At 36.3% G+C, this 576,716-nt stretch overlaps 1 long non-coding RNA gene across 1 annotated transcript; it reads left to right on the top strand.

The window, feature by feature from the left end:
• The first annotated feature begins 165,446 nt into the window (after nt 1-165,446).
• LOC140710531 (uncharacterized) lies at nt 165,447-486,763 on the top strand. The gene is made up of 3 exons (XR_012091600.1): nt 165,447-165,679; nt 244,358-244,428; nt 486,668-486,763. It is a non-coding gene; the product is annotated as an uncharacterized lncRNA (long non-coding RNA).
• The last annotated feature ends 89,953 nt before the right edge of the window (nt 486,764-576,716 follow it).

Raw genomic sequence — 576,716 nt, 5'->3', positions numbered from 1 at the left:
CACTTGGACTCGGGAAGAGGCACATCACACACCGGGGCCTATCACGGGGAGGGGGGAGGTGGGAGGGATTGCATTGGGAGTTATACCTGATGTAAATGACGAGTTGGTGGGTGCTGACGAGTTGATGGGTGCAGCACAGCAACATGGCACAAGTATACATATGTAACAAACTTGCACGTTACGCACATGTACCCTAGAACTTAAAGTATAATAATAATAATAATAAATAAAAAAAATTAAAATTAAAAAAAAAAGAAAATGTTGCACATTTACACCATGTAATACTATGCAGTCACAAAAAGGATGAGTTCACGTCCTTTGCATAAAGAGACATGAATGAAGTTGGAAACCATCATTCTCAGCAAACTAATACAAGAACAGAAAACCCTACACCACATGTTCTCACTCATAAGTGGGAGTTGAACAATGAGAAAACATAGACATTGGGAGGGGAACATCACACACTGGGGCCTGTAGGGGGTATGGGGGTTAGGGGAGGGATACCATTAGGAGAAATATCTAACGTAGATGATGGGTTGATGGGTGCAGCAATCCATCATGGCACGTGTATGCCATATGGCACGTGTATGCCAATGTAACAAACCTGCACGTTCTGCACACATACTCCAGAACTTAAAGTATAATAATAATAATAATAAAAGAAAATTGAATGTCCCAAGATCATATCTGGTTTATCAGGGCCATACAGTATGTGAATGCTAAGCTTTTACCAGAAACAGATTGCAGAGCTTATTTTTCAACAAACAAGACTGTCGTGGAACGTAAGAAGAATTGGTGAACAACCTTTTAGGTGTCTCAGGATTTTCTTCTCTCCAACAGGTCAAAGAATTATGGTGTAAAAAGCCAGGAATAAAAAGTGCAGCCTTAACTTTGGGAGCATCTGCCACATTGCCATCAGCTCTAAAGCTCTGTTGGACAGCCTTGGTATACACATCTTCCCCAAGTTTTACAATAACATGGCTAAATTAAATTCCTTGTCCCTAATAGCATTAAGATGTAGATGTGCTTGGAACCCCTTATGTGTCTGAAAAACTGTGCTCTTTCTATCATGCTGTCTCTAAGATCAGGCTATTATGTGGAAGCATTTTGGGAAGTATAGTTGCATGAATAGTGGTCACCCAAAAATATCAAGTCCTAATCCTTGGAACTTGTCAATGCTGCCTTATTTGGGACAGGGATCATTGCAGATATAATTAAGTCATGGATCTTTAGATATTTCCTTTGATTTGATTAAAAGAGAAACAAAAGAGTATAAAACAGACACTCAGGGAAGAAGGTGATGTAAAGATGAATGACAGACAGAAGCATTCATAAGCCAAGGAATGCCAACAGCTGACACAAGCTGCAAGAGGCAAGGAATGGATTTGTTCCTGGAGCTTTCAGAGTGTGTGCAGCACTGCTGACACCCTGATTTTAGACTCTAGCCTCTACAACTGTAAAATAATAAGTTTCTGTTGTTTTAAGTCAGAGTATGATAATTTGTTATGTCAACCCTAGGAAGTAATACAGGAAGGATAGAGTAAGGGTAGGGCATGTTTTTGTAAATTAGAAAAGAGCTTCATTTTCTAAATGGACAGTGCTCCATAGACAACCTCATAGACCAGGAACCACCTGAGCTGTGTTTCAGACTCCATTTACTACCTCTTCAAAATTTTGTGGAGTAAACAGCCTGCACAACTGTACATGACGACTTTGGGATTGGAAGAGAGAGGAGCCTCTGGGTTTACAGAAAGTCAGGAACTCAACAAAGAGAAAGAATGCCAGAGAGCCCTGTGGTATGAAAACACGTAATTACTGCTCTCTTTTCAGAATGCTTCTTAAAAATTCTTCATGTGAATTACCTCTGCGCTTTCACAATATCCCTGCGAGACGGCATTAGCCCCATTGCCTCTAAACTCTACCGGGTGTTTTCTGATGGTTAACTACCAAATTTTCTTCTCCTGTTTTTTTGTTTCCTATCATCATTGGGGTGACTAAGCAGAGTAATTTTATTCTATAGAGAGTTTAATTAGGCAATTCTTTCAGGAAGTCTATCAAGTCTAAATTGATTAAGATTGCTTTCAGAATGATATTAAATTGGGATAATGGTTTAAATAGGTTATTGATGAGGGAAGATTTGATTGTGACTAGTTTAATTCCCTCTGCATGACAGCAGAAATCTTTCCTGGGTCAGTGTTACGTTCCCCAGATAATTTAAAGATATATATATCTATATTAGGCACGAAAATCAGCAATTAAGATAATGATTAACCAAGGTGAGGCAAAAATTTAGCGAAACCATTAGGAGTGTAAATTCTCTAGAGGACACACACTCTAAGGGACAAGGTGACTTACTAACACTGAGTGTGAAATTTGTGCTAATTCTGGGCTTCCATTATGTACACTGAAGATCAAAGATAGGCATATGCAGGGTCAGTGACAACTATCAAGTTTGAGTCCTGCCATCAACAGAGTTAGGTGCTTGATACTCTCTCCCTTCAATTACCACACTGCTCTGAGCAAAAGCTATCACCATCCTCGTTTAAGAAGACTGAGATATCAAACAATTCATCCAAAATTACACAATGAGGGAGTGGAGAAGAGTGGCTTCAAAGCCTAGGTCCCTGGAAGTCTGAAACAAATCCATCCATTCACCAATCATTCATCAATTCAGGTTTTTATAAATGCTACTCTGATCCAAGCACTATTCCGGGGACTTAGGATTAAAAAGGACAAAACATGTTCTGTCATCTGGAAGCTGATACTCCATTTAAGGGATACAGACAGTGAATGGATTGAAAAGGAAATAAATGACATACTAGGGTACAGAAGAAGCCAAATGCCCCAAAACATACTTGCTTTCCTTCCTCTATTTTTCCAAGAGGCGATTATTGTCTTCTTCGAGAACCACAAAGGAAAATGACCTCACGAAGACATCCTATGGGCATCCAATGGTATGTGAAGATTGGTTTGTTTCTATTCAAGGATTCATAAAGGTGATTTTTTTACAAGGAGATTTTAATAATATAGAATGTTGAATTTCTCAAATCACTCCCATCTAATCACATTTATCACCCCATTTATTTGCTATTCATTGGTGCTCTGGAACAAACAGACACAACTTTTTATCAGAGTCTAGGTTTCTATGGTAAGACCACCCAGGTTGAAACATTGTTCTGTTACCCCTTAACTAAGGCTTAGTTTCCTTATTTGTAAAGCGGACTGTAGAGCCATTGGGCAAACTCAGGAAGACTGCTTATGAAAGGGCTTGCTATAAACTAAATGTTCAATACATGCTAGTGGTTAATACAAATCATCATTATTATTTCAAGATATTTTATGGTGAAGAAGCAGGCAGGGAATTGGGCAAGGCCCTTGATAACAAAGGCCTGCAACTTCATTCTCTCCTTAACTTCCACCCCAGCTTATCCTAATTACCGACCTCCCTTGTATCTGTCTCACAATTCATATGCTTTATTTAGTTTTTCCGTTTTCCCATACTTGCAGGAGCATGTGCTTTTCAACCTTAATTTTGACTTTGCCTCTTTGTGCCTTTGTGGATTTCAGCAAGTTTTCTAACTATCCAGATCTAAGTTCTCTTGTTTTTCAAAATTAGGACAGTAACTTCATTCCAGCATTGTTATGGAGGTGAACAATTGTTAATGCTATCTAAAAATTATTGAAAATTCATTTGTATCAAGCAGTGGTAAAAATACTATACAAATATCCTGCCTTCATTTTTCACAGTCCTGTCCAGTATTTTTTCTAATCTGTTGTACAGATGAGTAAACTGAGGTGTAATGACTGAACATGGATGAGACTAAATATGAAAAAGTTATTTAAAACTCAATAACAAAAAGCAGTGACCTAACAAAACATGAATTAATTTCCTTTAGAGGACCTGTAAAATTGCTATGGTTAGGTACAATCGCTTAAAGGCATTGAGTTATTTAAATTGGGATTTAAAGGACTTTGAAGACTTTGATTAGCCACGGTAACTGAAAGTGCACATTTTATATAACTACATTATCGCACATCTTTTTGCATCCTCTAATATTTCTGAAAAAAGTGTCCTAAAATTAATAAATGCCTTTTAAGTGGATATTATTTTCTCTAAAAATCTATGATCAAACAATAATTTTGTTTTGTTTTGATTTCTTGCTGTTTAAACAATTAATGTTGCTTAGAATGAGGAAAACTGAAATTATTCATGTTTACTGTATACATCTCTGGAGAGATATCTACCTCAATTTGCTTCCAATAATCAAAAACAGTCCCTGCTTTGAATGAATTAGAGAATGAGAATTGCATATCTGTGCATGTAAAAATACACTGGGTTTGGTATCAGGAGAGCTGGCAGCATTCTAATTCTCTGTTTTCTACTCATTAGTGATATAACTAAGGTCAAGTATTGAACCATTTGGGCATCAGTTTAGTCAGCTATGAAACCAGGATAATTTTCCTGTCCAATTCATAGGATTGATTTCAGGTTTGATAATGTGACGTTTTGAATATTCCCTATTAAATATATTTTATATTTTTCCAAATTGTCTTTAAGACTATCAAAACATTTAATTCATTCTTTCTCTTTGTTTCTCAGGCCATGGGCACCATCTACCTGTTTACACAAGATTGAATAGTTATATTAGTAAAATCATTTAATATATATGTGTAAAATGAAAAAAAACAAAACCACATATGTTATTGTTGCTCAATCAGATAGTTGATGACTTGAACCCTAAGAACTATCTTAATTTCATTCATGTATTATCTCAATACGTACTTATCTCTTATTACGTGGCCACACTATATTAGAAGGCTAGGGATATGGCAGTGAGTAAGACAGACACACACCCACCCTACCCACAATGCTTTATAATCTTGAATGGTTTTCAAGCATTTGTGTACACTTAAAGAGAGGCAGTAGCAGGCTATGTGTGTGTGTGTGTGTGTGTGTGCGCGTGCGCACATGTGGGAAATTACATTTTCTTTTAAAAATATACTTGGTAAACAAGTAAATTACTCTGATTATTCAGGTTAACTTATCACAGTTTTCAAGCAAGCACAAATAGTCATAGTGTTAGAGAAACTATGTTTCAAAACTTTGATAAAACTCAGTTTGTTTTCTGACATTGGTTATTGCAAAATTTCTGCAAAAAACCAAAATAATGAATTAAATTAGCTAATCTTTAAAATGATGTCTTATTTTGAAAACTGGCATAACTAGGTTAATATATATTTTTTTAAAATACATTTTCATATTACCTTTTCATAGAAATTTCCCATAAAATAGAGAAATAAGCCATCTAGGCCAGGCATGGTGGCTCACGCCTGTAAAACTAGCACTTTGGGAGGCCAAGGCTGCTAGTTCACGAGGTCAGGAGATTGAGACCATCCTGGACAACATGGTAAAACCCTGTCTCTACAAAAACAAAAACAAAAAATTAGCTGGGCATAGTGGTGCATGCCTGTAATCTCACCTACTCGGGAGGCTGAGAAAGGAGAATCGCTTGAATCAGGGAGTAGGAGGTTGCAGTGAGCCAAGATAGTGCCACTGCACTCCAGCCTAGTGTCAGAGCGAGACTCCGTCTCCGGAAAAAAAAAAAAAAAAAAAAAAAAAAAGACCTAGTGTGGTCTGTTCTTTTCACAATTAATTATTGAAGAACCATAACAAGACTTTCCCTCAAAATTAATAATAAAGCTCTCAAGATTCCAGTAGCATTCTAACAAGTGGATGGATGTCTAAAAGGATAAATTAATCTGTAAGAGCTACCTGCATGTGCACAAAATTCTGTCAAATATTTGAATAATTATCTAGATATCATTATGGTAGTAGTCTTTCCAGAACGCCAAATGAGATGACAAAAAGATTATCTGTGAAGGGATATGTTTATTTTCAAATTAATAAGGAACATCAGAAGAGAGGTTTCCATGCTCCTTGTTTTAAAAGATTGATTTCTTTTCTAATATAGTATAGCTAATATCTTAATTATTCAGGATTTATTTATGATAAATTTAACAATCCAAAATAATATGCCAAAGTCATTACCTTGTTAAATAATGTTTTTTTTTTCTTCTATTTTTTAACTTTTATTTTAAGTTCTGGGGTACTTGTCAAGGTTTATTATTTAGGTAAACTTGTGTCATGGGAGTTTGCTGTGTACATTATTTCATTATTCAGGTATTAAGTCTAGTACTCAATAGTTATGTTTTCTGTTCCTCTCCTTTCTCCCATCCTCCACCCTCAAGTAGATCCCAGTGTCTGTTTTCTTGTATTTGTGTTCATGAGTTCTTATCATTTAGCTTCTACTTATACATGAGAATGTGTGGTATTTGGTTTTTTGTTCCTGTGTTAGTTTGCTAAGGATAGTAGCCTCCAGGTTCATCCATGTTTCCACAAAAGACACAAGCTCATTCTTTTTTTATGGCTGCATAGTATTCCATAGTGTATAAATTACTACATTTTCTTTATCCCATTTGTCATTGATGGACATCTAGGTTGATTCCAGGTCTCTGCTACTGTGGACAATGCTTCAACGAACATGCACGTGCATGAGTCTTTATGGTAAAATGATTTATATTCCTTTGGGTGTATACCGAGTAATGGGATTGCTGGGTCAGCTAAAAGCTGAACTACCATTTGAGGAATTGCCATACTGCTTTCCACAATGGTTGAACTAATTTACACTCACACCAATGGTGTATAAGCATTCCTTTTACTCCAAAACATCAACAGCATCTGTAGTTTTGGACTTTTATTAATGACATTCTTAGTGGTGTAAGATGGCATCTCACTGTGGTTTTGATTAGCATTTCTCTAATGATCAGGGATACTGAGCTTTTTTTTTCATTTGCTTGTTGGCTGCACGTGTCTTCTTTTGAGAAGTGTCTGTTCATGTCCTTTGCCTACATTGTGATGGGTTATTTTTCTCTTGTAAATTTGTTTGAGTTCCGTATAGAGCCTGGATATTAGACCTTTAACAAATTCATAGTTGTAAATATTTTCTTCTATTCTATAGGTTGTCTGTTTACTCTGTTGATAGTTTCTCCTGCTGTGCAGAAGGTCTTAAGCTACATTAGATCCCATTTGTGAATTTTTGCTTTTGTTGCAATTGCTTTTGATGTTTTTGTCATGAAATCTTTTGCCGTCATGACGTTTTTGTCATGAAATCTATATCCTGTCTTCTATGTTTTCTATAGTTTTGGTTTACACATTTGAGTCTTTAATCTGTCTTGGTTAATTGTTGTATAAGTTGTAAGGAAGGGATCCAGTTTCAATTTTCTGCATATGGCTGGCCAGTTCTCTCAGCACCATTTATTAAACAGGGAATCTATTCCCCATTACTTATATTTGTCAGGTTTGTTAAAGATCAGATGGTTGTAGACGTGATGTCTTATTTCTGAGTTCTCTAATCTGTTCCCTTGGTCTGTATGTCCATTTTTGTGCCGGTACTATGCTGTTGTGCTTACTGTAGCCCTCAACAGTTTAAAGTTTGATAATGTGATGCCTCCAGCTTTGTTCTTTTAGCTTAGGATTGCCTTGGCTATTTGGGTTCTCCTTTGGTTCCATATGAATTTTAAAATACTTTTTTCTAGTTCTGTGAAGAATCTCAATGGTAATTTGACAGGAATAGCATTGAATTTGTTCATTGCTTTGGGCAGTATAGACATCTTAGTGATGTTGATTCATGAGGGGTTTTTCCATTTGTTTGTATCTCTCTGATTTCTTTGAGCAGAGCATTGTAATGATCACTGTAGAGATCTTTCACCCTCCTAGTTTATGTATTCCTAGGTATTTTGTTTTTTGTGCCAATTTTGAATGTGATTGCGTATCTGATTTGGCTCTCAGTTTGGCTGTTTGTTGTTGGCATATAGGAATGCTAGTGATTTTTGCACATTGATTTTGTATCTTGAAACTTTGCTGAAGTTGCTTATCAACTAAAAGAGCTTTTGGGCTGAGACTATAGGGTTTTCTAGACATAGAATCATGTGCTATGCCAACAGGGATACTTTGACTTCCTCTCTTTCCATTTGGATGCCCTTTATTTCTTTTTTTTTGCCTGATTGCTCTGGCTAGAACTTCCAGTACTATGTGGATTGGAGTGGTTAGAGAAGGCATCCTTGTCTTGTGGTGGTTTTCAAGGGGAATGCTTCCAGCTTTTGTCCATTCAATATGAATTTGGTTTGGGTTTCTCATAGACAGCTCTTATTATTTTGTGTATGTTCCTTAAATACCTAGTATATTGGGAGCTTTTAACATAAAGATGTGTTGAAGTTTATTGAATGCTTTTTCTGCATCTGAGATAGTCATGTGTTTTTTGTCTTTAGATCTCTTTATGCAATGAATCACATTTATTGAATGGTATATGTTGAACTAACCTTTCATCTTAGGGATGAAGTCTACTTGCTTGTGGTGGATTTGCTTTTTGATGTGCTGCTGGATTCAGTTTGCATGTACTTTGTTGAGGCTTTCTGCATCAATGTTTATCAAAAACATTAGCTTGAAGTTTTTTTTTGTTGTTGTTGTTGTTGTTGTTGTTGTTATTGTGTCTCAGTCACGTTTTGGTATCAGGATGATGCTGGCCTCATAGAATGAGCTGGGGAAGATTCTGTCTCTCTCAGTTTTTTTAAAATGGTTTCAATAGGAATGGTACCAGCTATTATTTGTACATCTGGTAGAATTCAGCTATGAACCCATAGGTATTAGGCTTTTTTCTGTTGTTGGTGGTGGTGGTGGTAGACTATTTGTTGCTAATTGAATTTTTGACCTCATTGTTGGTCTGTTCAGATAATCAATTTCTTCCCAGCTGTCTTGGGAGGATAACTGTGTCCAGGAATTTATTCATCTCTTCTAAGGTTTTCTATTTGTCTATATGGAGGTTTTTGTAGTAGCTTCTAATGGTTATTTTTGTTTCTGTAAGGGCAGTGGTAACATTCCCCTTGTCATTTCTAATTGTGTTTATCTCAGTCTACTTTCCTATTCTAGCTAGTGGCCAATCTTATTATTTTTTTCAAAAAACCAACTTATGGATATGTTAATCTTTTGAATGGTTTTTGGTTTCTTGATTTCCTTTAGTTGAGCACTGATTTGGGTTACGTCTTGTCCTCTGCTAGCTTTCAGGTTTATTTGCTTTTGCTTCTCTAATTATTTCAGTTGTAATATTAAGTTGTTCATTTGAGATCTTTGTAACTCTTGGATGTGGACATTTAGTGCTATGAATTTCCCTATTAATACTGCCTTAGCTGTGTCCCAGAGGTTCAGGCATGTTGTATCTTTATTCTCATTAGTTTCAAATATGTTCTTGACTTTTGTCTTAATTTCACTATTTATCAAAAAGTCATTAAGGAGCATGCTGTTTAATTTTCATGTAATTGCCTGAGTTTGAGGTATTTTTTTAGTCTTGACTTCTATTTTTATTGTGCTGTGGCCCAAGAGTGTGTTTGGTAGAATTTCAGTTCTTCTGCATTTGCTGAAGATTGTTTTATGTCCAATTGGACATTTTGTGGTCAATTTTAGATTACGTGCCCTGTGGAAATAAAAATGATGTATATTATTTGTTTTCAGGTGGAGAATTCTATAGAGGCCTATCAAATCTCTTTGGATCAATGTTGAGTTCAGGTCCTGAATATCTTTGTTGATTTCCTGCCTTGATGATGTGTCTAATACTGTCAGTGGAATATTGAAGCCCCCCACTATTATTGTGTGGGAGTCTAAGACCTTTTGCAGGTGTCTAAGAACTTGCATTATGAATCTGGATGATCCTATGTTGGGTGCATACATATTTAAAATACTTAGATCTTATTGCTATGTTAATTATGGTAATTATTACACAATTACCATTATGTAATACCCTTCTTTGTCCTTTTTTTATCTTTATTGGTTTAAAATCTGTTTTGTCTGAAATTAGGATTATAATCTCTGCTTTTTTTTCTGATTTCCATTTGCTTTGTAGATTTTCCATTATCCCTTACTTTTAGTCTATGCTGGCCATTACATGTGAGGTGGGTCTCTTGTAGACAGCATATCATAGGTTCTTGCTTTTTTTGGCTAGTTTGCCACTCTGTGCTTTTTAAGTGGGTCATTTATCCCATTTACATTCAAGTTTAGTATTGAAATATGTGGATTTGATCCTGTCATTGTATTGTTAGCTGGTTATTGCAATGGCTTGTTTGTCTGGTTGTTTTATAGTGTCACTGGTCTGTGTATGTAATGTGTTTTTGTATGGGCTGATAGCATTCTTCCTTTCTATATTTAATGCTCCTTTCAACATGTGTTGTAAGGTAGTTCTGGTGGAAATGAACTCCTTCAACATTTGCTTATCTGAAAATGATCTTATCTCTCCTTCACTTAGGAAGCTTAGTTTGGCTGGATATAAAATTCTTAGTTGGAGATATTTTTCTTTAATAATATTGAATATATGTATGTTCCCCAACTCTTCTAGCTTGTAGGGTTTCAGCTGAGATGTCTTCTGTTAGCCTGATGGGTTCCCTTTGTAGGTGATCTGTCCTTTCTCTCTAGCTGCCCTTAGCATTCTTTCTTTAATTTCAACCTTGGAAAACCTGATGACTTTATTTTTGGGGGATGATCTTCTTGTGTAGAATCTAGCAGGAGTTCTCTGTATTTCCTGAATTTCACTGTTGGCCTTTCTAGCAAGGTTGGGGAAGTTTTCACAGATGGTATCCTAAAATATGGTTTCTATGTTGCTGGCTTTCTCCTCTTCCTTTTCAGAGATGCTGATGATTCATAGATTTGGTTTCTTTACATTTACATAATTCCATACTTCTTGGAGGTTTCGTTCATTCTTTTTTCTTTATTTTTGTCTGACTGTCTTCTTCTTTTTTTTTTTCTTTTTATTAGACAGAGTCTCTTTGTTGCCCAGGCTGGAGTGCTATGGCAGAATCTCAGCTCACTGCAATCTCCACCTCCCAGGTTCAAGTGATTTCCAGTTAGTTTTTGTAGTTTTAGTAGAGACAGGGTTTCACCATGTTGGCCAGGGTGGTCTCAAACTCCTGACCTCAAGTGATCAGCCCCCCTCAGCCTCCCAAAGTGCTAGGATTACAGGCGTGAGGCATTGCTTCCAGCAGTGACTGTCTGATTTTAGGAAGCCAGTCTTCACGTCCTGAAATTTGTTCTTTAGCTTGAACTATTCTGCTGTTAATAGTTGTGATTGCATTTGAAATTCTTACATTGTGTTATTCAGCTCCAACAAATCCATTAGGTTCTTTTTCACACCAGCTGTTCCATCCTTCAGCTCCTGTACCATTTCACTGTGATTCTTATTTTCCTTGGATTAGGCTTTGCTGTCCCCCTGAATCTTGATTATCTTTGTTCCTATCCATCTTCTGAATCCTATTCCTGTCATGTCAGTCAGCTTTGCCTGGTTAAGAACTCTTGTTGGAGAACTGGTGCCATCATTTGGAGGACATATTTGAGTTAATAGAGCTCTTGCATTGGATCTTTCTCATCTCTGCATGTGGGTGTTCTTTTACCTTCAGTGTAGATTGAGTGCAGTCAATAGACTTATTTTCTGGATGTTTTCACTAGGCCAAGACTTTGTGCAGTCTTTACTGAAAGCTGACTTCTTGTCTCTGGTTTTAGAAGGGGGGTATGTTAGAAAGATATTTTAAGCTTTGGGGTGTGATCCAGTAGGTGGCACTTAGGCTTATAGGTCAGTTGGTAGACTGCTGCTCAGTTGTGTGGTTCACCTATATCTCCTCACAGTTGCAGCTGTGTTCCCTTTCAATGCTCTGAAAGTGTGGTGTATCAGTTCATTTTCACGTTGCTATAAAGAAATACCTGAGACTGGGTATTTTATGAAGGAGAGAGGTTTAATTGACTCACAGTTCCACATTGTGGGGAGGTCTCAGGAAACTTACAGTCACGGTGGAAGGCAAAGGAGAAGCAGGCACAGTCTTCACAGGGTGGCAGGATGGAGTGAGTGCCAGCAGAGGAAATGCCAAATGCTTATAAAACCATCAGATCTCATGAGAACTCACTCACTATCATGAGAAAAGCAAGCGGGAATCCATCCCCATGATTCAATTACCTCCCACCTGGTCTATCCCAAGACACATGGGGATTGTCAGGATTATAATTCAAGATGAGATGTGGGTGAGGACACAGCCAAACCATACCATGTGGGTTCCTCTCCTGCTTGAGCGCTGGTTATAGATCATGGCCTAGCACTCCTGGGCTGCCCACTGAAGCTCTTGGGCAATCTTAGGGTTTATGTCCCTTCCCAACTTGGAGGCATTAGAGAAAGAAATGTTAGGGATTGTGACCAATGTTGTGGCTTGTCTCCTGGGAGCTTCACTCCAGACAGATGGTGGTCAGCAATTGCTCAGTGCAATCAGCCCAGGATGGAGGGTCTGTGCTGTTCTGTACTGTGAGCCCAAGACAGGCTCCCCGTCAGGTGATGAGCAGTGGGGGGATGTGTGAGACCCCTGGGAGATGAACTGGTCTCCTCACCTTAGGTCAACTGCAGCTTGCTGGAGGTGTGGATAAGGCACTTGGGGTCTTTGCCACTTCACTAGTTCAGGTGTAACAAGGGCAACTTCACTGTAGAGGCAGTGGCAGAGGCTTTCAGTTACCTCCTGAGGTCTCTGTCAAAAGTATTGCAGAGTTGCTCCTGGCTTGATAGCTCTTGTGGGGGGTGGCTGGAGGCTCAGACCTGGAAGATCTGCCCAGTGAGAAGATAGGGGAACATATACCCACATGATAGCCTGGCCACTTTTTCACAGGGCTGCTGCAGTACGCTGGGGGTCTTCCCTAGTCCCTAGTCATCTCAGATTTTCAAGTACCTGGGGGTATCACCAGTGAAGGCTGTGAAACAGCAAAGATGGCAGCCTGCCTCTCCCTCTGGGAGCTCTGTTCCAGGGACGTACGAACCTGTTGCCAGCCCAAACACTTCTGTAGTGGGTGGCTGGAAACCTCATTTGAGAAGTTCTGCCCAGTGAGGAGAAACGGGATTGGAACTGCTTAAAAAAGCAGTCTGGCCATGTTTTTGTACAGCTGTTGTGCTGTGCCGGGGGTCTGCTTCAGCCACCAGTTGCCTTGGCCACTCCAAAGCTCAAAGACTGTAATGACTGTTACTCAAACAGCAAAGATGGCAGCCTGCCCCTTCCTCTAGGAGTTCCATCCCAGAGAGGTTTGAAACCTCTGTCAGCTGGAGAACACTGGTGGAGGTGGCTGGAGATCCCAGTTGGGACGTCCCATCCAGTGAGGAGAAATAGGATTAGGGACCTTCTTAAAAAAGCATTCTGACCGTGTTTTTGTAGAGCAGATATGTTGTCGTGGGGGACTGCTTCAGCCCCTGGTTGGCTTGTACTCTCCAAAGCCCAAAGTCTAAAATGGCCATTGATAAACCAGCAAAGTTGGTGGCCTACCCTCTCTCTGGGAGCTCCACTTCCAGGAGGTTTAAAATCCCTGCCAACCAGAGAACCAGTGGGGGTGGTTGGAGACCTCTTTTGGAAGGTTCACCCAGTTAGGAGGAAAAGGATAGGGAACTTGTTTTAAAAAAGCAGTCTGACTACACTTTCTTAGAGCAGCTCTGTTGTCCTGGGGGACCGCTTCAGTCCCCGGTTGGCTTGAATTCTCCAAAGTCTGAAGGTTGCAATGGCCAAGTTAGTTAAATAGTAAAGATAGTGGCCTGGGCCTCCCACCAGGAGCTCCCTTTCAGGGAAGTGCAACAATGCTACTGATGGCTGGCTGGAGTTTCATGCCAGCAGGTCTTATCTTGTGAGGTGCTGTGGAAGTAAGGCGTTTAGACTTTTCCTGCTCAGGCTCCTGGATCTAGCCCCTTTCCTAGGGGCATGTATGGGGGTCTAACCTCCTGCTTTCCTGGAATTGCAATTGCTTTTTCCAGGGAACCCATAAAGCCAGGGTATCTAAGGCTCCCGAGTCTCCACGTGCCTGAGCTGCTACTCTGCTGAGACTCCACATGGCTTTGTGTGTTAGACTGAAGGTCCCAGTGGAGTGGGTTTACCAGCGGATCTCCTGACCCAAGAGTTGCAAAGATCTATGGCAGAAGCATAGGTCCCCAGGGTCTCACATTCACATACTGCTTCCATGGTTGGGGGAGGTTCCCATGACTCCATGTCGCTCTGGGTAGGCAGTCATTATGCCTTACTTTTCTCTGTTTACATGGGTCAAGCTGTTTCCTTGATTAGTCCCAGTGCATGAGAATAGTGTTTTTTGTTGTTGTTGTTGTTTTTTTTTTACTATATTTCTGGTTGACAGTTGCATCACTGGTAGAGTGCAACACTTACATTAAATAATTCAGTTCTAAGAAAAACAGAAATAACAATCCTTATCAAGGGAACACCTAAATTAATATTGTAATATAGCTGAAGAGGTATATGTTCAATTCACCTTCCTGAAAGAAATGAAGAAACTGTATCTTAAAACAAGATGGCAGGGCTAGATCAAACATAATTTTTATATCAAGTATTGGCTCAAAAAGAAAAAGTGTATACCATGTAAAATCAAAAACTGGAAACAACATGAGTCATAAAAATTTAAAATTAAAGGATGGGTTAAGATACAGAAGATAACATAATATAAAGACTTCAGGAGGCTTGGGCACAAACACAATGATTTTATGAGATAAAAACTTAAGTTTTTTTACATTTACTTGCCAGTTGAAGCAGACAAAGAAAAATAACCATGTAGACAACATGCTTATGAGTAGCCACAAAACTTTTTTAAATGATCAAATAATAGACAAAAATAAAACCATTTTTATAAAATTTTAACTAGTATAATTAGTCCATGTTGGATACTTTGACACAGACTAATTTCTGATTCTAACTTTGCCCCCCTGTGCGAGCCAAATAATTTCTTTGTGTTTCAGTGTTCTTATTGCAAAATGGAAACAGTAATGTCACCTACCTTATTTATTGTAAGAGTTTATTGTAAGTAGTCAATGTTCTAGATCCTTTACTTAGTACTAATACTTACAAGACTTAAATACTTACAAGTATTTATTTAAATGCCAGTTACTACTACTTCTAGTTTTCTTATTCTCAAATATCTATTTCTCTGTTTCATATATCTCTTTTTTGCAATCATTTTCTTTATTTTCCTTTGCTTCTGCATTCAAGTGACCAAGAATATGAATTTATCTCACAGTGACTAGCACTTTTCCACTATAGCATTTATGCCATATGTAATCATATATATATATTTGTCTATTTTTCTGTTGAATAACTGTTTTCATCATTAGATTGTAAGCTCATTGAAGTGCATACCTGTTTTGGTTACTATTCTACTAAAATGCTTGGCCCATATAAAAGGTTAATTATCATTTGTGGAAGCAATGAGAGAAAAGTTAAATAATACAGAAGATACTTAATAAACATGTGTTCATTGAACACATTACCCAAACAAAGGGAAGAGGAAGAAGCTAAAACTGTGGAAAATGTTATATAACCAAGGAAATAATGCAGGAAATGAAGAGAAAAATTATTCAGAAAATTGAAAGTAGAAGGAAAAGAAAGGAATTGAGTTTGTTCAGTCTCATGTTTTTCTTAGCTTCATTTTTTTTTTGCAGAAAAATGTCTAATAAGTATATATTATAATTAAGAATGAAATGTGCATCTCACTACCAAGACACTTCAAGTTAACACAAATATTTCTAAAGAGAAATTACTCTGATTTCTGCAAAAAATTGGATTGGGTCAAAAAACTTAGGCAATGTTACAGAGCATTCAAATATTTAAGTGTTAGGAACTCTGTATGAGACATCAGAAAAAGTAGGGAGCATATGTTGATAGGATTGTGTTTTCTAGAGGAAGAGAGAAAGAAGAAGGGAAGGCAAAAAAGAATTATTATGTTGTCTCATAAAACATCATCTTCCCAGTAAGCAGCAACTATGAAGCTCCCTGTGGAGTGCACAGGTCAGGATTTCTCTCATCTTGCTTAAGGAAAGTTGTACAGGGAGAACGTTTTCTAAACAAACACATTTCATTTTTCTCACTTAAGAGATTCCTGCTTGAAAAGTGATAGGAAACAGGAAGCACCGGGAAGTTAAAAGGAAAGAAAATTCTTGAAAGATTTCTAGGGGCTTCTTGAAAATTCAAGTACTTCAGGGCATTCCAGGAAAAATGAGCCTCCAGCATGAAATACAGATCTCAGTGGAAGGAAAGGAATGCAACTGAAACAACAGAGCCCTCTTTTCCAATGGTCCATCCAAAGAGAGTTAAGCTAGGGATGTTCTAGAGACTTGCTTTCCCCTATCAGTCACCTATTGAGGTCAAAAGAAATTCAGGAGTGATAAAAGAGAGTTCAGCAAACAATATGCATTAATAGCATCTAAAAAAAAGTAGAAAAAACATTGTCTCACATTTTAGAATATTGAGGAAATAAATCTTGTAAATTCATTATATGTCAATCACAATAAGCAGAGTAAGCAATAGCGGAATTGGAAGGAGAGGGAACTTCAGACAGACAGCATTTGGACATTCTGCCTTCCAGAGAAAAAGAACCAGAGCCAAAGCTACCATCTTGTATTTATGATGAATTTAGTTACAGATATAACTGGCTTTTATTTGTGATTCATGAACTAAGGCAGCCTCCAGCCTACAAAAAGAATGAGTATTCCCACTGGGCAATACTAGAACAGTAGGTTTTGTAAATGGGAAACCAAGAAACAGAACAATAGGAAAAACAAAACCAACCAACCAAACAAACAAAATGAATAAATTGGTTAACATCAGGTTACTTCCGGTTACATTTTTCAAGGGTTAAAGCACAGGGCACATCCTAATTACTCTGACTTGGGAAGATGCAATCTTCTGTTTTCAGGAAGAAGAAAAAAAAAAAAAAAAAAAAAAAACTGTCCTAAGATCGATCTGCTTGCTTTGTGACATTTAGCATGAGTGACTCCATTTTGGCTTTGTCTGGTCTGTTGGGGCTTAATGCAGTAGCCAAGTCCAACACAATGGTCTCACATAATTTCTGTTTAACACCTTACAGTGCAATTTGACCTCTTCCTATCAATTTCTAAGAATATGGACATTTGAATTTTGCAATTGCATATAAAATAAGAAATTTGAAGAACATGGTTCAGATTTATAGTATAAGGAAAGGAAAAAGAAGGACGTTATTCATTATTTATTACTATTATTATTATTACTATTAATAATAATGAAGCGTTTTTAATTTTCTAAAGGAAAAGTTCTACTTAGGGAAAGCTAAATTTGATTTAAATGGATTGAAAACAGAAAGTATAATAATATTAATTTCAATACATATTTGATAAATTCAAGGACTCTTTTCTTTCTGTTTCTGGACTAACGGAGGGATTTTTGGCTTTCTGAGTCTTGACCTTCTAAAGTGATAGAAGTAAAACTGCAAGATGAAACCAGAGGAGCACAGCGATTGTCAATGTGGCTTAGGGGTGCCATGGGGTGTGAGTCACAGCATTGCCTTCCCAGATACACTTACTTTCTAGTAAAATGGCAGCATCTTCATCTTGCTTGCCTGGTGAAAAGCATGCCCTACAAATAGTTTCTTGCTAAACCTTTTTTGGCACAATAATGTACCACCTATTTAAACCCAGAAAATTTCAAAGTACTAAGAAATACAATCACCTTCAGTAATTCATGAAAAAACCCTACAATTTATGTAAATAGACATGAATAATTGTGTAGACATTCTAGATAATAACCATTGGAACATCATGCCAACTGATAATTATGATATCAGATATTTCAAGTATTGCCTGTTGATTATATTATAAATGACAGACTCCTTCTCTTAAACTCCAATAAGCTCACCAAAGGTTTAGCCAGCTTTCTGGTTCTTCTGGAAGATAAAGAAGACTCTGACCTCTGCCCTCACTAAGATGATGGTCTTTTCATAAAAATCTACTACTTTAAAGAAAATCTGCTTGGTTTTTCACTCTGTTTAATTTTGTCATTTTAAAAGGATCTTTGCTATTGAAGGCAAGCTAGTAGAGTATTACTTTTTTTGGCAGGGGGCGGGGAGGGGGTGGCGCAGTTTATGAATTCCAGATAAGAACACTTTGATAACTTTAGTAACTATATAGACTAGATAGGAGAGTGACCTGTAGGGTCTTCCACAGAGGTAATGGTGACCTTCTTAAGGGGCTAGAATGTTACATATTTAACAAATGTGTGAGCAATTGCCATCTGGCAAACATCACTCTGGTCTTGTGACTGCTACAAAGATGATACAGAACAGAAGCCTTGTTTAGAAGCTTATCATCCGGCAATGGAGATGAAATATGTACATAAATAACTGCAATGATAGTCAGAAGCAATATACAACCACCCTAAACAAACCCGATGTGAGAATACAAATCAGAGCATAATGAATTCCATTAGAGAGCAGATCAGCTACAGAAGTTAAAACACAGACCTTTTCTTCTTCCTGGGAAATTAGGGATGTTTTTATGAAGAACAAGGCACGTTCTAAATGGAAAGACAGAATGTAAATTTGTGAAGTAAAGGACATGTTGGATATAAACAAGAACTTGGGCAAAAGAGATAGGGAAGAAATTACAGGACCTTTAAGGAAAATAAGAAATAGCCTATTTCTAGGGTTCCTAGGGTCACAGAAAATATCCTCCATAATGGCAGAATTGAAGAATTATGGAACAGGATCATGAGCTAAAGAAAGACAACATTTTGTTTTACCTAATTCTTCATTTACCTACACCCTCTGCATTTATTTGTTTATTTTCATTTTGTATGTAATCTAAACAACCAAAGGGACCTCACGTTTTGATTCTTCCACATATCAGTAGGCATGAGACACTAGTGACTAGCTTTTGAGAAACAGTGATGGTAAATCTGCTGTAATCATTATGTCTTTCTCAGAGTTAATCACACCACTACAGTATTACTCTGCAATTATTTAGCCACAGTAAGAAAATTCATTTTAGATCATGGATTTTCTAATTACTATTTTTTAATTTGTTTTGTTGCATGACTGGGGACTAGGGAGCCATTATTACATATATGCCTTTCAAAATCAAATCTAGCTAAAGCTCTGAGTCTTTTTCAAATAATTTTATTAAATGTTGTCAACACAAACACAGAAAAAGTTGGATTGTTCAGCAAGTTGATTTTCCTATTCTTCAAATTAAATGATTACTTTAAACTGCAAAAAGAAGACAACCTTTTTTGTGAATGTGAGAGCTATTGATGTTCAGAAAGTAAACTTTGACCATGGGTTTAAAAATCATTAAATCAAACATTAACATGCACAAAATTTAGACCAAATGTAACATAAAGCATGTAATATCTTTTCAAAATAAGGAAGAGAGATATTGTTACTGAGAATAAACAGTAAAGAAAGGAGAATCAGTAACTGAAAATTTAAACTTTTAATGATCAAGAGAATGAGCCATCTGGATTTTATCAGCATAAATCTATAGCTTGCATTAGCTCCACAATTAAGACACTCATAAAAATCCACTGTGTGAGTAAGAGCTTTCCTGAATCATAATTTAACCATGATACTCTATCAAACAACCGTTTCATGCTTCAATTTAAAACCACAAAGAAAATGCATGAAACAAATGAGTACTGAAAGGGATAAAATATTTACCAATTGGTTAATTTTCTTCTTGTTAATAAAACTGATAAAAATAATTCTTTTAATGATGTTTACTATTATATTTTTAATCTTTAGTGTCATTACTTATTAATGACATACAATATTATTTACTACTACTACTTAGTAAAATAATTTATTCTACATTTAATAAGACAAAACAAACGATATTTTATAATTTTAGAGAAAGCAATTATAATATTTTAGAAGAAGGAACTGTAATAGCACCATAATAATAATGTGTGGGCAACTATGGATGCCAGGTCCAGTGAGCTTGAAGTTTAGGAGACAATTTGCCATGCATTTAAATTGCTGTTCCATTTTGTTGCATTTTGCATGTTTTAAAAGTATGTTTCTGAAAAGATAGAAGATGCAAGGTTAACTGAAAAGCATAAAATCTTAGAAAATCATTAAATTGGAAAGTGGTGGATCGCAAAGTCAGAGATCTCAACACTTGAACAGTGGTAGAGTGGGATCAAGTGAAAGTATCTATTGCACTTTTTTTTTTTTTCTTTTAAAACAGAAAGAAGAGTTCTAGGAAAGGAGACAGAAGTTGAGATCTGGAGCTCACCAGAAACAGGAAATTCAGTCAGTAGATAGTCAAAGAAATCTTGAGGAAGGGAATGAGATGTTCCATATTCCATGAGATGATGTCATGACTTAATTTTATTTCAATCCCTTAAAGTTAAATAACTTCAGTGGACATCTGGTTTACCAAGTTGCATGCCTGAGAGGACACTCAGACCATAAAGCTTTGAGAGTGAAAAGAATCAAGAAGCTATGAATATATGGATGAGAACTAGGGCTGAAGTTGGTATAGTAAAAGCCCCACAGAGACTGGTTCAGCTGTATAGAGACAACTATCTGTGTCTATGACATAGGTAAGCAAATGATTTTTTGTAGGTAGAGCTTAGAATTGTGACACTGATAGGCTTGGTGAATCATGAGACTCTCAGAAAAGTGGCAAAGAACAGGAGCCAAAGATTTATCATAGAATAGTCAGAAAATAATATTACTCCTGATGAGATGGGAATAATTAAGTGCCATCGCATGGCTGGGTAAAAGAAGGCTTTTAAACAGGATGATTCTGCAGAACACTGGCCTGTAAGAATATATTTTTCTCAGGTTCTACATTCAAATTAGCTTTGAAAGTGTTGCAGAATTCTTCCACATTCCTGTGTAGACTCAGAGTTCATATTGACACAATAAATTCCAGAGAAAATGAGCATTGAAAAAGCAACTATTTTAACCCGTTTACCTTTATTTAACACGTTGTTAAACCCTCCTGTAAGGGACATAGTTTATTCTCCACAAAAGTGTGATAAAAGATGGAAAACAGCAATGTTGACAGGGCATGCCTAAAAGAGAATGTTCGAAGATTTAAACTGGTGCTGAGCTAAGTTCTTGTGATTTTCCTGAACAACAAATTGCTTTTTCTGGAAACATCATTTTTTGTGTGTTTGGTAATTGTTTTTCCTGAACTGACATTGAATTTTTGACAAGAATGGGGGGCAAGTCAGATAACAGATGCTGCCAAATAAGGATCAAATATGGAATATAATATAAATCTGCTTCCCTTGACACTTCCTCTTACTCTTTTGGGTGTAACAAGGAAAATCAAGACAAATCGTGGCAGAAACTGGACTGAGGGGATCTTCTTTTTGCAAATGCATAGGTATAGGACTTCTTATGACAGCCATTAATTGTTATTCTAAGAAGAAAAGATAACTTATAGCGTATACAAATGATAGAATAATGCCGTACAATAAAAGGAAACAAACTACTGACACATGGCACAATAGGGATGAATTCTGAACATAATTAGAAAAATAAAACAGACACAGACTATATACTTGTACTGTATGTATCTATTTACATGATACATAGATACATGACACAAGGCAAAAACTTGTGTTGAAGAAAGATCAGAAACATATTTACTTTAGGAGATTTGTTGACTGCAAAGGGGCACAATATAACTTTCTTGGAAGATGGAAATGTTCAATATCATGACAATGGCACAGGTTATACTGAAGTATGTATTTGTCAAAACTCACTTAATTGCAATACTTAAGATATGTATATAGGTACATTTTACCTTACCCATTACAAAGGGAGTATCAATTTTAAATTATAGTTAATAGATTTTATTTTTACAATGATGTTGGTTAGAAATTCAGAAATGATTTTTTTGAGAATTTTTGCCTTGAGAAATGTGTAAAATAATATTAAATATAATGAGAGCTAAGTTTCTCACTGTTGGATAATGAAGTTCCATATATATTTAGTGATATATATATATACACACACACATATGTGTGTGTGTGTGTGTGTGTGTGCGCGTGTGCACACGTATAGCACTAAATATACCCTGGAGTATCAGATTGAAGTTAGAAGTCCCAGAACGAACTCATGTTTTGCAAACACACACATAAATGTATATGTACATATATACGTGTGTACATGCAAACACATATATATGTATATGCATATACGAGATAGATAAAAATAATTAAACTAATAGTTTTATGTTTCTGCATAAACATGTAAACATATAACAGAGAGACAGAAATAAGAAAATATTTTAATATGTGCATATATACACATATTTATATACACACGAGTGTGTGTATTTGTATGTGTTTTCCAGCATTGTATGTTGAGGTGGGACAGAGTCACTGGCAAGTCATTAATAACGTGAAAAACTAGTGCTCAAGTCTTGGGTTAAAATCTCCCTCTCCAGTAATGAGAACTATAGATCCTTGGAGAAAAAGCTAAATCCAAGATTGAGGCAAGGTATCTGAGCATCTTACTAGACCAGAAATTAAGAAAGTACTTACAAATGATGAGAGTCAATCAATAAGACACAGGAACTATGAACACTGAGGGAGCTCTTGGTCAAAACTTGAAAAACTTGAGAATCAAAATAATGTCAACAATGTATTATAGCTCATTGAATAAAATAAAAATCCTCAGGCCCATAGTAAATAAATAAATAAATAAATAAACAAACAAACAAACAGTAATACATAAATACACAAAGACAAAAGCTCTTCTTTACAGGGAATATCAAATAAAAAATATAGAAGTAATGATGAAGTTAGAAAATTAGTACTAGATGCAAAAACTAGTGGGTAAATTTTTAATGGGTTACAAGACATTACATAATATCGTGATATATCCTCATGAGTTTCTTATCAGATACAAAGGAAAAACTAGAAAACTTAGGATGAAATACAGTAAAAATTTCCATTATTGGGAAAAACCAATATGCAGTGATGTACTGAGGACATATCACTTTTTATACTTCTGACAAAATGTCTAAATAAATCTTAACCCAGATTGAAGGGAATTCTACAACAGACCTGGCTTGTACACTTTAGAACTGACAATATCAAAACAGACACAAGAGAAAACCGAAGAAAAATGACATGTAAGCCAGTGAAAGATTCTGCACTGAATCCTGGAATAAATAGCTCTAAAGAATATTATTGGGGCAGTTAATGAAATTTGAATATGACTACATAGTTTTATCTGAGGTCAATCATCTATTTTTTCCACAATACGACTGATAAATACTTTAGATCTTCTAGGATGTATGGTTTCTTTTGCAACGACTCATTGCATTGTAGAAAGAAAGCAGCATAAACAATATGTAAATAAAGGAGTGTGACTCCTTTGAAATGAAATGAAATTTCATTTATAAAAATAAGTGGCATGGTAATAGAGTCCCGACTGATACATAAAGGAATATTTTCCCCTGTTTTTCTGCCTTTTCTGATTTTAATTGAACATTTTATGTGATTATATTATATCTTCTCTCTTAGCACATTCTATTTCTTCCTAAATATTTTCAGCTGGTTGTCCAAGAAGTTCAAATACACACTTTAAACACATCAAATTTACCTTCAAATAACACTAGACCATTTCTCTCTCTCATATTTATGCCACTGTTGTCATTCATTTTACCTATCCATACAAAGTCATCAGTCAGTACATTGTTACTATTATTACTTTAAATAGTTCTCTTATAGATGAAGTAAACATAAAAAAATTTTAATATTGATTTCTTCACCTATGATCTTTCTTCCTTTATATAGATATAACTTTCTGACCTTTAATATATTTGTTCTAATCTAAAAAACTTTTAACATTTCCTAAAGTATAGATCTGCAGGTCTAATGAACTCTTTCAACTTTTTAGTTTTAAATCAGATAATATATTTATTTCTCTCACTTTCGAAGGATAATTTCACTGGATGCAAAATTCAAGGTTTTTTTTGCTTTTTTTTAACTTTACATACAATCATGTGTTTCTTAAAGACAACAATACATTGAGTTCTTTCTTGTGCAAACATCATAGAGTGTACTTAACTAAACCTCATTGATATAGCCTACTACACACCTAGAGTATTTAGTTTAGCCTGTTGCTCCTAGGCTATACATCTGTACAGTACGTAACTGTACTGAGTACTCTAGGCAATTATAACACAATGGTGTTTGTGTATCTGAACACTTAAACATATAAAAGGTACAGTAAAAATACAGTATTATAACATTATGGGAATGCCATGATACATGCATGCAGTCTGTTTTTGTCTAGAGCATTGTTATGTTATGCATGACTACATTTAACTCTGTTCTTTTCTTATTTGCATGATTTCCGACAAGAAATCTGCCCTAATTCTCATCCTTGTTCATCTATAGGTGAAGAATTTCCCCCTGACCTCTGGTCTCTTTCATTATGGTCTTTGGCTCTGGTTTTCCACAGATTGAATATGATATGCCCAGAAAAAAATTTGTTTTTCTTTTTGTTTTGTTTGTCTTCACGGAAGAAATATGTATTCTGCTGATCTCTGAGCTTCCTAGATTGTACTTGTTGTCTGTTATTAGTGTTGGAAAATGTTTGGCCATGATTTAAGGTTTTTTTGACTCTATTCTTTTTTTCTAGGATTCCAATTATGCATGTGCTAGACCTTTTGTATTATCCTACAATTCTTGGATGTTCTTTTTGATGATTTTTCATCCTTTTGTTTTCCCTCCTTTTTCTTTTGAAAAGTTTATATTGATCTAACTTCAAACTCAATGACCCTCCCTCAGTCATGCTCAGTTCTTGATGTGTATATTTAAGCCATTCTTCATTTGTTCGTGTTTTTGATTTCTATCATTTAAAAAAAATTCTTTCAATTTCTGTCTCTCTGCTTACATAACACATCTGTTCTTGCACTTACCTAGTTTTTAAAATTAGAGCCCTTGACTTATTAATTATATCTATGTTCCCTATCAGATAATTTGGACATCTCTGTCATAAGTGAGTCTATTTATAATGCTTTCTTTGCTTAATAATATTTTTGGGGGTGGGGATAGAAGACTGCTATGCCTTGTAATGTTTTATTGAAAACCAGACATCTATTGGTTATAGAAACTAAGCTAAATAGAACTTTATTGTGGACATGTTTGTTAATTTGGGTAGAAGTTGTGCAGTGTTCAAGGATTGCTGCACCTGTAAGGACCAGATGCTTCAGTTTCCTTTTGTGTGGTGTCTTTTTTTCTCTTTGTTCCTCATTTGTTTTCTTAGGTTTCCCTAAGAATGCCTCCTTAAATAGAGTCTGGGTCTTGAAGTGTGTTAATTTGTAATCCACTGTTATATTTGAGCCTTGTTGTGGTGGTGTTAAGGTATGAGGGAGAATACATGTTCTATAATCTTGTGGTTAAATTACGTTCTTTTACTGGGCCTATGTATAGGGACTGTGAACTTCACAGGTGTTTCTCCAATGATATATTCCCCTGCTGCCCCCTTTCCCCCATGCCTCTTTTGGTGAGCTAGGAAGGCTAGACGGGGCGAGAATAGGAGGCATGCCTTTTCCTCAGGTGAAATAAGTTTGGTAAACTATTTCCCCGGAGAGTAGGCCTTTGGCTTGGAGAAAACACTGAGTGTTTCATACTATTACTCTCAGTCTACCTCTGCCAGAGACATGAGGGGATTTTCTTGGCTCTTTACAGTGAGAACTTGGAGAGATGCTTAAAGGTTAAAACCACAAAAAGTAAGAGGGCATCTCTAAAACTAAGACTTTCAGGATTCTCTCACTCTTGTGATAGTACATACAGAGCCTCCAACAATCTGTCAAAATTACAATCTAACTATTCCTAAACGTTTGTGACTTCAGTAGCTTCTGCTGCAGGTAAGCCAGTCTCTATTACAACTATCTGAATTCTACTGTCTCCTCAGATTTTTTCTGTTTTTCTTGTTATAAAGACAGAAGTGAAGACTACATGTCAGAGGTGTATTAAGTAGTATTTCAATTGGGTCTTTGAGTTAACAATCTTTATGGGTCCCTTTCAATTCTTACATCTTAAAACATAAGTAAAATATATACTCATTTTGAGGAAGGGAGATTCTTCACTGAGATAACACTGTGAAATATGTTCAAACTTTATAATAAATGAATGAGCCTTTCTAAGAGTCTGACTTTTCTAGAAGTGCTTTATTTAGCTCTAGTTCATTCTTATGGGGAAAGCTTACCTTCCGGAGTTTTTATATACATTACCAAAACCCATTTATCTAATGCTATCCTGGGTAATGCTTAACAAGTTTATGATAGCTTATTTCAAACAAATTTAATAACTCTGACTGAAAAAAAACATAATTTTAAAGAAAACTCAGAATAATATTTCTTTGTCATAACTCAAAGAACCCAAGACTTAAAGAGAGATAATAGTGCCTTGGTAACACTCACTCATATCCCCAAATTTACTTATTCATTTTCTTTCTCTTTTTTCCTTTTCTCTTCTCTTTTCTCACTTTCCCCATCCTTTTTAAAATTTTTTGATTTATTCCTTTTATTCTGTTTTACCTTCTGATGTGGTTTGACTGCGTCCCCACCCAAATCTTATCTTGAATTCTCACATGTTGCGGGAGGGACCCAGTGGGAGGTAATTGAATCATGGGGCAGGTCTTTCCCATGCTGTTCTTGTGACACTGAATAAGTCTCACAAGATCTGCTGGTATTATAAGGGGCAGTTTCCCTGCACAAGCTCTCTCTTTGCCTGCCACCATCTACATAAGATGTGACTTGCTTCTCTTTGCTTTCCACCATGATTGTGAGGCCTCCCCAGCCATGTGGAACTGTAAGCCCATGAAACCTCTTGTTTTGTAAATTGTCCAGTTTCAGATATGTCTTTATCAGCAGTGTGAAAATGGACTAATACACCTTCTCTCAATTTTAGTTAGTTTTGCTTTTAAGTGGTTATAGTGTTACTGTTTATCTCTTCCACCTGTACCTTCAATGTCCTAAAAGCCTGGAAAGACCCTCTTACATTCACTCTTCCACACAGCAGTAATATTGATGCCTTAAGTATTTTCGAAACTTCGTTTATGAAAAACAGAGGAAAGAAAATGTGTATTTCTAACAGCTCATTAGGAGACTACTTCCTTTATTCACAAGAAGTAAAGGCAGTAATAACTTTTCAGCCTTTGTGTGGCTAATTTTTTAGGGTTTTTTTTTTTTTTTTTTTGCAGTTTATTCAGGAAAAAGTTACTATTTAAAAAAAAATCAAAATCTGTTTTGTTATTCAGCTGTGGGGTTGAGGTTTAAAGCTGCTAAAGTTAATTTCTGGAATGTACTTAAGTGGAAAGCCAAGGTATAGCTTGGTATCTCGAAGCTAATGCAACCTAATTTTTTTCTCAGTGAGGAGAAATTAATAAAACTCTTGATATGGAGTATTTTTGGAATTCCATTGTAGAGGACGGATTTAGTTCAGAAATGCACACAATAACCAAATAACCACTAGGCGAATCACAGCTATTAAGAATTTTTAAAAAGATAGGAGGGTTCAGATAGGAAGTGAGACTAAGCTCTTGAGCCATGGTACTCAGTTTTATATTGTCTCTTATTCACTCTAATAACATTACCTCCAAGGTGCTAAGAACACAGTAGCTTCTAGATTGAGCACATACTACAACCTGTAAGAAGAGATGGACACTGAAAAGACCAGTTATATGAAAACAGCTGAAGACCTGAATTAAGGCTTTTATGATAGCAGCAGAAAGAAGGTGACAGATGGAAGAAACATTCAGAAAACCAAATAATTCAAGTGAGAAATGAAAAGGCTGATTCAAGTATGATTCTGAGGTTGCAGGCTTGAGAAACTGAATATTTTAACCACAATTGATCTTACTAGAATGAAACACAAAACAAGATAGAGATTCGGGGCTCCAAAAACAGAAAGTTGAGTTAGGAAAATATTTAGTTTGAGGTTCCTTATTTTTCTTACATATCATGACATTAATTTTAATTCATCATTCTAATTTTTTTAGTCCTTTTCAAATATCAGTTTTCCTTTCTGATTTCTGAATTAATATTCCTCCCTTCTATTATCACTGATGACGATAAATGTGAGAAACGGGACGGCATTAAAATGATCCTTCCTTGTGTTCCTACTTCATATAACAACATTCTACATGACAGTCGCATTATTTATTTTAATGTTACACATGTATTACACTGTGACTTTGCAGATGAGAAGTTCGGAGTAATTAATAGTGGAACCTAGGTCTTTATGAAATATGCCATTTCTAAGGACAATCGTCCTAGTAAACATATCTAAACACTTCTCACAACCAATGAGATGCTGTCAAAACCTAATGGGAGACAGGAAGAGTCTCAATCAGTGTTTTAAGGATAAGAATTTGAGGCATGCAGAATACTCCTTCTGGTTAAATATATTTTATCTTCTTTCAAGTACATTTAATATCTTCTCCATTTCTTTCAGCTTTTACAAGCTGTCAAAATGCTGCCCACCTCTGTTGAGGAGGCCACAGGATGAATTGTGCATTCATGTTGTAAACCACTTAGAGCTTTCTGGGTAGAGTAACTGTTACCACTTGAGGGCATCCTGTCATTATGTTCTGTAATAGTCCTGAACTTCTAAATGCACCTCAAAACCATGGCTCTCTGACAGAAGAGACTAAGAAAAAGAGAGAAACAGATCTTTCCCAGAAATGCTGAGGCAGCAATGAAAATGGTAATTTACCATGCTAAATTGGTGTTTCCTGGAGTACTAGGTCAGTGAAGACTGTATTTCAGGAAATGCTAAGTCAACAGAAGAGGATAAGTGACACAGATAGAAGTTGATGGAATCTTCCTGGCAGGGACCAAAATAGGAACTCAGACACACCAAATGCTCTAAAAGTTTAATAGGTTTTGGCCAATCAAAGGAGGAATCTGCTTTCAAAGTTTCCTGAGTAGGGAAGCAAGAAAAACATCATTATCATTCTAACAGCATTTCTTCATGTAAAGGTGGCAGTGGTCCTACTTTGAACCTATCAGCTATGGGAATGATATTGAAAATGAATGACATATCTGATTGGAAAAGTTTAATTGATATTTTAACCCTGGACATTAGGATTTTTCTTTCCTTAGGTTTTCAACAGAGACGATCAAACAAATGCCTTAAAATATGTCCAAATATATCTGAAAATTTATAGTTGCTATTATAATTCAATAAATCTTTCTCCAATGTTGAATACTAAATAAACATTATTTATGATAATTGTGATGACATAATTGTCTTTGGTATTCATCAATGATTTCAGAGAAAAAAAAAAAACAACTAATAGATAGATAGTAGAAAAAGAGAAATATTTTGTCCCAAAAGAGACATTATGATTAAAATTAGGGTAAAGTATATAAAGTTATATTTTAAAATGTTAAACCAGTAGATTTTACTGATCCAACACAATCTATAATTTTTGGCAGGTTCAAAGTACTTGTTACAATCTGTGAGTTTACAGTTTCATCCAAGTTCTCAATTTTTCTAGCAGTCCATTACAAAATTAAACTGAATAATAATGATTTGTTGTACCAAATTACCTTTAATTTGTTGGGAGGGTAGTGGATATAAGATAACACATTTCTGAATACAGCACAGGTACCAAGCCTATTTCCTGTATTTGAAGGAAATTAAACTTTTTTCTATTAAATTGATGTAGGATGTTGCATGTAGTGTAAATAAGAAAGGATATGTTTTCAATGAGGAAGTCCAACTCAGAAGCAGTCTTAAAGCAATTTTTTAATTTATAATATAAAATATAACTCTTAAGTGAGCAGAGTTAATTATATGTACAGAGCAACTGGTTATTCTTAGGAAATTTGGTTCAATACCATTCCTGACAGTTTTTAAATGAAGGGATCATGGGTGCTAGGTTTTTGGTTTTTCTGTTGTTTTTTACATTTGTTTTTTTTTTTCTCATGGTTTAGTCCTTAGCACCAGTGGCTGCTTTTAGGTTGTTAGCAGCCACAGCAGGTAAACAAAGGAAAGAGCTACGTCAAGTAGTTATTAGTTTAGGACCTGTGTTCTTTAACACACTGTCATGATTGCTTTAGTATAACAAGATAGCATCTTTAAAAGATCTGGAAATAAACTTTTCTCATTAAAGGCAAACTATCAATTCTCTCAAACAGAAACATTTGGCAGGGTTTGTCCAAGACCAAGCTGCACAAATCAAGCTTAGTCTTGGATTCCTATTCAAAATGGAGTTAAAGTTCCACACACACAGTCAAAATAATCCTCTGGGTCCAGAAACAGAGTCTATGACAGGTTGGATAAAATAAAAATTCCAAGTTTGGATTTCCCTGATAGCTTCAGGATGACAGAAAGCTCTAGGGGTAGCAGACTAGAAAAAAAAAAAAAAAAAAAAAAAGTTCATTAGGGAGTTAAAAGTCATTTATCGCAGCCAAATCACCGATAAAACAAGAAAAAACAGAATTCTGGTGAGGTCTTGTTTGTAGTCAGTTTCAAACAAAGCATGTGTGTATGTGATGTATAGTAAATAACTACTCTAAATTGATTTCCTTCAGGGGAAAAAAAGTTGCCACCCGATAGATTTAAAAAGTATTATCAGAAAAAATGCCAGAGGAGATCATTACTATAAAATTTCCAATCACCTTATAAATGGAGGATAAAAAGCAGCTGATAGCAGGGCTAACTTCTTTTTCATCTCAGCAACAAGCTGCTCCTGTTCCGTGAAATGGAATGAAATGAATGCCATGGCCTTTTTAAGCAGCACAGGGGATCTATTTATTGAGAGAAGAGATTTGCTGAATAACCATAAAATGCAGAGATAGTTTTGGAAGTCAGCTAACAGCTTTGATGTGGAGAACCTCAGAATCCACCTGTCCATAATATCTATTCCTCCTCCAGCAGGCAACTCATTTATTGGAAATCATTTCTCTCATCATCATCACCTAAAGTGTCTGTCTATTTCCAAAAAGGAGTTTAAAAGATCAACATTAACAATGACAAACGCCAACTCCTGGCATAATAAAGATTAGGGACTTGGAAAATTGCCATTCAGTGCCCATTAATTTTATCGGAAAACAGAAGAGAGAATGTGTTTTAGATATTTTTTATTAGCACATATCTGCTTTGGTTCTCTGTGTGCATGACATGACAGGAAGGTGTAGTGTGAGATGAAAAGGTACATCCAATGTCTTTGGTGGTCCATGCAGGTTTTCTTTATTGACTAAAAGGATGAATGGGTTTATTAACAGATATTGTTTTAAGTTGAATCTCTAATGTTATTCTGTGTATCAATAACAAACATTTGCGAATGCAATTGCCTGGTATTTTCCTTTTACTATAAGTTGTAATGCAAATCAAACTCACTGTAGCATCTTTGTTTCTACCAAACTGATACGGTTTGGACTTGTGTCCCTGCCCAAATCTCATGTTGAATTGTAATCCCTATTGTTGCAGAGGGACCTGATGGGGGGTGACTGGATCATGGGGGTAGACTTCCCCCTTGCTGTTCTTATGATAGTGAGTGAATTCTCACAAGATGTGGTTGTTTGAAAGTGTGTAGCACCTCCCGCTTTGCTCTCTCTTCCTCTTGCTGTAGCCATGTAGGATGTGCCTGCTTCCCCTTCCCTTTCTGCCATAATTGTAAGTTTCCTGAGGCCCCCAACCATGCTTGCTGTACAGCCTGCAGAACCATGAGGCAATTAAAGCGCTTTTCTTTATAAATTACCAGGTCTCAAGTAGTTTTCACACCAATGTGAGAATGGACTAATATACAAATATTTAAAGCAAAAATAATAAGCTTCTGATAAAATATAAATAAGGTCTCTCAAAGATATAAAATAAATAGTCGTTCCCATTTTAAGCAAAGTAGCTTATGAAAAAATGAAAAGTGGCCCGGCGCGATGGATCATGCCTGTAATCCCAGCACTTGGGAGGCCGAAGAGGGCAGATCATGAGGTCAGGAGATCAAGACCATTCTGACTAACAGTGTGAAACCCCATCTCTACTAAAAATACAAAAAATTAGCCGGGTGTGGTGGTGGGCACCTGCAGTCCCAGCTACTCGGGAGGCTGAGGCAGGAGAATGGCGTGAACCCAGGAGGCAGAGCTTGCAGTGAGTGGAGATCGCATCACTGCACTCCAGCCTGGGCAACAGAGAGAGACTCCGTCTGGAAAGAAAGAGAAAGAAAGAAAGAAAGAAAGAAAGAAAGAAAGAAAGAAAGAAAGAAAGAAAGAAAGAAAGAAAGAAAGAGAGAAAGAGAGAAAGAGAGAAAGAGAGAGAGAGAGAGAGAGAGAGAGAGAGAGAGAGAGAAGGAGAGAGAGAGAGAGAGAGAGAGAGAGAAGGAGAGAAAGAAAGAGAAAGAGAAAGAAAGAAAGAAAAAAGAAAAGAAAGAGAAAATAATAAGAATTTAACCAAAAGGGATCAAGTCAGTCTGAACCTACCCACTCCCCTTCTCCCCGCACCAGTGTGCATGCACCCTCTTATGTATATTGTGTAGTTAAAATATGTAACTGAATTTTTTAGGGCGGTTAGAAGATAGAGGTATTTTAGGCTTGAAGACATTACTTTGAAATAAAGGAGTGAGGGAAACACGGGGAACACAGACTGTGAATCAGAACACGATAGTAACATGGTAAGGGAAAGGATATTACCTTGAACATGTATGACATTCAGTAAAGTCAATGATCAGTCACTGAAGAATGAAATACTGACATTATTTAAGATTGTGCAGATGTAAATTTGCATAGCTCTCCACATAAGAAGGTATTCTGTTACTTGAGCTCTGACTTAAATGGTGAACCTGTATCTCCAGTAGCAGGATGGTCCACGTATCCTGAATGACCATCCAATCAAAACCAATAAAGTGTTTGAAAATAAAATTTTTCTTAAATCTTATTTATTGGAATACTGAGGAGACATGATATATATATAAAAATAATAAGTGTCCCAAAGTTAAGCAAAAGAAGAAACACTGGAGAGTAAAATCCAAAGCCATCTGAGGATTCCAATAGGAAACTTCAGCATAAAACCAGAAGCCCCAAAGTGGTATCTTTGGGTCTTTCAAACCTCCAGAAATGGAGCTTTTACACATTACACAAACATAGTACCTTCTCATGTGAGAAACACCACTGTCCAACACATACAATTTCACATAGACTTCAGAAGTGGTGCAGTTTTCTGATGCTTTTTGTACCCAGAAAAATAAAGTTTTGTTTTTAAACTGCTTTAGAATTTAGAAGGTATTTTGGCATATTTTTTTACCTCAAAACCTCTTTATGATGTTAGAATCTTTTATTAATCTGGTTAAGAGATTAAGGAACCTGTGGTAAGAACAAAGACTGATGCAGAATTTGGAATTAAAGGTTTTTTTGTTTTTTGGTTTTTTTTTGTCTGATTCTAAAGCTTGTATACTGTTCCAGTCTCTCCAAATGCAGTCTGATAATGTGGTAAATTTCATTTTCAAGGTTCACCCTACATCAGTGGCATAGTTCATGCCCTGGGAAACTTTGGCTCCCTGCCTAATAGATTGTTCAAAGCCTTAAAACAAGAAAAGTGAAGTATTTTCTTTTTTGTTTTTTTCCTGATGATCCAGCCTAGAAATTGCTTACAGAGCAGTAGAAAGCAATGACACCCACAAGTCATTCCAAACTTTCTGGGTTATTAAACCTAATGGATCCAAATCACACCTATGTAATTGGCCCAATAAGTCAGTACCAGAGGAGTTCCAATTCAAAATAATCTCTACTTGGAGCTTACTACTAATTTCTTATTCTTTATTAAATGCATCAGGTCATCTATGAGCCTGAAAAGTATTTTCAATTAACTATCCTAAAATCTATCTTTATAATTTTTAACTTTATAAATATTTGATGATTTAAATAAATAAACATGATGATATATTAAAAAACTGAAACTAAAACTAAAAACCAGAGGAAACCCAATAATAAAAAATTTGGGCTGGGCGCAGTGGCTCATGCCTGTAATTCCAGCACTTTGGGAGGCCAAGGTGGGTGGATCACAAGGTCAGGAGATCGAGACCATCTTGGCTAATACAGTGAAACTCTGTCTCTACTAAAAAAACACAAAAAATTAGCCCAGCATGGTGGCGGGCGCCTGTAGTGCCAGCTACTAGGCAGGCTGAGGCAGGAGAATGGCATGAACCCAGGAGGCGGAGCTTGCAGTGAGCTGAGATCGTGCCACTGCACTCCAGCCTGGGTGGCAGAATGAGACTCCATCTCAAAAAAAAAAAAAAAAAAAAAAAAAAAAAAAAAAAAAAAAATTGCAGAAAGTTTCTGGCAAATAAAATCTTACACTAAAAGAAACAATAAAATGTAATTTTTCATTGAAAGAAATACTTTTAATGATGATGATGATGATAATTATACTGATGAAAACATCTGTGCCTCATATATATCATGTATATATTTATATGTGTTGTATCATATGTATGTGTGTATATGAACATGCATATATGTGTGTATGCATATATATATACATATTTTATATATATAATATTACCCCTTATATGACTTAAGGGAAGTGTATTAAAATGTTATTTTCCTTTGATATTTAAGACACTTCAGGAACGGAAGAATTCAGAGGCTAGATTATTACAAGGACAACACTATAACACTCAGAAGCTAATAATGCAATGGAGGACTAGCTCCCACTCTCTGAAGGGATTTGACAGGCATCTCAGTAATCTAGTAGATGACAGTTTCATATTCCAGACGCTGGAGGTGGAGTAAGTGAAAATAATTTTGAACACATATTTGGGTGGGTAAATTCCCTCTTGTTCTCTCTCTCTCTCCATCTTTCTTTCTTTTTAATTTTTATCATTAAAGAAAAAGACTGAATTACAATTTTGGCCTGGCCCCTGATAGAGAATGGCTGCATTTGGGAACCTTGCCTCTACCTGCAGTAGAAAAACTATTTTTCTAGTTATTCCTTCAAGGTCTGCCATCTCCTTGAGACTTCTCATAAAATGATAATTGTAACAATACTGCTAAATTGCATACTTATCATGCTTCATACATTCATAAAACTCTTCCCAAACATTATCTCATTTGATTATCACAATAGCTCTTGGATGCCAGAGAGGACAGGTGATTCCATCTCCATTTTGTTACTGGTTATACCAAAGTCTAGCCTGGAGATGGTTACTACCTAATGTATTCAGGCCTACAATGATTGCTCTCTGCTTTTGAATTCTTACTGCACATGTAGTCTGTACCATTTTCTAAACCTAGGTCTTTAGTGGGTATGTCAAGATCTTTCTGGTGGGTAATAATATAATAATGACACACATATCATTCTCAGAACATGTCAAGCATTGTTTAAAAACTTTCCATGTATTAATTAATTTAACCCACATCATAATCCTAAGAATTAGCAGTATTATTATCCAAATTTTATCAAGGAGGAAACCCCAACAAAGAGCTTAAGTGACTTTGTCAACCCACGTCTCTAGTAGGTGGTGGAGGCTGATTGTAGAGAAAGTCAGTTGGCTTCCAACACCTGTGCTCTCATAGACTAGCTTTTGATTGTATAGTTTTAATGTAAATATCATTGTTCTTACTATTTTAAGTTATAACTAAGATATTTCAGGTTTAATAATAACAACAAGACAACTTCTAATTATCAAATAGAATAATTGTGGAACCTGTTTGAAAACTATAAGTCTCTAAATAGTCATTGAAGTGTTTTCAATGGCCTCTGCTGCCCTCAGCCCCATAACTCATTTATGTACTTGTGTAATAGAATACACTGAAAGTGAGAAAATGGGAGTGAGGCTCCCACAATAACCAAGTTCCTTTGGCCAACTATGATTTTACTATTATTGTATTACAAAAGCAGGCTGCCTATGACATGAGACAGAAATTGACCATATTTATAGTTAGTTATCCCATATTTCACAAATCAGTGCCTCAGGGGATGTGGTGGTGGTTATTTTGTTTATTCGACAATTTTGTTTTATTTTCTATTTCACTTTTAGCTCACATCTCCAAGAACATTTCAACTATAAAATGCTTTCACTGTGAAACTAGAAGCGTTCTAACCTTTCCTGAAAAAACTTCTGTGGCTTCACTACTGTGAATTTGGCTAGGAGCAAGGTGATTCATGTAGCTCTTCAATGCAAGACTACAAAGGTGGGAAGGTTCACCATAACTACAATTAAAGTAGCCCTCTTTGATGTCAAAGTCCACCAGGGTGGTCATCTCTCCTACTAATATTTGTGTGATTGGCTCTCCAATGTGGTGGGCTCTGACTGTTGGACATTTTTTCTTCCTCTACTATTAACACTTCCAATAGCCAACATGTTGGAAATTACTTGGAAAATATCTGCACAATTCTAGGTGATTGGTCAGCCAACATATATTCATCAAGTCCTCTTGAGATCCAGATCAGGGAAGCTTGCAAACTTTGATTCAAAACACTAGAAGAGGCAATGCAAGAGAGCACATTTTAATGCTCTGGCTTATTCCACTGCATGTATCTGCTCACTCAGGCATTTTCTATGAGAATGGCAAAAATATAGCATAGTGGTTAAAAATAGACTCTGGGAGTAGCCTGCCTGGATTTGCCTGATTCTTCTGCCTGTCAAGACTGTGTAGGGAAAGAAAGCATCTTTTCTTCCCATGTTTGGTTCATGGCTGAAGCCCCCATAATGAAAGATAGATTAAGAAGAGAAAAGCACACAAATGTGTTTAATGTTTTATAAGACATTGGAGACTTTATAAGAAAACAAAGTCCCCAAACCCAGGTGAACCTGTGTATGTTTTATGATAGGTTTGATGAAGATGTGGGTAGTCATGGAGAAATATAAATTAGACAAATGGGATATGATTTAATGGTATTGATCTAAAGGGGGGTATGATCGAATGGGAGGTTGGGGGGCATAGCAAGGCCTGTTAGTTCAGATTTTTTCTCTGTCCTATGTCTTCAGAGATAAAGCTCTTTCTTTCTTCTGGGTATAGGGAGGGCACTTCTTGAATGAGGGTCTTATAATCTATTTCAGAAAAAGGTCGGAGAATTATTCTAGGCTGTACGACCTACTTCAGGAAGATGAGTGGGAGGAAGGTGAGAATTATCCCCCAGATTTTGCTGTTTTCTCAAATACCAAGATGCCATATTTTGTGGTAGTGTCCCCTAAACCCTATCAACTGCATTTTCAAATACTTAGAATAGTGCCTGGCACATAGCATCCCATGCCAGGGTTCCTGGTGTCATTATTACCTGCAAAGATGCTATCTTTCAGATCAGTCATTCTCAAAGTATTTTCTACCTAAGAATGATATGCAGAGACTTAGAAAACTTAAGATTATTAACTCCACCCCAGATCTACTCAATATATGTTTGGCAAACTGTAGTGTAGAAATTTCTATTTTTAACAAATTAAAATGCTCATGCTGGTAGTTCTGATGCAATGGCTTAAAGACAAACATTTGAGCAAAATTGATAATTACCTTTTCAATATATATAACATTAGTTTTTAAAGATCTATTACTGAATCTTTATATTTGTAAGACATCGCACTAAAACTGTATAAAAGTTTCATCCACAACTATTTACAAAATACCTAATTTGAATATATGTGCTTTGTTTTCTAGTTAAAATAGACAGGTCACCTGTAATCTCAGCACTTTGGGAGGCCGAGACGGGTGGATCACGAGGTCATGAGATCGAGACCATCCTAGCTAACATGGTGAAACCCCATCTCTACTAAAATTACAAAAAATTAGCTGGGTGCGGTGGTGTGCACCTGTAGTCCCAGCTACTCGGGAGACTGAAGCAAGAGAATCGCTTGAACCTGGGAGGTGGAGGTTGCAGTGAGCTGAGATTGTGCCACTGCACTCCAGCCTGGGCAACAGAGCGAGCGAGACTCCATCTCAAATAAAAAAATTAATTAATTTAAAAAGGCAGTTTTCATATTTTTCTCACGACAAAGTGGAGGATATTTAATACTTCCCCAAATGGTCCTTTTACCCACCCCTTAGGACTCTCAGGAGCACATGTCACATGTAGACAACTGAAAGAAGGAAATAAGCAAGTTGTAAACTTCAGCTGTATAACAGAAAGACAATCAGTAAGAGAATGGATTACTCTTTTGGAAACCTAATATATAAAAATGGAGGGTGGGTGTTTCCTTTAGCCTCCCCTAGTATGACTGTTGGAGTTGGGATACCTTTGGAAACCCCTGCTCAGGGAAGGAGTAAAGACTCAGTGATGCTACATAGAAGTGATGAGATCTTAGAACAATGGAAAAGCAATGCCAACTAGCAACAAAGACCCAATGCCATACCAAATGGCATTGAATCAGCACAGCAACAGAATTAAGAGAAAAGAACAGCTTAGAATGTTAACCATCACTAGAGAGAATGTGTCAACAATTAAGAAAGATTTTGAGTCCACTTAAGAAAAATTTTAAGCCCAGCTAGAGTTAGGCTGGGCTCTCTCTGTTCTGTATATAGAGATGCAGGCTACTCTTACATTATCACATAAGGAGGGCTATACTCGCTCAAGATGAAGAATCTAGTCTCTGTTTAACCCTACTCTGTGAAGTGGAAACAAAAAAACCAATGGTACTTACATCATCAGGTCGTTGTTGAAGGTTTACAGGGATCACATGGAAAAACACATACGAAAATCCTTTGCCCATGATAATGTTACATGATTACCAGGATAAACATTGCACATATAATTAAAGCTTTAGAAAGCTAAAAAGTATCTTTGACAAATGTTTATGTATAGTTAAAACAAACAAATACATAACATAATAAATAAGCAAATGTGGCACACACATAGTGGAATATTATTAAATCTTAAAAAGGAGGGAAATCTTGCATACTACAACATGGATGAACTTCTAGGATATTATGCTAAGTAAATTAAGCCAGTCACAAAAAGACAAATATTGTATGATACGACTTATATGCACTAACTAGATACAGAAAGTAGTATGATGGTCAAAACTATTTATAATAATAAAAACTATAATAATACTCCATTAGTCTGTTCACAGTGCCATAGTAAAATACTATAGAGTAGAAAAATAATTTATTTCTCAATCCTCGTAAATTTTAGTTAGAATGAATTCCTATAACAAAAGACAAATTTACAAGAAAAAAAAAACAGAATTTTATTCACATGTGTACTTTCCTATATACATGAGAGGTATCCATAGAATAAGTAGTTCCTAAAGAGGTAGCTTTGAATTCTAGCTTTAGCTTTTTCAGAAAGAAAGGTTAATTTTTGGAACGGTGACAAGAAATTGGGGGTAGGCAAATTAAGGGAAGGCAAACAAATGGCAGATTCAGTTGAGTGAATAATGTTGATTCCTCTGGTGATATCTGTAGGGCAGTAAGGGTTTACATTGTCTTCAGTGTTTCACTTTTGTTCTCTCTGGTAAAAAGGAACAGTGGGATACCTTCTGTGTCTGTAACTGTGTGTACTGCTTTTAGACAAATAGAAAGCAGAGAGCTTTGTTGCATCTGCTTCATAACTGCTTTCAGCTCAATGATCCTTATGCCAAAAGAGGTGTGTTTGGAGTGGTATGTTCTGGTCTCCCATAATACCATTGACTGTGTGGCTTAAGCAACAGAAATTTACTTCTCTCAGGACTTTTTTGTTTGTTTGTTTTTTGTTTTTTTTGGGGGGGGGGGTGCTGCGGCAGTGGACAGAGTCTTGCTTTTGTCACCCAGGCTGGAGTGCAGTGGTGTGATCTCAGCTCACTGCAACCTCCACCTCCTGGGTTCAAGTTGTTCTCCTACCTCAGCCTTCGGAGTAGCTGGTATTACAGGTGCCCACCACCACACCTGGCTAATGTTTGTGCTTTTAGCAGATATAGGGTTTCGCCATGTTGGTCAGCCTGGTCTCGAACTCCTGACCTCATCTGATTCGCCCGCCTTGACCTCCCAAAGTGCTGGGATTAAAGGTGTGAGCCACCGCACTGGGCCTTCTCTGAGTTTTGAAGGCTAGAAGTCTGAGATCAAGATGACAACCTATTTGGTTCTTCGTGAAGGCTGTCTTCACGGCTTGCACATGGCCACCAGATTCTTGCAGATGACCTGCATATTCTTGCTATGTTCCATGGCTTTTCCTTGGTGTAAGCAGGGGAGGGAGAGGGTTGGAGCTCTGCTCTTTCTTCTTAAAAAGTCACTAATTATGTCATGGGCCACCCTCCACTCCATTATAAAGGCAAACATTAAAGTGATTTACAAAAAACTAAAACAATGTTTTCCTTTTTCTAATGTTTCTTATTTTATAAATTATATTTTTCATAAAACACTACATCAACAGGTATTAGGTTCATTATGTTTAACATATATATATTATTATATAATATGATTATATATTAGACATATTTTTTTTGAGATGGAGTCTTGCTCTGTCACCCAGGCTGGAGTGCAGTGGCATGATCTCCACTCACAGAAAGCTCTGCCTCCCGGGTTCATGCCATTCCCCTGCCTCAGCCTCCTGAGTTGCTCGGACTACAGGCTCCTTCCACAACATCTGGCTAATTTTTTGTATTTTTACTAGAGATGGGGTTTCACCATGTTAGCCAGGATGGTCTCGATCTTCTGACCTCGTGATCCACTTGCCTCGGACTCACAAAGTGCTGGGATTACAGGCGTGAGCCACTGCACCCTGCCAATATGTATTTTAAATATATTCTCAGTTTTAATTTCTAATGTGGGAAATGTTGATAAATGCAATCAGGTAAGCGCATGTTCTTCAGGTCTGTAATAATACGTAAGAGTGTAAAGGGATCCCAAGGCCAAAATTTTTAAGAACTATGTCTTATATCAAATTTTTAGTAATCCTCCTAGAACTTTTTGGTATAATCTTCAACATACTGCATTTTCATTATTTTATGTCAAAAAGGTATGATTTGTTTTAATAACATAAATTATAACAGTAGAGTTTTCTGCAAAGTGAGCACTGGACTGAATGAGCGTCAGGAGGCAAAGGTATTAGCCATAGATATGCTGCAGACTATAGTTGCTAGGTTTAATTCAGTTTAATTTGAATTTTAGATAAACATCGAATAATATTTCTGTGTTAAATATGTCTCATATGCTATTTGGGACATACTCATTCTAAAAATAAATTCATTGTTTTTGAAAATTCAAATGTAATTAACATCCTGTATTTTATCTGGCAACTCTTTCTCAGATTACTCTGACTTTAAGCTACTTTATATCTACATTTATTTTTTTCCTTATCAGTAAAATAATGAATATAAATTTCCCCAGCTGATACCCTAGTCACTCTATGAATCAAATGTCAATATACCTAACCTTGGGCTAAGTGTCAGGGAAAATGAGAAAGATTTGGGTTATTAGAGCCTTCAAAGAGAAATATGTGCTTGGCACAATTGATGTGAACAAGGAGAGCTTTGAGAAAACTTCTCAAGGGCAAAATAGGATCATTTTGGTTAGAATCGTCCTTCATTCCCAGGGCTGTGTCAGGCAGTCCACCTGGAGAATAAAAGATAATGCCTGGATCACAGCTATTATTTCTCTTGAGTTTGATGGCCTGGGGCATGCTATTTAAGATGCTATAGATTGGGTGACCATATGTCCTAGTTTCCCTGACAAGTTCCAATTTAGATCTCTTGTCCTGGTATCCTTCCCAGTCTAGTATTTTTTCCTCTAATAGGGACTGGAAATGACAAAAAGCCATGAATCATGAGAGAGTCTTAAGGAAAGACCACCTTGCTGAGGTCTGGCAGAAAGGAAATACATGGCCAACGCTGCATCCCTCAACTTCCTATATTAATCCCTACCTCTAGGAGAAGGCATAAGAAAGGATTATATTTGAACACTCCCTAACTATTCATATTTTAATAAAAAATAAAAACATGAAATAATTTATAATCTGGTAGAGGAAGACAGGAATTTCTCAGAAGAAGAAATGAAAGCAAAGGCTCTCAAGGAAACGTCTCCCTATGGAGAGGTTAGGGAATTGGTCATCTAGTTTGCAGTTCCAGAAATTTTAGATATACTAATAATTCAAACATATTTCTCCTTTAGAAAAATATGCCCCAAATTCTATCACTTTCATATAGCCTACCAAATATGATAATGTAATTTCTGATAATTATTATATAAACCCAAAGTATTATATTTAAAAGTAGATTTAAGAGTGTAATTAGATTGTGTTGTCTATAAATTTTATGTAATGATAGTAAAAGTGATACTATAAATATTTTTTACAAAGGGGAGTATTAGAAATATAGGGCTGACAGCCACTTTACTCATAGTCAAAGAGAAGGTAAAATCAAATACCCTACACAGAGAAGCACTTACTATGTGTCAGATACTACTCCAACTCTTCTACTGTGTTAACTTATTTAGTCCTTATATAAAAAAACTAGAGATAAATGTTATAGTTATTCTCATTTATAAGTAATGACACTGAGGCCTGAAGAGTTTAGGTGACTTTATCTATAAAACAAACATAATGCCTTTTCCAAACTGCCTTTACCCAAACGAATGAATTGATTTGATTAAACAAACATTTATTGTGCACCTACGATGTGCTAGACAAAAGGACAAACTTCAAATGAACAGTGCAGATGGGCAGCAATTTTACAGCATTTCACCATTAATTTTATCTCTACTTATCCCAGTAAGTACTTCACACTGTCTTCTCTTTTGCTAAATCTCTGCGTTCTTTCTTCCCTACATCATGTTTTATACATGACATCCGTCGCTCATACAAACCGTGTAAGACTTTCTTAGCAAGTCACCTATGAACCTGTAAGCCTACATGAATCTGAATTCATCCTTCCCATTCAATTAATTGGCATTTGTTGCATAACCACCCGAATACTTAATGACTTCAAACAACAATACTTTAGTAGCTGAGAATTCTATGACAAGTAAAGTTGGGACCAGCTGAAGAGTTGTTCTGCTGTTTCCTTCTGGGTTCAGTCATGTGGCTATGGCAGGCTGCCTGCTCTGTCACAGCTAGAAGGTCTAGAACACTGCTGTCTGATACCACAGACGCTGGTCACATGTGGCTATTTACTACTTAGATAGACAGTGATATGCTGTAAGTGTAAAATACACATCAGACTTTGAAGACTTAATACAAAAAAGTAAAATATCTCAAATATTTTTAACATTTAAGTGTGTGTTTAAATGCTAATATTTGAATACGTTGGCTTAAATAAACTATGCTATTAATTTCACTTATTTTTACCTTTATTTTTATGTATATTTTACAACATATAGTAAAATACACAAAGCATATTTGCCATCTTTACCACTTTTGAGTCTACTGTTTGGGAGTGTTAAGTACATTCATATTGTTGTACAACCAGTCTCCTCAATTCTTTTCATTTGCATAAAAGGAACTGTACATCCATTGAACAATTTCCATCCCTCCTTTTTCCCAGCCCTTTGAAACCACCATTCTCCTCTTTGTCTCTGTAAAGGTGATTACTGTAGGTACCTCATATAAGTGGAATCATACAGTATTTGCCCTTTTGTAACTGGCTTTTTTTTACTTAGCTTAACATTCTCAAGATTCACCCATTTCTTTCCTTTTAAAGGTTGAATAATATTACATTATATGTATTTATTATATTTTATTCGTCTATGTATTCTTTCATGAACACTTGGACCACTTCCACCTCACTCTTGCATATCAAGTTGCTGTGAACATGAGTGTACAAATACCTATTTGAGTTCCTGCTTTCAATACTTTTGTGTATATACCCAGAAGTAAAATTGCTGAATTATATAATATTTTATTTTTTTAAATTGTCACACTGTTTTCCTTATCAGTGGCACCATCTCACATTCCCAACAACAGACCTAAGTGTTTTGATTTCCCTTTACAAACACTTGTTAATTTTTTTTTTTTTTTTTTTTGATAGTAGCTATCTTAATGGGTGTGAGGTTGCTAGCATTCATTGTTAAGTGTTAGTTTCAGTAGAAAGGAATTCTCTGCTGACTTTGCGGATATTGTTTCTTGTGTTCAGGATTCTATTGCTGCTTCTCAAAATTTAACTGTGGCTATCATTAATCATCCCTTATTGGCAAGTGAATCTGTTATTTCTTTCTGAATGCTTTTAGGATTGCCTATTTGTCTTTAATGCTCAGAACTTTGATTCACGTGTCTAAGTGTTTGCTGATCTATTGAAATGTATTTGTCAGGCCAAAACTGACGTCCAGTCTGCCAAGTAAAATAAATAAAACTCTGTTCTCAGTCTTCATACACACTTTATCCTTGCTCAACAGAAATAAATAGTATCATATATCTGAAATATTATCTCAAAGTCTGTGATTGTCCATTTTCATAGCTTTCCTTTTATTACACTAGCTAGTAATTCCTGGTCAAAAATTTTGTATATTCCTTGTTCTTATCTGACCTCTAAATATTTGATATTTCCAAAGCGTTCACTCTCTTTATATACATCTTCTCCCTAGGTGATCACATACAAGTCCATGGATTTAAATATCAACTATATGCATATGATTCACAATTATGTAACTCTGCCCCCAACTCTCTTTTGAGGTTCATATACATATGACAGATTTGATATATAGAGTGACATTTGAAATATATTAACAATGTCCTTAAGGCCTATTCACACTATCCTAACCTGTTTCTCACTCAGTGGTTTTCATAGAAATAAATGCCATTAGTATCAAGCCAGATGCTCAAGCCAAAAAAACCAGTTAACTTTCTCTTTATCTCCTGCACCTAATCTCTGAGCATATTCTCCAAGTAATGTCTCCATCATCACTGTATATTCTTAGCTGGATCCACTCTTACCTCTAACCTGATTACCTCCAATATAGTTCCCCAGACTGGTCTTTCCATATTACCTTCTACAGTTTATTCTATTTTAAATTGAGCAACCCTTTGAAAAATATAAATCAGATCACATTTCTAGCCTGCTCAAAGCCATCCAATATACTTAGAATGAAGACCACACAGTCTAATGATAGCCTATAAAACTAAGCATGGTCTGTCTTTGGCCCACATTTCTAATATCTGCTATTGCTCTCTTCCTTGCTCACTAGGGAGCAGCCATGCTGTTCTATGCAGCTCCTTGACCAGGCCAACCTCATTTGTGCCTTGTAGCCTTTGAATTTGTTGTATCTATAATTGGGATATTCTTTCTGTTTTTTTTTTCAGACTTCAGGTCTCACATTTTATTGTAGTCAGCCCTCTATCCTATCTTGAGTGGCACCATCCTCCCATTCCTAGTCAATATTACTTAAGACATTTTATTTTCTATGAGACACTTAATCACAATCCAATGTCATCCTGCATATTTAATGTCTGCCTCTTTTAACAAGAGCATAAGTTCCATGGGGACAGAGAACATGTTTACCTAGGACCTATCATGGTGACTATCACAGAAAATGCTCATTGTTTGCTGAATTAATCTTAAATAATTGATCAGAAAACAAATGATGAATAAAATATCTCCCAGCATCATCACAGGTTAATGGTATAGACTGGCATGAAAACATAGCCTTTAAAATAATCATAAACTATAATAATATGAAAGATGATGAAGGATTATATGTAGATACTACATATAATTTTCACTTTCTGTAATTGTTTTTGACTCTGACTTTATACCTAATTTATATTCAGAAAAGTGACTTATGTAAAATAAAAGGCCACATCTAATTAGATAATAGAGTCTATGTCAGAAATGTCTGGCTCCTTTCAGATTAAGAAGGACTGGTAAAACAGCTTCTGGATTTTCAAAATAAATTATATTTCAGAATTACTTATCTGACAGAATCAATTCAGTCTCTCCTCTCACTTCTTTGAATCCCACTTGCTTTCAGTAGCTGCAAGTCTTGGCAGTTTTTTAATTGTATCTCACACAAAACATTGCTAATAGTGTTTGACTCTAACATTATTCTCTTCACCTGCATCCTTACATAAATTCTCTCCAGCACTTCAGGACCTTCTTGATATCTGTAACTGCTCCTCTGGAACTGACCTCAAGCACAGGCTCAAGTTTTATGGTCAGAGGATAAAAACTTCATCAGAGGATCAAGTCAGTCTTGTTTAGAATAGTACTACTGGGATAGTTCCAAGAAGAATGACAGCTACATGGGCTGGAATAGTGAGGGGTGACTTTCATGGCTGGTTTCCCATCCTCATGAGCCTAGAATAATGAATCTGATTCCATCTCTGTAAGCTCAGGACTTATCATCATAGATGTATAATAATGAAAGGGGCTCATACAGAAGCAGTATCATAGTCACACCATCTACTTTCTTAAAATGCATGTTAAGTCCCCTACTTGTAAATGCTCACAACAAGCAAGATTCATTCCTTCAAAAAATAATTATAGAAGTGTCACTTTCTCCCAAGCACTGTTCTCACATTGGGAAAGCTGCCGTGTACATGAAAAACCAGAGTTTTTGCCCTCATGAAGCATATGTGCTAGTGTGTATGTGTGTGTAGGGGCAACAAACACAAAAATATATATCTGAAATATATTGAGTGCACATGTGAGCCATAAACTGTTCTAGCTAATACACTGAAGCATTTTTAAAAAAGATATCATAATTCTATGAAAAAATAAAGTTAAGTAATAGGATACAGAGCAATGATGAAAATGAAGATGGTCATTTTTTAGGTCAACTAAAAAATATCGTGGTTAGAGAGGAATATCAAGTTGAGATTTGAATGATCATGGGGTGATAACTATGCAAAGATATGGGGGAAGTAGAGGCATATAGGAAACAGTGCAAAGGCACCAAGCTCTGAGCTTGGCTTGCCCAATGGAAAAAGTCAGTATGCTTGTAAAATAATGAAAAAAAGGGAAAGTAGTAGGAGATGAGATTGTATAGATAGGAGAGCCCAATATCTTTTAGATAATGGTGGAAGATTGGATTTTATCTAATCCATGGACATTCATTATGCATTGGGCATTCATAAATTTAATTTTTCATAGGAATGTTGAGTACAGATGACTAGTCCTGGTCAATGTATCCAATGCCTTTCCAAGCAGTTGTTTTGCAAAGAGTTATCCTAGTTACTGTTGCCTTGAGTCAGAAACCCTGATTGCATTCCTTGATTGTGTCATCCATCACAGTCAATAACATACCTTTACAGGAAATAGATCCTCCCTGATCACAAAGTTGACTTTCACTGTCCAGTTATAATCCCACTGGGACTTTGCTAAGTGAAATGTCAGAAAGCTCCATGGATAAATGAAAGAACTATTGTTTTCCAAACACAACAGACTATGACAAGAAGACAAATTTAATTTTGCATTATTTATATTTGGTTTGGTTAAAACATTTTATTTCCTTTCAGGTAGACAGACTTCCGTAGAAACTGTTTTGATGAATGTGCCCATTAGGTCTTTGAAGCATTCTTAATTGGTAAGTCCAAGTTAAGAATGCATTTAATCAAATTACTAAATTTTGAGTGTATAAAGGCTCTGGCAAGGTTTATACACCAGTTTCTAAATGTGATCCTTAACATATATACCACTCGAGATATCTCAATCATATTTTGGTCATATTCTAGTATTAGAAAAAAATGTATTTACTGAATAAATTTTGTCTTGATATTTTCACTGCATGTGGTCTTGATTTCATTCCCTGGACAGTTTTTTACATTTCTTATACAGTCATGCAACACCACTACATGGCTAGCATATCCTGTCCTAACTCTCTAAATTGAACAAATACAACTCTCAAATTTTTTCCCTTCATATTGGTTGCTTACCAGGGTTACAATCTAACAATTTGATTGATCAATATCCTCCTTAAAGTGTTATGTCCAGAAAAACAAAATATTTCTGATATGCCTTAGCCAAAGACAAATAAATACTATCACCTTCTTTCTGAAGTCCTTCATTCCTTCTGTTAAACTAACAACTAAGGTATCTGCTGCTTTAAGACTTTGTCTTAAATTACTTTTTTTACATTAAACACTTGCTTTGTGAGCTTACAGATGCCTTTTTGTTTGTTTGTTTGTTTTTGAGATAGAGTTTTTCTCTTTTTGCCCAGACTGGAGTGCAGTGGCACAAACTCGGCTCATTGCAACCTCTGCCTCCTGGGTTCAAGCAATTCTCCTGCCTCAGCCTCCTGAGTAGCTGGGATAACAGGCATGCACCACCACACCCGGCTAATTTTGTATTTTTGGTAGAGATGAGGTTTCTCCATGTTGGTCAGGCTGGTCTCGAACTCCCAACCTCAGGTTATCCTCCCGCCTCGACTCCCAAAGTGCTGGGATTATAGGCATGAGGCACTGCACCCACCCTATGGATGCCCTTCTTAAGGCCTGTGGATCTTTCTGTTTATAATAATAATGAATAATGATAGATAACATCACAATTAAAAACTAATTATGTGCTAACTCATTTTATGCTCATCCCTGGAATACTGTTTTTTTATCCTCATGTACTGATGGATGTTTGGGTGAAAAAATGAATGAATGGATGAGTGGTCTGACCATTTTCCTACCTAGTCTGGAACCGGAAGTGGAACTTGAACGTGATTCCCAATTTTGCAGATAACGCTTTCAGTATGCCATTAGATTACTTGATTAATGGAGAATACTGTTCTTCAAATAAGAGACCCTTAGGTACAGAAAACTTATTAAAAAGTATCAAAAATAATGCTACAATGTATGCAATAATAAATATTTAACTTCTAACTTAAGGGGGCTTGCTCTCCTTAAAAATATCACTCCATTTAGGCAATGCCTTATTTCCTGCACACTCCAGCAGCTGTACCTGCCTAACTCCACCGGGCATACAGACAATCGCTCAGGATCTCAGGCTAAGTAATTATAGGGAGCTGTCCATTCTTGTTCCTTCACACTGGTGTGCCAAACAGCCTTTCCGTCAATCTGGGTAGTTTCTGGGAATTATCCCTGTCCTCTGTAATTCCCGTAAGGCAGCAGCCTACGTATTCCCTTTTCTTAGCACACAGAAGGTTCGCCTTCATTTGCCATCGTGATTTAAGGACAGCACAGCCTAACTCCCAAATTTAATTTCAGACACATGTGCCTTGGATCAAATATCCTGCTGGCCCCTGTCCAAACCTTCTTTTTTCACCTTGGATTTCCTGACTTAATTACCTCAAACTTAGATAAAGCCAAAGCCAAATTGTATGAAAAAGTAATATCTTTAGCCATTATGGAACATGCTTCAGATTTGAAGCAACTGCAGAACATTAGCTGCAGTAAAACGAGATACAATACTCGCTCCTAAAACAGTTTTCCTATTCAGCATTTTACTGGGTGTGAATATGTTTTAAGTTATTTTCCTCTACATGCCATCTTTGTCAGTTTCCAAGTAAATAGGTCTGTGTAGCAAGACCTGGACTGAAATTGTTGAAGGGTGACTCAATAACCACCTTCATTATCCCAAGTGTGATTATATGGAGGATGGTGACCAGCTGTTCTCCCTCTGATGAGGCAAGCATGAGAGAAGAAGGGCATAAATTGCAGCTGGAGGGAATTCAGATGATGTAAGGAGAAACTCTGGGGTAGCAAGCATGGTTAAGCAGAGGAGGAGTTAGCAGAGCAGTTAATTCCTTCCCTGACAATGTGTCTGGAATAGTTTGTTAAACTTTACATAAGGCAAGGAGTTCACGTAGATGACTTTGACAGAACTTGCTGGTTCCAGGATTTTGCCTTCATTCCTCATGTGTATTTCAATTGGTGCCCTCACCGTCTATTTTATGATGTTAATCATTTTCAAAAGTTAAATCAATGGAGGCATTACACAATTAGACAGCTAAAGGAGTTATATAACGCAGAGACTATAAAAGTTGGGCTTTAGAATCAGGCAGAGAGGAGGCCAAGCTAACAATTTATTAATTTTCTGGCATTAGGCAAGTTACTCGCGTTTTGGGGCTTACTTTATAGTGGTGGTGTGAGAATTAGAGAACATATTTATAAAACACAAAATAAAAATGAATGAAAATATTCTCATTTTAACCAATGATTTTCGTGGACTTTGTAATTTTTGTTTCAGATCAGACATAAGACTTGTTTACACAGCATCTCTTGATTCTCACCATAACCTTTGAGATTGAGGCTTGCTATTTCATAACTAGAAACTGAGGCTCAAATAAGTTGAGGGACTTATCCAAGGTGACACAGCTAATGAAGATGATTTAGAAATTCAAATTAAAACTACTCCTTGCATCTCCAGATCTAGAACAAATTATTTCTATTGTTTCATTATTTATCACACTCCATCTTCTAAAACCTGTAAATTTACTGTGACAAAAGAAGAAAATGATTACAACTAATGTAACTGTGACCTTTTTTCAGAATGACAAAAATAAAACCACTTAAACCAGACTGTTCCAGGGATATCTTAATTTGTACTTGAAAAATAAAAGGTCTGATATTTGTTTTATGACAATTTTTCAGCTGCGAAGTCTTTACTTAGTAAGTTCTCTTTTCTCCTTGAATATACTGAAAGTTTTTTATAACAACCTCAGCATAACTGACATTGACCAACTGGGCCCAGTGCGATATCTTTATTGGCCATATTTTTAGAACCAGATTTCTATATGGGCATATCTTTATTTGAAGACAGAAAAGCTACTTTCAGGAATGAGAAGCTTCCCTAGGAATAAAATTCTCAGCAATCTAGATTAAATTGGAAGAAATTAATTAATTATCATGTATGCCACTGTTCACCTGCCCCTAAATTGGCGTTCGTTCTTTCCTGTTCAAGTGATGTTTTTCCCACATTGTGTTTTTGAGACTCAAAGAGTGACAGAAAATGTGTGATAGCTTTCCTCAGGTAAGGTTCCTCATCTTAATTGCACAATCCAGAGAAAACTTTTAGTGCCTACTATTTCAATCCACCCAAGATGGTACATATGTAATGCCATTGTAGATGCATAGGAAAGAAGGTCTCTCATTGGATCGAATGATTGTCTCTTAGAACAGTAGCAATTTACGCTCTTGTGTAGCCCCTGTTTAGAAAAGCTGTTAAGCGAAACTGGACACTTAGCTTTTCCTTACTCATTGAGCTCCCTAAAGGTCTCCATCTTCCTAGGATCCTCCAGTTTCAATAACATGAGCAAAATACAAGCCATGCCAAAAGTCCCTTATCATCCACAGGCCTTGATACAATTTATAGCCTGCTTTGGCTTTTTTTTTTTTTTTTTTTTTTTTTTTTTTTTTTTTACCACGAACTATTAATAGTAATGCACACTAAAAAATGAGCATTAAAAAGTTCTGAGTCCTGTGAATAAAAATGTTTATGTAAATTTAATTAATACTAAATACATTTTATGTGCATATAACTGTGCTAATTTCATAAGGAAAAGGAGTATTGTGATAAGCCACTTCCTGCCCACCACCCACATTATTATTTAGCTAAGGTATGAAGATTTTATTCATAATATAGTTAGAAACACTAGAGGAGGATAGAATACAACTAAATGCCATCATGATAAAAATAAATGTCAATTTATAAGATTAAATCCAATACGTAGGTATTCAAATATTGGATGTCCCAAAAGCTCCAGATTTTAGATAGAATATACATAGTATATTGCTAAAATTCTGGTTCACAAGGAGGGCAATATATTTCAGAGACAATGTAACTGAGAATATAAATATGTATATAGAGAGTAATATAATATATATGGAAAATATATGTGTACACATACACACATATACATATATAATTAAATTAACAAAAGTGTATGTATCCCAGTCAACTGTAGGAGGCACAGTAGCTCAGTCAGAAATAGGTTAAAGTTGACTTGGTTATTCTGGGCTCTGTTGAAAGTGCACAAAAGGAAGCTATAATGAATGCTTGTCTCTTTAGTTTGGTTGTACGGTGATACAAAATCCACTGTTGTCATCTGGACATGTCTTTTTCCAGTCTGTCTAGACAGGAGGGTGAGTTAGGGGTGTGGATATCAAGAATATCACCATAAAATCTTATGGATGACATCTTTACCTGGCCTGAGAAGTACTGTAGTTAGGTACAACTAAATATACCATACGTTCTGGGCATCTACAATGTGGCCAGAAGTAAGGAGGTTAGGTAATATCAGTACTCTACATAGAGCAAAGGCTTTAGGGAATCCACCCAAGAGTTCAAGATAAAATTCCAGCTCCTCTATCAGTGATTTAACTGTGGGTTTGTCAATTATCAAATCTCTGTGCTCTTACCTCAGAAGTGTGAATAATACATAAATTCCCAGGGTTTTGGGAAAAACATTAGTACTTACATAAATACACTACATATGCCCAGTACATGACAGTTATTTTTTGGATAAATACTTGAAGTCATTTCTCCCCCTAACTATAATAAAAGTCTATAAAATCATGCATCCATCCTGATTTGGGAGATTGTCTGTTTACCCCGATTGTCTGATTACCCCTAATTTGGGTAATCTTTGCTTTTCTATTGTCATTATAGGTGGTGTTGTTAAGGAGGGGATATTTGGTACAACACTTGGAAATAAACAGTGCTTCCTACATCATCCTTCTGCCTGTTCTTTTGTTGAGTAGGAAGAACAGGCTGGGCATGGTGGCTCACCCCTGTAATCCCAGCACTTTGGGAGGCCAAGGTGGGCAGATCACGAAGTCAAGAGATCGAGACCATCCTGGACAACATGGTGAAACCCCATCTCTATTGAAAATACAAAAATTAACCTTGCATGGTGGCGGGCGCCTGTAGTCCCAGCTACTCAGGAGGCTGTGGCAAAAGAATCACTAGAACCCGGGAGGCGGAGGTTGCAGTGAGCTGAGATCATGCCACTGCACTCCAGCCTGGCAACAGAGCTAGACTCCATCTCAAAAAAAAAATATATATATATATATACACACACATAAAATATTATATATATATAACATATTATATATAATTATATATATGTTTATATATAATTATATATATTTTTAATATATATATGTCAATGTACCTTAAAAAATTGACCAAAATATTGCATTTGTATGATAAAAATTCATGCCCATGGAATGGTAAAAATATTTTTCAATCCAAATGCCTGTAGATGTAGGTGGAACTGGAACAGCGGCTTAATTTTTCCTTGTGCTACACAGGACTTTCATTTAGGTCCTAACCAAAGTCACTGTAATTGAAAAAAAAAAAGAGAGCACAAGCAAAAGGAAGTGTAAAAGGGAACTTCGGGGAGTTAAATTGGTAATAGACTGAAAAAGCAGGGAAAACTGGTAATGGATTAGCGACCTGAAGCATGGGCATTGAGCCTCATACAAATTGTAACTAAAAGTCAATACCACCTGTAAGCTGCCCATTCAACTGTTAGAATGTGTCCCAGCATTGATTCAGTTTCTGCTGGTCACAGGCCCATTGTAGGGTCTCTTCATTTAGGATGCCTGTGGCACAAAACAGGGCAAAGATTAAAGAAGTAAATGAAAGAGAGGAGGAAAGAGAAGCACGTGCTGGACTAGTATAAAGATAGTGTAGCCCTTTGCCCTGGATATTTTCTCTCCAAATAGGGACATCCATAGGGCAAGAGTGTTCTGTTTGAAAAGAAATTGCTCCCACATATTCAATCCCACTCACAGCAGCAGTGAATAAATCACAAATGAGCAAAAGGTAAACAATTTTTAAGTATCTATTTTTGAAACTTCTACATCTTTAACTTATTAGGAGGGATTACAAATGACCATGGGACTTAAGTGCAGTTGGCAGCAGAAAAAAAAAAAAATGACTAGAGGATATTAGAGGAGACTGGATACATTTTCATAATAATAGTAATGATAATAGCAAGAACATTGCAATGGATTGAAAAGCTATTGTGAGACAAAAACTTTACATGCATTTCCCATTTAGTTTCCACAAGAATCTTACTAGTTCAAAGGAGAGGAACGAGAATGAATGCTTTAGGTGGAATTGTGTCCCTCAACCAAAAGTCATATATTGAAGACCTAACCTCTAGTATCTCAGAATGTGACCAGATTTCAAAATAAAGTTATTGCAGACGTCACTAAGATGAAGTCATAGTGGAGTAGGGTGGGCCCCTAATCCAATGTTATTAGTGTCCTTATACAAAAAGAAAATTTGGACACACACACACACACACACACACACACAGAGAGAGAGGAAGAAAGCCATTTGAAGCTTGAAATTGTGCTGCCACAAGTCAACAAAATACCAGAAGCTAGACAAGGATCCTGGAATAGATGTCTTCAAAGGGAACATAGTCCTACCAACACCCTGATCTCAGAATTCTAGCTTCTAGAACAGTGGGACAATAAATCTCTGCTGTTTAAGCCATACAGCTTGTGGTCCTTGTGATGTCGGCCCTAGGAGACTAATACAAGCAGTTTGAGAGACATTAATTAGTTTTTCAAACCTTACAGAGCCAGTCATTTGTGGAATTGGGATTTGAACCCTGACCTCTCACTCCAATCTACTTACTTATACACTCAAGTTCCCCTGTTTCTTCAAACCACTGCATGGCAACAGGGAAAGGGGTCTGAAATAATGTTTGGTACTACACACCTGATACCTGATTTTGCTTTACAAATAATATCCATGTCAGTGGTTCATCCCACCTCTTCTTCAACATTACTATACAGATATCGCCTTGCCTTCCAAGGCAGATCATTTCAGTTTTGAATAAGCAGCAAAGTTAGAAAGCCACGAATTTCCCTCAAAGATTAGTTCAATCTTAACCTCTGCAAAGTTTTCCTCAAATGACATCATGTCAAATTCAGAAGAACTAATAAATCATTTAGAATTTACTCAGTGCAGCCTATACAGTTCCTACTCTTGCTGCTTTACTCTGATTTAGTAAAGCAAGACAATTTAGTGATTTTAAGCACTTGTTCTCAAAGTGTGGTCCCCAAACCTGAAATATCCGTGCCCCTCTCCCTCGGAGAACTTGTCAGAAATGCAAATTATCAGCCCCTGAGGGCTGCTGAATCAAAAGTGTGGATGAACCAGCAATTGAATTTCAACAAGTCCTCCAAGTGATGTGATTCACATCAAACTTGGAGAACCAGTGGCAGAGGACAGATTCAGTCCTGTATGAAGAAGAAGGCTGAGGCTTAACCACAGTCTTCTGATTGTGTTTGTTCCCATTCTATGGTAATTTCTTCCATAATAACATATATCAGATTATCATATTAATGATTAATAGACTAGAATAAATTGAAATATTGTAGGAATAGGAGATTATAGCTTTCTTAAACTAAAGAAAAAAAATAGAAACAGATGAAAAGACATATCATGTGCCAGGTAAAAACAGACTATACCTAGGAAAATTAAAAATCATATTATTATTATGAAAAACAATAGTCTCTGAGGCCTCTATTCTGTTCTAATAGTCTATATATCTGTTTTGGTACCAATGCCATGCTGTTTTGGTTGTTGTAGCCTTGTGATATAGTTTAAAGGCAGGTAGCATGATGCCTCCAGGTTTGTTCACTTTGCTTAGGATTGTCTTAGCTATAAGGGCTCTTTTTTGGTTGCATATGAAATTTAAAGTAGTTTTTTCTAATTCTGTGAATAAAGAATGGTAGTTTGCTGGGGATACCACTGAATCTGTAAATTACTTTGGGCAGTATGGCCATTTTCCAATATTGATTCTTCCTATCCATAAACATGGAATGTTTTGCCATTTGTTTGTGTCCTCTCTTATTTCCTTGTGCACTGGTTTGTAGCTCTCCTTGAAGAGGCCCTTCATATCCGTTGTAAGTTGTATTCTCTTTGTAGCAATTGTGAATGGGAGTTCACTCATGATTTGGCTCCCCATTTGTCTATTATTGATGTATAGGAATGCTTGTGATTTTTGCACATTGATGTTGTATCCTGAGACTTTTCTGAAGTTGCTTATCAGCTTAAAGAGATTTGAGGCTGAGACAATGGGATTTTCTAAAAACACAATAAAGTCATCTGCAAACAGAGACAATTTGACTTCCTCTCTTCCTATTTGTATACCCTTTATTTTTCTCTTGCCTGATTCCCCTGGCCAGAACTTCCAATACTATGTTGAATAGGAGTGCTGTGAGAGGGCATCCTTATTTTGTGCCATTTTTCAAAAGGAATACTTCTAGCTTTTGCCCATTCAGTATGATATTGGCTGTGGGTTTGTCATAAGTAGCTCTTATTATTTTGAGATATGTCCATCAATACCTAGTTGTTGAGATTTTTTAGCATGAAGGGGTGTTGAATTTTATCAAAGGCCTTTTCTGCATCTATTGAGATAATCATGTGTTTTTGCCATTAAGTTTTGTTTATGTGATGGATTACATTTACTGATTTGCATATGTTGAACCAGCCTTGCATCCCAGGGATGAAGTCAACTTGATCATGGTGGATAAGCTTTTTGATGTGCTGCTGAAGATGGTTTGCCAAGATTTTACTGAGGATTTTCACAACGATATTCATCAGGGATATTGGCCTGAAATCTTCTTTTTTTGTTGTGTCTCTGCCAGGTTTTGGTATCAGGATGATGCTGTCCTCATAAAATAAGTTAGGGAGGATTACCTCTTTTTCTACTGTTTGGAATATTTTCAGAAGGAATGTTACCAGCTCCTCTTTGTACCTCTAGTAGAACTTGGCAGTGAATCCATCTGGTCCTGGGATTTTTTTTGTTTTGTTTTGTTTTGTTTTGTTTGTTTGTTTGGTAGGCTATTAATTGCTGCCTCAACTCGTTATTGGTCTATTCAGGGATTCGACTTCTTCTTGATTTAGTCTTGGGAGGGTGTACATGTCCAGAATTTTATCCATTTCTTCTAGATTTTCTAGTTTATTTACATAGAGGTGTTTATAGTATTCTCTGATGATAGTCTGTATTTCTGTGGGATCAGTGGTGATATCCCCTTTATTTTTTTTATTATGTCTATTTGATTCTTCTCTTTTCTTCTTTATTAGTCTAGCTAGCGGTCGATTTTGTTAATCTTTTCAAAGAAAGCAGCCCCTGGATTCACTGATTTTTTGAAGGGTTTTTCATGCCTCTATCTGCTTCAGTTCTGCTCTGAACTTACTTATTTCTTGTCTTCTACTAGCTTTTGCACTTGTTTGCTATTGTTTCCCTATTTATTTTAATTGTGATGTTAGGGTTTCAATTTTAGATCTTTCCCACTTTCTCCTGTGGGCAGTAAGTGCTGTAATTTTCCCTCTAAACACTGCATTAGCTGTGTCCCAGAGATTCTGGTATGTTGTGTCTTTGTTCCTATTGGTTTCAAAGAACTTATTTATTTCTGCCTTAATTTTGTTATTCATTCAGGAGCAGCAGTAGTCATTCAGGAGCAGATTCAGGATTAAGAAACTCACTCAAAACTGCACAACTACATGGAGGCTATATATACTTTTATCAAATTATATGTCTGATGAATTTTATTGCCTGTAAATGACAATTCAGTAAGATATCACAAAAAGTAAAAATAAAATATAATGCAAAGCATATTCCTCAAACTAAAGATTTAGGAAGAAATTTTTGAGGGAAAAAGAGATGAATTTCTAGACTAGTTGGCTTTCATATCTAAGAAAGTAACAGGAAAATACATTCCTTGAGATTAAGAAAGCATACAATGCTACACATATACAATTATTAAAAGCATACCACCCCCACATACAGCATGTTTTCTTGACAACATACCCTTAATGAAAGATAAAAGAAAGAAAACAAAATCAAATACTCATAAAAAGGAAACTACAGCATAATATCCCAACTGCTCATGTAGTACCATCTGGAGTCCTTATCAGCTTTCCCTCAGGAAGAATTTTTTTCTGTTCTCTTATTGACTATTTGATCTTTTCTCTGCCTGCCTCAAACCTCTGACCTCCTTTGTCAATTGTCTATTGATTACACTAACTTATACTTCATAGAGTAACATTCTCACCCCACATATGACCAATTGCTTTTCCACACAGATTCAAAATATAGTCTTTCTTCTCTATCCACACTTTCTCCACTACATTGTAATAGAGAACATTAATGAATCCTGCCAATGACCACATCTTACACTTATGCCCTAGATCCCATCTCCAAATGTCTTCTGAGCCCTCTCATTTGCCCTTCCCATCCCTCTTTTTTCCACTTCTACCTCACTTTTGTATCCTTCAAAAGAACTTCTTGAAAGTGTTAATTCTCTGACTTGACTTTCTCACATTCCAACCTCTTTCATCCATTCTAATCTTGCTCCCTTCTCTGCTGAATCTTGTTGTGTTCACGAGTGACCTAGTTACTGAATCTAATCCATACTTTTTAGTCCTCATTCTTCATTAATTGTGTATTGTACATGTCAGTTGCCTATTTAGTATCTCTTACTCCTTTCTTCCTTCCGAACAGGATTCTAGTTAATCTGGGCAAATAACCCATCACCACCTAGACAGGTGCCTTAGGAGATGTCAGTCCTACACTCAGCACCATTGGAATTAGTCAATTAGTGTACCTGATTCCCCGTTTATTGCACATGCAGAAATGAGCAAGTGTCACAATTGTAGTGAACAGAACATAAGGAGATGTTAGTAGGTTAAAAAAATGTATTTTTTCAAGGGATGTATACTCATATATTTTCCACTGTCAAGAGGGGAGTCAAACTTAGGAAAATTTATACTGTGGATGGCAAAGAAAAGAGCCATAAAAATTATGCTCCTTTACATCCTTATTGAGATGTTACATTAATAAACCCCAGTATGTTGATACCATTTGAATGTGTGTCCCCACCTATATATCATATTGGAATGTGATCCCCAATGTTGGAGGTGGGGCTTATTGGAAGGTGACTGGAGCAGGGAATGGTTTATCATGAATGGTTTAGCATCATCCCCCTTGGTACTCTCCTTGTGATAGTGAGTGAGCTTGTGAGACCTGGTCATTTAAAAGTAAGAGGCATCTCCTCCCTCGATCTCTTGCTTCTGCTTTGGCCACGTGATATGCCTCCTTCCTTTTCACCTTCTGCCATGATTGTAAGTTTCCTGAGGCCTCCCCAGAAGTTAAGCAGATGCCAGCATCATGCTTCCTGTAGAGCCTGTAAAACTGAACTATAGACCAATTAAACCCCTTTTCTTTATAAATTACCTAGCCTCAGGTATTTATTTATAGCAACATAAGAACTGAGAAATATATGTGTGATCCAGTATAAGTTACTGTTGTTTATGACAATCTTAGTGCATCCAAGACCTCCTTCTCAGCAGCATTTGAGACTATCTCTATGACAGTTCCCTGATATTCCTCCTATCTCTTTAGCTACTTCTCCACATTCTACTTTGTGTAATCCCACTCTTTTTTCTGACCCCAAATTTGTGTGGTCCTGAGGCCTCATCTCCCACTCTTCAACAGAGCTGGTCTATTGTCATTTACTTAAATCGCATAAGGTTTGTCTTCCTTAAGTTCCCTACACATGCTGATATTTTGCCACAAGGTTTCTTTCAAAGTCTGTCTGTCTGCATAGATTCTATTCATTCTTCAGGTCGTATCTTAAATATCATGTTATCTGAACAGCTTTTATTTTACCCCCTAGTCTACTTCAGCCCTGCTATAATTCCTCATAGTTTCCTCTGCTTTTTTAAATTAGCACTTGACACAATTTATTTTTTAATATCTTGATAACATCAGTAGCAACACTTTTTTAAACAGAAGAAAAAATAAAAATTACACAATATTACAGAAAAATATAGATGTAAATATTGGACAGCATAATGCTAAATAAAATATATTTATATATTGAAATAAACATCATCTATATAGTCTTATATTGAAGAATAAAGAGGTGGTTCGATATCATGAAGTTAATATCTATAGTGTAACTGAGAAGAAACGATAATATTCCTTGAATCTAATTAGTTATATATGAATTCAGTAACATTTCTCATCAAAGAAAAGTAAATCCTATTCATGTAGTCTTTCTAAATTAATTTTTAGGTTTAATGCAATTCTGGCTAACATGCCAACTACATTTTAAAAATATATTTACAGGTAATGTCTGTAATTTTTTTTCTAAAAATGTCACTTGTAAATAATGTTCCTGAAATAATTGTCCAAAAATGATGTTCTAAAGTATGTCTAATAGAGTACATAATCTAGAATATCCAGAACAATTTTGAAAATAAAGTACAATGAAGCAATTTTCAGTCATTATTAAAAGGCATCATAAAATTAAGATTATTAAAATTAGTATGCAGGGGGACTAGATAATTGACAGACAGATAAATAGAACTGTTTGAAGACCCAAGAAGTAGACAAAAGGCATTTATATGTATAGAAATATATATCTATTCATATATACACACACACATAGCAACATATGCATATCATCTTAGAAAAATTATTTTGTAAAAATCATGTAGCAATGTTTTAAGTTAATGTTGTATCATAAAATATATATTAAGGAGATTCTATATTTTAATGATATTGAATATTAATATTAGTAATATAAAATAATTATAGTTGACTGTTTTAGAAATAATGTAATATTACCAAAGGTTGAAATTTAAAATGAAGTCACTGAGAATATTACAACTATATTGAAAGAGAACACCATGAAATAAAGTAAAACAAACGGCAAGTAGAGAAAATATGTAAAATATATACGTAAAAGACATAATATAGTAAAATGTTATTTCAAACTAGGAACAAAAAGACAACATTCATGCGCCAGTCTAATTTTCTGCTGAATTCCCAGTTGTGTCTCCTCAATCCTCTCAGTTAGCCTTCTATTCACCCTACATTGATAATTAAAGAGATGTATTATATCATAATGTTAAAAGCACAAATTCTTAGGTCCAACAGACCTGAATTCCACTCGCACTGCCATTCTTCACAGCTTTCTGAATTTGGGTAGACTACTTGGCATCAATGATCCCACATTTGTAATGCAGGGAAGAAGCACATATTTTATAGGACTTTTGTGAAGAATAGAGGATTTATTCTTGAGTAAAGCACTGTGAGTTTTACTCTAGTTCCTAGTACATAGTAAGGGCAATATTTTAGTACACACGTAAACAACAAAATTAAAACACAGCATTAGTATAAAAAAAATGGAAATTCTATGTTTCAAATTTTTACAGGACTATTGAAGATCATTAGCTAAATCTGGTAAGACATAAAGGAAGCATAAAACCCAATAAGAAAGAAACAAGCCAAAATTAACACCAAATAGATCTGATATGATGATAAATGTAAATGTGTTAAACTTTCCAATACAAAATTTTCAGAGTATGTGAAATCATTAACACGGCTACTTGTCTGCAGGGATAACATGAAAGATGTGCCCTGTGTATTGTTTATTATCAAAATTAGAATTTAAAAATATGTATATGTGAGAGGAGCTCTTTTGGAAATGAATGAAGTGCCAAGTGGAACCACTTCTAATTTTCAGTCATGATGGTAGATGGTTTAAAATTATGGACATTGGGCCGGGCGCGGTGGCTCACGCCTGTAATCCCAGCACTTTGGGAGGCCGAGGCAGGTGGATCAGGCGGTCAGGAGATCGAGATCATTCTGGCTAACATGGCGAAACTCCATTTCTACTAAAAATACAAAAAATTAGCCAGGCATGGTGGCAGACGCTTGTAGTCCCAGCTACTCAGGAGGCTGAGACAGGAGAATGGCATGAACCTGGGAGGCAGAGCTTGCAGTGAGCCAAGATCGCACCATTGCACTCCAGCCTGGCAGACAGAGGGAGACTCCTTCTCAAAGGAAAAAAAAAAAAAAAAAAAAAAAAAGACATTAAATTGCCAGATCAATTTGACAATGTCAAATATTAACAAAAATTATATTGTCTTATTGAGCGTACTATTTTCCTTTTTGTGAGCAAAGCCCCTGGAAAACTCATTGATACAGTTTGGCTCTGTGCTCCCACTCAAATCTCACCTTGAATTGTAATCCCTATAATCCTCACGTGTCAAGGGTGGGGCCAGGTGGGGGTAGTTGAATCATGGAGATGGATTCCCTCATGCTATTTTTGTGATAATAAGTTTGTCTCATAAGATCTGATGGTTTTATACGTGCCTTGCATCCCCTGCTTGCACTCATTCTTTCTCCTGTCGCTCTATGAAGAGGTGCCTTCTGCCATGTTTGTAAGTTCCCTGAGGCCTCCTTAGCCATGCAGAATTGCGAGTCAATGAAGTCCCTTTTCTTTATAAAACTTGGGTATTTCTTCATAGCAGTGCGATAAATGGACTAATGTACTCATTCTATGGTGAGTCCTAGTAATTTTTTTTTAAAATTTATTTATTATTATTAAACTTCAAGTTGTAGGGTACATGTGCACAACGTGCAGGTTTGCTACATATGTATACTTGTGCCATGTTGGTGTGCTGCACCCATCAACTCGTCATTTACATCAGGTATAACTCCCAATGCAATTCCTCCCCCCTCCCCCCTCCCCATGATAGGCCCCAGTGTGTGATGTTCCCCTTCCCGAGTCCAAGTGATCTCATTGTTCAGTTCCCGCCTATGAGTGAGAACATGCGGTGTTTGGTTTTCTGTTCTTGCGATAGTTTGCTGAGAATGATGGTTTCCAGCTGCATCCATGTCCCTACAAAGGACACAAACTCATCCTTTTTTATGGCTGCATAGTATTCCATGGTGTATATGTGCCACATTTTCTTAATCCAATCTGTCACTGATGGACATTTGGGTTGATTCCAAGTCTTTGCTATTGTGAATAGTGCTGCAATAAACATACGTGTGCATGTGTCTTTATAGCAGCATAATTTATAATCCTTTGGGTATATACCCAGTAATGGGATGGCTGGGTCATATGGTACATCTAGTTCTAGATCCTTGAGGAATCGCCATACTGTTTTCCATAATGGTTGAACTAGTTTACACTCCCACCAACAGTGTAAAAGTGTTCCTATTTCTCCACATCCTCTCCAGCACCTGTTGTTTCCTGACTTTTGAATGATCGCCATTCTAACTGGTGTGAGATGGTATCTCATTGTGGTTTTGATTTGCATTTCTCTGATGGCCAGTGATGATGAGCATTTTTTCATGTGTCTGCTGGCTGTGTGAATGTCTTCTTTTGAGAAATGTCTGTTCATATCCTTTGCCCAGTTTTTGATGGGGTTGTTTGTTTTTTTCTTGTAAATTTGTTTGAGTTCTTTGTAGGTTCTGGATATTAGCCCTTTGTCAGATGAGTAGATTGCAAAAATTTTCTCCCATTCTGTAGGTTGCCTGTTCACTCTGATGGTAGTTTCTTTTGCTGTGCAGAAGCTCTTTAGTTTAATGAGATCCCATTTGTCAATTTTGGCTTTTGCTGCCGTTGCTTTTTGTGTTTTAGACATGAAGTCTTTGCCCATGCCTAATCTCCTTAAGCTGATAAGCAACTTCAGCAAAGTCTCAGGATACAAAATTAATGTGCAAAAATCACAAGCATTCTTATACACCAGTAACAGTCAAACAGAGAGCCAAATCAGGAATGAACTTCCATTCACAATTGCTTCAAAGAGAATAAAATACCTAGGAATCCAACTTACAAGGGATGTAAAGGACCTCTTCAAGGAGAACTACAAACCACTGCTCAGTGAAATAAAAGAGGACACAAACAAATGGAAGAACATACCATGCTCATGGATAGGAAGAATCAATATAGTGAAAATGGCCATACTGCCCAAGGTAATTTATAGATTCAATGCCATCCCCATCAAGCTACCAATGAGCTTCTTCACAGAATTGGAAAAAACTGCTTTAAAGTTCATATGGAACCAAAAAAGAGCCCGCATCTCCAAGACAATCCTAAGTCAAAAGAACAAAGCTGGAGGCATCACGCTACCTGACTTCAAACTATACTACAAGGCTACAGTAACCAAAACAGCATGGTACTGGTACCAAAACAGAGATATAGACCAATGGAACAAAACAGAGTCCTCAGAAATAATACCACACATCTACAGCCATCTGATCTTTGACAAACCTGAGAGAAACAAGAAATGGGGAAAGGATTCCCTATTTAATAAATGGTACTGGGAAAATTGGCTAGCCATAAGTAGAAAGCTGAAACTGGATCCCTTCCTTACTCCTTATATGAAAATTAATTCAAGATGGATTAGAGACTTAAATGTTAGACCTAATACCATAAAAATCCTAGAGGAAAACCTAGGTAGTACCATCTAGTATATTTTTTCTTGACAATTTTCACTTATTTTCAGAAGTTAAGTTTTCAAGAAGTTATGTTTGACAGGTTAAATGATAAAGGGTTTCCTTCACATTAAAAAAGTTTGAATTAAAAATATGCAAGTGTAGTAACCTAACTGGTTCCTATATCCTTTTGGCCTCCACATAACAAGATTGAACAAGCTATCCCAGTACTGCAGCAAAGGTTAAAGAACTCAGAAACAACTATATGAGGGAGAAAAAACTTTTCATTAGAAGAGAGTTACAGTTGGATAAAAAAGGCTTTGCGAGTTCCCTGGGGAAAATGCCTTAATTAGCAAGGTCACACACTCTGGAGTATATTTATTTATTTTCTTTTGCAGTTATTTTATTGTTTTAATAGCAACCCATATTGGAGACTTTTCTAGACATTCTTTTCTCTACATACTTTCTTTTATTCATTAGCCTCTTCAAATTTTCATGCGATCTTTTAAATTGATGTGATTTGTCACTGCTCCCTTTTCTTTCTAATACCTTTTTCTCCCAATTCTATATTTATTTGCTCATTCTTTCAAAAATTTATAATAGAGTCAAGACCCCTTATTGTGTCTCTTCTTCAGAAATACATTTTTCTCTAACTGGGTAGAAAAGCTCCAAAAAACAACCTTTTTGTTTCAAGGATTTTTGTTTTTGTTTTTTTCTAATTTCTATATAATTTTCTCTAGTCACATAATATTTGTTCTTAATTGTTCAAATAGTGTTGTTATACAGTCCACCTATAGGAACTGTGAATTAATATATTTTAAAATTAATTTTTATTTTCAAGTAAATAATTATTTTCATAATGTCAGACTATAGAAACTTGCTTTATTTCTCTTTTGGGACTCTCACTTTTGGGCAGGTTTACTGAATAAATTAATAACCTAATCTTTGTCATATAAAGTATTCAGTATGTACTGGAGTAAAATAAATCTCTATGACTTTAAAACTTCAATATTTTCTTCTCCATGAAACTTTCAATATGCAAAACTATCTAGACTAAATGTGAAATCATATTTTCCCCCAATAAATGCTCTTTTTTTCATATAAAGGTGGAAAGTCAACATAAAAAGTGTATTAATTCCTCTTTCTTTAAATGCTTTTAGTAAATAGTTCTCTGTCCAAAAATGAGAAAATGTGGAATATTAATTCTAACCCCAGACTAAATCACTCACCAGTTAAGAGTATCTGTTTCTAAATTATTTTAATCATGTTGAAACTGCAAATAAAAATATGTGTGGTATTTTAAAGAATCACAAGCACTTTGAGATTTATGAAATGAGGGCACTTTGGCCATTTTTCCATTCAGCTGTTGCAACCATGAGAGTTATTGATGGATTAACGGTATGTGTAAGTGGCAGCGATATAAGTAGGTGGAAAGTTTCAGAAGTCTGGAATGTGTAAGTTTTATGTCAAGTGACTTTGAAATGTAGAATTCTTGCAGTTCACTTACAGCAACATGAAATAGCTATTCACTTAGGTTCCAATTTTAGCCTCTGTAATTGGTTCACTGAAAAACAATAATACACCAACATTCTATTGGAGCAATTTTTTCTATAGCAACAAGGCTTGCTTTTATTACCTGTGTATTTTGGTGTAGTTTTTAGCAGAGTCAGGTAATTCCCAAAGAGGTTTGTATGTTTCCATTGAATTTTTTAAAGTAATGAGTTTTCAACATATAAATGAAAGATAGAAGGTTAATTTTGCAGTAGAAGTTTCAGGAACCAATAGACCACATTTGTAATGCATTCCAGCAGACAGGGACTTGCCACATTTGTTTGATAGGATCCTAGTGATTACTTCCATCAGTGGTTAATTAGCAGGGGATACAATTTCAGTATGTTCTGAAATGTAAACTGCTACTTAAATGTTTCACCCATTTTACAACTAATATTCAAAATCATGGCAGCTGGTCAGTGAATCCTTTATTGTTCCCTGCCACTCACTACGCTGTGTGGGACTACCTGATAGTTAGGATAAAACAGGTGGCTTTTTGATCTTTAGTTACCCAAGCAGATAAAATTACTTAAAAATATTATATTGTTAAAAGGTCCATATAAAGAAGAAATGTATAAGTATTCTAAAAATGGCAAGATCCTCCTTGCAATAAAATATGTGTAAGTCACAGCACATGGTATAGAATCTTTGACACACATTGCTCAGAGCTTCATGTAGGAAATTTGAGCAAGTTAATATGTAGCAGAGTGCTGCCTGAGAGCTTTCTGTGTGAATGACCACATGTTGAAGTATCTACCAAATCACCATGCCATGTTGAAGCAGCCCTCAAATCACTATGCCATTGCTTCTCTGAACTGTGGTTCTACTAATAAATGAAAGTTTCCTTTGACAGCTTTAGAAAAATAATATATTGTCTCAATAAATCTTATTTGGGAAAGCATGGTGGACGAGCTCTAGGATAATACCCATGATCCACACTTCTTGGTGTTCAAATGCTTGTATAGTTCCCTTATCCTAAATCTAGACATGGCCTATTGCTTGTCTCTAACCTACAGAACACGGCAAAAGTGAGGTTATATGGTAATTAGGCATACATAATTATGCACATGCTATTGCAGTGCTTGCCTTCCTGGAGTCTCTCTTTGCTGAATGTGACGCAGCAAGTGGATTTTTTGGGAAACTTCATGTGGCAAGAAACTGTGAGCACCTCTAAAAAGCAAAGCAGCATTTGACTGATAGCCTCGAAGAACCTGGAGCCCTCAGTTTTACACAAGCAAGAAACTGAATTCCTATAAAAATAGAGTAAACTTGAAAGTGGATCATTTCCCCTAGTTAAGCCTCAGATGAGACCATATTCCTGGCCAATGTATTGCTATAGCATTGTAGAGGACACAGCTAAGTTGTGCCAGGACACCTGACTCATAGGAACTGTAAGATGATGAACACTTCATGTTGTTTTAGGCCATTAAATTTGTGTTGATATTGTCACACAACAATTAATACATGAAGACACAGCTTATACCTGGATATTTACTTTTTGACACTTATGCCAATAAAAAACCCAGGACAGACACATAGGAGAAACTCAATAGAAGGTGTTTTTAATTTAGTATCATATGGTTTCAACCAATATCACAATGAAATCTATTGGTTTTTAGAGGTCTTCATTTAGGGACTATTTTACTGATCCATTTCTCTAAGTAAAAGGTATGAGGTCACAACATACGTAATAGCCAATGGGCCAAATTTGATATGCAGACATGCTCTGTGTCTGGACTACATGTTTTTTTTTTTTTTTTTTTTTTTTTTAATTGATATATTTAGCCATAAGAAAACAACTTTGCTATATTCATGTAAAGTCTAAATTTCTAGGATATAATGAAACATCTGGCACCACTATGTTTATACTCTTTTTCGAAACAAGCAACAGAAGTTGAGAAGTAGCTACTCTCTTAAACCAAGATGCCTATTGTCCAATTCAGCTCAGTCCAAACCACTTTCCGTTGTTTTCCACACCGAGGCCAAATATCAGTAGTTGTTTGTTATTCTCCAGCCATTCATTTAACTATTGGCCCATTTAACAAATTTACATAATTCTTTTACCCTATTCTAATATTTCTAAGTATTAAACTTAAATTATGTCACCAACAGGTATCACATATGGACTATATTTATTTAGAGTTATTTCTCTTGGAAATCAGTTACTGAGATAAATCATCTTTGACCTTCATTAAAATAACCATCTTCAAGGGACCCAAGGGTTAACTGTAAGTCAAAAGTGTATCCAGAATTGTGTCGTATGGTGCCAATTTACTGCAATCTGGCATCCCCTTTTATACATTAATGTGTCCTGGTTCAGATGTTGAATTATTCAGTCAACTGGTTGAGTATTGCCAAATACAGATCATGTATAAAATGACCCAAATTCCCCAGTGTCACACAAATAAGTTGGTAAGATTCAGTTGATTCTGAATCTGAATCATTTGGACAAGATGATATTTCTTAGGCTTGGTCACACATCTGTGATCAGTAAGAGATGGGTTATGAGGCTCATCTGATGTTGGCTGAATTCAATCAGATGCCCAGGGGCTGGAGGACTACTGGTTGATGTAGGATGGCTTTGGTTGGGATCACTGGAGTGACTCAGTTCTATTTGCTGTGAGCTAATCCAGGAATATTCTCCTGGTTTTGGCAGAGAAGCAAGACTGAGCAAGTTCAATCACACAGATCCTCTTCAAGTTCCTGCTTTGTCACATCTGCTAGTGTCTCATTGGCCAAAATAAACCTCATGGTAGAGTTCACAATGAGAACTGGAGGTCAATAAAAGTTACTTTGCAAAAGATATGATTACAGAGTAGATGAAGAATTGGGACTGTTAATACAATCAATCTGTCACAGATGTTACCCTATGTTTATCGGCTTTTTCAATATGGGAAAAATAACTTCAATTAAAATATTCACATGGAGAACACATGTCTAGATAATTTCATGAAATATTCTGGTTTTACAAAATGTTAGAACTATTTAAAGTCAATGGAATGGATTAACCAAGAATGGTTGAAATAAAAATATCACATACAATTTACTCTGCCTTAACTAAATTTACGTGTTATGCAGTTTGTTTCCAATGATTATTTCAAATCCAGATTCATTACTTATTAGCTAAAATTTATTAATTCAAAATGATTAAGAAATTTGCCTCTGTCAAGATTTTATATTGATCTACTTTTGTGTTATCCATTTACTTCCCATCTTATGTACCGTACCAGGAATAACAATTGTATGTGTATGGTGTGTGTATTTGTTTGTATTTTGTGTCACAAACCTTTTAGAACATGTGTAATTCTGAAGTCTTATTTAAAAGTGCAAAAGCAAAGAACAATTTTAAAAGGCCTCATTAACATGAGTTTCCTAAGCTGCTTCAAAATAAAGGATTTCAAATTCAGAAGATTCTGCATGTCATATCCTTCCCTTGACAGTCCATACAATGCATATTATTATATTCGAAAAACCAAGAAGACTCATAAAAGAAATAAATCTTAAATTTTGATAAAATTACTATTTTACTACTTTATTTGCCTAATCACTTTTATGATGAACTTATATATAGCCTGAACATTTTGAATTTTGTATTTTGTAGTAGGATATGTGGTCAAAAATGTTTACTTTATGAACTCTTTAGAAATTGCATTGACACTAGTGGTTCTCTCCAATTCCCTGCTAAATACCTATGTATGTTTTCTATATTCTATAGTTTAATATTTATATGGCCCTAAAATTTAGTGTCTCTCGAAATCTCATACACATTCACACATTCTCTCTCTCTCTCTCTTTCTATGTTTCCCCATTGTATCTGATTTCCAACTCAAAAATATTCTGGTTCCATATGAACTTTAAAGCAGTTTTTTTCCAATTCTGTGAAGAAACTCATTGGTAGCTTGATGGGGATGGCATTGAATCTATAAATTACCTTGGGCAGTATGGCCATACTTTTCACGATATTGATTCTTCCTATCCATGAGCATGGTATGTTCTTCCATTTGTTTGTGTCCTCTTTTATTTCACTGAGCAGTGGTTTGTAGTTCTCCTTGAAGAGGTCCTTTACATCCCTTGTAAGTTGGATTCCTAGGTATTTTATTCTCTTTGAAGCAATTGTGAATGGAAGTTCATTCATGATTTGGCTCTCTGTTTGTCTGTTACTGGTGTATAAGAATGCTTGTGATTTTTGCACATTAATTTTGTATCCTGAGACTTTCAAATGGAACCAAAAAAGAGCTCTCATTGCCAAGACAATCCTAAGTCAAAAGAACAAAGCTGGAGGCATCACGCTACCTGACTTCAAACTATACTACAAGGCTTCAGTAACCAAAACAGCATGGTACTGGTACCAAAACAGAGATATAGACCAATGGAACAGAACAGAGTCCTCGGAAGTAATACCACACATCTACAGCCATCTGATCTTTGACAAACCTCAGAAAAACAAGAAATGGGGAAAGCATTCCCTATTTAATAAATGGTGTTGGAAAAATTGGCTAGCCATAAGTAGAAAGTTGAAACTGGATCCTTTCCTTACTCCTTATATGAAAATTAATTCAAGATGGATTAGAGACTTAAATGTTAGACCTAATACCATAAAAATCCTAGAAGAAAACCTAGGTAATACCACTCAGGACATAGGCATGGGCAAGGACTTCATGTCTAAAACACCAAAAGCAACGGCAACAAAAGCCAAAATTGACAAATGGGATCTAATTAAACTAAAGAGCTTCTGCACAGCAAAAGAAACTACCATCAGAGTGAACAGGCAACCTACAGAATGGGAGAAAATTTTTGCAATCTACTCATCTGACAAAGGGCTAATATCCAGAACCTACAAAGAACTCAAACAAATTTACAAGAAAAAAACAAACAACCCCATCAAAAACTGGGCAAAGGATATGAACAGACATTTCTCCAAAGAAGACATCCATACAGCCAGCAGACACATGAAAAAATGCTCATCATCACTGGCCATCAGAGAAATGCAAATCAAAACCACAATGAGATACCATCTCACACCAGTTAGAATGGCGATCATTAAAAAGTCAGGAAACAACAGGTGCTGGAGAGGATGTGGAGAAATAGGAACACTTTTACACTGTTGGTGGGATTGTAAACTAGTTCAACCATTATGGAAAACAGTATGGCGATTCCTCAAGGATCTAGAACTAGAAGTACCATATGACCCAGCCATCCCATTACTGGGTATATACCCAAAGGATTATAAATCATGCTGCTATAAAGACACATGCACACATATGTTTATTGCAGCACTATTCACAATAGCAAGGACTTGGAATCAACCCAAATGTCCATCAGTGACAGAGTGGATTAAGAAAATGTGGCACATATACACCATGGAATACTATGCAGCCATAAAAAAGGATGAGTTTGTGTCCTTTGTAGGGACATGGATGAAGCTGGAAACCATCATTCTCAGCAAACTATCGCAAGAACAGAAAACCAAACACCGCATGTTCTCACTCATAGGTGGGAACTGAACAATGAGATCACGTGGACTCAGGAAGGGGAACATCACACACCGGGGCCTATTATGGGGAGGGGGGAGGGGGGAGGAATTGCATTGGGAGTTATACCTGATGTAAATGATGAGTTGATGGGTGCTGACAAGTTGATGGGTGCAGCACACCAACATGGCACAAGTATACATATGTAACAAACCTGTACGTTATGCACATGTACCCTAGAACTTAAAGTATAATAATAAAAAAAATGAAAAAAAAAATTCTATACTTCTTTCTTAATGTCTTTTATTTTTATTACTTTTATTGTTTCTGCTGTTTGATTTAGCTGGTGTATTCATGGTAAATTATGATTATAGATAGAAATGTTGACATTTTTATTTTGCTAATTAAAAGATTAATTTATGTTCTGTTGATAATTGGTCATCTCATCTCTGCACAAAGACGGAAATGTTTTTGGTGGCGCTAAGCATTGGTTTCTTATATAAATTCCAGTTCTACAGTTGAAATATAAGCACTCTGATAAAGCACTGTATAATTGCTACTTTTCCACTCTGTCATACTTTGGACTCTAGATAATCAACAAATAAATTTTTTCTCAAATCCTCATTTTACAGAAGAGGAAACTGAGGCTTACATGGATGAAGCAATCTGCCTAAGATAATGTAATGAATAAGTGACAGCTTAGATTGAAACCCAATTAATTCCAACTAACTAAATAAATACATGAGATTGTGAATAAAATGGCAACATGGTGAGAGAGGGCAATCATAATATGTAGGAATGGAGAGTGGAGTGGAAAACTATTGAAAGAGAGTAGTGTAAGTTTGAGGATTCAAGTTAGAAAATGTATCTACTGTTAACATACGCATCATTAGACATAAAAATGGAAGCTAACAAAGTAATTTATGTAGCAATGTTAAATATATACTTGAAAGACTAAAATGATATAAATGGTTTCATTATGAAATCAAGAGCTTTGCATCTCAGGATCAGAATCGATACAACTCAAATACATCAATGCTATGCATATAATTAGACATTTATTAAAAGCAAGACACTGTCACAGATACTGTAAGGTATACAATTTTTAAGACATGATCATTGGTTTCAAGAGGTGTATCAATAAAGAGGGAAAGAAAATATATGTTGTTTGAAAGTTAAATAGTTGGCAACACCTTTTTCTAGGCAAAGAATGTGCTTAATTTTACATTTATGATTTAATTTTCAAATATGTGCAAGCAATTCTGTGGACTGACACGTGGCAAAAGCTGCTTTGCTGATGTTTTAATAATATTTAGTAATTGTGAAGACAGGGGTTGTGTCAATCCTCTTGCAGCACCAGAGCTTAGGGCAACAAAAATACTTCATTCACTTTGTAGTGGAGAAAGCAAACAGATACCATCTTTTTAATGGCTGAAAGTTAATATTACCAAAGATGGGAAAAATAGACATTCTATTAGTCTGTTCTCACACTGCTAATGAAAACATACCCACGACTGGGTAATCTATAAAGGAAAGAGGTTTAATCGACTCACAGTTCCACATGGCTGGGGAGGCCTTACAATCATGGCAGAAGGTGAATAAGAAGTAAAGGCAAGTCTTAGATGGTCACAGGCAAGAGAGCGTGTGCAGGGGAACTCCAATTTATAAAACCATCCCATCTTGTGAAACTTACTCATTATCATGAGAACAGCACTGGAAAGACCTGCCCGCATAATTCAATTATGTTCCACTGGGTCCCTCCCACAAGTGGGAATTATGGGAGTAGAAGATGAGAGATTTGGGTGAGGACACAGCCAAACCACATCATTTCACCCCAGCCCCTCCCAAATCTAATATCCTCATATTTCAAAACCAATCATGCCTTCCCAGCAGTCTCCCAAAGTCTTAACTCATTTCAGCATTAACTTAAAAGATCACAGTCTAAAGTCTCATCTGAGACAAGGCAAGTCCTTTCCACCTATGAGCCGTAAAATCAAAAGCAAGTTAGCTACTTCCTAGATACAATAGGAGTACAGGCACTGGGTAAATATACCTATTCTAAATGCGATAAATTGGTCAAAACGAAGGGGCTACAGGTCCCACGTAAATCTGAAATCCAGTGGGGGAGTCAAATCTTAAAGCTCCAAAATGATTTCCTTTGACTCCATGTCTCAATCCAGGTCACACTAATGGAAGAAGTCGGTTGCCATGGTCTTGGGCAGCTCTGCCCTTGTGGCTTTGCAGGATACAGCTCCCCTCCTGGCTGCTTTCATGGACTAATGTTGAGTGTCTGTGGCTTTTCCAGGTGCACAGTGCAAGTTGTTGGTGGATCTACCATTCTGGGGTCTGGAGGACAGTGCTCCTATTTTCACAGCTCTGCTAGGCAGTGCCCTAGTGGGGACTCTGTGTGGGGGCTCCAACCCCATGTTTCCCTTCTGTACTGCCCTAGCAGAGGTTCTCCATGAGGGCTCTGCCTCTGCAACAAACTTGCTTTGCTGCTTAGAAATTTCTTCTGCCAGATACCCTAAATCATCTCTCTCAAGTTCAAAGTTTCACAGATCTTTAGGGTAGGTGCAGAATGCTGCCAGTCTCTTTGCTAAAACATAGCAACAGTCACCTTTATTCCAATTTCCAACAAGTTCCTCATCTAAATCTGAGATAAGCAGTATTTGGTCCAAGCCGTTCAACAACTGTCTAGGAAGTTCCAAACTGTCACACATCTTCCTGTCTTCTTCTGAGCCCTTTAAGTCTCTAGGAAGTTGAAAACTTTCCCACATTTTTCTGTCTTCTTCTGAGCCCTCCTAACTGTTTCAACCTCTGCCTGTTACTCAGTTCCAAACTGATTTCCACATTTTTGGGTGTTTTTATGGCAGTGCTCTACTACTGGTACCAATTTACTGTATTCACTTGTTCTCATGCCGCTAATAAAGACATATCCAGCCTGGGCAACAGAGCAAGACTCCATCTCAAAAAAAAAAAAAAAAAGACATATCCAAGACTGGGTAATTTATTAAGGAAAGACTCACAGTTCTACCTGGCTTGGGAGGCCTCACAATTATGGCAGAAGGTGAATGAGAAGCAAAAGCACTTCTTACATGACCGCAGGCAAGAGAGCTTGTGCAGAGGAACTGCCCTTTATAAGACCATCAGATCTTGTGGGACTTATTCATTATCATGAGAACAGCATGGGAAAGACCTGCCCCCACGATTCAGTTACCTCCCACATGGGAATTATGGGAGCTACAATTCAAGGTGATATTTTGGTGGGGACACAGCCAAGCCATATCAGACATCATGTGCTTCCTAATATGATGCTGAGCAGAATGGAACATCACTTCTATGTTCTGTTGTTGTTCTGTTCTATGTTGTTTCTGCCAAAAATGGATAATCTGAATCTATTTAAAGTAAAATAGTTAAAAGGCCTACTTGGAAGGGAATTATACAATATAACTAGACTGTTTTTCGTTAAAAAAATATCTAGCTCAAGAAAGAAGCAACTGTTCTAAATTCAAGTGAGTGAAAGGGGCATGACCACTAAATGAGCTGTGATCCTCGATAGACTTTTGAACAGGAGGTAAAAGGGTAAAAAGGAGGAAGTTTTGTTTATTTGCTTTTTTTTTTTTTTCATATAAAGGGCATTATTTGAACAAGGACAAAATGTTAGTGGGATATATGATTTATAAGGTCACTGGCATTGTATCAATGTTAATTTCTAAATTTAATGAGGATATTGTGTTTACATAGGATGGTATACTTGATCTTAGGAAATGGAAACTGGAATTAGTAATAGAATGAACATCATGTCAGTGACTTATTCTCAAATGCACTTGCACAAGCACACATATACACAACTGTAAGTCAACAGTGATAAATGGTGGCAACCTTCTGTGTGTTGAACCTATTTCAAAATAAAAATTAAAAAGAAATAATGATTATACACATAAACTCATGAGATATTTTATCTTTCTAACTACACACATAAGATTATGTAACATATAGTATATATTCTAATGAAAACAATTTTCCTCTAACACTTCCCACCAAAAGGCCTAGAAAAAAATGATTAACCCAATAGCAGTGAGGATTCCTGGTGCCCAGACTGTGCTATCAAAATATAATTTTTTTTTTTTTTTTTTTTTTTTTTGGATGGAGTCTTGCTCTGTCGCCAGGATGGAGTGCAGTGGCGTGATCTTGGCTCACTGCAACCTCCCACTTCCTGGTTCAAGCGATTCTTCTGCCTCAGCCTCCTGAGTAGCTGGGATTACAGGCACATGACGCCATACCTCACTAATTTTTGTATTTTTAGTAGAGATGGGGTTTCGCTATGTTGACCAGGAGGGTCTTGATCTCCTGACCTCATGATACACCCACCTTGGCCTCTCAAAGTGCTGGGATTACAGGTGTGAGCCACCACACCTGGCCTAAAATATCATTTCTTTTTTTAAAAAAAAAATTATACTTTAAGTTCTAGGGTACATGTGCACAACGTGCAAGTTTGTTACATATGTATACATGTGCCATGTTGGTGTGCTGCACCCATTAACTCATCATTTATATTAGGTATGAAAAATACTTCATATTTCTTAGCAAAAAGACTGATTTGAAATCTGGATCAGAAAATGTACAGTTTAAGCCTGAAATGTCTCATACCAGAGAGTTTATAAGACAACCAAGGAATGCCTGTGTCACGTCAAAACAGTCAACTTAGAGAGGAGTCCCACTGGCAAAAATTGGGACAATTTAAACATTAAAAACAACAATATTTGCACCAGATTGAAACTCACCAAATGTTTTTAATTCATGAATTAATAGTAATATAATAAATACTCAGTCACTTTTAGTTAATGATTTTAAAAGGCAATTGTTTATATTAAACACTAGAAAATCAAAGGCAAGTTATATAGGCAAATTCAATGAAACAGAGTTGTTTGTTAGAAAAGATCAGTGACACTGACAAACCTCTATCAAGAATTGACAAAGAAAATGTTACTGAAGACACAAATTACAAATGTCAAAAATTAAACGGAGGATATCACTAAAGAAACCTGCAGATACCAAAAGGATAGTAAATAAATGCTTTGAACAACTCTATACAAACAAATTTGATAACAGATGAAATGGAACAATTTACTGAGAAACTCGAACCACTCCACTTCATCCAATATAAAATAGATAACTTGAGTAATGCTACAACTGAAAAAAAAAAAAAATCCTTTTTAGAAACCTCTCTTTCTCTTGTTTAAAATAATATTCCATGTCCATATGGTTTCACTGTATAATTCTATCAGACATTCAATGAATGAACACCAATTCTCTTTGAGAAAATAGAAGGGAACATTTTACATTTAATGTTTAAAGCTGGTGTTACCCTGATAGCAAATTCAGACAAAGACAATATAATCAAAAGGAGAAGACTACACCAATATCCCTCTCTAATATAGAGGCAAAAAGTTTTAACAAATTATCAACATACAGAATTTAGCAACCTTTTAAAAGAATTATATACCAAGATCAAGTGGACTTTATTGGAGGAATTTAAAGCTGGTTTAATATTTTAAAAATCAATATAGCAAATTATATTTACAGTGTAAACAAGAAGAATCAGATGACTATATCAATCCATACAGAAAAATCATTTGACAAAATTCAGCATTTTTTCTTGTGAAAAACTTTCAGGAAAACAGAAATAGAAGAGAACCCTTCAACTTGATAAAGAACATACACAAAACCTACAGTTAATTTACATTTAATTGTAAAAGGCTAAATGCTTCTCCCATAGGACTGAGCCCAAGGAATAATGCCTTCTTTCACCATTTGTACCCATCATAATGCTAGAAGTTTTAGCCAGAGCAATAAGGCAAGAAGGAGGTCTACAGATCAGAAAGCAAGAAATACAACTGGCCCTGTTTGTGGATGACATGATTTTTGATTCTCTATATAGAAAAGTCTTTACATATCTACAAAAAAAAAAAAAACCAAAAATCTATTAGAACATATGAGTTTGACAGAGCCACAGAATCCAAGATAAACATATAAAAATAATTATATTTCTATATATTAGAAATGAACTTGTGAATACCCAAATTAAATATATGTTTTTTAAATTCTCTACACTACAATTTTGTTTTTAAATTCTCTGAACTACAATTCCTGAAAAATACAATATTTAGATATAAATCTACCAAAATGTGTATAGTACTTGTATGCTAGCAACTACAATATACTGATGAAAAAAGATTTAAAAATCCAAATAGATAGAAAGACACATAGTGTTCATGAATTAGAAGATTCAGTGTAGTAGAGATTTCAGTTCTAGATACAGGTATGGTTGTTCTAAAATTAATATGAAAGATAAAGAAACTAGAATAGTTAAATCAATTCTGTGAAAGAAAAATAAAGTAATAAAGAATCAGTCCGTCTGATTTTAAACTTCTTATATACCTATGTATCAAAACTGTAATTACTAAAGAGATAGACACATAAAGTAATGGAGCAAAATTAAGGACTCAGACATATATACCCATACAAATATGATTAACTGAAATTTGACAAAGGTACAAAAACAATTCAATGGAAGAATTATCCTTTTTATAAATGATCCTGGGACTAGTGGGAATTTATAAGCCAAAAAAAAAAAAAAAGAGAGAAATCTTGACCTAATTCAAAAATGTACTCAAAGCAAATCACGGACTTAAATATGATATGTAAAATTACAAATCTTTAAACAAACAATAGGAGAAAATCTTCAGGATCTAGGGTTAGGCAAACATTTCTTAGCCCATGACCCATAAGAAAATTCCTAAATTAGAATGAATCAATATTAAAAACTTACTTTGTGTAAGGTTCTTTTAAGGGGATGAAAAGAGGGCTACACTCTGGGAGAAAATATTTGTGAAGCATATATACAAAATATGATGAATATCTAGAATATATAAGGAATTCTTAAAATTTGAATAATGAAGTAAAAATTCAATTAGAAAATGGGTAAAAGCAAAGAAAAGAGACTTCATGATGATTATACATAGCTGGAAATAAGCAAATATGTTCAACATCATCGGTTATGAGGAGAATGCAAATGAAAACCAAAATGAGATATCACTATATTACTATTAAAATAACTGAAATAAAAAAGAAATAATGAAATAGCCAAATGTTGGGAAGAATGTAGAGAAACTGTATCATTTTTATATTGCTGGTAGAAATATAAAATGGCTCAGATATTCTGAAAAGCGTTTTGGTAGTTTCTTTAAAAATTAGCAGGTGACTACCATATGATCCAATAACTGCACTCTTGGGCATTGATTCCATAGAAATAAAAATTAAATTTCCCACAAAAGCATATGCACACATGTTCATAGCAGCTTTATTTGTAATAGCCCAAGTTGGAAAATAACACAGGTGTCCTTCAATGAATAAATTATTAAACAATATCCATACCACAGACTACTACTCAGCAATAAAAGAGGAACAAATTATTCATTCACACAACAAACACGATGAATCATCAGAGAATTATGTTGACTCAAAATAGCCAATACAAAAAGATTACTTACTTTATCATTTAATTTATACAGTATTTTGTAAATAACAAAATTATAGAACCTATTAGTGGTTGCCAGAAGTTAAAGATGGGGAGGCCTTGGGGCACGGATGGGGGTAAGAGGAAAACTGATGTGGTTTTAAAAAGACAATATGGGGGATTATTGAGGTGATGGAAATATTCTGTATCTTTATTGTATCAAGGTCAGGATTATGATTGCGGTATTATATTATAGTTTTGCGAGATGTTACCATTGGGGGAAACTGGATAAGGAGTGCACAGCATCTCTCTGTTATTTCTTACAACTGCATGTGAATCTATCATTATCATAAAAATAATTTAATTAAAAAAAGAACACTCAGACAACAAAGGATTTTTAGAGCAGTGAAGCTACTCTTTATGATACCATAATGCTGGATATTTGTCATTTTTCATTTGTCCAAACCCAGAGAATATACAACAACAAGAGTGATCCCTCACGTGAACTTTGGACTTTGGGTGACAACCATTTGTCAGTGTAGGTTGATCAGTTGTAAAGAATGTACCAATCTGGTGAAAGATGTTGATAATGAAGGAGGCTATGCATGGGTTCAAAGAGGAATTATGTGGGAAACCTCTGTACTTTCTCTCAATTTTATTGTGAATTTAAAGCCACACTAAAAAATATAAAGTCAATTAAAAATGTCTAACTACTAAATGAAAAACAAAATTAGAAATTCATAATTATTCAACTTCCAATGAATGAACAGATATTGTAATTAACATCAGTAGCTGCAAAAGGACAAAAAAAAGACAGACAACAGATATGATATGCCCCCTATAGCCTTGACAATCACCATTTATAGTCACACCAAAGGGAGCAACTCCAAGTTTAATTAACCCTTGGATTCAGACTGGATTATGTGAATATAGATGGATATTAGGGGAAATTTGACCAAACACGAATTAAGTAAAATCTTTAAAATCAAGATACATTGCAAACTTTAAATTTTGAATATATTTATGTTGTGTATGTATATTCCATAAGACTAATGGATTAATTTAACTTTATAAGGTGATTCGTTTAACAAATTATTGAAATACAAATTTGAAGTTATTAAGTTAGAAACTAAAAAAAAGAAAAGTACTTTTGTTGGTTCTCAAACAGACAACATTTGCTGAGATTTCACTGTGCCCTCAGTAGAGTACCAGACCTGGTGTGGAATGCAGAGAAGTTTAGACCACAGTTCCTGCCCATAAGGATATTACAATCTAGTTGAGAAGACAAGAGCAACATTCAAAAGACAGAGTTGATTAATACAAAACAGCAACATATTCAACAATACATTTTATTGTATTGATAGAAAACAATAGAATTTAGAGGACAACTCCTTACCAGGCACTGGTATTCCTGGTCTTGACAAAGAAGATTTTAAGAAGATGAACATATTAAACAAAGCCTTGAGAGATTGGTAGACATTGTCTGAAAAGAGATACAAAAGAAAAGTCAAGATGAGGTATATGAAGAAAGCCAAGAAAACAGCGATTGGCAGGATGAGTGTAGTTTTTGGAGAGGAAACGAGAAGAGGGAAAACAGATAAGCAAAAGATTGATTAAGGGAGAAATGAAAAGTCAGACAGGAAGAGTGAGGAAGGGGAGATTCTTTGATCAAGGAGGTTACCAGATAAAGCTGGCTTTGGATAAGTGATGGAGAGATCAGATCTAGAAAAACAATTAGGAAATGATCAAGAATAAGTCATGAGGTAGGGAGCTGAGCTAAGCTAAACTAAGACACTGATGGAGAAAATGGAAAGTCAAAGTTATTCAAATAGAGGAGTTATTTGAAGGAAAACCAAGAATTTTCAGTGTAATGTATCTTCAGAAAAACATATACATCAAACATTAGCCACAGTTGGGACCTCAAAATAACAAAACAAAACAGATAACCAATGACAGTAAGAAAGACAATGTGTTTAATGATTCATATATTTCACCACCTAATTCACTCAACCTAAAGAATCAGTTCTTATATTACCTGTATGAGAGTCGATGAAAAAAAGGCTCCATAATGGAAATTTTAAAATAGTTTGATAAATGAAAGATTTGAATCACATAAAAATAGCAAATTCAAAGTTCTAGTTTCTGGTTCAGTAGAATTACTTGCAGTTTACATTCTAGCCCCTTGCACTCTCTCATGTCTTAAATACCTTGCAAGAACTATTCCTAGAGCAGGATTTTATGAGACTCTATTCCAGTGTGTTCTCACTACAGGATTCAGGCTAAAGGAAGGGGCTCTAGCTGGAACATGCTGTTCTTGTGACAAATGAAAAAAGGAAGAGAATTGGTAAAAATATGTTATGGATATATGTATTTTCAATAATAGTCCATTGACCAAATCAAGTCACATGACCAGAGCTGCCAATGATCCAAAGAAACGTATTGCTCCCTAGGAAGGCACCGCAAATCACACAGCACTGGGCAGAGAGAAAAGATGTCCTATTAAAGAAAATGGAGCATAAAACTGGGAACAATAATATATATCCACAATATCTTTTTAAATAACAATAGTTTTCCCTGTCTCCTTCCCATTTTTCTTTCCCCTTTCTGCTACTTTCTTTCTTATCTGACAGTGGATAGTATAAAAAACATGATGTTTCAATGTTGTTCAAATATGAGTGATGTAAAATACAATTGTACAGAAGTTATAACTGAAATTCTGCCACTGATTGAATTACTTGTATTATAATACTATTGAAATATTTGTAATATGAAATCAGTATAATTTTCTTGTGCTTTTATTTGTTTTACAGCCATGAAAAAGGAGAAAAATATACATTATGTACAGATATATCTCATTTTATTTAACTTTGCTTTACTGCACTTCACAGATAATGTCATCCTTACAAACTCAAGCTTTGTGGCAGCCTTGCCCGGAGCAAGATTTCCAACAGCTTGCGCTTATTTTTGTGGTTCTGTGTCACATTTTTGTAATTCTCACAGTATTTCAAACTTTGTTATTATTAATATTATATTTGGTATGATGACCATAAAGAGTGATCTTTGATGTTACTACTGTAATTATTTTGAGGCACCATGAATCAAACCCATATAACATGGCAAACTTAATGGCTAATATGTGTGTTCCAACTAGTCCACTTCCACTGATCAATCATTCCATATGTCTCTCCTTATCCTCACACCTCTCTATTCCTTGAGTCACAACAATACTGAAATCAGGCCAATTAATAAATCTGCAATGACCTCTATGTGTTCAAGTGAAAGAAAGAGTCTCAGATCTGTAACTTTAAATCAAAAGCTAAAAATGATTAAGCTTAGTGAGGAAGGCGTATTGAAAATTCAGGTAAGTCAAGAGCTATGTCTCTTGTGCCAAACAGCACAAGTAGTAAATCCAAAGAAAAAGTTATTGAAGGAAATTACAAAGTGCTACTCAAGTGAAAACATGAGTGATAAGGAAGTAAAATAGCTTTATTTCTGATATGGAGAAAGTTTGAGTGGTCTGGATAAAAGATGAAATCAGCCACAACATTTCTTTAGGCCAAAGCCTAATTCAGAGCAGGACCATAACTCTCTTCAATTCTATGAAAGCTGAGACAGGTGAGGAGGCTACAGAGGAAAAGTAGAAAGCTAGCAGAGATTTGTTCATGAAGTTTAAAAAACAAGCCATCTCCATACCAACAAAGTTCAAGTTGAAGAAGCAAGTACTCATGTAGAAGCTGAAGCAAATCAACCAGAGGACTTAGCTAAGATGATCAATGAAGGTGGCTGCACTAAACAACAGATTTTCGATGAAGACACAACAGCCTTCCATTGGGAGAAGAATCCATCTAGGACATCCACAGCCAGGGAAGATAAGTCAATGCCTGGATTCAAAGTTTGAAAGGACAGGCTAATTCTCTTGTTGAGAGCTAATGCACCGGGTCACTTTAAAGTTAATAATCATTGACCATTCCAAAAGTTCTGGGTTCCTTAAGAATTATGGTAAATATACTCTAGCTGTGCTCTACATATGAAGAACAAAGCTTTGATGACAACACATCTGTTTAGAACATGGTTTACTAGATATTTTAAGCCAGTGTTGAGAACTAGTGCTCAGTAAAAAGATTCCTTTCAAAATATTACTCATTGACGATGTGCTGGTCACACAAGACCACTGATGGAGATGCACAAGAAGACGAATGTTGTTTGCATATCTGCCAACAAAACATCAATTCTGTAGTCCAAGTATCAAGGCGTTATTATGACTTTTAATTTTTATTATCTAGGAAATATATTTCATAAGGCTATAGCTGCCACAGATAATGAATGATTCCTGTGATAGATCTTGGGGGCATAAATTGAAAACCGTACAGAAAGCATTCACCATTTGAAAATACAAATGCTATTAAGAACATTCATGGTTCATGGGAGGAGGTCAAAGTATCAACATTATCAGGAGTTTTGAAGAAGTCGTTTACAGTCCTCACGAATGACTTAGAGAGGTTCAAGACTTCAGTGGAGGAAGTAACTGCGAATGTGGTGAAAACAGTGAAAGAAGTATCATTAGAATTAGAGCCTTAAGATGTGACTGAATTGCTGCAATCTCATCATGGATAAGGAGTTGCTTCTTATGGATGAGAAAAGAAAGTGGTTTCTTAAGATGGATTTTACTTCTGGTGAAAATGCTGTGAAGATTGTTGAAAGGACAACAAATGATTTATTACATTACATAAACTTGGTAAAGCAGCAAGTATCTCAAACCCTGCAGTTTGAGATAATTGACTTCAATTTTGAAAGAAATTCTACCTCGGCTAAAGTGCCATCAAACAGCATTACACGCAACAGAGAGATCTTTTGTGATAAGAGTCAAGCAATGCTGAAAACTTCATTGCTGTTTAATTTTAGAAATTGCCACAGCTACTCCAACCTTTAGCCATCACCATCCTGATCAGCCAGCAGCCATCAAAACTGAGGCAACACTCTCCACCAGCAAAAGGATTGTGTGACCAAAAAATTGTGTGACTTGCTGTATTTCACTATTTGGTTTATTGCAGTGTTCTAAAATTAAACCTACACTATCTCTGAGGTATGCCTGTATACAAAAAGTGCAAAACTTTAAAATTTTAACTTTAAATCATTAATTTGCTGTATTTGATACTATTTTTCATAAACTGCCTTGCCTTTCCAAAGCTAAAAAATTGAAAGAAATATTATCTGGCCCAGTTCAAAGGACAGCAGTGTTTTGACTGCAATAATGTTAATGTAGAAAATGCCTATTTGCAATAATGTGTATCAAAAGACATTAATATATTTAATTTATCTTTGTATCCTCCATGCCATTTACTTTATTTATAAGTCTCAACATCAGGTTTAATAACAGTTTAAAATCTTTCCACACAGAGAAGTTTGGGTTCAGATGGCTACACTGTAAATTCTATGAAATATTTAAAGAATATATAATACTAAGTCTTCACAAGGTATTACAGATGATAAAGGAGAAGAGCACACTACCAAATGCAAACTGTGAGGCCAATGTTACTGTGATACCAAAGCTTGGCAAAAACATCACAGGAAAAGAGGACTACCTACTAATATCAATAAAAATATGTACTCCCAAAGTCCTCAACAAAATATAAGCACACCATATCCAGCAATCTGTAAACCAATTACACAGCATGATCTAATGGAGCTTATTCTAGGAATATAATGTGGGTAGAACAATCAAAAATCAATTAATATTATATACCATATTAATAGAATAAAGAACAAAAACCACATGATTATCTCAATAGATACAGAAAATGCATTGAAAATTGAAACATCTATGCATAATAAAAACTCCCAACAAATTCAGCGTAGAAGGGTGCTTCTTCAACTGTTAAAGGGTATCTTTATATTTTTGTAACTTTTTAATTTTGTTTTTATTTTTTGAGAGGGAGTCTTGCTCTGTCGCCCAGGCTGGAGTACAGTAGTGCTCAGTGCAAACTCCGCCTCCCGGATTCAAGCAATTCTCCCATCTCAGCCTCCCGAGTAGCTGGGACTACAGGCACCTGCCACCATGCCTGGCTAATTTTTGTATTTTTGTAGAGACGAGTTTTCACCATATTGGTCAAGCTAGTCTTGAACTCCTGACCTCAGGTGATCCACTCGCCTCGGCCTCCCAAATAGCTGGGATTACAGGTACAAGCCACCCCCGCCTGGCCTAAAGGGTATCTTTAAAAAACCACAAGTAATATCAAAGTTAATATAGGAAGACAATATGTTTTTCCTACTATTTGGAGTATGGTGAACATCTCTGCTTTTGACAATTCTATTAAACATTGTACTGGAGGTTGAAACTAGTGAAAAAGGCAAAAAGTGAGAGAAAGAGAGAAAAAGAAATAGAAATAGAGGTAGAGAGGCATTCAGGTTGGAAAGGAACAAGCAAAATGTGTTTATGATACTGATACTCTGAAAAATAGTCTAAAGTTGTTATGGGGGAGGAGGAGTGGCACTAGGACTATAAATCAGTTTAGCGTATTGCAGGATACAAGATTAATGCACAAAAATCAATTGTTTATCTATTTTAAGAATAAAAAACCTGATAAATTACGAAAGCAGTTCTTGTTATAATAGCATCAAAAATAATAAAATTCTTAGTTGTAATAAATAATAACTCATACACTGAAAATTACAATACATAGCTGAAAGAAATTACTGATAATCTAAAATAAATAAAAAGATAGTTCACTTTTGCATGTTGGAAGACTCACTATTGAAAATAAATATTCCCCTCATATTGATCTGTAAATTCCATTCATTCTTTTTTCAAAATCCTTGTAGGCTTTTAGTTTGTAAAAATTGGTATGTGGATCTTAAATTTTCTACGAAAATTTAAAGAACCAAGCATAGCCACAAAACTTCTGAAAAAGAACCAAGTTAGAGAATGCACACTACTATCCAATTTGAAGACCTACTATAAAGCCATAATAATCAAGATAATATATTGGCACAAAGACAGATTAATAAAACACAACTGTGAGTCCAATTGATTTTGAGACAATTGTAAATCCCTATGTCAAAAAGACTACGGAGAAGGAGAAACAGAAGGAAAAGGAGAGGAACTGAGAATCTCAAGTCACATCATATACAAAAATATTAACTCAAAATTGTTAGTTATCTAAATGTAAGAGCTAAAACTATAAAACTTCTGAAATAAAATGTAGGAGAAAATCTTCATGATCTTAGGTTGAACAATGAGTGTTAAGAATGGCAATAATTATTTAAAAATATGTATATTTCACTTCATCAAAACCATAAACTTGGCACCTCAAAAATTTCAGAAAGTCCAGAGACTAAAAGAAAATATTTTAAGCCATATACTCAATAAAATGAATTATATCTGTAATATCAAGGACACTTTCAATTCAATAATAGATAAACAACACAATTAAAATAAGCAAATTCTTTAGATATTTTATTGAAGATTTTACTATCAAAGTCTAGTAAGCACACAAACAGTGCTACTAAAAAGTGTTAGCTATTAGAAAAATGCAATTTAAAACCACCATGAGATATAATTACACACAAATTAGATGAATATAATCAAGAAGACAGACAATAGAAGATTTGGCCAGAATATGGAAAAATTGAATCCTTCATACATTGCTGATTGGAATGTGAAATAATACAACCACTTTGGAAAACCATTTGGCAATATCTTAAACATAGTAGTTAACATTTCCATAAGACTCAGCTATTCCACCCCTAATAGTCTACCCAAAAGAAAAGAAAACCTATGTTCCCAAAAGATATGTATATACATGCTCACAGGAACATTTTTTTTAATAATAGTTAAAATTTGGAAATTATCCAAATTCCCACCAACTGGTAAATGGACAAAATGCAAAGCAATATAAAGCAATACTGCTATTCAATAAAAAAGCATCAACTACTGATAAATGTGGAAAAAACTTAAGACGCCATGCAAAGTGAAAGAAGCTGGACACAAAAGATTGCATGTTGTACAATTGCATTTATACGAAATGCTCAGAAAATGCAAATTTATGAAGATGGATAGTAAATCAGCTGTTGCATAGGATTGGTAGTGAAAGTAAAGATTACATGAAACAGGCACGAGAGAGATTTTGGGGTTTATGAAATGTTCTGAATTATGATGATTGTAATATAACTATAAATGTACTAAAATCATTCAATTGTACAATTACAATAGGGAAGATTTATATTATGTAAATTATATTTTAATAAAGCTGTTATAAGATGAGTGATTACAGAGAAGAGAACTGTTTGGTGGGTGGTAGATGAGAGATTAGATACAGGAGATTAGTTAGAAATACATTGCACAAGTCTTGGTAAAAGACTATTAAATGAAAGAGCCATGCATACACCAATGCACAGAGTTAGAAATGGAAATGACCCAAGAGATCTTTGTCTTCCCACACTACTGGATTTTAAATTAAAACTCAGTAAAAGTAAATGAGTTTTCTATTTTCAAACAGCTACTTGTTAGAAGAACCTAAACTAGATCCTAGGTCTGTTGAAATATCCAGTATTCATTATACGGATCATTTACTCAAGAACTGGTAAGAACTCAGCTGAAATTGTTAAAAGCAAAGTTTTCTCTTTAAAAGCAGTATTGCTTTTTAGAACTGTCACAAAAAAGCAACTGCTTCTGTACAAACTGTGTTAGAAGGGGCCTGAGTACATGGTGAGAAAAAAAATAAAACCACCTAAAGGTGTTTTTTCCACAACTTTTATAAATTTGAATGCATTTTTTCCAAAGGAAACATAATGAATATCAATTTGTCAAAAAAGAACTATTAATAGTGGAAAGTATTCAGAATGTGAGTAATTTCCCTGAAATAATAGGCAAGACTTGAGTCTGGCAATGTTTGCTCCACCTAACAAATTAGGAGTGGAAATTGGCAGGTGCTGGGGGTGGGTGTGGATGAGGGGAATGACATCCACGAGATCAGTCAACTCAGATAATAAAAATTTTGGAACTCAGTTCCATTCACTAATTTTAGAATGACTACTCAATTCATTTATGAACAACAAAGGAAGTGAGGATTCCAAAAGCTGCAATTCCCCTAGGAATAAGATGAGCAAATTTTAGTTTATTTGCTCCAAATTAACAGTGAATTACTGATTTTTTTTTATGTAAGGAAAAAAAGGTGATCCACATTCAACATCTCTGCAATTTCAAAGTGATATTCTCAGCCTGTGAAGCACAACATGCATGTAAAATCAATCCTAGGGATTTTTATTTTTCCTGTAAAGCAAATGGCATTTTAATAATTAACCAACCATCAAGTGACACCTACTATAATAAAAATACATTTCTTACAAGGAATTCCAAGAGCTTAATATATAGTACTATTCTTATTTTATAAGTACCTATTTTGATGAGGGATGAATGTAGATACCTTGAATGCAATGTTGGCTAATTAAGAGATATTGGATAGAATCACATTTTTACCATAAGTATTCCCTGATTGTAGTGATTGTAAACTCAGTTCCCTAATCCCTTGGCTTCTACAGTAAAAATTCTGTAGGACTAAAATATCTGAAATATAATCCTGGTACTATCAGTTATTTCTGAAACTTCAGATAAATTGTTGAAAATCTTTGAACCTTAGCTCATCTAACTGTAAAATGGGAACACTGCATTTGCCATTCCTGTCTCAAAAGATCAGAATCCCTTCAGGCTAGGGTCTGTCCTGTAAAATTTTAGGTGTATTACTGGACCTCCTTCACTTTGTAGCTATACTATGCTGTGGCAGCCAAAGTTCCTGTGTTAAGGAATGAGAGAGATAAGAAGGAGGCATAGACCAGGCGCGGTGGCTCATGCCTGCAATCCCAGCACTTTGGGTGGCTGAGGTGGCTGGATCATGAGGTCAGGAGATCGAGACCATCTTGGCCAACATGGAGAAACCCTGTCTCTACTAAAAAAAAAAAAAAAAAAAAATACAAAAATTAGCGAGGCATGGTGGCATGCACCTGTAGTCCCAGCTACTCAGGAGGCTGAGGCAGGAGTATCACTTGAACCTGGGTGGCAGAGGTTGCAGGTAGCCAAGATTGCACCACTGCACTCCAGTCTGGGTGACAGAGCAAGACTCTTTCTCAACAACAAAAAAAAAAAAAAAAAAAAAAAAAGGAGGCATACACCTCTGAATTGCCTCAGCCTGAATCAACCACCATCATTGTTCCTCACTTCTTATTCTTAGGCAGTCCCAACAAATTGCAAGGGAAGCTGGAAATGTGGAGGAATATTTGATGAGTACTAACTGTCATGGCACAGTACTGTTGATAGCTAAAATAATATAATAACCAACATTTATTGAATATTTAGCATATGCAAGACTATTTAAGGACTTTATAGCCATTATCTCATATAATCTACTCGACAGTCCTCTCTGAAAAGTACTGCCATGCTTCCATTTAGAACTGAGAAAAGAGGTATAATTGCTCTATGTTTTTGCCCAAGGTCACATAGTTAGAAGGTGTTGAATCTGGTAGTCAGATTCAGGTCTATCTGATTCAAAAGTTTTCCCCTAAACCACTATGTTATGAATTAAAGAGACATGTGAGACAAATTTAATTCTTATGCTGCCAAATTCCGTGTTGTGCTTGTCATTCCTTTAACTTTCACATCATCCTTTGATGACTATCTAGTTCCTACATTCAATTGAACTGGGTCTAGATTCAATGAATTGTTATGGAGCTTAGGAATGAGTGATTTATCATTGAAAACTATGACTGGCTTTGCCAGTACACTCATCTGCACTGTCATTGACACATTACCTTACTTGCCCCAATATCCATCAGCCCAAAGCAGATTTTGGCAAGTGCAACCCTGTTCCCATTGTGGCAGCTGGATCACATCAAGCCTTGTATGCTGCAGTGGTGGTGATTTGGAAGGAAGGAACTATACTGACATATGGCATGTTGAAATCAGAAGAAAAAAAAGAGAAAAAGAGCTGCAAAAGGTGGGACAGGTGATGCTAAAATCAAGTTATAATCAAAGTTTTTATTTGCCATCAGGTGGATTGTCCATAAACTAAATGCTATTTTTTTCAAGATAATTGTTAGTACACTGAAAGAGTGATCATACCTTCAGCCAGCAGTTAGTTATATTTCACCTATTTCTTTACTACTTGGTGCTATAGACTCTGATCTTGCCTCTAGGAAACCTGAACAATTTTAAGAACTGGTAATATTTTTTTTCTTTGAGGAGTGTTTTCAAGGACTAGCAACTTTTAAATGAGAGTGTTATTTCTATTTTAAAAGTTGAGTATTGTTGATGTTGCTTATGCTAATTGAAATAAAATGAGATGATATTTCACTAATAGAATGCTTTGTTCTTAATTAAAATCTAGATTTTTAATGAGAGCATTTCAATAACACAATTGAAAACCAAAATGACAGGACAATAGCTATTATTTTGTTAATATGGTATTTACATATACAACTAAACCTATTTTGATTTCTTGACTAAAATTAGATTGGAATATACTGTTTGCCATTTTAACCTTTCCAAATGAATCACTGATTCTATTTTGATTTTTCTGTTAGTACATAACTCACATTGAACCACTAAAATGCTATCATCAGAGATTACAAAACAATGACATATGCTTTAACAATGCTTTTTCATGAAACATCCAGATACATTGACAGTATCATAATAGAAAAAGCATATTGACTGTGCTATTAAAGGATTTACAGTTCAGAAAGGTAAGCTGTAAATGATTAAAATATTTATTGCTATTACTTAATTGTAAATCCTTTTTTCCAAGCATTCAAGGCACAAGGTCCTTTATGTAAATGTTAAGCAAAAGATGGCAAAGCAGTATCAATTTACAGAGTATCTGGCCCATTGTAACTTTTCTGACTGGGTCGAGGTCAAGTATTGGATTAAGTTCCACTGTAATGACAATTTTTTCCTACTGGAATACTGATTCTCACCTATCCTAAAAACAAAATGATCCAACCTTGAGAATTCATAATAAATAATTTGATTAACATGTTTATATCCTGCAACAAAATCATTTTAAAAAGGATGCTTTTGTAAAACATTAAAAGTATATTAAACTTGACTGAACAACAGGATCAATTCCTGAACTGTTGTTTCTACATTTACAATGCATTTTAAATACTTTATACTCTTGAAGATATTTGCAGTTAGATGAATATGTTTACTATTGTCAAGCATTAATTTTTGTTTGTCTTCTTTCCCACTTTTGCAAACAGAATGTTATTTCTTTCCCTAGGCTCTGGTTGTAAATTAGCATTGATTGCAAATGACAGTATGTTCCTTTTCTTTCCCTGTACAATTCTTGTCATAAATTTATTGTTTTTAATGGCAAATCAGCTAATTAGAGACAGTGTGGTGTGGAAAATGGAGTTAATCGAATTAGTATTAAAACACTTAGTAATTAATCATTTCTTGGAGTGGCATATTATTCAGAGGTTAAAACTGTTGCCAGAGCTCATTTCTATCTGTACGCTTTCTTAGTATTACCAGAATTTTTCAAAATATACCCTAAGCATGTCCTAAACAGACAAAATTTGCAAGGGAATCATGAACTGATTTAAGACTATATAAGTCTATATAATTCATAATTTTATTAAATATTTCTTAAGGACCTATATTAAAATAACTTTCCTATAAAATGAGTTAACATTGCAATGAAGAATCTGAAATAATAGATTCCTAGGATTGCTCATTTTAAATCATGAATTTCCCTAGCAACTGGTTAGCTGCTAGGTGAACAGCAGCTGCTCTCTCAGTCTCTCTGACTTATTTCTAAGATGACTTTGACCTTTAGATAGTAGACCTTTCAGTGATTTTTTTTTTCCCATTCATCAAGTTTGCCTGAAAAATTAACAACTAGCTCAAATTTTGTAACTCTTTTTCTCTAATTTGTAAACCAGCCTAGGAAAAGCTGCCTATTATCTAATGTGTATAGTTTGTTCTCCTTTAGTATATGGAAAAAAGATTAAATTATAAACAAATTGGATAATTGAGAATAGAAAGTTGGCATGAAGAGTTGTTTATTTAAATTAAATAACTGCTTCTATTATCTTATAGAAAAACTTTGCATTTGGCTGTAAAAGACAAGGAAATATATTAACATGATTGTATAGAAATTTGGGATCTCATTTTTCATTCATTAATTCATTCAATGAATACACTAGTAGGACGTAATCCTCAACCATACACGAAGATCTAAAACCCCTTTGGACTCTTTTGAAAGTAGACATGTCATTACCCTGGAAGATTCTTTATAAGTAGGCCTGTAATGGAATCCAGACAGCAATACTATTAAGGCTACATAAAGGATGAAATTCTGATATGCACAGAGTTAAGAATCACTATTCTAGATGCTCTTCTAGGCACCGGAATTACAAAGACCAACAAGGGAGGTTTGCTGTAGAGACTTCCAGTTTTCAACAGTCATGAACCACTAAATAAAAAAGAGAGTAATGGCCAGGCACAGGGGCTCATGCCTGTAATCCCAGCACTTTGGGAGGCCAAGGTGGGTGGATCACCTGAGGTCGGGAGTTTGAGACTAGCCTGACCAAAATGGAGATACCCCATTTCTACTAAAATTACAAAATTAGCTGGATATGGTGGCACATGTCTGTAATCCCAGCTACTTGGAGGCTGAGGCAGGAGAATCACTTGAACCTGTGAGGTGGAGGTTGCTGTGAGTCGAGATCACGCCATTGCACTCCAGCCTGGCCAACAAGAGCAAAACTCAATCCCCTCCCCACCACCCCACCCTCAAAAAAACAGTGATGACCCCCATGACATGTGGCATAATTAAATCAGACAACTGATAATAGAAATACATTCTATGGCTGAAGAACTTTCTCCCAGTACAATATTTATCGTTATTTACTTTTCCATATTCAACTAATATTTATTAAGAGCCTGATATATGCTAGACACTTTCAAATGCTTATTACATGTAATGCTCATGATTACCTTGGAAGGGAGACACCATCAGTACCAGTTGGATAAATGAAAAACTGAGGCTCAGAGAAATTAAGTGGCTTAGCCAAAGTTCCCTAGACAATAAGTGCAGAAGCAAGAATTTGAATTCAGGCCTGTTTGGTTTCCAGTCCAGAAGCTTCCCCACTGTACCACACTGCCTCTCCAACAGTGTAAAGGGACCTCTACAACTGATATAGCACCCAGTCCTGAGCTGCTGCCTCCCAAACTCCTGCCAGGCTGTACCCAATAGGTGAAGCCAGCCACAAGGGAGAGGAATAAGTAAGAAGATCCCAGAGGTGACCTGTGCCTGGCCCTGTCCAAGAGTACAGTGCAAGCACTCCCCGATAGGGGTTATTGTTAACAGTTAATATGGAGTGTCAACTTGATTGGACTGAAGGATGCAAAGTGTTGCTCTGGGGTGTGTCTGTGAGAGTGTTGCCAAAGAAGATTAACATTTGAGTCAGTGGACTGGGAAAGGCAGACCCACCCTCAATCTGGGTGGACACCATCTAATCAGCTGCCAGCACAGCCAGAATTAAAGCAGACAGAAGAACGTGGGAAGACTAGACTGGCGGAGTCTTCTGGCCATCATTCTCCTGTGCTGGATGTTTCCTGCCTTTGAACATTGGACTCCAAGTCCTTCAGCTTTGGGACTCTTGGACCTTCAACCACAGACTGAAGGTTGCAATGTCGGCTTCCCTACTTTTGAGTCTTTGAGACTCGGACTGGCTTCCTGGCTCCTCCACTTGCAGATAGCCTATTGTGGGACCTCACCTTGTGATGGTGTGAGTCAATTCTCCTAATAAACTCCCCTTTTACACACACACTATATACACACTATATATATATATACACACACACACTATATATATATATTTATTTATTTATTTTTAAGTGTATGTATATTCCTATATATTTATATAGAAAGGATTATATATATACACACAAATATATATAAATATATATATACCTTTAAGTGTGTGTGTGTGTGTGTATATATATATAATTCTGTCCCTCTAGAGAACCCTGACTAATACAGTTAGAGAGACACATGTCAGGGAGGGGCCTAGAATGCAACCCAGCATTCTCTTTAATGTTCTCTAAGAGGGTGCTATATTTCTAAGTTTAAAATTCAATTTAAGTACAATTTAAAATTTTTTCCTGAGATCTTCTATTTGATAATACTTTTATAATATACATTTTAATGATATATGATTTTGGTATATTCCTTTTATTGTATACACAAGTATAATGTTACTTATTAGAAATGATAGTAAGAGAAGGGATATCTTCTCAATGACAGCCATGGATTGTAGATTTAGAATTGATATACCAAACCACATATTTTAAACCTATTAGCCTATGGCATATGGATGGCAGGCCCAGGTTTTTGTCATCAATTTATTGCAAGACAAAAACAGTGAGAGACACAAATAAAACGTTCAAAAATTTGTGTTGAATTAATGAGTGACTGAGTGAATAACATAGTGGCTCTAAAGAGATAATCTGGTAGTGCTTCGCTTTGACTAAATTGATTTTGATAACCTTTCAGTGAAAGTCAAGGAAAACTTTTTAAGTATTATAAAAGGGGTTTTCCGAATTGCTATCCCAAATCCTAAGAGTCATAATGACTAACATAAATACTTTTCTCACCTGTTGAGCAAACTACCTCACGTTTTTAATAATCTCAGTACAGTCAAATGCTATTGTTGCCAAGACAAGACTTTAAATTCTATAAATCTTGGATCCTTCTTTCTCAAATACATCTAAAACAAGACTCCGAAAATCAAGCAAACGTTGATGAGACAATTACAATGTTGCTTTCCAATTCCTGACTGTTTTTAGAGGACAAAACACTGGGAACAAAATTCTGTCAATACTTAACTATGAAGTTACATGATAAGAACAAAGATGATAGGGAATTTGAGCCAATTTGGGTATTAAGAATTAAAAATACATTAATATGGCAACAATTGAGAAGATTTATAATACAGTATTAGCTTCTGTGCTGATGTCAGCACATGAGTAAACAATGAAAAATCAAATGCTAATTATCAGTCCTCAGAAAGGAAGTGAGAGAACTGATGTGTCAGAATCAACTTCCAAGAATAAAAATGGCTCACATTTATTAAATGTTGTTTGCATGATCTGAGCCCTGCTCTCAGAACTGTATGACACCGATCCTTTAATCTTCTAAACAACTCTTTGAGGCACCTACAGCTATTACTTTTTATTCTTTTTGTTGTTAAGGATGAGGAATGGACAGAAGTGGTAATTGTCAGAGTCAGGACTGGAAGCCTAACATTCCAGTTCCAGTGTCTATGATCTTCACCACCTGATAAAAATAAACACAATTTCAAAAAAAACCTGTTTTGAAGAATATGTTTCCTAGAAGTTCCTTCACTTGTCTTTTTGGAAATGGTAAATGAAACATTTTCGGCTCCATTTAGCTTCCAGAAAATACTGTCATATTTTCAAACCCCTCCTCCTTTTGTTATGACATTGTTTTTCCATTACTGAAAAGCAATCCTAGTCAGCATTCATTTTCCCTCCAGAATAGTGTTAAATTATAAGATATATTGTTAATAAGAACCCACCTGAAACTAAAATATTTAAGGTACAAATGTGTACAATAGGCTAGCAAATAAACTGCTGTGATCCCATGACTCTGTAAGATGCTTCACAGTTTCAGTAATATCTGTGGCATTGTATTACTTGTGGGAATTATTTTCTACTATGCTGTAAATATATCTGGAAATTATTCCTGTGTTATGGGTTGTCAGTTTAGAGAGAGAACTGGTAAATGAAAGCAGGAATGTAATGGATCAGGCTATGATTTTCAAAATACAAAAAAAATAAATAAATAAATAAATAAGAAGAATTTAATAGAATAAACTTCACTTGTCTTAGCTCTCTTTGAATAGTAGAATTTCAATTGTGTTAATAGTCTTGTAATAAAAACCAATGAGAATCTTTATGCTCTTCTCAAGTCTTCTCAGACAGGCTGCTTGACCAAATGAGCTGAATAATCTCTTCCTTTTCCTCATTGGTTTAACCAAGAAAAAAACAACACATGGGCTTACGAGCTTGACACGATGTCTTAAAATTTGAACTTTGATAATTCTAGGCTTTATGCCAAGCCCAGCCTTAGCTGTCCCATAGAGGTAAGATGTGCCATTTACTGATTCAGATGAATTATTTGCCTTTCTACTAACAAGACTGTAAATCTTGAAAAGGTGACATGACTCTGGCATCTCCCAGCTGTAGTCAATAATAACCTTCACCTGCAGGCTCTGTGCAGCCAAATTCCTAAGCACTTTTGAACTTACGATCAGCAACAGCTTTGGCATATGTATCCTACCTCATGTCTCTTCTTTTAGCTAGATTTGTACATTCAGACTTTAGTTTCTGGATTGAGTGCTCCACTGCCCCTCTGGGATGAAACTCATTCATTGACCTCTGGACTGCTTGACTTAACCCCTAAGAGTCATATGACCTTTGCCACTTTGATTTCCTGCTTTCAACGCTTCTGGTCTCTTGATTTTGTGTGACCGGCTTACGCTTCCAGAATAATGAACATGAATGCCTTTGCTCTGATATTTTTAGCCATGTCTCTTATCCACATAATCCTTGGTCACATAAGGTATAGCAATCTCTATGTAAATAAAGAGCCTGAATCTGTATTTGATGTTTGACTGTTAACTGCTTTCAAGATTCCTCACTACCCTTTCTCTTGCATTCCACATCTGAGCAAGCTCATGAGAAAACCCACCTTCTGTCTTTTCTGGTGCCAGTGGAAAAACCAAGCGCCACAAGTCCCAAATAATGCATAGGAACCCTCACCTCAGCCTCATCCCCTCACCACCCTAAAGCCCCAAGCCTATCTCCCTTCCCTGATTTTTCAAGCCATGCTTAGACCAGCTTGAGAGCCCATCCTGTTCCCTGAAAAGCCTCATTATTCAAATAATGAACCTCTCTTACGTACTTGGTGTGTATGTAATACCACTCGAATTGGTATCTGAGCCAAGTTTTGGGGAACGGTTCATTCTGGTCTTTTGAGTGACTAAAAATATCCTTAATTCTTCTTATATCCTCTCTTAGTCTTTTACTTATCTATACAGCCAGTCCTTGAATAATATGAATTTGTTCAAAGTCATTTTGTTATAACATTGATGAGAAAAAAAGGTAGATTTCTGGCTGGGGACACTGTCTTTGAGGAGTTTGCACATTCTCCCTATGACTGTGTAGGTTTTTGGGGGGTACTCCAGTTTCCTTCCACATCCCAAAGATGTGTACATTAGATTAAGTGGCATCTTTGCATTGTCCCAGTGTGAGTGAGTGTGTGTGGGTGTGTGAGTGACTCCACCTGTGACGAAATGGCATCCCTGTCCAAGGTTGGTACTCTCTTTGTGACCTGGGCTGCTGGGATAGGCTGTGCCTACCTGACTCTGAACCAAAATAAATAGGTTGAAAAATGAAAGAATGAATAAATAAAAAATATTCCAAAATAAAAATGTATAAAGTATATGGTAATCATACGAATGCACAACAATACATAATACAGTACCAAAGCACTCAGTACCAAAGCACTGAGTCATATCTTTTACTGTTTGTTTCTGAACTGTGTGGTGTTAGAGGGTGTTCCTTACAATTTTCTCTTTGCAAACATTTATTCCTTGATTCAACCCACCCCCACTACAACTACTATCCCTCACTGATTCACCACAAATTGGGTAAATAGTTATTAATTTACTTATTTTTTAAATTGCTGAAATGTATGTATATGTCACATTTATTTCAATGTTTAGTATTAGATGTGATATATCTCTTTTAATTAGAAGTTTGATGATGGTTTTGTGAAGAGAAGTATGCCATAAGAACTTAATTCTTGTTTACATAAATTTGTTTATGGTGCAATTGATTTCATATATGCTGTTTCACTTAAGTCACAGTTCCAAAGGAACGATTCATTATGTGAAATGATTATTTAACGTACTTCTCCGGCTTGATTCCTTTTGATACTGACCTTATTTATAAGTGCTTTCAGCAATTTCTTCTGGAACAAGAATGCAGTTCCACCTACTTCCTCATCTTCTTCATGGCCTTTTTTCTCTACCTCCTTATGTTCTCTGAATCCTAGCTCTGCCTGAGAACGCGTCTTCCTCTAATGCACTGACCAATGGAAAATGTTCATTTTGTCAAACCGGCCATCAATAGTTTCACCTGACTTTCAGGATTCCTATTGTGTATCACAGGTATTATCTCCCACACAAAAACTATTAATAGTGTTTTGTGTCTCGTTTGAGTTTCATTCTTTATCCTGGACACACTGTAAATCTAGGAGACAGCCACAATTACAAACAAGATCCATCCAACTAACCAGTTCCCTATCCCTAGACTTCCTCCACTTAGTGGCTTTGATCTATGTCCTACATAATTATCCTCTGCCTACACCATTACCTGGATCTTATTTTCAGGCATGAGTGTATCATAATAGAAAATTTAACATCCAGCGACACACACTCTGACCACTGAGTCTTGTTATTCCAAGGCTCACCTAATCACATCCATTAAACTTTTAAATTAAAGTATTGAGGCCACCAAGCCACTGATCTCTCATTTCTTCTGCTTTCGTACTGGAAGCCCAACAAGTGAATAACTATTAATGTTAGTTAATATGAAACAAATAGTTACTGGACACTTCCTTAATTCACCTAGGAAATAAAGTAACAATGAATAGTATTTTTCAGCTTTCCCCTCTTTGCTACTTTATACTAATTCCAGACAACAAGATTCCTTTCTCTGTCCTTAGCCAGAATCTGCCTCTACCAATACCTCTGACCTCATCAGTTCCTGACTCCTCTGGGATCTTGTTCCATCAGTGCCCTAACCCCTAGCTCCTCTGTCTTCAACCTCTTTCTCTAGTCAAACAGCCCTCTCCTCAGTCTGTAAATATCTAAAGCCCTAAATAGCTGGAATTGCTGTACCCTCAAGCTATTATCCTTCTCTCCCAAGCCATTCTAATGCATGATTTTCAACAGTCATCTGCAGTGGCTATGGTCTGTTTTAACACGTCCCTCCTCAAGGAATTTTCAGAATCCACTAAAATTGTTTTTACACACATCACCAATAGCCTTAATTACTGAATATTAATGGATCTTTCTATTTTCTTCTGTCACCTTTACTCTGTATTTAATTTGCCAAGGCCCTCCTTTTGAAATGCTTCATCCTTTTTAATTTTGTGACATCTTTCTCTTCTGCTTAAAGACATTTTTCTGTCTCTTTCATGAGCTTCTCTTCCTCTGTTCTCATTCGGTATGCTTTCTCAAACTTAAGATATCCAATTCATATTTTTATGCTAATCACACTTACGCATATTGCTCAAGCTACCTTAAAAACTTACTTCAAATGTTCCTGGATCCCTTCACCTGAATGTTCAATCGCTATATATTGATAATGTCCCAATTTAACTTCCACTTCATCATGTACTATTCATTTGAGTTGGTCACCTTTAGGTAATCTCAAACACTTAGCCATCATTCTCACATCTCCATACTTTCAGCCACCAAATCCAATTATTTATTGAGTCCCAAATACTTATATCAAATTTATATATGAAATAAAGATATATTTTCCATTATTTTTATATGTGAAATAAATACACACACACACACACACAAAATGTTTTTTCTCTGTCTTCATATCAATATCTCTTTCCTTGTAGATGTCTCTAAACTTAAACAGGTTTATGGCACTAACTTCCTAACTAGCCTCTCCGCTTTCATTTTCCACTCCTTAGATCATGTTGGGACTAGGGTTCCATAAATACAAACCCAACTCTGACACTTCTATTTAAAAGTTTCCAGTCACTCCACATTTTCTATGTAATAAAACCAAGTTCTTAAATATGGTTTTCTAGGTATTTTAAAGTTTGAAACTACTTGTGCAGATTTATTTCTTGCTATCCTCCTCTTCACCCTTTATACTCCAGCAGCAATGCATTGCTTGTATTTTCTTTACACCCCTCCACAATATATCACATTACTTTTGCTAACGTTTACCTTTGCCTCGGTGACCCTTTTCTATGCATAGGCCTTCCTCATTAGTCCTCTTTATTCCCCTGCCACCTGCCTGGAAAACTTCTACCCTTCTTTATTTTTTAAGACTCAGGTCAGAGGTCACTCTTTCCAATGCATCTGCTCTGACCCTTCTGGACTGGCTGATGTGTCCCTCTTCCCTATGTATTTTGTTAGATGCTATAGCATGTTTTGTACCTGCCTTTACCACTACACTGTGATGTCCTTTAGAGCAAGGGCTATGTCTCATAAATCGCTGTAACTCCAGCACCTAGCAAAGTTCCTGACACACGGCCAATAAACTTTTATTGCATAGGGAGTCTTGAAGCCATAAAATGATTCACAGGAGAATTAACGGAGAAGTAACATGGTCCAAGCACTCCTGGAGGAATCAGTGCTCTGTGTGATGCTGGAGAGGTCACTTCACCTTTCTACAGCTCTATTCTCTCAGCTGAGAAAAGACCACCTATATTTTAAGGTTCTTTCCTGCTCCATATTTCCATAAAATACATCTCTTCATGCTGCATTTGTTTTTCATGTTTTCTATTATAGAATTTTAACAACTCCCTTAAGATATTTCACAGACATTCCACACACAGTTCAGAACCTACTGTGAATTAAGTCATTTACACAGATTAAGTTCCCCAGCAAAGATGAGTAAATGTAAATTGAATAAATAAATACATTTTATTAGAATCTTTTAAAAATTTACTGAAGAAATATAAATTTATGGATAGAAATTTCAGTCAACTAAGAGTAAAGCACAATCAAATAGCCATAGTTATTTGGGGGGGTATGTGGGAGTATAAATAATCCAGATAAGTTATGTGTGCTAAAACCTTATTCATGAAGGCAACATATTTTTGAGAATCTATTAAGTGTTTAGATATTTATTATATGCAGATATCAGTCCAGTCCTCAATAATAATTATATTAAAAGTATCAATTTAGTTGTATTTCAACGCTACTCATTCTTTTTCACTCAGTATTGAGAGAAAGAACTTTCTTATTGGTCACTCTATGTTCCTGGTAGAATGTAAGTTCTGGAAACTCACCACCAGAGTTAAGATTCTGGTCCTGTTACTTTCTATCTGTGTTGCCCAAGGCACGATATTTGACCTTCCTTTGCCTTAGATTTCTCTTCTAGGAAATGGAGATGAATATACAAGTACCTACACATAGATCAGGTCAGGTATATAAAATGAGTTAATATGTGCAACATAGGAACAAAAACATGTAGAATTAAGTAAGTTAGAATTACATGCACATTATGTATGCTACTGAACATAATGTGTCCAACAATGTCCCTGATTTAAATGTTCACTATGTATTTGCTGTATTAACATTAACTTGACAATAACAAAAATGTATTACATAAGCCATATATACAAAAAGTCCAATGAAAGGTTAAAATATGTCTTAATAGGAGGTAAATTGCATTGGAAGTAGTCAAAGCTGAGAAATATTACTGACACTTAAATTTTTCTAAAGATGCATTGGTATTCAATCAACAAACATTTATTAAATACGCAATACATTGTAGATGCTGTGCTAGGTGCTGAAAATAATGCAAACAGAACACATGACTCATGCCTTTATGGACTTTCAGTAGAGAAGACACACATTGAATAACTTTTGTATTTATAGAATATTAAGATGAAAAAGTTTGATGTCCTACATTTGATCTTAGTCAAAAGTCTGAGAAGCGATGAAAAAGTTTGATGTCCTATAGGAACAAATAAAACATAGATCTAATATGTAAAATAAGAAGAACATTTTGGAGGAAGTAACTCTTCACCTAAACTGGAAAAGTAAAGAGATATTAATCCATGTTGCAGGATGTGGAAATGAGAAGTGGTAGGAGAAGAGAAACAAGTTTATCAGAAGTGGCAAGATGTAGCAAAAAGTGTCCTCACCTAGGGTCAAAACTCTTCCTATGGGCCGGGCGCGGTGGCTCACGCCTGTAATCCCAGAGCTTTGGGAGGCCGAGGCGGGTGGATCATGAGGTCAGGAGATCGAGACCATCCTGGCTAACATTGTGAAACCCCGTCTCTACTAAAAATACAAAAATTAGCCAGGCATGGTGGCAGGCACCTGTAGTCCCAGCTACTCAGGAGGTTGAGGCAGGAGAATGGTGTGAACCCACGAAGCGGAGCTTGCAGTGAGCCAGGATTGTGCCACTGCACTCCAGTCTGGGCGTGACAGTGAGACTTCGTCTCAAAATAATAATAATAATATAACCACTGGAGTTTATGCATCCTCTTGAGTTATGTTTAAATATGTTCATATAGAACATTCTTTGGGGGATTATTCACATCACTGTATGAGAAAGTTTCCAGGTATGACTAATGCAACAAAATTTTACACAATAGTAACTTCCTAAATATTTACATCAAACTTTAAAACCTTGCTTCATTTAAGTGTATCATTTAAATTTTACACCTACTAGTGACCTGCATTTGAGTTTCCTCACACAAAAATGGGAAGTAAAGCTGATTGGTGTTTGCAAAGTCACCAAGCTAATGTTGCTAGAAATCAGGTGACCAAACTGTAGATCCTGAAAATATTGTGGTACCTAGCCCAAGTTTATTTGTATTGATTAGGGCTCATTTTGCATAGTGAGTATGAAGGAGAGTCATTCATTTCATAAATGTTTCATGGATACCTATCGAGCACCAGGCACTGATTTAGGTATTGGGGATAAATCAGTAAACAATGCAAGCAACTATCCTGTCTTCACGAAACTTACTTCCTAGATGGGAGAGGTAGAAACAAACAAGATGAATGAGTAAATTATAGTATGTTAGCAGTGGCAAGGGCTAAGAAGACAAACAATTGAGGAAGGAGGATACACAGCATAAATGTGCAGTTTATGAATGGGCTTTCAAAGAAAGCCTCACTGGAATTATAACTTTTAACCAAAGACCCATAGGAGAGGAGGGATAGAGCCACACTGAGATCTCAGAGAAAGTCTTCCAAGTAAAGGCAATTGTTACATAAAAACCATAGGGCTTGGGGGCTGTGTGGAAAAGCAAGGTAACCAATGTGCCTGGAATGGAAAGAACAAGGGAGACAGTGGTAGGAAAGGTAACAAGTGGTTAGACTTTACAGGACGTTAGGCCATGGTAAGAAATTTTGCTTTTAGGTTGAGTGAGATGGGCAGTCACTGCAGGGTTCAGCGCACAAGAAAGTCAAGGTCTGGTTTATATTATAAAAGGATCACCTAGATGGTTATGTTGTGATGGGACTTTTGGCAAAGGCAAATGCAGAAAGGCCAGTTAGAAGTCCATTAAAATAACAGATGATGGTGGATGTGTCCAGCGAATAGGAGGTAACGAGACAAGATCAAATTCTGATATCTTTTTCAGGTTAGGATGACAGGATATAGAATTCTTTCTGCATTAGACATGGGTGTAAAAGGAAGACAGGTATCAATGAATACAAGTTTAAATATAACAGGTAATATAATACCCTCATTTATCTTCCTGCTAGCCTTGTCAATATGTGCTACTGTTGTTTTGTTATTTTTATTGTTGTTTATCTGTTTATTAGTTATATTGCAGAAGTGGTTTGAGAAAGTTGAATAGAAGGAGTAAGAAGAGTGAGGGTACTTATTGGGCAGGGAACCTGGTAAAAGTTCAAATAAACTTTAGGAAGAGTATTTGTAGCAGACCTGTAATAAAAACATCATTACGGAAGCCAGGAATTTTTTTTTTTCCCACATAGAAAATTGTTACTGTTTTATAGGTAGAAATTAGAGAAAATGGCAGGATTGGGTTCTATTTTCTATAGAACCTGGTTATTTTTAACTAAATCAACAAAAATTATCTCTATACAGCGTCCCCTAAGAGCTAATAACAGCTTGGCCATCCTCAACTTTTCTTTGATATGTTATTTGTTTTGAATAGTATTTCATCCGAGTAAAAATTAACAATTGTGTTTCCACAAAAAAGCATGCTTATTAGTCTGAAATTTTCTCCAACTCAGCAGTTGAATCATTTTGAGAGTAAACAACTTAATGTGACTACTTAGAAAGTGTATTTAAGGGGTAGCAAGGGTAGACAGTAATGCTGAACAATGACACATATGACTTCGGGGCTAGACTTCATGCTGAGGGTTCACCATACTTGTTATTTCACAATGGCTGCCTCAGAAGATGAGCTAACATAACAACCTACTGCCAATGTCATAAACAATTGCCAATTTCACTTTACAGGTGTCACGTGGAAGAGCTGAACCAGAAAGAATGATGATGATAGACCAAACTGAATATGTATGACTTATTCAGAGCTGGGCATTAACATAGAATCCATGTTGGATTTCCCAAGTTCAAACCTGAAGCTTGCCAGTAATTACTTACATAACCTTGAGGAGACCACTGAGCTTACTTCTTCACTTTAAAACATAAGGAATTAATGTAGATGTCCACTGGAGAATCATGTGACTCAAATGAGATGAGGCTTGTGTAAAAAAGTTTTAAAACACTGAAACAATATTTGATGTTACTGAACATATTTTCCATTTGAAAGAAGGAAAGGGGGAGAATTTAGCAATTATTTAAATTATTTAGATGATTTAGCAATTACTCAGTACCTTCCTTGGCTTCAGGAATTGCCCACATGCTACTCCATTGAATCTGAACAACAACATAATCTACCTAGCTGTCTGTCTGTCTGTCTATCTATTATCTGTGTACTTATCAACAACAATCTGTCATGCATCTTTCCCAATGTCATTGCGTATGTCAAAATCAAGATCCAAACTTAGGTCTGTCTTGCTCCCAAACCTGCATAATTCCTATTATAGTAAGTCACTCTCTGTCCATTATACACTGTATCAGGGATGGAAGAAATAATAGAGATCATCTAATGAAATGGTTTTCAAATATTTGTTGGCAAAGTCCTGTTGAGAAACTTGATATTTGCTAGAAGTAGGGTTGCCCTTGTTAAAGCAGCAGTGGGAATTCCAAAATTGTTTCTCCACTTGGCTCTCTTCCACTTCTCTCCTTGGGATAGTGAGTATCTTAGAGTTTCAAAAAACATTAATGTAACTATTCTCCTCACTTTTGTGACTTTTTAAAAAAGCAAAGGCTCAGGGAGTCTAACTGATTTACCCAAGAGCACACATCTTTTTTTTCTTTTTATTGTTTTGTCATTAAAAAAAGAGGCAATGTTCATATGTGAAGAATCTCTATGAATAATATTCCTGTTTCCTATCAAATTGCTGAACCAGTTAAGAGATAAATTTTTTATCTCTTAACTGTCAATCACATAATTGATGGAGCTGCTCATGGCTCACTGTGTGGCAACAAAAGGCTGCTCCCAGAATCAGCACTTACCATGTCACAAGTAAGACTGCTTCTCCCTAGCTCAGAGCCTTTCTCAGTAAACTTTCTACTGGGGCAAAAACGGACCAGAATATAAGCTCCTTGGAGTTCAACTCCTATAGCTGAAGGGGTAGTGGAGTGAGTTCTGTCTACTCAATTACTTCTTCTGTATTAGTTCATTTTCATGTTGCTGATAAAGATGTGCCCAAGACTGGGCAATCTACAAAACAAAGAGGTAGAATGGACTTATAGTTCTGCATGACTGGGGAGACCTCACAATCATGGTGGAAGGAAAAAGGCATGTCTCACATGGTGGCAGACGAGAAAAGAGATCTTTTGCAGAGAAACTCCCATTTTAAAAACCATCAGATCTCGTAAGACTTATTCACTATCATGACAACAACATGGGAAACACCTGCTCCCATGATTCAATTATTTACCACTGGGTCTTTCCCACAACATGTGGGAATTATGGGAGCTACAAGATGAGATTTGAGTGGGGAAACAGAGCCAAATCGTGTCATCCTCCTAACTCACCAGATCACTCTTCCATTCCTAGAAGTGGTGAGTGTCCAGTGTTGCGTTAATGTAAGACACTTGTAATGAAATGAAACATCAGGAAAATGGGCGTAGTGACACCACATAATGGAATAATGCAGGTGATGAGAACTGCACATAGTAACATAGAGTTTTATTTTGTTTTAACATCTGGTTTTTACTTCTGATTTGTTTATTGGGCTATTAAGTATTATGGATATATAGCTTCATAATTTGCAGACGAACTTACTTGTTTCTAAAATGAATGTTACTGTAGTGAGCTATTATGTGAGGTGAAAGTATATCTTAAATACTAATTTTCTCTATTAACTTAAAGGAGCAATGTCAGAGGGACTGTCAGGTCTTCAAAACAGGAAACATCCAAAGGACAGGGAGAATGTTGGGATATCAGAATCAATGAGACCATGCGGGACTTGTGAGAATCAAATAAAGAGACTGTGGAACAATAAAGACAAATTTGACACTTACCCTCTAGGTGTTATTAAATAGCTGTTGCAGATCCTATGTAAGATTCCAATGTACCTTGAATTTATGATTATGATGGAATTACTAGATCTGCTTTTTAAATAACTATTCAGCTCAACTCCCAAACAAGCTTAATATTTGGGAGCATCAATTAAGAAAAAACATTTGTGGAAAAGTCAACACACTCCAGTAGATAAGAAAGCCATCAGATTATTAAAATATCTAGATCTCATTTCAATAGTTAGGCATTCAAAATAAAGTTAAAATTATTTTAGTATAATAAAAATAAATATATATTCTAGTTTTAATGCCCCAAAAGAAAAATTACATATTCCTTTCCATTATTCTCATTTTCCCTCTAAATCCCAGATCTAATTTCTGTAGCTGGGATATAGATCACTTTGGTGAAAGACCTGTGGCTTTCACCACTCATGTGGCTGTTGTCACTAACTTCAAGTCATTCTCCAATTCTCAGTTTCAATATCACTTCTACAAATAACTCTACTATTAATTTCAAATGAGAATTAGTTTCCCTGTTGTGTTCTCTCACATCATCCTAATATTCTTTCCAAAGCAGTGATTACTAAGATTGGAATGGGGGCAGGATATGTGGAGATATAGGTCAAGAGATCTAGAGCAGTAAATATGTAAAATGAACAAATTTAAAAATATAATGTACAGAATGAGGAATATAGTCAGTAACAGTGTATTGTATTCAGTAATTTTGCTAAATGAGCAAGTTATACCTGCTCTTGACACAGGGGAGAAAATGGGTAGCTATGTAAGAATATAAATATGTTAATTTGTTTCACTCTAGTACTCATTGATATATATATATACACACACATTTTTATAAATATATATACATATAAAACATTGTATATATTAAATATGCACAGTACAATTTACTAGAAAAATATTTTTCTGCCCATTTTCATAACATTTCTACCATTCTAATTTGTTCCTTTAGTTAGTCAAAAATATTTACTGAGTGTCTATTACATGTCATACATTTTTCTAGGACCTTAATATACAACGAAAAACAGGATAGACTAAATTCCTGTTCTTATGGAGTGTACATTCTAGTGGGTACTCCAAGTAGTCAAAAATTTTAGACACTTTTTTTATAATCCACTGATATTTGCTAAACTTCTGTAACAGTTATTGATATACTGTAGGTGCTAATAAATATTTATTGAAGAAACAAATCAAAATTATAAGGAATAAATAAATAAATAAATATATCAGACATTGACAAAAGCTATGCAAAAAATTCGTATTGGGTGAAGGAATTGACAATCCATGACCTATCCTAGATTAATTGTTCATGGGAGTCCTCTCTGAGGACTTGGAATTCAACTTGAGAATAACAGAAAAAGTCAATCTTCTGTACTACTACCCAGAAGCAACCATTCTCTGAGAAACCCAAGCAACAGTGAGAGGCTTGCAGATGAAGACACCACAAAGAGACAGACAGGGAAGATGAAAAGAGGGGATACAAAGAATTAAAAGGAATGAAAGTAAAGAAAAGGGGACAGAAGGTAAGAGAAGAAAACAGAGTCACTAAGGCAAACCATAGTACCAGGCATGAGTGAAGATGCTTTTGGAAATAGACATTCTAGTCATAACTGTCACGCCACCTGAATTCCTCCTGACCAATAAAATTGCGAGCAAGAATAACATGGCTGTTTCATGTTATTATGTGCTGGAGTTGTTCCACAATCACAGATTACTGAAGCACGTGTCTTTCACAGTCACTGCAGCATCCACAGAGCTTAGTTACTGATCCATACTTAATGAGAAATAAAAAGTAGAAAGGATGATTAAAGTGAACAAGTATTAATCACGAGCTGTATGATATTTGGTCTGCTCTCTCTTTGAGCGTCAATCCAGTCTGAGGGAGGAAGCATTCAGTCTCTCAGTCACATATGATAGCGTTGGGCTTTTCATCGATGCCTTCGGTATTGTAGTAGATAGTATTACACCATTATGGTGTGATAGTTTATATATTGTATTTTACAGTATTACAGTCTTACCAGTCAGTGTCACATCTAATTGTCGTTAATGGCATCTTATAATATTTTAAGATGCCATTTTAAGATGGCATATAAGATGCCATTAGATCTTATATTCATAAGGAACAATTAGGTGCGCCATTATACTCAAAATAAAAAATCCTGTATTTTTCAATTTTTGTATTATTAGTCTTCATTGACACATAATAATTGTACATATCTATAGGGCGTAGTGTGATATTCTGATACATGTATACAATTTGCAATGATCAAATCAGGGTTTTTAGCACATTTATTACCTCAAACATTTATGATTTCTATGTGTTGGAAACATTCAGAATTTTCTTCTCTAGCTATTTGAAAATATACAGTAAAATATTTTAACTATAACCACTCTACAATGCTATAGAATAATGAAACTTATTCCACCTATCTAGCTGTAATTTCATATTTGTTAACCAACCTTTACCAATCCCCTTATCTCCCTATTCTTCCCAGCCTCTAGTAACCACTATCCTACTCTTTGCTTTTATAAAATAATATTTAGTTTCCATATATAAGGGAGAAGAAGCAGTATTTGTCTTTCTGTGCCTGGCTTATTTTACCTAACATAGTGTCCTTCATGATCATGCATGTTGCCACAAATGACAGAATTTTATTTATTTATATGGTCAAATATTATTCTATTGTGGATATATACCACATTTTCTTTATGAATTAATCTGGCGATGAACACATAGGTTGATTTCATATATTGGCTGTTGTGAATGGTGCTACAATAAAAATGAGAGTGCAGGTATCTCTTGGATAAACTGATTTTTGTTTTTTTACTTTGGACATACACTCAGCAGTGGGAATCCTGGATCTCATGGTAGTTCTATATTTAGTTTTTTATAAACCTCCATACTGTTTTCTATAATAGCTGCACTAACTTACATTTCCACCTACAATGTATGTCCTCTTTTCTCTGAAACCTTGCCAGCATTGTTTTTGTCTTTTTGAAATGTTTTGAAAGTGGAAACAGTGACACAACCACCACAAATCATATTAGCACATGAAACAGGGACGTCCATGAGTAAAGCTGTAGGAAGAAACATTAGCCATTTCTATGCTGGGTATCTTTCTCCCTGCAAAGCTTCATTACACTCACTTCATGGTATTTTGAAGTCATTGCTTTATAGGGCCTCTTATGCTGAGTTACTTACTTGCTATATTACATTTTACTAATTTTTGAACTACTTTATGTGAAGAAGGCTGCCATAATAAAACTCAAGCCAACCTCTTCCAATGCTGATAAGAGATGAACACTGGCAGATATAGATGAATGTCAGGACCTCATGGTCTCACAGGTTGTTCCCTAAGAATGATTTTTTCCTTTGGAAATCAATACCACTCAAGCTTCAAGTGCTGCTATTTTTTTGAGAACCAAATGTGGACTTGTGACCATTCTTTTACTGTTTGTAAATATGGCCAGTACAATGCTGAAGGAGGTAGACAAGACTTTGCTAATGGTTCAGAAATGACAAAAGATAAATAGCCCAAGAAAATATCAAGATAAATGTAACTTCACTTCATGATACATGCAGTAACTTACTTACTTGGCCCCTGGAGAACTTTCTCCACCCAGCAACAGTGGTTATATAATCATACCTTAAAGTGTGTTAAAACTCATACCCAAGAGAATAAGACCCAGAGGTCCTTGGTTAAACCCTTGTAGTAGGTAGAATTATGGCTTTGAAAGATGTTGATGTCCTAATATCCAGCATTTCTGAAAATTTTACTCTACATGACAATGGGGAGTTAAGGTTGCCAGATAGAATTAAGCTTACTAATCAGTTGACTTTAAGATAAAAAAGATTATCCTACATTATCTAAGTAGACCCAATGTACTCATAAGAATCCCTTAAAACAGAAGAGGGAGGTAGAATGAGAAGGCAGAGTCAGAGAGTGATTTGAAAAAGCTGTGGAGCTGTATTTGAAATTAGAAGGAGTGGCCATAATATAAGGAATGCAACTGATCTCTTGAAGTTGGAAAAGGCAAGAAACAGAATATCCCTTACCACCTTCACAAGAAATGCAGCCTGCTGACACTTTGGTTTTAGCCCAGTGAGACCCCTTTTGGACATCTTACCTCCAAAACTGTATGACAATAAATTTGTGATGCTTTAGAACACTATGTTTTAATTTGTTGCATTAGCCATAGGAAATGAATGTAGCCTCCAAATCTTTTGTTAATGATTAATACCAGAAATATTAAACGCTCTTGAAAGAGAAGGCTCTCTAACAGGGGATTATAGTTATACTCTAAAAATCCACACCAGAATGCAATAAAATAAATATAATTCTAAACAAGATAAAGACAGCAATCTGATTTTCCCCCTTTAAATTACTTATCATTTAATCTATTCTTACAGAATTTTCTCAAAAATAATCGACCATTTAAAACAAAAATAATAATAAAAAATTATTTAGATTTATTGTATAGGTCCTAGAAATCTGGCTTTCCTCCCTTCTGGTATGGAAATAGGGTTTACTAGGGGAAATTTACAAACTTCTTCAACTAAAGTAAAAACTTAATTTGTCCTATGATATTGTAAAGTACCCATAGCTTAAAATACACACAAACACACATTTATGAGATATACATTAAATATGAAATATTTTATATTTAATATGTTACATTTTTTAATATTTTGATTATTTTAATTATATATGTATATATTATGCTTCTCTGTATCCATTATTATGCTTCACCACCTCAAAACAATCAAAATTCTTATCTCATTCCAATGTCAATGAGCTCAGATTGACTGCCATTTCATGTCTGCCTCTCTAGAGTCTAATGATGTACCTGCCATATAATTCCTGCTCCATAATTATTGTTGGCTTAATTGACATTAAATACTCTTGAATTGGCTCATAGCACTTTACAATTTATAACAGGTCTGAGACAGAGCTTTTATAGACCAGAAACTCTTTTCAGATAATTTAGGCATTGTGAGTACAACTAGGTGAAGTAGTACTTACATATTTACCATATTAAAATGATTGGACAATAAAAGACAATAAACAAAGGAAGAAAATATCTGTAAGCAAAGTTTTAAGAACAAGAATGATTTATCTTGGAATATATTAAAATGGATTTGCAATAAGACTACGTTGAACATTTGGTTATTTTAAACTGTTTTTCATTTCTTTTCATTTATTTGCGATGTGTTCTAGAATAACTTTTCATTCGTATTTTATTTGTAGAATTATAAAATGTAAATTAGTTTAATCAGTACACTCAATGGACTAATTAGTTATAGATACTTTCAGGACATTTAAAACTAAAAATACTACAACTAAAAAAGTGAATATGCTATAAATGATATTCAAGGACTGTTATTAAAGGAAATAAAAGCTCTTTAAATAAACAGACTCTTTGGCAGTTGCATACACATGGGTTTCATCTTAAATTACTATTTGGTTTAACCGAATTAAGTTTTCCAAGTAAAATAATGACTTGGCTGATATAATGCCCCCCAAGTCCTCATTTGCTATTTTCAGTCCTTGAACATTTCAAGGTCTCCAAGTCTTACAGGAATCTGACATGAAAATATTGTATAGCCAACAGCAGGTAAAGGTGGCCTGGGAAACATAGAGCAATTTGACTCATATCTATACATAACACTGTGGCTTTAAACATTTGCATAAATTTAATAAAACCAAATTACTTTAGATTAAACATTTCTTACTTTATCTACTGGTTGCTTCTCCACTTTGTAACTCTAGGTCCCACACATAATGAGATAAAAGTAGGACCAAAATATTTCAGAAAGAGAGAATTTATTATCTGTGCCCATAACCAGTCCATGAACAACACAATTAAAGAATGCACTAGTAGGGACAAGTGTTGGCCTTTTTTTTTTTTTTTTCTGAAGTTGCAGCTGTCCAACATTCAGTCACTCACAATCACACACAGCAGGATGCAAACAGCTGGGGCTCAAGGCAGAGGGCACCAGATTTACCCACATAGAAGCTACCATTTAAGCAAAATAAGTGACCTGAAGATATCTGCAGTGGTTGAGATCTGGGAATGCAATTAGAAGATGTGGAACCATGTCTGCTACAAAAATGGCAGTGAAATGTGAAATGAAACTGATAACTAATGCCATTGGAAAGTATTCATGTTGCTATTCATAATATTTTTCTTAAAAATGCAGAGCATATTAGTAGAAAGGCATTAAATTGGGATTCTGTGTATTGGTGTGTGTCTTGGCTCTTGGCTTTTGGCTCTATCACTTAGTAATTCGGGTAGGTATTTAAACTTCTCTGAGTCTCATGAGAACACTGAAAACTAATTCTCAGAGTTGGGTTTTTTCAAAATCTGGAAATATTTTCTAATTATAGCAGTGACCTAAGAAGCACAGCTGGTTTTCAATGGATATTTTGCCATTAAAAATGGAATAAACCTGCTGGGCTAGAGGGAGGTAAGAAGACATGTTATTTTGCCTCTACTTTTTGCCCTGTCTCAGAGACTGGAGAACAGTGTACTCCTTTTGAGAGGGATAGAGTACAGTATTCTTTCTTTCCATCAGTATCTTTCTTTCTAAGATTATTTAGTGACTTCCATTTCAAAACAACCACCACCATTGGGGTAGGAAGAAAAATTAATGCAAAGAACTAGAATTGGCTCATTGCATTCTTGAAATGTGCATTTCAAGAAAAAAATAGTGAAGCAAGGGCGAAAAGTATTCTAGAAGTGGTGCGAGCTGTGGCTCACACTGTTGAAATTTATATTCCTATGTGTTACATAATGAGAAAATGGTTCCAGTTTTTATTCAGCAGGGCTAATTTAAATAAATTTATTATTGATGATGAATATGGGATTATTGTTGCATTTGGCATTTTCTGCAGCTGTAAATCTGAAAAACAGATTCTACTCAAAAACCCATCAGAAAGTGAGAAAAGCTAAGGAAAAGTCCTATGCTGTATCTCCCAGTCTGCGTGTAAAGTATATTTCAAATGCCAGCGTGCCTACAGATCACCTGTGGATCCAGCTAACATACAGACTGTGGGACACAGCCCAGCTCCTAGCAAGCTCCCAAGCCCTTGCTGTTGAGGACTATATCTTGAGTAGCAAGACAGTAAACTGCACTAAATTAGATAAACTCTGCTTAGAATAAATACACAGAAAACAAAAAAGAGAGTGCATGGCCAAAAGATATGATAGGATAAATGACATAATACATGAAAAATACCTAACTTACTTCAGGAAATAAAGATAGGAAGTTAGGAAGGAAGAAAATTAAAGAAGAAAGAAAGAAAGGAGGGAAAGAAAGAACAGAAGCAAGTACAGGAAATCACATTTAAAAGATCAATAAAAAGTATGCTTGGGAAGAGAGAGAGAGAGAGAAAAAAAAAAGACAATCCGAGGGATGGGGGCGGTGGGGAAGACAATCCAAGGGAAAAGCACTCCCTAAGGAGTGTGTCATTAAAGATTAGAAGTAGTTAAGATTCTAATTCAATGTAGTTGAACCTGCCTGGGTTCAAAATCCAGCTCAGTCACTAGTTACTATATGACTTTGGCCAATTACTCAACCTTTCTGGGCTTCCATTTCTTTGCCCAAATAAAGGGGATAAGAATAGCAATTTCTCAATCTGGTGTTCTGGGAAGTTAAGAAAGATTCTTGGAGACATTTAAAATAGGAACTGGAACATTAATTCTATCTGCAACTCCTTTGCTCATAACATTCAATGGTTTCCCGTATCCCTCAGTGAACAAAGCAAAGTCCCTTGAATGGCTTCCAGAACCCTACGTGATCAAGCCCACTGCTATTTCTCCAAACATTCCCCTACTACACTTGTTCTTGCTCACTCACAAACGTCTAAGATATCTAAATTTACAGTCCTAATGTCCTGTCACCAATGGCACTCTGTATCTATGATACCTTAATGTATAGACAACTTAACATATACTATGTGTGTCCTTGTTGATCATCTGTGTCCCTTTCACTAGAATATAAATTCTGTGAGGTTGGGACATTAACTATGTGGGTCCTGCTATACGTCTGGTACCTAAATAGTACCTGGGGCTCAATATATATTTGTTCAATGAATACATTATGTGCATAAAATCAGTATCAAATTTAAAATAAAACAATTTCATGACACACACACACACACACACACACACACACACAAGCATTCTATCATTTCGACCTAACACATGCCTCTCATCTTACTATTAGGCTGGTGCAAAAGTAGTGGCCAAAACCGTAATTACGTTTTGCACCAACCTAATAGATGTTTTATATACATTATTTCATTTAATTAAAGCAGCAGTACTGAGAGAGAGTTTTAGTTGCCATTTTTCAGGTTGTCACTAATTCGTAGAACTGGGCCTGTGTGTTTCCGGCACACTCTGCTTATCATTAGGCCTTGCTTGATAAATGCATTTGTCCTTGATCTAAAAATGACGTAACATATCCCTTCTATAAATTTAGTCCAACTTACATAAATATCATCCACTTAATATGTACTCCTTGCCTAATTGTTGGCATTGTTTGGTCAGCAAAGATACTAAACTGACATTGTGTCCTCTGGTTATACCTTCACAAATTTACATTCATTGAAAATACCTGAACAATTGCAAAATTAAAAAAGCACTGGCTTATTTTGCAATTGTTTAGATATTATGTACTTACTTAAAAAAAAAAGAACATTGTAAAACAGCAATTGACATTTTCATGTGAAGTAGCTAAGAGTAATGGTTTGGCAGAAAGACATTTAACTGTGATCCATTTTTTTTCCAGTTTATTAAAACTCTTGGTGTCCTCACTCTGATTTCATTTTGGCCTTGTTCACTGACATGACAGGTCTAATGATCACGTGTTGGTATTCCAAGAGCCTCCTGTTTAACAGAAGACTGCTGTTTCTCGGGAATACTCCAGTCACCTCCCATCCACTGACCTTTCCCCTCAAAACATTTATCACCAGTGACACTGACTGATGAGCAGCATGATCTGCTGACCTCCAATTTATTAATGTTGATGGTCTTGACACTCTTCCTAGTCTCCCAGGCTCCACACAGCTGCCTAATATCATCAGTGGATCCTTACTTCCCAGAAATACTTTCCATTTCCTCACTCTATGACATGTATTACTTGTTCTCCTATCAAGCATGACCTGTCACTTTTTTTTCACTTACTGCTCTTCAAAATCTTCAGACTCCCACCCCACTGACTTTTCTAGGTCATTCATTTAGTTACATATTGTTTGTCCCTCTTAAGGGGTCATTTTCTAAAAAAGGGATGCTCTTTTTGATAGAATATCTCATCAACCAGGTGAGAAATTCTGCATCCACTATGAAGGGAAAATTAACCTAATTGGAGCCTACACATCTTTCGTTTATGATAACTGTGTTCATGTCTTCACTTAATAATGGCTACTATTATTAATCCCGTGTCTGTTTCTTAGAAGATTTAGCAAGTCATGGTGCTAATAAATACATTGTTCTTGTAAACAATAATAACTACCATTTATTGTTTGCTATTTTAAGAAATAGAATAAATGAAGAAAGGAATAAATAATATTAATATTTATAATAAAAAGCCTTTCTTGAACACTTACCTCATGTCAGTAACTGTCATTAGTACAGTAAGTTATTATCTTACTTAATCATATCATCAGTACTGTGAGGCAAATGATATTACCACCCTTATTTGGAAAACAAGGAAACTGAGACACAGTGAACCTTTCCACAATCACATGGCTGGTCACTGGCAGAAAAATAATTTAGTTAGGTGATTCAATAACTATTTTGAATTAACTAGCTTCATCTGACAAATCTTTTTCATAAAGAAAAATAGTAATAACAATGATGATGATGATAAAGCAATATAAATAATAAAACTAGTATCTCTTGTGCTAGGCAATGTTCTTTATACTGTACATACAGAATCTTGCTTTTTTTAATTCTTAAAAACATTGTGGTGGTTATTATCATCCCTATTTTATAGATTAGGCGATTGAAAATTAGAGAGGTGAAGTATTTTTCTCAAGACAATTGGAGTAATTCTAGACTGATCCATTTGCCACCTGAATGCTTCCTTTGGTGCCATGTGGGTGTCTAGAACATAAATCTTTTCATTAAGGAAAACCTTTACTGGTAGTTGTAGCCGATGGGCAGTTCTATCAAAGTAGAACTGCAGGTAGAAATACATTTTCCTCATCTTTCCCTTAAATTAAGTTTCCTCATCTTCCTCTTAAATAGACTTTAGGGTTTTATTTGCAACTCTTATTTTAGGTTATCGGGGCACATGTGCAAATGTGTTACAAAGGTATATCGCATGAGGTTTGGAGTACGCTTGAACCCATTACTTAGGATGTGATAATAGTACTCAATAGGTAATTTTTTTTTACCCCTTCCTTCCCTCTCCCCACTCTTTTTTCCCCAGTGGCCATTGTTCCCATCTTTATATTCATGAGCATCCACTGTTTAGCTCCCGCTTATAAACTAGAACAGGTACTATTTGGTTTTCTGTTTCTGCTTCGGGGTTGCTTTAGGATAATGATCTCCAGCTGCTTCCAAGTTACTGCAAAGGACATGATTTTGTTCTTTTTTTATGACTGTGTCATATTTCATGGTGTATATGACTAAATTTTCTTTATTCAATCCATTCTTCCAAAAAGACACATGGACCTGTAAGTTCATCACAGCAGTATTGACAATAGATTTCCTGATAGCAAGTGGTTTGTGTTATCTGTCAATGTCACCCATATATTTCCTCAATAAATAGCTGTTGAATTAAATGGACTAAAGGAAAGGAAGCTTAGAAGGTGGAGTGCATAGACCAGGTTTCTAGGACCAGATAGTAAACAAGCCAGGACTTTGTGCCCCATTGTGTTCTGATGCTTTTTTCCATGATCACCCTGTCATGAATTTACAGGTGGGGAATTGAAGAAATAGAAAATATGTTTGTATGGTATTTTTCGATGGTTATTAGAAATCAGAATGTAACCTCTTAATTGACACTCCAGTTTTTATTCCTTTATTACTAATCTACAATTAGCTATTGAACATGACATTTCTCCCTTATTCATAAAATATTCATCATTTTCATCTCTACTTCGTCTCTTTCAAAATGCTTTCTCCTCATTAGTCATAATAATGCATTCACTTATTTGCAAAAAAATTGCTGTATTTATGTTAAAGTCTTAGAAAACAATAAGTCTTAGATGTGTTGCCTAATTTTGAAAGGATACTTTTTCCTTAAATATTTGTCTATTTACAGTGGATGAAATAAATGAGTTTTTCAAGTATTCCAAAGAGACTTTTGCTCACTTGTTACCACTTGTGATCATATTGTGAACCAGTCACTCTGATTGCTTTACATTATTCAAGAGAATTAACCATATCTGCAACCATGTTTTCATAGAAGAAAGATGTATAAATAATATGTGTTTTATATCATCTTTATCTATTGTAAAGTTTAAATGCTTTGACTGAAATAAATCTTCAAAATAAAACAAAGGGAGTATAAAGAAATAGATGTAGTCATAAAAACATAAATCCATGAATTAGAAGAAATAGCATAATGAATAAATAAAAATTGAGGCTGATGCCTTCAACAAAATTTTTAAAATATTGATACATGCTGCAACATGGATAAAATCTCAAAAACATTAAGCTAAGTAAAAGAGGGCAGTCACAAAGGACCACAACTTGTATGATTCCATTTATAGTAATTTTCCATATCAAAAAGTATATCAGTAACTGCATGACACTAAAGGTGGGAATAAGGATTGGCTGAAAATGGTATGAGGGGTTATGGGTACTGGGGTTATGGGAAAGTTCCAAAACTGGATTTTGGTGAAAATTAAACAACCCAGTAAATATACTAAAAGAAATGCTGAAATGTACACTTAAAATGTGAAATTTTCACATTGTATATCTCAATAAAGTTGTTTTTTAAATAAGTCTAAAATATGTTAAGAATAGAAATCTTCCAGTATTAAATGTAATTATATAAAAATATATTTACCAAACCTCATTTTTTCCATGATCACCCTTTCATGAATTTACAGAAGGAAAAATAAGGAAATGAAAAATATGTTTGTATGGTATTTTTCAATGGTTATTATAGATCAGAATGTAAACTCTAAATTCACATTGAAGTTTTTATTTATTTACTATTAATCTGCAATTCATTATTAAACATGACATTTATCCTTTATACACAAAGGATACATTTTTCCTCAGTTTTCCAGGAAGCATTACTATATTTATTTCTGTTTTTAATATGTAATTGCTTGCCTCGATCTTTTTATTTTACAGTCATTACAATCAATTGCATCATCTAACAGCAATAGTTTTATAAGTCTTGTTAACAATTCACATTTCATTCTTCCTTAAAAATTGCCTGAATAATTAATCCATACATTCGGTTAAACAATCTCATTAATCCATGCTGCCCTTACAGCAGCATGGATTCAGTATTTGATTTTCCCAATTGTATGTCCATATCTTGATATTCTCTCAGGGACAATTTGACTTCACATGTAGCTTTTACCAGTAGAATGGTATCGATTAACAATTATTCTAACTCACATAAAGAACGTTTGAATTAAATGCTAGTGTGCCTCTAGAGATAATACAACATAGAACACAAATGTGTCTTCTCTACAGTCATTGGATAGTTATCTCGCACTGTATGTATCATGTGTCAGGGATGCTATAATAGCTAACGTTCTTAGTACTCTATGAGCGTAAGTAGTCCAACTGAGGAGGCAAACATACACATAGGAAAGTATAATACAGGTGAAAATTGGTATGTTTAGGATTCTTTCTAGGAGATTTAGGTGTTGACATTTTAGGCTTAGCCAAGATATGGGGTCAAGGAGGCCTCTCCTGATAATGTCTTACCTACACTAAGTAGTGAGGAGTGCTTAGGAGTTAGTTAGGTGAGAAGGGGTGGGGACATCAATCCAAGTTGAGAAAAGCTGCATTTCAAGAAACTAGGCAGAATTGGAGCTCGACATCAGTAGGTCTGACTGACTGGAACAGAATAGGGAAGAGTTTGTGTTTGGAGATTGCCAAGAAAAGGACACTATTATTCAGTTTCTATTGGGCCATGTCCAGGGACAATAACAGACCATGAAGAGAAAGGTAAAAGATACATAAGAAAATGATTCATTGGATTAATCTGGATTAATATTTCACCAAATTTGTGAAGCAAAATATTACTCTCACTTTAACTTAATATATTTTCACAGCTTTTTGCATACGAGGATGGTAAAAAATCACACGTATCTGGAATGATTTATCTACTTTTTATTTATACTTAGCTTAAGAGGACAAGAAAGTATCTGTCTTAGAATGTAAGAATAGACATATAGTAGAAATGTTTAAAAATCAACCCTGATTAATTTAATTACTCAACAAATATTTGAGTTTTCATTATGTGGTAGATACTGGGCTAACATGAATACTCAGTGGTGGACAATGTAGATTTGTTTCCCATTTTCTTAGAACTCATGGTCTAGTCTATCAGGAAAAAAAAAAAAAAAAAAAAAGAGCTTAGATAATGTGTGCATCAGACCCCAGCAGGCAATTTCTCCCTAAGGGATGGGAAAGTTTCCTAGCAGGAAAGCAAAATGCTCACGAATTGCAGTGCTCAGCTACTATGCAAGGTAACATGAATGTATGAGGCAATCCAGGTGCCAAGATACTTTTACTGCAATAAAGATTAATTATCTTGTAGTAATACTGCTGTTTGAAATATCAAACATGCCAAATAAAAAGTCAGATCAAAGCATGATTATTACTTGAAAAATAAATCCACTCCTATAATGGAAGATTATGAAGGAGACCTTTGACAGACTATCACAGAGGCTCCATGACCCCGGATCATTGAGATTACCGAACAGAAGTATATAGAGGCCTCAAAACTCACAAGGATAGTAAATAATTACCACATTAATCAAAGGAAAAAAAGTGGAGTAGAGGAAATATGTTTATATTATTTATCAGCTTAAAAAGGCAACTGAGAAAACAATTAGATAAAAATAACCATCTATCCTGGATAATTACGAATACAAGTACAAAACAGATAAACAAAACACTTTATACATTAAGAGGTTCAAAACAAAATAGCATTTATAATAATAAGTGGAGAGCCAGGCACAGTGGCTCACGCCTATAATCCTAGCACTTTGGGAGGCCACGGCAGGTGATCACTTGAGGTCAGGAGTTTGAGACCAGCCTGGCCAACGTGGTGAAATCCCGTCTCTACTAATAATACAAAAATTAGCCAGGCATTGTGGTGGGTGCCTGTAAACTCAGCTACTCAGGAGGCTGAAGCAGCAGAATCGCTTGAACTCGGGAGGTAGAGGTTGCAGTGACCTGAGATCACGCCACTGCACTCGAGCCTGGGCAACAGAGCAAAATTCCATCTCAAAAATAAAATAATAATAATAATGATAATAAGTGGAGAAAATCTAATAGTAAAAACAGTGACCTGGTTAGACCAGTATGGCAGATACTATGGGATATTACACCACAATTGAAACACTCCTGCTCCAATTGCCTTTATCATAGCTGGGGTGTTAGCAAAGTTTCTGTAGGAGCCTAATCCTCTTAAGTTCTACCAGCTTTCTTCTCCTGAGACTGTTGGATTTTACTTGTTTTGTTGTTTTCATAATGTCAGTAGCATTTGCCCTGCACTTTTTTCTCATTTTGAATACTGCATGTGCCGTGTGTCCTTAGCTAAATTCCTGTTACATAAATATGTTAGATTCCTATTTATTAGTGATTAATAATGACTTATCTGCCCAGAGAGAATTACATCCTAAAGTGTATTAGTCTTATGCTTGACACGGGAGCACTTTAGGCAGCGGGGAGTAAAAGGAGGGAGACTTCTGGAGGTTGGCTCTACTTATGCAACCTGTAATCACCATAGCATACAAGTGGTTTTGTACAAAACTGTCCACACACCCCTCCCTTTCTGATCATCTTTATGTCTTTATTTAGTAGATGAAAGAAGTAAGGCTCAGAGGTTTAGTGAAGCTGAGTGACTGACTTTGGCAATCTGTTTTCAGTTAATGTTTCTCTGCCCTACTGCGTGAGGCCTTCCTATTATTTTGAAAGCATTTCTGATTCCACCTTACTCTTCATATATGGTTCTCAGTGTTGCTGGCACCAACCTGTTTACTGTCATTCAGATTTTCTCTCTTGTTCTGCTGCTTTGATTGCCAGGGACAAGGTCTATCTCCAGACAATTCCAGCTCTAACATTCTAGATCTGAAGTCAAATGTCTCATATTTACATGTGTTACCGATAGAAAGAAATATTCAAAAGGAAATATGAATCATTCTTTAAGTGGAAAATCATGCAGTTTATATATTGCTTGGGGTTAGTCTAATTTAATTCAAGTCTGAGTCAATAACTTGTATTTTCCAGAAAATGACAAATAGCGCAATAAAATCATGGCCATGAATTCCACCAACATTTTAAATAATTTTAATGTCAAATTACAGTTCACTGATTCTCTAACATTCATTTCATGTATAAACTACTGCGCTTAAAATTACTATGATTTCTAAATGAGAATTGTATCAACATTTTGATAAAGTAAAAGACATAAAATACTGTCTCAAAGTCTAACCACTGATACCAGTAAAGACAGAGATTAGCTTTTAAACAAAGTAAGTCCTTGTGGAGTGGCTGAGATTGTTTTTCTTGGGGAAAAGAAAGAGGAGGAGGAGAAAGAGAAGAAGAAGGAGAAGAGGAGTAGAAGGAGAACAGGAAGAAGAAAAAGAAGAAGGGGAAGGAGGAAGAGGAGGAGAACTGTGTGTGTGTGTGTGTGTGTGTATGTAGAGAGAGAGAGACAACAATCAACAATAAGATCATGAAAGTTTAAGTAATCACTGATTTTATTTGGAATACCTGTGTTTACCTAAGTCCTACTTTGTCTTTTGCAGTAAGATTATTAATTTTTTAAGGTTTAAGGTTAAAATCAACTGTCTCCTTGTACCTTTCACTACCATTGTGAAGTGTACCCTCATATAAATGATTTAGTGATTGCTTTCACGTCCATGTCTGCCTGTATTGATTAACCTTCAAGATGGAGGCTATTGTGTGTATGGCAGGCATTACCAGTGGTCACTGAAGATTTTTCTCCTTCTGGGTTCATAAAAGGATTACACATCCCTAGTCCTGTTAAGTTAGGACTGGTTATGGGATTATTTTAGCCAGTAAGTTGAACGTGGAGATGGCATATGTTATTTCTGGGCCAGAGTATTTAATCTCAAGAGTGAGCTTTGTCTTCCACTGCTGTGGATGTCATGGATAGTAATGTAGGGATGGAATCGATATCTGGATGTCCCTAACTGAGTATGACATGCAGATTCCCTACATTTAAAAAGAGCAATCTACATTTAAAAAGAGCAAGAGCAAGACAAAAGTTTTTATTTTATTATTTTGTGGGGTTTTTTTTTGCTTTGTATATTTAAAAATTTTTTTATTGTTTAGGTTATTCTAACAGATAATGGATCATATTTATTTTTGATTCCACCATAATACAATACTTACCTCAATGCTTACATATGTTCAACATTCAAGACATATTTGGAATGGAGGATTATTTCTCACATTTTGTCATTGCTTGTTTATTAATTGGTTATATGACATACTAAATCCTAGGGAAGTTGTTTCTTGAATTTTAAGAAGATTATAAACATTCAAAGGATAAGGATTTCTTTAGAATGTCATAAAGTATGTGTTCATTTCTTTTGATGTAGGCACATGGAATTTTTAGACTGGGTAAGAATGTTACCTACGCATTTATTAATATATTTTTCATGTCACTTTATCTCAAAGTGCACCCAATGCTTCAAGTTTTGTAGTAGAATCCAGAATTGTGACATTCTTTTCAGAAACTGAAAATGAAAAATGAGCTTTATTTCCAATCAAAATACTCTTAAATGTTCATAGCATTTATTAGATATTAAAATATTCCACAGTAAAATTCAACCTAATTTAACAAAACACAGCAAAGGCTTTACTCCAATTTTTTTAAGTTATAATTTGCTTTAAGGGGTAATTATATTGAGGCTAAGAAAAACTCCATTCATGTGCATAAAAATGCAGGATGCATATGTGTACTTAAAAATAATCTTGATGAATTCTGGTAATCAAATACTCAAATGAGACCTCCATATGTTACATGTGGGAGGTAAGATCTCTCTCACTGCAACATTGTGTATGATCACCAAATTCACAATCCCATAGGGATAATATTTATTATCATAAAATGAACTATAGCATTTGAAATCTGAGGTTAAACATTTTACTGCAAGGTTTATGAGGAGACTGTGAATCTCAAGTGAATTCATTGCATGAGAAAAGTGAATTTATTATCAAGGGCATGAAAAGAATCAGTCTTCTGAATGCTTAATACACTCTGTTAAAACATGTTATTCCAAAATCCACAATGCAACATGTGTCTAGTCTCTAAATTACAGTCCTTTTAAGGTCTTGACAAAAAGGTAAATAATTCACATGTATTTATCATTAAAAAATATGCAAGAATAGCCAATGTTACAATACTGATTTTTCTAAGCTATTTGGTAAGAATGGAATCGAATGCAGTCTAATGTAAAGGGTTTGCTTTTCAATGTGCATCACATGCAAAGTTGTCAAAAATCTTAAAATATCACAATAAATGCTGGGTGCGGTGGCTCACACCTGTAATCCCAGCACTTTGGGAGGCTAAGACAGGCAGATCACGAGGTCAAGAGATCAAGACCATCCTGGCCAACATGGTGAAACCCCGTCTCTACTAAAAATAGAAAAAGTAGGCGGGTGTGGTGGTGTGCACCTGTAGTCCCAGCTACTTGGGAGGCTGAGGCAGAAGAATCACTTGAACCCGGAAGGCAGAGGTTGCAGTGAGCCAAGATCATGCCACTGCACTCCATCTCAAAAAAAAAAAAAAAAAAAAAATCACAATAAAGTGATGAGTGGAGTTGATAATTTGTTAAAATATCTTGGAGTATAAAACATACATTCTTGATGGTTAGCAAATATTGACTGAGTTACTACGTGATGTGCTAGATTTTTAAAAATATAACTGTCTTGAAACGTCACTACAGAAAAGGTCAGTGAATTGGCAATATCATGAGATCTTTGATGGAATCTAATTAGCACCAAGTTCAGATTCTGAAAACATTTTGTTAGACTGACAAGAGATTAGAAAGGAAACAGATGATACTTGAGAAAGGTCCTTTCTCCCCTATTATATATGTATAATTTCCATTATGGATAATTAGAACTTCATACATGGAACAGTGAAAAAATAGACCAGAACATATTTTCTTTCTTGAAAAGCACTATTTCAGCAGCAATAGAACAGACTGCTGAGGTCAGGAGGGTCCCGGAGCTAGACGGTGTTTGCGAAGCCAGGGAACAGGTTTTAGTGTGAAAGAAATTTCCCATGGCCAAATGATGGAAACATAAGGAAATTATTCTGATGAATATGAAACATGTTAAGCATTATTTACTCTCATCATAAAATAGTATATCCAGCTTTTGTTTTGCCACATGTAGCTTTTGGGGCCTACTTTTTTTTTTTTTTTTTCTTTTTTTTTCCTTTTTTTTTCTTTTATTTGGACAAATAACAAATGGGAAAACAAGTTGGAGTTAGGCAAGCCCTGGGGATGGCATAAGGTAAAATGGCCACCCAAGCTGTGAGCTTGCCATTGAATTAATTCTGCTACCGAGTAAATAAAATCCGAAGATGATAGGAACACCCACTCCCCCCCCAAAAAAAAACAGAATATGGAAATTTGCAAACAGGTTTTAAGGCAATTCTATTTTGGCCCCTGAGCTAGAACCAGGCATACCTTTTTTCCTTCAGAAACTCTGGTATCTTTCAACAAAGAGGTTGCATGAAATGAAAGCAGATGGCAACACATTTAGAAAGAGTTAGGACGGTGCCCATCTTTTTCTGATTTATGTGACCCACTGATACAGGACTAGCTTACAAACTGTTCTTATCTCTGTACGAGGAGTCATGATAGTCAGTTGTAGTAATCATTTCACATGGCTTCCTCCCACTTTATACAGTGATCTTCCTTCCAGGAAGAAGCTGTATGTTCTCTTTGAATCCCCGGAACCTGATTCAATAATGAATGTATCATACATTATCATCTTATGTTTATTCATCAAAATGAATTAAAATATATTTAATCAGTTGATTGTAGGATTTTGACAATAATCCAAATATAGGGAATGTTACAGTGTCATGTATCCTAAGTGCTTTTACACTTTCCACCATTTTGGTCCAAAGAAGCGGAAAGATTTACTAAATGAGAAATGAGTACAAACAAAGAAGACTTAAAAAAAAGAAGCAAACAAATTATCATAAACAAAGGATGATATTTTTACTAGGGCCATTTTTCTACTAAAATTCTGCTCAAAGCCATGATATACCAACAAAAAACGTGTAGACAAGAAACAAAACCTTTTCCAAAATACTGGGAGCAAACGCCAGATGGTGACAGAAATTAGTGGGGGGAAAAAAAAAAATCACAGAAAAACATAATGGCCAGAATAAAGTTCGTACTGGAAGTACGGCACCTATCTAATGTGGTCAAGATAGTCAAAAAGAAATAAAAGATAACCAGGTACCTAAAAATTGGGAGTGTTCTGAAGAACAGAAGACTTCAGACTTTTCTGGTAGGGCATGTAATAGAAGGAAAAAATCAAAACCCAAATCAGAGGATACCATAGCCTATTTTACATACTAAATTTCAGAGCAACAAATTTTACACAGTGTGAAAGTCCACAAACAGGACTTCCGTAAAGAATACATATACATCTAACATTAGTTAGAAATGAGTATAAAAAGATTTGAGAAATAAGAATAGAAGGTCCCCACATTAAAAAAGTACAGAGACAGAAAGGTCTAGAAGCTAAAAACTAAGAGTAGATAATGTAATGCCAGGGTTAAGCAGAAACTCTACATCTGAAAACAAAGGGTGACCACGAGGCAAAGTATATCAAATAACACACCTAGGAGAGGCAGATGAATGTATGTGGGCCACCCTGACATCCAGATGCATTATTCTGGAGAGAAATAATAATACGTTTGCCTAAGTAAGTGTTTTTGCCATTTTGTTTTTTTCTGTTGCTTTTTCTTCCAATTCCACAGTGCTAGAGAGTACTCCATAGAGAGAAAAGTATGACAAAAGCTGATACTAGAACACACTGATTCCAGAATAAAGCCTAATAAGTAAAAAAGAGTGTTGTGAGGGAGAACATCAAACTATTGAGGATAGAACATCTAATTTTGCTTTTCTGCAATCCCAGCTATCTTCAGGAAAGGAATTTCTTTTTTTATAACTCATACAATCAAGAAGATGGGAAGATGGGAGAGTAGACACAATAACAATAGCTTAGAAGCTGGAAAACAGGTGGATGCATGGTAAATGACTTCTGAATGAGTACTAATTGGCAGTACCACATTCCTTTGACTACGGGAGTGGGGGGTACAGAAGGAAGCATCTAAAATAAAGAGAGAGGGTCAAAGAGATAGTTGAAGGTGTTGGAGAAGTAGTTAAAGTTATTACATATCAATTAGAGCTGGCCATAAATCTGAGATACTATAATCAAAGAAAAGCAGAGACACTAGGCTAAAACATTAATTACATATCTCGCAAATTTTTATTTATCAGAAAGGCCTAAAGGACTTTATCCACTGTAAGCACACATTTTGCACATTACTTTCCCTGGTTTAGTGATCTGTTTTACTAACACTAAAAATTAGAACTCAATTTAGATTTCATCAGGAAATAGAGCTACTGTAGTCTGCAGCCAGATAAAATAAGAGCATTCAGAAAGAGGACCAAGTGTCTGACTTGTGAAGGAAGTGCCCTTGGATGGTTTATGTTGGACAAACACATAGCCATATCCTTAGTGGCATTAATCTCCCAAATATTGCATCAACATCAAACCATGAGCAATCAGGTGCATTTGAGAGAAAAGATGTCTATCATGTCTTTTAGAACCTTTTTCATCTAAGACAGAATTATAAAGTTCTAACACTTGAAAATGTACCTTTGGCAACTTGGATTCATTATGTACAAATCTTCATTCCCTGGCAGTATTTTATACATGAAGTGTCACCACTTTCACAGTCCCTCCTAGTTAGAACATCTCCTCCTCACTGCATTACCCAAACATTGGGGAATTTACATGCAGAGAAAGCAGAAATCAGCCGAAGGTCCTGGCACTTATAAAATGCAAATGAAAGGGAATCATAAAATATACCCTTATTTCTCCAGGGAGCTATGCTTTGGCTAGAAAGGGGAAATGTCATGGTTGTTGAGATTTTGCTCCACTGTAAATGTTAAATTATTAACACATGATTAGGGAAATTTTTAAGTGAATGTATTAAAACTTATTTTAGATACAGATTTCAGTTTGGTAAGGCTACGAAAAACAAGGGTGTATCCATTTATATTTTGTGATTTTTAACTCTCATTTTCTCCTGAAATTCATTAATTACACAGAAGTTTCATAAAGAAAAGTCAGATTTCTGACCTCAATTTTCCTGGGGTTAATGTAGCCAAGTAAAGAAGTAAAGCAGGGTAATGCTTTGAAATGTCATCCAAAGTATTTTCTTTTTTCTGTTTTTAATGTTATGTTTCCTCCATGGAATTATCTTGCAATTAAGACTAGGCCAAGGGGATTAGGTTTACTGGTACAGATAAGAGGCAGGAAGACACTGCCTAGGATAAAAAACAAACAAAAAAAAAGAAACGGGATAGGAAAAGTCAGTGCTCAGCTTTGAACTTCAAACTAAATGCCCCAGGTTTAGTTCTCTGGAAGCAGATGTTGAGACAGTTTAGCATGTGAGAAATTTATTAGAGATTCACACCTGTAGAGAAAAGTGAGAGGAAGCAGGGTCAGGAAAAGGGAAAAGTGGAATTGCCATGAGGCCAGTGGGCCTACCGTTCCCTGAGTGGTTTTATGGAGGCTAAGCTGCTTCTGAAAGCGGAGGTGAGGCTACAAATTACTTCCCTGAAAGATGATCCAGCCGTGCAAGTCTGAGTGTATACACTAGATTTTTATAAAACGTCAACTGCAAGTTTCCAGCCATGCTGTCAAAAGAAAGATTTCTTGGACATCCTATAACTGAGTGTTTACATATCAATGGCCAAAACTTAAAGAATTAATCTCAGAGTAAGCTAAAGTGCTAGGAGGAATGTGAGCTCAAAGTGAAGAAATTTACCACACCAATTAGTCTTTCAAAACTGCTAAGGACAGCTGAGGTTGGGAAGAGAGAAAGGAGAGAGAATATGACCATGATCTTCTCATGCCAAAAAACTCAGTTTTGGAGAATCTCCCAGAATTTCAGTGCTGGTTCTTTGTTTCCTGACTGTGGCCTGGAGATTCTGGAAGACTCTAGGAGAATTCTGCTTCCTATTGCCTGGAAATAGTAGTGACAGTGGCTCGAGAAACCTAAGATCTGGGTCTGAGGGCTTCCTCACCGAGAGGTACACACACTTCAGCATTTGTGGTGACATCAGGTAAGATTTCTTTATTCCAAGAGTTAGGAATTCGAAATTTTACCAAAAAAAAAAAAAAAAAAAAAAATTGTGGTGAGAGAGGGCATCCCTGTCTTGTGCCAGTTTTCAAAGGGAATGCTTCTAGTTTTCGCCCATTCAGTATGATATTGGCTGTGGGTTTGTCATAAATAGATCTTACTATTTTGAGATACGTCCCATCAATACCTAGTTTATTAAGCGTTTTTAGCTTGAAGGACTGTTGAATTTTGTCGGAGGCCTTTTCTGCATCTATTGAGATAATCATGTGTTTTTTGTCTGGTTCTGTTTATATGATGGATTACGTTTATTGATTTGTGTATGTTGAACCAACCTTGCATCCCAGGGATGGAGCCAACTTGATCGTGGTGGATAAGCTTTTTGGTGTGCCACTGGATTCAGTTTGCCAGTATTTGGCCCTCTCTCACCACTCCTATTCAACACAGCGTTGGAAGTTCTGGCCAGGGCAATCAGGCAGGAGAAAGAAATAAAGGGTATTCAATTAGAAAAAGAGGAAATCAAATTGTCCCTGTTTGAAGATAACATGATTGTATATTTAGAAACCCCTTCGTCTCAGCCCCAAATCTCCTTAAGCTGATAATCAACTTCAGCAAAGTCTCAGGATACAAAATCAATGAGCAAAAATCACAAGCATTCCTATACACCAATAACAGAAAAACAGAGAGTCAAATCATGAGTGAACTCTCATTCACAACTGCTTCAAGGGGAATAATATACCTAGGAATCCAACTTACAAGCGATGTGAAGGACCTCTTCAAGGAGAACTACAAACCACTGCTCAATGAAATAAAAGAGGACACAAACAAATGGAAGAACATTCTATGCTCATAGATAGGAAGAATCAATATTGTGAAAATGGCCATACTGCCCAAGGTAATTTATAGATTCAATGCCATCCCCAACAAGCTACCAATGACTTTCTTCACAGAATTGGCAAAAAACTACTTTAAAGTTCATATGGAACCAAAAAAGAGCCTGCATTGCCAAGACAATCCTAAGCCAAAAGAACAAAGCTGGAGGCATCACACTACCTGACTTCAAACTATACTACAAGGCTGTAGTAACCAAAACAGCATGGTCCTGGTACCAAGACAGAGATATAGACCAGTGGAACAGAACAGAGTCCTCAGAAATAATACTACACATCTACAACCATCTGATCTTTGACAAATCTGACAAAAACAAGAAATGGGGAAAGGATTCCCTTTTCAATAAATGGTGCTGGGAAAACTGGCTAGCCATATGTAGAAAACTGAAACTAGATCCCTTCCTTACACCTTATACAAAAATTAATTCAAGATGGATTAAATACTTAAATGTTAGACCTAAAACCATAAAAACCCTAGAAGAAAACCTAGGTAACACCATTCAGGACATAGGCATGGGCAAGAACTTCATCACTAAAACACCAAAAGCAATGACAAAAAAGCCAAAATTGACAAATGGGATCTAATTAAACTAAAGAAATTCTGCACAGCAAAAAAAAATTACCATCAGAGTGAACAGGCAACCTACAGAATGGTAGACAATTTTTACAATCTACCCATCTGACAAAGGGCTAATATCCAGAATCTACAAAGAACTCAAACAAATTTACAAGAAAAAAACAAACGGCCCCATAAAAAAGTGGCAAAGGATATGAACAGACATTTCTCAAAAGAAGACATTTATGCAGCCAACAGACACACGAAAAAATGTTCATTATCACTAGTCATCAGAGAAATGCAAATCAAAACCACAATGAGATACTATCTCACACCAGTTAGAATGGCGATCATTAAAAAGTCAGGAAACAACAAGTGCTGGAGAGGATGTGGAGAAACAGGAACACTTTTACATTGTTGTTGAGATTGTAAACTAGTTCAGCCATTGTGGAAGACAGTGTGGTGATTCTTCAAGGATCTAGAACTAGAAATACCATTTGACCCAGCCATCCCATTACTGGGTATATACCCAAAGGATTATAAGTCATGCTGCTATAAAGACACATGCACACGTATGTTTATTGTGACACTATTCACAATAGCAAAGACTTGGAACCAACTGAAATATTCATCAATTATAGACTGGATTAAGAAAATGTGGCACATATACACCATGGAATACTTTGTAGCCACAAAAAAAGATGAGTGAGTTCATGTCCTTTGTAAGGACATGGATGAAGCTAGAAACCATCATTCTGAGCAAACTATCGCAAGGACAGAAAACAAAACACTGCATGTTCTCACTCATAGGTGGGAATTGAACAATGAGAACACTGGGACACAGGGTGGGGAACATCAAACACTGGGGCCTGTTATGGGGTGGGGGGCTGGGGGAGGGATAGCATTAGGAGATAAGCCTAATATAAATGACGAGTTATTGGGTGCAACACATCAACATGGAATATGTATACATATGTAACAAACCTGCACGTTATGCACATGTCCCCTGGAACTTAAAGTATAATAAAAAAATGTGGATTTAAATAGACTTAGGGGTCAGAGGAAGGTCAATGACTTATAGGAGGTAAAACTCATAGTTCTCAAGTTTACATATGAACACAATTGCTAAATGATCAAATGAGTTTCTATCCCTTAGCAAGTACAGTTACCAGAACTCTCTACAACCAAAAGGACATAGTTATGAAATCTAGACCCAGATAGAAAACAAAGGACTCACGGAGAATAGAAGCTGAGGTCCAGAGATAAAGGATAATGACACAGCACAATGACCAGATGGGATTCCCACAATACTATAAGGATACTTACACAGAACTGATACTCCTACCACATCTCAACACTTAGAAACCATCGTGGGGACAGGACAAGAGAAAGTGGGATGGCACAGGAGGACTCTTGAGAAGAACAAATTCAGAAAGATATAAAATTAGTTAAAATGGGATGATATAAGATTCACTAAAACAATGCTAAAATTATATTAGTCAAATGTTTTTAACAGAGTCAAAGATAGATTTGGACTCCCCAAAATGCTAGCCATTAGTCACATGTGGTTAGTTAAATTAATTAATTGATTAAAATTAACTTGAAGTCATATTAAAACAAAGTTAAATAAAATTAAAGTTAAATAAAATTAAAAATGCAGCTTCCCTTTTGTTGTATTAACATTTCTTAGCTTAACAGTCACATATGCTAGGGGCTTCCATATTGAATAATTTAAATAGAGAACATTATCTCCATCACAAAATGTTCTATTGGACAGTACTACAAGATAAATATGAAATTAATTATCTAAAAATATTTATTTTCACATTTTGAACATTTTAATTTAATGTGTATCTTTTAATCATGCAACATGAAGCAACACTTCTTCAACCTGTTTGGAGTGAGAAAGAAATTTTTAAAAAATTATTTTTGAAACTAGTTTCATCACTCTTTATGAAAATACCATATTCAGGCTCACTACAACTCTTTTGCTTTCACCAACTTGCATGCTATTCCAAATATCAAGCATTTGAAAAAGTCATAGATGAATTTGTCTTTTCATGATTATCTCCACAGCAGAATAAATGTTCCATAAAGTTATCTATTATTTATCTAAGACAAGAGTGATCAAATGTGTATCAGAAGGCTTCCACTTAGCGCAGGACATTTTTGAGGGCCCTCCACATTGTAGGAGGCACTATTACTTCATTCCATTTCATGACTAAATATATTCTATGGTAGTGACATACTACACTTTGTTAATTTATTCATTCGTTGATGGATATAGATATTTTGGTTGTTTCTTCCTTTTGGCTATTGAAAATAGTACCTCTATGAGTATTTGTGAGCAAGTATTTGAATACCACTTTTCAATTTGGGGGTTATATAAATAGGAGTTAGATGGTTGGGCCATCCAATCATTCTGTGTTTAATTTTTAGAGGAATCACCAAACTCTTCTCACAGTTATTATATCATTTTATATTGCTATAATTAATGTAAGATGGTTCCTTTTCTCCACATCCTCACAAACTCTTACAAGTATTGTCTGTTTTTGTTTTGTTTTTACATATTAGCCATTCTAATGGGTATAAAGTAGTTTTGATTTGCATTTCCCTGATTACTGATAATGTTGAGCATCTTTTTCATATGCCTATTGGTCATTCGTATATCTTGTTCAGAGGAACGTCTACTTAGGTCTATTTATTTTTATTTATTCTTTTTTTTTTTTTTTTTTTTTGAGACAGGGTCTTGCTCTGTCTCCCAGGCTGGAGTGCAATGGCTTGATCTCGGCTCACTGCAAGCTCCGTCTCCCGGGTTCACGCCATTCTCCTGACTCAGCCTCTCGAGTAGATGGGACCACAGGTGCGGGTCACCACGCCCGGCTAATTTTTTGTATTTTTAGTAGAGACGGGGTTTCACCGTGTTAGCCGGAATGGTCTCAATCTCCTGACCTTGTGATCCGCCACCCTCAGCCTCCCAAAGTGCTGGGATTATAGGCGTAAGCCACCACGCCCAGCATGTCTACTTAGGTCTAAAGGATGTACTTAACATGTGGGAAAATAGGCACTTAATAACTTTTAAAAATGCCTGTGGTTATATACCAATAGATATCATTATCAAATATTAATCCTTATCACCAAGGCACATATATCGAGATATGCAATTATTATTTTATTCTCTTTTAATAATAACAATCAAAATGTTATCATGTCTGTTGATATGGTCTGAATGTTTTTGTCCCCCTAAAATTTTTATGTTGAAATCCTAATCCCAACACTGTTGCATTAGTGCCCTCATGGGATTAGTGCCCTTTTAAAAGAAGCCTGAGAGAGATTCCACAGCAAAAAGTCCCCTACTATAATTAGGATCTGCTCCAGATAGGACATATACAAACAAATTGATCTTGGACTTCCCAGTCTTTCCAAATTTTCTATTATCTTTGTCTCAATATTCTTTCCATAGATATTGGCCCTTTGGCATCACTTTTTAAGGTTGTGCTTCAAGAAAGTGTTGTGATGACAGAGCAGACAATATAAATGGACTTTCACTGTCCAATTCTAGAGAAATCTGAATGAAAATGAAAAAATAATGGAAATAATGGATTATACAGTATATGTGTGTAGAGAGAAAAAGAGGAAGGAAGGAAGGAAGGAAGGAAGGAAGGAAGGAAGGAAGGAAGGAAGGAAGGAAGGAGAAGAACGAACGAACGAACGAACGAAAGAGAGAGAGAAAGAAGGAAAGAAGAAAGAAGAGAAAGAAAGAAAGAAAAAAGAGAGAGAAAAAGAAAGAAAGAAAGAAAAGAAAGAAAGAAAGAAAGAGAAAGAAAGAAAGAAGAAAGAAAGAAAGAAAGAAAGAAAGAAAGAAAGAAAGAAAGAAAGAAAGAAAGAAAGAAAGAAAGAAAGAAAGAAAGAAAAGAAAGAAAAAGGAGGGAGGGAGGGAGGAAGGAGGAGGGAGAAAGGAAGAATGGGGAAGGAAGGAAGAAAGGGAGGAAGGAAGGAAGGTTAGTTTTCTTTATAGTGATATGTCAACCAATAAATGCAGAAGTAATGGTGGTATTAGAACAGTAATAACAGAGAAGGATACTTAAACTAGTGGTAGAAGTTTGATCAAGATTAGGATACTTACATCATTTCAATGTACTTTTCCACAAATCCCTTTTCCCTCACACATGGCAATAATAGTAATTTAAAATGAAAAAACCTGACAAACATTACTTTATTAAAGACATCAAAATTAACATCAGAAATGGGCCAAGCCTATACCATGTGCCTTTTTATATGCTGCACTAAGAAGGACACAGTAAAAGCATCTGATAGTCATAATTCATTAATATGCATAATCTGAATCTCATCATTAGGAAATAACAAACTCAAACTAAGGAACATTCTACAGAAAAACTGGTTTGTACTCTTCAAAATTGTTACTTTCATATAAGACAAGAAAGTCAAAAGACTATTCTAAAAAAAGTGATCAAACAGACATGAAAAACCTGAAATACATCATTCTGGATTGGTTCCTTGGCTGTGAAAAAACATGTCTATAAAGGATATTATTGGGATAATTAGTAAAATTTTACTATCAAGTATGGATTAAAAATGTGCTATCTCAAAATTCAATGTCTTGATTTTGATATTTGTTTCATAGTTATATGAGTATGGCCTTATTCTTAGAAAAAGCACACTTTACTATTTTGGGAGCAAAATGGCAATCATGTATACAGTTCATTCTGAAATGGTTCCAATCTATGTACATTGGGCTAATTGTGAATTTTAAAAGTTTACTTTGGTCTCAACTCCACAAATGTTGCCTTCATTCATGTGAATCACATTACCCACCTTCACATTGTATCTTACCTCTTTGTGGACAATTTTCTGATCACTCAATGCCCCTAGTACATATTCTAAGAAAAATTTTTTCATTATAAAGTGATTGATGTGCCACAGAGGTAAATCAAAAACTGTATGTATTGAAGCCAAACATATGGCAACCACCTGAAAACTTGGTCAAGAAAATAATCACTAGTTTGACTACTGCTATAATAACTTTAAATCTATTAGTATTACCTTCTGGCCTTTAAAAATAACGAAGGTTGGAGAAACTCTACAGTAAATATTTTGATGGTTTCTCACACAACTTTATAACCCTCTTCTGTTTATAACTTCAAAGAAACTGTTTTTGGACTTTGTGATGTTTTCAATATTTTATCAGTTGTAAATGAAATTCAGCTTTTCTATTGAAATTGCTAAGAAGCTAGACTACAGATCTTTCAAAGTGGTGTTTATTAAGTTCTTTAAGTACTATGCATTACTAAAGGTTTGATTTAAAAGTATAATATAAAAAGTGAGAGTTAAATGATAGACTCATTGGGGATCAGAATTTTTGTTGTTACATTGTTGTGGAAAATGCATAAGTTAAAAAAAATAAATGTCTACTCAATATAATGTTGATTTGTTTATTAAGACATATGCTATAAGACATGGTATAATACTTAACAAAAATGTTAATTAATCACCACCTATATAATAAGCAAAGAGTTACAATGCTGATACTCTTGGATAATCATAATTCCATATTCAAACAGCTTATAAAAAACACACAGTTAAATAGGGAAGAAAAGAGTATGCTGAGCAGAGGGTTCAGTGAGAGCACACTACTACGCCGGGCACGGTGGCTCATGCCTGTAATCCCAGCACTTTGGGAGGCCGAGGTGGGCAGATCTTGAGGTCAGGAGTTCGAGGCCAGCCTGGCCAATATGGTAAAACCCCGTATCTACTAAAAATACAAAAATTGGCCGGGCATAGGGCCGCACACCTGTAGTCTCAGCTACTTGTGAAGCTGAGGCAGAAGAATCGCTTGAACCTCGGAGGCAAAGATTGCAGTGAGTCGAGATGCGCCATTGCACTCCAGCCTGGGCGACAGAGCAAGACTGCATCTAAGAAAGGAAAGAAAGGAAAGAAAGGAAAGAAAGGGAGAGAGAAAGAGAGAAAGAAAGAAAGCCCCAAGTATGGCAGGTGAGAGAAATGGAACTAATGGAACTAACTGACCTGTTACACACTGGGGCTTTCTAAGTAGTTCAGCCTGGCCAAACACAAGATTGTACTGCGAGCCCTGAAGGAAGATGAACTGCTTTATCCTGTCCTTAAAGTTAGCCCCATTATCTATCATAAAATTCCAAATTTTAAGAAAATTAGGCAAATTGGAAAATATGTACAGAGCACCGTTCCTTTATTTTCATAAAAGTGTTACTACATTAGGAGAAAGAAAATAAACCACATTTCTGTTCATCACATAAATCATGCAATTTTTCATACCTTTCAAGTTTGGGAAAATATAACATGTGGTTCTCTAAGTGCTTTTCTTTCTTAATTTTTAAACTCTGACATTTTATCACAGAAATTAAATCCTTATGCTCCTCATTCTTTTCCACTTAACAAATCAAAAAGTGGCTCTACATAAGATATTTGACATTCAGCATAAATTTTATTCTTTATTCTTCTTAAACATAGAAAGTTATATTTGCCAATGGTAAACAACTCAAAATATTCAACTTCAGGTTGAATTGATAAAGTAGTATATGCTTGTGTGCCTGCATGTGGATGCTACTTGTGGGAAAACAGATGTCTACTCTGTTCTAAAAGCTATATTGACATGATAACAAGTGAACTGAAGAGGAGAAAAAAGAAATAATATACATACATTCTGCAGAAACAAAAATAGCCATCCTTGTAAAGAAGTCAAGATAATAATGAGTTCACAGGACACATAAATAATAGATTGATTGTATAATTCTATTATCTCTAGTATTTCAGTTGCATCCATTGGTATTAAATATTTTATAAATTAAGCTTTCAGGAAAAATAACACCTAATATTATGAAAAACAATGCCATTTTAATACATATTACCTGTTTCTTAATTTTGAAATCATCTGGAAAAGAGCAATTATTTCCATTATACAGATGAGATATTTAAGGCATTGAAAGATTAAGTGACTTTCTGAGTTGCACAACTGTAATTAATCAACTGAGACAGGGTTCATACCCAGATCTCCTGGTTTCTAAAGCATAGGATTTTTTTCCCTTATACTTTCTCATTCTCATTGGCTTGTGAAACTCTATTATCTTCTACTTAATTTAAAGGAATAAATTGTTTTGATATGGGTCAATATGAATCTAACCTTCATCCACTTGTATTAGAAACATATAAAGGATCACCTATTGGTAAAATTTATGTCTCCTTACATAATTTTAATTAGTTTGTGATAGCATCAAACAGGGTTCAATTTACGAAATAATATTTGAAGTCCTAAAGTTCATATTTAAACATTATTTTTCTTTTCCAAAGATTAATATCTGAAAGTTCAAGAAATCCATTATTACATTATTAACAGCACATTTAAGGTCATAAATACTAAGTAGATATTATAGATAAAGAACTAAAGGAGTTCATTTGGTAAACTCTTTGTTTGTCTAGAAGTTTCCATACAAAGTTTATAAAAGGTGTTTTCTCCATAAAATTATTGTTAAAATGTAGTTAAATATTAGATATAGAGGTTCTCCTGCTATAAGAACTTAGGTCTTAAGAGCTACATTTGACTTTTGCTGAAGTAACTTAAAGATATGCCTGTTCATTAATTAGGAAATATGAGGCAAACATGAGGAAACTTAGTATTTATTTGAATTAAAAAATGTAGACAATTGTTGTGCCAATTTGTCAAAAGAACACGAATGCTTTCCAAAGATAAGAAATTAGTCTTATATATACTGGAATATCAGAAAGTGACATTAAGGCTCAGCTGACCAGATATTTCACTAGTGATAATGAAGACATATAACTGATGTGCAGGATGTACCAAGAGTATATGAGAGAGCTTAAAACTGAAAGAACACTGGGCTTGGAGTATTAAAGTAGGGTTAACAAATAGATACATAAAAAGGATGAAGTAGACAGTATTTGGCACAACAATTTGACCCAGAATTTGGCACCTGCTGCTGGATTAGAACATTTTTCTTTTTTATGAATAATATATTGGATAAAATTTACAAAGAGGCAGCTTTCAGTTTAAGTTTGAAAGACTTTTTTTTAAAAAAAAATAGGTTATTGAAGGACATATATTCCGCCTCCCAGATAACCTGTATTTTTTATTACCCTCATATCCCCATCATAGCACTAATTGCAATGGATATTAATGTTTGTTAGTTCCAAATCTTCTTAAGAAGTCTGCACTCTTCCAAAAGAATGACCGTGTTTTATTCATGTCTGTCTCCTGGTATAATTCAAGTCTCATGGAAGGCCATGAACATAAAAACATTTTATTTTATTAATATTCAAGTTAATTATTAATTAGTATAATTAATCAAGTTAATTATCAATTAGTATAATTAATCAAAAATTATAACAATTTAATAAATTATAGTCATTCCTACTTCCTTCTGCGTATCACACATTGTGAGATTAATTTCAATAGTATCTGAGAGGCAGGTGAATTTTTTCTCTGTGAATGGGATTCTAGGTTAGATGGACAGGACGTACTCTGGAATGTCAGAATAAAGACTTTCGAAATCCAAGTTTTAAAAAAGCAATAAGAAAACTGGCAAAAATATCAAAATTATCATTTTCAGAAATCCAAAAATTGAGAAGAGGCTTGAAATAAACTAAAGAACATTTATTCGAGGAAAAATGGGAAGTCTGAGTTACAACAGCAAGATTTGCATCATTTTAACTTGCCCAAATCCATCCCGCTTTCCCCAGGTCTGCAGTAGCCCAGAAAACCAAAGACCATACACATGAAGTACCTATGAAACCAATGGCCTAACAGATATTAAAGGAGGAAGAAAGGGAATGGCACTCCCCAAAAACCTCAGTCTGACAGAACTGTCACAATTTGACCTCCTGAGAAGCTCTCTGAAAGGTTCTAGCTTCAGGACTTTTTTATATATGGATCAGAGCTCACTCTCTCTGAACAGCATTACTCTTATGGCATTCGTTGAAAATTGTGCATGGGAATTTTTAACATCACAGCTGCTTAAGGCAGCAATATCAGTCTGGGTTAACAGGAGGCAGATGTAAAAACTTGAAAGGAGAAACTAAGGAATATAGTGTCCAAATGGTACTTTCAAAAACTCTCAGATATTTTTGGGAATATAAAAGCAAGTGTATGGTTGTGGTAACACACAGGAAATATCTAAAGACAGCTAATATCTTACTTATGGCTGATCTTGAGGCTCTGTACCACCAAGAAGTGAAGGCTAAGGCAGAGTTGTAAATTTCCTGCTGGAGCTTTGAAAACATCCCATATGATACACCCAAGACCTACTGGCAAATTCTGGCAGACATTAATTCAAGATATTCAGGTAAATCTCTATCCAATTTTTAGCCAATCAAGAAGAGATTTTATTGCCTGTATACCAAAGTATATGTATCATGACCAGGAATACAGACTTTACAGAATTGGTCCAGGAAAGTCACTAATCAAATGACAATCTCAAACACTACATACAATAAACCCAGGGGGCTCATTTTCAGAATTGTTATGTTGTATTATTTAAAGTGTCAATTAGACGAAGCAGGGTATTTTCCTATCCTTTCACAGGACTTGTGACAGGACTGCCTCATTTACTCAGCCCACTGCTCTCAACTTCTTGCAGGAGGGAGTGCATTAGTAAATGAGGTGGGAACTGGAATGCATGAGTGCTAGAACCACCCAGCGGCTTCAGCTCTAGCTGCAGCAAACTCCACTCAGCCCCACTGTGTTCCACCCCTTGCAGGAGTGAGTGTGTAGGTGAGTGAGTGCAGGAGATGGGGTGAGCCCTTTTGGGTGCTAGGAGGACCAAACTCCATGCGGGCCTTGTGGCAGCATCTGGGGGCAGGACCTGTGAACCCTGAAGTTCCAGAGGGCATGTTACAGTGCTCTTTTAGCTCTGCCACTTGCAGACAGCTTAAGCGTTAATAGCTCAGTAAGCCCTCTGCCTTTTCATGTGGTGGCTACCCTCCACCAGTGAGGGCAAAGGGCCAGTGTGACAGGCTTTTGTATCCACATCCATGGCTCCCAAGCTCTTGTCTGACATCCAGGAAAAATGAGGTTGCCCAAATGGATTGAAGAATGGTAAATGTGAGAGATTTCACTGATGAAGAAAATGGCTCTCAGGGGGAAGGGGAGCTGAAAGGGGATGGGGCAGGTAGGTAATCTTTCCCTGAAATCCAGACATCTCCAGTGGGATTCTTCTTTGAATTTACACCATCAAGCTGTCCCTATGACATGAAGTCACTTCTGTCCAACATCCAGCCCCACTCCCTGAACTCTAGCTGCTTCTCATCTCTGCCAGCTGAGTCTGAGGTCTTTATAGGCACAGGATGGGGGGTGGGGCCGGCCATGGGTAATTTAGGAAAAGACAACATTCGGGTGGAAAAAACAGGAATAAAAGTTCTCACTTTGCGCCATGGTTTCAGACTTTTTGACTTGAGAGTGAGGTTTTGTCAGGGACCCGCTCTTTTCTGCCTAGAATTTCTCTGCCCCTGTCCCTATTGAAAGATGCAGAGAAATAAGAAAGTATGGCCCAATGACAGGAGGAAATGCTATCAATAGAACTGTCCCCGAGGAAGTCCAAATATTCAGTTCAACAGACAAAGACTTTAAATCAGCTACACTAAACATGTTTAAAAATTAAAGAAAACCATATTGTGCAAGTTCAGGTAAGCTGGTGGGAAAAATTTTAAAGATAGTTATAAGAAAAGGATACAAACCTCTAGGAAGGCCTTGGGGGTGGGGGTTGCATAACTTCAGTAATAGATCTGGCTGAAGGTAGCCTAATCCTCTGAAGTAAACAGCTTAAAGTAGGTAGGTACAAAGGAATGTAAGGGAGTTTACCTAAATAACTTGTTCACTCATGTGGTTCTAAAACTAACCTTTCACCTTTCAGGGACAGGATGGCTCTCTGGGGGGGAAGGGGGGAGCGGGGGTGGGGGGGGCATGACCAGGTTAATTACCCTCTATTCATGTTGACTCAAAGCCTTTGTCATTTAATGTGTGCTAAATAAATGCCAGCAGGGCCAGCTAGTCAGGGCCTCAGCTGCTATAACTCCTTCAGTCAGCAACCTGAACCCCAGCCCACTCTTTCACTGAGTATTGATGTCTGAGGACGTTATTTATCTGTCATGCAGCTGGGGTCTGCAGGATAGACCCTTGCACCATATTTAAAAACGCAAAGGAAAATTCAGTGATTTGTCACTGAATAGAGAACATCAATGAGGAGACAGAACTTATCTTCATAAAGTTACAAATTCTGAAGCCAATATATCACTAAATAATAAAAATACACTCTTTGGCCTTAATAGCAGATTTGAACTGGTTGAAGAAAGAATTAGTGACCTTGAAGATAGTTTAATTCAGATTAGCTGGTGTGAGGAATAGAAAGAAAAAAGAATAAAGAAAACTGAACAGGGTCTCATGAGACCTGTGAGACACAATCATGAATACCAATATATGTATAGTGGAATTCCCAAAAAAAGAGAACATAGAAAAACAGAAACAAAGTATATCTGAATACATAATGGCTGGAAACTTTGTAATTTATTGTAAACATTAACCTGCACTCAAGAAACCCAGTAAATGAAAATCAAATAAACTCAAAACATACACACATAAACGTATCATAGTTAAATTGTCAAAAGCCAAAGGCAAAGAAAGACCCTTGAAAGCAACAAAGAAGAGAAATCTATCAAATAGAAGTGTCCTCAATAATAAAAACAGCTGAGTTTTCCTTAAAAACCACTGAAGCCAAGAGGCAACAGAATGATATATTAATAGTACTGAACAACAACAAAAAAAATACTATCATCAATCAAGAATTCTATATCAAGCAAAATCCTTTCAAAAAACAAAGAAAGGATTTCTAGCTAATGGTTCACTATGTCAGAAGCTTGTAAATAACCCCTCCATCTTAACAAGTAAAAATCTGAACAGACTGTAAACTCAGACATTATTCTTAGATTTGTCTGAGAAGTGAGGTCACAGGGCAAAGTGCTGCCTCAAAATCAGACAGATAGGCAAATACAGAGAATCAACAACCTACTAGCATAGAAATCCATGAGTACAAACCTTTGTGGGAACCACTGCTGAAGTCTCCCTGTACAACAAGTTCAAGAGGAGGAGACTAAGTCATCAAGAGACCCCCTCCCAAACTTTGTGTTTTACCTCCTGGAGTTCTTCTAGGGTCTCACAGTGAATATCAGAGACAATGCTCCTTTTGTGTTTTAGACAAGAGGAGAAAAAGAAAGGAACCATTTTTACATACGCCAAAGAATTGTTCTTCTTAACAAAACATGCCCTCAGTAGAAACTAACCAGAAACCAGAGCCTAATCTGCTGGAGTTTTATCAGAGCCTAATGTCCTGTGGGAAAGGTAATATCCCATTTCAATCATCTCTAGACTTCCACATGGAGGAATGGAAATCCTCCATGTGGAAATCCAACTGCAACCCATTCTAGCCATCCTATCTCACCTGTGGTGGGGAGGGGACTGAGAAACATGTGTAAAGTTCACATCCAGAGGAACAGGAAACTTAAAGACTAAAACTTTATCATGGGACTTTAGATCGCTTGTCCTCTTCTCAGACATTATCAACACATTACTAAAGGCCTATTTATGGCAGTACCTTTTAATCAGTGCATCATGTCTAGCCATGAAGAAAAAAAATGCAGGCATACAAAAATGCAAAAGTCATAGTTATAAGAGATAGAAAAAAAATCAAAACCAGACTCAGATAGGGCAGGAATGTTGGAACCATCAAACTGGGAATTTAAAACAATTGGGATCACTTTTCAAAGGGCTCTACTGGGTAAACTAGATAGTATGCAAAAAGAGATGGACAATGTACACAGAGAAATAAAAATTCTAAGAAAGAAGCAATAAACTCTGAAGATCAGGAACATTAAAATAAATGCCTTTCATAGTTGACTGTACACATATGAGGAAAGAGTCTCTGATATTGGGTATAACTCAACTGAAAAGCAAAGAGAGAGAGAGAGAGAGAGGAAAAAAAAAAAAAAAAAAAAAAAAACAAAGACTGATAGGACAGAACAGAATATCCAAAAACTGTGGAACAACTACCAAAAGTGAAACGTACTTATAATGGAATACCAGAAGGAGAGGAAAGACAGCAAGGAACAGAAGCATTATTTAAAATATTAACAACTGAGAATTTCCCCCAATTAATATCAGACAGCTAGTGACAGATCCAGGAAGTTCAGAGGACACAAAGCAAGATAAGTGTAAAAACAAACAAACAAACATAAAAACACCTAAGCTAATCATATTCAAACTACATAAAATCAATTTTTTTTTAGTGCTAAAAAAGCAAGAAAGTGGACAGTGGGAAACTTCTTGCATATAGAACAGAAAAGATAAAAATTACATCTCACATGTCTTAGAAATCATGCAAGAGAGAAAAGAACGGAGTAAAATATTAAAAATGTTGGGAGACAAAATCCACTATCCTAGAATTCTCTACCCTGCAAAATTGTCCTTCAACAGTAAAGAACATATAAAGACTAAGACAAAAAAAGTTACAGGAATTTGGTCCCAGTAGACATGACTTGCAAGAAAGTAAAAAGAAGTTCATTAGAACAAATATGATATATGTCAGAAACTTGGGTCTACAGAAAGAAGGGTATTGGAGAAGAAATAAGTGAATGTAACATACAAATTTTAATTTTCTATTCTTAATTTCTCTAACATAACAGTTTGTTAAAAAATAATAATAGCAACATGCATCTCCCAAGTATAGGATGTCTGAGTATGACCTGTAGTTTCACTGTTAGACGTCCTGATTTTAATAAGTGAACTGTTTTTATGAAAGAGAGTGTCTTGGTTCATCTAGGCTGCTATAACAAAATATCATGGACTGAGTGTCTTATAAGAAACGCATTTTGTTTCCCAAAGTTTTGAAACCTGAGAAGTTCAGGATCAAGTCACTAGTAGGTTTGATGTCTGATGAAGATCCACTTTATGATTCATAGATGATGTTTTCTTTCTTTCTTTTCTTTTCTTTTTTTTTTTTTTTTTTTTTTTTTTTGAGACAGAGTCTACCTCTGTCTCCCAGGCTGGAGTATAGCGACATGATCTTGGCTCACTGCGACTTCTGCCTCTCAGGTTCAAGTGATTCTCCTGCCTCAGCCTCTTGAGTAGCTGGGATAATAGATGCCCACCACCACACCCAGCTATTTTTTTTTTTTTTTAGTAGAGATGGGATTTCACTGCGTTGGCCAGGCTGGTCTCGAACTCCTGACCTCATGATCCACCTGCCTTGGCCTCCCAAAGTGCTGGGATTACAAGCGTGAACCAGTGTGCCTGGCCAGATGATGACTTCTTATTGTGTTCTCATATGGCAGAAGGATCAAATGAGTTCCCTACAGTTTCTCTCATAAGAACACTAGTCCCATTTATGAAGGCTCCACCCACATGACCTAATTCCCTCTTGAAAACCTCAATTCCAAATACCATGATATTGGTTATTAGATTAAACATATAAAGTTGAGAGACACAAATATACAGTCTAATCAAGAGTGTCCTGTTCTCAGAAAAGATTTACTTAACTATCAAAGAGTAAAGGGGGTACAAATTCTCCAATTTACTTTCAGTTGTTTAGCAGGAACACACACACACACACACACACACGCACTTTACAATATGCATTTTTAAACTATCAAAATCTACTGTCAAATCATGTTATACCCCTTCATACATAATGTAAACCTTAACAGTATACGCTGACTTCCCTGTTTTAACCTTTATACTCATGTTTTTATACATTTTACTTTTGCATATCTTTTAAACTGCTCAATTCATCAACACGATTTTTGCTTTACACAATCAATTTTAATGGTATTAAAATTCAAAAGAAAATATTTAATATGTACCATCACATTTAATATCTTGGTGATCTTTTATTTGTGAAGATCTGAGTTTCCATTATGCAGCATTTTCTCTCAGTCTGAATAATTTTCTTTCACATTTCCTGTAGAGGTCAGCTAGTGATAGTATCCCTTGATGTTTCTTGTCTGAAAAGGCTTTCATATTCACTTATAAATTACATTTTTCTTGGATATAAAAATGTAGGTTGATATGCATTCTCTTATGTTCATTAAATAAGTCTCTGGTTTCTATTTATTCCAGTGATAAGTTAACCATAATTGTTATAGATATTGTCCTATGTAATGCCTCTCGTAACTGGTTACTTTTAAGATTTTTTTCTTTATCACTGGTTTTCAGCAATTTGATTATTCTGTTTCCTAATGTAGTGTTATTGTGTTTATCCTGCTTGAAATATACTGAGCTTCTCAGATCTCTGAGTTTTCAGGTTTCTTCAAATTTGGAAATATATACAGACTATTTTATTTTATTTTATTTTATTTTATTTTATTTTATTATTTCATTTTATTTTGATGGAGTCTTGCTGTGTCTCCAGGCTGGAGTGCAGGGGCATGATCTCAGCTCACTGCAACCTCCGCCTCCTGGGTTCAAGTGATTTTCCTGCCTCAGCCTCCCGAGTAACTGAGACTACAGGCATCCACCACCATGCCCAGCTAATTTTTTTGTATTTTAGTAGGGACAGGGTTTCACCATGTTGGTCAGGCTGGTCTCAAACTCTCGACCTCAGATGATCCACCTGCCTTGGCCTCCCAAAGTGCTGGGATTACAGGTGTGAGCCATTGCGCCCGGCCCAGCCCTCATTTTTTTAACAATTATTTCATGCTTCCCTCACCCCACATTTTACGCTGGGACTTGAGTTTCGTGAACATTGAACTGCTCAATGTTTTTCCACAGTAACTAGATTCCATTCACTATCCTCCTTTTTTTTTCTCTCTCATTCTCTCTCTAAAAAATTTCTAATTATTTGTCTGCATGTTTACTAATCTTCTCTTTAGTAGTGTTTTATTTGGTTTTAATCCCATTTGATGAGTTATTCAAAAATATTACATATTTTATTTTCCACTCTAGAAGTTATATTTACTATATTTTATACCTTTGAATTCTCATTTTGCTATATATTTTCCATTGAATCATTAAGTATATTTATAACTGTCTAAAGAACTTTGCTTTATATTTTCATTTACTTTGACATTTCTAGTTCTATTTCTACAGTTGATTCTTCTCCTAGTTATGATTCACACATTCTTGATTCTTTTCTATTATAGTGCTTGTTGATTGAATGCTGGGGCCTGTGCTTGTTTTGTTTTTGAATACGAGTGTTATGCTGTTCCTTTAAAGCATATTGAAAGTTGTTTTTGATACTTAAGATACTTGCAAATCAGTTTGCTTTTTGTAAAGTTTGATTTTTTAAAAAACTTTGTTAAGATGCTTCTAGCATAGCTTTTACTCTAGTGCTACTTAGACTTACCACTAGGGGTGACGTTCTGAGATCTTTACTGAATTCCCTGAGTGTTACTGACTTCTCTCTTTTATTGTTAGTTAGAATTCAAATGAATTCCAGCCTAGTATATTCTACAAATCTTTCAGCTAATAATTCTGATACTGTTTGGCTGTGTCCACACCCAAATGTCATCTTGAATTATAACTCCCACAATTCCCATGTGTCACAGGAGTAACCTAATGGAAGGGAGGTGATTTAATTGTGGGGACAGGTCTTTCCTGCCCTTAGAATATTGAATGAGTCTCACATGATCTGATGGTTTCAAAAGTGGGAGTTTCCCTGAACAAGCCCTCTCTGCCTGCTGACATCCATGTAAGATGTGGCTTGCTTCTCCTTGCCTTCCACCAGGATTGTGAGGTCTCCCTGGCCATGTGGAACTCTAAGTCCATTATACCTCTTTCTTTTGTAAATTGCCCAGTCTCAGGTATGTCTTTATCATCAGTGTGAGAGCAGACTAATACAAATTCCTGGGTAGGTGTTTTTTGTTTTGTTTTGTTTTGTTTTGTTTTGCCCAGGCTTGTGTAGTTTCTCTATGAATGTGCACTTTAGTATTAAGCCAGAGACTCAGAAGCCATGTAAGATTTCTGAAACTTTTTGTCTGAATAGTGTCTTCATCTCCAGTACTTAGTCCTACAAATTCCAATGCTATTGGCTTCCTTGAACACTCTTTCCTCAGCTCAGTGAAACTTCTTTTCACTGTGTGTATGTTTTCTCCCTCCATGAACAGCAGTATGAAAAGTGCCTTCAGAAAAAAAGAAAACCAAATATATTTATTTCCCTCTGTTCTTGAATAGATTTTAACATAACTTGTTCAGTTTTCTTGTGCTTTACAGTGAGAGGGGGGTATCTAGTTCTGCTTACTTCAACATAATAGCAAATAGAAGCTACTATATGTTGACTAATATAAAATAAAATAATATATACCTGTTTAGTGTATCTGGCATTCTGAGCATGAATACTGATATGGTTAGGCTTCCTGTCTCCAATCAAATCTCGTATTGAACTGAAATCCCCAGGTATTGAGGGAGAGATCTGGTAGTACATGACCGGATCATGGGGGTGGTTTCCTCTGTGCTGTTCTCTTGACAATGAGTGAGATCTCATGAAAGCTGATGATTTTATAAGCCAGTTTTCCCTGCTCTCTCTTGCACACACTCTCTCTCCTGCTGACTTGTGAAGAAGATGCCTGCTTGACTTCTCCCATTATTGTAAGTTTCCTGAGGCCTCCCTAGCCATGCAGAACTGTCAGTCAATTAAACCTCTTTCTTTTACAAATTACCCAGTCTTGGGTATTTATTTATCACAGTGTGAGAATGAACTAATTCAGTAAATTGGTACTGTGGAGAGTGAGGTACTACTATAATGATACCCAAAAATGTGGAAGCAACTTTAGAACTAGATAACAAGAAGAGGTTGGAACAGTTTGGAGGGCTCAGAAAAAGATAGGACAATGTGGGAAAGTTTAGAATTTCCTGGAGACTTGTTGAGTGGTTTTGACTAAAATGCTGATAATGATATGGACAATGAAGTCCAGACTGAGATTGTCTCAGATGGAGATGAGGAACTTGGTGGCAAATGGAATAAAGGTAATTCTTACTATGCTTTCGCAAAGACTGGTGGCACTTTGCTCCTGTTCTAGTGATCTCTGGAACTTTCAATGTGAGAGAAATGATTTGAAATTGGAAATGTTTAGAAAGGAAGCAGAAGCTAAAAGTTTAAAAAAATTGCAGCCTGGTGATGCGATAGAAAAGAAAAACCTATTTTCTGGTGAGAAATTAAAGCCAGCTTCAGAAATTTGCAGAAGGAACCAGGAGCCAAATGTTAATGACCAAGACAAGGGGGAAAATGTCTTTAGGTCATGTCAGAGACCTTTGTGGCAGCCCGTCCCATCATAGGCCCAGAGGCCTAGGAGGAAAAAATGGTTTCCTGTGTCGGGTCCATGGCCCCCCTGCTGTGTGCAGCCTTGGGACTTGGTGCCCTGCATCGCAGTGACTCCAGCCATAGCTAAAAGGGGCCAAGGTATAGCTTGGGCTGTTGCTTCAGAGGGCACAAGCCCCAAGACTTGGCAGCTTCCACATGGTATTGGGCCTGTGGGTGTGCAGAAGATAAGAATTGAAGTTTGGGAATCTCCACCTAGATGTCAGAGGATAGATGGAAATGCCTGGATGTCCAGGCCGAGGTGTGCTTCAGGGGTGGAGTCCTCATGGAGACCCTCTGCTAGGGCAATGTGGGAGGAAAATGTGGGTTTGGAGCCCCCACGCAGAGTCCCCACTGGAGCACTGCCTAATGGAGCTGTGAGAAGAGGGCCACCATCCTCTAAACCTCAGAATGGTAGATCCACTGACAGCTTGCACAGTGTGCATGGAAAAGCTGCAGATACTCAATGTCAGACGTGAATGCAGCTGGGGCTGGGGAATGTACCCTGCAAAGCCTGTGAAGGAGCTGCCCAAGGCCATTTGCATCACCTCTTGCATCAGTGTGCCCTGGATGTGAGCTGCCCACCTCTTGCATCAGCGTGCCCTGGATGTGAGATATAGCGTCAAAAATATTATTTTGGAGCTTTAAGATTTAATGACAGCCCCACTGGATTTTGGACATGCATGGGGCCTGTAGCCCCCTTGTTTTAGTCAACTGCTCCCATTTGAAATGAGAACTTTTATCCAATGCATGTACACCTACTGTATCTTGCTCTTTATTTTACAGGCTCCTATGCAGGAGGAATTTGCTTTGTCTCAGGTAAGACTTTGCACTTGAACATAATGCTGAAATGAGGTAAGACTTTGGGGGACTGTTGGGAAGGCATGATTGCTTTTGAAATGTGAGGAAAGAGGTTTGGGAGGGGCCAAGGGCAGTATGATATGGTTAGGCTTTGTGTCTCCACTCAAACCTCATCTTGAATTGTAATCCCCAGGAGTTGAAGGAGAGACCTGGTGGGAGGTTACTGGATCATGAGGGTGGTTTCTCACAAGATCTGATGGTTTTAGAAGGCAGTTTTCTCTGCTCTCTCTTGCACACGCTGTCTCTCCTGCCACCTGGTGAGGAAGGCGCCTGCTTCCCCTTAAACTTTGATCATAAGTTTCCTGAAGTCTCCTCAGCCATGCAAAAGTGTAAGTTAAACCTCTTTCCTTTATAAATTACCCAGTCCAGGGAATTTCTTTATAGCAGCGTTAGAATGGACCAATACAAATACTAAGGGATTTCATATGTAAACAATGACTCTAAACATTTTCTGTAAATCTTTGTTGCCTACTATTTGGCCTCTGTTTAGTACTTTAAGCTCAATATACTCTTTAATGTGTTTGGAGTAAGCTCCTTTTTAAAGCATCTTCAAATTTTAGTTAATGCGACATTATTTGTGGACAAAGAACATGTTTTCAAAATAGAAGTTGGTTTATATTGGTTTATAAGATAACTTTTAAAATAAAAAGCATTTTGATTCTAATATAAAATAAAGTGTAGTATTCCTGGCTAGGAATAAGATATGGAGTTTTGAAGACTGTCTGTTTTCTGGATTGCCATGGGGAATGTGGGGATTATATTAATGTTCTTGGTGTTTCCCAGTTTCATGTATGTCATAACTGGCTATGAAATTCTTGGATCTATAACAATGTAACACATTTTCTTTCCCATGTTTAAATTGATTTAGAGAAGTGAGCATGTATTGAGCACTTGAGTTAAAGCATGGCAGGGAGGTTAGGTTGCTAAACTTCCAAGTTTTCAAATGTAATCCCAATCACTGTATTACTTCTTTTTCTTCTAGTTCATTGTTGCATTTCCTGATGTGTTGAAAGTTTATAGCCAGGCACGGTGGCTCACGCCTGTAATCCCAGCACTTCGGGAGGCTGAGGTGGGCAGATCAGGAGGTCAGGAGACCAAGACCATCCTGGCTAACACAGTGAAACCCCATCTCCACTAAAAATACAAATATATATATATATATGATGAGCCAGGCGTGGTGGTGGGTGCCTATAGTCCCAGCTACTCCAGAGACTGAGGTAGGAGAATGGCGTGAACCTGGGAGGCAGAGCTTGCAGTGAGCCGAGATCACACCACTGCACTCCAGCCTGGATGACAGAGTGACACTCCTCTCAAAAAGAAAAAAAAAAAGTTTAAACACCACAAGTTTCAAGCTATTATCAAAACAATCTCTTTCCTTTTATTGCACATGAATTGTGGTGTTACATATATATTATATTTTAGGCTTTTTCAAATTATCTGGTACTATATGTCCCTGAATTTCTTTAGCTCATGTGCTTAGATGTGTTCTGCATTCTTTCATAGTGTAACGCAAAGAAGATCAGATTAAATTTCTACTTTTTAAAAATTTTACCAATATCCATGTTAACTGTATAAAAGACTAACTGTATAACGTTAACTATGTAAGAATCCTAACTACCCAGCTTACATACCAAAAATTAATGGTATATTTATTAGGAGATACTGTAGTTGGCTAAATACTGCTCTCTGTTCACTTAATGACCACTTCAGCTTCAGAGTGTGACCTTATGTTGAAATTGGGTCTTGACAGGTGTATTTAGTTAAGGATTTGGGGATAAAAATCATACTTAATTTAGATTGGGCTCGAAATCCAGTGACCACTTTCCCTATAGGAGGAGAAAGAAGACAGAGTTACTTAGAAAAATCTATTTAGATGGAGCAGAAATTGGCATTATTAGATCCTTTAGAAGAAGCACTGCCCTGATGATACCTTGAATTTGAATTTCTAGCCTTTATAACTACAATATAATAATTTCTGTCATTTTAATCCACCAAGTTGTGCTAATTTGTTATGGAAGCTATACGAAACTAACATAGTGTGTTTTTTAGAAATCTTAATATGCCTCATATTAATCTATGCATCTCTAAGAATCACTTACAAAATGTACTTTTGATGAAAAAATATAAAATGAATATAAATATCCCAAGGATAAAATTGACAAACACATTACACCGTCCATTTAAACCACATATTTTGATGCTGGTTTTGGTATCTAATATCTGGCTAATTCTGTAGCTCAAGTAGCTACAGTAAACTATAAAAATGTTCAGATTGCCAGCCAGTTAGCTTTAACTTTGTTCTTTTCCAATATGATTTATGACCAGATCTCCAAGTCCAGACAATTTCACATGAAACTTGTATGTGTGTGCATTTTATGTGTGTGAGAGAGGCTGTTCTACTTTTCCCAGCTTTCCAAGAATAAAGAGCTCTGTAATTGACCCAATCAACCTTGGAAATTACTATATCAAATACTGTGGCTAAGTTCATCTTTATATGATACTAATTGAAGAATTAAACTAGACTTTGGGACCATCTCATTATCTGCAGTGAAGTGACTACCATCGAGTAGGATTATGTTACTTAAATTAGGAACACCACAAACAAATAATAGGTCTTTACTCCACAAAAGGTTTCTGTGGTGGAAAATATATGTTTAAAAAATTTAAAACATATTTATTTAAGAAATCTTCACAGGCCATAAGATACTGGTATGTATTATGAATCTTCAGAAAGAAAAATACGCAGCATTTTTCCAGCTTATTTGTTCTTTTAACAGTTTTTATTAAATATCTATATCAATTCCGAGTGCAAGTGCTCTGGAGAGCATCGTGTGGATATAGCACTTCAATGCATGGTGGCATCATGGGCTTTGAGAGTAATAATGACATAATACTCTCATACAATATTGTCTTACTTTTTCATAGTCCTTGCATAACTTCTTTTTAATGAGTCTCACTCTGTTGCCCAGACTGGAGTGCAGTGGCACAATCTCAGCTTAGCTCACTGCGACCTCCACCTCCCAGGTTCAAGTAATTATCCTGCCTCAGCCTACCAAGTAACAGGCCTCTGCCACCACGCCTGGCTAATTTATTTTGTCTTTTTAGGAGAGACAGGGTTTCACCATGTTGGCCAGCCTGGTTTTGAACTCCTGACCTCAAGAGATCCACTGACCTCAGCCTCCCAAAGTGCTAGTATTACAAACACGAGCCACCACAACCAGCCAACTCTAATTCTTATAGTACACATTGTTACAGGTACTAATGTAGGCATTTTACTTTCATTAAGTCACTTAATATTTTCAATACTCTTATAGCATAGGTAATATTATTATCCCTAATTAACATGCTAAATCACATGTCCAATGTAACATCAGGGCATTATGTTACAGCAGGAATTTAAAATGCAGGCCATCTGGTTACAGTCTGCAGATTTCACATACAGTAAGAACTAATGGGCAAATATTGAAGCTTAATGAAGGCAAGAATAAACTAGAAAGTAAATCAGTGTTCCTTAACTAGATTTGGTCATGGATTCACTTGAAAATAGAAAGAAAGCCACAGAAGATATCCTCGTAACAGTGTATACATATATATCTAAAAACATGTATACATGACTTTTGGGGCATTGCAAATCTCCAAAATTATCCATTGGACATCAGGGTGAAAATCACTAATTTAACTACCTTTATGTGAAGCATGATTAAATTAATAGGTGCCAGATCTAGAAAAACTGTTAAAGTAGATTAGTATGTAGTAGAATCATAAGAAACTTTCGAGGTTGAGGCATGGAAAAAACAAACTATTCCATATCATTCACTGGACTGGAATGTTATCCATACTGATATTGTTGTTTGCTGGCCTGCTTTAATAATTCTTAGCTCTTTTTTTCAAAAATATTTTAGATAGCTAATTATCCTTATTTTGAATCAAAATTGTTGGTAATCTGATGGGCTAGGACAGTCCTCCGGTTCATTTGTTTAATCTAATTAAATGTAAATGGCTTATATCTGTTTTTATTTCCATTTGACTTGGGTTATTAATTTCATCATACAGGAAAGATACAAGTTAAAATTATGAAGTACTTTGCAAATTAAAACAGTAAAATAAAATTAAATTAAAATTAATAGGTTTTTATTTTATTATCAAATCAAGACATTAAAAATGAGTTTTTAATTTAAATGAATATATTAGTAGCCTAAAACTTGACTATGCCCCCTCAAAAGCACAAATATTTTCAGAATAATGACTGAATGGTGGATTACTTGAATGCAGCCATTCATAATGAAAAAGATATGAAAATTAAAAGAAAATATACCTGGGTTTATAATCACTTACATTCAACAAGTATCCATTGAGTATATTTTAGATAGTGTAAATCTTGTGCTACTTACCTAAATCTTATGTAAGTGCAGAGATTACATACTTGTATCCTTCAAGTACCCCTGTTCTGTCTACCACTTATAATGGGACTTCAAAATGGCTGATCAGAGTCATGAAGAAGAACCAAATATCAGGTAAATACTTACAGTTCAGATAGGTCATCTAAACAGAATATTGGTATTCAACAGAGAAGTGACAGGAAATGCCTAAGTCAAGGAAGGAGAGGGAAGTGAGGCAGCCTGCTTGGCCAGGATTGGCTGGAAGCTCGGAAAGGGTCCCCAGTGTGGGACAAGGGTAAATGAGTGACTCACAGCTATCCACATTCCCACAACAGACTCCTACAATCCAAGCCACCAGAGAGCCCCTTGACCCATGTGGGCTCTGAGACTAACATAGGGAACTGCATGGCCATGGTGTGATTGCCTTGCTGCAGAAAGAAGTTCATGCTGGATCCCACCCTTATCTTGAGACCTAAGCAGCTACAGTTAGGTGCCATTTTGAGAGCCCAACCCCCATCAGACTGTATCCTGCCCTAGGGCCCAACCACTACTACATCTCCACATCGCTGGGAATTCATTGATTTCCTCCACTCACAGTGAGGCATTGCTGCTGGCTGTTGCCACCATGGCCAAAGTACAAGACACTGGCAGTAAACCCACTGCCTCCAGGGCCAAAGAACATTTAAAAGTACGCTGAGAAAAGGCTACCCCACTTATAGCCACCACATGGGGCCAAAGTACATGCTTTCCAGTCACCTATACATAACTGCTGCCACTGAAATCAATTTTGCCCTTCCTGGAAGAAGGATCACAGTGTAGCCACTGCTACCACCACCCTCACATTGTACTTTAGTCCCAGGCGTCATCTTGTACTTACCTACCACAGTAAGTTCCTACACACACTATTGTGTAGGAAAGGCCCACCCACCCAGGCTTCAAACACCCAACCCTTCCTCCTGGAGGATACCATCTAGGGGCCTGGTGATCTCCTCACCACATTCGTCATCATTAACACCTGAACATTCCTCCCTGGGGCCTGAGATCAGGCCCACACAGCCTGCCACTACCATAAATGCTGTCACTCACATGCATGCACCAAATAGGGGCCTGAGTACTGGGCTTCCCAGCCCATGGCAGCTACCATCAACAACAACATGGAGGGCTTGGGAGCCAGAGGATTGTCCCACCACTGCTATTGTCATTGTCAATCCACACCTACTGCTTTAGGGGCTTAGGGATCCAGATCACCACTGCCACTGCCAGCACCTGAGCAAGTCATATAGGGGTCCAAGAATAAGCCTGCCTTGACTCACTAACACCAGAGCCAGCATAAGTTGTCCTAGGGCCCAACTATAGGCATATTTGGTCTATTGCTGCCAACATTGCAACCCAAGGACTGGCCTGCCTGATGTCCCTGTGCCCAACAAAACTTCACCACAGCCTCCACTAACAACCCTAAGCCATTGAGGAAATCACATACATGATTGATGTTATTTCCAGCTAAATAAACCATATAGAGACTACCCTACTGCACATACTAAGAAACAAAGCCAAAGCGCCCTGCACAACAAACACCATGGACACATCTTTAGGAAAAAGTCCCCCAGTACAAAAGCAAATTCAAGAAATTGAGAGAGTCAGCTATTATATCAGGTGTACAGATATAAGGAAAATGTAAGGACAAAATAAACATTAGAAAGCAAGGAAATATGATACTTCTAAAGGAACACAATAATTCTCTAACAAAATATGCCAATAAAAAAGTTTATGAAATTCCAGAAAAATAGTTCAAAATAATGACATTTAAAATGTCATTGAGTTTCCAGAGAACTCAGAAAAGCTATACTAACAGTTCAGAAAAAATAATTCAGGATATGAATAATAAACTTACCAAAAAGTTAGATATTATCAAAAAGAATCAAGCAAATCGTGAAACTGAAGCATTCGGTGAGGGAAATAAAAAATACATTCAAAAACTTTAACAACAGGCTAGATGAAGCAGAATAAAGAATTTCAGAACTTGACAAGTTTTTTTAAGATAATCTTGTCAGACAAAAGTTAAAAAGAATAAGAAGAAATGGATCCTACACAACATATTGGACACCACAAAGTGACCAAATGTTGATATATTGGTGTCCCAAAAGGCAAAGAAAAAATGAAAGGAACAGAAAACCTATTTAACAAAATAATGGCTGAAAAACACCCAAGTCTAGCAAGAGATTTAGACATTGAGATATGGAAGCTTCAAGATCCCCAAACAAGCACAGACAAAAAGGTTTTCTCCATGGTGCATTATAGTCAAGCTGTCAAAAGTCAAAACAAAAAAAGAATTCTAAAACAGTTAAGAGATAAATGTCTAGTCACTTATAAGGGAACTTATATCAGACGTAGAGTAGATTTTTCAGGGGAAACCTTACAGGCCAGGAAATCAGATGATACACTAAAAGTGCTGGAAGAAAAACAAAAAAACTTCCTAACCAAGAATGTTATATCCAGCAAAGCTAACTTTCATAAATGAAGGAGAAATAAAGTACTTCTCGTACAAATGTTAGCTGAGAGAATTCACCACCACTAGACCAGTCCAACGAGAAATGCTTACATTAGTCCTATAAGCAGAAATAAAAGGAGGATAACTACCATTATGAAAACACAGAGAAGTACAAAACGCACTGGTAGACTGAAGACACCAATAAGGAAAAGAAAGGATTCAAATATTACTAATACAGAAAACCACCATATTACAATGACAAACAATGAGGGAAAGAAACAAAACAACCATAAATAAATGAATAAAATGACACAAATAAGCCCTTACATATAAACAATAACCTTGAATGTAACTAAATTAGACTTTCCACTTAAATAACATAGACTGGCTGAATGGATTTAAAAATAACCCAACTATATGCTGCTGTAAGAACCTCATCTTACCTGTAAATACACATATACATTAAAAATTAAAAGATAGCAAAAGATATTCCATAAAAAGAGAAACTAAAAATCCACAGGAGCAGGTATACTTATAATGGACATAGCAGAGTTTAATTCTAAAACACTAAAAAGAGACAAAGAAAGTCATTCCATAATATCACAGGTATCAATCCAATAAGGGTATATAACAATTCTCAATTTTACACACACACACACACACACACACACACACACACAACACCAGAGTGCCTATATACATAAAAAAAAATTAGATTTAAAAAGAGCGGGTTGAGGCCAGGTGTCACACCTGTAATTCCAGCACCTTTGGGAGGCCGAGGCGGGTGGGTCATGAGGTCAAGAGATTGAGACCATCATGGCCGACATGGTGAAATCCTGTCTCTACTAAAAACACAAAAATTAGCTGGGTGTGGTAGCACACACCTGTAATCCCAGCTACTCAGGAGGCTGAGGCAAGAGAATCGCTTGAACCCAAGAGGTGGAGGTCACAGTGAGCCGAGATCATGCCACTGTACTCCAGGCTGGTGACAAGAGTGCGGCTCTGTCTAGGAAAAAAAAACAAAAACAAAAACAAAAACAAACAAACAAAAAAAACAGTGGGTTGACTGTGGGGGCTCACACCTGTAATCCTAGCACGTTGGGAGGCTAAAGCAGGTAAATACCTTTAGCCTAGGAGTTGAAGACCAGCCTGGGCAACATGGTGAAACACTGTCTCCACAAAATACATAAAAATTAGCTGGGCATGGTGATGTAGACCTACAGTGTCAGCTACTCAGTATTCTGCAGCAGGAGGACAAAGCAAGTACCAGGCTGGTACTGACAGAGTGAAACACTGTGTCAAACAAACAAACAAACATTTAAAGGGAGAGATAGACTCCAATGACTCCAGTGTCATGATAGTTCGGGACTTCAAAACCCCACTGCCAGAATTAGAAAAGTCATCTAGACAGAAAATTAACAAATAAACATTGGATTTAACCCAATTTTAGACCAAATGAACATGAAGGACAAATTTTAGACCAAATGAACATGAAGGAGGGAATATTCCCTCCAATCTCCAGGACTGACCATTTATTAGGTGAAAAACAAGTTTTGACGAAGCTTTACAAATTGACATCATGTTAATTATATTCACAGACCAGAATAGAGTAAAACTAGAATCAATAACAAGAGAAACTTTGGAAACTACAATTACATAAAAATTAAGCAGCATGCTCCGGAATGACCACTGGGTCAAGAAATAAATTCAAAAGAAAATTAAAAAAAAATTCCTTGAAATAAATGAAAATTAAAACCCATAACAAGTTGGATACAGCAAAATCAGTACTAAAAGGAAACTTTACAGCAATAAATATCTACATCAAAAAAGCAAAAAGATTTGAAATAAACAACATAATGATGCACACTAATAATGAGTAATGAGATTGAATTGGTAATAATAATGAAAAAAACCTTCCAACAATGAAAAGTTCAGGACCAGATGCCTTTACACTGAATTCTGCTAAACTTACAAGCAAGAACTAATGCGAATACTCTTCAAACTATTCCAAAACACAGAAGAGAAGGGAATACTCCCCAACTCCTATTATGAGGCCACAATTACTATGAGACTATATTAAACTAAAACGCTTCTGCACAGCAATGGTAACAACAGATTGAACAGACAATCTGATGAATGAGAGACAATATTTGCAAACAATTCATTAAGCAGGGGACTAATATCTGGAATATACAGGGAACCCAACTCAATAGGAAAAAAATCAAATAGTCTCATCAAAAAGGGGGCACAGGACATGAATAAACATTTTTCCAAAGGAGACATACAAATGGTCAACAGGTATATGAAAAAAATGCTCAACATCACTAATAATCAGTGAAATGCAAACAAAAACCACAATGAGACATAATCTTATCTCAGTTAGAATAATTATTACTAAGAAGACAAAAAACAACAGATGTTGGTGAGGATGTAGAGAAAAAGGAACTATCATACATTTTTGGAGGGAATGTAAATTAGTGAAGCACCATAGAAAACATAATGGTGATTTCTCATAAAATTATACATAGAACTACCATACTATTCAGCAATCTCACTACTGGGTATGTATCCAAAAGAAGAGAAATTCATGTATCAAAGGGATACTTGCACCGCCATATGTATTCTAACATTATTCATAATAGCAAAGGCATGGAATCAATCCAGTGTCCATCAACAGATGAATGAATAAAGAAAACTTGGCATATACACACAATAGAATACTGTTCAGCCATTACAAAGGAATGATATCATGTCTTTGGAGCAGCATGGATGGAACTGGAAGTCATTATGTTAAGTGAACTAAGCCAAGCACAGAACAAAAAATATTATGTTTTCTCACTTATATGTGGGAGCTAAAAAAGTTGAATTCATGAAGTAGAGAGTAGAGTGATAAGATACCAAAGGGCCTGTGAGGTGAAGGAGTATAAAGAGAGTTTAGCCATGTGGGAATTCAAGATGAGATTTGGGTGGGGACATAGCCAAACCATATCACAAAGATAGAAGGAATAAGTTCTAATGTTTGATAACAGAGTAGGGTGACTATATTTAACAACAATATATTGTATATTCCAATACAGTTGGAAGACAGACTTAAACTGTTTCTAACACATAGAAATGATAACTACTCCAGGTTATGGAAACCCCAAATATCCTGACTTGAACATTACACATACTATATATGTACCAAAATATTACATGTGCTCTAAAAACATGTATGAATACTGTGTATCAATAATAAATAAATGAATTCATAAATTTGAGAGTTTGCTTTTTCAATGCAAAAAAAGAAATAGTTTACCACGTATGATTTGTATGACAAGGTGCAAATGACTTAATTTCTCTTTGTTTATGTAAATAGAAACAATAATTACACAATAATTATCACATAATTACTTGCTAATTTAAATAACATGGCAACATACAGACAGCAGCTTATCAGGGTCTAGCACAATGTCTTTGGCTCATAAATATCTGTTGAATGATTGTGTATATAAAAAATTAATGTTCTGGGAGTTAAAATGTGTCAAATATATTATGGCATACACCAGCACCCAGTGCACAGTAATTGCTAAAAATATATTTCTTCTTTTTTCTCTATAATTTCACAATGACTAGGAAATCTCAAGTTAGCAACAGGATTTCATGCGCATGACAGTTAGTAAACTTGAGAGCAATTAATACCACTGGGTAAAAAAGATATTTTTCTGAATCTCTTTGGGCTTGCTTTACTCTTGTGTACAATATTCTCATATTATATATTTATTTGTAAAGAAACAGTGATTTATCAAGTTTTCTCTCTAAAGAACCTTGTTTTGAGTGTCATGATAGCTTACAGTATAGGGAAAGCCAAGTTCCTCTCAAAAAGAATACTATTTACTAGAGACAAAACAAGCTTAGTCCTTGAAAATACTATCAAAGGAAAAATATAAACCAATACGACTTTTTAGTGTCAAAATCCATGCCACAAGAAAGGGCATGTCTGGAGCCAGGTGGACTTAGTTGTAGGAGATTACTGGAGATGGATTTCTTTTCGTCCATTAGATGTGATATTTATTTGTTTAGCAACTGGCACACTACCAGGTGTTCCACATACGATATTTTAAATATGATACATCATAATATACATGATATATTTTAGGTGATAACTCGTAATCATCCAAAGTCTATCATTTAAGTTAGCATTAACTCTTGAGTGTTGAACATTCTATGGATTTGTACAAATGTATAATGACATTTATTCACTGTTATAGTTTCTTTCAGAATATTTTCCTAAATCTCATGTCCTCCCATTGCAAACACAATCATGGCCTTTCAACAGTCTCCCAAAGTCTTAACTCATTCCAGCATCAACACAAAATTCCATGTCCAACATTACAACTGAGACAAGCAAGTCCCTTCTGCCTATGAACATGTAAAATCAAAAGCAAGTTAGTTAATTCTCAGATACAGTGGGGTTACAGGCATTGGGTAAATACACCTGATCCAAATGGGAGAAATTGGCCCAAACAAAGGACCTGCAGGTGCCATGCAAGTCTGAAATCCAAGAAGGCAGTCATTAAGCCTTAACATTCCAAAATGATCTCCTTTGACTCCATGCCTCACATGCAGGGCTCACTGATGCAAGAAGTAGGCTCCCATGGCCTTGGGCATCTCTGCCCTTGTGACTTTGCAGGATACAGCCCCCCTCCTGCCTGCCTTCTTGAGCTGATGTTGAGTGTCTGTGGCTTTTCCAGGTGCATGGTGCAAACTATCAGTGGATCTACCACTGTGGGGTCTGGAAGACAGTGGCCCTCTTCCTACTGCTCCACTAGGCCGTGCTGTATTAGGGACTCTGTGTGGTGGCTTTAATCCCACATTTCCCTTCCACACTGCCCTAGCAGAGGTTTTTCATGAGGGCCCTGCTGCTGCAGCAAACTTCTGCCTGGTCATTCACACATTTTCATACATCCTCTGAAATCCCAAACCTCAATTATTGACTTCTCTGCACCTGCAGGGCCAACACCATTTGAACACTGCCCATGCTTGGGGCTTGCACCCTCTGAAGGAACGGCCTGAGCTATAAATTGATCCTTTTTAGCCATGATTAGAGCTGAAGCACCTGGGATTTAAGGCACCATGTCACATGGCTGCACAGAGCAGGGGGACCCTGGGCTTGGCCCATGAAATAATTTTTCCCTCCTAGGCCTCTGGGCCTGTGATGAAAGGGGCTGTTACAAAAGTCTCTGACATGCCCTGGAGACATTTTCCCCATTATCTTGGTGACTAACATTCAGCTCCTCATTACTTATGCAAATTTTTGTAGCCAGCTTCAATTTCTCTCCAAAATGGGGTTTTCTTTTCCAACACATCATTAGGTTGCAAATTTTCCAAACTTTTATGCTCTACTTTCTCTGAAGGCTTTCCCTGTAGACATTTCGTCTGCCAGATACCCTAAATCATCTCTCCCAAGTTCAAAGTTCCACAGATCTCTAGGGTAGTGGCAGAATGCCACCAGTCTCTTTGCATAGCAAGAGTGACTTTTACTCCCGTTCCCAACAAGTTCCTTATCTCCATCTGAGACCCCTTAGCCTGGACCTCAGTGTCCATATTACTACAATCATTTTGGTCAAAGCTACTCAAGAAGACTCTAGGAAGTTCCAAAGTTTCCCACATCTTCCTGTCTTCTGAGCCCTCCAAGTCTCTAGAAAGTTGCAAATTTTTCCACATTTCCTTATCTTCTTCTGAGCCTTCCAAAATATTCCAACTTCTAACTGTTACCCAGTTCCAAAGTCACATCCACATTTTCAGGTATGTTTATAGCAGCACCACACTCCCGGTATGAATTTACTGTATCAGTTTATTCTCATGTTGCTATAAGGCATACCCAAGACTGAGTAATTTATAAAGAAAAGATGTTGGCCTGGCACGGTGGCTCATGCCTCTAATCTCAGCACCTTGGGAGGCCGAGGCAGGCAGATCACAAGGTCAGGAGAGGGAGGCCATCCTGGCTAACACGGTGAAACCCCGTCTCTACTAAAAATACCAAAAATTAGCCAGGCTTGGTGGTGGATGCCTGTAGTCCCAGCTATTCAGGAGGCTGAGACGGGAAAATGGTGTGAAACCCAGAGGTGGAGCTTGCAGTGAGCCGAGATGCTGCCACTGCACTGCATCCTGGGTGATATAGCAAGACTCCATCTCAAAAAAAAAAAAAAAAAAAAAAAAAAAACAACAACAAAAAACATTAAAGATGTTTAATTGACTCACAGTTCTGCATAGTTGGGGAAGTCTCCAGAAACTTACAATCATGGTGGCAGGGGAAGTAAGCACGTTGTTCTTAACAAGGCGGCAGGAAAGAGAAGTGCCAAGCAAAGAAAAAAAAAATCCCTTATAAAACTATCAGATCTCATAAGAACTCATTACCGTGAGAATAATATGAGGATAACTGCCCTTCTGTTTCAATTACCTCTCACTGGGTCCCTCTCATGACAGTTGCTAACCTTCATGCAATGAAAAAATCCACTTGTAACTTTTGACTCCTCAAAACTTAACTGCTAATGGCTTACTGTTGACCAGAAGCCTGACTGACAACATAAACAGTTCATTAACACATATTTTGTATGTTATATGCATATAATGCATATTACAATATTACAATAAAGTAAGCTAGAGAAAAGTAAATTATAAGAAAATCGTAAGAAAAAGAAAATATATTTATTTTTCATTAAGTAGAAATGGATCATCATAAAGGTTTTCATTCTCATCATCTTCACATTGAGATGGCTGAGATGGAGGAGGAAGAGGAGGGTTTGGTTTTGCTCTCTCAGGGGTAGCAGAGGCAGAAAAAGTTCATATATAAGCAGATCCACACTATTGAAACCCATGGTGTTCAGTGGTCAACTGTATTTATATGGGCATATTTCTGGGCTCTGTATTGTTCCATTGATCTATTAATCTTTTCTTTTATCAATATCAGACTGTCTTGATTACTGATTTTATTTTTATCTTTGTGTTTGTAAGATGGCTGACAGCATCAACTAAGAGTAAGTGTTCTCAGTAGAGAAAAAGAGAGAGGAAAGAGAGAGAGAATGTTTTCAAAACCATCCAATAAAAGTTTTCTGTCTTCCACTGTTGACTCACTTTTGAATAAATTTTTATGGCAAAGCACATAAAGGAGGCTGACAGTTCAAAATATCAGAACTCATCACTGGAAAAGTAGATGAGGAAGACTTTTAATTTTAACTGACACATCAAGAATGTAAAGAAATCTAGATCTCTACATCTATATTAACAGTTGTAGAAATGATAAATTTAATCATGTGCCCTGGAAAGGAAATGAAATGAAGGAAATGATAGATTTACTAAACTAATTAAAAACAGAATAACGTTGAACTTTCTAAGATGACATTTTGAGAAAAACAATGGAAAAGTAGAGGTACTAAACACATTATTTAATTCACTCCCTTCTGAGACAATAATATGTCCTCCGGGTTACATATATGTCTTAATAAGGTGTTTGACATAACTTAGTCTGTGTTCCCACTCAAATCTCATCTCGAATTGTAATCCCCATGTGTCAAAGGAGGCAGCTGGTTGAAGGCCATTGCATCAAGGGGGCATATTTCCCCCATGCTCTTCTCGTGATAGTGAGTTTTCCTGAGATCTGGTTGTTTGATAAATATCTGGTGCTTCCTCCTTCTCATTCTCTTTCTCCTGCCACCACTTAAAATGTGCCTTGCTTCCCCTTCACCTTCTACCATAAATGTAAGTTTCCTGAGGCCTCCCCAGCCATGGGGAACTGTGAATCAATTAAACCTCTTTCCTTTATAAATTACCCAGTCTCAGACAGTATCTTTACAGCAGTGTGAGAACAGAGTGATAGTGTCTCAGTTCGAGTACAGATGAGCTGGATGTCATAATAATATAAATTCTGACATACTGTCTGTGCTTGAGTTCTGACAATGCCAATTCCTAGTTGCATTATTTTGGACAGATACTGATGTATGTCCCACTCTGTTTCCTCATCTGTAAAATGCTAATAACAATGGTAACTGCTTTTCCCTGTTTCTGTAAACATGATCAAATAACGTCTATAATGTATATAATGCTCAGTAAAATGCCTGACATTTGTAAACTCAATTTATGCTAGCTAATAATTTGGTTGAGATCAATCAAGCATTAGACATGAAGATTTATACATTTGTTCTGCAAAGCCATCTATCTGCTTGTTATTTCTATCTAATATTCTGCCTAAATTACTTCCAGTCAGTGTCATTGTTTCTATCTGTGAAGAATTAAAAGAAGAATGATAGGAACAAGGATAAACAACAAGTTGTTTTGGCATTCTTATAAACGGGCTTTCATCTTTGATTTGCTTTCCTGTTCCAGGAATTTGTTTATTTGCATAAAGACAAAAATAAAAGCTACTAAGGGCTTTATGCCATGCAATCAGAGGAAAACTTGGCATGGCTTTGAAACTCTGTGATCAAAGCACTTGGGAAAACATGTTAGGGGTACCCAAGAATATTTGGTTTTGTGATAGGTTACATGCAATGTTAAAGGGCTTTAATTTAAAGGCACAAAATAGCATAGACTAGAGAAAAATACAATATAACATATTCAAAGGTACCTGATTGCTCTTAGTTGTCATTACATGAGGTTATTACCACCACTGACCTTCAATCATAATCAGCTTCACATATATAGTGAAGAGTTGGACAATTAAGGATCCTGATGTCAAGAGAGAACTTTTGGAATCACAAATCCTTGAGTCTTCTCCCTTTCTACCACCTGCTTGGTGGTCACCATCTTGGGCAAGCTGGTTAACATCTATAAGAATGGATTTCCTCATCTAATATATTGGTATAATAACATCGATCTCAGGGTTTTTGAAATCATTAAATATATACAAAGCCCAGCATGGTAGCTCTCACCTGCAGTCCTAGCTACTTGGGAGTATGTGATTATGGAGTATCCAGTGTGTGACGTAAAAGTACATGTGTCTCATAGTAAACCACTCCATAATCACAGACTTTATTTTTGATGTGTTTATATGTTCATATACATCATTTGTTATAAAACACACTTTAAGTCCATTACAAAGCTTATATCTACCTTAAACAATGCATGCTTGTATATAATAATTTTTTAAAAGAAAAAATATAAATAATAGAAGGGCTGGAACACCAAATGAATACAGGAATGATGCTAATATAAAAATACAAACCCTAAATTTTCTTTATATATTCTGAGGGTAAGCTAGTTTCAGATTTTTCTCTAAGGTTTTGTAGGAAGAGAAAAATTGGCCACACTAACGCCATTTTAAAATATGCCTCCATCTGTAAGAGGCAGGGCCACCTGAGGTGAAAAGGTAAACGACTGGCGTAAGATTTGGCTAAAAGCCTAGAAATTAACTCAAGTCCTGGAACACGTCCTGGGACGCGGCTCCCGGAACGATTGTTCAAGTCCCGGAGCACGTTTCGGAACGGTGCTCCAGGAACACAGCTCCCGGAGCGATTGTTTCAAAGTTGCTTGCTCGGAAGGGCCCTCCTGAGCAAACAACAGAGGGTGCCCAAAGTAACAATTGGACTTAATAGAAGGAGCTTACACGAAAGAAGAGCTGAACGCTGCTGTGGTCGTGTGCTGGGGGCCGCCCCAACTCCAACTGCAAGACCCCAGGCGTCCGCCTTCCGACTCCAGTGATGATTCTTCCTGCGGTCTGGTGAGCCTTGGTTACATATTGTCTTCTATTGTTCTTTTATACCTACTTAAGGCTGCTTTTGCTGTGATTATTTGCTTCTTTTTTTTTTTTTTTTTTTTTTTTTGAGATGGAGTCTCACTCTGGCACCCAGGCTGGAGGGCAGTGGTGCAATCTCGGCTCACTGCAGTCTCGCCTCCGGGTTCCAGCAATTCTCCAGTCTTAGGTTTCCAAGCAGCTGGGATTACAGGCGTGCACCACCACACCCGGATAATTTTTGTATTTTTCGAAGAGACTGGTTTTCACTATGTTGACCAGGCTGGTCTCGAACTCCAGACCTTAAGTGACCCGCCCCCGAGGGCCTCCAGAAGTGCTGGGATTATAGGCGTGAGCCACTGCGCCTGGCCTTGCTCACACTGGAGGCTCCCGGGCGTCTCCCTTCCCACTCCGCTGACCGGGCTTCCTGTGGTCTTATGAGCTTCCGGTTACATTTTATTGAGCTTTGGTTACATTTAGTCTTCTCTTGTTATAAGGCTGATTTTCTATTGCTATTTGCTTAAAGTAATAAAGTTTTAGTTTATCCCTCCCTCCCACTTGAGTGCTCTGCTGTCCTTCCAACACCATCTTGAAATAGGTTTATTCAAAGATAAAAAACAAAACAAAACAAAACAAAAAAAAACAACAAAAAAGGCAGTACGAACTCTGCATTAATTCACAGACCCCATTACATAATGTAAAACAACCAGTCGGTAAAAGCAAAACTCTTCATTCAATACTGAGGCTCCTACTTGTGAAGCTGCTGGGGAGGTGACGGGAGGACAACTGGCTGCACCCCTCAAACACTGCTCTGGCAGCCCAGTCCCCACAGCTCCGTTTCTGAGCCCTGGCGTCCACCACAGTCTGGCCTATGGGCAGTACGCTCCTCAGTGTGGTTTCCCCCTCCTCTGCCCACACCTTGGTAACTAGACCTGCATTAATTAGCTTCCACTGGGTTATGCTGAGATAAAAACTACCCCCACACTTTAGTGTCTTTTAACAATAGTTTTTCACTTACATTGTGTGGAAATCACCGGAGGTCGGTGGCAGCTCTGCTCCACCCATCTTCTCATGTTGAAGAGGATGAGTCCAGACTGAAGAGGCAGCCCCTATGTGGAATATACCACTTTGGAGGCGGAGAGGAAGAACCTCAGAGCTGCCAGAAACAAGCAGTGCTCTTAAAGCTTTCATTCACACTTTGGGAGGCCGAGGCGGGCGGATCAGGAGGTCAGGATATAGAGACCATCCTGTCTAACACGGTGAAACCCCGTCTCTACTGAAAAAAAAAAAAAAAAAAAAAAAAAATTAGCCAGGCGCGGTGGCGGGGGCCGCCTGTAGTCCCAGGTATTCGGGAGTCTGAGGCGGGAGAATGACGTCAACCCAGGAGGAGGAACTTGCAGTGAGCGGAAATCGCGCCACTGCACTCCAGCCTGGGCAACAGAGTGAGACTCCGTCTCAAAAAAAAAAAAAGCTTTCATTCAGCTCTGACTTCTCTTGTCCCATGTCATGAGTGTGTCAGGGTGTAGCGTACCCTGCCAAAGGGGCAGGGACATGTTCTTCTCCCAAAAGAAGGCCTCTTGAGGGATAGAACTCTGGGGTGTGGTTGGAGGGTGTGTATAGGTGAGAGGATGGTGGAGGTGTAATTCTCTTACAGGAAGGGTGACTGCTACTCAACAGGAATAGTAATATCATCTGCAGCCTTTTAAAACTTTGCTCAGCTTTCTCAGAGTCACTTGTTGTCTCCTAGCATTCTGACCTTTACATTGTTCAGAGAAGAAAGAAAACAGAAACTCCAATTGAGGAGAGATGATACTCAGTAACAAAATCTTGGCAATAAATAAAAATATTGACAAAATGAATATTCATACATTTTTTAAAATGTAAACAAAATGTTTCAAAAATATGTGTTATTGTTTGCTATATTCCCTCTTTAAACTATCATGACTTCTTAAATTATCTTACCAGTACCTACCTACTCACTGCACACTTTACAGAAGAGGAGTCTTTCTAAGGCTGCGTATACATTTGCCACAGAACCAAATGGGTTTTCTTTACTATTAGTTTTATATATTCCTCTAGGTCATTAATTTTATAAAAGATTCAAGGGTATTTATTTGTGTTGGTAAACCATAATCCATAATTCTCATTTATTTATTTATTGTAGAGACAGGATCTCATTATGTTGCCCAGGCTGGTCTCAGACACCTGGGCTCAGGCAGTCCTCCTGCCTAGGCTTCCCAAAGTGCTGGGATTAGACGTGAGGCACTGCACCTGGCCCATAATCCATCAATCATTGCACCAACCTACTATACCAGCCCTTTCAGTTATTTCTTGTTTTTTTTTTTTTTTTTTTTTTTTTTTTTAACTATCGTAATTTCACAATGCATTTGTCAAATTATTTTCCTTAAATTTTTTAAAGTCACATCAAGATTTCAAATCTTATCTCTTTTAAATCTCTTGGTAGGTAGTATTAATGGCCATCCAGAAAAAAATACCAATTTTTATTTTCTTTAGGGGTCTCTTTCCTTTACATCTTTCATTATATTTCTTTAAAATTATTAATTTTTTAAAAGCTTCAAAAATGTTGTGGGTACATGGTAGGTGTATATATTTTTGGGTTACCTGAGATATTTTGATAGAAGCATGCAATGTGAAATTTGATCTTTGCTAATCTTAAGGTAAATGATCATACTTCTGGCAACTGGTGAGTTGAGTGGTTTACAGATATGCTTGATACATGTTTTTATATATATAAATACATATATACATGCATATATATAATGTGTATGTACATGTATCATACATATATACATATATATGCAAGTATTTTATATACATGTTTTAAATATTTTCAAATATGCTTGCTTTATAATTTTTCTAATATTATTAATGTATTTTATACAGAATTTAAAAACAAAATTATTTGATATGATTCTAAAGATCAGAGTTGTATAATCTTCTATAGTTTTGGTACATTATTAAATTTCAAAAAATAAAAATAAAATGAATCCATAATTAATTTTTAAATATAGTATGATTTAGGCACCTACTTTTATTTTCAAAAAAAACTTAGTCCCATTTCCATATATCATTTACAAAATAATATTTTTAATTATTAATTTGACTACCACCTTTATTATATAATTTATTTTTTACAAGTTAGTGTTTTCTTACATATACCGTTAAGTGCCTATTTCTCTGCTACTACAACATAATTTAAGTTTTTGTCACTTTATATCATGTTTCTGTAACAGGCCAATCTCTCCTTCTCTCTTTTTAAGTTAAAAATATTTTTCCGGCCGGGCACGGTGGCTCAAGCCTGTAATCCCAGCACTTTGGGAGGCCGAGACGGGCGGATCACGAGGTCAGGAGATCGAGACTCTCCTGGCTAATACGGTGAAACCCCGTCTCTACTAAAAAATACAATAAAACTAGCCGGGCGAGGTGGCGGGCGCCTGTAGTCCCAGCTACTCGGGAGGCTGAGGCAGGAGAATAGTGTAAACCCGGGAGGCGGAGCTTGCAGTGAGCTGAGGTCAGGCCACTGCACTCCAGCCTGGGCCACAGAGCCAGACTCCGTCTCAAAAAAAAAAAAAAAAAAAAAATATTTTTCCATATACATAAGTCCATATGAACTTAATTTAAAAACAATGTGAAACAAAATGTTTTTTAATTTTGTTAAATATATAAATTATTTTGAAAAAAATGCCACTGTTAGTATATTGTCTTCCTGTGCAAGAGCATTATCTCTCCATTTACTTTTGTAATATTTATGCTGACTAATGTGGTGTATTTCTAACATTGTGCATTTTGTGAAATTATTTCTCATGTTTTAATTTTTGCCCATTTTCATTATACACCAGATATTTTCAAAATAATGGTCTAAAATTATCAATTTAAAATAATAAAATATATTATTGAAAATTTTCTGAATTCTGCCATTGTTTTACAGATATTACTCTTAGTCAAAAATTTTAGCCACTGCAGAAAATGATTTGAACTCCTCCATTCTGATCAATTATGCTATTGTTGCCTTTGTAATAGCCAACTCACTTCAATTACAGTGGTGATTGTAGTATTCTTTCTATTCTTTTATTGTATTTAATTAATATCCTAGTGATTTACCATTAAGTATCATTCTGATAGTTAAAGATTTTTTTATTCTTTATTATTTGAAGGAACTATATGTCTTTATTGTAACATAAATTTATTTTATTAAAATGTATTTAATTTTATTAAAGCATTTGAATTTATCAAAACGATTACATATTCCTTTTATTTTCCTTCTACATAGAACATGATTCATGGTTTTGAATATTAATTTGCAAGTTCAGTTCAAAATAGTGTTCTTCCATTGTATCATTTATTGTCATTTCTTTTCGACTTGGTTTTTCTCTTTCTTTGAACTGGCATTTCTCTTTATCTGGAAATAAAGATCTCTTTTCCTACACTGGGCAAGTCTGTGGAAACCAAGATAAACTAGACACATTTGAATGCAAAGATCTCATTGCCAGCAAGTAGCTTTCCCATTTGGCGTTTGGCTTGAAGTATGGTAAGAGGAGGGGTAGGAAAAATATGTAGTGAGAAAAAATACTTATATTTTTACCCCTACATCATTACTAGTGCCCATATTGCAGATATTATATACTGAACAAATGTTTGTTCTTCCATAGCATGTTAATTCCTAAGAGAGTTGGAAACCAAATGATTAATACACTCATTGTTTCTATTTATTTATTTATTTAGTTAGTTAGTTAGTTATTTCTGAGACGGGATTTGGCTCTGTTGCCTAGGCTCGAGTACATTGGTGCAATCAGAGCTCACTGCAGCCTCAACCTTTTAGGCTCAAAGGATCTTCCTGCCTCCACCTCCCACGTAACTGGGACTAGCGCATTTGTCTAGCACATTAAAGGTGGTTCCTTGTAGAGATAATGTACAACCACATATTTATTTACTATTATCTACCTCTTTATGTAATTTACAAATAGAAACCATGAACACCTGTGTATATATACAAATGTCCTTAAATGTACATATGTATTCACCACCATGCCTGGCTTATTTTTAAAATTTTTTTGTAGAGATGAGGTCTCACTACGTTGCCCAGATTGATTTTGAACTCCTGGGCTCAAGCAATCCTCCCACTTTGGACCCTCAAAGTGCCAGGATTATAGGCGTAAGCCACTCGTATTTGTAATAACAGAGTTCAGTTGCCTCATCAGGAGATATTTCTGAATTTTCTTGATTCATTAGAACTAGAAGATCTGAATTCTCATCTGGTAATTTTGGTGTCATAAACAAATAGAAGGTCTTCTTACTCATTTGGAATGTGTCAATTTGTGAACAATTGTGAATATATATGTAATAGAACTACTTTATTGAGAATGAATGTGGATTATAATTTTACCCTCAGTCTCTCTCTCACAATGTCACTGGAACACCTAACCCTCTTTATTGCCTTTTCCTATACCTTATTCTCCTCACTTTAAACTCCATGTTTTCCAAGAGTAAAGCCATATTATCATCAGATTAAACAAGGCTCTGGCAGCTACTCTTCACTGTTACTCTTCACCTAGAGTGTCTAGTGATTTTTTTCTTTTGCTGTTAAATAGCTTCAGAATGTGGCTCCTGCTCCCTACTCTATTCACAGTTGCCACTAGTCTTCTTACTCTTCCTACCATCATTCATGGCCTGGAATGGAGGTTTCTCTTCCATCAATGACTATTGATGGAGAAAGAGAAGGGAAAGGGAGGGGATGGGAGGGGAGGAGAGAGGAGAGGAGGGGAGGGAGCTTCTTGCTCATTCCCCAAAGGACATGCTGAAACTTCTTGTGCTTTATGGGGTTTACTTTCATGAAAGTTAAGATGTTTTCTTTTTGGGCATTGTCAGAGAACAATAAAAGGATAGCTTACAATCAAAAGTCTTCCTTTTTTAATAATAGTAAATTGATTTTCCAGGAACATCTTAGTCATAGTGTCATTATCTACCATATGGAAAAATTTTTATGAGTATCTGCCATACTTATCTGCTGTCTCTAAATATCTGCTATAAGTACTCCTGCCTTTCCTTTGTTTCAGAATCTTAATTTTTATATCTTAGTCCCAGTTTTCTTCCAGTACTTTTTTATAGTAGGCCTAGGTTTTCATGCAGTAGAAGACACATTGGTCTACTAGGATATTCTACTATTCCCAAAGTAGACTTACTAATTAAGTTCCATGGTCTTAAAAGATATTTGACTTTGTGGTTATCTGCCTTTTCTGTTTAAGGGAACATATCTGATGTTGAAGCCATTTTTTTTTTTTTTTTTTTTTTTGCCTTATTTTAGCCTATCTTAAAGGTTACATATACATCCATTGATAAATTAGCAGGACCAGCAAGTATTAATTTGGCATGTAGCTGCCAGAGCCTTGTTTAATCTGATGATAACATGACTTTACTCTTGGAAAACATAGAGTTTAAATAACACTTTTATAGAAATGATCTCATTTTATCTTTATAAGAGGACAACAAATTGTACTTCATTTTATGGGGGAAAATCTAAATAAGGCTTCGAGAAACTAAACCACTTGCCCATAGTTAGCCTGCAAGAGAGTGAAACAACTAGTGTTTCCCCTCAGGCTTTCTGTCTCTCATTACTAAATAATTAAATTTCCAAACTGTACTTTTGGACACCAGACATTGTCTTGAAGGGCTCATCTGTTTCTTATTTGAAACTAGATATAGTTTTGAAATCAACTCATCCTTCCCCTCTCAAACTGGTTTCTTCTCTTATATTATCAATATTCCCCTAGAAATCTGGGGGCCTTTTGTCAGCCATTAACCCTTCCCCTCACGTACACACATACATACTTGTCAAGTCCTAGTGACTTTCCTCCTAAGTGTTTTTTGAACTTTTCTCCTTACACAATGCTCCTACTTCCGTTTCCTTAGTTCTGAACCTTGAAACTCATCACAGGAATCACTACACTGTCTTTTCAACTGGTGCTCTTCTCTCCAAAGATTTCTTGCCACCAACACAGCATGATCAAATACATATAAGACTCATTGTATTAAAATAGATATAAGATCCACTATAAACAGACCCTTTTCTACCTCAGCAATGCATCATTTGACACTCTGTCTCGTAGTCTATGCTTTAGAAATCCTGATTTACCAATTACCTACATTTTCTGCAGTTCATCTTTCTCTTATCTCTGTCTTTTCTATTTACTGCTCTTTCTGTTGGAGATTTCTTTATCTTCTCCATATGCCTCATTCCTTTTTGTTCACCCATTGCCTTCATCATGCAACTTTCACTAACATCTTCAATTATTGTGCAAGGGATCCCTTCCTGGTGTTGCTATAACACCACAATATAATGTTAATACATTTATTGCTGTACATTATTAGTTGTTAAGATTTATATTATTTTCAATGTGTTGGTATAATATATTTATCTCTTTATTTGATAATTAAATATTTATGTCAGATATCTTGTCTGTTTATATGCTCTCTCTCCTAATTAAACTATAATCTTTTAAAGGGAATTATTTTCACTGACTCCTTTGTCTAGCATATTAAAGGTGGTACCTTGTATAAACAATGTACAATCACATATTTATTTACTATTTATCTACCTCATTATGTAATCTATAAATAGAAACCATGAACAACTGTGTGTATATATATAGATATATCCTCAAATGTACATATATCTGGACATAGAGGTGCACATATACATACATGAGATACATACACAAATATCCATGTGTATATACAACATATATTTATGTGCCCTTTTTTTCAGTCCATCTCCAACTGAAAGGATGCATGTTCTTTGAATTTAAAGTTTGGAATATAAAGACTTGAAGAAATATTTTACACAAAATTCAACATCTGATTGTAAAATCCAAACCCTACTCTAAGGAATATGCTTGTGTGAGCCAGTAAAACTATATGAGTTGGGCATGAGTTGGATGGAAGGATATAGAGGGTTTTGCACTAGTTTCTCAGCTGCTCCCTGATTAGGATAATGTCTTTGGTTGTGTATTGAGGTCAAGTTGTCGACAAAGGTGACACTATCATCTTCCCCACAGTATTATATAAAATATAAAATGGTTAGTGTAAGTGAATCCAAGAATGTAGAAAGGTCAAATCCTTAGAAAAACTCCTGTAATTCACAAAGTCTGTGCATTCTGAGAAGTGAATACCAAAATAAAAATGCAATTTGTTTTATATATTGTACATAATCATTACACACTATGCAAACATATTCATTAAATGGATTTTAAAGTATAGATTAAATTAGTAATGATGATTCAAATATATAATATTAAACAGAAATATTTTGTGGATTGCTAAATAAGGGAGTAAAGTATTTAATATCCTGGATAATTTGTTGGGCTTTTGGATAGGTTGAAAACACATTTTTCCCCATTTAAAATAAGGCATACAGGCTTCCACTATCAGATATGTTGCTAACACCTTGTAGGGAAATAATTTGGGGAATACACACACAAACATAATATATATATATATACACACACACATATATATCACATATTAATACATATGTGTATATATACATTTATATGTACATGTATATGTGTGTGTGCTTACATAGCAATCATATGTAAAGCACGTGAGACAAAGCCATATCACAGTCCTACTGCTTTACTACTATTTTCCTGGTTATGAGATATGATTGATTTCAGCAAAAGTCTCAATACCTATTAAGTGGACCTACATTAGAATATTTTTTCTATTCTAATGCTGTATTATTAGAACATTTTAATATATTTTAGTCTTATATTTTGATATGTATGTTTCAATTTAAATTTTTTTTTCTGTCTCTTGTATTAACAGCTTCCATTTTCTGATTAAATCACCTCTAATTTTATGTAAAGCATCTAATACACTGTCTTTGTGAAACTGAAGTCTGTGAAATGGGGTTCTATCTTTAAAAGAATGAAAGACTTGATGCCCTCTGATTGTGTTGTTTTCCTTTTTTTTTTTTTTAAATGAGTGGTTGGGACATGCAAAGTTTCTCTGTTTCTGAAGGGCCAGCATTCTGTATCAAATGTCACTTCCCCCAAATTAAGATTCTAACTCAATCTAAATGCCAAGCACCTCATCTACTAATTAATGGCATCTGCAGATTCCAAGCCTAGAATTTCCTTTGATTTATTTCATGTTCAGACTTAACTATTCTTTAGGGATATAAGTATCCTTATTTTATCAGTCCTAATAAAGCTCAATTTATTCAAATCCCTTGCAAGAACTTGAGCATCTCACATTTAAAACACAGTGATTATTTCTAATCCTTGTTAAGCAAATTACTCTAACCATCATACCATTGACATCTAGAGGAGCATATTCAGGGTTAGGGAATTCTTTTTTCCTAGCTGGAAAGTTTCACAGTGTAATGAACCTAGCTCTAGATCAGCAGTTCTTCTACTCATCAAATAAGTGTAAGCAGCACAATCACCTGGAAGACTTATTTAGACACAAATTGCTGAACCTCACCCCCAGCATATCAGATTCAATAGGCCTCAGGCAGAGCCCAAAATTTGCATTTCTAACAACTTCCCAAGTTACCTCATGCTGCTGGCGCCAAAACTGCCCTTTGAGAACTATTGCTCTAGATCAAAACCCAACACTCTTACAATTAACTCTTTATTAAACATGTAACTTTAAGTTTGTGCCTTATTCTCCCTGAGCTTCAAGTTCCTCATTAGCTCTGTAACAGTTCAGTGCTCATAAGGGCCACACACATGGTAGGCAGCTGAGCTATGAAAGAGTGGACATATGCAGGAACAATGATCAGACCATACAAAACAGTAGAACTTCTGTCCCAAAACCTCTGCAGCAACCAGCCCAGAAACCACAGCCTCTAAAGCTGTTGGCCCAGAACGTCAGGACTTGGAAAACAACTTAGAGCTTTTCCATTTTGCCCATTTCCACCTCAGGACCAACTAGGGAAAACTGACTATGCTCCCCAAACCAACCATAATTCTAGACAACACAAATCCAGTTTTCCCATGTCAGAACATCCAATAAGGACACACTTGAAGCCTTCCCTTTGTTTTCATTACAACAATTTCCCATTTCCATGCTTGCCTTTGAATCTCTGCCAAACACAAGTGATTGCGGCTGACTCCTTTGCTATAGAAAGCTCTGAATATTTATGAATATTATGGTAAGCTAGTTAGACTCTGTTTTTACACATTTGGGTGGTCTTAATTTGTTTTCACAGCTAGTACTGAACCAAAACTTCTAAGTTCAGTAGTATTTCTACTTCATCATAGCTACCACCAGTAAAAATAATAATGTCACAGTTGCATTTTTTTCCTAGTATGTTTCTCAGTTTTTTAGGGGAGCTACCTTATATGTGAAACATTGTTTATTTCTTGGGAAAAATATAGATAAGTTGTTGTAAGGAGATCGCATTTTAGGTTAAAAAAAATATCTACTTTACAACAATAGAGGTAAATACAGAGTATCATAATTGTGCACACAAAGAGCACATAACCCAAATATGGAGGAAGGAGGGAATCATTCAAAGTGTATTCAGTATAAAATAATCATTTATAGGATACATTTCTACAGGTGAAGGACTCTTAGGAGAGTAATGATAAACTACCCCACAAAAAAAACTCCAGGCTCAAATTGCTTCACCAGTATTTTCTGCCAAACCTTTAGAGACTGTACTAATTGTATAAAATTCTTCTAAAAATTTGAAGAGGTGGCAATATTTTTCAACTCATTCTATGGTGCCAGTGTTTCTTTGATACTGAAACCAGGCAAAAGTGTTAAAAAGAAAGAACGCTGTACACATAAAAGAAAAACATATCTTATGAACATACGTGGAAAAGTTCTTAACACAATCTCAGCAAATTGCATCTAACAATACGTAAAATAACATCAAGGCCAGATGGATTTTATATTAGGAATACAAGGTTAATTTAGCATTCACAAATCAATCAATGTAATTCCTTCTACGAATATACTTATATTAGCTGTTTTCGTATTGTGATACATATCTGAGACTGGATAATTTATGAAGAAAAGAGTTGAATTGGCTCACGGTTCCACAGGCTGTACAGAAAGCATGACGGCTTCTGGTGAAGGGACAGCGGGCACCTCTTATATGGCCAGAGCAGGAGGAAGAGAGAGAGGGGGAGGTACCATATGTTAAAACAACCAGATCTTGTGAGTATTCATTCACCATCACAAGGGCAGCATTGAGGGGAAAAATCTGCCCCCATAATCCAATTGTCTCCCACCAAGCCCTAACTCCGCCATCGGGCATTATAATTCGACATGAGATTTGAGTGGGATGTGATTGAATTATGGGGGCAGATCCAAACCATATAAATACTAAGAAAGGAAGAAAACATAGAATCATCTCCATAGACTCCAAAGGCATTTTACAAATCTAAGACCCATTCCTAATAAAACTTTGTAGCAAACTAGGAACAGAATGGACTTACTTCAGCTTGAAAAAGAGCCTACACAAAAATTCCACTTCCTGGTTAATTTACTAATTAAGTAGTTAATTAGTAATCATAACACACAAGGATTCTTACATCCTAGTAAATAGTAAAATATTTAGTGCTTCCCACTTATATAAGGAATAAGGAAAAGAAGACTACTCTAGAACTTTCGTTACTCATTGCTACATCCATGGAAAGGAATACTACTCAGCAATAAAAAGAAACAACCCACTAAAACATACCACATAGATAAAATAATTATACTTAATGAAAGAAGTTAGAGGAGAAAAAAGGGTACATGATATGTACAAAATATTCTATTTATATAAAATTTGAGAAAATGCAAAGTAATCTGTAGTTAAAAAAAAAAAAAAGCGTATCTGTTGTTGTCTAGAGATGGGCAAGTTTGGAGGCAGGGAGTGGGGGTGGGAGGCGGTGGGGAGGAATTACACAGGGACCTGAGAAAACCTAATGGGTAATTTATTTTTTCATTTCTTGATCATAGTGAAGTTTTTAACTTGTACAGATATATGTCTAAACATCAAATTGTACATTTCAAATATGTGCAGGTTATTTTATATATATTACACCTCAATAGAGCTACTAAAAATCAATAAAAAAACAAAAACAGAATGTGAAAGGGAGCCAAGAGAATCTTTTAAATTTATTTTTTAAATCTTATTTTAGAACACTAGAGCATAATTCTCCCAAATCTATGAACATTTCTTGCTCCACTTGTGTAATTTTGTTCCACAGAATCATGTTTATAGCAATATTATCTGTGCTGTGGTGGAGGTATTTACAAAGAACTTTCTGTAGTTATTCTGTACCTCGTACCCCTCTGACCACAAAGAGAGAATAAGAGAATGAGAGGGCAAAAATATTAAACATTTCAAATTTACAGAATACACACACACATAAATTATATATTCACATACACCATGTATCACAAATATGTGATTATATATATTTAATATGCATATATAGTTGTATGTATATTTATATTATACACAAAACTATATTTTGGGAGTGTGGAGAACCAATAATTGGACAAAATGAGCTTATTGTTTTGTAAACTCATTATGAAGAAATGCATACTGAATACACAGGTATTACTTAGTGACTCATGGTCCTTAATAGGTTGAAAAATGATTATTTTACTTTATTACAGAGTATATCAATGTCTATTATAAAACTCCGTACAACATTTTCCTCTCTTAAACACTATCTGCATTAAAACACACACAATGCTGTGTAAATTCCATTAAGTAGCATGTTTTTCACCATAGAAGCCAATGAATACCTTTGCATTCAAGTTTTCTCGAAGCTGTTAATAAAAGTTGTATCATGCAGCTTAGGCACTATAAAGACAGCAAATAAAAAAATATGCTTCATTCCTCCCTTCCCATCATGATTCTAATAGGGCAATGAAAAGTTGTTTTAATTAAACTTCAGATTGTGCAGATAATAGAATGTCTCATTTCCTTTGATTTCTGTGCTCCTGCAAAAATGTGCGTGTCTCGGAAAGCATCAGGTGTTCCACATTTTCCTCTTTTTTTTTTGTTTAATATGACAAAGGATGGAAGTTGAAATCTGGGGATTTTTCATGGAAAGAGAAGATACAAAAAGATGTGTGTAGGAAGAGGGGTTAAGTGAAGCAAAGAGAAAATGTCGCATCTCTAAAAGGATACTTCCTAAGTCAATGCCCATTTCTGACAGATTTGGAAATAGTTATTCAAGGCAGGAAGTGACTATCAAGATTGCAAATTAAGTTAGAGGAGGCTCAAGAGTAAAATCTGTTGCCTCTTGAAAGGCACCTAACTCAGCTAGGCTAGTGGAGGTTTTCTCACAACAGGACCTCCAATGTTCTATATCCATATTAATTAAATGGGGTAAAAGGCTAGGAATCAGATTTTAACCAACACATGTACTTGGCTGTGTGATACACTTTGCCTTTTTAAAGTGAATACCCTATGACGGACTCAGCAAATTTGTTCCAGTTAGATAAAGTACTTTCAACTCCTGTAAACAACTGGCAATGCTTAAGTGCCAATAGGCAGGCGTTAAATCAAGGTTTCTAACCTCAGCACTATTGACAGTTAGGGCTGGATAATTTATTGTTGGGGGCTATTCTGTGCATTGTAAGGTGTTTAACAGCTTCCCTGGTCTCTGCCCACTAGATGCCAGTAGCCCTTATTCCATTTGTGACAACCAAAATGTCTCCAACCATTGCCAAATAGTTCCCTAGGAGGCAAAATGTCACCAGGTAAAAATCGTGAGGTAAATCATCTCTAGATGATTTATTTCTGATATTGCCTATTAAGTTTAACCTGAAGAATACTTGTATTCATTCTCACATAGTTTATTTCTCATATTTCTCATCAACTTATCAACTTTTATTTTGTATTTTCCTTTTTTTTTTTTTTTTAATTTTTTGAGACAAGTCTCACTCTATCGCCCATGCAGTGGCACTATCCTGACTCACTGTAACCTCTGCCTCCCGGGTTCAAGCCATTCTCCTGCCTCAGCCTCCCAAGTAGCTGGGATTACAGGCGTGCGCTACCACACCTGGCTAATTTTTTCTATTTTCAATAGAGACAGGGTTTCACCATGTTTGTCAGGCTGGTCTCAAACGCCCGACCTCAAATGATCCGCCCACCTCGGCCTCTCAAGGTTTGGGGATTACAGGCATGAGGCACCGAGCCAGGCCTGTACTTTCCTATTTTAGATTCACGGGGTACAAGACTGGGTGTGTTACATGGATATGTTGTGTTTAGGGTTCAGGCTTCTGTTTAGCCCATCAATCAACTAGTGAATGTATTCCCCAATAAATAGTTTTTCGGTCTCCAAACTACTTTCCGCAGTGGGCGAACCCATTCATTGTGGAGACAAACGTAACTCCATCTAATCTGCCATGTTGGCTTCTGATTAACTCCTAATCCAGAAAGGCCCCTAAGATTTCAGTTTATCTTTTGTTCCTGTGTTAGAGCAGTTACTAACCGTAAGCCCTTAGGTAAAACGACCTTGCTGTTATTGCACTTCAATTGTCTTACATATCTCTTCTGAACTACTCCTTCCCTATCGTATAAAAGCAATGGGTTTGGGAGATAATGGCCTGGGGATCCACCATCTTGTCTCCCTGTGACACAAGACACAAACATGGCTTCTGTTCACAAGTCCTATAAAATGTTTCTTTTGGCGAAACTGGATTTATCAGCCTCTGTTTTTGGCCTCCTCATATTTTGGGGTAGGTGTGCATAGACCTGCCCACTGTGGAACATTTACATTCCCACCAGCAGTTTAAAAGCACTCTTTTTTCACTGTAGTCTCACTAGCATGTGTTTTTGTTTGTTTGTTTGTTTTTACATTTTAATAATAGCCATTCTGGCGTTTGTGAGATGGTATCTCATTGTGGTTTTAACTTGCATTTCTGTGATAGTGAGGTTGAGCGTTTTTTCATATGTTAGTTGGCCACTTGTTTATCTTCTTTTAAGAAGTGTCAGCTGGGCATGGCAACTCACGCCTGTAATCTCAGCACCTTGGGAGGCCAAGGTGGGTGGATCACCTGAGTCAGGAGTTTGAGACCAGACTGGTCAACATGGTGAAGCCCTGTCTCTACTAAAAATACAAAAATTAGCCAGGAGTGGTGGTGCGTGCCTGTAGTCCTAGCTATTCGGGAGTCCAAGGCATGAGAATCCCTTGAACCCAGGAGGCCGAGGTTGCAGTGAGCCGAGATCGCACCATTGAACTCTAGCCTGGGCAACAAGAGTGAAACTCCGTCTCAAAAACATTAAAAAAAGTGTCTATTCATAATTTTTGTCCACTTTTTAATGGAGTTATTCATATTTTCTTGCTGATTTATTTGGATTCCTAGTAGATTCTGGATATTAGTCCTTTGTCAGATGCATAATGTGCAAATATTTTCTCCCATTCTGTAGGTTGCCTGTTTACACTGTTGATAGTTTCTTTTGCTGTGTAGAAGCTCTTCAGTTTGAGTCAGTTTTTATTTTTGTTTTATTTTGTCAGTTTTTATTTTTGTTACATTTGCCTTTGAGACTTTAGTCATAAATTCTTTGCCTAGGCCAATGTCTAGAAGAGTATTTCCTAGATTTTCTTCTAGGATGTTTATAGTTTGGAGTCTTACAGGTAAATCTTAATACATATTGAGTTAATTTTTGTATATGATGAGAGATAGGGGTCCAATTTCATTCTTCTGCATATGGATAGCCGGTTTTCCCAGCCTTATTTATTAAATAGGTTGTCCTTTCCTCATTGTTTATTTTCATCAGTTTCGTGAAAGATCATTTTGTTGTAGGTGTGTGGCTTTGTTTCTGGGCTCTCTATTCTGTTACATTGTTGTGTACCTATACCATGCTGTTTTAGTTACTATACCCGTTTAAGTACAGTTTGAAATTAAGTAATGTGATGGTTCTAGCTTTGTTATTTTGCTTAGGATTGTTTTAGCTATTTTGGCTCTTTTTTGGCTCCATGTGAATTTTAGAATTGTTTTTCCTGATTCTGTGAAAAATTACATTAGTAATTTGATAGGGATTTTATTGCATCTCTAGATTGCTTTGGGCATTACGGACATTTTAATAATACTGATTCTTCCAGTCTGTGAGCATGGAGTGTTTTTTTAATTTGTTTGTGTCCTCTGTAATTTCTCTCAATGTGTTTTATAATTCTCCTTGTAGAGATCTTTCACCTCCCTAGTTAGACACATTCCTTGATATTTTATGTCTTTTGGCCATTCTAAGTGGGATTGTGTTCTTGATTTAAGTATCAGCTTGAATTTTATTGGTGTATAGATATGCTGCTGATTTTTGCATGCTGACTTTGTATGCTAACACTTTACTCAAGTTGCTTATGAGGTCTAAGAGTCTTTTCACAGAGTCTTTATGATTGTCTAGGTATAGAATCATATTATTTGTAATCAGAAATCAGGTCACTGGACATCCTCTTTTCCTATTTGAGTGCCTTTTCATTCTTTTGCCTGATTTCTCTGATTAGGATGCTCAGTACTATGAATATATAGAAGCTCAACAACTAAGTTGCACCTGAATGAGTTTTGGGTAAGCAACAAAAAAAAAAAAAAAAAATTAAGGTAGACATCAAAATAATATTTGAAACAAAAGAAAATAGAGATACAACATAACAGATCTTCTGGGATACAGCAAAAGCTGTTAGGAGGAAAGTTTAAAGCACTATATTCCTACATCAAGAAGATAGAAAGATATCAAATTAACGACTTAACATCACACATAACTATAAAAACAAGAACAAACCAAATCCAAAGCTAGCAGAAGAAAATAAATAAGTTCAGAGTAGAACTAAATGAAATTGGGATCAAAAATAAATACAAAGGATCAAAAAAATGAAAAGTTGGTTTTTTGAAAGGATGAACAGGAGAGATCGACAGCTAGCTTGATTGACAGAGGAAAAAGAGAGTATCCAAACAAGCACAATGAGAAATGAAAAAGGTGACATTACAAATGATATCACAGATATATACAAAAGACCCTCAGAGACTACTGCCAACATCTCTACATGCACAAACTAGAAAACCTAGAGGAAGTGGATAAATTCCTGGAGACAACTTCCCAAAACTGAATCAGGAAGAAACTGAAATCCTGAATGAGTTACAAATTTGAGTCAGTAATAAAAAACTTAGCAATGAAAAAGCCCTAGATCAAATGTATCCACAGCCCAATTCTACTAGACATACAAAGAAGAGCTGGTATGGATCTTACTGAAACTATTCCAAGAAAGTAATTCATTCTACAAACCAATATCATCCTGATACCAAAGTCTGGCAAGGACACAGCAACAACAAAAAGAAAACTACAGGCAATATCCCTGATGAACACAGATACAAAAATTCTCAACAAAATACTAGCAAACTGAATCCAGCAGCACATCAAAAAGATAATTCATCATAGCCAATTGGGCTTCATTCCTGGGATACAAAGATGTTTCCACATATGCAGATCAATAAATGTGATTCATCACATAAATAGTATTAAAAAATTATGATAATCTCAATAGATGCAGAAAAGGTATTTGAAAAAAATCCAACATCCTTTCATTATAAAAGTCCTCAACAAACTTGGCATCGGGACCATATCTTAGAATAACATCACACTGAATGCCCAAAAGTTGCAAAAGAATTCTCCCTAAGTGTTGGAATAAGACAAGAAGGTCTACACTTACCACTCCCATTCAACATAGTACTGTAAGTCTCATCAAAGTTCAAGTGACTCGACTTTTTTTGTGGTTTATTTTACTTTGTTTTATCTACATATAATTGGCTTATTGAAGAATCTCAATTTTGGCTACAAACAAAATGTTTATTTCTTCTAATTATTGCGATGTTATGTTGATCACTCCTTTCCTGCAGAAGAATAAACCATTTAGTGGAAGTTTAAGCATATTCCATAGGCTTTTGTTCAACTTTCATTTTAACAGTGGTTAATATTCATCTAGTTTTGTCCTCATATCAGATTCTAGCTCATCTCAATATTCCCAATTCAGATCACCTCTGGTTCTAGTTGCATAGGAGGTGCAAGGTTTGGGAGCTTCATCTTGTCTCAGACACATGCTCCAGAGAGAGGAAAACATAGTTCCTTATTTGGCTGACAAAAGAGATATTCACTCCTCCTTGATTGTCATAATGTGTTTTAAAGAGAATTTAACCGCTTGTAAGTGTTTTAATTTCAATGAGTGGTCGCCATCTAACTCGCCTAGTTTTTGTAGGTTCCTTGAATCCCTTAGATGATTAAGCCTCATATGTTTCTGAGCTCCAGCTCACAGTCTTGATCAACAGTGCTCTCCTTTGTGTATTCTTAATCTATGGCACCTTCTAGCAAGTCCATGGTTCACATTTTCCTCCATGGTCCTCAATTTCAGGGCTTGAGGACATATTATTGATTCCTTGTCTCAGAACCTAGAAATTAGAAAAATGACTCTACCCTCTCTGTTAGCCTGTCTCACGTCTTACCAGGCACCTTCCTCTTGCTCATTCCTCCAGTCCTCAGAAGTAGTAGGCAATCTTCCAGGACAATGACTTCGAAAATTTTAGATAGGAGATAATTACAGTCTTACATTTGGCAACAAAGAGACACTTTGTGTACCCCTAACATAAAATGTGAGTTTCTCCCCATTTTCTCTCTCCTCATTTTTTTGGTAGGGAATTTTGATGCCTTGCATTAGAATTCTGTTTACAGATCTTTAAAAGTTATGGAATTCCTGCCATTATCACTATGATTGCCATACCTCAAATGGTATTACAATTGATTATTTTTCTAATCTGTCATTCTCAGTATTTTGTAAATTTCATTGAAGTATTTGAAACTTCAGCACCAAACACAATTTCTGGAACATAGTATGTCAACAATTATTGAACAAGTGAATACATGAATAATATATTCTGTGTGTGTGTATGTGTGATTGTATGTTTCTTATGTATATCTTGGGTTTTATTTATATTTCCAGTTCTTATACCAGTATCACTGTGATTTTATTAATTTAGTTTTACAATAGTTTAAATGGCTTATTCTCTTTTGGGAGTCTTTATTTTAATAACAATGGCATCTCAATTTTTCTTGTTGTTTAATTTTCCAAGAAATACATAGATTTATTTTTATCAAGTTACAAAAATAACAAAAAGCAGATAAGATTTTGAAAACCGAGTGTCTACTTTGTCCCACATATTTTGCTAAACACTGTGCATTCATTACTTTATTTTTCACAAGAATTTGGGATAAATGCTATTATATTCCCATTCTACTCATGCCCACAGCTACAAAACTCACACATCACCGAGACAGAATTTGAGCCCATGCTCTTAAATAGTAAAATGTATAGTTTTAGCCACTGTACTCTGAATGTATTATTTATAAAATAGTCTAAGAATAAATGACCTGTTTGTAAAATGAGTCCTTTCATCAGGTGCATTGAATTTATCTGTATTTCTTCAATTTTCATTTTTGTTTTTATAGAATGCTATTCCTTCATATAAACTCTAGTCCATGTTAAATTAATACTTCCTTGTGTTTTTGATTGCTATTGTGTATGGGATCTATTTTCTGCTATATTTTTTATTTTGTAATTTAGTGCTATATAGAAAAGATAGTTATTTTGACATTTACATTTTGCATCATACTGTCTTAATAAACAGCACCAATTTAAAACATACTCAAGCTGAGTAGGTATTCAAGCATACTTTCTGAAAATAATAGTTATGTTAACCAATCAGTATTATTTATCCATAATAATTTTACATTATCAAATATATTTTTATTCTCACACTTGTATAAAGCATAAAACAAGGAATGGGTTTTACATTTTGTCAAAATTTTTTGTATCTATCTTTACCTAGAATTCATGAAAGGCATTGTTTTGATATTTTTGTATAATTGCCAAGGTCAAAATTAAACTAATATTTTTAAAGCTATTTGTCTCATATTTTCATTTTATTAAACATTGAAAATGAATAAAAATATATATGATATAAACAAAACGAATGAACTACAGCAAATACTAATGAGTCCCAACCCTTATACAATCGCTGTTAATATTTCTGTGCATTTCCTATCCTTTAGGCACATTACTCTCCTTTTTATTATTATTTTGTGTATTTATCATTGTTCTATATAAAATGTGGTCTATAGTATTAATAACCATGCATTTCTAATTTTACTTAACTATTTCTCTTATGGGGATATATTCTTGGTGGTGGGGAACAAAGAGAGCATTCAGAGATTAAATAAGGAAAAAATATAATAATAATTACATTGTATACTATGTTAAGAGAGGATAAATTTCATTTAATTTTATTTTTTCCCACCCTTTCAGGAGGGGATAAATTTTATAGAACAAAACTAAAGCCGGAAGAAGGGGCTAAGTAGTGCTGAAACTAGTATGGCAATTTTTAATCAGCGGCTATTTTTAATAGGTACAATTTTTAATAGGTATTGTAATTTTTAATTTGAGCACTAACTTGCAGAAAAGCGGTAAACCCCACCCACAGGCAGAGAACTCTCAAAGCAGAGGAATCTCCTGGGCAAATGTCCTATGGGAATGTGCCTGGTGTGTTTGAAAAACAGCTAGGAGAACAGTGTGATTGAAACTGAGAGGGTGAGAGGAATGTGCAAGGTCAGAAAGCAATGGGTCACCCAAATTACATGTGCCTTCTTGGCTATTGGAAGGCCTCTGAGGACAATCTTTCATTCTTGGGGAAATGGAGATACACTGGAGAATTTTGAGTAAAGGTGACAGAGAAACTCTTTGGTCACATATTTAATGATTTTTTTTGTTTTTTTGTTTTTTTTGGTTTTTTTAGTCGGAGTCTCACTCTGTTGCAGTTGGAGTGCAGTGGTGTGATCTTGGCTCGCTACAACCTCTGCCTCCCAGGTTCAAGCAATTCTTCTGTCTCAGCCTCCCAAGTAGCTGGGACTACAGGTGTGTGCCACCACGCCCAGCTAATTTTTGTATTTTTAGTAGAAATGGAGTTTTACCATGTTGGTCAGGCTGGTCTTGAACTCCTGACTTCATGATCCACCCGCCTGGGACTCCCAAAGTGCTGGGATTACAGGCCTGAGCCACCATGCCCGGCCATGAATTTTTATGGAAAGGGGCTTTTGCATAATTTTAAACTAATTTTTCAGATAGATTATGTAATAATGAATACCCCCAAAACAGGACAAGAAAATGCTGCATTTTACCACACCCTCATCATTATAGTGCAGTATTTTTCAGGCTCCTGTGTCTCCTGTCCACTGAAGAAATAAATTGTACGTCATAACCTAGTGCATAAATACATATGTGGATGCTCTCCAGTAGGGATCTCCAAGCCCCAGGTCACTTACTGCTACCTATCTGTGGCCTGCTAGGAAACTGGCTGCACTGGAGGTGAGCAGTTAGCATTACCACCAGTACCACCTGTACCTCCTCCTGTCAGATTAGCAGTGGCATTAGATTCTCATAGGTGTGTGAACCCTGTTGTGAACTGTGCCTTTGAGGGATGTAGGTTGTGGGCTGCTGATGAGAATCTAATAACTGATGATCTGTCACTGTCCCCCATCAACCCCAGATGGAACTATCTAGTCCCAGGAAAACAAATTCAGAGCTCCCACTGATTCTACCTGTGGTGAGTTGTATAATTATTTTATAGTATATGACAATATAATAATAGAAATAAAATGCACAATAAATGTAATGTGCTTAAATCATCCAGAAACCATCCCCAGTTACCCCCCATTCCATGGAAAAACTGTCTTCCATGAAGCCGGTCTCTTGTGCTAAAAAGGTTGAGGACCACTGCTCTATAGGAAAAACAGATATAGACATAGATGTAGATGTCATGAATAAAAGTTTCCAGTTATTTTTTATGAGGGCGAAGCTTTCTTATGTTTTCTTCCACCTTTTTTTCTTTATCTAAAGCAATCCTGTTCTTAAGTTATTGGATTAATTTCACAACACACTTTTCAGGTCACATTTGCTAGCCAATTATTTTGGATATTAGAGATTATCTTAATCCTTTGTGTAAATTCTTTGTGTATTCATGACATTAACTTTATAATATTTGCCTGTTAATGTAGTTGATATTGACTTAGAACAGTCAGATATTTTATTTGCATGAGATAAAAATTACCAATTTTTTTCTGCAATACTGTTAATTATTAAAATTTCAGGGATTTAGAAGTCAGAAAAATATTCAACTTTTAAGATATCTTTTGGAAGAACTATTTTATATACAATATTTTAATCCATAGGATTATGCTTTGCCACATATTTTGAGGTGAGGTCTTAACTTGAATTTTACTCTAACATAAAAGGCCTATTTGTGATCTCTTATTTTAGATCTCTTTCAAAAGTCTTTGCAATTCATTTTTTTCCAAGGCTGATCATCTATAACTGTCAAATTAGCTCAAGTATAATAACCTTATATAATTGTCTAATACCAATATAATAATCAGCTGTCTGGTGCTTATTAATATAGTTAATAAAATAGACTTTAATACATTTGAAAGTCATAACATGGTGAATGGGTATTTTATCACAATTAAAAAATGGAAAAAAAATAGACTGGAGTCAGACAAAACTGGATTTGAATCCTGGCTCTTCCAATTTCTAGCTCTGGAACCCCAGGAAGGTTACTTAATGTCTGTGAGTTTTTCTTTCTTAGTCTAAAAATGAGAATGACAATTTAATTACATAATATATTCAAGATACTTAAGACAATGCATGATACAGAGGGAATGCTCAGTCAATTGCAATCATCAATTTACAATTTTGTTAAAGTTATTCTTAGATTATGTTTACATAATACATTTTACTTACATGAAATAATTTTACTAAGTAATCGTTTAATATTATCTACATAAAAGCATGTTTACCAGCAGATGTTAAAAATGATTATTCCTTATCTGATATCTATTTACTACCTTCTTGCATTCATAAAACATTACGCCCCAAAAGCAAATTTATAATTTTGCTTCTAATTTTAATTAGGGCATCTGTTTTGTTTACCTAGCAATTAAAATTTTGACATTTGCTTTCTCATGTTAAAAAGATGGCTGTTTTTTGGTCAGTTTTTTAGGGGTTATCACTGAGGCAGAGCCTTACTTTTATGGAATTTCCATTGTGCTCTTTCTCATTAATCCTGTTGAAATCAACTTACAATAGTTCATTAGTTTTTAAAAAATATATATCCATAAATGATATCATTTTATATTTTTCCTCTGATAGTTTCTTTGTCAAATGTAAATGAGCTTCATCAAATAAATTATGCAATATTCTATAATTCTGGAAAACAGTTTACAGAGCATCTCAATTAAACTTTTTAAACAAAAATTTAAAATAACAGGCCACGCAAGGTGGCTCACACCTGTAGTCCCAACACTTTGGGAGGCTGAGACAGGCGGATCACGAGGTCAGGAGATCGAAACCATCCTGGCTAACACAGTGAAACCCCGTCTCTACTAAAACTACAAAAAAATTAGACAGGCATGGTGGCACTCACCTGTAGTCCCAGCCACTTGGGAGACTGAGGCAGGAGAATCACTTGAACCCGGGAGGTAGAGGTTGCAGTGAGCCAAGATTGCAACACTGCACTCCAGCCTAGGTGACAGAGCAAGACTCTGTCTCAAAAATAAATAAATTTAAAATAACACACAAAAATTTTCTAAGTCTACAATATTTTGGTCATTCTTTCTTGGTAAGTTTTGCATGATTTTTACTCTATGGTCATTGACTCACTTAGGAATTTGAATCATTTTTTTGACTCAGTTTTAGTAAGTTATGTTTTATTCTGCATGGAAGGTATTCATTCTATAAACATTTTCTAAAAGCCTATAGCTGTACATAGTATTATTCCATAAAAACCTAGTCCTTAGTATCCTATTCTATATTTGTATCTCCAGAGTTCTAAATTTCAGTATTATTCCTTGATAATTCCCTGCCTTTTCCATTTTATACAATTATTTACTTTCAAAGAACTAGATATTTTTTATTTTTCATTTCTACTCCATTTTAAAAATTCTTATATTTTGCTTTTATATTATAACTGTATTTATATGTGCATTCTTATGGTTCTACTTATCCCTTTTGTAAATCTATGAACTGAATTTATTTCACTTTACTGTTTGTTTAAATACTGCAAATAGCCATAAATTCTGCTTAGACAATGACCAAAGTATTATTTTCTCAAGAGTGTCTGACTAAAATTCTTACTCCCCTTTTGGTTCGTGTTTTGGTAAAGAGGGTGTTGGGGTTGAATCTCCTAATCATTAATTCTTCATTCATTTCTTTTTCTTTCACTCAAAACACAAATATCTTTATAGTCTATCTTATCATGAAAAAGTAGAAGACACTTCAAGTAGAGCCTATTCTATAGACTTTGGCATAATACTATTTCAGGAATACGAAATGACTAAATGCTTATGAAGTTATTAAAATATATTAAAATTATAGGAAAACGAGTTTGGATTAAAAACAAAGATATAAGATAAATAACTGTTTTAATGTTAAATAGATATGTGTTTGTATGTATAAATACACATACGAATCTATACATACAATTATGATCTTTCAACTGAGATTATATTTCACCACAGATTTATTGATGTATGGTCTCTATAATGAAATCAATTGAGGGTTGAATTTGTATGTCTTGGCAGTAGTGGGTCCTTGAAATAATTATTTAATTGATGTGAGTCACAGTTTGCTGATTTTCCTTCATCAAATGGTTAAAAAAAGTTTCACATGATTAGATGAGGGAACACTTTCAAGGCCCACCACAGTGCTGGTTTCATAGTTTTTGCTTAATAAATACTGTTAAAAAGTGTCCGACACAGCATCCATTTCCATTGCCACCCCACTTTTATCCTCCACCAACATGCTCCCCACTACCCAAGGTTAGTGTTCTTTTATACCTGCAATTGTTCCTGAGTGAAATATGAGATAGCTGCATGCTAAATATTTTACACTCCAACTACCAGTGGCCTCCCTTGTTCTGCTTATTAACACCTTCCATGGCAAGATTATATCCCAGGGCAGGTCTTATCAGATGAATGACTGCCTTCTGTAAAACAAACCTGTTGCCTTGCCTGATTGTCCAAATGGCCAAATGCTTTACAGAGGAGAAAAGCTAGAAAGTTGGAAACCAACATGTTGTTATTTATTTATTTAGAGACAGAGTCTTGCTTTGTCATCCAGACTGGAGTGCAGTGGCTTAATCTAGGCTCACTGCAACCTCCACCTCCTGGGTTCAAGCAATTCTCCTGCCTCAGCCTCCCAAAAGCTGGGATTACAGGCGCGCACCACCACACCTGGCTAATTTTTTTGTATTTTTCGTAGAGATGGGGTTTCACCATATTAGCCAGGATGGTCTCAATCTTCTGACCTCGTGATCCGCCCACCTTGGCCTCGCAAAGTGCTGGGATTACAGACATGAGCCACCACACCCTGCCTAGACTGGAATTTAAATGTCAGCTTTAGCTTTGTGAACCCGGTCAAGTTATTTAATCTAATGTAAATTATGTATCTTTATTTTCGAAAGAGAATAATCACAATCAATACCCAGTGGCGTTGTGTAGATTGGATTAGATAAATCAGGAAGAAGTTCCAGGTACAGGTCATACTTTTGAAACACTGCCTTCCCCACCCTTCCTCCCTTCTTCCCTCCCTCCCTCCCTCCTTTCTCACCTTCCCTCCTTCCCTCCCTTCCTTCCCTTCCTTTGCTTCCTTCCTTCTCTTTCCCTTCCTCCCTTTCTTCTTGTCTTTATGCCTGTCATATCCACTTTAACATACAAAATCAGCTTCGGAAATCTTTTTTTTTCCTTTTTTTAAATTATAATTTAAATTCTGGGATACATATGCAGAACGTGCAGGTTTGTTACATAGGTATACACGTGCCATGGTGGTTTGCTGCACCCATCAACCCATCATCTACATTAGGTATTTCTCCTAATGCTATCCCTCCCTTAGCTCCCCACCTCACAACAGGCCCCAGCGTGTGATGTTCCCCTCCCTGTGTCCATGTGTTCTCATTGTTCAACTCCCACATATGAGTGAGAACATGTGGTGTTTGGTTTTCTGTTCTTGTGTTAGTTTGCTGAAATCTTTAATAGAAAAAAACAAGTAACTCTTCCTGCAGACAAATGTCAAACATGGAGTTCAAATTCACAAAAATAGGAGGATGATTTCTTGAGTAGTTCTGTATTCCTTAGATTTTAATCTTAGAACATCATAAAACAATTATCTGTTACTTTTAACTGCTAATTACTATAGTGAATACAATTATGTTTCCAAGAAGTCGTGTATTGTTTATTTAGCATTAACCCAGTGCTTAATTATCATATAATGATTTAATATGCAAATTGCTTAAATTTAATTGTTGAAATAAGGTTTGGCAAATGAGAAAATATGTTTAAATTGTTACTGTTGAGATAATTTCTATATAAATGATTTAAACTAGAAAGGAGATTTGGGTTTTTTCAACTTATTTCTTAATTAAAGAAAATAAAACTTAAATTTCCACTATTTGTATGATGAACATTTCCATTTTTGAATATTTGAATAATTTTAATTAGCCTGGGCAACACAGAACTTTTAAAACATGTATCCTGTTATTGCTAGGTATGTTTTTCAAAAACACATATGTCTAGTCAATTTCTATCACTTACCTCTATGTGAATAAGAGATAGAAACCGAGATAGAGAGATCATAGTCAGAGACAGAATGCCAGAGCCAGACAAATGAATGAGATGAGGGATACTAAGAGAGCTGAAAGACACACAGACAGAGAGGGAACAATTTACACTGTAAGGGGAGTTTGCCCACGTAAAGAGTGAAACTTGGGAGTGACCATTACATGCAATGTGGGATTTGCCGTTCTTTCATTCATTCTCAGGTCCATTGTGCTTCTGATTTTATCATCATCTGAGCATATTGAATTTGTGTTTTATGGAAACATGCTGCATATACAGATTTCTGGAATTACAAATGTTTAAAAAGAAAAGTGAGGTACTCTAGGCAATGCTTAGAAACGTATAAAGCTGGATTGTGGAGCATTCAAGATATTCAAATTGTATAACATAAATAAACTAGCTCTACTCAGGATAACCTAGACTGTCCCAATCAACCCGGGGAGCTGTCAGAAATACTACTGCATTTATTTTAAACATTGACTCTGTTCCGCAATATCTTGCATATCTTACATCATAGTGTCTATAGTTGGTGATTTCTTATGTACAGTCTTTTTTTCTCCTTTCTTCAAAGTTTTCTGCTAGTATTCGTCACCACAAAGCTTAAATTTGGTTTCATAAACTATTTTATCTCTCATCTGTATTTCTATTCCCTTTGTTTCCAGGATACCACCAAAATCTTAGGATAGTTCAGCCATTTTGCCCTTCCTGAAACATTTAAACTCTATTTACTATTGATACTATTTTAATATCTATAAAATAGATATTAAAGTGAGTATCTGCTCAAAAGATTATACAATACTTTGATAAAGAAAGTACATAAACATTTAGAAACACATGCAGCTCCTATAAACACTTTATGCCTGATATTAAGTTTAAAATTGCTGACACATTTAATATCACATTTGAAAAAATTCAAAGTGTCTTGTAGAAAATATTAAGTAAATAAATTTCAGAAACACACTTTATTTTTAATGGAGCACTACCTGTCACTTGATAGTAACAGCATTTATAACTTATTGGATATAGTTTGCGTAGTATGTAATTATCCATTGATCAACCATTATTTGGAAAATGTTGATAATATTCTTCATTAACTCATCATAAAAAATGATCAAACTGGAAATAAAAAGAAATGCCTTTACCTGAGACTTCAAAAATAGCATGCCAAAGTATGATATTTTTTAAAAAGCCAGCCGGGTGTGGTGGCTCACACCTGTAATCCCAGCACTTTAGGAGGCCGAGGGAGGCGGATCACCAGGTCAAGATATCCAGACCATCGTGGCCAACATGGTGAAAGCCTGTCTCTACTAAAAATACAAAAATTAACTGGGTGTGGTGGTGTGTGCCTGTAATCCCAGCTACTTGGGAGGCTGAGGCAGGAGAATCGCTTGAACCAGGGAGGTGGAGGTTTCAGTTAGCCGAGATCTCACCACTGCACTCCAGCCTGGCGACAGAGGGAGACTCCGTCTAAAAAAAATAAAGAGTCCCATTAGAATTATGCAGAAAGCAAGTATGTGCACCAACCTACTTACTACTATATTAACCAGGACCCCCTAAACAATAAAAGAGTTTGTGTGACAATTGGAAAATAAGAGATAAAAATAATCAATTATTTTCAGGAAATAGGTTTTAATTTATATAAAATGTATATAAAAACCAAGAATGTGTATAAATTATTAAAACTAATGAGATGAATTAATAAGAATGCTGGTGCAGGCAGGGTGCGGTGGTTCACGCCTGTAATCCCAGCACTTTGGGAGGCCGAGGCGGTCAGATCACAAGGTCAGGCAATCGAGACCATCCTGGCTAACGTTGTGAAACCCCGTCTCTGCTAAAAATACAAAAAATTAGCCAGTCACGGTGGCGGGTGTCTGTAGTCCCAGCTACTCCGGAGGCTGAGGCAGGAGAATGGCGTGAACCCGGGAGGCGGAGCTTGCAGTGAGCTGAGATCGCCAGTGCACTCCAGCCTGGGCGACAGAGCGAGACTCCGTCTCAAAAAAAAAGAATGCCGGTGCAAGGTGCAAAGCAGTGTTCAAATCAAGGCATTCTCATACACCATTAATAGACAAGGAATATAGAATAAATTATAACACATAATAGAGCAACTATCTGGTGGTACATAGTAAATTTTGTTTAAAGTACTGGAATTTTACATATAGATTTAAAATCTTTCTCCACCTAAATTAAGACTAAAGACAAAGAACGCCGGGTGCAGTGTCTCACATCTGTAATATCAGCACTTTGGGAGGCCGAGACAGGTGTATGATGAGGTCAGGAGTTCGGGACCACCTTGGCCAACATGGTGAAATGCCGTCTCTACTAAAAATACAAAAAATTAGCCAGGTGTGGTGGCACGCGCCTGTGATCCCAACTACTCGGGTGAACGAGGCAGGAGAATCACTTGAACCTGTGAGGCAGGGGTTGCAGTGAGCTGAGATCATGCCACTGCACTCCAGCCTGGGCAACAGAGGGAGACTCTGCCTCAAAAAAAAAAAAAAAAAGACAAAGATAAGGTAGCCAGTGTCCTGAATAACAAGACCCAGTACCATAAAAATGTCAGATAATACCAGATAACACTACAAGTAAATTGTGAAGACAATGTCATTTAAATTTAAATTCCTCTAGGGTTTATTTTGCATCTTGGCAAGTTGATCCTAAAATTCCTATTGAAGGGTAAAGGGCTAAGAATAAGAAGAACACAGTTGGGCAATTGATCATCTCATATATCAAAAGTCTTTTAAAAGTATGTTAATTAAGACCACATTATATAGGGAGAGTATTAGACAAATGGGTCATTGGAATAGGAAAGAAAACCCAGAAATAGAGCCTTAAAATATTATTTATAGGCAAGAGGTCATGTTACAATCAAATGTGGAGAAAATACATTGCTCACTAAATGATGAAAGAAACATTGAATTTCTTTATGGGAACATAGTTCTCTACATCATATTATGGACCAAAGTAAATTTCACTTATATTAAAAGTATAAATATTAAAATCAAATTATCAGACTTTCAGAATAACATGTAGGACAATAGATTTTGGGTAATAGTGGAATGAATTATTTCACAGAAACTGAGAACAAGTCATAAAAATTAGACTCTGGTAAATAAAATAAATAACTCCTACCAAAATGAATGTACACAAATTTAAAATATAAATCATAGGCTCAGAGAAGGTATTTGCAATGTATATTAGACAAAGATTTAGTGTCCACGAAGCATTACACCATGCTACATGTTGTTTTTGAAAACAAACATCCCTTCTCTCACACACATACACACAAAACAGTTAAAGCATTTATTAGATACTTCACATAATAATAGAATTAAGTGAATAAAAATTATGAAAAAGTATACAAATTTACTAATAATCATAGAAAGGTTAATACAGACAATAAAATACTTATATCTACAAAATGTAAACAATGATGATAACACGGTAGGGTATTATGTGGAGAAAGTCTTATAAGTTAATAATTTGTGGAAGCACATGCCGTATAACCCAGCTCTTCTACTTTTTGATTTAATTACTAAGAGAATGTACCACATATCTACATGTATTAACTTCTGAGGGTTGCCGTAATAAATTAAAACAAACTGGGTGGATTAAAGCAGTAGAAATGTATTGTTTCAAAATTCTGGAGGCCAAAAATCTGAAATTAAAGATAGTTCTTTGTGGAATTCTAAGGGAAAGTCTGTTTCATGCCTCTCTTCCACCTCTGGTGGGTATGAGCAATTGGTGGCGTTCCTTGGTTTGCAGACAATCACTCCAGTCTGGCTTTGTCTTCACGTGGTGTCCTCCTCTGTGTGTGCTCTGTGTCTAATTTCCCTCTCTTCTTACAAGGACACAGTCATTAGATTAGGGTCCACCCTAATCCATTATGCCCTCTTCTTAACTTGGTATATCTGCAACACCCTTATTTCCAAACAAAGTCATGTTCTAACATTCTGTACGAACATGAATTTGGGGGGACACTATTCAAACCAGTATACCACACAGAGAGAAATGTATAATAAAGTTTATCACAGCCCTGTTTGTCAAGGAGAACAATTTAAAACAACAGAATATCTACTTATATACTAATGGATAATAAATAAGGGCAAAAGACATATAATGGTTATACAGGTGTTATAACCAGTGACTCAGACATATGAATATCAAAATTGATAATATTAAAAACATGTTGAGTGAAAGAAAGAAATTGTAGGATATTCGACAGCTTTCTATCTGATGCGTAAGAATAATGAATACACAGCCGGGCACGGTGGCTCAAGCCTGTAATCCCAGCACTTCGGGAGGCCAAGGTGGGTGGATCACGAGGTCAGGAGATCGAGACCATCCTGGCTAACACGGCGAAAGCTATCTCTACTAAAAATACAAAAAAATTAGCCGGACGTGGTGGCAGTTGCCTGTAGTCCCAGCTACTCGGGAGACTGAGGCAGGAGAATGGCGTGAACCCGGGAGGCGAAGTTTGCAGTGAGCCGAGATCGCGCCACTGCACTCCAGCCTGGGGGACAGAGCGAGACTCCGCCTCCAAAAAAAAAAAAAAAAAAAAAGAATAATGAATACACAACAAAGCATAGTGTTTTATACATATGAAATAAAATATACAAATATGCAATGTTACCTGCACATCAATTTTAGATTAGAGGTTATCTATAAGGTGAGAAGGAGAAGATTGACATCAGGACTAAAGAAATCCTTCGAATATATTTATAATATTTTTCTTATTTAAAGGAGAGGAGATTTGGAGCAAATGTGTTGAAATGTTAACATCTCATACAGTTGAATGGTGAGTATAGAGTAGAGTTTCTCAGCACCTGCACTACTGGTATTTGGCACAGGATTCTTTGCTGTGTGGAGCTGTCCCATGCATTGTAGATCATTTCCATGTTTATCAGTTTGCCTGGCTTGTGTCCACTAGATGCCAGTAGCAAACCTTCCCCTTACCCCCAGTTATGACAATCAAAAATGTTGCCAAACATTTTGTTCTGTGGATAAAAATCAATTCTGGTTTAGAACTACTGGTGTAGAGCATTCATTATATGTTTCTGTTTGTCTTTGCACATATTTTAAATATATTATTGTATCCTGTGATAAAATAAAAACGTATTTCTTGCATACTAAATTTTAATAAAAATAATTATCAACATGTAAACATATATAATATAAAGTATGCCATGTCATAAATTCCAGATTAAAAAAAGACTTACATAATAAAGAACATTTGCAATTAACTTTGAGCTGTTTACGATAGGCTACACAAAAAATTTCTTGGTTTCACCTTTAAAGATGTGTAGTATTTTACAAGTTTGAGAAGTGTGGAATACCACTATAAGCAGGAATGGCAAGGGAGCAGAAACTATGTAATTATTTTACAGAATAATGAATTCTTCTGGGAAACTGAAACACAGAGTCTCAAATTTTCATGCCTTCAATGGCAATAGCATATGTGTGTGGAGCAAATGGTTGTAAGAAATTTTAGAACAGTGCGGCCTACAACAGATTGGAGAGGGCACCTAGTAGACCATGCAAAACAAGTTTGAGGGCAGATTCAGTCCACATTTTTAATTGCCCTTGTCTTAAAATGTATGGAGGGAACTACTACAAATATGCTGGCAAGAAATAATTGATGCCATTAAGAAACAGTCATTTAAATTAATATTCTTGTAGAATGTTGACACATTAAAATTGCTTGAGTAATATACAACTTCATGGATTAGACGTTTTAATATGATTAATATATCAATACTCCACAAATTGACTTGCTGATTAAATGCATTGACAAATATAATTCTGGCAGGATTTTTGAAAAATTGGCATTATGACTTTGAAAATCCATATGAAAATGCAAAGTATCTAGAACAAAGTTGGAAATCTTATACTGCATGTCTTTGAGAGTTGTTGTAAAGCTATCTGATCATGAAGTGTGATAGTGACATAACAATCGTTACATAGATCAGTGGAACAAAATGAACAGACCAGCATCAGAGCCACACTCATTCAGTCCTTTAATTTTCTACAAAGCTTTCAATATTATTCAATTTGTTTCAGTCTTTGTCTTTTTGACAAGTGGTGGGATAAATAGATACTATAACTTGATGATCTTTACCTTATAATATATACAAAACATAATTCAAGACACACCATAGACCTTAACATAAAAGCTAAAACCATAAGGTTTTTACAGGAGAACATCAGAATTTCTGTGTGATTTGGAAATATGCAAAAATAGCCTAGACTAGAAATAAAAAGCAATAACAAAAAACCTGACAAATTAGACTTGATCAAAAATTTTTTAAAAATTTAAAAATATTTTCTCAGAAAATGATTCCATTAAGCAAAATAACAGAAATATTACAGATCTAGAGAAAATACTTGTAAAACATATATATCTTAGTGAGAACTGGTGTCTAGCATTTTACATAACTTCTACAAATAAATGATAATAAGATTCAAAATGAGCAAAGAATCCAGAAACTCCACAACAAAATCTACAGAAATCGCCAATAGACGCTAGAAAATATGTCTATCACGGTAATCTGGGAAATGACAAAGGCATAACTGGAAACCCATCAACAATAACAATCACATATTTTGAGAGTAAGTGGATCAATTGATATTCTCACACATTTCTGGGAGAAATGCAAAATGTTAGACTATTTTAGAAACAGGTTTGGACATTTTTATTTACTTATTTTTGTCAAGGATTGTGTTCTCTATTAGAGAAAGATCAGAAAAGGGCCTCTTTGTTTCTGCAACATTATGAATATTTTATGTATACCATTCAATGACTTCCCAGCAGCAGTTGCTTTTAACATGTTAATTTAATGCTGAAGGCCATGCCCATTATAAAATCATGTACTAATCTCTGGTGTGTATTTGAGTTTTTATATATTCCGAAGAATGTCCCAAGAAACACACAATTAGAACTACAATTAAAAATTCTCTGAGTAAATAATCATGTGTCATATCTGTGTTATTGTTTTTTATCTATATACTATGAAAAATTGTTGTTGGATAAAACATGTATGCTCTTTATTATATTCATATAGATAAGGCATATTAACTATTTACTTAAAAGTGTTTGCCTTTTAATAGAATAAAATACCAGGAGGGCAAAAATTGTGTCGGTCACATTTATTTCCCAGTGCTTAGAAGAATATCTGGCATATAATAAAAACACAATGAATATTTGTCAAATGAAGAAATATGACAACCAGAATCGAATAGTTGCAAGACTATAAATGTTTATGAGGGAAATATTTGTGTCCTCATTAAAATTGACATTTTAGGGGGCCATGTGGCTTGCTGAATATCTGCAGTTAATATATATTATTTTGTAAGAAAGTATAAAATATTTTTTACCTATGTAGATTTTTTAGTTTAAATTTTACTTCATATATTCTATAGAGCATAAATTTGTATTTGCATCTTTTGAAAATACATGCTAATTACAATTTAGGGACATGAAGGCTTACATAAATGCTGAGTAAATTTTATGTGTACACATTTCCCATTCAAATGATTTTCATAGCTCATGGGGCATTCAGTTAAATGCAGTCACTCTTTATATTTCATGGAAATGGAATGGGATCTGAGAGAGATGCATTTTTTTTCTCACCAATTCATTTCTCATTATAGTTCAGCACTGTATTTCTTTAATGCAATAAGAATTGCATTTTGTTGTTGCTGATTTTTCTTTACACCTGTTATTTTCCACAGTATTATTGAGAATCGAAATATTCTATTTGTATATATATTTTTTAATTTAGTTTATTCTTGGACAATTTAGGTCATTTTTTTATATATTAGGTTTTTCTTTGACAATTTCTCCTAATGCAGGTGAACCATATGTGATGAATGTAGGATTTCCAAAATTAGATATCTACATAACAAGAAGTAAGTCATTTGTTTCCATTATCACTTTTTAACATTTATGCATGCATAGGGATTGAATCTCACTTTTAAAAAGTTAATTTCTGATCTTGCAAATGTGTTTTACTCTCCCGTTGCCTGATCAGTAGAAGTTTTCAGTAGAAAGCCAAAAGAGGAAATGACTGCTTTCATGTTTTCTAATTAAAACATACACACACACACACACACACACACACCCCCCACACAGAAACACATACATCTGATTTAAGAGGTGGCCAACAAAGAATTACAAATATCTCTTATAGTTAGAAGAAAAAAAGAAATAATTACAGTGTTTTTCATAATTTCATTTCAAAAAATGAAGATTCAAAAATATTGTGTTTCTGGAAACTTAAGTAATCATGCTTATTATGAAAAATATAGGAGGAAATAAAATGGCATAAAAAGGGGATGAGGTGATCCGGTAAATACACTATTTACAATTTGGTATACATCACTCCAGTTATCTACCAATTTATAAAACAGATTATTAGTATATTGTATTTACTATGCTGTAATCTGAATGTATCGTTTTTTCCCTTAGCAATAATCTCGAATGATTAAATATTAATCTGCAATATGATTCTTAATGACTTTTTAGTGTTCCACTAGTTCGCTGGAGAATGTTTTATCAGATCAATCACTTATTATTGGACATTTCATCTGTTTCTAATTGCAATGACTATCCCTGTCTTTACTTCCATATCTGATAGCCTTTTTATAGGGTATTTTAGAGTAAAACTGATACTTTCCATTAGCTTAAAATATTAACAAGAAAAGAACGTGATTATTTTGACTTAATGGAGTAAGCTGTGGTGTGACTCTGGTTCTCATCCAAATTAATTATATGACCTTAAGGTAATTCAGTTCTCTGAGCCTCAGTTTCTTCTTCTGTAAAGTAGGTATTGGATGGATAATTACTGATTATCCTTCAAGTCCTGACATTCTCTAACAGCTGTCGGTGTTCCCTACAGATTTGATGGTATACGGTTCCTGAGTACAAAGCAGGAAGTAGTTTAATCCATGGTTTTCAAGTTATCTATCCAATTTTAGTCTACAATAGGTGTCCAATGGGGAGAATACAGTCATGGATCCCTAGCTTCTGTTTCTAGTTGGACGAGTAAAGCCCCTTCCTAGTCCCTCTTTTCTGCTTATCACTAGAGACAGAAAATAAAAACTATGGCTTCAAGCTGATAAAAGCCTAAAACAAATGAAAACAGGACAACAACGAAATAAGGTGGGTTGGACAAGCTTGAACATTTGTTCTCTACTTACAGAGTTTGAAGATTCTTCTATGGCTGGCTTTTAATCTTAAGTGTCTGAACGAAAGTGAACGATAATGACATGAGTGTATCATATGGTCCTCATCCATATTGAGTGGCTAACTACGAGGATTCCAACTCTCCAAAAAGGGATCTCTTCACAAAGAAAGCTAGACCAAACTCTAGTACTGTTCTCTCTTTCTTTAATTTTCTTCTCTTGATATATATTTTATAGTTTTAGTTTCATCAATATCTGCTTTGCCTTTGAACATTTATTTGTTTGGATTTATTTTTCTCATTTTTACTTTCTACTTAATCTAAGTTGTAATTTAAAATGACCAGAAAATGGCACAGCGCTGGAAATAAGTTAGTCACACTACAGTAGAACCAGGACGCGTTTCATCCACAGGGTGCCCCGAAGGGATCACTGAGTATCTCACACTGTAACAACAGATCTCTCATGTATTTGAAAATACTGTCTTCAGATGGCTTGAACTTAATTCCCCACTATGATTCTCTTTGGATTGCAGTCTTGATTTTGTTAAATGTGGTCATTCTAAACCTTCTATAACATCTAGCCTTTACTGGAGGCTTGTAGCTAATATATTTTATGACTACACATTTTTACATATTTTATTGGAATGAAACCATTTATCTTCAAGGCCGATTGTGCCGATAGCAAATAAGGATGGTACTGCCTATCTATGTTGCTTGTGGGAAGCTCCACTAAATTATCAGGAATTAGATTGTGTCACATAGATTTATCTAGAAATAAGAGGCATATGAGAATGAGGCTCATATTACCTCTAAGACACGAGCCTAGGTAACTTCTAAAAAATGAACAGCTGAGATGGAGTCTTTTAATATTTGTCTTCTCAAGGAATGTTGATTATTCTTTGCATGAATTTTCAGACAATGGCATTTAACATAGTAATATTCTGAATCGTTACTGAATTATTAGAGTACTCTCACATTTACTTCCAAAGATGAATGTCTATTGGAACCCATTCTAGTACAGGTAACCTTGGGAATAAATTTGTAGGCATACCTATTTCAGAGAAACAGTTAGATGTATTGTATCTTGACCTAGAGGAGCCAGATAATCAGATCAATGTTAAGTTATTCTGAAGAAAACAGAAGCTTAAGTAGATACTTTGAAAATCTAAAGATTGTTCATTACATATTCTTTTTATAAACACTCAGAGCTATTATAGCATAACTATTATATCATAACTATTATAGCACAGCTATTATAGCATAACTCTCTTGTTTTTCTTGCTTGCTAAAATAATCATCTTGGTTAATTCTATCACCTACTTTGTGTCCTAACCCATCAGTCCAACAAGGTTGAAGAAAACACAAGAACATAAAACTAGTCTCATTTTGTATTTATGACCCCTGATCTTGGTACTTATTGCTGTCAAGCAATAATATTCCATTTCCAAATTCTTTTATCTGTTCAATTCTTTTAGACATATATTTTACCTTTCAGTTCTCCTTAAATATATAATACCTCTTCTCCCATTCTCACTCATAGGTGATGAGCTTGTTTTAGGTCATTAACAAAATTGTAAAAATCAAAAGAGAACACCTACAGGCTTCCACCATCCTATTTATCCCATAACTTTCATCTGTACCCAGGCACTCTCCTTCACAGTCTATGACTATAGATTATTAATTCTACCCATTCTCACAGAAGACTACCCTATCTAATAAACACAAATGTATAATTCCAGTAATTCACCTCTTTCACCTATATTATGAATTATCCCCCTGCTAGGCTGTTAATATTCAAACATACTGTCTTTTCTCTCATCTTAAGAAATACATTTTTTTGTACCTACTCACCAGTCCAGCTATGGCCTCATTTCTCTTCTTCCTTTTGTGGAAAAACTTCTCATAAATGTTTGAATTTATGAGATTTGAATCATACTGATGTTTCAAATTTACCATCTCCCATATCCTTTGAAATAGCTCTAAACAGGCCTTTACTCTTACCATTCTTCTAAAACTGTTATATTTAAGGTCACCTACTAATGCTGTTGATCAGTTTTTAGTAGTCATGTTATTTGTTCCATCAGAAGTATTTGACGTAGCAGAATTCTAGGTCTTCATTGGCTGTCCAGGACTTCACATTCTTACTTTTACTTGTAAATTGCTGGCCATTACTTACTCAGGGATTGATGCTTCAATATGTCTGTTATAAATTCTAAATATTTGCAATGGTAATGACATCCAGTTTCATGGCTTTAATATCATCTGTCAGTCAGTCTCTGTCTCTACGTATCTCTGTCTGTCTGTCTCTCTCTCTCTCTCTCTTTCTATCTACCTACCTACCTACATATCTACCTCCTACCTACCTATAATTGGTCTATCCCAGAACTCTCACCTGAGTTCCAAGTTCATACTTCCAACTGCTTACTACATTTTTTTTCCATGTGAATGTCTAATAGACACTTGGATCCTAACATCGACAATTAACTTTCTAACCATTTCTTCATGCACTGGTTCTGCCATTTCTTCTTATCTCAATTAATGATTAAACTTTAGGCCAAAATTTGGTTTATACTTGACTCTCCTCTTTCAAATCTTACACATATTCCATCTATATAAATCTTGTGGCTTTACATTTGAACCGTGTATCAATACTTCTGTTGCTACCACCCTTCCATAAATGATAAGCTTCTCTCTCCCGGATTATAGCAACCACTTATTTCCTTGCTGATCTCTCTTTCCGGAACAATCTCTTCCAGAAATCGCATAACTCATATAGTCATCTTTTTGCCTTCTCACTGAAGTCTTTCCCAACCAACCTATGTGAAGTTACTAGTAACCCTTATCTCATTGCCGGCCCTATTTCTCCCTAGCAAAAATCACATTCTACATGTTCTATATTTTAACATTTTGTATTTTATTTATCTGTCCAAACAAGTCTGTAAACTCTTTGACAATCGAAATGAAGATTTCTGCTTTATTTATTACTAGGAAGAAAATAGCAGATAAATAAATATGAGCACTTTTCTAATCCAGAATACTGTTTTTGTTTGCTGATAATATTCTTCATTGAGATTTTAGAATGTGAGCCAGTTGAGAATTAATATTAGGCTTTATATAAGTTTTTAAGTGCTATATGCATTTAAATGCTATATTTTGAGAAGACTCAAAAATACTCACAGTCCCACATTTAAGGGTTTTGACCTCCCTTTCAGAAGAAAAACAGAATGATTAAGGGTGTTTTGGTCACCACTCTCATATTCATTATTTTCAGGAGAATATGTCTTAAGCTTCCTAGCTCCCTGTGCTAAAATTATTATCTTCCTTCCAGTCCTGAGTCAATTTTCTGACAAATTGGACATGATTTGTCTTAACACTTACAATTCCCTGTCAAGGCAAACGCAGTCTGCTCACACATATGGTCTCTTTTGGACAATATTTTAACTTTAATTTATTCTGCATACCTCTAAGACTTGGCAATCTCTGGGGACCTTGCCTGGATTGGAGGCAGATCAGATGAAGATCTTCTTGGACTCAATGGCTAATGAGTGAATTGCTTCTTATTTTTCACACACAGCAACATTAATCAAAATTGAAAATGTATCACCAGCATTTAGGGTTCTGAATGGTACCATATGGTGTTAATTAATCCGGAGGAATTTTACTTTTACTATTACTTTTTGGCCATTGACCTAGATGTTATTAAAATGAAGGTACCTCACTTTTGACTACTGATCTTTTGATGGCTTTTCTGTATGAGAACACAAAGTCAGAATTTCTTCTTGGCTTTAATTCTGGGCATAGCAAGTCTAGAACATTTCAATTGCAATTATCCCTATGAGAGAAAGAAAGATAAAAGGTCTAAGATACACACAAGGAATTTCAAACTCTGTTAGTGACCCATAGTTCTATTTTCTCCCATAATGGCTGCATTCTCTAATATAAACAGGTAGAATAAAGGTATGTAACAAATTGATCTGTTGAAATTATTTATAAGACATATTACTTTGTGGGAATATTGCCATTCTATAGTCTATGGACAGATTTTATTACCAGAAATAGCCAAAGATATTCTGAATTGTGTTTGGTGAATCAGTGAGTGATCAATCTAGGTGACAAAAAAAAGTCTGAAGATAATTGTCTAAAATTTGTTACGCTATAACTTAATCTTTAGAATAATGAACCTACTTTGAAGCAATGCATTCACGAAGATTTCCACATTCTGGCATGTTTAGTAATTTCACAGTAATAATGAATGTTTTTTTTTTTTTTTTTTTTTTTTGAGATGGAGTCTCGCTCTGTCACCTAGGCTAGAGTGCAGTGGCCGCATCTCAGCTCACTGCACCTCCGCCTCCGGGGTTTACGTCATTCTCCTGCCTCAGGCTCCTGAGTAGCTGGGACTACAGGCGCCCGCCACCGCGCCCGGCTAGTTTTTTGGATTTTTTAGTAAAGACAGGGTTTCACCAGGTTTGCCAGGATGGTCTCGATCTCCTGACCTCGTGATCCGCCCGTCTCGGCCTCCCAAAGTGATGGGATTACAGGCTTGAGCCACCGTGCCCGGCCCCCTGAATGTTTTCAAAAATAATATTCAAAGATGTCTTCTTAGGATCAATATGTTTATTCTATTAATAAGAGCTAATATTTGTTAGCAATTTTCATGTACCAGACAATATGCTAACATTTTAATAACATCTTTCAGTAAATATATATTGAATGCTTGCTTAACGTCAAGTACTATGCTAAGAACATGAGATACATAATAAACAAATAAAAATATAAAGGCCTGTGCTACCATAGACCATTATGGTGAAAGACAATTGGCAAAAAATGGCAGACCTAGACTGTAACAGACTAAGTAAATTACAATATTGCTATGGGTTGAATTGTATATCCCTAAAATTCTTGTTAAAATATTAAGCCTCATTGCCTCAGAAAGTGACCTCATTTGGAAATAGGGTCTTTATAGAGATAATCCAGTTTAAAAAAGGTTATTCCAAAAGCCCCAATCCAGTATGTCTGGTGCACTTTTAAAAGGTAGAACTTTGAAGATAGACCCACAAGCAGAAAGAATGCCAGGTGAAGATGAAGGCAGAATCAGAGGATGTTTCTGCAAGCCAAGGAACATCAAAGACTTCCAGAAAATCACCAGGAGCTAGGCAAGAAGCAAGAGTAGGTTTTCTCTCACAACCCCGAGAAGAAACCAGTCCTACTAACAACTTGATCTTAGACTGAGTCTTCAGAACTGAACAATAAATTTCTGTTCATAAGCCACCCATTTGTGGTACTTCATTAAGGTGGCCCGGTAAACTAAGGCAAGTACGTAAGATGGTATGGAAGAACGCCTTTAAATATGGCTATAAAAAATGTCTTTTCCCCATAGGTGCATGCCAATCTTCCCATCATAAAATGGGGTGTATTTACCTTTGTATCGAAAGTAGTCATGCACTTTACTTTTAACAACAGCATGAGGTGAAAGTGAGGCTGTGCCAGTGCCAGGAGGAGCTTTGAAAGACCTGACAGTTTCACCTTGGCTCTCTGGGAATCCAGCTGCCATGCTTTAAACTGGAACCAGGTCTAGACTTCTGGAGGAAGAATGGCCGCATGGAGCATAATAGACAGATCTCAAATCCAACCAGTACCAACTCACAAGTAGATCAGTGAGGTGGCCTTGTACATTCCAATCCCCAACTGAACCCCCATCTGAAAACAGCTGCATAAGTGACTTGAATTAACATCGCACAGAGCCGAACTGCACAAGTGAACCTTAGCTAGATTCATAGTCATGAGAAATGATATACTATTGTTGAGTTAAACATTTGTGTTTTCAAGTGATTTGTTATACATCAATAAATCATTAAAACATAGACCAACAAGTTCCAGGAAAATGATTAAGAAAGATAGAATGAAGAAATTGAGTAAGTGTTTCTATGTGCCATGGTAGTGGTTGGGGAGAGTACAAGGCTGCAATCCTCACAGCAGTTTATGGGGTTGATATAATATCCCATTTTACAGACAAGCAACTGAAATTACAGAGGTTAAGCAAGGTGTCAATTGTTACCTAGTGAAGGCTAGATTCAAATTCAGAGTATCTGTCCAAACCACACTATCAAATAAGTTACTGGAGATAAGAGTAGAGTGGGTCATTGATGACGACAAAGTGTCAACAGAGTGAATTTTTCTCTCCAAGATAACAGTCTAAAAGAATACTTTTAAAATAAATATTTTAAGGAAGATGTCATGGTTAATTATACGTGTTGAATTAGCCCTGGTGATATGGTTTGACTTTATGTCCTCACCCAAATCTTACTTCAAATTGTAATCCCCACATGTTGGGGGAGTGACCTGGTGAGAGGTGACTGGATCATGGGGTTTGTTTCCCTCATGCTATTCTTGTGATAACCAGTGAGTGCTCATGAGATCTGGTTGTTTGATAAGTGTCTGTCACTTGCCCCTTCTTGCTCTCTTTCTCCTGTCGCCATGTAAAATGTGCTTATTTCTCCTTTCACTTCTACCATGATTTTAAGTCTTCTGAGGTCTCCCCATTCATGTGGAGCTATGAGTCAATTAAACATATTTTCTTTATAAATTACCCAGTCTCAGGCAGTATTTTGTTGTTGTTGTTGTTGTTATTGTTGTTGTTGAGACAGAGTCTCGCTCTGTTGCCTAGCTTGGAGCACAGTGGCGTGATCTCAGCTCACTGCAACCTCCATCTCCTGGGTTCAAGCAATTCTTCTGTCTCATCCTCCTGAGTAGCTGGGACTACAGTTGCACGCCACCATGCCTGGCTAATTTTTGTATTTCTGGTAGAGATGATGTTTCACCATATTGGTCAGACTGGTCTAGAACTCCTGATGTCAGGTGATCCACCCACCTTGGCCTCCTAATGTGCTGGGATTACAGGTGTGAGCCCCATGCCCAGCCTCAGGCAGTATCTTTATAGCAGTGTGAGAATGTCAGTGCCCAGACATTCAGTAAAACATTATTCTGGGTGTGTCTGTGACAGTGTTTCAGGAGACTGAGTAAAGGAGATTGACTTCCCTAATATGAGTAGACCTCATCCAACTATTTGATGGCCTGAATAGGAAAAAAAAAAGAAAGACTGACTATCTTCAAGTAAGCAGGAACTCCTCCGACCTGGCTACATTTGAGCTAGAACGTTAAGTTTTTCGTGCCCTCGGATTTATATTAAAACATTAGCTCCTGCTAGGTCTCAAGCCTTCCAGCCTTCAGTCTGGAGTGACATCATCAGCTATGCAGGTTCTCAGGCCTGCAGACTCAGACTGGAACCACATCATCATCTCTGCTGTGCCTCCAGTTTGAGGGCAACAGACCTGGAGACTTGTCAGCCTCTATAATCATTTGAGACATCCTCACAATAAATCTTTCTACACATTTACGGATCCTGTTTGTTTTTTGTTTGTTTGCTGTGGAAAACCCTGATTAATACAGAAGTTATGTCTCCACCCTGTGCGTGTGTGTGTGTGTATGATAGGTAAATATGGCATCAGGGATTTAGGGAGAAATTCTGGAAACTTAGTCTAAGCCTAAAATTTAGTCTAAAACTTTCTTAAAGTTATTAAAAAGTCAAGAAGAATAAAGCTTATAGAAGGGGCTAATAGGGATATTGTATAACACACTAAAAGCCTGCATGAGATTCATAAAATCAAAATTGAGTTTTCCATCTCTCTCTCTCTCTCTCTCTCTATATATATATATATATATATATATTTTTTTTTTTTTTTTTTGAGACAGATATTCACTCTTGTTGCCGAGGCTGGAGTGCAATGGCACTATCTCAGCTGACTGCATGACTGCAACCTCCACCTCGTGGGTTAAAGGGATTCTCCTGACTCAGTTTCCCAAGTAGCTGGGATTAGAGGCATGTGCCACCACGCTTGGATCATTTTTGTATTTTTAGTAGAGATGGGATTTCACCATGTTGGTCGAACTCCTAACCTCAGGTGATCCACCCACCTCAGCCCGTCTAGACTTTTTTATATTTTATATTTTATTTGATTTTAAAGTAACATGTTAATGGAAAATTTTAAAAAGCAGCATCAAGAGAAATGAATCATGCATAAGCCTGCACATTAAGCAACTTTCATTTTTAAGTGAAGTTGTTGTTGTTTTTTTTTTTCATAACATGATCATTGCATTTGTAGGCAAAGTTGCATGAGAAAAATACATTTTGCAGGAGCATAAATGGATATTGCTTAGGGAGTTTCAGATTCTAAATAACAGACATCCATCATATCTTTAACTGTATTTGGTGTGGTATGCAAAAATAATAATTTGATTAAGCAAAATGTATCCAATAAATAAATAAAGTTCTTTCCTTTGTCCTTCAGTCTTCCAGATGGTCATAGTCTCTTTCATCCTCTTTTACCTGACCTTGTAATTTTGATTATTGCATTGTGCACAATCACCAAAAGTGAAACAAAAATGACACTACATTCAAGTTATAAAGAAGAAAAAGAGAAAAAGAAAATGGAACATTAATATACTAACAGAACAATAACATCAAAAATACCTCTGTGTTCCTGTTTTCCTCATATAAAAACTAAATTATTAGTTCCATCTTTCATGGATTCAGATCTTGATTGTAGTGGAACTAGTAATCATCTGTGTAATGCAAATAATGTTTTCTTATTAATCATATTCCAATTATCCTATTTGCTTTATGAAATCTCACACTGTAGGAGAACTGCCTCTGCTTATATTTTGCAGCATTTCCTTTGAAAGGGAAGTAATTTTTCTTCATACATTTTTAAATAGAATCAGAAAATATATGGTTTGTGGTTTTCAGCTAGTACAGTTTTCATAAATTGTATCTTCCGGGGGAGGGTGGGAATGGGAAACCCAGATACTTTCTAATTGTATTTTATTCATGATGAAAAATTTTGTTAGTTTTGTGATAAGAGAAAGGCATGTGGGAGATGAAGTAGAATGACTCATTCCAGCTTCATTATTAATTTTCTATATGACTATAGTCATATTACACCAACTTTCTGAAGCTACATTTTTCTCAATAATAATAATAATAATAAATGATGATAACAATTGTTAACTAGAAGGGTTTTGAAATGATTAAAGGTAATATCTGAGATATGACTTAATCCATCTTGAGTTTTCTGATAACATTAGTTGTCCATAATATTGCTGCTCTTTTTTGATTACTACTATTATTTTATTTACCTTTTTTTTTTTTTTTTTTGAGATGGAGCCTCGCTGTGTCACCAGGCTGGAGTGCAGTGGCGCCACCTTGGCTCACTGCAACCTCCGCCTCTTGGGTTTGGGTTCCAGCAATTCTCTTGCCTCAGCTTCCTGAGTAGCTGGGACTATAGCTGCGGGCCACCACACCCAGATAACTTTTGTGTTTTTAGTAGAGATGGGGTTTCACTATGTTGGCCGGGATTGTCTCGATCTTTTGACCTCATGATCCACCCGCCTTGGCCTCCCACAGTGCTGGGATTACAGGCTTGAGCCACCGCGCCTGACCGATTACAACTATTAGTAATGCTTTTTAGAAACATCTCATCTATTTTAATTGTCTGAATAGGGAAGAAAAAGGAGCCATATTCCTTCCTAAATGATTTGGTAATGAAGTAAGTGCCACATATAGATACAGATCAATGAAAGAAGCACTGATGGGCTGGATTTCTAAAACCCACGCCTTCATGATTATAAAGATTGTGTCCCTCCTGTGAACAAATGTGGATATAACATTGGAAGTTCCATTTTGATTTTTCCATGTAGTCTATAAACTACTGGACCATAAATTCTACTTTTTGAACTTGTCCTAGTGATCCTGGGAAGCCACTTATCCTTTCCTAATGTCAGTTTTTCATTTGAAAATGGTCAATAATGTATTAATTATATTACTGTTGATATTATGAGACTGCTATAAGCAACTGAGATTATATATGTAAACACATATACATGAATATATATACGTATGCATATATATGTAATTTATAAATTGCAAAAATAGTTATACAAATAATGTTAATGAAATGTTAGAGCAATTAAATACAATGTAAGCACTTATTCATATTATGTAATATTGAAAACACAAATGCCAACTAAGTTCAATAATATAAACTGAGTTCAGTTAGCTTTAACATTATGATTCTTATTAGATATAAACATATAATTTTTTTCATAATAATACCTTTCCATAACATTGTTTTCAGGTGGTACTCTGATTTTCACATTAAGACTGCAGATACTTATATTTTGGTCTACTATAAAATTATATTTCAATCCACATTTTTTATGACAGTTGTTTATTTACTTATATACTCAACCATGTATGTAGAGACTGTGACTTTTTTTTTTTCAGCAAGACAATTTTTGCATTCGTGAACAGTGATAGCTCTTAAAAATGACACTGTTGTGGCATTGTTTCTGGACAGATAATAATTCTTACCACATGGAAAGTTTCAACCTGACCAAAGATTTTATGACTAGTTACTGTCTTATGTTACTGTCTTACTGAGGTAAGCTATATTTGAAAAAAGTATATAAAAATTGTGACACCCATCTGAATAAATTATATATATATGAGCAAATGTGGAAGCCATTTACTCTAGTATAGAAATCATGATAACTACATCCAGATAGAATTAGAAAACTCTAACCAAAAATCTGCCATATATTACCTGATTTTCTTTCTTTCTTTTTTAAAGGATTCTTAGCAAAAATTATTTCTGTATTTGCACATAACTAGTTAGTGTAGGTGAATCTGTATTATGGGAAGCCGCCTTTGGATGAAGCTCTCGTAGTAATTTCGTTTCCCCTAAGTGATCGTGAAAGTTGTAAGGATTAAAACAGTAAGCTTATAAAACACTTGGACCAGTCCCTGGCAAATAATAAGAACTCAATAATTTATAATGTTTTATTTTTACTAATAAAGAAAACTATACTGCAAAGGCTAGAGAGACAAATTTCCTCACTACCAGGTCCTGTTGTTTTGAAACACCACAAACTGAAGCTCAGTTTCCTCTCTTGCAAGTTGAAACTGTTTCCTCCTTGATATTTTCTTGGTGCCTTCTCTGTACATCAGCTATAGGGTTTCCCACCTTGATATGGTTTGGCTGTGTCCCCACCAAAATCTCATCTTGAATTGTAGTTCCCACAATCTCCATGTGTTGTGGGAGGGACCGGGTGGGAGGTAATTGAATCATGGGGCGGTTACCCTCATGCTATTCTTGTGGTAGTGAGTGAGTTCTCACGAGATCTGATTGTTTTATAAGGGGCTTTCCTCCTAGGCTAGGCACTTCTCTTTCCTGCTGCTACGTGAAAAGGATTTGTTTGCTGGTCCCTTTCTGTCATGCTTGTAAGTTTCCTGAGGCCTCCCCAGCAATGTGGAACTGTGAGTCAATTAAACCTCTTTCCTTTATAAATTACCCAGTCTCGGGTATTTCTTTATATCAGTGTGAGAATGGACTAATACACACCTATTGTAATTCTTTTACTTTTTCTTTTTTCTTTTACTTTTATTTTTTTCTGTGTCTTTCCCACATCCTTTGTACTTTAACAGTAAGATGATCCAATAGTGTTTATCAAAAAATAAGCGTTTTGTAAAGCAGTCAGAGAATTGATTTTTTTGTTTGTTTTTTTGTTTGTTTGTTTGTTTTAGACAGAGTCACGGAGTCTCACTTTGTTGACAGGCTGGAGTGCAGTGGCATGATCTCAGTTCACTGCAACCTCCACCTCCTGGGTTCAAATGATTCTCCTGCCTCAGTCTCCCGAGTAGCTGGGACTACAGGCATGCGCCACCATGCCAGGATAATTTTTGTATTTTTAGTAGAAACGGGATTTCCCTATGTTGGCCAGGCTGGTCTTGAACTCCTGACCTCGTAATCCACCTGCCTTGGCCTCCCAAAGTGTTGGGATTACAGGTGTGAGTCACTGCGCCAGGCCTGATTTGTGTTTCCTATTTAGGTAACTTGTGATTTTCATTTTGCCCTAGTTTGGATTGGAATGAAGCTAACTCAAGTACTGTTTTAAATGTTTAATTTTATATATCTTACGTAGCTCATGATATCCTGATGATAGAGGTGTGGTGTCATTTCCTAAATGACAAACTGAGGCTTAGCCGGCATGTTAAATATTGACAACAAAGCTGCAGGGTCAGAGTCAGGGTTCAGACCAGGTCTTTTCATCAGTGGTCTTTCTGTACTATCTTATGCTGATTTTGTTGATATTTACATTGCCAAAAAAAGAAAAGAAAAGAAATATTGAACAATCTTAAAAGATATCAGTTAAATAACTAACTGACATCTGAACGTAGGACTACATCTATCTTACATAGATAGTGAGGCATGTAAGAGACCTGAATGATGTTACCAGACTTCTGGGAGATTAATTACAACATTTCCCAAACAAACACACACACGAGCACAGTTACCACTTAGTGGTTCTTTAACAGGTTCAGAGTGTTACTCAATCCTGGGTGCATCACAGCTACAGTTGTGTGTTTGAAGATAAGGTGTAGGGAACACCTGTTGTCAGTGTTTTATGACAACCTGACTAACAGGTTCACCACTGTGTCCTCTTTACCTAGTAAATTGACAGAGCATATAACAAAGCCTCAATAAATATGCGTTGAATAAATTTGTTGAATGAATTTTGTTTAATATAAAAATTTGTTTTAAAAAGTCCTGTTTATGGTATTCCAGGTCTGTGCCATAAAATTGATATTCATTTGTTCATTCATTTGATTCAACAATTATTGATACCTTCATGTTTTAGATTCTATATGTTCATGGAACTTATTTTCTGTGTCTCCTTTATACTCTTAGAATTACCTAGTTCATTGTTACCTAGAAGTCTGTATCACATTCATTATTTTTACCATACTATTTTTAAAATAGATTTTCTTTTTTTCTTTTTAAATTCAATAGTATTAGTCTCATGCTAAAAGATAATATCCATGAAGTCACATATTCAATGTGATTGTTATATTTTTCTAATACATAAAATTGAAATGCATATATTATTGATATAGGCATATTTATTTATTTGTCATTTGACACTATCACACAAAAAGTTTTTCGGTTTAAGGCAACAGTTTGGAAAATGCTGATCGGAATTGACCCTGTTAACTTGGAGTTAACACATTGAAGACAATGGTGGTTATCTGGTATAACCAAGGTCAAAGAAATGGTTCATGGCAGCACACACCAAAACACAGGTTTTCTTTTATGAATAAGATAGTAATCCTCATATAATTCACTTTAAATTAGAAGCATTATCAGTACATACTACAATATTCATTCCTTTCATAGTGTAGCATTATTTTTTGCTTCTTACAGTATTGTAAAAAAAATTTATGGGGACATGGACCAATTGAGGGTTCTAGGTTCAGGTTGTATTCAAATCCCAGCTCTAAGGTTATTTCACTTCCTTGGGCTGCGATGTCCTTATCGATATAAATATTCACAATAAATATTATTTTTTTAAATAGGATAATAATACCTATGTAGAGATACAGTTGTCATGATTAAATAAAATTATCTATGCTGGCATTTCAACAATACCTGGCACATATTAATTAGCTATGTTAACTCTTAAAATTATTATGACTATTAGAGAATTTGATTAATGCTATTGATCTTATTCAAAACTATATAGTTACACATAAAATCAGAATTTTGAATACAAAGATTAGAGTTTTCTCAGACTTCTTAAAGCTTGAAACTTCTAGCTTAAGAGATCTATTGATATTCTTAAAGATTGAAGTAACAGATAAACAGAATTGCACTATGTCTAATAGTCTTTCTTGAAAACAAATTGGTTATCAATTTCCTAAGTCAACTCAGCAAATATAACAACTTTTTAAAACAAATTATAATATAGTGAGCTGAGGAAATTTTATAGTAATCTTAAATAAGATCATGTAAACCCACTTTTTAAATATAGAGGGCGAGAATATTGCTAATATAAAGTAATCTGTTTAAATTATTGATAACAGAGTTATGGAACATGTTAGAAGTAAAGATTTTAATACAAAGGCATATAGCGTTTCTGCACATATAGATATGTTGAATAGATAATAATTCTAGTTATCTGAAGCTCCCTTCTTTTCCTTGCTTGTCTATAGTGCTGTTCCATGAGAGGTTTCAGAAGGAAAATAGGTGGAATGGATGTGAGTGGCTGAGTTATGAAGCCATTAGGTATCTAAGAACCAACATTCTTAGATATAGCCCTACACTTTTTACAAACGTGAGAGAGAAATCATAGAGGAGGCCTATAGGCAAGTGACAGAGTTAAAAAGAAATTATTTTTCTTTTTAGAGGCACATAGAGAAAGAACAGAGAGAGACCATGTCTAGACTAATAACATTCCGAGGACAGAGGAATGCAAATAGAAATAGGGGAAGGTTTTGGAAAATATATTTCATAGGGCAAGAAGAATAGACCAAGAATGAAAAAGAATCTTGAAAATTCTCAGTGTGCTTCAACCAAACCACAAGGAATGTAAAGTTAAAAAAAGAATAGACTTTCAATGGAAGCAGAAGAAGTTGACATGATCATCATCATCCTCTATCTTATGTTAGAGTATAAACACAGGCACAAGGGTTTTAGCCAGACCACTGGATGCATAGAACCAAACTGAGAATGGGGGTACCAGTGGATAGATGGGCCAAATGAGAAAGCAAAACATTAAGGACAAACGTAAATTGAGACATAAGAGCATGCCTGAATCCATGAATTTATTTAAATATTTTTAAAAGAAAGTATAAAATTACTAATGAATTTTAAAATTCATCTCAGAAAACAGCAGACCATGAAGATTATTTCCAATATATTCAGTGCTTACAGCAAAATTGATAAGATGGGCTGAATCATAGAATATAGAATTACCTGTTTCTTGTCCAGTATTGCAGGCATGTGTTCTTCCTACTTTCCATTAATATATTATTAATAATACAGTAATACATTCTTAACTACAAGTTTTGCTTCATATGGATAAAACATATAATTTTGGATTTTTTTTTGTAAATGTGAGGATTTTGTTTCCCTTATACCTAAGATGTGGACTTTTCCCCATGAGAACAGTTAAGAAAGCTGGAAAATCATCATGGCAACTAGGAAGAGGGAGCCAAACAGCACCCAAGTATGAATAAGGCTTTTGCTATCACTAATGGAGGAATAAAAGAAGTAGGATAAAGTAAAGTCAGATTTGAACTACATGGTCTTATGTGCTAGGATATACGGGGCTGGTATGAATAAGAGGAACTAAACAGGCAATGCGTTTGTCCTTCTATGAGACCATAATAGTTCCGAAAGATGGTAGATCAGTATTCTTAAGTATAACATCAGAGAGCTTTAGACTTTGGAATGGACAACAAAGTGTAGAAAAATCATGCCTGTTAATTAAATAAAGTCATCAACAAAGCTCAATTGTTTACAAGCAACTTATTATAACTGTAGAATAAGGAAAGCCTGTAATAATTATTAAGGGAAGAATAAATATAAATTAAATGAACAGTACATAACTTATTGATTAAAATATATAAAATATAATTGATTCTTTACTTATTGTGCTATTTAATATATTGAGTACCAAATAGGTCAAGGACTTGGCTAGGCAATTTTAAAAATGTTATTTTATTTTTATATTTTAACAACTTTTTAAAAGACGAGTTTAAGATACACACCAAAATTGAGAGGGAGGTACAGAGACATCCCATATACTCCCTCTTCCTATATGTTCATGGTCTCCCTCATTAACAACATCCCCCACCAGAGTGGTGCATTTGTTATAAATGATGAATCTATGATAATACAACATTATAACTTAATGACCATAGTTTATATTAGGGTTCATTCTTCTACATAGATTTGGGACCAGGTAATTTTAATACATTATATCTTAATTTTGAAACAGCCGCAGTGTAACTTAAGCTTTGCTAAAATGAATGATATATTTAAATCATAAAACTGACAAGTGATAAACTCACAAATGACAATAACCATTATCTTTCATTAAGGTCATACTGCAAGCTTGGTAGAAAGATAAATCGACTATGTATATTACCTCATTTTATCCTCATATTAACCTTATAAGAGAGGGGTCATTGTTTCCATTTTAAAGATTAGGAAACTGTAGTTTACAAATGCTAAGCAACATGCAAGGATCACCCAACCAGTAAATGATAAAGCTTATATTTAAACCCATGTCAACAAAAGATGTAAATCTTACCTTTAAAATTTTAGTTTTTACAGCAATTAGGTTTCTATCAGAAAAGCAGAATCTCTATGACTAACAAAGTATAAGGGTTTATTTTTAGGAATTAGACCTTACACAATTATGGGGCTGGTTAAAAAGTCTGTGCAACCAGGTGCAGTGACTCATGCCTGTAATCCCAGCACTTTGGGAGGCCGAGGCGAGTGGATCACTTAAGACCAGGAGTTTGAGACCAGCCTGGCCAACATGGTTAAATTCCATCTCTACTAAATACAAAAATCAGCTGGGCGTGGTGGTGCATGCTTATAATCTCAGCTACTTGGGAGGCTGAGGGAGGAGAATCACTTGAACCAGGAGGCAGAGGTTGCCGTGAGCCGAGATTGAACCATTGCACTGCAGCCTGGGCAGCAAAAGCGAAACTCCATCTCAAAAAAAAAAAAAAAGTCTGTGGAAGAGCATTTTCTTTGCATTTGGTGTTGGGTGGGCCTGGATGATCCATAAATTAGCTGGGGCATCTGATGGCTAGGATAACTCAAGTGTAGGAGAGCAAAGACTATCAGAAACCTATGAAGACACAGATACCCACATCCGTGTTTCACGATTGTCAACTTTGATGGTGCAGGTGACCTGCAGGAGAATTTGGCACCTTTTGCCATGGAGCTAGTTGCACATCTGGCCCAGGATTTGCAGAATTTGAAGGGAGAAGCCTGGTAAGATTGGGGGTAGCTGTGGGTCAGGCAGCTTTCCCTCACTCAACTAAGTGTGCCAGTACATTAATGAAGACACGTGCAAGATGTCATTGTGTCTAGCACACTATGTCTGTCTTCCGAGTGTCAAACTGGTTCTTCCTTCATCTCTTTCCAAAAATCTTGCAAATCTCTCTGTATCCATCTCTCACTTGGAACCACATAGAGAAGAGAATTCCTAGAAAAAGTAACTCAGTTAAGTTGTATCACCACAGGGACCTAGTGAGAATATATCATGAAAATACATACATGTAGGTGCATGTGTATGTGTCTGTGTGTTCACTTTTGATATTAGTTTTATTGATTTTTTCCCCTTTAGTTGTGAATTTCTTCAACTCTTACTTTCCTCAGCTTCGTCAGCTCTCTTAATCATAGTGGTTTTCAGCAACTCCATGATTAGAGTGGGATTACTGAATGCAATATTTTCTTTGAAGAGTGGAATAGCCATAATAACAGAATTTAAAAGAATATAATAATTATTATTCAGTCATCCAAGACAGATCTCTAACCCAAATAATAATAAATAAAATTGTTGTGTACTTTTACTTAACATTTCCTGGAAGTGAAAATGCATCATATTTTGCATTGACAAGTCCAATCAGTCTGTAGTGGCTATTGAAAGTGCTGCCTCAAGACAACCTCTGAGGAACATATGAGGTCAATGGGTTTGAGGGTGGTGATTAATTACCAATGCATTTCAAAGATTCTAATCAAAGAGTGTGTCACATATGCTGCACAATAGATATTACATTCACAGTTTAAAAAACAATCATTATACATAGATAGCTACCATCACCCATCCCATGCCCTGGTTATTAATCCTTCCTGTGACCTGAATATTTTGCTTCTACTAATGCAGCCTAAATTTGCCTTTTTTTTTTTTTTTTTTGAATCACAAATTACATTAAATCCCCAAGATTGTAACTGTGTGTTCTGGTTACAAACAAGGACTTCATCATCCTACACTTAGTTGAATTTCTGAAACAAAGCAAAGGATTCTTTTTTTTTTTTTTTTTTTTTTTTTAAATTTATTTATTATTATTAAACTTCAAGTTGTAGGGTACATGTGCACAACGTGCAGGTTTGCTACATATGTATACTTGTGCCATGTTGGTGTGCTGCACCCATCAACTCGTCATTTACGTCACGTATAACTCCCAATGCAATCCCTCCCCCCTCCCCCCTCCCCATGATAGGCCCCGGTGTGTGATGTTCCCCTTAGAAAGCTGAAACTGGATCCTTTCCTTACTCCTTATACGAAAATTAATTCAAGATGGATTAGAGACTTAAATGTTAGACCTAATACCATAAAAATCCTAGAGGAAAACCTAGGTAGTACCATTCAGGACATAGGCATGGGCAAAGACTTCATGTCTAAAACACCAAAAGCAACGGCAGCAAAAGCCAAAATTGACAAATGGGATCTCATCAAACTAAAGAGCTTCTGCACAGCAAAAGAAACTACCATCAGAGTGAGCAGGCAACCTACAGAATGGGAGAAAATTTTTGCAATCTACTCATCTGACAAAGGGCTAATATCCAGAACCTACAAAGAACTCAAACAAATTTACAAGAAAAAAACAAACAACCCCATCCAAAAGTGGGCAAAGGATATGAACAGACATTTCTCAAAAGAAGACATTCATACAGCCAACAGACACATGAAAAAATGCTCATCATCACTGGCCATCAGAGAAATGCAAATCAAAACCACAATGAGATACCATCTCACACCAGTTAGAATGGCGATCATTAAAAAGTCAGGAAACAACAGGTGCTGGAGAGGATGTGGAGAAATAGGAACACTTTTACACTGTTGGTGGGATTGTAAACTAGTTCAACCATTATGGAAAACAGTATGGCGATTCCTCAAGGATCTAGAACTAGATGTACCATATGACCCAGCCATCCCATTACTGGGTATATACCCAAAGGATTATAAATTATGCTGCTATAAGGACACATGCACACGTATGTTTATTGCAGCACTATTCACAATAGCAAAGACTTGGAATCAACCCAAATGTCCATCAGTGACAGATTGGATTAAGAAAATGTGGCACATATACACCATGGAATACTATGCAGCCATAAAAAAGGATGAGTTTGTGTCCTTTGTAGGGACATGGATGCAGCTGGAAACCATCATTCTTAGCAAACTATCACAAGAACAGAAAACCAAACACCGCATGTTCTCACTCGTAGGTGGGAACTGAACAATGAGATCACTTGGACTCGGGAAGGGGAGCAAAGGATTCTTAATATTGATTTTGTAAGGGAGATACTATTGTTCCCATTGTATGGATAAGGAAATAGAGGCGCCTAAATGTTAAGATACTACAAGCATCACTTAACCAGTAGATAGCAAAGTTTACATTTAAACAAACCTATGACAACAAAAGGTTGGCATTTTATATATTTCTATGTGTCTGTTTTGACCCATTGTGTCAGCCTGTTGACAAACATTTTGAATATCATAGTGGTCAATTGGATATTATTTAGATGGCCTATCAAGCCTGCTAGAATGAGTTTTGCTTTCCAAGTAGAAGTATTTTAGGCAATTCTCCATAGCTATAAGAACACCATTCTCTGATTTGGTTCTCCCGCTTTTTGGTTGATCTCATATATTTCCTTTTTTTTTTTTTTTTCTTCTTTTCTTTTTTTGAGACACAGTCGCACTCTGTTGCCCAGGCTGGAGTCAGTGGCGCAATCTCAGCTCACTGCAACCTTTGCCTCCCAGACGCAAGCTGTTTTCCTGCCTCAGCCCTCTGAGTAGCTGGAATTATAGGTGCCTGCCACCATGCCCGGCTAATTTTTGTGGTTTTTGTAGAGACAAGGTTTCCTCATCTTGGCTAGGCTGGTCTGAACTCCTGACCTTGTGATCCACCCGCCTCAGTCTTCCAAAGTGCTGGGATTACAGGCATGAGCGAGCGCACCTGGCCTATTTCCTTTTTAAAAATATTTAAGAAATTTAAGTAATTTTTAAATTAATATCCACTTCCTTGAGGTTCAAAATCAACACTATACTCTGACATCTCGCTTTATATATGAATTCTTGAAGGATAAGGCCTTCTTTTTCATTCTTGAAATGCATATCCTTCCTTCTTAAGTTGTTTTTGCACTTTTTCTTTTAAATTAGCAAACCTTCAATGAATAACACTGAACACAATGTAATCATCCTCCGATCCATATACTTAGGGCATTCATTATATTCATCACATAGGGTTGTTGTGACGATAAAAGCACAAAATAATTCATGTAATGCACTGAATAGAATGCTGAAAATGCTCACTTTAAGTTAATTACTAGTCATGTGGCTTAATCTGTTCTTCAGGTACCTCTTTTGATTTTTGTTCAGGTCCCTGAAATCATCTCTTAGATAATTATTTTTTTCTTCTGGCCCTATTAGTTTCTTCTTTCCTCACTGTGTTGGACACAAAGTATACCAGAGTGAGCATAATACCAGAAAACAGGAAATGTGTAGGGTGATCAATAAGCTTGAAGGGATAGAAGGCTTACTGCACCTATTAATTGTGAAAGGGGGAAGATACCAGCTCCCTGCTAGGCCTAAAGACAAGAGTGAGAGACTTCTGGTCATCACAAGGTCTGGGGTTGCTATCTATGCTCAGAAGCCAGAAGTGTTAAATGCTTTTCTCTGAATGGGATGTTTGGCCTTAAATGCCATAATACTCAGGTGAAATCAATGCAATGAGCAACACAACGGAAGAATCATGAGGGTTACTTGCTGGGGATATGGAGAAACAGGAATAGGAGGGCTCATAAGCTATATTCATTTGCAGTCTGGAAGCATTTTATGTGGATTTGAAATATAATATCATAATGTAATATAAAGCTATAATCATATGTGCCTAATTTGAAAGTATGTGAGATCTCCCAAATCTTCAGAATTCATCAAGGATTACAAAATTTCCAAGATTATAATTTAGGTAACTTATATACTGTACTTTAATACTGTCAAAAGGAAGTGCCATTTATGTGGCAAATAGAAATACTAACAATCCTTGTTGGTATTACTTGAATCTCACAGTTATTTCCCTGTATTGAAACTTCTTCAGATGCTTTGGTGATGCAAGCTCTGTGCTTACACGATTATTATAATTTAAAATCTTCTTAAATATTCTATAACACTGCTGTGTAAAAGCTAGAAATAATGCAGTAAAATGCACTAAGAGATCAAGAACCTGGAAAGGAAGTTAAATAACGTAAAAATGCCACAAAGAAGACCAAATGACCTCCATAATATGCCATACATTTGAGTAAGCTAAGAAATATTAGTAATAATTCTGAGGAAGCTGAAAAGTATTATTAAAGAAACTACAGCTTTAATTTTACAAAAATAGTCATATAACTGGTCAAGGATAATGAGAAGATGCTGACTGCAAGATCAGTGCTACTGACATGTGCTTCTAATCCAAGTTACCATCTGTACTAAGGCATAAAGTATTCTTGATTTTAGAGGAGATAATATATTTAAATATACATATTTTGCAAAAATTTAATAGTGCTTAGAAAGTATGTACATATGCAAATATATATTACAATATTTGTAGATGCATGTGCTGTGAAAAATAACCTCCCTTTTTTATTGTAGTCTGTGAGAAAAGTACCCTTAAATGCTTTCATTCTGCTATTGTGTTATGAATTTAGAAGTCAGACTGGTTTCTCCTTTCCACCGCTGTAAAACTCTGAGCTACAAATCTCAGATCTGTTTTCTCAAACACACAACTTTCCAGATTTGATTGAAGAGTAAATGAAATGATGTGGGTTAAGTTCTTAATAGAGAGCAAGCTCTTAACCTTTGGCACATACCATCAAAATAGTAATAGCTAATGCTACTGTAGCCTTTATGATAGATCAGTCTTTATTCTAAATGTCTCACACATATCATCTCCTTTAGTCCTCAAAATACCTCTCTGATGTAAATACTATACTATCACTCCCATTGTTCAGATGAGGACATTGAGCAACAAGAAAATTAAGCAGATTTTATAAATTCCCATGCCAGAAAGTAGCTAATTTGAACCTCAGCAATCCAGCTTTAAAAACCTGTGTACATCTTAGTGCTTGCCATTGACAAACATTAGCTCTCAACTTAATCCTGGGGCACTTATAAGCAGACTATTACTTCAGCCTAGATCTCCACTTGTTATGTATTAGTTGTTCATCCAGCATTCAAAATAAGACCAAATTCGATATTTGGTGATGATGCTGATGAGTGATTGCCAGCAAATCAGTCACTGGTTGGAGTTTGGGACTATTTTCTGTCTAGACGCATATGCCAAAGTTAACTATTGCTTTGAAAAGTCTTCATTAATGAAGAATAGAAAGAACCAGAAACATAAGATGAAGGACTAGGCTCTAACAAGAGATCATGAAAAGAAGCATAATATTCCTCCAATAGTGGTAGTGTGGAGTGGGGAAGGTTGCAGTGCACAGACGCCAAAAAATCATGATCCTGAGAAAATTTTAAGATAGCCATGGAAAACTAAAGGCATAGGCAATATTATGCTTGAAAACTGCCTGGCATTTTAATGGAGAGCACTTTTCTCTAGTTAGAGAATATTAAGGCTTGTAACAGCTGGCCAAGGGCCAAATGCACTTGAACACCCCATGTTCTCAAAAATGGTAGGGTTGTTGTTTCTACCTGGGATAGAGTTGACCAGAAAAATGAAATCCTTTAACCACTTTGCTTTTTAAATGGCATTTGGGGGTTTATACTCAGAATGAACTCACTAAACCACCTGTGTTTTTATTTTACTTAAACAAAAATGCTCTTTCCAAACTCTAATTAAAGTTTGCTGTTTAAGCCAGCCTTTTATGTGGTGACTGCAGCCATGGAGTGTGAGATCTTTTAATGTCTTATTGAGCCACTACTGTTGTTCATGGGTAGGGGAATAATGGAAAGCCAAAATGTGCATTTGTTTCTGCCCAGTGGTAAATATTTGAAATCATAGTGCTTACATTTCAGAAAATCATTTAACGTGGAATAAATTGATATGAGTTTGACTCAGTTCAGACTTGGAATTGTTGCAGGTATCGTGCATTGTGATGCTATAGAAGAAAAACTTTCTAAAACCTGCTGGTATCACCCTGGCACAATGGTATAAAAATTCTTGAAATCTTTTATTTCTGTATTAGACTTATGACCACACAAGGTGGAAGTAAGGACAACATTGCTGAAAATGACCTGGGCATTAATGAGAAGGACTGCTGTGAAGGGAGGATAGAACTCCTGATACCAGAAGAGTGACAGTCTTTTTCTTAACTCCTGACCTCCTCAGGCACCACATTTAGAAGGTTAATAGTGTGATGAATGAGAGGCATCTGAGTTGAAACCTTGATTTGGCTTCATCTCTTGTTCATTTGAAGACCTTTAAAAAGTTTTTTTCTTTAAATTCTCTGTGGCTCTGAAACTACACAGAAGCATTGGAGGATAGAATGATATAAAATGTAGAAAGCTCATAGTGATAAATTTATATGCATTTTTTTATGGCTCAAGCTCAAATCTGCCTCCCATAAACTGATGCCTATGGCCATTCCTTCCTCTGCTTCTGTCACGTGAATCTTTGTGCTGCATAATTACCAAGAGAGGAAACACTACGGTATGCTCTAAGAGTCTCTGCTAAGAAGGGGAACAGCATTACATGTTTATTTACCTTTGGAAGTAAAAAGAAAATATGCTCCCCACCCCAACAAAACGTTATTATGCTAACAATTTAGACCAGGGGTCAGCCAACTAGGACTCTCAGGCCAATTCCAGCTACCTGCTTAGGTCAATAAAGTTTTATTGGAAAACAGCTATGCCCATTTATTTCCATATATCTATGGCAACTGTAATGCCACAACAGCAAAAGTCAAGTATTTGCAGCAAAGACCATATAACCTACTAGACCTAAAGTAGTTAGCATCAAGCCCTTTACAGAAAAAGTTTGTAGACTCCACTCTATGAAGGTAATGCCCCTAATAAATTATATGATCTATAGTTCTCTCAGTTGACTTCTGTTTTATTCTGTGGTTTGAAGGTTGTTTCCAATGTTTAAAGGTCAAGAAAGCAAGGGTTTTTCCTACAGCCTATTATATGCAATGTATGTAGCTCCTTCATATGGTGGCAGCTAAGGAAACAGTAACCTGTTCATGCATAAGAAGAAAAGTGACTATTGGAATTATTTATAGGCTGGGCGCGGTGGCTCACACCTGTAATCCCAGCATTTTGGGAGGCCAAGCGGGTGGATCGCTTGAGGCCAGGAGTTCAAGACCAGCCTGGCCAACATGGTGAAACCCAGTCTCTACTAAAAATACAAAAAAAATAGGTGGGCAAGGTGGTGTGCACCTGTAATCTTAGCTACTCGAGAGGCCGAGGTGGGAGAATCACTTGAACCCGGGAAGCAGAGGTTGCAGTGAGCTGAGATTGCGCCACTGCACTCCGCCCTGGGCAATAGAGTGCAACTCTGTTTAAAAAAAGAGAAAGTATTCATAGATGTTCATCTTCAGTGTGCCATTTCTCAGAGGAAAGACAATTATAATTTCAACCCTAAAGTGATACTCTCACTTTAGGCACTGATGCTTGAGCTTCATTCATGCTCCCTAATACCAATTTAAATTGTGATTTGACTATACAATATAGCACATTGAAAAATACCTTCAGCTTTTTCTTCACATGTTTTGTAGCATTTTTAATGTTTTTCTTTGTCTTCCAGTCATAATCCTATATGCTTTTAGTCAAGGTACTCAATTTAGTTCTCTTTGAGGATACTGACTCACATATGTATCTCTAGGCCTCTGACTTCCTTGTTCTTTCTGCTTGGCATAGCAGATACCACCAGGTGTCTTTCAATATCTACCCTTCCCTTTTTCTTGGAAATAGCATTTTTTTTATCAGAACATATGCCTGTGTAGCCTCTCTTTTGGCTTGGAGTGGTCATGTGATTAGGTTATGCCTAATGGAAAATATAAGGGGAAGTGGTATGTGCAACTTCTGGGTCATGACCATATAGGGAGAGATTGTCTTTCTTGCTCTGGCTAATCTTCCACTATTCTACAGCCTAGATTGTTAATGTAATAATGAGATCCTGGACAACACAGAAATATTCTAAGAATAGTAGAGAAATATGATAGATCCCAGGTTTCTGATATCGGGGAGTTGTCAGACAAAGCATAACAGTTGTATGCAAGAGAAATATGCCTCTGACTTCTTGAAGCCACTTTATTTGGACTCTGTCTTTTATGAAGCAATATCTACTCTATTTTTGTTGTTGCTGTTTTCCTGGGACAGGGTCTTGCTCTGTCACTCAGGCAGGAGTTCAGTGGCATTATCATAACTCACTGCAGTTTCAAACTTCTGGGCTCAAGCGATCCTCTTGCCTCAGCCTCCAAAAATATTGGGATTACAGGCATGAGCCTCAATGCCCTGACCAATACCTATTTTCTGATGGAAACTCAGTCACTAGCCTCAAAGAGTGTACAGTCAAGTAGTTAAAGTAACTGTTTATCAACTTGTTATACCAATGAGTATATACTTTAAGTTTAAATCTATACAGGAATCTGTATGTTATAGAGGCTTTTAAAATTTTTATTATTATTTTTTTACAAAAGGATCCAATCAATGTGCTGTGAAAGGAAAATAAAATTCACTTCTGAAGTAAAGACATAGAAAGTTCTAGAATTTATTATTTATTTCTGATACTTTTCACTTTGCTCTTTTCTGCCTGGTAAGTAAGCCCTTTCTTCCATGTGTATAGAATATACAACTTTAGAATAGGAGTTTCTCCCTCACTTTCTTTAGGCCTCTGCACAAGTATCACATGATTGGAAAAGATTTCCTGCTGTTATGTAAAAGCATCCCTCATAGCACTGTTAACCACCTGACATACTCTATAATCAGGTATTTACTAAATGCCTGACCCTCCATACTCATACACTAAAATATGCTCTAGGCAATTCCAAACTGCATCTGTTTTACTTTATTAACTATTGTTTCTCTGGAATAAGGAAAAATGCCTGACAAGAACTAGGTCCTTTGATATGGCTTGGCTGTGTTGCCACCCAAATCTAATCTTGTAGCTCCCCAAATTCCCATATGTCATGGGAGGGACATATGGTGGGAGATAATTGAATCACGGGGATGGGTTTTTCCCATGCTGTTTTCATAAAAGTGAATAAATCTCACCAGATCTGATGGTTTTAAAAACCAGAGATTCCTTGAACAAGCTCTCTTCTTTTGTCTGCCGCCATGTGAGATGTGCCTTTCACCTTCTGCTATGATTGTGAGGCCTCACCAGCCACGTGGTACTGTGAGTCCAATAAACCTTTCTTTCGTAAATTGACCAGTCTTGTGTATATCTTTATCAGCAGCGTGAAAATGAACTAATACAGTAAATAGGTAACAGTAGAGTGGAGCACTGATAAAAAGATACCCAAAAATGTGAAAGCAACTTTGGAACTGGGTAACAGACAGAGGTTGGAATGGTTTGTAGGGCTTGGAAGATGGCAGAAAAGTGTGGGAAAGTTTGGAACTTCCTAGAGTCTTGTTGAATGGCTTTGACCAAAATGCTGATAGTGATATGAACCGTAAGGTCCAGGCTGAGGAGGTCTCAGATGGAGATGAGGAAATGGTTGGGAACTGGAACAAAGGTTACTCTTGTTATGTTTTAGCTAAGAGACTGGCGGCATTTGCCCCTGCCCTAGAGATTTGTAGAACTTGCAACTTGAGAGATATGATTTAGGGTATCTGATGAAATAATTTCTAAGCAGCAAAGCATTCAAGAGGTGACTTGGGTACTGTTAAAGGAATTCAGCTTTATAAGGGAAGCAGAGCATAAAAGTTTAGAAAATTTGCAGCCTGACGATGTGATAGAAAAGAAAATCCCATTTTCTGAGGAGAAATTCAAGCTGACTGCAGAAATTTGCGTAAGTAACAAGGAGCTGAATGTTATTCCCCAAGACAATGGGGAAAATATCTCCAGGGCATGCCAGAGGTCTTCACAGCAGCCACTCCCATCACAGGCCCAGAGGCCTAGGAGGAAGAAGTGGTTTTGTGGACTGGGCCCAGGGTCCCTGTGCTGTGTGCAGCCTAGGAACTTGGTGCCCTGCATCCCAGCCACTCCAACTGTGGCTGAAAGGGGCCAATGTAGAGTTTGGACAGTGGTTTCAGCGGGTGCAAGCCCCATGCCTTGGTGCCTTCCACATGGTGTCGAGCCTGCAGGTGCACATAAATCAAGAATTGAGGCTTGGGAACCTCTGCCTAGACTTCAGAGGATGTATGGAAATGCCCGGATATCTAGGCAGAAGTTTGCTGCAAGAATGGTGCTCTCATGGAGAATCTCTGCTAGAGCAGTGCAGAAGGGAAATGTGGGGTTGGAGCCCCCACACAGAGTCCTTTCTGGGGCACCACCTAGTGGAGCTGTGAAAAGAGGGCCATCATCCTCCAGACCCCAGAATGGTCGATCCACTGACAGCTTGCACCGTGTGCCTGGAAAAGTCACAGACACTCAACACCAGTTTGTGGAGGCAGCCAGGAAGGAGGCTATACCTTGCAAAGCCACAGGGGCAGAACTGACCAGAACATGAGAATCCACTTCTTGCATCAGTATGACCTGGATATGAGACATGGATTCAAAGGAGATCATTTTGGAGCTTTAAGGTTTGATTGCCCTGCTGCATTTCAAACTTGCATGGGGCCTGTAGCCCCTTTGTTTTGGCCAATTTATCCCATTTGGAACAGCTGTCTTTACCTGAGGCCTATAGCCCCATTGTATCTAGGAAGTAACTAACTTGCTTTTGATTTTACAGGCTCATAGGAGGAAGGGACTTGCCTTGTCTCAGAGGAGACTTTGGACTGTGGACTTTTGCATTAATGCTGAAATGAGTTAAGACTTTGGGAAACTTGGAAAGGCATGATTGGTTTTGAAATGTGACGACGTGAGATTTAGGAGGTGTCGGGGGTGGAATGATATGGTTTGGCTCTGTGTTCCCATCCAAATCTCACCTTGTAGCTCCCATAATTCCCACATGTTGTGGGAAGAACCTGGTGAGAATTAATTGAGTCATGGGGGTGGGTCTTTCCCATACTGTTCTTGTAATAGTGAATAAGTCTCACAAGATTTAATGGTTTTAAAAAAGGGGGGCTCCCTGCACAAGCTCTATTCTTTTGTCTGCCACCATGTGAGATGTACTTTTTACCTGCCACCATGTGAGATGTGCTTTTTACCTTCACCCATCATTGTGAGGCCTCCCTAGACATGTGGAACTGTTTTTTTTTTTTTTTTTTTTTTTTTTTTTGAGTCTAATAAGCCTCTTTCTTTTGTAAATTGCCTTGGGTATGCCTTTATCAGCAATGCCAATAAAGATTAATACACCCCTAATAAAGTTTTGCTGAGTGATTGAATGAATCAATGACCACTTATCAAGGAGACCAGAACCACCATCATATAGACAGTAAAGGACTAGTGACTGAAATGGGCCTCAGAGCTAGGCCGAACCAGCTCATAAAGGTGCCTGTCAGTCACATGAAGAGTCTTGTCTTTCTCCCAAGAGCAGTAAAAGACATTGAAAGGTTGTAAAGGGACTAGAGTGTTTGTGATCAGATTAGGGAATGTGAAGAGATAATTCTCTCTCCAGTGTGGAAAAGGGAGGGAAGTCAGAGTTGTAATAGGGGAGCTGTGGCAGACCACTGTAGTCATTTAGGGAAGAGATTGTGGTTGTGTGGATTTGGGTGGAACAGCAAGGCTATGCTTTGGAAAGAGTGCTGGTCATTTTTCAAGCTTCTCTCACTTCGTCTGCTCTCTCTAGACTCTGTGTCCCAGTACCTTAGTCCGGGCAGCTATATCAAATTACTGTAGGCTGGGAGGCTTATATGCAACAGAAATTTATTTCTCACTGGGAGGCTGGAAATCTGAGATCAGGGCGCCAGCATGGTTGGGTTTTGCTGAGGGCTCTCTTCAGAATTTCAGACTGCTGATTTTTTTGTTTGTTTGTTTGTTTTGTGTTTTGAGGCGGAGTTTCACTCTTGTTGCACTCTTCTCAGGCTGGAGTGCAGTGGTGCGATCTCAGCTCACTGCAACCTCTACCCCCTGGTTCAAACGATTCTCCTCCTCAGCCTCCTGAGTAGCTGGGATCATGAGAACGTACCACCACACCTGGCTTATTTTTGTATTTTTTAAGTAGAGACAGCGTTTCACCATGTTGGCCAGGCTAATCTCCAACTCCTGACCTCAGATGATCCAACCGCCTCAGCCTCCCAAAATGCTGGGATTACAAAGGCATGAGCCACTATGCCAGGCCCAGACTGCTGACTTCTAGCTATATCCTCTCATGGCAAAAGGGGGAAGGAACCTTCTAAAGTCTCTTGTATGAGGGCACTAAATCCATGCATATGAGTGGGCCCCAACTCCTGAAGGCTTCTACATATCATCATAGTGAGGATGGATTAGATTTTAACATATTTATTTTGGGGAAACAAACATTCAATCTATAGCTAGATACCTTGCTAACTGGCTTCTAGCTGGATTTCCCAATAGGAAGCACCTGCAGGAGACCTGAGGGTATAGGAAAGGGAGAATCAAGGTATTAATCCCACTTCTGCCTGAAAACGGTTTTTAATGCAGTTACTGTGTCCTTTATGGTTCCAGCTCTCACCTCCTTCAGCCCCTCTTTCTGTGGTCTCAGCTACCATGGGGCAGTCATTCTCCTTGGATCCAGCTCCTACATGGTGTGCCTGGGTTTGAGTGGTACAATGCTCTCTGCTCTCTCCCATTCTGAAACTGATAGATGCCTCCTATAGTTGGTCATCTTTGGCTGGCCTTTTAGTCACCTATTTGGTTTCCCAGTATTCCATTATCTGACTAATCAATTTCCTGTATTATATTATGTATTTCTGAAAAACTCAGAGCATTGTTGTTTTACAAACAGGACACTGGCAGATACAGTTCTATAGTCTGCCACATTGATACCTTTGTTTAAAAAACTTTATTATAGAAATGATTATTATACATATATAAGTATATACGTACATACATACATATATATATATATTCATGTAGTACAATTTCTTCTAGGAGAAATTGCTAATTTAAACATGATGACTAGCATTGCAAGCTTCTTGGAAACAATGTTTACATCCCTTTATCTTCTTACTTTCCAGGTACTAGCTCCAAGTTTGCCTTGTTTAAATCATAGAGCAGAGAGAAAATGTTAGCAAAACTGTGGCTTTACGCATATGGATGTTTGGAAAGTAAAGATTCTAATTATTGACTTTCTTTTGCTGTCATCTCTCCAAATAAAATGGACAACATAGCATTTTTATGTTTTGCTATTTTTCCATTAAAAATGATAGATCTTATTACACCATATTTCTGCTGCAAATTAGCTTAATAGCAGTTAGCACAGTATATCATTGGTGTGGCCCAGCTGCTATTGTTTTTATTACACTATTCCAGTGCCTCGGGGTAATTACCTTTGAGACCTCAAATGCATTTTCATATGTAAAACTCATTCCTTAATGTTTAGTATTTTGAAGTATACAACCTAGGCATTTGTTTTATTTTCTCATATTTATTCATTCACAATGACCATTTCATAATTAGCTTTAGATGTTCTCATAGAAGTCTCAAGGAGCACATCCAAGGGCACGCAAATGCACTCCATGTTTTTCAGAGCCCAAGAGGTATTTAACACTTTGGCAGGAGTTTGGGGCTGTGTAGAAGCCGTGAGTGATGATTCTAGTTCCTGCCTTTGCATGCATTAACTGCTGGTCGCCTCTGAATAATTGGCTAAGAATATTGGTTAACACATCAAGTGAAAATGTATGTGGCAGTGCCTGTCTCCATCGTCCCAGGAGAACATCTGTCCACTTCCCAAATCCACTAAACAATTTGGCTCTGTCTGTGTGACTGGCAGCCGTTCCCACCGAGGCCCTTTGCCACAAAGCAGGGACGGGGGAAGTTTGGGCTTGAGTTGTGTTGGCAGGTTTTGTTGAAACACTTGGAGAGTAATTTTACAAAATTTGCCCGCTGGTGATATTAGCCCTTTATTTTTGTGAAAGTCAAGGGGAAAAAAGAAATCACAACTCTTTCTGTGCATATAAATTGTTTTGGGAAATAGCTCTTTGGGTATATTCAGGTTCTTCTGTAAAAATGTGTCGAGGTTCTCCAAGCTGAAGCCTTGACCTCTACTCTCAAAAAATTCAGTTTTGCACCGGGACAGAAACATTAAAAAAATACAATGTCTTATAGTAAAGCATACAGACTATTCTGAGGGGGAAAGTTATTGTGTCTGCATGGGAAAAAAAGAAAACTCACAGAAAAAAAATCAAACAAATTCAAAATATCATAGTACAATTTAGTTAAAAAGAAATTGAATCAAGGACAAATTGTACAACTAGATTCAAGATTGCAAATCAATGCTAAAACTTAGAATCTGCCATCCAAAGAGTGACTTTTTGTTGTTTGGTTTATGTATACCAAGCTATATGTGGACATGCTGTAATAATGACCATGAGGGTGTTGGCCCCCTTTTAAGACATACGTACTACCAAGAATTGCCTGAATTGCTGGAATTGGCATAGGAATTTCAAAAAATTCATCTCTAAATCACCACCTGCATTTTCTGCTAATACCGAAAACTTCTATATTACACATTTTCCTGCTTATTTTCTTTTATCACTAATAGTTTATTTTGAACTTTGAAGTCACTGCATATTTAGGCTCTCTGAAGGAAGCAAGGAATGTGCAGATTACCAAAGAGGCTTTCCATCATCCCTGGCTGAAATATATAGTCATCAGCCCAAATCTCTGTGGTTTTCTAGACCTAACTTTCTTATATCTGAAATTTCCAAAGATGATTTGATTTGTTTAACATAGAACTGGAGTTTCTGTTAGTGACATGTATTATCTGCTGGAGCTTCCAACTTCATGAAGGGTTGGTCATTTCTCTTGATGGAAAAAAATGTCTGATATTTATGTAGATAAGTAGTGAGTCAAAGCATCTCCAAATTAACAGGCTAGGAAGTCAGATAAAATTTAGGGGACTGCTATTCCTGTTATATTAAAAACCTTAACAGCTTTACAAGGGAAATATTTCCACACAATTCTCCCATTTAGGAGAAGATTTTGACAAGGATCCTGGATGAACTTAAAGGCACATAAACTTGAATCTAGATATATTTTTAAAAAATAGTATATGCAGACCAGGCATGGTGGCTCACACCTGTAATTCCAGCACTTTGGGAGGCAGAGGCAGGTGGATCACAAGGTCAGGAGATTGGGACCATGCTGGCTAACCCGGTGAAACCCTGTCTCTACTAAAAATACAAAAAATTAGCTGGCGTGGTGGCACACACCTATAGTCCCAACTACTCGGGAGGCTGAGGCAGGAGAATCGTTTGAACCCGGGAGATAAAGGTTGCAGTGAGCAGAAATCACACCACCGCTCTCCAGCCTTGGCAACAGAGTGAGGCTCTGTCTCAGAAAAGCAAACAAACGAACAAACCAAAAACCCGTAAACAAAATGGTATATGCATCTAAGAGTGGTTTATGCATGTATTAACGTATAAATACATAATATGTTATACACATATAAATAAATATAATCAGTCTCCTAATTTTCGTATCTGCATCTGTTTTATTGGTTTTTTCATGCAACTTCATTTACTTTACTAATTTAGCACAAATGAATGTCATTGATCACCTCACCACCTCACCGAGATCCTGTTCCACATATGCATCTTAAATTATGAAACCCCTTGGAAATGCATGTTTTCTCACTCTCTCCGCATTCCTATACACTCACTCATGGGCCCCTTGTAATATATGTTCTACCCCTGCCACTTTCCTAGAACTACTACTTTGTAGACATAAAATATAGTTACAATCTTAGACATCTCATCATTTGACCTCACTCCAATATTCCTCACTGGAACCATTTCTTTCCTTTGTAAACTTACTTCTCTTTGAAGCCTCATTGTTGATACCTCACTGTAAGTCTCCCCTTAGCTTCTATTTGAACTCACTTCCCTTATCTTCTCTAAATTGTCTCCCTCTGAAATTGCATTCCAGTGTGTTATTTGACATCTTCCATATCGACAGGTTCCCATCAGCTTCTCTGCCAAGCAGTCATCCTCTATTTCTAATGGTTGCTGATCATCCCCGCCTAAATGTCCCGAGGGCGTCCTTAAGCAACATATCCCCAAATCAAGTTCATTCTTGTTTTTTTAACACCCAGAATAGCTACTCTGACTAATCTCTATTTCCAAGAATGTCAGAAAAGATCTGTTATAAAAGATTGAACCCTGGGAGTTAGCAATAGCTCCTCCTGTTCTCTTAGTCTACCCAAGTAACAGAGAGACAAGTTCTGGGAATGCTGCCATATCTCTGGAATATGTGCCGCCCCTTTATCCCTTCTGCCTCAATCCAGTTCAGACAATTATTACCTCTTCTATGGATTATTTCAGCAACTTTATAATAGCTCCTTTTCTATAGGCTATCCATTCTCCCAACTGTCCTAATTAACACTAGTACTTTAACTGAGGGGAGCACAAATAATTAGAATCACTTCCACCGATCTCTAAATTATCTTCTAATCTCTGGACGTAAAGCATTTTCTAGTGCTATCTTAAAATTTTCTCACACCCATGCTCGACATTTATGCTAAATTGAACTATTCATTGAACCTCAAAAATACACTCTGCCCTGTGTCTACTTTACTCATGCTCTTTGCTCCACTAAATAAGCCATACTCCTTATCCTGCCCATCAAATATTACTCATCTTTCAAGGATTAACTTACTTGCCACCTCTATTATAAAGCCTTTTAAATGTCCAGTCTAATAGTGAGTAGTCATTTTATGAAGTGCCTTGAGATATAATATACTTGTGTTACAATTCTACCACATATTGCAGCTCATTATATAAGTAGAGTTCATTGCTTACTCAACTGCATTTGTATTCCTCAAATTTGAAACGTACATTATTCCATTTTGTGTGGTTAGAAGTGCCTGGAACAAATGCCATTTGTTAAGTCATTATTAAGTGAAAGAGAAAAGTGCCTGACTCAAATAACTCAATAACTACAATTTTCATAGTATTATTGTCAGTTTTTAGTTATATACTAATCATTCTAGAACTTTTAAATGTATGATTAATTTTTGAACTTAAAAAACCAAGTGTACTAATGTCATGATAAATGGAGCAATTGTCTTAGATATGAGCCATTTCATTTAGACATTTAGTTATGACCTATTTCTCTGGCTAAATACATTGAAAGTTATAAGCTGTTCATGTCAAAGGCATGTAATAAATGTGTAGAATAACAATATGGGCAATAGTCATCCTCCAGACTCTTAAAAATTACTGCCCGGCCAGGTGCCGTAGCTCACGCCTATAATCTCAGCACTTTGGGAGGCCAAGGTGGGCGGATCATGAGGTCAGGAGATCGAGACCATCCTGGCTAACATGGTAAAACCCTGTCTCTACTAAAAATACAAAAAAAAATTAGCCTGTAATCCTAGCCACTTAGGAGGCTGAGGCAGGAGAATCACTTGAACCTGGGAGGTGGAGGTTGCAGTGAACCGAGATTGCCACTACACTCCAGCCTAGATGACAGAGTGAGACTCACAAAAAAAAAAAAAAAAAGTACCACCAACTCTTGGCCCAGATGGCTATACTTGTCCTTTCTGGAGACAAGATGGAATATTGGCTTGAATGAATCTTTAGATTTTTTTCTAAGCTCTAGAGTTCCATAGAAAAGTATTAATTGGGGCAGGCACGGTGGCTCACGCCTGTAATCCCAGCAGTTTCGGAGACGGAGGTGGTCAGATCACCTGAGGTCAGGAGTTCAAGACCAGCCTGGCTAACATGATGAAACCTTGTTTCTACTAAAAATGCAAAAAATTAGCCAGGTGTGGTGGCATGCACCTGTAATCCCTGGTACTCAGGAGACTGAGGCAGGAGAATCACTTGAACCTGGGAGAGTGAGGTTGCAGTGAGCTGAGATCATGACATTGCCCTTCATCGAGACTCCCTCCCTCACCACACACATGCACATAAAAAAAGTATTAATTGGTGAAAACACACCACATTCCCTTTAAATTAAGTTACTCATAATGAGAATTGAAATTGTTATTTAAACATTAAAATTTTATTCATTGTTGCACATGTAAAAAAAAAACAGTAGCTAAACAATATAGTTGCATATCTAACATGGCCCACAGCATGCTAAAATGTCTGGCCATTTTTTAACAAATAAATTAAAAAAGACTTGACAATACACTTTGCTAAAAAAAAAAAACTCAATGCCAAGATAGTACATATTGAGTGCTCTTTCCACAAAAAATAATATGTGAGTTGATGCATTTGTTAGCTAGCTAAATTTTATCATTCATTTATACATATGCATCAGAAATTATTTTGTACATGACAAATACGTATATCAATTTAAAACATAAATTTGAAAAAAAGTAGTTGGGGACACAAGACAAAAAGTAAACATATGATTGAATTAGTGTTTCACTTTCAATTTATTTCTTTGATGTTATGAAGATATAGTCAAAGGCTGTGATATATTACCTACATTATATCTTGAATATGTTATATATTGCTGGAGATTGTCAAAGGGAACCAGAGCCAGATGCTAGCTAAAGGCAGTAAATACAATAATACGTGTTCTGTGGCTGTTAGATGAAATACTCTGCCTTTGTCTCTTAGGTCCATTTGGTCTAATGTAGGGTTCAAGTCCAATGTTTCCTTATTGATTTTCTGTTTGGATGATCTATCTATTGTTGAAAGTAAGGTATTAAAGGCCACTACTATAATTGTATTCCTTTCTATTTATTCTTTCAGATCTTTTAATATTTGCTTTATATACTGAGGTGCTCCAATGTTGGGTGCATATATACTTACAATTGTTATATATCCTGATGAATTGACCCCTTTATCATTATATAAGGAGTTTCTTTGTCTCTTTTTATAGTCTTAGACTTCAAGTATATTTTATCTGATATAAGTGTAGCTACCCTAACTTTCTTTTAGTTTCCATTTGCATGGATTTTTTTTTTATCCCTTCACTTTCAGTCTATGTATGTTCTTCAAGATGAGGTGGGTCTCTTGAAGCAGCGTATAATTGGGTCTTGTTTTATCGATTGAGTCACTTCATGTCTTTTGATTGAAAGATTTAATCCACTTATATTTATCTTGATTGTAGTAATCATTTCACAATTATATGTGTATGAAAATACCACATTTTATACCTTGAATATGTAAAATTTTATTTGTCAATTATACCTCAATAAAGCTGAAAAATACAATAAGTAAGTAAATAAAGCAGTAAAGTTATATTTTATTTAGTACCTCTTATAAACAGAGAACAGAGACTTCAGTATAAAAGGAAGCTCAATTCTGAATACAAGGACAAGTCGGAATTTATAGCCAAGGAGCAGGGAGTAGGGGGTGGTAATCAGTAAATGAAAAATTATTGAGAGACTACAAGGGTAGGATAATCTAACACAATCAAATGGAATTTATCCCAGAAATACAAGGATGATTTAACATACATAAAAAAATACATCAATAGAATAAAAAACAAATACCATATAATCATCTCAATAGACACAGAAAAAGCATATGACAAAGTCAGTATCATTTCAAGATAAAAGTGTTCAAGAATTAGGCATAGAAAAAAACACTACTCAATATAATAAATGCCATAGATAACAAACCCACACCTAACATCACACTGAATGCGGAAAATCTGAAAGCCTTTCCTCTAAGAACTGGAACAAGACAAGGATGCCCACTTTGAGCATTTGCATTCAGCATACACTGGAAGTTCTAGCCAGAGCAATTAAGCAAGAGAAAAAAAAAAAGTCATCCACATTGGAAAAGAAAAAGTCAAATTGTCCTTCTTTGCAAATATGAGCTTACAGATAGAAAAACCTAAAGTTTGCACTACAAAACTCTTAGGATTTATATATAATTGTATCTTGTATCAGTAAAATTGTGGGATAAAAAATCAACTTAAAAATTTCATAGTGTTTCTATTCACCAAAAATGGACTAACTGAACAAGGAATAAAGAAAATAATCCCATTTACAATAGCTACAAAAAGTCTAACATAGGTAAAAATAAATTTAATCAAGGATACAAAATAACACTATAACATAAACTACAAAACACTGATGAAAGAAATTGAAGATAACACAAACAAATGGAAAGACACACTACATTCAGTGGAAGAATTAATATTGTTAAAATGACCATACCACCCAAAGCAATCTAAAATTCAATGCAATTCCTATCAAACTACCAATTACTTTTTTCATGGAAATAAAAAACGAAATAGTTCTAAAATTTATATGGAACTACAAAAGAACCTGAATAGCTAAAGCAATACTGATCAAAAAGAACAAAGCCAGAGGCATCCCACTACCTGACTTCAAATTATATTAAAAAGCCATAGTCATCAAAAGAGCATGGTATTCATATAAAAACAGACAATAGACTAATGAAACACAATAGAGAATCTAGAAAAAAGCCACACATTTAGAGCCAGCTGATTTTTGAAAAGATGCGAAGAACGTGCATTAAATGGTGCTGCGAAAACTGAATATCCACATGCACAAGAATGAGACTGGACTCTCCTCTCTTTCACTATATAAAAAAATTAACCCAAAATGGATTAAAGACATGAATGTAAGACCCCAAATTATGAAATGATTAGAAGAAAACTGGGAAAACATTTTAGGATATTAGCCTAGGCAAAGACTTTATGGTGAAGACATCAAAGCCATAGGCAAAAAGAAAAAGAGAGACTGAGAGAGAGAGAAATGGAACTATGTTGTACTAAAAACCTTCTCTACAGCAGAGGAAACAATTAACAAAATGAAGAGACAACCTATTGAATGAGAGAAAATATATCAAAATTATTCATCCAACCAGGGACCACTATCCAGAATATATAATAAACTCAAAAACTCAACAGCAAAAGAAAACGACAACAAGCAATTCCATTAAAAAGTAGGCAAAAGGAATTCTCAAAAAGGACATATAAATGACCAACATACATGAAAAAATAACAACACTAATGATCAGATGAATGCAAATCAAAACCATAACGACATATCATCTCATCATATTTAGAATGGCTGTTATCTAAAAGACAAAGAAAATGTTGGTTAAGATGCAGAAAAAGAAGACCCTTAATACACTGTGAGAATATAAGTTATTGCAGCCATTATGAAAAAGAGTATGGAGCCCTCTCAAAAAAACTAAAAATAGAACAACCATGCATTCCAGCAATCCCACAGTGGATACTTATCCAGAGGAAAGGAAATCAGTGTATAAAAGAAATACTGGCCAAGCATAGTGGCTCATGCCTGTAATCCCAACACCTTGGGAGGCTGAAGCGGGTGGATCACCTGGGGTCGGGAGTTTGAGACCAACCTGATCAATATGGTAAAACCCCATCTGCACTAAAAATACAAAACTTAGCTGGGCAAGGTGGTGTGCACCTATAGTCCCAGCTACTTGGGAGGCTGAGACAGAAGAATTGCTTGAACCTGGGAGGCGAAGTTTGCAGTGAGTGAGTGAGATTGTGCCACTGCACTCCAGCCTGGGCAACAGAGAAAGACTCCATCTCAAAAAAATAATAATAATATAAAGAAATAAAAGGAATCTCTATAGCTCCATGTTTATTGCAGCACTATTCACAATACCTAAGATATGGAATGAACCTAAGTGTCCATCCACAGATGAGTGGATAAAGAAAATGTGGTATAGATGCACAGTGGAATACAATTTTACCATAAAAAATAATAAAATCCTGTTATTTGTGCAACATGGATAAGCCTAGAGGACAATATTTTAAGTGAAATAAGTCATGTACAGAAAGACAAATACCATATGTTCTTACTCATGTAGGAGCCAAAATAATTTATTTTAAGCTCATGGAAATAGAAAGTACAATTGTAGCTATTAGGGGCTGATAAGTGTAGGAGGGAAAGGAAGATAGAGGTTGATTAAGGGATAAAAAATTATAGCTAGATAGAATGAGTTTTGGTGTTTTGCAGCACTGTAGCATGAATATGGCTAGCTCTAATTCATTGTATACTTTCAAAAAGCTGGAGGAGAGGATTTTGAATGTTCACCACAACCAAGAAATGACAAAGGTTTGAGGTGAAACGTATGCTAGTTACTGTGATTTGATTATTATACATTGTATGTGCAGATCGAACTATCACCCTGTCTCCCATAAATATGTAGAATTGTTACTTGTCAACCAAAAAGAAAAAGAAAAACCAGAGGACAGTTCTACAGGACTCCTTTAGATGGATGTTCCCTCTGAAGATAATCAGAGACGAGCATAATACCTCCAAATTTTAAATGCCAGATCATGATATTTTATGAAGAAAAATAAAAGAAGCAATATATTTAGATAACATTTCACCTTGATTAGTTTTCTATTGTTGCTGTAGCAAATTACCACAAATTTAGCAGCACAAAACAACGCAAATTTCTCATCCCAAAGTTTTGTGGGTCAGAAGTCTGACCCAGGACTCACTGGGGTCACATCAAGGTGTCATGAGGGCTACATTCTTTTCTGGGCATTCTAGGGGAGAATCTATTTCTTTGTATTTTCTAACTTTCTAGAGGCAGGCTTGGCTCATAGTCTACCTTCCTCCATCTTGAAAGCCAGAATTAATAATTGGAGTCTCACGTTACCTTAATCTGATTTACTTTGACCATCACATCATTTTCTCTGATTCTTCTCCTCCGCCTCTCTTTATCACTTTTGAGGACCTGGTAATTATATTGAGCACACGCAAATAAGCTGATGAGCTGCTTTAATTGTCCTTTGCCTTGTAATACAACATATTCTCAGACTCTTAGCAATAGGATTCGTACATCTTTTCAGGCCATTATTCTGCCTACCACCCAACAATTGGCACAGAGTCTAAATATATATAAACATACACAAAATACAATATGTAAAATATGGAAATTATTTTTATAAGAAAAATGAACAAGACTCACACATTTTCCCATAAAGAACTGCATATCTCATTTACTGTATTTCCTTATACACAGGAAAATAACTAAAAATAACTAAAAGATAAGCCATCTCTCAGATCTGACAATCTCATGCCAAAAAGCATTTCGGGAGAAAATGGTATCTACTTCAAAAATACAAAATACATTGCCAGTCACGGTGGCTCAGGCCTTTAATTCCAGCACTTTTGGAGGCCAAGACGGGCAGATCGCTTGAGGTCAGGAGTTCGAGACCATCCGCCTGGTCAACATGGCAAAACCCCGTCTCTATTAATAGTACAAAAATTAGCTGGGCATGGTGGCATGCACCTGTAATCCCAGCTACTTGGGAGGTTGAGGCAGGAGAATCGCTTGAAGCTGGGAGGCAGAGGTTGCAGTGAGCCGATGTAGTACCACAGCACTCCAGCCTAGGCAACAGAGACTCTGCCTCAAAAAAAAAAAAAAAAAAAAACAAGGAAAATACAAAAGGTGCTCTTCAGTTTACGAATGTCTAGCATTCATGTGTTGCCACATTCTGTACCTTGTATTGAAATGATTTGATATAATTCTAACATTTAATTACCATAATCTGTTTGTTTGTTTGTTTTCTGCTTCAACCCCAAATCCAGTTTAAGAAATCCACTAACTGATAGTTCTCATCCGTGAGGAGAGTTATTCTTGGCATGTTTTTTGCACTTTTCACATATGTAGGACCCGCCCTCAGGTTAGTCTCACATCAACCTGTCCATAAACTCCTGGGCCCATACCTTGTATTACAGGTAGCAATGTTCTGTGACTTGGTTTGAGCCTTCCAGTAGGCAACTCTCTGCTTTGCTTCTTTAGTGGAGATCCCTAACACTTCATAGCAAGCACTGCCTCATCTTTGACTGAGGATGACAATGTCTATCTCCATTAAATGAAGTAATTCACTAAAAATGCTGAGGACAGAACATGTTATACAGAAAACATGTGATATGCGATGCTTATATTTAATATTCTTTTCTTCTTATTCCTCTTTGAACTCAGGGTGCACTTGTTATGTCTGGCATTTGACGCTCGACTTCCCCTGATCAACTTTATCTTGGACTGGCTCCTACCTTTTGCAGTTCTGAACTGCTTTGGTTGTTAGGGCCCTTGGGAACCCCAACTTTGGCATTCTTTTCTTGCCTCTTATCCCAGCTGATTTATATTCCCCTCCCTTTCTTCATGGGGCAAGGGAGGATTCAGAGCTATTTGGAGTTCAGCTGCTTCATAAATTACATAGCATTTCAATTTATTCAATTTTTTATGAATAATTTGTGGAGACAAAGGAAAGAAGGGCATTTGTATTACTTAGGGGGCTTAGGAGTGTCTGTGTTGTTGGCGGTTACATTGCATTCAGAGAGAGTCAGCTCTGCTCTGGTATGTCTGCCAGATCTGGACAAAAGATGCCTGTCATTCCCATCCAGACGAAAGAACATCAATATCAACAATACGTGCAGATTTGGAGTTATCTGAAGCCAGGGCATTCTGTCTTTTCAGCCAAGTTTGAGGCGAACAGAGGGTGTCTACTATGCCAAACATGTGGGACACACAAACATTCTTTACAAGTCCCATCTCCAACCTGCTGCAATCTGCCCTCAGTCTGAACTTTAGAGCAGAGCTATGCAGAAGAGTTCCTGTGCAAGCTCCTGTTACATTTCTTGGCATCACCATCCAAACACTGAGCATAGAGCAGTGGGCAACGTTCAGAGGCTTTTTCTGGGTTCCAAAGGGAAAGTTTGTGGTTAGGAGCACTTGATTCTCTCAAATCCTGATCCTGCCAATTAAACAGAGGAGTGACCTCTGGAAAACTCCATGCTCCAGTTTTCCTCCCCTGAAAAACAAAATTTTGGGGGTTGCTCCTTTTAGGGTCGTTGTGAGGAATAGGTTAGGTAAGTCACACAAAATCCCTAGGACAGTTCTCAGCACATAGCAGGAACCTCCTATATGGGAGCTGCCACTCCTTACTCAGTGAAAACCTTTGTGATCCTAGTTGAAATAATCCAGAGTTCCTTTGTCCAGACAAAATGGGTGGGAGTAAAGGGAGCTGGACAGTGTTTCTGGGGACCTCCTTCTCCTTATGTTAGTTTCTTTCTCCAAATCACTACTTAATCCCCAGTACTCTTTCCTCACATGAACCCAAGAAATTATCTGAAATTCATTTGCACTATCATGAAACGATTACTAGAAACTTAAATCAGACCTCTACAAACTTTAGTTAAAGGGAAAAGATATTCTTATGAGAAATTCATGCATTCGTTCATTTATCCATTCATCAAAACTGTCTTAATGCCAACCCATAACCAGGCACCCTACTAAGTACTCCCTGACACAGGAAAGATTAAAGTAAGTCCTTTTCAAGGTTCATGGGGATCTCATACCTATAACCAGAAATCCGTTTTATGATGACTGCTACAATGACTTATTCATAAGAAGCTTTAATTGCATAGAGACAGGAGGGCCTTCTTTTACCTCCAGGGAAAGAAAAAAAAATTGATTTGGAGGGGAAAATTTATATATTCAAAGGAATATGAAATCAAATCATGTGGGTGGTCATTTACTTGCCTATGTGTTATGCTTACGACTTCTGTTTTTTGTTAAGATTGACTTTAGGTCTCTTATAGCTGACAGAAACACCAATACACATTATCCTCAAAATAGGTACAATCAATTGCAATGCTTACTCAAGAACTGGGATATGTTTAAGATATAAAATGTGTTTTAAATTTGTAATTTAGTAAATATTCCATAAGTGATGTCCTTGCATCTTTTGAATATAATTGTGATATTGGTATTATCATTTCCATTTTACAGATCGAGATCCTACACAGTTAACTTTGTATCCAAGGATCTATTGCCAAGAAATTTGGAGCTCAGTTTCAAATGTAAGTATTCTGGGTCCAAATTTTCTGCCCTTTCTCTTAAAATAGCTGAGCTGAATTGTATTTTATTGGGAAATAGAAATATAGAATTCAAGAGTTATTAAATATTATAAAGTCTAACACTCTAAATTAATATACAAGGAGACAGAGAGTTTCAATGACAAATGTCGTCCATAAAACTGCTTCGTATCAGAGGCAGAAAGAGAGCTCGCTTTTCCTACAGTTTATGTAACACAGAGCTGTCCAGCTCATTCTATGTATGAAATTGATATACAATCAGGACAGATTTCCCCTCCCATAAATTTTATGCCACTTGATTGTGTCTTTGTTATTTGTTAGCAACAGTTTATGTAAGAGAACATTTTGGAGCCAATTCAAATCTGCCATTAATTATTTCACTGAATATTAAGAAAATTGAGATTATAGTATTTAGCTAGGAGATATGAACATGTTTTTTTTTTTTTTTTTTCTTGTTTTCTAAATCATAAATACCTTCATTTAATCATCTGCATTTAAAAGGGGGATTTGGACTAGAAACTATAATTGGAAGCCTGTGGCCCAGGAGAGCTTAGCCTATTTATTAAAAGTATCACTGCGTATTCAGAGTTATAAAACAGAGTTCTAAGGAGGCCTAATATTCTGCAGCTGGGAGTGGAAGGGCAAAAGGTGAATTGTATTTTTTAAGCCTGTCACTTTGAAAACTCCCTGCTTCAAAACTCAATGCATTTCCAGGATTGTCGACTTCACAGCAGCAGTGAAGCGGGAGATGCAAAGGCATCTTTGGAAGCAGCTACACACAGAAGTGCTTAATATCTCCCCAGGCTTGTGAGAACTTGTTTGTCTGGCAGGTATTTCCAAGCACTCTCTGTTCTTTGGACAATGGAGTTGGCAATCTGGAGATTGTAACTTCATAATAGAGAGGCTTTAGGGAGAGAAGCTCCATTTAAATTCATTTAAATGGATAAGTATTAGATAACTTCCCTGAAAAAATGTTAACATAGTTATTAAATATATTCAGGTTCCATTCCCATCTCATTCTCTGAATAATTGAACTCTTTTTCACTGGGCATTATGCTGCAATTTTATGGTAGGTTAAATGATATCAAGTGCATTGAAGTTATTCTTAAAATGCCTCTCAGTACTTCTTATATAGTACTAAATAGTTAATCAATGAATAAAATTTCTATTTTCCAGCCATTTTTGAAATAGCACATGGCACATAACTGAAAAAGCCCACGTGACTAACCTATATTCTGAGTACCATTGTATCACAATTGAATTCTGTTGTGATTTTAGTCGAAGCCCTTAACTTCATAAATATATCACGAAAAGCCTGTATCAAGGTCATTGGTCATTGCTGCTTGCGAGAAATAGAAACACATGTGAAGTAGAAAAAAAGGCCTGTTTGGTGAAAATAAAGAAGACAAACACAAGACAAAATTATTTTAGATTTAGCTGGGCTTTGTGGGGAATTGATTCAATTGAGGATTTAAAGGTCAGAAAATGAAATCATTTATGAAATAAGATGCTTATAACCACACAAATTATATGCCCAAGTACTATGGCTAGAATAAATAAGAATTTTTTGATCTAACATACCAACAAATTTAATGATACTTCAGTTATATATATGTTAATTCAAAACGTAACACAGTCACCAGAGACCAAGTCTTTTTTCCTGTTTCAGTCTACTATCTTCAGTGTGCTGGCCGTGGTCCTTTGGTTTATCACCTCCTGGTTACAAGGCTGCTGTAGGGCCAGAACACCATGTCTTTACTTATCATCCAAAAAGTACATTTTTTTCTCTTATATGTCTTTTTAACCAGAAGGGAACCATTCCCAGAAGTCCTCCATACTTCCTCTTTGAATTTTTTGGTAATTATTTGGTCATAAATCCACTCTTTACCTATAAGGGAAGCTGAAGAAGTATGTATCTGGCATCATCATGGGGAAATATTTGGGAGATATATACTTGGAAAAATCATGAGCAAAGTCAGCCATTGCTTTTCCCTTTCTCAGAGGCCAAATTGATATCATCTGCAGTTCTTTCTGTTTCCACTAACTTTTGATCAGTTTGTTGTGCTTACTGAGCCTGTGGCTGTAAAATGTGTATCTGCCCTAGATCCTTCATGAACTACCCAGACTTAACATTTGTCTTGTTAAAATTGGTTGAGGAGGGAGTAAAGGATGGTGTCACATAGTTCACTTTGAATTTAGCAGTTGTGGAGGCTAAACATGTCTAGCATTCTATGAATGTATTTTCCCAAGACACGCAGATGCACTTTCTCTTCTAGTTTGCTGGTGTTTTTATCGTATATGATTCTGGTTCTCAACTACTTCATTTGCTTATTTATTTATTTATTTATTTATTTATTTATTTATTTTTGGTGAGACGGAGATTTACTCTTGTTGCCCAGGCTGGAGTGCAATGGTGTGATCTCGGCTCACCACATCCTCCGCCTCCCAGGTTCAAGTGATTCTCCTGCCTCAGCCTCCCGAGTAGCTGGGATTATAGGCATGTGCCACCACACCTGGCTAATTTTGTATTTTTGGTAGAGACGGGGTGTCACCGTGTTGCCCAGGCTGATCTTGAACTCCTGACCTCAGGTGATCCTCCCACCTCAGCCTCCCAAAGTGCTGGGATTACAGGCGTGAGCCACTATGCCCGGCCATTTGCTTATTTATTAAATTCGGCATCAGTCAGTCAAAATAAACCTTATCCTACTAATCAAATATCCTTTTTTTTCTAGGTATAAATATAAATTCACCTTTAAATTTATAACTCAATAATGAATATGAGTGTACTTTAAAGTTAAAAAAGTCTGCTACAATTGTAAATTATTTTTATTGCAAAATTAAAATACCTAATTCAATCATCCTAAAATGTTCTACAATAAAAGACAAGCTCAAATATATTTTTATAATATATATGATGGTAACACAAAATAGAGAAGAGATGCTGCTTCTGCATTGTTTAAAATATAGAGGTTAGTTATTAATGAGCAAGCACCAATGTCTATTATATTTATTGGTCATCGTCTAATAATTCAACCTGATCTGCATTGGTAATATACTAAAAAAGTAATCACAGTAATGGACTCATTATATTGCATACTTAGAAGTATATTTCAAGACATTAGGGAGAAATATATTAATTTATTCCTGTTTGAAGTCTCTGAATTCCTCTGTGATTCATTGTTAAATTTAAATAGCTTCACTCTGATATGGGTGTCATCAACTACACCTCACTCTTAGAGCAACCATGACCCTTCTAATAAGAATTCATAGAGAATATAATCAGTGCAAATGTCAAATTAAAATTCTGAAATCTTTTAAAGTCTGTTCTTAGATGAAGTCAGTCAACACCTCAATATCTAGAACTGTGTCCTAACTATTTGTACCTCCATAACCTAGCACATTACATTCAATTTTTATTGTTGGAATGAACCAAAACAGTCTATGATTTATAAATTAAATATGCATCTAAGGACCTCTGACAAGATCCATGCTAGTCTACGTTTGGGGTACAATAGTAAAATAATGTTTCTGCTCTCAATGATCTTTCAACTTGGGTGAAATGATGCATTATAGAAGAATAAAAATATGGCAACATATTAAGGCTGTCTGTGAGAAGAACCAAATTTGTGACACATAAACAATAAGAATTGAAGATAAGTTATTTCTTGTTTTCTGAATGACCTGGACAGATATAAGAATTCAGTTTGTCTCTTCCCTAGACCAAAGGAAATTGTAGTGGGAAATTCCAAGGGTAGCAGAGTTATGCAAAGTCACAGAAAAAAGAAATAATAGCAGATGTAGATATTATAATTTTGAACTTCCCTTTTATTCCTGTATCTATCTTCTGTCTATCCATCCATTCATGTATTCTTAGTTATCATCCTTTATATGTAACTATGATCTATTTATCTGTCTACTTTATCTATCATCTATCAGTTGATTTATCTTCCTATTCTTTAATTATTTATTATTGACTATTTGGTGATATAATGACTATAATAAGCCTTGATGCCAGAAAAATACACATATTTGCTCATACAAAACTTGCTTTACTACAGAGTCAAAAACAACTCATTTATACTTGTGAACATACATTAGGTTATTCCCCCAAGTAGAGTAACTTGGGTAGAAACGCATTGTCATTGGAACCATTGGTTCTAATAGCTCTTCATATGTAACTTAAAAGCAGAAGAGAATAAATGAAGAGGAGATAATAGACTCTAATAAAAATTAACCCACTTAAAGCCTGAGATTTCTTTAATTTCTGTGGTTTAAAGAAACCCAAATTGTATAATATATATCACACATAAAAATCACATTGTGAATTATTTTCCATCTAAAACTAATATTTATCTTACAGCTTTACATGTCATCTTAATAATAATGGATATCACCCCTTGCCTGCTAATCCTCTGGGTGTGAGACTATATTGAGAACTACTGGATAAGAGACCAGTTCAAATAATGTTAAAATTATCCTCCTTAGCCTGAATGACGAAATCCTGCATGATCTGACCCTTCTATAGTTGTATCTCTTACTCATTCCTTCCTAGTATTAAAATGTCTAGTCCAGTCTCAAACTCCCTCCAGAACTCTGTCTGTTCTCTTCTCCATGTGTTTGTACGCATGGTAGTCCACTACTCACATGTACTCACTCCCTTCACTGCATCGTCTCTTGTTTATCCTTTCAGACTATGTCAATGAGTCTTCTGGAAGCCTTTTCTCAACCTCTGGGTTTACCCCTGACATTATATTTATTTATTACACATTAATCATCTCTTTATGAGTCTATGTCTTCTTCTAGCTCCATAATCCATCTTCATCATCTCTCATGTGTCCCAGGAGAAGACCTGGAATATAATAGATGCTCAGTTAATATTGTTTGAAGTAAACTTATTTGAGCACAGTAGAATCCACTTGACAATCACTGATGACAGCATTGATGAAAGTAACTTTTTTGATGTATTCTGCCATTGAGGAGAGGAGTACATACATGCGGGTCGATGTCATGCACACCAACTAGGAAGCTAATGTTTATTGTTCAGGAATGGGTTAATATCAGCCAGCACTAACATGGGAATAGATGGGAAACAGAAGAAGCAACTTTAAGAGGCAAGCCTTGGAAAATGAGACAAGGCAAAACAAGGAGCCAAAGTTATCCCTGAAATTTCCAGGCTGAATGATGGTGAATGAAACTGGACCAGTCTTTAGTTGTGTTAAAAGGACCTCCTTGATTTGTCTGCCTGAAGGGAGGGGGTACATGTGTAGGCTGCTGCAGGGGCAGTGGGAGTGGATAGAAGGCATGTCAAAAGGGGAAGGTGGAAGCAAAGCTTAGAAACCAGCTACAAAGAAACCAGGTAGCTTCAGCACTAGTGGACAAAATGAAGGCCTCTTACTGAAACCAAGAGCCTTCTCCATCAGAGAGAGTCAGGTTGAAGATGAACCTTATAGTGGCAGCAGGAGGGAAAGGAAGCTCGTCATCCTCCTGGGGGATGCTCCACTAGGCACCCCAACACAGCCATTAGCACCCAGTGAAGTTGAGTCTAAGCCAGCCCAGGGTGGAACCCGCAACGGTCTCTCATCACACCCACGCTCCCAAGGCACAGCTTCACAAGCAACATCATTTCCAAGTTCAAAAATCCTATTATTGCCACTTTAAAAACTGCTCTAACATCTATAAAATTCCAATATTAATTTCTCTTTATTTCAATGCCAATTTTGTTTAAGACCAATTTAGTTGTATACTCATTATTATCACCTGTGTTCTGTTTCCAAGCCATGATCTCAGTCCACTCCAGTTAACAAGGAAATCACCCAAGTAGCCTTATAATTTGAACTGAGCCAGTTTAACCTCCAAAATAATTTCCTGCATGGACAGAAATTTTCTTAACTGGAAACTAAACTGAATGAGCCAAGAACCTGCTATCTCCCGTGGGCTTCTTCCAAATGGCAAATTTGCCTATTATACCATAGGACATTAACCTCTGCTAACAATCTCCTGTGGGCCCCTCTCTTACCTGTGTCCTGATTGTGTCTTCTTCCCTTCTGGACTTATTAAATGAGTGCTCTCAGCTGGGGTTTTTCCTCAGGAAGCCTGTGCCAGAGCTGGCCTAGAGGTGAGGTTGGGCAGTCCCTAAATATGTGGAGTGATAGAAACACAGCCATAAGTACTTCCTGAAAATCATATTTATTCATTTATTCCTTTGTTCATTTTCTTCTTCATGCATACATGTATTCATTCTCTAATTATGCATTCCTCCTTTATAGTTAATATTTCTTCAGTATTACTTAAGTCCCATCCATTGTATTCACAACGTTTGGTAGATCTGAAGGATAGTCAGGAGTGGAATAAGAGAAAAGTATAAGGAATATGGGAATAAAGGAAACAGACCAAGTGGTACTCAAGCTGTGGTCTATTAAAGACAATATACATTTTAAAATTTCAGATTCCTAGGTTCACTTCCCATCAACTGATTCGGAATACTAAGATGAAGACCCAGAAATCTTTATTTTATATACACAACCAAATTTTCTTACATACGTTAACATGTGTGAACCCCTGAAGTATAGAAAGAAAGAGGATAAGGACAAATTTGGAAGTCAAAGGTGAGCTTAGAAATAATTTGTCAAATAATACTGAATATTTAAAAATATATATTTGTTTAAGTGCTTAAGCCTGAGAACAAACATGAAGATATTGTACTTTTGTAAAAATATAGACCAAGAATGGATCCTCTTATTTTATATATGACGTGAGGTGACTTGTTTAATGCCATAGAAGTTTGACTTCTCATAATTTTTTTCCAAACAAGAGTAAGATAATTTTAGGGAATTTATTTTATATCTTATATAGAGAAAAACTACCAAACTACGAAAGAGTGTATTTAATTATGGGGGGGAACATCTGTCCATAAATAATATAAATGTGTACATTAACATCTTTTTTGGAATTTTTGCCTGGATTTCCAAAAATCTAGATTTTTTAAATTAAATTTAAATTAATTAAATAATTTTTTATTTAAATATAGGTTTTATTTTTATTCTTTTTATAGTCACAGAAGTGGATATACATCTGGAATTACTTTTTAAAAATTTATTTTATTTGAAGTTCAGGGGTACATGTATTAAGGTGAACTTAGTTTAAACTTGTTGATTTATTTAGAAACAAAACAAAACAAAAACACTGATTGAGCACTACTCTAGGTCCCAAACATACAGTGGCGGTTGAATCATGGTCTCTGCTTTTGAAAAGCAGAAAAATAAATAGGCAAATAAAATACAATTGGTAAATAATATGATGGGATAACATGGGGACTCATAAGGAGATGGAGTTAGCCAGGAGAGCTTTCTTGGAGAAGGTGATAGCTAAGCCAGGGTTTGAGAAACTAGTCGATATTAACCAGGAACATCGAGTAAGTGTGTGTCCAATGTGGAGGAAAGTCAATGCGAGTGTGAAGTAGAATACCTCCACAATATTCCATATTTGTTGTTCACTTCTGTCTATGCAGCTCACCTGCCCTTCCTTCGCCCACTTCGTAGACTGATCCAAAATCAAAACAAAAACAAAAGCAACAACTAATCAATCACAAAATATGAGTTTGCTTAGGCCCCAAACACCCTTATTTTGAAAGCTGCCCTGATTTTAAAGCCTCTGTCCTCAGTTCTATCTAATTCTCTGAGCCTTGCCTAGACTCTCAGTATCTGTGTGGGCCACCTGGGTGATTGCTATTTCTGGGTCTTCTCTGACACCTTGTCTATCTCTGTTTTCTGTTTTATTCTTGGGTCCTGCCTGCAGTCATGCTTCATTTTTACCTTCTGAATTCTGCTTTACCTTAGTGGTTTACATGTGACACCGTTCAAAATCTGGCTCTTTCTGGGTTAGCAATGAACCGTAATTTTTTTTTTTTTTTTCCTGAGGCACGCTGTTGGATGAGTTCACTCATATTTGTTCTACTTCAAGCCAGTCTGTACCAGGCTTCATCTGATTACTTTATTCTACAACTGAGCCAACTACATAATTGAGTAGGTGTAACCACTGAGTTGCTAAGACTCCAGGGATTGACATTTCTTTGTTTGGGGAAATGAGAAAAAAAAAATGCACTATTGAAACATAATGCATGGGATTAACAACACGTAAAATGGTCCTTTAAATTTGCTTTCTCCTCTCAGAAATAAAATCAAACAAACACATAAAAATGGCTGTCTCAGCTTCTTGAATGAGGTTAGATACTAAGAAAGAAAAAAGGTAAGGATATGTTCATTTCTAATTAGAAGTGTCAATTTCCATCAATTGAACTATTAGAGACAATGTTCCTTCCTGGTCTTTTGCCTTTAACTCAAGCACTCCGCGGCTGCCTCAAAGTAAAAATCCTACTCTGCCAAAGTGAATATTTGTTTTGGAAGTCGAGGGCCAATATCTTCACTCTTCTTCTGGTAAGAGCTTTTTTCGATTCCCACTTTCTGACTCTGAGGCATGGATGAGCTTACCTTATTCTCATTTTTAGCGACTGGCTCATGAATGAATGTATGGTCCAATTTTGGGTAATGAGTGTCAGACCTAGGACTTGTATTTGAATTTTTAAGAACAAACCACTTCTTTGTTACAAACTTGGAGTTTGGGTCAAGCGTGTTATTGGCGTTCATTTTACCTGAGAATAAACAGGGCCAACTAAGTGAAAAACATAGGAGAACTGAGAGACAGGGTGTCCTGAAAATTTCCTTGAGCCTGTGAATCTAGCTATTCTTTGAAGGCAAAGCTTCACTAGTTTTTAAGAGTGTAAAACACTGATTCTGGTTCATGTTTACGTTGTGGTTTTTGAGGCTGTTTGATTTAGATCTTTGGAAAATGAAACTAAAAGAGTTTTGCTTAATGTACTTGAGAAAATTTACTCAATCCTATTTTCTCCTGGTGTTTTCCCAACTCTTTTAATCTGCAGTCCCATTTCCTTGTGTTGATGTATGTGGATGCTCTATCAGGGCACCCTATGCAGTTTATTTCATAGGATAGCTACTTTTGCATGTGTGTCTTCCCCAGTACATTCTTACAACTTGGAGGATAAGGACAACGCACATTCATTTACCCATACACACAGTGAAGCACATGTGTAGCTTAAATCAAATAGACACTCTCCAAGGATTTCTCCACTATAATAATTGATTGGGCTTCAAAAACTCAAGGTTGAATTTTAGCTTCTAACTTGATGAGAATGGCTGTCTTAATTCTGTCATTTTTTGTTAATTTTACTTCCAAAATGTCAGGGCTGTGATTTGAGGCTTTTTCTCTAAGCTTCTATGATGGAGATGAATTTATTAAAGTGCAGCCATAATGTCATTTTGAGCAACACTAAAACTGAGTCATCAGAATTAGGAAGTATCAGAAGTGAAGATCAATTTTAAAGAACAGGAGTATAAAATTCGAACTCAATCTGTGTTAACATTAAGAGCTTTAGAAGCTCATTCAGACTGATAACTAACGAATAATATAGCTTTCATTTGTTGGAAACTTTATGTGAGCCAGCCACTTATACATGTTATTTATAATCTCCACAGTAATACTGCAAGGTAGTTATTATCAACTCTATTTTGCAGTTGAGGAAATTGAGGCTAAGAAATATGCCATTTAACTTTCGCTGCATAACAAACTACCCCAAAATTTAATGGTTTAAAACAATATGCATTTGTTGTGTCTCAACATTTTGAGGACCCAGTGAGTAGCTGTTCTGGTCTGGATTAGTTCAGCTGATATCTGTAGTCGGCTAACATATGTGGTGCTAGATGATCTACAATGACTTTACCCACTTAGTAAATCTAGTCGATGGTAGGTTTTGTTCATGTACCCTCAACTCTCCTCCATGAGACTGGTCTGAAAAACTGGCTTGAGCTCAGTCATGTTATGGACTCAAATTTTCAAGCACAGCAAGAGAGGAAAAGCCCCAATGATTGAGCATATTTTCAAATATTTGCTTGTGTTAAATTTTCTAATTTAGCAATTTTCCATTTTAAAATTTCTGACTCCTAATTGACCAAACAAGTCAGATGACCATTCCCAGATTTGAGAAGTAGAGAAATAGAGCCATGTCAAGAGAGGAGGAATGGCTCAGTTGCATTTCAATGGGGTGTGCATATGATGACCAGAAGAATTATTGTGATTAATTTTGGAAAAAAAAAAATGAAGTCTACCAAAAAAAAAAAAAAAAGAAGTAACTCAACTAATATGATACAGAGCTCATACTAAACCTCAAAAGAGCTTGACTTAAAAACATGATATTTGGTATTCTATATTTTATGGGACTGACTCACACACGCCAAAAAACAAACAAACAAAAAGAAACACAAACAAACAAAAAGAAACCAAAAAAGCACCTAGCTAAGGGCACAGTGGTAATTCATCCTACAGAGTGCATTTTTTAATATTTTCTGTTCCCAGCGGGGCTTCTTCTTTCACCACACCAGTGTTTGTGTCTCCCCGGATCAAATGAGAATGTCTATGTCTATATCACTTATTGGAGAAATCATCTTTAATGAATATCTCATCTGTAGTGGTGTTCAGTAGCAAAAGTCACATGTAAGAATGGTCCAAACTCAAGTTTAAGACAATAGGGAGATATAACATCTGTGACAATATGAAGCATCTGCCCCATCTAAAAGTATCCAAATTAGGAAAAAAAAAAAAAAAAAAAAAAAGCACAGCACTCTATTGCCCAAAGCAAATCTGTCTCAGAACCAGAAATGGCTGACAACTACCTGTTTGTGGTCCCTACCATATAAACACCTACCTACCCATACCTGGAATTAGCAATATTCCAACAAAAACTGGCCCCCCAGAGTCCTGTCCTTCTACAACTGAGACATGGAAAAGTGGGAACTTTTTCAAAAGAAACCCCAATGGACTTTTTGGTAATGGTGAGACAACTAGCATATCTGCATCTTCACAGGGTCCTGTCATTTGATGCATCCAGCAGGGGGGATTGTCTGTTCAGGAAGTCGCACAGACACTGAGACTGAGTGAGACATCATTCTCCACCTGCAGATGTGGGTTCAGGTGTCATGAAAACTGCCAGGTAGAGGAAATATACCCCTCGATTCACACACACAAAAGGCCTGGAGGTTCAGTTTGTCAGCCGTCAAAGGGCAATGGAAAACTGTGTGCTTTTTCTCTAAAACTGTGAGAAAACCAAGAATTTAATACCTCCGTTCCAACTTCAAACCAATCAAACATTGGCAGTTTGGGATTGTTTTATTTTGAGGCTTTAGCTTATCTCCGTGGGATAAAAGCTTTTCCAAACTGGCTTTAACTAAAAATGTCATCAATCCCAGCTGCTCACTGGTTAGCAGAAAGAGTGGCAACAGAAGGTCCCTTTTGATAGTCCCCTTCCATAATATCATTATCCAAATTTGCATGGCAAAGATGTGGGAGCTATTTATATGTTGATTATTACAGTGCTGCAGTTTATATTTTTCCCAGCACAGTTGAAAATTATATTTAGAAAGGCTGACATCATCTTTAAATATATGTTATAGCTCTCATTTGATGGAGATGAGATGTTGAAATACATGCCACCTACTCAACGTCTCAGAAAAATGGCATAGATATTTCACACATGGTTATATATAAACGTGTACACTGGCATGGAACTGAACTGGCAGCTCTAAGACTTTGAAGGAGTTTTGTGGGCTCTGGTTTTTGCCTTCTCAGTTTGCTCTTTATTTAAAAAGGAGGATGGGCACTGTGATTTGGTTGTAAGAACAGGGCTTCGTAGCCAGAAAGTAGGGGTTCTGAATTCTAGCTCTGCCAGAATAGTAGAATAGTAGCTGTGTGATCATGAAAAAGATACTTCTCCACCGTAAACATCTATATTTCTCAAGTATAAGATGTCACTATGAGGGCTCACTTGAGAGATATTAGAAGTAAATTGTGCAGCACAGTTAACAGTTAATGAAAAAGAATGATTAGCATTATGAAACATGTTCCCAACAATGGAATGCATGCTTTACATAAATTGTGATGGTTAATTTTGTGTGTCAACTTGATTGGATCATGGGGTGTAAAGATATTTGATCATACAGTATTCTTGGGTGGCTTTGGATGAGATTAATATCAAAATCAGTAGAATGAGGAAAGAAGATTGCCCTCCCTAATGTAGGTAGGCCTCACCCAGTCAATTGAAGGTCTAAATTGAACAAAGTAGTTGACCCTCTCCTGAGTAAGTTAATTCTTCCTTCTTGGCTGTCTTCGAAATAGGAACATCTGCATTTTTTTCTTGTCTTTGGACTGAATGTTTGCTCTTCCTGGGTTTCATCAGCTTTTGGATAGGAATCATACCATCAGTTCTTCTAGTTCTCAGGACTTCAGGTTACACCTGGGACTAAATCATGGCCTCTCCTAGGTCTCCACTTGTAGACTCACCCTGCAGATCTTGAGACTTGCCAGTCTTTATAATCATGTGAGCCAATTCTTTATAATAAATCTTTCTCTCTCTCCCCCCATATATATCTAGATAGATAGATAGATATACAAAGATATATAGATTAGATAGATAGATATGTGTCTGTGTGTGTATATATATACATATATGTACATGTAGGTATAAATATACAGTATATATATCATATGTTTCTTATTTGTTCTATTTCTTTGGAGAACTCTAATACACAGATTATTCACTTATGTATTTTGTTTCCTAGGATAACTTATTAAGATAAAAGATATTGCTCTAAGTTTCCCTATCCTTATCCTATTTAACAGATGAGGAAATTGAGGCCTCCAGAAGCAAAATAATGTGTTCTAAGGACACAGAGGCATGACATGGTGGAGGCAGAATTTGAATTGTGGAAACCCGATGTTATATTTTACCCATTTAACTACTTCCTTAACTTGTCTAGAGGTTACAGGTTAGACAAAGTTAGCTGCTGTCTCAACCCTGAGAAGATTCTGGAGGACCGAACTCATAGTGAATCACAACTAAGGGCACTGTAAGATACCAGCCCACCTCAGGACAATGTGTAAGGAGCATCTGACTATAGTGTGGTGGGGTGCAGAGCAGCTATGAAACCTCCAGGCAGAACTCTGTTGAGTGTAGTTGGAACTGGGTAATATTTTGATTTCTCTGGACTGTCAATCTCCTCCCATCTATCTTGAACCTGGAATCTGACTGCTGACTCAGGTTAGATTTGTGTTTGCAATTCTGTGGCACATCTAAGAGACCATGGCCCAGCAGGGATATTCACAACTCAAATTTAATCAAATATGTTTTAATTCTATAAGAAAGCAAATTTAAAATAGCATTTTCTTTCTTAACTTTTAAGTGTCAGAGTCCACAATTTCACCAACAGGGCTTCATAGTTTAGAGTGATTAAAAATTAAATTTTTGATATGTATGCTAGTTTTCATTATTCAGTGAGAATATCGAGATATTAAAGATAAATGTACCTTTTGAAGGATTATAGTACCACTGTTTTTAATAACATGAGGGCCCCAAATGACACTTAGGTGTTGTATTTTGCCAAACTTGACTATTATAAAAAATTCTTTAAAAATCATTTACCCCACAAATGGAAACAAAAATACAGCTGCAAGTGCTAAGAGTAGTGAGATGACATTTTATTTTTTATAAATTAGTTGGCAAAAAATCAAGTTTCATAAGCACATATGCCTGTCCTGAGCTTTTAAGGAGTCAGTTTTATGTTTCATGCCATTCTCTCTTCTTGCCTAGTTAGCAATTTTCAGTTTGAGCCAAGATCAGTTTTTATATGAAGCTCAGAGGTAAAACATTTTATATAACATTTGCATAGACATAACTGTTTCCACACATTTCTTCCCCACTACCCCCCATGGACTGCATATCATTGTCAAAATGATCGGTTTGAAACCTCACTCTCAATGTGTCATGCCCTGATTCAAGAAAAAGCCTCTATTTCATTAAAACAAAATGTTTCATGCTGGCATCCATGGCCCTCTATAAGCTGACCCCACTTTCTTTTGTAGTTATAATAAGAATAATTTCCTTTTTTAAAATAAGAAGTTTTTTTGGTAATCTTTTTTCCTCTTTCTTTTTGACTCCTATGAAACCTCAAGGAGAGGTTTGAAGTGGACCATAAATAATAATTGCCCTGGCCTCTCTAGTTCAGAAACAATTGAGAATTAAGATATAAGAGCCATGAAGATTCAGATAAAGACTCAACTTCATTATTATTAAGGTCAATATGAGAACAACATGGCTTGCAATGTCTGTCATGTAGGCCCTTCAAAGATCCTCTCTCCTTTACTCTAATTTGTCCCCACAAAAGGTGGAGAATCCCTTGTGGGGCAGTTCTTATTCCTGGTTAGCTCACCACACCAGCAAGAACATGCAAGAATTTACACTCTCAGCAAGAAGCTGACTTAAAAGACTGGGAGAATAGGCTGATTCTGATACATGTCCTTCCTTCTCTTACTCTCCAGTGCAAGAAATCCAGATCAAGCCGGCATAAGTAGAAAGAAGATGGGTATATTCCTCATTAGGGCTCTGTATTAATTTTCCATTGCTGTGTTACAAATTACCACAAATTTGGGAATATTAAAACCCTTATCAGCTGGCACTTCTATAAGTCAGAGGACTAGAAACAGCACAGTAAAATTTGCTACTCATAGTAACAGGCTAGAGTCAAGACTTGTTGCTCATCTGGCACCTTTGTCCCCCTTGTTTCCTTTCTTTTTTTCTTTTCTTTTTTTTTGAGATGGAGTTTCACTCTTGTTGCCCAGGCATGCAGTGGCATGATCTCGGCTCACTGCAACTTCCACCTCCCAGGTTCAAGCAATTCTTCTGCCTCAGCCTCCTGAGTAGCTGGGATTACAGGCAACTGCCACCATGCCCAGCTAATTTTTTTGTATTTTTAGTAGAGATGGGGTTTCACCATGTTGGCCAGGCTGGTCTCGAACTCCTGACCTCAGGTGATCCACCCGCCTTGGCCTCCCAAAGCGCTGGGATTACAGGCGTGAGCCACCGGGCCTGCTCCCCTTGTTCACTTGCAAGCTTATTGTTGGTGTTGGAAGAATTTAGTTGCTGTAGTTGTAGGACTGAGATCACTGATTTCTTGTTGACTGCTACACAGGGGCTACTCTCAGTTACAGGAGGCTACGCTTACTCTTTGTCCCATGACCTCCCTTACTTTCAAGTTAGCAACAATACATCAAATGTGTCTTGTGCTTCAAATCTCTAATTTCTGTCTCTGACCTCTACACCCAGATTTTTTTTTTTTAGCTGGCCTTTTACACAAGAACAGTTTTAAATTTATAGTATCATTGTGCATACAGAATGAAGAGTTCCCTTACCACATAACCCAGTTCCCTATTATTGATATCTTTCATTAGTATGGTATATTTGTTACAAATAAAGAACCAATGCTGACATATTGTTATTAACTAAACTCTCTATTTAACCAGAATTGTTTTTTTTTCTTATGAATTTTTTTCTGTTACAGAATTCATCCATTATGCCACACTGTATTTAGTAAGCATAGATTTTAGTCTCCTCTTAGTCATGACAATTTCTTAGATTTGCCTACTTTTGATGACCTTGACAGTTTTGAGAACTACTAATTGGGTATTTTGTAGAATGTCCCACAACTGAGACTTGTCTAATGTTTTTATCATGATGAGACTGATGCAATGTGTTTATAGATGGAAGACTACAGGTAAGGAGCAATCCTTAACACATTTTATCAACTATACATACTAGTAATGTGACTTACTACCACCGATATTAAACTTGGCCATTTGGCTTGAGGTAGTGTAAGTTACAAAATATGGTCCACACGTAGAGGTGGAAAGTTAGACTTTACCTCTTTCATGGTAGAGTATGTACATAAGCTATTGAAATTCTTATGCATGGAATATTTGTCTCTTCTCTCTCATTTATTTATTCAGGCATTCATTTATATTTTAGAGACTCACTGATATTTTGTTAACACTTTGCGTTATGATCCAATGTTTATTTATCTATTTCATATATCAAATTGTTTCAGCTTTAGCCACTGGGAGCTCCTTCAGTTGGTCACTGTGTCTGCGTGTGTATATATTTGTATATGTAGGTATAAATGTACAGCATATATATCATATGTTTCTTAATTGTTCTGTTTCTTTGGAGAACCCCCATCATCCTTCTTTTTTTTGTTTTTTTTTTTTTTTTGTTTGTTTTTTTAAAGCACTTCTTTACTTTCTGACACTACAAGTTGCTCCAGGCTCACTGTTTATTTCCTACCCATGTTAGCACTAGCTAGGACTTCCAGTATATTGTTAAATAGGGGTGGTAAAAAAGGACATCCTTGCCTGGTTCCTGATACTAAAGGAAAGCATTTAGTTTATCGTCATTAAGTATGATGTCACCTGTAGGTTTTCATAGATATTCTTTATCAAGTTGAGGATGTTTATCTCTGTTATGAGCTAAACTTTGTCCCTGCTAAACAAATCTACACGTTGAAGCCCTGACCTTCAGTACCTCAGAATGTGACTGTATTTAGAAGTTGAGCCTTTATAGAGGTAATTATGTTAAAATGAGTTCATTCAAATGATTTGTAATCCTATCTCACTAGTATACTTACAAAAAGAAAATTCGGTAACACAGGAGACACCAAAGGTGCACATGCACAGAGAAAAGACCATATGAGGATACAGTGAAAAAGTGACCATTTGCAAACTAAGGAGAGAGGCTTTAGAAGAATCAATTCTGGCCGGGCGCAGTGACTCACGCTTGTAATCCCAGCGCTTTGGGAGACTGAGGCGGGTGGATCACGAGGTCAGGAGATCAAGACCATCCTAGCTAACACAGTGAAACCCCGTCTCTACTAAAAGTACAAAAAATTAGCTGGGCATGGTGGCAGGCGCCTGTGGTCCCAGCTCTCGGGAGGCTGAGGCAGGAGAATGGCATAAACCCGGGAGGCGGAGCTTGCAGTGAAAGGAGATCAGGCCACTGCACTCCAGCCTGGGCGACAGAATGAGACTCTGTCTCAAAAACAAAAAGCAATTCTTCTGACACCTTGATTTTGGACTTCCAACCTCAAATAGAAATGAAGAACATATTATTAAACACTGGAGAAAAGGTGGCATTTATTATAAAGTAGCAGATAACTGGGGTGAACTGTGTTCTAGTATTTTTTCAGAAGGGTAGAACTCGTGAGTGATGATCCTGGATATTTAACTGAACCTGTATCTAAGCAAAGTGTTGAAAATGCAGCCTGGTATCTCCTTGCTTCTTCTCATAAAGTGCAAAAGGGTAGACAGAAATGGAGGAAGTCATTGTTTAACAAAAAGGAACTAGAACTTGAAGATTTGGAATTTTTTCAGCTTATGCAGATTTCAAAAGATACTTTCTGGAGAGCACATGAGGAGTATATCCAGAAAATCATGTGATGATGTATCAAGGCTGTGATTTATGTATCTAATCAGCCATCTCAACAGAAGCCAAGAATAGTGATTTGAGTGTTACCATCAGAAACACTTCCAGTTTGGACTAACAGGATCAGGGATGGACAAAAGTGAAGAATGGCTTTCAGACTCTGGGATTTTACATTATAGAAAAATAGAGTTAATTGGTTTTGAATATGTGTTATCCTTCAAGAAAGTGGAAGAACGGCCATGAGCATAATTCTCACGTTGGCAAGGCTGATACTCTCACCACAGGTCTGATGGGTGAGGCTGTCTCCTCCTCAGTTTCAGAGGGTGGGGCTACCTTTTGGATGTTCTTAGAAAAGTGGGCCAGGCTGCTGCTACAACAGGGTCTCAGTAGTAGGGCAGCCACCCAGGACCTTAAGGATTAGGCTCCTGCCTCAGTGTGCCTGGAAGGAGAGATTTTAGGCCTCCAGAAATAATACTCTGACTCAGTGTTTGTGCCTTGGATCCAGTGGAGTATTGTTCCTGGAGCTGTAAAACCTGAAAATCTGAAATTTGCTCTGCTAGGTTTTGGGATTGCTTGTGACCCATTACTGCCGCCTTCTTTTCGATTTCTACCTTGTATTAGTTTGTTTTCACGCTGCTGATAAAGACATGCCCAAGACTAGGTAATTTATAAAGAAAAAGAGGTTTAATGGACTCACAGTTCCACGTGGCTGGAGAGGTCTCACAATCATGGTGGAAGGTGAAAGGTTCATCTTACATGGTGGCAGACAAAAGCAAATGAGAGCCAAGGAAAAGAGGAAACCCTTCATAAAACCATCAGCTCTTGTGAGACTCATTCACCACCATGAGAACAGTATGGGGAAACCGCCACCGTGATTCAATTATCTCCCACAGGGCCCCTCCCACAGCACATAGGAATTATGGGATTTACAATTCAAGATGAGATTTTGGTGGGGTCACAGTTCACCATATTATCCCTTTTGGGAAGGGGCATGTCTATGCTATACCTGTCTCACCATTGTATTTTGGGAGCACATAACTTACCTTGTTTCACAGCTAGAGAGAAATTTTGTCTCATATTAAGTTATACCTCAAATCTCACCCACACTTGAGTTAGATGGTATTTAGACAAAATTTTGAATTTAGAGTTGGTGATTAAATGGATTAATACTTTTAGACTGTCAGGTTATATTGAATGTATTTTTTTTTTTTTTTACATCAGAAGGACATGAATTTGGAGGGTACAGAATGTTATAGACTAAACCATGCTCCCTAAAATTGTTATGTTGAAGTCCCAATCCCCAGTTCTCACAATGTAATCATATTTGGTGACAAATCATTTAAAGGGGTGATTAAGTTAAAGGTCTGTTAGTGTGGGGCCCTAATCCAATATAACTGGTGTCATCTTAAGAAGAGAAAGAGCCACCATAGAAGTACACGCATGAAGAAAAGGTCATGTGAAAACACAGCCCAAGGAAGTTGCCATCTGCAAGCCAAGCAGAGAGACCTCGAAAGAAGCAAATCTGCTGACATCTTGGACTTCTGACCTCCAGAATTCTGAGAAAATAGATCTCTGTTATTTAAGTCATTCAGTCTGTGGTAATTTGTTATGGTAGCTCTTTCTAACTAATATATCAATTTCGCAGGCTGGGCCGCCTTCTCATCTTCAGCAGACCCATTTGCTACCCAGAGTCTCAGGGGCGAGGTTGCCACTTAGGGTCTCAGAGTATATTGGTGTAATTCTTTTTTATCTTTCTTAAAGGCATTAAAGCACTCACCAATGAACCTATATGAGTCTAATACTTTCTGTTTTGCAAAACTATTAATTATTAATTCAATGTATTAAAGGTAGATAATAGGCCAATATAGATTATCTGTTTCTCTTTGTGTGAGTTTTGGTTCATTGTGTTTTTTAAAAATAATTTATCCATTTTACTGAGGTTATCAAATCATAGGTATATATTTGTTTTATTAAATTTTATTTTTAATTATATTGTTTTTGTTTTAAATTGTTTTTCCTTTTTGTAGTTTCCTATGATGTAAACTTAGATTAGTTATGTTAGATCTTTATTAATTTTTAATATATACAGATAATTCTGTAAACTTCCTTCAAACCACTATTTTCACTGGTTGCTACAAATGTTGATAAATTGTTTTTAAATTTCCATTTAGTTAAAAATATGTTTTTATTTCACTTGAGACTTCTTTGTTTCATGCTATTAGGAGCAACTTGTTAAATTTGCAAATGTTTAAGTATGTTTTAGTTATCTTTTTGTTACTATTTTTCTGTACAATTACTTGAGGTCTGAGAACATACTCATTTTTTGTATGTCTTTGAATATATTTTGATTTTTTTTTTTTAGCTAGAGTGTAGTTTAACTTGGTAAATGTTTCCTGTGAGCTTGAAAAGAATGTGTCTTCTGTTGCTGATAGAGTATTCTATAAATGTCAACTAAATCAAGTAGATGGAGAGTATTACTGATGTTCAACAATATTCATAGTGAATTTTTGCCTGTTTGCTGTAAACATTATTGATAGGAGGGTGTTGAAGTATGCAACTATACTAGCAGATTTGTCTGTATTTTCTTTAGTTGTATTCAATTTTGCTTGACATATTTTGATGTTTGATTTTTAATTTGATTGTCAGTTTTGTTATTTATTTTTGGAGAATTTACTTCTTTATCCTATAGTGCCCATTTTATTCCTGAAAGTACTCTTGATCCACTTTGTCTGAAATTGACATATTTACTGCAACTTTCTTTATTGTTAACATACTATATTTTTGTACATTTTTCTTCTCTTTACTTTTGAACTATCTTACAGTTTTTTTAATAGACAATATATAGTTAATTGATTATTTGGTTTTATTTGCTCTGACAAAATCTGTCTTTTAATTAGTGTATTCAGATCAATCATATTTAAAATGATTATTGATATATTAGGATTAATATCAACCATGTTTGTAAATGTTTTATAGTCATTGCTAATGACTTCTTTGTTTGCCTCTTCAGTGTTTAGTTCAGCATTTTATATGATTTCACACTTTTGGCATATAATTTATACTTTTTTAAAAATAGTTTTTGGTTGCTGCCCTAGAGTTTACTCTCTCTCTCTCTCTCTATATATATATATAATTATATATATAAATATATAAATATCATATATATATATTTATATATATTTTTTTTTTCTCTCTGTCACCCAGGCTGGAGTACAGTGGCACGATTTTGGCTTACTGCAACCTCTGCCTCCCAAGTTTAAGAGCTTCTCCTGCCTCAGTCTATGAATAGTTGGGATTACCGGCATTTGCCACCATGCCTGGCTAATTTTGGTATCTTTAGCAGAGATGGGGTTTCACCATGTTGGCTAGACTGGTCTCGAATTCCTGGCCTCAGGTGATCAGCTTGCCTAGGCCTCCCAAAGTGCTGGGATTACAGGCATGAGCCACTGCACCCAACAATAAACATTTTTTTTAATAATGCAAGTCTAAATTCAAATAACACTTGCTGACCTGGAGTTTACAATAAATATTTTTAATAATATAATTTTTAATAATATTTTTAATAATTAAAATATTTTTAATAATATAAGTCTAAATTCAAACAACACTATTTTGCCTCATGTGTAGTGCCAGTAAGTACCACATAACAAAGTATTCCCAATTACTACTTCTCATCTCCATGGTGTTGCTGCCATTAATTTCATTTTTTAATATGCCATGATCAGCTAATACATTGGTAGTATCATTACCTTACATAAGTTTCTTTAGATTAATTTAATTTAATTTATTTTATTATTTTTTTTTATATGGAGTTTTGCTCTTGTTGCTCGTGCTGGAGCCCAGTGGCACGATCTCAGCCCACTGCAACCTCGCGCTCTGAGGTTCAAGTGATTCTCCTACCTCAGCCTCCCAAGTAGCTGGGATTACATGGGCCCACCACCGCACCCGGATACTTTTTTTTCTTATTTTTAGTAGAGACAGTGTTTCATCATGTTGCCCAGGCTGGTCTCGAATTCCTGACCTCAGGTGATCTGCCCGCCTCAGCCTCCCAAAGTGCTAGGATTACAAGCATGAGCCATCAAGTGCAGCCACTTTAGATTAATTTTAAAAATAAAAATAAAACATTTTATTTTACCATCAGGTGTTCCTTTTACAATGATCTCCTTTTCTTTATACAGATTCAAGTTTCTGAGCTCTATATTTTTTCTTCTTCCTAAATATGATTTTTTGATTTTTTCTTATAGGATAGATCTGCTGGTGAAGAATACTCTCAGTTATTTGTTTGAAAATTTTTTATTTTTTCTTTACTTTGAAGGGTAAATTTACTTGATATAGAATTCTGTGTTGGAGTTTTGATTTTTTTAAACTCCTTCAACATTTCACTCCATTCTTTTTTTGCTTGCATGGTTTCTGATGAGAAATTTACTGTACTTTTTTTTTTCTTTTCTTTTCTTTTCTTTCTTTTTTTTTTTTTTTTTTTTTTTTGAGATGAAGGCTTGCTCTGTCACCCAGGCTGGAGTGCAGAGGTGTGATCTTGGCTCATTGAAACCTCCACCTCCCAGGTTCAAGTGATTCTCCTGCCTCAGCTTCCTGAGTGGCTAGGACTACAGACATGTGCCACTATGCCTGGCTAATTTTTTGTATTTTTGTAGAGATGGTGTTTCACCATATTGGCCAATCTGGTCTCAAACTCCTGACCTCAAGCAATCCTCCCACCTCATCCTTCCAAACTTCTGGGATTACAGGTGTGAGCCACCACACCCAGCCATTTATTGTACTTCTTATCCCTGTTTATCTATAGGTAAGATTCACTTCCTCCCTCTGGCATCTTTCAATATTTTCTCTTTGTCTTTGTCTTTCTACTGTTTGAATATGATATACCTAAATGTAGTTGTTGTTTCTGTTAATTCTGCTTGAAGTTCTCTGAGGTTCCTGGATTTGTGGTTTGGTGTCTGTTATTAATTTGAAAATGTCAGGGCTTTAATATTTTAAACATTTATTCTGTTCCATTCTTTCCATTTGTTCTTCTGATATCCCAATTACACATGCACTGTATCTTTTGAGACCATAACTCTCGTTCTTGGCTCTTCTGTGTTTGCTTATGTGGGAAAGAGAGTTTCCAGGATGCCAGATGAGTTGGTTTCCCCTGTGTGAGACACCCATGGGGAGCCATGGGAGGTCTCTGAGGAGAAAAGTCTCCTTATTGCCTTCATGTCTTTATGCCCCGAGAGCATAACCGCTCTGCCGCATTCCACAGGTTGCTCTGGGAGATAACACTCCCCTGAAGCAATGGAGTATAATCAAACATCTTGGCTCCTCCTGAAACCCACTCCCACCCACTTCAGTCCCAATAAGTTAAAGATCTTAAGTAGTTTAGACACACGCCTTTGCTCAAGGAAATTCACAGAAACCATCACTCCTATACATATTATGAATGACTCACGAGTTCTCCTTCACTGATTAATCCTTTTCCTCATCCCTTCCTACCCCTCCTGTCTGCCTTAAGAACAAAGAGCTTGTAAATCAATAAATTAGGTGGAGCTAAAGAGCTCTGGGCCGTGAGCAAGCCTCCATGCTCTGGTCCCTTCGACCGGCCTTTTAAACTCCTATTCAGTCTCTTTCTAACTCCTTTGTCTCCACTGGACTCGGGGTACCCGCCAGGTGGTGTGGAGTGGGCTTCCCCAACAGCTTATTTGTATCATTTCTTCTATTTGCATTTTGAGAAGTTTCTATTGGCCTGTATTCCAGCTTACTAATTTTTCCCTTGGTCTTACTGAGTCTACTATTGAGCCCATCAATGATATTTTTCATTTCTTTATACTAATTTTGATTACTAACATTTCCTTTTGAATTTTCTCTTGGAATTTTGATCTCTTTGCTTACATTGCCCATTCGCTCTTAATGTTGACTACTTTTTCAATGGAAGCTTTAATGTCATAGTTATTGTAAATTTCATTATAATAAATCTGCATCATATCTGAGTATAACTCTGACGCTTGGTTTGTTTCTTATGACTCTATTTTATTGCTATTTGACATGTTTTGTGATGTTTTTGTTGTTGAAAGCTGGGCATATTGTATTAAGTACTAGCAACTTAGAAAAATAGGCCTCTAGTATAAGAATTTGTTAATCTGGCTAAGAGTTTGTATTTGTTTAATGTTTGTTGCATAATAGGGCAATAGAAACTTAAATCTTTCTGGTATCTGTATTTTTATCTTTCAACTTGACTTTGGTCTTTACTAAGTACTCCTCTTCAGAGAAAGTTTATTTTCTGCAACTCTTTAAGCCATAATCACTTTATTTTTGTGTCTGTGGAAGACTGGTAGTTCACAGATGGGAATGGTCCATGGCTCACACTGTGAATAACACTGATATCATAAGCTGATTCCAGGTCATCTCCTCCCCTCCTGCTCATCTCACTGCAAACACCCCCCCACGTTTTTTTTTTGAAAAGTGCACATGCTGGTTCTTCTTGTATCATACATTTTTATTTATTGCTATGTAACAAACTACCATTAATTTAGCAGCAGAAAATCACACACATTTATTATTTTACGATTTCTGTGAGGAATCCGGGCATGCTTTACTTTGGGCCTCCCAAAGTGTCATCAAAGTTTTTATCTGAGTTTGATGTCTTCTTCCAAACTCATTGTGGTTGTTGGCAGACTCTAACTCTGTGAAGTTGTAGCACTGAGACCCTCAGTTCCTAGATAACACCTACAGTGCTCTGCTATGTGGCCCTCTCCACTGGCAGTGACAACGTAGAAAATTATTCTCCAGGCCAGGTGCAGTGGCTCAAGCCTGTAATCCCAGCACTTTGGGAGGCCGAGATGGGCGGATCACGAGGTCAGGAGATCGAGACCATCCTGGCTAACACGGTGAACCCTCGTCTCTACTAAAAAATACAAAGAAAGGCCGGGCGCGGTGGCTGAAGCCTGTAATCCCAGCACTTTGGGAGGCCGAGACGGGCGGATCACGAGGTCAGGAGATCAAGACCATCCTGGCTAACACGGTGAAACCCCGTCTCTACTAAAAAATACAAAAAAATAGCCAGGCGAAGTGGCGGGCGCCTGTAGTCCCAGCTACTTGGGAGGCTGAGGCAGGAGAATGGCGTGAACCCGGGAGGCGGAGCTTGCAGTGAGCCGAGATCCGGCCACTGCACTCCCGCCCGGGCGACAGAGCGAGACTCCATCTCAAAAAAAAAAAAAAAAAAAAAAAAAAACAAAGAAAGTAGCCAAGCGAGGCGGCGGGCGCCTGTAGTCCCAGGTACTGGTGGCTGAGGCAGGAGAATGGCGTAAACCCGGGAGGCGGAGCTTGCAGTGAGCTGAGATCCGGCCACTGCACTCCAGCCTGGGCAACAGAGCGAGACTCCGTCTCAAAAAAAGAGGAAAGGAAAGGAGAGGGGAGGGCAGGGGAGGGGAGGGGAGGGGAGGGGAGGGGAGGAAATTTTTCTCCAAAGCCAGCAAGGGGGAATCTCTTGCTGCAGTCTGCTAAGATAGAGTCTTCTATAACATAATATACACACAGGGGTCACATTCCATCATCTTTGTCATGTAATGTAACCTAAAAAAATGGCAGTCTATTATATTTTCCATATTCATTAGTTAGAAATAAGTTGTAGGTTCCACCTACACTCAACAGGAGGGGATAATACAAAATCGTAAATACACGGAGATGGGAAATCTTTACTGGTGACCTTAGGATCTAAGTGGGCTCACCTCAGAGTCTTTGCATTTGCTTTTCCTCTCCTTTCTTTTAGGTCTCTGTTCAAATGTCACATCCTCATAGACTCCTAAATGCACCCTGTTTCCTAATGTAGCCATGCCCATCACAGTCATTGCTAGTCTGTTACTCTATTTTATTTTTCTTCGGAGCATTGATCATCCTCTGACATTATAGGATTACTTGTTCAAAATCTGTTTCCTCTTTTAGATGTAAGCTGATTTCAATATGTAAGAAATTAATCTGCCATATTAAAAAAACGTTTGCAGGAATTACCACCAAAGCCTGTCTAATTTGACCTATTCATTTTATCAGTAGATTACAACAATGCAAGTTGATGTTAATGTTTAATCTTGTCTCTGTTGTGAAGCTTCAAGCAGAGGCAGATGGTATAGAAGAAATAGTAATAGGCTTCAGGACAGGATAGACTGAAATCAAACTCACGCTGTTACTCACTACCTTTGTGACCTAAGAGGTTAATTTCTCTGAATTCCAATTAAAAGATCAAAGAAAACAGAGCATTCTTTCTGTCAGGTAGATTTGGGTTTTAATCATAGATCCACTACATACTAGTGTAACTTGCGACCAGTTATTCGGGTTTTTAGAGGCATAATGACTTCATCTGTAAATGGATCATAGTAATAATTCCTCCCACATAGGATGACTGTGAGGTTAAATGGATACCTACATATGAATCACCTACCCTGGTGATGGAAACATTATTTGTTGTCAGTATAAGTTAGCTTTCATTAATATGAATAATTTTATTATACATATTGATATACATTATTATATTGTCAACATCAATATAAGTTCAATGGCATAAAGTGTGTTAAATAGTATTCACTATCTTCTTACATCTTTCATTTGGAAACTGCATAGAGATAGATAGAAGAATAATAGGCCTGGCGCAGTGGCTCTTGCCTATAATCCCAGCAATTTGGGGGGCTGAGAAAGAAGGATTCCTTTAGGTCAAGAGTTTGAGACCAGCCTGGGCAACATAGCAAGACTTAATCTCTACAAAAAATTAAAACATAAGCCAGGTGTGATGATGGGCATCTGTAGTCCCAGCTACTTGGGAGGCTGAAGCAGGAGAATCACTTGAGCCCAGAAGTTCCAGGTTACAGTGAGTTATGGTCACACCACTGCACTCTAGACTGGGTGATAGAGCGAGACCCTGTCCCTAAAATTAAAAAAAATTGAAATAATAATAATAGTAAAAACTACTATTTATAGAGGAATTTATTATAAACCTAAACAACTAGATGAATAACAGGGGATAAAGAAACAGGTGTTGACATTCTACATCTAGCTAAGTCTTCTGTAGAACTTTGAGGAAAAAAATACATAAATTGCTATCTGTTAATTTTAAACTACGGGATGTTGCTGTTCAATGAGTATACAGTTTCAGTTGTGCTTATAGTTTACAGTATAGGATCGTACATTAAAGATTGAGAGGGTAGATCTCATGTCACTTTTTTTACTGCACTAAAAATGCATATATATATATACAAATTTTTTTGAGACAGGGTCTCACTGTGTTGCCCAGGCTGGAGTGCAGTGACATGATCTCGGCTCACTGCAGGCTCTGCCTCCCAGGTTCAAGCAATCTCCCACCTCAGCTTCCTGAGTAGCTGGGATTACAGGAGCACACCACTATACCTGGCTACTTTTTGTATTTTTAGTAGAGAGGTGGTTTCACCACGTTGGCTAGGCTGCTCTCAAACTCCTGACCTTATGTGATCCACCTGCCTTGGCCTTCCAAAGTGCTGGGATTATAGGCATGAGCCACTGTACCCACCCGTAAATATTGTTATTATTTTCTAAAAATCTGCTCATAGTATCTCACAAATTATCTGTTTCTATGTAAAGGCAGATCAAACAGAAACTTAAAAGTGTTTTTTTTTTTTTTTTTTTTTAACTCCTAAGCCATATAAAATACTCATAAAATTATGATTATAGAGTACTATTTTCTTTTACTTTAATTTATAATTACATAGAGTCTGTGAAATTCTTCATTACTTTTGAAATACTAATTAATTAAACTTTAGTGTTCTGACAAAGAAAGAATGAGGGGGAGTTCTTTTCTGTAAAAACCAAAAGCCAAACCAAAACAAAAACCCAGTTAACATGTGGAGGAAGCTAGATAGATTTCAAAAATAATCATTCAACCCCCTTAAATAAAGTAATTAATTTAGGCAGTTGTAATCAATGGATAAAACTCTTAGATAGAAATTGATGATGAACTTTATGATGGAATCATCAGACACTCTCAACCTGGACCTGTTAATAATCTTAGCCCCACTGAAAGTGGGATAAACAGACATGTGTGAGTTGATGTACCTTACCATTTATGAATTACTGTTTTAAAAAATATGAAGTTAATCAAGCTTCTAGAAGAAATTTTTGTTCCAAGGGACAACTCACAGAGTGTCTGCAATAAGTCAAGGACATGAAAAAAAAAAAAAATCTTGAGGAATGGACCCAACCAAGCTTAACAGTAGACTCTGTTCAGATCCTGATATGAACAAACCAACTGTGAAAGAACATTTTGATATAGTTTAGAAAACATGAAAATGGGCTGAATGTTAAAGGAGTATTGAAAATATTGCTAATTATTCTTAGTTACAATTGTGTGATTTGAGAGAAAGAAAATGCTTATTTTGAAAATATTCTTTGTGAAGCACATAGAGTTGAAATGATAAAATGTCTGAAATTGGCTTTAAAATATTTCATTGCAGAGGATAAAAGTCAAAAGGGAAAGCAAAACAAATACGACCAAATCTTGATAAATGTCAAGTTCAGTGACATATGGGATTACTTTATATTGGTTTACTCTCACACATGTTCATATATTTTAATTAAAATGAAAAAGAAAACAAAGTAAAACCCACTCTATCTCTAGAATATGGACTTTCCCTTATGGTTGTCTGTTGTTAGGGACTTTCTACCTGGCTGGAGGGTCTGTTCACATGCTGTCCTCAGTCTGAGTGTAGGATAGATGTATCATCCTCTTCACACACTCTGCATTTCCTAACTTCTTCTGTAGTCTTATAAATCATGCAGTGAACATCATAGTCTCCAGCTCTTGCATTATCGTAATCTCAATTTCTGACTATTCTGAGCTGTCATGAGAGCATCGCGATGCATGAACTGAAGTCCTAAGCCCTGGCCCTTGCACATATTCCTGTGCTAAAACATGGATTGTGATAATCATGAAATAATTTGTTGAAAACCAAGAAAGGAATAACAGTTTTTATTTTTAAAGAGTAAGGCTTTGTCATTACAGGTCAAGGAATTAGGGGAAAAATAGCCCCAAGGCCTTTATGAGCCCAATATACTTTGGATTGCTAAGGATAATCAAGAGACTAGCTTGCTTATTAATTATAACAATGAAATTAATAACCAGTTTCTTTTAGTTCAGTTTATATTAGGCACTGGGATGAGGAACTTAAAATCATCATCTCATTTATTTCCTGCAATAATCCCACAAGATGGTCTTTAGGAATGTTCGTATTTCACAATGCTTAATTAACTCATACAAATAGAACAACTATAAAAAGGAGGAGTCAGGATTTTGCCCCAAATCTGATTCCATGGCTCACATTCTGCTTAAAACAAATAGAGAAAATAAATTTGCACCCAAAATGTGAGAACCTCCATTAAGTTCAGAAACATTTTTTATTCCTAAAATTTATTTAACCACTATTCATTCATTGTCTGTTACGTGTCAGGTCTTGTGCCAATATTAAAAGCATAGTGATACATGTAACCTGTTTCCAGCTTCGGGGAGCTCAAAATTTAGCTGATGAGACACACAATTTCATCATCAGACTGCAGTATTACAGGTGTTAAAATCAAGGTGGATAAAGTGATTGTTTTTCTGTCTTTCAGTTTGCCTGGGAGTAACACTTCAGAATAAGGGCTAAAATTGAGGTCTAAGAAAGGTGTGAATAAGGAAAGCATTAAATAAGTTTACCTAAAAGACAGTTGGGAGAGACAGTTTAGGGGACAAGTCAGTGAGTAAGAAAAATTAGTAAGACGTCAGCGGGACACAGAGTGGCAGAGATAAGCAAGAGAATGAAAGGCTCACAGAGGGCACATCCTGCAGGGCCAAGGGTGAAGAGCTAAGGTGTGAACCTGAAGATGGCTGGAGGCCTAATAGAGGTGGCTTTTCCCAGGATACCTTGATACCCTTATTTTTTTCAGGCAGACATAGAAAAAGGTGATCAGTATGAAAAACAAAAACAAAAACAAAAAAACAAAAAACAAAAACAAAAACAGAATCTTTTGGACTAGTGCCGAATTTTGAGTATGAATTGCATGTTACACTACTAAAGACAACCTTTCGTTGAAACAATTCTATTTTTTTTTTGTTTTTCATTGGGGAGGTAAATATCTATATACTTGGACTGTATTTTGATCTTACCATTTTAAGGGAAGTAAAACACACTACACTGTTTTATAAATGAGTCGTCCCTTCAGAATGCCACCTGAGCCCATTGGCAAGCACAAAATGTGCTTGTGATGCCAGCCCCGGCCATGGCAGATAGCGGGGATAATAGTAATTGCTGTTTCCAACCCTTTTGGAAGTTTCCAAGCTGTCTTTGGCATCTGCTCCATTCATGCTCCACTGGCAGCAAGGGAGTAAGGGATTTTGAAGATACTATTAACATTTTTTGCCAATTAGGAAATGTGTGATCAAATAATTGCTCTAAACTATTCAAGATGGCCCACCTCAGAGAGCTGGATTGAAGCAATGGAAAGCTGCCTGTACTTCACCTTAGAAGTGCAGCTTAACGCATGATACAGTGTTACATGAAAAAATGTAACTTATGAAAGATTCTTAGGTGTTTGTTGCTCGATGTGATTTGGAAAAAAAAAAAAAAAACAGCTTATTTGATCATTCTTTATTCAACTCAGTATCCTGGCAAAATAAACTATTCCATTTTCTCCATATATTAATATAACCTGGCATGCACTACTTCAGTGCCCATAATGATTCTCTTTCCTCCATAAGGGAGACCTGTTCCTTTCATCTTAACCTTTTTAAATGTTATTTGTTTCATCCACACCTGAATTAATTCCCGATTTTAACATTTAACAGTTGAGTGACCTTGGATAAGCCTATTAACTTTTTTTATACCCCAGTTCCCTCTTCTGTAAAATGGAGATGACTATACCTGACACTTAGAATCCTTGTAAGAATTAAAGAAGATAATGTCCTTGAAGCCCTTTGCACATATAAGTGCTTAGTAATTGTCACCTATCATTCTAATATAAATTATAAACTATTAATAGACTGCTCTAGTGCCATCATCCTGGTGCAGTCATTCTGATTCTCTGTTCAGAAGTTGTCTTCTGATGACTTTACGTTCCCATTGCAATGTATCCACACCTTTCTCATGGAGTGCATGACTTCTAACCTTAGGTTTCAGATCATTACACAAGTTCTGTCTGCCCTGAAACTTGTAGAGGTCAGTGTCCATATTTACCTACATATCCTCATTTTCTAGACTGGTGATATACATAGGGAACTACTGAACAAAATTTATTCTGTGGAAATCTGACCCCTTCACATTTTGAAAGTGATCATCAGATAATGTTTCCATGTAAGTTAGAACATCTCAGTGGAGCCACCAGGTGCTCTTCCTCAGAGGGTCCTCAGGGTTCCCTGACTGTCCTTCTTGTCTCCAGCCTCTGCCCACAATATCTACTCAGAGCGATTTTCCTAAGGCACAGAGCAGATGAGGTTATTCCCTTGTTTTGCAATCTAAAATGGCATTCTATGTTTACTCTAATGCTTAGCATTGCCGTAGGAAAAAACTTCATGATTGTCTGGTGTTGATTCTCTCTTTTCTGGCCTTATCCCCCGCCCTTCGCTTTTCCTCATGCAATGTGTAGTACCCATACTGGACTGCTTAAAATATTAAAATTTCCTAACTCATTTTTACCCTTCTTCTGTGTACTCTTTCTCTTTGGAATGAATTCCTTACCACTTCTCACTATCACCTAGTTTACTGAATCTCACGTGTTAGGATTGGGTTTAAATGTAATCTGTGTCGCCTTACCCAGAAAGCCTTTCCAGTCTACCTCTGCTGTCTTGGTTTCCCATGTGTCTCTCCATGACAGCAATTAGAGCACATATGATTTTATATCTCACATATTGGTCTGTCCTTTCAGTCTGTGAAGTCTCTGCGCACAGAAGCTCATGAACGTTTTCTTCCTTTCTGTGGATCACCTTTGGAAAGGCCCAAGACCACCAGAGAACCTACCTTCCTACCTCTCTTCCTCATCTCCACCCATTCCTTGCCTCACATTCAGTTAACACCAAACTGCATGACGTTTTCTTCAGGTGCTACTTGATTGATGCTTTCATGCATCTCTGTATGCTGTGCAACTTTCCTTTGTAATTATTTTCCACTTTACTTTTCTGATCAATACTTCACTTATTACACAATCTTACCTATTAGAGATTTATCTCTGGAGTTATTTTTTCTAGGAAAATTTTATGAACACTAAATTTGGGTTAGATACCCTTCCATGCCCTGACACTTATAACACTTATGACTTCTGTTTCTCTATGAATAGGCTTTTTTTTTTCCCAACAAAAATATGGTGCTATTGAGATCTTAGACCAGATAATTATTGTTGTAGGGACCGTACTGTGTGATATAGTATGTTTAGTAATATTCCTGACCTCAATGCCTAGATGCCAGCAGTGTAAACCCTTGCCCTTGCTGAAGGAAAGAAAGACAGAAAGAAAGACAGAAAGACAGACAGAAAAGAAAGAAGAAAGAAAAGAAAGAAGAAAGAAAAGAAAGAAAGAAAGAAAGAAAGAAAGAAAGAAAGAAAGAAAGAAAGAAAGAAAAGAAAGAAGAAATAAAAAAGAAAAGGAAAGAAAAAAAAAAGAAAAAAAGAAAAAGAAAAAGAGTCCCTAGATGTTGCCAAATATCACTCTATCACCTATGGGGAAAAAATCTCTTGAAATGTGATCATCTCACTCTGTCACACAGCCTGGAATGAAGTGCCATGATCTCAGCTCACTGCAACCTCTGCCTCCTGGGCTCAAGCAATCCTCTCATCTCAGTCTCTTGAGTAGCTGGGACTACAGGCGCACACCACCACAGCTGGCTAATTTTTGTATATTTTGTAGAGACAGCGTTTTGCTACATTTCCCAGGCTAATCTGGAACTCCTGGACTCAAGCAATTTGCCTGCCTCAGCCTCCCACAAGTGCTGGGATTACAGGTGTGAGCCACTGTGCCCAGCCAAAAAACAACTTTCTCAGTTAAGGAGTATTGCTCTACACAATAAGACTAGATCTTAGAATTCATCTTTCTGCTTATAGTGATGGATGGTTATTTGACCTTGTTCAACAAAGACTACTTATTTTGGCAGCATTATTACTAGTAAAAGGTACATGATTAGAACATAGGAAATGAATTATATTTGTCATTCATGTCTGATTCTTTTATTTATAAGAAGTTTATCTGCTTATAAACAAAACAAAGAAGCAGCTTTTCTATTTGTAACAAATACACAAGGTAATAACCAAGCATATTATAACATTATCACTACAAGTAATAGAGAGTAAAATCTAAGTAAATTAGTGGCCTAAGATCCACCCAGAAATGTTGCCAAAGAGTTGTAGATGTGGACAAGTTATTATTCATTTCATATTCTTCAGTATTTCATTCTCAGTAACATTAATTGCATCAACATTCACTACTTTTAAAAAACATTCTAAATTACTGTATGAATTACATGTATTTCCTTTATGGCCTGCTGATTGGCTCATTCCTTTTCAATTTAACTCAAAACAAGTGAGGTGTATACTGTTAAACACACTTTATAAACCTTGTCTGTGTGCCTAACTTTTGCATAAAGGTGTAGGACATTGCCCCTGTATTCAACTGTGTCTGATTTCCAAAGAAAGACTACAATTAGGGGACAAAAATCTTGTTGGTTGTAGAGGGTTTTCAGTAGATGGAATGCATTTGAAGAATGAGTAGGAATCTGCGATAGAAAAGTAATAGAAATCAAGATACCATTTCCCCAAATGTGGCATCTCAGTATTTGAGGAAACAGCAGAAGTAGGAAGGACACTTTCACCTTCCCCTCAATTTTCTCCCCTAAAGCAGGCCATAAAATAATTCTCTTAAGTTTCCTCTACAAAAGGTCATAAAACCCTCATTTCAGAGGGGTCCTCCTATGGGCAGAGTAAAGGAATGTCAGAAAGGATGCCAGTAAGAATCCGTCAACAACTGGGCCTTGTTAAATTGCCTCGAGTTATTAACATTAGATCATACTTTATTGTCCTCTAGTAATACTTCTGCACCATTGTCCATAAAAGTTCACACATTTCCTTGTTTCTTTGAGTCTGCAATTTTGAAAGTTCCTATGTCACATAAAACCTATGTGATATGGTTTGGCCTTGTGTCCCCTCCCAGATCTCATCTTGAATTGTAATCCTATATGTCAAGAGGGGAACCCTATAAGGGGGTTATTGGATCATGGGGGCGGTTTCCCCCATGCTCAGCATCTCTTGATGCTGAGTGAGTTCTTATGACATCTGATGGTTTTACAAGTGTTTGGCCTTTCCCCTACTCACTCCTCTCTCCTGCCACCCTGTGAAGAAGGTCCTTGTTTCCCTCTCACCTTCTGCCATGATTGTAAGTTTCCTGAGGCCTCCCCAGTCATGTGGAACTGTAAGTCAATGAAACTTCTTTCCTTTATAAATTACCCAGTCTTTGGTATTTTTTTATAGTAGTGTGAGGACAGACTAATAGACTATGTTAAAAACATTTGTAGTTTTTCTCTTGTTAATCTCTCTTTTGTTATAGGATTCTCAGCCATGAACCAATAAATGGATGAGAAAAAGTATCATTTCTTCTTTTCAAAACAAGGCAATAGGACAGTACCAGAGGTTGGCACCAGAATGCAAATCAATTTTTTGCTATCAGAAACTCAGCAGTACAGAATATTTAAATTCTGACTTAAGGTTCTTATTGCTTTGAGACTGGTAAATTACCTTTTTTGTAGACCAGAAGAGTTTCACTATCTATGCTTTAACTAACTTTTTTTGTAGACATAAAGAGCAGTATTTATGGACCTGAGTCACGATATCATCTTAGTAAACTTATTCTATCAGAATTTCTGCTGATTTAACTATAGCGTAACATTGAATATGGTGAAGGTAAAAATAAATTTAAAAAAAGCCCTTTCCTTTCTATAGTGAAATAGGTCTATGTCATGCTATTTTCTTATAACTCAATATTTGGATGAGACATATTTGAAAACTATCCAAACTATATACTCCTAACATTTTTTGAAAAGCTAAAACTATTCTATAATAAAATGCTTATTTTCTTAAAGATTTCACAAGCAGACAAAAAACAGCCTGAATAAAAGAAGGTCAGCAGGGAAGGATTGTTAGGCAAAGCCAGGCAATGAACCATTGGAAAGGGATTGAGTTTCTTATATTTTTGCAATTACAGATCTCCAACCTTAGCCCCTCCGTGATCCTTTTCTGACTATTTGCAACCTTGCTCTCACTTCCTTCTATTACTAATTAGCCTGTTTTATGTGAATTTCAGCATGCAATATTTCATATTTAATAACCCTGCATCAGAAGAAATGGGAAGTCAAAGAAGCTGGAATTTGCCAGGTGTTCTGGAAAGCACCAGGGGGCATTCACAGGGAACCCACAAAATTCCTCAATACCCTGAGGAGTCCACAACCCACACTTTCAGGAATCCAATAAGTTTCAGCGAGAATACTATAAATACCACAGAATAAGAGCCATACCCTGATCAAGCTCATTCACTGGATAGTCAGGAGACAGGAAGTTGAAGTTAAGGGGTAGCCATAATTGGCCTTTGCATTTAACACCTTGTTAACATAAATTGAGTAAGTTCACACCTCTAATCTCTCATTACTAATGTCACCTACTAGAATCTGAACTCAATAAGATGAAGTTGGCTTGCTGGCAATGCTGCTTATTTTTCTGAACAGGAGGAAAGGGATTTAAATGTTTCAACTAAGAGACATGGAATCTGACATAGGAGGTATCTTAAGTCTTTGGGGCAGTTTCCAAAGCTAGAGGTTAAAGTCTTAAGGTCACTAAGGTTGTCACTCAGAGTCCCCATGATTTCAGTTTCATCTTGTTTTATATATAGCATTTCTTATTCTCTCTTTTCTTATATCAGATCCTACAGCCAAATTGATTACTGTGATTCATCCAGATAGATTACCCTCCTCTCTCCTTTACTCACAATGTACCCATCCTCTCAATACCATTTCCTCCTGTTATCAACAGTCCACTTCCCATTACCCCTTTAAAATCCTGTTCAAATTCATCCTCTTTCAAAAAGTCTAAAGAATTTAAATTCTAATTTATTCTTAAAGTCTTCTTTACTTCTTCAAATGCCACTGTTTATTCCCGTCTGTGATTGCTATCTGTATTATCACAAAATTTGACAACTTGTTATATGTGATCTTGTGTCTTAACATTTGTCATTTATTTTTCCTTAGTCAGCAAAATATCAAGCTTTTTGCAGACAACTATCTCAAACTTCTCTATTCTAACAGTGCCTAAGACAGTGCCAGTGTTAGTTATGGCACTGTCAAAAAGAAAGTCACCTTTTGTAAAGCTTGCTGTTGGGAGATTGCTTACTTTGGCTGATAGACATTAGGATAGTGATTATAAGTAAAGATTGTTTAAGCCAGACATAAGCCTCTCTTTAAAAATGCCAGAGTTTGGGACATTAAAAAGGCAGTGGAAGGGTTATATGAAAAGAGATGAGCAATAACTTCACGACTGAGAGAGCAGAATAAGGCTGATTAAACAGAATTTCCTTTCCTCAGCTCAGAACCCAATAAAAGGAATATATATATGTGTGTGTGTGTGTGTGTGTGTGTGTGTGTGTGTGTGTGTATGAAATAGAATCACCTAGTTTCTAATGATTCAGAAGTTGGAGGTCACATAATGAATTATTTAGGTAGGAGCTTAAAGTGTCTATACACCTTGACATTGCTTTCACCTTAGAAGCCTTACTAACAAGCTGACAAATCCGAAGATTTTTTTTTTTTACCATCTCCCTAACATTTGGAAAGAAACAAATTAAGTGGGTATTCTTAAATTCCATTATCCCTGGTAAGTAGTAGACAGTGTTGCTAAAATACCTGCTAAAAGAAGGAAACCCAGGGCTCCAGAGGCACCCTGAAATCGGACAGTCGTTAAGTATGCCATGAGAATGGATTATACTTTGCAACTATTAGAAATGAAACTTGATAAAGAACCCTTAATCAAACATCAAAAGTTAAAAAAGATTAGGTAATGTAAAAATTTTGCACACTCACTATCCCAGAGTTCTTTATGCCACCATGCTATAGAGGAGTGGACAGAATAGCAAGTATCTAACACTCAAACCACCCTTTGATAAGGAAAACAAAATAGTCATGAATAAATAAGGAAGAGATTCAGTTTCAAAAAGCCACCCTTGAAATAGCAGAGACAACTGAAAATCTAGACAGAACTGCCCAGAAGTGAGCAAAATTTCAAAAACAAATGGCAGAGTAACTATACAAACTTAGCTTAGGAAAAGGAGTGAGGAGTAACAAAAACATAGCATTTCAAATACAAATCAAATCTAAAAGGAAAAGTAAACAAAAGGGCAGAAGAAAATTCCTTGTAAGTGGTATCTTTTATGACAAATATAATTACTATATGAGTTCAATAAACCAAAGTCTCAAAATTATGAAGATAAACTAACAACCAAAGTCATGAACATAAGCTAACAACAAAAGTTGAAAGGATATATTGAAACCTAATTAAGAAAACAACATTATTACCAAATTAATAAATAAATTAGAATCAGCAAGGGCCCAAACAGCCAGCTGAAAAATCAAATTACAACAGAAAAAAAAGGCTGGAGACAAGCAACAATAATGCAGGCAAGAAAAGCAAATTATATGAAACCGATCAAACAGGTGATAGGAAAAATTGATATACTTGACACAGAGAAAAAAATAAAAAGCAACAAATGAACATTTTCTTAAAATGAACATAGAACTAAGTTGGCAGATATTAAGAATAGACAATATTTGAGTAAAATGTGGTAATAATAATCATCACCAATTATTATGTTTAAGTTATTGAATTTTAAGTGCAAAGAAACTTTTCTTTAAGCATTCAGGCAGCAAAAACAAGTTAGTCATATAATGCATAGATAGAGATAAGTAGTTATAACCCATAGGAAGATATAACCAGACTGGCTTCAGACCACTCTCCATAGAAACCTTCAATGCTGAAAGACAATGGGTCTTTGCTTATAAATATCTGAGGAAGATAAATGTGTGTAATAATATATGTTTCAAAACATCATGTTATATACTACAAGTATATACAATTTTTGTTAATTATAAATGACTAAATAAAAGTTGGACAGAAGTAATTTTATTCATATATTAATCAAATCAATGGAAACATTATGCATGCCTTTATTTTTCATTTATGTTATTAGCAACCGTAAGATATAAAAGTTGAGTGATTATTCCAGGTGGCATAGCACTTTATATACACAAATATTTATAGACATTTTGACATGAACTGTGAGGTATAAGTTTTAATTATCAGGTAACTTTTAATTATTTAAGGGAGATAATTATTGGCCTGTTTGGGTAGCTTGACAGTTTTTACAGTGGTGACTGTTGAATGCAATGAAGGATGAGTGGAACATGGAAATGTGATGGAAAGAAGACAGTTCAAGCAGCAGGAATAGGATAAGCAAAGGCATGAAAATGGAAGATGTCTGGTCCATTCTGGGTAGTGAAACTCAGGTCATGGTGGCATGGTTGGCAGACATGGGTGAATGTAACAACAGCATAGTGGGTTGACACACATTTATGAAATGCCTTGTACACCTCTTGTATTTTATGCATGAATTAGCATGAAAATGAAACCACAGAAGCTTTTAGAAATAGAAGCGCATTTTAGGGTATCTAGTTCTAACCCACCAACTAGAAAGATTAATATAGGAACAGCTTCTGTATTACCTTACATACTTTAATTCAGATCCATTAATTATTCTTTTAAGAGAAAAGAAATGCATGACTTTCAAAGGATATCCTGACATAATTTTTAGAACAACTACACATGTATTAAATATGTAGCACATGTAAGACCCTGTTCTTGGAACAGGATCATTTCTGAATTTATAGTACTATATTATAATCATTAATGTTTAGCTGGATAAAACCTGTAGTTTTGTCAGTAAAAATACTATCAGGATAAGTAAGGTAAGGGAATCAATTCATTGATCTAAACAGATTCTTAAAATGGTAAGAAAATATAAAGCTATATCTTAGAAATCAAGAAAATTCAATTTTGCCAAACATCATATTCCCTAAGTATTCAAGTTTTCTGAATTCTACTCTAGTGAGTAAAGCACTGTGAAAGATTGGCTCTTTTTGTTTTTTTTTTTTTATCCCCATGGCTGAGAATATCAACTGCGTTAATCATTTTAAAATTCTCACCCCCTGTAGAAATGGACAATTTCTTTTTTCCTCAGTAACCTGATAGCTAGCTTCTTGTGTAGAAAAGAACATTGATTAAACCTCAGGACATAATTATTAGCTGTGTAATCTTGGCTGTGAGAGTTAGTCTCTGGGACTGTAAGTTTCCTTATCTGTAAACAGGAAGAATACTAAGTAGTACCCTCGGTTATGGTAAACATTAAGTCAGTTAATGTATAGAAAGGATCTACAAAGGCATACTGTATGTGCAGAATAAATATTAATCAGCTACATTTCTCCTTCTTTTGTCAATGGCGTGGAATCAAGAAACCAGATATTTTTATGATTTAAATTCATAGTGTTAGCTTGTACAGACACTTAAGCAATTAAAGCCCTTGTCTGTAATACATCTCTTATTTTTCTTCCAGCACTGAAACCTGTCAGATAAATATTGTGTAAAGTTGTTTTCAAGAGCAGTTATAGGGTGCAGGGAAGTGAAAGCATTCAGCATTACTACCCAAATGGTTATAAAATCTGGTCTGTAGGATGCCTGAGAAGTAACTCATTGCTTCACAAAGAGTCAGGTAAGTGCAGACACTAAGAAGAGCATGACAATTGTACACAGACAACCTTTACTCTTATTTTTGTCTGTTTTACTGTGAAGGATATTGTTCGCAGATGGCAAGTTCACACACCCAAATGAAACTCTTATGTGACCCACATGCACGGATTTATTCAGGTCAGTCTGATCACTGGCTGAAACTTGTGCATCCCAAATGCTGTAATTTAGGTTTTTTGGGAGAGAATTATTTTGGAAAAGTTCTCATCCAGAAGCTGATTATGAAATGGCTGGCCAGGCACCCTGGCTCATGCCTGTAATCCCAGCACTTTGGGAGGCCGAACCAGGCAGATTACCTGAGGTCAGGAGTTTGAGATCAGCTTGCCCAACATGGTGAAACCTTGTCTCTACTAAAAATACAAAAAAATTATCCAGGTGTGGTGGCGTGCACCTGTAATCCCAGCTACTCGGTAGGCTGAGGCACAAGAATTGCTTGAACCCACGAGGCAGAGGTTGCAGTGAACCGAGATCACACCTCTGTACTCCAGCCTGGGCAACAAAGCAAGACTCACTCTCAAAAAATAAAAAATAAAATTTAAAAAAAGGGAGGATTTTGATTTTCCATTCATAGTTCTTTCTGTGAAGAGCCTGGAAAGTGACGGGCCAGAAGTGAAATGGCAGGCAGTAAGAAATGAGTTTGATTGCCATTCTGAATTTTCTCAAACCCTCTTCTTCATTTATGATAACTGGTAACATGTTATAATTTTGGAGAATAAGTTAAATAGCATTTCTCTTTGATGAATTATTACTGATTTAACTAATGGAAAATTTGAAAGAACTTCAGCGCACATAGGTTAAACAAATTATCAACTGTGGCCCACATTTGTGAATACTGACTTCAAATTTCAGCTGGGCTACATTTTACAGGCGTTAAGAAACAATCATTCTAGAAGAGTAACAAATAGTGTAGAAGACTGCATAAATTGTGTGCTTTCTATTTAGTTAGGTTTTCTGGCATTCCTGCAGAATATGGTCTTTATGAAAGATCATTTATATCTTCATTAGGTGATATTGGAATCCATTTAAGCAGAGGTAATATGGATCTAGACTCCACTGAACAGTCACACTGATTTAAGTGTCTTGGTCTTCTGTGGAGGCTACTCAAAATAAAGACCAACTATGAAAATATTCCAGATGGAAATACTACTATGTTAGAGGTATCATGACTTTTCTTGTTACATCTTCTCTAGAATTAACCCTTGGCTCAAAAGCTGCAGGTAAACAAGCATCATTCAAGATATTTAGATCTATGGGTTCAATAGGGCAATACAGCAACTTATTTCAAAAGTAGAAATATCATGTGCGAAGATCAACTCTATTCCCTTGCCAAACAAAATTCCATTAACTAACTTAAATTGGACTTAATAACAATCACATAAACTAATTAGTTTCCATTTATAACTCCATTAGGAGTATTATTCATCGCAGCATTGCCCGATAGAGCTGTGCTTCTTCAGACTTTGAACAGATTAAATAAATATAACCTGGGGTGCTAATTATACAATGATGATGCAGAGACTCCAAGATTACTCCCTTAATATAGATATAATTTTTGTGAAATGGATTTTTTTTTCAGAAAATGTCCTTGGTCTAAACTCTTGATTTTCTTATTTTATATTTTAAATGAGTGTGCATCCCTAACATATGATTGGAACTATCATATCCTGTGGGCCTTGGTGATAACTTTGCTTTTGCAAATCCAGATAACCTTTATTTTTGCATTATTCACAAGATACATCACTTTCCAAGTGCTCTATCTTATGTAGTTTTCAAATTATTTGTGGTTCATAGACGGAAATTAGATGACCCATAGCTCATGCCCTACTCCAGGAACTCTACCAGTGTTGTGTCCCAGGGGTGGCCCCTGAAACTTTAAAAAAAATTAAAGCATTTTCCTCCATAATCTCATGCTCATTGTACCATCTATGTGCTTATAACTCCCAAATACATAACCACAACTAGAATCTCTTAGGTATCTCCACTTGATATGGTGACTATGAACCTTTCATTTCTGCTCATCTAGGGTACAGACAATGGAGCCTAATGACCTGAGTTGGTAGCCTGAATTGGAACACTAGCACCAAATAAACTCTCAATACATGCTAATCTTCTGTTATTATTACTGAAGAGCTGTGAGGCCTAATGCAAACTTCCAGGTTTGCTTCATTAAGAACCTGGTGAAAAACTACAGACAGATATAAGAAAGAATTGCTCCCTAGTGATACCTAAATATCTCTTTTTTATTGTGTAGCTATTCCTCAGGTTCTTTTCAAGTTACCCTGTTTTTACTTTCACAGTCATTTAGTTTGAATGCCACTTCCTTGTTTGAGACCTTATTAGTGTTCTCAGAATTCTTACTGTCTGCAGTTAAAATCCAGAGCCAAAACTGAATACCAGAATATTCCCAAGGACTAAATATTTTATCCCTCACAAGGAGTGCTCTCACTAATAGAATCTGGAACCTGGGTGGGTGGGGTTGGGGGGAATTCCTTCAGTGGATTATTTTATAAATAAAGTTATATTGATACAGTCACATTCATTATTCATTTGTGTTGTGTCTATGGCTATTTTCACACCACAATGGCAGTATTAAGTAGTTGCAAAACAGAATATATGGCCAACAAAACCTAAGATGTTTGTTATTTTGGCCTTTGACAAAACAATTTTGCCAGCTCTTACTTTAGAAATTTCTGTCCTCACTAAAACATGTATTATAGCAGTTGACATCATATTCCCATTTAAGAATTTTTAATTTCAATGAAACATGTTACTATACTTAATTGTTAATTACTCAAATTTGTATTAGTTTCATAATTTGATAGTTAAAGTATTTTGGCTCTACGGTTTCCTAAGAATTATAAACATAAGGATTTATGTGTTTTTGTCTGAAATTAAAGTATTATAAGTAATTTAAGTACATATTAGAGGTCTAGGAGCTTTTGATTTTCTTTAACAAAGTCCTATTCTCTTAAGTTGGGAAAACCCTTCACTAGATAATTATCTGAAAATTCTGACCACATGGCTATAATCTGGCACTGGGTTTCATGAGCTTTCTCTGGGCTTCATCTGTACTCTAGATCTATAGCAGCTACTCAAACTCTTTGACATGAAGAACTGGTTTTTATTCACCCCGTATATCTAATTAATAGTCTTTTAAAAATCAATAAAATAATTATTGAAATACGATCATGAACGTTGATGTGCAATTATGTCAAATAGCTACCAAAGTTCCTGAATGTACATTCTCAATTTCTGTACTCATCTCATGGAAGATCAGAAACAACGAGAAGTGGATGAACACTAGCTAATTGACGGCAGTATGCATATGGGATATGGAAGCCATTGAAAAGGGAGGAGGGGAAGGGATTGTCTCTAAATTTAAGGATCATCTGGATTTCTAAAGTAAGCTTAGAAATGAGTAAATTTCTCCCTGTTCTTTGGAGAAAATCTTTAGGACCCTTAAATCTACTTTGCATAATGTCTACATTTGGGCACTGAGGACCATGACTTCAGAAACACATTTGAAAGTATTTCCACTGTCCACTATGTTCACTTATTCATCATAAATGTAGCAAATATTGAACAGATAGGATGTTCCAAAAATTTCTAGTTACTGAGGATAGAGCCTTGAGCAAGACAAAAATCCCGCTCTCATATGGTATATATTATAGTAAGGGAAACTGGAAAATGAACAAACAAATACATCAGCAAAACAAAACAAAACAAAACAAAACAAAACAAAAAACCGAGAATAACAATTGGTGTGATGCAGGGAATTAAAACAATGTGATTTGATACATCTTGACAGGGTGTCTGCTTTTGTTTGGGTAGCTAGCCAAGCCCTCACTAAAAAGCTGCCCTTTAGGCTGAACTGTGAATGATAAGAAGGAAGTGGCCATGATTAGGGAAAAAAAATTCACGAAGCAAAAAACAGTAAAGTGAAAAGTTCTCAATGAGGTCATGACTTTGGCAAGTCAGAGTGAAGAAACAAGGCTTTGTGGCTGAATTCTCATAGGTGACAAGGAACACGATAAAAGGTAAAATCACAGAGGTGGCCGGGCATGGTAGCTCATACCTGGAATCCCAGCCCTTTGGGAGGCTGAGGCGGGGGGATCACCTGAGGTCAAGAATTTGAGACCAGCCTGGCCAACATGGTGAAACCCTGTCTCTACTAAAAATACCAAACATAGCCTGGTGTGGTGGCACGCGTGAAGACAACCCCAAAATAAGACAATTAACTATACACAAAACTAATTCATAAAATATTTTAGCTTTATTTCTCTAGTTCTCACTATAATCTAAAAATTACACCTTCCTTTCCCATTATATGTTAAGGGCATTAGGATTCAGAGAAATTAAACAACTTGTTCAAAGTCTGATAGCTAGTAGGTGAAGATGCAGGTATCCCAAATACATGTGATTGTTTACAACAGAGCATGGCTTTTGCTCTACACTCTAGTGTTGCTGAAATATAGGTATATTTAATTTGCTTGTTGGCAGGGCATTTCAGTAAAAGCATTCCTACTCTGCCCTGGTTTTGGACTTTAATCTCTAGTGTTCATTCTTGATTCATTCTTTCCTGGCATGTCCCTTACCCCTGACCTGGATAGCTTATACTTACAGAGAGGACCCCACCACCCCTATGTGATATGGCTTAGATCCTGGGGCAACCACTATCAAAATATTAAGTCAAAGCTTGCTTTGACAGGTGATAGTCTTGAACAAATATTGATAGCACCTGACTTGCATTTTTGAGTCTGGTGAGCACCAACCAGATTTGTTCCTATCAAGATCATAACCATTTTTTAATATATTTCTTGAGACTGGTTTTTAAATGGCCATTTAAGATATGAATTATGTTAATTTATTATACTTACACTGTCAATACACAATTTTTAGAAATCCTAATACATGCTATATTATGAATACAAATGCATAGTCCTCCCCATCCCACCAAAAAATAAACAACAGGAAATGTGGAATTTAATTTTTTTCAGTAATGCCTTAAAGATGGTTAACTTAAAATACATACATTTTTCTATCTTTTTAAGAATATAAAATCATATTTTGTTAATTTTTATGAACCTAGTAAGTTTTTTGCACAGATTAGTAGCTGGGAGCCAACATAATTTATTGAGTCTTAACTGGGTAGGAAGTGATTTTCGTGCTTGTGGCACCAACACCCAACATTTATTTCTAAACTTATTTACCTACCTCCATTATAGAGGCTAGAAAAATAAAAACATTTCTCTCTTCCCTTGTAGGGTGACCATGTGACATAGTATAATTCTGGCCAATAATGCCTAAGTAGACATCTATTGGTGGGGATCTTCCAGAAACACTTTTGCTATTTCTGATGAAAGGGGTAGATGAGGATGCCATGACCAACCATCCTTGCTTTCTCTTGTTTCGAATATGGATTAGATGTGTGGAGCTGTGGCATGAGGAAACCACTTAGAGGCTCCCATTCATTTTCATCAGCAGAATAGTTGTTAAGATGCTTCTTGTAAATTAAACATGGTATGAGGCACTGAAGGGAACATAAAATGAGTGTTAGTATGATTCTTGCCCTAAAAATACTTACAATTTGCTTGAAGAGGTATAAAAAAAGAATAGGAAAAAGATTATAGTCCAAATTGTATAATAATTTGGGTAGCATGATAGCTTCCAAAGCAGTCACATGGCAAAAGGAGATTTAAAGATCTGTCCAGGACAAGCACAGAGAGCTGATATCATGATGATCTCAGCATGGGATCTCATTGACAGTGGTGTTGACTTGGGAGAATCATCTTTCCCATCATTACACTCTCCTCCTTAGAAAAAGATCTTTATTCCTTCTTCCACCACCCAAGGAACAGCCCAAACAGACAGTCTATGCATATGCATTCCAGATCAGTAATGTGAAGCATAAGAGGGAGGAACTCTAAATTTAAGAGTGGAATAACACTCTTATTCCCTCCAATTGCTAAAATCGCAGAGAGGAACAATATTTTCATCCAAATTGTCTGGCTTTCATTGTACATATTAGAGCCAGACATGTAGTAAACCAGATGTAATTTGAGACTTGTGGAATTTATTTCTCAGCCAAGCAAGAAGCTGAATTAATAGATTTTTACTTTTACTTTTGTTGAAATGAGAAAGCTGAAGAGTTTCCAGCATATTCCTACCAGATGGCATGCTTCATTGCGTGCAATTTTGCTCCCTACAAGTTTGTCTCCTCAAAGGTGAAGAGGATAAATATGTATCTGCCTGTTTTTATGGTAATCAAAGTAGAAGAGATAGGAAAGATCAATCTGCCCACCTCCAGCTGTGGTTCACCTTGACCTAACCGTGCATTTATTTAAGACTCTGGTGAGATAAGACGTGTCTTCCTAAAAGCAGGGAGTATTATTCAATTTTGGTATGACAAATAAAGTGAATTGATGTTTGATGGTTAATAACCTAAATATATGATAACGTCCTAATATTTATGAGGTCTCTAGGTGATGATAGAAAAGAAGGGCTGACTTTATTGATCAAATCCAACTGAACACGTCCACCACTTGAAAGTCATTGCTTAAACTGTAAGCATCAATTTGTTACTTATATTTTCATATGGGATTGCTAGAAGTCTTTGGTGGGTCACAGAAAGTGTTATAAATAACAGCAGAGTCAGAAGTGGGTTTTACTGAAAATTATATTTCGGTCACTTTAGATGAAAATCTTACATTTTACAGTTAAGTGATCCAGAGAAGTAAGAAATTTAACAGCAAATAAGAATAAATGAATGTTTATACAGTGATTTAAAGCTGAATTCTAATCTCTCCCTAATAACTGATCATTACAAGTAGCATTTTTCTGATAATCTTTACAAAACCTTTCAGTAAATATGATAAGGAATAGTTTTAAAAATACCTAGTAATCTTTGAGGATGGCACTACTCTGTTAATCCCATAATTGACCCATTTTTTATATTGGTTTTTTGGGAAAGCAAGTGACCATGCACCAGTGTAGAAACTAACAGTGAAGTAGAGCCAGTACTTTTACAAATTTCTACCTGTTCTCACATTGCTGATTAAAATGCCTATAGACCATCCTTAATTTATTTTACTTTGCCCCGAAGTGGGCACAGATGTCAGCTTCAAGGAGGAAGTGCTGATTGCATACATTTTTAAACATAGCATTTGGCCCAGCATTTTATAAATCGCTTCCACATACATCATCTCTTTTGAGCTCCATAATGTCTCTTCCCATTTCAGGTCACTGTGTTAAAATCTATGGAGAGCATTTCTTGTTGCTCCTTGGGTTCTCTGACTGACTCTGGCTGTGACAGAACAGAATATGTGTATTTTGAATCCTTTACAGCCAGGGTGGAGGATGTCCACCTAGAATGATCTTCCCTCACTAATACATAAAATAGAAGCCAATCACACCACAGAAAAGTTACATAGACTTAAGTCAGAGTAACAGGGTGGATTCTAGGAAGTCAAAAAAAAGTAAAGAAAAGAAACAAAATCACATTTCTCCTCTAGAAGGCAAAAATGAGATTCAAACCTTTGACTTCTTAACATTGTGCCTTGATTATTTCTATCCCTCCATACTTCCCACCTTTCCCTATCATGAAATATTTCCTCCAAGAGTTAGATCCTCTGAACTTGGCATCTTCATATGAGTGTTTCCATATATTTCTTCTATTTTATATAACGTTAGAAACTCATTTCAGGTCCTCATTTGCTATACTGAAAATACCACATTTATCAAGTGAGTCAATTGTGTGTTCTCTTATTGTTATAGAATATTAAGTCTGAATACAATTTTAATAAGTTGTCTAGTCTTTCCAGAATGCCTTATCACATATGCCAGTCATCCAGGGAATTCATTCTGGAGCAGTGTTATATCAGCAATGCTAAAACTGGGCTGCAGGGTAGATGGGAATGGTAATGGGTATAAAAAAATAGTGCGAAAGAATGGATAAGACCTACTATTTCATAGCAAAATAAGTTGACTATAGTCAATAATAACTTAATTTTACATTTTTAAAATAATTTAGAGTGTAATTGGATTGTTTGTAACTCAAAGGATAAATGCTTGAGAGGATGAATATCCCATTCTCGATGTGCTTATTTCATGTTGCATGCCTGTATCTAAACTTCTTATGTATCCCCATATAGATACACCTATATGCCCATGAAAATTTGAAAAACAAAAATAAAATGAAATTTTATGGTTTTTGTTTTTATGGGTGGAAAATGATTCAAGCATTACTTTAAAAATTACAGTTGAGATTCACTTGTTCCAATAATTTCTTAATACTCAAGACATTAAATTAAAGATCATTTCCATTTATTTTGTGCTGTGGGAGCAACTGTAATTTATAGCAATGAGGATTTTAAATTTATAGCACATGAGGGGGGAGAAAGTGTTAGATGTTCAACTGCCTAGGAAAAGGAAATGTAGTGATTTATAGCTTGAGGGGAATGTACTGGTGTCATCGAATACAACTCCTTCTGTTATAAATTAGAAAATAAAGTCACGTCCTGCACTAGCTCTGTATTTATTTTACCTTGTGGTCTCTAAATAAACTCTATAAAGGCAAAGTGATAAAACTTTTAAAGTACTCTTTTCTTTTTGACATAGATCTTGATTTCCTCTTACTGGCCAACTGGAGGCAGAAAATACTGAACTACATGTTTATCCAGTTGTACTATTTAATCAAGAACTCCAACCATTCCTTTCCCCACAATTTCTCCCAGCCCTCATACTGCCCACTCAGTGCACTCTGCATCCAGGTCAAGGTTCCTCACCTGAACTTTGGCTGTTTACTTCTCTGGCCCACGGCAAGAGTAACAAGTAACCTCACTTGAACAAAACTACAATAAAATAAAATGTTACAAAGTAGAAAAAAAAGTATTCGTTTTTCAGTAGATAAGAAAACCCCAAATCTGTTGTATATCAAATACGGTGGAAGACACCCTATGAAATATTTTGAATAATCCACCCTGTTCTAGAATTGTGCAATAGCGTTTCCTTCTTTTGGCTTTCTCAATTAACAGACGGAAAATCTCTAACTCTCCCACATGCTTGGCTATTAAACTTTCAATACACTGCCAAAAAAATTCTTGTCAAACAAATAACCAGACATACCACAGAAAGCAAGTTCTAGAATGATGAAGTGAAATCTAATCATGCTAACAGGTATAATGTTAGAATTATAACATTGAAAGTTTTTGTGTGTGAAATATTCCATGCTTAGCAACCCTTAAGTAGTTTAAGAGTTATTTAAATATTTTTCCTGAATCTGAATCACATCTTATAAAATTCCAGGGACTTTCATTCACTTCCTCGAATATACACCTTCAAGAACAAATGGCATAACTTGATTTGATTGGAATTTCCTTAAACTCTGATGGAAAAGGAGAGGACTTCTTTTTCTTCTTGCTTTTGTCTTTTCTTTTCTTTCTTCGTTTTTTTAAGAATAGAAAGACAAAGATCAAGAACATACAAATAACAAAGGAAGAAAAGGAGGAGGAGGATGAGGAAGTGGAGGAGGAAGGAAAAGAAGAAGGGGAAAAATCACTACAGACATGAAAATGACTTTATGTTCTATTAATCAGAGAAATTTGCATCCATTAATGTGAAAATCAAAATACCATTTATAATATACAATTTATAAAGTTTCCCACTTTTTGAAATACAAGACATAATTCTGGAAAGAGTCATGACTCCTTCTTAATTGACATTAGATAAGTTACAGAGTGTCTTCTTGAAGCCAGAGAATTATTTTTAACTCCAAAATTCCACTATATTATTAGGTCAAATGGATTACTTTTTTATGTAACTTAAAAATTTGAGAGACATCTACACAAAAGGATTTCTAAATCACATGCAAGTACACACACATGCATGAGCACACACACACACACATATACAAAGTTTAATGAGTAGGTGGGGTAAAATGAGCATGTGAATGATACTACTGAGATTTTAAGGAAGAAAAATAGAATTTTGCCTGTTCCTTGGACGGCATAGTGCCTCAACCCAGTTATTCCCCACTTCACTTCCTCTCTCCTACACATGGCTATTAATATGATATTAGTGTTAAAATCTGAATCTATTGCTTTTCTTGATAATTTTCTAATTTATGTACCTATCCTAAAAAAGATACAGTTTAGTTTTTCTGTAATTGGGATTTATAGAAATAGACTCATGCTGTATGTATATGTATTCATTGGTGACATGTTCATTTCACCCCATGTGTTGAGGTCCATCCATGTTCATGTGTGCATTGGTAGTTCCGTCATTTTCATTGTTAAATAGTAATCCATTGGCTCTTCAACATTATTTAGCAGACCTTTTTACTTTTAGTAATCATTTGAAATGTTTCAAGTTTGAAAGTATCATTAACAATGATATTACGATCAGTTTTATATATGTATCTTGATATAAATGTGCATACATTTTTTTCTGAGACAGGAATCTTGAAGAATGCCAAAATATTTCCAAAATATTTAAATGTATGCTTCTATGATGAGGGTATTAGGATTCTTGTTGCACTCACTTGCTGGAGATTTTCACGTTTTTATTCTTTGCTAGTAGGGTCATGTGGTTTTAATTGCACACCCTTATTGCTAATAGATTTGCACATTTGTTTTTCTGCAATACTATCACTACCCTATGTGTCAACACATATTCATTGGCTATACGAATTTTCACTTCTGTGAAATTATATTCGGTCTTTCTGTTCATGTTCTGTAGTTTTAAAAATTGATATATGAGTTTTTTAACATCAAGAATGCTAATTCCACAATATAAACTATTGCTAAAAATATAACTTACTGTATTAACATATTTGCCTCAGAACTTTATAACAAATTACTCATATTTCTGTACAAGCTCATCACCTTGACTGAAGGTCCTCTTCAGTACAGTAACAATCCATTTTTTCCATACTGAAATAATTTCTTTTGATGTTCCTGTAAAAATACTCTTTTTATTGAAATGAATTATCTTTTACCTTTTCTAGATAGCACTTTGCTTAGTCCTCATTTGCTCAGTTCAATCCATCAAGACATATCTTGACTATCACCTCCTCCACAATTTTACTCTTAATTCTCATCTAGAGATGAATTCTTCCTCATTTTCTATTTTTTCCCCATTTTTGCAAATTTGTTTTGCTTCTGAGAAGTAAGGGAACTCTAACTTTTTGTATCTATCTGCTAAAATGTCAGACCAGATTTTATTTATGTATTTATTTAATTTTATAATTATTTTATTTATTTATTTATTTAAATTTTCATCAAATGATGTGGCAGAAAGTATAAAGTACATTTTGTAGATTTTAAAAAAACTGAAATTTGGGTCACGGAGGGGGAAAACCAACTGAGGATAGTAAAGCCAAAGTTCAAACTCCTTTCTGCCTGATACCAATGATAGTGCCTTCTCTACTACTCAGTTCTGCCCAGAGGTATCTTACTATGCCATTCAATATATTTACTTAATATACGGAGTTACAGCAATGGCATTGCAGCCAGAAAGCTTGGCATAGCAGGTTGATGATGTTTCCTAAAATGGTATGTTCACATCATAACCCCATAAACTATGAACGTGATTATACTCAAAAATAAAATAGAGGAGTTCAGCAGATGCAGTCCCATGAAGGATTTTAATATGAAATCATCCTGGATTATCTGGTTGGACCCTATCCAATGGCATGTGTCCTTATAGGAGACAGAAGAAGAGAAGATAAAGAGAGTCAAGGAGAAGGTCATATGAAGACAAGACAAGGACTGGAGTGATACAGCTACGGGGAATATTGACGATGACCAGAAGCTAGAAGAAGCAAGGACGGATTCTCCGTAAAGCACCGAGGGCGCCACTGTTAACACCTGCATTTCAGACTTCTGGTTTCCAGAGCTGTGAGAGAATAAGTTTCTGTTATTTTAAGCCACTGAATCATAGCAATTTGTTACCATAACCCTGGGAAACTAATATACCTGGATTTGCAACATAGATGACAAACTTTTTTTTTTTTCACCATGTAACCTAGAGCAAAATGTTAAAACTCTCTGGGACTCAGCGCCTTCATTGATAAAATGGGAATAAAAGAGCAATCTGGTTGTTTTAACAATTAAATGATTTAATAAATGACAAGTATTCCTCCAAAAATTCTTAACTATTTTTATTATTTATTATCTTACCAGCGAAACTTTAAAGCTTTTGGAGTAAAATCTAAAATATGCTTATCCTTACATTCTTACATGTGAGCCTAGAATGATTCTCATTTAAATAGTTACCAAACTGAAATAGAGAAGAGCTAGGGCTAACCAAAAAATGAATCTGCTCCACCCCAGTTCTAGTAATATAAGGTATTAAGAAAATAGGTATTATTTTCAACCACACTTTAGTCATGGTTTAAACTTTTAAGAAAACAGCTCTCTGGCCCTTCCATAATGTTTGCTTTTTAGAAAATATAGGAGGTTAAATGTTAAGGAGACTATAATTTCAAATATAGGACTCATTTTTAAGTGTTTTTGAAAAACAACTGAAAATTAAATATGGTTCCCTACCTCTAATTGCTTTAACTGTCTCAAGATTATCAGTCTTTCACAAACCAAATTCAACATGTTTTATTAACATTACTTCTCAGACGCTCACAAAATGTGTTGAGTGTAGCCGCCCTTCTCTCTGAGTGAACTTGAGCACAAGAACTTATTTTTCACAAACCAGTCAGAAGCAACCCCGGCTTGGAGGGCTGTGGTCATAGTGTGGATTACATCATCTGTTCATCTTGGCTCATCCTCATAATGTCTAGGTGTTTCTGCAGTGTCTTTTTGGCTAGAGTTTCTCATTTCACCTATTAAGATGCCTTCTTAGCAGTGAGTCTGCCACTGCCCTTCTGGGCTCCACCCAAGGAGCTTGTATCCAAACCCTTCTTGGCTGGTAAATAGGAACCCAGGGTAATAATTGTATCTGGCAGGAATCTACCAGCCTGAACAAGGGGGAGCTGCCTAACTGGATTAACAATCTCTGCTTCTGGTGAACTTTTCAATGAAACCAAATTGCATAAATAATTATTACAAAAATACATCAGTTTCTCTATTTTACTTTTCTGTCATTACAAATGCTCTTTTCTTTCTTTCTTTCTTTCTTTCTTTCTTTCTTTCTTTCTTTCTTTCTTTCGTCTTTCTTTCTTTCTTTCTTTCTTTCTTTCTTTCTTTCTTTCTTTCTTTCTTTCTTTCTTTCTTTCTTTCAGATGGAGTCTTGCTTTGTCACCCAGGATGGAGGGCAATGGCGCAATCTTGCCTCACTGCAACCTCTGACTCCTGGGCTCAAGTAATCCTCCTGCCTCAGCCTCCTGAGTAGCTGGAATTGCAGGCACGCACCACAGCATCCAGATACTTTTTGTATTTTTAATAGAGAGAGGGTTTCACCATGTTGCCCAGGCTGGTCTTAAACTCCTGACCTCAGGCGATCCACCTGCCTCAACCTCCCAAAGTGCTGGGATTAGAGGCATGAGCCACTGTGCCCGGCCACAAATGCACTTCTATCAAAGTACATATCAAGCAAGTACCAAGACATTTAGCATAGTATCAGGTTATATGAACATGTCTGGACACAAAATCTGACTTCAAATTTTTGCAAAGCCGTATGGTATAAATAATTATGTCAAAAATACATCAATGTCTGTATTTTACATATCTATCATTACAAATAGAAAGTACATATCAAGAAAGTACCAAGACATTCAGCCTGTATCAGCTATGTGATCATATCTGGACACAAAATCTGAGTTCAAATTTCAGCATCATCACGGGGAGGAAGAATGTAGACAAGTTGCTTGACCTCTCTGTTATACTTTTACTTTGTAAAATGGGTTAATAAGATGACCCGAAACAGAAGGTTGTCATAAGGATTCAGTGAGCTGATGCATTTCTGCTGCATAAATAAGCAATCAATAAGTATTAGCTATTATTTCAATAAATATTTATTTTGAAGGAAAGTTTAGAAAATGTGAGAGTTTATGTTTATTGGTTGAAGAAAAGGGAAAGTTAGCCTCTTCGCAATGACTTGATCTACTTTTTCAAAATGGTTCACTTTAAAAGACGTCCAGCCAGGGTCCCTCGATGGGATGTTATAGGCTGAATTGTGTCCTTCGCTCCAATCACAGATATTTATGTTGAAGCTGTAATCCTCAGTGTGACTGTCTTTGCAGATAGGGACTTTAAACAAGTAATTAAGCTTAAATGAGGTCCATGGTGGGTCCTCATCCAATGTGCCAGGTGTCCTTATAAAAAGGGGACGATGTTGGTGTGCTGCACCCATCAACTCGTCATTTACATCAGGTATAACTCCCAATGCAATCCCTCCCCACTCCCCCGTCCCCATGATAGGCCCCGGTGTGTGATGTTCCCCTTCCCGAGTCCAAGTGATCTCATTGTTCAGTTCCCACCTATGAGTGAGAACATGCGGTGTTTGGTTTTCTGTTCTTGTGATCGTTTGCTAAGAATGATGGTTTCCAGCTGCATCCATGTCCCTACAAAGGACACAAACTCATCCTTTTTTATGGCTGCATAGTATTCCATGGTGTATATGTGCCACATTTTCTTAATCCAATCTGTCACTGATGGACATTTGGGTTGATTCCAAGTCTTTGCTATTGTGAATAATGGCACAAGTATACATATGTAACAAACCTGCACGTTATGCACATGTACCCTACAACTTAAAGTATAATAATAATAAATTAATTAAAAAAAAAAAAGGGGATGAGATATCAGGGATGCCTGTGCATAGATCAGGGGACATGGGAAGGCACAGCAAGAAGTCAGCCATCTCCAAGGCAAGTAGAGAAGGCTTAGAAGAAACTAAACCTGCCAGTACCTGCATCTTGTATTTCCAGCATCCAGAACTGTGAGAAAATGAATTTCTGTTTGGCTTAAACACCATCCAGCCTGTGGTATTTTGTTATGGCAGCCCTAGCTGACTAATACATGAGGTCCACAAAAAGGCAAATAAATAGCACCCCTTTTTCTAACCACAGTTTGGAACCAAGTTTGATGTGATGTAAAGGAGTTGGCTCTCTTATACATGCAAAGGTGGTGCATTCTAGGCTCCCTATCCTTTAGGTGTCATCTTGGAATGACAGTCCCAATGAAAGATTGAGTCTGCAGAATACACACAAATGGCAGGTTAATATCTCCTGCTAGTCCCAGGGCATCAGGAAGAAGCAAGGAAACAAAGCCACTACCCATGCCCACTCCATACTCAGAGTCTTCAATAGATTTTTCACCACAATTGAGAAACATGAACGAATGACTGACGCCAACCAGGTCACTCTCAGCACCTCTGTAAAGGCCTCCATCTTCAGAAAAACTCCATGAATGAGTGAGGAGCACTGGAGAACAGCTTCCTGACTCACACTGGAGTGGTCACATGGGGTCATCCCATGTAACTTCCCTGTATTTTATTTTAGAGACAGATCTTGTTCTGCTGCCCAGACTGGAGTACAGTAGTGTGATCATAGCTCACTGCAGCCTTGAACTAGGCTCAAGCAATCCTCCTGCCTCAGCCTCCCCAGGAATTGCTGGGATTACAGGCATGAACCATTATGCCTGGCCCAATATGACTTTCTAATGGTAATTCTACAAGATCTCTTCTCTCTTGGATGGGGAGAATGCAGTTAAAAAATGATTAAAACAAACGTTTAATCTAACGAAGGGGCTAAAAGACATTTGAAATACAGTAGTAGATCATGAGCATCTAGATGTAAGCCTTTGCCACTAATGGAAACAAAGAATTCTGCAGTTAGACATCCTGGATTTGAATTCTGGCTTTGCCATTATTAGTCATGTGATCAACACGTTATTTAACTTCTTTGAACCTCAGTTTTCTCAAACACAAAATAGTGAAAATAGTGCCTACCTTAAGGGATGATTAAGGTTTAAGTGAATAAATAAATACATTACTTAGAAGAGTGACTAATACACAATAAGCACTCAATGTTATTAATAATAATTTTATTCTTAAAATTGCTCCTTTTCCTTTGTCATCTCCAAAGTGACTAGCACATAGCAGATGTTCATGAACTATTTGATGAAGAAATGAAACAAAATTCTTTATCAATTACTTCAATATGATGTTTCCAGGGCTTACTATAAGTATAATGAAATTAGTCTACAACAGGACAAACTTTCATAAATGTAGGCAAATGATAACTCAAATTTCATTCAGACAGAAAGGAAATTACCAAACAAAAATTAAAATTGAATCCTGCAATGAGCTATTTAGCATCGATTTATCAAAAACACATTGAAAAACATTTACTGAAGCTTGAAGTCAATGTACATACGTGATTGTAGTGATCATAGTCAATCCAGTTTTAGAGCCATCCCTTTATGGATCATAAACTTTATTTGGAAATAATGCCAATGAAATCACAGTTTTTAAACTGTATAAAAGATTTAAAAATGTAAAATGGGAGGAAGAAATTAACATGGACTACGTGCCAACCTAGTGCTGGGAACTGTATTAAGCACATTAGATATTTAATCTTATTTAATCCTTACCCCCACCCTGTGAGGCAGGTATAATTATCCTTTTTCTTTTCTTTTTGTTTAACAGATGAGGACATAGATGCTTAAATGATTATGTGAATTTTCAAGACCAGATGACTAGTAAGGGAAGGAGCTGGGATTTACAGTTGGCACTTACCTTTATTTAACTACAAATATCTTTCTGTTAGCAATATTAGAAAGAAGATACAGAGACAGATAGGAAGGGAAGAATTTTATGAAACTTAAAATTAATTTCCTGCTTCAGTAAAACTGTACTGAAACATGTAATGCTACTTTACTAAACGTGGAAATATCATAGGAGAATAAAAAATCATAAATGAGAATTCATGTGGATCTGCATATGTTATTTTATGATTTTTTAATATTACTCCATGAGAAATTGTATCAGCTGTAATTTAAAATATGAAAGTAGTTGAGAAGTCACATAAAGATTCAGACATAATAATCTGACTTCCTTTCAATGATATATATTCCCTTGAACCTATCCTGCTATAATTTAAGATGAATTTGGCTACCTGGCAAGCTACAGTGCTGACGTGCCTTGGACCATGAAAGGCAGGTAGATCAAGTTGCCAAAAAAGCTTTTAAAAGAAAGGGTAAAAATAAAATGTGGTCAAATAGATTACGTCCAATATATAATTTCTAGATGCAGTTAGGCAAGTGGTATAAATATTTTAATAGTGTGTCCACGCACTGTAAAAGATAGGAGAGAGTAGCCAGTTTCTCTAGAGCAAACTTAACCTCAAAAACCACTCCCACCTTCCTCTTAAACTAGCCATATATTAAATTGGCAGATTTTAAAACTCCTTACTCACATTTTTTTTTTAAATGGCCCTTTCTGATAAACACTCTGTTGCAATTGAACAAGTTTCTTTTTAGAAAACCTGCTAGAAAAGAATGTATGATGATAAAACTCTGAGATGGTCATAACCCTGCACATGTAATTCCCTTCTCTTGACTGTATGTCTGACCTGTGATTTGCTTCTAACCAACAGAATACAGCAAGAGGGAGATGTGTGTATGGGCATGTGATCACAACATATGAGTTATAACACCCATCTTCATTAGGCTCCCGGATTTGCTAGCTTTGAGAAAGCGAGGGGCTATTTTGAGAAGGCACACATGGCAAGAAACTGATATAAGCCTCTGGCTGAAAGACAGCAAGATACTGAGGTCCTCAGTCATCCAACATGATAGGAACTGGAAGTTGCCAATATTCACATAAGCTTGGAGAGGTACGTCACCCCCCACCGCCAGTCAAGCTCAGATGAGACCGCAGCCCTCGCTGCAACTGAGTGTAGCTTTGTGAGAACCTGAAGTAGAGGGCCCTGCTAGGGAAACCCAGAGTTTCTTACCCACAAAAAGCATGAAATAATAAATACATGTTGTTTTAAGTCACAAAGGTTGCGATACCACTGCAATGCAGCAATAGATAACTAAGACAAATCACATAGTATCCTCCTGATTTCAGATTTTTCATTGACAGTTATTTACTGAGCACCTATCATCTGCCAAGATTCATCCTAGGGTAAACATATGCTTACTGACCTCAAGGATGTTTATTTTTTGGAAAAGACCAAGTGTGTATAACACAAAGAGCAAAGTATGGTAACTATCTCATAATATTATTATAATGAAAAAATGAGATAATGGGTATAAAAACATTAAGCAGTATGCCTGATGCATGGTAGTTATTAATGTAATTAAAGAAAATAATTATTTTGTTTAAAATTAAAAGCTGTGCTACCTGTTCTTTAGGCAAAGAGTTAAGAGAGGTGAGATTTCTGTCAGCTGTGGAAATATGAAAGTTATTATAGAAGGAGTGAGGCCTGAGTGGACTTTTCCTGGGAGAAACAAATGGTATTGTCTTAGTAGGTATATTTGTAAATACTAGAGTAATACATGGCCTGTATTTGAGTACTAGGAAGGGGAAGAGAATGAGTAACAATAGTAGTAAATATAATAGTTTTTATGTAGTACAAAAGAAAGGACAGGTAATTGCTTTTTTAATTAACTAAAGAGTTAGATCCTAAGCCAGAAATTATCCTACTAATTTAAAAAAGGAAAACTTCTTGAGAAGAATTTTAATGTTTCTAGTACAAAGAAGTAATACATGTTTGAGGTGATGAATATCCTAATTACCCTGATTTGGTCATCACATTGTATACATGTGTCAAAATATCACATGTTCTCCCAAAATATGTGTATCTATATCAATAAACAACCTACTTCTCTAATCATTGCAATTTGAAAAGAATTGATTATCTTTGAAGTTTTCCAAAAAGTATTCAAACAAATTAGAAAATATTCCATTGAGAATTATTTTCTGACTTAAATCACTATGCTTATGAGTGGTGTTTGGACTTTTCAGCTGCAACAGTCAACTGTAGCTGCTACTAGACACATTTGTGCTTAGTAACTCTATTGCCAATTCATTGGTTATTATGATTTATGTTTGAAATTTCAACAGTGGCATTAGCCATAGCTTCTAGCCGATACAATTATGCTTGGGAAATCTGTTGCCAAGTACATCTGAGTGTACTGCTCAGTGGTGTATTTTAATGAATTTCACTTTGCTTCTTAACCAGAATAGTTAAGTTAGCCTATTAACAAATGCTTAAATAAAAATAGCACAATGCTTCATAAAACAGGGCCAGATTATCTCAAGATGTCTGTTATTTAGAACAGTCATTCCAATTATTAAGGACCCACAAGCTTCAATGAAATTAAAGCTATTCAAGAAAAATCAGGAAGGATTCAAATATATCATAATTCAAACATAAAGCAAAACAAAAATCTGTAACTAGAGTATTTATGTACTGTAATTTGTTATCTAAACTGGGACACTTGTGAGTTTCATGTTGTCTCATGATGCAACATCCAGGTGAAATCTATGGCTATCACAAGCACAATGTGATGTATGATCACCTTTTACTGTTCAGTGTTAGTGATCATCATTCTTAGTCCAATTGTGGACCCTCAGTGACTTATTTATTTTTGATATTAAATAGCCTCATAGACATAGTGGTAATTCTGAAGTGGAGTAATGAAAATGCGATGGTTGGAGATGTTCTACATTAGCAGTCCTATATGTCTGTTTAGTTTTTTATAGTTGTATTACTCTGTTCTCACACTGCTATAAAGAACTACCTGAGACTGGGTAATTTATAAAGAAAACAGTTTTAATTGACTCACAATTCTGCAGGTTTAATAGGAATCATGATTGGGAAGCCTCAGGAAACTTACAATCATGGAGAAATTGAAGGGAAGCAAGCACGTCTTACCATGGCAGAGCAAGAAAGAGACAGCGAGAAGGGGGAGGTGCCACATACCATTAAACCATTAGATCTCATGAGAACCCACTCACTGTCACGAGAACAGAAAGGAGAAAATCTGCCCCCCGATCCAATTACCTCATACCAGGTCCCTCTCTTGACACACAGGGATTACAATTCATCATGAGATTTAGGTGGGGACACAGGGCAAAACCATATCAACAGGTAATAGTTTTAAAGAAACATTGCATGACTTCACTACATAGGACAATAGTTTATTATCTAAGTATATATCCATTCAATAAATACTCACTGAGTACTTTCTATGTGCCAGGCACTGCTGTAGCTGCTGGGTATACATTGGACACAAGATAGACAAGGTTCCTGCTCTATGAAATTTATATTGCAATGAAAATATAGAGAATGAAGGTTGTGGAGAAAAAGGAACACTTACACACAGTTGATGGGAGTGTAAATTAGTTCAGCCATTGTGGAAGACAGTATGACAATTCCTCAAAGACCTGAAAACAGAAATACCATTTGACCTAGCAATCCCATTACTGAATATATACCCAAAGGAATATAAATTATTCTATATAGATACATGCACACATATGTTCATTGCAGCACTATTCACAATAGCAAAGACATGGAATCAACCTAAATTCCAAGCAATGATAGACTGGATAAGGAACATGTGCTACATATACACCATGGAATATTACACAGCCATAGAAATAACAAGATCATGTCCTTTGCAGGGACATGGATGATACTGGAATTCATTATCCTTAGCAAACTAACACCGGAATAGAAAACTAAACACTATATGTTTTCACTTTTAAGTGGGAGTTAAATAATGAGAGCACGTGGACACTTACTGAGAACAACAAACACTGGGGCTTTTCAGAAAGCAGAGGGTGGGATGAGGGAGACAATCAGGAAAAATAACAAATGGGTACTAAGTTTAATACCTGCGTGATGCAATAATCTGTACAACAAACCCCCGTGACACAAATTTACCTAAGTAACAGACCTTCACTTGTACTCCTGAACTTAAAATGAAAGTTAAAAAAAAGATTAAAAAAAATAATAATTTAATCAGAACAAAGTTACCCAACTGACACCAATCTAGAAACATTCATCCAACACTTTTTAATGTCCTATGACTGAGCTAAACAACTGGTCACTTTGGGAGTTATTAATGTCATTTAAGAAATTAAGAAATTGATCTGGCACAGTGGCTCATGCTTGTAAACCCAGCACTTTGGGAGGCCAAGGCAGGCAGAACATGAAGTATGCCCAAGATTAACATTATAATTTAAAGATGTTTTACATATCAGAGAAGAGATCAAGACCATCCTGGCTAACACGGTGAAACTCCGTCTCTAACAAAAATACAAAAAATTAGCCGAGTGGGGTGACATGCACCTGTAATCCCAGTTACTCGGGAGGCTGAGGCAGGAGAATCTCTTGAACCCGGGAGGCGGAGGTTGCAGTGAACTGAGAACTGCACTCTAGCCTGGAGACAGAGTGAGACTCCGTCTCTAAATCAATCAATCAATCAATCAATCCTCAAACTGACCAAGCAGAGCTGTAACTTAAATCTGTAACATACTAAGTAAAGGAGCCTATCACAAATAAAAGCCAAGATGAACATTATAATTTAAAGATGTGTTACATATCAGAGAAGAGATTGATAGCTAATCACCAACATCCATATTTTCATTTTCTTCCTAGTGACACACAGAAACTATGAGTTTAGCATCCCTTTCAGTTAGATTTTGCCATGTCAATGAAGCCTAGATAATAGAAAGTGAAAAGTGATGCTTGCCATCTTCAGACCTGGCTCCTGTAAACCTCCCATATGGTGACACTCAACGTATCTTCTCCATTCCAGCTAGAATTGAAATAGTGTCCACCAGGTGAGTCATTGAATGACTGCACAGGAAGGGTTGTCCCACAATCCTGTTCACTTGTGCCATATTCTCATGAGACCTAGAAACAAACATCAACTGTGTGTTAACTAATGCACATTTCAGAGTCTATTGTATACAGCAGTTCACCTACGTTGAGTGAAACAGAAATCTGCAAATGCCCTGCAATTGTACAGCCACGCCTCTTTATTGTGACTTCCTATTTTTTTTTTTTTTTTCTGAGTCAACATAGAGCTCAAAATTTTTCAAGATTCAGTGCTGCACAGAGTCAATGTCAGTTGAATAGAATCATGATACAAAGTGAAACCTGGTGGTCACTTTAATAACCCTCTTTAATTTACAGATAATAATTCACAGATAATTTAATTTACAGATAGACTAAAGGCTTGGAGAGGTTATAACATTTAACCTAAATCATCTGGGGCATTAACTTAACCATAGATATCAGGGCTGTCCCTCTATCCCAACATGCTGTAGAATATCATGCCAAGGGGTAAATGAAATTTGTTGTCTTAAATTTTGAATAAGCTCTTTGTTTAAAATACATTGGAGTATTATCTAATCTACATTCTGGACTCTTACTAAAGACAACTATTTTTATTTTTATTTCTATTTTCATTTTGTTTTTGTCAAGGATGTGATGTCATATTTTAATAAAACTCAAGTCACATTTAACAGGACTTAAATGAATCAAATATAACTTGAAATAATAGAGGAGTGGTAAGATCTACATTAAATTTTGCTATATGTAATTTCCTTAAAATTATTTGCAGTGATAGCATTGACTCCTCTTGTTACTGAACCATAATATAATAAATACATGTTCAGCATTAACTTGGCACATGATAATTATTCCATATATAATAACTTCTATATGTGTGATTATGATTGTGCTATGTTTTTAAGGAAATATGGAGGAGTGGTTAAGAGAATGGGCTATGCTTTTATACTGTCTGAGTGGAAATCTTTACTCCATCACTACCTATTCAATATTGACCAAGCCATGAGCCCTTTCTGGTTTAGTTTCCTCTACTGAAACATCAGAAAATTGAAAAAAAAAAAAAAAAAAAAAAAAAAAAGTCACATGAAGTTGTTAAGAAAATTGAATAGTAACTGCATGGGAATTACCTCTAACAATGTTTGCCACACAGGAACAATTCAATGAATGTTAGCTTTTGTTAACACAAGGGACATGAAAAGGATTTCTTTTTGAAAAGAAAACTTTTCTGGAATTGTGAAAAATGAACTATAATTTGTCATATATCTTTTGGCTTACAAAAACAAGCAATTGAGCAAATTTACTAAAATTAAATTAATGACTGAAATGCTTTGTGATGTATTATTAATATGGAAGTCTCAGAATTCAAGAGACTCCTGTTCTATGTAGAAACTTTTCACCCAACAGAAATAGTAAACATTGAATGTCTGAAGAGAACCTGAGTTTGGCAGTTTTATAAAACACTTGAAACCTACTCTTCCCACTCTTCAGTGAAACTTTGAAGACAGGAATGATTTCTGTCTAATTTTTCATAGTATCTCAAGTGATTGACATATGCTTGCCTTGCATTAGTAACATATAAATATGTATTGAATAAACACATAGATGTATGGCTATGACCAGGTCGTTAAATCTATCCATTCCTTAGTTAGTCTCATCGATAAGATGGAAACAGATGGAAACATGAGCACTTAACCAGTCAACAGTTTACATGGAATGATCTGCATGAGTTGCACAAACACCTGGCTCTGGTAGGCAACTGAAAAATGTGTGGCTATTAAAACTCTATGCCAGATATCGGACTATATGATACTTTATAATTGCCTAATTTAAATTTCACAGTTACTTCATGAGGTTAATATTTTTCTCAGCTAAAATTATTGAGTTTTGGGGTTTTTTTTTTTTTGATTTTTTATTATATTCTATTTATTTATTTTGGCTGGGAAACAACATCAATTTGTGCTAACCTAGGCATGATGGGAAAATTTATTACATGAACACAGACATGCATCACGGCAACATATGCCAAGGACAGACACAGGCAGAGAAGGATTAAAACCAGGGCACAGGAAATCATCCAGAACCCAAGCAGCCCATATTTCGGTCTCTCTGAATCTCTCACAACCAGCTTTCACTATCTGCCTGATTCATGTCTGTCTATTGATGGCTTTCTCTGCTTTCCTGTACACATGGCAAAAGATGGCAGCCTTATATCACTTCAGTTCAACAGTCAAGCCAAGCTACGCTTAATGCCTTAGACGAAATTCCAGTCTTTCAGGAATAAAAGTGGATTGGTTTAGCTTGAGACGGGTGAGATACTCTATATTCCCAGAGAAGAGAAGGTCAAAATGTACAAACGTAGGTATTAACTTTTAACCTTAATATTGGGTGTGGTAGTTATGGGTAGTTCTAGGAGAATATATGTCATTGTGGGCTGGAGGTTAACCCATACTTATTTATTACAATACTACATAAATATTGCAATATTCATTTTAAAAATAAGATTAATGAAGTTAGGGAGTTTGAATAACTACCTCAATGTCATACAGTAAGTTAAAAACTGAGATCTAAATTCAGTCTATCAGATTCTGACATGAATTTTTTTTTTTTTTTTTTTTTCCTGAGATTGCCTCTCGTTAAGTAATGCTGGGACATCTGGCCTTGACTTTTCTGTATTGATCTCTAAGGTATCTTTAAACTCTCTGACTTACTCTGGCTAATGCCTAGTTCTGGTGTCTATTAAGCTGTAAATATTCTAAAGTCTACATTTTCATGTAGACTTGTTGTTTTTAAGTCTTTTCTTTTTATGTTTGCACCCACAGAGCTAAAAGGAGCTTACTTTATGGAATACAGGACTCAAGATAAAAACTGTTTCTAGAACACTACACAGCAAAACAAAACAAAACAACAACAACAAAAAACAAAAAAACAAAAAACTCTTGAAACCTTTTGAGGTGTATTTTGAATGTAGCTGCCTCTGGAACTGAATGAATAGTTTTGGCATTTTTCTCCCCATTTCTAAAGATATTAGAATAAAAATTTAAAAAATGGTACAGATCTCTAAGCCCCTCCTCTAATAATTAAAAACAATGATTAAAAATAATGCTGTCAGCCGGGCACAGTGGCTCACATCTGTAATCCCAGCACTTTGGGAAGCCAAAGTGAGTGGATCATTTGAGGTCAGGAGTTAGAGACCAGCTTAGCCAACATGGTGAAACCCTGCCTCTACTAAAAATACAAAAATTAGCCAGGTGTGGTGGCAGGCACCTGTAGTCCCAGCTACTAGGGAGGCTGAAGCAGGAGAATCGCTTGAACCCGGGAAGTAGAGGTCGCAGTGAGCCAAGATCTCGCCACTGCACTCCGGCCTGGACAACAGAGCAAAACTCAGTCTCAAAAAAAAAAAAAAAAAAAAAAAAATGTCCATTGGAAAGTAATATCTATGAGGGTATTTAAAATATCATATTATAAACACATATCAAAACATTACCTTATACCTCATAAATATATACAATGACTGTCAATTAAAAAAATACATATTTTTTAAAAGTATTCACTAATGAGTCAGTGTGAAAATTCTGCCCTCCTACAGTTGACTTTGAGCTAATATTTTCAATTGGGCTATTTTAGGATGATTGCAATATTATGATTTTTATGACAAAATGGATAACTCCAGATAACGTATCACTGAGTTCAGTTCAAAGACTGTGATTAAACCTTTGAAAGGAGAACTTGAAATTCAAATGTATCTACTTTTTCTTGTCATTTTATTAGCTGACTGCATGCAAGTAGAAAAGAAGGTATTAATCAAAAAATAATTATCTGGTCAGAAAAAAACTTTCTTCTGATTTTTCAAAGAGGATAAAAGAAGAAAAGAAAAGTAAAATGTTGGCAGCCCCGCAGTTTAGAAACTTTGCTAAGACTTTGAAATTTGAATGTGAACTGCAAGAGAACATTCAGGAGAAGAGTGAAATTAGTAGGTTTCATTGTATTTAGTTTGGCCTCTTAAATATAACACGATGGAACTTGTAACCTAGAAATACTTTCTTAGGTATATTCACTGGGGAAGTTGAGCATAATTACAGCTGTTCAGACTTCATGCAAACCAAATTGGCGTTGTGGACAATTAATCTTTTGAAACGTTAAGATAGCTCTGTAATTTCTCACTTTTGAAAAAAGTAAGAAGAAGGCAACATAAATCAAAATTTAGTCAGTAGGCCAGAAATGTACTTAATTGACAGTGTAAGACAAAGCCTCACTAAATTTTTATTACATTGGGGAAACTATTATTCACAACAGTCTGTATGGTACAGAGCATGCATAATTATTAATACATCCTAATTAGGAATTACCCAGGAGGGTACTAAATAGGCATTTTGCCTACTATACTTCTGGGTTTAAGTTTGATTGAGATAACTTATCAACAGGTTGGGATTTCTTAGAATAAAATAATATTATGACATGTTCTTCACTCATACATGCTGAGTGCCTTATGCTGCTTGTAACCTTGACAACAAAAAAAAAACATACACACACACACACACACACACACACACACCATGATTCAAGTGGATTTGATAAACTGGAAACCAGGTTAGCTACTCTGGACTTTGAAAAATCAATAAACATTGTAAAAAAGTCTCTTACCATCGAAGGAAAGCACTAAATTTTGTTTTGCAATGGTGACCAGTTATATTTAGGATAGATATGGAAAGCGTTGGGCTCAATGTGAATCTAGGATAAAGAAATTGTCCAAGTTACATTAGAGTGGGAAAAGGATCCCTACTATTTATGACACATTTATTGAAAGTCAGTGCCGGTTATAAAGTGTTTCTTATAAATTCAGAAATACGTAGATTGCTATATGCAACTCTTCAGTTATATGCCTGCATGTAACAGAGAGAAGCCAATTACCTTTACCATATGCTTCCCTCCTTTTCCACTGGGAGTCTCTCATGTTTTGCCTCTGCCCTCTTCTTGTGTACTGTATTGCATTTTATTTTAATTGCCACCTTACAATCAAATGAAAGGGAAATATTGCTGTAGGGAAGGGTGGAAATTATAGGATTTTCAACATTCCCCAGATGGGCTGACTGCCTGACTTAGGGACCACGTTTTCCAGAATGTTAAGTTTGAAGGTCATGGCCTATTTTCTAAGATCTATGGAAAACAACACAGCTTGTAGCTTGGAAAAGATGATTTTGAGCACAAGCTGTGGAGTAGAAGGAGCTCGGGCTGTTCAATTCTGGACTGTGTGGCCATGTCCTGTAATCTCTCCCAGTCTCAACTCTAAAATTAATTCTGTGGACTTGTTAACCTCTAATGCCTCTTTTCGTTATAACGTACTTTTCCTCAGAAATTGAGATGAGATTCTATCTCCTCTGTAGGACTTTTCTTCTCCCCGTCACTCCCAAGACTGAGATAGGTGCATTCCTATATCGAGATACTCTTTTGTAATTTCTGTTTTCCTGTAGATATTTCTATAGGTCATAGACCTGTTTCCTGTAGACAGAAATTCTGCCTTATTCGTCATTCAAGCTTCAGCAATTTGCATAGCGTCTAGCCCATGGTAGACACTCAGTAATCACTGACTGAGTTAAAAAAAAGAAGGAAAGAATGAAATAAATGACTTAATGGTATTAATCATACAAACAACAGCTTTAAACAACAGTGAACCTCTTGAATGTCCAATTTTTTTTCTGACTTCTTGAGGGCAATATTGACACTAGAGAAGCCTAAAAGGTAAGAGAATATACCTGTCTTATTTCACATAGGATGATATGAACAATCATGGCTAAATGATTGGGTGCTTAATGCAGACACCGTGAATGAAGACGTCTTATTTAATATGCACAAAATCCTTGATACAAGTATAATTAACATCATCATTTTACAGACAAAAACCCTGAGTTTTAGAGTTTTCTAACCTGTTCAACATTTCATAGCTAGGGAGCAATGAAGTTTGGTTTGTGGCCAAACTGACACCCAAACCACTACATTAATTCTATCTCCCAGACCCAACCTCTACAGTCAACTCAGGGTCTGAACCACGACTCCAGTCGTAAACCTTGTCCCATATCTCTAGCACATTCTGTCAATCTTCATGAAAGCAGAAGTCAGTCATAACTAACTATAATTGGAATTATCTGCCCACAAGTTTTTGAAAGTGGACTAATGTTAATTCACTAACAGCTGCTCTTGTTGCTTGTGAGTTAATGAAGTAGGGGGATGCACCAAATCTATAAATTTCCTTAGTCAGTTTCAGTCACAAATGAAAACAGAGCACCAGTAACTACAAAAGAATATGCAGAAACAGAGTGGATGATATAATTGTAGCATTTCCATATTATCAAAAAAGAAAATACAATGAGGAAATGAAATCTGGTAAGATGTTTTCAGATTATAAAGCAAGGTACTTGGATAATATAATGGCTAAAAACACATTATGCACATGTACCCTAGAACTTAAAGTATAATAATAATAATAAATAAAAAATAAAAAAAATTTAAAAAAAAGATAAAAAAAAGCAGGAATGGAGTGTTCATTGAGAGAAATCAAGGACATATATATTTCTGTATTTGTGGACACTATAGTATGGAAACAAAGTAAATATATATATAATTTAAATGCATGTGTTCTATATATATGTAGGTATATCTAAAGATTTTCTGAAGTGAGGTAATTCTTTATTCTGTCTCTTTGTATGAAATCACCGAAAATATCTGTTTTCACACCTTGCCTCTGATAATGTCATGACATGACTTTTGTCTGCCTTTTTTTATCTTTCATTTTTTTACCTGATTATATAGCTCCCTTTTCCACATTGATAGACACTTTTTGAGTTTTGCTTCTTCATTCTTCATGAAGATGGTGCCAAGAGCTGAAGGCAGGTATGTGTGTGTGTGTCTGTGTGTGTGTGTGTCTGTGTGTGTGTGTGTTTATGGTAGCAGTAACTCCTCAGCAATACTTTACATTGAATTTAGAAGCAAGGGCCTTTAAGCCCTGCTGTGAATCTAAAACTTTTCTGCTGTATAATGCCTATGGTGTTGGAAACGATAACAGTTCAGCTAAAATGTTTTTATTAAGTGTCTTTTGTTCAACCACGGATAGCAAAATAGTGCAAGAAAAAAAGAAAAAAAGTATCTTCTTTCCATTTAGACTTATTAAATATTCAAGTGATTCCTCAAATATACTCAGCCTTGCTGTGGCTTTATTAAAGTGCAGCTCCATTGCATTTTACGATGGAACACTGATACAATATGCTTCCTGCAGTGGCTACCCACAAGCAAACAGATTGCTGCATTCCTCACCAGCCGAAGCTCAAAAGTAGCCCAAAGTCAAGAGTATTATAGTAATCAAGGCCGCAGGTTAGAGGCATGGATAATGATGGCAAAATCCACATCAGTGAAAAAAGAGGCCACAACTTCCTCATCAAGTGCAGATGGAAATAACAAACAGCTATTCCTAGTCAGGGCTTAGTGCCCCTTATTTAAGAAGTCACTTCTAAGGATCTGCCTCAGAAAGCTTACGTCTCCATCCGGAGGTCAATTCACTATAGGCAGCATTTGAAGTGATTAAAAATGAACATTTGACTATGTTAAAAAATAAACTAAATGCCTACTGTGAAAAAATAGATGAAATCAAATCACAACATGAAGGAATCAAGGACGTTTATGAATTTTGATTGCAATTGCTAAAAGTATATGGGCATAGGGACTGAGATTAGAAAAATACACAACAAACCTTAAAACCTGTAACAGTAAGTTCCATTGTTTGAGCAACTACTGTATTCAAGTATTTCTCAAGGTTTTTCATTTATATTATTGTATATAATTCTTCAAACAATCCAGATATGTAAATATAGGCACACATAAATAGGAAAACAAAGCACTGCTACAAAATGTGATGTGCCCAATGATATATAGCTAGATAAGCCTATAAAATTATGTTCTATGGGACTCCAAATAATTTCCACTATGTTATAGTACTTTATCAGGATAAACATTATTTGGTCAGATGACAGAATTATATGTAAAATGTATCTTTTATTTTTGTAATTGTATTAAACTCATTTTAAATTAACATTTTTAAATCCGCTTTAGAATATTCACAAATATCATGTTTATGTCTAGCTGTAATAGTTCACACTCACCTTCCAGAGGTTTTTCTTACTTAAGTGCACATGAGTCATGCTGGAGCTGCTTTTTATTAGCTTTAGCTCAGACTGTCACTCTAGTCTTTCTAGAAGAAATCTGAACACAAGTCCATAGGGAACAGTCAGCCTAGAAGGTTCAGTTTTGAAGTGAAATGTGCATTATACCATTTGAGGTGGAATTTTGAATCTACTTTGGAACATGTGATAGTCTCTTCCAAAGTCTTTTGCAAAACCTAATGATATATTGCTGTCATTACTTCTGAAGTTCTCAGAAGTCACCATAGTTATGCTAGAATGATCAATCTGTACAGATAATCCAATGGAAGTCTTTGGACCTAATATAATGAAATATATTATAAATAAAATAACACCTGCATCCTCCATCTCCATCCCCTCCAACTTCTCTCAAAGGAATTACCTTTAATTGTAGGTTGTAGTCAGATTTTAATTCATTCATATATGATAGAAATATTTGTGTATGTTTTTATTGCTGGGTACTCTTATAGCCCAGGGGAAGGGACGGCTTAGTAATTATCAGTAAGCTGATAGAATCTCAGAGAAGAAAGTCAAGTAAAAAGGCAATTACAATAGGATTACAAGCACATGACTCTTCAAGATTAATCTTTTGGCAAGAGTGAATAATAATAGCTCTTAAATGAGATAAACTTATGAAGAACAGTGTTTGGCCTTCCATACCACTGCCTCACAGAACTGGAATAATTAGAGAAGTTTTTGTCTCTCTTCATAATCAATTGGTCATTTTGCAGACTGCCTATGAAAATTCAGTAAATCAATTTTAGTGCAATCCATAAAGAAAAGTCAATATATTCAGCCTGAATGCCCTCAACATATTTATTATTTTTTTGCAAAATGCCAATACTTATCTTTGGAATATGTTAATTCATCTCCATAGCTCATTTATGTAGGATATTTCTAAACATGTCAATGACCAGCTAGAGACAACTACTTGCAAATACAAGAGACCTAAACTGATTAAGAATTTAAAAAGCTAAAATTTAGAAGGAATGCAAGCTTATTTTATAACCCGTTTCTTCATTCGTTTCAATGTTCATTCTCTTAAGGCAAGGAGAGAAAGCCATGTGTGTTGAGGGGATAGGGGTAGGTGTGTAGGTGTCCTTGTACACTGCTAGGCATTCTCTGAGTTCAGGATCTGGGGAAGACGTTGAGGTATTATGCTCTCTATTTCTTGAATGGAAAGAAAGGCAAACACATAGAAGCTACTTATGGCTTCCATCTCCAAGGACCTTACAGTTGAGTGGGTACATATAAAATGAATAATTATCTCATCAAAAAGGGTAAAATAATAAGCATAAGAGATTGTTTGATGGAAGCTTAAAAGAAGGGAGAGAATGTCAATCGTGGGTCAAAGTTTTATAAGTGGCATTAAATAAAAAACTAAATTCGGAAGACCTTAAGCCCCAAGGCTATAGTTTTTCAGGGAAGAGCCAAAGAAGAAAAGTCTTCTTTCTAGCTTTAAATTCAGTGATTTGATCCTATTTTGTATGCTCCAGGTAATGATGAAAATTATTTCTTCCTCATCAGAATATGATATCCTAAATTAAGGATTTTTTGATTGGGAAGTAACTTCTATTAAAGATAGATATCAAGTTAAAAATTAGACCTAATATATCAGAGATAAAATTCCTGTGTTTATTATTTTATTTGTCCTTATAAATGACATTTTATTATTTTGTTCTGTTTTTATTGGTATAAATTTAGTGGGGACAAATGCAGTTTTGTTACATGGTTACATTATACAGTGGTAAAGTCTGGGCTTTTAATATATCCATCACTCAGTGGATACATTAAATTACTTACTGCACCCATTAAGTTATTTCTCCTCTCTCCCTCCCCTTTCACCCTCCCTTCCTTCTGGCTCTCCAAGGACTGCATTAGTCCATTCTCACACTTCTATGAAGAACTACCTGAGAGTGGGTAATTTATGAAGAAAAGAGGTTTAATGGGGTTTAACAGGAAGCATAGTTTTAATAGGAAGCATGACTGGGAGGCCTCAGGAAACTTACAAACATGACGGAAGGTGAAGAAGGAGCAAGCACCTTCTTCACAAGTTGGTAAGAGAGAAAGCAAGAAAAACAGTAAGTGCCACACACTTTTAAACCATCAGATTTTATGAGAACTCACTCACTGTCATGAGAACAGCAAGAGAAAAATCAGACCCCGTGATTCAATCACCTCCGAACAGGCCCCTCCTGCAATTTGACATGAGTTTTGGGAAGGGACACAAATTCAAATGACATCACTGTTTTTCCACATTCTATGTCCATGTCTATACTTTATTTAGCTCCCACTTATAAGTGAGAACATGCAGTAATTGACTTGTATTAACAAATTAAAAAGTTGGTTCAAAGTTTCTTGTCTTCCCAGTAATGTTTTCTGTAAGTTACCTTAAATTGCTCATCCTGTCTTCCCCATATCCCATCAGAGACAAAAATCAAATTTATTGCATACACTCAGTTAAGAGAAGCTAGTAAGGGCCTACCATGTGCCACAGTCTTTAATTACATCCTTTATTGAATTCTCAATACAGCTTTATAGGGATGATATATTCTTCCTCTTTGATAAAGAGGGAACTGATGTTAAATAGGTTGTTTAGTAATATTGAAAGCCAAAAATCACGTTTTTGCCTGAGGCAACCCATTTCCTGGTTTATGGATGATGTCTTCTAGCTGCATTCTTCCATGGTGTAAAGGGTCAGTTAGCTCTGTGTGGTCTCTTTTTTAAGGGTGTTAATCCCATGAATGAGAGACGATCCTTTAATACCTAATTACCTCCAAAAGGGCCTGTCACCTCACATCTTTTATTGATAAATATACAGGAAAATTGATGCCATGTTATTTATTTTGTAACATTATGCACAGATCAGTGAATACATAAATGTTTTGAATAATGTAAATTTCATGGGCTTTAGGGGTTTTTGTTTGTTTAATGTCATTTAGTAAAAACATTTTTCTTCTAAATTTTAATAGCATTTAAAATTTTTCATTTACTCTTAGCCTAAGGTGTAGAACAAACATAAATAATAATTGAAAATTCTAGGTAATATAGATAGATGATATAAGTATGAGGTGTAGACATAAGGGCATCTGTATGTAATAGAAATATATATCGATATAGATGTAGATGTATACAGATAGAAAGAGACAAAGATAGAGAGAGAGAGAGAGAGAGATCACACTAACATTTAAATTATGCTTACTAAGTGCAGGGCATTATTCTGAGTACATTATATAGATTGACTCCTTAATTGTCCTAAAAACTCTATGAAGTAAGTACTATTTTCACCCTCACTTTACAGCTGGAGAAATTAAAGTAAAACTAGGTGTTACTCATTTCCTTTGGCATCTACGGCAAATAATCACAAAGTGAGTGATTTAGAACAAGAGAAATTTATTCTCACAGTCTGGAAACCTGAAATCCAAAATCATTATCATTGGGACAAATCAAAGTGTCATCAGAGTTGTGCCATCTCTGCGCTCTAGGGCACATCATTTCTTGCCTTTTCCAGTTTCTGGCTGCTCTTCTGACATTCCTTCTTTGGGGCTGCATCACCCCTCTCTACCTTTGTCTTCACACTGCTGTCACCTTTGTGTGTGTGCCATTTGTCTTCTGTCTGTATCAGTCTTCCTCTGCCTTTCTGTTATAGGACACTTGCGATTACAGTTATTGCCCAGCTGAAAATCTAGGACAAAATTCTCCTCCCAAGATTGTTAATTCAACCACATCTGCAAATATCATTTTTCCTTATTAGATAACATTTACAGGTTCCAGAAATTAGAAATTGATATTATTGGGTGACTTTTGTGTTGGGGTCCACGTGTTTCCTAAACAAAGGAATGAACACACAAGACAACACAAGACAAGACAAACATGGCGGCCGCCCCGAACGGCACACTCTGCTTTATTTTATACAGTCGTTTGTGGAATGTTGCCAAGTCACAAGACACATTGTTGTTTTTCTGACCTTTCCCTGACTTTCTGGATTTTCAAGATGTTTACACATAAACAAGCCCCCAGGGTCTGCTGTTTGCAGCTGGTTCCTTTGTCCTCCCTGTTTTCAGGGAAGGAACGCCCTGCTTCTTTTGCAAGAGCAGGACTTATCTGAACGTCTCGTTTCGGAGCATGTAGTCCCCTACACTTTTGTTAAACCTTCTCCACAGGCTAGGTAACTTATGAAAAGATCACACAGCTTGAAGTTTGGGGAGCCTGTCAAACACACAGTGCATATATTCTATATATCAACAATTCTTATCAATGACCACTGCCTATTACTTCTTTCTAGAATATTGCTGAGTATAAAGTGATTCTAAGAGAAATGTTTTCATTTTATAGTAAGTTAGACTTAAATTGTGTCCACTTCATTCATAATGGCTGTGAACAACAGGTACCAATGCCTGCCCATAGGAAGCCAGACCTAATATTTGATCACTGGGGCCAAACTATGTCATGAGAATCCATTGCTCAAAAATTGATATTTGAGTCCTGTGATGCCACAACAGAGTAATAAAAAGTAATCAGAATTTATTTCAGTCTTTTAAAGTTTATCTCAAAGGCACATTTCGATTCTAACAGCAAGCTCTTTCTTGCTTGCTTTATAAGTAATTATATCATGTGGTTTAAACATTTTCATAATTTTTATCTCATGGCAATATGAGGAAAACTTACAAAATAATCAGGTTTCTCAAAATAATCCAGTTCATTAGACCCCAAATCATCAATACCACATTTAAAATAGTGTGTTTATGCTATAATTTGTCCTTACAAATGATGTTTTTATTATATTGTTTTACTTTTATTGGTATATATTTAGAGGTGACAGATGCAATTTTGTCATGTGGATACATTATATAGTGGTGAAGTCTGCCATTATTATTATTTATTTAGTGCTATGGCAAATTTTTGTGCTATGGCATTAAAATATCATTGAAGATATTTTAATATTGATTTTCCCCAAGACCAGTGAAACCACCTCAAACACTGGATGCTTCCATCAACACTTTGCAATATAGGGGGATTACAAAGAACCTTCTGTTGAAGTTATTTAAATTCCTTTGTGACAGTGCTGCAATGAAAATTACTCAAGAGTACAAACGTAGTTAATTTTATTCCATGTAGGCCGTCTGATATTAATTATAAGGTATGGTATAACTACCACTTTCTGGATGGGTTGCATAGTCGACTGAATAATAATGTGTTTATACTCAAGAATACAGTTGTTTGATAGATTTTCAAAGTGTTAAGGTTTGTGAATATTATGACAAATTATGAATGTAAGAATATAATATAAAATAATATATATGTTTTGTTATATATAACATTATATTCTCATCTACCTTCTTATGAAACATCAGTGAAGATTTGAATACTACTTAGAGAAAACTTGTCATTAGCACAGCATGAGCTGAGTGACACCGCAGAGCCGTGGATATAGGATGGACTAGAGTTCTAAATGTAAGATTGATTTCCTGGCTCTCTATTAATTACTGGGTATAGAGTCTTGGACACCTTTGTCGATCTCTCTTAGGCTCAGTTTCCCCGTGCCACCTATCTCATAAGATGGTTGCTTTGTTTGGAATTGAATAGGGTGTGTTTTACAGACTGCATGTCACCTTCAAGTGTTTTCTGCCTACACTATTAATGCATCCTGGCATTTGGGGAGGGGAACCCTTTACATATGTGAAAGTTCCAAGGCTAAACCGGATGGAACTGTTGCTGTAGCAAGATGCCTAAGACCCATCCTCTATTCTCACTTTTTACTGCTCACCTAACCCCTACATCTGGCACCTGTATAATGGAAACCCAGGGATCGGGAGAGTAAACCTATAAACGTACACTATATTATCCGCCCTTAAAGATAAATGTTTTAATTCCTCTCTCTCTCCCTCCGCTACCTCTCTGTTGAACATATATTTGACTAAGTCCCACTCTAGGGGCAAGGGGCAAAGTACAAATGGATGCCCACATTATCATATGTCTAAATAATTACCACACAAGCTAATATTTATTCTGTTAAATAAAAAAAAAAAATCTTCCCTCCTATATTGAGACACATGCCTCTAAATAACCTAGAAAGTCAGGTTCAAACTGAAAATTTTCAGATCCCTTGGAGTTCTGACCTCTGGTCCTTTACCCCCAGAATGTTCTCCCTCTCTTCCCATCTCCAAGTTCATCCATACCATGACAGGTGTTGTACACACACAAGTGGGCATTCCAACCAATGTGTCAAAACTTTATCCACTCAACATAGCAAAAAAGCTCTTTCTATTCTTGACGACCGCTGTGGCCTAGGGATGCCTATATTGGCAGAATGATCATTCCTTAGGACTGATCTGGGAAACAGGCTCAGGCAGACCATGAGAGAGGGTACAAAGCCTTTGGAGCTTGGACTCCCAAAGCTGCAGGTCCTTGATGCATATGGTAGAAGGAGAGTTTTGCCTGTTAAGTGAACATGTGTTCTTAGTCCCTGTGACTCCTTATCCCATGGGAAAGGTAATTAATAAAGAAAGGATTTTTTTTCCTCTTTACAAATCTAAAGGGAGAAGAGGGTTCCCAATTTTGACATAATTTTTCAGATGTAATATTGTTACAGTTGAGAGTTATTGTGTTAATCCAGGCATCTTTCCCTATTCACTTGCTCCTAGTAACTGAAATCATGTATTTGACCAGCCTGTCATAAGGAAATAAAATTCTGAAGGCAAATTAGAGACAATTCTTGTTTTCAGCTTTGATAGTAGGTGATGAATTTGGGTGAGTATATTAGTCTGCTAGGAATGCCATAACACAATATCACAGACTGAGTGGGTGGCTTAAATAACAGAAATTAATTTTTCACAGTACTGAAGCCTGAGAGCCCAAGATGAAGGTGCTGGCAGGATTGTTTTTTTCTGTGATCTTCTTTCCTGGATTGCAATCTTCTTGTTATGTCCTCACATGTCCTTTTCTCTATTCATGTGCATACCTGATGTCTCTGTCTCCTCTTATAAGGCCATCATTCCTATTATATTATGTCCCCATTCTTATAACCTAATTTAAACTTAGTTGCCGTATCTCCAAATACAGTCACATTGGGGGTTAGGGCTTCAATACAGGATTTTATGGAAGGGAGACAAAATTCAGTCCATAACAGTGGGTCGTATAGATTCCAATCAACAGCTTTAAATATCAGATACAAAGAACTGTGCTAGGTAATCTGGAGAATAAAAAGGCTAAAGGGTTTTAGCTTCCCCCTCTTACTTCCCTACACACTCACTCCCAAAACTTTGCAAGTTGGATAACCATAAAATTTGTGTTAACTAAAAAAGTTGGTCCAAAGTTTCTTGCCTTTCCAATATTGTTTTCTTGTAAAGTTAGCCTAAATTGTTCATCCTGTCTGCCTTATAACCTATGAAAGAGAAAATTTATTACATGTTCTCAATTAAGAGAAGCTAGTAAGGGCCCACCATGTGCCAGGGTCTTTAATTCCCTCATTTAATGAATTCTCGGTACTACTCAATACAATATAAAGGTGATATATATCCTCCCTATAAAGGAGGAATCTGAAGTTCTTCCTTTAAATTCTTTAAATATTGCTAAATAAGTGTTTAGTAATCTTCGAAGCCAAAAACAATGTATCTTCATGTGTTTGAGATTCTATAACAAAATACCACAGACTGGGTAGCTTATAAACAGTAGAAATTTATTTCTCACTGTTCAGGAGGCTGGGAAGTCCAAGATCAAGGTGCTAGCAGATTATCTGTCTGATAAGGGCCCATTTTCTGAGTTATAGATGCTGTCTTCTAGCTGCATCCTAACTTGGTGGAAATGACTAGTTAGTTCTGTGAGGTCTCCTTTCTACAGGTGCCATTCATAAGAGAAGATCCCTTACAACCTAATAATCTCCAAAAGGGCCTGCCCCTTTTAATGCCATCACTTTTGGGGTTAGAATTGGATATTAATCATGAGAGGACAGAAATATTCAGGCCATAGCACTGTGTGATATCACCACTTTGTCCTGTCGCAGTAACTCTGCCGCAAGTATACTGAGATCTTCCTTCCTACCCAGCTCATAGTTTCCTGAGGCAAAGCAGAAAAAAAAAATGCTGCACTACACAATTTATATCACCACTAATTCTTTAAATCAATGGTAGTATAGGCATAGCTCCAAAATCTGGATATCTCTATATTCTTGAATTGATAATAGCAACAACTTTGTATGAAAAAAATAATTGATATAAATTTAAGGTAATTTTTAAGCCATATGATTCCATAAAGTAAAATTTATCATAAAGTAATTAATCCTATTGTCTTTGTTTTTGTTTTTGTTTTTGTTTTCTTCATCAATTCCTGCTAAGACATTATCCTTGATGAGAATGTGAAGCCTTCCTTGAAGGCAGTAAGGAAAATTTAACTCCCAATAATGATAATCACAATAATGAACAAAGGAGTAACCCTAAAAATAGATTGAATTGAGAATATTAATTTGTTATTTTCTGGCAGTATTTTGATCACAATATCCCATCATTGCTGATTTGTAAGAAAAAGGGAGGAACTTAAGGCTTTTCTTTTAAATCCTTCTCTTCTTTGGAAGATAGTCACAGAGCAAAGCACTGGCTGCAGGAGACGTTACTTGCCATAGCATTTATCTCTCCTCATAGGTCCAGATGCGGTTTTACTGACTATATTGGAATTGCCTCTGGTTTTTCTGGGTTTTTGGAATTGTTCTGGGTTTTTGGAAGAGGATGTTCTGGTTTAACTAGAAAACCTTTCTTCCTAGAAGCTGTTCTCCTTTGAATAACCTTCCATTTTCATTTGTAAACTAGGAAAAATATAAGTGAAAATTTTGGGGGTTTATTTTCATATAATAGAAATATAAATCAAGTCAAATATGCAAAAACAATTTTGTTTGACTCACTCTAGTTAAAATTGTGCAATTATAAGTAATACTATAAATTATTGTTTCAGCAACTTTGGAATAATTCACTAAATACAATTGCTTCTTTTTTTATTTTTATTTTATTTTATTGCGTTTTGTGAAATAGATTCTTGCTCCATGACCCAGGCTGGAGTGCAATGGTGTGATCTTGGCTCACTGCAGCCTCTGCCTCCAGGGTTCAAGCTATTCTCAATGCCTCAGCCTCCCGAGTAGCTGGGACTACAGGCATGTGCCATCAGGTCCGGCTAGTTTTTGTGCTTTTTTAGTAGAGACGGGGTTTCACTATGTGGGCCAGGCCAGTCTCAAACTCCTGACCTCAAGTGATCCACCCACCTCGGCCTCCCAAAGTGCTGGGATTACAGGCATGAGCCACAGCCCCTGGCCCGATTTCTTCTTTAAGGATAGATTTAATAATGGGAAAATATATGTTTTGCAGGTATTAATTTTATGATCATTATTATTATTAACCTATTATAATGTTATGATATCAGACACCTTTTTACTACTTTGTTATATAACAAGTTGTGCTTTTTATTTTTTCTATTTTTAAAATACCTATCAGGATAATTTTCACAGAAAAGACCAAGAAATACAAGCATTCTCCAGATAACAAGAATGATAGGAAGTTGAATGACGATAATAATGGGAATTAGATTGATCTAATATGGACATGTTTCATAGATCTTTAAACTATATTAAATTATCATAATAAATAAACTATTTAATTTTTTAATTGTCCATTTAAAATGTTTATATATGGGACAAGGATGTGAGTCGAATGTGCAGAGCATGGGGCATAAAATGTAAATTGTTTGGTATATAGTATGGAAACAATAGTGCCACAGAACTAGTCTTTAAGCCTACCTAGATGGCATAAATAATAGAATCTTCTGATTATTTTCCTAAAGAGATTTTTTATGCCTAAGAAAGGTATAATATTCAAATGAGATTGAGCTACCAAGTCATAAAAAGACCTGAAAAAATTTAAAAGCATATTACTAAGTGAAAGAAGCCAATCTAAAATGGCTACATCTTTATTTTTCTAACTACATGACATTTTAGAAAAGGCAAGACTATTAAGAGAGTAAAAAGATCAGTGTTTGCCTGGGGTATTGGAGGAGGGTGGATGTATAGGTGAAGTCTAGGAGAGTTTATGAGCCGTGAAACTACTTTGTATGATACTATAATGGTAAATATATGTCATTATACATTTGTCAAAATCCAGAGACTGTACAATATGAAGAGTGAATTCTAATGTAAATTATGAACTCTAGTCACAAAGTGTCAGTATTGGATGATCAATTAAAACAAATATACCACACTAATGCAAAACGTGAATAACGGGGGAAATGGGGAGGGGGGATTTGTGAGGTGGTATATGAAAACGCTCTCTACTGTCAGCTCGTTTTTCTGAAAACTTACAACTGTTCTAAAATTTAAAGTCTGTTAACTCAAAAAATAAAATCAGCTCCACTCTAATAAAAGCAATGATGGAGTATGCTGTTGGCATTCATATGTCCCTTCATACCACAAGAACATAAAGATGAGCATAAAGATGACAGCTTTGACAGATGTCAAAAGACAGCTGTGAGGGACAGGGAAATTGACAGGTAACATTCCACTACCGAATTCCAGTTGTTACTGAAGTCCAAATTTCTTTCTGATTTTCCTACATTTATGTTGCTGAGCTCTTCTTACCTATGTTCTGGGATCAGCATACTATTCTCCCTTCTCAATTTTCTCACTAAAATCATTAAAATTAAGTTGTTTGTTTGTTTGTTATGTATAGCTAAGAGTGCTAGTACTGCCAGGGACACGCAGAGTGAATCGTACCTAATCAGCAAACTTATCTATCATTGCATTTCAAGATTCAAATAGGCAGTTGTGTACCATTGTGCCAACTTCTACCCTTACATTGATTATGTAAGTTAGTTTTTAATCTTGCCATAGTCCCAGAGAGAGAAATTGAAGACAGCACATCTTTAACAATTGAGTGCTTGCAAAATCACAGGAAACACAATCAAAGTGTGTGCTTCCCAGTCATCTGCATACATTTACTTCCTAAATATGATCAACAATTTAGGAAGATAGAAGTGCAGTAAAAATTTTAAAAATTAAACAGCTGCCTGTACCTAATACGCGAAACATGGGGTTGGGAAATAGAGCTATTGTAAAGATTTAGAAATCACTCTAATTGTACATGAGCACCCCCTGGATTTTTTTTTTTTTTTTTTTTTTTTAACATCCAATAGGACAAAGTCATTCACTTTTCTATTTTCTAGGCCTAAGAAAGTTAAGTGCATGGCCCCAGTATTTCCATCATAGTGCTTTTGAAATTTAGGCCTTGGGGGTTGGGCACAATGGCTCACACCTGTAATCCCAGCACTTTGGGAGGCCGAGGTGGGTGGATCACCTGAAGTCAGGAGTTCAAAACCAGCCTGACCAACAAGGTGGAAACCGTGTCTCTGCTAAATACAAAAAAATTAACTAGATGTGGTTGTGCATGCCTGTAATCCTAGCTACTTGGGAGGCTGAGGCAGGAGAATCATTTGAACACAGGAGGCAGAGGTTGTAGTGTGCCAAGATGGTGCCATTGCACTCCAGCCTGGCCAACAAGAGTGAAACTTCATCTAAAAAAAAAAAAAAGAAAAAGAAATTTAGGCCTTGGATAATTGTTGTAATTAGGTGTTCCCCAGAGTTGTCAATCTTTGATGTCATTGGTTTCAATGTTAGAAAAATGCTAGATTTTTGCAGAAAATCACTCATAAATACTGAAAGATATTGCCTACTGGTTTCAAAAGTTTAAAGTCTGGGATATATTGATAGGGTTCATAGACTCTCTTCTACATATAGATAGAAAAATGCATGCAACCTATTATCCTCTTCAGGTATTAAATCAGCTGACCAAAGAGTATCTGTGTTTCTTCTTTTATCTTATATTTTTAAATGATTATCTCCACATTACTGTGTTTCCACACCTAACAATGAGGAGATAAGTTGTACAGATTTGGAAGCATTTTATCCTACTTATGCAGTTGCAATAAATTATCTTTTTAAATTATTTATCTTCTCATATATATTTCAAACTGTATTATTATGTAGATTTTTCACAGCATTTCACATAATTAGTGTAACCTCGACCCTGATGTTCAGAAAAATTTGCAATCAAAAAATAATATTTTGATTTCTTAAGAATACTTTGCTGTACTTGGTTGTATAAATGAATAGAACCAGAATTCATTATTTTTACAAGGAATTAATTCTAAAATATACTTAAAAATAATATGTAAATGATATCACACCACAATACATATGCATTTAAAACATGCTGGAAAAAACTGTTTTCAAATGAATAATGGTTAAAAATTGACTATAATATGTTAGTAACTTTATAGCATTTCAGATTGTCATTATATAATTTCACTTATTTGTTCATCACAATAGGGTGTTTCTCCCCTTCCCTTTTATACATAAAAGAACAATGAACCTCAGGAACTTAAGTGACTAAAGTGCCCAGAAGTCAGGCCGACAAGCTGGGTCATGTTTCTGCTTGGACTTGAACCACTGTGTTCTACCCTTATATTCATTGCATAATCTGCTGGTCCACAAGAACAATGACCCATTCATTCACCAAGTATTTTTAAAGTACACTATGTAAGCCACATTCTGAGGATTTCTTTGTAATGTGCAAAAATTATACTTTTCTCCATGGTTGTTTCAATGTAATGAGTAAAAGAGTGATCCAAGTAACAATTGAAAATGTAATCAAGGGGATCTTCAAGAGAGCTGACTTGAAGCATCTGCTACTCACGCCCTTCACAAGGAAGAATTAAAATAGAAAGTAGATAGCCACACTAGAATAGATTATTTAAGAAAGAACATTGGAATTCAACAGAGAAGTGAGAGGAAATACCTAAAGCAAGAAAGGAGAGGGAAATGAGCCAGCCTACTTGGCCATGATCAGCTCAGAGCCTTGAGAGTCTCCCAAATGCAGTGAAAGCATAAGTGAATGACCCCCAGCAGTCCATATTCGCACTGCAGACTTCTGGAAGTCTGCAGCCGTGAGAAAAGCCTGAGATTCATGTGAACCCTAAGACTGATGTAGGGAGCTGCCTGGGGACTGTGGGAAGACATTGCTCCAAAGAGGAAGATCATCCTGGGTCCCACACACCCCCCAACTCGTGCTCCAAGCAACTACAGCAAGATGCCATTTGGAGAGCCCAGCCCCCATCATCCGCCATCCTACCTGGGGGCCAATAGCTTCTGTATCTCCACATCTCTGGAGCCACTTTGACATTCTCTGCCCACAGCTGCTGTTGTCAAGGTTGAAGCATAAGCCATTGGCAAAGACCTTCCTATGCCCGGCAGTGACACCTCAGTGCATATTTACACATTTGTAGGGCAAGCTCCCTTGACCACAGCAACTGCTGCTGTGGGCTGTCATTGCCAGGGAGGAAATGCAAGAGAAGTATGTGCTTCCCAGTCACTTGCATACAGCTGTTGCCACTGAAAGCAACCCCTCTCACTTGGAGCAGGGCTGCAGTGCAGCCACTGCCAACATGACCTGAGCATTACAGCATAGGTCTAGTATCACCTCCCACCCGCACCTACTGCATACAGCACCTGCACATATCACCAGAGGCCCTGAGAACAGGTCTGACTGGTCTGGCTTCAACCCCCAAATGCCCAAGCACACCTTCTAGGGGCCAGAGAATTGCCTAACCCAGTCCATGACAATTGACACCTGAGAATTCCTCCCAGGTGCCTGAGTTTGGGCCCACCAAACCTGCTGCTACCAGCTACCTGTGGAACTGGGACTGGCCTGCCAAGCCAATCACAGTCACTGTCAATACCAGGATGGACAACTTGGAAGCCTGAAGTTTGTCCTGCCACTGCTACCGCTATGGCCCAAAGCATACTTCATGCTCAGGAGCCCAAAAACCTGCTCACCCAATGGCTTACTGCTGTCACTACCAGCAACCAAGCAACCCACATGGAGGTTCAAGAATCAGCCTATCTGGACTAACACTAATGCCAGTATACACTGCCCTGGGTCCCAAGGAAAGGAATATTTGGCTTACCACTGCTGTGACTAGAACCTGAAGATGGGCCTACCTGGCATCCAAGTCACCAACAAAACTTAACCATAGCCTGTACTAACAACTGCACCTTAAGCCACTGAGGAAATCACAGACACTGCTGACACTTATTATAGCTGAAGAAATAATATGTAGACTACACTACTGCAAATATCCTGAGTTAAAACCAAAATGTCCTGCCCAAGCAACACCATAGATAATATCTTTAGGAAAAAATTTTTCCCTACAATAGCAAAATAAAAAATTTGAAAAAGTGACTGTAACACCAGATGCACAGATAGCAATTTAACAGCATAAGAATCATAAAAAAAAAACAAGGAAATATAATGCCTCCAAAAGAAAACAATAATTCTTCAGTAAAATGTTTGAATAAAAAACTATAAAAATCACAAAAAAGCCTTATTTTAATAACATTAAATAAGCCAAATGACATACAAAAGAATGCAGAAAAGCAATACAAAGAAATTAGAAAAACAACTTGAGATGCTAATGACAAACTTACTAAAGAGAAATATCACAAAAAAGAATCAAACAAAAATTCTTGAACTGAAGAATTTATTAAATGAAATACAAAATGTACTCAAAAGTTTCAACAATATAATAGATGAAGCAGAAGAAAGAATTTTAGACAAAGATTTTTCAAAATAATTTGTTTAAAAAGCTAATTTGACATATGGGACATCATAAAGCAAATAAATATTTGAATTTTCTGGATCCCACAAGGTTAAAAAAAGGGATAAAAATGCTATTTAACAAAATAATAGCTGGAAACTTCTTAAGTCTAGCAAGATATTTAGAAATCCAGTTACAGGAAGTTCAGAGATCCCAAAACAGGGACAATTCCAAAAAGTATTCTCCATAAGACATTGCAGTTAAACTATAAAAAATCAAAGACAGAGAGAATTCCAAAAGCAGCAAGAAAAATTGTCTAGTCATCTATAATGGAACCACCATTTGACTAACAGAGGGTTTCTCACTGGAAACCTTACAAGCCAAGAGAACATGGGATGATATAGTCAAAGTACTGAAAGAAAAATATTGCCAACCAGGGATACTATATCCAGAAAACTTATCATTCATACATAAAGACTGGTCCTACAAGAAATGGGAGTCCTGCATCTGGAAGTAAAAGGACAATATCTACCATTATGAAAGTACATGAAAGTCTAAAGCCTGCTAGTAGAGCAATCACACAAATAAAGAAGAGAAAAAAATGTTACCAATACAGAAAAACCACCAAATGACAATAATAAAAAATAAGACAGAAGGAAAGAACCAAAGAATAACAAACGATAGAAAACAACCAGAAATGATTTAATACAATGACAAGAATAAGCTCTTGCATGTCAATATAAGCTCTTACATTGAATGTAAATGGTTAAAATTCCATTTACATGGAATTTTATAAAATACATGTTTTATAAAATATGTAAATTTTATATGTAAATTTTATAAAAGATATAAATTAACTGACTATATGCCAATACATGAGTAAACAAAAACGACTCTGCTATATGTTGCCTATAGGAAAACTCATCTCACCAATAAAGACACATGTACAGTGAAAGTAAAGGAATAGAAAATGTATTCTATGCAAATGGAAACCAAAGGAAGCCTAAGTAGCTATACTTATATCAGGTAAAGCAGACTTTAAGTCAAAAATAATAAAAAGAGATGAAGAAGTTTGCTATATAATAATAAAGGTATCAAATAAAAGAATTTAGAAAAATGCTAAGAATATACACACCCAACACTGCAGTAACCAAAAATATAAAGCAAATCTTATGCCAATACGATAGTAGTTGGGACTTTAAAACCACACTGTCAACATTAAATGGATCATCCAGACAGAAACTTTAGAAAGAAGTATTGGAGTTAAACTCCAATTTAGAACAAATGGACAGAGCAGACATATGCAGAATATTTCATCCTATAGCTACAGAATACACATTATCCTCATTAGCATATGAAATACACTTTAGGAAAGGCCATATATCAGACCACAAAACAGATGTCAACAATTTTTTAAAAATCAGGTTATATCAAGTTTGTACTCTGACCATAATAAAATAAAACTAGAAATCAGAAATTTTTAAAAAACTTTGTAAATTGTACAAATACATGGAAATTAAATAGCATGCTCCTGAATTACCATTGGGTCAAGGAAGAAATTAAGAAGAAAATCAAAATATTTCTTGAAACAAAATTTTAAAAAATCTTATCAAAACCTGTGGAATATGGCAAAAGTAGTACTGATAAGAAACTTTATAGCAATAAATGCCTATCTTAGTAAAGTATAAGTATTTTAAATAAAGAATATAACAATGCACCTCAAAAAGAAAAACAAGAAGAAAACAGGCAGAAAACTAGTGGAAAGAAAGAAAGAATAAATTTCATAGCAGAATGAAAGTACTGGAGATCAGGAAAAAAACCAATCTTTGTATTTCATTATATATATAGTATGTATGTTCATTATGTATCTATGTACATACATGTAAAATACAAAGAATAAATGAAATAAAAATTTTATTTTCTGAAAAGACAGACAAAGTCAACAAATTATTAACTGGACTAAGCAAATCAAAAAGAGGGAGACAGCCCAAATACACAAAATCAGAAATGAAAAAAGAGACATTACAATTGATACTACTGAAAAACAAAAGATTATTAGAGGCTACTATGAACACCTATATGCTAACAAACTGGAAAACCTAGAGGAAATGGATAAATTCATCAATACATACAACCTACCATGTTAGAATTAAGAAGAGAAAATCTCAATAGATCAATAATAAGCAATGAGGTGCACTCAGTAATAAAAGATTTCCCAACAAAGAAAAGTAAAGGCAAAATGGCTTCACTGTCATATTTGACCAAACTGCTAAAGAAATTCTAATACTAACTGTTATCAAACATTACCAAAATATTGAAAAGAAGGAAATTCCCTCTATTTCTATGATGCCAGCATTACCCTAATACCAAAACCAGACGAGGACACAACAACAAAAGAAAACTATAGGCCGATAACCTTGATGAACATAGATACAAATATCCTCCACAAAATATCTGCAAACTGAATCTAACAGCACATCAAAAAGATAATGTAGGGCAAGCGTGGTGGCTCACGCCTGTAATCCCAGCACTTTGGGAGGCCGAGGGAAGTGGATCACTTGAGTTCAACAGTTCGAGATCAGCCTGGCCAACATGGTGAAACCCTGTCTCTACTAAAAAATTAGCCAGGCATGGTGGCAGACACAGGAAATCCCAACTACTTGGGTGGCTGAGGCAGGAGAATGGCTTGAACCCAGGAGGCGGAGGTTGCAGTGAGCCAAGATTGTACCACTGCACTTCAGCCTGGGCAACAGAGGAAAAGTCTGTCTTAAAAAAAAAAAAAAAAAAAAAAGGTAATGCATCGCAATGTGCATTCCCCATCCCTCGCCCACACGGGGATTCAAGTATGGCTCAACATATGCAAATCAATAAATTAAATTCACCACATAAGCAGAACTGAAAACAAAAAACATATAATTATCTCAATAGTTGCAGAGAAAGCATTTGATAAAAACAGTCAACAATTTAGGCATTGAAAATACATACCTTGCAATTATAAAAGCCAAGTATGACAAACCCATGACCAACATCATACTTAACTGACAAAAGTTTGGATCATTTCTACTAAGAACTAGAACAAGACAAGGATGCCTATTTTCACCATATTACTGGAAGTCATATTTAACATATCACTGGAAGTCCGAGCCAGGGCAATTAGACAAAAGAAAGAAACAAAAGTCATTCAAACTGGAAAAGAGAAAATCAAATTTCCTATGTTCAATGACGACGTGATCTTATACACAGAAAATCCTAAACACTTCTCCAAGATACTATAATTGATAAATCACTTCAGTAAAGTTTCAGATACAAAATCAACTTTAAAATATTAGTAACATTTCTATACACCAATAACATTCAAGCTAAAAGTCAAATCAAGAACCCAATCCCTTTTACAATAGCCACACACAAACACATAGATATGTAGGGATACATTTAACTAAAGAGATTGGTGAAAGAAATCTCTACACAAATACTACAAAACACCAGTTAAAGAAAATACAGGTAACACAAACAGATAAATATCTCATGCCCATGGAATGGAATAATTAATAGCATTAGAATATTAATACTGCTCAAAGCAGTCTATAGATTCAATACAATTCCTATAAAAATATCAACATAATTTTTCACAGAATTAGAAAAAAACAATTTTAAAATTTACATGAAACCAGAAGTGTCTGAATAGCCAAATCAATCCTAAGCAAAAATAACAAAGCTGTATGCATCACATTTTCCAACTTCAAATTATAATCCAGGGATATATTAACTGAAACACTATAATACTAGCTTAAAAATAGGCACATAGATGAATGAAATGGAATAGAAAACCCAGAAATAAGTTATTTACCTACAAGCAACTGATCTTCAGCAAAGTTGACAAAATATACAATAGGGAAAGGATATCCTCCTATTCAATGAATGACACTGGGAAAATTCGCTAGCCATATTCAAAATAATGAAGTTAAACCCATAGCTCTCACCAGTTACAAAAAAAGTGATTCATGATGAAGTAAAGACTTAAATGTAAGACCTGGCACTGTAAAAATTATAGAAGATAACCTAGGAAAAAGTCTTCAGGATAGTGTCTTAAGCAAAGAATTTATGACTAAGATCTCAAAAGCAAATGCAATGTACACAAAAATAGACACAGAAATTCAATCAAACTGAAAAACTTCACAGCAATAGTAATAATAATCAACAGAGTAAACACAACCTACAGAATGGGAAAAATATTTGCAAACTGTGCGTCCAACAGAGGGCTAATATCTAGAACCTAGAAGGAACTCAAACAACCCAAAAATATAACAAATAACCTCATTACAAAATGGGCAAATGACATGAACAGACATTTCTCAAGAAAAGGACATAGCTACAGCCAACAAATTACACAATGTCCAATATCAGAGGAATGCTAATTAAAACCACCATAAGTTAGCATCTCAGTCAGAAAGGGTGTTACAAAAAAATGAAAAAATAATGTGGACAAGGATGAAGAAAAAAGGAAACACATTCTGATGGTGGGAATGTAAATTAGTACAAACTCTATGGAGGACAGTATGAAGATATTTCAATCAACTGAAAACAGAAATACCATTTTATGCAACAACCCCACTATAGGATATATATAGAAAGAAAAATAAATTACCTCAAAAACACACCTGCACTTGTATGTTTATTGCAGCACCATTTACAATAGCAAAATCATAGAATCAACTGAATAGTCCATCAATGGATGACTGAAACTGGATGAAGAAAATGTACATATACAGAACACCATATGATCATTACGAAGAATAAAATCATGTCTTTTGCAGCAACATGGAACTGGAGGCCCTTATCCTAAGTGAGATAATTCAGAAGCAAAAAATCAAATACCACATGTTCTCACTTATAAGAGGGAGCTCAAAAATGGGTGTGCCATATGGACATACAGAGGGGTGTATTAGACACTGGGGACTACAAAACTGAAGAGTGGGAAGGGGGTGAGAATTGAAAAATTAGCTATTGGGTATAATGTTCACTATTGAGTTGATGGGAACACTAGATGTCCAAGCCCCACTACTACACAGTCTGTCCATGTAACAAACCTGAACATGTACTCCTTTAATCTATAAAAATTAAACACAAACAAATACATAAATAATTAAATATAACTCATACAAATGATCAACAGATATAAGAACAAATGTTCAGCATCACTAATCATCAGATTAATGCAAATCAAAACCTCAAAGAGACATTATCTTACCCAGTTATGATGGCTATTATTAAAAGGAAAAAAATACTGGGGAGGATGTGCAAAAGAAGGAATTATTGATGGTGGGCATGTAAATCAGGCCATCTACTATGGAAAACAGTATAAAGATTTCTCTAAAATAACAAAACAGAGCTTCCATGTGATCCAGCAATCCACTACTGGGTTGATACGATTTGCCTCTGCCCCATCCAAATCTCATCTTGTAGCTTCCATAATTCCCACAAGTGGTAGGAGGGACCCAATAGGAGATCACTGAATTATAGGGGTGGGTCTTTCCCATACTGTTCTCATGATAGTGAATAAGTCTTACAAAATTTGATGGTTTTTAAAATGGTAGTTCCCCTGCAGAAATTGTGTTTGCCTGCTGTCTTTGTAAGATGTGACTTGCTCCTCCTTGCCTTCCACCATGATTGTGAGGCCTCCCCAGCCATGTGGAACTATAACTTCAGTTACTATTTGGATATGTTTGGATACTGATAAGCCTAAAGATGCTTCCTTTAGTTCAGTTCCTTGCTCCTTGCTTAAGTCTTTGGGCTGGCTCACAGGGAATGAAGTAAAAGCCATTGTCCCACAACAGGTCTTATGGTGGATATATTTCTCCTTTCAGCAAGATTTACAGGCTAGTTGACATAAGTACCAACAACTCTAGCACTGGCTGAATGTGTTTTGCCAACTGAGTAATCTAGGTTGATAAGCTAAACACAGTTGGCAGGAGGATATCTTTCTCACCAGAAGCCTTGGCATTGAAGTGATTCCAGTTGTGGGTACACGATTTTATCTTTGTGAACTTCTTGTTATGGATTATAATATTGATAATTATCATCAACTAATAATCAACAAGAAGAAGGGTATTTAATGTACACCCAAGGCGGAAGTTGATTTTTCCTCCTTTTTTAGTAAAGGAAATAACAATTCCAGGTTTTAATGATCTTGGTGGTACTGAGTCCCACACCCTGACCAGCTTTTTAGGAATTATCAAAGAGAAATCTGGATTACATTTTAACAATAGGAAATCCAGCTTACTACCCTTAAATTCAAACCAGTATGCTAAGTGTATCCATTTTCCCCAATTTTAATTACACAAGCAACAGAATATGGCATACGAGAAATCTACAGAAAGCAGGTAGCATCTTTTTGGCTCCTTCTAATTCTGTATACTCAGTAAGAACTTTAACTTATCACGTTATTTTAATATTTACAATGTTTATTTCCTAATCTTACCATCACACCCTCAATGAGTTTACATAACTTACCCAATGTCTAACAGCTAGGAACAAGTAGCACCATGGTTCAAATTCAAGTATTTCTGTTATCAGAGCCGCCCCCTCTTTCTAAACTACTCTGCCTTTAGTGACAATGAATCATTTTTCCTTAAGAAAGAGATGATGTTTCATGCTGCATTTGAGAGTAGCACAGCACATCTGATGTAGAGAAAGTAATTGCTTCTTTGTTTATCTATAGAAATGCATACTTTATATAATTCTGCTGAGAGGAACAGGACATAAAGATTCCTACCACTAATAAACTGCTACTGGTTTGAATACTGAGCCTTAATAAGTCCATTCAAGAGCCTTATTTATGAGGCATGGAGTAAAATAATTCTGATATAGTGCATGAAGTGTGCAGGGAAACTCATAAACTCATAAAAAGTGAGAATTTATACTTTCGATTCCAAAATATTATCATCTATTTTATGCTTGTCTTCCACATGCTGATTTTATGCTAGGTATTTGGGGTAAAAAGTTATATAAGCATAGTCTCTCTTTGCTTAGTTCCTAGGGCTGCTATAACAAATCACCACAAATGTGGTGGCTTAATATGACATAAATTTTATTCTATTACAGTTCTTCAGAACAGAAACAGAAATCAGGTATCAGTAGTACCATGGCCACTCTGAAGGTTATAGGGGAAAGATTCCTCCTTGCCTCTTTGAGATTCTGAATATGGCTCCCAGAATTCCTTGGCCTTTAGCTGTATCACACTAATCTCTGCCTCTGTCTTCACATGCTCTTATTCTCTGTCTGTGCTTTTCTCCTTTGTCTGTTTTAAGGACATGTATCATTGGATTTAGGGCCCTTACAATCCCTGCCCTTACAACTTAGATCTGGGAGGCTTTATTGTTAAGCAGAAGATTTCTAATATAGAAAGTGTGATCTATTTTAGTCCTCACTATGATGTCATATTAAACTTGAAACTTATGTTTAGGAAGAAACTGGACATGTTGACTAGGGGCCAAGACATTTTCTGGGCACTGGCTATTTCCGTTCCTTCAAAGGCCTGGCCTGCTAACCAAAAAGAACTCATTTGATATCCACATCACTCTATATGTGGCCCCAAATCCCATAACATTCTTACACAGCATGCTAACTAATGGCAACACCAAATCATACATTGCTGTAGCTCAAATAATATTTGGGGTCTTCGCATGACTGTAGATTTGGAGATGTTTGGACTTACTTGTTTTCAGATGACAAATGTCCATCTAAAACTGATAATTGGCTTTTATGTAATTTATTGGTTTTATTATAGTAGAGATTGGTAACCTACAGCAAGATTTTCAGATAACCTGGTAATCAGATAACTCAGATAATCCAGGATGATGTTATTTTGATATCCCCAACTTAATTACATCTGCAAATACCCCTTTTCCAAAGAGAGTCATATTCAAAAGACCTGGGATGTAGGGCATGGCATACTTTTGGGGGCCACTGGTCAACCCACTACAATTTCTTCTCCGGAGGAATTCACAATTTAACATGGGAAATTGACAGGCAAACAAATACATGCTAGAATTTTACAGATCCTGTGACAGAAGTCTGTACACGGCATAGTAGGGGCACAAAGGAGTAAAACACATACCATCTGGAGGGAATTCAAGAAAGACTGCATTGAAAAAAAGATACTCCTTCAGCTTGTTCTTGAAACCAAAGAATGAAAATATAGGAGAAAGAAATTGTTTGGGCTTCCTAAGCAGAAGTAATGCACTGTATTTCATTGCCTACAGATGTGTTTTGTTTGGCCCATAACATATTTGCCTACACAGTGTTTAAAAATTAATTGAATTAGTTGTCAACGTTTAAATCCTGAAACATTTTACACTATAATCTGGATTTCCTGCTTCTTTTTAAAAAGTGGAAGATCTAGCATTATTAGTTCTATATTAATTTTTGACAAAAATCAGCTGGAGCTGAGTGGAAATACTGCCTTTGAATGAACCTGCACTTTGCAGTTCTAAAATATCCATAAAACTCCCTCTCGTTTATGACATAATTAGGCCAAGTGTCAAGTGGCATTTGTTGGTGTTGCTGCTGTCATACTTGTGCTGTTTTCTGCATGATAGAGTTAGGAATAAAGATAAACATTAACTCTGTCTCTATGAAAAAAAGCTAAGTAAATGATAGAGAGGACTTTGTTATTTTAGAAAATATGAGAGTACATACTGGTATATAGAAGGAAATAACTTTTTTGTCTTTAATATGCAAAGTGTGTCTGGGCTGAAACTAGAAAATGTTCTTATCCTTGCTCACTTGATTCACTTGATTTGTTGATGTTCCCTGTGCATTTTGCTTCTGCGGGCATCGGAATTGCAACCCCTGCCCTTACAACTTAGATCTGGGAGAGTTTATTGTTAAGCAGAAGATTTCTAATATAGAAAGTGTGATCTATTTTAGTCCTCACTGTGATGTCATATTAAACTTGAAACTTATGTTTAGGAAGAAACTGGACATGTTGACTGGGGACCAGGACATTTTCTGGGCACTGGCTATTTCCGTTCTTTCAAAGGCCTGGCCTGCTAACCAAAAAGAACTCATCTGATATCCACATCACTCTATATGTGGCCCCAAATCCCATAATATTCTTACACAGCATGATAACTAATGGCAACACCAAATTATATATTGCTGTGGCCCAAAGAATATTTGGGCTCTTTGCATGACTGTAGATTTGGAGACGTTTGGACTTGCTTGTTTTCAGATGACAAATGTCCACCTAAATCTGATAATTGGCTTATTATGTAATTTATTGGTTTTATTGTAGTAGAGATTGGTAACCTACAGTAAGATTTTCAGTTAGGATTTGAGATTATGATAATAACTAATAGAATATTTCTAAATTGGAATTAGAAGATTGTTGTGTGACAGAGATTCAGGACTTGCCATTTGGCAAACCTCAAAGTCATTGTTTGGTGTGTAATAGTACAAAATCATCTTGCTTAACAGAGAAAGGATATCTGTTACTCCCGAATAAAACAATTTTTCTGAAATAGAAGGCCCAGAATTGGTCTCTGACAATTAATAAAGACATCAAATATAGCAAAATAATTTTTATATCTTAGGGCCAAAACTTCCAATTTAATAATTAAAACAAGTTCTGGTGAGCTCCAAACTTGGCAGAATTGGTGGCAGCATATACTTTGGATTTTCCAAATTCCCCACATAAAACAAAGGGGATCAACTAGATAGAAAAACCAGAAACCTTTGGAAATATCTATTAAAAAAGGAAAAAAAAAACTTGCAGTAAGCAGGTGCAAAAACAAAAACAAAACAAACAACAACAACAAAAACACCAACAGTTGCAAAACTCTTATATAATCACTGGAAATCACGGAAGGGTACTTGACAACAGCTGAATCTGAGGAGGTCTTTGTTCACTCAAAAACAATGCAAGGGGTTATTGTCAGGAATTTTAGAGGCTGAAATTGTCTATTCCGTATGAATTCTAGAAATGGAATATCTGGGGAGCTGTTTTAAAAGAGAACCTAACACTGGAAACAGTGCTGTAAATGGAAGAAGAATTGAGAAGAATAAAATAAAATAGGTGAAGAATAGATATGATTAAAATGCAAGTGGAAGTGGAAAACAATGCCAAGGAATCTCAGAAAATCAAGACATTATATTTTAGAGTACACCATGAAAACAACAGAAAAGGAAAAAAATTAGAAATATATAACTTTAGAAAAATATAATTTCTTCTAAAAGTTAAAAAGCTAAATTTATATAAAAATAAGCAATGGAAATTTATAAAGCCAAAATCTGATGCAATGCTACTACAAAATGTAAAAAGAATAAAAAGCAAAATAACATCCCTGGAAATCATGAAAGCACACTACATAGACATGCTCACAGAATCAAAGCTGTAATGCACAGTATCAAAGCAAGCTAGAAGACATTAGAAAATGATGCCAGAGTGAAACAATATAAAACATAATTTTAAAAAACTAATAAAATACTTGAAAATAGTCAAAAAGAATTAAAAATAAAACCTTTTTTGAATTAAACACAAAACATGAATAAAATTAAGAACTAATAGACACAGCAAATAATGATTCAAAAGAAATAAATGCTGAAAAGCATAAAACTTTATAACAAAATAAAAAAGAACTAAAAGGATTCAAGAGAGAAAGAATATTAAAAATAGGTAAAGAAGATCCAACTTACAAACAATAGAAGTCCCTGAAGAATAAAAACAAAGCGAGAGAATAGAAGAAATACTAAATGCTACCATAAAGAAAACTTTCTTAAAATTAGAGAAAAAGAGAGAAAGAGAGACAGAGAGAGAGAGTACTACATATCAAAATTATATGTCAAATCAGGAAAATCAACACCAAAACATATTCTAGTAAAGTTATGTGAAAGAAAGACAAATCATTTAAACAATGAGCCAAAAATAGTACACAATATATAATTAGACTTTTATCTGACTTCTTGACAGCAACACTTCATCCCAGAAGATAATGGAGTAAATTTTTTAGGAAAAGGAAAATAATGTGAACCAAAGAGTTTATATTTAGCAAAGCTGAATAAAGAGCATAAATAAAATGTGGTCAGCATGCAAGAATTCAACAAAAACCGAAGTTATTCTTAAATCTACTAGTGAAAGATATCAGACAACCAAAATGATTAGAGAGACATGTATATTAAGACCAGTAAAGATAATTAAATATATAAGTTTTTATAGAATTGCTATTGAGGATTAAAGGAAGATACTAACCTGTGTAATAGCTATGTGATCTGACAGTATGGACACAGACAAACTTTAAAAAGGGACACTGGAGACAGCATGCATGAAAATATTTAATTGTTTTTGGTCATCACAAATGAGTACTTTTTTTTATTCTTTATACCCTTGAGGACCTGGATTCTCCATTTGGAGTCAAGCAGATAAGAATGTAATGGAGAAGAAATTACAATATGGTAAAAACACCATATTTATGAATTTAAATTGGAAATTATATATGAACTCAGTGTACATCATATTATCTATAAACAATAACTCAATATCAGTGAGGTTCTCTAGCACCCAGATTTTGGTCCTAAAATACTATTATTAAAAATATTGGCACTTTTGCAGAAAAGACGACTGATTTCAAGTCTGAAGGAAAAATACACACTAAAACTGGAACATATTTATACATCACAAATGAGACTACTAGTGTCATATTAATAGACTCAGAGGCAAACATGAAGAGCTCACCACTGACTTCAAATAGGAAAATTTGAGCTCCAATAAGGATAACAATGTCAGTGGATTGAAACTCATCAAATATATTTAAGCTCATGAGTTTATAATCACATTAAAAAAAACTAATTGGTAATTTTGAAAGATGATGAGGAACCAACTTATTATCTTGAAAACTGGATATGTAATGAAAGAAGTCAAGCATTTATCTTTCTTTTCTACATGAACTGCACAACTGAGTAACCAAATATTGTGTAAATAAAACGACTACCTTATAAAATTATCTCTGTTAAAATAAAAGCCAAATTACAAAATTTAAATCTAGACATTCAATGTCAATGGCTGCTGACAACACAAAAGTGAAAGGAGGTACTACGATAAAAGAACAAAGCTATCCAAAAGTTTATCGTAGGGATAGAACTCAAGTCTGATCGAGACTCCCCCAGTCCATTTACACTAAATACAGAGTTAAGAAGAACATGTTGGAACACAGCACAATATACAATCAACCAAATCCAGATTGTAGGGAACTCTGTGGGTCAAATTTTCTGGGTCTTTGAGAGATAAATTGTCAAGGAAAAAAAATAAAGAGAGAGAGAGATGGAGTGGAAACTATAGCTTTAAAGAAAATACGTTGTCAAGTTGAAAAAAAATGTGCTGGTCATATTCTGCCTAAGTTTGAAAACATGGTCTGGAATTTCTACCTTCAAGTCACATGACATCTAGACTGTTACTAATCACAGTTTGACATTCTTCTAAGAAGTTGAATAAATGTGCAACTTTCTGGAATTTGAAGGAAATTTTCCAACTGAAATAGTTGTTTATAAAACATATTAAGAAATTTTAGGACAAAAAGGAAGAATATGTATTGGTTTTAACTTAATTTTGTCCACTTTCCCTACTCAGTGCTTTCAAATATGCCATTTTCTGTGTCTGAAATTGTATCTGATAGCTCATTTCTGGGTCTAACATGTCAAATTTTGAGACAAGATCCTCTGTGATCACTCTTTAAACCAACTACTGTTCCTTATGAAAACAAATTCTTGTTTTATTCACTCTGCCCGTGTTGTGTAGAGTTGCTCATGTGAGAAGTGTTACCCATATCTCAATCAGTAGCAATTTTGGGGATCTCATTAGAAACCACCTCTCGTTTTCTCTATCCATGGCAACCGAGTATCTGTTAAATGTATCTCACAGGCCTCTTATTACACTTTATACTTTGCAGCTCTGGAAAATGTTTTTCTTTAACATTTCCCACCACATACATAGAATCTCAAAAAGCAAATTTATTACATGCTGTGTAGCTTATAATCATACCTTCTTATATATATCCTTGAATTTCGTGATCATTTTTAGTCAACTTTTTTAAAAATGTGGCAACATACATACAAACAATTTTGCATACATATGTATACATTGTATTTTTTATATATTTATTGGCTAGTGTCCCCACACACTAGCCAATAAATATAAATATTTATAATATGGTAAAAACACCATATTTATGAATTTTATATTATATAGAAATGATGGTTCATGAAAGCATTAAGTGTGTATCTATATATTTTTCATCACAATTTCCAATTCCTAGCATTATAAATGAAAGACAATCCTGTTGATATCTATTAAGTAAATGCCTGTCTAAACAAATTTAATTTGTTAATATCTTTCTTTATGTGCATTACCCAGCATAAATACATGATTCCAAATGTGATCTATTGCAGACTGCAGTGATTCCACATGTTCTGTTAATGAGTGTCCTCCAACCTTTATTATTGATATTTTTAATAACAGTGCAATTTGATTGTCATTTATCTTTGTTAAATTTTCTTTTACATTTGCTAATCTAGGAGTCCAACCTGTTGAGATCATTTTGGATATTCCAAAATACGAGCTCTCTTTCCCAGATTTATAGAAGCAACAAATTTGCCTTCATACAAGGCATTGATAAAAATATTGCCCAATGAAGCCCACTATAGAACATTGAGGGCCCAAGTGGCCTTTTCTCTTATAGGCATGGGTCTCAAAATCAACTACATTTATAGTATTCTTCCTCAGAATTGTAATCCAACTCTACTTTATTCTTTCTGTTTCCAAAGGTGGCTTGAGGAAATTTCTCAAATGATGGGATGCAGACAAAGTGAGACTGAAACTTAGAGAAACAGAGGAAATGGGAAAGAGAGAACTATTGATTAAATAATCCATTCATGTGATCAAGATGAAAATGAGGATCATTTGGCATACTTTATTTTTAATAAAAGTATTTTGAATTCCTGTGATACCACCTTTATTTCTGAGTCCTAAAATATTATTAAGTTAGCATTGCTTTCCCAGAAGTTTGTGGAATTCATTCATTGTTTCCCTAGTTTAGTTTTTAAAATATATATCTTCTTTCCTTTGGAAATTAGAGAAAATATTTGCATAAACACCAGCCTTTAGCAACACTTAAACATTTTGTAAAATTATGCTTGATGGATTTTAATAGGCTTTATAGTAAAATATACATACCAAGTTTATAACAAATATTTATCAGACATTAATTTTGTCAGAGTGTTGGGAATCTGGCCATACTCTCATAGATACTACAAATTGGTGCATATATTGGTTGAAAAATATTTGAACAGATGCTACCTATTGCAGCATCTGATAAAGACTAAGATTTAGTTTTTACATCTAATTTATTTTATGTGTCTTAAATGCTAATTAAAAAAATTTATTGAATTAGCAAAATAGTCAATTTGTGGAAGACTGGTGGGTGGACTAGACAGTTCTAAGAAAAAAACATTGTTGATATTGTCCCTAGAATACTTATATAAAAATAAGTTGGTTATAAACATCAGAAACTTTCTTCATCAATTCTAATGGCTCAGACTTTGACTTCACTTCTAACCATTGCTACTGCCACTTACTAGACAGGTAAACTTTTCCCCATTTTTTAAACTTGCCAGCCTTTCTCCTAGCTGTATTATGAGATAATAGTCCTTTACATAATACGTTTTTGAAAAATGAAAGTAAAGTGGTAGATTTAAGGCAGTTTTCATAGTACTTAATACCTAAAAATATCTCAATAAATGTTTATTTTCATAATAACTTCCATAATGAATAAGACTGCAACTGCTCATTAATGTGCATTTGTGCAATTCATCTATTAATACATTATAAATGAACTAGAATAGAACATAAATCCATAACATGTATTTTTCTGTAAGCATATGTTTATAATCTCCTCATTTTGGATCACCCAGCCTAATGCAATCCACATTTGACAGAGGACAGAGAAAAATTAGGTTGGGTGGAGCCTTATAAACTTCATAACATAACAGTAGGGAGCTGTTTTTGGAGAAGATTGTTTTTTAGCCAAACAACAACAACAACAACAACAATTCTGAAGAAGTAATGGTATATATTCTGAAACTTGGCCTGAAAGACACCAAGCAATTCAGTTCCCTGGCCAAAAATCGTTTTTATTATTTCTTTGCTACAAAAGTCAGAACAGTCTGTAACATGCTTTTGGGAAATGAAAAGATACCAAAGTTCAAATGAGGAAAATATATGGAAATACGAGAAATGAAAGACTTGAACCAATTTTGCTTTATCTGCATTTTATAATGAAGAGCTTTAAATCATTGGGATTTTTTTCTGACTATCAGGCTTAGAAACATTGTCATTAAAAATAAAACATATGGTGGCCATATTAAAAATAAGAACAACTAGTTTCTTCATTCTTAAGAAAATGCATCATCAGGCTTGATTTTGCCTCTGAGCTCTGAAATATGGAATGAAAAGGAAAACCCATGAAAGAACTAAACTTGGGCTTACTTTGTTTTGAAATTAGTATTCTCTTTCAAAAAAAAGAACAAAAAGAGTTATGTTCCTCCTTATTAGTAAATTAGAAGGCCCTTAAGAATTTTCTGAGAAACTTCTGTAAGTCTACCCAACAATACTCTGAAGAATATTTGCAAACTATTCTCACTTAAGATTACAGGCTATCCTGGCAAAATATAATTTTTCTTGATCAAAATAAGTAGGTTTGATTCTCAGCTACCTCACCTCTTATGTCATTGTGGATAAATTACTTAATCTCTCTAAAGCTCAATGTCGTCATCTGTAGTAAGGTGACGACAGTTTTAAAGATTGAACATGATAAAGAGTATAAAGTACTTAGCACAGTACTAAGTACATGTAGGGTTAATAATAATAAAAATAATAACATAAAATGTATATAAATAGTATATAAATATGTTATTATTTTTATAAATGTTATTAATTATATTCCGCTACTAATTATAAATGTATAATATATTTGTAATATAGTATAATCTTATACTAAATATAATATAATAATATTAGTATCATTGTTTTTATTTGAAGTCAAACTTCTTAATTCTAAATCATCCCAGCTTTATTAGTTATGGCATCTAGAACAAGTGAGAATCATTTTGTGACTTAGATGTTCATCGGTAAAATGAGAATAACAGAGCACTTACCTCTTAAAATTGTTCTTAAGGATTTATTGAATTAGGGTATGAAAAATACTCACATATAAAGAACTTGCACACAGACACAGCCAGCTACCCAAAAGTCAGTGTTATAATGTTTTCCTTCCTTCCTTCCTTCCTTCCTTCCTTCCTTCCTTCCTTCCTTCCTTCCTTCCTTCCTTCCTTCCTTCCTTCTTTCTTTCTTTCTTTCTTTCTTTCTTTCTTTCTTTCTTTCTTTCTTTCTTTCTTTCTTTTTCTTTCTCTTTCTTTTATTTCCATCTTTCTTCCTTCCCTTCCCTTCCCTTCCCTTATTTTTTTTTTTCTTATTTTTTTGAGACAGGGTCTCAGTATGCTGTCATCCATGCTGGAGTACAGTCGTGCCATCATAGCTCACTGTATCCTCAACCTCCCAGGCTCAAGTGATTCTCCTGCCTCAGCCTCCTGAGTAACTGGGACTACAGGCACATCTGACCATGTCTGGCTAATTTTTTGTACTTTTTGTAGAGGTGGGAGTGGTATCCCTACATTGCCTATGCTGGTCTCAAACTCCTGGGCTCAAGTGATCCACTTGCCTTGGCCTCCCAAATTGCTGGGATTACAGGTGTGAGCCACCATGCCTGGTCTATCTTCTGTTCACTACAGATAGTTGCTTTTTGTGTTTTTCATCTTTCTCTACCAAATTGGAGTCTGTGGCAGTGCCAAAGAAAGCATTAGTGGATGAAAAGAATGGGACATATTATCTTCTACCTATATATAAGTGAATATTTTTGTTTTTTCTCTTAAAGAGAAAGCTATTTTCTGCATCCAGGGCTTTGCCATGATTTCCCGTTTGTCCAGTGGCTATATATTACTCCTCTCTTGCCTCTTTGTACTCATCCTTCAAGTCTCCATTTAGACAGCTACACTAGAAGGCCTTCCCTGAACCTCCTCTAAGAGTGGACTCTCATGTACTCCGGTGATGTGCTGTATTTTATTCACCATTGACTTGCACCACATTGACTTACAATTGCCTGTGCAATTACTACCTTTTCTTGCAAAATAATAACCTCCTTGATGGCAGGGCCCATATTTATTTTTTCCTCATTATATCCTCAGCAACATAATAAGTTGCCTGGTATGGCATAATATATTGTCTTCATATTTATCAGTTTAATTAACAAGCAGATGAATCTGCACAGACCAGCATGTAATATTTGCATGGCTTGGGGCAAAAGTGTACACTGAAGCCCAAATTAACAGATGTCCAAATATTTAAAAGTTATATGCCACTTTAACAAGTTTTTTTTGTTTTGTTTTTTGGGTTTTTTAAAATAAATTTAAGGGGTACAACTGCAATTTAGTTACACTGATAAAGTGTATAGTGGCAAAGTCTGGGCTTTCAGTGTATCCATCACCCAAATAATGTATGTTGTACCTATTAAGTAATTTCTCATCGTCCAACCCCCTGATGCCAATGCTCTTTTGAGTCTTCAGTGTCTATCATTACACACTCTATGTCCATGTATGTGTAAAGGTGAACTGAGGCTGGAGCCGAACCAGGAACGAAGACACAAGGCAAATGGCAATGAGAATAGCCTTTATTAGGACTCGCGGGCGAGGTTCCTCGGTCCAAAGGTGCGGGCCGAGGAAGTCGAGCTGAGGGAGGAGGGTAGGGGCTTTTTTATAGCCCGAGAGGTAGGGAAACTGGTTGTACAAACAGGGCCTGGGGGGGGGTCTTGAAACTACTAGGGCAGGAGTCAAGTAAGGGTCATGAGGAAGGGGTCTTTGGAAACTGTTAACCGAAACTGCTGTTTACGAACTTGTGGAATGCAGGTGAGCTGCAGGTCATGGGGGAGTGTGGTTGCCCAGCCGGAACCTTTGACGTATGCAAGTCTGCAGGTGTGTTCAAAGAGGAAGGGAAGTCTTGAACAAAAGGCCTGCTATGCTGGGTGGTGCCTCCATGTCGGGTCTAGATCCCTGCCTAACAGTAAACATATTATTTTGCTCCCATTGTACCTGAAAACATACAGTGTTTTTGTTTCTGTTTCTGAGTTGTTTCACTTAAGAAAATGTCCTCCAATTCCATCCATGTTTCTACAAAAGACATGATTGTATTCATTTTATGGATGATTTGTATTCCGTTGTGTATATATACCAAATTTTCTTTATTCAATCATCTGTTGATGGACAGTTAAGTTGCTTCCAAATCTTTGCTATTGTGAATAGTGCTACAATAAACATACAAATGCAGGTATCTTTTGGATATGATGATTTTTTTTTTTCCTTTGTGTAGATTCTCAGTAGTGGAATTGTTGGATTGAATGGTAGGTGGTACCATACTGTTTTCTGCAAAGATTATACTAATTTACAACCCCACAAACAGTAGGAAATGTAAATCTCCATACTGTTTTCCATAAAGAATATACTAATTTACAATCCCACAAACAGTGTATAAATGTTCCCTTTTCCCTGCATCCTTACCAACAACATCTGTTATTTTTTGTCTTTTTAATAATAGCCATTCTGACTGGTATAAGATGATAGCTCATTGTGGTTTTAATTTGCATTTCTCTGATGATTAGTGATGCTGAACATGTTTACCATGTGTTTATTGGCCAATTTTATGTCTTCCTTTGAAAAATGTTTATTCATGTCCTTTGCCCACTTTTTAAGGGGTTATTTCTTGTTTTTGCTGTTGTTGTTGTTGACTTGTTTTACTTCCTCATGTACTTCAGTTATTAGTACCCTGTCAGATGCACAGTTTGCAAATATTTCTCCCATTTTGCAAGTTGTCTGTTCACTTTGTTGATTATGTGTTTTGCTGTGCAGAGCTTTTTAGTTTAATTGAGTCCAACTCGTCTATTTTTGGTTTTGTGGCATGTGCTTTTGATGTCTTAGTCATAAATTATGTGCCTAGACCAACGTTCAAAAGAATTTTTCTAGGTTTTTCCTAGGATTTTATAGAATCAGGTCTATCATCTAAGTCTTTAATTCACCTTAAGTTTATTTTTTTACCTGGTGAGATAGGGGGTCCACTTGCATTCTTCTGCAGATGAGAATCTTATTTTCCCAGCACCATTTATTGAAACGGTTGCACTTTCCTTAATGTATATTCTTGTCAACTTTGTCCAAGATCTTTTTGCTAAAGATACGTGGCTTTATTTTTGAGTTCTCTATTCTGTTCTATTAATCTGTATGTCTGTTTTTATTCTGTTACCATGATGTGTTGGTTACTATAGCATTGTAGTATAATTTGAGGTCAAGTAATATGATGCCTCCAGCTTTCTTCTTTGTGCTTAGGATTTCTTTGGCTATTCAAATTCCTGTTTTGATTCCATACAAATTTTAGGGATTTTTTTTTCCCTAATTCTGTGAAAAATGATGTTGGTATTTTGATAGGGTTTGCATAGTATCTGTAGATTGCTTTGGACAATATGGTCATTTAAACAATATGAATTATTCTTATCCATGGCCATGAGATGTTTTTCAATTTGTTGGTTTCATCGAAAATTTCTTTCATTAGCGTTTTGTAGTTTTTCATATAGAGATCTTTCACCTTTTTGGTTACATATATTCCTAGGTATTTTAATTTTTTAGAGCCTTCGCAAATGGAATTGAATTTTTTTTATTCTTTATTAGATTCTCTGATAGATCATTTTTGGTGTATAGAAATGCAACTGATTCTTGTATATTGATTTTATATTCCAAAACTATACTGAATTTATCAAATCTGAGCTTTTTTGGTAGAATTTTAGGGTTTTCTAAATATAAGATTATGTCATCAGTGAGAGAGATAATTTGTCTGCCTCTCTTCCAATTTGTGTGCCTTTTTTTTTTCTCTTTCCTGATTGCTCTGGCTATCATTTCATGTACTAATGTTGAAATGTGAAAGTGGGCATTCTTTCCTTGTTCCAGTTCTTACGGTTAAATATTTTTAACTTTTTAAAAGTTAAATATTTAAAAGTTAAAATAGTTAAAATTTTTAAAGTTAAAATATTTTTAACTTTTTCTCATTCAGTATAATGTTGGCTGTGGGTTTGTTGTATGTGGCCTTTATCAGGTTGAGATATTTTCCTTCCATGCCTACTTTGTTGAGGCTTTTTATCATGAAAGAATGCTAAATTTTATCAAATGCTTTTTCTGCATGTATTAAGATGATCATGTTATTTTTGTACTTGGGTTTTTGTGATGAATCAAACATATTGATTTGTATATATGAACCATTCTTGCATCCCTGGTATAAAATTCACTTGATCATGGTGTATTATCGATGTGCTGTTGGAGTTTGTTTGCTAGTATTTTGTTGAAGATTTTTGCATGTATATTTATCAGGGATATTGGTGTGTAGTTTTACTTTTTGTTGAGTTTTGTCTGGTTTTGGTATCAGGGTGATACTGTCTTTGTAGAACGAGTTAAGGAGAATTACCTTCTCCTTATTTTGGGGGGAACAGTTTCGAGAGGATTTGTATCAGTTCATCATTGTGTGTTTAGTAGAATTTGGCTGTGAATTCATCTGGTTCTATGTGTTTTCCATTGAGAGATTTTTATTTATTACTGGTTCAATCACACTACTCATTATTAGTAATATCTATTATCTTATTTCAATATGCTTAAGGCTATGATTTTTATATAACTAAAATTTAGAAAAAATGTTAAAAATGAATAAATTAAAGTATTGCAAGTGTCTGGGAGTTCTACTGATGGTCTGGAGATATCTGGAAGAGTACTTTTAAAAAAGAGTGGAAATATATGACATGGTTTGGTTGTGTCCCCATCCAAATATCTTTTTGAATTCCCACATGGTATGAGAGGGAACTGCTCGGAGGTAATTGAATTGTGGGGGCAGGTCTTTCCCATGCTGTTCTCATGATAGTGAATAAGTATCAGGAGATCTGATGGCTTTAAAAGGGGGAGTTTTTTTCGCAAACTCTCTTTGCCTGCTGCCATCCATGTAAGATGTGACTAGCTCCTCCTTGACTTCCACCATGATTGTGAGGCCTCCCCAGCCCCTTGGAACTTAAATCCATTAAGCTTCTTTTTTCTGTAAATTGCCCAGTCTCAAGTATGTCTTTATCAGCAGTGTGAAAATGAACTAAATAAATATGTATGTATATAATAGCTCGTTATTTTGTTCTTGCAAAATTATGTTATGTACTAAAATTAAGATATTCATATATTTATTCAAATAATGATAATCAAATGAATTAATGTAAAATGTAATTGTATTAAAACTATTCACAATCTGAATATACATTCACAAAATAAAAAGTAGCTTAAAAATAAAACATTAAGATTTCATGTTTTTGAAAACGTAGTTTTCTTCTCAAATATTAAATAACTTTAAAATTAAAAATTAAGTACAAAGAATAATAAATTAGTAGAAATTTTTAAATTGAATAAAACAAGGCTGAAATTTCATTTAATTTTTAATTTGAAATACTTTGCCGTATAGTATATTACATGTAATATAGATAGAATATGGTTATATTCATATTATATTATGTAGTATATATGTATATATTTTAATACATCAACCACACATTGGAACCCTAGAACTATGTAAGAAATTAGACATATTTTGATATGTAAGAATATATTGTATCCATGCTATGTCAGATAAAGAAACTGACAATTTGGCCAAGTTGTCTTTGCTTTTATTTATGCACTGCACTGTCAAATTCTTTCTCAACTCCAAAATAGCATTCTTCTCCAATATCAGAAGCAGAGCAACCACAAACGTTTAGAGAACTCAGATGCACTTACCTTTTGTTTCAAGAACATAGGCACTGAGAAGTAAGTCATGAGATCACATATTTAAGGTTACTGTTTTGTGCAGCAATACTAATGAACACTGTACCTCAAGTCACAGAGGCATCCATGAATTGTTTAATACATTTATTCACTTTTTCCCTGTGTGAAGTCCTCTGAAGCAAGGGACTGTGGGAAAAGACCCTTCTTACCTTCACGATACTAAATCTACATCACCGTGTATACTGTAAAAGTCTTTATGAATTGCCTGAATATTTAATTCCAAACAAAAGTCAGCCCATTGAAGGCAGAGACTGAAATTTTTCATTTTTGTTAAGTAACAAGTACAGTGCCTGCTACAAGAACTCACTTAATACAAATGCTTTAAAAAATAAATGAATAATTGAATGAGTAGGTTAATATTATTGTGGTAAGTACCATCTAACTTCCATAGAGACTTAGAAAGATTTCTTCTAGGACTTTAAATCTCTAAAGCATCGTATCTTTCCTATTTAGTTCCCAGTTGTTATAATTTACATCATTGACATTGAAAAGTAAAAATGTGATTTTTTTATCCATCTTCACTCAGTAATGACAAGAAAAAAATATTTTCTTGGTTTGGGCTAGCACATCTTTTACTTTCTATTTCCATCCATAAATATTAACACATTCTCCTTTTTCTACCTATATGTAATCATATTGCTTAAAATCTGTTTATTATTTTATAGAAAAATATCATTTTTGTTTTTTTTATGTTTACAGCTCAAACATGTACTGCAAGACTACTAGAGGGCTTGCAATTTTAATTTAAGATGGACATTGGAACTACTGCAGTATCTATCTCAACAACATTTTGAATTTTTTTGAAAAAGATCAGTGATTTTCTATGCAAACATATATGAAACACACAAGTACACAAGTCCCTATGATGAAGAAATACTAGGAATATTCATAATGGAAAGCCTTTCTATGTATGTCTGTGCATGTCCTGTATTATCAATAGGGCTTCTCAAGAGAATTAAATGATACCAGGCAAATTTTGTCTGCATTTTAGAAAAGTTTTCTTCTTAGATATTCAAAGAAAGCAGTTGTCAAAAGTCCTCTTGCAAGTTCACCTAATATATTGTTTCCACACGTGTTAAACTTATAACTTACTGCTAACTTGGAGACAAGAGGGTATCTGGTTGCCAAAGCTTTCAATAATAGGCTGTTCAATTCATTTTACTATGGTGATGTTTGGGAAACATTTTTATTCAACAAATTATACAAGGTCACTGTACGCAAACTTGTAGTTTAACATTAGAGAATCTTTCCACTAAGTAAACTCTAGATATTTCATGTCTCTGCTTGTGATGAAATTTTAGAGCACATTCTTTATCTTCATTTCTCAATAAAATTTACAGACTTCTACATCTTTCAGTTTGGTCACAGACAAAAAAACTAGGTGAATACACACAGCATAAAATCCAGTACATGCTTATGTGTTGCCTACTCAGTGAAAAAATTTTACTGTTTCGCTCATCACCTGTATTAGTCAGGGCTTTTCAAGAGGGACAGAACTAATAGGATAGATTTATATATAAACGGGAGTTTATTGGGATAATTGACTCACACGATCACAAGGTGAAGTCCCACAATAGGCCATCGGCAAGCTGAGAAGCCGGGAAGCCAATCCAAGTCCCCAAATCTCAAAAATAAGGAAGCTAAGAGGGCAATCTTTAGTCTGTGTTCAAAGGCCCAAGAGCCCCTAGCAAATTACTAGTGTAAGTCCAGGAGTCCAAAAGCTGAAGAACTTTGAGTCTGTTGTTCAAGGACAGAAAGAATCCAGCACAGGAGAAAGATGGAGGCCAGAAGACTTAGCCAATCTAGTCTGTCCATGTTCTTCTGCCTGCTTTTATTCTGGCTGTGCTAGCAGCTTGTTAGATTGTGCCTACCCAGATTGAGGGTGAGTCTGCCTTTCCCAGTCCACTGACTCAAGTGTTAATCTCCTTTGGCAACACCCCCCACAGACACACCCAGGAATAATATTTTGCATCCTTCAATCCAATCAAGTTGACAACATTAACCATCACAAGTCTACCCTGTGTCAACTTGAACCCATAAACATCTCCTCAAAAAATTGGTTTTTCTTTTCTAACATATCGTCAGGTTGCAAATTTTCTGAACTTTTATGCTCTGCTTCCCTTTTAAACATAAGGTCCAATTCCCAACTACATTGTTGTGAATATACAAAACCATGCTTTTAGCAGCACCCAAGTCATCTCTTGAATGCTTTATTGCTTAAAAATTCCTTCCACCAGATACTCTAAATCATCTCTCTCAAGTTCAAAATTCCATAGATCACTAGGACAGGGGCAAAATGCTACCAATCTCTTTGCTAAAGCATGATAAGAGTCACCTTTGCTCCAGTTCCCAACAAGTTCCTCATCTCCATCTGAGACCACCTCAACCTGGACTTCATTGTCCATGTCACAATCAGCATTTTTGTAAAAGCCATTCAACAAGTCTCTAGGAAATTTCCCACATTTTCCTGTCTTTTGAGCCCTCCAAACTCTTCCAACCTCTACCTCTTACCCAGTTCCAAAGTCCCTTCCACATTTTAAGGTATCTTTACAGCAGCACCCAGTCATGGTTCCAATTTACTGTATTAGTCAGTTCTCACACTGCTAATAAAGACATACCTGAGACTGGGTAATTTATAAAGGAGACAATGTTTAATGGACTCACAGTTCCACATGGTGGGGGAGGCCTCACAATCATGGTGGAAGGCAAAGGAAGAGCAAAGGCATGTTTTCCATGGTGGCAGGCAAGAGAGCATGGGCAGGGGAACTCCCCTTTATAATACCTTCAGATCTCAAGTGACACATTCACTGTCGTGAGAACAGCACAGGAAAAACCTGCCCCCATGATTCAAGTACATCCTACTGGATACCTCCCACAACACATGGGGATTTTTACAATTCAAGTTGAGATTTGGTTTTGGACAGAGGCACCCTTGATACTTTGTATCTGATGATACAAAAAGTTTACATATTTTAAATAAAAAATGGTCCAGGTATATACACGCTTGTCATTGTGGTACCTGTTTGTCATTTAAAAAAAAAAAAAATGGTCTGTAGTTATAGCCAGAAGAAGATGTCTTATGCATTCTCATGTTTCTCTCTCTCTCTCTCTCTCTCTCTCTCTCTCTCTCTCTCTCTTTCTCCTTTAACTTGACAAATTTTTCAATGTTAAGTATGTGCTAGGTGCTATTATAGACTTCAAATGGTGGGGTTTGAATCAGAAAGAAGGCAGTTTCTTATATGATGGATCTTATATTTGAAAGACCAACAAGCTGGGCTATTAAGTAAGAAAATTTGTAGGAAAGATAAAGAAGGAGAATAATAGGTGTTAGGAAAAGAACTCAAGAGAGTAGAGAATGTCAAGTTTCCTCAGAGATGTGATGATGTCAGGTGGGTAAACAGGAAGGGCTTCTCTCTGAAGTGACAGAAAGGATGTGCAGCTTCCTGTCTAAAACTGACCCTTCTACCAGTTCTCTGAATCTCATTCACTTTTCTTGGAAATGTTACTCTATTAATTTATTATTTCTCTGACTGGTATCTTTCAACTCCTCCTCTGTACTGAACACCAATGTATTTTTGCTTTTTGGCCTCCCTTTTCTCTTTTACTGGAAATATCAGCCATTCTAAAGAGAACAATCCCTCCACCATCTCTAATTGTTTCTGCAGCATTCTAAGTCATAGTTTTCCGCCCCCTTTGGATTGTAGTAGGATGGTGCCTACTACGAGCCTGGCCAATTATATTTTATAGTCCTCTACTCATAGCTAATGTCTCAGAGATGGACAGATGAGCTTAATCTGATCAAAGTTCTCTAAAATTATATACGTGCTGATGCTGTGAGAGTGATATTTTCTTATTTCTATGGAATGTGAAACAACATCATTTGGAGCCATAGACTCTCAGTCAGTCCCATTCCTGAATATCGCTGATTTTTGAATCAGTACTTATTTTTTCATTTTCTTTAATTATTTGATATAAGTCTCTGCAACCAGAAGAATCCTGAATATGTGTCCACTGCTCTGATTTCTTCTTTCCATTATGTAGATATGCTCAAGCTTTTCCTGTTAAAATAAATTACCTTTTCTGACACCATGTTCTTATCCAGATACTGTTTCTCTCTCTCTCATTCTCTCACTCTCCCTCTTTTTCTTCTTTTACACTAAGTACTTAATAAAGTTGTATGCCCTTAATGTCTCTATTCCCTTACTTCACCATTTTATTTCTTATTTTATTAACTAGTCATTTTTCAGTCTGATTTCTGTTCCCACTACAGAACTCTGAAATAATTTGTAACAAAATTATTACTAATGACCTTCTTGCAAAATTGAATGAACACCGCTCAGATCTTGCTCCACTTGATGTGAAATACAGAAATATTTTGTGCTATTGCTGGTGAAGGCATCAGTCCAGACTTGGTTTTCCACTTACCTCTCTACTGACTCTCTCTCCTGGTTATTGTTCACATTTATGTCTCTTACATATTTGGTGATTCTGTGGTGCTGTTTTTGTATCTCTTCTCTGTGGTTCCTTCTCTCTAGACTGTCTCAAGATTTCTTAGGGTTCCAATTGCCACATATTCTTCATGAACACAAAAATCAACATTTCCTGCCACTAACCTGAGCTCAAAGAACCAGACACACATACATATTAAGGCTTTAAATATTTTCTATACTTCAACAGGACCTTCAATACAATAGGTGCAAAACTGAGCTCATCGTATTCTTTCTGTATCTCCATCCTGAGTTCCCCATCTCATTAAAGAGTACTACAGACCACCTGTGTTTCAAGCCAGACACTGGCATTTAAATGGCAATTTAACTTAAGGGCTGTTCAGAGACTTAAAATAACATAGAAATTACCTAACAGTTATCCTAGCCTAACATGCTCAATTAAGAGCATGAATGCAAAAAAACATGCTCTGAAACAATAAAGAGAATATTACACATTTTAATAAATAAGTCTTTTTACTGTCACTCTCAGTATAAACATCCATTTTAAGAACGGCCCTATTTTAAGAAATTGTGACGTACCTAATATCCACCTTTCACTCAGATAAATAGGATCAAGGTCATTCCATCTCATTTTTGCAGTGTTTCATTAAAAGAAAATCTCCCCTTCCTCAGCACAAAACCCTTTCTACTTCCTAACACAGGCTGTAGTTGTGTCTGAAAAATCCCTGCTCATTCTTAAGATTGCATGGCAACCATTGCTTTCTCAGATAAGCCTCTGAACATTGATTCCTTCCCACTGAAGGCTCCCCCAGCTTCTGGTGCATTCCTCTGTAAGAACATTTATCATGTTGTACAGCTATTGTTTGTTTATGAGTCAGTCCCCTTCTGTATGCCTGAAACTTCTATAATATGAGGGCTTTGTCTTCACCACCACTACATCTCTAAGTTTAAATTGATGAGAACTTTCTGTGAAACATGCACATTTTACATGGACTGTAAAATCCTCCCTTCCCTAATTACAAACTTGTGAGCTGTGAGACATTCCCAGAAAAGCAGAGTGACTACAGCACTTAAAGAGATGCCTCCCTTATATTTCACAGTGGTATAGTAAACCAACATTTTTTTCCTGTATACCTCCCGCCATATAAGAGATATATGTAAAATGGCATTTAACAATTGGGTCTTCATTTTGAATACCCACAAAGCTGTACATGGGATTTTCCTGACCATCTTCTTAGATGTAGAAAGTTTGTTGTGAAGAACATTTGCTTATCTCAGCTGTCTTTGATTTACTCTGTAGCTTGACTTTCAAATGGAATCTTCTGATTTGAGTTTATTTCATGACTAATGCTGTAAAATGCTGATTGCTTGAATTAAATCCTCTTTGCTCCTACAGCTGCTTACATGCAATCACTAACAAAAGAACAAAACAATGTGAGCTTTCCAAGATTCAAAAGCACGCTGTACAGTGTTTCCAGGTAGGCTAAATAAGAAACGATGGAAAGTGTGGTAGAAAGGTACTTAATCTCAGCATGCATCCACGAAGGGTGATTTCTAGGTCTTGGTTTATATTTTTGAATGTCTTTTATAAAATTATCAAAAATGTGTGATTCAGGAAATCCAGTCTACCCTTACAGCTCAATGACCTTCAATACATTTATAAAAATATCTGTATGTTTCCTATAGATAACATAAAAATTACCATAAATTTATTATCTTAACAACACAATGGTTACATCATAGTTCTAGAGGTCAGAAGTCCAACAATGGTCTCCTTAAGCTTAAATCAAGATGTCAGAAGTGATGCATTCCTTACTACAGGTTCAAGGGGAGAATTCATTTTCTGGTCTTTTCCAGCTTCTAGAGTCCAGTCACTTCCTTGGCTCACAGCACCCTCCATGTTGGGCTGAGTGCTTCTTATACCACCATCTCTCTAGTTTGCTCTTCTGCCTCCGTCTCTCATTTAAAAATCTCTGGTGATCACACTGGGCCTACCTAGATTATCGAGGATGATCTTCCCATATCAGCATCAGTGCAGTAGCAAACTTGATTTAATCTGCAACATTATTTTCCTTTACCATGTAACCCGGGTTCTGATGGTTAAGACATCAACATCTTCCACAGCTATTATTCTGCTTACCATAACATATGAGAAACGTCTTGGTTGAAAGCTACCAGACACAGGATACCCAAATAAATTTGAATTTCTGATAAATAGTATTTTCAGTGTAATTATGTCCAATGTAGTATTAGTAGATCTTAAATATGAGATATTTAAATATGTGAATATGAAAAAATTATTTGTCATTTGTCTAAAATTCAAATTTAACTGGGTGTTTTGTATTTTTACTCATTAAATTCTAGCAATTGTACCAGGAATAAGTGAAGTAATCTTGGACTATAATCCAGACACAAAAGGACCTAAAACAGTTTCTTGACTGCTTTTGATACTTACTACACTGTTGTATTTAAAAGTAAAATTTATGAATCCAACCCTGTGGGGATTGTTAATAAAATGTAAAATATCTTTTTCATGAAATAATATGCCCAAAATGTTATTTTATTAATTCTGTTGACAGAAAAAAACATTTGACTTAATGTTATGAGAAAGCAAGATACACAATAACACACTAAGTATATATATACACACATATATACATATATACACACATATATACACACACACACACACATAAATATATATATATATATATATTTTTTTTTTTGAGACAGAGTCTCACTCTGTCACCAGACTGCAGTTCAGTGGCACGATCTCTGCTCCCTGCAACCTCCGCCTCACGGGGTTCAAGCAATTCTCCTGCCTCAGCCTCCCGAGTAGCTGGGACTACCGGCACCCACCACCATGCCCGGCTAATGTTTGTATTTTTTGTAGAGACAGGGTTTCACCATATTGGCCAGGCTGGTCTCGAACTCCTGACCTTGTGGTCTGCCCACCTTAGCCTCCCAAAGTGCTTGGATTATAGGTGTGAGCCATCGCGCCCGGCATAGTATAATTATAGCAACATAAGCAAAAGAGGTTAGGCCCATAAAGATAATAGAAGCAAATCGGCAGGGTGTAGTGGCTCATGCCTGTAATCATAGCACTTTGGGAGGCCAAGGTGGGCGGATCACCTAAGGTAGGGAGTTCGAGAGCAGCCTGAGCAACATGGAGAAACCCTGTCTCTACTAAAAGTACAAAATTAGCCGGGCGTGGTGGCACATGCCTGAATTCCCAGCTACTCAGTAGGCTGAGGCAGGAGAATTGCTTGAACTCAGGAGGTGGAGGTTGCTGTGAACTAAGATCGCGCATTGCACTCCAGCCTGGGCAACAAGAGCAAAACTCTGTCTCCAAAAAATAAAATAAAAAAAATAATAATAATAATAGAAGCAAATACTTCAACATGTGGAGAGTTTGGTCTTTCTTGATGGGAACAGGGGTGATTATTTTAAAATTTCTTTTTTTAATGTTACATAATAATTGTACATATGTATAGGAACATGGAAAATATTGATAAAAACATAAAATGTGTAATGATCAAATCAAGGTAATTGGGATATCAATTCCCTTTTTTGTGTTTTTCCCTTAATTTCTTTAATGTATAGCATTCATTGTCTAAAAATATAATAAGATGTCCTATGAGTAGATAATGGTAGTGTTTATCCTGCTTCTCAGAGTAATATTGTTTTTATGACCCAGCTAGTTAGCCTACATTGGTTTAATAAAACAAAAATTAGCATACGTTCCATATATTCACCATTTGTGAAAAGCAAATATTATATATTGTGTATTGCTGTCATTTCACGAATATTTTACACTCTCTTCCGTCCAAAAGTAAACAGTAAAAATGTAGATTTTGTTTCCTTTAAAGTAAGTTCATTGAAATGCCTGTTGGTTTAATAACACTTGAGAAAACACGTCACATTATGGGTATTTAAAGTTGTGATACAATCATGCAGATAACTGTGGCGAGAATCAGTGTCATACAACTTCAATGCCTTTGCTAATTAGCAACATTTGTGAGAACCTGGTCATTTCCAGACACTTGCTCTTTTGATTAATGCCTTGAAACTAAAGCCAGCTGTTAATTACGTTAACCACCAATTCCTTGGGAATCATCATAATCCATTTTAATGGACTGACAATTATTATTAATAAAATCCAGAGACCTGAAGTGTCACAAACTTGAAAATTCAGCTTTGTTGTGCATTGGGGTATAAGATGTGTGTGAAGGCAAAGAATAACAAAATTGTCCTTATTTTTTTTAATGAAGAAAGTAGGTTTTTTTCCTGAATCTGTGAGTAGTTCTTACATTGTACTGTTTAATTAAGCTTCCTTACATGATGCAAAACAGCCAGCTACAGAGTGGAAAAAGTAATTCAAAATTAGTGGCTTGGCATATTTCAGAAAAGAAAAGGGATGTTAGACTTCAGTGAGAAACATAAAACAAACAAAATCTGACATTGTGAGCATAAATTTGAGAGAAAGGTCATTGAAAGGGGAAAGAAGCTAGAAGAGTCTTCGAAGAGGATGTAGGAGAACTCGATGCTTCTTTCTTCCCTCGCCTTTCCTCATCTTCTGTCATTTGCCACTTCTAGTTGTTTTTTGTAAATGCATCCAGGGCCCAACGATATGCAAACCATCGATATCATGGACAACGTCACATGCATTAGTTCCTTTTCCTGAAATTACTGGCTTTAATTATAAATATTTTGATACATCTGTAAAAGACTGAAGTAAAATAATTAATTTATCCCATTTGGCATTTCCAGTTAACAGATCTATATCAATGGCATTAAATCATCCATTTATTCATTCGTTCATGTATTTTTTATAATTTTAGACCATGTCTCATTCTGTGGCCCAGGCTGGAATGCAGTGGGACAATCTCTGCTCACTGCAACCTCCACCTCCCGGGTTCAAGTGATTCTTCTGCCTCAGCCTCCCAATTAACTGGGATTACAGGCATGCGCCACCACACCTGGCTAATTTTTGTATTTTTAGTAGAGATGGGATTTTATCATGTTAGCCAGGCTGGTCTCGAACTCCTGACCTCAGGTGATCCGCCCACCTTGGCCTCCCAAAGTGCTGGGATTACAGGCATGAGCCACCACACCTGGCTAATTTTTGTATTTTTAGTAGAGATGGGATTTCATCATGTTAGCCAGGCTGGTCTCGAACTCCTGACCTCAGGTGATCCGCCCACCTTGGCCTCCCAAAGTGCTGGGATTACAGGCATGAGCCACTGCCCCCAGACTCGTTCATGCATTTAGTAACTCATTTGTTTGTCCGACATTAATTACTGAACTCCTACAAAGGCACTGTTGTAAGTGCTGCAGATACAGAGATGTCAAGAAAGATGTGGCCTTGGCTTCAGGGAGCTTATGGTGCGCTGAGTGGAGGATAGCAGACATGAAAGTAAGTGACTGAACACGTAATTCAGGTAATGCTAATTTGGTAGTAAGAATTGCAAAGGAAAAAAAGGACAATGTGATAGAGAATCAAGAGGGGATGGGAAAGAAATGTTAATTTAGATGGAATAAACAGTGGGAGATTCTCTGAGGATGTCACATTTGTACAGAAACCTGGACAACTAGAAGGAATTAGCTAGGCAAAATCCTGACAGAACAATATTCTGGGCTGAGCGTGCAAGGACACCGCCTCTGATGTGGAAAGGCATTTAAGTTGTTTGAGGGACGAAAAGAGACCCGTGGACTCCACTTATAGTGAACAATGAAGTGGAGAATGACAAAATTGGAGCTGTAGATCAAGGACCAGATGTCAAAGTGCCTCATAGCCCATAGGAAGGGTTTGTTTCAGATTGCAGTGGAAAGTGATTGACAGTGTTAAGCAGGTCAGTGGCATCTGAAATTAACACATTCCTAAGAGCAAAGATTTTTCAGATTGATAATGGCAGAAATAATTAATGGAATATACACAGGAGTAGGTTTTGAAAGGAAATCAAATGTTTTCCTCATCTTTGTTTTTCAACAAAACACCTCTAACATCTACCAAAAAAGGATTTTGATATTGCATTAATACGCATATAATTTGTCTAATACTCGTTTTTGTGAAGCTCATTGATTTTTCAAAAATATCTCTTCAATTACAGACACTCAGTCATATATTGTGATAATCATCTATCCTAACCACTCTGTCTCTGATGAAAAAGGGAAGTTTCCCAGTAAGGATCTTCAAGGCGGTCAATACAAATGGGGTGTTAGAATATGGCAAAGATCGGGGGTTTCCGATATTAGGCAAAAACTGTGCCTAAAGTCTCACTATAGGCTTATTTTCTGTTTACACTGCCTCCTTGATGAGTTTGGCTTCCAACCTTACTTGCTGTCTTTGCATCACCCTTTTTTTTTTTTTTTTTTTTTTTTTTTTTTTTTTTTTTTTTTGAGACGGAGTGTCCCTCTGTAGCCCAGGCTGGAGTGCAGTGTCGTGACCTGGACTCAGTGCGAGCTCCGCCTCCCAGGTTCACGCCATTCTCCTTTGCATCACTTTTTGGGCTCACTGCAAACCCCCGCCTTCCAGGTTCACGCCATTTTCCGCGCCTGGCCTTTGCATCACTTTTTTAAGAATCAAAGGCCTTTGATAAGCATCTAGCTATTCAAAAGAGCCCCTGCCAGGCGCGGTGGCTCACGCCTATAATCCCAGCACTTTGGGAGGCCGAGTCTGGCGGATCACAATGTCAGAAGATCAAGACCATCCTGGCTAACACGGTGAAACCCCGTCTCTATCAAAAATACAAAAAATTAGCCAGGCGTGATGGTGGGCACCTGTATTCCCAGCTACTCAGGAGGCTGAGACAGGAGAATGGCGTAAACCCGGGAGGCAGAGCTTGCAGTTAGCCGAGATCCCGCCACTGACTCCAGCCTTGGCAACAGAGCTAGACCTCGTTTCCACAAGGAAGACGGACGGACGGAAGGAAGGAAGGAAGGAAGGAAGGAAGGAAGGAAGGAAGGAAGGAAAAGGAAAGGAAGGGAGCCCCAGTGGGAGTTTGGCTATATTATTAGGAGTTAAAAAATAACTTCCTACGAAATCCTTTATTGAACACATGAAACAGGAACATAACTAGAACCCCAATTCTCTATTTCTTATAGCACATACTTTCCGTTACACCAAGAGGTCTATTTTGCTTTGTATTTTTGGAAACCTAGGCACATCCACTTGTCAGAGCTTGGCACAGACAAGTGGCACATTGTCTTTTCTTATTAATGTGAAGAATGAGTCAAATGGCTACCTTAGCCTATGTATCCTTAGCTATGTATAGCCTATCTATCGAGATTTAAAACAGGCATAAAATACTGTAACTTTTGTAACTCTAAAGAGCTTAGGAAAATATTTTGTGTGGTACACACACACATACATATATTCAATGCTATACATGAATTAGCATTTTCAAATCTTTCAATGAATTTGTCATAGATCATTGTTTCATAGAAAAAGAAATAAAAAGGATAAGAATCTCAGATAAATTCTGGAGAAATTGTTAAGCCCAATTAATAAATGATATGCTATTATATTTGATATATGGTTGTTCTTTTGCCATGGTTGGAACAAAAGTAGACTTCAATTTGGTATTTGAGTAATATGTAAGTATTCGGGCAAGTTTTTCTTCAATGCTATTTGTGATAAATATGGTGTAGGTGAGAGTAAGACCAATGTCTTGCTTTTGCAGGAAAAAAAAGAAAAACACTGACTGGGATATGGCAGTCCTGAATGCCAGTTTGAGACAAATTCCAGCAAGCAATGTGATCTAGGAGAAAATATTGGATAGCTGTAAGCCCTCAGTTATCCCTCTGTATAATGAGGCAGTAATAGGAAAGTCTTTCTAAAATCCCTTTGTTTCCATAATTCCATGATGTTTCATAAGTGGGAGGAGCCACGGATTGTCAAGCTGGCCCTAACTGTGCCACGAACTAATCGTGTGACTTTATTCCCTAACTCCTCCCTTTCTGAGCTCAAGTCATTTTCTCTACACACATGAAGGACTATGACTTGCAATTTCCCTTGCAGATTAAAATTCCGTTTAATGACCAGAAAAAGGATAAGGCTTTCTGCATTACATTGTTTGTATACTGGCAAGATTACTTTGTGTTGCCTGTTTTCTCAGACCTCTCGCCCATCAAATGTGTGGGTTTATAGGTGGAGCATCTGCCATTTGCCTCGTTCATAATGACATAAGAAAAGAGATCATACTCAGGAGAGTGTATAGATAGTAGAAAGGAGATGGATGTATATTGTTTTAGGTTTGAAAAAATTTCCTGAAAACATTTAAATCTCTAATTATTCACACAATGATACCAATGCATTTCAAATTGTATAGCATTGTCTAAGTATAAAAAAGTGTATAAGTGTTCTCTACTTACAAAAATTATACATTATTTTTGACAGATTTTGAAACTAGAAAAACCACAAGTATAACTCACTGATAATTCTATGATCTGTGACAATCTGTATTATAGTGGTACACTTCTGTATTTTGTATCTGTGTGTACTTTGGATTACCATATAAATGTTTAGTATCAAATTCAGCAAAAATATCTTAAATATTTTCGGCACGTCAATATTCTTTTAAATATCTTTTTAAGTATCTTTCTCGGCACTAAAGAAACTTACCCTTGCATCATTTTTTCCTAATTTACTTTCTACGATTCTAAATTATCACCTTATTATTTCTAAATTCTTTTCATTATTTTCTATTTTAGCATTGCCATATTATATTATACACAATTTATTTCTGCATCAGATATTTAATGGGCACTTTCTAGCTTTCAATGTTTCTGGTAGTGTTAGGTTCTGGGATAGCTGATGATGAGTATATAGTGGCTGTGTTTGAGAAGTTCATATCTTAGCTAGAGGAAAAACATGCAAAGAATATAACAGATATCATTGTAAAAATAATAAAAATAGAGCCCTAGGAGAACAGAAAATAGAGAGAACTTATATCTATCCAGTCATGTTTGAGGATGCAAGCAAAGAAATAAAGTTAGAACTCCATCTGAAATAAAAAGTGGGAGTTGATCAGACCAAATATGTTGAAAAGGCACATACACAAATACATAAGAGAAGGCCCATTAAGACCAGGGAAATGTCTAGAATTACCCAGACCAGCTGAACCAAAGGCTTAGAAGGAGATAACTAGTAATGAGCTAATAAAATAAACTTGAACCAACCAGAGACCACAGGTATCATGGGAATGATTTTGAAAAAAAATCTAATCATAAAATTAATGACTAAGATAACATTTACCATGTGTTTTCTTTGGGCCAAATACTGTGCTAACCACTGAATCCTCTGAGATCACCACTATTACTACACTTCTGCTAAACATGAGGAAACAGAGTCATAGAGAGAATAATTAACTCAGCAGTACACAGGTAATGGTGAAGGTGGAGCTTAACCTCAGTGCCACCTGACACCATTGCAGTGTTCTCACTAATCCGCTTAGCTGCAGCTCTTTGATGCCTCTCCATAGGTCACAGCACAGCATCAAAGAAGTGTAAAATTGGAAGTGCAAACCCATGATTTACAGAGATTTCTTTATTAGGAAGAAAATATTTGTTTCTTCCTCTGGCAATCTCCCTTGCCTCCAATAGTGTAGTATCTTTGAATTACAATAAAGATAACTGTTTTGATTTATATTTAGCTGAATTTCGTTCCTAGAACACGATGAAGAAAGTTTCCTACAATTGTTTAAAGCTTCAGTTTTTGACCACAGGCCAATAAAAGTGCTTTTCTTACCAACTTCTCTCATCATTTTTTCACTGGGTCATCAAAAAGATACCCTCATTTCTCCTGTGATATGCATTTATTTATACTGACACTGCTGTTCAGTGGCTTTATCTATGGATATCATGCAATATTTAAATAATATTGAGCAGGAGTGAAATGCCATAATTTCAGGGCCAGGCCTGTTTTTACTTCTGGACCTTGACTAGTTACAGGAGCCAATGGGAAATTCATTAGCACTCAGTGCCATGGCAGGCAGGCAGGCAGGCAAGAGACGAGCTCTGGGTGAGTTTCTTGGAATCTCTAGCTAATCATCTATTTATCAGAAACCAGGACATGTGGGTAAAGCTTTGTAAATCTTCTTAAACTTAACCTCAACGTTAAGTCTTCTTACTCTTCGTCTGTTTTAACCAACTGGATTATTTCGAAAGCACTTGGGGGATTTGTTACTCTGCTTATTGTAGATATAGACATCTGAATAACCTGGAAAAGGCCCAAGAGAAGGCGATGGAAGTGATTAAAGAGTTGGGAAGTAGATCATAAAGAAAAACTAGAGAAGCCAAGGAGAAATGAGGAGGAAAGGGTGCTTAATATATCTTGATGTTCTGGGGGGATGTTATACAGGTGGAGGCAATGAATTTGTTTCCGTCCTTCTCATTTAGATCAAGGGAACATGAGCCATGCTAATGTAGAAGTATGAGGCATTAGGATGTAGTTTAAAAATGCGTACATAAAGCAAATATTATAATCAAAGCACAAAGGAAACATGTTCTAGTATCTTTCCCTGAAGTTTGGTTTCTCTTAACATGGTAATTTATTATATTTAATTAATACAACATCAAATATATGCCTCAAGAACTCAAGTACCATAGAGATAGAGACAAGCCATTCAGTAGTTTGTAGAAAATAGTAGAGGAAAACGTATAGAAATAGAGGAAAATATGTATAGGATTGTGTATAGGAACAGTAGAGGAAAATATGCTTTGGATAAGTGCTAAAGTAAAGATAACTAGAAGACAAGATGGCAGCACCAATATATCCAGTACACAGTTGGAAACTGAAGGTTAGAATCATCATCTAAAAATAAATATGTGGCAGTCATCAGATTAGAGGTGATATTTTGAAGAAATCTCCAAAGAATAGTCAATAAGCACCAAATCTAGTTTTAGTGATGTTACGATCACATACTAACTTATTTGTGATTATAAAAATGTTTCCCAGGAAATCCATATATGTAAATATTGTAGATATGCATTTTATTTTTAATGTATGTTGTCTCAGTTTTTTTGTGCATTAATAGATATTGAAAAGGAAAAAAAAATAGTGTTGGAAATTCCAAGTAGGAGCAGCCAGGCAGCACATGTTGAGATCCTTCTAAAGCTGAGCCCATGTAACAGGTGGAACCATAATGAAGAGTGTAAGGTGCAATTCTTTCACTTCCAGGAGCTGATAATCCACCTGGGAGAGAAAACAAACATTTATAAAGTTCGAAGTGGTAAAATACAACTTATTCTAACACATGGCACCAGAATTCATAAAGTAGAAGGGGCATATTATTTACATGGTTTTAAAAAATGAAACATCTCCCTTTCAAATGTTGAGGAAGATTTTGCTACAGTAGAGTATTTGAGATCTGCTAGAGGAGAACTTTGCTTTTTTCTTTGATGGAAAAATGTAGCGTGGGAGGAGGTTGAGAATAAAGGTTCAAAAAAAGGATAGAAATTGTATATAATTTATCTTAATAAAAGGAAAAGCCAAGTCATATGATGGTTATTGTTAATAATGAGATGCTTAGTCAGTTCAAAATTATCTGTTTATAATTCCCACATCTTTCTTCCAACTAGAAAGAGATAAGTATTCTCAATGTAATTTTCAAGCATTGTCAGTGACAAAATAGGAAATTCAGATTAAGCCTCTTGTTGAGAATTTTTTTTAGACAGGCAAATGAGTGTCATTTCTGCTCAAAGACATCCAGAGGCTAACAAGGCAGTAAGGATAACAGGGCCAGGATTCGGGAAAAGGTTGTTCCATGCTTGTCCTAGTGGTACTTACCAATTGCAGAAGAAACTACTAAGAACCTAACAGAGATCTTGATAGTCTTATGAGCTAAGAGATCTAAAATGTGGAGTCCAAGGCCAACCATAGGTAGGTGCATGATAAAACCCACACATGTTAGGTTGGGGCCCTGAAAGACTGTGTTTTTAAAGAAGGGATGAACAGCAAGTAGAAAAATTCTAGCATGGATGAAACCAGCTTTAACTCTTACCAATCCCTAAAATTGGGCTTAGGTCATATGGTATCACCAGTACCCCTAGCATCCTTGCAGAAGAGAGGGGAAATGCATCTATTCTGGAGAAATGTAACATCATCTTAAGTTTCAAATTATTTGTACAATTTATTCACATACAATGCACAGCAGTCAATAAAAAAATCACCAGACACATATATACCCCAGAAAAATACAGACGGGGATTCCAGGTAATGGAATTATTTGGCATAGAGGTTAAAGTAACTATGCTCAGTACATTAAGTAATAAAAGATAGGATGGATTATTTGGGCATAGAACTGAAATTGTTTAAGGCATAAAAGAATCAAATAGCAATCCTGGAGCTGAAATATATAATATCAGAAACCAATAATTCAATGGACTGACTTAACGGCGTACTTGGCACTGAAGAAGTTACAATAATTAGGTAATAGGTCAGAAAAAAATTCTGAAATGACGGAGAAATGCAAAAGAGAGACTAAAGGACATAGTGAATAAAGTAGAAAAAAAAAGCATATGTTTAATTAGAGTCCTAGAAGAAGAGGCGAGAAAAAAAAGAATATATTAGGAAATTATAACAGAAAAATTGACAAGCTTTCAAAGACCTCAAGTCATAGGATGAAAAGACTGCTATAGAACTTCCAGCTTTGACATAATAAGTACATTCCAACACCATCATTTCACAAACAACAACAAAAACCATAGACTATTTACTAAAACAACTCACCAAATGCTATAATAGTTGGAGAAAAGGAAGTCTGCCTAGGAGTCGCAGGACTTGAGGAACAACACGATGGAATTTCTGTTCTGCAGCTGCAGATGCTATGGGCAATACCCAGTCTTTATTGACAATTCTGCAATAACAAGGAAATGTACCCCCTCATAACAATAGAGTTGGGGGATGAATTCAGAGAGGATAAAGTTGCAGGAAAGGATTGTCAAACTCTGTATGGGCCTGAACTCCCCAGCAGACCTCTGAGTGACCCGAGCATAAAAATGAAACAGCAAAGCAAAAGAAACAGCAAAACAAAAGAGTAGAGAACTGAGCCCTGGTCTGGAACGTCACCCAGGATTCAGGTAAGCTTCTGGCAAACACAAATGAGGCAGTCCAAATTAGACTGCAAAGGCTTTGAAAATCAAACTGACATTTGGACCACAACCCACAAAAGTAGGTAAGTGTATGCATTTTGGAGCTAAATAGGCTTACTGCCTGCTAAATAGAAGATGCAAATCAGAGCCACAGTGTGGTAACATAATTGTTATAATGTATAGCATAATTCAAAATTATTCATTTTAGCAAGAGCCAATATAATATTAATATCAACTTAAAAGACAATTAGTAGATACTAAAACTGAGGTGACATAAGTGTTAAAATTATCTGACAATGATGTTATAGCAATGTTGTGGACTTCATGATTGTGTCACACAAATTTATTGTTTTAAGCCATAACGAACCCCTAATGTGATGGTATTTGGAGATGGGGCCTTTGGGAGGTAATTAGCAACAGAAGATACCATGAGGATGAGGTCTTGCTATGACAGAATTAGTGTCCTTATAAAAAGAGACACCAGAGAGCTCCTCTCTTTCTCTCCTCCCTGTGACGATATAGCCAGAAGGCGGACACCTACAAGGGAGTAAGAAAGCCCTCTTTAAAACCCGACCAGACTGGCATCCTGAGCTCAAACTCCCAGCCTCCACAACCATGAAAAATAAATTTCCATTGTTTAAGCCATTCAGTCCATGGTGTTCTCTTATGGTAGCCCGCTATGACTAAGACAAGCAACTAGCTTACAAATGTTCCGGAAAGCAATTACAAACCCTCTTGCAACAAGCTTTTTAAAATGGGTAATCTTGGTTAAAAAAATAGAAGGTATAAGGTAGAACTAAATTAGAATTTTAAACTAAAAAATGCAATTAAAAAAACTACAAAAAAAACCCCTCACAATTGTGCTCAATAACAGAATGGAGATGAGAGGAGAAAATGTAATAAATTGGAAAATCTATCAAAATAAATTGTCCAATCTGAAAAATAGAAGGTAGATGGAAGCAAAAATTTACAGAACATTGCGGACAACAGAGAGCTCAGGAACAATAACAAAGGAGCGAACATTAATGTAATCAAAGTCCCAGAAAGAAAAGAAAAAGTGTAGGATTGAAAAATTATCTGTGCAATATTGGCACAAGGAGAAATGTACAGAATAATAAAACAGAATAGATTCTACATATAGAGCACACATATAAAGTCAATTCATTTTTGTCAAAAGTACCAAAGTCTTTTAATGAAGAAATAAAATTATTTTCAATAAATGGTACTGGAACTACATAACCACATTTTTAAAAATTAGTAACCTTCATCTTTACCACCTACCAAATGAAAAAAAATAATGTGAAATGAAACATAGAAACAAAAGTAAACATCAAAGGAAACCTTTATAATCATGTGGTAAGCAAAGTTTGTGTTTTTCTTTAAGACAGAGATTCTAAACCCATAACTGTAAAGAAAAAAAATAGTAACTTGTATTTCATCAAAATTTTTTAAAATTCTGCTTTTAAAAAAACAATATGAAGAAAATGAAATGACAAGCTTATAAGGCACTGGGTAATTTGTAAAATATTTTTTCTAAGAATATACTTTATCCAGATTACGTAAACAATTCATAATAAAAAGAGAAGACAACACAATTTTTAAAATGGGCAAAAATGTGAACACTCCAGCAAAAAAAGAAACACAAATAGCTAATCAGCACATGAAAAAGTACTCAACATTAGTTATCAAAGAAATGAAAATTAAAACTACAGGATGCATCAATATTCACTCAAAAAGCTAAAATTAAAAAAGACTGACATTAGCAAATTTTGCCAGAGATACAAAGACACTTAAATGATTATGTATTGCAAGGGAAGTATAAAATGTGAAAAAGACATTGGAGAACTTAAGAACTACTTTGGGTGTTTTTCATAAATTTAAACATACAATTTTGGAATGACAGAAATTTCCCTCCTAGATACCTATTAATAGAAAGGCAAACATATATGGACACAAATATCTATACAACAATGGTTGTCGCAGCTTTTTTCATAATAGTTCCAGGTTGGAAACAACTCAATTGTCCATCAATAGGTGAATAGATAAACAAACTTGAATTCATTCAATCAAATTACTAATGACCAAAAAAGAAATAGCATGTATGGATCTTAAAGGATTTATGATGGGTGAATGCAGAAAGATACAAAAGGGGCCTGCTGTATTTTCCTATATACAGAAATATTAGAACAGGTTAAACTAATTGCTAGTGGTAGAAAGCAGACCTGTGTTTGCTTCATCTGTAATGAGATTATGGAGACTGATATAAAAGAGAACAAGAAACTCAATGGGATGATGAAGTGTTGGCTCTCTTGATAATGGTGGTAGATACATTTTTCAAAATTCATCAACTTGTATGCTTAAATGGATACATTTCATCGAATAAAAATTATATCTCAACCAAGTTATACATGCATATTTATGTATATATATGCTTAAATATATATAATGCATATGACTTGGTGTGTGTGTGTGTGTGTGTGTGTGTGTAGTTTTTCAGAAAGAAAGAAATGAAAACTTTGTCAGTGTGCCCTAAAGAAAGATTTTTTTTAGGAACAAATTATTCTAGAATGTCCAATACTACAACTCACCACCCAAAATAAGAAAACAAAAAATGCCCATAGAATTGAAAACAGTTAAAATCACAAAAATAATTATTGCATTACATTATTTTCAGTTATGCATTCTTTGGCCTCCATAACTTTTTATCTTAAAACAAAATTATTAAATGCAGTCAGGAACACACTATTTAGGGGCCTTTATAGTAGCAAATGATGAAGTGGTTTTTTATTTTCTAAGGCAACCAATTTTCTCCTGATGTGACAATTTTGTAAAGCTGAATTGTTATTTTAAGGTGTTCTTAAAAGTTAAATATATTTGTATGTGTCATAGACTCATATGGAGATTATATATTTAATTTTCTTCTGCAGTTGGAAAGATGGTTATCAATGCTAATATCCTTTTGCTGAAAAAATAAATCAGAATGAGCTTCTAGATTTCATAAAGTTGTTGCTTCACTATTAACCCGCCTGTAATATTATTTAACAGGCACATTTTTACATCTTAATTGGCTATTAAATATTTGGGGAGAAAGAAACTGCAAATTTGATGTGAATGATATTTGAGAAATGTGTCCTTTAGTGACAATTAATTATTTCAGTCCTTGGTAATTTTCATAAGTCTCCAGAGAGAAGTGGGGAAAAGTCTATTTCCTTTTCTTCTTCCTTTTTTTTTTTTTTTTTTTTTTTTTAAACATCTGTGTTTGGAGTAATGTTCCCTTCTAAGTGAAATTGTATTGCTGATTTCACAATCCCTGAAGTTTTGATATATATTTTTTTTTTAAAAAAAGACTTGCATTTCAAAGATAATTTGAGATTTCCATGTCATTACATTTCTCCCTTGTTTCCTTTGGTATAAATGGAGTAAAAACCTTCAGAATACTATAGAACAAACGCAAAATATGTACACAAAATTAAGCCCCATTTTTCGTTTGTAGCAAACAATGGCATATACTCCGCAACTCACATTTTTACTTCAAACAGATTTATTAACAAAATTTGAAGGGCTTAATAATTTTCAAAGAAAAATATTGCCTCTGGGAGTCAAGAGCCTTTTGTGTTGTGAGCCAAACCTGTCTTCTGTGTTCCAGATACCTCTCAGCTTTCTGGTGGGAGTTTTGCAACATGCTGTTTTTATTAAGGATAAGAATTATTGGATCAAATGTGGACGTAAACCCTCATTTAAAAAATAATTAACAATACATACTTGAAAAACATTTATTTTATTTCTCAAGTACCATTTGTTCTTTATTTGAAGAGTTTTAAATTTCCTGTAGTTGTGCAGAGAGCAAATTATATGCTGGTCACCAATCATGGTAGCATACCCAATGAGTTTAGCCAGTTGTACTGTGTTTGACATGTACAAATCAGAATTATTTGTTTTTCTTTTCCCCCAGTAACTCAGGAAAAAATAATAACAAAAGGTAAAAAAATGAATAAATGTATTGTTCCCCAACCCATATTCTTTCCTCACCTAATGCAACCCCATCACAAATGTCACAAATCTTAGCATATGTTGAATATCTTGGCCTTTTTCTAATTAAAGGTGGCTGCCCAATTCCCAAGGCAGTGCAAAAACCCTTCAGGTCCTAAAAAGAAATGACTTCGAAATCGAAAAGCTAGTAAATAAGTAAGTTTGGACCCAAAGCAATTATCATTACAAGGAAGTATCTTGTTAAAAGTCTATCTTGAGTTAGCTAGTTTTGGTCTTCTAGTAGTTTGGAGGCAGACAGCAATTTCAATCCCAAACATATACAGTGCAATTTCTCCATATTATGATGATGTTTAGTTGAAAGTACTTGTGTTAGAAAGGCCTAAACAGCAACTTGTGTTAGTTACTTGCAAAAAATCTGAGGATAATGAAACAATGTTATTCTAAACTGCATATAAATAATTCTAATTATACTTGCATTGCCAGGCATTTTAACTGGTTATATAATACCATTCAATTGATGATCTGAGTGTTTATTAGATGCAAAGTACTGTGTTAAACTTCAGAAGGGAAAGTATTATCAAGGTGGTTAAAGTACACAGAACTTGAAATTTGCAAAAGAAGGAGACAAAATTCCAGAGCATAAGGCCTAAGAGAAATTCTACAAATGAAATTCACAGGGCCTTGGGGATATTAGCAGGAGAAACAGGAGCATATGGACCCGAGGAAAGGGAGAGGTGATGAGGAAAGATTTCATGGAGAACATAATGTTTGAGAAGGTCTTTGTGAGCCAACATTATTTCCATAAGCAAAGTTGAGAAAAGAGGGCTTTCTGGGAAGTGAAAAGAGCATGGTTAAAGCCTGGAGATGGAAGAGCTTGGGGATATGTTGTGAAAGTACAAACCATACGGTTTCAAAGGAGGAGAGAAAATGAACAAGGTAAAAATAGACAATGTTTCTCCACTCAAACTGCGACGAATATGTGAAATTTCCTATTTTCAAGACCTGGGCAGCCAATAACGTATTTTTAGCAGAGAATACTAGGAATATGTCTCCATGGAGATTAGTAGAGTGAAGGTGGTAGGGGCAGAGGTAGGAGTTGTTGTAAATCACTAGCGATGACTGAAGCAAGAGAATTAGAGAAAATGAATGACAGATTAACTGTCAAGCCCTTGAAATGGCAGAAGGGGAGTATTGTGAATTATTGAAACTCATATTTGAATTACATAAAAGGCATAATATGAAAAACTCACAAAATGCTTAAGATGGTAAAAGAGAGAGAAGGAGGAAGTTCTTATAACTTACAGTTTAAAAATTTGGCAAGATGGGAACTGAAGCAGGGTGGGATGTCACCTCACCCAGGAAGTGCAAGGGGTTGGGGGAGTTGCCTCTCCTAGCCAAGAGAAGTCAGGAGAAACTGTACCAGGAGGAACTGTGCATTCTGGCCCAGATACTGTGTTTTTCACAGGGTCTTCACAACCAGCAAACCAGGAGGTTCTCTTTGGCGCCTGGCTGGGCTGGCTCAACTGGTCCTACCCCCACGGAGCCCAGCAAGCTAAGATCCACTGGCTTGAAATTCTCCTTGCTAGTACAGCAGTCTGAGGTCGACCTGGGAAGGTGTCAGGGGAGGGGCATCTGCTATTGCTGAGGCTTGAATAGGCGGTTTTACCCTCATAGGGTAAACAAAGCCGCCAGGAAGGTGAAACTGGGTGGAGCCCATAGCACCTCCCTGGGACAGAGCCCTTGGGGGAAGGGGCAGCTGACTTCAGCAGACTTAAACGTCCTTGCCTGACAGCTCTGAAGAAAGCAGTGGCTCTCCCAGCACAGTGTACAAGCTCTGATAAGGGCAGACCGCCTGCCTCCTCAAGTGGGTCCCTGACCCTCTTGTATCCTGACTGGGAGACACCTCCTGGCAGAAGTCAACAGACACCTCATACAGGAGAAGTCTGGCTGGCATCTGGTGGGTGCCCTTCTGGGACAAAACTTCCAGAGGTAGGAACAGGCAGCAAGCTTTGCTATTCTGCAGCCTCTGCTGGTGATACCCAGGCAAACAGGGTCTGGAATGTACCTCCAGCAAACTCCAGGAGACCTGCAGGACAGAGGCCTGACTGTTAGAAGGAAAACTAACAAACGGAAAGGAGTAGTATCAACACTACCAACATCAAAGACCAAAGGTACATCAATCCGTGAAGATGGGGAGAAACCAGCGCAAAAAGGCTGAAAATTCCAAAAACCAGAGTGCCTCTTCTCCTCCAAAAGATCACAACTCCTCACCAGCAAGGAAACAAAACTAGACGGAGAATGAGTTTGATGAATTGACAGAAGTAGGCTTCAGAAGGTGGATAACCACAAACTCCTCCGAGCTAAAGAAGCATGTTCTAACCCAATGAAAGGAAGCTAAAAACCTGGGAAAAAGGTTTGACAAATTGCAAACTAGAATAAACAGCTTAGAGAAGAACATAAATGACCTGATGGAGCTGAAAAACACAGCACGAGAACTTCTGACGCATACACAAGTATCAATAGCCAAATCGATCAAGTGGAAGAAAGGATACCAGATATTGAAGATAAACTCAATGAAATAAAGCGAGAAGACAAGATTAGAGAAAAAAGAGTGAAAAGAAATGAACAAAGCCTCCAAGAATTATGGGACTATGTGAAAAGACCAAATCTACGTTTGATTGGTGTACCTGAAAGTGATGGGGAAAATGGAACCAAGTTGGAAAACATTCTTCAGGATATTATCCAGGAAAACTTCCCCAACCTAGCAAGGCAGGCCAACATATAAATTCAGGAAATACAGAGAACACCACAAAGATATTCCTCGAGAAGAGCAACGCAGGACACATAATCGTCAGATTCACCAAGGTTGAAATGAAGGAAAAATGTTAAGGGCAGCCAGAGAGAAAGGTCAGGTGACTCACAAAGGGAAGCCCATCAGACTAACAGCAGATCTCTTGGCAGAAACCCTACAAATCAGAAGACAGTGAGGGCCAATATTCAACATTCTTAAAGAAAAGAATTTTCAACCCAGAATTTCATATCCAGCCTAACTAAGTTTCATAAGCAAAGGAGAAATAAAACCCTTTACAGGCAGGCAAATGTGGAGAGACTTTGTCACCATGAGGCCTACCTTACAAGAGCTCCTGAAGGAAGCACTGAACATGGAAAGGAACAACCAGTACCAGCCACTGCAAAAACATACCAAATTGTAAAGACCATTGATGCTATGAAGAAACCGCATCGACTAACAGGCAAAATAACCAGCTAGCATCATAATGACAGGATCAAATTCACACATAACAATACGGAACTTAAATGTAAATGGGCTAAATGCCCCAAATTAAAAGACACAGACTTGCAAATTGGATAAAGAGTCAAGACCCCATTGGTGTGCTGTATTCAGGATACCCATCTCATGTGCAAAGACACACATAGGCTCAACATAAAGGGATTGAGGAAGATTTACCAAGCAAATGTAAAGCAAAATAAAAATAAAAAATAAGCAGGGGTTGCAATCGTAGTCTCTGATGAAACAGACTTTAAACCAACAATGATCAAAAGAGAAAAAGACAGGCATAACATAATGGTAAAGGGATCAATGCAACAAGAAGAGCTAACTATCCTAAATATATATGCACCAATACAGGTGGACCCAGATTCATAAAGCAAGCTCTTAAAGACCTACAAAGAAACATAGACTCCTACACAATAATAGTGGGAGATTTTAACACCACACTGTCAATATTAGACAACTAATTCCTGTACACCAATAATAGACAAACAGGGAACCAAATCAGGAGTGAACTCCCGTTCACAATTGCTACAAAAACACATTACCTAGGAATACAACTTAACAAGGGGTGTGAAGGAATTCTTCAAGGATAACTACAAACCACTGCTCAAGGAAGTAAGAGAGGACACAAATAAATGGAAAAACATTCCATGCTCATGGATAGGAAGAACCAATATCATGAAAATGGCCATACTGCCCAAAGTAATTTATAGATTCAATGCCTTCCCCATCAACCTACCACTGACTTTCTTCACAGAAATAGAAAAAAATTACTTTAAATTTCACATGGAACCAAAAAAGAGCCTGCATAACCAAGATAATCCTAAACAGAAAGAGCAAAGCTGGAGGCATCATGTTACCTGACTTCAAACCATACTACAAGGCTACAGTAAACAAAATAGAATGGTACTGTTACCAAAACAGATATATAGACCACTGGAACAGAACAGAGGCCTCAGAAAAAAACACCACACATCTACAACCATCTGATCTTTGACAAACGTGACAAAAATAAGCAATGGGGAAAGGATTCCCTATTTAATAAATGGTGTTGGGAAAACTGGTCAGCCATATGCAGAAAGCTGAAACTGGATCCTTTCCTTACACCTTATACAAAAATTAACTCAAGATGGTTTAAAGACTTAAGCATAAGACTATAAAAAACTATAAAACTCTAGAAGAAAACTTGGACAATACCATTCAGGACATAGGCATGGGCAAAGACTTCATGACTAAACCCCCAAAGCAATGGCAGCAAAAGCCAAAATAGATAAGTGGGACATAATTAAAATAAAGAGCAGATGTACAGCAAAAGAAACTATCATCAGAGTGAAGAGGCAACCTACAGAATGGGAGAAAATTTTTGCAATCTATCCATCTGGCAAAGGGCTATTATCCAAAATCTACAAAGAACATAAACAAATTTACTAGAAAAAAACAAACAACCCCATCAAAAAGTGGGCAAAGGATACGAACAGACACTTCTCAAAATAAGACATTTATGCGCCAACAAGCATATGAAAAAATGCTCATCATCACTGGTCATTAGAGAAATGCAAATCAAAACCACAATTAAATACCATCTCACACCCGTTAGAATGGCGATCATTAAAAAGTCAGGAAACAACAGATGCTAGAGAGGATGTGGAGAATTAGCAACAATTTTACACTGTTGGTGGGAGTGTAAATTAATTCAACCATTGTGGAAGACAGTGTGGTGATTCCTCAAGGATCTAGAACTAGAAATACTATTTGACCCAGCAATCCCGTTACTGTGTATATACCCAAAGGATTATAAATCATTCTACTATAAAGACACATTCACATGCATGTTTATTGCAGCACTGTTCACAATAGCAAAGATGTGGAACCAACCCAAATGCCCATCAATGACAGACTGGATAAAGAAAATGTGGCACATATACACAGAGGAAATACTATGCAGCCATAAAAGAGAATGAGGATGAGTTCACGTCCTTTGCAGGAACATGGATGAAGCTGGAAACCATCATTCTCAGCAAACTAACACGAGAACAGAAAACCAAACACCACATGTTCTCACTTGTAAGTGGGAACTGAACAATGAGAACACATGGACACAGGGATGGAAACATTACACACCAGGGCCTGTCGGGCATGGGTAGAAGGGGGAGGGATAGCATTAGGAGAAATACCTAAAGTAGATGACAGGTTGATAGGTGCAGCAAACCACTATGGCATATGTATACCTATGTAACAAACCTGCCAGTTCTGCACATGTATCCAGAACTTAAAATATAATTTAAAAATAAATATATAAATATAACAAAATGTATTTACAATAAAAAACAGTTACAATTTTGAAAAAATTGGCAAGATGATTTGGATAAAAACAAGTGTAGCTAATTTGTTTGGGGCTATATTTTAAACGGAGAGCCAATAGGGAGAAATGAGTATTTCTCTCATTCTTTCACAATCAGCCATCACTGCTGTGAAGACAAAAATAACATAAATACATTTGTTCATTCAAAAAGTATTTATTCTAAAACAGATAGTGTTTTGAGAGTTTTGAATTGACTGTGATATGTACTGAAAACATTATAAATGATAGCTAATGTATACTTAAGACCTATGCAGGAATCATTCTCAATAATATAATCATTTAATCCTCACAATTACATTATCTTCATTTGACAGAAGATCAAGGTATAGAGAGAAGAGTTGAAAAAAATTACCCAAGAACACAAAGCTAGTATATATCACAAGTTTGACTGAAATCAAGGTTTACTTGTTTCCAAAACACATTCATTAGTCTACATTATGCTATGTAAATTGCTGTTGAAACCCAAGGGATAACTCTTGGTAAAATGACAGCAAGAAGCTTCCTTATTGACCATGTAGCTGAGTCTTGAAGAAGAAAATGGAGGTGGCTAAATTTAAGATAGAGTGAGAGAGAATGCCAGGGGAGAAGTGGCTTTCCAGGCAGTGGAAGCTGCCTATGAAAAGTCTGGAAGTGAGAAGCAAGGCACATTTGGGGAATAGCAATTCATCATGAACCTTATTATACTGTCATAAGCAGTGCCTCTGGGGAAGTGGGCACTGTTATGTCACATTGTCATTACTCTTTGAAAATATTAGAAAATTATTAAATCAGATCTCAATTAAGCAGAGACTTCAATTAGTTAAAATGTGTCTCCCACAATATTATTTTTAATAAGAAAAGAAAAATGACAAGCATTCAACTGTCAGTCAGTCTCTTGGGCTGAGGCAGAACAGATCCTGAATCTCTCATGTGTTAAGTGAGGTTTGATGAGAACATTTCTGGGGTCCATCAACAAAGAAGAAAAAGTGAATGGTATTTTCTAGGTTATCATGCAGAGTTTTTATAGTTTTGGGTTTTTCATTTAAGTCTTTAATTCATCCTGAATTGATTTTTGTATATGCTCTAAGGAAAAGGTCCAGTTTCAGTCTTCTGCATATGGCTAGCCAGTTATTCCAGCATCATTTATTGATTAAGGAGTCCTTTCCCAATTGCTTGTTTTTGTCAACTTCTTCCAAGATCAGATTGTCATAGGGAACATTTATACACTACTGGTGAAAATGTAAATTAGGTCAGCCGTTAGGAAAAGCAGTTTGGTTAATTTTTTTTTTTTTTTTTTTTTTTTTTTTTTTGAGACAGTCTTGCTCTGTCGTCAGACTGGAGTGCAGTGGCGTGATCTCAGTTCACTGCAACCTCTGCCTCCTGAGTTCAAGCGATTCTCCTGCCTCAGCCTCCCAAGTAGCCAGGATTACAGGTGCATGCCACCATACCCAGCTAATATTTGTATTTTTAGTAGAGATGGGGTTTCAACATGTTGGCCAGGATGGTCTCTATCTCCTGATCTTGTGATCCACCCACCTCAGCCTCCCAAAGTGCTGGCTGCGATTACAGGCTTGAACCACCATGCCCGGCTGCAATTTGGTCATTTTTCAAAGAAATTAAGACAGATTTACCATTTGACCCAGCAACCCCATTACTGGGTATATACCCAAAGGAATATAAAATCACACTATCATAAAGACACATACACACATATGTTCATTGCAGCACTATTCACAATAGCAAAGACATGAAATCAACCTGAATGCCCATCAATACTAGACTGGATAAAGAAAATGTGGTACATATATACTATGGAATACTATATAACCATAAGAAACAATGAGATCATGTTATTTTGCAGAAACTGGGATAGAGCTGGAGGCCATTATCCTAAATGAACTGACATAGGAACAGAAGACCAAACACCATATGTTCTCGCTTGTAAGTAGGCTCTAAGCATTGAGAACACATGGACACAGGAAAGGGAGTAACAGACACTGGAACCTACTTGAAGGTAGATGGAGGGAGGAGAGAGAGGATCAAAAAACTACCTATTGGGGGCTGGGCATGGTGGCTCATGCCTGTAATCCCAGCACTTTAGGAAGCCAAAGACAAGAAATGCCATTTCTTTTATTTATTTATTTTATTCCTAAAGATCCATAAAACCTAGCTGTGGAGCTATGAAGGTCATGGCTTCCTGTGATATCAGGGTTACTTTGGGATGGGGACAGTTATGGTAGGTTTGTGGTCTGTGACACTGTGTCATCAAGAGAGACAATAAGAGGTACTGGGTAAAATCATTGACTTTGCAGAACACTGCTTGGGCCTGGGCTTGGGTCCTGGTTCCTGTGTAACCTTTGGCAAATGCATTTGTTATCTATTGCTATGTAACAAATTATCCTGAAGTTGGCAGCTTAAAACAACAAACATTTATCACACACCACATCTGAAAGTGAGGAATCTAGGAGAGGCTTAGCTAGCTGGTTTTGGCTCAGGATCAGGCCTGAGAATCCAAGCTAATTGCTGTGCCTGTTGGCAGGAGGTTTCAGTTCCTCACTGCGTAGTTGTTTTCGTAGAGCTGCTTACAGACATAGTAGCTGTCTTTCCCTGGTGCAAGGGACCTGAGAAAGAGAGAGAAAGGCAGAGAGAAATGGAGAGAGGGTGCTCAAGACAAAAGCCATTATGTTTTTACAACTTAGTCTTAAGAAGTACAACTATCACCGCTGCCCTGTATCATTCATTAGAATTTAATTATTATGCCCAGCCCAAAATCAAGAAGAATTAAACTTGACCTCTTCAGAATATCAAATAATCTATGAACATACATTTATACCACCAAAGAAAAATTATTTAACTTCTTAGTATGTGTTTCTCTATCTTTAAAATGAAGATATCAATAGTATCTACAACATAGGGTTAGTATCAGTCAGAGTTCTCCAGAGAAACAGAACCAACAGAATGTGTTGTGTGTCTTTGTGTATACGTATATGCACAATATTTATTATAAAGAATTGCCTCACACAATTAGAATTGCCTGAGATTGGCAATCATCAAGCTAAAAACCCAGGAGATCCAATGTGTAGTACGAGTTTGAGTTTGAAGGCCTGAGAACCAGGAAAGTCAATGGTGTGAGTTCCAGTCCAAAAGCCAGCAGGCTTGAAAGTCAAGAAGAGTGGATGTTTCAATCCTAGTCAGAAGCCTGGTAAAATACAAATGTCCCAGCTCAAGGCAGTTAAACAGAAAAAAAATTCTACCTCATTCAGCCTTTAGTATCTGGGTCTTCAAGTCCTGGATTAGGTCCACCCATATCAAGGACTGCAATCTGCTTTATTCAGTCTACTGATTCAAATGTTAATCTCATCCAGAAACACCCTCACAGACACACCCAGAATAATGTTTGGTCAAATGTCTGGGCACCCTGTGGCCCAGTCAAGTTGATACATTAATCGTTACAGGGTTGTAACATAAACTTAATTACTTCACATTTGATAAATGCTTAGAACAGTGCATAAGAAGGATTTCTTAAAGTTAATATTATTTTCAGATGAAATTGATATCTAGAGAAATAAAATGATTTGTTGTTTAATAATAACATATGAACTATCAGATCTGTATTTTTCCTTGTATTGTCATTCTCTTTAATGTGACTTTGGGGACAGCCAGAAAACTACCATCCCCTCACTCTAAAATCAAAATACCTCCTGCATCCATCAATGGTGATATCAGATGTTGATTATTTTTATGCTTTTCTGTGTTAATTATTATGTTCCCTAGGTAATTTCCTTATAAAATGAAAATTTCCCTATTAAAATTTTTTCTTGTAAAACTCATTAAATTAATTTAATAAATAACCACAATGTTAAAGTATTTCAATAAATGAGGCTGGCAGCCTGGGAGGGAAATATAGTAGATGAGGTTCACCATAGAATGTATCAACTTCGTTGGGTTATTATTTTTTTCTTCTTCTTCTTAAAAGCACTGAGATTTTCAGAGAGAGGAAGCAGAAATAATATAGGGATACAGAGAAAGGAGATGCTGCACAAAAGTTCTTCAATTTATTTCCCTCAAATCAACTCTCTATCAGAGAGCATGGAGAAGACTGTGATGTAAACTAAAGAAACACTTGCAGCTCAACTCAGATGTTCTAAGCAATGCTCTGAAGTCTTCCTCTCAGAAAAGTTTGTGTGGGACCAATGAAAGGAACCTGAAGGATCTACCTCAATAGCTTCCATTGCACAGCTGTTTCTAAATGCCTTGGTTCTGGTCTCTGAAGAAGATATAATCAAGGGAGTGTTCCTCCTAATACATAACATTTCCCCAAATCCCGAAGTGCAGGTCCTTCTTGCTTTTGGCAAGCAGTAAGATGTTTCAGCTTTCAGGCTAGAATTGCCTCTTCGAGATTGCCAGGTTATTGTGGGATTGCAGTGAAACAAAGACTTGCTTTTCATGGAGAGTTTTCAATAAGACCTTCTTGTATACAAGGAAAATGCATCAACATATTAGCCTCCATTGTCTTCTCTGGCTCTTTATTGAAGGAAAAAGACAATGAAATAAAATAAGAGAGAGGAAAAAGAAAATGCATCTTTGAAAACAAAGTTATCTTCTAGGTCTGAAGAGCAACATCAGAATATTCCTTTTTAAAATATTTTAAAAATGTGTCATGTCATTTGTAAAGAGCAGAGCCACATAAGAAATAGAGAGCTAAGAAAAAAAAATTAAGTATAATGTTTGGTACATAATATGTGTTTAGTAAATGTCTGGTGAATGAAATTGTTAACCAATGAAAGATGAAGCCATGTACAGTCACCATTTGCGTAAATCAGACTCTCCTTAAATATTCGTATCATCTCAGACCCAAACTCTGCACCTGAAGTTACCTTTGAAATACTGCTGCCCAAAATTATACTAACCTCAGAAAGGCATGATGGTTTGGCTGGCTACAATACTAGTCCTCTGTGACTTGCCTATAACCAGGAGCAGGACTTCCTAAAACACAGATTGCTCATTCACATCCTCAGAGTTCTTGATTAGTTAGGTCTGGGTGGGGCCAGAGAATTCACATTTCTGATAATTTGCATTTCTAGTAAGTTGTCAGGAGATACCAGCGCTGACGGTCCAGGGAACACCCTTGAAGAATCACTGTTCTAAGGGGCAAAACAATGATCTGAAAGTTCTGAGAGGTGTTTTGTTGTTATTTCTTTTATATAGAAGTTCTACTTTGGATACCTCACCCTTTGAAAATTACTTGAAAGTAATAATCTATATAAATCTACCAGATATAATTATACAATCTTTTGCAATTAATATTTTCCATATGTCTTAACAGATTGGATTCTTACGATAGCTCAATAAGTTAGAAAGAAGAGTGATTACTATAATGATATTTTAATAGATTATAAATTAAACTTAGATGGCGTAAAAATAAATACCTTGAAGACAGTGATCATGTCTCACTTATATTAGTATCCTTGAAACTTAACAATGTAAACAAAACGTACATAGTGTTTAAGAAATATTTAATTAGTTAATTTTGCACAAGGACATTACTGGTAAGTGATTGAACCAGGGATCAAACAGTCATATGACTCCAAATTCAGTGCTCTGTCCAATTCTCCATAATACTCTCATAATAGAGTACCTCGGCCCCTAATTGTCCTTCTCTATATATGGAGAGGGGTAAATTGATAGCAACATAGAATTAGCATAAAACAATAAGCTACTTAGATAAAGAAACCATGGCATCTCCATTTCCTGTTGCATAGGATGATGCCTGACACATAGGAGACACATCACCTGTATTTGTGGGATTGACTTGTGTGTTTATCTTCACCCCCACTTACATAACCGTGACTGTATGGATATGTCATCACAGAATTGTTAGCAGGCCTCAGGCTTGGGGAATAAAGTTCAGGGAAACCACAAGCCGTGAAGGAGAGCCACCTGGGGTTTGGGCTATATGGCTCTGACTTCTTCCTCATGAGAGGAAAGTGGTCTCCTTAGACCAAAAAGCTTGGGATGGGTGACTGCCAATTCTGTTAACTGGCAGCTCCAGACTCTAACCCTTGACCTTGCTCTGCTATGCTTCCAAATCCTCAAATGTGTTCCAATCAAGGAAATGCTGCCGAATTGAAATGGATTTACCTATCGCTGCAAGGAAACAAGGCAAGCCTTAACTTAGACTTCTAAGCAGAGTCCCAGAGGGAGGACGCCTCATTAGACCAAGGACCAAACTCCTTCATGCCCTGCCAGAGAGGCCCACTGAGTTTCTGTAGGATGATGGCCACAGAATCTGTGTTCTGCTCATAGTGGCCTGGCTTCCCACAGCGAGGGGGAAATCTTTTTTTTTTATTTTGAGACGGAGTCTCGCTCTGTCTCCCAGGCTAGAGTGCAGTGGCGTGATCTTGGCTCACTGCAACGTTCTTCCAGGTTCAAGCGATTCTCCTGCCTCGGCCTTCCTAGTAGCCAGGACTAGAGGCACATGCCGCCACGCCTGGCTAATTTGTTTGTATTTTTAGTAGAGAGGGGGTTTCTTTGTGTTAGCCAGGATGTTCTCGATCTCCTGACCTCGTGATCCACCCACCTCAGCCTCCCAAAGTGTTGGGATTACAGGCGCAAGCCACTGCACCCGGCCTTGTGCAGGGTAAAATCTTAATGCATATTATCTTATCCAAAGAATTTATAATGTTAGAAGATATTTGTTAAAGCATTAATGGGCTAAACTTTGTATTTCTGGCAATTTCACAAAAAGAAACAGCTCTCATAAATTCCCCCATTGATCACATCTATGCACTTCATTTTTTTTTTTTTTTAAATTATTATACTTTAAGTTCTGGGATATATGTGCAGAACGTGCAGGTTTGTCACATAGGCATACATGTACCATGTGATTTGCTGCACCCATCAACCCGTCATCTATATTAGGTATCTATCCTAATGCTATCCCTCCCCCTTCCGCCACCCCCTGACAGGCCTCAGTGTGTGATGTTCCCCTCCTGTGTCCATGCATCCTCATTGTTCAGCTCCCACTTATGAGTGAGAACATGCAGTGTTTGGTTTTCTGTTCTTGTGTTAATTTGCTTATCTAGTCTATCACTGATGGGCATTTGGGTTGGTTCCAATTCTTTGCTATTGTAAACAGTGCTGCAAAAAACTTATGTGTACATGTATCTTTATAGCAGAATGATTTCTAATCCTTTGTGTATGTATCCAGTAACGGGATGGCTGGGTCAAATGGTATTTGTGGTTCTAGATCCTCGAGGAATTGCCACACTGTCTTCCACAGTGGTTGAACTCATTTACACTCCCGCCAACAGTGTGAAAGCATTCCTATTTCTCCACATCCTCTTCAACGTCTGTTGTTTCCTGAGTTCATTTCGTTATCTGAATAATTACATGATAAATAAAATTAGACTTTCATTGCAATTTATGAGCAACTTTAAAACCATTTTCATAAAATCTACATCATTTTTCTTTGTTTTCAAAATTAACTTTAAAATTAATATGAGCCACGATTACCACAAAACTGAGTTTACCGAAAACATTTAAAAACCAAGAATCAGATGTGCTTCCTTAAAGAACTCATTTTAAGTGGACGTATTATCTTTTGTTAAATAGGTGACACAACTGCACACATATTTTCTCTCTGGTGCCCTTAGTAACTAAACAATGTATTTACAAATCAAAGGATCACACTTGAGTGTTCTGTATTTTTATTATTCAACCCCACACAATGGTGCCAGGAGGTTCATCTTTACATCCTAGCAAACTTTTAAGTTACCAGTTGACAAGAGAAGGGCCTGCGAACTTGGGGAAGCCTGCTAGGGTCAGGTGCATTGAGCCATGAGGAGAATAAGCAAGAGAGAATACTAGAAGTGAAGGTTAGAGGTGGTTTGTAAAGGCTAGCTATAGCTGATGCAACGGCAAACTATGAGAAACTAGAAAAAAATAATTTACCGGGGGAACAAGAAGAGACAGAAACCAGATGAGAGAAAGGCAGCAGGTTGGGACAAGGGATAAGACTAGCGTCAGGGTGCTCAAGTGCTGTCTGACAGAGTGACAGATTTTAACTGCTACATCTTCTTTTTTGTGGTCTCGTCTCCACTGACATAAAGAGACAGTAACCATAGGCTATTTCTTGACATCTATGTAGTTTCTAAAAATCTGTCTTATAAGAGAAGTCTAATTTATGCAATGAATATTTATTAAGCATTAATATATTCCAGATGACACACTACATGCTATTTATACATTGTGTTCACACTCTTGAAACTCACAACTCAGTGGGAGAGGCAAGCATTTCATATTATTTGAATTCAAGAAAATGTTTTCTGAATTATCGATAAAATGTGTGTGTGCATGCACACATATAGATGCAACAATTAAAGAAACCTATAATTGGAATAATTTTAAATAAACATGCTGAAATAACTAATACCAGATTAAATATTTAGCAAAATAGGTCAAACACCAAAATACCTCTAACTTGCCTAAGAAGCAAACCAGGCAATATCAGGTTAGTGTCTAAGAGTGACTAAGACTTTGAGCTAATGGAGTTTATGGCTATCTTGTTGCTATTACTTACTAGTAGAATCACCTGTGGGAAATTTCTGATCTTCTTGAAATCTCAGCTTTGTCTCGCATCACTGAATTGTAGAAATTGAACAGAAATGTGTGCCATGTAGAAAATACTTATCAAATGCTCATTATTTCTATATTAAGAACATGCCAATACCACTGTATGAGATGAACAACTGCCTTGCCCATTTTCAACGATGAGAGTGAAAGGATTTTCTGCTATGTTATCATCTAGGAGTTTTATAGTTTTGTATTTTAAGTTCAGGTCTACACTTGAGATAATTTTGTGAAAGGTATGAAGTCTGCCTAGACTCATTTGTTGCATGTGGATGTCCAATTGTGCCAGCACCTTTTATTGAAAAGACTATCCTTTCTCCATTGGATTGCCTTTGCTCCTGCATCAAAGACCAGTTGACTATGTTCCCGTGGGTCTATATCTGGGCTGTCCATTTTGTTCCATTGATTTCTACATTTATTCTTCCACAAACACCACACTTTCTTGATGATTGTAGCCTCATAGGAAGTCTCGATGTCAAGTAGAATCAGTCCTCCGATTTTCTTCTTCTCTTTCAGTATTGTGGTTGGCTGTTCTGGGTCTTTTGCCTTTCCACATAAACTCCAAAATCAGTTTGTCAATTTCTGCAAAATAACTTGCTTGGATTTTGACTATGATTGCATTGGATCTACAGGTCAAGTTAATCTTTTCATTGCCTGGACCCAGCACAGTAAATAGCACATTTTAGGAGCCTCTTTAATTTTTACTGAAGCAGACATTCATTGAGACAAATTAAAGGTGGGGAATTTTCTATTACTCCCAAATTTTAATAGGTTTGAATTAGCAGTGCATATTAACTCCCTCCTTCCTTTATAATAAGAATTTGGGAGGTGGAAGAGGGGACAACGAGGATGGATCACAAAAGATGCTTCATTAAGACAAGAAACTTTTTTCTCTGCTTTGCTGATGATTGTGCCCCAAACACCTGGAGCACTTCCTGCCACATCAAACCAATTTTTTGTTCTTTTGAGAGGGTCTCTCCCTCTGTCACTCAGGCTGGAGGGCAGTGCTGTCTCGGCTCACGACAGCCTCTGCCTCCCAGGTTCCAGCGATTCTCATTCCTCAGCCTCCCCAGGAACTGGGATTACAGGTGCCCTCCACTACGCCTGGCTAATTTTTGTATTTTTAGTAGAGATGTGGCTTCACCATGTTGGCCAGGCTGGTCTAGAACTCTTGACCTCAAGTGACCCACCCGCCTCAGCCTCCCAAAGTGCTGGGATTACAGGAGTGAGCCACTCCATCTGGCCTCCCCAAAATTTTGTAATGTAAATGTTTTGTTTTGTTTTTTCTTTTTTTGGCTGGAGACCAATATGCTGAAGGAACTTCAGTTGCAAAATACATAGTGATGTCTTTGCACCTAGGTCCTCGCCTGAACTATTTGCCTCTGCCTGCAACTCTCTTCTTACTTCTACACTTTCAACTTTACTAACTACAGGTACCTCAGATACCTGTTTACACATTGCTACTTCTTTGTGTCTCTCATGTGCTTTGTTTCCTATTCCATTTCCAAGAACCAGAACACTTTGGCATGCATGAGGTACTCAACACATAATTGCTGTATAAAATAACATATTTCACCCTGTTCACAGACCCACTCAGGACTGTAAAAACACACACTTGTGAATAATTCCTGAGTGAATTATTCATACACAGAGGCCAAAATCTGCACTCTAGATGAAGGTCTACAGTATATCTTTGGATGTAGCATTGCAGTTGTAAAAGTATTTGACATTTTCCTCTCCTGCTTTATGGTGTAAACAGAATGGTCACTCTGGATTTAAGTTCTCTCTCTCATTAGAAAAATTGCCTCCAATATAGGAAGGTATCTTGCTTGCATCTCATCACCTTCAAGACAGCTGTTATCCATTTCCTGAGTGTTCCAGTCGCAGCTTCTGGTCTTCTGCTGAAAGATTTCATTCCATTATTTATGATTCAACCTATTAAATGTTGATGGGAAGATTCCCTGGAAAGGTGTGTTACTGTGGTTACCAGAAACTTCTCTCATCCCAAGAAGAATCTGCTTTCTGGGCTATGGAACGGGCTTTAAAATCAGCAGGAACCACACATGTTGAAGCAGAGATGAGTGAGGGGCACAAAGAACCTATGATTACTTTCATGGCATCCTGGGAAATTCCAGGAAAGATTCTGGAATTTTCTTTCAAAATGATAACTTATGGACAGTTTGAGGAAAAGCTATGGAAATTAAATGATTTGATTTTCATGCCATAGATAGAACAGTGACTTTTTATTCTACAGCTATCCTCCTCCACCTCAAAAAATGCATTTTTTATGAGAAAGTCAAACTGGCCTTGTCTCACAGGCAAACACTCCTCACAGAACAGATGAGCCTTTTTTGTTAAATTACAGAAACAGTGAAAGATTTATGATTCTGCGAGACAAAATCCTTTTGTTTTAAATAGTTGCCACTTTTCCATGAAGAAATCAGACACCTTGTTGGTGTTTTCTTATAGTAAACATAAGGTCACTGAAAGGAAACAGGCCAGATGAAAGATCACCACGGTATTAAATTACTTCCATCTGCAAACACTGTAAATCCTGTCGACATGAAAAGAGAAGTTACGGTTAGAGCTCTGAAGTGTCATGTTTTTGGACTTGAAAAAAGTCCTTCTGCTGAGGACTTTATTCTATTGCCAAGAGTAAGAAACATGAAGTCGTGACGCAGTAACTGGACCATGTCAAAAGCATTCTACAATAGACATCGCATTTACTCTCTCTTTTTCTCAACCCCTTTTCGGTCGATTCACTTCTAACATTATCTAATGTTCAAGTTTATATTGGGAGAAATTTCTATGAATTAGAGTCAAAGTCCCGTAGTAATAGTTTTCAATAGATTGTCAAGAACTCATTCAAACCATTCACTTATTCTCTACAGATTTCATTAATTTATTTATTTGTTTTACTGATTATAAATTGTTCATGCTTGGGATAGAATTCAAAATGGTATCTTTTAGAAGCAAAGTCATTTACATTTGCAGTCAATTAATGGTGTCCACAGTTGCAATTTTCCTAAATTGCATGGTAGGCTTTAGCAGAACTTAGATTTTTTTCATCCAAGGTTATTAGTAGTTACTGTAAGAGAGAGCAATGACTGTTTTTGGGGGGGCTGCTAAGCGTTTGAACTCTATTCCTAGTTTTGAGAAATTTGTTATTGTGTGAGTCTTACCATCACAGGCCAGAGACTTGCTTCCTAACTTCCTCAAAGACAGGACATGGCCATGAGACATGGTAGGACCCCATACATACAGCCAAGATTTGAATCTGGAACAAGTGATACAAAATAATGAGCTATTTTATAAGCATTTTTCTCACGTTTTCATGCGATATAATTGAAGGGTGATCCACAGTCTGCTGCTAGAACTTCTGAAGTTCTGTTAAAGTAGAATCAGTGTTAGAGTTCTGCTGAAAGTAGGGAAAGAGAGGTAGTTTGTGTATTTGTTTTAACCTATATGTCCTCATATTTGCCTGAGAGGAAGAAGAGCAAACAATACTTATAAATTCACAAGGACGACTGGATCTTCAACTCCTGAAAACACAGGGCAAAGGTGGAAGCTCTGTTTGACTTTTGCCCACACAGTCTGACGATATTATGGAGAGGTTGTCAGGGAGAAAACACCAGTGCAAACCACATCATGACTGTCAAGAATCTGGCTCTGTGTCTAAGAAATCCAGAAAGTTGTCTGGGAAATAGTAATACCAGAAGCTTCCTTGGATTATTTATTTGATAAGATCTCTTCTCAGTGCTTCTGAAGAGAAAGAGAGAGAGAGACAAAAGATGGTATTGAAAAAAGTTCTAGCTGTTTCAGAGGAAATCCATGTGGTTTGCATGCCTTATATAGCTCTTCCTAAAAAAGGAAGACAGCTGTTTGCTGAAGGAAGGCCCAGACTACTGTGGCCAGGCGCTTCAGGCCACTAATTACAGTTTCGGAGGCATCAGAGAAGCCAAATTCTTTAAAATTTGTCTCACATCCTTCAAAATCCCTAATGTCTTCTAAGTGTGGACTGCTTCTCACGACCTCAGATAGACCTAGAAGGATCCGAAATGTCACTACCTTTCCATGGAGTCTTTATTACCCTTTTTACTAATGGGGAGTCAAATACAGTGCTCTTGATGACTGCTTGGTGAGTTTTTACCCCACATAGAGTTCCAAGCAAATGTTGCACACATTTTGGTAGTCAGTTAACTGGAAGAACCTTTCTCCATTAACAATGACATATTGGCACTGGAGAGTGTGGTTAGTCTGGAAAGCACCAGAATAGGACTGGGGACACTTCAGTTCTTCTTCTCGCTCAAGTATTAATTGCCTGTGTGATCTTGAAAGAGGTCCTGCACCTATATTTTCATTAGGCTTTATTTTTGTTTTCTACATAAGACAGAGTTGACTGAGATCACTTCCAAGGCAGTTGCCAAGTATAAATTACATAATTTTTAATTTTAGAGATAACTTTTTTGCAGCAAAAAACACTAATAACAATAATTCGTAACATTCGAGTAGGCCACATATGGCAGAATGGAACACCCATACTCATGGTTATAATTCTTTACTTTATAATATGAATAATATATGCTGACCTATGTTTTGGTAAATATTTTACATATAAAATGATAGCAAATAGTTTATGAATAATACCTAGTTGTTAAATATTGAACCATTTCTAAATATCCTATAATACAATGATAACAATGACGACGATGGTAGGCAGTATTTGCTGAGCACTTCTTATGGGCCACCACTGGCAAAATGCTTGAGATATAATCACTCATTTAATCCTCAAATCGTCCTCGATGTTAGACAAAATTATAGCTTTTATTTTACAAATTAGAAAATTGAGTCACGACTATACAGGTAAAATGTGGCAGAATTAGAATTTAAATCAAGGCAATCTGGCTCCATATTCAGTGCTCTTAAACACTCTACATTTGAACACTGAAGGTATACTTGGAGAGCAAGATAATCCAGCAATTTTTTTTTTATAATACTATAATGAAAAAGAATCCCAAGTAAAATTAAGTCAAATTCTAATTGTGTCATTTATTACTTCTTTAATCTTCGAAAATGTTTAATCCTCTTAATATTCAGTTTTTTTCACCTGTAAAATGGGGATAATATTGTACAGAATCATCAAATGGGTTTGATGAGATAAAAATTTATGTTTTAGCAAATATATTTGGAGCACCTGCAGTGTGTCAGCCACTGGTAAGAGGTATCCAGTAGCAAACAGAACAAAGTTTATACCATCATAGAACTGGAAAAATTGTAGGGAGATACAGATTTTTTAAAACATACAAGTAACAGGATAATTACAAAGAATGATCAGTGAGTGAATGCTTTCCTTATCTGTTGCTGTGTAACAATACAACAATAAATAAAGGGATTCTGAAAAGGCACAGTGGAGATGGTTCTTTGCTCAATGGAATGATTTGAGTACCTGAAGGGCAGAACAACTGGGGCTGGAGAATGTGTTTCCAAGAGGGCTTCGTTGCCTACGTATAGAGTACCAGGACTGAGATGGCTCAAACTCACCCCGACTCAGCGAGAATGTGAACATGTGGCATCTCCAACACGTCAAGATATCTGTAGAATTAAAATAGGAGATGTGATGATACTGAGTGACTAGAGGATTAATTTGGAGCGTGTTCAAGGAAGCATCTCTGAAGAAATGATGAAGAGCTGAAGAGGGGAAAGGATCCAGTCAAATAAAGATGATGAAGGATAATTCTAGGCAGAGCTAGTGCAAATGTTCCGTGGAGAAAATGTGAAGCCTGGTAGGATGGGGGATGAGATAAAGCCAATGATTCGGACAGAGGCCAGATAAAGTGGCGTTATGCCAGGTTAGAGTTAGGAGCTTATTATAGTTCCGATGGGAAGTCATTCGAAGGTTTTGAGTAGGAGAGTTACAGAATCTTAAACTAAAATAAATAAATGAAAAAGAAAACATGGAACACAAGAAAACAAACAACAATAAAATGGAATCCATCTTCAATTTCTTCTGAAATTACTATATCCACCTGATATATCTGAATCTACTATAATCCACCTTCAGTATCTTCACAGCAGATCCTACTTAGCAACTCTCTTCATCTTCTATACTGATAATTTATGAAATAAAATATTCACCTTTCTTTAATCTCCAATAATATGTGTACACTCTGTTTACAAGGTTAGTATACATCTAAAATGGAAATAAAATATTTGGGAGTTGCAGAATCTCATAAACTAATACAGATTTAACTCCAAAAATAGACAAAAGCCTTTTATTCATTTGTCATTAATTCAAGCATCCATTGGCTCAGCAATTTTTCCATTGATCTCCAGATATCAATAAACCAATATCATAAAAATGAGTGTGACACAGTTTTTCCTTGCATGGCATTCCTATGACACACAGTAATTTCTCTTTCCTTTCCTTCTTTCCTTCTTTCTTTCTTTCTTTCTTTCTTTCTTTCTTTCTTTCTTTCTTTCTTTCTTTCTTTCTTTCTTTCTTTCTTTTTCTTTCTTTCTTTTTTCTCTTTCTTTCTTCTTTCTCTCTTTCTTTCTTCCTTTCTTTCTCTCTCTCCTTCCTTCCTCCCTCCCTCCCTCTCTCTCTTTCTCTCTTTTCTCTCTTTTCTCTCCTTCCTTCCTTCCTTCCTTCCTTCCTTCCTTCCTTCCTTCCTTCCTTCCTTCCTTCCTTCCTTTCTTTCTTTCTTTCTTTCTTTCTTTCTTTCTTTCTTTCTTTCTTTCTTTCTTTCTTTCTTTCTCTCTCTCTCTCTTTCTTTCTTTCTTTTTCTTTCTTTTTTTCTTTCTTTTGAAATTGCTATTGGAACACAAAGGAGGAAAAACACCATCTGATATTCCACAGCAGAAAACCCTGAAGATTGTTCAGCAAATCCTGTGCCCTGGAAAAAATACACTAATTAAAATGAAATTAGTTTCAAGTCTTTGTATTTTGACCCAAAAAGTTTTTGTTGTAGTCATAGAGAAAGATCTGCATTTGGTGCTTCTATCAAGTGTGATTTAAGCAAACTGAAAATGGAAGTATTCCTTATGGTCTTTCTTGCAGAGTATTTGTCCATTGTCAACAGTCCTCAGGAACTGGATTCCTTCCATGTGAAAGAAATTCCTAAGTGCAATACATTCCTTAGCTTCCAAAGCAGAACCAAAAGCCTAGACAATTGTTCTCAATGAATGACACATACACACACAATTTGCAGAGAGGACTGGTGACAAACGTCTTAGCAACTTTCTTTTCAGTTTGTTGTTCTCTCTCATTCTGTACCTCACTGGAAAAGAACTGCAGGCTTTTCAAGGCAAATATATTTGTCCAGACTTAAAAGCCAATCATTTAAAATCTAATATTGGCCAAAATAATACTTAAAATCTGGAATTATAAGTGAACAATTGGTTCTTTGTAATCTATGGATGGCTTTCCAAATGAAACTGATTTTTTCATTATCATATCAACCATAAAGTTATTTTTGATGTCAGAGTCTCAAAACCAAGATTATTGTAAGTCGATTTTTTATTTTTGTTTTTTGTTGAAACATATATTTAAATATTTAAAGCTAAGTTTTTTTCTATGCTATCTTGACTAAAATAATGAAAGCAAAATTTATATCAGTGACAATTCTTCTTACAACTTTCCTCCCAAAACTCACGCAAGCACCCAGACCCATTAAATCTTCCATGCACAGCCATAATAAGCATGTTATTCTACTTCCTGTCTTTATTGCTATATTAACTAGTGGTTTAGAATACGATGTCTGCAGTAAAATACCTGGGGCCTACTTCTGTCTCCACCTCTTGTTTTCTATGTGACCTAAACAGTTACTTAACTTTTTTATCTCAGTATTCTGATAAAAACATGATGCCAACATTATGTTTTTATGATAATTAATTTAGTTAGTATATGTAAAGTATTTAGAAGTGCCTGGAACACTATTAATATTTAATAAATGTAATATTTCTAGGAATTCAGTTACTTTTTCTGTTGTTTTGTTTTGTTTTCTGGGTTCTCATTTTCCTTCTTAGTGTCCCTGTCTGCTTTCTTGTTTCTAAAACTAGGATTACAACCTTTCATTCTTAATAACATACATAACATGATGTATTATTATTATGTGTGTTCTCTCATTTTGCTCCTTTGTTGAGGGCCACTGATAGCTTCACACAGAAGTTCAAGTGTTTCCTGCATGTGAGGGAGACTGAGGAGGAAAGGGAGGTTGGAATATCCAACATTAGAGTTGCAGGAGGATTACCAGAGGACAAAGAACTCTGTGATGTAATGCATGGCTTACTGTCATAGAGGTATCTGACGAGGTATCAAAAAGACTTTCAAACAGTCTGTTCATAGATCTACCAATTCAACATGAGGGTTGACATGAAAACATGAAATATAATTTTCTTGACTCTAACAAGTTTTTAGATGACTGTGTATATATGAGGCGCAGGGGAGAGAATGATAAATGAACTATTTAAAAATTACATTATTAGTTTTGCGTCCTTCAAGGAATACTGAAAGAATGAGAGTGGCAGGAACAAAATTTTTTCACCTAAAATAGGTGAAAGTAAGAGAAAGGAAAGGACATTGAAAATATCTGAAGAATAAAGAAATTTTATGGACCAATATGAGTATAGAGGAATAGCAGAAAAGACACTAGATGAAGAGATATTGCAGGTTGGGATGGGAATGAATGAAGTCTCAAAAGTGCAACTGGCACATTAGGAAGGTCGACAGATTAGAAGGCCAGGTCTTTCTTAGCTATATGTCCAAATATATTTGATAAATACATTAGACAGAGACCGGGCTCTCTTAGATGTGTCATTGTGGTGAATATTGTTTTTGAGAACACAAAACCAGAGCCTGCCATTCTAGTGACAGCTACTCTGACCTTACTCAGAAATGTAGAAAAGTCTAGCCACTCCATTTCAAACCAAATTTAGCCCTTACACTTCGGCAGCCAAAACAGTATGAGGTGGCAAAATACAATATTTTCCACAGTGTTGTTGACCAGGATAAAAATCAACTTGGCTGGAAAGAATACACAATTTTCTGGGTCTCATGACATAATTAAAAATTGGTCACAGACTAATATATGTAGCACAAACTTTGAGCACAAACTCCCCCAAAAGTTGTGCTCATCAATGAAGATGCAAGGATTAAGGATGCGTTCACACATTTCGGTGGCCTGAAGTCAGATAATCTCTCTCTTATCACAACTTTCCTGCCTATAGTATTGAAACTGATCCATAGTGCAGCAACAAGACATCCTACTTCTGTTTCTGTGTCCTCTAGACAGAGTCTTCTGTTCCAACTACAGATTGGACCAAGAGGGGGGTTGGTCCAATCCATGGACCATGCTAGATCATGCATGGACTTGATTTATCTTTGCATCTCCAGTCCTCAACATGATAAAAGCAGAGATGAGATATTCAATGGAGTTTTGTTGAATGAGTGAGTTAATAAATTAATGTATCAATTGTTGAAAAGATAGAAAAATGAATGATTAAATGAATAAGTAGAAAACAAATTGTAGGTTCTTCTAAGATTTTTAATGAGATAAAGAATAAATGAATAAATGAGTTAATGAATCAAGTATTATTTCCCCTAATTACTCTTCCTAGTACATACTATGACATGGAGAAAAAAATCTATGTTTTTTACAGTTAAGTCAGGTGCAGTGAGCTGGCTACTTTTGTTAAGTATGCGTGGGGTTCTACATATTTTTCTGCCTCATTGAAAAAAGCTTTGTTGTAAATGTTAGCTTTATACTGATCCTTGAAGAAGGCCATCCAAAAATAGCTCAGCATGACAAGTTCATCATGCTGTTTCCTTCACTTCTCTAGGCTACTCCCCTATGAAAAATATTTTTATTTTATTGGTTCATTTCACATGATGGCAGAATGAATTATCATTTTATAGTGGACATCAGCAAAAGGATAAGAATTTACCATTAAAACAGAGTGAAACTGAAACTAGTTTGGCCTCCCTCTGCTATCCTTGAAGATAAATGATTATGATGTCAGTGCAATTTGAAAGAATATTAAATCAGAAGCTGAAAACACTTAGCAGTTCCAACTCCCTCATATCATAAGGCTAGTATTTTCACGAACTCGAAAAACTAAGATGATTCTTTCATTCTCATTATCATTCTCAAAAAAACAAATAGTTTGTTTGCAGCTAGTTACTTGACACATTGAGTGGAAAAAATTCCCCTTCGTTCATCATGGTCTTACACTTACAATTGGCTACATAATTTGATTTTCTTCCAGATGCTTTTCAAACTTAATTGAGATAAATAAAACACCAGTCCTTAAACACTCACCAAAGAAGGAAACAAATCCATACCGTTAGTATATTTCTGCTTTCTTATAGCTTTGAAGACTTGTTCATTTTAATCTTAATTCCTTCAGCATTTATTTTTTTACCTCTGAGAAGAGTGATCAGATGATGATATATTGAACAAAAGAGCAAACGAGTCCATGTTACTCGAATCCTGAGAGCAGAAGGGTAAAGAAGAGCTGAAATTTGTTTCACACCTTTTTGTGCTAAAACCTGCAATATATGCATAATGACCCCCTCAAAGATGTCCACATCCTAATCCCTGGAAACTGTGAATGCATTACCTTTCGTGGAAAATACATTACCTTATGTGGCATCCTAATTCCTACAAACTGTGAATATGTTACCTTATATGATAAATGAACATATATGGTATATGTGATTAAGTTAATGATATTGAATTGGGTGGGTTATCTCGTTAGACCCTATATAATCACAAGGGTTCTCATAAGAGGGAGGTAGGATAGTAGAGAGGAAAGAAGGCAATGTGATGACTGAAGCACAGATTGGAGTGATGTGTCCACAAACTTTAGAAAGTTGCTGCTTTGTCCGCCACAAGGAATGATGAACAACAGCCTTTAAAAGCTGGGAGAGGCAAAGAATCAACTCTCTCTTGGAGTGTCTAGAAGGAAAAATCTCTGCAGACCCCTTAATTATAGCCCTGTAAAAATCACCTTAGGAATTCTGACTGCCAGATTTGTAAGAAATTAAATTTGTGTTTGTGATAATTTGTTACAGCAGCAATAAGAAAATAAGGAAGCATCTTTGTATTATCTCGTGAAGGATTCATAATAGTATGAAGGAGAAGTAATGTCTCCATTTTACAGTGGCACCCATTGCTTGGTGAGGCCCACCCAAGTTCACACTGTCAAGCAATAGTGGAAGTAGGCCCTAAATAAAGATTTTTCAGCCAGCAAAGACCATGATTTTTTTCCATGGGGCTGTGCAACCAATAATATTATCTAGATTTATCCCTTACCATCAATGTCAACTTGATAGCTTACTCATGCTTCTGTGTTATCTAGGAGTCCATTCTGCTCCATAGGCCATTGTTTTCATACATAGATTATGTGGATTACCCAGAATAGTTTAATTTACAAATTTTCCTTCACTAAACTACAAATTTGGAAGTTACCTGCTTTGCAAGAGAAGGCAGGGACGTAGAGCAGAAAGGGGAAGAAAGTAAGAAAGTGAAAGCCAAGATAGACCTCCTGTATGAATTGTGTCCAGGAGTCTTTTGTCCAGCAGTGTTAGAGTCTTGTGGAATGAGTGCAGGGCTTTTATTTCTCCTTTATAGCTTCAACAGGAAGTTACTACCACATACGACACTTTCTGCCAAAACAGCTGACTTTGGAGATGTTCATGAAAATGATTGAAATGGATGCCTTCTCCCTGAGCTACCAGGGAGCTGTACCTAACATCTTTAAGGGCAGCTTGGCCTCCTTCCAGCAGAGGTACTATCTGATTTACTGCAGTGCCTACTGTGTTACCTGCACAGCCCAACTTCCCACCTGACCAGTGGGAAACAGCTGCAGGAACATACCCTCCCCCTCCCCTTCGCCTCACTCCAGCCGGAAGGGGAAGGCCAGCTCAACATCTGTCTTTCTTATCTGTTTCTGATGTGCACAAAAGTGCACATTTTCGAGTTGTTGTTTGTCAAAGAAGCTTTCAGGCATGTAAGTTGTCCCTCCTCTACTTCTTGTTTAGATCTTTCTGCAACTCATTTGGGATCCTCAAAAAATAAAAACAATCTCTCCTTCACAGAACTCAACTAGGGGATGTTAATGCAGAGACATATTTTATGTATCAGTTTCTCCTAATAGATTTCCACTGTTTTCATTATAAAAATAAAGTCCTAAAGAATAGGAAAGATGAAACATGCTACTATGCTGCATTTTAGTCACCATCAAATTGGTAATGACACTTACGGTCCTGTCAAATGTGAACCCAAGGTGCTAAGAAGTACAACAGTAATTTGTGTTTCCTTTAGATTTTTCTCCATTAGTTTTTCTAGTCCCCCCTCCCCTCAGCAAATACTTTCATTCTGAGAGTGAATACAGCATTCTCCAGCAACTTTTGTAACTTACTCCTAAACGGTTTGGTTAGCTCCAAACTTGGCATGCTTTGTGCTATCCTGTTGTTCTGATGTGTGCGTGTGAAAGAGGAAGCGGGAAATAGTGTGGAACTGGAAAAGCTGACAAACAATACAGAGCGCCTCATGCATTTCTATAAAACCGATTATTTACTGTTAGGGTTTTTGGAAAGGAAAAAAAGCAAAGCAAAACTCTAGAATAACTATTATAGCCTAATGCTATTTGGTCCTTCGTGATGTTTGAGTTAGCCACCAAATGGGGAGGGCAGCAAAAAGGAGAAACTGTAATGTAATTTTTTTTTTTGATTTAGAGAAATATTTTAAATATATACTGAGAAGTTGGGGAGGAAACGCTAGTGGGAAACATACAGATAGCAGAACATCTGATAGAGAACATCAGATAAACATATAGATAGTAGGTAGTATGATTTTTTAAAATTCAGTCATTGAGGAAGTGCCAGAAAGTGCTATTAACTATTTTGATTCCTAATTTGTAACATGCGTTGGAGGAATATTTTAGAAGAAATGATGTTGATGAGAATAGATATATGCATTGTAACACAAATGTCTCTTGTCTGAAAAGATGTGCGAATTGGAGATTGATGCTGATTTCCAGAGGAGAGGAATCCAGTGAGGTGGAGTTTATTAGAAAATGATTCTGAAACATTGTTTGAAATAAAACTACACTTTTTTTTTTTTTTTTTTTTTTTTTTTTTGAGGCAGAGTTTTGCTCTTGTTGCCCAGGCTGGAGTGCAGTGGCGCGATCTCAGTTCACCACAACCTCTACCTCCCGAATTCAAGCAGTTCTCCTGCCTTAGCCTCCCGAATAGCTGGGATTACAGGCATGTGCCACCAGGCCTGACTGATTTTGTACTTTTAGTAGAGACAGGGTTTCTCCATGTTGGTCAGGCTGGTCTCGAACTCCCAACCTCAGGTGATCCACTCGCCTTGGCCTCACAAACTGCCGGGATTACAAGTGTGAGCCACCACACCCAGCCACCTACTTTTTAATCATCATTGAAGAAAATGATAATATACAACTTTGAGTGAGACTTGGAGATCATGCCTTAGATCAGCTTATACAATGAAGCTTAATCGTTTTCACTATTTCATTGATTTCTTAATAAACCAGAAAAAATTTTATCTGCCTTGTCATCACACTGATTCCTTGATTTCAGTCCTATGTAGCTACTCTTAGGTGCCCAAGTAGACCCCACAGTTTCAGCTGCACTCCCTGTTGCATTCTTATCTGATGAATCCTGATCCACTTTTTCAGCCCCCACACTTCTTCTTCCATGTAGACAGCTCTCCTTTCTTAGAAACTCAATACAAATTACAACAATGAATTTCAAGGATGGCACTTAAAAAAAATACCATGAATTATATTTATCTACATATATATATATACCTTCTGTTGGTTTTTAAACTCCTCGAAAAGATGAATTGTGTCATTTTTATCTTGTATTATCTCAAGTATATCCTACAGTGCCTAGAGCACAAATGACAAAATATAAATATTTATTGAAAACTAATAAGTTTGTAGATTTTGGTTTTGGTTTTCCTTGATGCAATTGCGTATTTATTTATAATCATAAAATAACTGATAGAAAAGGAGAAACTATTGGTAACAGCCATTTTTTTGAATCCACTATCTTCAAGGCTCAATGGCAATCTCTTTATTCATATTACCTCATCTAATTCTTACAACAATTTTTCATGTTTGAAGAAAAGTATGAATATTTACTATATGCAAATTTAAGTACATATTCATGTTCATTTTGCTTATGAGGAAAATGATGCTTAGAAAATTAAATGTCACAGAGCTAATCAACAGAAGAACCAGTATTCAAATTTCATTATATTTTGATGCCAATATCCCAACTTTTTAATTAAAGGGCATAATTCAAAATAAACTATTAAAAACTGACACTCTCCTTTCTATTTTCTCCATCTAATAGTCCACAGTGACTATTGTTCCCATGTTTATATCCATGTGTGCTTAATGCTTAGCTCCCACTTATAAATGAGAAAATGTGGTATTTGATTTCCCATTCCTGTGTTAATTCGCTTAGAATAATGGCCTCCAGCTTCATCAATTTTGCTGTAAAGAACATGATTGCTTTCTTTTTAATGAATGCATTGTATTCCATAGTGTATATGTACCCCATTCTACCATTAATGGGTACCTCAGTTGATTCCATGCCTTAGCTATTGTGAATAGCATGGCAACGAACATACAAGTACATATGTATTTTTGGTATAATGATCTACTTTTCTTTCAGAATATACCCAGTAATGAGATTGCTGGATCGAATGGTAGCTGTTTTAACTTCTTTGAGAAATCTTCAAAATGCTTTCATAATGGCTGAACTAATTTACATTCCCACCAACAGTGCATAAGAGTTCCCTTTTCTCCTTAGCCTTGCCAGCATCTGTTGTTCTTTGACTTTTTAAAATAAAAGCCATTCTGACTGGTGTGAAATGGTATCACATTTTGTCATTGATTTGCATTTCTCTGATGATTATTTATAATGAGAATGTTCTCATATGTTTGTTGGCCACTTATATGTCTTCTTTTCAGAAGTGCCTGTTCATGTCTTTTGTCCATTTTTTAAATGGGATTTTTTGCTCTTTGCCTGTTGATTTAAGTTCCTTGCAGATACTGGATATTAGACCTTTGTTGGAGCCATAGGTTGCAAATATTTTTCTCTCATTTTGTAGGTTGTCTTTGTATTCTTTTGATAGTTTCTTTCACTGTGCAGAAACTCATTAATTTAATAAGATCTCATATGCCAATTTTTGTCCTTATTACAATTGTTTTTGGGGACATAGCCAAAAATTCTTTGTGAAAGTGGATGTCAAGAAGAGCACTTCCTAGATTTTCTTCGAGGATTTTCATAGTTTGAGGTCTTATATTTAAATCTTTAATACATCTTGAGTTAATTTTTGTATATGGTGAAAGATAAGGATCCAGTTTCATTCTTCTGCATATGTCTAGTCAGTTATCCCAGCACTATTTATTGAAATCCTTTCCCTATCACTTGTTTTGGTTCCGCCTTGTCAAAGATCAGGTGACTACAGGTATGCAACTTTATCTCTGAGTTTTCAGTTCTATTCCATTGGCCCATGTTTTTCTTACCATACCACTGGTGCCATGCTCTTTTGATTACTGTAGCCTTGTATTATAGTTTGGAGTTGAGTAATGTGATGCCTCCAAGACGATCCAAGAAGGTATCATCAGAAATGACAAAGATGATATTACAACTGATGTCACAGAAATACAAAATATCCACAAAGAGTATGTACCACTCTATGCACACAAATTAGAAATAATGAGTTAGAAGGAATGAATAAATTCCTGGAAATTGACAGTCTTCCAAGATTGCATAAGGAATATACTGAAACCCTGAATAGACCAATGTTGAGCTCTGAAATCAAATCAGTAGTAGAAAACCTAATAATCAGAAAAAGCCCTGGGCCAGATGGATTCACAGCCAAACTCTATCAGGTATATAAAGAAAAACTGGTACCAGTCTTACTGAAACTTTTCCAAAAAAACCTGTGGAGGAGTGACTCCTCCCGCTTATTCTTTGAAGCCAGCATAGCCGAATACCAAAATCTGGCAGAGACACAATGAAAAACAAAACAAAACAAAACAAAACAAAACATCTTCACACCAGTATCCCTAATGAACAGATGCAAAAATCTTTAACAGAATACTAGCAAACCAAATATAGGAGCACTTTTTAAGTTAATTCACCACAATCAAGCAGGCTTTATCCCTGGGATGCAAGGTTGGTTTAATATGTACAAATCAATACTTGTGATTCAACATGTTAATGGAATTAAAAGCAAAAACCATATGATCATCTCAACAGATGTAGAAGCTTTTGATAAAATCCAACATCCTGTCATGATAAAAACCTTCAATACACTGGGCATTGAAGAAACATACCTCAAAATTATAAGAGCCATCTCTGATAAACCCATAGCCAACATTGTACTGAATGAGCAAAAAACCCTTGAGAACTGAAGCAAGATAAGGGTGCTTGCTGTCACCACTCCTGTTAAACATAATACCAGAAGTACTAGCCAGAGCAATCAGGCAAGAGAAAGAAATAAAAGGCATCCAAATAGAAAAAGAAGAAGTCATGCTATTTCTCTTCACTGATGACATGATTCTATACCTAGAAATTCCTAAAGACTCCACAAAAATGCTCCTGGAACTGACACATGACTTAAGTAAAGTTACAAGATACAAAATCAATGTACACAAATCAGTAGCATTTCTACACACCAACAATGTCCTGGCTTACAGTCAAATAAAGAACACAATTGCATTTACAACAACCACAAAGAAAATGAAATACCTAGAAATACAGCTAACCAAAGAGGTGAAAGATCTCTACCAGAAGAACTACAAAACACAGCTGAAGGAACTCAGAGATGACACAAATAAATGGAAAAATATTCCATGCTCATGGATTGGAAGAATCAATATTGTTAAAATGGTTATATTGCCCAAAGCAATTTACAGATTCAATGCTATTCCTATCAAACTAGCAATGTCATTCTTCACAGAATTAGAAAAAAATCTATTGTAAAATTCTTATAGAAACAAAAAGGAGCCCTAGTAGTCAAAGCAGTCCTTAGCAAAAAGAAATGAACTGTTTTTAATGTAACAAAGCAATGAAAAGATGTCTTCTAAATGTATTCTTAGTTCATCACAAGTACATTGATTTGTATTTCTTTTCTAAGGCTATTAATGAAAAACTCTCCTAAAATATCATTCAAAAATGTTTCTGGCCAGGCACGGTGGCTCATGTCTGTAATCCCAGCACTTTGGGAGGCCGAGGCAGGTGGATCATGAGATCAGGAGATCGAGACCATCCTAGCTAACACGGTGAAACCCCATCTCTACTAAAAGTACAAAAGAAAATTAGCCAGGCACGGTGGCAGACGCCTGTAGTCCCAGCTACTCAGGAGGCTGAGGCAGGAGAATGGCGTGAACCCAGGAGGCGAAGCTTGCAGTGAGCAGAGATCACACCACTGTACTCCAGCCTGGGCTGCAGAGCGAGACTCCTTCTCGAAAAAAACCAACAAACAAAAATGTTTCTAATTTTGTTCAGTTGCTGAATTTTGCCTTTCATACAATGACTTCTAAATTTTTAGTAAGCTATTATTCAATATCTTCTTACAACTAAGAAAGATGTGCTCACTATTCTCTGTGGTCAATGTTCTTCAACATTCGTCTTTTGTTTTAGTGCCTTTTATTTACAAATAACAGAAAATTAACTCTGTCTAAGCAAAATAATAAAGTAATGCAAAAAAAAAGGTGCTTTATTGGCTTATGGAACTGAAAACAAATCTGAGATAAATTGGTTTCAGGCACCGCTAAAACTAGGAGTTCAATTGTATCAAGTCTTAGTCCCTTTGTTTCTTAATCGTATCTTCTTCTTCCCTCTCTGTCTTATTCTGTTCATTTCTATCTTTCTCTTTATATCTTAAATTTGCTTTCCTCTATGTTTGTTGCATTTTCAAACAGGCTTTCTCTGAATTTAGCAAGATGGCTACTCACAACTCTAGAGTTAAATCTAATACAATCAGCAATACAGTTGAGAATAAAAGGTCTCTATCCAGTTAGCTCAAACAAAGTCTGTGGAAAAACATTCTCTTTATTCATGTTAGTTATAGTCTAGTAGGTTGCTATAAAAGCTGAGTTAGAAAACACTGAACCATTGCCCCAAGGTACAATACAAGAATATGGGACTAGGTCCCTGTGAATCTGAGCCTAATCAAACCATTCTCATCAATCATTACATAATCTTGTTTTATATGTGCTTTTGTTTAAAAACCATTTATGGAAACACACATAAAACAAGATTATGCATTTTATATGTATACTATATGTATATAGTTAATATATAAAACGATATATATGACACTATATATATAGTTTATATATACACATATATATGCACACACACGTAAAGTTATATAGTTGATTTATTTACATTAAACTCATGACCAACAGCACTATAGCTCATGCTTAAACAAAGCTTATATAACGTGCATATTTTATTCAAAATGTATGTCAGATCCTCCTTGCTCTTTGGAACACTAGACAGCACTTTTTAGCACTATTCTTGCAGTCATTTTAAACGGTAAAATCACACACACACAAAAACAAAACCCTACAAAAATGTGAAAAACATGGCCCGGAATAGACTTCAAAAGAACGTGTTTACTGTATGAGAGCTGAAACTAAAAGTCAGAGCTTCACCTTGTTCAGCCTCAGCTGGGAACATGAACATGGGGTGACCCAAATTTTTCCTGCTCTGTTTGTGTCTTTGAATAATCAGGATTTGGGGATTGCAAATACATTTTAGAAGAATTTAGAAGAATTTATATCAGTACCCATTCACAAATATAAAAGCCATGAATAATGAAGGTGTGTTGAAAGCCTAATGGCTCTGATTGACCAAGTTCTGAGTCACCTACTCACTCTTAGACACAAAGGGCCCGATATCAGTTCCCTGTAAGCAACATGGATGATTCAGTCAATTCAGGATGGCCCCCTAAGAGAAATAGATGCAATTATTAGTAGCAGGGGAAGGAGAGATTGGAATTGGTCAGGAAAAGAAGATTACTAAGTATTATTGACACCTTGTTTCAGCCTACTCCTTCCTGGGTAAAAGACATTTATTTCTTAAGACTTTTACTTTTAAAATTCTCTCCTATTAACATCTAGCTTTCCTCATGTGTAATTGATCAGCTATTTATATGAAGACTCATACAGAAAATGTATACTCTATATAGTAATTATTAATTAGTGTAAAACCATCAAATTATCCTAAATAATCTTATATATTCTATGCAGGTTTTTCTAGTATTTTCTTTAAATTAAATTTAATTTGTGATAATTCTGTTCTCATTTTCTTTTTTGAAGCTGATCACTAGTGAAATAACAAGAGTAAAGTTTCCTTATTAACTGGGGGAAGTGATTGTGTCATACTTATGTCAAGCCCTATTTGTTTTTATTTCTTAAAAGATAGGGAAATACTGCTTATTTTGCTTTCCTGTGGATAGGCTTCTTGCCTTTACAGATGGTGTTTTATCATCAAAAACGTTTATTCTGAGAAAACATAACTGAGGCACAGTTTGGTTACGTAATTCCACCCATTGATGTACAAATTCAGTTACCACTTATTATTTTCTCTGTGCTTGGACTGTGCTTGGCATTGCAGACTCAGTGCTCTGAAAGACAGGTAAACAGAGGGTTACTTAGTGCATTCATTAAATAAATAAATAATTCTTAAAGGTCTCTTCATGCTAAAATTGGATTGGTTTGGGGAGATGGGGAGGGGGTAGGTCCTGTTTTTACAGAGTGTGCAGTCAATTGAGACTCTTAACTCAGTACAAGAGGATCCATTAGAGGTGAGCATGGTTTACCTGGATAGCACACATATGGAAGCAGAGAGAAGGATAGGTGACATTTTAATGACACCTTAAAGGATGAGTAAGTGTGTCTGAGCTGATTGAGAGATTTGGAAGTCTCTAGGGAAGTTTACTAATATTTGGTTGACGCTAGTCCTTTGGGAACTCATAGGACTGTATTTCCCACTGGTAAGCTCCAGTCTTGTGAAATATGAGAAGTGACACATGGAAATAAAATCTTTAGGACCCAGCATGCTGGGGGAACAGCCAGTGTTCCCATTCACCAAGATTAGGAATTCACATGGCAATACAGGGATTCCCAACTACTGTTCATTGGAATAATAGCTGCCCATGATACTAATTAGTATATTGGGCAAAATAATTTTTAGACCAAATAAATGCCCTAATTACTGTGTCAAAGAGGTCAAATGTGTACCTCTACTAAACTATTTCCTAGTACTCTTAGAATTCTTTTTTTTTTTTTAATGAATTCTCACACTGTGACCCAAGCTGGACTGCAGTGGCCCAATCTTGTCTCACTGCAAGCTCCGCCTCCTGGGTTCAAGTGATTCTCCTGCCTCAGCCTCCCGAGTAGAGTAGCTGAGACTACAGGTACCTGCCACCACATCCAACTATTTTTTGTTTTCCTTAGTAGAGATGCGGTTTCACTGTGTTAGCCAGGATGATCTCAACCTCCTGACCTTGTGATCCACCCATCTCATCATCCCAAAGTGCTGGGATTATAGGCGTGAGCCACCATGCCCGGCCTAGTACTCTTAGAATTCTAATAAAACTTGTGAAGTTACAGAAAGAAGATACATATATAGCATTCCTGATAATTGTTTTACCCACAGGTCACTAAATCCAACATATATTTTTCAGTCCTTGTGTTGTTTGACTTCCTTGGTTTATTTGACATGGTTGACCTCTTTTCCTAAGGCATCTTATTTCATCTCTTCACCTAAGTATGTGTTAATTATTCCAGTAACTTTTATGAATCATCACATGTGTTAGGCCTATGTAGTCACTTAGGAAATAAAACAGTGAGCACAAACAGCCATCATTCACCATTTCAAAGAGCCTAAGCTGGCTGAATGAGCTTGACTTTAGCTCAGCAGAAGGATGCTTCAGTTCAAGATGAGAAAAATCTTATAACCAAGGAGGCTGGTCTACCCAGTGGAAGAGGGAAAACTAGGTGCTTGTGTCAATCCTGGAAGATGAGGAGGAGTTACTGAAGCTAAGGAGGCAGGGACCACCGAGCAAAGGAACAAACATTTCAAATGATTTGCCATGTGTAGGCAAACAGCAATACAAGACCAAAAAAATGCTAGTAAGTCTAGTGTGGCTCAAGAACAGAAAAAATCATTAATGGCCGTAACCACCCAGTCATGAAGACCTGATGCCAGTGTGTTAGGCTTCAGTACTTTCTTTATCTTAAGCTATTTGACAATTCATTGAAGGAATTCAAGCTAGAAAGAGGGATGCTGGAGAAGGGAGTGCCCTTTTTTGGTACCTTTCATTGTTGATCATCATACATGTTTACATAGTAAATCACTGATTTACTATGTAAATCAAATAATGCGTCAGAAGAATAGAGACTCCCTGTAATGGTTCACCATGGTGTTCCAGCAGAATGGCCAGTCCATAGCATTCCATAAGTTTTTACTAAATGATTGAAAGAATTCATTATATGACATTTTTCATCTATCATTTCTTTCGTAGATTTTCCACAATTTGAAAAGAAACACTCTAATTCAGTAATTTTCAAACTTTAATGTGTATATGAATCATCTGAGAATCTTTTTTAAACTGAAATGGTCTAAGATGGAGTTTAAAATCCTTCAATTCAAATAACTAGAAATGAGGATGATACTGGTGGACCATGGAATATCCTTACAGTAGTATTAAGTCCTAAGCCCTGAATCCAAACCTAGATGCAGAGAACAGAGTGAATTCAGTAAATTCCCTCCTATACCAGTGAGTCTCATACTCTCATAATTGGATGCCCATAGAAATAATCTGGAAAGTTCTCTCTCTCTCTCTCTCAATATATATAGATATATATCTTTTTTCTGGTCCCCATCACTAGAATCAGCTGATAAGGAGTAGAGTTATAAGCACTGGAAGACTGAAATCGCTATCCTTGATAGGCTAAGGAACACCCATGGCTGAGATTCAGCGTTTTATATAAAGGCGCACCTCTGGATTGCTTGGAGTTAAATCCAACTCTTTTGCCTTCTCTCCTCATTCCTCCAGTCCCTGGCCTGCCCCTACTCACTTTGCTCATTAGTCTAGCTCCTGCACAGATGGTGTTTGTGGGCATGCTGATGACTTCCATCACCATCAGGGTGCTCATTGCCAGAGGGTGCAGCAAATAAATTGTCTGTGCAGGTGTAATTGGGAAAGGAGGATTGATGCTCAGAGGAATGTCTTATTTTGTGATACATTCTATCAAAATCAAAATCCCCGTGGCTGACTTACCAGGAAGTATACTTTGTCATGTTAATATGAAAAAGAGCTAGCGACACTACATATATTTACTTTTCTTTCTTCTTCTTCTTCTTTTTAAACCATCCAGATGTTCAGGAGCTAGGCATTTAATATTCCATGTTTGACCTTATAGCCCTCTGCCATCTGCTACACAGGATGTTTCAGCAAGCTAATGTGAAAAGGCATTTGATAACAAATTAACTTGATTGTAACACATTTTGATGATCCCAATTCAAGGTAAAATTTTCATGCTAATAATTAATTAGATGAGGGCTCTCATGGATCTTCCTCAAATTTTCTGATGCCTTAAGTTTCCTGCAACTGTGTGAAGATAGGACGATATCCCAGCATAGCCTGTTAAGTCTTCCTTAAACTAAACTATGTACTAAACTATAAACTGAGTCTTCCTTAAACTAAACTATATATCTCTTTTCCCTGATAACTGGGATAATCTCCTCTAATCTGGAAACATAACTTTATTTGGCCTTTAAAGAGTTAATACATTCCCAGAAAATACTATATCAGTGAGAGTAATAAATTCTAATAATATCCATGTATATATTAGTTACTTAGTCAATCCATAAAGGAACAATGTGAACAGCTTCATATTTTAGGTGAAAAGAAAACACTCCAAGAACAAGAAGAGTGTTGGGTCTTCCTGTGAGATTTGTACTTGCGCCCATTTATCCATAGCACCCATATACTACAAACAATCTCAATGATAATTCATTGTCAGCATTCTCATATTGATATAATGCTTTTTTTCCTTTATCTTTCAGTCAAAACATCCTTTTAACTTTTTAAAGAGTAATTTTAGGTTCACAGTAAAATTGAGCAGAAAGTACAGAGTTCACACACACCCCACCGACTCACACACACAGCCTCCCCCACCAACATTCCACATATCTGTGATATATTTGCTACAGCTGATGAAACAACATTGACATATAATTATCAACTGAAGTCCACAGTTTACATAAGGTTTCATTCTTTGTGTCATGCATTCTCTGGATTTTGACAAATGTATGACAGGTATCTAACATTGCAATACCATGCAGAATAGCCACATGCCCTGAAAATCTCCCCTGCTCCATTTATCCTGTTCATCCTTCTCATCCTCACTCCCCATAATGTCTGGCAACAACTGATCTTTTTCTATCTCTTTAGTTTTGCCTTTTCCAGAGGGTCAAATAGTTGGAATTGTATGGTATATATGGCCTTCTTCAGACTGACTTCTTTCATTTAGTAATATGCATTTATGTTTTCTCCATGGCTTTTCATGGCTTAATAGCTCATTTTATTTTTGATGCTGAATAAAATACTATTGTCTGTATATACCATAGTTTGTTTATCCACTCACCTATTGAAGAAAATTTTGCTTGCTTCCAAGTTAAATACAATTACGGGTAAAGAGGCTATAGAACTTTGTGTCTAGATTTTCCTATGGATACAAGTTTTCAACTCCTTTAAGCAAATACCAAGAGTTCTATTGCTGGGTTGTATGGTAAGAATATATTTAGTTTTGTAAGAAGCCACCAAAATGTCTTCAAAAGTGACTTTCCTATGTTGCACTCTCACCAGCAGTGAATGGCAGTGCCTGTTTTCCACATCTTCACCAGCATTTGTGGTGTTAGTGTGCTGAATTTTTGCCATTCTAACAGATATATAGTTATATCATTATTGTTTCAGTTTTCACTTCCTGATGACATATGATGGAGGGCGTCTTTTCATATGCTTATTTGTTACCTGTATATCCTCTTTGGTGTGGTTTCTGATAAGGTCTTTGGCCCATTTTTAAATCTAGTTGTTTGTTTTCTCATCAGTGAGTTTTAAGTGGTCTTTGTACAGATGCTCCTCAACTTAAGATGTGGTTACATCTTGTAAAACCCATTGTAAGTTGATAATATCGTAAGTCAAAAATTCATTTAATGCACCTAACCTACAGAACACCATGGCTTAGCCAAACCTACCTTTCCTGTACTTAAAATACTTACATTCACCCACAGTTTGGCAAGTCATGTATTGAATACAGTGCACAGTAGAGTACTGTATCAATTATTTACCCTCACGATCATGTGGCTGACTAGGAGCTGTGGCTTATTGCCACTGCCCAACTTCACAAGAGAATATCCTATCTCATATGACTAGTTCTGGAAAAGATTCAAATTTTGGACTCAAAATATGGTTTCTACAGAATGCGTGTAGCTTTTGCGCCAGGGTAAAGTAAAAAGAAAAATAAATAAGTCAAGCCATCATTACGTTGGGGACCCATCTGCATATTTTGGATGGAAGTCTTTTACCAGATAGATATCTCTTTTGCAAATATCTTCTCCAGTCTGCAGCTTTTCTTTTTATTCTCTTGACAGTGTCTTTCACAGAGCAGAAATTATTAATTCTAATTAAGTCCTGCTTGTCAATTCTTTCTTATTTGAATTTTACCTTTGCTGTTGTATCTAAAAAGTCATTGACAAACCCAACATTATATAGATTTTCTCCTATGTTATCTTCCATAGGTTTTATAGTTTTCTGCTTTAAATTTCGGTCTGTGAATCACTGTGGGTTACTTTTCTGAAGGGTGTAAGGTCTGTGTCTAGATTTTTTTCCCCTGAGGATCCAGTCGTTCTAAGAGGTTTTCAATTCTCTATTTATTCTTCACTCCCCCTAATTCTTCATTCTGAACAAACTCAGAATAAGACAATTGGAGAAATCTCACGAGGATTATTGTTGTCTGTTCACCCAGTATGTAGATCACCTTCATCTTTACTTGGATACTAATATAATTCTTTCCCCCATATTTGGATTGAGGACAGTTGCAATTCCAGTACATGCTTTTCTGGATAGAAAAGGAATTTTACCAGTGCAAGAGTGGTGTGTGTGGGGTATGCACAACTAAATATCTAGCCCATTAGATGTGAGGAGCACAATTTATGAGAGTGGATATTTAAGGACCTTATAGCTTTTGTGCAGCAAGAAAAACAATCATAAAATGAAAAGATAAGCAAGAGATTGGGAGAAAATGTTTGCAAACTATAAATCTGATGTGTGTTGTTATCCAAAATACATAAGAAACTTCTACAATTCAGTAGCAAAAACAAAACAAAACAAAAAGAAATAATCCAATTTAAAAATGGGCAAAGGACCTGAACAGGGATTTTCTCAAAGAAGACATACAAATGGCCAAAAGGTGTATGAAAAGGTTTTCAGTATAACTAATCAAGAACATGCCAATCAAAATCACAGCAAAACTTCACACCTGTTAGATGGCTACCACCAAAAAGACAAGAGATAACAAGTGTTGGTGAGGGTGTGGAGAAAAGGGATCCCTGGTATAATGTTGGTGGGGATGTAACTTGGTACAGCCATTATGAAAATCAGCATGGAAGTTTCTAAAAAAATTAAAAATAGAACTACTGTATGTTTCAGCAATGCCTCTGCTGGTTATACATCCAAGGAAAATGAAATCATCACCTCCTAGAGATATCTGCACTCCTATGTTCATTGCAGCATCACTCACAATGGACAAGATATGAAAACAACCTGACTGTTCCTTTATGGATAAATAAAGACATAGTTATATAGTGATATCATTCAGCCTTTAAAAAAAAAAAACCCAGAAATTCTGTCATTTGTGACATGGTTGAAGCTGGAGAATATTATGCTAAGTGAAATAAGCCAGACATAAAAAGACAAATACTACATAAACTCACTTGTGCATGGAATCTGAACAAAGAGCAGAATACCTAGAAACAGAATAGAATGGTGATCACTATGGGCAAGAAGGAGGGGGAAATAAGTCAAAGTGTGCAAACTTGCAGTTGTGTAGAATGAATAATTCTAGAGATTTAATGTTCAGTGTGAGGACAATAGTTAATAATTTGTATACTGAAATTTTACAAGGAGAGCACATTTTAGGTGCTCTTACCACAAAAGAAGTATGGAAGATAATGAATAACTTAATCTGCTTGACTGTAGTAGTAATTTCATTATGTGTATGTATATGAAAACATCAGGTTCTACATCTTAAATATGTCCAAAATACTTTTAAATAAAGGTATTTTGTAGAGCAGTTGGGTGGAGGTGGTCATAAAATAATTTTCAACTTGGCTCAGGAATAGGGTCTTTCAGTTCAGGGTATGCCAAAGAGATGGGTAGATGCCTTTTTTTCCTCCTCTCAGTTTTATTCTATTGCAGAATTTAAACCTGAGATGAAGACTGATAGTTCCTGAGTGAAGCTGGATGAATTCCTTATGAAATATTCAGGGAGGAAGATGTATTCTATAATATGTGTAGAAAAATAGTACATAATATTATTAACTAAATGCTTAAACTACTTTTCTCAAAAGTGAAATAACATGACAGATATAAATAGATTGATGTATGCATACATACATGCATAATTAGAAAAAAATGTGTGCATGCTTGTCTCTGCATGCCCAAGTTATATTTATTTTTCTTGTTCCACAGTTCAGGATCTGCCAACTTTTCCTCAGTTGGCTAAATCACTTTCATAACCAGCAAACATATGTTATTTAAGACGGAAACAAGCTATTTGATAGATTTACTCATTGTATTTTTAAAATGTATTTTAATTTTATAGCACCTCTATAAGAATCAGTACACCTCCACCTGGAAGCTAGGACAAATAACTCAAGTATCAGGCCTCTGGGTGGAAACCTCGCCATATACCCAAAGTAATGGGCCTCTTCTACACACACCCTTTCTTCTCCTAAATAGGTAAGAACTGTGTAGCCTGATGACAATTACCTTATGCCCTTTAGAGGATTTCAAATTCACCAGCTATTATTAATCTTTATTTGCCCTCCTTAAGTGTTCCAAATCATATCGATAACTCACATTCTTTTAGGACATACCATCCTGAACATTCAAAATACCAATTTGTTTTATTTTATTTTGTTTTTTGAGACAGAATCTCATTCTGTCACCCAGGCCAGAGTACAGTGGCACAATCTCTGCTGACTTCAACCTCCGCTTCCCAGGTTCAAGTTATTCTCCTGTCTCAGCCTTCTGAGTAGCTGGGACTACAGGCACATGCCACCATGCTGGCTAATTGTTTGTATTTTTAGTAGAGATGGGGTTTCACCATCTTGGTCAGGCTGGTCTCTTGAACTCCTGATCTCATGATCTGCCCACCTCGGCCTCCCAAAGTGCTGAAATTACAGGCCAAAATTTTGTCGATCCAGGCTTCCCACAAATCAAAAAGTCTAAGCCTTCTTTGCTGTTCTAAATACTTCTTGGGCATCCTATGCGTTTCGTTCTATGCTCTGAGAGTCCTTGCAATTACTAAGTCTATTTGCTCCATTCTTTCTCTGTTATTCCAACTCCTGTCTTTGAGAGAGGACCCCGTCATGGATAACAGAAGAGAATATGACTAAGGCACCACTGCCCTGTCAAAGTTGGCAAAGCTGGTGGTGCCTGGCATCCCCAACATATCTCCAAGATTTCGGAGGCAAGATTATTTTATTAGAAACCACTGTAAACAATTTGGTCCAGGGGCTCATTTAAATGCTGGTCAATCTGCAGTTTTCAGAACACCTATCTAAATCTGACCCACAAGTTTTAGAATTTTTTTATACTTCTTGACTTTCCCTTTTTAAAGAACAGGTGATTCCTTGGGAGCTTCTTAACACCTCTTCTACACAACTTTCTCACTACCACCTTCACCATCACCAATCCTGCCCAGCTAGCATACTAGACATTTCTGATTATTAGGGGGCCTCTAGCATATATCCATTATAGATGTTCCTAAAATTAAGCCGTGGTTGCATAAATTAGAAGTAATCAAATGTCCAGCTATCAGTAAAATCTTGAACTGCATCAATGTAATTTGAGTGCCAAAATGCACAGATATGAGTGATGTAATGTAGTTATTTATTAATTCTGGTGCAGTGTACAAGAAAGAATGTTGAACTGAAAATCAAGAGATGGATTAGGCCCTTCCTGTTTATTCCAGAATTAGCTTTATAAGCTTGCAAAATTCTCACAATTCCTAGCTCATTTAAAACTTAGGGAGTTGAACTCAGTCTCTAAGTTTTCTTCCAAGGTGCTATGGATTAAATGTTTTTGACCCTCCAAATCCATATGTTGAAACCTAATCCCCCATGTGATGGTATTTGGAAGTGGGGCCTTTGAGATGTGACTAGGTCATGATAATAGAGCCCTCATGAATAGGATTAGTGCCCTTACAAAAGAGGCTCCAGAGAGCGCTCTCATCCCATCTGCCATGGGAGGGCATAGTGAGAAGACAGATACCTAAACACTAGAAAGCATGTACTCATCAGGTACTGAATGTGCTGGAGCCTTAATTTTGAATCTCCTGGCATCCAGAACTGTGAGACATAAATATGTGTTGTTTATAAGCCACCCACTTTTTTTATTGCAACTTGAACAGACTAAAACACAAGGTTCCTTTCAGTTAGTTCTAAATGAAAACATTTTAAGGGGACCCTGTTTTGGGGGAACAGTGAGAAGGAGCTTATCAACAGAATGTAGGTTCCATAGTTTAACACTGACGCATCCATTTGCATGATCTGTGTGAAAACAGCGAAAAAGAGGAACCTTGTCAGCCCCACCCTCAGACAATGCACTTTTCAATTTTTTATTTCAAGGCTTGTAGGTGGAAACAAGATTTATCATTGCTTTCAAATTATATTTCTATCTACGCAAGAGAAAATAGGTCTTCAAAATAATACCAAAGTCTGGGAACTGTCACAGCGCAATTTAGGAAGGATTGCAAGTAAAACTATTCGAGGATACAATATGATGCAAAGCGTCAAATTCAGAGAAGACAAATACATGTATAAGTTTAGTAAGAACCCTCAGCCACTCTTTTTTCAATGAATATAAATCTTTTGGGAAAAAACTCCTACTGAGATTCAAATTACATAAACAGAGAAAGAGAGAATATCTGAGTTATTTATGGCAGTGTTACTAAGGTAAATGCAAATGCAACTGCAAAATGGCTGTGCTCATAATGGTAAAATGTAGGTTACATACATATTTTCCCTAGCATCTTACTAGTGGATTTGAAAGTAAAACTGCAATTGCAATTCAACTTGAAGAATGAGAAATGTTCCTACCTGGGAAGAAGATTAATCTCTCTTTAATTGACTCTTTGATCAGAATAAAGATTTATAAGATGAAAATGCAATATGCCTCTGATAAGGAATTAGGGATGATGAATGGAGAAGCCATTAGCATTATGGGGATTCTAGGAAGGCATGTGTTTCAAGACAAAGTAACCTTTATTGAGGCAAGGTAATTTAAGAAGTGAACTTTTTGGTTACATTCAAATTTATCTGCAAAGTACTTTCTAAACTTTCTAGTAACAAAATCCCAATTCTTGCATTGTTACAATGGCAGTTTAGAACAAGTTCTTCCTGCCTTTATTAGGTACTTGACAAAAACACAGACTAGCCTATAAAGTGCCATAAAAGCAAGGAGAATGTTGTTTATATTTTCCATAAAGGTCTCAGCTCACTATGAATGCTAAGTGGATGCTAAATCTGAGTCATGAAAATGCCTCTCTAATGAGTAGTAAAGAATTCCCAGAATAAGATCGTGTCTTTGTAACCAGTGTCAAAAATCAACCTTCCTCCCTTTGTATCAAAGTGGTTCCCAGAAGCTCTGCCCGTAATCCTTTATCATCCACAAACCAGGTACTCAGACAATGTTGATTGAATTAATTTGAGAGTTTTGTTGAAATAAAATGCCTCAGGAAAAAGGTTTAGTAGAACCAATATTTCCAGCTCTATTACCATATTGAAAAAGGTGTTTTTGTTTGTTTGTTTGTTTCTTTGTTTTGTTTCAATGCTATAATGCTATCACCATATTAGTAAAATTGCAGGTTCAGTTTCAGGGACACTCATGGAAACCATTCTCCTGCATACGGTCTCAGTTTTTTTCTCTTTTCTTTCATCATCCCACTCACTTTTCAATGCCAGCCCTGGTTAAATTCTACTTTGCATCTATATCCACACAGCTAAAAATGGTTGGAGACCAGAGCCATGCCAGCTGGTCTCATTTTGAATTCAAGATCACCCAATCACAAGTAGGCTCTGAATGCTCTCCAGCCACCAGAACTTATTCTATTCTAATTAGTTTCTCTGGCTCCTAGACAAGAACTACGCCATCTTTCTTTTCTCTCTTCAAGCATCTAGCCTCTCTACTTCCATTCTCCATTTCTGCTGATGGCCTTGTTTCCTATTTCACTTAAAAAATAGAAATCATTTCACTATCTCACATCTCCTCACATAATGGTATCAGTTCAACACATTCTACCTTCTCTCCTAATGCCTTTGATGAATTTCCCTGCAAAAACATTGGCCCAGCAATTTTCTCTCCACTGAATCACTGCCAGCAGCATACAGACATGCCGTTACTTTTCCCAACCGAAAAAACAAAATTGACAAACAAAAGGAAAACAAAAATCTCTCTACATCTCTTAACCTAATTCCTTCAACTGCAGCCCCTCTTTGTCTTACAATAGCAAAATTCCTAACAAATGTTGCCTACATTTGCAACCCTATTTATCTTCTCCATTTGCTTTTGAACCCATTGCAAGTAAGTTTTTGCTCCTCACCTCTCCACTGAAGTTACTGGGTCAAGGTCACCATGAGTTTCATATTGTTTAGTCTGCAGATCAATTCTGTCCTCATCTAACTGTACCTGTCTGCGTCATTTAAGAGTCAATTCCTCTTTCCTCTTTTGTTCACCTTGTTTTTGTGACTTCACTCCCTTTGTATCACTTCTTTTGGCTTTTCTGATTTAATCTCCTTTTCTGGTTTGTTCTTTTCTCTCCAATCACTTCAATTTTAGGAGTATACCAAAGATAAATTTCCTGGCTTCTTCTCTTACTTATCTGACTTTCTCTTGGTGATCTCATCTGATCACTGATGACTACAGAATGCCCATCTTTGGCATCATGTTCTCTCCTAATTCCAGCCCACATTATATAATAGCTGCCCATTTAATATTTCTATGTAGATCTGTAATCGACATCTCAAAATTAGTACCCCCAAACAACCATCTAAAAATATACCATTCCTGCCCGGTGCCAAACTTGCTTTTTCAGTTTCTTGGACAAAAAATTCTGGAACCATCCTTGAATTTTCTATTTCCCAGATACACTGCAGTTAAGTCACTAACAAATTGTGTTATCTGTGCCTTAAAAACATTCCCAGGACTGGGCGTGATGGCTCACACCTGTAATCCTAGCACTTTGGGAGGCCGAGGCAGTTGGATCACAAGGTCAGGAGTTCAAGACCATCCTGGCTAACATAGTGAAACCCTGTCTCTATTAAAAATACAAAAATTAGCTGGGCATGGTGGCGGGCACCTGTAATCTCAGTTACTAGGGAGGCTGAGGCAGAGAATTGCTTGAACCTGGGAGGCGGAGGTTGCAGTGAGCTGAGATTGCGCCTCTGTACTCCAGCCTGGGCGACAGAGTGAGACTCTGTCTCAACAACAACAACAACAATAAAAAAAAATATTTCCACAATCTGACTCCTTGATATTACTTTCACATTCACCCCACTGGTCCAAGCTGCTGTACTGTCCCATCAGCATTCGTGTAGTAGCCTCCTAACTAGTATCTCCACTTCTACTCTTATCAAACACAATCTATTATTAATAAAGCAAGAAGATTAATCCTCTTAAAACTTAAATCATGATTCCAATCAGAAAGTTGCAGTAAATACTGTTATGGCTATCTATTGCTGCATAACAAATCATGCTAAAACGTAATAGTTTTAAACAAGTTATATCTCTCTGTGTTGACTGGTATTAGCTGAGTGGCTCTAGCTTGAGGCCTCTCTTGTGGGTTTTGGATGCTAACAGATAGTGCCTGGGACTGGAGTCATCTGAAGGACTGAGTGGAAGGATGTCCTAGATAACACATCCTCATGGCATTTGACTGGAAGTTCAGCTAGCTGTGAGATTGTCTATGCTTCTCTCCATGTGAGTTTGGTTTCTAAGAGCATGATGCCTAAGTTTCAAGAATGAGTCTTTCACATAACGGGAAGTAGAAGATGACATTCTACAAACTGGGACCCAGAAACTGTCACAGTGCTACTTCTTTTGCATTCTGTTGGTCAAAGTAGGCACAAATTCTACTAAAGTTCAAGGAAAGGAGACACATACCCTGCCTCTCAATGGAAGAAATGTCAAACCTGTTGAGACCATGCTTAATCTGCCATAGTTCCCATATTATTCATAGCAAAAGGCAACATTATTGCAGTCATCTTCAAAGCCCATTGTATGAGGACTCAAGATACCTCTCTGATCTCATCTTCTACTAACCTCCCCTTTCTTACTTCATTCTAGCTACTCCTCAAAGCTGCAAAGCTTTAGTGTTTGTTATTTCCTCTTTCTAGAATCCCTTTCCCTCAGGTGTTTATATATCCACATGGCTTGATCCTTCTTTTAATGTCTGTTTAAATGTAGCCTTCTCAGGGAAGCCTTCTCTGACAACCGAATGTGTGTGTGTGTGTGTGTGTGTGTGTGTGTGTGTGTATACACATATATTTGTTGTCTGACTCTTATCAATAGAAAGGAAGATGCAAAGTGCAGGGAATTCTCACAATTTTATTTACTTCTGCATTTGTGGTGTCTAGAATAGTGCTTGGAACATTAAACAAGCTCAATAAATATACTTTTGGAATGAAGAAACATACTGTGTTTCTTTAATTCCTAGCAGTAGATTTATTCCATTTAACTGCAACAATTAAGAATTTTTCCACTTGACTCACTTTGAGTTCACAAAAAAAGAAAGAAAAAAAAATCTATTTGTGGAAGGGGTGCTTATTGCCCAAATACTTGATCATACTCAGAGAACAACTCCAGATACATCCAGCATTAAAAGAGTGATCTTCTAAATCTTAAGACAGACAACTGAACTATTAACCCTGCAAAGATGGTGTCTCATTAGGGAGCAAAGGTGGCAGCGGAAACTCAATTCTTTCACACCACTTTGGAATTTGAAGAATCCAAATAACTAAATTAACTACTTTATAGTGTGTTAAGGTTTTGAGGTTTACAAACCTATTTCCTAAGCTTTTTATGTACATAGATGGAAATCACGCTAAATTCAATGAATATTATAAGCTTAGAAGCCATCCACTGAAGGCTTTTTGTTTCTCTTGATCTTTAGTTCAGTTCTCTGTTCATCCAACCATTTTGCTCCCAGGAAACATATAGAGCATTTACATGTAAGCATTCACTCTGGGCCTTCATGTATGAAGCCCTCCTAAGATTTCTCACCACAAGCTCAGTTTCATTTAAAACTACAAGATATAAGGAAATTCTTGAACTTTCAAAAGTACTATTTTTATCATGAGTATGAGTCATTATTAAACATTATGAAGTTCACAATTAATTAATTCACATTTTATTGTGATTGTTGCTGATTATTTTTCAGGACTATGCTCTCCACACACCATAGTTTGAAACATTAGGAAAAATACTGTTGGTATAGCTTGTATACGAAACATGCAATGAAGTTTTCCAAAGGCACTTTTGCCTGAACAACATTTGAGCCCTGTCAGTGAGACCTCAGCACTATGCGTCAAATGAACTAGAGGGGAAGCTTCTAATATAAATATGGTATTGAAGACAAAGTCACTGGGCTCTTTGCAGCAGGGTCAGCTGAAGCCAGGAAATACGTCCCACATTTTATCTGAAGATCAGCATAGAACGGCAGCCCCTGCTCCATCTGTGAAAGGTTAAAGTGATGCTCTTGCAGATGCAAAGAGGCAGAGGGCAAGTTTGGCAGGAAGAAGGGTGACACTGCAAAAAATGTCATTTAAAATTGTATTGAAGGATGTCCAGTAACTTCTAGCCAGTTGCTTCTCCTGGTATTAGGAGACGATTATTCACTTTGCAGCAGATTCCAGAAACTGTTTCATATTCAGTAGGTCAACATGTTTCAGAATCCTGCCTTGATTACAATAATTCCAATTCTGTTCGCTTTTATTGAGAGCTTACTCTGTGCTATAACAATCAGCTGAATGAAGAATTATGTCACTAATCCTAAAACAGCACCAGGAGGCCCTTTAATTTTTTTTCTAATGCATATTAATCTACCCCTGTTAGTCCATTTCTGCTAAAAACACCAGCCAGCATCGTCTCTCGCTTAAAGTATTTTAGTAACATCCAGGTAGCTCTCCCTGTTTCCATTCTTATACCTTAATCATTTCTCTATACAGCAAAGAGATGGATATTTTTATGGTCATGATACATCCTTGTGTGATCTGTGCCTTGCCTACTCTATCAGCTTAATTTCATATCACTCTCCCCTCAATTTCTGTGTTCTAGTTGTATTAGTCTTTTTCTTTTTGTAGTTCCTTGAATATTTCTTGTCTCTCCATCAATTACAGATATTTTCCTGCAGAAGAAAGATCTCTATACTTATTCCTTCTCCCTGCCCCTGGAAAATTCTATTCTTCCTTGTCCTAAATCTCATTAGACACTTTTTAAACCATATATTCCTTCTTACTCGCATTTAGAATAACTGCATGTGAACAGTCCTTGGACAATTAATTTGTTTTCATCTCTGATGCAGAAGAATGCAAGCTTTGAAAGGGCAGAGAACACATCTTTTTGTTAATTTCTTACTTCCTTGGCAAGCCATTGTATCACCTACACATAATTAGCACCAAATATAAGTCTTCAAATAAATGAAAGGCCCTTTATGCCTATAATATTAGGAAAAATGGACGTTTTGAATGAGAAGAATCACTTTTACAGAGAAGATAACACATAAAAACAGGTAAAGGATAGTCTTTGGAGGCACACCATCATAATCTTAGGGCCAATATTAGGTAATAATAATGACTCCCAAAGAGAGTGACCGTGGAAAGTAGCAGGAACTTACAAGCAGAACTGAGAGTCATTCCATATATATATATAAGATTACACACACACACACACTCACACACACACACACACACACATATATATGTGTATGTATGTGTGTGTGTGTATATATATATATATATAATTCCAAGGCAAATTAAGATTCGACTGGGCAAGGAAAGGCATCAATGTGAAATAGACTGCAGATTCCTCACTTGAAATATGCATTTCTCCTCTTTGGATATGTCAGAGTTTAATTGTAAGTTAACATAACATATGTATATTCAGGTGCAGCATCAGTTCACTTTTAAAAGAAGAAATGTTTTTCTGTACTCCAAAAAACATTGACAGAAGCGATGAAGATTAATGATTGTCCATGCTGACGTGAAGTTTCTGAGGCACTTGGTTCAGGAGCCTGCTCACTTTCCCGTAATGTGTTTTCCTTCCTTAGCTGAATGTGCTATTCTCTTCTGTTGTTCTTGGACTTGTTTCCCTGACATTTCCTTCTCTGTCCCTTCTTGAATGCTCTGGGTTTTTCCAGTGTTCTATCGTAAGCCTTCTACTTACCTTATCTGATCTTCTCCATTGACTGGGCTTTAACTACTAAAATTTAAAACAAACAAAATCATAGTTTCTTCTTTCTTTCATGTTGGCTTCTCAGATACATCATTTCCTACTCAAACTCTCTGTTGAATGTTTATTATGAGCTAATGCGTTATCCACTGAGTTGGCAATCTGGAACAAAATGGGCACAAGATATGTGCCCTCACTAAATTTATGAATGCAGAAGAGACTGCAAGCCAATACAGATAAACAAATTAATAAAAATCAGATAGGTTATGATTCTGAAAAAAAAAATCTAGACTAGGTTATATAAGAGGAAAGCACGGGAGACATAAATTTTGTTGGGGTCTAGAATTACCTTTCTAATATAGGGGACTTCCAGCTGATTTCTGAGGGCTAAAATATTTTAGACAGGCCAATAATATGAAAAGAGAAATCTGGCCCAAAGACAAGAACGAAGCTGTGTGTTTAAGGTCAGACAGGAGTTGTGTTAAAAAGACAATCTGTAACCAGCCTCTGGTTCACAAAATCTCCAATCATCGGGAAATTAAATCAGTGTATCTGAGCTGGTAAGTGAAGAAGCCACAGTGCTTTATGATTAGGGAAGGGAATGACCCTCCAAGACTTGTTTGGATATCAGGGCTACAAAAGAACATGGGGGTTTGTGGATATACAAAAACCCAATACCTTGGAGGTGACGGGAACTTCAATGGGTACCTGTGTGGACCAGGTACTAATTGTTACCACGTTGGAAGATTTGAGGGTGCTTCCTGTAGTCCAGCTCGACATTGAGTTAAAGCTATTGAAAGGACTTCCCAGATGATTTCTGGGAAGGGAGTTGCTAGAGCAGTCGTCAGCAAATTGTGGTCCATGACCTGAATGCCTGTTTTTACATATAGTTTTAGCAAACACAGCTACACTCATTTGTATTACCTGCCACTGCCTTCATGTGACAATGGAAGATGTGAATAGTTACCCACAAAGCCTAACATATTTTCTATCTGTATTTTTTTTTCAGAAAAAGTTTCCTAATCACTGCTGTGACCCTTACTTTCTGTTCCTTACATCTAGATTGTCCTTAAAGTCATCTTTTGACTGACAGAACCCCTAACTTATCAAGTCGCAGTTCATGTCACTGTACTGAGAAGACTTTAAAGAGTGCCTTTCTACCCTCACCCCACAGAGCTGATCACTCCTATCCTATCCTGCACTGCAATTATCGTAGTACCTCAATTGCAACATTTCTTCTTCTAACAGGCTCTGAGTAATTTGAGGCCAAGACCTGTGTTACACTGACTTCTGTATATCTCACATACTTTGCAGTGTATCTTGCATATCGCAGGGCAAATTAAGATTCAACTGGGCCACGAAGGGCATCAATGTGAAATAAATTGCAGATTCTTCACTTGAAATATGCATTTCTCCTCTTTGGATACGTCAGAGTTTAATTGTAAGTTAACATTATTCTGCAATCACAGGTCTCATCAAGAATGTCAAGATTGTTTTATACTAGTTTGCTTCAGAGACCGTAACAGTCAACTGGCTCTATTAACACAAATGACCAGGGTGATTTTCAAATGAAAGGTTTGTTTTTGCCAGTTCTGTGAATTAAATCATTTGGATATTTTGCATTTCCATAAAATGCTAATAGATTCACTAATGTAATCCAGCAGTCCTCCTCTAGATATGCAATTAAAGTCCACTCCCATCTCAGCCACCATTTATCAGAAACTTGCTGGCCCTGAAGGTCATCAGAATTTAGCACCAACCGAATACAGAGAGAGCAGATGTCCTTTTGTAGAGAATTACCCAAATAAATTTTTCTGAACAAAGAATTAACACAAAGCATTATAATAACTCACAAATAGTTCTCAGGTGGAAGGTGGTTTTCAAGATAACTATTAAGAAAAATAGAATTTCAATCATAAATGTTCACAAAATTTTCTATTGATTTCAAATAGCAAATGAGTTAGAATTGCTATTCCCTGATCAATTTGTGCCAAAATCATCAGAAAATAGTTACTGCAATTTCATATTTGGTAGGATTTTATTTTTATTCTTAGCAAATACTTTGTCTCGTTCGACACAGATATTTCTCATAATAATTGTAGAAAAGTAGTAAAAGAGACAGTCCCTATAGATTTCCTCCCAAAAAGGCTAAGCCTCTCTATATAACAATAAAGAGTCTGCAACAATGACGTTGATTTAAGATTTAGTGGTCAAGGCCCAACAAAATGATCAGAATTCCTTTGTAGGAGTATATTCCAAATGATAAATTCTGTTACCTGTTTTCCTTAAAATGTTTCTTTACTATAAGTACTTGTGAAATAAACAAACAAAAATATAGAATAAAAGAGAAAAGACTCAAAATGCCCTGGAGGTAAATTTTTTTATAAAAATTCATGTGGCCATACTTACAATAATTCATACACAGCTTTAATCACTTGAAATCTTATGTAACCATTTTCCTTCACTCCAGAGACAGGTGGCTGGAAGGAAAGTCTTGGTCTCAATGCTCATTCTCCTCCTCGTCTCTCTTTTTGTCTTCAGTTCACTGGAATTCCCTTAGCTAGGGGGACTCTCCGACTCAGGCTTTGCCCAAAGACAGATCAGAGTAAAGGTCTTGTTATCCAGACCATAATCTTCCCTCTCCCACTGTGGCTGCTGCTCCTCTGTTTCTCCTGCCCTCTGTGAAGTGTGCAATAGCATGGTACCACTTTAAACCAAACTTCTTCACTGTGCTGTCCTCTGGAACTTCTCTCAGGACAGCATTTCTCCTTCGATCATCAACCTCAACAAGAAGTTTGAGACTTTCTAGTCTAGTAAAGAATCTCACTCTTGGTGAAATATTTTCAGTTATCTCATTGATCGCATATTTCTGTAGTGTTGCTGATTACACTGACGACCTTGTGTGCAATACTCAAGTCTAACATCTTGCTGTGGTCTGTCTTTCCATCCACTATTATACCTATTATTCTCTATTTTTAATGCGTACTCTGGTGGTATTATGATACTACAAGATGGAGATTATTAGCTTCACATCCTCGGTGCAGAATCTTAGGCTGAGAGAGGTTAAGTTGAATGTCCAAAGTCACCAGTTAGCTGCCAAAGTCAGTATCCGAACTCAGATAGAATTTTAAATTATGAATGAGCTACAATATTAAAAATCAACAGGCTCTGTATGAAAATCTGGAGCTTTTGTTGAATTATCAGATGCTCACAGTATCTCGTGAACTTGCAACAGCCAATTAACCAGTGTAAAGTACTGTGGCATAAATCCATAGTGGCCAGGTCTATGCCAGCCACTCTAAGGTTACAGAGAATTTTTGTAACATGTAGAAGCTGACCTTGGGAAGCTGAGAATCTTATTGAAGAGAATGAACAATGGTACAAGAAACATTTTCAGAATTGTAGATCATAATCTGGTGCTAAAATAATTGGAAGGGAAAATGCATTAGTGACTCTCAACAACACAATTAGAGAAAGAAAGAAATATTGGCCAGAATATCAGTGAAAGTCACATGAATGAGGTGACTCAGAGGAGGTACGTTAGTCTGGGGATAGTAAGTCTGGGTTAATCTATTATTAAATTATTAGCCTGGGTCTCCTCGGAAGCAGACAGTGAGACAAGGACTTGACTTCAAGTGGTTTGTTTGAGATATAATCCCACAATATAATGATTAAAAAGTGCAAAAAGGGGACAGGGAAAGAAGAGAATCAGGAAAAGAAAAAAAAAATAGCGAGCCATTTAATATGTGGAAAACTAATCATGTTACTACTGTAGACAATTGGAGTTTAATACCACTGGGAATTCTGGCAGACCATATACAATATACATCAGAGTTACCCCAACTGAGGGATGAGAAAGATGAATCTGCCACTGACTAAGGGCTACTCCAAGTGGTATTAACTCTTCAGTGCTACTGGTCACCTGTATACAGATGCAATTTGCTCTGCTAGACAGAGAAGATTTCAACGTGGCTGTGTTTTTCATTCAGAGATGCAGAGATGAGTGCTATGAGGATGTGAGTGGTTTGGAAAAAGAAGAGGAAAAGACAGGTATTTTTAAATGACAGAAATTTAAGTATGCACATGAAGGTAAAGTGACTCCAAATAATCACCCTATTTTATATCATTTTATAATGTATAAATTGCTTTCACATATGAAATATTAAATTGAGTACTTGATGTGCTATTGTGAGAGGACTAACAGAGGAGACCAAATCTCAGAGGGCTTATTGAAGAGTGATGAAAACTAAAACTGAGTAAGTCTGTGTTCTAGATACCCCACGAAGTAGATGAAAAGATTAGTCCTTCTCATGGCAGAGAAAAGGAGCACTGGTGGATTGCATAGGGAAGGGCTATGATAAATGCAACATTTCAGAAGGATTTTTGACAACTGTGTAGCCATTCATTCATTTGTTGCAGAAATATGTTAGTCACCCTCTATATGCCAGATGCTGAGAAAGAATAAAAGTGTGAATAAGATGCAAGAGATGCACATGCAGACAAATAACAGCAAGACTAAGGGTAGATGAAAAAGAAGAAAAACTGTGACACAAATGGGGCATTTGTTGGTGGCAGAAGAAACTGGAATTCAGAGAGTAGACAGAGTATTTTTTGTAGTAAATCCATTGGCGGTTCTGTGACTTCCTAAAACAGGAGAGTATCGGAGGATTGTAAAGAAAATGATGGAGAATGTAGCAGGCATTGTTAGTTGCCTAAACCAGTAGACTTGCTAACGAAATTCCAGTTTATTTGGGAATATAATGGGGCCAGCCCCAGAGATGAAAATATGATACACCTGAGACAATCAATCAAAACAATTTCATTTCCTTTGCCTGATATATCCAGTTTCGCTTGAAGCTAGAAGAAACTGTGTGGAACTACATATAGCCAAAGAGATATTTTCAGAAATATGGTGGGGATGGAGGTATGAGTGTAGTTCTTTCTGATAAAAATACATATCGTGTGTTCCTACCTTGTATATTGAAGCATAGTCTAAGAACATGATTCTTAGACCTTTTCTTGTGGCTGGGTGTAGTGACTTGAATAAAGAAAAAGAGGCAATATGATCACAATAGCTGAGCGAAATGATGGGGGAAATGCCTGAGCTCCTGAACCAGCCCTGTAATTACAGGCCACTGTTTTTTGTTTGTTTGTTTGTTTGTTTTTGTTGTTGTTTCCTTCTACTTTAAGTTCTCGGGTATATGTGCAGATCATGCAAGTTTGTGCCACGGTGGTTTATCATACCTATCAACCCATCATCTACGTTTTAAACCTTGCATGCATTAGGTATTTGTCCTAATGCTATCGCTCCCCTGCCTCCCTCCCCCGACAGGCCACAGTGTGCGATGTTCCCTTCCCTGTGTCCATGTGTTCTCATTGTTCAACTCCCACTCCTGAGTGAGAATGTGCAGTGTTTGGTTTTCTGTTCCTGTGTTAGTTTGCTGAGGATGATGGTTTCTAGCTTCATCCACGTCTCTGCAAAGGATTTGAACTCATATTTTTATGACTGCATAGTAGTCCATGGTGTATATGTGCCACATTTTCTTTATCCAGTCTGTCATTGATGAGTGTTTGGTTTGGTTCCAAGTCTTTGCTATTGTAAATAGCACTGCAATAAACATACATGTTCATGTATCTTTATAGTACAATGATTTATAATCCTTTGGGTGTATACCCAGTAATGGGATTCTGAGTCAAATGGTATTTCTGTTTCTAGATCTTTGAGGAATCGCCACACTGTCTTCCATAATGCTTGAACTAATTCACACTCCCACAACACTGTTTTGTTTTGAATTTATGATTATTTGGATTTTTCTAGGCACTCTTATTCAATATTCTACTATATGTAACTACAATCTTTCCTGTCACAATAAGTGTAGCACTTTATAAAAGCACTGTGCTAAAAGAAACAGAAATGGCAAGTGGCAATGGGTTTAGTTGGTGACATATTTAAATTAAAGTAGTAGTTCTCAAAGTGAATATGATATAAGTGGTTCCAAAATCCCACATGGAAGAGTCATTCTAAGTTGGCCAATAAGGTTTGAGTAATGTCTCATGTAGAACAGGAAAGGAGGGTTCTAAGAGAATGCCTAAAATAATTTGCTCTTGTCATTCTTTTTGTCAACGTTTTTTTCTAGGTTTTTTGGCTAAAGACAAAGAAAACATACATATGATATTGCAAGTGAATCACATATTAGATAGTTAATACCTTGCTTCAAGTAATTGAGACTCTAAAAATATTTTGGCTAGAAAAATAACCTAAAATATAGCAGATGAAACAAAATATTGGAAAAAATATAAGCTTTAGAATTAGGTCCATTAAACAAGCACTTAAACAATGCAGCTAGATGTTACAGTTCAACAGCAGTTGATGTGAAAATGACATATGTTATTTGGCTACTTTAAAACTCAATGTAAGTCAAATGTACATTCATTCATTCATTCATTCATTTATCCAAGCCTCATGTTAGATAATGGACATAGGCACACTCAAAAAACAAGACACCCCAAGAGCTTAAAATGTGTTGAAGGGTTTAATAGGTAAATTACTGATCACAATACGGTTGATAAATGTTTTAGTGATACTATACTTGAAAGGTATATGTACATATATAGAGAACCTTTCCTTTAGTAGGTAAAATACACCCTAGCCAACATACTAGCTATTAATAACATCTTGAAAGTTCCTAAATATCAAACCTCTATTTATTTATTCCCCAAATAATTATTAAACACGAACTATGTATAAGGCTCAAGATGAGAGGCTTTATCAACTAGGATTTACATTCGTGTAAAAGATGGATAAAGAAAAGGAATGAGAATTGACCATTGGATCTGGGGGGATGGCAGTAGTTGGGAACTTTGTCAATTCAGTAGATGGATGTGGATTAAAGAATAACTGAAGATAATGAGGTAAGCAATGGAAGGAAGTAAGCACAGAAAAATAATGTTAAAAGTTTGTACATACAGTCCACTGAGAAATGAAGTTGTAGTTGGAGAGGCAGCTTGTCTGAGGGGGATTTTAAAAATAAACAATATCATAGCTCATGTGTAACAGGAAATCTCATGAAGAAGGTGAATTTGATGATAAAAGAGGAAGAAGGGATTAGTATGAAGAATCAAGATATATAGTAAGTCAGAGAACATGAAATGATAGTTCTTCTTTACACATGTAATGATAGCTCTCCCATTTTAAAAGAAAATAATACAGAATGTGTGAGTATATTTGAAGGTGGGTTTGTAGAATTAGTGATCTTCTAAGTGCTACTATTTTCTCAACGAAATAAGAAACAGGCCACCTTTTGAGGCTAAGAAGTGGAAAATTTGATAAGAAAGAAGAGATTTAATACAATATTTTGTCAATCAGGATACACCATATGATGCTAAAGTAATAAACAAGTTCAGTGGCTTAATACATAATGTATTTCTCAGTCATGTTAAACGTACAGCATATGTTAGCAAGGAGATCCTTCTTACTGTAGTCATTCAAAGACCAAGGTCTACAAAGAATCTATCTTAACACATTACTATAAACACACTGACACAGTGAAAAGGGAATGTGTTCACTGTGCACTGACTTTTAAATCTTCTGCCTGTGCTGATTGTTATGTGGGTTACAAAATAAGTAGTGTTATGTAATATAATATGCATATCTAACACAAAAATTAAGTCATGTGTTCTTGGTTGGAAGTCATTTAAGAATAGGAATTACATTATATAGCAATCGTACAATAGATACATTCAATGCATTTTAGCAAATCTATGACAAGTCATTTTAAGACCATTTCCTGATTCTTAATAATGTTTGCAAGTTATAGATAATCTATGTCACTTTCAATGGAAATTTTGGGTTATCTCTCTAAACATTCATTTTAGAATCTATTTCTGATGTAAGATGCAAGTGAAAACTAAGACTTTCCAGCCAGGCGTGGTGGCTCACACCTGTAATTCCAGCACTTTTGGAGGCTGAGGCAGGAGGATCACCTGAGGTCAGGAGTTCAAGAATAGTGTGGCCAATAGGGTGAAACCCCATCTCTACTAAAAATACAAAACAATTAGCCAGACGTGTTGACGCACACTTGTAGCCCCAGCTACGTGAGAGGCTGAGGCAAGAGAATCACTTGAACCTGAGTGGCAGAGGTTGGCAGTGAGCTGAGATGGCACAACTGCACTCCAACCTGGGCGACAGAGCGAGACTCCATCAAAAACAAACAAACAAAACTAAGACTTTCCACCTCAAGTCACTTATAATTTAAATCACAGTCTTATTTGATAAGAAACATTTAGCTTAGCAAATCTTCACAAGAACCTTAGTGAGAAGTGGTTAATTTGAAAGATAGAATTCATCCGCACTAATGGTCCATTTGTTCATTTCTACATCTAAATTCGTACCACTGGGCAAGCTGCTCATTGGGCTCCTTACAGATTTTAAATTTCATTAGAGTAGCAAAAATCAAGTGTATTTCTAGTGAAGAGTACATAAATCTACAGCATATGGTCACTTACTACAGCAATTCAAGTCAGACTTAAAGCCTATTGTAAGAAATCGAGTATTTCTACTAAAGTAAGTTTTTGGAGAACCATGTTATTAAGTCAGAAAGAAGCCAAACAATGACAACTGAAATATCTTCAGGAATTGACTTCCAAATAGAGAAACAACTAGGTATACATAGCTTTTAAGCCAATGAGGAAGGAGATTAAGAAAACCACCTAACATCATCTGAAGCATATGATATGTAAATATCACAGGAGAGAAGTTAAAAGGTATTATTCAGGAATACTGAACACATACATATTATGGAAACATTTCTTGCAAAAAAAAAAATCACTGAGCCACTGAGCACAGAGATTAATCTCTTATGGAAAACACTGGAAACCCAGTTGCCTGAACCAATTAAAATTGAATTGACCACAGTAACATTTTACATCAGCTAACAAACAGGGCTCAGATAGGAAGAAATATCCAATGGATTATTTCCCTACTCAGATATCAATGTTTTTGTGAAATGAATCTGCAGAGAATAAAACATTACAGTCCCAAATATAATCTACTCATCTATTTTAAGTAAAAAAATTGTTTCCTTCACCCTCTAAGTACGGGAAAATATATGAACATAAACAGAGAAGGGTAGTAATTACAGAAGGAAGTGTTTGTAACAAAACAGAGCAGGAGAAAATTCAGTGTGTGAACAGACTTTCAAGTAATGGGTAGAAGGAGAACATAGTTGGGTTAGATGACTGGTGAAAAATGAAATTTAGAAGCTAAATAGATGTCCCTGAATTCACTCCATTCACCCAGGAAATCTCATATTATAAAGTCAAGATCAAAAACAAATTAAATGAATAAACATTTCCCATTTAATTTTATCAATACAAGCATCAAATCTGGGAATAGTTATTGGGAAACTAGAAACACTCGACTAGAATATCTGCATTGATCATTATCATCAAATGATGACTTCACTACCCAGCCCTATTTTACTAAAGGTAGAAAAATGCCTAAGGAAAATCTCAGAGCTCTTTAAACAGCAAGAGTCAGAAGTATTTATGGTATCATTCTTCTTTTCTAATGTATGTGGTGAGCTCCCCAGAAGTGGGAGTGAAAAATATTTCAGGAAATTTGATTCCCTAAGTACTGTGACCAATCTCACAGCTCACATCGATCTATGTTTGTTTAAAGCCAGTCCTGATCTTTACTTTGCTAAAAATTAGTTGAATGTTAATCTGCTTAAGAAAGAAATGATGAGAGAACTTGAGCAGAAATTTCTAAATTCCATAAACACGATGGCTAATACCTTCAGATTCCACTTTTGAAGAAACTTCTGTAAATGTTTTGGATCCACCTTTTTCTCTGTTGCCACCATAATACAGGTTAAGTAAAAAGCAAGTAAAACCAAAAGGGTGAATAAATTTAAATAATAAAAATATAAGTATAAGCTGGGCATGGTGACTCATACCTGTAATCCCAGCACTTTGGGAGGCTGAGGCAGGCGGATCACGAGGTCAACAGATGGAGACCATCCTGGCCAACATGGTGAAAACCTGTCTCTACTGAAAATACAAAGATTAGCTGGGCATGGTGGTACCCGTCTGTAGTCCCAGCTACTAGGGAGGCTGAGGCAGAATAGCTTAGACCCGGGGAGCCGAGATTGTGCCATTGCACTCCAACCTGGTGACAGAGTGAGACTCCATCTCAAAAATAATAAAATAAAAATAAAAATAAAATAAGATAAAAAAAGTATAGTAGGTTGCTGCTTCACAAAACCTAAAATTACAAGTGGAATGGCATGACCTTTACTACTTTGGATATATGTTATTTTCCTACATTTTGAAGCCAATCATGCATTGCAATGTACTATTCTGAGAAAAAGCATATTGATAACCTATTGATTTCAGGCATAGTGTTTCAATGCAAACTATAAATAGTGTATAAAGCAGATCTAGGATGAAAGAGGAGATGAGTGGTTATAGTCTGTAGTCTATGGTGTTAGATAAGAATAAAGAGTGCTTATCCTGGTTCCTGCGACAGAAAAGTAAAGGGAAAAAAGGGCTGTCATTAGTCATCAACTGAAACTGAATCTTAAAAGCTTGGCCTTTCCAAAAATCTGATTTGCTCTTTCCCAAAGTGATATGAGGTTTGAAAATGAGACGATTGTGCCTGGAGAGGAAGTGGGTGTGGGTTTTGTGGCTTCCAGACAGCGGAAGGGAAGTCATTGTGTCTCAAGCCAGGGTTATGTTTTCCCAGGCTTGGGAATGTTGATGGGACTTAGGCAAAGGCAAGAAGACAAACTGGTCGTTGGCCTTTTATTTTTCCTCCCTCAGGTCAGCCGCAAGGAATTAGGTATAGAGAAAGGCAGAAATAAAAGTAAAGGAGACCCATCTTTTAACCTCTCAAAACCTGGTTCAAGATGTCATAAATGCAGCTGCCAGAAATAAAGAGAAAGGAAGTGTATCAGAGTCTAAGAAAAGCAGAAGAGGAAGGGAGGCTTTGAAAAGCCACCATAGTAATCAGTAATCTGTTTGACATCTGGCAAAGAGACACATCTGCAGGGGGCAACTGGGATGAGTAATTGAACTTTGATTTCTACATTTTCACTGAATGTCTATGTTTAGCACCTAAATTTTAAACACAGAACGATTTTTGGAAATGCACTCTTCTCTGAGAGGTTGTTTCATGGGATACAGGAAACATCTGGAGTTAGATCAAGTAAGTTTCATGGCTGCCCAGACAACTGGTGTTTGTACTGTTTCGTTATGGTCCTATAATGGATAGTTAAAATTCATTTGAGGGTTTCCCTAAATGTATATGGCTATGCCAGCATTTCTCAGAATCCAGCCAGAAACAAGAAAAAAGCTACCTCAAAACACATGTCAGACAAGGGAATAGGATCCTAAATTGAGCACCTGCAATAGACGACTAATTTATTTAAAGTTAAAGGACATCTTCCACTTATTAGAATTACTAAAGAACAAGAAATAATTTATTTCAATATATCTTGTGATATTATGAGTAATTCTTCTGTAGATTGAACTTAGTCTATTTTCTTATTCCCTAGCTTCAGATAACCTACAACAAATTGAATCAGAATTCAAGATAATTTGCCTAAAGTGCCTAAAAATGATGCTTTTAAGGTCCATGTTTTAATCCTGTATGAGGCATATTTGCTGGTTTGTAATGAGGTCCCCCACTTCTGCTTCACAATAAACCCAGAAGATGTATGCAAGGGTAGAAATGAGGTAACAATGGAAATAACAAATAGTTATTAAGTACATATTTTAATAATGGCTACATTGGCATTCTAGATTAGGAGCCTTAAAATAACTCATATCCCTTTGCATAGTTGATCCAAAAAGAATTATACACAAAGTTATTTGTCACAAGATTATTAATAACAAACAAAACTGTAGTCAACTTAAATATCCCAATAGAAATTGGTCAAATTATTTTTAGGATTGGTGTGATGAAATATTACATAGCTAATATAAATGATATCTTCAGAAACTAAGTAAAACAAACAGAATACTTAAAATGTTAACAATAATTTCCCTTCAGGGGATATAAAACTGTATATAAAGTAATTCCAATATTGTATGTGTAAATACATATGTGGAGGGGAGCTAAGTTTACAAAAGCAGGAAGATTCTTCTCATAAAATGTTACCGGTATAGGGTCTTTTTAATATAGCCTGGTAGGTGTAATGAATCATGAGAGGGGCTATGGCAGAGACAGGAGACATTTATGGATGGACAAAGAAAAAGGAAAAGAATCTTTTCATGAGAATGTAACTCAGGAATAAATAGATTAGCTTATGCAGCATAAAGTTTGCAAATTTTATTTTGCAAATAAAAAAGCAGATAAAAATTGTTATGTGTTTAAGTGCAACGAATTCCAAACAGACATGCAGATTCATATTAGTTAGCTAGGGTATTTGAATAAGAAGAGATTCATTAAGAGAACTCAAAATTTGCATTAATTAGGAAGCATTTTTTATTATTTTGTTTATTGTAAATAATAATACAGAAACAACAGGAGCAAAAAAGATAATAGCTAAACTTCCAACAGGTGAGGCCAAGTCTCAGTGTAAGTGCTTTGAATGAATTAACTTATTTAAACCTTAAAGCAACCATATGATTGTACAGGGGAGGAAATGGATAACTCTCAGTTAAAAATGCATTGATCCTGCCAGGCGCGGTGGCTCACGCCTGTAATCCCAGCACTTTGGGAGGCCGAGGCGGGTGGATCACGAGGTCAGGAGATCGAGACCATCCTGGCTAACACGGTGAAACCCCGTCTCTACTAAAAATACAAAAAATTAGCCGGGCGTGGTGGCAGGCGCCTGTAGTCCCAGCTACTGGGGAGGCTGAGGCAGGAGAATGGCGTGAACCCGGGAGACGGAGCTTGCAGTGAGCCGAGATCGCACCACTGCACTCCAGCCTGGGCGACAGAGCGAGACTCCATCTCAAAAAAAAAAAAAAAAAAAAAAAAAAAAGCATTGATCCATAGATTGATCCATAGATAGATACATAGATAAATAGATGCATGTGTGCACGCATATGCATGTGGTAGCATTCAGTTAGTAGGAAAGAGAGTTGAGATCTAGGCAATCTGACTTCAGTTGCCTACTGTTGTATCATTGACAGTTATACTATATGTATTAGTCCGTTCTCATGCTGCTAATAAAGACATACCCGAGATAGGGTAATTTATAAAGGAAAGAGGTTTAATTGACTCACAGTTCAGTGTGGCTGGGAAGGCCCCGGCAATTTATAGTCATGGTGGAAGGTAAAGGGGAAGCAAGGCACCTTCTTCACAAGATGACAGGAAGGAGAAGAGCTGGTGAGAGAAATGCCAGACGTTTATAAAACCATCAGATCTCTTGACACTCACTTATTATCACAAGAAGAGCATCGGGGAAACCAACCCCATGATTCAATTACTTCCACCTGGTCCCTCCCTTGACAAGTAGGGAATATAGGGATTACAATTCAAGGTGAGATTTGGGTGGGGACACAGAGCCAGGCCAAATCACTACACTAACCCTTCTTAGTTAGAAGTATTATTTTTCTAATTAAAGATACAAATAGCATTTTAAAAAATCTGAATGACTAATATAAAATATGCCCCTACTTGCCAAATGAAGAAGGTTTTCTTATTCATTGAAATATCAAAAGAAGATTTTAAAAATAAAATGAAATAAAAAAGGGAGAATATAAGAGACTCACCATTGACTCTGGGTCTCTTCCTTCATGTAACTCACAGGCTTCCAAAGCTCTTATCCAAGTTAGGGGTGAGTTACCCATCAGGACTGGAGAGGAAAAGGAGAAAGTGAAAGGAGATGCATAATAAGATAGAAGGGGATTCAGGAACTTTGGATAATATTTTAGATAACTAACTATGTGTTTTTGCATGCTGTAAATATCAGTGACCTGGGGAAAACTCATGTTCACTTTAGCATTGTTGTTAAATTGGTTTGTGACATTTGATAGCTGCCTGGCTTATTAGTGCTTCTGTTATCCTTGTTATCCAGTCATGATGACAACTAACCCTGTTGTAATTCTCAGGCATCAACAGTATGATGCAACTGGCCCTGTTGTAATTCTCAGGCTTAAACCAGAGTACACAGTTTTGTTTTACTCTTATTCTTATTAGGGAGAAAAACAAATCAAGGCAAATAAATAATTGACATAGCATAAATAGAAGACACTATTCTTTATTTCATAAATTGCTAAGGATTAAAAAATAACAAATAGAAAAGTGTCAAGTGTCATTACAACACCATAGGATTTCAATAAATTCAAGATTTTATCCTTCTCTCTGATCTTTATTAGATCAATTTCAAAATTTATTCAATTATTTTCCTCCATTCTACCTATCAAGTACCCAATCTGATAAAATAATTCAAAGAGCTTGATGTGTGGCATGCTCGTTAATTCATTAAGCATTTACAGAGAATCTGCTAAGTGCCAGACACTGGAAAAATCCTAGGGCATACAGTTGTGAAACAGGCAAATGTGTTTTTATTTTCATTGGATGATAACCTAAGTTTTTGGATGTGAGAAGGAAGCAGAAAAAAATTGAGTGTTTAAGAACTCAAGCTCTGAAATCAGCCTGCCTAGTTCAAATCCAATCTCCAACTTTTACCAACAGTAAACTTTAGGTAACCTACTTAGCCTCTCTATAAATATTCTGTGTATTTATTAAGTGCGAATAATATTAGCTAACTCACTGGGTTGTTGAAGAATACAATTTGAGACCAGACACGGTGGCTTATGCCTGTAATCCCAGCACTTTGGGAGGCTGAGGTGGGAGGATCACTTGAGGCTTGTAGAAGTTTGATAACAGCCTGGCCAACATGGTGAAACTCCAAGACTCTGTCTCTACTAAAAGTACAAAAATTAGCCAGGCATGGTGATGTATGCCTGTAAGCACAGCTACCTGGGACACTGAGGCATGAGAATCACTTGAACCTGGGTGGCAGAGGTTGCAGTAAGCCAAGTTCGCACCACTGCACTCCAGCCTAGGTGACACAGCACAGCAAGACTCTGTCTCCAAAAAAAAAAAAGGCTTGGGAGTGGTGGAATTACACACCTGAACACGCCTGTAGTCCTAGCAGTTTGGGAGGCTGAGGTGAGCAGATCCCTTGAGCCCAAGAGTTCTAGATTAGTCTGGGCAACATGATGAAAACCTGTGATATGATTTGGCTGTGTCCCTACCCAAATCTTGAATTGTAGCTCCCATAATTCCCATGTGTTCTGGGAGGGACCTGGTGAGAGGTAATTGAATCATGGGAGTAGATCTTTCCTGTGCTGTCCTAGTGGTAGTCAATAAGTCTCACGGGATCTGATGGTTTTATAAAGGGGAGTCCCCTACACAAGCTCTCTTGTCTGCTGCCATGTAAGACGTGACTTTGCTCCTCATTTGCCTTCAGCCATGATCATGAGGCCTCCCAAGCCATATGGAACTGTGAGTAAATTAAACTTTTCTTTACAAATTACCAAGTCTCAGGTAGGTCTTTATTAGAAGTGTAAGAACAAACTAATAAACCCTGTCTCTACTAAAAAATAAGGAATTTAGCTAGGTGTGGTGGTGCATGTCTGTTGTCCTAGCTGCTCAGGAGGTTGAGGGAGGATCACTTAAGCATGGGAGGTATAGGCTACAGTGGGCCTTGATGGCACCACTGCACTCCAGCCTGGGTGACAGAATGAGACCTTATCTAAAAAAAAAGGAAAAAAAATTAGAGAGTAAGTTAGCACATGTAAAGTACTTAGAATCATGCTTTAGTACTGTGAAAATAGTAAATGATAGATAAATGTTAGTTTTATAACTTATTACAGTGAACATTTTTACCAGGGCCTCCAACTTAGTCATTAGAGGAGATAATTTGGAGTAAAGACCCTTTGCTAGTCCTCTACAAAGCTGTCTTCTTTTTATATATATATATTTTACATATATATAATATATATAAAGTATATATTTTACATATATTATATATAAAGTATGTATATTTTACATATATAATATATAAAGCATGTATATTTTACATATATAATATATATAAAGTATATATATATTTTACATATATAATATATATAAAGTATATATATAAAGTATAATGTGTATACATATATATATAATTTATACACACACACACACACACACACATACACACACACCCCCTGGATCCTGTGACTGGAAGCGAGAAGATCTGTTGATGTTTGGATCTGAATAGAGATTTTCAGAAAAAGATTGTTATCTTGCAATGCCTACTAGTAATACTCATCTGGACATTGCAGAATTATGGAGAGAAATACAAATTATGGATGACAGAAAGAGATTTTAGCCAAGGCCCTAAAGAACAGCTTACCATTATCAACTGCTTAGTTTGAAATAGTTACTCTTAAAAGCACTTTATGGCAATTAAATTGTTTCATACTCAAAACATGGCCCTGGTAGTGAGTTTTAGTGTTTTAAACATTTTGTGGAAGTTGTCAGAGTCAAAATAAATTCACTTGTGTTAACAACAAAACAAAACAAAAACCCGAAAAACAGAACCAGAGAAGGCCATGAAGGATTATCATGCATGAATGCCTAGTAACAAAAACAATCACAAAAGACTACAAAAACCACAACCTTGCACAAAGGCCATCACTACCTTACACCAAAAAAACTGCTCAGCAAGTGCCAGCCCAACCTTGGACTGATGCCACCTTTTTTTTTGTTCCTTGTCACCAAGGATAATTATCTCAAAACAATTAGGTAATACTCTATTTTTCCTTGAAAAACCTTTGCTTTCCTTTACCTCACTGAGTACACACATAGTTTACTATGACACCAGTGTTCCCATTGCAACACATATTCCCAAATAAACATTTTCTTTGAGAAATTCTCATTCTTCATTATTTAGATCAATGATTTCATAAATTAGAGAATGCAGGCATAGAGAAGTAAAAGGAATTACTTAAGTTCTCGCAGATAGAGGCGGAACCACAGAACCACGCTTCTGACCTAGAGAGATGGAACCAGGCTTTAACACCTACACTCTGCTCCTTCTCTTTGCTTGCCAATCCAATTAAAATCAATACAAAATATCTAGAAAAATGGATGTACCATCATGCTCTCATAGAGATGTTAGATGCTGAAAAACATGAATCACTTTCCTTATGTAGAAAATACAAAACTGCTATTCTCAAAAGAAAGCTAAGACGTTATAATACATTTATGTGATATCCAGAAGAAAAAATTTGAGAACAAGAGAAAGACATCTCACATTCTGAAGAGATAAATTCCAAATTGTTAACAGATAATAGGTAATCACAAATGAAAAGGTATGAAAATAAGTGCGCACTAAATGAAATACTGACGTTGGGTTGCTACAGTGTCGATCGCTTTGGTTGTTTCATTGATAGAAAACTGGATTTTAGAACTCTCTTGGATTTTTAGGCTAATCATTTATCTAAAGTACAGACATAGTCTGGATTGATAATTAAAAACCAGAGACACTGGAACTTTAATATAAGCAAGAACTATATAATGACCATATTTATCCAAATCCTGGTTAGTGTCTGGGAGTTAATGAGCCAAAGTCTCTAAGAGTATGCAAGTTAGGCTAGATGACCCTTCGATAAGAGTATTACAGATCCAGAGCTGGATAGGCTGTTTAGCCGACTAATCTGCAGATTGCCTTATGAACCAGAAAGTCAGGGAAATAATAAATGTCCTCATTCATCAAACCTTTATTGACTATCTATGTATTCAGTTCTATATTTTCCTTAGTAGAAAAATAAGATGTGGCCCTTTTTAGGAGATCTCACCATCATTATAAATACAATATCTAGTGACACTAAAATTTTTCTCCCTGATTTGTGCATGCCCTTAAACATCTAACAAAAATAAATAAATTATTGTGTTAACTTTTTTTTTAGCAGAGTTAGGTGGGAGGCGATAAGTTTCACAGAAATTAAATGAGTCTAGTTCAAAATAGAAAAAGAACTATGAATCCTTAAAGATATGAACTCAGTGCCAAGTGGAAAAAGAGAAGAAAACGTATTAAGAATGTGACATCCATAATTCTGCTGCCAAACACGTGTGTGCATGAAGGAGGGCACAGAAACACTTTCACCTGGGCCTGAGGACTGAGGCTACTACGTAAAACAGGGATCCATCTGCCTGTGAACGATGAGGTCATCCCACAGTGTTTCTCTGACACTTCATTGATTGTGTAATGGCATTTGATATCGCTAAGACCTGGTTGTTCTGGAAGCACTGGTGCATTACAGCAGAGAGATGCATTGTGTATGATGAGTCATGCCCCACAAATTTGTGCTCAGTCTCTGTACAGTAAGAAAGAAAAAAAAAAACAAGATCAAGTAACAGAGAACTGGGGAGGGAGAAAGTTCTCATTGCAGGCACAAATACACCTCCACTTTGTGCAAGGTAAAGAGGGCTTACACACACTCAGTTTTCCACAGAGTTCTAGTAACTTTCAATAGTCCAAATCCTGGATCAGATGTTAGTCGAATAATAATTCCAATAGAGGAAAAATAGTTTTCATCTGTGAGTCATTTTTCAGAAGGGATAATGTCTAAACCTTGTAGCCTCTTCCTCGTTACCCTGAGGTTTGGACGTTTGCCAGGAAGGAAGTAGAAGAATAAACATGACCAAGGCAAAGAGTTCGATGAGAAACCCTCAGAATTTTTGGAGAGAGGAGAGGAAAAACAATCTGAAACATGAGTATATCCAGAAAATCAGTTCATTTGTGTAACCTAAGATGATTGGCAGATATTTGCTGGCTTTCACGAGTCAATCCTCAAACAAGTAAATGGACACACCTCAAGGGAAAAAAAAAATCCTTAAAAGAAAATGTATATGTGACCTTCTTTACCATCCCATTATTTTTAAAGGGGAAAAACCATTACCTGAGACCACAGTCATGGTTTGACAAAGCAAATCTGCTTAACACTCTTCAAACTGTTTTCTATAGAGTGAGATACCAGCATCTTTCCAGGACATCTGTGAATCCTCTAAGATCTGGCCCCAGCCTCTTTCCCATACTTCTTTCCTTCCAAAATTTCCTTCCATCTCCCCTACACTTCAGTCACTTCCCTCTATGCAGAGTGCTCAAGGGAGTCTTTTCACATTTTCTCCTTTGGCACATTCTCACCTTGAGTGGCCTGCCTTCCACACCTCACCCACTTGGCAAAATACTCTCTTCTCTCAAAGCACAACTTGAATAGTCCCTCTTTATAGAAAGACATCCATGGGCAGCTCCTACTCCATTTCACTTTATCACAAACTCCACTGTTTTCAACATTGAATAAAAGTAAAGCTTCTTTTGCATTTACTTTGGACCAGGCAAAATTACAAGAGTCTTTTAATATATTAACTCACTTAATCCTAGCAATAGCCCTATGGAGGAGGTACTAACACTATCTCCATTTTACAGGTAAGGAGACTGAGGCACAGAGAGTATAAATAATTTTCCCAAAATTGCATCACATGTACAAAATAGAGCTGGAATTTGGACTCAGTGTATGCTGACTAACCAGTTCTTTGGTTTCTATCCCAATCATATATTCCATCATACTTGATTTCAAATATTTGTTGACTATTGTCTGCAGTTAACTGTGGGTGTCTTGAGGGCAGAGTCTGAGCTATATTATATGTATGTTGAACATCTTTTGCAGAGCCTGCACATAGCAGGTACTGGGTAATAAATAATCAGTAAACCAGCAAAGCAAGCAAGAGTAGAAGGAGTATTATATAGGTTGTGAAGTAAAGAATTAAAGATGCCAGGCACGGTGGCTCAAGCCTGTAATCCCAGCACTTTGGGAGGCCGAGACGGCGGATCACGAGGTCAGGAGATCGAGACCATCCTGGCTAACACGGTGAAACCCCGTCTCTACTAAAAAGTACAAAAACCTAGCCAGGCGAGGTGGCGGGCGCCTGTAGTCCCAGCTACTGGGGAGGCTGAGGCAGGAGAATGGCGTAAACCCGGGAGGCGGAGCTTGCAGTGAGCTGAGATCCCGCCACTGCACTCCAGCCTGGGCGACAGAGCGAGACTCCGTCTCAAAAAAAAAAAAAAAAAGGAATTAAAGATGATAAATCACCCTAGAAATAACATTTTCTGATTTGAAAACTGTTCCAATTTTGTGTTTGTGCATGCATTTTTCCCCAAGTAAGACAGAGGGCATGGTAAATGACATAACAGAATTAAGGAGGGAGCAAAGAGAAATGGAAAATAGTGATGATCTAAGAAGAGTAAGGAGAGACTCCCAGATTCAGAGAAAGACTGGAGCACACTGCTAGCATGGAGAAGACAGAGAGTATCCCAGTGCTGGCTATAAGCTCATCTCTGTCTGATGCTAGGCTCTGATAACCACAGGTTTCAGGCAAAGGGAAGTACTGGAAAGGTTTTGTTTGAATGAGCTGATTTGCAGGGTAGTGCATGGTCGTTTGGCTTGAAGGAGAAGACCAATGATTCTCTCCCTTGGGGGAGGCGAGGAAACACTGATGACTGCATCAGACCTCTGCCTGGCCATGAGGACTATGTCCAAACCATAAGGAGAGGAGGCTCCAATAGTCCTTTTACAGAGGACACTTTGAGATATTTAATACAAACATATGCTGCTTCAGGGCAGGGGCGATAAAGAACCACTCAACTGGACAGAAGACTATTCTCCCCATTTAGTTGAAAATTAGAGTTTTACATCTGCCAATCAAGACCTTCAGGACATGTGGCAATGTGTACATTGGAGGCAGTGGCAATGTCCTCATGTTTCCCTGAAGAAGAACCTTTCAGCAGCAACTGTACCCTCTTTAGGAAGGGCTATTTCAAGAGTCTCTCTGTTTCTTCATCACCCCCTTTCTTGCAAGTCTTCCTTAGTAAAAGGCAGTTATCTGCTGGATAGGAATGGTGAGAGCCTGGCATCACTTGGTTTGTGTTTACCACTATGTACAATTTCTATACCACGAATGCAATGGGCCACACCTTCTTGTGTATTCTTTGTTTTTCCGTGTGTGTGTGTGTGTGTATGTGTGTGTGTGTCTTTAACTGCACATTCTTAGTGAAGGATGTGGTCATTGTGAAGTCATTTTCAATGTGTTAAGCAGACTGACCATGGCTTCCTGCTGGTCTGCTCTCTGTGTTCAAACTTCTCCACCTAAAGTTCAACGCATAATAAAATCAGCCTTTCATTGGGAGATCCGATATATTTGAAATAATAGAATGATGGATGAGACCACTGCTTCAGTCTTGGGTAAAAACTGCATGTTTCAATCAAAGTATTAACAAGTTCATGATGTGTTTCCTGTTTGGTCCCTCGTGGGTATTCTCCCTTTAGAATAGAACCTGGAAGGAGGGATGTTGGTCCCACAGCATGTGGGAAGCCACAAGGAACATCAGCTGAGAGCGCCTCTGTAACAGTGTACTGGGCCTTCACATCCACACTGCAGTGAGTGTTCACAAGGGAGCTGTAGCAAAGAAGGGAACTAAGTACAGAAACTCTGGTAGGTGAGCCTGATGATAGACACCTTTCAGAAACTCACGAACTGGACTCTCAAACACAAGTGAGAAGACTTTGCTGGGAACTATGTGAGCAAGTAAGGGCCAAAGTCAGCAAGATATGAGTTGTAGTGCTGAGATTAATATCTCATAAATAGCCAAAGACTGGTCAGGCCTGGAGAAATGCAGAGTGTGTGAAAGTCAGAAGCGAGCTAAGAACAGATTTAATGACTGATACTCTAAGCCGTTCTATTCCTTCAGTGTGATTAACTTGTTATGTGAAAAGGGAGACCCTATTTAAAGTGGTCTTGAGGTCTTTTACAAAGAGTGTGGATTTTGGAGACAGAGCTCTGACTTTAAATAACATGTCTCCTATTAAAAGGGATGTGATCAGATGTAAATCCCTTAAATTCTCTGAGCCTCTCATTCCTAGAGAGTATTTGAACTGCATTATCGCTCTCTGCCTTCCATGACCATGCTAGTAAGCATGATAAAGGTGAACACTTTTTGATAGGAAATTAGAATAAACAGAAAATCTACTAAACATGAATCTTTATTTTGATTCTTTTAGAAATCATTTCAATATCACATAATAACACTAGGTCAGATCATGGACATCAGGGAAAACATTAAAAAAAATCCTGAATGAAGGAAAAATGATTTAGGAAGAATCACCACTGGGCTACTTTTAAGCTATGAAACTGGGTTGAAGTTAGACAAACTCTCTGAAACTCAGTTCTCTCATCTGTAACATCAGATAAATAATGCATATATTAAAATCTTGAATTTCATGACCCAGCCTCATCTCAGCAAAATATTAGCAATAACTTTGTGTAGCTCAAGCCTTGATTTCTGCTTCTGAATGAAGGGCATAGAAACATCCAAAGGCAACATCTAGCATTTGGTAGGATCAAGAATAAGATTTTTCTTTTCTGCAAGTGATTTAATCTGGTTTACCCAGTGGGAAAGCACTAAAGGCTATCATTTTGTTTTCCTTAGTTGAAGCTATTAACTGTAATTGCTTTTGTTAATAATACTTTACTTATTATAATCAAAGTTCAATTTTTGCACTTATACCCTGGGGCCAGTTTGCAGAGGCACAATTTATAAATGGATGAAAAACAATTAATAACAACTAGAAAAACCATTAATGATCTTATCAACAAAGTGCTATGCAGTCTCCAATTGCAAAATCTTGCCCAACACATAAAATAGAACATATAACCTCAGCTAGTGCTGTGGGCTTTCCCAGTAATGACCAAACAGAGTATTTCAATAGCAGAAAAATAATGCCTCTGAGGGCACTCTCCTCCTGGGCTTAACAGGGGATGCTTCTATTAATCTACTGAAGGTCAGATGCAGCCTATTATAGTTCCTGTGGGGTGTGAGCCTTCAAAGAGCTAAACTATAATAATTTAAAAGGAAAAATATTCCATCATCTCTCTTCCAAAGCAACTCCCTGCTATAGCCACGAAGACATTATATGATCAGACTACTACCTCCCTCTCACTCCAGTCCAGCCCCTTGCCCCTTAAATGCCCCCTTAACTCTAAACTCCAGCTTTATTCCTGAAAAAAAGCTTAATGTTTTTGCCTACAGCCTTTTATTGACTTTACCCTTTGCTGGGAATAACTTCCATGGATGCCTTCTTCTTGTATTCAAATCTCAGCCCTAAAACAGGTCTCAGGTCTTCCCCTAACCCAACTTCGAATGTTGCTGTCAAAAGCCCCAGACTTTGTTTATCATATCACTATTTGAAATTAATGGATTCAACGTCTGGTTTGTCTTGCTCACTACTGTATCCCAGTACCTTGAACAGGGTCGGAATCATAGTTAGTTCTCAAAAAATATGCGTTGAATGAATGGTCTAGTTGATGAATTAATGAATTCCCACTGGCTGCTGGGACAAAGCAAATAATTACTTACTCATGCCATTTTTCTCTCGTGAACAGCAGTTACCGATGTCTCCTTCCTCTCTCCTCCTCTCATTCCTTCCATCCCCTTTCTTTTCCCTCTTCCCATAATTTAATTGCTAAAAGCACAGGCTCAAGTGTCCAGCAGCCTGTGTTTGAATTTAGACTTCATTTACCTGTAGGTCCATGAAGGCAATCTTTGTCATTTTTTGTTCACAATATATTCCTGGGACTAGCAGAGAGCTAGCATCTGCTCAATAATTCTTTATTACTAAATGAAGAAAAAAATGCATGAATGAGTAAGTGCTTTCTACTTTTCTTTTTTCTAGCTGAGTGATGTCAGATAAGTTACTTAACCTCTTTAACTACGTTTTTCATCAGGAACAATTTAAGAATACTATTTGCCACATGGTTTTATTGCAAGGATCAAACGAGGCCAGATAGGCCCAGGAGAGTAAACTTTCAATAAACAGTTAAGGATTTATTATCAAAATTTTCTCCATTCATACTTAAAATATAAGTACAAGCTTTGGTCCAATCATTCTGCTTGGATGTTTTTTAACCCTGCAGTAAAGTATGGCCTTGCTTCCAAGCCGTCATGCTCCGCTACCACAAAACTGAAGCTAGAATTCTACTCAACCTCAGCCCATGAAAACAAGAGTTGGAATGTCACTCTCCCTGGGCTCTTCAGTTTACTTCTCAAGACCCTAGGCATTCCCCACTCAACAGGGCCACCTTTCTGATAATGGAGGTTCTTACTTTGAATTTCTGAATTTGCATTCTCATTGCATAAGATTTCTTCTTTGATGCCAAGTCAGTTGGAATGAGTTTTATTGAATATCTGACTGGAAAGAAGTCATTAATTTATCTACTTGCTTTTGTCATAAACCCAGATGAAGAACAGGTATCCAAAAATAAGACCAAGTACGGCTTCATGTTTACAATGTCAGTGTGGGTCACTGGTGCTGAGCTGCTTGTGACTGTATACTCCATCCCATCATAGGCCACACTTACTTACACTTCAAGCCTTAGGTTAGGCATTAGTCTCTTTATGAAAATTTTAAAGTCTCAAATATTATAAGCCAAATAGAACTCTATTCTACATATCTAGAACTTCTTATGAATTCTTTCATTCAACAAACATTTTTTTTCAGAACCTACATATACTGGGATGCTCTGATTTTTGTTTGTTTTGAGACAGTCTTGGTCTGTTTCCAGGATGGAGCGCAGTGGCGCGATCTCGGCTCACTGCAATTTCCGCCTCCTGGGTTCAAGCGATTGCCCTGCTGCAGCCTCCTGAGAGCTGGGATTATGGGTGCACACCACCACGTCCAGCTAATTTTTTGTATTTTAGTAGAGACGGGGTTTCACCATCTTGGCCAGGATGGTCTCGATTTCCTGACCTTATGATCTGCCCTCCTCAGCCTCCCAAAGTGCTGGGATTACAGGTGTGAGCCACTGCGCTTGGCTTCTGGGGTGCTCTTTTAGACATCAGTTGTATGGTAATGAAACACAACAAGGATGACAAAACAGGCAAAAATTTTTATCTTCAGAAATCTACATTATGATAAGAAAAAAAGACAATAAAGTAGAAAGATAAATAAGATAGTAAATGTTTTGCATAGTTCCTGAGCAGAAAGGTAAAACAAGCTACAGAGATAGATGCCCCACGGAGATATAATTTCATTTGGAGTGTCCTGGAAGGTCTCAGTGATTAAGGTGGCATTGCAGTAAAGACCAGAAGGCAGTGAAGGGTGGGTGCTGCATATGCCTGTCTTATCACCAACTACGTCACAGTAATGTCACAAAGGGAATAATGCCTAAGCCAAGGCTTGAAGTGTAAGTAAGTAGGCCTATGATGGGATGGAGTGTATGGTCGCAAGCAGCTCAGCACCAGTGACCCATGGTGATATTGTGACATGAAGCCGTACTTGGTCTTATTTTTGGATACTTCTTCCTCATCTGGATTTACGACAAAAGCAAGTAGATAAATTAATGACTTCTTTCCAATCAGATACTCAATAAAATACTGAAAGAAGAAGGAAGGCTTTCCTGCTCCTTTTTCCACAATTACAACTTAAGTTCCCTGAAGGAGAGGGTCATATCTACTCATAATCTCATCCCTGGAACTTAGCTCAGGGTAGAGAATGTACTATGTGCTCAACACGTGTTTGCAAACTCCTCTGCTATTCTGCTGGTCACAGCCATGTTACCCTTCGAGGGCCAGGCCCTATCTCATATATGTGTACTGTGGAGGTTGCATACACCAGAGTAAAATCACATTTTTTTTCAGACCCAGCCAAAATAGGGCCAGGAAAGCTGGAAGGAGAGGAGGTCCATATTTACATGTAGGAGATATGAACTGTTTCCAGGAACTTTCTAAAAACCCTTCGTGCGTCTCCTGCTTTGATAAATTTTATCATTAGACATTCTTAGGACGGTACTGATTCAGATCAGAAGTTTTCAGAACACTTGCCCAGTAAGGGCATCTCCTCCAATAAACTGGTAACAACGCTGGCTTTGAACCTCTGATGAACTCTGTTTCTAAGCAACTTAGGTAAATTTATATTTTAAAATTAAACTCCCCTTTACCCTTTTCTCACTGAATGCACTCGTGGTTTGTAATCCCATGCTTTCCAGATTATAATCCTTATTTCTTTTCCAGAATAAACCCAACATATTTAGAGATAATTTTCTCCAGTGTCTTTTTTTTTTCAAGGCTGACAGTAATTTCCAGGTATGCCCGCTGCCAGCCTTTCTCATCTCTCGCCGAACACATCTGGATTCCTCATCACTGAGTTCTACTTACTTTCTTGAGAGAACTATCCAGAAGAGCACTAAGGAATTGAATAGCCAGGTCACTGATCTATAATGGGGCACAAAAACTTTCTGAAAATGTAACTTGATAGAGAAAATCTCCAATTCATTTCCGTTTGTATGGTGAGGCAGATGAATTCTACAAGCTGTAAAGAGGTGAGGGTTATATCCTCGAGGGTCATACTTCCTAATGCTTGATCATCATCATACCACATATTAGTCCATTTGGGCTTTTATAATAAAAGATCATAAACTGGGTGGCTTAAGCAATAGGCTTTTATTTCTCACAGTCTGGAAGATGCAAAGTCCAAGATCATGGCTCTGGCAGGTCTCCGTATCTGGTGAAGGCTTTCTTTCTCTCTTGGAGACTACTAGCTTCTCCCTGTGTCCTCAGATGGCAGAAGGGAGAGAGACAGAGACTCTATTTTCCCTTCTTCTTTTCATAAGAACACAAATCTCATTATGAGAGCCCAACTCTCCTGACTTTATTTAAATCTAATTATCTTCCACAGGCCCCATCTCCAAGTCCCATTACCTTGGGGGCTAGGGCTTGAACATATAGATTCTGAGCAGGTGTAAACATTCAATCCCTAATAGACTTCCTTGTGCACAGAACTGTAAATGAGAATATTTATAAGATGCACCACTTCTAAACTTTTCTGAATGTAAAATGAGCAAAAATTAAATAAGTAAAACTTAGCATGGCTCAACTGGGCAATATTTACTATCCAGTTCTGAGGCTTTGAACTCAAGGCTTTATTTATTATTTACTTTAGACAGTAAAAGAAGTCTCACAGAGGTGGACTCACACAGAAAATAATGTTCATCAGTCATTATTGTCTTAATAATGCTGCTTTACCAACTACTATCAAATATTAAAGGCATTCACAATAAGCAATGATTTCTCACTCACACATCAGTGGTCAGTTGGAGTTCAGTTAATCTAAACTCATCTTCACTGCACTTGATTCTGACTGTGGGTCATAACAGTGGTTACCTTAGGTATGTTCACAGGAAAAGGCAGTAGCACATGAGGGCAAGGGCATTTCAAGCTCTGCCAACACGTCTGCCATTATCCAATCCTTTGTGAAATTATGAATTGTCCAAAACAGTTGATTCCAAAGAAAGGTGCAGGGAGGTAAACTCTACTCATTGAAAAACCATTGTGAGGGTATGGATAGGTAATAATACTCCAGGAAAATGAAGAATTGGGATTTATAATCCAACCTACCACACATTCCATTGCATTTGAAAGCATTATTTGAAGAACTGCAATGCTTATGTTCAATAGTTAAGGACTATTAAAAACTAAATATAATTCATAACACAGTGAATCTTGTAAATCCTAGGTGCTTATAATTTGCTTATAAGAAACAGAGGTATAGCTTTATTTTTTTTTAGCATGGCCTAATATATTTGAACCTTTGATTTTGAACTTTTATCTTTATTGTGGAAGCAGTATGGCTCTGTGGGAAGAATGTTAGTGGGATTTCAAATACCCAGATTCTAGTCCTAGATTTACCACTAATTAGCTCTGAGACAATCAGCCAATTATCTCAACTTATCTTGGCCATGTTCTCCTCTTCTGTAAGGGTTTGGGCTGGTCAGTTGCATTTCCTTCCATCACTACAACTGCATGAGCTTGTATTTACTGACACGGAAGTTGGCCGATAGGGCTTGCCTCATCTCCTTCTTTTTATTCCAAAAAAAAAAAAAAAAAAAAAAAAGTTGCATCATATTAAGAGTTCCCAGTACCAAAAATACAGGTGTGAACCAAAGTGAGAATCTTATCTAAAGTCGTGGACAGCATTTAAATGTTTTTCAGATGAACCAGAGTTAAGCGAGCCCTCCGTTTCCTGGCCACACACTGTCAATGTGGAGGATCTCTGGCCATGAGTTAAAGGTCACCCATGATACCAAATTGCAAATTGTGCAAATTGTGTTGAGAATGTAGAGGGTTTGCAAAGCTGTAATGAATACACAAAACATGCTTACTTATATCACTCAGGTTTGTATGGAAACGCAAAGTACTGTTTGCAAATATGATGGTATTTATCTTCCTGAAATTGGCACAAATTACAAATGTTTGTTTGGGAAGTTAATAATTTCACATATGCTTTTGACAGTGACATATCAGCAAACAATTTTTATAGAGCATTGCACACACTTCTAACACACCACAGCTGAGGTCTGATTCAAGCTAAAACCCCAAGTGACTATAAACCAAACAATTATTTTTTTAGCCCTAATGTGTTTGCTTCCTAATGACCCACAGCCTTAAACTCACACTGAGCGGGACAGCATAAACTTTCTTTTTTTATGCTCCAGGCCCCAACAGGGCAAGGCACATTCTGGAAGACTACTTGTGGGTGACCAAAGTGCAATTTAAAACATCAGCAGCCTTTGATCAGGGCAGCTTGCTTACTTTTAATTGTTTCCAGAGTGCCTGTTTGAAAATTTGTTAGATTACACATCACATGCAATGGGAATTGATGGCTGCATTCACTGCCTTAATTCTTGGCTCAGAAAGGAGTTATGCTTACTTCAGTTACACTTAGGAGACTGAGCTTTTGGCCCAGCAACATAAAGGTGATTTCAGTTGCTGTCTCTTTTCACCCATACCCAAAATAACAAGAAATGAACTGAGAGATCTTTTAGGAAAGTGTGAGGTAATTGGTTGCTGGCAATTTTTTTTTTTTTCTGGCTGCACTAACTTTAATCAAAGATTCTTTTTTTACTTCTTCATGGGTATTAGTGGATGCAAGACCTCATAAGGTTTTTTCCTTAAAAAAAAAAAAGCAGATAGAGTGCAATTAGTATCAAAGAAAACTTCCTTAAAACCAGATATGTCAAATTCTTTCAATGCTTTGAGGCACAAATCAATATGACTAGACAGTAAGTTAATGAGTGAGAGAATCCTTTCCTTAGCAACCCCAAGCTCAGCACTTTTCCTGTCTAACCCTCATAGCCTACTTGGTTGATCTGACAGAAGTCAACAATGACTTTTGTGCAGATAATGCTTAAAGTTGCATCCACACTTCTGACTACCAACTAGATATAAATCATTGACTAGATGGTGGTGACACCTGCATCCCAATTTTCATGTGGCCAATAATAAGTTGATTGTCCTGACCCACTCCCACCCCATACCCAGTCCCATTTCTTTCTCATTTTTAATTTTGTAAATGGTACCACCGTTCTACTATTCCAATCACTGCTGGTAACTTATTAATTCTTTCAACTGCTTCTTGTCTCCTGTGTCCTACATTCAATATGATACCAGGCTCTTTTAATTCTGTATCCCCACCCCTATGCTTTTCCCAAATTCACCCTACCTTTATGCTCACAATGTACTGAACACAGATTCCTAACAGCTCACAATGCACCAAAACCAGATTCCTAACATGACCCCGAGTCTTCTAAATTGCCTCTTACTAATCCATCCTATATTTTAACATCAGGATTATTTCCTTAAACCCATCTGATTATGTCAGTTTCAAATTAAAGTTAATTAATATTGTCTATACCACAAATGTTAAACTCCTAAACTCCTAAGACTGTCATTCTCCAGTTTTACACTCTATCTTCAACAGTGCTGTCTGCCAATGTGATTAATCCTGGGTTCCAGTGATAAATTATTTGCATAGCATATGACATGCTCTTCAATTCTTGATGCCCAGCACCTGCTCCTTACTTTGCCTCCTTTAAATCCATTTTCCAAAACTCAGTTGAGATGTGACATCTTTTCTGAATCCTTAAACCCAGACTAAAAGTATGCTCCTCCTCTGTGCTTTTGAGGAATCTAGTAAAAGCATGTATTATTAAGGTAACCAACTATCCCTGTTTGCAGGATGCTTTCTCTGTTTTATGATCCTCAGTCCTGTAACCAGGAAATCATGTGGGCCCAAGCAAACCAGAAGGGTCAGCAGTCACCCTTGACACACTATGTGGTCACTCCATGTCTGTTTCATCCACCAGACTGTGAGATGCTTAAAGTCTCTTAGAAGTTTAATGTGTCTTTGTAGCCCTAAAATTTAGTTCAATGTTTGCAAAATAGTGAACTAAATAGTCGATTTCATATTGTAATAACGTTTTGCTCTTTTCTGTCGAATCCTCAAAATCTTTGGAGGATGTCAACATTAACTCCAATTTTTTTTAATCCATGAAGAGAATACATCCAAGAGAAACTTAGTGATCTGCCCAAAGTTAAACAACCAGACTACACACAGATGTTTTTCTGATTACTAAACCGTGCTTATTTCACCATGAAAACTGAGTAAATCATTGGCTGGAATATTCTGTGATGTGTTAGATTGAGTATTTTTCTATACACAAATTGATTTAGGGAGGAAAATGATTAAAATCAGATAAGCAGTTAATTACCAGCCCTTCCACTCAATTAAATTTTGGAATAGCTATTTGTTTGAATTAGACATCTTCAAACAAGATTGACTGCCTAGATATAACTAGTACAACCAAAACAACAGAAAATTAAAATAAATGTTATTTTCACAGGAACTAAATGAGATATTTTAGAAAATGAGACTATTGAGATTTTCTAGTTAACATATTTATAAATCACAACCACACACCTATTATTTAATCCAGAGGTTCTCAATGGGGATAATTTTGCACCAGGAGTCAGTTGACAATGTCTGGAGACGGTTTTAGCTGTCATAAGCGGGGTAGAGATCAGGGATGCTGCTGAATATCCTACAATGCACAGAACAGCACATCCACCACAAAAAGTCATCCAGCCCAAGGTGTCAGTAGTATGAAAGTTGAGAAACTCTAATGTAAACTGACAAGTAGGTAAAGCAAAGGTTGTCACATACATATTTTAATTAACTCTATTATAAGAAATTAAATGTTAACAGACAATTCCACAAATGCATTTTTAAAAAATACAGATTTTATACATATATTATATATATGGATAAACCAAACCATATAGTATGTGGGGTTTTCTTATTTTTTTATTTTTATTTTTATTTTTTTTTTAAGACAGAGTCTCGCTCTGTAACCCAGGCTGAAGTAAAGTAGCACAATCTCGGCTCATTGCAACTTCTGCCTCCTGGGTTTAAGCAGTTCTCCTGCCTCAGCCTCCCAAGTAGCTTGGATTACAGGTGTTCACCACCATGCACAGCTAATTTTTGTATTTTTAGTAGAGATGGGGTTTCACCATGTTGACCAGGCTGACCTTGAACTCCTGACCTCAAGTAATCCGCCTGCCTTGGCCTCCCAAAATGTTGGGATTACAGGCATGAACCACCGTGCCCAGGCAGTGTTTGTTTTTTAATGATGTGAGTAAAGATGATATTTATACAGTTCTGCTGTATCAACAGACAAAACTTTTTATTTCTTTAAAAGTTATGTCTTTTTTCTTGTTCTTATAATGAAAAAAACAGGCTTACTACAGATAGTCATTACTCAAATAGAAAACATTTTTTAAATTCTATAATCCAACTATTGAAAAAGAATGAAAGCATTTTAGTTTATTTGCTTTACTTTGTAATTTGCAGAATTAAAAAAAATTATACTTACAAAAACAGTTTTGAATCATGCTTTCTTTACTTAACATTATATCATGAAATAGCCTTCTAAAAATGTCATTTTACTATTGAACAAATTCCCTCACATGAATACACCATAATTTATTTAATAAATCTCCTGAAGTTGGATATTTGAAATTTTTTCTCTATGTTTTGCTATAATAAATAACACCATAATGAACATTCCTGTACATAAATCTTTAGTCCCTTCTCTGATTATTTACTTGGGATAGATTCCATGAACTAAAATGTTGAGGTCAAAATGAAGCCATTTAAGGTTTAGGATTTCAGTGATATAATCCATAAAACAGAAATAATAAACTATGGCCTCTCCCTAGTCCACAGTATAAAAGGGTCATGGAACAGTGATTTATTAACATAAACCAGAGACTAGGCATCCAACTGTGAAGTTATCTCTACATGTGCAAATATAGGTGGGAGGCAGAGAATACATAAAGGCCCTGTTACAGAAATAGACCTGTTCATGTTTATTTTTTATTTGGTTCACAATCTATGAGTCAGAAAATCCTCTTTTCAGGTAGAACGTGACAGAATGTGCCAAAGAGAGCTATATGAGTGATTCCCACTTCCCCCAAAGGTATAGCAAAAGAAAAATTCAATTTCAGCTTATATTGACTACAGCATACATATATACCATTCAGTACTCATTTAGTGAAAACTTACTGTATCCTCCTTGACACTGTGCTGTCTTTGCCTCTTTATTGTACATTTTGTTTCTAGCCCTTATAACAGTTCTAAAGTATTATCTCTGTTGCGTAGATAAGGATGCTGAGCATCTGAGAGTATTAGGTAAACTGACCATGTAAACAGATTACTAAGTAAAGAATCTTATTTAAACACTCATTTGTATGATCCCTAACCAATTGTTTCTAAACTCAACACTGCCCTTCATGTTTATAATATTTCTAATCCCACATATAAGAACCTACTGAATGGAATTATACAGATAAAAGAATTAATTTATCTTCCTTCACTCTAATCTGCTTCTAAGTGTGACTACTAATTCATCATCATAGTCTATCAAGCTACACTAGATCTCCTTTGTAGGCCTGGCACTGTGGATATTACCCAATCTCATTTATAGTCACTCAGAGACCTAAGGAAATGCACGTGAATTTTCACTTTGAAAACTTCACACTGGAGAGAGATTTGAAGTATGGCATTCATTTTAGGCTACAGCCTTGGAGACGTGGAGCTGTCTTTCATTTCCGTCATGTTTAAGGAAACCATTCTCAATAATGTGGGATCAATTGTCCCGAGAATAAGAAACCACCACCATTCTGTGAGAGCATTGTTAGGTGCAGATTTTGTACAAGCTGACACATGCAGAGAAACTATGTGGGTCTGAGATCTGTTTTCTGTTTTTTGGATTTTTTTTTAAATTGGTTGAACTTCAGAATATTCTTTCTTCTAAATTTGTCTTTCAGATTCTTTCTCTTGGCCAAATACATAAGTAGTAGGTTTTTTCTTCTTGTTCCTCCACTATTTCTCTTCTCCATCATGATAGAGCTACATTTTCCAGCTCCCTCCCTCCCACCTACCCACCTATTTATCACCTGTGGTTGACCAGTGGGTTGCCTTTCTCTTTTTGACTGAGTTATTCGGGCACACCCCATGAATGACACTCACATACAATTTGTGAATACAGTTTTTATATGCATCTCCTGTCTTAATATGCACCTTCTCTCCTTTAGTAACCAATTTTCAAACATCTACTTTATGCCTAGGTTTCCCTTCATATCTTTAGATTCTTTCCTAAGTCATTCCCTTCCATATTCCTCCTTCCCATGGATATCTGTGTTTCCAAATTATTTTCTGAATATCATAATTTGGTGTATTATAGATGAAATATGAATGCTTTATAAGTGCTATATTTCAAAGTCATTGGATAGTTCCAATATCCATTAGCATGCAGTAAGTGAATATAAATGTATCTATGTAAGCAATCACCTACACCCTTTTAATACATATTCACATTGTAAATGTTAAATTCAATTGTATATTTTGTTAATGCTTACCATATGTGAGGAAATGTGCTTGGCACTGACCATGCAAACATCCACAAACGAAGAACGACATTCAGTGAGGTGAAGTGATGTGCCCACAGTCATGACAGCTAGGGCTTTGCAGATGTGGTCTCACATCTCATTTATGCTTTCAGAAACATCCACTGCAATCACTTTCATACCTGTAGCACATTTGTTACCTCTGTGTCTCTGCCACTTAATCTTCACAGTGAAAGTCTTGAAAGTGAAACTCAAACATTACCTTTCTTTGAAGCTTTCTTTTACCATTATCCCTGCACATTGAGACCAAGGGTGGCCACATATTTCTCTCTTTAACATAGTACGTCATGCTAGTAGAGTAGTCACTGCATTACATTCGGCAGTGTTTGGTCTCTATGTCATTGTTTTTGATCAGTCTTTACCTTGCTTATCTCGTACCCAACTTCTCTGGCAGAGTGATACCTAACAGATATTTGCCTGGACGAATTACCAGTTAAACAGTCCTCTGAATTTGAAATCTACTAAAGAAAAACATTATAGTTACAGTCTCTGCCTTTGGGGTTTAGCGTTAAGACCTGTCTGACCAAAAAAACTCGTATTCCAGGTATTGTGTTCACTCTTTGAATGATATACCATACTTCTCTATTCAGTCAAAACAGTTAAATTGACTATTCTTGTTGGTGTTCCTTTCTGATGACTTATGAATGCTGTTTGAAAACCCATTTCTTTTACTTTCTAGTAAAAGTAAAAAAGTAAATAATAAAAAATAAAAAAAAGTAAAAGCAAGCTGATGAATTTCATAAGTAAGGCCATGAAGTCAAACATTCTAGGGTAGAAGCTGATGGCACGATCCTAGACAAAATAAATGGTCTGCTTCAGTTTTTTAACCTATGAAACAGGATTAATATTGCCCACAAGCACAGTTTTTGAATGTCTCACATATGAGAATAAATTTAAAAAAAAACACAATAAATTTTAAAACAACACCCCCATTGTGTAGAGTAGAGTAATGGCCCCTCCAAGATGTCTACCTGCCAATCTCTAGAATCTGTGATTTTGTTGCCTCCACAAAAGGGACTTTACTGATGCAAGTATGGTTAAGAACCTTCCAATAGGATGAAGATCCTGGATAATTTGGGTGACTATTTACAGAAGTTCTTAGAAGAGGACATCCTTTTTGGCTATAGTAAAAAGAGATGTAATAACAGAAGAATGGCCAGAGAAACATCACATTGCAGGCTTTAATGATGTAGAAAATGTGGCCTCTAGAAGCTGGAAAAGGCAAAGATGCTGATTCTCCGCTAGATCCTCCAGAAAAAAAGTATAGTCCTGCTGATGTCTTGATTTCAAACTGGTGAGGTGCCTGTTGGATTCTGACTGTAAGACAATGTATTTGTGTTGTTTTAAGCTACTGATTTGTGGTTAATAAATGTTTGATCTGGTCTTATGTAAATGCTGCTTAATCATATGGACAAAACAATGAGGTCAAGCACTTAAAGCTCACAAAAGGTTCATTAACTATATTTTTATCTGGTTTAACTCTTCAAATGAGCAATTGCTTGAGTTCTTAGAAGGAAGACTTGCTCAATGAGCATTTCTAGTTCTGTCTCTTATGGTGTGCATTAGCGATTGGTTGCAAAATTACTAAATTCTAAAGAACTGTGTTATGCAATAGCTTACATAATGCGTATTAAACTATAATTATTTGCATTATTCATTCCCTTACCATTCCACAAATACTGGTTGGGAATTTCCCAAAGAAAGAAAATATTCAAAATGGAAAAATGTACTTAATAAACTCCTTCTGCCCAGATGAAACATTCAAGCCAGCAAAAGACAAAAAAACAAATATAACACCCAAGAGCCTTAAGTTCTGAACTCTGCCTTAACTCACAGTTGCAACTCCAGGTCTCAGCACAGTCCCTGGCATATGATAGGTCCACACAAAGAAACTGGGGACTTTGTTGAATCGACTGCTGTATTTATAATAGTTTAATAACTTACAGAAGGGATGATCAGTCAAAGCTTCTTAGAAGAGATACCATTTAAAATTATTGCCAAAGGCCAAGAAGAAGAGAGTATGCTTAGAAACTGTTTATAATTGATTTTCAAAAACAGCATTGTGTATGAAAACTGCAATAATAAAATATAGGGCCAAAGAGTGGGTTGCAGAGAAATCATAAGAATTCTGATTTCTAAAACTGGGTTTCAGCACTAGAAATCTCAATGAAGTTTGTAAGTAGCAACAACAAATCATTCCTTACTCACATAAATTTGACTGGATTAAACAAAGTTAAGCAGGTCTTTTCAGTGTAGGATGTTTTAGGCTTCACTAGGCTAATGTGCCTTAAGCTTTCTAAGTAAAGGATAACATGTCTATATCAGTTACCTATTGCTCAATAATGACCTATTTCAAAACAATGGCTTTAAATCATGCTTTATTACTTCTCATAACTCTGTGTGCTGGCTGCTGTTCTGGGCTTAACTCATGCACCTGCTTTTGGCTGATGCATGGGCTGGAGGCTGAGCTCACCCAGATGGCTGGGTTTCTTTCCACAAGTAGAGTTTGTTTTTTTTTTTTTTTCTTTTCCACATGTAGGGTTTTTTGTTTTTGTTTTCTTCTTGTTGTTGCTGTTCTTGTGTTTTCCTTTTGTTTGGTTGATTTCTCAGGTTTGTTTACATGATGGCAGACATATTCCAAAACAAGTGAGAGTAGAAGTCCCAAGGTTTCTTGAGATCTAGGCCCTGATGTCACATGGCGTCACTTCTGCCACATTGTATTGGTCAAAATAAGTCACAAGGTCAGCCCCAATTGGAGTGGCAACTTTAATTGTAGACAAGCAAGTATACAAGGATGAGAGGAACTTGCAGCCACATTTTGTAATCTGTCAGTTTAGCTACATTAGTTAGTTTCAAAACTAATGTAATCATTAAACTTTTCTCTTTTATATATACCACCTTGTAATGTGCAATTTATTAATGCTGATGTAAGGCTTTGAATTATACATTAAGTAGTTTTATGACTAGGGACTACTGGAGTCTTTAATTAAGCATTCAACTTTAAAAGGGACACATTTTATAACATATAGCTTTCTATTTTGCAAAAGGCACATATGAGAGTATTTAAGTGAGGAATAGAGCAAAGCAATTTAATAACAGATTATCGGTGTAGCTCAGATGAATGGAAAAGAGATCTTTATTCAGGTTAAGTGATACTGAGATGAGAAAGAAGAAAGTAAAGGTATATTATATTCTACAGATAGAATCTTTACAATCTGATCGGCCACTTATGCTACAGTTGGGCACAGAGCAGGGTGGGGTTAGTGAAAAGACAAAAAGTCAAGGTTCTCCCCACAGATTTGAGCTTTTGGTAATTAGCCCAACAGTGAAATCATGAACAAAAATAAAGGAGTTAAGAGAAGAAATATCAGATAAAAAACAGTGAATTTATTATGCATAGTTTAGGTTTGGGATGTTAGTTAAGCTACCATGCAGACGTATTTAGTAGAGTTTTTTAGTTGCAGCACTGAGATTTTAGGAATGTATTAGTTTTGAGGAATTATATACAACGAATTGATTTATTATTGATACAACAAATATCTCTACATATATTCCCTCCATGATACAATGTAAAATGTAGCAAATATAGATCTTGCCATCTCAGAGCTTATAAATAACTACTTAAGCAATTAAAATGCCTGTCATAAATAAGACTTGGCCAAGCGCGGTGGCTCATGCCTGTAATTCTAGCACTTTGAGAGGCCGAGGCAGGTGGATCACCTGAGGTCAGGAGTTCGAGTCCTGACCAACATGGAGAAACCCTGTCTCTGCTAAAAAACAGACACACAAAAATTAGAAAGACATGGTGACACATGCCTGTAATCCCAGCTACTCAGGAGGCTGAGGCTGGAGAATTGCTTGAACCCATGAGGCGGAGCTTGCGGTGGGCCAAGATCACGCCATTGCACTTCAGCCTGGGCAACAAGAGCAAAACTCTGTCTCAAAAAAAAAAAAAAAAAAAAAAAAAGGACTTAAGGATATACAAGGTGCTATTGGTAGAAGCCCCTTTCAAACTGTGCATTACAGTGTGGCGGCGGGGAGAGGGGAGACATGAGATATATGAGACAGAAGGTATGGTTTGTAGGAACTAAAATGTAAAAGCAAATGTATGGAAAAAATAGGCACCTCTTCTGCCTGCCCTTTCTCGATAGACTTAGTATTTCTAAAAGTAAGGCAGATTTCACTCCTTGAATCACAGTCCTGCAATGAATGGTTCCTTATTTTGCTTAAAACAACATCTTCACATGTCCTAAAAGATTATACATGACTTTTCCCCCATGATACTCTTTGACCTCATCTCTTACCACTTTCTCCTTGTTTTCTGTCCCTTCAAGCCACAGTGTCCTCTTTGCTATTCCTCACATTATCCAGGCACACTAGCCTTAGAGTATCCATAGTAACCCTCCCCACTGCCTGGAATATGCTTCTTCACCTGTCTGTTTGGCTACCTCTCTCACTTTCATTAGGTTTTTGCTCAAATATCACATTCTTAAGGCAGCTCATGCTGATCATTCTATTAAACTTTGCAACTAGAACCCCTACTCGCTCTCCCTGTCCTGTTCAGTGTGTTCTATTTTTACCCTATAGCACTTGTCCTTTCTAAAATATATTTTTCTTCATTGTGCACGCACATTGTTCTTTAACTTTTTGTCTCTTTTCACTAGAATATAAGATCCATAAGGACAGATATTTTTGGGGTTTGCACATTGATACATCCTGAGCACCAAGAATATGCCTGGCTCATAGAGAATATTCAATTTTCAATTAATATGTGTTGACCAAACACATTTTGTAGCACTTTTCGGTACGGGAAAAAGCCACACTGCATCCTGACATCAGAATCCTCAGTGAAGCACTGTACTTACAGAATTCAAGACCAGTTCTTCAATTTGACATTTAAGAGTCTAATGCCAGGCACAGTGGCTTATGCTTGTAATCCTAGCACTTAGGTGGGAGCATCACTTGAGTCTAAGAGTTTGAGACCAGCCTGGACAACATAGTGAGACCTCGTCTCTACAAAAAGAATCAAAAAACTTTTCTGGGTGTGGTGATTCATGCCTGTGGTTCTAGCTACTCAGAAGGCTGAGGTGGGAGGATTACTGAAGCAAGGAGATTGGGGATGCAGTAACCTATGATCATGCCACTGCACCCCAGCCTAGATGAAAAATCAAGACCCTATAAAACAAAACAAAACAAAACAAAACAAAACACCTTCTACCACTTGGCAGAATTTGGAGAAATTTCTATATCTATACCTTGGTTTTCTCATCTGGAACAAGTAGCTTACTTACTGTCCTGCAAGGGTTATGGGCTGTGTTCGGTAATAAAATATAAAGCACTAAAAATCATGGAACCAACCCAAATGTCCATCAATGATAGACTGGATAAAGAAAATATGGTGCATATACACCATGGAATACTATGCAACCATAAAAAGGATCATGTCATTTGCAGGGACATGGATGGAGCTGGAAGCCATCATCCTCAGCAAACGAATGCAGGAACAGAAAACCAAACAGCACATGTACTCACTCATAAGTGGAAGTTAAACAATGAGAACACATGGACATAGGGAGGGGAATAACATACACCAGAGCCTGTTGAGGGTTGAGGGTTGGGGGTGAGAGGAGGGAACTTAGATAAATAAATAAATAAATAAATAGTTAATTTGAGACTTTTACACTGCCAGTATTCCGGATATGGTGAAATTAATACTTTTTTAAAAGGTCCACTTAAAATAATTTTCTAGTGTGTAAAATGTATATATGACACTAAACAAAAGGCCTTGAACACAGTAAGTGCTTAAGACATGTTTGGTTTTTTAATTTCCATTGAATTTATTACCATTCTTTGTTATTATTGTTGTTAGTAGTCACGGGAGTAGTACTATTATGTTAGATTTCACTGCATCTCCTCACATAGCTGATTTAACTGCCTGATAAATCAGAGTAGCTGCTGCTTTCTCAAAGCAGTCTATTTTCACACCTCTAAGCTTCATTCATCCTGTTCTTACAATAGCCAATAGAGAGTATCAGACTCTCTCCTTTTATCATCTACTTATGTACAAAATTTCTCCATAATTAAATTTTCCTGACATGCCTCATGATATTTCTACTGACTACCCACTCACCCCCTAAATCTAGAAGTGACTTCTCCTTCCCCTGTGTTCCCATGCGTGTTGTCTATGTCTAACTTGCTGGGGTACATGCCTTTTCTCCCCTAGAAGACTTTAAACCTCTTGAAGGTAGAATCGAGTCACTTAAACTCTGCATTCCAGTGGATGCTTGCTGAATACACACCTTTAACCACCCTATTATAACAATAATTGACTCTACTAGTCAAAGGAATAGTTAATATGAAGATAACTTCCTCTAAATCTGCTCAAATCACAATCTGATAGGAAAAATAACTTCAGAAGGTATATAAAATAATGCATTATTAGTTCAGTGGAATTAAGAATAGAATAAAGAGAATTAGGGCTAAAGGCACAAAGCCTTGATGTTTTGAGTAAAGAGTGCATTATTATTAAATAATTCAGGTTTAGATAATTTAATGGGAAACCAAAAAGATTTGCACATGGTTAGCTTAAACACCACTTACATGCTGTAACAAAAAGAGAATTAACTGTTTTTATCAAAACACCTCACTTCATAGGCAATTTACTCAATATAATTTACATAATTTCTAGAAATATGCAAAATGAATTTAGTATGCATTATTCATCATGATCTCAAAAAGAGCTTTTGGCAATTTGCTACACTGATATTCATTCTCATTTGTAATCCTTATCTGCAAAAAAATTAATATTCAGCAGCCGTAAGAATCTAAGATTTGGTGATAGCAAATTTTCAAGGAATATGGGTTTTAGAGTCATCAAATATTTTCCTAAAGGAGATGCACGTAATGTACCTCATCCTTTAAATCCATCAGGTTAATTAAAATAAAATCATTGAAGTGACTTTGATGGAAATAAAATAGGCTAAGGACAGGAAAAAGAGAAAGATCTCAAGAACTCGGGCAGCATGAGATATGGAAAATGATGACTGGAAGCCAGAGGCTTGGGTGCCCCTTCTGTCTTTATTGATAACCTTCAGCTTAGCAAACTGAAGATATTGAGGCAGTTTTATTCATAAAAGTGTTAATGTTCAGTCCAATGAGATTTATATCAGTAGAAATATGGAACCACTTATATGACATGAATTATACACCCATTTACGTATATCTACTCAACAGAAGACCTTTCAAACATGTTTTAGTGAGATACTTTATTTTTTCTTTTACCACCTCATTCTCTTAATTGGAGTACTTTTTGCTTTTGAGTTCTGTGAATTCCTTGTATATGCTGGATTCTAAGCTCTTGTTAAATAAATCATTTGCAAATATTTTTCGCATTCTGTAGGTTGTCTCTTCACTCTATTGAATTTTTGCTTTGCTGTGCAGAAGCCTTTTAGTTTGCTTTAATCCAATATGTCTATTTTTGCTTTTGTTGCTTGTGCTTTTGACATCTTATCCATAAAACCCTTCCCAAACCAATGTCCTGAAACATTTCTCCAGTGTGTTCTCCAATGTTTCTTCTGAAACATTTCTCCAGTGTGTCTCACATTACGTGTTTAATCCATTTTGACTTGACTGTTTTATATGGTGAGAGATACATGTCTAGCTTCCTTCTTCTGTTTATGGATATACAGTTTTTCCCAGCACCATTAATTAAAAAGTCTGTTCTTTCCCCAGTGATGTTCTTGGTACCTCTGTTAAAAATTAGTTGCCAGTAAATATGTGGATATATTTCTGGATTCTCTATTCTATTCCACTGTTTTTATGCCAACACTATGCTGTTTTGGTTACTATAGCTTTCTAGTATATTTGATGCCAAGTAGTGGGATGAATCCAGGTTTTCTCCTTTTGCTCATCATTGCTTTGGCTATTCTGGGGGTCTTTTGTGGTTCCATACAAATTTTAAGATTTTTTTTCTATTTCTGAAAAGAATGTCTTTGGTATTTTGATAGGAGTTACATTGAATCTACAAATTGCTTGGAGTACTATGGTCATTTTAACAATATTAGTTATTGAAATAAATGAATATGTGTGTTTCATTTTTTGTGTACTGTTTAATTTTTTCATCAGATTTTTTTTTTGAGACAGAGTTTCACTCTTTTTGTCCAGGCTAGAGTGCAATGTCATGATCTCAGCTCACTGTAACCCTCGACTCCAGGGTCCAAGTGATTTTCCTGTCTCAGCCTCTGGAGTAGCTGGGATTACAGGAACATGCCACCATGCCCGGCTAATTTTGTATTTTAAGTAGAGATGGGGTTTCAGTATGTTGGCCAGGCTGGTCTGCAACTCCTGACCCCAGGTGATCTGCTTGCCTCAGCCTCCCAAAATGCTGGGATTACAGGGGTGAGCTACCGCACCCAACTGTCATCAGATTTTTATAATTTTCATTTAGAGATATTTTACCTTATTAGTTAAATTTATTCCCAGACATTTTGTGTTTTTGTGGCTATTGTAAATGAGATAACTTTCTTGATTTCTTTTTCAACAAGATCGTCAATGGTATATAGAAATGCTAGAGATTTTCATGTTTATTTCTATCTTGTTACTCTACTGTTTTCATTTATCAGTTCTAAATATTTTTAGTAGAGTCTTTAGATTTGACTATATGTAAAATTATGTCATCTGCAAGCAGGGGCAATTTGACTTTCTCTTTTCCAATATGAATGCCTTAAAATGTCTTTCTCTTGTCTAGTTGCTCTAGCTAGCATGTCCAGTAATAAGTTGAATGAATGTGGAAAAGTGATCATCCTTTTCTTGTTCCATTTCTTAGACAAAAATTATTTCTGCCTTTTCCTGCTCACTATGATGTTAGTTATGAGTTTGCCTTTATTGTGTTTAGGCACATTTCCTTCTACACCTATTGTGTTGCATGCAATTAAGACATGTTGAATTTTATCAAATGCTTTTTTCTTTTTTTGCATCTATACAAATGAATACATAGTTTTTTTTTTTTTTTTTCCTTCATTCTGTTGATGTGATGTTTCACTTTCATTGATTTAGATATGTTGAACCATCCTTATATCTATGGAATGAATCTCACTGGATAACGAAATATAGTATTTTTGATGTGCTACTGGACCAGGTTTGCTAGCATTTTATTGAGGATTTTTGCATCTATATTCAGCAAGGATGTTGGCCTAAAGTTTTCTTTTTTCTTTGTGTTCTTGTCTGTTTTTAGCATCAGTGTAATGTTAGTTTAGTGGAATGAGTGTGGAAGAATTCACTCCTATGTAATTTTTGTGAATAGTTTGAGAAGAATTGGTTTTAGTTATTCTTTAAATGTTTGTTAGAACAGTGAAGCTATTCAGTCCTGGGCTTTTCTTGGCTGGGCCACAATTTATTGTTGTTTCCATGTCATTACTCATCATTGGTCTGTTCAGGTTTTCTATTGTTTCCACATTTAATCTTGGAAGCTTGTGTGTGTCCAGGAATTTATCCATTTCCTCTACGTTCCCTCCGTTTTCCATTTTGTTAATGTATAGATGTTGTTCACAATAGTGTCTAATTATCCTTTGTATTTCTGTGGTGGTATCAGTTGTAATGCGTCTTTTTTTAAAATTTAAAAAATTTTTAAAAATGAATAATTTTAGGTAAAAAAATCTAAAAACTATTTCCTTTCTCCATAAACAATATCACCAAAGTAAGCAACTAAATAACAGAAGTCCATGTATTAATAGAATTTTTTATTTTATTTATTTTGGACTTTTTCTTACTTTTTAAAGTTGGTATAGCTAGTGATTTCTCAGTTTCGTTTATCTTTTCAAAAAGCAACTTTTGTTTTTCTTAATCTTTTATATTTGTTAGTTTATTTTAAAACTTTAAGTTCTCGTCTTTATTAATTTTTTCCTTCTACTAATTGTGTTTGGTTTGTTCTTGTTTTTCTAGTTCTGTGAGGTACACTGATTACTTGTTTATGTGAAAACTTTCTCCTTTTTTGATGCGGGCATGTGTTTACATAAATTCCCCTCTTCGTATTATTTTTCCTGTGGCCCATAGGTTTTGATATGTTGTGTTTTCATTTTTATTTCAAAACATTTTTAAATTTTCTTCTTAATTTCCTCATTGACTCATTGGCAATTCTATGTGTTTGCTAGTTCCAATATGTTTGTACGGTTAATTTCCATGTGTTTGTATGGTTCCAATGTTCCTCTTGCTATTGATTTCTAGGTTTATTCCATTGTAGTTAGAAAAGATACTTGATGGCTAACACGGTGAAACCCCGTCTTTACTAAAAAAAATACAAAAAACAAGCCGGGCGAGGTGGCGGGCACCTGTAGTCCCAGCTACTCGGGAGGCTGAGGCAGGAGAATGGTGTGAACCCGGGAGGTGGAGCTTGCAGTGAGCTGAGATCCGGCCACTGCACTCCAGCCTGGGCGACAGAGCGAGACTCCATCTCAAAAAAAAAAAAAAAAAAGAAAAGATACTTGATATTTTGATTTTTAAAAATTTGTTGAGACTTGTTTTGTGGCACAATTTGTGGTCTATCTTGAAGAATGTTTCATGTGGTAATGAGAAGAATGTGTATTCTAAAGTCGTTGAATGAAATGTTCTATAAATGTCTGTTAGGTCCATTTGGTCTACAGTGCAGTTTCTTTGGTGATCTTCTGTCCAGATGATCTATCCAGTGTTGAGAGTGGGGTGCTAATGTCTTCAACTGTGATTGTATTGGAATCTATCTCCTACTTTAGGTGTAATATTTCCTTCATATATTGGGTTGCTCTAGTGTTGGGTGCATATATCTTAGGTATTGTTGTATCTCATGCCTATAATCCCAACACTTTGGCAGGCTGAGGCAGGTGGATCACTTAGGTCAGGAGTTCAAGACCAGCCTGGCTAACATGGCAAACCCCATCTCTACTAAAAATACAAAAATTAGCTAGATGTGATGGGGTACACCTGTAGTCCCAGCTACTCAGGAGGCTGAGGCAGGAGAATTGCTTGAACCTGGGAGGCAAAGGTTGCAGTGAGCCAAGAGAAAAAGAAAAAGAAAATTCCAGTAATATAATGAGATTTATTTTGTAAAAGAGCCTGTTTCTTTTTAGTTGACCTATAGTTAGTAATTATCCTCCCAGCAAGAATAGATGGTTCGAATTTTTCATATCTGCTTGATTCATCAAAGAAATGTAGAATGTAAGTCCCAAGAAAGCAAAGAAAAATTTTTTCTTGTCCACTGATGTATCCTAAGTACCTGAAACCATGTTTGGCATATTTTAGGTGTTTAATAACTATTAATTAAATGAACAGTTGAGTAAAAACAATATTTATAGAAACTGTTCTTATCTCTTGTTTCTTTACTATACAAAAAGCTGGTTTCATGGGTATTTCATCAGTGCAGTTACACAAGGCCTGATGCTTAGAAGCGTCCCCTTTTTGGTTTAATGCTGTAATATTACTATCTAAATGTTCTTAATAAGTTTATCTTTGAAAGTATGTTTTGTAAATGAAGTACTATGGGACAATAGAGAGTGTGCATGAGCAGAGGGTATACGTGAATATGACTGTCCACCACTACTTGCAAGTCCACTTGAATATAATGCTTGCCATGCACCCTCGCAACCACGAGCACAGAATTCTCATGGACCCATGATGTCGGGGCATTCAAGTCTCAAAGCAAATACGAAGTGAATGTGTTACTTTTATACTGAGTAAGTGGGGCACTGACAGCCCGAAGAGGCCATGTTGTCTCTTCAAACTAGAACTCTCTTCTATCAGAAAGAAAGCAACGACATTCTAAGAAACACAAAGGACCAAGAAATTATCATATTCTTTCTTATGTCATTCATTCCTCCCACTAGCCAACAACTTACGAAGAAAATTATGACATGAAAAGAAAGGAAAAGACAGGGCAACTCACAGTTCCTTTTTTTTGAAAGTCTTTCTTACTTATCAGTATGCTGAAGGTAGAGAGTGTTGGTAGAATGCATATTTGTCAAAAAATGAAATAAAAACAGTTGAGTTAGTTTTGTGTAGCATTTCCACTGTTCTGATAAAAATGACATACATATGCACGTATGACCTACAAAATATGTATTATGCAATATCAGTGATTTCACATGTGAAGTAAATGTTATTACATTTCAGTTAACATTGGCACTATACACTATAACATGACAAAAAATCTATGCTAATATTTTTAAATGTATTTTTCTTTATTTAGAATGACAATAAGTAGCAAATAAAATACTATACATGTTGAAAGGGATATTGTGGAAAAAAGAAAAACGTTCTCTATTCTAATACATTTAGCTAAACTTTTTCTGCTACTTAAACAAAGGATGTTGCATTAGTACTTACCCAATTATATAACTGACTCTGACTAGCCATAAGTACTACCTAAAGACTCACACAATCAATACAACCCTCCAGATACGCTGGTCCTCTCTCTAGTGCTTTATCTTTGCATCTGTCATTCCTGCTTTCTCAAGGCCAACACTGAATTTTGAAATCAAACTGACTTGATTTATATGCTGACTGCTATTTTTAAGTGTGTGACTGAGCCTCTACCTTTTCTTAGTCTTTACCTCCACATTTGTGAGTGGGGCTTGCTAATACCTACTTTTTAGAGTACTGATGAGAATAAAATATTTCCTAGAAAGTTGAAATAATATAATATGTATAAAACTCCTGCTATAAATGGCTTCAGGGCCAGCCAGGCAGGTAGTAGAATGGTTTGGCACCTTAGCATCAGCCAGTAGGTAATGTTGAGAACAAAAAGAAAAGAAAAACAAAAGAAAGAACTAAAGAAAGAATGAACAGACAAATGAACAAAAGGGAAGGAAGGAAGGAAGGAAGGAAGGAAGGAAGGAAGGAAGGAAGGAAGGAAGGAAGGAAGGAAGGAAGGAAAAAGGGAAAAATACTATAGTGGCAAGCCATGAGCAATGGAATACAAGTTTAAAAAAATGCTTAAAGCATTGTGTTTGACTAAATATTTCTACCACAATGGCTACAGTTTAAAAGACTGACAAGACCACAAGACCAAGGTTGGGCAACACTGTGGACTGAAGGGCACTCTCATACACCACTATTGAAAATTGTATAACTACACTACAAAAAGGTTTCTGGAAAAACATTAGGAAATAGGTTCATTCAAAACAAATGACAACGTATGTCCACACAAGACTTGTGCACAATATTCATGTCAGCTTTATTATAGTAGCCAATACCTACAGGCAACTCAAATGCAGTAGTGGAAAAATTTCCCCCGTGAAAATGGAAATTAACTGCTGATATAGGCACAACCTGAATAAATCTTAAAAAACATTATGCTGACTGACCAAAGCTGAACATAAATGATAGCATGCTACATGATTCCATTGACGTAACATTATAGAACTGTAACTATAGAACTACATATGAAATACTTCATCTAGAAGTATATAGAATCATACTAAACTATAGTGACAAAAAGGAACATCAGTGGTTTCCAGGGGCCAAAAGTGGAAGGCAGGAGTAACCCCCTGGAGAATATGGGAATGTCCTGTCTCTTGGTCAGTCTGTCAATTCTAAACAAATTTTAACTTTCAATTGCTACAGTTTATTTTATGCACATTATATCTTAAGTTGATTCTAAAGCAAATAATTGGGTGAGAAAATAAAGGCCAGAGAGACAACTCATGGACTTAGCCATACGACAGACCAGCAGAGGGGCTGGAACAAATTCCCAACCTTCCTGCATCCTCAGAATAAACAACAAAAACATTTTGTTGTGTGGTTGGTGGTCAAACAAATTATATTTTCAGAGGGTTCATCTCACAGGCTGGCAGTCTGCAGTCTATGGTGTAGATAGTAAATGAATGCTTGGATCCCTTTTCCTGCCCATCACAATTCCACTTCTACTACAACATCTTTATGTGGAAAATGGTTTATTTACAAGCCCCACTAGGACATTCATGTCTTTGGTCAAAACTTCTTCAACTTTTCCAGGTGGTTGGCTGACTTCTCTGAGATCCTGAAGCGCTGGCCGCATGCTGTTATTGGAGCTTTTATCGCTGATATTGAAATTGGAATTTTGGAGTCTGAAGTTTGTCTGTACTGCTCATTATTGTGTGACCTTGAATGAATCATTAGCTCTTTGGATTTCATTTTTTTATCTATCAAATGAAGAAAATAGGCCAGGCACAGTGGCTTACGCCTGTAATCCCAGAACTTTGGGAGGCCAAGACAGGTGGATCATGAGGCCAGGAGATCGACCATCGTGGCTAACATCGTGAAATCCCATATCTACTAAAAATACAAAAAATTAGCTGGGCATGGTGGCACACACCTGTAGTCCCAGGTACTCGGGAGGTAGCGACAGGAGAATCGTTTGAACCCGGGAGGCGGAGGTTGCAGTGAGACGAGATCCTGCCACCGCACTCCAGCCTGGGTGACAGAGCGAGATTCCATCTAAAAAAAAAAAAAGAAACAAAGAAAGAAAATAATAACAATAATAATGATGCCATATTAGTTTTTGGGAGGTAACATTAGATATGAAAAGTGTTAGGAACAGAATGGTTCCTGGCACCTGGTAAACAGAAATCAGTACGTGTTACTTTTTCCATTTTCATCATGAGCATTGTTATTTTGGACTGCATCTCCTCATGCCTATCTTTGCCATTATTCTAAAAGTCGCTCCTGGGAAGTGAGGATGCCTTGCTCTTTCGATCCCCAGCACCTGAGCTGAAATGGTCTCTAAGTGCATAATGAATAAGCGGTGGGTGAGTCAGAAACTGGGCATCTATTCACAGTTCCTTGTTACTTGATAGTGACTAATGTGAACCTAGTCACGCTGACCTTCACAAGCACCGAGGAAATATCTTTCTTTTTTTCTTTGGAAGCAGTGAAGCTTAACCTTCATTTGTTAGGCTCTCCACCAAGAAGAAGGCACAAAAGAGTACGTTACTCCAATTTATGAAGGCATAGTAAAAATAAAGGCTCTACAGAAATCCTGAGGGCATGAGGCTCCTGCAGCTGAGGCTGTGGATAACCAACCTGGTAGATGCTCCATGACCCTACTCAATGCGTCACACCAAAGCACAGCATGAATGCAGAGAGAAACAGAGTGTGTGTGGATTCTGCATTCGCCCTTTACAAAGAACAGAATAAATCAGGAAGAAGCTATAGTTCATGCAATGCCATTTTCAAAGCATAGCAAATCCAGGTGAGATTAGGAGAATAATGGATCCTAAGGGAAGTAGCACTAAGTGATGTGTACCTGGAGGGGAAATAATCTAAAGGAAGGTTGCTGCATTTCTCATGGTACATCCAAAGGATGTTCAGGATTTCGGTATTGCTTTGCTTGGAGGTTTATGCCTTTACATTAATTTGTTCAATGACTTTATATTTAAAAAAAATTTTTTAAATGCCTTTAGTTTGCCTATTGCACTATGCCTATTGCAAAACGTGGAAAATATGTTATAAAAAATATAGATTACCCCAATTCAAAAACAAACACATTAAATTTTGCTTTATATTCCTAAAGTTTCCGATAAATTAATACTTATGTGGCAAGGAAAAAATTAATAAAGGAATTCTCAGACTTCACATTTTCCTTTCCTGTTAAAAAGAATTTTGTCTGGAAACACACGTTTCTCTTCCATTTCTTGTGTTCAGCCTTCTAGAGAGAATTCTTCTACCTCTAGATGAGCCCATTGGGCCTTAGGTTTTACTAATTAAGAAAAGTGGAAGGGCTACCAGAAGAAGCTTTGGTTTGGAGAAGGATAGATGTTGAAGAGAATATTCTGGAAGATGGATGTGAGAGAAAGCTGAGGAATGTGAGGAAAGAAAATAAAAGTGAAAGGGAGCTTTCAAAAAAGCATTGTTAGGTGGAATGACATATCTGTATGGTACTGGAGAAAAATATGGAAAGTATTTGAATCCTTGTAAGTTATTTTTTGGTTGCCAGATTATATTTTATTGACAAATAGTTTGGATTCATAACCCTTGCTGCGACAGAACTGGATCTCAGAGGTAACAACTTTTTAATGATATAAAAGTGGATATCAATGTGTATATAGAATAAACAGCATAAGTACAGGCACGGGTATAAATATAGGTGGTATAGAGCTAGATATGTATTCACTTAAGTATTAACATCATTACAAGTAGATCTTGGATAGAATTACAGGTGGAAACAAAAAGACAGAAAAGAAAACTTGACACCACATCATATTATTTTAAAAGGACTTTACTCAGAGAATATAAAATAAACATGATTTTATATTAATAAATCTTTCAACTATGATTTTTTTTCATAAAATGATCAGACATCCACACAAACCAGTTCAATTGAACAAAACTTCATTGTATTAACACACATAAGAAAATAAAACAGGAGGCTGGGAGTGGTGGTTCACGCCTGTAATTGCAGCACTTTGGGAGGCTGAGGCGGGCAGATCATGAGGTCAAGAGATCCAGACCATCCTAGCTAACACGGTGAAATCCCGTCTCTACTAAAAATACAAAAATAAGCTGAGTGTGGTGGTGCACACCTGTAGTCCCAGCTACTCAGGAGGCTGAGACAGGAGAATTGCTTGAACCTGGGAGGCGGAGATTGCAGTGAACCGAGATCACGCCACTGAACTCCAGCCTGGCAACACAGCAAGACTCCATAAAAAAAAAAAAAAAAAAAAAAAAAAAAGGAAAAAGAAAGCAAAAAGAAAAGGAAAGAAAAGAGGAAAACTCAACAATATATTTTTAAAGGAAGTCCAGTCCTCATGGAGATTGAAAGTGGAGAGTCGTTGAGAGTCTCACCAGCTCTGGAATGTTAGCACACAGGCTCTGTGATATGGCACAAAAATACACAGATAAGAGCTACTTATAAACCCCACTGTCTTTTTTCTTCTTTCTTTCTTACAATCAGCTGTGAAATCCTTCCATGTTTCTAGCTTACATTTCTAAGAGAGGAAGAAACTGAATAATCTATACATCTCATTGTTTTAGATGTTAACTATTTCTTCAATGTGAGAACAGAGTTTGTCCCACAAATTCATGACATGCATAACTGGCTAGCATGAGGATGCGTCATTGCTCTGGGCTGAGAGAACAAGGTTACAAGATAGTTGTATTATTTACATATGGTACCTTTGTTGCAACTGAAATTAGACAAGAGAAAGAGGTTTTATTGGCTCATATAACTTGATAGTTCATGGATAGTCAAGATGCAGGTATGGCTAATTATACGTGGTCAAATTATATTATGAGGAATATGTTTATCTTCATTTCCCAGTTCTGACTTTATCTGCTTTGCCATTATTCCCAATTAGGCTTTTCCCATGTAATAACAAAAATAGCCATCATTTCTAAGGTTTTTTGGTGGAGTCTTTAGGTTTTTCTATACATAACATTATGCCTGTAAGCAGGGATAATTTGACTTCCTTTTATCCAATGCATATGCCCTTTATATTTGTCTTTTGTCTAATTGTTCTAAGACTTCCAATTCCATATTGAATAAGAGTGTTGAAAGTGAGCTTCCTTGCCTTATTCCAGTTCTTAGAGGAAAAACATTCAACTTTTCTCCTTTCCGTATGATGTTAGCAGTGGGTTTACCATATATGCCCTGTATTGTGTTGAGGCACATTCATTCTATACAGTAAGTGCTTAACATCATTGAAAGATTCTTGAAACTGCAACTTCAAGTGAAATGGCATACAGCAGGTCCTCAAATTATGTACTTTCATTCAACATTGTTGTAACATTCATAAGAAAAAAATTGGTTTCCCTGTATGTCATTTCACTTAAAGTCAGTTTCCAAGAACCAATAAATGATGTTAAGTGAGAACGTACTATATCTAATTTGACAGTTTTTGTCAAGAAGTGATGTTAAATTTTATCAAGTACTTTTTCTGCATCTATTGAGACAGTCATATGACTTTTGTGCTTCATTATGTTGTTGTGAAGTATCACGTTCATTGATTTGATTTGCATATGTTGAACCATCCTTTCATCCCCAAAATTAATTACAGTTGATTATGTTGTATAATCTTGTAAATGTATTATTGGATTCCATTTACTAGTATCTTGTTAAGGATTTTTGCATCTGTGTTCATCAGAGACATTCGCCCATAGCTTTTTGTTGTGTCCTTGTCTCGTTTTAGCATCAGGGTGATACCGGGCTCATAGAATGAGTTTGGAAGAATTCTCTCCTATTCAGTGTTTTGGAATACTTTGAGAAGAATTTGTATTAGTTTTTCTTTAAAAGTTTGGTAGAATTCAGAAATGAAGCCATTTGGTCCTAGATTTTCCTTGGTTGAGAGATTTGTTGTTACTGATTCAGCCTCATGACTCATTGGTCTCTTTTGGTGTTCTAACTATTCTTGATTCAATCTTGGAAGGTCATATGTATCCATAAATTTATCTATTTCTTCTAGAATTTCCATTTTGTTGATATATCCTTGTTGATAATAGTCTTTAATAATATTTTATATTTCTATAGTATCAGTTGTAATGTGTTCTCTTTCATATCCGATTTTACTTATTTGGGTCTTCTTTCTTTTTTTATTATAATTTAAGTTCTGGGGTACATGTACAGAAAGTGCAGGTTTGTTACATAGTTATACACGTATCATGGTGGTTTGCTGTACCCATCAACCCATCATCTACATTAGGTATTTCTCCTAATGCTATCACTCGCCTAGCCCCCGAACTCCTGACAGGCCCTGGTGTGTGATGTTCCCCTCCCTGTGCCAGACCACTTGACTTCAGCCCCATTTCCAGGGGAATGAATGGTTCTATCTCACTCGTGTTCTAGGCGCCACTGGGGTGTGAAAAAAGAAAAACTCCCGCAGCTAGCTCGGTGCGTACCCAAACATCCACCCAGTTTTGTGCTAGAAACCCAAGGCCCTGGTGGTGTAGGCACTGGAGGGAATCTCCTGGTCTGTGGGTTGCAAAGACCATTGGAAAAGCACAGTATCTGGACCAGAGTGCACGGTACAGTCCCTAATGACTTCTTTTGACTAGGAGAGGGAGTTCCCCGATCCCTTGTGCTTCTCGGGTGAGGCGATGCCCCCCACTACTTTGGCTCGCTCTCCTTGGACTGCACCCAATTTCCAACCAGCCCCAGTGAGATGAACTGAGTACCTCAGTTGGAAATGCAGAAATCACCCGCCTTCTGTATTAATCTCCCTGGGAGCTGCAGACCAGAGCTGTTCCTATTCGGTCATCTTGTCTCTTCACTGGGTGGTCTTTCTTTTATTGTGCTCAGAGAGATACAGAATAGAGTACTTGTCACCAGAGGATGGGAAATGGATGGAGCAGGGGGAACAGGGAAAGGACAATTCATGGATACAAAATTACACCTAGATAGGAGGAAAAAATTTTCATTTCTATAGTATTATAGAGTGACTACAGTTAACAATAATTTAGTATATATTTTCAAACAGTTAGAAGAGATTATTTTGCAACTTCCCAACACAAAGAAATAATAAATGTTGGAGGTGATGGATATGTTAATTTCTCTGAGTTGATATTTACATATTTTATACATATGTCACTCTCTACTTCATAAATATAAAAAAATTAAAAAGCCAAAAACAAAAAGGGCCACCATAAGTGTTAGGCAATCCGTGTACCAGGAGAACAATCAACCTCAATGGAAAGAGATTGTGCCTTTCCTTTAACTACAACAGAATTCCTGTGCTTGCTTCTGACTCACTCAACTTTATAAGTTACAGGCCTTATAACTTATATAGGACTTCTGAGTCCGTCAATGTAGTTTGGAGGAGAAAGTAATCATACTGGCCAAACTGGGGTTCTAGGAATGGGTCAGCCCTACCTAAGCCATATGGGGTCAAAGTCAGAGAAGTAAAGTTAATGAATACTGGATGGGGATAATCAACAGAAAGGAAACAGAGATATATACCAGCTGAGTCAGTGAAATTTGATCAAAGACTATTGGGAAAGGTGTGGTTAGTAATTAGGAAGAATAATAAAGAATAGTGCCATGTTTCAGGGATTGTCTCAGAAAGTCATTACCACTTTTAGACCCAAAGAGGCCAAAAATGAAGCAGTTCTGGAATCCAGGGAGAGATCTATATAGAAAGGGATGCTTGAGAAGAGGAGGGGGTGCAGTCAACCAATTTTAATAGAGGGGCACAGTCAGTCAGTGATGACCTGACAGGGCAGTAAATGTTGAAACAAGTTCTCTGAACTCACTTTTCCTATTTCCTTTGAGTGCCTCCCATCCCAACTGCAAGTCACAGAGCAAGATAGCTGATTGTTGATTACTTTTACTTATTTTGTGTATAAGATAAGACAAGATCATCTCTACAGATAAACACTTTTAAGAATTTCATGTGCAAATTTTCAAATTCCTCTGTTTTTACAAAGCACAGAACCATAAGCACATACACGTATATATTCACATATATTTATGTGTTTCATTAAAAACATACATATATACAGAATCACATACATGAGTACATAATTATTTGTATGTGTATGTCTCACACAATGGTCATTTCATGTATATTGTTCTGTAAGTTGCTATTAATATAATAAATTATAGATATCTTTCCAAGTTAATATATTTATATTTCTATTATTTTATTGAATATACAAAATTCCTCATAAATTTTTATAATTTTTAAGCCATTATCCTCTTGAGAGACTTTTAGGTTGTTTCTGAGTTTGTGCTATTACATACATAGCTATGATATATTCCCATTTACATATCATTATGAATGTTGGGGTACATGTGTCATGCTTATACAGATTTTTATGGTACTATCCTTCATAATTATTCTCCGATATTAAATTTTGTACATTTAAACATGAAATATAGTGCTCTTTCAACTTTGCAAAATCTGTATGTTTCCCATCTGTGTTAGTTTCTTGTGCTGCCCTAACAAACTACAACAAATTTGTTTCCTTAAACAATAGAAATGCATGCCCTCACTGCTCTGGAGGCCACAAGTCTGCAATCAAAATGTCAATGGGATAGGCTCTTTCCAGAAGTTCTGAGAGAGAAGGTGTTCCATGCCTCCCTTGTAGTTCTTGTGGCTGTGAGCAATCCTGGGCATATCTTGACTTATAGCTCCATCATTCCAACCTCTGCCTCTGCCTTCACATGAATTTCTTCCCTTGTGTCTGTGTCTTTTCCCTTTCTGTCTTTTATTAGGATATCTGCCATGTCATTAGGCTTAGTGTAGGCCCTAAATCCAGGATGATCTCACCTCAAGATCCTTAAATTAATTATATCTGCAGAAATTCTACTTCTAAATAAGGTCACATGCACAGTACTAGGGGGTAAAATTTGAACATACCTTTTTGGGAACACAGTTCAACCTCCTACAAAAACTCATATTTTATTTCACCAGTATGTGACAATCTTTTTTTAATTATTTCTTTATTTTGTGTTTCTTGTATCGTTATTGAGTGTTAGTGCATTAGTCTATTCTCATATTGCTATAAGAACTGCCCAAGACTGGGTAATTTATAAAGAAAAGGAGTTTAATTGACTCATAGTTCTGCATGGCTGGGGTGGTCTCAGGAAACTCACAGTCATGGAAGAAGGTGAAGCAAAGACATCCTTCCCAAGGCAGTAGTAGAGGGAAGTGCAGAGTGAAGGAGGAAGAGCCCCTTGGAAAACCATCAGACCTCGTGAGAACTCACTATCATGAGAATAGCTTTGGGGAACCATATCCATGATCCAATCACCTCCAAGGAGGTCCCTCCCCCAACACCTGGGGATTACAATTTGGATAATTCAGATGAGATTTGGGTGAGTACACAGGGGTAGACCATATCATGACACCCCTGACCCCTCCCAAATCTCATGTCTTTTCACATTTCAAAACTAATCATGCCTTCCCAAGAGTCCTCCAATGTCTTAACTCATTTCAGCATGAACTAAAAAGTCCACAGTCAAAATCTCATCTTAGACAAGCAAGTACCTTCCACCTATGAGTCTGTAAAATCAAGTGCAAGTTACTTACTTCTTAGATACAGTGAGGATACAGTCATTAGGTAAATGCTCCCATTCAAACTGGGAGAAATTGGCCAAAACAATGGAGCTACAGACCCCATGCAAGTCCAAAATCCAATAGGGCAGTCATTAAGCATTAAAGTTCCAAAATGATCTGCTTTGAGTCCATGCCTCACATCTAGGTTATGCTGATGCAAGAGGTGGGCTCCCATGGTCTTGGGCAGATTTATCCCTGTGACTGCAGAGTACAGTCTCCCTCCTGACTGCTTTCACAGGCTGACATGGAGTGTCTGTAGCTTTTCCAGGTGCATGGGTGCAAGCTGTCAGTGGATCTACCATTCTGGGGTCTAGAGGATGATGGGACTCTTTTCACAGCTCCACTAGGCAGTGCCCAAGGGAAGACTCTGTGTGGGGGCTCCAACCCCACCTTTCCCTTCTGCACAGCCCCAGCAGAGGTTCTCCATGAGAGCTTTGTGCCTGCAGCAAACTTCTGCCTGGACATCCAGGCATTCTCATACATCCTCTGAAATCTAGACAAAGGCTCCCTAACCTCAATACTTGACTTCTGTGTACCTGCACTCCAAACACCATGTATAAGCTGCCAAGGCTTGGGGCTCTCATCCTCTGAAGCAATGGCCTGAACTGTATGTTGTCCCCTTTTAGCTACAGCTGGGAAAGACAGAACCAAGTCCCAAGACTGCACAAAGCATCAAGGCCCTGGGCCTGGCCCATGAAGCCATTTTTTCCTCATAGGCCTCTAGGCCTGTGATGGGAGGGGTCACCATGAGGCCCTCTGACATATCCTGGAGACATTTTCTCTGTTGTCTTGGTGATTAACATTTGGCTCCTCATTACTTATGGAAATTTTTGCAGCTGGCTTGAATTTCTCCCCAGAAAATGGGTTTTTCGTTTCTATCACATAGTCAGGATACATATTTCCAAGTTTTTATTCCCTGTTTCCCTTTTAAACATAGGTGCCAATTCCAAACCATCTCTTTGTGAATGCATAAAACTGAATGCTTTTGAGAGCACCCAAGTCACATCTTGAACACTTTGCTGCTTAGAAATTTCTTTATCCAGATACCCTAAATTATCTCTTTCAAGTTCAAAGTTCCACAGATCTCTAGGGCAGGGGTGAAATGCTACCAGTCTCTTCACTAAAGTGTAGCAAGAGTCACCTTTATTCCATAAATTAAAAAGTTACTCATCCCCATCTGAGACCACCTCTGCCTGGGCTTTATTGTCCATATCATTTTCTGTTTTTTGGTCAAAGCCATTCAACAAGTCTCTAGGGAGTTCCAAACTTTCCCCCATCTTCCTGTCTTATTCTGAGCCCTCCAAACTGTTCCAACCTCTGCCTGTTACCCAGTTCCAAAGTCGCTTTCGCATTTTCTGTTATCTTTATATCAGTGCCTCACTACCTCGGTACCAATTTACTGTATTCGTCAATTTTCACACTACTGTAAAGAACGTCCTGAGACTAGGCAGTTTAAAGAAAAGTGGTTTAATTCACTCATATTTCTGCCTGGCTAAGGAGGCCTCAGAAACCCTACAATTATTGCAGAAGGGGAAGCAAACAGGTACTTCTTCACATGGCAGCAGGAGAGAGAAGTGCCAAGCAATGGAGAAAAAGTGACTTATAAAACCATCAGTTTTCATGACAGCTCACTCACTATCAGGAGACTAGCATGTGGGAACCACCCCCATGATCCAATCACCTCTGATGAGGTTCCTCCCCCAACATATAGGGATTAAAAGTTGGATTACAATTGAAGATGAGATTTTGGTGGGGACACAGAGCCAGACCATATCAGTTAGTTTCTTTACATGTTTGTTAGGTTATTCTTATGCTAATTGTCTGGGATTTTTCATTTGTATTTCTTTATTAGTTGCAGATTTAAAATATATTATCAATAATAGATCTATGTTGTATGATACATTGGAAGTATATTCTATCATTTAAATTTTTGGGGGGGTTTAAACTTATATTAAACTTATATTATTTCCTGCCACACAAAATATCTACTTTTTGCTTTGTCAAAACTGTTAATCAGTCTTTTGTGGTTTTCTTTTTTTTTTTTTTTTTTTTTTTTTGAGATGGAGTCTTGCACTGTTGCCCAGGCTGCAGTGCAGTAGCATGATGTCTGCTCACTGCAACCTCTGCCTCCTGGATTCAAGTGATTCTCCTGCCTCAGCCTCCCAAGTAGCTGGAATTACAGGCACCTGCCACCATGCCTGGCTAATTTTTTGTATTTTTAGTAAAGACAGGTATTCACTATGTTGGTCACGCTGGTCTTGAACTCCTGGCTTCGTGATCCATCTGCCTCAGTCTCCCAAAGTGCTGGGATTACAGGTGTGAGCCACTGTTCCTGACCAACTGTTAATCATTTTTGTGAAAAATTTTGGAATCTACCTCATGCTTAAAAAACATAAAACTTATAAAAATACTTTCCTGTAGCTCATGCTAAATTTTTGCCCTTTTGAGTAAACTTTGAGAGCCTTAATTTGGTTGAAATTAATTTTTGTACATGCTGTATGGAAGAGAGCTGTCATTTTCCTCAATGGGTATGGCAGTTTGTTCCTAAATAACTTGTTAAATATCCTATTATTTATCAACTTTAATAAAATGTTTTCATCTTTCAAACTTTTCATATACTTTGCTATGTTTTGGGATTATTAAATTTACTTTCTAAAATTTATTTCTCTAAACTTTTCTATACTTATCTATTACTGTTTTCTTGATAATGTTTTATAAATTATGCTTATTGTATAAGTTTGGCTTCATTTGTCAAAATTTTACATATTTGTGTGAGCACTCTCTTACATTTATTCTTCCAGCTGAAATGTGAAATTACTTGCAAAATTATAAAAAAATAGAATTACAATTTAAATTGAATTATAATTTATTTGTTATTTAAGATGGAGAGACATCATCCCATCTAGATGATAATTGTGCAGTTATTAAAAACTTATCTAAAATACTTTATTAACATTTTATATATTTTTCAATATTGTCTTATATAGGTTTACATTAAATATGTATCTTCATATTTTATAATTTTATCTTTGATTTTTGCTTTGTTTTGTATTTTTTAGATTCGATTTGTTTTTCCTGCATATATTCTAATTAGCCATTGCCAACATAAATGAAACAACTTGAATTCAAGTATTTATTTTTTCTAGCATGTCATCTGATTGAATATCCTTAATTTTTGGTTGAAATCAAAAAATAAAACGATAGCTTCGATGGAGATGATAATGACTAATATGGCTAATAGTCATTATCAATTAAAATTTTTCAAGTGTCTGATACTTTGCTAATCACTTTACTGGTGTTATTAGATTGCATCGTCGTAACATTCATGAGAGAGTGGTCAATATCTTTCTCCACAGATGAGGAAATGGAAGTTTAGAAGAGTTAAATAATTGCCTACAGTCTTTCAGGTAACACATGTCTATTCCAAAATAAAGTCTATTACTGACTTCTGAGGTCTATCATCAACCATAAGCCTATATAATATTTCCTCTTTTTAAGCTAGACACTCTAAAGTAATGCTAAATAGTAATGACATAGTGATGAGACCCAGCATTTCTCTTTGATTGTGAATTTGCTAGAATGTCTCAATACATTTACTATGGTATTTGTTAATGTCTAAAACCCTTTCTCAATTTTTAAGAAAAATTTTCTTTCACTTATATTTCTTTAAGCTTTTATAATCAGTAACAAATGTTGAATATTATTAACTTTTTTGTCTATTGATATCACAATATGCTAAATGACTAGAGTCTATTAAATGATTTCCTGAAGTTACTATCTTGCACTTGGAGATAAGCTCTACTTCTATGTTGTTGTATTTGCTTATTTCATAGTTTTAAATTTATATAAGATTACTTCTTCATAGTTTAACTTTTTAGTGGCATCTTTATCATATTTTGGAATGAAGATATGTAACCTTAGGAAGATATCTATCTTTGTCTATGCTATGAAATAATTTTATAACATATATATTGTCTATTACCAAAAGATTTGATAAGATTTACCTACAAGTTCACATGAGATAATAAACTTTTCGGTTTAGTCGTTGAAACCCTTTATATTTCTTCTATGACAATCTGTGCTCTATAATATCTTTGAGTTTATTTTAAAAGTTTATATTGTCCCAAAATATTGCTTCCCTCATTAAATTATTTATATTTACTTTTATAAATGTTTACATAAAATTGTTTATAATATCTTAGTGGGATTTCGTGTCTCTATTTTTACTGTAGTACATGTTTCTCTCTTTTTTCAAAATTATAATTATCTACTTGATTTCACCACCTTTTAATTTTATTAACGTTTCTTTCATAATAGGTTTGCTGTTATTTACAGAAATATTTAAATATCCCTATTATTTTTTCCTTTCTTACATTTAAATTGTTTTCAGTTCAATGTCAACTTATTATCTATTAGTCTTTCTTATTTATTAATAAGATAATTAAAAGCTTTCATTTCTCTTCTGACTATGGTTTTAGATGCATGTCATATGTTTATTTTATGATGTGAACTAATTTTTCCTAAACTTTAAGCGATTTGGAATTACAATTTTATTTTATACCCATTTTATTCATTTAAATTAATTTTTATTGTAGACCATTTACACGTGGTTTATTATTTCACAGGACTCTGCTGTTTGAATTGTAGCAAAGAAAAGAAAATGACTTCTAAATTTTCAACACTTGGGAATTTATTGAAATGTTTATTTTATAGCCAATTATATGCTGTTATTTATTTACTTATCATTTTTGGGTTCCTGATTGTTTCTGGGTCACTGAGAAAATATGCATTTAAATAGGGTGTAAACTCTCATGAATAGAAATCAAGTCACCCTTGTCAATTTTATAATGTAACCTTGTATATCTTTATGGTTTTACAATCTATCTGATCTGTCAAATTCTGACTTATATTGCTTGTATTATTCATGGATTATCCTCTTTTATTAATATTTTTCTGATGAAAAATATGCTTCTCTATTTTGACCAAAGTCTTAAATTTTGTGTTATTTAATATTACCATTGCTTCTTATATTTTATTTCTGTGCTTTCATCTTGCTAATATACTATCTTGTAGGGTTTTTTTACTTGCAAGATTTATGTGACAATTCATTTCAGATGTGTCTGTTGTAAACAGTGCATAGGTAGATTTTTAACCTAATTTAAGTATATTCACCAATATATTGGTATAAAATCCTCATTCTTTAACTTTTACCTTATAATTTAAGCCTAAGCAAGTCATGAAACATAAGGAGTCATTGCAGATAATATTAAACAGTTCTTATAGCTCTCAATCATTTCTTTATTGTTTTTATATTTTGATTATCTTTGGCAAGCTTGCTTCAAATAAATAAAGACCCATAAAGTAGTAAAAGGTAGTGTATATAGATACCTACAATCTTTTGGTTGCATCTTTACAATCTGTATCCACAGAAATACTTATTTTCTAACAGAAAAAGCAGTAAAATATTTATATTATTCCATAATGAACCACTTAAATATACAGCCACCTTCAAAAATGAACTAGAGTTATAAATGTTAAAAAAGAAATGCCTCCTGATTTTCTGAGTCTGTCCCTTCAGCTTTGTTTCTTGCTATGCTGAAATGTCCTTCAACAAAATTGTCATTTTCCCTAACTTTGTCAAAATCAGATTGCAAGAGAAAAACAAAGTGATGTGATTGAGAAGAAGAAATTGCCAATATAGGAGGAAAATAAATCCAATCAGGGCTCAGGGTAATCCTTGGTATCACCTATAGCAACTCTGTAATCATACTGATGTAGAAATTAAGTCTCTCAGAAGTTAGACAGATTGCCTGAAGTTACATTGTTTCAGGAAGATCATTAAAACCCTAACCAAGAATTTCTTTCTAAACAAGAAAACCTGGCATAGAAAAAAAGGTTATAGGTTTTTAATCAGTCAGGCTGGGGATATATCCTGACTTTACCCATGGTAGTACAAAGACAGACAAACTTGGCATCAAACCCTATGTCTTCATTTATTAATGCTGAAAATTTATAACGTTCCTTAACTTCTAAGCCTGAATTTTCTCTGAAAATGAGTAGAATATGATCTATTATGGAGCACAAACATTGCTCTAAGGAATAGATTAGACTGCACATAGAAAGCACCTAGCACTGTGCCCAGCACCTAATTACTCCCCAACAAGTATTAGCTTCCTTCCCCACTCCTTGATTAAACCAGTGCACAGTGGCTTTGTAGGAGTCAGATTATTTATGGAAATAATGCCTCCATGTCACTATTTGAATGCAAGACAATGCTGGTTGAGATTAATCTAGAACCCAGCTAAACAGACAATATAATCTCAGAAAGTAGGTGGACCAGGATGGAAAAGGAATGGGAAAGTTAGGGGATTCTATTCTCTTTCTTCACTAATGTCCAGGAAACACTCTTTTTTTTTCTCCTCAGGCATAAAACTTGAACGTGACTTTTCATTTTTTAAAATTTCCAGAAAAACCTCTTGGGTCCCAGAGGGAACTATCAAAAGGAATTAAATTGTTATGTTTTCCAGAGTTAGAAAATAAATGGAGAGGAGGTGTATATAAAGATTTTTTTCCTGATATTTGTTTTTTCCATGTGATTAGTATATAAAGGCCTTATGTAATCCTGCTACAGCATCATTTCAAACATTCACTCAATGTCTCATTAGCAAGGCCTGGGAATGTATTTGGCTCCTTCTGGCATTGCCTGAGCCTAACCTTCAGGTTAGGCAGCCATTGATTTTAGCTTCCATTGTTCTGTGAAACACATCTGGGTCCCTAATTAACAATTCTCTAAGTTGGAGACAAATCTGCTATTGCTGGAACACGTCTGATTGAAAGCACAGACATAATGCTTACAAAATGTTGGGGGTGGGGGAAAGTGATTGAAAGTAAGATTATAAATTACTCTTGGCTTTAGACTTCCCTCAAGCCACGTAAAACAAAAAACATTTATCTTTGGAAATGGAATTAGTCTTTTTTTTCCCTATTATCTAATCAATGCTTATTATTCCTCTCAGCCTGGTTCTCTAGTTGGTTGGGGAACTTGAACGGAGACCCCACTTTTCTCATGCGATCTTTCCCACCTTTCTTCATTTCTTTCTCGTTGGAAATTTTTCCAAAAATGGCACTTGGTTAGCACACAAAAGCCTTCAATATGTCAGGTGAAACAGTTCAATACCTGTAATTAGTGACCTTGTTTTATTTAAGTCTCCTTCACAGGAAGAAATTTGATTTTATTAACCCTCCTTTTTTGGTAAATGACTGTGGAATATGAAGCATCTGCATCCAGCATTTTTAAGTACATCCTGAAAATTCAGAGAGGTCTAGGCTTAATGACACATAAGCGCACATGCAGTTGGTGTTCTGTATTTTGCAATAATGTTCGAGGTTTTACCTCTGTAGTATGAATGTACCTTTGTCTTGTATATATTGTTTGGCTTTCAGTAATTCACTTGGACACTAGCAGCATAGATACAATAGTGCAGATTCAAAACACTTCAAAGTATTTCATTTCAAATGTAAGATTAGGTTGCATACATTTTCTGCCATGATTAGGTAGCTTCGCAAATCAGCCTCTCTCTATTTTAACTCTGCACAGCAGGCAAACTCTCTAAACCCAAAGGAAAAAAAAAAAAGCTCTTTCTTCCACTCTTTACATACTCTTCTTCTATATTATCATCTCTGGCCATCTACAGCCCAGAAGCTGAGATTTAGTCAGAGTTGGCATCCCAGGAACTGTCTGACACAAGTCTCTTAACATTCCTTGGTTTCAGAATCCTCCTTGTTAAAATGAAGAGGTTAAACCAGCCATAACACGGGGTTTCCTTGCTGATTCTCCAGCACAGGAGTCCTCAACTCCCTGGGCTGTGGACCAGTGTCAGTCCATGGCCTATTAAAGGAACCAGGCCACAGAGCAGGAGGTGAGTGGCAGGCCAGCAAGCATTACTGCCTGAGCTGAGCTCCACCTCCTGTCAGATCAGCTGCAGCATTAGATTCTCACAGGAGCGCAAACACTATTGTGACCTGTGCACACAAGGGACCTAGGGTGCACTCTCCTTATGAGAATCTAATGCCTGAAGATCTGAGGTGGAACAGTTTTATCCTGAATCCATTCCCCCGCCCCCAAAAGTTTCTTCCACGAAACCAGTCCCTGGTGCCAAAAACGTTGAGGACCGCTGCTCCAGCACACTCCTCGAATCGTGCTAATCACATTGCTTTTGAAAAAAATAGAAATGCCTTTCTGTTCCCCTCACTGGACTGAGAATTGAGGGACAACAGGCAGACCTTTCCAGTGATGATTTTATTCTATATACTTCCAGCTCACCTCTGCCTCTAGTGGCCTTAACATTGTCCTGCCCCAGTGTCCTTCATCTGTTGCAGCGTGTGAAACCTCAGGAAACACACAATAAATGCTTGTGAAATGAATGGTTTCAGATAACTCTTCCTCCTGCAGAGATTCAATGATTGGGGTGTTTCTAAGAGGCTAGTGTACCCCATTCAGACACCCAGAAGGAGAGACTAGTGCGATACGGAGGACAAGTTTGGCAGAAAGACTTCATTTCCTTTTTTGTTTTGTTTTGTTTCCTGAATATTACAAATACCTTCACCTCTGTCTCTCAGTTTTGGCTAAATGCCAAAACATGCTATGTATCATGGCCTGTAAAATACTAATACGAAGTCATTTTTCCCAAGGGAAAGTTAGGAAGAGATAGTATTCTTTCACCTCCCATGTGATAAGGCACTGAGGACAGCCTTTATGATTAACAACAGACGAGTGTCTTCAACCACCTCTGCTCTCTTTACCCACAGACCAGTTTCCAACTCCTCAAGTTGTTATTTTAGTGTAGCAGGGATTTCACTAGTTCAGAAACTGCAGGAAGGGAGCAATATAAAAAGCCCATTAGTCCCAAACATCTCAGATTTCTTCCTTCAAAAACAAGCACATCAAGAGTCAAATGCTAGCCTCAATTGTTTTCTTGTTCTAGACTCCAGTATCCACAGGTGCTATCAAAACGCTCTTGGAATTAAGAGGCCATCTCTGCGAAGACCAGAAGGACCCACTGGTCCTTTATACCTTTATGTGAGTAAAGCTCCTCTGCACACAGCCTCCTTAGTATTGGGAAGGGAGTTAAAAAAGGAAAAACATGAAAACTGCTGGGGTTTGAAGGACTCAAAACTTTACTTCTCTCTTTTTTCTTATGTAAACTACAGAATCAATTAAGAAATAGATTTAGAAGTTAGATATTAGATTGTTAGGTCTGCGGAGAAATGGGATCCCATTCTTTGAGTGGACTCTCAAACTGAAGTTCTGTGCCATGGTAGGAAGAGCTGGACCATAAAGGTTCTTCTTCACTGGGACCTGATACTACAACTGAAGTGTGAACTACGAGTAGAGAAAGTGTGCTCCCTGCAGGTAGGCACTTCCTACCAGGAAAGAGTGATTATTGATATTTCTCAGATCCCTGGAAGGAAGCAGAATCTACTCCAGATAACTCACACATAAGAATTTTAATGACAGAACTATTTGTAGAGGTGAGATTAGGGTTTGGGAAACAAAGGATGGGAGGCGACCCAAAGACTAGCAACAGTGGGAAGCTGTTACCACCATAAGGGCTTAAGGGACAAGGAGAAAATTGTGTGTCTGGCACACAGTAAAGACCAGGGCCTTAGAAGAAGAGCCACCCTTGGGAGATACAGCTGTAGGAAACATAGCTACTTCCAGAGAAATGGGATCATGGTGGGAGGAAAGGAGGTGAGAAACAGTCAAAGAAAATAAATACTCTGACATACTGTCTCCTGTGCCCCAATCTCCTGTTGTGGGTGTCATTGGTCAAAGCCAAAAAGAAGCCAGAATATTATGCCATCCGCAGGGCTAATTTGCCTGCCTTGCCTTCACCCACACTGGCACACCGCAGGGTAGAGGAGGGTGAAGAATGGATCTAGCAAGAGCAAATAATGGCTTATTAGAACATCGACAAATAAGAAAGTGTACATCCACTGGAAGAAATGGATAAAAGAGAAGAAAAATATGGGTGGGAGTACAGCAATTTTAATGAACTTTTGTTTTTTCCACTTGGAAAGATAAGGATCAAGGTAACTTTAAGTCATAAGTAAGAGTGGATATTTCCAATGCTTCAGTTTTCTCCAGACAACCCAGCTTGCCCAGCCAATCGTGACATTCCCCAGGATCTTTCACTGGTCTAGGCAGTTCTGCAGACCTTCTTTCTGCATCCCTAGTCCCAGTCCTTGAACAGCTCACTTTTATTTCTTTCCTTTGCCTTACACAATCTGAAGCAGGTTTAATTGCTAAGTGCCACCAAGAGTCTCTTTCTTTTTGGCTCATGCATGGCTGTTTCTCCAGAGTTGCTTTTCTCTAGCAGACCTCAAAATTCACTGCTTCTGTCATTATGCAGTATAATGTAGTGGTGAGGAAATGGAAAATGATGTCAGATGCACACACTTTCTGTAATGTAACTATTGGATCCCTTCTGAGGCAGGTATCTGCTAGTCAGGAATAACCCCTCCGTGTTAGTGTTGTTGTATGAAGTCAATGAGATAATTACAAGATAATGTATCAATTTGTTGGGATGGGTACAGGCATACAGTGAAGCCCTTGTGATGGTTCATATTGAGTGTCAACTTGATTGGATTGAAGGATGGAAAGTATTGTTCCTGAGTTTGTCTGTTAGGGTGTTGCCAAAAGATATTAACATTTGAGTCAGTGGACTGGGAGAGGTAGACCCACCCTCCATCTGGATGGGCACCTTCTAATCGGCTGCCATCATGGCTGGAATGAAGCAGGCAGAAGAAGATGGAAGAGCAGACTTCTGGTCTCCATCTTTCTCCCATGCTGAATGCTTCCTGCCTTCAAGCATCAGACTCCAAGTTCTTCAGCTTTTGGACTCTTGGACTTACATCAGTGGTTTGCCAAGGTCTCTCGGGCCTTTGGCCAGAGACTGAAGGCTGCACTGTCAGCTTCCTTACTTTTGAGGTTTTGGGACTCAGACTGATCCACCACTCACTGCCTTGCTCCTCAACCTGCAGATGGCCTATCATGGGACTTTACCTTGTCACTCACATGAGTCAATTCTCCCTAATAAACTCCCTTTCATATATATGTATATCCTTTCATATATACCTTCTGTCCCTATATAGAACCTTGACTAATACGGCTCTCAATCTTTATTGTCCCTCACCAACCTTTGCCTGTGGTGTGCCGTTTTCCTGTAGTAGAACCTTCTTCTCTCCATATCCAGTTATTGTTTGAGAAGGGGACACAGGATCAGGGGGTTCGTTATATATTAACTTTACATCAGTGTTAATGCTGTGTTACTTTCTTTATATAGAGAGATGGAAGTACTAACAGTACTATGCTGGTGTTTTGTATCCTGACATTAAAAACCGGCTTAAAGTTCCAACCAAATTTACTTATCTTGCTTCTCCATTAATCTTTGACAAATTGCAAACCCTCGAGTTTCTGTGGGTGTAAAAAGAGGCCAGCCAGGTCATTACCCAGGGCTGTTGAAATATGACCTTACAAGCAGCTTCCTGTGTGCATTCACCCCAGCCAGAAATCCTTTTGATATAACTTATCATGCATTATTTAAGTTACTCTGAACTTCTAATGCAGAATTATGGAATATAATGGAAATATCCTATGAATCACAATGTTCCCCTATCATTCTATGTCTGCTCCCCCCCGCAAAAAAAAACTGCAAAATTACTTCTGTGGAATAATCCTATATACACGATTATAGCTCAGCCATAATTTCTGGGAACATTTTAATTCTTGGCTTTTCCTTCATCCAGCAGATTTTACTTCTTTCACTGCCTAAAGTATCAACTGTCCTTTTGATCATGGCATACTTATAAGAACAATCCTCCCTTGAAGCAGGAAAGGTATGGTGGATTGCCAGCTACCATTAATGTAGTCAAGGCAATTTTGTGGGAAGGGATAGGTGAGCTGAGAAACTTCAAAGAATTTTGCCAATGTGCCTTTTAGATCTGTAAATTTTCTTCAAAACTTATGTTGGTTGGGTTTTGTTTCATTATAACCATGACAGCCTTGTGACATAAAGAAAGAATTTGGAAAAACTGATTGGAAGTATATCAAACCCAGTAATCTTGATATTTTGATTCAGCAATCACAAGATCATACAACCCAGTTTAAGACTTATCTCAATCTCTAAATTTAGAGATTGAGGATAGGATTCAAGCAGGAAGTGATCTAAGTGACATTACATATTATACAGTTTATTTTTCTCCTATGTAGTATTTTATCAGGTGACCGTCAGTCAAAGAGGGAGTCAAAAGGACCCATGAGGAGAAACTCATTGGTTCTGCATCAAGGCAGAAATAATCTTTATACAGTCAAGTAATCTGTTCCTTCTACACAGAGCATGTGAATTATTGATGACGCTATTCAACACTTTATTTCTTTGTGGCAGCCAACTAGGTCTTCCTAGTTACTTGCTTTTGTTGGCATTAAAATAAAATATGTTTCTCCTACTGAGGACGTGTAAAAGTGAATGGGAAATTAATATGTTTTCTAAACTCTATAAGCAAGGCATCATATGTCAAAAGAGTAAGCATTTGTAAGCCTAGCTGAAAAGATCCTTTACAATAAATCTTCATATAGCATGAAAAATACAACTCTGATTTTTTTTCTTCATGCCTTTTAGGGATTAACTTTTTCTCTTCACCATTTTCTTTTTGAAAACACAACTTTATTGTTTTTTTGTTTACTTCTTTATGACTTCTCAACTCTTGACCTTGAAGGTAAATTGTAATGTCAGAAAAATCAGCCTTTATGCTTCCCACCTCTCACAGGTTCGTGTCTGGCTCTTGGGTAGCTCTTCTTCTATATATACAAACTCAGGTTTTCTTGTGTCTTTTGCTTGCCCATATCTGCTTGGGGAATATGTAAAAAGTGAGGAGGTATTCATTTTTTAATGATAATTACAACAACTTATATCATGATTTCTCATGGGCTAATACCAGCCCTATGAGATATAGTAGCAAAATGTTATAATTGTCATTTTAAACGAAAGAAAATGAGCAGAGATCTTTATTTTTCTCTTTTCTTTCTTTCTTCTTTTCTTTTTGTTTTATTTGTCTAGTTTTCAATGCAGTCCTGTCATGAAGATGTTAACCTGCCAACTGGAGACTTGATGAAGACCAGATAACATAGTGTTGATTGCTGGTGGAATAATTGGAAAAAAGATCTACATTCTGGGCTTAAGAATTCTTCTAAATGTCATTTTATCTATTAAATAGATCTGTCCCCAATGTAATTCATTGAAGTGCGATGATTAGAATCACATTTATAACAGACTAGATTTTAGTCAGAATGACGTATTTAGACTTTTTTGGTCTTTGAAGTGACCTGTGAATCATCTCTTTTCGACATGTATTTATTGTGCACATATTACAGGCCAGGCTCTGTGTTAATAACCAGGGATAATAAAGGCAATTCAATAATGACCCTTTTCAACAGATGTTACAGTGATGATGATAATTAAAGACTGACCAGCACTTGAACTGGATTGTTAAAACAAGGAGAACCTCACTTATGGAAGTTGGGTGTATGGTGTTTCTGAGGAGGAGGACATGTCAGGCAAAGAGAAGGCTTATGCAAAGTAGGTAAAGCAGAAAATAGCAGGAGAGTTACAAGGAACTAACTGACTCACGTAATTCAGTATACAAGGAACTAACTGACTCAAGTAATTCCGTATAGCAGGAGCAAAACTCCAGAATAGAAATGACTGAGGAAGTGACCGATGTTCACAATGTGCTTGGTCTGCCAATAGTGATGTGACCAAATTTGTGAGATTCATGGTTAATGGACTGAATTAGGTGGAGGGAGAGTGAGAAAAAGAGCATAAGACTTAAGACAATCAAACAAAATAAGATGCTGACATGCTGAAAGAGGGGCCAGCCAATTTTTATGTCATACTTTCATGGCAGGAAGATATTGCTTCTTTTCATTTGTCAACTCAAACCCACCTTCATTGTCCCACTACCAAACACTCTTTCTTGAAGAAATATTTTATGCAGAGTTGGGCAGCTCACCTTTTGGGATTCCATAGAATGTTTCAGTAGTCAGTATTCAATAGCTTATCCTACATAACAATTCTAAAGCCTTAGTGGCTGTGCTAGTTCTTGGTTGGTACATGTACACCATGAAATACTACGCAGCCATAAAAAGGAATGAGATCATGTTCTTTGCAGGGGCATGGGTGAAGCTGGAAACCATCATCCTCAGCAAACTAACACAGGAACAGAAAACCAAATATTGCATGTTCTAACTCATAAGTGGGAGTTGAACATTGAGAACATATGAACACAGAGAGGGGAACAACACACACCAGGGCCTGTTGCAGGGATGCAGTGTGAGGGGAGGAAACTTAGAAGACAGGGCAATAGGTGCAGCAAACCACCATGGCACCCATACACCTATGTAAAAAACTTGCATGTTCTGCACGTGTATCCCATTTTTTTAAGAAAAAATAAAATAAAATAATAAAAAAAAGAAGTACCTGAGACTGGGTAATTTATAAAGAAAAGGGGTTTAATTGACTTACAGTTCTGCAGGGTGTACAGGAAGCACCATGCTGGCATCTGCTTCTGGTGAGGTCTCAGGCAGCTTCCAATCATGGTAGAAGGCAAAGAGGGAGCTGGTGTATTACACAGCAAAAGTAGGAGCAAGAGAGAAAGGAGGGAGGTGTCACAAACTTTTAAATAAATGGTTATCCCATGAGAACTCAGAGTGAACACTCACTCATCACCAAGAGATAGTACTAAGCTATTCAAGAGGGATGTGTCCCCATGATCCAATAGCCTACCACCAGATCCCACCTCCAACACTGAGGATTACATTTCAACCTGAGATTTAGAGGGGACGGACAAACATCCAAATGACATCAGTGGTTTTCAACAACAACTAGTTGTTCTCATATAACAAGCTGACTTATTATTCCTGAATCTCAGGTTCAAGCAGGCAGGTTAGGTTTGAGTTTGCCTCATATATGTTTATTCTTGGATCCAGGATTAAGGTACAGCCCTGATCTGGAAAAGGCACATTCTCATGAAAGGGGGAAGAGTGAGAGAAGTCAAGCTTCTGCTCAGATGTAGCACATGTCATATTGCATTGGCTATGACAATTGGCAAACCTAATGATGAGGCAGGGATGTATAATCATCTGTTATGAAAGCGAAAGCACCACATTTTATTTTATTGGATTATTTTTTTGAGATGGAGTTTTGCTCTTGTTGCCCAGGCTGGAGTGCAGTGGCACTATCTTGGCTCACTGCAACCTCCGCCTCCCTGGTTCAAGCAACTTTCCTGCCCGTCTTCCGAGTAGTTGGGATTACAGGTATGTGCCACCATGCCTGGCTAATTTTTATATTTTTACTAGAGACTGGGTTTCATCATGTTTGTCAGTCTGGTCTCGAACTCCTGATCTCAGGTAATACACCCGCCTCGGCCTCCTGAAGTGGTGGGATTACAAGTGTGAGCCACCATGCCCGATGACCACATTTATTTTAATAGCTACCATTTACTGAACCCTTATATACTGGGTGTCACTGTGGAGTATGATTTGCTTACTTTGTGCTTAATAATCACCAGAAATTTTGAGACAGTGATTATTTAATGTCGTTTTACAAATGGAAAAACCAAGAGCCCAGAAAAGCTCAACACCATGGAGCTGTAATTAGAACTTTTTCTTATTCATTGGTTTACTCATTAATTCACCTGTTATGTGTTATATACTCTTGTAGGTTCTGGAAATACTATGATGAAAAATACAGACAGGGTCCTTGTTCTCATAAAGACTTTACATTAGTGGAAGAGAGGAGTCCATAAACTAATAAACATAGAAAAAATATTAGATTGCTATAATTACTATGAGGACAGTTAGAATAAGGTAATATTCTAGGTGTTGGCCATAAGAAATAAAGTTCAGGGATCATAGTCACTCCACATCATTTTCAATATGATGCTGCCATATTTACCTTGTGATCTATCTTATATTACTTTTCAGAACTTTTGTTTTTATTATAATTAACATTTTATATTTTCACAGTTTGCTTCCCCAACTGAATTATGATCAAGACACAGAAAGATGCTATTTAATTTAGATATTTGTAAGGATGTGTTTTGTTTATTGCATTCCATTGATTAATATAATATGTAGTATAATTATTAAGGTAATTTCCTAGATAATCTTTAAATAAATACATCATCCAGTCCATAATTAAAATATTCAGAAAAAGCAACATGCTTTTTACTTGTTTTTATTAGCTGACAGCAGTTAAGGTATTAGGGATGATGGAGCAAAATATTCTCTTATGGCTTAGTATGTGCCTTTCCATGTATGGGGTTCTGAACTTGCTTCTTTGATGAGAGAGCATCTTTGAAGATGAGCAGATATAGTTGTGTTCTTAATTAATTTTATAACTTACAAATTTGTAAAAACAAAAGGATATGAAAAGGCCTATTTATCATTTACGCATTAGGAGTGTATTACAAATGTAAAGCATGAATATCTCCTCCTTTATCAATTTTCTAGTTATCTCTTGGAAAAGACTATGCTAACTGTACTGTGATGTAGTAGAAAAAGATTTAGTTTTTGAATTAGAAGAGTTAGCGTATGACCATGAATTTCATTTCTGATTTTGCCTACCTATATGACAGAAGGTGAATTACTTAATCTCTCCGAGTCTTTATGTTTCTGTCTATAAAATAGTACTAATAATGACCAGATAGTCATAGCTTACAGGGCTGCTGAGTTAAGAGAATTTAAAATACAGTCATGTGTTTAAAGGCTCATTAGATAATTTTAGTAATAGCATTAGCAGGAGTAACAGCAGCAGTAACAAGAGTAGTAACAGCAGTAATCCAACTTAATATAATAACTGTATAACTACTGTAAGGCTCCAGGCAATGTGCCCATCCGCAGAATGACAGAAAATACACACTTCTGTCTTTACCACAGCACAGTGATCCCTTTCAGAGTAGATGAGTATGGATGCTGGATATGATCTTTCTGGGGACCACATGTTACATAGCAATCACATGGAAGAAGGCTTCTTTTTAAGAAACAAACATGACTACCCTCTTGCTCACACACTAAGTAAAACTTGTCCCTCAGGGAATGTGCCCACTGCCTGGGTTAAGAATCTCTGTCAGAATTAATATACTGCTACTGATGGAGAAGGTCATATCTCCAACTGAAAGGCACTATTCTAGATGTTGCTTAAAGGGTCTGTGTTGTAGAAGGAAGTAATGAGCTCTATGTGGGGTGTATGATCGCCACAGAACTTTATTTATTTATTCATTGGTTATCTAAAATTCAAATTTATGTGGGTACCCTCTACTTTCTGTTACTAAATCTGGCTACTCTAGAAGTAAGGGAAGAGAGATAAATGTTGTCATACCAGACTTATCATAGTAGTCTTCACTTCTTTTAGGTCCTTGTAATGTAACTAAAACCAATTACCAAGCACACCTGAAAGGAACTTTATCAATCATTACAGAGAATCATGTATGTGGCAAGTTCCTTCCTCCCATTGCAATGCTGTGCAGTCCCCTCCTGGGTTAATCCTACTGCTCTCACCATATCACACCTTACCCGATTATGAGGAGCAGGGACATTTACAAAAGAACAGGAGGAGTAGACTTCCAAATGGAGTTGTCATCTATTTAGAAATGCGTATTAAGTTATTCACTCAGAACACACTCTGCAAATTTTGTTACTACTACTTTATTTTGATCCTAATTTTATTCCTACTGCCTGCTTTGCAACAGCAAATACATGTTAAATGAATGAGTGGGTGAATAAATGATTGATTGAACAGGATGCCTCAAGCATATCAACTAAGGAAATGGAGTAAAGAGAACGTTTTAAAGCAAAGGTAACACAGATTATGACTAGGTAGCTCTGTTCAGGAGCAATGCAACTCACCTGTTAATGAAGTCACTTAAGATTCCTGTGACCAAAAAAAAAAGTATGCTTTTCTTTGGAGAGTTTACTCATTTGAAATAGATTCCACATCTATAAATGAATTTAATGATTAATATAGTATGTTACATGAAACATAATCTTAGCCTTGAATTTCAAACCATTTGGGTAGCACTAACACAAGGATTTATTTATAAAAATATCCCTTTCTCCTAAAAGTCAAACCTATTTCCCCGTATTTCACCCCATTGTGAAAGAAGGTAAATCATTTAGCACTTGTCAAGAGCTTGCTATGCCCTACACGCCAGATTAAACCATCCTGGTAGAACGGTGGTGAAAAGTCTACATTAATCCTGCATACATGAATCCTCCATAGCTGTGACCACTCTCACTCATAAAAAGTTAATAACCCAAGTGTCCAGGTTGTTACCTAGTTCATCCTTTTCCATTCTTAGCTTTTAGAATTTCCTTGCACTGTGAAAATCCAGTATGCCTGGGAGCAATATATGGCCCAGACATTTCATTATAAAATATCCACTACTGCTTGATTGGCCGAGGTGCCACACTAACAAATTTTATTCTCTACTGTTGTTTTTACAACTAAACTTTTCATAAATGTACGAAGCTTTGTCATCATCATTATTTCTTCCTAAACTACCTCTATTCTTAAATTTATTGTTCCATAAATCTAGAGGTTGTAGTCTTGTCCTGATTAATGAATTGTGTCTTTGAATGATTGCCATAATTATGAGCAGAATTTATCAACAAATTGTCCTGTGATTCACAACATGATATATTATAATATATTAGGCAGATGTATTGTCATCAAATACCATATTTATCTTGAAAAATGATAGCACTACAACATAATGATAACTATCTAGCTCCATAGATAAAAATCAAAGCATGCTTAGTAACGTACTTGTAAAACCTGCCTCTACATAAAATAGAAGAACATGTGCAAATCATAACTGAAACAATTTGGAGTTCAAATTCTTAAAACAACTACATTTAAGTGATGCTTTTTAAAAAAATTAAAAAATACTTTAAAAATACCTTACAACACAGAGATCACAGAGTGTCACTAGGTAGTTTTGTTCAGTAGCAATACAACTCATCAAAGTAACTGGCATATACGTTATACATATCCAGAGGCATAAAACGAGTAAGAACTATACTTTTCACATATATGTGAGCTGAAAAACTGATACAGCTCTGTGTACAATTGTGAAGCAGGCAGTGATATACTGTACTCACTATGAGAATGTCAATGGCTTTCATTGACATTCTATTGTCACCTTGCTGAAAATAACTTTATAGTTTCTAGCAGTGCTGCTATGAGTATTATTAAAGGTGACAGTCAGGTCATTTGAAGAAACAACAAAAAATGTTTTCTAATTCAAATGTAAAAAAATGTTTCCCATTGAAATGTATGACTTACTCTAAGAATCCATTTGTTAGCAGCCAACTCACATTTTTTCAGACATTTTAGAATTTGATTATTCCAAACCGTAACCCATGAGCATGGACTGTGTTTTTTTTTTTTTTAGTATTATTATTCTCTTTAGCTGTTGTTACAAAGCACTACACAGAGTAGGCATTTAATTGTTTATTGAATTGATAACACTGAGGCTATTTTCTAAGTTTAATCACAGGTTGTGAAAGAACTAGTGAATCTCAATCATGTCTTATTATATTACTTTGCTAGAATTGCTGTAAAAAAGTGCCACAAACTGCATGACTTAAACCACAGAAATTTACTGCTCACAGTTCTGGATGTTAGACATCTAAACTCAAGGTATCAGCAGGGTTAGTGCTTTCTGAGAGGCATGAATACAAATTTTGTTTCAAGCCTGTCTCCTTGGTTTTCAGATACCCATCATCTCCCTATGTCTCTTCATATCATCCCCATATGCATGTGTGTCTCTGTGTCCACATTTCCCCTTTTGTATGTGGACATCAGCCATGCTAGATTACGTTCTACTCTAATGACCTCATTTTAACTTAATTACCTCTGTGAGGACCTATATCCAAACAAAGTCGCATTCTGAGCTACTGGGGGTTAGGATTTCAACATATGAATTTGGTAGCAGGGACACAACTCAACTCATAACAGTCTGATCTGTGACTCCCCTAAAAGCCACGTCCTTCTTATACACAAAATATATTCACTTGTAAGTTCAAACATCTTAACACATTCTGGCATCATCTCTAAGTCTAAAGTCTCCTCAAAACATCATCAAACTCAGTTATGGGTAAGACTCAAGGTATGGTTCATCCTGGGGCAAAATTTCTCTTCATCTCTGAGCCTGTGACACCAGAGAAGTTATTGTGCTTTCAAAATACAATGGTAGGACAGGCATAGGAGACACATTCACATTCCAAAAGGATGAAATCATATAGTAAAAAGAGGTGGCAGTTCTCAAGCAAATCTGAAAATTTTCAGGACAAATTCCATTAGATGTTAAGACTTAAAAAAACACTGTTTTTGGCTTGGTGCTCTGCCACTAGACCCAGCCTGAACAACAGGTGGCAGCCTGAACAACAGCTCGGAAGTTGGGACCCTTTCTAGAACCTAAGAGATGGCTCTGTTCTCCGGTAGCCAGGAGGAGATGCTCTGCCCCTTGGGACTATGCCCTCTGGGTTTATGGTGACAGTAAGAGTCTTCCTTGTCTCTGTATCTGTGGCACTGCTCACAAAGTCCTATGTTCTTCATTCCATCCTATTTCTACCCTTTTCAATCCAGGTTGATGGTAATTTTGCTTATATACAGTTCTCAAAATCCTTGTTCCTGACATGGATGTCAAGAAAGAATTCATAAAAGTCAAAGCCATCAGAGAGAGAGTCCTCAACAGATCTCTCATAGATAAATGCATCTCCATTTTTGCCTTCTGCTAAGATAGTTTATTGGATCCATGAATCACATATCTAGTCTGTTTAGTGAACAACTGTTCATCCACACACTTGGTCCTATTTCCAGAACACACTATCTCAGTACACTGAGAGTCTTCCCAGTCATCAAGTTATGTTTTTTACTTAACAGTTTCTTCTTTGGTTCACCTCCTTCCTCTTGATTTTACTGTAATCAGCAAGGAGAAACAGACTGTGCCTTCAACCCTGCTTAGATATTGCCTCAGTTAAATATTCAAGTTCATCATTACTTAAAAGTTCTGCTTTCCACAAAACACTAGAAAACAACTGGGCCAAGTTCTCTGCCAGTGTTCTTTCTAATGAAGACTTTCAAATTTCTATTTACTCTATTTCAGTGTTATATTTTTCTTTGAGGCTCTCTGATGTCAATGGACTCCTTTCCTATAACACTCTAAAAGAAACAAGCCACAAAAGAGACTCTCAGATGGCTTCAGGTTCTGAGAATAGCAAGGCAATTTTCAAATATCCACATAGATCTCTGTGGAGGTGAGAGGGAGAATGTCCTATTGCCTGGTCTGCCAGCCACACTGTCTTAAGGCATGAGTAAATCAACAAGGATGATGTTCAACTCAACTAAGTTCAGCTGTCTTTAGATCAGGGTGGCCCAAAGATATATACTTACTGATTTTCCCAGAATATCCCCTACTTTGACCATAGAGTACACAGTAAAACAATTAGAATGAGGTTTTTTGTTTTTTGTTTTTTTTCATAATCCACAGTGCATGTGCATTTCTGTGGAGAGATGCATGAGTGGAAATATGCATTTCTATTGAGAGCAACTGTGAATGACTTGGCTTTCTTGGAATTCTCCAGTTCTCTTGTGGAGCAGGTCTCTGAGTGAGATACCCATATGATGTGGTTTGACTGTGTATGCACCCAAATCTCATCTTGAATTTTAGTTCCTGTAATCCCAACGTGTTGAGGAAAGGACCTAGTGGGAGGTAATTGAATCATGGGGGCAGTTATCCTCATACTGTTCTCATGATAGTGATTGAGTTCTCACAAGATCTGATAGTTTTATAAGGGGCTTTTCACCCTCTTCACTCAGCACTTCTGTCTCCTTTCCCCATGTAAAGAAGGATGTGTGCTTCCCCTTCCACCATGATTGTAAGTTTCCTGAGGCCACCCCAGCCCATGCAGACCTGTGAGTCAATTACACCGCTGTCTTTTATAAATTACCCAGTCCTTTATAAATTACCCAGCATGAGAATGCACTAATATACCATTACAAATAAACTTCTCATAGTGTCCTTTTAATTTTTCCTCAGTGAAGAACTGTATTAGTCAGTTGAGGCTGCCACAACAAAATACTGCAATATTGGGTGGCTTGGACAGCAGAAATTTGTTTTTTCACAGTTCTGGATCCTGGAAGTTCAAACTCAGGTTTTCAGCATTGTCAGTTTGTTAGGGATTTTCCCTTGAGTGACAGAAGCCACCATCTCACTGCGTGTTCACATGATCTCTTCTTTGTGCTTTTATGGAGACAGTCAGCAAGCTCTTAGGTGTATTTTTTTTTCATGAGGGTAGCGATCCCATCACGAAGACCCACCCTCATGAGCTCATCTAACCCTAGTTACCTTCCAAAAAGCCTCATCTCCAAATATCACACTGGAGGTAAAGATTTCAACATATAAATTTGGGGGAAACAAAATTCAGCCCATGGCAAGTGCCAGTGTCCCTTGATTTTTTGAAATCACTGTTTTATTAGCAGTGACGTTCTTGATACATGAGAACTGATTAGCACACCTGGTCTTTATCCCTGCCATCAAATGATTAGATGGCATTTTTATCTGCATTAATCAGACATGAACTGGTTAAGCATTATTTTCTCTAGCAGTTGGTTTAAATATGAATTTGGTGTATTAAAATAGCTTTATATTTGTTATTCAGCACAAATAATGTACATTTTTGTATATCAATAACTTGGTTTTCTAGCATACTGGGAAAACAGAGCACTGGAATAAATACTAAGCTAGGAGATGGAGAAGTTGAGGGTATAGGTGGTGATGCCTATAAGCTAAGTGTGTCTCTCTTGCCCACCATCAGAGTGCAATATTGCAATATATTTTCTAAGCCCTAAGCCTTCTAATGCATTCTATGGGCCAAGGGAGAAAAATCTGTTTGGAAAATAAGTTATAACATATGGTAATGCTTATGCTAACTGCATTAATCTTGAAATAAACATACTATATGTTACACTTGACTATAAATATATAAACTATGAATTATTAATACCAAAAATAGAAATAAAATATATGAGACTCACCACTTTTTTCATAACTGATATCACTGCATAGTTTCTCTTCCAAACATTTTTCCTTGTTTTTTGTTTTATGTTTTTACTCTGTATATGGGTATAAGATAGCAGACATTTACATTTAGAAGAAATTAATTGATCTGGAATTCTATATAGTTTCTTTTTTACTCTTCCTCATATTTTCTGCAAATGAATTAAATATTAGCTATTAGCATATAAAATATTTTCTTCTTGAATAGGCTCTATGTGGTGGGAATCTGTTTTGAAGTTATTACTTTATAAAAGTAGACTAAACTGCAAGTATTTTACCCGTCTGCTTTCATTCAGTGCATATTTACTAACAAGACAATATATGGCAAGTATTTTAAGAGCTAATGGTAATGTGAGATGTATAAAGATCTTGGCTTAAGCATTTATCTCATCCACTACATGGTCAGAATAAGGTGTAAGGTATAAATCCTCCTTGGAGAGGTAATGCAGTGCCTTATCAACTAACATAGCTTTTACGAAGGCCTTGTACCTGCTGGTTCTTCTGCCTTGAGTGCTCTGTCCTAATGTCTGGCTTCTTTTGGTCATTCAGACTCAGCTCAAGTGCCACTCCTTGAGAGAGCTCTTGTCTATGCATTTCTAGAAGCCAGTGATATCTGCTGTAGCATTCTTAAGTAACCACGAAGAAAAAAATGAGAGGAAAATAGAAAAAAACTCTAAAACATCTAACAAAGAGTTTATTTAAAAAATTGTGACATAGCCATATGATAGTATATTATGCAATTAATTATAAATGTGATATTCTGGGAAAATATTTCATAACCTGCATGAACAAACATGACAAAAGATAATAAACAGAATATATATATATATATATATATATATATACAGCAGAATATGCATATTCAGTAGACTCTCAAGAAAAACAAAATTTGATATATCTATGTATATGAATATAGACATATTTACAAGCAAAAAGAAAACATGGAGAGGACACATCAAAACAGCCATTGTTTTTACAGTTCTCCATATTTTCTGAATCATCAATATGTATATGTAATACATTCTTGATTGGAAAAACAATAAAGGACATGAGAAAAATACCAGTATTAGGGCTTTCTGGCTGCTAAAGTATCATATACTTCAGCTCTGACAATACATTTTTTTTTTTTTAATCATTGCTTTTCAGTTAGCCGTTCTGTTGTCACAGAGATGCCCTTCAGTTGCTGTGGCAACAAATGAATAATAATCCACACTTGTGTAACACTTCACAGCTCACACATTCCTTTCTCATGCAGCACCTCATTTATGATCAACAAAAACTCAGGAAAGATTCTGAGGGAAGCAGATCTAGTATCCTCCTCAGTTAACAGATGAGATATTAGAAACCCAAGAGGTTGACAAAGTTGCCTATGGTTACACCATTAATAACTTAAAGAGTCATTGGAAAAATCTAAGCTCTCCAGGATTCATAATGCATTTCGAAATAGGTTTCATTTATTTGTCTACGTATACATCTATTTATTTATATATTCATATAATTCAAATAAAATCTTTTATACAGCACAGGACTTAACCAAGTAAATTTGGTCAGGTTTCATCAGAGGTGAAGGACAAGGTCCTGTGGCCACTGTCCCATCCTCGAGTGCTCACAATTATTACTCCTCTGACAGAGGCACAGAGTGGTAGCTTCAACAGTTTCACACTCTAACAGCGCTCTTCTAAACTGATTCTAAATGTGTGTCCTTGTATCTGTGCATGTGTGTGCATGTGTGTGTATGTGTGTGTCTTTATGCTGTCAATGCCTGAGAAATGTGAAGCTCCACTAAGATCTAGACCAATTGTCCACATATATATGATCCATAGAAATAAGACCATTGGACATATGGAACAATCCAGAATATCACTGTCCAATATAGAAACCACTATTCACATGACTCTGTTTAAGTTAATTTAAAATAAATGCAATTAAAAATTCACTTTCTCTGTTACACTAGGCATATTTTGAGTACTCAGCAGCAACAATAGCAACAATATCTTAGTGCATACCATACTGAATATTTCATATGAAGAATATTTTATCACTGCAGAAAGTTCTAGTGAGCAAGCTAAATTGTAGTTACTAAAGCTAAGGTGTTAGGTTTAGATGCAACTGGTTTAATGCCAGATCCGTCCTGACTCCCTGAATTCTTCAGAATCTTCATCTGTAAAGAAAGCGTTGGTGATATTGTTCACAGGGTTGTTGTAAAGATTAACTGATACACACAGAATGAATGTAATAAGTTAAATCTGATGGATGTGCAAATAGGATTTAATTTTATCATTTTCCCATCACGCCACCCATCTATACTATGTCAGATTTCCCTCCCCATCCCACAGTCATAAATTGGGCTGATATCGTGGCTCTCATAAATTGATTACAAAAAAAAACAGAGATAAATGAAAATGTTATTATTCAATTTTTTGAATTTAGAATTTTGTCCTAGGTTTTTATCTGTACTTCAATTTCACATATAATTAATTATTCTCCTTTTTCTGCAACTGAAGTGTAATCTTTCCTACTAATGAAATACCCAGTGGCTGTTGTGTGATCTTTCACTGCCAGGGTCAGTAGAGGGGATTATTTTAGAAGAAAATGAGCACAAATCTCACATCCTGGTGTTACAGTCATTTTTTTCTTGGCCATTATATTTTCACTAGAGAGGGCCTCCAAGTCCAGCCTCTATGATACGTTTTCATAGTCACTGCACAATTCCTTTCCTTCAGACTCTGCTTTCTGGCCATTGCAGTCTGATCCTGGTAACTGTCTGCCTTCAGAGTTATGTACGTGAGAAACAAAATATTCATCTTTACGGTCACATGTGTCCCCAAACTCCAGAAGACATAACTCAAGTTCTTCCAAGAACTTTCTTGTCGCATTTGCCCTTGCCCGTTGGCAGAAAGAGCGCCCTAGTTTTCATAGCTCTGTGCATATTCAGTCAGTACCTACTAAATCTTCAGGAATGCATTTCTCAGAACCCTCTTCTCCTGCCTGGAGGTAAGTTAGAATGACATTTTCTCTTCCCCCAAGACTGGATGTGAAAGGGAAATACCGAATGTTTCTCTCCTAAGTCAAAAACGTCCTCACTTTTTGATTCTCTATCTGAAATTGCAGATTTCTAAATGTCTCTCTAAAGATTGGCAGTGAGTAATGGGCTGATAATGTCTGTACCAGTTTTGCTGTCTTGGAAAGCCTAGATGTGGCTATCACTGCTCTTTTACCTTTTGTCTGCAGCTAACAGGCCTTAGCAAAATTTCAGAGACAACTGAAAACATTCTATTCCAGACCTTGTAAGAGACTTTCTAAACAACAAAATGTAGCATAGTTTACAGTGTGACTATATAATGTGTTTATACACTATAAACACAGTAGCTATTACTCCCAAAATTGTCAGAAAATGTTTTATTAGTGAGGCTACTATCACTGGTAAATAAATCTCTGGTCTAAGATATATATATGAAATTACTGTGATATGACATCTATATAGATAGATATAATTCCAAAAATTTGTGGTTGAAGGTTCAAAAGAGACAACTACCATTTTTCTAGGTTTTTTCCTGAGTGCTTAGAACTGAATAAACTTTAAAAAATATGGGGGTCTAGAATATAGCACTAAATATCATTGACCTTCCAATGATCTGACTAAAAACCTTGCTGAAATTGTTCAGTGAAGAGAGCTCCAGGTTCCCTGGCTAAGTGACCTCACACAAATCTCTTATCTTCCCTAAACCTCTGAGAAAATGACTGACTTGGATAAGATCTGCTTTCTGACAAACTCATTCAAAATATCAAGTGTAACACATGTGTGATTTGCTCAAATATAAGGAGCTCTTGGCAAACAAGAAAAAAATGGTTGTAGAAAAATAACTTGTTTCATTTATTTGAAGTCTAATATTTCAGCCAGCATCTATGTAAAGGCAACCAGTTTTGCTCAACCATGATAGATGGTCATTTAATAATTCCATATCAAATAGACTATTTTCTTTGTCATGTAAACGGAAAGCTCCCATTAGCATTCATGAAATTATTAACAACAGACATCTCTAGGTGAGAAATATTGCCAAGTACCTCTTGCAGAGGATAGTTGTATCTTTGATCTTGCTAACCTATAGAGCTATTTCTGCAGGATTTTAGTTTTTGAGCAGCTACATTACTAATGCATTTTTACTGTTCTAAAATATGTGATCCAGAGTAATCATTATTTTCAGACTTCTTAAAATATGCAATAGCATTCAAAGAAAATACAGACCATAAGTAGCCTAAACACTGAATGACTTATTTGGGTGGCAGGAGAAGCATCCCCAGAGAAAACCATTATTAATAATTGTAATTAATTTTGGTGTGGCAATATCCACAAAGATATGCAACACTGAGCTCAGTAATTTCTTTCCAGATAATTCTTTCTGACAAATAATTCATTTGGTTTTCTAAGATATGTTAATGAGTTAAATAAAGTGCCCTAGATAGATTTCTCAACTGGTATAGAAAATTAAAAATGGCTGCCCCTAACTAATCCCTGTGTTTATATTCACAAATTTTTAATCACTTCTCGGTTCCCCTATATTTACTCCTTATTTAGTAAGAGTTTTGCTTGTCTTTTTTTTTTTTTTCACATGTCTTAACTGATCTAAAGAACTGTGTGAAACACTAGCTCCTAATCTTTTGCAATGTCCATTTAATAACTATCTGCTTCAGTTCTATCCCTCTGTTTGCATTTGAAAACAACATGTTGAGTGATGTATTGGAAATATGCCTAAAGCATTGACAAGCACCAAAGCAGAAGCATCCAATGTTCCTTCTGCAGAGGAGAGGGCATTTTCTGCTGCATTATGAAGGATGGATTTCATGGAGGGAGCACTACCTTAGGAATCAGTAAGTTTATGTTTCAGTTTAACATCCTCCACCAAGTTAACACACAGGTTTGGGTAAATTTAATGTGATCTCAAAATGCAGAGTATGGTTTCCATAAAACGCAAATAACTCTCCCTGCCTCAACTACTTGCAAAACTTCTATCAGGACAGAAGGTGTTTATAGATGTAAATCATAATGCAAATATTTCAAAAATATTGTTGTTTTTAAAACACACAACACAAATAAGCATCATACTTTTAAAATTAAGTATTTATCTTACAGTTGTAATATTAAGTTAGCAGCTGGTCCTTCTATTATTTCAGTGCTGGGCAGAATAAGCAATAATTAGTGATTAATAAGCAATGATTTCATAATGAACGAGCTCTGCCAATTTTGATGATTTAGTAACTTTATCAATTGACCCAAGTATACATTTATTTGTGCTGCAGAGATGTCAAGATGCTTGCTAAATAATTCCCTATATGATTTTCTTTGATATTAGACTTTAGCTTTGCTTTGATTCAAGAAAATCATTATCTGAGTGTTAGAATTTGAGAAATCCAAACAATATACCAAGTTCATAACATCATCCTTCCTTCTTGATGTGTGTTAGTTTTTCTTATGCAGATTATCTTTTCTTTCTTTGTGAACCTGGCTGTAATTCTTTCTCCTTTGATATTATTTTCGGTAACTTACTAAACTGCTTAAGCAAACTGAGGAAGCTAAAAGCCATCATGATCTTGAAACTCAGTTTGTGCAATGAATGAAGGATCTAGGAAAGGATTTATTCTTCATTGGCACCTATGCAATAGCTTTAAATGACTGACTTCATTTTTGAAATCTACTGACATCCTCTATGCCAAAGCACTATAGCTGTCACTCAGTTTAGATGGAGCTCTTTCCTTTTGAAGTACTTGATCTTTAGTATGTTCATTTATGCTCATTAAATTTTGAAATAGCTCTTTCTTTTGAATTATTTTCCTAGCACTCTAGTTTCTTAAGGATTGCAAAATCAAATTCTCTTCAACCCCATCCACTTTCCTGAAAATCTGTGTCTATTTCAACATAAAAGTCAAGGATATGACTATTTATTTCTGATATTCAGTCTGAAAGTGTATTCTCTAGAAATCTTTACATTTTTCTTTCTCTTGATGACTCCTAAATCATCTCTGAAATTTCAACTTTTTTTGTGTTCTAGTGTCATGTTCTTAGTTCATTTGTGAATATAAGCACTATTTCTCAGCAAACTAAACACTTTTAATGTTTTATGTAAAAGTTTATTCACTCTTTAAGAGAATTATAATTGACAGTCAATGTGTACTTAAATTTCTCTATACTCTCATTGTATTGGGTGGATAAATTGACCTTGTAGAGGTATATCTGGAAGGATAATTCTCAATAAATCCTCCACTTCACTAGTCAAAATAATTTTCTGCTTGGGCACTGATGTTTCTAATGGCGTTCATCTTTTTCTTCCAAGACTGAGTGATTATAGTCATTTGGACATGGATTTCACAGTTTGTTACAATGGAACAGTTTATAAATAAGTAAATAAGATATCATATGCATCCCAAGTGTCAGATGAAGTCAAGCAGTGGAATTGCAATTAATATAAAGAGATTCACTAATGGAGAAATGCCAAACAATATCAGAAAGAAGCCAAATGAAATAAATTCATTTCCACTATACAAACGAACACAGCTCCAATAATTGTCCACCTGTCAAAAAAAATAGTGAATTAACTATTAAAACATGTTGCCTAGGATTTTACTCTATTCTGTATTTGTACCCAATCTAGATTTTCTAACTACAAAAGAGCCATAATTAAATTAAAATTTGTGATTGCTGTCAGTGTGCCAGGAGAACTACTTTCTTCCCTTTACCTTTTCTGAGGTCAAAGATCTGCTTATTCTTTATGACCAAATATATGCTATCCTGGTACCATGTCTTGAATTGTTTATAGGTCAAGTAACCAAACATTTTTTTCTGCACACCTTCATGATTCCCCAGAGACCAATTCTGGCACATTAGTAGTGATTCTTGATGCCCACTTCTATCATTTCTTTCAGAAGCTGTATATCAACTGATTTTAATACTGCAGTATACTAGCATAAAACATGCACAAAATTGTCGAGCTTGTAACAGGAAAACTTCCATTTATAATAAGAACTTTGTAGTCCGATGTATTTGTTTGTGGCAAATACATGGTAGTGATGGATACACATTATATTTATGTGTTTAATTTTTTAAAGTAATATTTGGGGATCAAGGCAACCAGAATCAGAACAGAAATACAAAGCATTGTGTGGAACCCAAGAACATATTTGATGGAATCTGTATCCATAAGTATGAAGAAAGTGGAGACTAAAACTTTCCCCAAGTGAGAAGTCTGGAAAGGTTTGTTGCTGGAAATCAGAGGCTGGAGTAACATTCCTGAGCTGCTGTTTTAGAAACCGCTTCAGGCTGGGCACAGTGGCTCATGCCTATCATCCCAGCACTTCGGGAGGTTGAGGCGGGCGAATCACTAGATCAGGAGATCAAGACTATACTGGCTAACACGGTGTAACCCAGCCAAGCGCGGTGATATGTACCTGTAATCCCAGCTACTCGGGAGGCTGAGGCAGGAGAATCGCTTGAACCTGGGAGGCGGAGATTGCAGTGAGCTGAGATCGCGCCACTGCACTCCAGCGCAGGCGACAGAGCAAGACTCCATCTCAAACAAAACAAAACAAAACAAAAACGAAAAGAAACCACTTCCATCCTTTGATTGTTAATTACAGGTACAAAGCTGAAGTTGTACATAGCAAGAAAAATTTAGACACATCTACCCACTGTTTTGATGTCCCCATACCAATTTTGAGCAGGACCTGTGACTCAACATTACAGATCTTACAAAACCAATAGATAATTGTTGTAGCCACTGTCCAAGGTGGGGCCCTAATCTGCCTCCTGGTGTTCATGTCCTCATATATTGATTAGAGCTGCCTTCTATCACCAATGAGGTACTGTGGAAACGAGAGTGACGTCGTACAAAATATATGACTTCCGTCTTACTCTCTTTTGCGTCGCTCACTCTGGGGAAGCCAGTTGTCATGTTAGAAGAGTCTCAAGAAACCCTATGGAGAGGTCAATTTGCTGATAAAAGGAAGCCTTCTACCAATAGCCACATGAATGAGCTATCCTTGAAAAGAATCCTACAGTTCTAGTCAAGCCCTCAGATGAATATAAATATGGCTGATACTTTGATTACAAGTTCATAGGAAACCATAAACAAGAGCCACCTAGCTAAGCTGCTCCAGAATTTATGACCCACAGACACTGTGAGGTAATGAATGTTTACTATTTTAAATCTCTGTTTGAATAAGGTATTAGTTCGTTTTCATACCACTGATAAAGACATACTCGAGACTGGGCAATTCACAAATGAAAGAGGTTTATTGGACTTACAGTTCCACATGGCTGGGGAGGCCTCACAATCATGGTGGAAGGTAAAAGGGACTTCTCACGTGGTGGTGGCAAGAGAGAGAATAAGAGCCAAGATAAACAGGTTTCCTGTTATCAAACCATTAGTTCTTGTGAGACTTATTCTCTACCATGAGAACAGTATGGGGGAAACTGCCCCCATGATTCAATTATCTCCAACTACATCCCTCCCACAACACATGGGAATTATGGGAGCTACAATTCAAGATGAGATTTGGGTGGGGACATGGAGTCAATCCATATCAAATAATTTCATTAAAATTAGCATTAGGAAACAGACATCAAAATTAATTATGAGGTTAAGAATGCAGTTTAGTGAAACTAATTTGTTTAGAACATGCTGACAAAGGTTTTGAGATAAGTATGTTTAGGTTACTTAAAAAGATAAGTAAGGGAAAAGCATCCATATAAAGAAAACGTCAAACGCAAATGAAAAAGAAACAACTAGACAAGGAAAAGAACTGGTTAGACACATTAAAATGTTAAAGATAGTCATTGATTTAATCTTTTAATTCAACATAAATGATATAACACAGCTGTATTTAATAAATTAGAAAATACATTCATTTAATAACAGATATCAGTTGTCCACATAATATGTTTCATGTGACTTGCTTTGAACCAATAGAAATGGCAAAGGGAATGTAATGGAAGGTACAAGATTATGGTTACCCGATTATATTGTGTTAGATTGTAGCACCTGTCTGGCTGAGGTCTCTCTGTCCCTCTTTCTCTCTCTTCCCCCACACCACTGGCTTCAAGAAGGTGGAACCTACACTAGGAAATGACATGCCGCAAGAAAATGCAGGTGGCTTCCAGGAGATGAGGGTGGTATTTGACTAACAGTCAAGATAAAACTGAAATTTTTAATCCTACAGCTGTAAGAAACTAAATTGTGCTAAGTACCTGAACAAATTTAGAAGCAGATCTTTCCCTAGTTATTCCTCAGATGGGACTGCAAAATCCTGACCTGCAAAACCTGTGAGATAATAAATGTGTGTTGCTTATGGCCGGTACACATGTCACACTCAGCATTGATATTTAACTCCAGAGACACTGGGATTAGTGAGGGTCCTCCCTGAGACCCAGTTGTCTTTATTCTCGGCTTTTAATGGAGTAATCTTTCATGTCTTTCAAACCTTGGGCCCATTTATATACTTCATTCCTGGTTTTCAGAGATTTCTACAACTAAGACCTCAATTCCTTTTCAGAGAATATTGCTGCTTATATACCATCCATCTTCAGGGATTTACTTTCCACTAGTGACCCTGTTCAACTTGATTCAATAAGGGCAAGAATATTTTCTTCAGGCTGCGTTCAAACTCACCTTTTTTTTTTTCTTTTTTCTCTGCAGCTGTAAGAACTCCCAGCTCCTTGGAGACTTTTAAGAACAAACTGAAAATGCTCTTATTTGTCTAGGCTTAGCTGTCGGCTAATAAGCTAAGAGTGTATTTTATATTGTATTTTCATCATAGCCCTTTGAAACGCTTTGCATAAAAGACCCTTTATAACTGTCTCTGCCCTTCCTCTCTTGCCTATAGAAGTGAGTTCTGCACCAGGGAGAAGGACTGTTTATTTCACCTCCTCCTGTTCTCACCCTCCTCCCCATTTACTGCTTCTCCATTTTTGGTGAAAGGCACTTGATTGAAGGAAACTTGCCAGCAGCACTCTCTTTTAACTCCTTCAGGCCTGCCTCCTGCCAGCTCTCTGGGCTTTTGGAAAGAGCTAGCCAAGATGAAAACCCTTCTTGGTTATAAAGGTGTCATATGAATGTATAGTCTTTGGGCACATAATTCTACCATTGACCTATGACAGATATAAAAAGCCGGCATCATATTAAAAAAGGTGCTACTTTCCTTAGGACAAACAAAAGAGTCTAGAACATTATTGAAATTGCTGATTAAATTATTGTGATGCTCATATAGAAAGTATTACATGGTACAGAAATAAAAGACATGAAAAACAACTTATTAGGTGTCTATATGGTTTTAGACTTCGTATAATTGATACATCATTTGATCATCAAAGCCAGCTAAAATTGATATTGTTGTGTTTACAGATGAGAACACAAAGCCTGAGTTTGGTAAATTGTCTCCAAACAATTGTAATTAGCAAATCCAAGGTCTGTATAACTTTCTTTACATTCCAAACCCTTGGTTCCAACGCTAGCTGTTTTATCTTTGGTCAAATAAATTATCTGTGCTTGAATTTTTTAATTATTTGCCTCATCTACTGCTGTGTAACAAATTGCAACAAGCTTAAGAGCTTAAAACAACATACATTTCTTAAAAGAACTCATGGTTTCTGCAGGTTAGAACTCTGGGCATGGCTTAGCTGCGTCCTCTACTTCAAGTCTCCCAGGTTGGATGCAAAGCAGCCTGATCTGCATTCTCATCTAATAAATGACCAGGGAAAGAACTGCATCTACACTTGTTCAGGGAGTTAGCACAATTTAGTTTTTTGCAGTTGTTGAACCAAAGATCTGTATTATCCTGTCTACTAGCTAGAGAACACTTTCATATACTAGAAGCCACCTGTAGTTCTTTTACACACGAGGCTTTCCAGTGTGGGTTCAACCTCTTTGAAGGCAGCAAGAGAGAGAGAGGCATTGGGACTCTAAGCAGAAAGATGCTACCATCTAATACAATATAATCACATATCCCTAATCTTGTACATCCCATTCCCTTTGCTATTTCAATTGGTTCAAAGCAAGTCACACCCAGCTACACCCAAGAAGAGGGGATCACATGAACTCCATGAGGCAGAGATCATGGGACTACCTTAAGAGTCTGTTGGCCACATGAGAAAAAAAGAGTTATCAGTAATTCATTATGTTGTTGTAATATTATTGTGATATTACCAGACCCAAAGTGAGTGCTCAATGAATATGATGTACCTATTTAAGCTAAGACTTTTTTTTCTTACAAAAAGTATATAAAAATAGAAGCAGTATAAGAAATAAACAAAGGTTCACCTCTTCATTACAATGAAGAAACAAAAAATACTTTGCCTTCACAATTACTGCCTCCTAAAGCCACTGACTGACTTCTTCACGATCAACCTTGAAAGAATAAGTACTATTCATTGACATCACTTGTTCATATTTCACTCAACAAGTTTCAATCTGATTTCTTCCCACTGACAAAGGTGCCAATAAAATAGTAAAAGCCAAATTCAACAGCCTTTATTCTGCTCTGTCCTATCATATCAGATAATTTTGAAAATATCTCTTAACACTGTTCACCAATCACCGTATGTTTCACTGAAGGATTTTCTTTCTATTTTCTCCTTATGACTCTTGGACTTCCATTATTTCTGTCTGTTTTTTGTCCTTTCATGTTAGAATTTATGTTTCATATGAACAAAAAGTTTTTTTTATATATACTGCTATGTTCACAGAGTTAAAGCCTGGCTATTGCAATCATCTAATAATTGATTGCTGAATGAATTGATAAATGAATGAAAGAAAAATATTCACCCCCCAAAACTATTGGTGAACCCAGTGGGGAGATAAAGGTGCCATACACTATCATGATTCATCATGGCCATTCATTCATTCACATATAATGTGACCTCCTTATCACAACAAGATGGAATTTAAGAATAGTTTAAGTTCTCATGTTCTTTAGTAATTTTTAGTATTTTGAACAGGTTATATCTTCATTCATATCGGAATGAGTTTCAAAAGTATAAAAGCGTTTATAGTAGAGGGTCTTCCTCTCGTGAAGCAGCCACTGATACCAATTCCTTTGTTACCACATATATTCTTCCAGAGATAATTCACATACATATTTTTTCTAGCCCTCCCACATAAAGGTAGCTGTTATGCACACTGTACTGGGCCTACGGGTTTCACACTTAATATATTATGGAGTTTTTTTTCTATCCATATATTGTGAATTCCCTTCTTCATTTTTTAATAGCTGCATAACATTCTGTTGTAAATATATACCATAACTTAATTAGCCATCCTAAATAAATCTAATTTGTTTACAGTGTTCCAAAAATCAATTTACTTAGTTTTTAAAAAGGTGCTACAGGAATAAATTCTTATTTTTTTAAATTAGTATAAACTTTGTGTTTTGAAATCCCATTCTGTCAAACAAATGATGTGGATAGGAGTCATTCATTTCCAGTGAATTCATCCAGCTAAGATCATGTTTGCTGAAGGGAGGAAAAAGGGAAAGAGAGCATCTCGTTTAATGTTTGAATATTTCAGCTAGAAAAAAGACAGTACTATAATACAAACATTTATTGTTTCTAAGATACTGTCTCAAAACTTTTATAATGTGGTGGTTTTTTGTAATTCAACTATTAGTAAGAACCATGTATGACATCACTTATTTTAAAACTTTCGTACAATAAAGACCTGGGAGCCAAATTACTGGCAAATATTCACATGTCATGAAAATTAGTTTTGCATATTAAATTAGATCACTTACTTCAAATTAGCCCTCTTTTGTTCTATAGAAAAGGCATTTTGTGATCAATAAATATAAATTTCCTTCCTCACATTTCTCAAACTTCTTGCAGTTATTTTGGGGTCATGTGACTAATTCTAGCCAAAGAGCCACAGAAATGTGAATCAAATCAGTAAGTGTTACTTTAAGTCTGAAGCATTTAAGATTTGGTGTACCACTTCTATGCCATCTATTCTCATCTTAAAGCCACTCCAGAGTCCTCATGTTTGTTCCATGTCACAAAGCTATAAAAGTACGGGGCTTCCGTCAACCTTAGTCTCTGAGTGATTACATGGAGCAGATTCCACTGTTCAACCAAACTTTTACCCAAAAAAAGACCCTTTTTTGATATGCAACATAAGCAAAGAATATACTTTTTTCTTATTGTGAATACATTAATACTTATTGGCTTATTTGTTCCTACAGCATAGCTTATCTTATCCTGACTAACATAAATATTCATGGGAAAATCTAATTTTGGAATATATTTCTTATTTTTTTCTGTAGCTTGAAAAGCCATGAAAAATTCAATTTGAATACTTCGATTTTCAAAATACAGATATATCTATTGCCAGCAAGAAATCTTCACCAACATGGCAGGATTTTTTTTTTTTTATATTGATGCTTAAATTGAAGTGAAATCACTGAAAATGTAAATAGAAAGGAGTCCTTTATTGCTTGAATGTGGAATTGAAAAGAAACACAGTAGGGAAGAGTTGAATGCACACATTTGAACCACACACACAAAACGTATAGAGTCTGAAAAGTATATGGTAGTAGAAAAGAATGGGATAAGTCTAACTTTTGTATTCTCTGTTGACTGAGCTTATGGATACCATGAGCCTAAAAAGGTTTTATATTCAATGACTTCTGTTAGGTTGCTGCTCTATTATCAATAAAAAATAATAACCAGATCTTTCATTAGGGCAGAATTTCAGAATAATGAATGTCTGCAATGTTTTCAATGCCCCAAGAGGTGGAGATACTTCATATTTCTTTTAAGATTCAAGAAAATTTCAAGTGCAAAGATAAGGAACAATTTTGGGGTGGCATGATGGTTAATATTAGGTGTTAAGTTGACTGGAATGAGGAATACCTAGATAACTGGTATAGTATTGTTCCTGTGTGTGTCTGAAAGGGTGTTGCCAGAGGAGATTAACATTTGTGTCAGTGGACTGGGAGAGGAAGACCCACCCTCAATGTGGATGGGCACCATCTGTTTGGCTGCCAGCATGGCTAGAACAAAGCAGGAGAAGACAGTGGGATAAGCTGGCTTGCTAAGACTTCTCTCTTTTCATTTTTCTTCCTTGCTAAATGCCTCCTTCTCTTCCTCCTGCCCTTGGACATCAGACTACAGGTTCTTTGGCCACTGGACTCTTGGCCTTACACCAGTGGTTTGCTGGTGGCTCTTGGGTGTTCTGATACAAACCGAAGTCTGACCTGTTGGCTTTCCTACTTTGAAGGCTTTTGGAATCAGACTGAGCCACTGTTTTCAGGACATTTTTAAATCCTGGCAAATAAACAGATGGGTTCCAAGAACTACTCCGCTCATCCAAGCTCAAACTCCATTAAAAAAATAAAATGCTAACTACATGCAATTCTTCTAATACAAAGCTCTATATATTTACACCTAATATATCCTTGTCCCAAAAGATCATTCTCTCGTCCTATATTAAACTTGCCAAACAGAATTTGACTTTTTTCTTCCCCAGCTTGCAGACAGCTTATCAGGGGACTTTGCTTTGTGATCCTGTGAGCCAGTTCTCCCTAATAAATTCCCTTTCATATATACATATACCCTATTAGTTCTGTGCCTCTGGAGAACCCTAATACAAGATTATTGTATTAAGCGTGGCTGATTACCAACTGGAAATAATATCAGGGAGAATGCACATACTTGGACACATAAAATCTTATTATTGGAATTTCAGCTGTGTCACTAATTATTTGTAATACCCTAAAAAACTTTAGAAAACTTTTAGGAGAAAAAGATGAAAATGAATTCCCGCAGGTTTGGAATCAGGCATTAACCAGTTTGTGCCATGTTCTAGGTGCTGGGGATGCAGGACCAAACATAACACCTCAGGTCTTTCAGGGAGCTTATATGTAAATTTGAGCTGCTTATATAGGAATGTGACTCTCAAAGTTGCAAAGCTTACACCTGAATATGTATCTTCTCCTGGAAAAAGAGAGTTAATGGCCTCACTCTGGGACGAAGAGTAGAAGCAGTGAACAGAAAACTTGTCATCTATGGAAAATAATTTCTCTTGCATAGCATGGTTGATTTTTATTAACCTGCTTTGGACAACCTCACCTTCTTTTTTCTTCATTTATTTATTCAGTAAATGTTTATTGAGCAAATGCATTGTGCTAAGCACTACAGCAGGAACTGGAAATGTATGCATTTTTTTTCTTAATCTAATATGAACTAAAAGCTGCTCATGGACAATATAATGTAATCAGATAATTGTTAATAGAACTTATCATAAGATGCTATTGAAATGCCAAAAAAGAAATATTTAGATGTCTGAATATTGAGGAGATAGGGTAGGTAGTGGTAGTAAGAGAAGACATCACAAAGGTTATAATAAACTATTGTGGAAGAAAATGTTAAATTCTGTTTGCAAATTTAGTATCTCGAGAGAAGATGATCTTTCAGGACAGGGGTATATTAGGTGTAAATAAATAGAGCTTTGTATCAGAGAATTGCATGTCGTTAGCTTTTTTTTTTTTTTTTTTAAATGGAGTATGAACTTGCATGGGTGGATTACTTCTTGAAACCCAGCCACTCATTTGCCAGATTTTAAAAATGTCCCGAAAACAGCTAACCTAAAAATATTAGCAAAAGAAAAAGGAGGTGTCTTTCCTTTTTCATTCTTATTTAAAATTCAAATTGAAAGTTGATTTTCTAGGTTATATTTAGACATTTTAAGGTAATGGAGGGAGAGAGGGCTTATCATCTCAGCGCATTGGCATGCAACTTGGGTTTGTACTTTTTAAAGTAATTACAGGGAAATGTGTGTATTTATAGCTGACTTTGACTTTCTTACAATTATTTAATAAGGCAGGCTCGCAATATTACTCTTATGATCTAAGAGCCTGTAATCTCTCTGGAGTCTAATTATCTCCCGATAACCTTGCCCCTTGACGACATCTGTATTACTATTATAAAACATGTTTATTTTGGGAAAGGACATATATTTTGTGGCATAATAGCATTAAACTGTCAGACCTGAGTGTTAACAGCAATTTGCCCTAAGAGCTTTCAGAAAAGATTAGCTCAGGCATTATATGTGGCTTATCAGACAATCTAAGGGGCTCAAAAGTCATTTTTATTACAACTATTTTTTTCTTGGAAAAGAAAGTCTTGCAGCTTTAGAATTTGGCTTTAATATCTTCAAATAGGGCTATTTACACTTTTATCTGTTAAAACTTTTACTGAGGGTGCAGGCAATTATGAGGAAATGCAAAAGAAATGTAACTGGCATATAAAAGGAATTGAGGTCATGTCAAGAATAATGATGCTAAAATTTAAGCATATGGTTCCAGAGTCAGAAATCTTTGGTTTCAAGTCCAAGTTCTGTCCTTATTACCAGTGTTAGTTTATAAAAATTATTATTCAATTTCTCTTAGACTTCGTTTTCTCAGATGTAAAATGGGTATTACAATGAGGGGACTGTGTAACAATATTCACCTTACATTATTATAGGAGGAATTAAAATAAGTATTACATAAAATAGTTTAAGGGTGATAACACATTAAGAAACAGATATACATATATACATATATATTTGTTTGTTTGTTTTTGTTTTGTTTTTTGTGTTTTCTTTGAGACACAGTCTCACTCTGTCGCCAGACTGGAATGCAGTGGCGCAACCTCAGCTCACTGCAATGGCCACCTCCTGGGTTCTAGTGATTCTCCTACCTCAGTCTCCTGAGCTAGAATTACAGGCACATGCCACCACACCCAGCTAATTTTTGTATTTTTAGTAGACATGGGGTTTCACCATGTTGGCCAGAATGGTCTTGATCTGACCTCATGATCCACCTGCCTCAGCCTCCCAAAGTGCTGGGATTACAGGCACGAGCCACCAGCCCGGCCAGCTACTGCTAGTCATCATTATCCATTCATTACCAACAAATAGGTATTGTTCTTCAGCTTTGTGCTACTCATGACTATAAAGTAGTTATGAAAGGGTAACCCAAAGTTGTTTCCTGCCATCACAAAGCTAAAATACATATGTTTATCTTTAATTTTTATTCTAAAACATTTCACCTTTGAATATTCAATAGAAATTGCCCTCCCTGTCTGTCATCTGGGTTGAAACAGGAAAAACAACCACTGAGCCCTGAGTCTGGGGATGCCCATCACAGCAGGTTACAGCCAGAGTCCCTCAGACTGAGACTGCTCTAAACGTGAGGAAGGAAGGTCAATGTACCGGGCACTGTACAACTGATTTCAAAATATGTCCTATGGGTCAGGCACAGTGTTCCAGCACTTTGGGAGGCTAAGGCAGGAGGATCACTTGAGCCCAGGAGTTCGAGACCAGCCTGGGCAACATGAGGAGACTCCATGTCTCCAAAAATCAAAAGTTAGCCTGGTGTGGTGGTGCGTGCCTATAGTTCCAGCTACTTGGGAGGCTGAGGCAGGAGAATCGCTGGAGCTCAGGAAGCTGAGGCTGCAGTGAGCCTTGATCAGGCCACTGCACTTCAGCCTGAACAATGGAGCCACACACTGTCTCAAAGCTATCTGATGTACTATGTTTGGAACACCTTTGAGGCAGACATTCATTAAATTTTACCCGAACACCTATTTGTGCTGGTCACTCTGGAGATTAAGCAGTCAATACGAAACCACATTGTAGTTGAAGGAGTAACAAAAATAATAAACAAAATATATACTTAACAAGCAAGATAGTGGTAAGTACAGTAGAGAAGTGGGAAAGATGGATAGATGATGCAAGGGCAGGTGCTGTCTTTGAAAGTGACCAAGAAAAGCCTCAATAAGCAGAGATGCTAATGATGCAGAGGCTTCAATAAGCAGAGGAGAAGGGATGTTTTCATTGAAGCAACTGATGCTAAGAAAGATTGTTTCATTTATTATGTAAGTGTGTATTTACTTATGTCCTTTCTATAATTAAAATTGATTTTAGGTGGCTTTAAAAAAGCCACAAAAGATAAAAAGGGACCAAGAAATTCCAAGTAAAGGGCAACAATGTAGAGAAGTAAAATAAAGATTCATATTCATAGACAAAATTTGCTTTCCGAATAAGAGAAGAAACTCAAAATTTTGTTTTTGAGCATTCTACTAGCCATTGCAAAGAGAAACTAGCCAATGGCAATATTGAAACAAATCCCTTATACAAAAATGCCACTGATAATTCAGGAGGGCCTGAGGTATTGCTGATATTGACACCAGAGAGGAAAATTTTAAAAAGGCATTCGCTAATATCACTATGGTAGATACATCAGCGATGTCCTCACCTCATTTATTATAATGTTCCTAAATGTAAATAAAAAGCCAAAGGCCAAAGTTGAATTCCATTAATAGTGTTCCCCCAAAGCAAAATCAACACAGTCCAGTTCCCTCCTTCTCTGAGGACCTGGATGAAACTCAACATAGATTTTAGGTTATCTCAAAAATTGATAAAGAAATTTTCTTCAAAAAATATCATTTTACTCAACTAAGAGAAACTTTATCATGTCCCAATTATGCTACTATTCTAAGAATGCAATGATATGACTCTATAAAATCTAGGAACTTAACGAAGAAGTTTTCCAAAGAATTGACTGCTGCATTAAGATAGTGAGGTAAATCAACTTACAAAAGACTACAGTACATCTAGGGCATGGAAAAGTCAGGGTTTAAATCTTGGTAAATCTGACTTTTACATTCACTTCCCAATTGAAAATACATCTCCATATATATTTAGATTATGTTTAAATGATGATTAATTTTATTATGTAAGTGGTAGATACACAGGAATAAAAACAACATTCAATATAGTACAATAAAGATAAGTGAAATAATTTGTAAATAATAAATTAATAAAAATAAATAGAAATAGACAAATTTAAAAAAATAATAATTCTACATCAAATTTGTGTGTTACCAGTCAATAAGAGTTTTTTCCTTTTTTTTTTTTTTCCTGGAGGTAAGTGAAGTAATTGTAAACTCATTTAAAATACTTCAGGTATGAGACTGGCCAATAGAAGTATGAATGAAAAAAGTTGTGAGGGAGCTTATGCTAAATAAGAGAACTTATCCTGAAGCTATTTTAATCAATTGGTACAGAAAGGACAAATACATCAGGAGAAAAGAAGGCAATCTAAGGACAGATTGAAATATAAACTAGTTCAACCATTATGGAAAACAGTATGGCGATTCCTCAAGGATCTAGAACTAGATGTACCATATGACCCAGCCATCCCATTACTGGGTATATACCCAAAGGATTATAAATCATGCTGCTATAAAGACACATGTACACATATGTTTATTGTGGCACTATTCACAATAGCAAAGACTTGGAATCAACCCAAATGTCCATCAGTGACAGACTGGATTAAGAAAATGTGGCACATATACACCATGGAATACTATGCAGCCATAAAAAAGGATGAGTTTGTGTCCTTTGTAGGGACATGGATGCAGCTGGAAACCATCATTCTTAGCAAACTATCACAAGAACAGAAAACCAAACACCGCATGTTCTCACTCATAGGTGGGAACTGAACAATGAGATCACTTGGACTTGGGAAGGGGAACATCACACACCGGGGCCTATCATGGGGAGGGGGGAGGGGGGAGGGGGGAGGGATTGCATTGGGAGTTATACCTGATGTAAATGACGAGTTGATGGGTGCTGACGAGTTGATGGCTGCAGCACACCAACATGGCACAAGTATACATATGTAACAAACCTGCACGTTATGCACATGTACCCTAAAACTTAAAGTATAATAAAAAAAAAAAAAGAAATATATACATGAACTTCAAAAAGACCAATTACTGACATTTCAGTAATGATGTATTTAATAAATAGTGCTAGAATGCTGTACTATCTGTCTAGGATAAACACAAAAAGAAAAAGTCCCAAGAAGTACACAATACCTACAGATGAGTTAGCAACTTTTTAAGAGATATAAAGAAGTTTCAGAAATCCTGCTGATTCTACTGGAAAGTTTCATTGTCCTGCTATATCTGACTGAATAAGGAAACTAGAAAGAGATCATGTCCCTTCAACAATGTCCCTGATATGGTTTGGCTCTGTGTCCCCACCCAAATCTCATCTTGAATTGTAATAATCCGCACGTGTCAAAGCAGGACCAGTTGGAGATAATCAAATCATGGGAGCAGTTTCCCCCATACTGTTCTCATGATAGTGAGTGAGTTCTTACAAGAGCTAATGGTTTTACAAGGGGCTACCCCTTTCTCTTGCTCTCACTTCTCTAACCTGCCATCATGTAAGACATGCCTATTTTGCCTTCCACCATAACTGTTAATTTTCTGAGGCCTCCCTAGTCATGTGAAACTGTGAGTCAATTAAACCTCTTTTCATTATAAATTACCCAGTGGCAAGTATTTCTTCATAGCAGCATGAAAATGGACTAATACAGGAAATCAGTCCTGCAGAGAGTGAGGCACAATAGCCAAAAATATGAAACTGACTTTGGAAATGGGTAACAAGCAGAGCTTATAACAGTTTGGAGGGCTCAGAAGAAGACGGGCAAATGTGGGAAAGTTTGCAACTTCCTAGAGACTTACAGGGCTCAGAAGCCCGGAAGATATGGAAAAGTCTGGAACTTCCTAGAGACCTGTTGAATGGTTCTGACTGAAATGCTGATAGTGATATGGACAATGAATTCCATGCTGAGGTTTTCTCAGATGGCAATAAGGAACTTGTTGGCACCTGGAATAAAGGTCACTCTTGCTATGCAAAGAGACTGGCACCATTTTGTCTCTGCCCTAGAGATTTTTGGAATTTTGAATCTGAGAGAGATGATATAGGGTATCTGGAAGAAGAAATGTCTAAGTGGCAAAGTGTTCAAGAGGAAGCAGAGCATAAAAATTTGGAAAATGGGCAGCCTGACAATGAGATAGAAAATAAAAACTCATGTTCTGGGGAGAAATTCAAGCCAGCTGTAGAAATTTGCATAAGTAATGAGGAGCCAAAAGTTAATCACCAAGACATTGGGGAAAATGTCTCCAGGGCATGCCAGAGACCTTCATGGAAGCCCCATCCATCACAGATCCGGAGGCCTAGAAGGGAAAAACAGTTTTGTCTGCCAGGCCCAGGGCCCCCCTGCTCTATGCAACCTTGGGACATGGTGTCCTGCATCTCAGCCATCGGTAAAAAGGGTTAAGGTACCGTTCAGTCCATTGCTTCAGAGGGTGCAAGCCCCAAGCCTTGGCAGTTTCCACGTGGTGTTGGGCCTGCAGGTATATAGACAAGAATTGAGGTTTGGGAATCTGACTAGATTTTAGAGGCTATATGGAAACATTCTCTAGGCAGAAGTCTACTGCAGGGATAGAGCCCTCATGAAGAACCTCTGCTAGTGCAGTGTGGAAGGGAAATGTGGGGTCAGAGCCCCCAGATACAGTCCCCTCTGGAGCACTGCCTAGTGGAACTGTGAGAAGAGGACCACCATCCTCCAGACCCCAGAATGGTAGATCCACTGACAGCTTGCACCAGGCGCCCAGAAAAGCCACAGACACTCAACACCAGCCCATGAAAGCAGCTGGGAGGGAGGCTGTACCCTGAAAAGTCACAGGGGTACAGCTGCCCAAAGCTGTGGGAGCCCACCTTTTGCATCAGCATGACCTGGATGTGAGACATGGAGTCAAAGGAGATCATTTTGGACCTTTAAGATTGTGGACTTTAAGATTTTGGAGCTTTCAGATGTTTGCCCCACTGGATTTTGGACTCGCATGTCTCTGGTTGTGGGTTTTCTTGGGTGCTTAGTTATTTTGTCTATTACATCTCATTAAGTGGAGGTTTCTCTCACAGGAATCACATTTTTTTCCCAGTTTCTGGAGACATTCTTAAGAATTGCTTATACATTTGTCAGTGAAAAGTCTCTGCAGGAATTTCTATTTTTAGGCCAGTTTTAGTTTTCAGGCTTGAGGTTTTCACACTGCATGAATGATTTGGAGTTCCACATACGTGAGGTTTTGCTGGATGCTGTGATTTCTCCTGGGAATCAGAGGTATGGCTTACTACGAGGCCAGAACCCAAGGCTGGTAAGTGGAGATTTTTGACTTCTAATGAAGAAAGAAATCATATTCTCCTAGATTTTAGGTGTATGAAAAGATTGCGTGTGAAATTTCCTACATACCAGAGGCTGGGTCCTCAACACTCTGGCTTACTTCAAATGAAAACTGAGTAAGGTATATCCAAAGTTGACAATTAACCAGTACACAGTACTTGTTATAGTATTCCTATACCTTTAGCCATTCCAGTCATCTCAGCCCTTCGCTGGGAAATAGATTCCCAGACTTTTCTAGAAAATATACTGACTTTCCAAGACTTAGTTCCCATAGTAAGACTGGCACCCAGTTTGGTGCTATACCAGTTGTTAAATATTAGCAATCTTACTTCTGATGCGAATCAACCACAACTGTCCATGAACATTATGATTTATATTCCTTTTCCATTTTGACTATCATTTCTTTTTGTTTCTAGCCTCTAATCTCCTTTCTGTCTTCAAAATTTCATGATTATCTTTAGATTCTTTATAATAGACATACTGTGTTCACTTGAGATGTGGCATCCATACTCAACAATGCAAATCAAGCTTAAAAACTCTAGTCAAAATACACGGGGTTTTTTTGTGTGTGTGTGGCCAGATATAAATAACAAAATAACATCACAATTTGATAAAGCAATCTGAATATTTTAAAATCTCATTTTCCAAAAACAAGAAAATTATGTTAGTTTAGCAGCTTACAGTATCACATCTTAAATGGTTGGTGGTGATTCTGAAGTTTTATCAAAACCAAATTCAAATAATGTTTGTGGAAAGCCTATTCCATTCACTTTATTAGTCATCATAAAATGCGTGACCTTCTTGCTATGTATTGTCATTCTACTTTAATAATTATAAGAAGGATTAATTGTATAGTTATTTCTATGCTTTATTTATATATTTTCTAATAATTTTAAATCATTAATAAGTACCTTAATTATATCATGATGTAGGCAATAATGACATGTAGTTTACTATCACTAAGGCCCCTGGATTCTCTTGCTTTTAAAGCTTAGTTTACTATTTTGGAGACTCCTGAGTTCTCTCACCTTCTGTAGGTAAGGTGAAAAAAAATGGGGGCAAATTTTGATTTCCTGTGACTTTCCTTATAACTCCTGACCCTCCATTATGTTGTCAAAATAATGTAAAATCTTTACTTTTTACATTGGATACATTTGTGGGAAAAACTTTTGCTTAGATAGGACTGGAGTTTAGATATAGGCTGAGGGCAGTGAGAAGCCATGGAAGGGTTTTAAGTGGAGAAGTGATTTGATTTATAGTTTTAAATATTACTCTGTTAGTAAAATAAATTAGATGTTACAGAGGGAAAATACTCAGCAAAGGAAGACTACTTTGGTTGTAGGAATCTTATGAGATGATGGTGACTCCTCTAAAATGGGCTTATGGGAATGGATTCTAAGGATTCAGGAGTACAATTGACAGTAGTGACTGGATATTGGTAGCTTAGGACAGGCAGGGGTCAAGGATGATTTCTGAATCGGCCCCCAAGATAGACAGTAACACCAGTTACTAAGTGGGTTGAGACCAGAAGAGATGACACTGGTCATTACAATTGGTTATATTGCTGGGAGCAGGTTTTGCAAAAGGATGATGCACAAGTTATTAGCACTTGTGCTAACGGCTTATCACAAGTTAACATTTATTTTGATCAGAAATAAATATTTTTAAAGTTATTTTCTTGTAATTGTGTGTGTGTGTCTGTGTGTTTTAATTTTAATATATGATTATAGGACTTTGTACATCCTGTAATCTTATATTTTGGCAAAAACAATTGCTTTAACCCTCATCTACATAATAGAATCAAATTACAAAGTTGAATGACTTAAAAAATAATTTGGAAACATATACCTTTTAAAACTTGTGATAATTAGAATAATCTCAAACCAGAGTTAGCTGTCCTCACATGAGTCTGATACTACTGGATACCTTTTGGAAAGTTATAGTCACAATTAAGAAAAATCAGTTTTTTCTGAACATCTAATACCCTGGTACTACTCTAGATATTTCATATGCATTTCATCACTAATCCTCAGAAAAACATGGTAAGTTAGAAAAAAATATGCCAATTTTACAAATAAGAAAACTGAGATTCCAAGAGTTTAAATAACTGACTCAAGGCCATATGAATTGTAGGTAGCTACACTAGGATTTGAACTGAGGTTTTGAGGACTCCAAAACCAAAACGTGTCCTCTTTCCATTACATACAACTGCCTATAAATTAGGTATCAAACCTACTTATCTCTGAGCACATTTCACTTTTATGAGAAATTCTGTCCTATCCAATCCTTTTTCTGGGAGGAATAGTCTCATTTCCTCACTACCTACTTGATAGTCTATTGAGAATAGAAAATCAAGCCTTTTGACTTTGGACCTAGTAACCACATATTACTCCCATGATCCACTAATTTCAATAGGGTGTGTATTAGGTTTTCAAACTTTCCACATAAATCATTCTATCCTGGCACATACCTCCTGCCTTCACTGATTGGACAGGTTCTTTCTGGCAAGATTCTTATTACAGCTTTTTCCCTGTGGTCCATGGTTTCCGATGCATTTGACATGTTTTCTTTAATGTGATCAGAACTTCTTGGAATCTACACTGGCTTATTATGACTGACACTATTGCTTTCACGGACTGCTTTTCTTCTGCACAATTGCAACTTACCATCTATGTTATGGCTTTTAACCAAAAGCCAGGGTTACTCAAGTTTAGATCACTCAGATTAGTATAAACTATCACAGTGAGGAATAACATGCTCACATACTCTCCACCAGACAACACTAGGTCTATCTGAATTCACCAGTCCTGATCATTTATATGTTTAGCTGTTTCAGAAAAATAACAGTCTGAAAAATTATCTCTATTTTGGGGCACTACAGGTATCTTTTTCCATCAGTTTACATGTACTGAGAACCTATGGTATGTTGGGTACTATGCTATATTCCAGGTATGCAAAAGCATGCTTCCTGTCCTCAAAAGATGGAATTCTAGTCAAGAAAATGAATAAATGTATACAGAATTCTAATGAATGTTAAATGTCAAAATAGTTGTTCCAACATCATTCTTCTCAAGATTTCCTTGCACCTCTTTGCCCACTAACCAGTTTATTTTGCTGGCTTCTCTTCTTTTGCCATTCCTGTAACTCTGGCATGACTCAGAGCTCTGTCCTCAGCCAGATTCTCCTCACACCCTTTACATGGTTTTTGAGAGTTTATTCTCACTCTACTCTCTTCATGGATGAATTCCAAATGATGTTCCCTTGGTACTTCCAACTTCATGTCCCATAGACCTCTCACACTGAACGAAAGCAAAATGGAACTCATCATCCTTCTTCAAAACGTGCTACCAGCATTACGACCAATCCTGGTGACCAGCGTCATCTCTTCAGATCTCCTCCCTCTCAGTAATTGGTGTTACTCTCCGTCTGGGAGGCCAATCCAGAAACCATCCTTGATCCCTTCCTGTCCTTAGCTTCCAGTATCCAATAATTAGTTACTATCCATTGTACTTCTAAATCCTTAAAATCTATTTCCATTGTCCCATTTTAAAGGAGTCACCATCATCTCATGATAAGATCCTTACAATAACCAAAGTAGTCTTCCTTCATGAGTATTTTCCTTCTTGAATCTGTATTCTACTAACAGAGTCATATTTAAAACTGTAAATCAAATAACTTCTCCACTTAAAAACCCTTCAGTGAGGCCAGGTGCAGTGGCTCACACCACTAATCCCATCACTTTGGGAGGTCGGGGCAGGCAGATCATGAGGTCAGGAGTTCGAGACCAGCCTGACCAACATGGTGAAACCCCGTCTCTACTAAAACTACAAAAATTAGCCAGGCATGTTGATGCACACCTGTAATTCCAGCTATTCAGGAGGCTGAGGCAGGAGAATCGCTTGAACCCAGGAGGCGGATGCTGTGGTGAGCTGAGATTGCGCCACTGCACTCAAGCCTGGGTGACAGAGCAAGACTCCACCATACACACACACACACACACACACACACAAACCTTCAGTGGCTTCTCGTTGCTCACAGCCTATACCCAAATTCCTGAACATAGGATTGACAGAGCTTTGTATATGGCCTCAGATTACCACTCCAGAGTTTGTTCACCATTCTCAAGTTTCCTCTCTGTCCCACAAAAACATGAGACTCTTTTTAGTTCCCTCTGTATATTTTCCCCCCAATCTATAATTCATGCTCCTGATAATGCTGGGACATTGTGCCCACCCTTCCCATTTTTAACCTCTTTCTGGTAGGGCAGATTTCAGATTTTAGGTTAGATACCTCTGATATCCTTCAGGAAGCCTTCTGTGAACTCCCAAACTTTAAATTACCCTCGCAAGTATTCCTCCCATTGAACTCCATTCTTATATCTAAAGATAGCACTAAAATTAGTGAATTGTAATTGCCACTTCTCTGTACTCCCCAGTAGACTCTTGTTGATTGAGGTAGTAATCAAGTTTTTGTTCATGCTTTTCTTCCAGAATGTTGCTATGAGCATGGCAAGCATTCTGATAATAGATAAGGAAACTAATGGACTGATGCATAGATGGATGGATGGATGGATGGATGGATGGATGGATGGATGGCTGGCTGGCTGATGAATCTTCTGTCTGAGCAGTAAAGTTGATAAAAGTGAGTGGGAAGCAGAGGAATTAAGAATGAAGAATGAAGTGATCCTCAGGAATAAAAGGGGAACCAGGGCTTGCTAGCAAGAAAATAAGAGGAGACCTGGTAGTGAATGAATGACACATTTGATTAAGCATAAAAATTTCAGTGTTACTGGAGGATTGTCTTCACTCATTTAAGTGAAATAAATAAATAGGAGTTAGAATGTGACCAGATGGTAGATGGTCTTAAATATGCCAATAAGATTAGGCCTTGTGTTCAAAGTATATTTAGCATAGATGGTATTTTGAGTCATCATAATTATTTAATAGTAATAACAATGTTTATGGAGCATTTACTGTATGCCAGGCCCTCTTCTAACTACTTTGGATGTTAATCCAGTTTAACCTCCCCAGCATCCAAGTGGCAATACACCACAAATCAGCCAGTGGCGTCAGTCTGCCCTTTTACGTAGTCAATAAGAAGTTGCATTTTCTGTCAAAAATTTAAAAACAATTGTAAAATTATTGTTATCTCCGTGTAACCAATACTGATAACTCTTTAAAATGTCAATGACAAAACAGCAGTTCCTGAAACAAATCATTTGTTGGCTTAAATCCTATAATTGCTGATACTGTGAGTTTTGAGTGGCTTTAATTCTGTCATTGTATATGGTCAGTTGAAGTTTTTATTAGTTTAAAATTTAAAACAATGAAATAGAGAGAAATGCAAGGTGTGCTATTGTGCCTGATACAGAAAATAGTTTACTGCATTTTAATAATATCCTTAGATTTAAAATGCCTTATTCTACTTAATTGTTACTTAATTGTTCATTTTTGTGACAGACTAATACATAGGTATACATAGTCTCCCTTTAATCAAAAAATCAATGGAATTTTAAAATGTTTATTTGTTACTTTATTATAATATTTATGGTTAATTTGCTGGTATAATTATATATACACAAAATTCAATAAAATAAAATGATTGCTGTGTTTTTTTCTGGGTATTATTACTATTCACCTTATTTTATGGTTATTAATGAAACTACTTTTGTAATATTTAATAACATTGTTACAAAATGCTTCACTCTTCATGCCAGATAATGACAGTAGTGTGACTGATATTGTCTGGCTGTGTCCCCACCCAAATCTCACCCTGAGTTGTAGTAATCCCCGTGTGTCAAGGGCGGGACCAGGTGGAGTTAATAGAATCATGGGAGTGGTTTCCCCTATACTGTTCTTTAGGTAGTGAATAAGTCTCACCAGATTTCCTGGTTTTATAAATGGGAGCTCCCCTGCAGAAGTTCTCTTGCCTGCCACCATGGAAGATGTGACTTTGCTCCTCATGTGCCTTCTGCCATGATTGTGAGGCCTCCCTGGGCATGTGGAACTGTGAGTCAATTAGACATTTTCCTTTATAAATTAGAACAGACGAATGCAGTCACTGACAATACTTATAAAATAGGTACAGATATTATCTCTAATTTTATAGGTAAGAAAACCTGATTGTAATCTGGCACGTAGTGACAGAGGCAGATTTGTATGAAAAGTAGATGATTGTGGTTGAGGGCATATGGCAGGCAGGAAGCAGGGAGAGAGTTAGAAGACAGTTTTGAAATCCTGCGCTGGTGGCCGTATATGGAAGGGATGTTTGCTTTGAAGGGACTCAGCAGCTTCTGCATGAAGAAATGACCTGCAGGTTGTTCTACGTACCAGTTCTTGCTGATGTTTACATACAGGCGTGAAAAGGTCTCCAGTTGGCTGTTCCCTGTAGACTATGGTTGGTGAAAAATCTAATCTCCGGGGAAAAAAGTTTGCAGCGATTATGAGGCCAAAGTTATAAAACTGAAATATTGTAATTTCATAGTCACAACACCGGTTTTCCAACTGCAACCTCATTCCTTATTTGATATAAATTCAATGAGACAACTTTCAGAGCATAATACGATATGCAGGAAAATATTAGTAGTCACTGTGCTGACCTATGCTACACCATTAAGGGAAAAGGCTCCATTTTAAGTCAAGGATAACATATTTTGCCACCTCCTGCAGGATAGTTACTGGCGAACATGAAATGATCAGTTAAGGGGCTTTCCGTTCTAACAAAGTATCACCCTGCATCACGAGGGCTTTGTGCCCTCCATTCATCACTATTATTATCCAAATAGCAGGTTTTTGTGTGGTGATTCAACAGCACTCCAGCACCTCTCCCTGAAGCTGGATAGGGGTAAGGTGAGCAAAAGATGGGGCTTACCTGTTTAAGAGTGGATCGCTCAGCCACTGGAAAACTCTGCCTTATTTCTGATTCCATCGTGTTTGTTTCCCTTATCCCTAAAACAACACATTACGCAGCTTTTTCCTCGCATTCTCCATTGTTATAAATGTAAGGGACAAAGCCAGATGAGTTATTTTATATCTCACTCACAAAGTATGTGTTTCTCTTGAACCTTTAAATGAATAATGGATTGGCTGACAGGTTCAGGGAGGAAATTAATCTTCTATTGACAGAATAGATATCATCCAGACTGTAGAAGCCCAAGAACGGCTGAACATTTACCCAAGACCATTGCTCTTTGGCATGCCTTAGGCCTCTCAGTCCATTCACCATTAGAATTTCCTGCTGAAAATAGAGAACCAAATACAAATCAGGGCCTATTGCAAAGCTGAATCTTATGTAAGGTAGGACCTCACCAAGTTCCTGAGACCATCAAATTCTTTAAATTTTTATAAACCACTTTATTAAGGTAAAACTGACATACAAAAAGCTTTGTGTATTTAATATAAACAACTTGATAAGTGTAGAGATAAATATTTACGCATGCAACTATCACTGCAGTTTATACCATAAATATATCCAACATCCGTGCCTTTAAAATGAAGAAGAAATTCTTTAATGGGGTCTGTAAAGCCTTCTTGATTCAATCCCTCCTGCTTTTCCGACCTCATCTTGGACCACTCTTCCCCGTCTCTCCTCTTCAGCCATGCTGGGCTTCTCCAGGAATCTTTAAAAAGCCATGCTCTCTGCCTCCTCTAGCCTTGCAAATCCTTCTCATCACCTAGCTAAATCTAACCAACATGTCCACTTAAACATCAATTTCTCAGGGAAGCCTATTTTGTCAAGATTAGATTCTCTAGGTAAGGTGAGGTTCCCTCTTGTTTTACATTCCTATAGGTCATTCTGTTTCTCCCTCATAGTAGTTTACATACTTGTAACTATTTACATAATTACTTATGACCATTTTTAATACCTGTCTTCAGAGTAATCTATAAACTCCGTGAGTACACAGATCACGTTTACTTTACTGAGCTCTTTCTACTAATATCCAGTGCAGTGGCTGGCACATATAGATGTTTAACATTTATTGAGTAAATAATTTAGATTTATTCTTTACAGATAAAGAAAATACCTTAAAATATATACAGCTGACTTATCATCTAAAATACAAATAGAATCTTAATCCCCAGCCCTTACTATCCTTTAATGGCCCTCTTTCTAAAAGCCTAAAAGCTAACTCCTTAGTCTGGCACAGAAAACTTTAACTGCCTTTCCAATGTCACCCCTCCCTACTTTCTTAAATGCTCTTGTGACTTGGAATTACTTTTATTTCCCCAAAGTTCTTGTGCAATTTGATGTTTCCTTCTCTTCACTCTTCTTAAAATGTCCATCACTTTCTTTATCAATTTGTGAAATTCCCAATTTCAGAATCAACTCAAAATAATCATTAATCTTCCTCAGGATTTTCACATGAGCAAAGCTGAATGCTGTCTCTTCCATAGTTCCAGAACAAAATACTTACATATTCCTGTATTTTCACATAAGACCACTAATTTAAAAATCCTTTTCATCCTTTCAGTATTCCACAAAGACAGGGACATGGTCTGTTTTTACATTCCTGGAACACGTGCAAAATCAATAGAAGTCATCCGAACCACTGGATGAGTGAATGAAACATACTATCCCTGCACGTATCTAAACTCTTGTCCAAAAAAAAAAAAAAAGTATGGTGTTAGAATATTAACTAAGTAATTTTCTTTTCTATATAAGATACTTTTAAAATCCACTGCCAGGAAAAAGTCATGTCTGCTAAAGAGTTGGTTGATTTGCTTCAATTTTTTTAAATAAGGGAAGCTATGTAAATTATTCTGATTCCTGAGGTGCCCTGGGATATTCAATTCTAAGACATGGATGATTTTCGTTTAAAATACATTTTTCTCCTGCCATAGTTCTGATTGCTTTCTCTGTACTTGAGTTTTATCAACCTCTCATATATATACTTTTTGTTATGTCAATTTCTAATTATCTTGAAAAGGAGAAGAATAACAAATAAAAGACTAATATCACCAAAGTCCTTTCACATTCTATTATTGTATGATGTTAAGGAAATCAAATGTTTTATTCACAAATAAGTTAAAAATGACATTTACTAAGAAAAAGTATATTTCTGTAAGACAAAGTCCTCTTAGACATATATATTATTTAGATGATGTGTTCATAGTCTATCCACTTCTAAACAAATTTAAAATTTATACTACCCTCCCTAACTTTATACTCACTGGTTTATGCAAATGCACATCTTCTGTTTTTCCCTTTACCAATCTCCCTTTTTCACCTAAAGTCTTCACTAAGTAAGTACTGCAAAAGGCTTTCAGGTCACAAAAAAAGTAAAGAAAATACATATGACATACATACAAGCTATGTTTTGTATTTTTGTAGTTGTGTGATCTTGGGCAAGTTATTTTATCTATTTTAGCCTCAGTGTCCTCATATTTATAATATGAATATGTTAGCTATCCATTCTACCTCACAGGACTCAAGATAATCAGATGGGCCCTTCATAGAAGTGTTATCTGTGAGGGTAAGCTTAAAATAATAATATGCCAAGGCTTAATTGCAATACTATAACATTTCCAATTACTATCGAGGGGTATAACTATTTCCACCAGCAAGGTGAACATTGCCTCAGACATTCGGTTTGTTTGGCTACCTCTGAGTCATTGTAAAAGTAACATTCTGATAAACTTTAGTCATAAGTATGGTTATTCATTACTTTTATTAACCTCCTTTCATTGTGCTTACGTTATGATTTCTGGGAGCCTATTGTTTTCTTCTTTGTCACTACCTAGGTTTTCTAGGTAAGTTCATGTATTCATCCATTTATTTACTCATTCACAAGCTCCATGAGGTCAGGATTCTTAATTTTTTTCATGACTATAAGAGTATCTTTCAGGCCAGGCGCAGTGGCTCACACCTGTAATCCCTGCACTTTGGGAGGCCAAGGAGGGTGGATCACCTGAGGTCAGGAGTTCGAGACCAGCCTGGCCAACATAGAAACCCTATCTCCACTAAAAATACAAAAATTAGCCTGCCATGGTTGTGCATGCCTGTAGTCCCACTTGAACCCAGGAAGGGGAGGTTGCAGTGAGCCAAGGTGGCGCCACTGCACTCCAGCCTGGGCAACAGAGCAAGAGTCCTTCCCGACTCCCCCTCCCCACAAAAAGAGGATCTTTTCAAATGATTCTCCTGCCTCAGCTTCCCAAGTAGCTGGAACTACAGGCATGCTCCACCACGCCTGGCTAATTTCTGTATTTTAGTAGAGAGGGGGTTTTGCCATGTTGGCCAGGATGATCTTGAACTCATGACCTCAGGTGATCCACCTGCCTTTGCCTCCCAAAGTGCTGAGATTTCAGGCATGAGCCACCACACCCGGTCAAGAGTATCTTTTATACAGTAGTCACCCAACAAATGTTGGTTGAAGAAAATGGAAAAATTAAATGTTTATTGAACACCTACAATAAGCACTAAAGGTATCATCATGAAAAAGACTAAATAGGTTTGCTTTTCCAAAAATTTTACTCTTGGTTGAATTGATTGAGGAAAATAGTTAACAAGCAAACAAATGAACAAAGGTTCTTATTTCAGATAATGAAAGCGGTGATGTCATAAATTGTCTGAAGACGGCAAAGTCAAATTAAATTCCATGGTCAAAAAAGGCTGCCAGATGGTGTTTGAGCTGAAATCTTTTTGCCAAGAAGGAAGGTGTTATCTTCCTTGCCCAGGAAGATGCTATGGCACTACTCTCACACATAGATTAATGCTGTTATCGTGGGAGTGGGTTAGTTGCCACTAGAATGAGTTTCTGATAAAAGGGGTGAGTTTTTCTCCATCTTGCTCTCTTGGATGCTCTCCTGCCCTTTGGCCCTTCTACCCTGTGATGATGCAGCACAAAGACCCTCACCAGATGCCATCATCCTGATGTTGAACTTTGTGCCATCCAGTGAGAATGCTAGAAATACATTTATTTCCTTATTAATTACCCAGTGTGATATTCTAGTATAGCAACATAAAGCAGACTAAGACAAGAGATAAAGGAGCACAGCCACCTTGGTGGAGGGAACAATAGGCGTCATCTTGACTGCTGGCTGACTTCTTGGTTAAGAGTCTAAATGTCATTTTTTTTTTTTTTTTTGAGACGGAGTCTCGCTCTGTCACCCAGGCTGGAGAGAAGTGGCCGGATCTCAGCTCACTGCAAGCTCCGCCTCCCGGGTTTACGCCATTCTCCTGCCTCAGCCTCCTGAGTAGCTGGGACTACAGGCGCCCGCCACCTCGCCCGGCTAGTTTTTTTGTATTTTTTAGTAGAGACGGGGCTAAATGTCATTTTATGTCTAGACTCTCCTCCATGGGTAACACAACTTCACAGATATATGGCCTCATAGCAATTCCCATGCTGCCACAGCTGAGGAATCTTTCCATCTGTGAATACTAACCTTGTGAGCTACTTCCTCTGGGCACAGCTCAACTCTGCCGCAGGTGACTATACTTGTGTATGCATGTGCAATTGTGTGCACTTTAAAGAAAGACTAACAAAACTCTCTCTATTCACTTCTCGTGTAACCTGATTCTTGTTATATGGGCTTTACAGGATTTTGAAGCATCCTCAATCTCTATTCACTGTATTCCAGTAGCAATCCTCTTCCCACACTGTTCCACCGCCGACACATACACATTTCTGTCAATCAGAAATGTCTCCAGATATCATTATATATCCCCAGGGGGCAAAATTTGCCCCCTGTTGAGAACAACTGTTCCTGAGGATAAAATATTAGTGTCATCTCCTGCATTACAAAAGTTTTCTGAGTGATCTGGATGCATAATATTTGCTTATCCAATTTTGCAGTGGTCATTTCTAACCTTTCCAGTCATCAGCAATGCTGTGTACGTTTGACTACTCAGTATCTGAATTCCTCCCTCCTCCATGTCCAGGAGCTAATCCTTGTAAATCATATCCTATTTCTGGGAGTCTGCTATCTCATACATAAAATGAAAGGCAAAACTAGGTTATGTCCAAGAAGCCACACATCTCAAATGTACAATGATTCTTGAAGACGGAATCCTACGGTCTTTAGTGTCATTGATATTCTCACAATTTGTGCAATGATATTTATTGGGATCTAAGGGACTTAGGTCACTGGAATGTGCATGGATTAGAGTTAATGCTTTGTCCTTCTTTAATTATTTGATTTGTTCATTTTTTTCCAATATTGTTTAAGTAGATTATACTGTTTCTGTTTTATTTTTCTTTTAGCAGTTGTTTCAATCATTTTGTGTTTCAAGTTGAAAAATCTAGTAGAACAATGTTTAAGACACCATTTATGGTTTTTTTTTCTACAACATAATATTAAAAAATACGTTTTCAATTGGGGGTAAATATTAAACAGGTTTCTTCCTTCTTTCATTAAGTGATCCAGTTATGCAGTACATATTATTGTTAAGTGCTTAGATCCAGGAAATGGATGGCATGGGAGTACAGAAACATACTGGTCCTACTCCTAAGAAGCTAATAATTTAATTGTGAAATAGGCATTGGCAATACAAATTGATAAGTGCTACAGAACAAGAACATGCAGAGTGGTAAGGAACAGAAAGAAGAAATATCTACCTAAACCTGGAGGGATAGATTTAATGAACATATACTGTCAATTTTGTCACACATGTATATACCTACACACACACATACACACAATGTACACATACTATGTGTGTCTGTTTCTATACACATGTACATATGTATCATATCTATATAAATATCTGTATATACTATATACAATACATATTTGCATATATATTTGTGTATATATAGACATATCTATTCATATTATTCATAAATGCACATGATTAGTCATAAGTATATGTATTTATTTGGACCCAAAGATCCTAACCATTTATAAACAGATTCCAAAGTCAGATGTGAACAATGGTCAAGTTAAAATTTGGAATAGAAATGTGAATATGCAGATAACATCTTTACCTATAATATTTGGTGTTCTTATTTAAACACTTTTGCTGGACTATAGGTTCTCCACGGCATTCAGGTAAAAGTAAATAAAGAAAGAATGGCAACAACAAAAAGCTTAGAAGTAACCTATTTCTACTGTGATACACATCAGGGAATTTGGAAGCATGGAGCTCAATAAAGTAGTTTTTCAATTTGCCAGGAGCAGCAGGAGGGAGGCCAAAATCAGAACAAAGAGATCTGGGTGTCAGTAAATCTGTGAAAAACTTTAATGTGGAATTATATTTCCTGACAACATATGCATTCAATAAAGTAAAGATATTTGATTGCAATTTGCACAGCATCTATTTGAAAGTTAATAATTAGCCATCAGGAAAAATGATGCTTTTCAAAATTATAATAAAACGTGTCATACTAAAACCTTTAAGGAGTGAGTAAGTGGTTTCATTTTGTTTCAGGGTCACAATTGGCTTCAATGTATAGCCTCGCCAAGCATTACAGCAGAAAAGCTTTTGTGCAAAGTGAGCGGAGCACCAGGTCAGCACCACTCAATCACTGTTCAATAGACTTCCTTCAGGTAATACAATGGGCCTCAAAATAATCCAAGGAAAACAGTGTGAGGCCATTTCAGCTGAAGGATTATCCCATTGAGAGCTTAAATTCCACTTCTTTCTATAAGCATTTTCACATTTTAATTTACAGTTCATTTATAGATTCCCCCAAATAATGATTTAGCTCTTAGGTAATGTTGCTCAAGACCTTTTCACTTCATATAATATCCCCTTTGTATTTTAAAAGGTCCATCTCCTCTCAAGCTAGTAGTGTTCAACTTTGTAGACTACAACTCAATTGAACTAAAGACTTGGTATGCCCCAGTATATCAGTCATTCATTCATTGTGTCATTCAGTCTAAGGGTCAGTGAACAGTATTTGTGCAGAACCATAGTATGTTGTACCCGAACACATTTTCTAATGGGATATAAATAGCAATGGAAGTTTACCAAAATGTGTAGTATTGGTGAGGATGAAATCAAAGTCACACTGACAGACACTGACATGGAAATCATGGCTATGATTATTATTGATTTCTGTACCCCCAGTCCATCCTAAGTAACTGATCAGGTCAGTCATGGTCATCCAACTTCCCTTACAGGGAGCAGTTGAGGATGGACAGATGGTCAATATGACCAATAACCAGAGAAGTCTGTGGAGGTTTATTTGAATGACTTTCTTGTTTGTATGAAAGTGGCACTGGGCCTTGCTGTGTCCAGATGGAACATCTGAAACTCTCACAGCCACCTTGCTATTTGCCTGAGTATGATGACAACACCAAGAAAGACAGGTGGAGGAGATGGAAAGAAGACAGGTTCTTAATGATTTTGTGCTTACTCAGTCAACATTGAAGTCTTCCCTGCCCTTGGAGTATCTAATACTTTCTTCTTGTTATTTAAGTCAGTTTGATAATTGTGTTTTATTTGTAATTTGAAACACCATGATCAAAGTGGTGTAATATAGTATTCTTTTCCTGTAACACAAATTGTTCATGTATGAAGAATCTTAAAATATTTGTACATTTTGGCACACATAAATGGTATCCAATGAATATTATCTGATGAAATAACCAAAAATGCTAATCAAGTTTTAAACATAGAGATTTGACATTGTCTTTTAAGATGGTTAACAATTCGAAGCAACATAAATGACAAAAAACTGGAGAAATACTTAAAGTAACATGTGATTCAATAAAGAAAACTGTTAGACATTCATTAAATATTATGTTTTCTATGAATAGTCAGTGATATAGGAGAATGTTTATGTTAAAATATCAAGTGATTACAAAATAGAAATCATACAAAATGATATACTATTTCTAGGTCTATCAGCTAGCTTCTATAGCATTCTGGCCACTTTCCAGCCACATCTTAAGTACATTATCTCACATAATTTTCCAAGGAGATCAGTGAGGTAGGTACTCTTATTATTCCAGTGTTACAGATAAACAGGCAGGTTTTAGAGAGTACAAAACTGTCAAGGATTTTATAGCTATGAGGTGTGAGCTGGGCTTTGAACAACGAGATTTACCTTTCTGTAATATATTAGGATGAATAAGGTTTGGATCCTGTCCACCTTTGGGTTAGCCTGTTGTGTGGCCAGCTTTCCTTGGTTGCTGGTTTCCTCCCAGGACTCTGAGGGATTCCCAACATCTCCCTTTTCTTCACTTTGGATTACCATCTATGCCCTTCCCCAATGTCTGATGATATAGCAAAGCCTTGCTTCCCGCCTCATTCCAATCATTTAATTCCCACAGTTCTGAATATAGACTGTTTAATGAAATGGCCTGAAAAAATTACATCACTGAGATTGAAATGCATAAATTACAGCTAAACATTTCTGTTTCTCAGAGTCCCTTTCCATTACTGCCATGGGGAATTCCCCACTGGCTGCCTCTTTCCCTCCAACTGGGCATCCTGCCACATTGCTGGAGCTTTTCCTCTCTCCACCTCCTGTCTCCCCAGCTGTCAACTTCCAACCATGTCTGAGTGTCTGTTAGCTGTCTATGCTAAACATCCCAAACTAGATTTTTGTATATTTTTGCATATCCCAAACTTCTTAAGATACTGTTGAATTTTTTAGGGGAAGAGGGCAGCATCTTCTTGTGCAAACACTTAGATTACCAGAAGTACAAATTATTTTATGCACATTTCAGGTAGAACTTTCTACTTTCTAGATTTCCAAAGTAAAGATTTACCTTTGAAATAAAAAATAATTTATTTATAAAATAATAAATTATTTTTTATGAAATACTTTTGTTTATTTTAATAATGCTTTTGCTAAAGGAGTTAGATTATTATTCCATAAGTGCACTTTCCAACTGCACAATTTAGGAGAATTCCTTTTACCTGTTTTGCTCTCAGTCTTCTCCTCTATAAGAAGAATGGTTTTCTCTATCTTTTCCATACCTTTTCCCCTTGTCCGTCAACCTTTCCATTTTCTGCTCAGGAAATCCTATAATGAAGCCTCAGCCTGCCAAAGTGACTGTATTTCCTAACAGTCACACCCAAATCTCCAATGAAAAATCCCCTACTAATGGGATTACCAGATAATTTATCATCCAAATTGAGACAATTTTGACAGTATAAAGCAATGTTATTAATAATTATACCTCGTAAACCATAACAGTCTAGGCAACTGGAGACCCATGGTCAACTTTTATCAGGAGAACTTCATGCTTTGGGACTTCCCAGTTTAAGAAAAATAAGGGGGTTTTAAATGTTAAAATGAACATTTAAATTTTATCCAGAGGCCTCTACGCTTTATGAGACTTGTGCATTTGGGACAATATGCTGTGTTAGATGTATTGTATAGATCACTCTCTTTCTAATAAGAAGCTTCCAAAGTAGGACTATGATATGGTTTGGCTGTGTCCCCACCCAAATCTCTTGAACTGTAGATCCCATTATCCCCACGTGTCATGGAAGGGACCCGGTAGGAGGTGATTGAATCATGGAAGTGGGTTCTTCCCGTGATGTTCTTATGATAGTGAATAAGTCTCATGAGATCTAGTGGTTTTGTAAAGGGCAGTTCCTTTGCCCACACTCTCTTGCCTGCCACCAGTTAAAATCTGCCTTTGCTTCTCCTTTACCTTCCACCATGATTGTGAGGCCTCCTCACTCATGCAGAACTGTGAGTTGATTAAAACTCTTTTTCTTAATAAATTACCCTGTCTCGAGTATTTCTTCATAGCAGTGTGAAATGGACTCATATAGGCTATCACCATTGGAACAATGGCTTCATTCACAAAAGAGAAATGTAAGGACGCAAGAATTTTTCACACTCTGCCCCATCAAATCCTTTTGGCAACCACTGACCCTGTCCAGAAGCAACCACTGCCTGTCTTTTAAATTCACACTTACTCTCACCTTAAATACTTTATCTACTGTGGTAAAATCTTCAGTGCCTTTGATGTAAACCTTTCTATCCTAATTTATATTTAACGCTTCAGAAACTTACTTCTGAAAGCATATGAAATATATGAGTGAATCAAATTAAAGTAGCACATACAAATTCTATTTTTCTCTTTATATAGCAATTCTTTTTGCCTATATTTGATTCCTTGTAAAGGTTAAGAAGGAAAGGAGAATTTGCTTTATTGTTTTTGGTAATTCCCAATTTACGAGAGGAGTTTGTTGTTCCTGAAAAATTCTTTAAGTAAAGGTGTCCATTACCCATAACTGCAGCAGCAGTAAGTGGCTCGTATTCAACCTTTGGTCCAAATGGAAGAACCTGAGGGACTCACAGTAGTTCACGTGTTTTCTTTAGCTTTTCCATTTTGTATTTCAATTAATTTTCCCTCTGACAAAAATCTAACAAGGAAACAGAATGGTAAGGCCATTTTGTTTAAAGAAACGTATCTAGGGAAAAAACAGTACAGATGTAAAAGTGAGCAGACTGTATATTTAATTAATATTATAAAAATATAATGTGCTTCAACTGGAGCATGGAAATCTTATCTCTAGGCAGAAAAAACAATCTGGTATTAGGAATCCCAGAATAAAAGCACTGTACACACTCACATACACATAGATACAGTCATTGACATAAGCTAAGTGCAATGTTAGCTTCAAGAGGGACAGTGTTTCTGCCTCAACCATGCACACACATATCAATAATTCAATATACATTTATTAAGTGCCTACCATGTGCCGTACACAGTGAGAAGTTCCATTATGTTATATATTTATATGTAATATAAATCAAATTTTACTGCCTAAAAATTTAAATTTTAGTGGAAATCACAGATACACAGCAGTTGATTTCAATCCATTTCTGGTTAAATAATTGGTTATATATAGAAAAATCTTACACAAAGAGTGGTTTAACTTGTCTTCATTAAACTACATTCCTAAGAAAACCCTGGCAAGTTTTATTGCAAGCATACAATAACATTTTGAAAATGCATTCCATATTTCCTTAAAATACATTTTATCTACAATCTATACACGTTTATTATCCCCTGGGAACTTTTATTAGGCTTTAGAAGATGTGCAAAACAAATTTAGGAACAAATGGACCAGAAATATTAAACCATTAAAGAGTTCACCTAAATTAAATAATTATACAGCAACAATATGATCTAAATTTAGTATATGTCAAAAAATATAAGTAGTTTGTATGAAATTACGAACAAAGATGTTACAGTTTTACCAGTTTGTGAAATTGAATGATGCAAAATATTAGAAGTGTTAGCAGTTTTAGTAGCATTCATTAAATCTTCAGTGTCTATGATGCATATTGCTATAGCCTTTTAGGTGTTTAATGCAGGTATTTTACATACTGAAAAAATTCCAGTGTCATTTTGCACCATCTCAAAATGTAATAAGCATTTTCAATAATGAATGAAAAAGAAAATTCACAGTTCCATCTATTCTAAAAAATACTTCACTTCTTTTATGAGTTTGTATGTATAACAAATATTGATTAAGTAAGGAATTCAGAAATTATTGCTGTGTTTTTAAAGTTTGTGAAAATTAAGAATCTGCCATCTTTTGTCAGGGATCAAATGGAGTTTTTTTCTTTCCAGTATCAGTAGTGACTACAATCTACCTCGTACCTATTGTTGAATTGAACCAAGGAAGTAATTGCTGTGTCTATATTAAGAATACGTGAATCGCATTGCCTCTTACAGCACAGAAAGTCCTCTCTATTCCCTTCTTCTGATCGTAATCATTCTTCCCCTTATAGCAATTAGTTTGTTTTTATTTGATAGATATTTTGAATTATATATCTGACTAGGATTCCCTGAATGCACTAGCTGCAAGAAAGCCATCTAACCTTAAGGCCTACTATGAGCAACTGGAGTAGGGTTTGGGTGGAGGGAGCATTAGTTGGTTGCCTGAGGGATTTAATTTGTTCTATAAATGTGTTTTGTTTGGTTTGTTTTTGTAAATTATGTTTGAACAATCAGAAATTTTACAAATACCTAGAGGTTTAGAAATAGGTAAAGAAGCACATGTGCATACAATTCTAGCAACAACATGAGGAATTTTAAAGGAAGTAAATAACCAAAGTCTCCACCATCCACATGACCTCATACTGGACTCCTTCACTAACGCATAACATGTGCCTGTTTCCTGTTAATGATTTGGTTTTGCACCATTTGGTTTTTGTAATATATTTCCCTTATTTATGGCTTCATTTCATGCTATTTTTCTTGCTTATTTTCTTTTTCCCTTTCACCATTATCTAACTTATAATATTGGTTATGTATTTTAGTAGTTTTTATTCCTAATGTAGTTAAGGTATAAATAAAGGAAACAAAGGTTGATTAAATTTGACTTACTGTAGTAGTTAAGTATTTATATCTCATCATTTTATACTGTATTTTCATTTATCATTTTGTAGCTACTTTAAATCTCTTATGAAATGAGTTAGGGACCGTTATAAAGCCAGTCTTAACTTTTTGAAAATCAACTTTTTACCAGTGATTTCTTCAAACATTCCCACAATATCCACCAGATAAGCCTATTTCGCCGAAACATGGTCAGAGAAAAGTAGACAAATGTATGAGTGTCAATTTCCAGATGACACAAAGAATCATCTGGTCGTGACAGGACTCCAGAAATCTCATTCTTCTATTTTGAAGTGCTCTGACATCTGCAGTGAGTGCTGCTGGATTTCTCCTTGAGCACCTGACTCTGTTTCACAATGTTTTTTCAATGTTGCTATTTATTGAGCCCTTTCCATGTTTGGGGGAATAGACTAGATACTTAAAATATGTTATTTCATTTAGCCTGTTCCACAGCCCTGGGATTTTCGTATTATTGTATTCTTTAAAAAATGAGTCCACTGAGATTAGAGAGGCTAAATAACTTGCCCAAGGCCACGTGAGTAGGAAGTGGCTCAGCTAGTACTGATACTGGGTTGTGTTACTCCAAAGAGTTACTCCCAATGTGTTTGTTACCCCTGGGACAGGAGAGTTATGAACCAAAGGAGCTGGAAAGAATAGATGGCACCTCTAAGACTCTTGCCTGCAATTAGAAACTGCCAAGGCAGCTGCTCTTATCATAACATTGTAGTAGAAAAGAGGTGGTAGGAGAAGAGTAGGCAAAAAAGACAAAGGGAATTCTTATGTTATCCTAGAAAAGAAAAGAATCCAGTTATTTGACACTCTTGAGTTAATATGCACTTTTTAAAAATAGTAACAGCCTCTTGAATAAAATAAAAACTTAACAATCCATCATAACTTGGTATGAATTCCACACACTCCCTACTCTTGCTTCTGAGCTAGAGTATCAAAATTTCCGCTCCTAAAAATACGCCCTGTCCCAGAACCTTGTTATTCCCTGTGTCGTTAGACTTGTCCCTGGCTGATTTCATGATTAGCATCTCCTCTTTCAGGACTCAAATACCTAGGAAATGAAGGCAGCTTTCCTTATCCAGCTTATCTAAACTACCTTCCTCTCTCAATTATTTCCTATTCTATCACTCAATTTTTTTCTCATAATATTTAACATATTTTGAAGTAATTTTTAAAATTAATTTATTTGTTAGGGATTTTCAGTAACTCTGATGCTTTTTGTTTGTTTACATGTATTTCCTATTTTTCTAGTAATTATATCATGAATCATGATTTTAGATAATTATTTGCCAACTTTTTTTTTTTTTTTGAGAAGTAGTATCGCTCTGTGGCCAGGCTGGAGTGCAGTGGTGCCATCTTGGCTCACTGCAAGCTCTGCCTCCGCGGCTCAAGTGATTCTCCTGCCTCAGCCTCCCGAGTAGGTGGGACTATAGGTGTGTGCCACTATGCCAGGCTAATTTTTTTGTTGTTGTTGTTTTTGTATTTTTAGTAGAGATTGGGTTTCACCATGTTGGCCAGGATGGTCTCGATCTCTTGACTTTGTGATCCACCGGCCTCTGTCTCCCAAAATGCTGGGATTACAGGCGTGAGCCACCGCACCCGGCTCCCCTCACACCTTTTTTTTTTTTTCTTTTTCTTTTTTAACTGTCTTGGTGGGAACTTCCTTTAAGGCACCTTAGCCAAAAGGTTGAAATATCATCCAGCTTGCTTAGATTTCCTCTTCCTGGATTTGAGGGTCAATTACAGTATTTAAAGGCTGAAATGTTTGGAGTCCATTTATCCCAATTGTTCCACACCGAAGACATTCCCCGTTAGTTTGTTATATAGATACTTAGAGCAGCCATAGTTTCTGTACAAATTTAATTCTTTAGTTATTTTTTGTTTGTTTTACTTTAAGTGAACCCATATTCTTTCAATACATTATTTTACTTTTTCTTATAAGTTACAGAAAATCAGAAAGCATGGTTATCCTTCTCTGGATCTGCAAACCAAAATATAAGCCCCATGAGGTCAGAAAATCTGTTTGGTGCATTAAACATCTGGAATAGTGTGTGATAGCTAGTGTGCATCTAATAATTGTTTTTAAATATAAAATGAAAGAGTACAATCTGCTGAGTGTCCTGAAAGGGGTCTTTAAAGCAGAGATAATGGATTCAAGAGAGATGTCTGTTTCTAGCTTTAGCTCCTCTTCAGTGAGTTTGTTCCCACATCATATGTACTTGTTTTCCCCCTAATAGTGAAGGCTTCTCACTCTTCTGTGGTCTGTTGTCACTTTTTGTGGAAGATGATATGCTCCAATTTACTGATTTGACCAGACTCAATTTACTAAACCATGTGACCTTTGGGCAAGTTTCTTAAGCACTCTCTAAATCTTAGTTTCCTTCTCTGCAAAGTGGATAACAATACGTGCTGTCCCATGGGTAATACCGTGAGCTCACCAGGCCCTCTTTGGTCTTTTGTTTCTAAGCACTCAGAGAAGTTCCTTTCTCAGCCTTTGACAGTGAGTCAGGGCTAATGGGACTAAGTGAAAATGATGCATGTTACTTTGAGGCCTGACCCCTAAAAGCTTAGGCTAAATCCATTTCACATTCACTTTTCCCTGGTCTATTGGCCACTGCCATCCAGTGGAGAATACTAAGGACCCATTGGTCCAGGATGGTTAGTCTGGATGGCCTCCAAATGACTGCATTTTACCTTCATCTGAGTAAGCAGTAAACTATAGTTTGTTTCAGCCACTAATATTTGGAATTTTGTTGTTGCTGTTGTTGTTATTGTTGTTACATCAGGTAACATAACTTGATTAAGTAGATCTATAATTACAAGAATTCTAGTGAGGATTACTTAGGATAGACCCAGTACAAAGCATCACTCACAGAAGAAGTTAAAAAATATATTATTCACATATTTCTCCATTGGTTTTTACCCCTGTCCAACATATCTTCACTAGTCCACTTCTACTCCCTTCTTACCTCTTAAATAAAAATGTCTTTCTTATTGGATTATAAATACTATGTAATTTTTTATTCTAGTCTATGGAACTTGGTCCATTACTTTCACTCATTTCTTTGAAATTTCTTTTGAAACTTTCTTTCTCCAATGGTTCATCTCTACCTATGAATACATTCCCATTTCACGCATCCATGAGGAACACTGCTTCACCTCTTCTATGGCCTTAATCTACAGTCATTTCCCGTGTATGTTACAGAAAAAAAATTCTACTAAAAATGTAATTTGGATCCTTTGGATCTTCTTTTTCACTACTCTTTTACTCATAAAACTTTTCAATCAATTTTTTATCTCCTTCATTCTACTTAAATATTTTCTCAGAGATCAGTCATGTTGAAATGGTCAAATTAAATTTGCATTTTTTGACTGCTCTTTAACACTATAATTATAGCTAGAATTACAATAACTAGCACCGCCAGTCTTTCTCCCCATGATAATTCATGTCCCAGCATCTTATTCCCAGAATCTCTTGGGAAATTAGCCACATTCAGGGTTTTTACCTCTCTCAGTGGATGCCTACTTACTTTGTGTGTCTGGTCTTATTCTGTCTATTGAGATCTGCCTGGACCTTTCTAATGGTCTGCTAGACATAAATAACTGTTAAAATTTATTTTAACACTTAAACCTTTTCTTCCTTTTAAACTATTCTGAACATGTCTAAAAACAACCTCTTTATTCCCATATGGGTTCTCTCTTCCTTTTAAACATGCTAACTGTCATAATTTTTTCAAACCACCCGCATTTGGAAATATAAGGCACCAGTTACCTACCATTCTTCCCCATGTTTAACTCTCAATTAGTTGAATCATTTCCTCTACAAATTATCTTGAATACCACTTTTCCTTTTCCTCTTGGCTCGTTGTATGGTACCTCCAACCACTCAGTTGCTGAAGTCTGAGAGGCCCATCTTTAATTGGGCAATTGGGCCTCTTTAATTTAACATTCCCTTAACCCCCAAATTTCAGCAACCCACCAATTTCTACAACTCCTAACTATAAATTATTATGCAAATTCTTTTTCATTCATTCATTCCCATGGCCAGTATTTTGGATTAGCCTCCCAGGATCTGTCATTTCTGTCACCAAGAAATTCTGTCATAGCCATTAAATCTCACTCAAATCCAAAAAATCCACTATTCACAGTTCAACCACAGTGATATTTCTAATGTCAAATCTAACTTTCACTGTGCTTCAAAGGTTCTCCATTGTAGTAAGGTAAAGGGCAGAGTCTTTAAGTAAGCTTGTGTAGTTTCAATTTGTGAAGCCCAATGAAGTACTCATCCTCATCTTTAGTTTTCAATCACACTGTACATTCAATTAGCAGTAATTATTTATTAGTAGTATACTCTTAGCATATTATATTTTCTTCTGTCTGAAGATCTATGTGCATGCCATTTACTGTTGTCAAAAAATTCTCTACCAACTGCAAGTCGTCCCTATTTGCACTTACAGAAAGGGTGACCACATGATTTATTGTTCAAGATGAGATTATTTTGAGAGTAGCAAGAGCGTTAGTAATAATTACACCAAAAGAACAGACATACATGGTAACTATTCTGGGAAAACTAGGATATAAGGTCATACAAATTAGGTACACTTATCAGAAAAATTTTCTGATTATCAACCCCATGCTATTTATTTTTCATTACTCTTACATAGAATTCTATTTCTCCTATAATACATTTTATCAGCAGCAGTTGATCCCCTTACAGTAGCCACAATTAGAGCGACTAGTCCCCATTCCACAGCCATTCCAGGTTAGACTGGAATCAGACTTTGAGAGTGAACAAAGCTGATCTGCCAGCAGCAACAGCAGTAGCAAAATTTTCTGCCTCCCTACCCTCCACCAAATAGCATAAGAAGAGGCAGGCTCAGCAGCTTATAATTCCCTCCTTACTTAAAGATCACTCAGTGTATTAGTCTGTTCTCACACTGCTATAAAGAAATACTTGCAACTGGGTAATTTATAAAGAAAAGAGGGTTAATTGGCTCATGGTTCTGCAGGTTGTACAGAAAGTATAGTGGCTTCTGCTTCTTGGGAGACCTCAGGAAGCTTCCAGTCATGGCAGAAGGCAAGGTGGGAGCAAGGCATCTTACATGGTGGGAGCAGGGGCAAAGAGAGCAAGGGGGGAAGAATTGCATATTTTTAAACAACCATATCTCATAAGAACTCACCCATGATCACAAGGACAGTATTAAGGAGATGGTGTAAACCAGTCATGAGAAATCTGCCATCATGATCCAGTCACCTCCCACCAGGCCCCACCTCCAAAATTAGGGACTAAAATTCAACATAAGATTTGGTGGAGATACAGATCCAGACCATATCATTCTGCTCCTGGCCCCTCCCAAATCACATGTCCTTTTCACATTGTAAAACAAAAACATGCCTTCTCAACAATCCTCCAAGTTTAAAATCACTCCAACATTAATTCAAAAGTCCAAAGTCTCATTGGAGATAAGCCTAGTCCCTTCTACTTATGAGACTATAAAATAAAATTCAAAAAAGTTAGTTACTTCCAATGAACAATGGAGGTATAGACATTAGGTAAATACTTCCATTCCAAAAGGGAGAAATTGGCCAAAAGAAAGGGAGGACAGACCCCATGCAAGTTCCAAAACCAGCAGGGCATTCATTAAATCTTAAAGCTCCAAAATAATCTTCTTTAACTCCATGTCAGACATTCAGGATGCACTTATACAAGGGATGGTCTCTGAGGTCTTGAGCATCTCTGCCCCTATAGCTTTGCAGGGTTTAGCCAGCACAGCTGCTCTCCAAGGCTGACAGTGAGTGCCTGCAGACTTTTCAGGTGCAGGTGCAAGCTGTTTGTGGATCTGTTATTCTGTGGTTTACAGGATGGCAGCCCTCTTCTCACAGCTCCACTAGGCAGTGTCCTAGTGAGGACCCTATAGGGGCTCCAACCCCAAATTTCTCCTCTGCACTGCCCTAGTAGAGGTTCTACATGAGGGCTCCATCTCTGCAGCAGTGTTCTCTCTGGATATCCAAGCTTTTCCATACATCCTTGAATTTAAGCAGAGGCTCCCAAACCTCAATTCTTGACTCTGTGCACCCACAGACTTAACAGCACATGGAATCTGTCAAGGCTTATGGATTGCACCCTCTGAAGCAGCAGCCTGAACCATACCTGGGTTCCTTTGAGCCAAGGCTGGAGCTAGAGCTACTGGGATCCAGGGAACAGTGTCCCAAGGTTTCACAGGGAAGTGGGGCATGGAGTCTGGCTTATAAAACCATTCTCTCATCCTAAGCTTCTGGGTCTATTATGGGGGGGAGCTGTGAAGAAGTTCTCTGAATTGCCTTTGAGGGCTTTTCTGCATTATCTTGGGTATTAGCACTTGGCTCATTTTTACATATGCAAATTTCTGCACTCTGCTTGAAGTCCTCCCATGAAAATGGACTTTGCTTTGCTATGTCATGGCCAGGCTGCAAATTTTTCAAATGTTTACTCTCTGCTTCCCCTATAAATCCATGTTCCAACTTTAGGTCATTTATTTGCTCACTCATATGAGCATAGGTTGTTAGAAGCAGCCAGGGCACCCCCGAATGCTTTGCGGCTTGGAAGTTTCTTGCACCAGATATCCTAAATCATCACTCTGAAGTTCAAAGTTCCATGATCCTTAGAGCAGGGGGACAATGCAGCCAAGCTCTTTGCTATGCATAACACAAGTGGCCTTTCCTCCAGTCCCCAATAAGTTCCTCATTTCCACCTGAGACTTCATCAGCCTTGTCTTCACTGGCCATATCACTACTATCATTGTGGTCATAACCATTCAACCCATTTCTAGGAAATTCCAAACTTTCCGTCATCTTCATATATTCTTCTGAGTCCTGTACAGTTTTTCAACCTTTGCCCATAACCTGGTTCCAAAGTTGCATCCACATTTTCATGTATCCTTACAGCGATGTACCACTTCTGAAACCAACGTTCTGTATTAGTCCATTCTTGCTTTGCTATAAAGAAATACATGAGACTGTGTAATTTATAAAGAAAAGAGGTTTAATTTGTTCATGATTCTGTAGGCTGTGCAGGAAGCATAGTGGCTTCTACCTCTGGGGAGACCTCAGTAAAGTTGTAATCATGGTGGAAGGCAAAGGGAGAGGAAAGCATCTCACATGATGGGAGCAGGAGCAGAAGAGAGTAAGTGGGGAAGTGCTACACACTTTTAAAAAACCAGATCTCATGAGAACTCACTCACAAATGCAAGAATGGTACCAAAGGGATAGTGCTAAACCATTTATTTGAAATCCACCCCCCATGATCAAATCACCTCTCACCAGGCCCCATCTCCAGCACTGGGGATTACAATTCAACATGATCATTGGTGGGGAGGAAGATCCAAACCACATCAATTAGCAATAGCAGGCAATTCCAGAAGATACCTTCTACATCACCAGAAAGGATTGAGCTGGGGCCCCAGCAGTGCAAAATCAAAGAAAGCAGAGTAAGTAAGCTTTCATTGGAATTAAAGTCCACAAAAGTCCACCAGAACCTATACACTAATGTTAAACAGGATGACTGCAAGCTAAAGTAGAAGCTCCTTGTGTAACACTCACCCTTTGAGTATGGGTTGGTTTTAGTTATGTGCTTCCAGAGAATAGATATTTCTTCCATGATTCAACTGCATAATATTGTGACTTCTCTTTCTTGCTAGTAGACTTTCATGGTCTCTCTCTCTCTCTCTCTCTCTCTCTCTCTGTCTCTCCCCCCCACCTTTTGCTGGCAGAAGAAATCTTAAAAGTTTAAGAAGAAAATATGATAAGTAACTAAGAGAAATCTCTGGTTAATACTCAACATAAGTCCCTCAGTCCAACAATATTCCATGCATGAAATCCTGCCAATAACCAGGTAAGTAACCATAGAAGCATATAACTCCCCTGTTGACCTTTCAAATGAGATAGTAACCCACCTTGTGAACTTCATTGCAGGTTAAAGAGAGATCATGAATCAGAGGACCCAGTTCAGCTGTGATCAGAGTCCTGGCCCATTGCAACTTTGAGATAAGTGCATGTTGTTTAGGATGCAAAACTTGTGGTTATTTGTTTCACAAAAATAAGTAACTTATAAAAATGCTCTATACTCTTGATCCTCATTATCAGTGAAACATCTCATTATTGATGCAGGGACATTGAATTCCTTAAAAATTGAGGCAAACTATCTTGAAAACAAAGCCCAAAGAGTTGTTGTATTTTCATATACCCTCCTTCACCTGCTAGAAATCAAGTTAAAGAAGTCACAATCATTATTACTGTTGTAGAAAAGGTACTCCTTTTCCTTTATTCAGGCTCTTACTTGTGCTTAGAATAAATGTTTGTGGCTTCTATGGTTAACTAGCTGAAACATAAAGGCTTTGGTTATTTTATGTTTCCTTCGAAGGCCATTTGTAGTATTGATTTAACACACAAGCTCTTTGGACGTTGTTTTTGCCTCAATCACTCAAGTAGGTGGTTCTGTACAATGAAGAACACGGCTAAAGGAAAAACATAGAAAGACATCTACTCTACAGGTAGGCCCTGCAGTGGCTCTGGAAACATTGTGAAGTAACTCTATGCACAATACTATTGATACCTATTTGGAATTTTCCTATAATGGGACAAATTTGATATACAATCTATTTACATTGTAGAATCTTTCCTAATGCACCTGTGTCTCACTGACGGGCTTTTCTTTCCATACCTGTTGAATTTGTATGTTTTATCTAATGGAAGTTGATTTTGAACAACGATGGAGGAATTTGCATACAAGGCAATACAGCCTCCTATATGGTATTATTGTTGTTAGGGAAATTAATAATAGCTTCCACAGCAAACAAAGCTATTCTTATTATCTGAACACAGCAAAAGTCTATTTATTGCTATGTCAAATCTAATGCAGATGTTCCTTGGTGGTGGGAGAACTGCCTATGGTTTTTTAGAGATCCATACTACACATCTTGTAGTTCTGCTATTTTCCAGAGCTGCAGAGATGTTACTTGATCCTTTGCTTTCAGCTGCTAGTCGGGAGAAAGGTAGAAGATCATGTGAGAAAGAATTTTCTGGGCGAGTTCCAGAAATGGTTTACATAGTCCACTAGACAAAAGCAAGTCCAACAGCCACATCTAACTACAAAGGAGGCTGGGAAATGTAGTCTACTTTTGTGCCCAGGAAGAAAATAAGAACTGATAAATATAGACTGTCATGGGGGTAGATTAAAATAATGCAATATTAATGCAAATAGATTTAAGACTGCAGAAATATGGCACACGATTTATGCAACTTAATTCCAACATATATCAGTATTTATAGTAGAAAACTTATTTTAAAGAATTCTATACTATATAAATAATAAAATTAGTGTAACAGTACAACATTAGTGTGTTCTAATTGTGGTTTTATTGTAATGTTACCTTTTGATAATAATCATCTAACCTATTTCCCGGTTAGCTCTGTCAAGTTATTTCCCTTTTCCCCATTTTCTATTCCTTTCTCCTTAGTAGGTTATATTCCCTTCTCATCTTCTTCAGGGAAACTCGCATTTTGTACTATACCATATTGGATGAAATAATTTATTCTGCATAAAACATGTTTGGATACACTTTCTAGACTAGGTTAGGTTTTCAAAGAATTTTTATTGGAATTAAATGCTTTCTGCAATCCTGTACCATACTAGAAATAGAAGTTACATATGCTGCCTCTTGGGAAGTAGAGCAGGTAAGTGGTATCCTGGAGTCCAATAGTTGCAAGAATGAAGTAAATGACCAAGAGATGAAGGAAAATGGGGGAAAAATCTAGCCCTTGCTACCAACTTCAACAACTACTATTTAGTGACTTTTCATGTTGTCTCAGTGGCCAGAGAGCATCTGTCCACTGAGCATCTGAAGGCATGAATCTTTTACTATCCCAGTAAAGGTCACATATTGTTATGCTGTAGCCTAAGCTGAAAGATGTCATGGTCATGACCTTGACAAATTTCCTAGGCCATTGGTGTCAGGATGCACCCTTGATCTGCAACGTTTTATATTGTTCTCTGGGTTTGTTTCCTGAGAAGGAGGTTATGCTGGACCTGCAGTTCAGAGTGACTTAAGTAACCCTGACACTGTAATTGGCAATGTCTGCTCGAAAAGCTGTTATTAAAAATAAGTGTTTGAGGCAAAATTGTTGTTCTTATTCTGTTCCTTTATCTCATATGGAACGTGAAACTTTATTTCCATATTTGTCTTCTCTTAGCTAGTTTATATGCCTCTGAAATATTAGGTATTTTGTAAAATAAACTTGAATGTGAAATTACATAGAAGTATCATTGTATTGAATTGGTTATACCTAAAAGAACAGAAATCACTTTGTAATTTGGGCAAACTTTTGTTTTTCCAATTTGTTACTTTCATTCTTCCTTTGTTTATGGTGATTTTTGTGTTGTGTATGTGTTTTGTCAAATAGGGATCCGTTTAAAATGATTACCAAAATGCATGTGGGTACTTTTTACATAAAAAAGCCTGTTGTGAAGGAATCAAAAGTCAATAGATTTATTGAAAACCTACTCTGTGCAAGGCACTGCATCAGAAATAATAAATGAAGGGTAATAGTTAACATAAAATGAGTAATCACTTGAGTTTCTTAATGTAACATATTTTAATATATCTTTCTGTACTTGGTGTAGTCTTAAATGTTTAATTACGAGTCAAGAAAAGGCTTTGAAAGAATTTTATAGTATTTTTAATTGTAAAATAAGGATCCCACATCCCAGAAATATTATTGTCATTAGTTTGACCCTAAATCATAAAATCATAGAATGCTGGGAAAGGAAGATGTGTTTAACATTACATAGTATAAATGTTGTCTAGTGCAATAATTTCCTGTGTTAAAATACATCCAGTGATTAAGAACCCTTTGCTTTTTCAAGTGGTACATCTTCTCCCCTCTTTCTCTTCCTCTCTCCCTTTCCTTCCTCCCACTTTTCTTGCTTTCTTTGATTTTTTTTTTCTATTGATAACTATCCTAGTAGAATTGTGCTTGATATAGTTTGGATGTTGTCCCTGTCCAAACCTCATATTCAAATGTCATCCCTAATATTGGAGGCTTGACCTGGTGGGAGGTGATTGAACTGGCTTCGTGCCATCCTCTGGGTACTGTCCTCACAATAGTGAGTGAGTTCCTGCAAGATTCAGTTGTTTAAAAGTGTGTGGCACCTCCTGCTTCTCTGTCTTGCTTCTGCTCTAGCAATATTACATGCCTACTCTCCCTTCATCTTTCACCATGATTATAAGCTTCTTGAGGCTTCCCCAGAAATGAATCAGATGCCAGGGTCATACTTCCTATACAGCCTGCAGAACTGTGAGCCAATTAAGCCCATTTTATTTATAAATTACTCAGTCTCAGGCATTTCTTTATAGTAATGCAAGAATGGAGCAATAGAGTTCTTTTTTGTGTGCCTCCTGAAATCTGCCTGCCTTTAAATTTTGCTCTTTGTTTCTTTTTGTCTTAATTATACTTCAATATGTATATGATGAACTAAATGAATGTTATTGAGAATAACTATCTGGACATCCACATGCAATATACATTCACAATACATGTGTATGTTTGTGTGAAGAGGGCAGGAAAATATTACCAAGTTTCTGACTCCTTTAGGCTCCTGCATCTTGTATAAATATGAGCCCACTGACTTGCCATTTTTGTAAGACCATGCTGTTTTTAATAGGACCTCTTCCACTGACAAGTCTTCATGGTGCCCCTTGTCTGACTAACTTCTATTTGTCCTACTGTTCCTGGCTACCTGTGAGCACCTTTAGAAAGTTTCCTCTGAGCTTAACCTCTCCCTGGACCCAATCTAGATTGGGTGCTTCTGCCTTCTGGTATCCCATGCTTATCCTTATCAGGGGACATGTCACACTACTTTGGAATTGCTTGTTGACATGCACGTAGGCTTCTCATTAGGCTATCAGCATCCTGAGGGCAGGACTTTCCCATCTCTGTTGCCCTGGGATCTTGTACTGTGCAAAGTAGACTCGAATTTGTTGAAAGTACAAGAAAGGAAAGAAAGTATAAACAGACTTTTAAATTCTTAGTCTCAGTTACAAGACCCTGGAAAAGTTGCCCCGTGATTCATCCTATGGTAGTCTCCCTTTTCGGCCTTCCAGGACTCGGTCTTTTTCTACCTCTTCTTCTCTGCCCTTTCTTAATGGAAACCAATCTCACTTCTGGCATCTTCTATTCTGCCTCTTTGTACATTATCTCCATGAGACAATATGGTGGGGTTGGGGACCCTATGACCTCCCCCCACATATGCATATTTTAGTCTCTATAATATTTATTAAAAATTGTATCTTTCTATACCATCTCAATATAAAGTATTCTGGATACCAAATGACTCACAGTTTATGTGTTATAAGGCAGGATTTGGCATATTTGTGTGGCTTGTATGGTTTTTATTTTCTTTATCTGTGTTTTCTAAATTGATTACAATAAAAATGTAATATCTCTGTATAGAAAATAATAGTTAAATTATTTGAAACATGAGTTATTAGATTTAGCAATGAGAAGGTCTCCAATGTCCCTCTGATAAAATATTGGGGGAATCATGAAGGAAAAAATAAGATTGCAAGGAGTTAAGATTTCTAAGCTTACTATATAACAATTTGGAACTTTTAAAACCTCTTACCCTACTGAGATGAACTTCAATTTAAATTTTAAAAACTACCATATGTTGATAATTTCAGGGTAATTCTAATGAGTTTAGTTTAATTGCTCGGGGATGGGTTATAGCTTTTATTTCTTCTTTCTCCATGGCAATGGAGAAACTTAATGTCAGTATCCATCATTCCAGGTACAGTCTCGTTAGTCACTGAAGTCATGAGGCTGACATTTGTGGATTCTGGAGGGGATAGCCGTGTTAAAACACTCTGCATTTCAAGTTTCACCTGGATCATTTTGGTTTAGGTAAAATTGGGTTCCTTCTCTCTCCTCACTATGAAAAGTAATTATACCTTCAAAGGCCTCACTCCAGAACCCTCTGGATACAACAGCGTGCACGACAGAAATGGCACAAGCTTTAGAGTTAGAAGGGCATTGGAGCTGGACTGTCAGCGGTACCACTTGCCCACTGTGTCCTTGAATATGAAAATCTAATCTTTCAAAGTCTTAGCTCTTCATCATCAAAACAGTGTTCTTATGAGGCTTTATGATTCAGTTAATACTTGATATTTATGAATCTTGGTTATTTTCTCTCCCTTCCTCCTCTCTCCTCCTCTACTACTGGTTTTCTCATGTTAAATAGATGCTTGTTATTTTCCTATGAAAGGCAATATCTCGTTAGAGAAACTAATGAAAGCTGTGGACTCTCTCTCCGGGAAGATATATACATGCACAAAAGTTGACACATAATTTCAAACTATTCATGTACCCCCATGAAATACTTTCATGGGAACAATCATTAAGAAACACTGCTTAACATTTTTAATTTCAGCTCAGTTCTATTTTTCCTTTGACAGACTCTCCCATGGGATTCAAATCTTAGAGTCTTTTCAAAGCACTGTTTGAGAATGAGGAGTGTGAAATCTCTCACCATCCACCAGCAAACACAACAGACAGCTACCAATGAGTTCAAGTGACTTCTTAAAGACTGAAACCAACATTAGCTTTCTATTCTCTTTCTGTCCAATTTTCTGGGATTCGGTAGTTCAAAGCAACCATACTTTACCTCAAGAAGCAGAGGAGGATCGAATTCTTGCTGATCAGATTCTCTGAAGCCTCAAAGCTGAAATTAACAGCCTCCTTTGGATTTTCATACCTCTACTCAAGGGGAATTAAGGAGTCAATTGATTAAATCCCCAAATTAAAGTTATTTGATGTCTGTTCCGTGTGCTGGCAACACCCCCTGAAAGCAGAAAGCGTTTATTTTTTTTTCTGGCCTTAGAGAATTTCCCTGGCTGCAAGGATCCTCTTTGCTTTGGCTGAAGTGCAGGAGACTTACCCATTGAAGCAGCCCTCAGTCAATTACTGACGGAAGTTGGTGCATCACTATCCCAGTTTTCTCACAACTGTGACAAGATAACTCAGACATTGACATAATTTATATTTACTCATAAAGCTTCCTCAGTTGAATTATGTCCTTATTGCCCTCAGTGGTAACTTGCTTGGTAAAGCACACTTTATTGATCTTTTTCCTCTCCTGTCTTGCTTCTCATTTACCAATCAGGGTTTCCTTTATTCCCAAATAGATTACTTACACTTGGATCATGTCAGGGTCAGCTTCTGGATGAATCGAAACTACAACATTATCTAATATACTTAAGGGACATGCTTTTGGCTCTCATATATTGCAGGACTGTTAACATTCTTAATCACCACCCACTAAATGCCTATAGTAGTCCCTGGGCATTTTGACAACCAAAGTACCTGCTCATACCTCAAAAGCTCCCCCAACCCCCAGGGAGGCAGCAATAACTAGAGTAGAGCAATACTACTTAGCAATACTACTTAGCTCTGATTGTCTTAGTCTGTGTTGTGCTGGTAAAACAGAATAACACAGACTGGGTAAATTATCATGAAAAAACACTTTTGATTTGTGGTTCCAAGAGGCTGGGAAGTCCAAAATCAAGGGGCTACATTTGGTGAGGTCCTTCTTGAGTCATATATGGCAGAAAGCACCACATGAATGAGAGGGAAAGAGAGGGCCTAATTCATCATTTTTCAGGAGTCGACTTCCGAGATAACTTAACCATTCCCTCAATAATGGCGTTAACCCATTCATGAGGGTTCTGCCCTCATGACCTAATCACCACTTAAAGACCCCACCTCTCTACTTCGTTGCATATGCAATTTAGTTTTCAACACAGGAATTTGGGGAATATATTCAAACAATTGCACTGATCTACCAGACAAACCTTGTAATTCTAGTTTAAAATATATACTTGAATAATTGTCTTAAGCTTATAATTTTAAGTTAAAATAATTCTTCAAAGTTTTGCAAATAATATTAGAATATGTAAAATCAGTTGAGGTTTACTGTATTTATTTCTCTATTAGGTTTATAGGAATCAGTTAAGTTCTTGGGGCGTTTTGTTTGATATTCAGATAGTTGAATTGCATATAAAAGAAAATCAAATATATTAAGTGTATAAATGCTGTTTAAAATATTTAACGACATTTAATTAAGTAAGCCGTAATATCTCTCTTAAAAGTCATACTTAATTTACTGAATGTATACATAGAATCACATGTTTGTAAATTAAATCTAAATGCTTTATAAAAACTAAGCCTTTGAATTTATAGCTTTAATACATTGAATATTGTAGGCCGGGTGCGGTGGCTCACGCCTGTAATCCCAGCACTTTGGGAGGCCGAGATGGGCGGATCACGAGGTCAGGAGATCGAGACCATCCTGGCTAACACAGTGAAACCCCGTCTCTACTAAAAATACAGAAAAATTAGCCGGGCGTGGTGGCGGGCGCCTGTAGTCCCAGCTACTTGGGAGGCTGAGGCAGGAGAATGGCGTGAACCCGGGGGGGCGGAGCTTGCAGTGAGCTGCGATCCGGCCACTGCACTCCAGCCCGGGCGACTGAGCAAGACTCCGTCTCAAAAAAAACAAAAACAAAAACAAAAACAAAAACAAACCAAAAAAAAAAATTGTAGTAACCCTAAATAATATTTCTGCATGCAATGACCTCAAATACAGCAACAATCTTCCATTCATAGTGTTAAGGAACTTTTGGGCTTTGTCCTAAAGAGATCATTAAGAATTTCTCTTCCCATTTTATCACACCTAGCTCATCTTTCAAAGCATAATTATAACTCTACCTTCCCAGTGAAACCTGTGTTGATGTTTCCAGTTCTCATTTATTGCTTCATCTTTGAACTTCTATTATATTTATAGTCTATGGTGTGCAATTTTACCACAATCTTGTTTCTTATGCTTACTGTAAGATTTTATTCCATACATGTTAGTATAGCCTTGCAACTGGATTGATAGTTTCATGCTTTTCACTCCTTTTTAATCACCTAAAGTCTTTCCTAAACCCATCCTACCCTCTCCCATTGTGCAGCATCCCAGCTCCAGAGAGAGTCCCTGACAGGTTCTAGTATTACTATCCTCATCAACATAGTATTTACTTCAAGTAAATGGACTTAAGCCAATTGGCCCATGACATTGCCCCAGCCATAGGGTGCCCCAGTCACAGGCTCAGGCTTCACTTAGATTGTGCAGGGCTCAGTTTCATGCAGCGATTCTGACTAGAGTTGCACCAATGATCTCTTGTCACAAATAATGCTCCTTAGAAGTCACCTCAAAATTCAATGGCTCAAAAATAACCATTTATTATAGCTTCCAAGTTTAAGAGCCAGCTTTAAACCATTGTTTCCATTCACTTGAAATTCAGTTTGAATTAGGTTTTTCTTTAACTTGAAGAATTTTAACTCATACAACTTCACAGCCCCTAGTAGATTTGACAGAGTGCTTGGTGCACTGGTTCCCAAACTTGCAGGGCTCGTAGAATCCTGATTTTATTCTTTCCTTCACCCTGAGTTTTTGATTCAGTGGTTTTGAAGTGAGTTCATTTTCAGAAAGTTCCTCATAGAATTCCAATGTGTTTCCAGGTCTAGGCTCTACTGCTCCAGTTAATACTGTAGGATGGGTACTCAATAAAGTGGTTTTGAGTGACTTTAAGAAAATATTAGGAGTTGACATTCATAATCACAAACTTTAATTCCCAAAGAAAGAAATATTGACACAAATTCATTCAAAATCCTCCCTGATGATCAATGAAGTGAATTAATTTGTCACATACACAGAATTACATGCCCTGTATTGAAATGCCACATAATTAATGTTCCAGATTTCATAAAATTTTGGAATAGACTCATACTATGAATGTAATACAAACTTTTATTGTTAACATAATTTTAAAACAAAGATGATTGTGTGTGTGTGTGTTTGTGTGTGTGTGTGTATGGGTATGTAGAAAGAAGGTTTAAAAAGTATGGTATGCTGCTTCAAAATAGACGTTCTCGAACAAACATTGTAGGCAGGTGGTGTCCTAAGAAAAGCTTGTAACCTTGTGTATTCATACAGAAACTTGTTAACGAAGCCAGCACACTGGCAGGAGTCGTATTTTAAGAACTTCCTTTGGCAGAGGGATCTCTCTTGCATTTCCAAGTTCTCTTTAAATGAACTGATGGTTCTCTGGAGGTTTTATTCAACACTTAGGTGTGTATCATTCTGTAGCATGTAAAAAATCCTATGATTTGTTTTTGCTCCTCTAGATAAAAAAGTTATTAAATGCACAACGGATTTGTCAATGGGATTTCAGATTAGCTTCATTGATCTCAATTTTTGGTTATGCGAAAGTGCTTCTACACGCCAAGTTTTCATGCATTCCAATTGATGCCTGATTTACAGCCATATATCTGAATGAAACAGAGTAAAGCATGGATCTGTATTTTTCTGGGGAAAACACTGACTTTTAAAAAATAAAATAGATTTGTTCATAATTTCTGAATGTAAATTACAATTCATGGTGCTACTAATTTCAAGAACAGCATTCTTCATTTTACAGCAAAGAAATATAGTTGTGTTATTTACTTCATGTTCCTTGAAGGAGTGTGAACAGAGAACATTTGTATTTCAAAACTGACTTTCTATTTATTCCAATGAAATTTAAGAAATGTGTTTCTGTGGACAGATGTTGAACCTTAAAATGAAATTAAACCTCCTAAAAACTAATGTTTCACTCAGAAAGAAGAGACTGCAGAATAATTTTGCTTAATTTGGTGAAGTAATCAATATCTCCTACTTATAATACACTGTCCTAGATGTTGAGGTATAAAATTGGATCAGAGTTAATGTCTTCATGAAATTCACAGACTAGTAGGGACAAGCAAAAGTACTAGATATTAAAAAATAATTTGGAACTAAAAATAAGGTCCTTAAAGAATAGATAAAGATGTTAAAAGAAGAAACAATTGATTTGGTTACTGCAAGATGGGTAGGGATTAGTGTATTATCTGTTTTTTATTTTTATTTAGGGTGAGGGAAGGAAGGGATAATGACACAAGCTTTTTCATCTGGAACCACAGATATCAGAAGAAAGTGACATAATACTTTTTGTATTTCCACAAAAGAAAAGAAATATCAACCGTAAAATTTACATGCAGCAATTATATGTGCAACCAATTAGTGTAATATATCATGTCAAATAATGCAATCAACTCACGATCATTTTAATAGATGCAGAAAAATCAAACACACTTTTATGATAAAAACAGTCAAGAAACTAGGGCTAGATTGCGACATTTTTAATTTGATGAACGGTAGTTACAAAAATGTAAAGCTGACATTGTACTTAATGGTGAAAGGCTGAATCCTTTCTCTCTACGATCAGGAACAAGGCAATAGTTTTTACACTCAGCACTTCTATTCAGCAGTGTGGTCTGTGTGGTTCGAAGCAGAGTGATCTGAAAGTAAAAGGAATTAAGAAGAGCCAAAACAATAAAAAGAAGTAAAACTATTTCTGTTTGTAGATGATGTGATCTTGTACATGGAAATAATCCACTAAAAAACTATTAGAAGTAATAACAAATTCAGCAAGGTGGGAGGATATGAGATCAATACAGAAAAATACATAGTATATTTATACACTTGAGATGAACAATGCACAAGCAAAATTACCAAATCAACTTCCTTTAAAATAGCATCAAAAATTTAGAAATAAATTTAACAAAAGAAGTACGAAACTTATACTCTGAAAACTACAAAACAGTGTTTAAGGAAATTTAAAAACATCTAAATCAATGAAAAATTGTTTCTTGTTCATAGACTGAAAAACATAATATTATTAAGATGGCAATATCCCTCAAATTGATCTAGAGATTCCACGAAATTACTGTAGGAATCCCAGAATTTTTCTGTAGAAATTGACAAGCTTAATCTAAAATTTAAATGAAATTACAAAAACCCTGCATAGCCCAAACAATCTTGAGGAAGAAAAAAGTAGGAGCACTGATACTTCTCAACTTCAAAATTTACTGCAAAGCAACAGTAACCAAGACATTGTAGTAGGGTATAAGGATAAATATATAGGTCAATAAAAAAGTAATGGAGAAGAGTCCCATTCCAAGATGACCAAATAGAAACAGCTCTGGTCTGCAGCTCCCAGCATGATCAATGCAGAAAATGGGTGATTTCTGCATTTCCAACTGAGGTACCTGGTTCATCTCAATGGAACTGGTTGGACAGTGGGGGCAGCCCACGGAGGGTGAGTCGAAGCAGGGCAGGGTGTTGCCTCACCCGGGAAGTGCAAGGGGTCAGGAGATTTCTCTTTCCTAGTCAAGGGAAGCCGTGACAGACTGTACCTGGAAAAATGGGACACTCCTGCTTAAATATTGCACTTTTCCAAATGTCTTAGCAAATGGCACACAAGGAGATTATATCCCACGCCTGGCTCGGCAGGTCCCACGTCCACAGAGCCTTGCTCGCTGCCAGCGCAACAGTCTGAGATCGACCTGTGAGGCAGCAGCCTGGCAGGCAGAGGGGTTCCACTATTGCTGAGGCTTCAGTGGGTAAACAAAGCAGTCATGAAGCTCGATCTGGGCGGAGCCCACTGCAGCGCTGCAAGGCTTCCTGCCTCTATAGACTCCACCTCCCGGGGGAGTGCATAGCTGAACAAAAGACTTCTTGCAGCAAGGAGTGGTCATGTGACTTGCATTGAACAATGAAATGTGAGCAGTAGTGAGGATATCACTTGTAGATGAAAGTCTTTAGGAATTGATGCATAATTCATCTTTTTTTCCTCCTGTTATGGCAACCAGTGAAGCTTCAGCCTGAATTCCTGAATGAGGTTTATAATCAACAGAATCCCCACCAACAACCCAAATAAAATGAACATCAAGCATGAGCCTTCAGGATTATTAGTTACTAGATAATAATGTAGTTTACTCTGACTAATAGAGTATATTTACATAAAATAACATATATTACACATGCAGTGATATATACTGCAGGATGCCCACTCAATAGTCATTTTCTTTCCCCTCTCCTAATTAGCATAGTCTGCTTCTTGTGACAGAGTCTGCAAATGCCAAAAAGTCAGTTTTCTTGTAGGAAGACCATGGGAACACAAACCAATCTTCACAAACCAGAAAGGCAATAAGACCTTTCTGTGTTCGGCTGTTCTTGCATTGCTATAAAGAAATACCTGAGTGGGGCGCGGTGGCTCATGCCTATAATCCCAGCACTTTGGGAGGCCGAGGCAGGCGAGTGGATCACCTGAGGTCAAGATTTCGAGATTAGCCTGGCCAACATGGTGAAACCCCATCTCTATTAAAAATATCAAAATTAGCCAGGCATGGTGGCCCATGCCTGAAATCCCAGCTACTCAGGAGGCTGAGGTAGGAGAACTGCTTGCATCCAGGAAGCAGAGGTTGCAGTGAGCCAAGATCACACCACTGCACTCTGGCCCGGAGGACAGAGTGAGACTCTGTCTAAAAAAAAAAAAGGAAATAACTGAGAATGGGTAATTTACAAAGAAAATAATTTTAATTAGTTCATGGTTCTGCAGGCTGTACAAGCGTGGTGCAAGCATCAGCTTAGCTTCTGGGGAGACCTCAGGAAGCTTTTATTAATGGCAGAAGGCAAAGCAGGAGCAGACACATCACATGGCCATAGTGAGAGCAAGAGAGAGGGTAGGGAGGTACCATGCACTTTTAAACGCATCTCATAAAAGCTAACTCACTATTGCGAAGACAGCACCAAGCCATGAGGGATCCACCCCCATGACCCAAATACCTCCCACCAGGCCTCACCTCCAACAATGGGGATTATAATTCAACATGAGATTTGGGCAAAGACAAATATCCAGATTATATCAAGATCTAATGAGAAATCTGTGAGGAAGTTTCTGGCAAAGGTTTTTCTATCTAATCAAATATGACCATTTCCTAATTTCTCATTGTGGTTTTGGTCTTATCGTATAAAGGTATGGAAATTGGAAGTAGCGTAACCATGTTTCAACCATAAGGAAAAGCCAAAAATTTACTGAAAATAGTTTCATAATTTCTGGCATTATTGAGCTGCTAAACCAACAGTGTTAAATAGCTAGTTATGGATGTTGTATTATGTGGGAAAATATTGTTTGGTGTCAATCATTAGGGATTCTGTCACTTAAAACTGGAAGACAGCAATCCCACTACTGGGTATATACCCAAAGGATTATAAATCATTCTACTATAAAGACACATGCACACATATGTTTATTGCAGCACTATTCACAATAGCAAAGAATTGGAACCAACCCAAATGCTCATCATTGATAGACTGAATAAAGAAAATGTGGCACATATATACCATGGAATACTATACAGTCATGAAAAAATGATGAGTTCATGTCCTTTGCAGGGACAAGGATGAAGCTGGAAACCTTCATTCTTAGCAAACTAACACAGGAACGGAAAACCAAACAGCGCAGGTTCTCACTCATAAGTGGGAGTTGAACAATGAGAACACAAGGAAACAGGAAGGGTAACATCACACACCGGGGCCTGTCGGTGGGTGGGGGACAAGGGGAGGGAGAGCATTAAAAGAAATACCTGATGTAGACGACGGGTTGATGGGTGCAGCAAACCACGGTGGCAAGTGTATATCTATGTAACAAACCTGCACATTCTGCTCATGTATCCCAGATGTAAAGTATAATAATAATAATTTTAAAACCCTGGAAGCATACAGCATTTGACATATTAGTTATTTATCCCAAATATGGTATATCAGAAACCAAATAGATTCAGATGAGATGTATTTTCTGATAAATCTGTTGCTAATTGAACTCCTGCTATTCTCTCTCCAAAACTCGGAAAACAAATTCCTTCAGATAATGCCCAGTTCCTTGATGGCAAACAGGCACAGTTCAGACCCAGAGATGATGACATTTAAAGGTTCATGTGTATATGGTAAAATATACACACATATCCATTCACACACTATCAAAGTATAGTTAGGATAAGACTTTGGGAGCTGAATAAAGAGAACACATGGACACATGGGTTGGGAGAACAACACACACTGTGGCCTGACTGAGGGTGGGAGTGGGAGGAGGGAGAGTATGTGGGAGAATAGCTAATGGATGCTGGGCCCTTAATGGATGGGATTATCTGTGCAGCAAACCACCATGGCACACACATTGTTTACCTTTGTTAGAAACCTGCACACCCAGCGTATGTACCCCTGAACTTAAAATAAAAGTTGGGAAAAAAATGATTTTTCAGAATACTTCAAAATCTTACATAGATTGATGTCTAAAAATAGAAAGGGTGAGCAAAGAATCTAAACAGAAATGCAAAAAAAAAAAAAAATCACAAGAAGAACCTCATTTTCACTAGTAATCATGGAAAAACAAACAAAAATAATGAGATGGTAGATTTTTGGCCAACAGACTGGCAAGATCTTAAACATTCACATAAAAGAATTATCTTCTGTATACTGCAGCTTTTTGGAGACATTTTTGACAATATGTGTTAAATTGTTTGAATGTGCTTTACTCACATGCAGTCATCATTTCACCTGTTAGTTTTTCTCCTCTAGAATTAATTGCATGTGCGTGCAAAGAGGATTTTCCTTATATTTATTTAAAAAGATAAGAAATAATACTAATTATCCCGCCATAGGTATAATGGTTAAACATGTTGTGGTACATTCATAAGACAGATGCTATGCAGGTATGAAAAATATAGTTTATAATTTAAAGAAAATGTATTTACGTGTAACTAATATAAAAGAAGCAAAAGCATTCACATTGAAATGGAGATTTGTTTCTTCGGGGGCTGAAACAGAGATAGGAAAGCCAAGGGTAGGTCAAAAGAGAAATGTTTATTTGTATTATGTGATTCATTTTATCTTACATGGAAACCATGTCTTATGTGTAAAGTTAATCAATGTTTAAAATTAAAGAAAGAAAAAAAAAGACAATGTTGTATCACCTTCTACAATTTTGGATGAAGGAAATAGAGATATCACTTAGTTTAAACTCTCAAATTTAAGTGTGTAGGACTTAGGCCCCAAAATTTGAAATTAAAAAAGGACAAGCTCCTGGTGTCCTGCTGACTCAATTCTGCTGATTCAAATCCAGTGTTCTTCCATGCTCCTCAAATGCACTGAAAGTATTCTTTAATTTTAAGCACAATATCAGTAATTTTTGTGATTTGGATGACGATGATCCCGAGGGTAGTAAGTCTTCAATAAGTACGAACAGATGGGTACATCCCCACTATACGGAGCAGAATTGGGTAGAAATTAATTATAATCACACTGCTTCCCCTAGATTAATCGTAATGAGCTACTTGTGATGCTGCTACATGTACTGCATGATAGTCGTCGATTGAAGAGTTTATGGTCTCAATTATTTAGTATTAAAGGGGTCATTTTGAGGTACAGAGTAACATTCAATTAAAAAAAATAGAGTGCATGCATTTGTTTAAACCAGAATTTACAAGGCAGAATGGTTGCAGGCCCAACAAACACTCACAAGATTACCTCAAGAAATGGAATTTAGTGATGATTCTACCAGTGATAATATAAGACAATGTGAATTTTTTATTTTTAATGTTTGGGGTAATAGCAGGTGTATATATTTATAGGGTACATGAGACGTTTTGATACAGGCATGCAATGTGAAATAAGCACATCATGGAGAATGAAGTATCCATCTCAAGTATTTATCCTTTGAATTACACATAATCTAATTACACTCTTTAATTCTTTTTAAAGTGTACAATTAAGTCATGATTGATTGGAGACACCATGAATTTGTGAAAGCGAATATTTGCTGTAGCTTCTAATAGTTCAATTAAGGAAAAAATCAACTCCGTCTGCAGATAATTCAACATTGCAATGTTGGGTGGGATTGACTGCTTTACCCCTGTATCATTTCAGCAGAGAGGTTTTCTGCTGTTCACATTTACTAAGAGACATGAATCTTTGATGTTCAACGTAAGGATCAAGTAACAACCAGGGACCACTTCAGTGCAGGAGGAAACAAACAGCATTTGGCTCTATGTCTAAATTCTACTCGATTGTTCTACCAAAACTAAAATTATAATAAAAACAAGATTATGAACTTAAATAGGCCTATAAAATAACTCTGGAAAACCACAGATCCAGAAAAAAAAAAAATCAAAAACTTCAATATCAGCTGTAAAACTTTCTAAAAATGAAACAACATAATAAAGAACAGAGGTAGAATTTGGCTCTGAATTGAGTTGCCCACCTGCAAGTTATTTTTAGGCATCCCCGAGATGGAAAGGAAAACATTAAAAAAAAAAAAAAAAAAAAAAAAAAAAAAACTTTCCACAAGTCCCCATCACAAGGGCTCTGTGGTTGAATCTTCACTCTGAATCCAAACCAAGCCTCGGCGCAACTATGCAAGGACTTTGAATAAACTAAGGTTAGAGGAAAACAAAAAAAACAAGATAAAAGGGAAGTGAAACTTGTTCATGTGTAGAAAGAAAGTAAACTATTTTAGCTAATTATTTTAAAGGGTTTTTTTTTTTTTTATTTTCTCCTTATTCATGCTCGAAGATAATTATTAGTCTCACTGACAAATAGGCCATGAGACAGGTTACTTGGGGGAAAGTTTTCTCTCTCTTTCTGGCTTCCGGAAAGTACCCAGATTGGGTAATAGAGATTTATTTTTCAAATTGGGTGGAAGAAACAGAAGAAAAAAAAACCTGTGTTGAGAAATGTCCTTTGTCTCTTGTAATATACATTCTTTACAAACCCTAACTGTGGTATTAACGAAATGGCAATGAGATCACAAAAAGAGTGCTGGCTTATAATGATTCCTCTATTGGGCGCATGACACATCCTAAAATTGTCCAACAACAACCAAATATAGCCTGAAAACCATTATCACTGGACCTGATTTCTTTCCCAGGAAATTCTAAAAACTGCGTTTCATATTACAATAGGCTAACAATTCAACATATACCCCCTTTTAAGACTAATTTTTGGGATAAATGGAGTATATTCAGAAAGGTCCAGGCTAGGTTTAGGTACAGTGTAGAGGCTTCAGGTTAATTAACAATGTGAGGAAACTGCAATCTAGGAGTTTTCTCTAGAGCCCTCCCCAGTCTGGCTTCTGTCACCACCACCCCCATGGAGCCATTCTTGGAAGGTCACCAACATCCCTTTGCCAAATGTTGTGGACACTTGTCAGCTCATCTCACGCAGCCTCTCAGCTGGCTGCTCCTGCCTTGATGTGGTCACACTCTGCTCCTTTTCCTCCTCCACTTCTGGCTGCTGCTTTTCTGCCTCTGTGTTGTGTCATTTGCTTTTACATCTTGCCTTCGGTCTACAGGCACGCAGGAGGTTTCAGTCCTCCGCCTCTTTGCTTCCTGGTCTTCGCTCTCTTCCATTTAATCACAAGTCTCAGAGCTTTTAATATCACCTCAAGCCTCTGCCTCAATTAAAAATCTGACCTGAGCTTTATCTGCTTATATCCCAGTATCTATTTGATTTCTCTAACAAAATAATGAATAATCATTAGAAACGTAATATGGTTCAAAAAAGAACTCTATTTTTTTCTCTCAACATCTGTTCCTTTCCTTCTCTTCTACTTTGTTAAATGACAATATAATACTTAAAAAGTTGTTCTTAAATTCTCCTTTTTCCAGAGCACTGACAGTCAATCCATAATAAATCATTTATGTCTGTCTCTGCAAACATACCTCAAATGCGTTCTCTTCTCTCCCATCTGCACTGCTACTCACATGGCCTCAAGTCCTCTTCACCTTCACCTGGAGTGTAGCAATTGCTTCCTAACTGCCGCTCAGCCCCCGCTTCTGAAAATGCCCACCTTCAATCTGGTTTGCACACAGCAGGTAGAGTAATTGTTTTAAAAGTATAAGTCGTGTCTTGCAATTGAACATGAACATATAAAATTTCTCTTTTGGTTAACATTTTTTAATGGCTTTCTCCGTTGGCAAATCCAAAGTTCTCAATAGGATCTAAAAGACCCAACCTTATTTTCTGTCTCCAATTCACATACTACCTACCTGTTATGCTTATAACCCTTTCTTTTCCTCAAATAAAATCAAGCTTTTTACTTCCCCCGGGCCTTTGTACTTGCCAGCGCCTGGCTCCTCACTCATCTTCACAATATTGACTCCTTCTCATCTTCAGGACTTAAGTTTCCCCATCACTGTCCACAGTTTGTGTCTCCTATATTAGATAGTTTATTACCTGCAGAACACTTATCACTGAAATAATCTTGTTTTTTTTGTTGTTGTTTCTGTATTGCCTGTCTCCCTTACTTCTGAGGAACAATCACTTTGCTGCTGTCGACCAGAGTCTGGCACTGTCACTGGTATCCCACAGGCATTAAATACAGAAAGGTGAATGAATGATTGATTGAATGGATGAATGAGTGTTGGCAGCAGAAAGAGGAGTAAAGTATCACCTGCACAGTGGAACCCATAGTCCAGTGGTTGAGGTAGAAATGAACAATTATAATGTATTAGTATAGGTGAAAGGAAAAAATAAGAACAAGATGAGAAGGGAACACAGATAGGCTGTAGCATACCATTTTGGCAGGAAATGATTAAAGGTGATGTTTCTGAACCATTGTTTCCAGGGATGCTTATGGCACCACGGTTTGCCTTAATGTCTGTATTTACTGCAGATAGTGCTGTTTTTATTTTTTTATTTTTATTTTTATTTTTTTTGCATTTACCTCTCATCAGTAATTGTAAAAGGGCTTCAAGCCACATTTTCTAAGACACTTCTACAAACACTCTTAGGTCTGAAGTAAGAATTCAGGCATCATACAGTGAGGTTACAGAAATGGAGAACTGTGGCAAGCCCCGGAACATCATGGTGGAAGAGCAGTAACATTTATGGAAATGAATTGGTAACATTCATTAAGTCTATTTATTTTTTGAGCACAAAAATAGTTTTGATGTGATAGGATGAGTGAGAGGCTTAGAAGGAATGACTCTGTGGCAAGAAACAAGCATTCAGCATATGCTAGGAACTTTCCCTCAAATGCACTGCTACCATCACTGCCTAGCAAATCCCTACTGATCCTTTGAGAACCAGTTCAAATGCCTTCTTCTCTCTGAAGCCTTTGCATTTGAGCAATCACTTCTTCTACTGGGCCCCTGTGAACTGCTATCATGCCACTCACTACAATGGATGGTGATATGTAGTTGACACATTGTATTAGTTAGCTCAAGCTTCCAGAATAATATACCATAAACTAAGTGCCTTAAACAACAGACTATTTTTTTCGTAATTCTGGATTCTGGGAAGTTCAAGATCAAGGTGTCAGCCAGTTTTCTTTTTGGTGAGAATCTCTTTCTGGCTTGAAAGTGGCTGTCATCCCACTGTGTCCTCGCATGGTGGAGAGAAAGAGATCTGAGGTCTGCTCTTCTTTTAAGGACACCAGTTCTATTGAAGTAGAGCACCCCCCTATGACCTGCTAACCTTATTCCCTCCTCACAGAACCTATCTCCATATACAGTCACATTGGGGATTAGGCCTTCAACATACCAATTTGTGAAATGACACATTTAGTCACAACACACATCTATTTAATAGGATCAAGTCCTGACCATGTTTTAATCCTAGCACTTGCCGCTGTACCTAGAACAGATTAAGTTCTCAAAAGACAAATTTTCAGTGAATGAATGAATGAGTGAATGTATGAATGAAGAAATCCTAGATAAAGTTGATACTATTTTGGAATATAATTCAGTTTTTACTTTGTTGTATAGTTATGCCATTTGATTATTTTTGATTTATCGGAATCAGCAGCTTGCAGTGGAGAATACCAGTAATGTAAAGTTCCAAAAACCAACAAAATGAGGCTGGCTGTGTGACACTAATTTATTCCATTATTTTAGTCATTAGATTAAAGACAAACTACTGTATTTCCATACTCAAAGTCGCTTGAATTTCATATATTGTAGAATTAAATGCATTCCTTGGGATGGAAAAATTAGAAAGAACATTTTAAACATGAGACAATCAACTGCTTCTCTTATGTCTCATTTTACACTTTAAGCCTTGACCATGATATTTGATTCAGAGTCAATAAATATTGAAAACTCTATTTCAGAGAAATATTTCTCTGAAATAGAGTTTATGAGCTCTAACTTTCTTACTTGATGTTCTCAATAACTATTATCTAATTGCCTTAAGTTTCTCTCTTGAACACTCTGATATCTAAAAGAAATGAAAAATAGTGCCCAATTTTGTGGTATTGCCCCATGAATTAACCCATTGTGTTCATAAACTCAAACCTCAGTGAATTTCCATTGGTTAAATATAAGAAAAAAAATCAAAAGTATACACAAATGCTATTGCAAAAAGAAAGGAAAGAAAAGAGTCAACCCGTAGGCTTGCCCAAGGAAAAAGGAAAATATTTGTATTTCTTTCAACTATCTGTAGAGTATCATGGAAAATACCTTTTCCAAATTAGAAGTTACATAAACCTGTTCACCTTCTATCTTAGGAAGAAGTATTTATATGAAATCAGAGAAGGATACAAATATTAAATATACATTTAAAATAGATGTATCTACATCAATTTTCTCTCATTCTGACCATTGTAATTTCATACCCACGCTTTTTGTAACATCGCCACCCCATAGGCATTCTTCATCCCCAACACTCTGCTCTACTTTTTTTTTCCTCCAGCACTTACTGCCTTCTCACTAGGTAGCTGACTATGTGAATATAGTATGCTGTGTAGTTGACTTCTTTATTATATTTATTTTTTAGTTTATGATTTGCTTATTGTAAAAATCTATAGTGCACTAGGACATGGGTTTTTGTTTTGTTTACTGATGATTTCAAGCTCCTAGAACATTGCCTGGCATGGAGCAGGCACTGAAAAAATATTCACTGAGTTTGTAAAGTATTTAAAGTGGTTATTATTTTTAAACGATGAGTATCTCCTTAGTCATTTTGATTTCATCATGCACAAATTAAATCCACCGTAATTTTGTCAACATTTATAAATGGATGCCTATTTAATGTTTACAAATTCTCTAGTTTCAAATGTTAGCATTTTTTGTTTAAGTATGATCTAAGGGAGAAATAAATTAAGGTAATTAAACAAACAGACAAAAAGTACCTGACAACTCACTTTCAAAAATATTCTGATGATCTAAGCTATGTACATTTCAATTAGTGATTTCTCCCCTATTTCGTTATTTACCTTTGTGCATTCTACTTTTATATCTATTCACTTACTACTGTGTTTTCAATTAATTACTACTCTATTGACTTCATTCATTTAGCTCACATCAACCTATACATTTCTTAGTTGCAGGATTTTCTACAGAATACAAGCAAAACATCATTTGATCAGGCAGTATCAAAGCCCAGCAAAAGCAAATTTGAATATCTGTATTTTCTATGTCATTTTCTTCCTATGCATTGCCTTTCAGCAATTCTAAGGTCAGCTCTGCCCTGTGTTCCATCTTCACACGTCTTCATTCTGTCACTTAGATCTGTCTTCTCAATTCTTAGCACTCTCTGAAGACAATTCAAACTGCTAAGTTGTGATACTTACAGGAGGTTCTTCATTGCTCAAAGAATTTCCAAAACCTTGAATGTGTATCTGTTTATGGTAACATGATTCTTCACATGATTGATACTTCAGTCAGAGAATGAGACTTCTCTTGGGTCTCATGGATAAAATGAAAATGGCATTTGGGCAGAAGTCTTGAGTGTAAGACCTGGCTTTAATACTTTATATGACTTGGGTTAGATGCTCTTTAATAGCAATAGCCATGTCTACTCTCACAAGTAGTTATAAGATGCAATGCTCCTGAGAAAAGCTGTGCAAACCATAAGCTACCATTCCAGAGTGTTCCAAATTCTCTTCTAAAATACGTTAGGAGTTCCTTAATACGTTAATAAATGTTCTATAAAACATGGCCAAATAAACTAGAATGGGCATCTGAGCCTTTAATTTGTTAATGTACATAATGAATCTCTAAAAGGAAAATGTGATGTGCTTTACTTTCTCAATTGTATTTTCCTAAATATAAAAGCCTTTCTCAAGCTTTATCAGTTCTTCTGCCCTGCAGAATAAAATATCCATTAAGTGCTGGGCCATAGAAGTGTTGATCATTTTCATACTACATGAGTAACTAATTAAATACTCAACCTGTTTAAAAGGCTGATCTATGGAAAACTGAATGTTATTTGTTACGTATAGCTCTCTTTCTTTAAATACAACTTCGAATTTTGAAATTTTTAAATGTTCTTTATCAAAAATATACTTATTCTATAATTCCTTTATAATAGCAATTAAAAGGGTAAGGTACTTATCTAACTTTAACAACAGAGCTGCAAGAATGTTGCAGTGGAAATGATGAAATATTGTTGAGGGAAATTAAAGAAGATCTAAATAATCAGAGAAGCATTTCACATTTATGTATTGGAAGATTCAGTATCTTACAGATGACAATTATTTTCAACTGATCAATAGATTCAACACCAACCCTATCAAAATTCCAGGAGGCCTTTTCACTGAAAGTGAGAATTGGTCCTGAAATTTATATGGGACTGGTGATGTTTAATTTTATGTGCCAACATGACTGAGCTAAGGGATGCCCAGATAGCTGGTAAAATATTATTTCTGGATGTGCCTATGAATATGTTCCTGGAAGTTATTTATTACTTGAATCAGTAGATTGAGTAAATAGGATCTGCCCTCACCAATGTGGATAGACATTTTCTAAACTGTTGGGAGTTAAATACAGAAAAAAGGGCAGGGACAAGTGAATCCTCTCTGTTTTCTTGAGTTGAAACATCCAAATTTTGCTGCTCTCAGAAATTACAGCTCTTAGTTCTCAAGCCTTCCAATTCTGGGACTTACAGCAGTTCTTCCCTCCTCCACTCCCATTTCTCAGTCCTTCAAATTTGAGCTGAATTACACAACCAGCTTTCCCAGTTTTCCACCTTGCAGATGGCATATTATAGGACTTCTCAGCCTCTGTTATCTTGTGAGCCAATCCTTAGAATAAATCTTCTCTTACATAGTTACATATATCTTACGGATTCTGTTTCCTTGAAGAACCTTGACTAATACAAGATTGCAAAAATCCTAAAACAGCCAAAAGAATTTTGAAAAAATAGAATGGAGCTGGGAGAATGTAACTTTACAATTTCAAAAGTATGGTAAAGCTACTGTAATCACGACAGTGTGATACCAGGATAAGAGTAAATATGCGGGTCAACTGAACAGGATTAAGAGTTCAGAAACAAAACCTTACATTTAGAGTTAATTTACTTTTGACAAAGGTGTCAAGGAAAAGGATAGATATTCTAGAGATGGTACTATGATAATTGTTCATCCATGATAATATGAATTTAGATTTTTACCTTTCACTAAGTAAAAATTAACTTAAAGAGTTTTATAATCTTACAATAAGAGTTACAACAATAAAACTTTTGGTAGATACCATAGGATGAAATCTTCTGAAATTTGGGTTAGGCAACGAAGTCTTAGCTATGATACCAAAGCAAAGTTAATATAAGAAAGAAATAGGTTGATAAAGTAGATTTCATCAAAATTCAAAAGATCTGTTCTTCAAAAGACATCATTAAGAAAATGAAAAAAACAGTAACACTAGAATATAATATTTTGTAAAACACATATCTGATAAGGGCTTGTATCATGAATATACAGAGATTGCTTACAGGTCAATAATAAGAAAATGAGCACCTAAATAAAATAGGCAAAATATTTGAATGAGCATTTTAATAAAGAAGATATAGAAATGGTTAACAAGCACAAAGAAAGAAGCTCAGTGTAATTATTCATTAGGGAAATGTAAATTAATGCCACAATGAGGTACCATTTTAAATCTCTCAGAATATCTATAATAAACAAGACAGAAAATAGTAAATAAATTATAGAAATGGGATCCCTCATATATTGTCAACTGTGGCATACACTGGTGTTGCCACTTTGGAAATGCTTTGAGAGTTAAAAATACATTCACCATATGACACAGGCTTTCCACTCTTGGGTGTAAGATTCTCCTTGGGGCCTGAAAGTTTAAAGAGATAAATAACTCCTCCATTCTCAGGCCCAGTCCCAAGTTGCAAGGCTACTTGCGCCAGCAGCGTGTGCCAGCAAGACAGCAGAAGCAGGAAGAGAGTCTGCCGGAAGACGGTACCCCGAAGATCAAGAAAGAAGCCATCCGGGTACAAGCTAGCAGTTACGTCAGACTAGGATACTTTCTGCTCCTAGGAGATTATAAAACCTTTGCCCCGTCCTCACTTGGGGCTGATGCCATTTTAGGCCTCAGCCAGCCTGCTGCAGGCGCTCATTAAAACAGCATGTTTCTCCACACTGTTGTGTTGTCTGTTGGCGCACTCCTGGGGTTTGCACCGATAGAAGAACCTTACATTAGGTAGTCCCAGAGAAGTAATAGCACATATACAGATAAACACATTGATTCAAGTGTTCTTAGCAGCTTTATTTAGAAAGCCAAAAATTAGAAACAGGCTAAATACTCCTAAACTGATAAATGAATTAAAGTGGTATATCCACGCAATGGAATACTATTCAGCAATCAAAGGAAGAAAACCACTGATGTGTGTTACACCATGAACAAACCTACAAAACACACCGAGTGAAAGCTGCCAAATGCAAGACACCAGGTATTACACAATTCACTTGATGAGAAATGTCCAGAAAAGCCAGGTCTGCAGAGACAGGCAGAAGATTAAATGGTTTCTGATGTGGTAGAGAGTGAGAGAGGTTGGGCTCAGAGTGTGACCCTTAGTGGATATGAGGGATCTTACTGGAGTAATGGAAATGTTCTAAACTGAGTTACTGTGATGGTTGCACAGCTCATATATTTACTAAAACTCATTGAATTGCACACCTGCAAAGGGTGGATTATATGATATATAAAATATGCCTTGCTGAAGTTATACATAAAAATGTATTTATTCTACATGAAAGATGTGGTTGTAAAATGTTCCTCTATCCTGACCTGTGATTTTTCTCCTTCCCTGGTTTAAAACATTTCCATTTAGGGGAATAGCCCCAAAGCCTATAAAAACTAGATTTTAATTCCATAAAATCGAATTGGGAGAGCTTTTTGGAAATACCTCTGCTTTGGAAAGTGATATATAACTGTGAAGTTATCCATTTTGAAATCAGTTTATAAAATTTACTGACTATCCAATGTTGACAACTCACCTACACATTTTCATTTCCTTTACAATGAATTTTTATGATGAAGCTTTTATTTTAAAATAAATGGAACTAAATATTAAATGACATAAGAGCTTATTATCTGTCAAAGGGAAAATAAAATAGAAACAGGCTGAGAGCTTCATCCTGAAGTCTAATTTGTCTTTCATGAGGTAATTTATCAAACAACAAGGACAAAAAAAAAAAATAGATACAATTTAAAGGGGATATTTATCTTTATAAATTTGGTAATTTTTGAAAATTGAAAATTTTTCATTTAATTCTTGGATTATCACTAGTCAACTAAATGATTTTTTAAACAAGGCCCCTACAGTTTGAATTTCTGACAAAATTGAAGGTAAAATGTATAATTTACTAGCATTTAATGCAATGAACTATTAAGCAAGGGATATGTTTGCAAAATCAAAATTTAGATATATTTTTATTATTATTTTCAAATAAAGAACTTCTGACACAAATCCCAGACTCTACATCCATAACAGAAATTAAAGCAATTAAGGTAACATTGAGGATTACCAGTAATAATATAACATAAACAGTAAGCCTCACATTCTGTCTAGACTAGTTACCATAGTTGAAGAGACTAAAGTAAGTAGAAATTCCAAATTGCTTATTTTTCCGTTAATATTAGCAACATTTGTCAGGAGTTAAGCAAGGTTAGGGGATAATCAAGAAATAAAGAATCCAGAAAAGAATGGATGATACAGCCTCTCCTTTCTCTCTCTGATATATAAAAGCTGATCTACAGAGGACATAATATCTATAGGGAGCATATTAGTAGTGTTAAACCTATCACTCACGGGAAAAACTGAAACCAAAATCTATTAAAATGATTTCATAAATATATGATTGTTTGCTGTTTTGTAATGTCTGTAGACAATACAATTTGGTAAGTAATTCACTAGACAAAAATTTGTATAAAATTAAATAGATAAAATCTACACAGTATCTTTGCCATTATTCTATCACTGTTGAAGAGTAAACTAGTGGCCAAAACGTAAGGAAAAAAAAAATGTTCAATATCACTCATCATCAGAGAAATGCAAATCAAAACCAGAAGGAGATACCGTATCACACCAGTCAGAATGGCTTTTATTAAAAAGTCAAAAACAACAGATGCTGGAAAGACTGCAGAGAAAAAGTAACACTTATACATTATTGGTGGGAGTGTAAATTAGTTCAGCCACTGTGGAGAGCAGTTTGGAGATTTCTCAATGAACTTAAAACAGAGTTACCATTTAACCCAACAATCCCATTACTGGGTATATACCCAAGGGAACATGATCATTATAACAAAA

This window comes from Chlorocebus sabaeus, chromosome 27 (genome assembly GCF_047675955.1).
Source record: "Chlorocebus sabaeus isolate Y175 chromosome 27, mChlSab1.0.hap1, whole genome shotgun sequence".
Classification (NCBI taxonomy): Eukaryota; Metazoa; Chordata; class Mammalia; order Primates; family Cercopithecidae; genus Chlorocebus; species Chlorocebus sabaeus.
Note: the sequence above shows the minus strand (reverse complement) of the source record. Positions and strands in the feature narration are given on the sequence as shown.